Raw genomic sequence first — 518968 nt, 5'->3', positions numbered from 1 at the left:
AAGACTGACAGACAAACTGGTACAGAAGGAAGGCAGTAGAACTACATTATTTAAAGAGAAAGGACAAGTGGAACGGACAATGGGAAGGGAGCAAATATCACATGAATCAATCATGTTCACAGAGAAAAAAAGCGTCCTTAACAGGACGGTTAAATGTTAAAAGCGTCCTTGAAGAGATTCGACTTGAAGTCTAAAACAGTCATGTCTTCTCTTAAATACTTTGGAGCGGCAAGGGATTTGAACCCACAACCTCAGGGTGTGGAGGCTATAGCTCTAACCAATACACCATACACAGTTTTCCGTTTCTTTTTGCTGGTGATTGATCTTATCTTTTCAAGGGTTCTTCTTATTTGTCTATAGGGAACATACTTTGTACGTCTGATCCTAAATATTATCATTCTTTAAAAAAAAAAACACCCAGAAATTAAAAGTTGAAACCTTTCCTTCATTCCATGTGGTCAACACACATTTTATTACTAATTGACGACTCATTAAAATTCCTCCTTGTTTTACTAATATGCAAATTTTCTGATCAGAGCCAGCTATAGAGGCATGCAAGGCTTCTGTTACATGGATGCCACTTTTTCAGAGGTGTGACCAGGAACGTCTTTTTGGGTGTAGCCGCACCCCCCAAGCTTTCTAGGTGCTGATACTGCGTTGGGAAAAATATTGGCGAGGCCTTGGCCACTATGACCCTCCCTATTCCCTGGCCTTTGGGTGTAGTAGCTTCAAAGAGCCCTGCTGACTCTATGGCTCTTCTGCTCTTGACGCTTCAGGCCACTGTCTCCAGATCTGGCCCAGGACCAGCACCGAAAGGTCCCTTTATGTACCAGTTTTGCTGAACTTTCTCCATGGGCTTCAACATAACAAGATTATCTTTCCCATGCTATCCTATACCTGACCACACCCACGACTGCATCAGAAAAAAATTTTGAAATGGTGTCTGTAAACAGTGAGAGATGTCACCCTAGAGGCACATTATCAGAGATACAAAAAAAAAACCAACAACAATAAATCTAAGTGATAAGTGATGTCAAAATATAGTAAAACCATCTACATCGGGTCATTGGTTTTACTCATAATTCACTTTATGTTGATGACTGTTGTCTATCAATTTATTGGTAATATATAACTCTAGGTCAATGTTGACATGCGTTGATACACTAACAGTCTTCTACAGGAGACTGTAACAAACTGACAGAATCTCTGGCTTATCTACCAGGGTTGAATTACACTCAGGCTCTATACCTTATATTACAAAATCCGCTACACTTCCTCCTCCGTATTCTCGGGGGTTAGGGGCAGAGCTGGCCTGCGAATATGGAAAAACTGCAAATAATATTCCTCCGCTTCCCCCGGCTATTTTTAGCCCTGTAAGCCCCCCCCCCCCCCTTAAGCCTTACCTGGTGGTCTAGTGGGTTTTCAGGCAGGAGCTCCCGGAGTCTCTTGAGCCATTTCCTGCGAGCGATCTGCACGGGGCAGGAGCGTGGGAAGATCGCTCCTGCCTGAAAACCCGCTAGACCACCAGGTAAGGCTTAAGGGGGGGGCTTACAGGGCTAAAAATAGCCTGAAAAATGAAAAAAATTTCTGGTCAAAAATCACAAATAACCGAATCCGTAGAAACGGAATTTGCGAATACAGATGGGAAAGTGTATATATGAGTGTATAATCATGAATAAGTTAACCAATCCTTTGCATAACCAAATAATTGTATGTGCTAAAGACGGTGTTCTGATCCGCATACCTCAGTGCTCAAATGAAATCAGAGGTTTCTGACTGGGACCATCATAACCACAGTATAAGCCCATAAAGTGCATCATGTATAGCTTTTAAAACCCAGATCAAAAGGTGGACTTATCTGGGAACGATGCACCATTTCTCTGATGAATATCCTCTGCTGTAGAAGTGAATGAAATAAAATATAATAATAATTATTTTATTTTTCTATTCCGCCTAACCAGCAGTTCATAGCGGTTTACACAATATAATAATAACATCATATATAATAAAATTCTAAGTAACTAATACAAGCATTAAAACTATATAAACTAAAATAAGTATAGATAAAAAGATTCAAAGTACATTATAACTACATGATAATATAAAAATCAATAATGTATATTAGATTGTTTAAATAAGTGGGTTTTAAGATCTTTTCGAAATTGAGCGTAAGTAAGAAATGGAGAAACGAGAAGATTCACACATGAATTCATTAATCCTGCTTGGAATGCCAAGGTCCTATCCAAAAATTTTTTGTAACGATATGCATTTGCTGAAGGAAAATAAAATCAACCAGATTTAGAAATACCATCGTCAATATTCTAATTATTGCATCATTGAAAAAGCCTTTTCCCCAAATATTGAACATTCACAAACTTCATAGTACATATTGTGCATAAAGATATACAGCCAGGATTTTGGCCCTGCGTACAAAGACTGAAAGAACATTGGCTCATTTGAGCTTTGGCGCTGGAGAAGGATTTTAGGCGTGCCGTGGGCCGCCAGAAGAACTAAGAAATCGATTCTGGAAGAGATCAAACTGGCTACGCCACTCGAAACCCAAATGATGACGTTACAACTGTCTTATTTAGGTCACACCGCCAGAAGAGAGAGATCACTGGAGGAGGACCTCATGTTTGGGAAGATCAAAGGAACCAGGCGAAGAGGGAAACCTGACTGGACACGTTGAAATCAACCATGAGGATGACGCTGGAGGACCTTTCCAGACTAGCACAAAATCGATATCTTTTTAGGCCCGCAATTCATCAAGTCGCTAGGATTCGAGCACAACAATGAATGGTTGTAGGCCCTGGTTTTACTGGGGTTTTGTACGCAGGGCCAAAATCCTGGCTGTATATCTTTATGAAATCTTTATGAGCAGGAACTTCAACAAGCAGTGCCTATTGTAATTCTGACGTCTATCTCTGGGACTTTACTTCCTCTGTTACAAATGTATTGTAATAATAAATCTTTCTCTCTCTCTCGGTTAAATGTCATTTTTAATTAACTACCTCAGGACTTCACTTCTATTGGAAATGCTGTCTGCTTTCCTGTTTTCATTAACTGGGAATAAGTGGTTGTAATGGATAATACATTTGACTTTTTACAATTTTTTGGCATGCAGAATTAACTGCCCGGGCACAGAGGCAGGCAGGCTGGAGCACGGGCAAAAGCTCTGGCTTGGTGCTCTCGCCATCAATGTGAGAAAGCAAATAGCTGAGGCAAAGTTTTAGCGCTATGGACCTATTTAGTACATAAACATCTGAGAGGTTCTGCTTGCAGAATTTGAAAGGCACGAGGGTATGGGAGGATGTGGTGTGTAGGTCTGTTAATTGGAGAAGGGTGTAATTAATGAATGCTAAGTCTTGTGGAAGACCTGGGAAAGCTGTCGTGAACGGTGCTGGACCGAATATTGCTTTGAACTGGGGAACTCTCTGCCGTGGTGAGCTTGTGAATCATAGAGCCGCAGCATTATACTTGTCCACAGCCCTGACGCAGCCTGAGGGCGAAACGGACAGCTAGCTTAACGTTGGCGAAGGGACTAGCGCAGAGACAGCAGGAAAGATTGAACAACAACGATTTTCACTGCCTATTTTCAACAACACCCTGCCCGGGATCTAAAAGTTAAGTCCTTTTTTAAAAAACAGAAGTTTAAGAACTAAAAGTGTTTTCAATTAACAAGAGGGCAGGAGGGGAGCATGAGCCAGTGAGGTTAATTCCCTTTCTAGTGTGCTTGTGAAACATATACAACACACCGGGATCTGAGGCTCAGCCCCTTAGATAGTAACTAAAAAGGAATTAAGTTTATGAGCTATTCATAGTAGATTTAACTTGGACTAAGAAAATTGAAATGACATTTTTTGAAATTAATATATGTTCTTTCTCATCCTGTATATGATTTTGGTGATAGAACTCTCTGCTGCCCCCTGTCTCTGCCCCTAAAGCGGTCCATCAAAACCTACCCCCTCTTCTACGAAACTGCGCTAGCAGTTTCTAGCGTGGGGAGCCGCGCTGAATGGCCCGCGCTGATCCCGACGCTGAAACTGCTAGTGCAGTTTCGTAGCAGAGGGGTGTTAGTCAGTGGGACTGGTCTGAGTGGAAGCCACTCCTACCTGGATATTTCCCAGTGAATTATGTCCCGCAGCAAAATTATAATACCAAAACATGATTAACTTGTCACTAGATCACAAATGAAATAGCTAAACTTATCAAACTCTTCCTAAAGCAGGGGTGTCAAAGTCCCTCCTCAAGGACCATAAACCAGTCGGGTTTTCAGGATTTCCCCCAATGAATATGCATGATCTTTCATTGTATGCTAATAGATCTCCTGCATATTCATTGAGGAAATCCTGAAAACCCGACTGGATTGCGGCCCTCGAGGAGGGACTTTGACACCCCTGTCCTAAAGCAATGGCAATTTGTTCTCTCTCTTAAATTTTGTGGCAATGAGTTCTAGAAATGAGAAACAGGATTAACCGCCAATCAGGCTTCAGACTTTTGTCTCCAATCCCTGTTCCAAAGCTCCATCTTCATTTCTTTCATCTCCTTCCCTCTTCTGCTCCCCCTGCATCACCCTCCAAACATGGGTCCACCTTCTCTTCTCCCTTTATGGTCTCCTTCCATCCCCCACTCCCTCCCCAACATCCTTGTCCCCATCGTTGGCTGCATCCCTCCTTACATTATTCCTTTGTTTCGGCCTGACGGCAACAGGGACGGAATTCTTTTGTTCTTGCTGCCAGTCTTCTGTCTTCCACTCGGAGGGGGGCAATGAGAAAGGGATCCACCTGATGCCTGAACCTGCTTTCCGAGTTGCAACAGTGGACGTGAACCTGTGCTGGTGACTTGCAGTAGTCGGGAACACATCGATAAATAAACAGGAATAAAATTGGAGGGGTTGTGGTTTGATCTACAGAGGTGGGATGCAGGTTGTCCAGGAAGCAAAACCCCAAAAAAAGGACTGCAGAGATGATGTACACGATGCAGGAACCTTTATTGAAAGTCAATAAAGCGTTGCTTCCCAAAGGATGGTTCTCATTGGTTAGAAACTTGGACCTGATACGGTCCGTGTTTCGAATAACACTTCTTCCTCAGGGGTCCAAGATGTTCAATGTTTCATGTGCCAAGAACCATGTATAATTCGACAGTGGAGATCGGTGGCGAAGGGCTCCTGTAATCGCAGCTTCCAGTATCATACTGGTCCTTCTATTACGGTGCGCCAACTGATTTAGTGCATGCTAAATTGGTTAAGAACATAAGAATTGTCGCTGCTGGGTCAGACCAGCAGTCCGCTCCAGTGGCGGCCCCCAGGTCAAAGAGCAGCTTACGTTCTGGTTCTAGCCACGTAGCGTGCGGTAATTTCCTGCAGGCGCTAAAAACCCTAGCACACCTTAGTAAAAGGAGCCGTAGGTTACTCATTCACTTACACGGCTCAGCTTTTTTTATTTCTCTATTTTTGAGTTAACCAGTAAGATCTTAAGTTGATTTCTGTGTCCTGTGAACTTCTGCCGCAAGATTTTCCACAGACAAGGTAGCACTAACACGGCAAGAAACGTCTCCTGGACGCCAGCCAAACACATCCTCTTTCTTCCGCTAACGAGCTTTCTGTTGATAAAAGTCACTCTGCAGAAATAAAAAAAACCTCTGAACTCTAAGCTGTTTAAAGAAAACACACGTCTGGATTTCAAATCACTTTCCTCAGCTCCCAGTTCCCGCTGAGCTGGATTAGCGTCAAGCTGTTCACATCCTGCTCAAGACGTCAATGGGAAAATTTGTTGGTGGCAAAGTGAGGTTGACGTCACCATTTCGAAGAGAGCCCAAAAGGGGACAATCGTGGCATGAAGAGAACCAACCTCATTAGCGTGCCTTAGATAAAGGACCCTTTAGTTACTAAGGGCTCTTTTGGCTAGGGTGCGCTAGCGTTTTTAGCGCGCGCATGAAATTACCACGCGCTACGCATCTCAATGCTGGCGTTAAGGTCTAACGCGTGCTACTCCACGCGTTAAAGCCCTAAGGCGGCTAGTAAAAGGAGCCCATAACAACCCTGCTAACAGACTCGTAGATCAACCCACCGCATAACATATCAATTAAGTCTGTTAACTCTCAGATCTCTTCTTTACAAAACTGATTGATTCCCTACACCCCAAAAAGAGTACTGAGGTCAAACGACCAACATCTATTAACAGTTCCCTCACTCAAAATCATTAATACACGGTTTCAATTCATCTTCTCTGTTACCTGGAATTCCCTCCCTATTTATTTAAGGGAAGAACAGACTTAAGAGCAAGTTAAAAAGCTTTCTGTTTAAAGACGCATTTGATAGCTAGAAAGCCTGACTAGGAGCCTCAATTGAATCCTATTTCATAACTTTTTGGAAGCCCATTGGTTTCTCCCTTCCTGTGGTTTTTTTCTCCATACGTGTCTTACTTACTATCGACAACTTGTATTTCTCTTCCCATCCTCTCCTTTTGTTTCAATATGTTTTTGTTAGGTTAGTTCTAAGTGTTCGTTCTATTTCCCCCTAAAATTTTGTAATTTTATTGATTTGTACATCGCTTAGAATTCTGAATATGCGATTAATCAAATTTATAAGAAACTTGAACCCCTGATGCAGCCCGATGGTGAAACATGTTGGGTTATTTGATGTATAAATAAAGGATTTTTATTTCAAATGTTTTTGACGTTTTTAGTGCGTAGTTACTTATATTTTTTTCAGGGGTGCCAGCCTCTTTCAGTTTCTTACAACCTTGATAAAGTGTATATTTGGCCCATGGTTTCAGTTGCGTGTGATTAATGCTAAAGGGAGAAGCCTTCCCAGGAAAAGATAATTTACAAGTTCAACCTTGTGCAAAATGCCACCCGGGCTTCAATCAACCTCCTGGGAAAAGGTCTGACATGAACTTGTTCACCAGGTTTATCACCTGCAAATATTCTTCCCTTCCAGACTTAGCAGGAAATGCAATCTTCTGGAATTGAAGCCAGGTTTTCAGGATAGCTCTAATGAATATGCATGGAGTAGATTTTGCATGCCTGTCACCTCCATTATATGCAAATCTCTCTCATGCATATTCATTAGGGCTATCTTGAAAACCTGGTTTAGAATATGCTCCCTACAGTAGCTGTTCCTTTAATCTGGACTGAAATGTAGAAAGCCCAGAAGCTGTGTAAACTGTCATTAGTATCAGTAGTGATTTTAGGACAGCTACTCCTTATAGATACAGTATTTGAGAAGACATATAGATTTTAAAGGAAGCATGCTTTGGGCGTGGCTTGTGCTGCCTTTCGGAATATATTTGTATTCTGATTTTTAGAAATGCAGTTTGGCCCAGTGGTTAAAGCTGCAGCCTCAGCACCCTGAGGTTGTGGGTTCAAACCCACGCTGCTCCTTGTGACCCTGGGCAAGTCACTTAATCCCCCCCTTGCCCCAGGTACATTAGATAGATTGTGAGCCCACCGCGACAGACAGGAGAAAATGCTTGAGTACCTGAATCAATAAATAGTGTGAAAAGTTTCAGCCTCTGATAACCAGAGCTGAGATTGTGACATCATAATGCCTCATTCCACCAATAAGAGCCAACCTCAGCAGTGATGTCACAATGGCTTGATTGTCCTAGACTTGGCTCACTTTTACTACATTTTGATTTCTAGAGTGGTGCAGTGGTTAAAGCTACAGCCTCAGCACCCGGAGGTTGTGGGTTCAAACCCACGCTGCTCCTTGTGACCTTGGGCAAGTCACTTAATCCCCTAATTGCCCCAGGTACATTAGAGAGATTGTGAGCTCACCAGGACAGAGAGGGAAAAATGCTTGAGTACCTGAATAAATGCATGTAAACCGTTCTGAGCTCCCCTGGGAAAATGGTAAAGAAAATTGAATAAACTATGGGTCTAGGACAATTCATCTGTCATTTCAGTACAGCTGTTTCAGCGCAATTAACTGGCTGCGAAGAATCACCTAATCAGGTTTGGGATTTTTTTTGGGGGGGAGAATGCTGTCCCACTTCCCCCAAATTTCAGTGTTTTGGGGCAACGTCTCTCCCCCCCCATGTCAGTGTTTGGGGGGGTCTCATGCCCCCACCCCCCTCTCCTCCCTGTTCATAATCCAGCACCTCAGCAGTGGCTGGTAGGGAGCGCAGGCCCTGGGGGGAGAAGCTGCCGCCGGAGCTGCTGAATCTGCTACATCGGCCGCCCTCTGCAGGTACCAGGAAGACCAGCCTCCCAGTAATTCATCGCGGCAGTTTCATCGCAGACTGCCATCCGCAGGCCATACTGTAAGATGACTGATGGGTTGGTCTCAGATGCAGTTCTTGGCTCTGACCACAAGAAGGCAGTATTACATTTCATATCTTCTATTCCAAGTCCAACCTCAACTTTAGAACATTCATATATACAGTATATGAAAAATGAAACCGGGAATCTTCTACAGCTGTATGTTTCTTTTCCACAGAAACTTGAAGCATCAAAGTCCAGGCCTGAAATGCCAATGTAAAGGTTAGAGAATAAATTACAAAACAGTGCAGAAAAGGAAAGAGTAAATTTACCCTGTGATGACTTGTTAAAGTAACTCTTTAACTCCAGGAGCAGTGAAAACAACAATAAATGCAACTTTGACATATAAGCAGTAAAACACCCATAAAATGAACCATTGAGCAAATTCTAAACATTTCCCGCACACACAGCTGTGTCTGAAAGCAGAATATGAGAACATGTTTATCATCACTTTGTATAAATACACTTAAATAGGTTTGTAAACTCGCAACCCATTCTGAGCTTTCCTGGGAGGACGGAATATAAAACCAAATAAATAAATAAGAATAGCCTTGCTGGGTCAGACCAATGGCCCAGTAGCCCATCTTCACGGTGGCCACTTCAGGTCACCAGTACCTGGCAAACCCCAAATAATAGCAACATTCCATGCTACGGATCCAGGGCAAGCAGTGGCTTCTCCCATGTCTTTCTCAATAACAGACTATGGACTTTTCCTCCAGGAACTTGTCCAAACCTTTCTTAAAACCAGCTATGCTATCTGCTACCGATCCAGGGCAAGCAGTGGCTTCCCCCATGTCTTTCTCAATAACAGACTATGGACTTTTCCTCCAGGAACTTGTCCAAACCTTTCTTAAAACTAGCTATGCTATCTGCTACCGATCCAGGGCAAGCAGTGGCTTCCCCCATGTCTTTCTCAATAACAGACTATGGACTTTTCCTCCAGGAACTTGTCCAAACCTTTCTTAACACCAGCTACGCTATCCGCTCTTACCACATCCTCTGGCAACGCGTTCCAAAGCTTAACTATTCTCTGAGTGAAAAAATATTTCCTCCAATTGGTTTTAAAAGTATTTCCCTGCAGTTTGATCGAGTGTCCCCTTAGTCCTTGTAATTTTTGACAAAGTAGAAAATCGATCCACTTGTACCCGTTCTACACCACTCAGGATTTTGCAGACTTCAATCCTATCTCTCCCCAGCCGTCTCTTTTCCAAGCTGAAGAGCCTTAACCATTTTAGTCTTTCCTCATACGAGAGGAGTTCCATCCCCTTTACCATCTTGGTTGCTCTTCTTTGAACCTTTTCTAGTGCCGCTATATATTTCTTGAGATAAGGAGACCAGAATTTAACATAATACTCTAGGTGAGGTTACACCATGGAGCAATACAGAGATAGTATAATATTTTAATCATCCCTTTTTTTTTTACAATTCCTAGCAACTTGTTCACTTTTTTGGCTGCCACCACACCTTGGGCAGAAGGTTTCATCATATTGTTTACAATGACACCCAGATCCTTTTCTTGGGCGCTAACCCCCAAGGTGGACCCTAGCATCTGATAACTGTGATTCAGGTTATTCTTCCCAAAGTGCATCACTTTGCATTGTCCACATTATATTTCATCTGCCATTTGGACTGCCAGTCTTCCAATTTCCTAAGGTCCGCCTGCAATTTTTCACAATCTGCGTTTTAACAACTTTGAACAGTTTAGTGTCATCTGCAAATTTAATCACCTCACTCATCATTCCAATTTCCAGATCATTTATAAATAAGTTAAATAGCACTGCTCCCAGTACCGACCCCTGTGGCACTCCACTATTTACCCTCCTCCATTGATAAACATGGCCATTTAACCCTACCCTCTGTTTTCTATCTGATAACCAATTCCTAATCCACAACTGAACATTGCTTCCTATCTCAGAAGGCAAAAGCATTTTCATGTCATCACAGATGATGTGGGAAACTCAGAGGGTCTCTGTACTAATCATGTTAATGTCTGGGTTTTTTTTTTTAACATGCAGAAGAGGGTTGTAATTGTAAACAGAAGGGATGTCTCTGTTGTCAGGTACTCACAAACACTCCCAGTGGTGGTAATATCCTCCACTTACAGCTAGGGGAATGTACTATCCCAGCCTTTAAAAAAGAATGCCCTCCTAATGAGCTCCTTATAATGCATTTGCATAAAGGTTCTTGTTGGCTGCTATGAGGATCGGCAACAGCCCTGAGAACCCTTTCGAGCATCGGGAGGAGAGCTTCCATGCCAGTAAGACTGATTTAATGAGTCTTACCAACATGGAAAGCTTTTGAGAATTGGGGACATAGGGTATTATATGGTGCTGCTAATGACCTCCAGTTGTAGTCTTACAGTACTACCACTAGGGGGCAACCTTCCATATAAGAGTGAGGCTGGACTACAGAGGGCACAGGTACTCCACTTTCTAATCTACTTCCTCAGCTCTTGTGCTCTACCTCTTCTCCTGTCCATAGGAAACAAGAGGACAGAGTGTGATAATGGAGAGAAGAAGCAGAGCAAGGAAAGGTTCAGTTTGCTTTTTCATATACTTCTAATGTGTGGTTCTTTAGTTGATATTTGATGTGAGTTTCTGTTCTGCTCATGATCAGGTGAGGTGTTCTGCTAATGTGGACTATATCTGTGTAGAGATCCCTAGTGTTACATGCTACCTGAGTTTAATTTTGTCAGAATTTTATTTAATTCACTGAGTCTCTGGTAATGAGATAAAATGACCCCTGCCTTGAATTAAACTGCACTCATTAACTCAATCTTAAGACTTAATAACATTTTCCTTATTCTCCCCAACCACTTGTCTGTGTGTCTTGTTTAACCTGTACACTCTGTGCTGCAGGGACTCTCTTTGCTGTGTGTCTGTACCGCATTGCAAGTAGATTGTATATTTAAATACAGTAGTAGAAGAAATAACTAAATTATGCCAGGCCCTAATACACTAATGAGTTGATTTTTATACCCTGCTGTTCCTAAAATTCAAAATGGTTTACAATTCACATACATAGTTGTTGCTGTAGGGCTGTTGCTGTCTGAGAACTGTTTGCATGAGGGAAGTTTACTCCCCTGGTGTGGTGGACAGCCTTTCAAATTTTGCTTCATAGGTCAAAGGTTAACTAATATCCAGTGCTTATGGTGCCACCTAGTGGTAGGTCATAAGAATGTTTGGCAATAGTTGCACATTTTTCCACTGCTGTATACTAACTTTACAACCATACAGAGCTTGGGATAAACACAATTCCGGAAATCTTGGGAGAGGATCCGAGGATTTCTAAAGGAGAGGAATGAATAGTAGATGGCATGGATAGGCCATATGGGCTTTATCTGCCCTCATTTTTCTCTGTTTGCATATTTCTATCAGCTTTTTGCCCTAAGTTGCAAGTTAAAAACCTTGGCATAATTAAAATTGTAATGTTCATATTTTATGACAGAAGTTTGCTTACAAAGCCTTAAAAGTCTTTTCCACTGGAGTAAATTTGGCATATTATTTGTTATGACTCTGAAAATGATGTCTCTTATGCCACAAAAAATATCCTTTACCACAGCCCGCTGCAGTATCTCATCTATTTTATCTGGTATGTAAAATCTTCTTGTTCCTAGTTAAACACCTTGAAGAAGGAACAGTCTCAAACATGTCAAAAAATTCTCCCTTGTGTTCAAGTCACCTTTTATGAGGCCATAAACTCTCTCCAATGGGGTCCTGTTAATGTTTATTTGATTTTCAAGAGAGCACTGTTTTTATGACATTTTCATATCTTTATAATTCTTGCAAAGTTCTTGGGAACAGCATTCTTATCCAGGGCTCTTTGCCACTTCATGCTGGAAAGACCATGGGTCCTTGAAGTAGATTTACTCCAGGTAAACCTAGCATTTTGAGCTTGAAGGAGATATAATAGACATTGTAAAGGATGTCAATCTCCTGGACTCTTTTGCAAACAAAGAAGCAACTAGCAGGGAAAAAAATACTCCACAGAATAGCACTTGATCGCTCTCGACAAAGTATTCAAAGGCAAGGAGGTAACACTCCAAAAGAAGATCAGACTTGTCCAAATACTCATTTTCTCAGTGGTCAGTTATGGATGCAAACGCTGGACACTACGGAAACAAGACAGAAAGAAGATTGACTCATTTGAGCTTTGGTGCTGGAGAAGGATTTTAGGCGTGCGGTGGACTGCCAGAAGAACTAACAAATTGATTCTGGAAGAGATCAAATCGGCTAAGTCACTCGAAGCCCATCAGAAGAGAGAGATCACTGGAGAAGGACCTCATGTTTGGGAAGATCAAAGGAACCAGGCGAAGAGGGCTGGACACGTTGAAAACAACCATGGGGTTGACACTGGAGGACCTTGCCAGACTAGCACAAAACTGATTTCTTTTTAGATCCGCAATTCATCAAGTCGCTAGGACTCGAGCACAAGTTGATGACACCTAATAACGACAAACCTAGCAAAGAAACTGTTTCTTGTTAGAACATTATATAGAGACCTGTAATGTTCTGCTTTGCTCAGATGGCAGAGACCTCTAGTGGTTTTGCTAAAGTATTGTCTAAAACACAGGGAGGGCTCTCCTGACCAGTGAGGAGGTAATAAGAGGAGATCCTTTTTGGAGGGTAACCGGGACTGGCTTAAAACCTCAGCCTCAGCCTCAAATCCTTCTATGTGGTTTGTGGTTCCCAGGGTAATGCACCAGAAGGAGCAAAGAAGTCGCATGAGGCGACGGGGGTTGCGTAGGTTTCTTCATCTCCTTGACAGTGTGATCTGGTTAATTGTACCACCATAACTCTGTTTCTAAGGAGAAAAGAGTGAGAAGAATCTCTTGGGATTGGAGGATTTGTGAGAGAGTGAAGTCACTGTAAGCGTTTGTCATTATTTTTCCCCTCATTGTGAGTCTGTTCTCTTGCTTAGGAACTACATTTTAGGAAATTGTTGGTTCAGAACCCCATTTTTGGCCTGGACAGCTGGTGAAGGGTAGACCTAAATACACTATCCTGTAAGAATAGCCCTGCTCTCAGTCTGCCCCGCAGTGATTAATAGCCCTGTCGGGAGATTACAGATAAATATAGCAGCTGGTTTCTTATTTGCTAAGAGTGAGGTGATCACATTTAATGACTTGTAAATATGCCTGGAGCTTAAATCATGGGAAACCTGCATGGTCACTGAAAGAATATGCACTGTTTTCAAGATAGTGGCTGCAGTCGGACTTAAAGGCACATTGCAGATTTTTCTTTTTCCATCACACAATGCTGATACATTCTCTTCATCTTTCTGAAATAAAGTCAATATTTACTGTGTGTGTGTGTATATAAAATATTTGCTTTTTTAATGGCTGTGAGGAAGGGTCTAGGCAAATCTTGCTTTCCTTAAGGGACATCTTCCCTGGGCCACCTTTAGAGATCAAACTTTGGAAGCCTAGGCAGAAGCGCCTGGCACAGAGCAGGGAAAATAAGCCTTCTGAGCATGAGAGAGTCCGAGAGGCTCTGGAGAAGTATAGGGAAGACTCCCATGCCCTGCCAATAGTGGCTGAAGGTAGATCATTCCCTGCCAGCCATAACCGGGGGATGGCTGAGAAGTAATTTGAGTACTACAATCTGCAAAGTAGGGCAGGACTTTGTATGAAAAATAAGCAAAATATTCAGTGTATAATATATATGTGTGTGCATCCATTGACACATATACAGAGCAAATCAATACAGCATTCTAGCATGTAAAACATGCTTTATATGCTGGGACAAGCTCTTATAAAATTGCACGTATGAGTTCACATAAAAATGAGGTGCACTGGAAGACAGCCTCTACCTTTTATGGATTGATGTAATCTTTTCTGTTTAGTCTTCTTGGGTCCCGGGTTCAGGCCTCAGAGGCAGTGGGAAATAAACTAACGAGACAATAGCCAGGTGGTGCAGAAAAGATATATAATATAGAAATAAGCTTATTACAAATATAAAGCAAAACTTGGTTACAAAGAAGCTCCCATGTATGTGAGTATCTAAGTGAAGGGATCTGAGCAGCTCCTGCCTGACCTCTGTCCCTCTGATCCTCCTACCCTCCTGCTCAGAAAGAAAATGAAGTGTAGGCCCAAGCCCTCCTCCCCATACCTGTACCCCTGTAGGCCCCATTGGCCTATCCTGAAAATCCCTGTTGGTCTTACAGGCAGAAGTGATGCCTACTCTCTCCAGCAAATGCTGGAAGGATGCTAGCTTACATATGGTCAGTAGGAAAAAGGAGGTATTGATGCCTCTGTATAAGACTCTGGGGAGACCTCATTTAGAATATTATGTGGAATTCTGGAGGCCGGACCTTCAAAAAGATATAAAAAGGATGGAGTTGGTCCAGAGGAAGGCTACTCAAATGGCACGTGGTCTTCGTCATAAAGTGTAAAGGGACATACTTAAAGAACTCAATATGTATATTTTGGAGCAAAGACGGGAGAGAAGAGATACGATAGAGACGTTTAAATACCTACTGTACGTGGAGGAAATGCGCACAAGTCGAGTCTCTTTCATTTGAAAGGAAGCGGGTAACCTGCAGGAACGGGGGGAAAAAAAGACTGGTTACCGTGGGTACGGAACATGAGGAGAGAACAAAGGGAAAAGGATAAACGATTAGGTTAGGAATAAAAAAAGGATTTCTTTTTTTTTTAAAATCTGTTCTGTCTGACTCTGAATAGAAAGCCTGCGAGAAATAGAATGTTTTAATTGTGCTTTAAATTTTGAGAATGAACATTCATTACGGATGGAGTGCGGTGAAGAGTTCTTGTGGACGTCAAGAAATAATTGTCCAAACGATGGGACAGTTAGCAATTGTTGTTGTGAGGATTGGAGGGCGTGCAGTGGAGAATAATAAACCAGAAGGACGACCGCATGAGAGTATCTGGTAAGAAAGAACTTTGTACTTAAAAGGAATACGGTATGACCTGGGCAGAATGTGTCAGCTTTTAGGAGAGGAGTGACGTGATCGAACTTTGATTGATGAGAAAGTAGTCTTTTGAACTAGCTGCAGCCGATGTAGCTGGTACTTTGGGAATTGCAAAAGTCCAGCTTAGAAGGTACCAGGGAATGAATGAAGATACGAAGTGAGGTCATTTGAAGGAAAGATCTTACTGGAGCAGTAAAAACCAGGCACCAGCTGCGAACCAGGCCTATCTCTCGGTTATCCTTCTGTTGCACGGTTTATGACTTAGAAACCCGATTTCCCCTCTGTCTTGGCTTGCAAGGTGTCAGTAGAGTACACACTGCAGATTGCACTTTAACAGGGTGGCACTACAGACGTCTTAAAAAGTGAGTTCTTCAATGGTATTCCAAGCTCAAAGCTGGCATTATTTTTCCTGCCTGGAAGTATCGGGCCACTAGCCCCTGACCTGATACCCCTCTCTTAAAGGAACCAGCTCGGTTAAACAATACGGATGGCTACAAGAGTCCCCCACCCCCTGAAGACCCATAGCCTGCATTCAACACAAGTGCCAACCCATCCTAGAACCCCAACAAAAAAGACCTTGAACCCCTTCCTACAGGGTCCTAAGTTTGTACATGAGATGAGAGAGGTTGAGAACTGACTTGCTCAAGGTAGCAAGGAGTGGGATTTGCACCATGATTTTGCTGGTTCATCCTGACCCTGCTGCACGCCTGAAAAATATCTTATATACAGTAAAACCTTGGTTTGCGAACATAGTTAGATTGTGAGCCTTCGGGACAGTAAGGGAATTTTTCAAGTACCTTTCTTATTTCTAATCTTAATGTATATTTTCTGTAAACCGCTTAGAACCTAACGGATGTAGCGGTATATAAGAAATAAATTACATTACATTACATTACATTACATAATTCATTCCAAAAACATGCTAGTAATCCAAAACACTCGTATATCACAGCGAATTTCCCCCATAGGAAATAATGGAAACTCAGACGATGCGTTCCACAACCCCAAAACTTTAATACAAAATACTATACGTACTTATAAGACCTCGCTCGTTTAGAAGTCACTACGCTCCCGCAGCGTTAGAGAGAGAAGAACCATCGGCTCAGTCGTGATGATGTGCATACTGCATGCACTCGTATTGCGAGACCTCGCTTGTATATCAAGTTAAAATTTAATAAAATGTTTTGCTTGTCTTGCAAAACACTTGCAAACCAAGTTACTTGCAATCCAGGTGACAGGATAATCGCGCGCCAGATGCCAGCACGCCGACAATCCAGTGCTGACAATTCGGCGGAAGACAGAAGCGCGCGAGGGAAAAAATAATTTTTAAAGAGCTCCGACTGGGGGTTTGGGGTGGCAACCCCCCCCCCACTTTATTGGTTAGTGTTCGCGCTGCTGTTGCGGGGGGGGGGGGGTGTGAGGGGTGAAACTCTCCACATTATAGAGAAAAAAATCAGAAAAAGTTCCGTTTTCGCTATAATGGAGGTTTCTAACCCCCCAACAGCAGTGCGAACACTAACCAATAAAGTGGGGGGGGGGGGTGCCACCCCAAACCCCCCGTCGGAGCTCTTTAAAAATTACTTTTTCCCCCGCGTGCTTCTGTCTTGCGCTGGATTGTCAGTGCGCTGACGTCTTGCGCTCCACTGTCTATGAACCTGCAATCCAAGGTTTGATTATGTATTTGAACATAAATCTACACATAGACAGAAAGCAAAAAGTACACTGGATGATATCATATTAGTATATACAGTAGGTTTGCACGAGGGGTGTGTAGCTTTTATTATCTCTTGTGTTATAGCTTCTGAAATGATACAGTTTAAGATGGATGGATAATGTTGCATTTTAAGTGGGTTTTCTAATGCTACAGAATTATTGTGTGTCTGCTACTGTGGAGAGCATCATTTTTATTACATTTGGGCTTTACAGGAAGCTCTTAGAGATTTTCTGGAGGCTGGTACCTCCGAGTGAAGCAAGATTATGCCTGCGTTTAAGATGTCAGCAGGACTCATTAATCATGTCTCTGTGCTTGGATTTGCTGGTGGTCCAGCGTAAATTCTGGAGCAGCGCTGAAACGTGCAGGATCAGACGTACGTGCCCGAGGACTGACTAGGAGGATTCTGTGGAGCCCTTTACACAGTATATTGGAACATCTCATGGTTTTAGGGCAGCGGCTCTGATCCCGGTCCTGAGGAGAAACCCAGCCAGCCAGGTTTTCCGAATACCTGCCATGAATACGTGTGAGTAACACTTCACCACTAACGGGACTAAAACTTGACACAAATAATTGCTTTAATAAGTGTAAGAGCTCATATTAATCGACTCCCCGGGACCTCGGCGATACCACTCAGGGCCCTAGAGCTTTATGTATCCAATCATCACTGGTCCATATATTCTTAAACTCACTTTGTCAAGAAAAGGTTAGATAAGTTCCTGCTGGACCAGAACATATACAGCTAAGGCTAGACTCAAATAGGGCACTGGTCTTTGGACCACTGGTCTGACCCAGCAGCGGCAATTCTTATGTTCTTATTGCAGTGCTGTGTACTATAAGGAAGGGCTCAGTGCTACAGGACAGTCCACTGGACATATTCTCTCCACCCAGCACAGTTTAATCAGCCCTAAGCCACGGTTTTATTGCCAAACATGTTTGCTCAGCATACTTGGCTTTCCTGGGTAAAGTGCCTGCACCACATGTCTTTCATTTGAGAAATAAGAGGGGTGTGAAGGTTGTTAACTCCTAATTCAAACATTGGTGCATTTCTCTCCCACAATTAAAGAGAGTGAGCAGGATTTCAGGTGGCGCTCGAAGCACATCCACCTTGAGCATGCAAGATTAAGTCCGGGACACATTGTCAAGAACTGTCCAGAGGTCCCTTTATGTGCCAGACGTCTGTAGGAAGCTGTCATCTAAGACGCTCAGCGGAAGGGGAGAGTGTGGCACAGTGGTTAAAAGTAGACCCTCAGCACCCGGAGGTTGTGGGTTCAGCCCCACGCTGCTCCTTGTGACCCTGGGCAAGTCACTTAATCCCCCCATCACCCCAGGTACATTAGACAAGATTGTGAGTTCGCCAGGACAGACAGACAGGGAAAAATGCTCCAGTAAATTATTGAAAACAGTTCTGAGCTCCCCTGGGAGAATGGTACAGAAAAGTGAATCAATAAATAGTGTGAAAAGTTTCAGCCTCTGATAACCAGAGCTGAGATTGTGACGTCATAATGCCTCATTCCACCAATACCTAAGAGCCAACTCTCATTAGTGATGTCACAATGGCTTGATTGTCCTAGACTTGGCTCACTTTTACTACATTTTGATTTCTAGAGTGGCGCAGTGGTTAAAGCTACAGCCTCAGCACCCACGCTTCTCCTTGTGACCCTGGACAAGTCACTTAATCCCCCATGTGCTTTAGATAGATTGTGAGCCCATTGGGTCAGACTGGGAAAAATGCTTGTGTACCTGAATAAATTCATGTCAACCATTCTGAGCTCTCTTGGGAGAACAGTAGAGAAAATGGAATAAATAACCAGCTAGCTGCTTTCATTAGTGGGGCAAAACAGCTGTATAAAGAGAGCAAAAACACCAAAAACCAGACAGCATTCAATCGGACTTAAATTAAAGTTTATTAGGATTTTATATACCGCCTATCAAGGTTATCTAAGCGGTTTTTACAATCAGGTACTCAAGCATTTTCCCTCTCTGTCCCAGTGGCCTCACAATCTATCTAACGTACCTGGGGCTGTGGAGGATTAAGTGACTTACTCAGGGTCACAGGGAACAGCGTGGGGTTTTGAACCCACAACCCCAGGGTGCTGAGGCTGTAGATCCAACCACTGCGCCACACACTCCTCCAATTCCAGTTCTGATTAAGACAAAGAGACATGAAAGATTGAACCAGACTGCTTAGAAACACAATCCCTTCATCTCCATAACTGGAGGACTACGGAGATTTGATGGACAACCCAGAGGCTAAGGACACAGTGATACAGAGCCTGTCACCTCTAGGACTGGGGGTTCAGGGGATGGACACAGGGATACTGACACTGTCACCTCTAGGACTGGGGGGTTCAAAAGATGTAGAACCTATTTGAAATGAAACAGGACATTTCAACCAAATTTTTTCTGTCATATTTTAAAATGAAAATAAAATAATTAAAATTGTGTTCATTTCTCTTTTGGCAGGCACAGTGAACCCCAAGGTCTCCCCTCTCACAGACACAATCCACTATGGCTCCTGGCTCGGAGCCATCCCACCCTTTACCCTCTGTGGACTGCTGCAGCCCTTCCATTGCTTCTGCCCCACTGGTGGTTTATTATAGGGGTCTGCAAAACTCAGAGATTTACACATTTGGAAAAAAGACATATTCTAGGCTCATCTTCCATGTGTATGAATAGAAACCGAGAAACATGATGGCTGATATAGGCCAAATGGCCCATCCAGTCTGCCCATCCGCAGTAACCATTATCTCTTCTTCTTCCAGGAGACTGTTCCACACATCTACCACCATTTCTGTAAAAAAAGTATTTCCTCCGATTACTCCTGAGCCTATCACCTCTTAACTTCATCCTATGCCTTCAAATGAAAGAGACTCGACTCATGTGCATTTATGCCACATAGGTACTTAAATGTCTCTATCATATCTCCTCTCTCCTGCCTTTCCTCCAAATTATACAGAGTGAGATCTTTAGGTCTGTCCCTATATGCCTTGTGACCTAGACCACCAACCATTTTATTAGCCTTCCTCCGGACCGACTCCATTCTTTTTATATCTTTTTGAAGCTGCGGCCTCCAGAATTGTACACAATATCAGAGGTTCTGGGGTGCCTGTGGGGGGGCCCCTGCAGAGTCCACTTTCCTTTCTCTCTCTCCTGGGGTCCCAGGACGGGAAAGCATGCAGCGTGGTGTAGGAGGAGTCCAGGAACGATTCAGCGCAGCAGCAATGAAACGTCCTACGATGAACTGGTCTCAATGAATCATCCCATTCCACTCTCCAGCACCCTAGGCCAGAGCCTCATTTAGTCTAATGGTTGAACCGGTGCTTTTGTGCTGCTGGGGGCGCGCTGGTCAGCGAGAAATCACTCTGTGTAATTATTCCCACTGCTCAGCTGTCTTGATTTTCATCCCTTTGTTATTAATGCAGAGGGAGAGAGAGAAAACCCTTCCAAACCGAAAATCAGAATGTCCCAGTAGGCTCTGACCATTTACTGAGCACATTTCAACAAGCTGGTGAATGAGGGTCATTAAATCGTTCATTATATCCTCTTGTGACTGGCTTAAATTTACACATTTATGTGCCAAGAAATTGCTGTTTCGGTAGGTATTAAAATATGGCTACAAAAGCTGTCACATGGAGTTGTTCTGTAAAAAGAAACAGAAAAGCTACAGGGTATTTTAATGACAAAATGTAGTTGCAAAAGGCAATTGGTAAAGACTACATGTTTTATAGTGCTGCAGGGAATGAGGGGAAGGAATAGGGTTACCAGACGTACGGATTTCCCCGGACGGCTTTTCAAAACCTGGCACTTTGGGTTTTGAAAAGCTTTCCTTCGGGCAGGAGGGCTTGCGCGAATGTCCTGCCCGATAAGAGCATGCAGCGGAGGGGTGGGGGCTAGGGCGGGCTTGGGAGTGTGAAAGGGTGGAACCGGGGTGTGACAGGGCAGGCCTGGGGGCAGGTCTAGGGGGTCCATATTTTCCAGCCGGAAAATTTGGTAACCCTAGGAAGGGAGGGCTTAGGAAAATGGGGTCTCTGACATATCACTGAAGCTGTAGACAGCCCCTTCTTTCTCTGCCTAATCCAAGACCCTTTCCCCCTCACCATCTCAATCCCAGGATCTCGCTTTCTCATTCATTTACCTCTCTTCCTCCATCCCAGGACTTCCTTGTATCTCTCCTGCAAATACCTACTGTATACCTCACCACTTTGCTCCTTCACCACCCTGAATCCTGAGTCTTCTCCTTCCTCCATCTTCCCCTGAAGAGCTCATCCTCCTCCTCCTCCAGATTAAAGTTCCAGATCTTCTGTCTCCTTCTTTCTCAGGACCTTCTTCTCTCCATCCATACTCCATCCCTTTCCTCTTCCACATATCTTTGACACCTCCAGCCCTTCAGTCTTGGGTCCTCCATTTCAACTACCTTTCCTTCTTAATACTAGGACCTACCCTTAATATTGAGGAAGAAAGGTACGGTAGGTCTTCTCCACCCCAAATCATCTCCTCTTAACCCTTATAGTCTTTTCTTGAGCCTTCACTATTCAGCCTAAGTCCTCTCCATCCTTCTCCTACTGATCCTATAATTGGGAGGAAGGGGATAAAGGAAGGGAGAGAGGACCAGGTCCAGATCAGCAATTCATGAGATGTGAGGGGACCTATATAATAATAATAATAACAGTTTATATACTGCAGGTCCGTGAAGTTCTATGCGGTTTACATTGATTAAAAGGTATTACAGATACTAATTCCCTTAACATTTTGATTCATTCACTAGTAATTTCAAAAATGGATTATTGTAACTCTCTACTAAACGGTATCTATCACAAAGATTTAAAACGCTTGCAGCTTGTTCAAAATACGGCCATTAAAATAATCTCGGGAGCAAAAAAATATGATCATGTTACCCCTTTGCTCCAAAAGGCCCACTGGTTACCAGTTTCACACAGGGTAACTTACAAAATCGCTCTTTTGGCATTTAAAACAATGCAAACCAACTCACCAGCTTTCATAGATAGACTTCTGATCCCATACGACCCCCCAAGAACTCTAAGATCCATCTCTCAATATAACCTTCATATTCCCTCTTTAAAAATCATTGGTACACGTCGCACCACTACGTTTTCTGTTACAGCCCCTACAATCTGGAACACTCTGCCTTTGTATATAAAAATGGAAAAAAACTTAAAAACTTTTAAAAGCAATTTAAAGTGCTTTCTTTTTAACGACGCTTTTAATTGAACCACTTCTCCTCAACTATTAATTTTTTACTGTTCCCCTGGTCCTAAGTGTTTTTCCCTTAAATGTTCCTCACTTTTCTATTACAAGTGTATTTCTTCCCACTTATCCTTATGTTTCTATGGCAAATAGGTCAACATTTACCCAGTTTGTACGGTCTGTATTCCTGTAGTTTACTATAGGAAAGTATGTTTAATCGTCATTTTTGTGAAATGTTAATACTTTTTACTCTGTACAACGCTTTGAAGTATCGAAAAGGCGTTTAATCAAAAATTGAATAAACTATAAACTATTCAGAGTTAGTGAATAACAGTTCTAAAGATCATTTGTTGAGGACTTTTTTGACTCAACAGTTTCCTCCTCTTCCTCTAGGTTTCCAGTTCAGGTGGAACCAGAGCTGGGAACTGGCGGCTTGAGCCTTCCTTTGCAAACGCTGACTCTGAAATTATATTTCTTTAGCTATCTAATCTCCCCTTTGAAATAAAGATAGTTATATTAAATTTATGAGAACACATCTATCATTTTGGCCATAAAGTCTCCTCTCCACCTTTGGAGAGAATAAAAAGAAGATAGTTGAATCTTTCCTGCTGTTAAATCTGTTTCTCTAGTCTATAGAATTTTACTGCTCATTTTTTTTTTTCTGAGTTGGCATCTTTTCTTCACAGCCCAAGAGGTGGACTTTCCTTTGGCTAGCAAATTCAGAGATTGCTACAGGAACAATTGCATTCAAGTCATCTCGGTTGCTTCAAGCTGGTTTAAGAGAGATCCTTAAACCGCAATGCCCAGTAACCAGATGTCATGGCCATTTCCCAGGGGGAAGGGAGGGAACGTTCTCCATTTTGGCCCTGGCATTGGGTGAGATGTGGCTGGCCAGGAGGTAGGCTGCAGGTGAGGAATAAAAGGTGTTCTCTTCCTGCTCTCTCACACATGTCCCTGGATCAGCATAAATTCATCCAAATAAATCACCCCTGGAATAACTGATATTCACACGATCCTCAGCTGACTCTTTAGTCATGCATTATACAGTTTTAATGCATGAGCCATTATCGTCACCGGATCAATATATTTTATATTCACTTATTACATCTACTTAAATATTAATTTCACACTTGTCTTTTCATTATAAATTTTAACTGCCTCTCCCGACATGATCACATTTCATTAAACCTTCTTCGGGGTCGAGGCTCTAAAAGATATAAAAAGACGGCATTACATTTCCCGCTGAGCTTATGTTACATTTTTAAATACAAATCGCTAACCTGGCTGGATCAGCATAGCCAGAGAGAGGCTTAGAAGGCTGTTGGTGTTGTAGCCAGGGAAAGGTAGGCTCCTGAGTCGGTAAGTTGGGACAGCGCAAATGAGAACTGGAAGTCAGCGCCAGGGTTATCACCTTGCGGCCCTTCTCCAGGCATCCGGATTAGCAGCTAACGAAGGGGCTGGTAGCAGATGCATTACATTAGTTTCTTTTATTCCGCTAATACCTTGCGGTTCTAGGCGGATTACAACAGGAAGGGATTCTGGTCATTTCCAGAAGATTGCAGGGAAGCTACGGGTTGTAACATTTGGAGTCTGGTGATAGAGTGAGGATAATTGGTTGCATCAGGAGTTTGGCTCGACATATTTCTTGGACAACCTGGTTATTTACCTCCTGAAAGTTCTGTAGTTTGATGCTGAAATCAGTAGATTGGAGATGCGACACCCACGTAACTAGTTGCAGCCTGAAGCTGATAGAAACATAGAAAAATGAAGGCCACATGGCCTATCTAGTCTGCCTAACCATGCCAACTACTAACCCCTCTTCTCCTTTAGAGATCCAACGTACTCGTCCCAAGCTTTCCTGAATTCAGACATTGTTTTCATTTCCATCACCTCCACCAGGAGGCTATTCCACAAATTTACCACCCTTTCCTTGATGAAGTATTTCCTCGGGTTACTTCTGAGTCTGACCCCTTTCACCTCCATCCTGTGGTTCCTCATCCAGACCTTCCTTTCAATTGGAAGATACTCATCTCATGTGCATTTATGCCATGGAAGGATTTAAACATCTCTATCATATCTCTCATCGCCCACATTTCTATCAAAATATACATATTGAGATCTTTGTCTTCTAGGAATGTAGCCAGAACTTAATTTTGGAGGGGGCCCAGGGGTGGACTGGGGGGGTTGGCAAGCATTTTCTCTCCCTCCCCTTCCCTTAGCTGCCACTGTCACTGCTGCATCATATCTTTCCTGGTGGGGATGCTTAAGTCCTGCCAGCAGTACCAGATGCACGCAGCGCTGTACAGAGTCACAAAGAGTAAGAAAACAGTCCCTGCTCGAAAGAGCTTAAATCTGTTCACGAGTACTGCTTTAATGCTATGTATGACCACTTCAAAACTATTTGTCTGTATGAGATGCAGCACCACAGGCCAGCTTGATTTTCCGCAAGTGGGCGGATTGGGAACTTAGGTTATGTGATTCTACTGTTTCTGGCTTAATGAAGCAGAGGCACGGGGTCACATGAATTGACTCCGCCAGCAAATGAAGACTTGCTCTGATGACTAAGGTCTCATTTTGTTCCTATTACGGTTTAACGACAGATGGAAGAGCAGTTTTTGATGGAGTGATTGCCTGGAAGGCCAAAGAGGTGGACTACGGTGGACCTCAGCAACGAATCAGGTAAGGAGGGGGTTTCGGTGTAATAATAATAATAACAGCTTATATACCGCAATACCGTGAAGTTCTATGCGGTTTACAAAGATTAAGCAAAGGTACAAACTGATTGACTTTAAGAGGGGAGGAAGAAAGAGGGTTAATAGGACAGGAAATCCATTTTTGAGGAGAGAGTGATCAATAGAACAAGTTAATCGCTATAGAGGGGAGAGAGAAGAGAGGATCAGTTGTCTAGATATTTTAGGAACAGGTGTGTTTTCAGACGTTTCCTAAATTCCTCATAAGTAGTGGGTGAAAGCAATTGTTCTAGATCTTTACCCCATGATGCTGCTTGGTGCGAGAGAAGATGTTCATGGTGTTTTTTCAGTTTACAACCTCTCACTGGGGGGGGAAACGAAGTTGGAATGTGAGCTTCTCTTGTGTCTGTTGGCTGAGAAGACGAAAAGGTCAGTTATATATTTAGGGGCAAGTCCGTGTAGTGCTTTGAAGCAGAAGCAGGCAAATTTAAACTTTACGCGCGCCTCCATTGGCAGCCAATGCAGCTGCCGGTAGTAGGGTGTCACGTGGTCAAACTTCCTCAGCCCAAAGATCATTTTGCATCAATTGTAAACGCTGCATGTTCTTTTGGGAAATTGCTAAATAGGCGATGTTACAGTAGTCAAGTAGACTCAGTTCGAGATCTCGTTAAATCATCTCAATTATCTAAGCATCCACTGTAAGTCATTCTGTTCTAACCACAAATTACTCTTAATGAGTTCTCCAGTGAAACAGTCCTTTGGTAGCCATTTACATGGCCTATGAAAGCAGAGGGTGGCGAAGCAAGACTATATTTTCACAATATGCACAAACTGAACAGCATAAAAAGAGGAATTCTGGGTAAGGGGGGGGGGTCTAATAAGAAGATTGGAATAGAAGATTGGATGTACCAGTTTGGGGACTGGCCTCTACCTATCTTTTGTCTAATTTTGTGCTATACAACCCCACGAGGATAACCAGAAATTGTAATCTATTTGCCTATCCAAAGATTACTGGTTGTAGATACAGGTCTTTTTTGGATAGGACTTTTATGGTTGAAGCAAGTAAACAGCAGTCCTGGTTTGGTAATTACATTAGTGGAGCCAGGTTGACCTATGGCACATTTCGGAAAGAAATTAAGACTGTAGTATTTGATAGATTTATTTTTTAAATAGAAGTTACACTAACGAGTGATAGAGCATTGGAACAAGCTTCCAGTACAGGTGATCGAGGCCCGCAGTATCCCAGACTTCAAGAATAAATGGGATACCTATGTGGGATCACTGCGAGGGTCATACCAATGAATAGGGTCACTAGGATATTGACTTAATAGAGCAGGTCAGTAGAGTTAAGGGGGCCAGTAGAATTATAAGGGTGGGTCAATGGTATGGGCAGACTTGACGGGCTGTAGCCCTTATCTGCCGTCATCTTTCTATGTTTCTATGTTTCTAATTGCAATATTTCTACTCTGATTATCCTTAAGACACATATTGTACTTTTGCTGTTTGTATGTTGTACTTTGCTGATTGTCCAGCTGTTTTCAATGTCAACCGCTGAGAAATCGTTTGATTGGTATAGAAGAATAATGTTATGTTATGTTGTTTAATATGCATCGAAATGACTTAAAACCAATAATCTTAAAAGCAATCCACAAAGGGTGAACCACAAGATAAAAACCAAATAATGTATAAAATACAAATGACCCGACACGGACCGAGTTTTGGCAAAATAAAAATGCCTTCCTCAGGGGTCTTACAGGGTCCTTGGTTGCCTTAAATATAAAACCATAATGTCACAAAAAATTCAAGTCGTTGAGAGGCTGCAAACAAACAGCGCAGCACACGAGCCTCCTATATTAGGACCCTGTAAGACCCCTGAGGGAGGCATTTTAATTTTGCCAAAACACGGCCCGTGTCGGGTCATTTGTATTTTATACATTATGTAGGGTTTATCTTGTGACTGTATACATCCTTTGTGGATTGTTTTTAAGTCTTTTGGACGCTTATTAAACAACAAACTGGTACGTCCGATCATCTGTTCACAATTTATTTGAGTATTTACTGTATTTTTTGGTCTATAAGACACATCCCTCCATAAGACGCACACCCCTGTGAGGAGGAAAAACCAAGGAAAAAAATGTCCTCCTCTATAGGGGGGTGCGTCTGGTGGTTTGGTGTGTCTGGTGCTAAGCAGCATGAAGCAGCCCGCCCACAGCCTAAAGCCACCCGCACCTGAAGCTGCCTGCAGCGAAGAAACCTGCCCGAAGCTGCCCGCACCTGAAGCCACCAGCCCGAAGCCACCCCGGTACCTTTTTAAAGCTGCGGCGCTCTCCTGGGCTGTCTTTGTAAGCGGAGCAGAGCGGCGCAATGCAGGAGCGCGACCTTTGCGCTTCCTGCCTGGTCCCGCACCGCTCAGTGATTGGCTGAGATCAGTTCTCTGCCAATCACTGAGCGGCGCGGGACCAGGCAGGAAGCGCAAAGGTTGCGCTCCTGCATCGCGCCGCTCTGCTCTGCTTACAAAGACAGCCATCCAGCAGGAGAGCACCGCAACTTTTAAAAAGGTACCGGGGGGGGGGGGGAAGGTGTATTCGCTCCATAAGACGCACCCACTTTTCCACCCCCTTTTTGGGGGTGGAAAAAGTGCGTCTTATGGAGCAAAAAATACGATATATATCACTTATAACCTAAGTGGTTGACATTCAGGTACTCAAGCATTTTCCCCTCTCTGTCCTGGTGGGTTCACACGATGTCTGTTGTACCTGGGGCAAAGGGGGATTGAGTGACTTGCCCAGGGTCACAAGGAGCAGCGAGGGATTTGAACCCACAACCTCAGGGTGCTGAGGCTGTAGCTCTAGCCACTGTGCCACACACTCCCCACAATTCTTTTCTCGTTTTGCTGCTTCATTTCCATTGTGGAACCTTTTTCGTGCCGTTTGGATTTTGTCGTTTTGTCTCTGATAAGGGCACACATTAGATTTACACACGTATCCAACAGCTTCCAAAGGCACCCGCATTAGACAACGAGCAGCTGACACATCCGACTTCACAGCGTCTGCAGTAAGAATAAGGAACACGAGTATAGAATGTCAGGTGCAACTCTGGGTAAGAGCGAACAAGAAAAGGACCTGGGGGTACTGATAGATAGGACCCTGAAACCGTCAGCACAATGTGTGGCGGCGGCGGCGAAGAAAGCAAATAGAATGTTGGGCATGATAAAGAAAGGAATCGCGAGTAGATTGGAGAGGGTCATAATGCCGCTTTATAGAGCAATGGTCAGACCCCACTTAGAATACTGCTTCCAACATTGGTCTCCCAACCTAAAGAAGGATATAAAACTGCTGGAGAGGGTGCGGAGATGAGCAACGAAGCTAATTAAAGGTATGGAGAACTTGGAATACGAGGAATGACTTAAGAGACTGGGATTGTTCTCCCTTGAGAAAAGGAGACTGTGAGGGGATATGATCGAGACTTTCAACATACTGAAAGGAATCGACAAAATAGAGCAGAAAAAAAATTATTCACAATGTCCAAAGTCAGGGGTGTCCAATGTCGGTCCTCGAGGGCCGCAGTCCAGTCGGGTTTTCAGGATTTCTCCAATGAATATGCATTGAAAGCAGTGCATGCAAATAGATCTCATGCATATTCATTGGGGAAATCCTGAAAACCCGACTGGACTGCGGCCTTCGAGGACCGACATTGGACACCCCTGTCCAAAGTGATACGGACAAGAGGCCATGGACTGAAGCTAAGGGGGGGACAAGTCCAGGACAAATATCAGGAAGTTCTGCTTCACGCAACAAGTGGTGGACACCTGGAATGCTCTCCCGGAGGAGGTTATTGCGGAATCCACTGTTCTAGGATTTAAAAGCAAACTAGATGCACATCTCCTTATGAGAAGCATAGAGGATATGGGTGACTAAAATTACGCCAGGCGTATGTAGATCGCTGGACTTGATGGACCGAAGGTCTGATCCGGAGATGGCGGTTCTTATGTTCTTATAATGCCTCATTCCACAGTGCCTCAGAGCCAACCTCATCAGTGATGTTACAATGGAGTAGCAAGATTCCAGAACCCCAAAGAGTAACAAAAGATTCTAGAACCCCCAAACAGTATCAAAGAATAGCAAGATTCCAGAACCCCAAAGAGTAGCAACATTCCAGAGCTGAGATTGTAACACGGACAAGAGGACATGGATTGAAGCTAAGGGGGGACAAGTCCAGGACAAATATCAGGAAGTTCTGCTTCACGCAATGAGTGGTGGACACCTGGAATGCTCTCCCAGAGGAGGTTATTGCGGAATCCACCGTTCTAGGATTCAAAAGCAAACTAGATGCACATCTCCTTACGAGAGGCAGAGAGGGATATGGGTGACTAAAATTACGCCAGGTGTACACCTGGCTGGGCCTCCGCGTGTGCGGATCGCCGGACTTGATGGACCGAAGGAGATGGTGGTTCTTATGTTCTTATGAACACAGGCCGCCCCTTGAATTTGCAATCATTTGCAGGTTTGAAAAGTCTGCTTCGTTTTACGAACTGCCTATTGAAAATGTTATGTTTTTGTGCCGCCTATCAACATTCCAGTAAAACCTTTGTCTGTCTCCTGCACAGCCAAAGCCCAACTGCGGGCAGAAAAATCAATGAGAAAAAGCTACAGGGCCAGGTCTCCTAGCAGCAGACATCTCTACTGATGGAACACAAATACCCCCCCCCCCTTCCCGCAGACATACAAAGCCATAGATGTCGCTACGCCTTGCTCTGCCACTTTCCAAACCTCCCCCTCAGCCCACCTACCATCCTGGAAAGAGAGACTCCGAAACACGGGTTGTTCTGTAACCTTGAGCCAAGCTAACTCCTGACCTATTGTGTTAGTTGGCAAAGCACAAGTGAGTGAGTGAGATAAGTGTTGCACTCCATCACGACAGGATTAAGCTCCCAGAGCAAAATATATACTAATAGGAAATAAAAAAAAGTCCTAAGAAACAAAAGAATTTCCTCTAAGCAATCCCAGGTCCCTTTTCTAAATCTATAAGTCATGCTGTTTCATACACTGTAATGTATGGTTTTAATATAATTCCATAGAATAACATATGGGTTAATACTCAAAATGATTTAAGCCGTGAAACTGCGCTGAGTGAGTTGGGAACCAATATTTAGTGATGCATAACTGGACTGTGCCACTGAGCGTCTGCTCTAATCATTGCGACAGTCTCTGGTTTGTGCCGGGGCAGGCTGGGGGGGGGCAGAGTCGGGGTGGTTGGGAGTTATGTGGGCATCAACAGTATTCAACAAACAAAGCAATTAGCTAGGAGGGCTCATCACTTATCTCCCCCTATCTCCTCCCCATGATATCCATTCATCAGGCAAGCCCCTCTTATTTGTACCCTTCTATTCCACTGCAGACTCCGTCCCTTCTTTCTTGCGGTACTGTATGCCTGGAACAAGACGCCTGAATCTACACGTCGTGCTCCATCCCTAGCAGTATTCAAATCCAAGCTAAAGACCCACTTTTTTGAAACTGTTTTCAACTCTTAATTCCCACTCATTGCTGTCAGATACCAACCCTGAAATGTCCTGTCTAAATTAGATAATTAGATTGTAAGCTCTTCTGAGCAGGGACTGTCTATTGTATATTAAAATGTACAAGCGCTGTGTATGCCTTTCAGCGCTATAGAAATCATAAATAGTAGTAGTAGTGTTTGCCTCGGAATATTGGCTGCATTTAGATGGCTTCCGGGTACTGCCAACGACGCAAATATTCAGTGGAATCACAAACCCCAAAAAACCACAACATCATGGGTACGTTTGGGCTCATGGAAAGAGCTTCAAAGCCACTGAGATTTGTAGCTTTTCAAAGCTAGTGTGAAAAAAAGTGTATCATCTCAAAATCTCTGTCAGGCAGGAGGGCAACGCAATGACATCACGCACACGGGTGTGCGCGCGACATCATCACATCGCATGTGCGGATGCCCTGGTGCCCGATCACAGCAGGCAGCAGGAGGCGGAGCTAGGGCGAGATTGGGGGCAGGATTGGGGCGTGATGGGGCAGGGATGGCTGGAACTGGGCGGGCCTGGAGGGTGGGTCTAAGGGGTCAAGATTTTCCAAACAGAAAATCTGGTAACCCTAGCCGGGACCCACTTGCAACCAGGGAACTACCATCTAAATAGTGACCCATATACTGAGGGCCAGTGCTCAGACAAAGCCTGGGGCTAATTCAGTCCACAGTGGTCATGGCCAGCCTTTAAAAAATGCCAACTGCCAGCTTACAGTAGGTACATATGTTTGTGTATATAATGTGAGGTTTGAATGTGTTTGGAATTGGTTAAAGAGGGATTTTTTTTTTTAACTCACAGTATGGAGATGACGCTACGGTTAGGATGTCTATCTACATTTTTCTGGATCAGGTTATAAGTGTGGTTCAAAAGGAGTATTGCAATAATAAGCTCCTGGATAATGAAATATAAATTGAAATTAAGGGGGAAATTCATCAAGGGGTGTTAACCAATTAAGCGCATGCTGTGTCCTAAGAAGCCCATTAAGTTGAAAATGCCATTTTAAAAGGAGAAAAAAAAGCATTTAAAAGAAAAATGTAGGCGTCTACCAGCATCTTAAGAGACGACACCAGAATCACATCTACGGAGGTGTTTTATGACACCTAATGCCACTGTGGGCATGGATGATGTCGGAAGTGGCATTAGGCATCGTAAAATGCCTCCGTAGGTCTCGAAAACCCTTGCCTATATTTCCGGCACCTACCTTTCCCAAAAGCACAGTTCTATAAATGGTGCCATCGTATAACTGACACACGATCGGTGGCCATTTTTAAGGTGGCCACCGCTGACGATGCCATATTTAATGCTCCGTGATGAATTTCCCCCCTAAACACTGATAAAACTAAATTTCTTCTTGATAATAAACTGGAGCCATTAGTTGATTACATATTAATAAATCAAAATAGATATCCACTTTCATCAGTAATAAAATTTTTTACAAGTCTATTTCAACTGAACCCTATTCCTTGAATCTCATACTAATGGTCTGATAAGTTCTTTTTTTTATTATAAGAAAACTGAGGTGTATCAGAAAGTTTTTTGACCTGGAACAATTCAGATTAATGGTACAATCCTTACTATTATCAAAATTGGATTATTGTAACCTCATTTACTTAGGGGCATCAAAACAAATCATTCTAAAACTGCAAACAATTCAGAACCTGCGGTATGGCTAATATTCTCTTTAAGTAAATGTGATAGAATTTTAAAATTTTCTGTACAGCTTCACTGGCTACCTATGGAGGCCAGAATTCTATTCAAATTTTCATGCATTATATACTTTAGTCTTGAATGTGAAATATATTTGATCTCATCTGGAGTTTACTGTCTCTGCTAAGAACAGAATACTTTGTAACTGTCCTTTCTCTTTTCCATTGGGCCATGCATGTTCAGCAAAGGTTGCTGTCCTTGGTACTGAAGTAATTTTGCAACCTGGGAATGGTATGAGAAATTGAAAACATTGAACCTACTATCCTGAAATCTGACCAATTTAGTTCATGAAACTGACATGGAAAAAGATGACTGTGTATACTGAGGATATTTCTACATTCTAAAAGTACCTTAAGGTGAAAGAAAGTATTTCTTAATTAAGTAGTTGGTTGCTTTTCATTTGTATGAATGCAATTTGGCCAATATACAGTTTCGTAGAAGAGGGGGTGAGTGCCAACTTTTTTTTTTTTTTAAATTGAATTATACACAATTCTTACTTAAAGTTGGTTTTGCACAGTGTAGAAACTGGTGTTTAGTCTTCCATGGAAATATAGAAACACAATGGCAGATAAAGGCCAAATGGCCCATCCAGTCTGCCCATCTTCAGTAACCATTATCTCTTCCTCTCTCTCTTTAGGAGATCCCACACATTCCTATCCCATGCTTTCTTGAGTTCAGACACAGTCTCTGTCTCCGCCACCTCTTCTGGGAGACTGTTCCATGCATCTACCACCCTTTCTGTAAAAAAGTATTTCCTTAGATTACCCCTGAGCCTCTCACCTCTTAACTTCATCCAGTGCCCTCTCATTGCAGAGCTTCCTTTCAAATGAAAGAGACTCGACTCATGTGCATTTACGCCATGTAGGTATTTAAACATCTCTATCATATCTCCCCTCTCCTGCCTTTCCTCCACTTGGGCTGTGCACATATTTAATGTAACGTGACCATTGTATTACTGAAAGAAAAACTCTATTGACCCTTGGGAGAAGCAGGTTTGCATTTTCTAGATCAAAACACAGAAACAGGGATAGAGGATGTCAACATGAGTTATGAGCAGCCTATAGCCATCCATCTGAAAAACTTGCCTTCTCTAATTATATCCCTAAAAGCATAAACTGAAAATTTGCAATTTCAGCAGCCCCTATGTTTCCATTTAATAAAAGAAATTAATACAATGAGATTCTCTAGGATCTGTTCTATATTTTTTCCTCATAAATAATCTGTTTATTAAAAATAAAACATGAACGTATTTCTGTCAAGGCAGTATCCCCATCCAACAGACACGAGTCCAGTTTTCTTAACATCACCCCACTTACTTTAATTGACTCAGTGACACTCCCCAAAGCTCTCCAAACCCTCAGGCAGTAGGACTGCAATTGGCTCCACTCCAGCACTTTGCGAATGCCATAACATATTCACCGTCTAAAGTGAATTCCTTCATAAATGCGGTAAATAAATCCTAATAAATAATAATGGCAGCTGAGGGCAGGATGCATGCAGCTCCAGCAACCAGGTAGAAAACACTGGGTTGGGAGTGGTTTTCATTTGCTGGATGATACTCAGCATGAGTGGAGGGACTTTGTCGAAAAGAATGTTGAAGTCTGATTTGGACGTTTCCCGCTAAACATCCAAAGTCGGAAGCACAGAAACATCCATTTTTTTAAAGCCGAACCACTAGACGTCACCTCCCCCCCAAATAAAAAATTTGAAAATCATCTAAGTGTATGTCTAGGCTGACAGGATGTCCAACCCTTTGGATGCCTTATACCCCATTTTTGATCAAACAAATGTCCAAGTTGAAAATGTCCAAATCCTGACCATTTGGATGGGGGATGGGGGATGGGGGAAGCCACTGCTTGCCCTGGATCGGTAGCATGGAATGTTGCTACTCTTTGAGATTCTAGAATCTTGACACTCTCTGGGATTCTGGAATCTTGTGGTTCTTTGAGATTCTGTATGGAATGTTGCTACTCCTTGGGTTTTGGCCAGGTACTAGGGACCCAGATTGGCCACCGTGAGAATGGGCTACTGAGCTTGATGGGCCATTGGTTTGACCCAGTAAGGCTATTCTTATGAGTGGCCATCATTGTGATGGACCGGCCACACAGACACGCCAACAGAGCAGTGGGACACTGCTGTGAACTTCACATAAAAGGGTGCCAGAAGCACATCTCACCAAATACCCCTTATAATTTATGCTAAGCGTTCCAAACCTCCCCCCAAAACTACTAGACCCACCTGTCTGCTACCCCATAAGCCCTCATGGCTACAGGTGGCACCTCTACGGCAGTAGAGTAGGGTGTGTGGGGTTTAGTGAACTACTACAGCTCTAAGAGAATGAAACTAAACTAAACTAAACCTTAGGCTTTTATACCGCATCTTCTCTATAACAGTAGAACTCAGCAAGAAAATTAGAAAGGAGAACAGATACAATATGGATTTGGAATAGTATAGAGAGGAGCGGAATTTACAACTTTGAAAACAGCCAAGTTTTCAGATGTTTTCGAAATGGTTGGAAAGAACCCAGATCGCACACATGAATAGGACAATCATTCCAAAGCTCAGTAATTTTGAAAAGTAGAGACTTCCCTAGTTTGCCAATGTAGGTAACGCCTTTCAACTTAGGAAAGGACAATTTAAATTTTTGAGTAGATCTGGTAATGTCAGATCTTGCAGAATTCCAAGACAGGGGAATTAAAGGAGGAAGGATGTCATGCAAGATCTTAAATGTTAAGCAGGCACATTTCAAATAAACCCTGGAAATTATAGGAAGCTGATGAAGTTTTTGCAGGAGCGGAGAGACGTGATCAAATTTACTTTTTGCAAAGATCAGCCTAGCCGAAGTATTCTGGATCAGTTGAAGTCTCTGAAAGCTTTTCTTGGTCAAGCCTAAATAGACTGAATTACAATAATCCAGCCTCGAAAGGATGATTGCTTGAACAAGGACAGCAAAGTGTTGATCATGGAAACAGGATCTCACTTTCCTCAACATATGGAGACTAAAAAAACATTTTTTTTTTTTACCAGAGAATTAAGATGGTCGGTGAATGAAAGTGTTGAATCTATAATGACACCCAGAACTGTACTTGAGTTTTGCATGTCCGATATCGCACAAGGTAAAGAAAGTGAGGACGGTGACAGCGATTCCCAAACAACTTCACTTAGTGAACGTTTTGACCAGAATGAAGCTTAAATCTTTCCAAGGAGTCTTCTGAATTGCTTGCCTCCAGACTAAAGGAAAAGAATGTACTTCAGTCTGGAATGAAAATTACATTTTTTTTTTAAAATTCTTTATTTTCATTTTATAGTATTGACATAATATTAGTCAAAACAAGAAAATAATACAACTCAGTTCAAACATTAAAATGAGACAATAGGTAATAATGAACATATACAATTGAAATACAAGAACAAAACAAAATTTTTTCCTTTCTCATACAGCAAAAACATTAGACCCAAAGTGAATTTTTACTGTTTTTATCATTAGACCTCAATCAAGGGGGGAGAAAGTTTTATAGTGGCTGAAATCATTATGAAAACATTATGAAAATTACATTTTATCGAAGGAGAGAAAAGGACTTGCTGCCATTCTTTTTCAAAGACAACAAATTTATTCTGCAATGATATTAAGAACATAAGAACATAAGAAATGCCTCCACCGGATCAGACCGAGGTCCATCCAGTCCGGTGCTCCGCACACGCGGCGGCCCATTTAGGTACTCCTTTTTGGAGACCCGACTTTACCGTATCCCTCAATATGATATGCAAGAAGGTGTGCATCCAACTTGCGTTTGAATCCCAGTACAGTAGTCTCCGCCACAACCTCCTCCGGGAGAGCGTTCCAGGCACCCACCACTCGCTGTGTGAAACAGAACTTCCTGACATTTGTCCTGAACCTGCTGCCACACAGTTTCAGGCTATGACCTCTTGTCCGCGTCACATCTGAAAATGTTAGCAATGCTGCTTCCTGGTCTATTTTATCAAATCCTTTTAATATTTTAAAAGTCTCTATCAAATCCCCTCTCATTCTTCTCTTCTCGACTCAGTTTCCTGAGTCGTTCTTTGTAGCTCAAATGCTCCATCCCTTTGATGAGTTTCGTGGCTCGCCTCTGCACTTTCTCCAACAGAGTTATATCCCTCTTGGAAACCTGAAGAAGAAAATAGGTCTTTCAGAATATAACCCAAGGAAGACGGGATGCACACATGGATGGCAGACTATCGTTGGAATCTTATGCGGGATGGTCCTGGCAGATCCCACTCTCGGAAGTCTTACCAAAGGAGCTTCTTGTGTGTTGAATGACTGCAAACTTGTGCTTTTGGTATGAAATAAGTAGATTTTCATGTTGTATACTTGTCTTTTAATTTGTAATCTGTTTCCTTCATGTTTAAAAGACACTAATTTAAACACTGCATGAAAATAACCTTATTTTATAATGGTCGAACAGAGTGAGGAATGATATGTGGCACATGTTCTGTATCTCAAAAACTGGAGCTGATAAGAGAAAACTGGTGCCATTTTTGGAATCAGCAGGTCAAATATACCCAGAAACAGGTCTCACCATTTCAGACAGCAAAATGAGTGTTGGCCAGTGTAATGTGTGTGAATAGGGGACAGACTGGATGGACCGTTCAGGTCTTTATCTACTGTCATTTACTATGTTACCATGTAGTGGACTAAAACTCACTGCTCCCCCCCCCCACCCCCGACAGTCCCCTGACTGCCTGGCACTGCTAATTGGGTAATTTCTGGCTCTGCCCAGAATCTGCCCCCAGACTCCCCTGTATTGCTAACTGGGTAACTCCCAGCTCTGTCCATCCTCTGATGCCCCCATACTGCTGTCTAGGTAACTCTCAGTCCCATCCAGATTCCATTTCCGGATTCCCCCATACTGCTATCCGAGTGACTCCCAGTTCCACTCAGACTCCATCCCCAGACTCCCCTTGCACCGTTAACCAGGTAACTCCTGTCTTGACTCAGACTCCGTCCCCAGACTCCCCTTGCACCGTTAACCAGGTAACTCCTATCTTGGTTCAGACTCCATCCCCAGACTCCCGTAGCATCGTTAACCAGGTAACTCTTGTTTTGGTTCAGACTCGTCCCCCAGACTCCCCTTGCACCGTTAACCAGGTAACTCCTGTCTTGGTTCAGACTCGTCCCCCAGACTCCCGTAGCATCGTTAACCAGGTAACTCCTGTCTTGGTTCAGACTCGCTCCCAGACTCCCTTTGCACCGTTAACCAGGTAGCTCATGTCTTTGCTCAGACTCCACCCTCAGACTGCCCTGGCACCGCCTAGCTAATGCCGAGGTTGTCTGCCTGGATATTCAGTCATGGTGGCCACGTAGGTGTTCCTTACTCTCCAGTTTGTCCTAGTCAGAGTGCTTTAACTGGGGGGGAGGAATCTTTCCTGCTCTGTTAAATCCTTTTAAATATCAGGCCTGGTTTTAATTATTCATCTTTCAATATCTAGCCTCGGGGAAAGCCGAGGTAAGCTGACAGGTTTACAACCTAAGGGCTAGAGTTAATAATGTGTCAACATCTGAATGAGTTTTATTGCGTAGTAACATGCCTTAATGTAATTAAGTTAAAGTCCCATTATGATCAATAAGCCTGTTTACTAATAACCGGCATTAATCACATTAAATACATTAATGCATTACTGCAGGTTATTAAATCCAGCCCTGCCAATGGAGGGTGAAAAGACTTGCCCAGATAACCAGGAGAAGTGAGAGGGTAGGATCTGAATCTTAGTTTTCCTGCTTTTCTGTCCATTAGGCCTACTTCTCTACTCTTTTTAGAGTTGGTTCTAAAGAGATGGTTTTTGGTGGGGAGCAATTGGGTATCCACTCTATGAAGAAGAGATTGGATCCTTAGGGGAGCCAACTTTGAGCCCATATTACAGAGCTCCCACTCCACATGCATAAGCGATAGGTTCACCAATGGAACATCACACCTGGACCTTGCGGCCTTCTCAGGAAGCATCGGCGGTTACACTTCTACTGGGTCAACCTCCCCTGGCATTGAGTCTCACCGTGGAACAACCTTTCAGCGTTGGAGAGCAATTACCTTCGACTGAAAGAGATGAGAAATAGGGAAGGACTGTGAGAAAAAATTTTCCCTGTGGCCTTCCAGATTCACTTATGAGTAAACCTGCAAATATGACCTTGGACACTGACACTGAATTTTGAAGCAGATGGATATCTCAGAACGGATAAAGCAATGTCCATTTGCTGAAACATCCAAATTGCAATTTTTGAAAGACAGAATATGGTTGTTTTACGCTGTAATTCATCCAACTAGCAAGGGGGCATATTGGAGGCATGTTTTGGGTGGGACTGGGGCAGGCCTAAAAGTAGGACGCCTTTCAGTGATAATGGAATGGGAAGAAACGCCCAAGTCTAAAAAGACGGATGTTTTTATCGAGACCTCTTTCCATTACTTCCGGCGTACACAAGGCTGCCCTGATGGAGCAGCTGATCATTGGAGGGATGAAAGCTTGGGCTCTCCTTAATCTCCCCTAAGAAGTGTTTTGGATTAGCTGTAGGCGGGAGAGATTGGCTGTGCTTGACCCTAAAAATAACGTGTTACAGTAATCTAGCGTCTAGTAATGAAAGCATGAATTAGTTTTGTTCAATTATCTGCAGTCAGCACTTTTCGATCTCGCTTTTATCTTGCTTGATGTAAAATTTACAATTCCTAATAAATATAAAAATACATAGAATGATGTTTTTAGGGGGCTGCAGGGTATGGAGTTGTTAATTTATCATGTGTTTGTTATGCAAATGGTATGGCATGCCCCTTGCTTTTGTAATTACTTATGATGTTCCATAATTTATGAACTAATTTTAGTATTTCTACCTCACTTTTTCATCCAGTACAGAATGGGTAACAGAGCAAAATCAATCACCAAGCAAACACCCAGAAAATATCAATCAGTCTGATTCTGCCAGATGCAGCGTACACCACTTTAGTCTTTTTTTTTAATAGAGAAAGGGGTCGTACATAATAGAAACCGATGGTGGCAAATTCTCTTTTTAGAAGAAATGATGAACCTTGAAGGGCCAAAATCAGATATACGGACTGCATTTACTTAAAGAAATGCAACAGAGGTCTCCGAGGGCAAGACAGACTGACACAAGTGTGCCGATAGGCTCAGAGACGTGGAAAATGCAGTGGTTAAGCCTCCCTATGAAGGCATTTGACCTTTCCGCTCATTTCGATTTCAAGGAACTCAACACATCATAAAAGACAGCCACAGGGAGTCTCTGTGTAACAAGAGACACCTACTGGATCCAATCGGCCACAAATTTATTACCTGGGTGAATGTATATGGAGATTATCTGCCTCACTGGGATATATTAGGGCTCCATTATTGATGACGAGCTCACTTTTCATAATGATTTAACGCACGAGAATATAGAGACATGCATATCTTATAACACTCCTGGCTATTCAGATCTGCCTCTTCATATCTGGAAATGGGTAATATTGGCTTTTAGAGCTCGAAACCATGCAGCTGTTCTAGCCAGCCCTTGAGAGCCATGCCATTGTTCTATTAGATTAACTAAGGTGAGATGAAGGTCTCGCATCCATCTATCAGAGTGCACAGTGAGACCGGAAGAGACTGGTTCTGAATATATGCCAGTATCTTAGCTAACTGGAGGCTCTCTGGTCTGTTAACATGTTTATTTTCAGATATTATCCTGTTATGGCCTCTAATTTGACAAACGAGTAGTGTAAACAAACCGGATAAATATTTTCCTACATGTGTTCCATGGGGCTCCATGTCTCCTCCTTTTAAAAAAACAAACAAACAAACAAACAAAAAAACCCTCATTATTTAAACATGGCACATAGAAGTACAAAAGAAAGACCAACCCCAGCAATCAACAAAATAATCCACAGACTAGCGTCACCATCAAACAAGTGCAAAAACACAACAAGGTCTACAATTTAAGTAACTGAGCTTGCCCCCAAAGCCCCCCTCCCCAAAAAGAAACAGTTCTGCCTAGAGCATCCCATTCTTCCTACCCACTCAGCAGGTGTGTAGGCTGCCATTCACTGCCAAGTCCAGTAAGACCACACATTTTGTCATGCATAGCTTTCTTCCCCTGTACTTTATTGGTATGCAACTCCAAGGTTTCAATGTCCAGAAGCTGCGGCCATCTTTTCCATAAGTAGGCAATAGACTATCAGGCAGCATGAAGACAATGTGCTATCCACCACTTAAGCAGGTTAGTCACCTTTCTACTTCCCCAGCAAACACTGATGAGGTGTGAAATCAAGGAGCATGGAATGTTGCTACTCTTTGGGGTTCCAGAATCTTGTTACTCTTTGAGATTCTGGAATGTTGCTACTCTATGGGGTTCCAGAATCTTGTTACTCTATGAGATTCTGGAATGTTGCTACTATTTGGGGATTCCACATGGAATGTTGCTACTCTTTGGGGTTCCAGAATTTTGTTACTCTATGAGATTCTGGAATGTTGCTACTATTTGGGGATTCCACATGGAATGTTGCTACTCTTTTGGTGTTCCAGAATCTTGTTACTCTATGAGATTCTGGAATGTTGCTACTATTTGGGTTTCCACCGGGTACTTGTGACCTGGATTTCCCACTGTTGGATACAGGATACTGGACTAGATGGACCATTGGTCCGACACAGTATGGCTGTTCATATGTTCTTATGAGACATTCCAAATAGTTCTTATTTTACCTTCAATGGCTTCCCAAAATATTTGCACCCTATCATAATCGCACCACATATGTATGTAATCACCCCTCTGGCCACAACCTCTCCAACAACAAGAATCAGCAGAGCTACATTTGGAGAAAAATGTTGCTCCATGGAGCAATTTATTCATCACTTGTCAACTCTTCTGCATCAAGTTCTAAGCCTAAATCCTGGTTCCATTTAACTATCAAGCCAAGGGTTGTATCATATTCCTTCCTCCCCCAAATCAAAGCAAAATACAATTTAATAATAAGTCATTTCTGCTCCTATATCATTCAGCAATTTTCCAGATGTTTGTAGAAGACTACTTGACCGGTGTGAGATCTAAAATGACCAGTTTTGGATATCCATTGAGAGGAAGAGAAGCAACATAGGGTCATGTGCTCGGAAACGTAACAGGTAAGGTTTAATATGCAAATAAACAAAGGTAGGGCCAGCGCAGTGACTTGTTTGTAGTGCCCAGTAGGGAAGGGCAGTCAGAAAATGTCAATTTTGTTTCATTTCCTGTGTGTTTATAGGGATATTTGTTTTTTTAGGGGGTTCCTTCCCCCTTTTGTCATCACAAGAAGCCTTTGTATGAAAATGGTCAGGGGGTGCTGAAGAGTTCTCAGCCCAAGTAAGAAGAGAGGACGTGGATCTGGTTCAATCAATGTCCAAAAATATAGAATTTCATTTCTGCCAACTGACACTTAAGGAAATAAGATAACGCTCTTTTCAGCTACAGTAGCAAAATAACACTCAGAATTTAGGAAGTTGGTTGGTTGGGCTGAGAACTTTTCAACACCCCCTTGTATGTGATAAAAGTGAGCCAAGTATAGGATAATCAAGCCATTGTGACATCACTGATGAGGTTGGCTCTTATTGGTGGAATGAGGCATTATGACATCACAATCTCAGCTCTGGATACCAGAGACTGAAACTCTTCACAGTACGAGGGGGTGGTGAAAAGTTCTCAGCCCAACCAAGAAGAGAATGACCTGGATATGGTTCGATCAATGATCTGAAACAATGTCAAAACATAGAATTTCGTTTCTGCAAATTGGCACTTAACAAAATACGATAACCCTCTTTTCAGCTACATTCAGAATTTAGGAATATCCATTACCCTGTCAAAGACTTGGGCTCCCTGGACCAGCCAGGGCTGGGGATTTTCCAGCGGCCACTGATCTACAGCAATATCCAATGGCCCAACTGGATACAGGTTAAGCTGAGTCCAGACAGATGTGTGGCTTGTACCTCCTGCTCTGGGATTGCTCCTGTGATGACTGGGTGGTGAATGAAGGGTCCGTGTACCACCATAGATACTGGTTCTTTCTGAGCTGGAAACTCAAAGGAGCATAAACTTGCCCAGAGAAACAAAACATTCACGTGTTTAACATATTCCAGCCATTATTTGATCTCATCCACGATGTAACATGGACAACGTCAGGGGTACCATTTGCATTTTGTGTGTGTGAGGAAAATGCTTGCCGCCTAGGGTCAAAATTTCCTTTGGAATCAGAAGACTGTAGCTTATTTACATAATAATGTAGCACATAATATATTAATAACATTTTCTAACCGTGCCCCAAAGCAACATTTGAAACATATTTCAGGCTGAGCATTACCCACAGCTCAGTTTGAAAACTCCGACAAGGCTCTGAAATGGAAGCCCTGTGTCGTGTGGAAATCATTTGTTCTGACTGTGAAAGCCACACAGAAACAGCAACATCTGTTGTGTGACTACTGTATTTCTCTAAACAAAAGAGTTAGGAATTAAGGCACATTGATCATTGATTTATTTGAGTCAAACATAAGAACATAAGCAATGCCTCCGCTGGGTCAGACCTGAGGTCCATCGTGCCCAGCAGTCTGATCACGCGGCGGCCCAACAGATCCAGGACCTGTGCAGTAATCCTCTATCTATACCCCTCTATCCCCTTTTCCAGCAGGAAATTGTCCAATCCTTTCTTGAACCCCAGTACCGTACTCTGCCCTATTACGCTCTCTGGAAGCACATTCCAAGTGTCCACCACACGTTGGGTAAAGAAGAACTTCCTGGCATTCGTTTTGAATCTGTCCCCTTTCAACTTTTCCGAATGCCCTCTTGTTCTTTTATTTTCCGAAAGTTTGAAGAATCTGTCCCTCTCCACTCTCTCTATGTCCTTCATGATCTTGTAAGTCTCTATCATATCCCCTCTAAGTCTCCTCTTCTCCAGGGAAAAGAGACCCAGTTTCTCCAATCTTTCTCTATCTCTCTGTCTCCCTTTCTCTCTCTCTTTCTGTCCCTCTCTACTCTCTCTATGCCCTTCATGATCTTGTAAGTCTCTATCATGTCCCCTCTAAGTCTCCTCTTCTCCAGGGAAAAGAGACCCAGTTTCTCCAATCTTTCTCTTTCTCTCTCTCTCTTTCTCTCTCTTTCTGTCCCTCTCTACTCTCTCTATGCCCTTCATGATCTTGTAAGTCTCTATCATATCCCCTCTAAGTCTCCTCTTCTCCAGGGAAAAGAGCCCCAGTTTCTCCAATCTTTCTCTTTCTCTCTCTCTCTTTCCCTTTCTCTCTCTTTCTGTCCCTCTCTACTCTCTCTATGCCCTTCATGATCTTGTAAGTCTCTATCATGTCCCCTCTAAGTCTCCTCTTCTCCAGGGAAAAGAGACCCAGTTTCTCCAGTCTTTCTCTTTCTCTCTCTCTCTTTCCCTTTCTCTCTCTTTCTGTCCCTCTCTACTCTCTCTATGCCCTTCATGATCTTGTAAGTCTCTATCATATCCCCTCTAAGTCTCCTCTTCTCCAGGGAAAAGAGACCCAGTTTCTCCAATCTTTCTCTTTCTCTCTCTCTCTTTCCCTTTCTCTCTCTTTCTGTCCCTCTCTACTCTCTCTATGCCCTTCATGATCTTGTAAGTCTCTATCATATCCCCTCTAAGTCTCCTCTTCTCCAGGGAAAAGAGACCCAGTTTCTCCAATCTTTCTCTTTCTCTCTCTCTCTTTCCCTTTCTCTCTCTTTCTGTCCCTCTCTACTCTCTCTATGCCCTTCATGATCTTGTAAGTCTCTATCATATCCCCTCTAAGTCTCCTCTTCTCCAGGGAAAAGAGACCCAGTTTCTCCAATCTTTCTCTTTCTCTCTCTCTCTTTCCCTTTCTCTCTCTTTCTGTCCCTCTCTACTCTCTCTATGCCCTTCATGATCTTGTAAGTCTCTATCATATCCCCTCTAAGTCTTCTCTTCTCCAGGGAAAAGAGACCCAGTTTCTCCAATCTTTATCTATCTCTCTCTATTTCTGTCTCTCTCCCTTTCTCTCTCTTTCTTTCTATCTCTCTGTCTCCTTTTCTCTCTCTCTTTCTGTCCCTCTCTCCTCTCTCTATGCATCTTGTAAGTCTCTATCATATCCCCTCTAAGTCTCATCTTCTCCAGGGAAAAGAATCCCAGTTTCTCCAATCTCTCAGCGTATGAAAGGTTTTCCATCCCCTTTATCAGACGCGTCACTCTCCTCTTAACCCTCTCGAGTAACGCCATGTCCTTCTTAAGGTACGGCGACCAATATTGGACGCAGTACTCCAGATGCGGACGCACCATCGCAGGATAACTTCTTTCGTTCTGGTTGTATAACCTCGGGATCTGGATAGTCCCTTCTGTTGTCATTATCCCTCCTTTTCTCTGCACCCCACATTAATAAAACAAAACACCTTATTGTGGTAAATAGCCGCAGCTCTTTATTATATCACATTAACCAATAAATTAACTTGCATAAATTAACATCATTAACATATTGAACCTCAATTAACAATCAACCTCAGCAAGCTCCTCCCGAGCTACCCTGTGTAAACAGTACCTTTGCCCCCAACCCCGCCACCAACAGCAAGTGTCTGAGGGGTGGCATGACCTCATGCCCCTTTAACCCGGGTCACCTGACCCCAAGGCACGGCTCCCAGCCGGCCCACCGCTCATCGCCGGATGAGCCCCAGCACCCAGTAGCTCGGGAGACCCGCCACCCATGTCACTAAAACCTCACCAAAGGGAGGGAGGGTGGGACAAAATTCTGCCTTGGAGGACCTGCAACGAACTTAGTCCTCCAAGGCTCGTTCTAACAAAACCCTATATAAAACGCCCCTTTTCCTACGCTATCCAATCCCAGCCTCTCCTTTTGGCGCGAACCCCTCCCCTTCTTCTTTACAATTCCTTCTATTTAACGGTTTTCCTCCACCCCCCCCTTCCCTACTTTGCCTGCATGTAACACCAGGGCCTCCCAGCCCCGTGTTAATCTCCGCCCTTCAAGACAAGCTCTCGGGCTCCTTCATACCCTTCTTGATTATGCCTAGCATTCAGTTTGCCTTCTTAGCGGCTGCTGCGCACTGTGCCGTCGGCTTCATTGTCATGTCCACCATTACCCCCAAGCCCCTTTCTTGGTTGAATGACTCGTTCAGGTGTTGGCTTTACATTCTGACTTTGACATATGTCACAGAAGCAAATAGCGTAGGGGAAGCAGTTGTACTGATTGGATTGGACACTCCTGCATCATGTGACCTGCCTCAGTTAGGCAAATTCCAACCTATATATGTTAGCCCGTAACCCGTTCTGAGCTCTTTGGGAAGACGGGAATAGAAAACGAAAAAGATAAATTAATAGTAGGGTTATTTATTGCGGTCCTATATATTCTCTCTCTTCCTAGTGCCAGTGGCATCGTCATGGCCATTGCAAACTTTTCTATTCTTACAGTTTCCTGGTCTCACTTGAACCCACTTCCCTTTGTATTGCAGGTCAGGGTCTGCTGACTTCGGATAGCATTAATCCGAGTGAACGAGTGAGGCTCTGCCAATCTTGAACATATTCTGCTCTAGGCTGGGTGAGGATGTGATGCGTAATAAATCCTCAGGCTTGCTGCTGTTAGATGGTCTTCATGACTTCAGCGACGACGGAAGATGTCACAGCCGAGCAGGGAGCTCACGTTCTGGGAGAGAGGTGCCTGAGGGGAGGAGAAGTAGCCGCAGGAGGGACGGAGACAGCTGGCGTGAGAGTACAGGGTCATAGTTGTGAATCTGAGACCCAGAGGAAACACAGAGAATACTGAGGAGCAAGAAAGAAAGGCTATTAATCGTCCTGAGAAATATGATAGCTATGAACTGTGTATAATAGCATAAGGGGAGAGGTTTTGACCAAATATGTGGGAGGTTTGCTCCTAAGGTGGACAACTTAGAAAACACAGCAAAGTTTCTAAATTCTAAGGGACTCTTTTAGTAAAGTATGGTAAATTACCATGCAGAAAATGTAAAACCCATGCGATAAGAGCAGGGGCTACAGCACAGCTGAGAGTTACTGCGCAGGTTCCATGTTATATGCAGGGCTCGATAGCAAGGCAGCGCCTGTAACGTGGTGGGGGCACACTGCAAATCAATGAGGCAGAGCAGGTGCAGTCCCTCCAGCCACATCCCTCCCCCGACCCCTTCCCCAAAAGCACAGCACCCCATCCCGAGAACACGCCCCACATCGTGACATCCGTCTCTTCAGACTCCTAACCCTCCCTCTATCTCCCACATAAGGATGGCCTCTAAGGGTTAGTACCATGACACTGCCACTAGGGGTCATCAGCACCATTTTGGAGGATGGAGTTGACCTGGGTAGAAGCAGAGGGTGACTGCTGCTGCCCCCTGAACTACCGATGAACCTCCAGATAAGTCCCAATGAGGGATGGAGGGAGGGGAGGGGTCGGGAGAGGGAGGGTTCAATGTCAGGATCAGAGTTTTTTCTGAAGTTGGGCTTCAAAGGGGTTCATTCATCACAGGGAGGGCTTCAGGTGGTGTTGTGCCGTCAGGTTGAGGACCCAGAGCGCCTGGGGCAGCTCTGCCATATTCCTTTTCAACTAACACTCCATGGATAAGATGTCCTTGAGTATGGTCAGACTCTCAGGTTATCGTGAAACCACGTTGACTGTACAAAGGCCGATTTGTTGGAATGCGTTGCCTTCTCCGATAAAGCAAACATCAAGCATTGTGCAGTTCTAGTCGTGCCTTAGTAAAAGAACCCCTTAATGTGGCATCTTGCACACAAAGGCGCCTGGTTTGGAATAGTAGCCAATAGCGGAGGCCTGCGCTACTGTCTATCACGCTGATAACGCAGCTTAGTAAGAGATCCCCTAAATATCTTAAAAAGAAACAAGTGCTGTGTGTTTACATTCAGGGCTTGAGCCAATGCAAAACGGTGAGTATCGCGCTCCGAGAACTGCTAAAAATGATTATACAGACCAGGAATGAACCGTCACTTGCAAATTGATGATTGTCCAGCACTGATGTCAGAACTCAGCGATAATCTGATTTGGGATCCTATTCCAAGTCGGAGCCCTTTGAAAACGAAGCAGTGATGAAAAGGAGAAGAGACAGAGAAGGGGGAGGGGAGCATGAAGCAGGAGAGAGAATCGAACAGCCATGCAAGGCCAGAGATAAGGACTTCAAAGGCCCTCACACACGCTTGCGTTCCGATTTCTGAGTCATTCTGCTGGTGCATTTCCGTTCTTGACAGCCAAGCATCTTCTGCCATTCTGGAATCTCTACTTGAACAGGTGTTCAGGCTTCAAAAAAGTCACAAGTACCTGGCAAAAACCCAAATAGTAGCAACATTCCAGAATCTCAGATTCCGGAACCCCAAAGAGTATCAGCATTCCATGCGGAATCTCCAACATTCTATGCCACTGATCCAGGGCAAGCAGTGGCTTCTCCCATATTTCTCTCAACAGCAGACTACGGACTTTTCCTCCAGGAACTTGTCCACATCTTTTTGTAAAACCAGCTCCATTAACCACTTTTACCACATCTTCTGGCAACACATTCCAGAGCTTAACTATTCTCGGAGTGAAAAATATAGCATTTCTGTTATACTATCGTCAAATATTATATGTTATTATATTTTATGTGTGTATTTTGTAACCCGCTTAGGTTTTAGGTGGGGTCTGTTAAATAAAATAAATATATTTCTGTGCCCTGCCCATCTAAACCAAATCCAGGACCTGTGACTTTTCACTGATGATGTCAGAGCTGCGCTGTAAGCAAGACGATTGTTCAGACAGAGAGACACACCTATAGAGAGGAGATCAGGGAGCCTCGGGACAGCAGGGAAGCAAGCGTGAGGTCTACTCTCTGGATTTCTTGAGGCAATTTTCTGAATGTACAGGAGTGAAAAGAAAAACATGCTCTCCCATTAGAGAACTCGCTTGAAAAATTTAAAGTCAAACTTAAAACTTTCCTCTTTAAAGATGCCGTTACTCTTTAATATCAGCTTTTGCCTCTCAATCCCTCAATTTTAGTGAAGCTTTGAAACATCTAATGCTTCCTCAGAAGTGATTCCCAGCCTAATGTTTTTACCACTCCCATTTACCCTCCTTTTTTATAATTAATTTTATTTCGATGTATTTTAAACAATCTTTCCCTCCCCTTTCCTTCTGTTTCCTGTACGTTAACCTAAATTTGTCTAGGAATCTTTTTAATATTTGATATAATATTGCTTTTATCTATTTATTTTAATTATTTTTTTGCAATTTTCTATATTGTACACCGTTTAGACACTTATTTTGATAGACGGTATATCAAAAATAAAGAAATTTGAAACTTGAGAAGGAAGGAAAAAGGGTGGGACTTGATATGCTGCCTGTCTGTGCTTACAATCAAAGAGGTTTACAGGCAGGCAAGCCGCGATTCCCAGCGATTTTCAGGGTACAGTAATAGCAATTTTCTCTATGCATGCTGGGAAGCAACGATTTTCAGGGTGAAAAATTTGAACCAGCGATTTTGTAGGAGAAAGCGTGTAAGCAGCGATTTTCAGAGTGAATGTTGGTAAGCGCTAAACTTTTTTATCGGTACAGTAAAAGAAAAGGAACTTTATTCATGATGTAATTTGGAGGGGGCGGAGTCAGCATGTGAAAAATCGCGAATAAGCGAAACCGTGAGTGTCGAAACCCCGAATACGGAGGGAGAAGTGTACTGATATTTGCCAACATTTGCTTATTTCCGATCCGAAGAAGGGTTACCTTCGAAAGCGTATCAGAAAATGCACTGAGTCAGTCCAATAAAAAAGGGATCACCTTATTTCTTTGGTTTATTTCTCTTCCCTTTAATTAATTTGTTTTTAATGATGTAATTATTAACTTTCCCCTCCAGCTCATTTTCATATTTGTAATTTGTCTATTTAACGTTCACATCCCCCCCTACAAAAATTTATTTTAACCTTTCAATTTTAGCATTGTAAACCGGCCAGGTGCACGTCGATGGTCGGTATATTAAAATTAATTAAACTTGAAACTTGATATACTACCTTGCAAAGTGGACTAACCATTTCACTCTCTATGTAAGGAAGAGAGTATGATTTAATAATACGTGGACCATGTCTCTCCCTTTTGAATCCAGCTCCCACAGCCAAGCACATACAAACCATAGTATGGATTTATTTGAATCATTTTCAATTCAACTTCATTATCCATGCAAGCGCTGATGGTTTTATGAGTCATAATCCCCAGAGCCAACACTGGGGGAAGATGCTTTAGTTCCTGCAAAGCAAAATTAATTCTCTGATTGATTTTAAGACTCGCTCTCAGAGTAAATGAAAAGTTTGCGCTCGGCATGGATTCTCTGGCTCTGGGTTTAAGATGACAAGTCTGCCGTGGGTGTGGGTGTAACGCGTGTGTGTTACGGAAGCAACAGCTTTATCACACACTGGTTTGCTTGGTCATTATCCAATGGACTCAGAAACCTGTAGCCTTAAGTGGTATCGCTGAGGTTCTTGGGAAATAGTGCTTCACACTTTGGGAGGGAGAAAGTGGGTACATGTGTGATCATTTTTGAACCCCCAGGAAATGATTTGTGGCAGTAAAGATGACACCTGCAGGCATAAGGGCTATTGGGGTGTACAGGTGGGTATAGTAAGTTTTGGGTGGGTATTGAAGGGCTCACCATATAATATAAACGGGTTATGGTGAGATGTGCTCCTGGGATTTTTTAAGGTGACGTTCACTGCAGTACCCCCTAGAGTCCCCCTCTGCTGTGGCCAGTTTGCTAAGAATACTGGCTGCTTGTACATCCCAACGGCTTGTTTGTGAGTGTTTTTTTGTTCGGATGTTCTTTATTTGAAAATGGCCCAAAAAAGATGGACACACTAAGGGTCAAAACATCTAAATCATTAAAAAAAAAAAAAAAAAAGATAGATTTCTTGCGGCTTCGAAAATGGACATTAGCTCCTGAAGACACCCTGTGAGGCGAAACACGGTCTTGTGTTGAGCAAGTGATTTTATTGGACACAACCAGCTGAGATTGTGGTGAATTATATCTTCATCCGCAATTTGGACAGGTTTTCATACAGGAAGTATTGAAGTGGATACAGAGGAATTCGAATAAGTTGTGACCCAATGTCTTATATTCCTTCGTTGAAAGGTGAACAGTTATTAAGCTTTTATAGATTATTTGTATGAATTGTAGGGAGGTTCTGTGTGTTAGAATGTGTTGAATTTATATGTGAAAATTGATAAATTATTAAAAAGAATATGAATATTCAAAATAATAATATTTATAGTATATGTATTGTAAAGATAGTTTTTAATTTAAATATGGAAAATTTAAAAGGTACAGGGAAGGCAAGGGGGCGTGCGCATGGCAGAGGGGGGTCAGGAAGGAGCTGGGGGGGAGGTGGTGGTGGTGGTGGTGGTGGTGGGGGAGGGGTGCCACTGCTTCCAGAATCAGGCCCCAAACAACCAATCTAATACAGGTAACTTTGTGTGTATGTGTCTCGTGATCAAACATTTGGAAACGTATCTCAAAATACTGTAATAAAGGTAGTAAGATATGAACCAGAGAAGTCAAGTTACTCCGTTCCAGACTGAAGATTTATGGCCAGTCCTGGGTTTGAATTTACATCCCAAAGCAGTGTAAGATTTATCAGTGTTGCAATGCATTCGTTAGGGCTAGCCTGAAAACCCGATTGGCCTGGTGGTCCTCTAGGACAGGGTTGGGGGACCATTGTTTTAATGTAAAAAACATGTTTCATGTCTGGGATGGAGGGAAGTCAACGCTCAGAGGCCGGGTTGCGTCATTAGCTCCATTAAGAAAGAGAAAATGGAGAGGCAGAAGATGCTCTTTTAAAGTTCAAATCTATTTTATTGCTTTTATGAATGAACATTACAGCCAACCATCATTAACATGGACAAAGCTGTTTAGGAATTTACATAAATCTTCTCCAGCTTCTAACATAATCATCTAATTTACTCCAATCTTTGGAAAGAAAATTTAGCTTCAAAATTCCTGTAGCGAGAAAAAAGTTGCCGCCACGCATTAAACTCCAACATTAGAGCATTTCTCCTTTTTTCCCCCCTTCCGGTTCATTTATTGTCCTTTGGGTAAAAACAGCGAGACCTTCAAGTCTATTGTCCTGTTTTTAATCTGCACGCTTCATCAGTGGCGTAGTAAGGGTGGCGGGGGAATCCGCCACGATTGCGGTCTTCCTAAGGGCGCAGCGCCTCTCCTGCTCTCCACCCCCGCATGCGCCCCTTGCCTTCCCCCGTCCCTTTTTTACTTCCCTGGTGTGAGGTTGCTGCGCGCGTTGGCATCGGCGCTCTCTGATGTCACTTCCGGGATCCACGCCTAGGCAGTGATGTCAAAGGGTGAGCCGACACTGACGAGGGCATGCTGCTCACGCCAGAGAAGTTCAAAAGGTAAGGGGAAAGAGAAGGGGACATGTGCTTGGCGGGGGAGGGCAGGGAAGAGGGTGGAGGATTGGCCTCCGCGTGTGCAGGTCGCCAGACAGGATGGACCTAGGGTCTGATCCGGTGAAGGCATTTCTTGTGTTCTTATGTTCCATAGATGGGGAAAAATTTTCCTCCCGTGTCAATCTCTATGTGGACAATATATATACGTATATCTTTTTTTAATTAATTCTTTATTCATTTTAAAATCAAATACATCGTGCAAACAATTAAACAAACAACGGCACTTTGAGTCAATCAAATACTATACAATTATTAAATCCCACCTCCCACCCTCCCTCCCCTCCTGGATATGTATACCAATCTTTCATAAACCAAAGGGAATTAATATTACAATATCATAACTTGCAATATTTTGTTAATGGGTCCCATATTTCCTATGATGACCCCACTGTAAAGAAAAAATGTTTTCAAACTTATAAATTTGACAAACGGACTCCCATCAAAAACTATAATCCAAGTTATTTCAATTTTTCTTTATCATCTGCTTGGCCACTCCTGTCATGTCGTTCCAAATAATATTATATCGTATGATATTGATAGTGGAACTTCCAATATTAAAATAATTTGACCTCAAATGGCTTTCCAGAAGTTGAGTATCAAAGGACAGTAATAAAACAAATCTGTGATAAATAATTCACTGCTCTAATAAATCACAGATTAATTACTCAAATAATGTGGCACCAACTCCCTCCTGCCCTCAGGGAAATCGACAACCTTCTGCACTTCCGGAGGGCAATAAAGATGCTACTGTTCAAAGACCAGCTCGCTCCCGGTCTCAGACTTTAACCGACCGAGACTTAACGCTCCATAATGCGGGGCATCGGATTCTGACAGCCATTGATGTGCTCTTATCTACCACTGCCGAATAGATACCACTGTAGTTAGCTTGTGTACTCTTAGGGCTCCTTTTACGAAGCCGCGTTAGCGGCTTTATGTTATGCACCTTTTTAGCGTGCGCTAACCCCCGCGCTAGTCAAAAAACTACCGTCTGCTCAAGAGGAGACGGTAGCAGCTAGCGCGGCTGGCAAATTAGCACGCGTTAAACCGCTAATACGGCTTCGTAAAAGGAGCCCTTAGAGTCACCATAACATATGCATTATCGTATCCCATCACAATTTTCTGTAGCTTGTGTGTACTGTTCATGTAGCTCGTTATTGTTCCTGTAAGATGTCATGTATGTTATCGGTCCTGAAAACTACCGTGTACGTATCATTGTAACCCGTTCTGGGCTCCTGGGGGCTAGAAACCTAACTAACTAAATAACTAAGGGGTCCTTTTAGTAAGGCGTGCTAACCAATTTAGCACGCGCTAATCGCTAAGGCATCCATTATATTCTATGGGCGTCTTAGCATTTAGCACACACTAATCTGTAGCGCACGCTAAATCGTTTCTCGCGGCTTAAGAAAAGGACGCCCTAAGTACGTTATGTTATATGCAATCTTATATCCCGCCAAATCCTCACAATTCTAGGCGGGTTACAAGAAATATTATTGTACATTCCATCATACAAACCTACATCGTAAAATAAAATCAGATGTCAACCCAAAGAGCAACTTCGAAAACAGCAAGTTACAAACAGCATTATGGGTTCCTCAGAACAGACGTTCAGTACAAAACCTCAATCGCATCCAACCTCTAATAAAGCCTTCTGGAAAAGCCTTGTTTTCAGATACAGTAAAACCTTGCTTTACGAGCATAATTCGTTCCAAAAACAGGCTTGTAATCCATAACACTCGTATGTCAAAGCGAATTTCCCCATAAGAAATAATGGAAACTCAGACGATTTGTTCCACATCCCCAAAACTTTAATACAAAATACTATATGTACTCGTATTGCAAGACCTCGCTCGTTTAGAATATAAGAATAAACAATGGTCCATCAAGCCAAGTAGCCCATTCTCACGGTGGCCAATCCAGGTCACTAGTACCTGGCCAAAACCCAAGGAGCAGCAACATTCCATGGAGAATCTCAACGAATAGCAAGATTCCAGAATCCCAGAGAGTAACAAGATTCTAGAACCCCAAAGAGTGCCACATTCCATGTGGAATCTCCTAAGTGTAGCACCATTCCATGCTACCAATCCAAGGCAAGCAGTGGCTTCCCCCATGTCTTTCTCAATAACAGACTATGGACTTTTCCTCCAGGAACTTGTCCAAAGCTTTCTTAAAATCAGCTACGCTATCCGCTCTTACCACATCTTCTGGCAACACATTCCAGAGCTTAAATTTCCTCCTATTGATTTTAAAAGTATTTCCCTGGAACTTCATCGAGTGTCCCCTAGTCTTTGTCATTTTTGACGGAACAGTCACTACACTCCAGCTGCGTCAGAGAGAGAAGAACCATTGGCTCAGTTGGGATGATGTGACCCATGTTACTGTATGTACTTGTATTGCAAGACCTCTTTTGTTTATCAAGTTAAAATTTAATCAAATGTTTTGCTTGTCTTGCAAACCAAGTTAGGTGCAATCCAAGGTTTTACTGTACTGAAGTCACACAAATCTCTATAGGGAGTGAGTGCAAACCTTGAATTCGTTGTGTTTAAAAAGCACCCACCAGCTGAAAAAATCAACGGCCCCTGCACAAAGGAGGAAACCAGTGATGACTGCCATCCCCCTTACAAGAAACTGATATTTTCTCCATTTAGGAATTTAGGGGGGGATTGAATAATAAACTCAATTTCCCCCACGATTTGGTTCAAGCTGAAATCCAGAGAGACGGGGAATAAAGACGAAGAGGGGAGATTCAGTAGGGGTGTGACAGCTGAGTGAGACGCCGAGAGACAGGGGGGGGGGGGGGAGTGGGAGAAGAGATACCGAGAGGGAGGGAGGGAGCTGCAGCCACAGAGTGGCAAACGATGGTTCAGCCCAGGACGTGCCGAGCGCTGTGAGTCGCCCTTTGGACCACAACTTGGACCTTTCTCCTTCGGGCATCGGAGCCGGGCAGTGAGTAACGCCTTTCTTTTCTTCCCCGTCCCCTGTCTCTTCCATCCCTTCCCCGCTCCCCCGAATTCTCCTCTGCCTCCCCGACATTAAAGTTAATGCATCAAATCGTCTTGACTCACTCCAGAAATCAAATCAGTCCCTTAGTTCGGCTCAAAAAGCCCTATGCGTTGTGCAGGAGAGGACCCAGAGGCGATCTGGGACTTTCTGTCCCTGGCAGGTCCCACATGAGATGAGTAAATGTGTCAAGTATTTAAGCTCGGTTTAGCCTGTTTTGATTTAAATGGAGAACCTGGAGTTTCCCCTGATCCTCCATAATCCGCCACGGAGCCAGTGATTTCCCACTAGACGTGTCGGGGGGATCTTCACACATCCACGGGGTTTTTTTTGGGAGGTGGAGGGGGGGGGAGGTTCCTTTGAAAGAAGTCTCTTAAAATCTATCCAGGGCAATCCAATTACTCCGTAGAGCTCTTGAATAGAAAGTTTGGCACTGCCTGCCCATCCCATCCCATCCCACCAGGTTAGTAAATCTATTCTAGAGTAAGATGTGATGGATACGGTGTGTGTTGTTCCAAAAATCCCTTGTGGCCGGATCCAGAGGTATCCGCGCGATTCTGAAAACGAATAACCACGTCCTAATACAGTATCTGGAGAGAGAGAGACAGAGACAGACAGACAGACAGACCTCCCCCCCCCCCCCCCGTTGTGGAAGGCATCAAGTTCTACTTTTTGAGGTGAATTGAGAGTTTGCTGGAATCATTCCTGCCCTGCTCAGAGACTGATGTCCTCCAATCGTTTCTTTTCTCCCTTGAGGATCTGGATAAATACGATGTTCCTGCCCATGGGAACAGATGAGCTTCAGGCATTGACTATGTAGAGCAGATCGGTTGAGATCCGTCTAAAACCAAGAACTGTAGAGAAGGGAGTCATTGTGATGAGAGACACCCAGCACAGACAGGGAGGGAGACACTTCTTGAGGACTAGCTGGGGGTCACTGGGCAGGCACTAGGATGCATTGTACCCCATCTCCTTAATCCCCAGATCCTGCCCTCTGGATAAAGTTCCTTCAGGCTCTGGTACTGACTAAATACTAATACGAAAACCACCCACCTTGCAAGTGTCAGTGGTGCTCAGAACCAATTCAATGGTATAAAGATCACAAACGGGATAATATACCGGAAAAATGTGCCTTTAATAATAATAATAATTTATTTTTTTATATACCCCCCACCAGCAGTTCTGGGCGGTTCACACAAGAATAAAACTGAGCAGTTCAGCCTATCCTGCTCTCCACGGAGAACCTACGTTACAGGTAAGTAACTACACTGTTCCGCAATGGTAATACATCGTAAACAATCAATACAGCAGTAGCTAATATACAATTTAAAATCCTATAAACTAATAGAATAGATGCCTACAACAAGTTCTACTAAAGACTGGTTCAACTCTAGTTAAAAAACAATTTAGAAAAATCTTAATATTTGAAGGTAAAGCAATAGTAATTAAACACATCACAGTTATGTCCCCTCACCGTATATGTAAGTAACCCCTGCCACTGGGGAGGGAGGTGGTTGTATTCAGGGATTTTTCGTAGCACTATCCAGATAGTGCTACGGAAAATTATTACTGACTGCCCCAATACTCTCTATACTTGAGTGGAGCATGGTTGATCCAAGGAGTGATGGTGATATTAATTCAGTTGTCACAAGGAACAAAGGGGGTCAAAGGAAGGATGAGTCACCAGAGATCATGCAGCAAGGTTTATTGAGGGAAGACTTGACCCGGCCAGTTAAATGGCCTGCATCAGGGGTCATCCCCAAATTTCATTGTGCATAAATGACTGTTTACAGCAGCATTGAGATTAATACAGGGAGTGACGCTGTTGCTGGTTTTGATCGTATGCTTTAGAATAGTTAAGCTGTCTGGAACTCATTGCCAGAGAATGTAGTAACAGTGGTTAGCGTAGACGGGTTTAAAAAACTCAGACGATTTATTCCACAGCCCATAAACTTTAATACAAAATGCTGTACTGTATAAAATAAAACTATTATACAGTAAAACAAATAACCTGTAGGTGAATTGGGCGTGAGATGTGCGTATTATGTTCAGCTGCGCTCAGCGATGCGACGTGTATATTGTGCGTACTTGACGTGATGCACGTACTGCAAGACAGCGCTCGTTTATCGAGTTAAAATTTAATAAAATATTTTGCTCGTCTTGTAAACCACTCGCACATCACGTTACTCGTTCTCCAAGGTTTGACTGTACATAGTAGATGATGGCAGATAAAGACCTGCACGGTCCATCCAGTCTGCCTAACAAGATTTAAGTGCTTATAAATTTTGAGCCTGAAATGTTGAGATGGGATATGATAGAAATATATAATATCACGAGTGGGGTGGAATACTGAAGTAGAGAATTTTTGTTTAACTCTTCAAGCGACACTACAACAGGTGGGATGCTCCATGCAAGTAACAACCAGATGTTATTTTTGCATGCAATGTATAATTAAACCGTGTAATCTGTTCCCTGCGATTGCGGCCAAGGTGACTAATATAATGCCATTCAAAAGAGGTCTGGGAAAGTTCCCAGAGTTAACGCAATTGACTAGATAAACTCGGTAAAGCCGTCGCTTATCCGTTCCAAAGAGGGGTGAGAAATCTAATTCAATAAATGAGGGAAGGACATCATAAGAAATTAGAGGTTATGAAGAGGATCGCTAGCTTTACATTTTAAATAGATCGCTTTACGTTTTGGAGAAAAGCCAGGTTTTCAGATGCTTTCGGAATAATTGGAATGAGCCTAGGTTCCGCAGCGGGGGCAGGGAGGTTGTTCCAAAGCTCAGTGAATTTGAAGAAAAGGGATTTCCCTAATTTACTTGCATACATGATGCATTTTAATGAGAATGAGAAAGAGAGGAAGAGAGAGAGAAAAAAAAGAGAGACAAAGAGAGAGAAAAAGAGAGAGAAAAAAAAGAGAGACAAAGAGAGAGAGAAAAAAAAACAGAAAGAGAGGAAGAGAAACTAAACTAAACCTTAAGTTTGTCTACCGCATCATCTCCATAAAGATAGAGCTCGGAACAGTTTACAGGTAATTCAATAAATGAGGGAAGGACATAATAAGAAATTAGAGGTTAAGAAAAGGATAGCTAGCTTTACATTTTAAATAGATAGCTTTACGTTTTGGAGAAAAGCCAGGTTTTCAGATGCTTTCGGAATAATTGGAATGAGCCTAGGTTCCGCAGCGGGGGCAGGGAGGTTGTTCCAAAGCTCAGGTTCTGTTGTAAGTGTGCTGCAGGTGTGAGGTCAGAAGATTCGTTTTCTTTTTCTTGGTGTGCAGTGGGTGGGATTGATACCGGAGGACTTGCAAATCCACTTGTTTGTGTTGGAGAAGCGGTGGGTACTCCGATGATCCACACTGTTCTTTCTGAGTGCCAGAAATTGAAGAAGCATATTGCGCAATGAATTGACTGGTGCTTTTGAAAAGCGCAAAGTAACTTCACAGAAACGGTCGTCTATCATCCGAGAGGCGGCAAACACGGCACAGACAGAAGCGTAAGAGCCCCACAGACATCCGTACAAATATGCCATTCCATTACCAAACATACAGCACCAATGGCAGCAGTGCAGGTTTCTCCAGCTCCCCTTCCCCCCTACACGGGCAGAGTCTCACCACGGATACCTCTGGGAGAATTCTGGGACTGGGCAATTCGGAATCTGTGTAGAATTCAGCACAGGACCAAGGACAGCACCACAGGCAGTCCCTGAGGAAATGAAAAAGCCATGGGACACGAATGAGGCAGTATCTACCCCTTTGTCCCTCCGAACATCAGTGCAGATAGTTTGAAAACTATCTCAAAAAGGTCTCCTATAGACCGAGGCCAATGCAATTCAATGGTATAAGAGAGGGAAACCATTACCCAGTAGCGTAGCAAGGGTGAGAGGTGCACGGGGTGGAGGTGCCCCTGCCTTGCCCTCATCTCTGCCCCCTGCTGCGCACATGCACGCGCCCCCTTCCCTTCCCCCGTACTCTAGTTGTTAACTGCCGCGAGTTACAACTTCGATGTGCTCCTGGCTCTCTCTATGACATCACTTCCCATGCGTGGCACCCAGAAGTAGCGTTGGCGAGAAAGCTGATGCGGTTGCGAGGAACACATTGAAGTTGTTGCTCACGGCAGTGAGCAACTAGAGGTACGGGGGAAGGGGTCGCGGGCGTGGTGAGGGCAGGGCAGGATTAATTCATCTAGGGCCCCTAGACACACAAGTACACTGGGCCCCCTGTCCCCCCCACCCCACCATGTGCCCAGGCGGAAACAGGAAGCTACGTCAGAGGGAAGCTTTGGGCAAGCAGCACCGCTTCCAAAATTACAGTTCCCGTTGCCTTTCTTACCCGCGTTGCTTGCTTGTCTTACTTTCCATCGATGGGGGGGGGGGGCACGTTGCCAATCGATGCTGGAGGGGCCCATCGCCGTTTGGAAAAAACAATGTTGATGCCCTCCTTCATCGGGCCCCCCTGACTATTTCGGGACCTAGGCACGTGCCTACTTGGCCTATTGGTTAATCCTGCCCTGGGCGAGGGTAGGAGTGGGAAGAGGCGGAGGGGGCAGAGAGGAGGCGGGGTGCCAGCAGCTCCGCCCAGAGTAGACCACCCTCTTTGCCCCCCTTATTATGCCACTGCTTTTACCTTAGGGTTCTACCCTCTGTTCAGCTTTTAAGAAGCGTCATCCCCCCCTCTTTTGTCTTCTCCTTGCCCCCTTTCCACCCATTTCTGTTTATTGTATCTTGACGTATTTTACTCTTACCTAACCCTTGATCCTCCCGTTTCTGTACATTTGTCTTATCTGTTGAACATATATTTTTTCTTTTTAAAACTTTTTTTTGTAGTTTAGTTGATAGACGGTATTTCAAGTACAGAATAAACTTGGAAACTTCTGATTCTAGGCTACTTGATATGCAAAGTCATTTAATTGGCGCTGACTTATTAAATTGCTTCCTTGGGGCTATCTACTGATTTTCAGCTGTACTTAACCATTTATCGCCGCTGAAAATGAGCAGTTAGGTCCAGATTCTGCACCTGGCACCGTTGTCCGCAGCCGCCTTGAAAGCGGATGCCGATCACATCCAGGTACAGAATCACGCCTCTGGCAAAGGTAGGGTTTTCCTGGCCTACATTTCCGGTGCCTACCTATGATGCGAATTGTGCCTCCATATGCGCTTAAGGCCGCCTAACGTTACTTCCAGCGCTAGCCACGCCCACAGTGACGTTAGGCGGCCTATAGCCCTACAGAAGTGCAATTCCGGCACCGGTTTTTTTAGGCGCTGGTAGGCATCTTGAAACTCAGTTCAAGACATTGTTCCAACTGCGTTTCTTGAACTGAGTTTGGGATCCTACAAGGGCCTAAAAAAAAATCAGTGCCTGGTAGAGATTCTGGACCTTAGAACCCAGGTAAAAACTGATTCTTTGGGGGCTTTATGGGGGCAGAGTTAGTACTTAAGTGGTTAAGTGCCAATATTCAGAACTTAACCATCCAGGGTAACAGCGTAAATGAGACTGCATGAAGCAGCAACCCGTGGTTGAGTTCTGAATATTGATTTAACTGGCTTTGGGCTAGCCACTTCTGCATAGACCAGATATTCAGTGCTGAAGCCCAGACATAGGCCAACACTGAATATCTGAAAATAACGCCGGCAGTGGTCAGCAAAAGTCTCGCTGCCGCTGACTGAATATTTTGCCCTTTATTTTTATCTGTGGCCATCTTACATGGATCCCATCCTAAAACTTTTGCTGGCAGAAGGATGAAATTGTTTTTCACTCAGAGAATTAAGCCAGAAGTTATGGTAAGAGCGAATAGCGTAGCTGGTTTTAAGAAAGGCTTGGACAAGTTCCTGGAGGAAAAGTCCATAGTCTGTTATTGAGAAAGACATGGGGGAAGCCACTGCTTGCCCTGGATCGGTAGCATGGAATATTGGTACTCTGGGAATTCTGCATAGAATGCTGCTACTCTTTGGGGTTCTAGAATCTTTTGTTACTCTTTGGGATTCTGAAATGTTGCTACTCTTTGGGGTTCCGGAATCTGGCTATTTCTTTGGGATTCTGTATGGAATGTTGCTATTCCTTGGGTTTTGGCCAGGTACTAGTGACTTGGATTGGCCACTGTGAGAACGGGCTACTGGGCTTGATGGACCATTGTTCTGACCCAGTTAAGGCTATTCTTATGTTCTTATCTTTAGTATGCTGAGGTGTTCTCCGTGTTAAAGTGACCGATCATATGGTTAATACTAGACTTGCTTTTTTTTCTCCCAGGTTTGTTTCCATCACTTATCAGCAAGTTCTCAGGATCTTATAGATAAATCTACAGCAGTGCCTTGAAGAGACTTACAGAGCACTAGCCTAGGAAACAGAAGATCCTTGTTAAAAAGAAAACCAATAAGCCATCTACTGTTAAATGTTGACATACAAGACCTTCAGCTCACGTGAAAGAAAAGTGGAGACCCATTACCCATTGTAATTGCAGACTTTGTAATGCTCTTGAAATGTCCAGTACAGAAACACTGACCCCCAAAAGGAGCCAGGGTCTGGAATGTGTGCTTTCCAGAAGGATCTCTGCAAGTTTAGGCACAGAAGTTTCCAGAAGAAATCTGGGCAAATGATAGAAGGGGTCCACCAAGAAGCCCAAGGAAAGAGATTCTGTAGAATGGAGTTCTAGCTACGGGCAGTAAACCTTTGAGTTGCTTTATAGCCATGACTTCACTACACCTGGAGGATCTTTACCAAATCTGCTCTGAAGATTTTCAGCTGGACGCCTGCAACTGGACCTACACAAATGAAAGCTGGAATAGGAACCAGAACCAAAGTCAGATCCTTGAAAAACTTCTCCTTAGAATTTTGGGGCCCAGAACATCATCGTTTTGTCTGCCCATTTCTCTCACCTATCTACTGATATTTGTAACGGGGGTGACTGGGAATTTGCTTACCTGCATGGTCATTGTTAAACACCGGAAAATGAGGACCCCCACCAATCTGTACCTCTTAAGTCTGGCCATCTCAGACTTACTGGTTCTGATTTTTGGAATGCCTTTGGAAACATACGACATGTGGCAAAACTACCCGTTCCCATTCGGGGAAAGTGGCTGCTACTTCAAAACATTTCTGTTTGAGACCGTGTGTTTTGCCTCGGTCTTGAACGTGACCGCACTCAGCGTGGAGCGATATATTGCTGTGGTACACCCTCTAAAGACCAAGCATGTCATGACCAACACCCACGCCAGGAGGGTTATCAGCACCATCTGGATGACGTCACTGTTATGCGCCATTCCCAACACTTCCTTGCATGGGATATATTATATCTACCTGCCGTCCTTGGAGAGGATTGAAGAGTCAGCCACTTGTAGCTTGTTGAAACCTAAATGGATGTACAACCTAGTCATCCAGATCACCACTGTCGTCTTCTACTTCATTCCAGTAGCTGTTATTACCATACTCTACCTACTCATTGGCTGCCAGTTGACCAAAGAGAAGAAATTTCCCATTGGCAAACTGGGGAAAAACTGCAACAGCAATACCAACTGGAAAATCCATTTGGAGCATGGAAGAAGGAGGCAAATCACCAAGATGCTGTGTGAGTGACAAATAGAATTTTATTTCTGGGAAGGGGGAGGGAGAAAAGTTTCAGTTGGAGCCGGGTGCATGAAAACATTCAAAATCTCAACTTCAAATGAGTCCCTTCAGACGTGGGCCTGATGCTGATGTAATAACTGATCCCAATCTTATTGTATGCTACAATGATTCCTTGTGGAGAATTGTGGGATATAAGAGACTTCAGTATATGGTATATGTGGCAAGCGCTAGAATGTAAATGACCTTGGGTAAGTTCCCACACCAGGATGCTGTGAAGGCAGCAGTCACACACTGCCTGGGAGGAAGAGAGCCCCCCATGACTCACAGTGACACCTAGTGGCGGGGCTTAAGGAGCACAGTTGCAATGTTCTGAAGAGAGCCCTAGTGCATTGTGGCATGTCAATGACTGCCCTAACAGGTGGAAAGGAGGATATAATAATAATAATAAACAACAGTTCAAAGCGGTTTACAGGGGAAGAGACTGTACATATACAGCGAAGATACAGAGAGTAATTGTCAAGTGTATTGGTAACCAGTTTTCAATTACAAGGAGGGACAGGAAAAGGAGGAGAGATGGTTAGAGTTTGGTAGTTTGGCCGGGAGGGAAGGGGTTGGAGAAATTTATCAAAGAGGTATGATTTGAGAGATTTCTTGAAGGATAAACAGGGCCTGGGATAGTTGTGAATAACAGTTCATGGCATCAAAGCTGAATAAAGCTGAGCTGGAAGCCCAAGGGAAGCGATGGCCCCCCCCCCCCCCATAAAATAATTTTAAAAAGCCACGTTGAATAAAGACTGGGTAAGCAAGAAATGATAATAAAGCAACTTCAAATTTCAGTAGTGTTGTGTCAGTTTGCCTCTTTCCAAGTAGGATGATGTGGTCAAGTGGAAAAATGAATCATTCTGGCTGGAACATGTTCAAGGCACAGTGGTGTTGCTCTAGCAACATTTCATAAAGGGGACCTGCCAGCTGCATCTCGTGCTTTCTTTTCTTAAGGACATGCCTCAGTTTAGGGGGGAGCTTATCAAGCAAGTGATTTGTCCCTTAAGGTAACGTAAAGAGCACGAATGCGGTTGTGACAATATTTAAGTCACTGCAGGCCATGCGATAATGAGATTCAAAACAAGCAAATACTGTACATGTAAAGCAGCTCATTATTATGCAAATCCCATAACAGGACTTGTAGTGAACATGGGGTGCATATTTCAAGTTGTGGCATGGCCTTCAAAGATGACCTCTGGCGGTAGTGTAGCAAGGGGTGGGGGTGGGGCGGTCTTCCTCAGAGTGAGGTCATAAACTTGCTGCCCGCATAGGCTTCAGGGCTCTCTCTGACATCACTTGTGGGACTCACACCCAGGAACTGATGTCAGAGAGAGCGCCGAAGCGAACACAGGCAGCATGTTCGTGGCTGCTCGTGCCACAGATAAAAAGGTACGGGAAGGGGTGTGTGGCGGGGGGGGGGGTGGGGGCGGGAGAGGGGTACCACCGCCTCGGGTGTTCACCCTCCCTACGCCACTGACCTCTGGTAATAGTTGGGCAAGACCTACTACTAGAGGTGCCATTTTGAGGGATAGGTTATGATAGGGTATAGATAGAAGGACAAGGGGGATTAAATGATTTAGACAAGGATCACCTTACAGGTCATGGACCGCCGCGGGAGCGGACTGCTGGGCGCGATGGACCTCTGGTCTGACCCAGCGGAGGCAACTTCTTATGTTCTTATGGCCACAATGTGAATAGAAGAAAGCTCTGAGGGCCACCAAAAGATTTCAAGCTTATACATTTAAGTCCAGTGGCGTAGCGAGGGTCCGCCCCCGCCCTCTTCTCCACCCCCACCTCTACATGTTCCTCCCCTCCCCCCACCATGCGTGTTGCTTCCCTTCCCCCATACCTCTGTAACATTCCTGGCATGAGCTGCAACCTCCAATCTGCTGTCCTGCCTGCGTGGGCTCTCCCTCTGATGTCAATTCCTAGGCGCAGGTCCAGGAAGTGGCATCAGAAGCTGACACAGGCGCGAGCGCGGGTTGGGGGGGGGGTTGCTGCTCATGCCCAGAACGTTACAGATGTACGGGGGAAGGGAAGTGGTGCGCATGGGTGTGGCAGTGGGGGCAGGGGGAAAATTGAAACGTATTCATGGTTTCTCTAGCTGTGTCATACCACTGCAGTAGATGTCCATTTAAATATGAAGCCTAACCTTTGACCTGCCCTACAGCTGTATGCCAATAAACTTTTTAAACATACAGTGTTCAGGCACCCAAAGTCGTCATCGGTCTCAACATTTCATACTTTAAATAATTTATTTTTAAATATATAGATACTCATCTTTATCTACGTGGGTGGGGGTAGATCTATGTTTTGCCCAGAGGGCTTTATCAAGGAATTCCCCCTTAAATCAAATGGCTCATGTTCCCTGCATTTGTAGATTTAACAAGCTTTAACTACATTCCACCAATAAGAGCCAACCTCCTCAGTGATGTCACCAATAAGAGCCAACCTCCTCAGTGATGTCACCAATAAGAGCCAACCTCCTCAGTGATACTCAGCTCACTTTTACTACATTTTGATTTCTAGAGTGGCGCAGTGGTTAAAGCTACAGCCTCAGCACCCTGAGGTTGTGGGTTCAAATCCCACGCTGCTCCTTCTGACCCTGGGCAAGTCACTTAATCCCCCCATTGCCCCAGGTACATTAGATAGACTGTGAGCCCACCAGGACAGACAGGGGCAAAATGCTTGAGTACCTGAATGTAAACCGCTTAGGCTATAGGTGGTATGTCAATGCTACATCTGTTGCTACATTACAAGACTGCCACAAAAATATTTGCTGTCATTGTTCATCCTAGAATTAAGAGCAAGACCTCATAGCTGTACAATACTAGTGCAATGTGGTCAGTGGTACCTGTCTAAATTAATCTCAAGATGCCCAGCATAGCTTGTATACCGAGATGCCTTCAGGAAAACATTATATCCAGCTTGCTTGGTCAAAGCCTTGGTAGATGTATATAAGAAAGGCTATCTGCGAACCTGAAATATTATTTATTGCAACAGCCTGAATGGACAGCGGGGAGCGTCTTGACCTTCGCACTGATTGACCTCTGGGTTGTCTTCTGCTTTGCAGGTGTTGTGGTCACCGTGTTCATTATCTGCTGGGCTCCTTTTCATACGGACCGGCTACTGTGGAGCTTCATCTCTCGCTGGACAGACGCCATGCACACCGCCTTTCAGTACGTCCACATCCTCTCGGGGGTTTTCTTCTACTTGAGCGCTGCCGTCAACCCTATCATCTATAATCTCCTGTCCACTAAGTTTCGGGAACGGTTCCGGGAAATTGTCTGTCGCAATCCTGACAGCTCTCTTTCGTACAGCAGCTCCCCAGCCTTCTGCAAGACTCACAGGAGCCCCTCCCACATGGAAAACGCGGTAGGGCTACCAGACAAGGCCGCCTCTAAGAAGTACAGGTTTCGGCCTGTTAACGCCCACCTGAACTGGTCTAACGAAGACGAGACATCTTACATGTAACGACGTGTCTAAATACTGGCGTACTGCATTCTGTACCACACACATGGGAATGAGGCTGATATCATCGATTCCTGTGGTACAGCCCACGAGGCTCTGAGAGGCGGAAGATGTTGTGAAAATTGCACCCACACTTTTCACCATTATGGACAGTTCTAAGATGATTACTTAACGACACGATTTCCAATACTGTTTGTACAAGTAAAGCGGAGTTCTGCCCGTGGGAATGAGCTATTTGAAAACTGCGCCTCCATTGTTCGGATTTAAATGTAGGTGTTCCATCGTGCAAATCCTTTTACCTGCACTGAGTGGAGGCCTTGCTCAGGGCGGGGCTCGGGCCATGGACTGCAGCAATGAAAACATGCAGCTTTGTTTTCCAAAATTACGTGCATTGTTTTTAACCAGGAAAAGTGCGACTGTCTGTCCTCCAAATTCAATAAAGGGAGCTGGAAAAACTGGACATATAGGGGTCATTTACGCAGGTAACTAACACTCCCTTTTATTAAGCAACAGTAGAGGTTTCTACCGCGACCTGGAGTGCGTATTGGTTACAGCTACAGCCTCGGCACGGGTTGTGGGTTCAAACCTACACTGCTCCTTGAGACCCTGGGCAAGTCACTTAAACCCCCCCCCCCAGGAGAACGGTATAGAAAATTGAATAAATAAATAGTGTGAAAAGTTTCAGCCTCTGATAACTAGAGCTGGTATTGTGATGTCATAATGCCTCATTCCACCAATAAGAGCCATCCTCATCAGTGATGTCACAATGGCTTCATTGTCCTAGACTTGACTCACTTTTACTACATTTTGATTTCTAGAGTGGTGCAGTGGTTAAAGCTACAGCCTCAGCACCCTAAGGTTGTGGGTTCAAATCCCCACACTGCTCCTTGTGACCTTGGGCAAGTCACTTAATCTCCCATTGCCCCAGGTACATTAGATAGATTGTGAGCCACTGGGACAGACGGGGAAAAATGATTAAATCAATAAATATTTACGCAGGTAGCTTACAGCACGCAAATGCTGCATTTAAATTTGCCCATTTCCCCCAGCCATACACCTGAAGGTTTACACTAGTATTCTGTAAGAATACTTCAGCTCACACATGTTTTTACAGAAAAAGACATTTAGCACATAACATTAGAGTTGCTTCCAGGGTTTGTATTTTCACTGTGAAATTGGATGCAGAATCTTGCAATAACGCAGGCAGTGTGACAATGAGTCTGAAGCAGTGGCGTAGCGAGGGTAGAAGGCATCCAGGCAATGGCAGCCCCCCCCCTCCCGCTCCTTCGACGCATCCACGCTAAACTCGTGCCCTCCCTACCCCTGTGTACCTCTTTAAATCTTCACCAGCGCAAGCAACTTCTCCAGCCCGCTGTTCACGCTGGCATTGGCTTTCCCTCTGATGTCACTTCCTGGCCCCCCCGACCCAGAAATGATTTCAGGGGAAGCCAAGCCTGCGCAAGCAGATGACTAGAGTAATTGCTTTCGCTGGCAATCATTTTAACAAGGTATGGGGGTGGGAAAGGGAGGGGGCGAGCGTAGCATGGGGGGACCCCACCATGACGGCTCATGGGGTGGTCCGTACCCACAGCCCATGCCCCCCCTTACTATACCACTGGTCAGAAGCTATGTGATAGTGCCACTCCTTGTGACCCTGGGCAAGTCACTTAACCTTCTATTGCCCCCAGGGACAGAGAAGGAAAACCAATTAGAGTGCCTGATATAATTACCTGGTTGTAAACCACATAGTAGATATGATGTGGAATATCAAGAATTGTAATACACTTCTCCCTCCGTATTCGCGGTTTCTGCACTTGCAATTTTGATTATTCACAGTTTTTCCATGAGTGCAGAAATGGATACTAAACTGAAAAAACAGGAAGCAAAGTCCTTGCTCCTGTCCCCACAAACTACACCTCCCAGAGCCGCCCTGCGAGAGGATGTGCCTTCCCACGCAGAGCGCCGTAACGCGCGTGCCACTGCTCTCCGCTTGAGCGACTGGACTTGCAGCGGCTCAGGGAGGCAGGTGCGCAAGGCCGCGTCTGATCCGTCGGGATTCCCGGAAGCGGGAGAGGAAATCCGTGGTGGGCCGCCACCCCCTTCGCCCTCCCATCCGGTTCCAGAGGCCACGTAGGGACCAGCCGAGGCTGGTCCGTCCCCATTGTGGGGAAGCTGCTGACATGCTGAATATATGGAAAGTGCGGGAGCTGGTGGATAACGCGTGAGTTTGGCTTCCTCCGGCCAGGAAAGAGGTACCCTCTGCCCCACCCCCCCTCTCAACTGCTGAGGAGGACCCCTCATGGCGGCACCGGGCTCAATTTGAAGGAGGCCGCAGGCAGGGAAGGCTGAAACACCATATGAAAAGTTATTCGCGGGTCAGTCCAGCCTCAATCACCGCAAATACAGAGGGAGATGTGTAATAATAATAATAACTTGTATGGCACATGGACATCAACATTTCAGAGTGATTGGGGTGGAAAACAACATTCATTGCCTCTCTCTGGGTTGTTTTTTTTTTAATCCAATCCTTCTTTGAAACCCCATAGTGTACTCTGTCCTATCACAGCCATGTACTATAACTAAGGAGGGAATTTATCAAGGTGCGATATAAGGGGAGCTTATACCGCACCTTGATTTAGCGTGTGAATCACCAACCTCTGGTAGAAGAGTCTAGCAAATGATGCTGCAGGCCATGACTTTCAGGACCCCACCTCAATCCTGAAGAAACCCAACTGATCCAACCCCCTTCAACCAGCCCCTCTCTGAAGCAGAGCCCTCAACTAGACCCCCCTCAATTCAGCCCCCCTGAAGTAGAGTCTCTGTGAACCAGACCCCCCCCCCCCCCCACCCCCATAGCCATATTTTAATTCCCTGGTGGTCTAGTGGGTCCTGGGCCCTTCAGGCACCATCCCTCAAAATGGCACCTCTAGTAGTAGGTCTTGCCCAACTATTACCAGAGATCAGTGGCGTAGGGAGGGTGAACACCCGGGGCGGTGGTACCCCTCTCCTGCCCCCACCCCCGCCACACGCCCCTTCCCGTACCTTTTTATCTGTGGCACCCGTTTCACCCAAGGCTTCTTCAGGGAATCAGTGAAAACCTTTTGTATGAGGACAGATATCAAACCCAGTTCCTCTCCCAGCACCAAATAAATCGAGTACAGTGGTGCCTCGCATAACGGACGCCTCGCACAGCGAACGCTGCGCACAACGAACTTCTTGTCTTGATTCGTACAACGGACTTCGTTTCACACAACGAAGTCGCCCGAGCTGCATCGTTCAGTGGCGCTACATATTTTAAACCTCCCCCCGCCGCCACCGCATATTTTTAAACCTCCCCCCCCCCCGCCGCCTGGGGACAGGACAGGACATTCCCCTCCCTCCCACCCTTTACACGCACATGGCGCGGGATTAAGCCGAAACTGTGCGCTCCTGGAAGCCTTTTCCCAGGCGAACAGACAAGCCGGAAAAAAGTCTTGTCTTCAGTTCCCTTCTTCCACCCAACTCGCCCTCAGTCCTTCCCCCTCCCCAACCTGAAGAGCACAAAGGTGCATTTACCCGCCTGAGAAAGAGAGCACAAAACAAGCCCCCCCCTCCCCCGCCCAAGTCTCGAGGCCCACTCCGCAAACCCTCTCCCCCAGAGGTGGCCCGCGAGGACTTGCGCCCGGTTCTGCGCTTACCTATCCGCTGCCAGGCTTGGAAGAGTCCGCACAGCAGCAGCAGTAGCCGCCCCGCACCTCCAGCTCCGCACATCTCTCCCGTCCCCGGCCGCCTTCACCAAACAGAAAACTTTTGGGCCTCCGGTGGGAACTGGCGTCCCAGGCCACGGTAAATGCGTCTTGATGCTGGTCTCTCTCTCTCTACCTGGGCGGCCCCACCTCTCCCCCGTCCCTCCCCGCTCGATAAAGTAAAACCCTCTGTACCGTCTCTGCAGGGAACAGCCGATGTTAGTCAGGCTCAAGAGCTAAAATGAGAATTGTTTAACCCTTCCGCCTCCGGTTTAACCTTTGGTAGCAGGTTCGGGGCTCTTTAACAAGGATCGCTTCTCCTAGAGCAAAGGTTCTCAACCCGACGTAAGAGCCAGACAGGTTTGGAAGCGTGCGGCTGGGTGAGGGAGAGGGCTGGCAGACTCTGCATATAAGGTGAGGTGGAGGGAGGGAAATGTAGGGCTGCAGAACGAATTATTTTCTTTTACATGTATTCTTATGGGAAAACAGGGCTGCAGAACGAATTATTTTGTTTTAAATGTATTCTTATGGGAAAACGCGTTTCACACAACGAACGTTTCACATAACAAACTTGCTCCTGGAACGGATTAAGTTCGTTGTGTGAGGCACCACTGTATTTCTCATGGAGACGTGGTTCAAGCTTTAACTCCAACTCTCAAATGCTAGGAAAGGCAGGAGAGAGGAGATATGATAGAGACGTTTAAATACCTACGTGATGTAAATGCGCATGAGTCGAGTCTCTTTCATTTGAAAGGAAGCTCTGGAATGAGAGGGCATAGGATGAAGTTAAGAGGTGATGGGCTCCGGAGTAATCTGAGGAAATACTTTTTTACAGAAAGGGTGGTAGATGCGTGGAACAGTCTCCCGGAAGACGTGGTGGAGACAGAGGCTGTGTCTGAATTCAAAAGGGCCTGGGATAGGCAGGTGGGATCTCTCAGAGAGAGAAAGAGATAATGGTTACTACGGATGGGCAGACTGGATGGGCCATTTGGCCTTTATCTGCCGTCATGTTTCTATCTTTCTAACACTCCCCCTCCCATTCTCCCTTCTCTTTTACTCAACCCATTCATTTCTACCCTTTCCCTCTGCTCTCACATTCTCTTCTTTTGATTAATTAAATTAAATTAAGTTTAAGTTTATTAGGATTTAAATTAAATTAATTAAGTTAAGTTTATTAGGATTTTATATACCGCCTATCAAGGTTATCTAAGCGGTTTTTACAATCAGGTACTCAAGCATTTTCCCTCCCGGTGGGCTCACAATCTATCTAACGTACCTGGGGCTATGGAGGATTAAGTGACTTGCCCAGGGTCACAAGGAGCAGTGCGGGGTTTGAACCCACAACCCCAGGGTGCTGAGGCTGTAGATCCAACCACTGCGCCACACACTCCTCCTTACTCTCTTTCCCCTCTGACACTCATCCCCCTTCTGTTTTGTGGTATGACAATATGAATGACAGATTTGCACTGAACCACGGTCCAGACCTTCCACTCTGCTGACTCACTAAATGAGATTTTTCAGACACCGAGGTTTAAAAGTTTGCCTCGCTATGCAGAGGAGTTAGAAACGGATTGTCTTTTTTGCAAACAATACTAAGGGTGGTGACCTTCCAGATGAGCATATGGGAGGGGGAGGGAATCTGAGAAGTCCTGGGAGAGCTCCTTAATCACAAAGAGAGAGAGAAAAAGACACGTTTTTCTCTTCCCTTTTTGCATCTCGTAATCATCTTGGGGAAAACAGCTCAGGCTACTTAAGAATTTATTTGCTTTCTCGCTGTTCGCTCTTATCATGAAATATGTTGACCAAACCAATTTCTCCATCACACTGATTGAGACACCTGACAAATTTCTCTATTCTCCGATCATTTATGTCTTTTATCTTGGAGATGATAGAGAGAAAGTAATGAAATCTCACTTTCTCCAAAGCTAATTTTAAGTTATTGACCTGCTTGATCAGATATGAGGTGAACAGTCCAGGGAATCAATCATTTCACTACTGCAGAGTCAGAGAAAAGAGAAAACTGAAAGAAGACAGACGACAGAATCAAGGAAGCCAGCCAAGATGGCCGTACAGTGCTCACTGTGACATCACTTCCTGCCAAGGATTCCAAATAATTAGAGAATGACTCGGGGACAAAATATTCCCCGTCCCCACAAGCAGGTGAGCAAGTATGGGGGGGGGGCGGAGAAGAGGAGAAGTGACACCGCACCTTTAGAAAGACCGCGCCCGGGGGGGGGGGACCGCACCCCTCTTACTACGCCACTGGTTCAAAATGATATACACAGGAAGGAAATTGGTCAGTGGTCTCTATCTTAAAGCTTATAAGGATTGGCTTATAGACCCAGTGGCATAAGGGTGAGCGGCACCCCACCCCGCCCTCTTCCACACTTCCCTTGCCACGAGCACGCACGCCGCCTTCCCTTTCCCCGTACCTTTTTAACTTGTACGGTGAGAGCAGCACAAATACGTTGGTGTCAGCTCACCCTCTGACGTCACTTCCTAGGTGTGGGTCACAGAAGTGATGTCAGAGAGAGCGCCGATGCGGGCAGCAACCTTGCGCTGGGAAGTATAAAAAAAAAAAAGGTACGGTGAAAGGTAAGGGGCTGGCGCGTGTTACAAGGAGAGGAGCAGGAGGGGAGCTGCGCCCTTAGGAAGACAGCGCCTGGGGTGGACTGCCCCCCTCGCTCCCCCCCTTCCTACGCCTCTGGGTGTACGCACCAATGATTTAAGAGGCAGAATGGCTACAAGCTGTTCTGCAGCAGTATCAGGCGCTTGTCCTTATATTTTTGCTCTAAAACTGATTACAAGGCGCCTAAGCGTGTCAAACTCTTGTAGAATGTGTTAACAGAGAGTGCGAGACTGCGTCCACAATGTTTGCACAGAGAAAACGATGACTTCACTTTGCTTTTTTTTGCCCACTAACATCTGAGCTAGTAAGGAAGTTCTTCTTTACCCAGAGAGTGGTGGAAAACTGGAACGCTCTTCCGGAGGCTGTTGTAGGAGAAAACACCCTCCAGGGATTCAAGACAAAGTAGATAAAGACAGGTTGTTCACCCTCTCCAAGGCAGAGAGAACAAGAGGGCACTCTCTAAAATTGAAAGGGGATAGATTCCGTACAAACGTAAGGAAGTTCTTCTTCACCCAGAGAGTGGTGGAAAACTGGAATGCTCTTCCAGAGGCTGTTGTAGGGGGAAACACCCTCTAGGGATTCAAGACAAAGTAGATAAAGACAGGTTGTTCACCCTCTCTAAAGTTAAAAGGGGACAGATTCTGTACAAATGTAAGGAAGTTCTTCTTCACCCAGAGAGTGGTGGAAAACTGGAACGCTCTTCCGGAGTCTGTTATAGGGGAAAACACCCTCCAGGGATTCAAGACAAAGTAGATAAAGACAGGTTGTTCACCCTCTCCAAGGCAGAGAGAACAAGAGGGCACTCTCTAAAATTGAAAGGGGATAGATTCCGTACAAACGTAAGCAAGTTCTTCTTCACCCAGAGAGTGGTGGAAAACTGGAATGCTCTTCCAGAGGCTGTTGTAGGGGGAAACACCCTCTAGGGATTCAAGACAAAGTAGATAAAGACAGGTTGTTCACCCTCTCTAAAGTTAAAAGGGGATAGATTCTGTACAAACGTAAGGAAGTTCTTCTTCACCCAGAGAGTGGTGGAAAACTGGAACGCTCTTCCAGAGGCTGTTGTAGGGGGAAACACCCTCCAGGGATTCAATACAAAGTTAGACAAGTTCCTGCTAAATGGGACAAACGCAGGTGAGGCTGGACTCATTTAGACCACTGGTCTTTGACCTGGGGGCCACCGTGTGAATGGACTGCTGGGCACAATGGACCACTGGTCTGACCCGGCAGCGGCAATTGTTATGCTCTTATGTACTCAGGAGACTGTGAAAAGGTCTGTCTGAATATTTATTAAGGTAAACGTGAGCCATGCGCTTCATGAAGAAATTAATTCGTGCATCCATTTTGCCTTCCACTCACAATTACAGATTCCCACTCGGAATGGGCTCAACCTGTGGACCAGGCGAGGCCCTGGCCCAAGGCACCGGTGATAAAGGATGCCTAAATCCCAGATAGATGCTGGATTGGGATTTTGGCACCATTTATTCAGTGCCCTGAGCCAGGGCCTCCAGCAGGAGGGGAGAGAGTTGAGAGATAGGGTGAAATACCATATTACAGGTGAGGGGGGAGGGGAGAGGGAGAAAAAATATTAGACTGTAGAGTTGGGGGCCAATGCAAAAATTGATCAGAGCGCCAAAGTCCCGAGAGCCAGCCCTTTCCTCACTTGGCACATGCTAGGACCAAATGGTGCCAGTGCTTGTCTCCCGGGTGAATAAATGTGGCAAAAAAAACCCGCTGCTCTGATGCTCATTGCCATGGTGGAGGGAGGGTGGAGTAGGATACAGAAAACCATCACACAGACAGACATGAGCCTTTTACAAGCTCAGTCAAGCGAGTACTTATAGCACTGTTCCATCACAGGCACTCAGAAACCACAGCCCGTGCTTCTTGTGATATACGCAGGGGAGTAATCACCCTTATGAACATATTTGTTAAATCACAGGCATATGTGGCGATTTGTACCAGCATAAAAGTATACAAAACTAACGCTTCCCTTCACATTCCACTTCCTAACACCTCCTTTTGGTACAGCCTCTCTCCCCCCCCCCCCAAGGGGAGAGAGTTGGGCAGTGGTTAAAACTAAAGCATCAGCACCCTGAGGTTGTGGGTTCAAATTCATGCTGTACCTTGTGACCCTGGGCAAACCACTTAATCTCCGTTTGCCCCAGGTACATTAGATAGATTGTGAGCCCACCGGGACAGATAGAGGAAAATGCTTGAGTACCTGAATAAATTCATGTAAACCCCTGGGAGAACAGTATAGAAAATTGAATCAATAAATAATGTCAGAAGTTCCAGTCTTTGAGAAGCAGAGCTGAGATTGTGACATCATAATGCCTCATTCCACCAATAAGAGCCAACCTCATCAGTGATGTCACAATGGCTTCTTTGTCCTATACTTGGCTCACTTTTACTACATTTTGATTTCTAGAGTGGTGCAGTGGTTAAAGCTACAGCCTCAGCACCCTAAGGTTGTGGGTTCAAATCCCCACACTGCTCCTTGTGACCTTGGGCAAGTCACTTAATCCCCCCATTGCCCACCAGGACAGACAGAGGAAAATGCTTGAGTACCTGAATAAATTTATGTAAACCATTCTGAGCTCCCCTGGGAGAACGATATAGAAAATTGAATAAATAAATATGTTTCACAGTGAAAGGCTACTCATCCTCCCTTTTATGTCAGCCAATATCTCTGTTTAAGGATTAGTCGCTGTTTCTTTGAATCTGTGCCTACGCTGAGATCGTAAACCACTTTGAAAAGCTTGCGATGCAGTGATTTAAGAAACTGTGGATAATATAAGAAAAATAAATGATAATCCCAAACGGTGGTATGTTGGGGCATTATGAGGCCTAGTTTTGATGCTTTAGCAGGAGATATTTTGGCAGGGGAGAAAGAAGGTTGGGGAGGGGGGCAACAAGATGGTGGGGGCTGGCTGGTAAGGATGGTTTGTTATTATTAGAAGGGGGATTGCCCCCTTTTCTTTCCTTCTGCAGAATGTTACTGATGTTTATGGTGAATTTTGCACGTGTTATAGTGCAATGGTTCTGTAAATTGTACACGATTGGAAGATTGGAGAAGATGTGACAGTGTTGGAGCTCAAGCTGTCTTTTGTCAGCTAAGTCCTTGAACGTGCCTCCGGGTGACTTTGCACTTGAAAAGGCTGTATTGATTGTTCCCCTGATGAGACAAACATTGGTGAAACAAGGTCAGTTGTTGGGAAGGTTGGAGAAGACGTGACAGCGTTGGAGCTCAAGTCGTCTTTTGTCAGCTAAGTCCTTGAACATGCCTTCGGGTGACTTTGCCCTTTTACTAAACCTGAGCTGTTCTGTGAGGGAGTTTTCTTGCCAGTGAAAGTATCAAAAGCAGTTTGGATTTGTACCTTTTGGTTCTCGACTGCTACATTAGTCTGAGGCTTTTTCTCCCTCTTTTTGGCTGCATGCTGGCTTTGAAGAGGGGGATACCTCGGTGCCAGGATCACACAACTTTTTGAATCATTATATGGCTATGATTTGTTTGTAAATGCAAAAATAAACATCTAATGATATAAATATATATAATCCCAAACTGACTTTTCTTTGATTCCCTTTTTCCCAGCATTTGCATCAGAGACAGTTTAAGGAGTTGTGGAGCCCTGCGTCAACTTCTGGGAGACCAAAGGAATAGGGAAGAGCCGGTGGGGCAGGCTTTAGACCCCCTTGAGGCAGGGCCTCGCCAGCTCTAATTCAAATGGATAACCTGGCAGAATTTGAACTGGTAGCTCCTAGAGAAAGAACAGAAAGGGATTATGGGCTAAGTTCAGGAAGCTTACCGATCGTGTCCCGACCTGATTCACTAACCTTCCTCCCAATCTGATCTGTGCATGCAAATGAGGGGAAATGGCATGCAAACTGAACTGAAGAAGGAGCACCGACTGCTGATTTCCTGCTCTTTGCCGCCCTGAAATCCCAGCCCTGAAATCCACTAGTATCAAAAGTAAAAACAAATTACAGCATCTCCCTTATGCAAAAAGCGCCCTGCTCTCTGCTGCCCTGCCTCTCTGCAAGCCCGTGGTTTTAATCCGCGGGTTTAAAGCAGGGCTCTATGGCGTGTACCGTTCTGTTCCCCTGCAAAGCGTGTTCCAGCGAGTGTAGCCACCCCTCCCCCTTTCGTTTTGACCTCACGTGCGGAGAGCAAGCGCATGCGCAGACCATCTACAGTAGGGGAGTCAAAGTCCCTCCTCGAGGGCCGAAATCCAGTCGGGTTTTCAGGATTTCCCCAATGAATATACATGAGATCTATTTGCATGCACTGCTTTCATTGTATGCTAATAGATCTCATGCATATTCATTGGGGAAATCCTGAAAACCCGACTGGATTGCGGCCCTTGAGGAGGGACTTCGACACCCCTGATCTACAGGCAAACAAGATGCTCTGCAGCGATCCGTGCAGTCACTGTGGGGCGTGCCTCTGATCGCTGCAATTTGCATGAGGATGCGTTGTGAATCGGTTGCCTGGGAAAACTCAGCCATGGATCGCCCACGGATCGGATCGCATAGGTGAGTTTAGTGAATCTATCCCACTTTCCCTGCACACAGTCACATGTACAGTGGTACCTCGGTTTACGAGTGCACCGGTTTGCGAGTGTTTTGCAAGACGAGCAAAACATTTGCAAAATCGGTGCCTCGGAAACCGAGCATGGCTCGATTTACGAGCACCCCCTCCCCCCGCAATCCGGCACCCCCCTGCGATCCGGCACCCCCCTGCCTCGAACTGGCACCCCCCCGCCACGATTGGGCACCCCCCCGACACAATTGGGCACCCCCCTGCCGCTTCTTACCCTCATCTGGGCACTCGAAGCCCTGAATATGTATACCCTTAAGCAGTGGTTCTCAACCCTATCCTAGGGGACCCCCAGCCAGTTGGGTTTTCAGAATATCTCTAATGAATATGCATGAGAGAGATTTGCATATAATGGAGGAGACAGGCAAATATGTCTTATGCATATTCATTAGGGACAGGGGAGATATGATTCAGACGTCCAAATACTTGAAAGGTATTACCGTAGAACAAAATCTTTTCCAGAGAAAGGAAAATGGTAAAACCAGAGGACATAATTTGAGGTTGAGGGGTGGTAGACTCAAGAGCAATATAAGGAAATTCTTCTGTACGGAGAGGGTGGTGGATGCCTGGAATGCGCTCCCGAGAGAGGTGGTGGAGAGGAAAATGGTGATAGAGTTCAAAAAAGAATGGGATGAACACAAAGGATCTAGAATCAGAAAATAATAAATAGTGAAGAACTAAGGCCAGTACTGGGCAGACTTGCACGGTCTGTGTCTGTAGAAGTCGCAAGATTGTGGCGGTATAGAAGAATAAAGTTATTATTATTATTATATAGCTGTTTGGTTGAGGATGGGCTGGGGAGGGCTTCAATGGCTGGGATGGTGTAATGGGCTGGATTGAGCTTTGACGGAGACTTCAGGAGTTGGAACCTAAGAACAGTACCGGACAGAGCTTTGGATTCTTGCCCAGAAATAGCTAAGAAGAAAAAAAAAAATTTAAATTGAATCAGGTTGGGCAGACTGGATGGAGCACTCGGGTCGTTATCTGCCGTCATCTACTATGTTATTATCTTCCCTTCCTGCATTGTGATGTCATAGAACTATATGGTTATAAAAATATGATGGCAGGTAAAGGCCAAATGGCCCATCCAGTCTGCCCATCTGCAGTAACCATTATCTCTTCCTCTCTCTAAGAGATCTCACGTGCTTATTCCAGACTTTCTTAAATTCAGACACAGTCTCTGTCTCCACCACCTCTATCTATGTAGGTCATATCCATGGTTAACTCCTTACCTGTGCTCGGTTTGAGAGACCTCAGTGTTATCCCTGTCCATCTGCAGTTCACATGTCTCGATAGGCAATAAAGAGGCAGAATATAATTTACAGGTCTGCAGGTATAATAGCTCATTTTCAAAGGAAAAGTCCCCACGTGATTTTCTTATATTTGATATTCTCCAGCCATAAAAAAGGTTTGAGTGCAATCATAAATCAGTTCAATAAAAGAATATCTATAATAAAATAGACAGAGAAGCCATCTGACCATAAATTCCCTGCAATTCATATCTCATCCTATGAGAATGTGCATCATAGGTCAGTACTTAGGAATCGTTTTATGGTCACGACCCTCTGACAACAGCCAAATATAACTGTGTGGCTCTTTGGAGGTAAAGAGAAATGATGTATCTATGGCCTAAATGTGGTCCCAAACTCCATGTGGGAACTCTGCCAAGGTATTAAAATCACCTACAGAAACTGTATATACTTCGCAGCAGATGGAGACTCATCTACTCATTGAAGAACCATGACCACATTACAGAAGCATATCTCAAATCGCATTGGCTTCCAATACCAGCAAGAATACAATTTAAATTCTACTGTCTGCTATTTAAGATGTTATACTGAGACAGCCCAAACTACCTGAACAACCGCCTCATCCACAACACCTCAACCAGACATAGGAAAACGCACCCACCAATCAAGGAGGTTAAATGGAAAAAAAACTATATGATGGCCTCCTAGCCACCCAAGCAGCCAAACTGGACAACCAAGTCGCCAATCTACTGACGGCATCCCCAAACTACAAAATATTTAGAAAAAAAATAAAGACCATACTCTTCAAGAAATCCCTGAAAAAGAACACCGCAAGTTTCAAATCCTGCCTCTCACTAAAGCCCCCCCACCCAAAACAACCAGCCATACTCATTCTTACTCTCCTTGAAAATGACCAGATACCTTCTGTAATATCTTTTGTAACATATCCTCGATAATTCTTTTGTAATCCGCCTTGAACCGCAAGGTGGCGGCGGAATAGAAATCCCTAATGTAATGGATAGTCCATGACAGAGAACATTTGTAATGAAATCACCACAGGCCACTTCTCTTCTCCTGTCCTATCTATTGATTTATTAGGATTTATAAACCAGTGGGGGGGTTAAAAAAAAATAGGCACCTGGTGAAACAACTTGCATGCTTTTATTCCCACTCAGTAAGGACAACTTTCCAAAAGCATTTTTATGTAGACAAAATCCAGGTCTCGAGGTCCACAATCCAGCCAGCTTTTCAGGATTTTCACAATGAACAAACTACCGGTTTGTAACACAATTTTTCTTCCTGGGCCATAAGTGTAATTTCTTAACTGCTCATGCCTAAAAAGTTATTTCCATTAAAAAGTTTGCTTTTGTGACCAGGATGGTCATATTTTGCGATTTACCTATTTAAAAAGTGAAAACACTGAATTTGCATCTTTTCAGAACACAGCCCCGAGACTCATCTACTCACTGAGGAAACATGACCACATCACCGAAGCGTACCTCCACTCGCACTGGCTACCAATTCCAAGTTTCAAGTTTCCAAGTTTATTAAATGATTTGATTAATCGCCTACTCTACATTCAAGGCGATGTACAAGATAAAACAAATAGTTACAAACAAAGGTAAAATATTATATAAACATAGGTAAAATATTATATAAATGGACAATATTACAAAAAACAAACACAATTAAAAAAATTAAGTTGGTACTAATTATATCGAAACAATGGGGAAATTCATTAATGGTTACATTCTATATTAAATTCAAGATACAAAGGTAAAAACATAAGGGGGGGAGAAAAACAATAAAAAAAATAGATAAAAATAATAAAAGATCACTATTCACTAAAAGCATCATTAAAAAGGAAACTTTTGAGCTTAATCTTAAATTTTTCGAGGTTCTTTTCTTCTCTTATATATATTGGGAGATCATTCCAGGATTGAGGGGCTGTCACCGAAAAAATAGTGAGACGTCTTGTATTAATGATTTTTAACGAGGGAATGGTTAATAGATGTTGATCCTGTGATCTTAATGTTCTAGAAATGGTATAAGGGATTAAGACTCTATGGATAAAAGCAGGAGTTTGAGAAATAATAGTTTTAAACGTGAGTAAGCATATCTTAAATAAAATGCGGTGTGCCACAGGAAGCCAATGAGATTCTTTAAGTAAGGGTGTGACGTGGTCAAATTTTTTTGCATTGTGAATTATTTTAATGGCGGCATTCTGCACAATTTGAAGACGTCTAATTTCTTTATGAGATAAACCTTTGAATAAAGCATTACAGTAATCGAGTTTAGAGATGACTAAAGAATGAATCAGAATGTTGAGAGATTTTGAACATAAGAATTTAGAAACTGAACGAATTTGACGTAGTCTGAAAAAAGTAGATTTAACAACATTACTTATGTGGTCATGGTATGATAATTTATTGTCAAGCAAGAATACAATTCAAGTTCTACTGTCTTCTATTTAAAACCGTAAACGGCAACAGCCCAACTTACCTAGGCAACCGCCTAATCCGAACCACCTCAACCAGACAAAGTAGAACCCATGCTCCATTCAAAAGAATATGAGACGTCTCCAAATAACGCAAAATGCTGCGGTCAGACTTATCTTCGGGCTGAAGAAATTCGACCACGTGACACCCTACTATCGGCAGCTGCACTGGCTACCAATGGAAGCCCGAGTAAGGTTTAAATTTGCCTGCCTCTGCTTCAAAGTACTATACGGCCTGACCCCCAGGTACATAACGGACCTTTTCGCGTTTTCTAATAACAAACTCAAGAGAAACACACACCCAAAACTCATTTCCCCTCCAGTTAGAGGCTGCAAAATGAAAAAAACATCACGAACACCTTCTCTCTCACCAAGCAGTCCTATGGGGCAAAGACCTAGACCAACTGCTTTCGCCCACTACATACGGGGAATTCAGGAAACGCCTAAAAACATACCTGTTCCAGAAATACCTAAACAATTGACCCGCTTTCCCTCTCCCTCCCCCCTCCCTATTCCACCTGAACTTACAGCACTGTTATAAATATAATCTGTTATCTTCATCTTATCGTAACTTTACGTTGTTATTTATCCCCAACAGGTCCTGTCGGACATTACCTACTAAAATGTACATATTACATTTTCGCTCAGCAAATTGTATTTCTATACTATTGCCTCCTGAGGTCTCTGATCTCTGTATTTCCTCTGAATATCTACTTATTGTATTTCGCTGAATGTCCAGCACTCTTGATTGTAAACCGCCTAGAAGTCGCAAGATTGTGGCGGTATAGAAGAATAAAATTATAATTATTATTATTATTCACATACCCCCCAATCAGAGAAGTCAAATAGAAAAAACTGTACAATGGCCTCCTGGCCACACAAGCAGCGAGATTAGACCACCAACTCTCTACTTTGTTGATAACTACCCCAGACTACAGAACAATCAGAAAAGAAATAAAAACCATACTATTTTAAAAAACCCTGATACCCAACAACCGAAACCAACCTAATGCCATCTCTACTCTCTAAAACAACCTAACGCCACAAGAACTACCTCATCTCTTTGAACCAATCTATCTATTCTATAATTCCTCTGGAAATGGCCAGATAGATCATTTATGTAATTCGCCTTGAACCGCAAGGTAACGGCGGAATAGAAATCACTAATGTAATGTAATAAAGTCATAAAAAGCAACATATGAATCACAACTAATGTATTTATATTGAACTTATTCAAAGATGACCACAGAAGATTTAGAAGTCAGTAGTTTATTGAGATTTGGGATTATATTGTAAGTCACTTTCACAAATCCACCCCCAGATGTAGTCTCCCGTCATACTCTCATTATATAGCCTTTGGTAGTGATGTTTGAAGTCCAGTATATCCTGGTGGAAGTGCTCAACTTGCTCCTCTCAGGATGCTTCCATGTTCTCCTTCAATATCAAAAGGGGAGCATCAAGGACATGGACTTTCAGAGACATCCTGCAGCCCAGTTTACTGTAATTCTTCACCAGATCCTCAACCAACTCCACATACTTTTCAGCCTTATGGATTGGCCAGGAAGTCCTGAACCACTGCGACAAAGCTGGTCCAAGCCACTTTCTCCTTCCTAGTTAGTTTCTTGGGAAATTCCTTGAACTCCAGGATCTTCTTTATCTGTGGTCCAACGAAGACACCGGCTTTGACCTTTACCTCAAACAGATTAAGGAAGATGTCTTGGAGGTACTTGAAGGCTCAAAAATACATAGCCTATCGAATAATAAACTTCTGATAATTTAGTATTAAATAGTGAAAAGTGTTCAGTATCAAAATATTTCCAGCAGGAACGAACCGTTAGGGAAACAAGTTGGGACCATCATCACACTTTTCTTCAAAGTTCCAAAACGTATGTCATATACTAGATATTCAACACATCCAAAATAATGGTAAAATTTCCAAAAAAGTGATCACTTATCTTGTTTGTGTGAGAAGTCAATTGATGTTGTTTCTTTTTTTTTTGGGGGGGGGGTTTGTTTGTTTGTTTTTTTTTAAATTATAATTTGAATAATACATTATCCATTAATATCAGGAAAAAAAGAGAAATCTACAATCCAAGTACATAATTTCATCATACATAAATCCTTTTTAAGCCCACAAAACAGGGGGGGGGGGGCAGGGTACTAATACATCAAGAAAAAGTAAAAGAAAAGATAAAGGAAAGATTCTCTGTGAGCCTTCGCGAGCCTTGTATCAATCCTTACTGTTATAGGGAAGTTCTCCCGGAAGTGTAATTTTTTGGCTTCCGCAACGGCCATTCTAGTGCCGAAGTGCACGGAATGAGAACAGAGTTTTGAGCTGCATTATATTCCCTGACGCAGCCTGGTGTGAGGCGAAACAAGGACTTGTTGGGAATTTAAAAGAGGACGTGGTTTGTGAAAGGTTCATCTAGTGAGCGCCAACAATATTTTCTCTGGCCAGACGTTTTCATCTATGGCGTGTTCTCAACCATGTTTCCAAAGCTAAGTAAACTGTTTTGTTTTTTTTTTCTTTTCCTGTGCACAGTGATGGGTTTTTTTCACCGTTTGATAAATTCATTTCAGTGGTGGTGGAGTTTTTTGCCTATGATAAGAAATGAAGCAGTATCGAATGTTTATCAAGTTTTGATTGTGGACTGCTCTTAATTTGAATTTTGAGGCTTTTTCTCCACCGTTTATGTGAAATGCTTATCGGGAGTGTTTAGCCCACCTCTGGCAAGTAATATATATAACTTCTGAATTTTTTGATTTAAACATCTCTATCATATCTCCCCTCTCCTGCCTTTCTTCTAAAGTATACAGATTGAGAACTTTAAGTCTGTCCACTTACGCCTTATGATGAAGACCACGCACCATTTTAGAAGCCTTCCTCTGGACTGAATGTACGTCCGATCATTTGCTGCGTGGCACTCACTCCCACGGCTTAGTAAAAGGAGACAGACCTAAGTCTGGTGTTGAAGAAAGGTCTGCCTGGAGCCCAAATCTATAAGAGGGGTCGGGAGGTTAAGTAGGTTTGTAGGAGAAAGTATATTTTGCCTGAAACAGCTTGCCCTTGAAACTCAAGCCATCTGCCTTGTCTACTTTCCTGAGGTAACAAGGATAGGGCTGTACTTTGTTCAGTGAGAGAAGGAAGTGTAAGGTATCTACTAACTTCAGTCTTTATAAAACTGACTCAGAATAGATGCCTGACAATTCACATGCACCATGTGCCCCTTCCCTCTAAGAGTACATTTATTGCAGGGTGCCTAACCTGTGTGGCAGATCTGCGCATAAGTTATGCCTGTTGTATATAAAGAGTTTAAACAAACATCTCAAGAAAAGATTCCCCCTGTGCATTGTGGGATCTGTAGTCTGCTTTCCCCACTCGCAGGTGTTGGAATGTAATTGCCATAAAACCAGGACTGAACTAGAAATGAGTCCCAGCACAGCTCAGAAAATGGGACCGCCAGCCCAAACCACATTTGGATCTGCAGCGTTTGCAATTACGGCCTTCTAGTTCTGAATTCCTTATGAAAACAAAACACAGCAAATTGCAGCAAATAGAAACTGATATGGTCCATTCAGTCCGCCCAGTAGAGTTGTCAGGGCTTTTGGGTTGGGGGTGGGGGTGAAAATCTACTGCACAGAACAGGTAACTTTCCCTATGGTCATTTCTCTGCTGTGTTCAGTTGAATTTCTCCCTTCTCAGTTTCCATCCTCTTGCTCTTTAGGGATCCTCCGTGTTTATCCCACTGCTTCCTGAATTTCAGTTCCTTTTCACCTCCACCACCTCACTCAGGAGGGCGTTCCAGGCATCCACCACTCTTTCCTTTAGAGAAATATTTTCCTAGGTTACTTTTGATTCTGCCTCCTCAACTGGACAAGGCTTGCTTGGCCTGTGTAGGATCTTGCAAGTGTTTAAAGTCCCTCTGTCTTCCCTTATATACTCTACAGCAAGGGTCTCAGAGTCCCTCCTTGAGGGCCGCAATCCAGTTGGGTTTTCAGGATTTCCCCAATGAATATGCATGAGATCTATGTGCATGCACTGCTTTCAATGCACATTCATTGGGGAAATCCTGAAAACCCGACTGGATTGCGGCCCTCAAGGAGGGACTTTGAGATCCCTGCTCTATAGGGTTACCATATTTTGGGCTGCAAAGGCCCAGACGAATGGCCTCACCCTGTTCCACCTCCGGCCTGTCAAGGCCCACCTCCAGCCCTGCCCTGTTCTGCCCCCAGTTCCGCTCCCAGAAATCCTCCTCTCTTCTCTGACGAGCTTCGCCCGCGTCTGGAAGACTGGAGCATGAGTGGATGTGTGTGGTGTCATCTGTACGTGCTCAGAGGCCCTCCAGATGCGGCCGGAGCTCATCAGGGCTTTCCAAAATCCAGACAAACTACCGGGTTTTGGAAAGGCCGTCCATGTCCGGGTTTTCATGGACATCTGGTAACCCTACCTTTTATATATATATAAATGGGGCAAAACCAAGAGGAGATGAGCTGATGATCCTACATAAAAACAGAGCACTTGAAATTCACAAGAGCTGCCCATTTCAAGGAAGGAGACCTTGTGACCAGCTCTAGTTTCAAACTCGCATCTCAAAGCAGTATGGGATTTGCAGCTCCCATGATGCATCAGGGTGGTAGGGTTGTCAGAAAGCCTAGATCGGTTTTAAAATCCCCATTCTGGAACTGGATTGCGAGGCAGCCCTGAATTTGCAGCCAGGCTCCTGGCAACTAATATAACACTGAAGAGGAGGGGCTTCCGGATTTTATTCACTTGGCTCCCAGGTCTTTCAAGCGCTGCTGAGAAAGATTAATCCTACACTGCCACCTTCAGGAAGTGATTGTGTCATACAAACAGAACCAGGAATTCTCTGCCTCCTCTACAACTAAAATTCTAGGAGTCGATGCAGGGATCTCAAAGTCCCTTCTTGAGGGCCGCAATCCAGTCGGGTTTTCAGGATTTCCCCAATGAATATGCATGAGATCTATTAGCATACAATGAAAGCAGTGCATGCAAATAGATCTCATGCATATTCATTGGGGAAATCCTGAAAACCTGACTGGATTGCGGCCCTCAAGAAGGGACTTTGAGACCCCTGTAAGATAATACTTTAAACTTTCATTCTCATATTTCAAAGGTGGTTTCTTCCTTTTTTTGCTCTCTGCCATCTTTGATCCATTCGTTCATTTCTTCAATAAAGCTCTCTTCATCTTCTTAGACATTCTATGGTTTTATCGAAACTTGACTATTGCAACTCAACTTTCATTTTCATTTATATCGGTTACGATTAGTCCAAAATACTGCAGCGAGACTATTTTATCGCCATTCAAAATTTGATCTTGTTTCACCTCTTTTAAAAGCTGAGCCAAATCCTTCCTGTTTCGTATCGGATTCCTTTTAAATATAATACTCTTTCTCATCAGATTTTATCGTCTTTCTTCCTTCTTGTTTAGCTTTCTAGTTCAATATTCTCCACAGAGAACGCTCCGATCATCACATCAACATTTGTTGATTGTTCCTTCATTCAGGCAATTATTTCTCAATGTTCACAGGAATTCCTCTTTTTCTGTTATGGCTCCTACACTCTGGAATTCTCTACCGTTTTACCTTCATACAGAAAAGCTTACTTTTCTCAGGCATTTTGAGGGAAATCCTATAACCAGTGCCTAAATTTCGGCATTTTCCCACTGCCGACTTTGGTCATCTAGCACCAAGCACCCAAATCGAACTTAGACGTATGTTTTGATTATGCCCCTCCATATTTTTACCCTGTATGTTTTTTTTTCCTTTTCCCGTACCCTAGATTTGATTGAAATCAATCCATATCTCTTTTCCTTATGTTTCGGAGATGTTTGTAGTTCTTGTATGAGTTCACTGTCTTTTATATTTTTATTATATTGAAAATTGTTTCGATTTTAACCTTGGTTTTATATTGGCAGTATATCAAATACATTTGAACTTGGACATCTAGTAAGCAGGAGACCATTTTTAAAGTCATTTATGAGCCGTATACACTAGTTTTACCCACTTCCAGGGCAGAATTTGACTCTATCCATGAAGTTTCAGCATTATGGGGGATAATTCTAGAAGAAGCTGTATTCTGGACATTTGAGCCTGTACAGAGGAGAGTGTGGTGCAGTGGACAGAGCTACAGCCTTAGCACCCTAAGGTTGTGGGTTCAAATCCCCTGATACTCCCTGTGACCCTAGGCAAGTCACTTAATCTTCCACTGCCCCTGGTACATTAGATAGATTGTGACAGATAGGGAAAATGCGTGAAGTACCTGTATGTAAACTGCTTTGAATGTGGTTGTAAAAATGACATAAAGTAGGTATCCAAGTCCCAACCCCTTTCCCTGATGTCATAATGCCTCATTCCACCAATAAGAGCAAACCTCATCTGTGACGTCACAATGGCTTCACTGTTCTATACTTGGCTCACTTCTGATATTGGATTGGAGGAGAGTGTGGTGCAGTGGTTACAGATACAGCCTTAGTACCCTGAGGCTGTAGATTCAAATACCACATTGCTCCCTGTGACCCTGGACAAGTCACTTAATCCTCCATTGCCCTAGGTACAGACTTAGACCGTGAGCTCTCCAGGGACAGGGAAATGCACTGAGGTGCAACAGGAATTTCACATTGAACTACTAGTGAAAAAAGGGTGACCTAACTCCAAATAAATAGAGAGAAAAGATTTCAATGGCTGCTTTTGGCCTTTTCAATGAATTAACAGTGCTCCTCCAACTCCTAGTGCCCATTCAGATCCCAGGAAATAGACTTGAAGAAAACCTTTGAATCTGCAGGGGGGTGTGTGTGTGTGTGTGTTTAGAGCAGTGATTAAGACTAGGACCTTCATTAGCAGTTCCTGTGCATCCCTGGGGGGGAGCCCTTGCACCACTCTCCTGATTTACAGAGCAGCCAGGAACATTTCACAGCAGTGGTGTAGCCAGACCCGATATTTTGGATGAGCCCTTCCAACGAAACACTCCCCCCCCCCCCATGAAGATATTTTTAAAAATCAAGGGTTTTTTTTTTTTTTTTTTGGGGGGGGGTTACACCCATTCAATATCTTTCCCCTCTCCACCTTATCCTTTCATGCTTCCCTGCATTTTGGTTTTTGCTGCTGGTGTCACTTCCTCTTTCCTGTCTGGTGGGACGTGGCATCTACCCTCCAATTAAGTGCAATTAACATCAATTACAAGTAGTTGATTGCCATCTATTTGTCAGAGTTTCTTTTTTTTATATATATATATAAAATAAGATGTCCTTATTTTTTCTGTAAGGATTAACCCCCTCATTTACAAACCTGCACTAGCGTTTTTAGTGCCAGCCGCGGTGGTAACAGCTCAGACACTGGGCAGACCTGGGGAGCGGGTCTAGGAAGATCTGGCAACCCTAACTTGAGAGGTGTGCAGTTGTACAAAGTTTTGGGGATCTGTTCAGTTGGTATAAATCCTCTCGCCCAAAGTTGGGTGCAGATCCCAGAATTGCCGGGAGGCACCACCCAGGGAAAAGATCCAGGTGTCAGCATTGAGGCAGCTATGAAAGCAATAGAATGTTAGGAATTATCAGGACAGGAATGGAAAACAAAGATGAAAATGTTATAATGCCCTTGTATCACTCTATGGTACAGCCGCACCTCGCATTCTCTGTGCAGTTCTGGTCACTGTATCTCCCAAAAAGATATAGCAGAATTAGAAAAGGGCGACAAAAATGATAAAAGGGATGGGACAACTTTCCTATGAAGAAAGGCTAAAGCAGCTAGGGCTCTTAAGCTTGGAGATGAGGTGGCTCAGGGGTGATATGATAGAGGTCTATAAAATACTGAGTGGAGTGGAAAGGATAGATGTGAATCGCTTGTTCACTCTTTTCATAAATACTAGGACTAGGGGACATGAGATGAAGCAACTAAGTAGTAGATTTAAAACAAACCAGAGAAAATATTTCATCACATAACGTGTAATTAAACTCTGGAATTCGTTGCCAGAGAATGTGGAGAAATCAGTTAGCTTAGCGGGGTTTAAAAAAGGTTTGGCTAATTTCCTACAAGAGAAGTCCATAGGCCATTATTGAGATGGTGGGGGGAAATCCACTGCTTATTCCTAGGATAAGCAGCTTAAAATCTGTTGGCCACTGTTGGAAACAGGATACTGGACTTGATGGACCTTTAGTCTGTCCCAATATGGCAGTTCTTCTGTTCTTATTACAAACTATTCTACATATAGCATCCCACTGTTAATGTACAAATTATTGCCCCATTTTCTGAATGGAAAACACGATATTTTAGTGCTGGAGATCCTAAGGGAGCTTTCTACCTGTCTGGCTTCTTGAGTTCATTAACACGTGGGGATTAATCTTTACGACAGGAGTCCAGCTCCATCAGATACAGTGAAAGGAACGTGGACCTGGAAATTTTCAGCCGCAGAGTTCGCTGTAAGAGGGTCAGAGAACAGAAGAAACGGTACCGTGCTGCTTATTTAGAACAAGAGGCCTCTAGGAATGCGGGACTCTTCTGATCATGGATTCGCTTTGCTGATGATGAAATGTCTACTCGATTCCCCTGGGAGACCCCTGCCTTCATTCTCATCTTCTACCCCCTTTCAAAGTCTGCATATCAAAGCCCTCCACAGGACTTTCTTTGCTCTGGATTCTCTTGTTATATTCAGAAAAGAATCAAAGGAACCTTTGCAAGGGATGTTAGAGCCGCGGTTGCCCCACGAGCTCCCTTAGGAGCCATTTCGGAAACGAGACAGAAGGAGTGGCTTAGTGGATGGATGGACAGATAGGCTGCAAGGAAGGTTAAAACATAAAATAATCAAATTGTTTTATTTCAATTTCCTCGTTGGCTTAGCCTGAATTTCTCATAACGTTCCTGGGCTTGGCCTGCCTCGGTGCTGTGAGGCTTGAATGCGATGCATCATTCAATATTATCCACCCTAAGCCATTTGGTTCCCATAGCAACCATCTCCGAGGCCTGCTTCCCCCAGGCTTCAGGGACCTGCTCGTTATTCACCTTGACTCGCGCACAGGAGGGGCTTTGGAGATGGGGGGCAGGTGCTGCGAATGCGATCGCAACTTAACCTTTTATCAGCTCTGTGAGGGGGACGAGGACAGCGGTGTGTGTGTGACATGGTACACACGTGGGCATACAGATAGACAGACACCTCCACGCACTGCAGCCCTACATAGCCTGCTGGGATATGATGTGCTAATAAGCATCAAGCTGAAGCCAGGCAACGTAATTGGGAGTCTCATTAAATAAGAGCACAAGCATTAATACAGAATTATTACTACCCATCTAGAGAGCAGTGGAGGGAGGGAAGGGAGGGAGAGGCAAGCTGCATTTCTGTTGTGGTGTTTTCTGGTTTTCCGTGCTGCTCCTTTCCTTTATTTATTTTGCAATCTTACACTTTGGGCTCCTTTTACATAGGTGCGTTCAGGGCAGGATTAATTCGGCGAGGGCCCCTAGGCACACAAGTACACTGGGCCCCCTGCCCCCCCCCCACCCCACCATGCGCCCAGGCGGAAACAGGAAGCTGTGTCAGAGGGAAGCTTTGGGCAAGCAGCACCGCTTGCAAAATTACGGTTCCCGTTGCCTTTCTTACCCGCGTTGCTTGCTTGTCGTACTTTCTGTCGATGGGGGGGCCGCATTGCCAATCGGGAGGGGGGGGGGGAAGGGGGTCCGCGTTGCCGATCGATGCTGGAGGAAAAAAACAATGTTGATGCCCTCCTTCATCGGGCTCCCCTGACCATTTCGGGCCCTAGGCACGTGCCTACTTGGCCTATTGGTTAATCCTGCCCTGGGTGCGTTAGGGCCTTAACGCGCGGTAGTTTTGCGGCTAGCGCGCACTATAGCGTGTGTTAATCCAGTGCGTGCGCTAAAAACGCTAGCGCACCTTTGTAAAAGGATCCCTTTGTTTATGTCATGAAACCAGGAAATGAGAAACATGCTTTACAAATGTCCTGAACTGCAACATAAAAGCCACGCTGGCCTCCTATGACATAACATAACATAAAAATGTTTCATCTTCATTTGCCTGCTCAAGAAAATTCTGACTGATCATGACGTGGTTGTTCTTCTAGTTGTTGGTCATCAACTATGGAACACACTTTGCCGCAACCAGAGACCTCCAACTTCTCTGTTAGAATGTTGTGGCATGAATCAATGGAGATGTTGAATTCCTCTGCCAATTCTCTAACAGTTAATCACTAATTAGCGTGCACGAGAACCCTCACTTGATCAACGTGATCAGCATCAGTTGATATTGATGGTCTTCTAGTTAATGAATTGTCTTCCACTGATTCACGACCATCTTTGAAGCGTGAATACTATTCAAAACACCTTCCACGACTCATGACATGTTCCCCATAAGCCACTTTCAACATTTCATAAGTTTCTGTAGCGGTCTTGCCCAATTTAAAACAGAACTTCACGCTGTAGCGCGCTGCTCATTGAGGTTGTACATGATGAAAAATAGCCGATCTCGAAAAATCACTTTCGCAAAAACTGCTGTAGCTCAAAGTTGAAAACAGATATCAACAAATGGAAAAAAGGAGGCTACTCATGACGTTTCAGTGCCACCTAGCATGTCTCAAAAGAATTTCCCATTGGCGTGCAATTCAAACTGTCCTGGAACCTTTTGAACAAACTTCATATTCTCTTGTCTATTGAGAAATGATGCCTTGTCAAGTTTCAAGTTTCAAGTTTATTAAAATATTTTTTAGACCGCTTATTCTGGTTTCTAAGCGGTTAACAATATAAAATTACATAAAAACAAATAACTTACATAGAAACTATAAAATCGGGATAATGGATAAAAGTCAGATACATATAGACTACACAACAATGGGATAGTAGGGATGAACTACAATTAATATAGAAAAGGCGAGACATAAAAGGATAAAACAATCGGTTGGGTAAAAAGTAGCGGAAATATAAATTTAAATTTTAAATTTAGCCCTTAAAAAGGCAATTGTTATCCAAAAGCATCTTGGAATAAAAATGTTTTTAATTTAGTTTTAAATTGTTTTATATCAGATTCGTAGCGCAGATGGATCGGTAATGAATTCCACAGATTAGGGGTAGTAACAGCAAAGTTATTGGAGCGCAACGTATTAATCAATTTTAAGGAAGAACATAAGAACATAAGAAGTTGCCTCCACTGGGTCAGACCGAGGTCCATCTCGCCCAGCGGTCCGCTCCCGCGGCGGCCCATCAGGTCTGCGACCTGTGAAGTGGTTTCTGCCTATTTCTATAACCTACCTCAAGTTATATCTGTACCCCTCCATCTCCTTATCCTCCAGGAACCTATCCAAACCCTCCTTGAACCCCTGTACAGAGTTCTGGCCTATCACATTCTCTGGAAGCGCGTTCCATGTGTCCACCACCCTCTGGGTAAAAAAGAACTTCCTAGCATTTGTTCTAAACCTGTCCCCTTTCAGTTTCTCCGAGTGACCCCTAGTGCTTGTGGCTCCCCACAGTTTGAAAAATCTGTCCTTATTCACTTTCTCTATGCCCTTAAGGATTTTGAAGGTTTCTATCATGTCCCCTCTAAGTCTCCTCTTCTCCAGGGAGAACAGCCCCAGCATTTTTATATAACTAAGGTATAACTAAGAGATTTTGGGAAGCTGAACGGAGAGATTTTGGAGTGCTATACGGGATTAAAAGTCTATTAATAAAATCAGGTTGATTATTCAGTTTAGTTGTGAGTGCTAAAAGTAAAATTTTGTAGCTAATTCTGTGTCCTTCAAGCGTGGGCTGCTGCTCCCATCTACTTTCCCCTTTCTATCCTGAGCCTGGGTAGAGAGGCAGAGTAGCAATGAGGTTCGCCAAACAGGTCTCCAGGGGCCACCATTGTCCCCTGGACCTTGCATTGAAGAGCACTGCCTTGGATTGTAAACCCTGTAGAACAGGGATGCATCACATCTGAATACTAGTAATTCCGTTTTCTTCTTTGCAGCTGCCTTCCCAAACCATCTCCGACTGGAAATAAATGGACTTTGTTTCAAGAAGGATTGAAAACTTATGCTTTCTCCCTTGCCTTTCCAAGGTCTCAGCTTCCCCAGATGCAACGACTGTTAATATGACTCTAGTGCTTATGCTAGTTGGGAGGGTTTATATATTTATACAGTGGTGCCTCGCATAACGAACGCCTCACACAACGAACGCTGCACACAACGAACTTCATGTCTTGATTCACACAACGAACTTTGTTTCACACAACGAACTTCGTTTCACACAACGAAGTCGCCCGAGCTGCCGATGTATTGCATCCTTCCGCGCAGGCACTGCAGGCAGTCGTTAGTCACTGCGCTTAACTGCCCTCTCTCACTGTATACAGTCGTCCTTTTAAGATAAACTCAATATTTTTTATATATCATGGCTTCTAAAAAAAGCAGGAAGGTGATTTCTGTTGAAATGAAACGGGAAATAATTAGAAGGAGTGAATGTGGGGTCAAACAGTGTGACCTCGTCAAAGAGTTTGGCCTCAGCAAGACCACCATTTTCACCATTTTGACAAATTTATCTTTTTTTATGTCATCTTAGCATATTTTATGCTGCAGAACGAATTATTTTTTTTAACATGTATTGTTATGGGAAAACGCGTTTCACATAACGAACTTTTCGCATAACAAACTTGCTCCTGGAACCAATTAAGTTCGTTGTGTGAGGCACCACTGTACTATTATTGGCTATTTTGACAAAGGAAAATGGTCCTATTGTACTTTTTAAATTTTATATATTTTGTGTAGTTGATTGATACTATAAGTTTTAGAACTGAACCATTGTAAACCATTTTAATGAGTCTGCTGAGCTAGAATGACTGTATATCAAACGCCGTAAATAAATAAATATGTCCATTAGTGCTACACAGATGACAAGTGTTATTAATAACCTGATATACGATGCCGTATAGAACTGGGTCTCTTTTCTCCATGTGCTTTGCCTACATACTTTTTTCCCAGTATCCCACTGGCAGTAGGTGGATGGGAGGAGGGGGAGGAAAGGAAAAATGAGCAGGGGTTATTGTTGTTAATTAATCATTAAATTCCAGAGAGACCCTAATGTTTGATACGTTATGATGACATTTCGATGGCTCGTGAACGCTGAAAATGAGTTTCTCTTTTTTCTTTTTTGCAAGCAGGAATGCAAAAATAAAGACTATTTCTAAAGAAAAAGAACAGCTTAGCTTTGCTGGATGGTCCACTTTTCCTGGCTTTTCTCACTTAAAAAGGATTGCAGTATTTCAGAATTCTGTGGTTCCCATCCAGATCCAAGAAACTGTTACTTTTTTTTTGCTATTGTTGGCTCCAAAATCAGAAGAGTGATGATCGACTCTCTGTAACACGGCACAGAAAACGACAAAAAATATTTCACGGTCAGTCGATGCTCATACATTATAGTCAGGGACATCAGACTGAGTTTCATGCCTTTCCACATGAGAAGAAGCGCCTCGGACTCGAAGACGTGATATGAAGCTGGAGGGAAGAAGAGTCAAAAGCAACATCAGCAAATATTTTTTCACAGAAAAGACCGCTGGATGCTTGGAATTTGCTCCTGAAAGTGATGGTGAATGTCGCAACAATGCCAAAATTCAAAGAAGTGGGATATGCACATTTTAATCCCAAAAGAGCAGGAGAAAGGAAACCAAACTTAGAGCAACTTTGGCACAAAACATCTGGACATCCATGAATTCTGGAGAAAGTAACCTGCACTGCACAGCAGGTACAGCCCCATCCAATGGGCAAAAGAGGTAGCTGTCCCAGGCCCTGGCATAAAGGGGGCCTAGATGCCCAGTTTCAAGTCCAATCTTTCTCTCTCTCCCTCTGCTCCTCCTTTGCCCCCTCCACAAGTCCAGCATCACTCCCGTCCTTCCCCTCTTCGCCGTTCCTACAATCATCTAAACTGGCAGTGGCAGCAACGAAGACAGGCTACCTCTATCTGGCCCCGGAACCTTCCCTCTGCCGTCTCCTCTGAAGCAACTTCTGTTTTCCTCTTGGGCAGGATGTAGCAGAAGGAAGGCCCAGGGCCCTCCTGAAGCAACCTGTCTTAATTGCTACTATTGCTGGCAATAGAATGGCAATTTGGAGGATATTGGAAGAGGGGGAGAAAGGAAGAGAAGAGGAAGCTAGAGGGAAGGATTCTGAACTTGTTGGGGAGAGCAAGGAACAGAGGAAGAGGGAGATATACTGGATTTGCAATGGGAGATCAGAATGGGGAAGAGGAAGAGATGCTGAAACCAGGGGGGGGGCAGGAGGAATGAAAGAGAGAGAAAAAGAGACCAGACTGGGGGAAAAAGAGAGTTAGAGAGAAAGAACTTCTTGGAAAGAGGGAGGAAGAGATGCTAGACACTGGAAAGAGAGAAAGGGAAAGGAGAGATACTGGGCCAGGGTGGGGGATACAGGAGGAGTGGAAGAGAGAGAAGACAAGCTAGAGAAGAGACAGGGACACAGAGAAGAGATGCTGTGCAGGGACAGAGCATAGGGAAAAGAACACAGAGGGCTCCAGATTTTACATCCCCTACCCTATCTGCCTCATCATTCCCTTTGTGATTCGCTTTCTGAGCAGGGACTGACACTTGCGTGTTTAATGTACAGCATTGCGTGTGTCTGGTAGTACTAAAGCAATAATAAATAGTAACCTTAGTAATAGTCACCCATGATCCAGAAATCCAGGACATAGGTTTATATTTTTATGTATGAGTACTAGCTAGCCCCTTTCTTATTTTGAAATGCCGTGTTTTATGAATCTTCTCAGAGGTAGAATTTGAAGTGTTCAGCGGTAAGGTGAGTAATTTTCCTTTTCTCTTTAGGAGAAAACCTGCTTTGCTTCCGGGCTGTAGCTGCATCTGTAATTTAAGGAAATCTCCAATTCCCTTTGGTCTAGTTAATGATTTTCTCTCAAGGGCTGCCTTTGCCAAGGGGTCATTGAGCGAATTTTCACTATGTATAATGACTGTGCATCTGTGGGGAGATTTAGCAATCCGGGGGTGCTATGAGGAGGTGTTGCTGTGTAATGATTGTCAGTCCATGGGGATGTGATAAGGCACAGCTAGTCGGAGGAAATCTCACGGTGCACAAATGACACATCAAACCAGGCAAGAATTAGAACTCAGATATGGCCATTCGGACGAGAATCAATCGGATTACTGTGTTGTGGGTCAGGAATAAGAACAGAACCCAGGACTAGAGATATGCACAAAGTTTGCAACAAACAAACAAAAGCATTCACCAGCACAAAAAATAATATAGAAACATAGAAGATGACTGCAGAAAAGGGCTACAGCCCATCAAGTCTGCCCACTCTGCTTACCACCCCCTGTCTATGCCCTAATGACCCAATTTCCTTATCTTGACCCTCGTAGGGATCCCACATGGGTATCCCATTTCTTCTTAAAGTCTGGCACGCTGTCTGCCTCGATCACCTGCACTGGAAGCTTGTTCCAATGATCAACCACTCTCTCCGTGAAGAAATACTTTCTGGTGTCGCCATGAAATTTTCCGCCCCTGAGTTTGAGCGGGTGCCCTCTTGTGGCCGAGGGTCCCTTGAGAAAGAAAATATCATCTTCCACTTCGACACGTCCCGCCATATTTATTGGTGGCAAATGTCACAAACAGAAAAAAACAAAAAAGAACAATAAATGAAAAACAAACCAACCCAGAAAACCAGATTAGAACCATCCATTAGATTTCTTGAAAGGATAAAGGGAAACTTGTGAGAGTGCCTCAACACCCTGAGGTTGTGGGTTCAACCCCACGTTGCTCCTTGTGACCCTGGGCAAGTCACTTAATCCCCCCATTGCCTCAGGTACACTAGACAGATTGTGAGCCCACCAGGACAGACAGGGAAAAATGCTTGAGTACCTGAATAAATTCATTTCATGTAATCCATTCTAAGCACCCCTGGGAGAACAGAATTGAAGAAATAGTGTGAAAAGCTTCAGCCTCTGATAACCAGAGCTGGTATTGTGACATCATAATGCCTCATTCCACCAATAAGGGCCAACCTCATCGGTGATGTCACAATGGCTTGATTGTCCTACACTCAGCTCACTTTTCCTACATTTTGATTTCTAGTGGTTAAAGCAACAGCCTCAGCACCCTGAGGTTCAGGGTTCCAACCCACACTCCTCCTTGTGACCTTCTGTCACCTAATCCCCCCCCCCATTGCCCCAGGTACATTACATAGATTGTGAGCCCACCGGGACAGTCAGGAAAAAATGTTTGAATACCTGAATAAATTCATGTAAACCATTCTGAGCTCCCCTGGGAGAACGGTACTGAAAATTGAATAAATAAATATTCTGCAGTAATTTTCACCTTCCAACCTCTTCCTTTACTAAGTCATGCTAGCATTTTTAGCACTGGCCGCCTTGGTAACAGGTCCGACGCTCATAGAATTTCTATGAGCGTCCGAGCTGTTACCTCCGCTTGCTAATACTTATGGGGAATTCAGGAGACACATAAAAACATATCTGAAGTACTTAGGCAGTTGATTTGTACAATCTTTCCCATAATAACTGATCTCTAGAGCTGTTAATCACTAGCTTTTAACTTTGTTAGTTCTACTCTATTTGTAGCATTTTTAATCACTGTAAACCGCATACAACTTCACGGTCCTGCGGTATATAAACTGTTTATTATTATTTATTATTTTGGAAGAGGCGGGCCAGCCGGCTGGAGGGAGTAGGCATCCCTCCGGTCAGCCATCTAAGTATGGGAAGAGGGGTTGGGGGGGGGGGGTTCACTTGGTAGTGGGAGAGACTGAACATCTCTCCCGCTGTTGTTCTGTTTTTGTGTCTTGGGATGCAGTGGGAGGAGCCATAGAGATTGGCTCCAGGATGTGGGGGATGTCAGGCGGATGTGGGGAATGTCGGTGATGTCAGGGAGAGGGGTGTAGGGCTCCGCGACTCAGCTGATCCTGGTAGGGGGAAGCCCCTTCAGCTGAGCTGCCAGGAATTCCTGAAACCGGCTCAGCTGATGGGGATTCCTTCTGCCGCGATCAGACAAGGTAGTTGGTGGGTACGTCTACAAAACTGACGTAATTTTTTTTATTTTTTGAAAATGGGCAAAAAGGTAGACGTCCTAAGGACCAAAACTTATACCTAGCTCATTTTCAAAAATAAAATGGACATTTTTCCTACTGGGTTTGTGGATGTCTTGCACAAAACGTCCAACCTCAGACATAGGCACGTTTTCGATTAAGCGGAGACTTAGAGGGAATATGATAGAAACTTATAAGATCATGAAGGGTGTAGTGAAGGTGGAGAGGGACAGATTCTTCAGACTGGCGGGGGCATCAAAAACTAGAGGGCACTCAAAAAAATTGATGGGAGATAGGTTCAGAACAAATGCTAGGAAGTTCTTCTTCACACAGAGGGTTGTGGACACCTGGAATGCGCTTCCAGAGGAGGTGGTAGAGCAGAGTACAACTTTGGGATTCAAAAATGGATTGGACGAGTTCCTGAAGAAAAAATGGATCCAGGGGTACAATTAGAGGGTTACTATACAATACAAAAGGCTGTAGAGTAAAAGAGTAGTAGAGTAATGGATCACTGCAGGTCATTGACCTTGGGGGCCACCGCGGGAGTGGACTGCTGGGCATGATGGACGTATGGTCTGACTCGGCAGAGGCAATGCTTATGTGCTTAATTGCAAGCCCCTCCACATTACTATGACAACCTTCAGCATCCACCATAACCTACAAAACAAAATTTAATATATAGTCCTTTATTTGGCATTATTGCTCAGAAGCAACAAGCGTTTCTATGACTCTTATGGGAGATCTGCATCTTCAAATTCCTGTTTACTTGGCACTCTTGCTCTCGTTCAACATCAAGATACATTAAGCAGCCGTTTCGCCCTCTGCCAATTAAAGGGTTAAAAGCATGCAGTCCAATTTCTAGAATTTTTGTAGGGTGGTTATGATTGCAGAGGGCAGCCAATGTGTGCTAGGGATCTGAAAACTGCCTGGAGCATTCGGAACTAGCTGCGATAGATGAGTAATTCTTGGACGTTTCAGCAAATGCTCAACGTTTGGAACTACAATTCTGTAAGCAAGAAGCTTCTGCTGACCCGGAGTCAGCTGCATTCAAGAACAACAAAAGGGAAACTTCCATAGAATGATCATGACCCGAGAATAGATCAGATTCAATTTATTCCTTCAGCAACACCCTCATCAATCCATCCAACTGGTTGTACATGGCAAGCATTGAAGAGCGAAGCTAAAGCATGTTCTTGCCAGCAGCAGACTCGTCCGATGAACTAAAAAGAAATCAGTCTGACATTTGAAGTGCCTCTCCCCATCATGAGAATCCAGAGCACATCCGTGTACAGCATAGTTAATAACATAAGAACATAAGAAGCGCCATCTCTGGAACAGACCCTAGGTCCATCAAGTCCGGCGATCCGCACACGCGGAAGCCCCGCCAGGTGTACCCTGGCAAAGTTTTGGTCCCCATATCGCTCCAAGCTTTAGATGAAATGCTACACAGGAGACCAGACATTGCATGGTCAACTGGTAAAAGCAATGAGTCGTGACTCATACGGGGACTTCTTGGAGCACCCTTGACGTTCCAATTTTGTAGACTTACATCCTTTCAAAAGGCTGGTTTTATATGAGAGCTCCTATGAGGGAAATAAAGTGAGAGCAAGAAGGAGAGGTCATAATATATGATCATCTCTGGGAAAAGGTGACTAGGTAGCAGGATCCAAAATGTTGAGCGTGGCTGACTTTTTCATGTCATGGGCTCATTAGCTGACTGCAAAAGTTGCATGTTTGAACTTCCGTTACATTGTTAAATATTTTTTTTTTCACATAAAAGAATGGGAGAAACCAATTCCATAGGGTGCTTTTGTTTGAAGTTTGGAAGGTTCGCAAATCTCCCACTCTTTTTGCAGATTTGGGACCCCTACCTTCGGTCTCTCTCACCTAGAGCTCGCAGTTTGGTTCTCAATGATCTCCAGGGAATCCCTACAATTCCTCTGGTGCGCCTAGCAGCCTGGACCTTCAGTCTGACCCAGCACGGCCATTACATATTCTCTATTACATCTCATTATTGCTCAGGACTAAAGAAATTTCCTCATTATTCACCCGGGCTTAGCTTAACTCCTTGAATATAGATCTTCCTCTAACATGGCTTGATGACTGTCCTCTTCTTGTGCCACATGAAGGGTGGGATTTAGGAAACCAGGGCTGGACCCAAATCTCACCATGACCTGGAGTTAAGTCAACAGCTCTGATTTCACGCATTTGGCTTCATGGCTCAGTAGAGTTATTTGAGGAAGGGTGTTTTGGGGTTGTTGTTTTTTTTGCTTCATGCTCCATGTCTGATGGAAACCTCAGTAAAACACAAATTGATTTGTTCGACTTTCACGCTGTCTTCTGAGCTGTAATTATTCAGGCAGGAAAAATTAATTAGTCCAGCGAGGGGCCGACTGCTGCTTTTCTAGTCATGGCGGGGGTCTTAATTGGAGAGTTCCAGATAAAGCTCTGAGCTCCACACTGTGGCAACTGAACCACAAGGTACTTTTCTCAGGGCTCTGAAGGTCAAGATGGGGAAGGGGGAGGGGGTGGCAAAAAAATGTGTTCCCTTTAAGAATGAATGCTTTGTTCTTCTCTGCCAGCCTTCAGTGTCACCCTTGCCCTTCCTTGTCGATAGATTCATGACCGGCTGCCCGATGCCTGATGTGCTCCCGATGGAAAACTCTCTTTCAAGCCCACTGCTGGCTAGCAATGGAAAGGCATCTTGGCCACAAGGGTGCGGACCCCCATAAAAATAAAAGTTGGTTCACAAGCAGACCTGCTTAAAAGAAACAGAAATTCCTCCAGCAACGAATTCCAGAGTTTAATTACACACTGTGTGAAGAAATATTTTCTCCAGTTTGTTTTAAATCTACTACATCACATGCCCCCTAGTCCTAGTATTTTTGGAAAGAGTGAACAAGCGATTCACATCTACCCTTTCCACACCACGCAGTATTTTATAGACCTCTCTCATATCACCCCTGAGCCGTCTCTTCTGCAAGCTGGAGAGCCCTTGCCGCTGTAGCCTCTCCTCAAAGGGATGTTACCCCAAACCTTTTATCATTTTTGTTGCCCTTCTCTGTACCTTTTCTAATTCCGCTATATCTTTTTTGAGATACGGCGACCAGAACTCCACACAGTATTCGAGGTGCGGTACGAGGGCATTATAACATTTTCATCTTTCTTTTCCTGATCATTCCTAACATTCTCTTTGCTTTCTTAGCAGCCGCCACACATTGAGCTGAGGGTTTCAACGTATCCTCAACAATGACACCTAGATCCTTTTCCTGGGCAGTGACTCCTAACACAGGACCCAGCCATCACATAGCTGTAGTTCGGGTTCCTCTTTGCACATGATCAAATTAAATGCCATTTTGACGCCCAGTCTTCCAGTCTCACAAGGTCCTCTTGCAATTTTTCACAATGCTTGTAATTTAGGAATCTATGTATCAATAATACGTAGCCGTCTTTTCTTGATCATGACGGGAATAGCCATCCAAATGGTCACACATAACTGGAAGAGCCACGACAGAATAAATTACACATTTTGGTGGGCAAATGTATGTTCCACCTATAAATACGAGAGAATGAATGCGGAATGTATGGGGTTTACTAGTTCATTTAATAAAGTGTGGAGCCCATTGACTACATTTGTTACCTCGCAATAAGGGTCATATATCTCTTCTTTTCTTAGATTTCCTTACACATCCAGGGTGTGGGGGGGGGAGTATATTTTGAGGGATTAAATTTCTTAATTATAATACTGTAATCACATCATATGCCTTATTGTATTAATAATTGAGAGGATGGGAGAAAATGATTTTTATGTATTACTTGTGTAATTAATAGTGCGTTTTATACAGTATTTTATGTTCAATTAATTGTATTGCACTGTCAAAGTTTGAAAATCAATAAAGATAAAGAAAAAAGAATCTATGGATCTATCTATAGACAGACAGATTTCAGGAAACGTCCTATCCTTAGCCAGTCGTGCCTCCTCCCTCTTCCACTCTAAGAAAAGGCAAAATGATACGGAACTTTTGAACTGTTACAGAAATAGACCCCCCTGTTTTGCTAGTCAGGCTGAGGTCAGTGGACGTTTGCACCATCTCCTCCCAAACAACCATAAGGGAAGACATCAGATGTGATTTCCATCACTGGCAGTGAAGCATGAGGCATGCATCAGCCATGCGTGCACAACAGAAGCAGAGCTGATGTACTGATATTTAATTATAAATTAGGAATTGTAACGATGACCCAGGGTTAGCTTCCTAGCGAGGAGTCATCGCTCGGTGAGTGTAGGGGGAAGGGGGTCCTTCTACTCTGTTCAGGCACCAGAGATTGGTGAAGGGTCAGCCAAGCTCACAGCTGTTACGTGGACCGAACCTCCCAGACGAAGCAAGCGGCCTGTTCCCCTTACCATGTATGGGTGTGAAACCCATCCCCCCCCCAGCAGCCGAGGGAGACTAAAAATTGCTCAGAAACTTTGATAAAACCTAGATAGGTGAAAGTGCTGTATTTCAGCATAAGACAGAAAAGCTCTGTTCGTTTAATCAAAACTGACAGGGACATTTGCCATGGAATGCCAAGACAGAATAAAAGTGTGATGAGGGTTAGTGTCTGTTAAACCTAATATTATATATTAACCTGTCCAGAGCCAGAGATAATGAGACACTTAAAAGCCCCCAAAGTCCCACAAATCTCCACGCAACATTGCCCAGCTTCTCTCGTGCCTGTGAGCCAACGTGCCAGTTACACGGATTTTTGATGTCTTTAAGTAAATGTGAGTTACCCTCAAATCATTAGAATACAAAGTTATAAGGGATGGATTTAAGAACATAATAGCTTTACTGGGTCAGACCAATGGTCCATCAAACCCTGTAGCCCGTTCTCACAGTGGCCGATCCACTGCATGCATCAAGGTAAGACCCCCCCACCCCCCACAGACCCCCTTCCACCACACAAAAATAAGAACAAAAAGGTACATATCTGTCCCTAAAACAGCAGCTTCTGGTATGGGGAAGCCTAGTAGAGCTGCACACAGGTAGCCTGGTGGCTGGGCTAGTGAACCATAGAGAGCCCAATCTCTGCTATATACGTGCCACCTGCAGCCATAAGTGCTATTAGGGAGGTATTTAGTTATTTGGATTTACAGCCCGTCCTCCCCTATCGGAAACGGGAAAACTTCGGGGCAGATGCCGGGTCGGGGCCCCTGAGAAAAGGATACTTTGGGCTGGGGGGACAAGTGATCTCTTGCCTCACCTCATCCCCCCCTTCTCGGCTCTATTAGCAGGCAAGAGCAGCCGCCCCAGGCCCCGGTCGTCTGCTTTCCCGACGGGGCGGGCCCACAAGCCTTCCTCCAGCCCCCGACGTCAACAGGAACTTCCGGGGCAACCAGGAAGCGATTGGCTTGCCCGGAACTTCCTCTCCGACGTCAGTATTGACGTCGGGCGGGAAGGCTTGTGGGCCCGTCGCGTGGAGGAAACAAAGAAAAATGGACGGCGGTGGCTTGGCGGAAATCAGCACCAGCAGCGGGGGAGGGGCGGAGAGAAAGAAAGGGGAGGGGGCAGGAAGAAAGAAAGAAAGAAAGAAAGAGGGGGCAGGAAGAAAGAACATAAGAAGTTGCCCCTGCTGAGTCAGACCAGAGGTCCATCTTGCTCAGCGGTCCGCTCCCGCGGCGGACCATCAGGCCTAGTGCCTGAACAGTGATCCCTGATTAATTTTATAACTTACCTCTAATCCCATCCCTATAATCTACCTCTACTCTTATCTGTACCCCTCAATCCCTTTGTCTTCCAAGTACCTATCCAAAGCTTCTTTGAACCCCTGTAGCTTTGGATAGGTACTTGGAAGACAAAAGGATTGAGGGGTACAGATAAGAGTAGAGGTAGATTATAGGGATGGGATTAGAGGTAAGGGGCAGGGAGAGAGAATGAAAGAAAGAGGGGGCAGGGAGAGAAAGAAAGAAAGGGGAGGGGCAGGAAGAAAGAAAGCTTGAAAGAAAGGGGCAGGGAGAGAGAATGAAAGAAAGAGGGGGCAGGGAGAGAAAGAAAGAAAGGGGAGGGGCAGGAGGAAAGAAAGGGGCAGGGAGAGAAAGAAAGGGGAGGGGGCAGGAAGAAAGAAAGCCTGAAAGAAAGGGGCAGGGAGAGAGAATGAAAGAAAGAAAGAGGGGGCAGGGAGAGAAAGAAAGAAAGGGGAGGGGACAGGGAGAGAGGAAGAAAAAGTTGGACTTAAGGAGGGACAGAGAGCGAGAGATATTGGTTGGGATGAGGTCTGGAGGAGAGGAAGCATGCAGGAGGAAGAAAGAAAGGATACACAGTCAGAAGGAAGTGCAACCAGAGACTCCTGAAATCACCAAAGGTAGGAAAAATGATTTTATTTTCAATAGTGATCAAAATGTGTCAGTTTCTTCAAATGTATATCTGCTATATTTATATTTTGCAGAGTATTAGGGGGCTATGTGTCATTGTTTCTGTGGTGTTTCACTGTTTGCAGTTTGGCTTCTTGGTGGTTCAATTTAACCTTTATCTACATATTTCTATTTTTAGTTTGTGATGACTTATTCCATTCCGGGTGAGGGTGTATTTGTGATCTGTGTATATGAAAAACACAGTTTTCTCTTAGCGTTCACTAGCCTTGTTTGGCGAAATGCATCGGGCATGGTTCTTGGGAGCACCTTGAATAAACCTGATTTGAATCTCCTTATTTTCTGCCGATCTTCTTTTGGTTCACGTTGGATTCTTTGGTGGACTGCTTGCCTTGTTGTTTCGTTGCAAGTTAACATACATGGAGTGGAACGTACTAGAGGAGTTACAGATTTGGTTGTTTATATATATGGGTTACAGTTGGTTGATGCAGAGTGAGACAGTTGAGAGGCCTTGTAAACTTGGTTATTAATATAGACATATTTCGGATAGTATTACTGCTTTACAAATATTTGAACACTTTTATATATGCATGGAAAGGATTCAGAGTTAAAGTCCTGGGAAGGGAAGGAAGGGGGATTTGTTCAGAGATGTTTGGGGGTGGCATAGAAGAAAAACTGCATGTTTGTTTATTTTGAAAAAAAGAAATAAATACAAGTGGAAATAAAGAAGTAATTAAAAAAAAAACCCTGATAAATGGGGGCAGGGCAAGGCCAGGAGGGCCCAGTGTACCTAGGGGCCCTTGAAGAATTAATCATGCCCTGTGTGAGCGGCATAATTAGTTCAGATTGATACAGCAACTGTTACTTTATTTTCCCTCCTTGGGGCTTCTCCCAAAGTGAGAAGAGGGTGGATGTGGTCAAATTTCAGCTAACACCCACTAGCAGAAGCGGCCAAGATGGTGACAGGTAATAAAGCAGCTCAAGTCAGGCCACGGTGGAAACCTCTGTACAGCAGGTTCAGCCTGACGTAAAACTTCCAGTATCGTTAACATTATAAACAATTACAAATTGAACAAAGATAAGGATGATTAATATCCTGAACAGAACAGCAGGTACACTGGGAGGCTTTTCAAAACCCAGACATGTCCTCGAACAGGAGTGCCTGATTGGCTCAGGCATCTAAGGCTCCTCCCCCTTAGGCCTCTCCCAGTACATCCCAGGATGCACCAGGAAAGGGAGGGCTCGCCATTTTGAAGAGGTGGGTCTTCCAGCAGGAGGGAGTGGCCATCCCTCCTTCCGATCTTCTTTAGAAGGCATGGAGGGTCAGGGGTGTGGGAGATCCAGGCAGCGGGCAACCCTCCTGCTGATCCTATGGGAATACGCACATCAAATGTGCCCATTAAAAGAAGCTGCTCTTCCTGCCCCGAACAGCTGAGCCACAGGGGAGTCCTACAGTCTTGTCATGTCATATCCTATTAACTGCCATGCTTTATGACTATTATCATGCTCCCCTTTGTATTGCCCTATCATGTCATGATCTAAAATGTACTGTCATGCTCTACATTACTAGACCCTGTTATGTTTTATTATGTATGTAAACTTGTAACCTGTTCTGAGCTCTTCTGGGAGGACGGGATGTAAATTTAAATAAATAAATACCCTGTTTGACTAAATTAGATTGTAAGCTCTACTGAGCAGGGACCTCTTGCTTCTTAAATATACAGCACTGCATGTACCTTTTAGTGCTATAGAAACGATAAACAGTAACAGTAGTAGATGATGTTTGGGGACCATGAAGACTGCAGCCAAGAAGCTTTGCTTCACGTTTTGGCGTTTCAAAATGCAGAAAAAGCATCATTCTTACATTATTTGGGAGTCAGAATAATTACCATTCAGTTCCAAAGAGAATTCTTTCGGAAAATCAATTACATTTCTAATCTTCCCAAATTTCTCAGCTAAGAACAGCCCATTTGAGGAAAAACTGCAGAGCCCCACACAGGGCAGGATTAATTCGTCGAGGGCCCCTAGGCACACAAGTACACTGGGCCCCCTGCCCCGCCCCACCCCACCATGCGCCCAGGCGTAAACAGGAAGCTGCGTCAGACGGAAGCTTTGGGCAAGCAGCACCGCTTCCAAATTTACAGTTCCCGTTGCCTTTTTTACCCGCGTTGCTTGCTTGTCTTACTTTCCGTCGATGGGGGGGGGGGGGGGCTATGCTACTGATCGGGGGGGGAAGGGCGTGTTGCCGATTGATGCTGGAGGGGCCCATCGCTGTTTGGAAAAAACAATGTTGATGCCCTCTTTCATCGGGCCCCCCTGACTATTTCGGGCCCTAGGCACATGCCTACTTGGCCTATTGGTTAATCCCCCACATGCCCCACATTGGTTGGCCCCACATGCACAAAGGCGAGACATATCACGGACTGATATCTCTACTCCAAACAAAACGTTTTTCTGTTCATAAGTTCCATTAATAAGGTCTGTGGCCCTCCCCTTCCACACTCAGCCATTTTTGTTTTTGCTTTGCAAAATGTTTTAATGGTCACAAAAAAAAAAAAAAAAAAAAAAGAAAATAATCCCATTAGTACTTTGTGTTCAACATTTTCATCCTAAAACCATGCCTGTTATTAAATATAAGAGTTCTGCAGTAAATCGGCTGGTAACATTATCCCTCCCTTTTCCAAAACCGCAATAGCGGTTGATAGCACAGGCCGGCGTGCCTTTTGTAAAAGGGGGAGGGGATATATTGGCTACATTTTACTCGTGTTTTTTTTTATTTTTCTTTGGTTGGTTGGACAGAGAAAAGAGGATGCATCTTCATGCCGGTTCTCCTGGGGTTTTTTTTTTTTTTTATGGGGGTGCTGATTCTCCTAGAAATCAGTTTGACACCCAATTTCTAGCTTCTTTTCTACCAGAGAAATTAATTGTGTATATTTCCAGAGCTGTGTACAAATTCACTTTAGAAAACGGCCTCTTTTACAAAGCCGTGCGGCAACCGCCCCGAAGCCCTTTAAAATCTTTATGGGCTTCGGGGCCGTTTGCGCAGCTTTGTAAAAGAGGCCGAAAGTTTCCAGAAATAGTGCACACAAAACAAATCACCTTGATAACTGAATTTCCTGTACAGCTAATCATCGTTCCCCCCCCCCCCCCCCACAACTGACATAGTAGCATAGTAGATGACGGCATATAAAGACCCAAATGGACCATCCAGTCTGCCCAACCTGATTCAATTTACATTTTTTAAATCTTCTTCTTGGCTATTTCTGGGCAAGAACCTAAAGCTCTACCCGGTCCTGTGCTTAGGTTTCAACCACTGAAGTCTCACTCCAGCCCATCCTCCACCAAACGGCCAGTACTGGCCTTAGTTCTTCAATATTTACTATTATTTTCTGATTCTAAATCCTCTGTGACCATCCCACGCTTTTTTGAACTCTGTCACCGTTTTCCTCTCCACCACCTCTCTCGGGAGCACATTCCAGGCATCCACCACCCTCTCCGTACAGAAGAATTTCCTTATATTGCTCTTGAGTCTCCCACCCCTCAACCTCAAATTATGTCCCCCTGGTTTTACCATTTTCCTTTCTCTGGAAAAGATTTTGTTCTACGTTAATATCTTTCAAGTATTTGAATGTCTGAATCATATCTCCCCCACCAGAGATATCGCTTCTTAACTTACCACAACAGAAGATTTCACAAAACAAGTGTTGAGATATTTGGAAAAAAAAAAATGAATATTAGGTTGGTTTAGTTTCTTTTTTCTTTTTTTTTTTTTCTCAAAAAGATTTCAGTTTATTGCCCATGTTTATCAAACTCAATCGGATCTCAGAAACTAACTATACAATGAAGTCCCTAGTTCACTGATATATGTTTAATGCAGACTGAACGCAGTGGCACAAATTCACCAAAGCCATTGGGGTTGCAAACCAAAAAAATCATCTTTTTTTTTTTTTTTTTCCAAGATTAAACAGAAAATGTAACAATGGACACAATGGACAACAGATCCTGGGAAAACACGTCTCACATTTTGAAAAATAAAATGTTCTGTCCCCTCTCAGCCCATATCTCATGTACTTCTGCCCCTCTCTGTTCTGTGTTGATGGAGGCTTTGTGACAGCTCTGGGTAAAGGTTCAATTGTTAACATTACACAGAGAGTCTATGGGGTCCTTTTACAAGGCGTGCTAACTAATTTAGTGCATGCTACATGCTAAGGAGTCCACAGAATGGGCGTCTTAACATTTAGTGCACCTTTGTAAAAGGAAAACTACATCTTGACTGTAGCTCCTTCCACTGGACCCAGGGCCCTCCTCTAGGGATATTTGGTTCAGAAGAGCATTTTAACAAGTCCCACGGATGTTTCGAGAAGAATCTCCTCTATCCCAGTTTTTATTCCACTACCAGCTGTATTTCTTGCAGCTGATTAACTCTGAATTCAGAATACTAACAGCTGGGGGAACCTTTGCAGAGATGGTACCCCTGATAAGAACGTTAAGTACCGTCTCATCTCAACTCCATGTCATGGCGAGGTCAGAGATCCCAAGTTACCTAGCTCCAGGCTGGAGATTATGGGGCAGTCCTGGATTTCTGACCACCCAGTCCTGGTGCATTATGGGACCTGCAGCGTGGCTTTCAAAGGGCAGGATCAGGCACTACAAATCCCACGCTGCTTTGAGATGTAAGTTCAAAAAAAACCAAGGCTGGTCAAAAAGTCTGCAGCCTGGAACTGGGTAACTTGGCATCTCTGTGAGATTAATTAGTAATTCAGGGTTAGTATTCCAATTAGGGCTACCATATGTCTTCAGAAAAAGGAGAACAGATTGAGACATCTGGAAGTAAAACCCGGATGTTTCAATCTGTCCTCCTTTTTCTGGAGCCATATGGGAACCCTATCCCAACCTCCATCCCAAGGTAGCCTGATGTGGTTTTGTCTTATGGGGCACCTTGGAAGTGGTGGGTAAGTAAAGCATCTCATGACCACAGTATCCAGAAGCATTTTCAGGCAGTCAGAAGAAGAGCCTCTCAAAGGGCCAACTCAGGTCCTCAACAACTCCAAACATGAGGTTCGTTTGCGCACACTGGATGAATGCACGTACACTGACCTCAAGCATATTCATGGTGGGTAATAAGACAAGGCAACCTGTCTGGGGCTCTCGAGGACCACCAGAGTCAGACACATCTCAGGTAAAATCTATTCCAAAAACGGGGCTCGCCAAGATGTAATCCAACTATTATCTGCCTTAGCCTATAATGTACCCTGCAATGGTATAAGAAACATAATAGGCACAACAGGGAAATTAGAGGGAGGGATGGGGGTGGGGGAGACTTATGTTCTTATGACTTCTCAGAAGAGTCACATCACAGCCTGTGGTCAGGATGGAAGACAATAGCCCAGAACGGCCATCATGACAGCTACCATTCAGCCTTTGACAACACTGTTATCAATGAAAAACTAGGCATTCTGCAAAACTGTAACAACATGGGATCAGGAATAAAATCTTCAGGTCTTTCCCTCCTTAAGACAGGTTCAAATGGCTGCAACCCCCTCTATTTAACTCTTCTTGGCACCTGAGATTCTGAGCCTTATACCAAGATGATGTTCCAGGAAAGGGTTTTAATGGGGGTCAAAAGAGAACTGCGAGTGTTGTTTTGTTCCAGAGCAGGGTTGTCCAACGTCGGCCCTCAGTCCAGTCAGCCTTTCATGATTTCCCCCAATGAATTTGCATGAGATCTATTTGCATGCACTGCTTCCATTGTATGCAAATAGATCTCATGCATATTCATTGGGGACATCCTGAAAATCGGATCTGACGAGGGCCAAGGTTTGACGACTCTGCTTTAGAGCTTAGGACACTGATTTTCAAACTCGCTCTAAAGGACCCCAAGTCATTGGCTTTTTGCGATATCCACAAGGAATATTCATGAGATATATTTACATGCACTGTCTCCAATGCAGGCAAACATACCTTATGCATAAATTGATAGAGGGGGCACTTTAAAGAGTAATTTAGAAACATAGAAACATGACGGCAGATAAAGACCAAATGGCCCATCTAGTCTGCCCATCCGCAGTAACCATTTTCTCTTTCTCTCTCCAAGAGATCCCACATGCCTATCCCAGAGTCCACTCTAATGAATGCTGCTACCCCTTTTATATGTCAAATCTTCTGTATTTTCATCATGGATATTCGGAAAACCTGACTAGCTCAAGGTCCCCCAGGAGAGTGGATAGCGTAGCTGGTTTTAAGAAAGGTTTAGACAATTTCCTGGAGGAAAAGTCCATAGGCTGTTATTGAGAAAGCCACTGCTTGCCCTCGATCAGTAACATGGAATGTTGCTACTCTGGGGATTCTTCATGGAATGTTACTACTATTTGAAGTTCCAGAATCTTTCTACTCTGAGATTCTGGAATGTTGCTACTCTTTGAGGTTCCGGAATGTTGCTACTCTTTGAGGTTCCGGAATGTTGCTACTCTGAGATTCTAGAAAGTTGGTACTCCTTGGGTTTTGGCCAGGTACTAGGGACCTGGATTGGTCACTGTGAAAACGGGCTACTGGGCTTGATGGACCATTGGTCTGACCCAGTAAGGCTATTCTTATGCTCTTATGAGAGTTTTGAGAATCGCTGTCTTGGCGATATCTGTTCACAGCCTGACCCATGTGCTAGTCCAGCTCATACTCAACATGTACCACATTTTGTTCCTGCCCTTAGCCTTGCGTAGTGGACTGTGGTTCGGAGCTCAGTCTTTGGGACACACCCAGCCAGTTGGGTTTGCAGTAGAGAATGACACGGGGACAAATTTGGATGCGCTTAGGTGCGAGCGCTTACGCCAGCCATAGAACTGGCGGAAATGTTTGCGCCAAAATGCTGAAGATACACTAGTAACTTTTAACATTCTGTAAACTGCATTTGTGTGTGCCCCGCCCATGCTCCACCCAGAGGCTGCCCACCTGCAATGCACACACTACCAAAGATATGCAGACAGGCATGCATCCAACATTACATGCCTATGTGTAGACATATACACGGATGTACTGCTATTCCAATCATTTACGCACATGGACTGCTCTGCTCTGACCCTTTAGTTTTATGTTCACCTACTAGAAAGAATTACTCATTTAGGGACTAATTTAATTGACTTTTTCCCTACAGACACAGAATTGGGATAAAGTCTTTGAAAATCAGGCTCTTAATGTGTACACTGTGTGCAATTATGTCATACCATAATTATGTGTACCATATATTATCATACTTCCTTTGATGTGTGTTGGTCATACATGTGTATACTATATATTATCACACCTCTTACGATGTGTACTGCATGTTATAACTGGTTATATACGTGTGTATCATATACTATCACACCTCCTATGATATGTGTAATGTATGTTATTATAGGTCATACATGTGTGTACTGCATATTATCACACCTCCTGTAATTTCTGTACCATGTGTTATCATTGGTCATACATGTGTGTACCGTATATTATCACACCTCTTACAATATGTGTAGGGCATGTTATTATAGGTCAGGTATCTGTGTACCGCATATTATCACACCTCCTATGTGCTATTACTGGTCATACATCTGTGTACCATATATTATCACACCTCTTACAATATGTGTACTACATGTTATAACTGCTCATTTACGTGTGTATCATATACTATCACACCTATGATATGTGTACTGCATGTTATTACAGGTCATACATGTGTGTACTGCATATTATCACACCTATAATTTCTGTAACATGTGTTATCATTGGTCATACATGTGTGTACCGTATATTATCACACCTCTTATGATATGTGTAGGGCACGTTATTACAGGTCAGGTATCTGTGTACCGCATATTATCATACCTGCTATGATATGTGTACCATGTGTTATTACTGGCCATAGCTCCTGTGTACCACAAATTATCACATCTCCTATGGTATATGTGTGTTATTAGTGTTCTATGTGGTATTCCAGTGCCTCATCTTTTACAGCTTCCAGGACATGAAGGAGGCATGCACACGTGTAGTGGCAGATGTTAAAAAGTGTGTCAGGAGATCATACAGGCAGCTCCAGTGAGAGCAATGGGATCATAGCGACCGACCTAGGACTGCAACTCGCATCTCAATGCATTCTGCTCTATACGAGGGGCATGCTGAAAAGTTCTCAGGGTAACCAAGAAGAGAAAGACGTGGGTATGGCTCAATCAAAGATCGAAAGCAATGTAAAAAAAAAGAATTGGCACTTAACAAAATAAGATAACACTCTTTTCAGCTACAGGGGCAAAATAACACTCAGCATTTAGGAAGTTGGTTGGTTGGTCTGAGAACTTTTCAGCATCCCTCATACATCTCTTTGGGATCAATTTTAGGCAGGATTTATCCCCAAAATGAAGGAGTTAGGTGGCTGGATCCTGCAGGGTAAAAATCCCTCCCCGCCACTGGTTAAATCTAGTCATATAGGACAACTGGATTTACGTACTGACAAAGTAGGCAGCCAATGGAGCAGCCTTGCAATTGGGGGAGGGGGGCACCCAGCCATCGAATGATCGGGCCCAAGACTAGCTGGCTGAATTTCAGGAGGCTGTCGTTAGGTTCCTTTCTGTCACAACCTAGGTGGCTATGTTACGCTTAAAGACATCTGGTTGAAGGCCACCATCGGAAGCTCTTCTGGACCAGCTGAAAAATCAGCCCCTTCAAGATCCAGGAAATCCCAGAAAAAAAACCCAGTATTTGCAATCTGGAAACAAACTTTTCTTCACAGGGTTATTTTGTCCCTGACAACTTATGATCTTTTTTATAAGTGTTAAAAACAACCTTTTGGAGGTAATTCTAGAAGGTGCCAACTAAGGTTAGAAAGCAAGTTCCGTGTCGGTATTCCAGCCTTTTATGCACATATGTGAACTCTACACGCACAAACAATAATCCAGCCAGAAAGGTAAGTCAGTGCATATCTTCGATAGCAGGTATATTGCAGACAGGCACTACATGGGCTTGGCACACCTTTATACATCTAACTTATAGACTAGTTACGCAAGTTATCTCCTGAATCTAGGTGTAAGGTTAGACGGGTTCCTGCTGAACCAGAACGTGCTCAGGTGGGGCTAGTCTCAGTTGGGGGCGCTGGTCTTTGGCCACGTGGGCGGACTGCTGGGCACGATGGACCACTGGTCTGACCCAGCAGCGGCAATTGTTATGTTCTTATATCGAGTCTATGCCTAAACAAGTAGACGAGTACCCGGTTTCACTAGTGAAGACAGTCATACAGAATAGGCTCTACACAGGGGTCACTTTACCGAGCTGTCCTCTCTACTTTCATTTTTTAGATCAATGTTATCCGGCTTTCCCTGCTGTCAAATTTCTTTGCCAGTGTCTTTGGATAATGGACTATTTTCCCCAGGAAAGAGACAGCAGGCAGCATGTATGCACCGTACCCAAGAGCACTGGCATAATTGTCAAAACCCTGATCCTGAAGCACCAACAGCACCCCCCAACCCCCCTTTCAGGACCCTTCTCATCTGCCAAGAAATTGAAAGTCATTTCCACGAACACCACTGATCTTTGTCGAAAGGCAGGGGCGGGACTACAAGTTCCAGAATTTTCTGTATTTGGGACTGACGACTGGAAATTCCACACACTTAGCAAAACTGGGACTCGGATAATTATCTAGCTAACTCACCGGGGAGGTCGATATTCAGAGCGATTTGACTGGCCAGAAACGGCTCCTGCTTGGTTTTCAGCAGTAGTTAACCGGTTACTGCCACTGAAAATAACCAGTTGGCACTTAACTAAAAACTGGCTATTTGGGGTGCATTCCAGGGGAGCAGTCAGAAATTGGTCGGTTAAGTGCCAATGTTGAACACTTAATTGACAAGGTTAACCACATAAAACCCAGGTCTATCTTTATGCGGCATCCCCTAGTTCAGGGGTGTCCAATGTCGGTCCTCGAGGGCCGCAATCCAGTCGGGTTTTCAGGATTTCCCCAATAAATATGCATGAGATCTCTATATATGCTAATAGATCTCATGCATATTCATTGGGGAAATCCTAAAAACCCGACTGGATTGCGGCCCTCAAGGACCGACATTGGACAACCCTGCCCTAGTTGGTTAAGGGCTGAATATCTCACTTATCTGGCTACGTGTTAGAGAGTGTCTCGTGGAAAGGGGCCACATGTTGACATTTCAAGATTCATTCAACTCACAACTCACGGAAGCTGTCCTTTGAGTTTTTACTGTACACCTGGGGCACACTTCATTCTCAGTTCCTCATCTATTACAGATACTTATGTACATTTCTGAAGAGCTTATATAATAAGCTGCAGAGTACAAAAAAAAAAAAGTGGGGAAGGAAGCCCTCTCTTACTGAGCATGCTCAGTAGCTGCCATTTGCAGCCATTTTGTTTTAGCCATTGGCCTGGTGCATTACGAAAGCATCTGGTAGAGCTACTATTACCATCTCACCTGAGTCAACTGGAACAGGTTATTCCAGTTCTGGTTTTATCCCATCGTAGGCACGGAGCTGTCCGCTTTCATAATCCTAAGAACAGTAGGACTGTACCTCCTCAACTGTTGTGGGGCTGCCAAATCACCCCAGGCCAACTCAATGACGCCTCATCTGACTTCCTTATGAACATCAGAGCTACAGTATACATTTTTGTGTGCCATTGGGAAAACCAGGCCTGGATCAGCTGTTTTGGTTGACCCTGGGTGAGGTGGTCAATCCTAGCCCGAAGAGGAAAAAAGTCCAAGAATGTATCAACCTCTTTGAGGTGACCTGACTGAGGTAAGTTGGCAATTGTAGGGGGTCAGTATCCACCAGCCAATGAGGAAAGAGAACACAACGTAGAGAAAATCGCTAGAGGCAAAACTGATAAGGGTGAACGCTAGGCAAACCACAGGTATACAGCACCCTTGTGAATCATGCAGGATTATGTGTTGCATACATGGACTTCGATAAGAGTAGAGAACAGGCCTAAAGCCTTCCCCTTCGGCAGGGTGTCCATTTCTTTTGGAACAACAAATCTGTACACATTTAAAAAAAGGATGGAAAAAAGCCCTCAAAATCAATGTAAACAGGCAAGGCCCCGGTAAGACTTCTATGGCAAATGGCGGCGAGAGACAAAGTGTTTTACAAATCATTATTTTCCCTTTTCTTTTGTCATTTAAAATCTAGTAAATACTGCACCAGAATGTTTCTGACAAAACAACGTCATTGGCAAACAGTGATGATGTCGGTAGAGGTCTCGTGTACATGATATGTATGAGGCGATGATGTCACTTGAGGTGTGGTTTCGGCGGATGCTTTGTAAAAGTTGTCACTCACACAGAAAAAAATCCTGTATTTTAGGCCCGAGAAAAGCAGAGCTAAAAAGGAAATTGTCTTGTCATGGTCTTATCTTCCCCCTCTTCCAAAGAGGATGGAAACGTTCCTCCGTGTTCACAAAAAAGCCCCTGCCAAAACCTTGAACATTATTATGCACTTCTGTTTTCCACATCTTCACGAGGAAAAGAGTTTTTCTTTTTCATTTTTTAGAGATGCAGATGGTCCATTTAATGGAATCAGAGCCGCTGACGCTCTATTGCTCTCCTCTCCAGCAGCTCTTCTGACGGTCAATGTCTGGCACAGGGGATTTCCCACTCTGGTTGAGGTCTCAATGAGAGCTGCACGAAGAATGCCTTAATTTCTTTTTATACGGATTTTTTTTTTCTCTTTTCTTTAATTAAAAAAAAAGTCTCTTTGCTCCACTGTGGCTGAGGCCACCTTGAACAACCCTCCCTCCCTCCCTCGCTCCCTCCCACCCCCCCAAAAAAGTCCTTTTGAATACCTTTTATTTTATTGATATCATTTCTTTTTTCAAGGTTTGTGCAGGAAGGAGAGGGATGTCGTAGCTTCTGGCTCCCCTCTTATTACCCTGAAATGTGACTCCATCTCTCTCAGCCCTTTATGTGAAGGTCATTACTTTAATTGTTGAACCGTTCTGTCTGTTTAACAAATGTTCTCCACTTTTCCATTCCCAGAACACCAATGTCTGTTCCCCCTCTCGGTTTTGTTTTTCTCGGTGTGTTTCCTTGGATGCGCAGTGTCGCTTGGTCTTTACTTGGCGTGGTTCCACTGACCAGCGCTGGCAGGGGAAGGGCTGACCCGTCTCTGTGGTGGAGGCTGTGTCACAGCTCAGAATAGACCAGCAAAGTGGAATGAGATGAGGGAGAGGGATGCGGTCAGGGAAAAGGCAAGGAGTCCCTTCTCCACCCCCTCCCCCACCCCCACCCCCACCCCCCCGGCTAGGAGAGGGAGGGAGGGTCACTCGGCTGGACATCAAACTTCGACCGACTGAATTTGATTCATTTGTGCTCGCATGACCTGAATGCTATTCAAAATCTTCTTCTGATGACCGGCTAAAGTGACGCCAACTCTGAGAATGTCCCTTGAAAAGAAAAAGAAAAAGACAATTAAAAAAAACTGAAACAGGAATAATACCAGCAGTGTATTATTTATTTATTCAATTTTTTATACTTTTCTCCCAAGGGAGCTCAGAATGTTTTACAGTAATGTATTCAGGTACTCAAGAATTTTTCCCTGTCCTGGCGGACTATCTATCTTAATGTACCTGGGGCAATGGGGGGAGGGGGGGGGGCGTGAGTGACTTGCCCAGTACGTCGATTATGTTTATTTAAAATTTTTATAAACTGCTTACCTTTGGCAAGATTAAAGTGGTTTACAATAGAAAACCTATTAAACAAATCAACATTAAAAAGAAACGAACTCTATCCACATATAGGAAAGACCTGAATCATTCATGCAAGAGCATTCCAGCAATCTCATACCTATATATTTAAAGGACCCTTCAAATCAAAAACTGAACCCAGAAAGCTTGGTGAAAAAAGGAAGTTTGCAATCTACTCTTAAAATTTGGAGAAATTCATTTATGCCATCATTTCCCTTCGTAGACCATTCTGGAGCTCTAGGGCCAGCCCCCAAATTCCCTTTCCCTCCAAGCCCAAAAAGAAACCCTTAAGATCTTGGATAACTCCTCTAAATGCACTTCCCTTTCGGTCCTGTTTATTGTTACGTGATTTGTCTATGTTATTTGTACTGACTCCCCGAATTTTTTTAGATTTGTTTATCGCTGTGTATTAAGATTAAGCGATTCATCAAATTTGAAATAAAACTTGAAAAAAACGTGAAAACTTTTAAGCCTGGCAAAGAGAAAATGATGAGGTGTCTAGCCAGACAGGAGGGAAGAGACAGCATACAAGAAGCACCTAGGGATCTGCCTATAAAAATGGTAAAATATGGCCTTTCAGATTGTTCTATTAGATCGCTTGCTGGTGTCCATGACAGCGTCCACGGCACACCTCGCTCCCTTCCCTCCAATACCCAATGCTACCAGATGCCACTTTCCACAACATGACGGCTCCCAGGGAAAGAAGAGATTCTCAGAATAGATCAAAGGACTAAAAGAAAGAAAAACAACAGCGGAATGATGAATTGATAAAGGGGGGGGGGCTGTTACTACTTGGGTGTCTTCTACAGAGATTTCTCCCCCCCCCCCAAAAAAAAAAAACAACCCTCTAAAACAGGGGCTACACATATCAGGTTCCTGCTAGGTTCGAAATTATGACAACACGACAATTGCAGATGGTCACAGTTGAGAGATTTTACTGTACAAGTTCAGGGGGCCGAGCAGTGAAGATTTACGCCCGGGCCTCCTGATATATACTCCCAGGGGGAGTTGAAACATGCGGCAGGCGTGGAATGCTGCTGCCTTGGGGGGAGGGGGGCGGAGGGACTTGTGGGAGTCTGGACGAATAAGCCAGCGACGAAAGAAAGCTGGGTTCTGGGACACGGAGAGCAGATTGATGAATTGCTTTCGAATTTTGCTTCAGAAGACCGAGTGGCAGGTAGATGATTATTCCAACATTAACCGTGCTATAAAAATGAGATTTGAGCTTTGAAATGCTCGCGAAGGGGTTTTTTTGTTTTGTTTTGTGTTGTTTTTTTTTGGGGGGGGGAAATGAACTTTGCTAAAATCCATCTGGAAGAAGAAAACAGGTGGCAGGTGTTGGGTAGAGTTACCAGAAGTCCTCCTTTTGAAGACATGTCCGGGTAGATTTTCACAACCTGGCACTTTGTCCGGGTTTTGAAAAGCTATCAAATCGCTGTCGAGCAGGGGGGGAAGTGTTCTAGGGGTCCGTTAACCCTAGTGTTGGGAGGCCTGGATGGACCTAAGAACTAAATGGCATCATATTCTGTCACTCTATAGGTAAACGGGTGTCTCCGTCGGAAGTAACGTGACTCACAGGAGACGTTTAGGAGGTAATTGTGTAACCTGGTGCCTTAAATTAGTGCCAGTTCAATAATGGCACTTAGAGATGGCCTAAGACATTAGAGTAGGGGGGGGGGTGTCCTCAAAGTCCACAACCCGGCCTGGTTGTGGGGGTGGGGTGCGGCTATTGTATGTGTGTTTTGTGAGAGCACAATAGCTAGTGACAGCTCCATAACTGCTGGAAAAATTTCCCCATAAAAGAGGGGGGGGGGAGATTTGCCTTTAGCACATCACAAGGAGAACTCATTAGAATACTAATGAGCTCCTTGTAATGCATTTGCATAGGGTTCTCGTGGCTGATATGTGGATCGGTAGCTGAGCTTCTGTGTCAGTAAGGCTGCTTTAATGAGTCATACAAGCGCGGAAAGCTTTTGAGCATTGGGGCCTCGGTGACTTCAACCTCTGTCCCACTCATCTGCAACTCTTGCTCTAGAGCAGCAGGTAGCAGACCAGTGGAGCCGGGTTCAAATCCCACTGTGGTACCTCGTAATCTCAGCCACGTCACCTAACCCTCCCGTTGCCTCAGGTACAAACTCAGATTCCTACCAGGACAGAAAAGTACCTGCCATACCAGAAGGTTTACTGCTGGGATCATTTTTGGGTTTGCAAGCAGTACACAAGACGTTATAAATATCTTAAAAATAAAAAGGATTCTCAATCCGGTCCTCGGTTTTCAGAATACAGTGCTCCCTCGCGATTAGCAGGGGTTTCGTTCCAGGAACCCCTGCGAATCTTGAAAAACCGCACATACGGTTTTTCATGGGGGAGCCTGAAGAGGGCAGTAGGAGAGTGCAGTAGGAGAGCAGCCGGAGCGCGAGTGCAGGAAATCACTCGCGGTACGCTCTGACCGCCTCTTCCTGCATGAAGTAGGGCCTTATCCAATCAGGAGCTGCTCTCTCCTGCCTCTCCCACTGCCCTCTTCTTGTCGGCGGTTCACGGTCGGAAAATACCGCGAATGACCGGGACCGCGAATAACCAGGGGAACAATGGAGATGCACACAGAGTAGGCAGTGCGGGCAAATTTATCGTATGCATATTCATTGTGAGTATCCAGTGGCGTAGCGAAGGTGAGAGATGTCTACGGCAATGGCGCCCCTCCCCCTCCCTCTTTTCTGCCCCCCCGCTCCTTCCCGCCCCCCCTCGCCCCCCCTCTTCCTTTCCCCATACCTTTTTAGTTTTCCAAGTGCGAGCGACAGCATGAACTTGCTGTCCACATCGTGTCGGCTATCCATCCGACGTCATTTCCTAGGTGCAAGGCCCGGACGAGACATCAGAGAAAGGCGACACCGACGCAGGCAGCAAGTTCATAATGCTGCTTGTGCAGGGAAAATTAAAGAGGGAAGGGAAGGGGGGGGTCAGACCACGCCCCCCCCCCCCCCCGCATCCCTTTCCTACATCACTGTGAGTATCCTGAAAACCTGACTGGTTAGGTGTGTCATGAGGACTGGGGTTGAAAAGAACCCCCGCTCCAGAAGCGCGCAATCACAGACCACGCTCATCTACCCACGACGCCTTTCTTCTGGCCAAGCATTCTGACCTCTATACTTACTCCATAGTCATCTGGGAGACCACGTCGAAGGAGGAGAAGCCAGCGTTGGAAAAGCTCTCCTTGTACTGACCCATCTTGATGGCCTCCAGCCACTCATCCACAGTGTTGAAGCTGCTGTAGTCGGGGACTGTTCGGTCAAGGAGTGGAAGGTTGACCCTACACAAGGAAGGATGGAGGCTGGTCAGAGACGTAGGACCTACGTGAAAAGAAGGCTCCCTCCTATCCAGGGAAGGCCCAGGGAAAGACCTCAGCCTCAGGATGACCTTCTTCAGATTCTAGGTCTTTCCTTTGTCCTAACTTATAAAGATGCAAGCAATTAAGGCAGTCAAGTCTCCTTTGACATTTAACCCTGTCCTTACCTTCCATGAGCAACACGCTACCTGCTATTGGAACAGCTCACGATCTTGCCTCAGAAGCGGTAAACCCACAAAATTTTGGCATGGGTTCCGAAGGGTGAGTTACATTCGTTCCTATAGATACTTTCCTGTCCCTGGAGGGCTCACAGCCTACGTCTGTACCTGAGGCAACAAAGGGTTAAGCAGAGAAGTCTACAACTGGGGCCCAGATTCCATTATAGAAATGCTATGCACTCCCTTAGGTGCACCACTTACACCATATCGGTCGAAGGCGTAAATGCCTTTCAAAAACTACCTTCCATGAATCTGGATGTTCAGGAGCTGAAAATAGTGCACACTTTGGACCCTGCCCATAAGAGCTCACATTTCGTCAGCCCCTTTCGCTTTCCTCTCGCTCCTCTGTTGTTCCATTGCTAATCTATCCCACACTTACTGCTGAAGAGCACAATTAAGAAGGAAAAGCATAATTTGGCTCATGTAAAGATCTGTTTCTTTCCTGATTAGATGCCATAGGCAGACTCATCCTTAACATGTGATCTAAGGCACATTTTGTTTCTCTATTTAACTCGCTATTTTGCTGTGTTTGTTCAAAACAAAATCAACTTTTAAATTGCAACAGTTTGACATCTAATTAGCTGAGAATTATGGATCTCTGGCTTGCTAAGGAGCTTCAGAGGCCACATCTGAAGAAGGGACCTGCCAAACCTTGGAAGCTCAGGTCCAGCTTCCCCCATTGCATCAATCTTACGCGGGTCTAACGGTGTCAGGTCAAAAGCGCGCCGGGACAAAGGCGAGCGCAGACAATTGAGCGCAGTGTGGGAGGCGTGCGCCGAAGAAAATTACTGTTTTTAGGGGCTCCGACGGGGGGCCGTAGGGGGGAACCCCCCCACTTTACTTAATACAGATCGCGCCGCGTTGTGGGGGGCGTTGTGGGGGGTTTGGGTGGTTGTAACCCCCACATTTTACTGAAAACTTCACTTTTTCCCTGTTTTTAGGGAAAAAGTTAAGTTTCCAGTAAAATGTGGGGGGTTAGAACCCCCCAAACCCCCCCAATGCCACCGCGATCTGTGTTAAGTAAAGTGGGGGGGGCTCCCCAACAAAACCCCCGTCGGAGCCCCTAAAAACAGTAATTTTCTTCGGCGCGTGCCTCCGTCTTGCGCTCAGTTGTCGGCGCGCGCCTTTGTCTTCCGCGATTATGTCTATGAACCGGGTCTAACGCATCTCGCAGCCTGCAAAGAATCATTTAACTCCAGCCCTAACATGTTGATTTTACATTTGATATCCCGCTTAATGCAAGAGGTCAAAGCGACTTACATATAATCTAAGGTACCTGATTAAAATAAAAAGATAATAAAATTTATATAATGAATATAATAAAAGAATAAAAAACATCCCAGCAAAATAATTCAAAATCAAAAATAGAAAAAAAAAAAAGATCGGAGATAAGGGAATTAAAAGAAAAAAATTAAAATAGATAAAATAAATTTAACGAAATAGTCCTGCGTAGACAGTCTCTGAAACATCTAGGTGGGTTCTAGATCCTCCCCTTTTCATTTTTTGGGATTTCTTTGCGCATTAACGCTCGTCTCTTTCGTGATGTTCCTGGAACACTCAGTCCCTCCACAGCCTTTACAGTGGCAAGGCACACTCTGAAGATAATCACAAAATCTAAGGAATGAGGCACCTAGAACTTCCCAAGTAAAAGCATCCCCACCACTAAGTTCTTTCTTTTGGGTGCTCAAATCTGGGTGATGGCTGATCAGAGACAATAAAGATATAGACACTTGGGGGGGGAGGGAATTCTGTAAATGGTGTCTAAAAAGATAGGCGTCTATCACATGCCAATCAGAAGGGGAGGGATAGGGCGCACGACGGGGGGGGGGATCAAGAAGGAGCAGGGTGGGTGGAGAGGATGACAGGTGCCAAGGGTGGACCCCCCCACACACACACCTTCCACTTACTATGCCACTGGATCCTGTGATCCTCTAGAGATTCTTCCCACCACCCTTGGTCTCTGTAACACTTACCCAGAAGAGAGCGGTGCCACGGCTTTCAGACTGTTGGGATTTCGAATCATTTTGTCCAGCGTGTTGACGATCTGCCCAAATTTGGGTCGATGGTTGCGGTCCTTCTGCCAGCAGTCCAGCATGAGCTGGTGGAGTGCACTGGGGCAGTCCATGGGAGGGGGCAATCGATAATCCTGCTCAATGGCATTTATCACCTGCAAAAGGGAAATATCCAACGCCAGGAGATGAAACAATAAAGTCTGAGACTTATTAGAACCCTATATGAAGGGAACTCTTCTCTCTCTCGTTTTCCTTTTTGGTTGTTGCTCCCACCCTTCTATTTTATATTACTTTATATTTTATATATCTGTTCTCCAGCTGGATCAGGAGCTAATCTCTGCAAACAGTTCAGAAGTTGCAAAGTCCATCTCACCATTTGCTGGAGTCTAGAGAAATACTGAGCCTTTACGGAGAAAACCATGCAAAACGGTGTTGTTTCTAGGACTCCATCCATTACTTGACAGATATACTGGAAGTCACAGGTTCTAGACCAATGATCCCCAAATTGGGTTCCTGGAACTTTCTTCAGGATTCCTCATGAAATTAGATTATAGAATTTAACACATATAAGTTTACATAAATTGAGGGTTCCTTGGTGTTTGAAAAAATGTTTTAGGGGTTCTGTGAGAGTAAAAAGTTTGGGAATCACTGGTATAGACACTAAGGAATTTCTGTTTGTGGACAAGTGAGATAGATTTGCATACAACTAAGGTAGTACGTGTAAATTTATCTCATGCATATTCACTGGGGGTACCCTGAAAGCCTGACTGGCTAGATGTTTCCCCGAGGACTGGATTGAGAATGATTGTCCTAATGGAACATATGCATTAATTACTAATATTCAGGAAAAAACAAGCAAACCTATATACAGTTCAGTTACGTCACAAACACAACATGGCTGGGTGTTTCCCAATGACTGGGTAGAGAAAACCTGCATTTGGAGGATGGTTGTCTGTAGCCTGCTGCCTGATCTGGTTATAGGTTTAAGTTTAAGTTTATTTAAAATTTGATTTTAACGCTTATCAACATTTCTAAGCGTTGACCAATGATAAAAAAAATGAGGGATACAACTAAGATACAACATACTTAAATAGACATGAAACAGACTTACTAGGGAAAAAAAAGAGACATAAGGAGAAGGGGGAGAACTACAATGTTTAGAGTAAAGAGACATTTAAGGTTTGAATGAGTTTATTCACTGTGGCCAGACAGGGGTTCGTAATTGGCGTCCCCAATCATTTTGCAATGTTTGTGCCTATCGACCCAATGCTTCTTTATGAGGGTGATTGTTATAGGTGATTTAGTGTTAGCCGGCTGAAAATGTACCGCTGCCATTCTACAAGACCTATGGCACAGAAAGCTCCCACTATCTTCTAGAAACATCAAATTTGTAGGTAGTAATTTTTTTCCCAACTAACTTAATCTATCTGTGTCTAGCAGCGGTTCCTGGCTATCGCAGTGTTTTTTCCTAATCGTTATTATATTTTCAACATTTCACTAAGCGGCAGGCACCTCAGTGTGTCTTTTCGGCTTTTTTGTCATTTGGCGCCATCTACTGGGATACTTTTACACCCCTGAGGAAGGCCCTGTGGCCGAAACACGGACCGTGCTGGGGTCCAGTATATGCTCTCTTATAAAGGACTTTATATGTCTGCCACACTGTATATTTGTGTGAATTTTAATTAAATGTGTTTGTCCATACAGTAGTCTGATCAGTGTCCCTTTCCTACTTCCTTGTTTTGTTTCTATAGCTTTCAAAAGTTACCTTCTCTTCATTGAGTGAAGACAGACTATTGCATTACGGTTTGGTAAGGAAAGACCAACAGAGGTGATGAGATAAAGAGAAGCATTTGAAAGGGTCTCTATAAAGCTTTAGTGTTTCTTCACTTCAGTCAAACGTTCCTCTCCCCTTACTTTCACTATCATACAACTCTCAACCAATAAAAAGGAATCACTTTATAGTTTGTTTCCTGGCCATTAATTCCACATATCTAAGCAGATAAAGAAGGCATTCACAATCCTTTGTTCATAATTTTCTAGAAAATCCATGCCTCACAGGCCAATGGATGACTTAAATTTGTGTCAACTACAGAAGTAGTCTCAAACTTGCGGCCTGCAAGGCACTATTTTGAGGCCCTTGGTGTGTTTATCATAATCACAAAAGTAAAATAAAAGTTTATTGATCATATGTCTCTTTAGCTATAAATGACAATATTATTATTAAGACTTAGCCAAAAGGAAAGATTTATAAACTATAAAGAGTTTTACCTCATGAAAAATTGTAATTTCTTTAATAAGACATTAACTATTTTTTTTGGAGGCCCTCCAAGTACCTACAAATCCAAAATGTGACCCTGCAAAGGGTTTGAGTTTGAGACCACTGGTCTACAGTTATGGGCCCATTTTCAAGCTTGCCAGTGTTGGCCTTACACAGCAGTAACTTACGTCCTGATTGGTCATATCCCAGTAAGGTCGTTCCCCATAGGACATCACCTCCCACATGACAATGCCATAACTCCAGACATCACTTGCTGAGGTGAACTTTCTGTACTGGATGGCCTCAGGCGCTGTCCACCGAATGGGGATCTTCCCACCCTGCAGAAATGAAGTGAAGCAGGAGACCATTTACCCATTGCTCCTCCTTTCCTCCAATCTAATGAAGAATATACTCTCTGTACCCAAGGGGCCAGGAGCAAGCGCACTATAGAAAAAAAAACCCAGACTGGTTAGAGAAGAATTTGCCAGCTGGGATCTGGCTTGTTCAAGAACAATTCTGAAAAGAAAGAGTTTCTTACAATGAGGGAGTCGGGAGCACCGAATAACTTGTCAAGAAAACCAACAAGAGAAATTTGGTTTTTAGCTAAACTAAACTAAACCTTAGGTTTGTATATCGCGCCATCTCCGCAAGCGTAGAGCTCGGCACGGTTTACAGAGTTAGGAGGAGAGGAACTACAATGAAGGGTTATAGGAGAGGAACTAAGAAGATAGAGAGGGACAAGGGTACCAGAGAGCGGGAGGTGATTAGATTTTTGGAAAACAGCCAAGTATAGAAACACATATTTAGCTTCCTTGGGGAATGGTGAAGCACTGCAGAAATGTACCACAACTGCCCAACCAATCCTGACTCACTGCATGAAATTATTCTAACTTTGAGACAGAACTGAAGATTTCAACTTATGGTTGGAGAGAGAGGGAGACTAACAGAAAGACAAAGAGAAAAAGACCCCCCCTCATCCAAAAACCCTTTATCCGGGTTTTGAAAAGCTTCCCGACAAAATCGCATCGGGAAGGGGCATGCGGGCAGACGGACGCGTGACATCATTCCGTTGCATCCACACAGGCACAGATACTGTCTGGGGCGAGACAGGGGGGCAGAACATCGGTGTTTTAATGCAGATTTTTGAGAATCTAGCCCTGAGCCTGTTGGTATCCCTCTTTCGTCCTTACCAGTGCACTGGTGTACGTGGGGTCAGAGGTATCGTCCTCCAGGAAGCGGGACAGGCCGAAGTCAGACACCTTGCACACAAGGTTGCTGTTCACCAGGATGTTGCGTGCAGCCAGGTCCCGGTGAACATAGTTCATATCTGCCAGGTATTTCATGCCTGCGGCGATGCCTCGCAGCATTCCCACCAGCTGGATCACCGTGAACTGCCCGTCATTTTGCTTAAAAATGCAGATAAAAAGGAAAGTGTGAGAGGGCTGCTGTGAGCTGGAGTAGTAGCCTAGTGGTTATGTGGCAGGCTGAGATCCTGGGGAACTGGGTTTAATTCCCGGTGCAGCTCCTTATAGGCAAGCCACTTAACCCTCCATTGTACCAGGGAGTGTACCATTGTACCAGGCGCAGTGGTTAGAGCTACAGCCTCAGTACCCTGAGGTTGTGAGTTCAAATCCCTCGCTGCTCCTTGTGACCCTGGGCAAGTCACTTAATCCCCTCATTGTCCCAGGTACACTAGATAGAGTTTGAGCCCACCGGGACAGATAGGGAAATATGATAAAATACCTCCTATCCTCACTATGCCACCGCCCTGATCCGTCCAAGTCCCTTCCGTGGCCACACCCCCTTTTCAGATCCATACGCACAATTTACAGTGTGGATCCCACCCCACCACCTAAAGATGCTTCATGCAAATTTTAATGAATGCCAGTTAGCGCTGATAATTACAGCTCAATGATCAGCGCTAATTGACTTGCTAATCGATTAAATTGTGTACGTAGATTGGGTACGTGCCCATATTTGTGCATGCAATAATTAGTGCCATCTACAGAATTAGGGCAATAATCACTCTCCTCCCTCCTTCCTTTTCCTGCATCATGCTGCTTCCGTATGTCTCTCCTCCTCCTCTTCCTCTTGCCGTCCTCAACCCCTCTTTGCATCCTACCCGTAAGAAAGAGTCCAGCGATCCGTTCTCCATGAATTCTGTGATTATCATCACTGGCGTGCTCTTGGTGACCACCCCTTCCAGGTGGATGACGTTGGGGTGATCAAACTGTCCCATGATGCTGGCCTCACTCAGGAAGTCCCGCCGCTGCTTCTCCGTGTAGCCCGACTTCAGCGTCTTAATGGCAACAAACATTTCTCGCTTCCCGGGCAGCTTCAGGTGTCCGCTGCAGACTTCTCCGAACTCTCCTAGGGGGTGATAGAGACAGCCCACACTAAACCGAGCACCTATTTTAACAGGCGTGAACTAAATCAAAATTTAAAAAGCGAACACTTTACTTAATAGAGATCGCACCAGCGTTGTGGGGGGCTTGGGGGGTTATAACCCCCCCACTTTACTTAATAGAGATCGCACCAGCGTTGTGGGGGGTTTGGGGGGTTATAACCCCCCCACTTTACTTAATAGAGATCGCGCCAGCATTGTGGGGGGTTTGGGGGGGTTGTAACCCCTTCATTTACTGAAACTTAACTTTTTCCCTCTTTTTTAGGGAAAAAGTGAAGTTTTCAGTATAATGTGGGGGGTTACCAAACCCCCAAACCCACCACGCCAGCGCGATCTCTGTTAAGTAAAGGGGGGGGGTTCCCCCCCACACACCCCCATCGGAGCCCTTTAAAATACTGTTTTTCTTCGGCGCGCTTCCGCCTTGCATTCAGTTGTCGGCGCGCCTTTATCATCGCGCGCTTTTGACCTGTCACCCCCCCCACCCATCAGGACTTGTGGACTTTGCCTCTATAGTAAACTCAGCCTTGGCTAGCCAGAGCGCAGGAACTGGCCCTAGAAAACCGCACCTTGTTCTAATCTCATCTTACCCACCTCACATCAGCTCTCTTGCCATAGTTTTCATTGCTGGTGCTCATGTGCAAACCCAAACTGAACCCGAAGCCAGAACTGCTCTGAAGCTGAAGATTCGACTGGGGCTCATCTCCCCTGCTCCAGAAGCAGCACTTGATTGGCCCTTACCTGCTCCAATCACTTGCTCAATCTTCACACAGGAAATGTCGATTTCTTTTGCAAATTCCCGGACAGCCTCATTGGGGTCCTCGTAGGTAAAGGGATCGATGTAAATCTTCATCCCTGGAGTCACTGTTCAGGAGAAGAGAGCAAAGGACACAGTTAACAAAGACAAAAAGGGGACGAGCGAGAGGGACGGAGGAAAGACGACGGGGAGATGAATGAATGCAGAATGAGAGTGCATATGAGAGACAGTGGCGTGCCGCTTCCCTTCCCCCGTACCTCTGTAACGTTCCTGGCGCGAGCCCCAAGCCCTAGGCACGGGTCCAGGAAGTGATGTCAGAGGAAGAGCCGATGCTGGCTTGACAACAGGTTGGGGGTGGCTGCTCGCACCAGGGACATTACAGAAGGGAAGGGAAGCGGTGTGGCAGTGGGGGTGGGGAGGACGGATGCTTGTGCCCTCACCAAGATGGCGCCCGAGGCGGACCGCCCCCTCCCCCCCTTACTATGCCACTGGTGAGAGAGAAAGTTACGTGGTTCAGCTATAACTCAGGTTTTTTTTTATTTCAGCAGTAGCTAAAGGTGAATTCTATTCTTAAACTGTATATTGTAATTTTCGATGTATTTTTTGTAATTCGCGACCTTTTCCTAACAGGTCACTCTCGGAATTGTCTTAGCGTACTGCACATTTTATATTTTCGCATTCTTAAAGTTGATGTACTCTGTATTTCCTCTGACTATCTGCATATTGTAACTCGCTGAATGTCCAGCTCTCTTGAATGTAAACCGCCTAGAAGTCGCAAGATAGTGGCGGTATAGAAAAATTAAGTTATTATTATTCTTCAGATACACAGGAGGACTCACTAAGGGCCCGATTCACTAACCTGCCCAATCGTGACCGATCTGTGTCCAACCCGGGCAGGGACAATCGATTCAGGAAGCAAGAATATGCTAATGGGGAGGGGGCAATCGGAGGCACGCCCCATCCGCTGACATGGATCGCTAGGTAGCGATCCCGACACATGCACAGACCATCTACTTTGCCCGCAGATGGTCTGCGCATGTGTTTGCTGTCTTTTTTTAAACTGGCCCCGACTCACCTGCTCTCTGCCGTCCTTCCCTGCAGTGCGAGCCTGTGGTTTTAACCCGCGGGTTTGGAAAGATTGGTTAATTTAGAATCAGTGAATTACTTAGATAAATTCAATATCCTTAATGAACACCAATCAAGGTTTTAGTACAGCGACAGTTTTAGCCTCAATTCTTGATCAACTTCATGGTCTTTTTAGTAAGGCTACTAGTGCTTTTGATTTGGTAGACCATGAAATATTGCTGAGATGTTTGGATGCGATAGGACTCTCAGGAAGAGTTTGGAATTGGTTCCAAGGTTTCTTGACCAAAAGATCGTATCGAGTGGTTTGTGATGGCAATTATTCCCATTCTTGGAGTAATCCATCTGGGGTACCTCAGGGTTTCCCGCTGTCACCCACTCTATTCCATATTTATATTTCATCCCTAGGACATCTATAGCAAAGTCTGAATTTAAACTTCTCTATATATGCAGATGATGTTTCTATTTTAATTCCTTTAAATGAATTTACTAATGACATTCTAAAACAAGTATCTCATATCATGACCTTGATAGAGCAGTGGACAATCAACTTTAAACTGAAACTAAATACAGAAAAGACCAAAATTTGTCTGGCCATCACTATAGTTGCATTCCCTTTGCGCAACTCACCTGAAAATATATTGGCTAAATATGATCCCATACAAATCCACTGCCTTTTGAATATTATTGCAATGTGGGCTCCTGGGCAAGGACAGGGCTGGCACTGTTTCGGGAGGGTTAGCCCTCTTGGGTTAGGGTCCAGATTTCCCCAGACACGTCCTCCTTTTCGAGGGCATGTCCGGAGGTCCGGACGGCTTTTCAAAACCTGGCACTGTGTCTGGATTTTGAAAAGCTTTCTCGAAATTGCGTCGGGCAGGAGGGCATCTGTGTATACCCGGATGCCACCCGATAACATCACGTCATCACATCACATCCGTGCAAGCCTTCCTGCCCGATGAGATCAGGCAGCGGGGGAGGGGGGGGATGAGGTGGGGCTAGGGCAGGATTGGGGTGGGACTGGGGCATAAGAGGGCGGGGATGGGTGGGCCTAGAGGGCGGGTCTAGAGGGTCTAGATTTTACTTAAACCCTATCCTGAGTTAAAGGGGATCCCTGATGGCCTCTGCTGCCCCTGTGTGGCCGTGCAAGGAGATGACAGGGTGTGTGCTGTTAGCCCAACAATTGCTGCCCCAGGGGATCTTCTGTCAGCGCAGGATGGTCAGGGCTGGTGTTAAACATGCAGGGGCCCAGGGCAGAAATTTGGGAGGGGGCCCAAAAGCCCACCCAACAGGCTGTATCTCCTTCAGCTTCAGATAGGCTTGTGGGTCCCTTGTAGAATAGTGGCCGAGGGTAAGTGCCCTTTTCACACACCCCTAACGCCAGCCCTGGGGATGAATACCACATGCAATGAAGCCGGCTCTCCAGTGTTGTAAAGTTCCGACGTTATCTAGGTCCAGTCCCCTAATTTCTCTGTCACACCACAAATTAGTTCTAGTCTACAATTGCACCATATCTTTGAAATTCTTGGGTCACTCTTAATAAACCCCCCACTTAATTTCAGGACATTTGTGACTGGTTAAAACGTTAAAAGCATCAGCTGATTCTGATCAAATACATTTCTTTTCTTACTCTTATACAGTGGCCTGCACCACTGTAAGAGGAATTATCCCAGTCCGTTCCACCAGTCTGCACTCCTGATGTGTGCACATTTCAGCTCAACCAGTGTCTCCTTCTGTGTTCCACCCAATGAGCTTTGATTTTGTCCTAGGTACAAAACCCCCAACAATGTGGGGGGTCTGAGAAAATCAAGTCCTTTGACTCAATTAATATCTTTCCTTTGTGATTATTATTTCATGGACCCAACACTGAATTTATTGCTGAGAAACCCAAATCGCTCTCCATGTGAGAAAGTGAAGCTAATTTCACATATCTTACCTCTAATTGTATTAAACAACAAATGAAAATCGGTTCATTAGACAAGCTCTGAATGGGTTCATATATTTTCCAAGTATCTGGGCTACGCATGGAAGACAGAGTTTAGCCGTGCACCCTCGCCTGCCAAAGCTGAAGGACCGGTGCGCGCTGTTTTTGCGACATACCCTTTACAACACTGAGAGGAGCCGGGTGAGACCCCCGGGAGATGCCCGGAGAGATCCAGAGGGGCCAGGCCCCTCCTCTCCAAGGGCATCTCCCTGTGGCTGGAGCTGAATGGAAACTGAAAGAGAGAAAGAACCAAGCCACGAACCGAGTGGGCGAACCCCGAACCCTGGGGACGGCAGTCTGTACGTACTGTGGCCGCTGGTATAGTGCTGCAGCTTGTCCGTGTACTCCGAGTCCGCTCTTTCGAAGCCCCGCCTTCTGAAACGAGAAGACAGCGATGAACAGAGGTCTTGCACCAGGTCTCTCCCCTCCCCCCCCCACAAGGAAGTGAAAAACAGATGGGGGGAGGCACAGAAAAAGACAGACTGCGTGGTCAGTGTTGTTCCCAATGATCAGCATTGTATATTCAGTTTATTTTGGGCCGCTATAAACTTAGCCAGCTAAGTTGGCTTAGTTTATGGCAGAGAAAGATAGATCATTTCTTTAAGCCAGTGGTTCCCAACCCAGCCAGTCAGGTTTTCAGGATAGCTCTAATGAATATGCATGGGGCAGATTTGCATGCCTGTCACCATTCGGAAAAATTAAGAGGGGACAGATTCAGAACCAATGCTAGGAAGTTCTTCTTCACCCAAAGGGTGGTGGACACCTGGACAGAGTACGGTTTTGGGGTTCAAGAAGGGATTCCTGAAGGAAAAGGGGATAGAAGGGTATAGATAGAGGATTACTATACAGGTCCTGGACTTGGTGGGCCCCCCGCGTGAGCAGACCCCTGGTCTGACCCAGCAGAGGCACTTCTTATGGCTTGGGAAATTCTGTCCATGTGGTTTGCTTTTCATATTTAATTTTTATATGTATCTAATATACTAACCTTGGTAGCATGTGTTTGCTCTTTTTGCCAGTGTGTAATGCTATGGACTGAACTGAACTGCGGCAGACAGACAGAACAGCAAAGAGAGACAGACAGAAGGAGGGAGGCAGACAGAGAGAGTCACAAGGAGAGAGATGGTGCAGACGCTCATTCCCCAAGACATAACATAACATATGCTTGTATACCGCAGCTGCCTCTCAGTTCTGTGCGGTTTACAGAGTAAAGATACTGGACATTCACAGTGAATTAAAATCCCCTAGTTAAAATACTCCCTCAGCATTTAATGCACGCTAAAACGGCTAGCATGCCTTAGTAAAAGGACCCCATATTTACTAAACAAGTATTCTTTTTAACAATTTTCTAAATGCCAGATAGGTGCTGGAACTTCATATAAAATGACCACGATGTTTATCCCATATACCGGCCTGATAAGATAGAATTCTGCCAAACACATCCCTTAATCGATGGAAAATCAAATATCTGCGAACCCCGTGTAGGGCGTTTTCTATTGCGCTCACATGCAGCCTACTGACGCTTAACATGCATGGATCTCGTGGATCTCGTGGTGCTAAACAGCGTTCTATGACCTTGCATATGGGCGGGGCATGAGCGTCTCCCGCAGTTATGCACACAAGTGTCATTTACAGACCAAAGTGCCGCCTTTACGCCTGCCAGAGATGTACCGATAGCAGCTGGATATCGCCACTGTCCGTACAGCTGAGCAAAGCGCCTTTGCGCTAACCTCACTGTGCCCCGGCTATATACAGATAGGGGGCAAATCGATAAGCGCAAAAAATGCTGCACATTAAGTGTGAATTCTATCATGGAATCTGGGCACCTGGGTTCCATTATGGAATACTAGTGTAAAACGCATTTGCACGCCAACATTTAGACACAACCTGGGTGCAGAGCCTGGCAGGGCAAGGCACTTGAATATAAACCCTCGGTTTAAAACTGAGTTAACCTTTTTCCCATTTTTTAGGGGAAAAAAGTGACCTCAGTTTATATTTGAATTGATTTATATTCAAGCATATATGGTACGTATTAATTTACACGCTAGCATCAGAAGCTAATTGATGCTGCTGTCGCAGCTGGAAAATACCAACATATTCACGGCGCCCGTCACACCTACTAGGAAGTACAGATGAACAAGATGAACATACCTGTTGCATACAATAATGATGACGACCACGGCGATGAGGAAGACGAGCCCTGCTGTCGAGGACCCTATAATGAGTGGAAGCTTTTCCCGGAAGCTGGTCTGGTATTCGTCTATAGGAAGGAGAATGAAAAGTTTCAGAGGGTGTGAACGGGAACCTGCCCATGCTACCCTACATGAGAGCCCGTTGGAAGAGATACAGCCCCAAGATCATGCAACCTGCAGGGATACGAATCTTGGAGCAGGGGGTGGGGTGAAGGGGACATGGACAGAGAGAGAGAGAAGACAAATGGAGAGATGATGGGTGAATGTGCGTGACTGAAGACATCCCTAATAAGGCATCTAGCAGGGAAAATATTACAGAGTGGATTTCGTTGAAGCATCTTTGGAATATCCTCTTCCCCCACGAAGGTAGGTATAAGGCAGGGATCCTCTCCGGAGCAACCTGTGTGCAGCTTCTGATGGTGAAGCAGGACCAAACCTTTCTAATTCTGTGGCATGTTTGTGGATTCAAATACCTATGATTTATTTGGTTTTATATTTATTTATGTAATTGCTTTTATTTGGTTTCAACTCTAGCAGCATTTATAAGTCACGCAAGCGTGAAAAAGCAACTAAGCTGTACGTCGCCATCATGCTCAGACTGTTGCCGCGTCGGTTCCTCCGTCTTCTTCTTTAGCAAATGTTTCTACAATTACTTTATTACAATTACTTTGACTGCTAGAGTTGAAATACTTTCATAGGATATGGAGTGACTATAACCCTTAAATATACACATTGTAAGACTGAAATTTATTGGAGGAAGGAGAGTTTTTGAAAAGTGTATAATTTTGGACATTAAAGTAAAGAAAATTAGTCTGAACTGCACTCGGCTTTTTGTTTTTACTTTTGGAGATTATTGATAAGTGGAGTTTTTTTTTTTGTTTTTTTTTAGACCCATGAAGACGAACTGAGGCCTTTTTCTCCTTTCTTTCTGGCTCTCCCTCATTGAATTAAGACAGGGGTGTCCAATGTCGGTCCTCGAGGGCCGCAATCCAGTTGGGTTTTCAGGATTTCCCCAATGAATATGCATGAGATCTATTAGCTTACAATGAAAGCAGTGCATGCAAATAGACCTCATGTATATTCATTGGGGAAATCCTGAAAATCCGACTGGACTACGGCCCTCGAGGACCGACATTGGACACCCCTGAATTAAGAGTTTGCATATATATATGGGTATTGGTCCATCCATATCAGGGATCTCAAAGTCCCTCCTTGAGAGCCGTAATCCAGTCGGGTTTTCAGGATTTCCCCAGTGAATATGCATTGAAAGCAGTGCATGCACATAGATCTCATGCATATTCATTGGGGAAATCCTGAAAACCCGGCTGGAATACGGCTCTCGAGGACCGGAGTTCCCTACCCCTGTCCTAGGACAAAGCAGAAGGCTTTAGGGCAGGGGTCCCCAAAGTCCTTCCTTGAGGGCCGCAATCCAGTCGGGTTTTCAGGATTTCCCCAGTGAATATGCATTGAAAGCAGTGCATGCACATAGATCTCATGCATATTCATTGGGGAAACCCGACTGGATTGCGGCCCTCGAGGAGGGGCTTTGAGACCCCTGATCCATATGAATGCCTAAACACATTATTATTTCTAAATTTTGGGTAACAGCCTGCATATAGAGGCTGCTGTGGGCTTTTCATACCAGTATGCAGATATTGGCCAGTACTTGATAAGAAAAAATGGTATACCATCCTGAACTTCTCCAAAATAAGGCGACATATCAAATGCCAACATAACATATCGGTTGGCCAGTGATACTTATCTGGTTACTGGTGATATTCAGACTGGTACCCAGACAAGTAACTGATTCAAATCTCACTGCTGCTCCTTGTGACCTTGGTCAAGTTACTTAATCCTCCATTTCGTCGGGAACAAAATTAGGTTGTGAGCTGTCCAGTGATGGAAATTCCTACTGTGCCCACATGTAATACACTCTATGCGGAATCTTAAGCCTTTTTTCTGTTCTACCTTCGTCGGGGCAGTTACTGGTTAGCAGAATGAATATTGGCGCTGACTGGGTAACGCCCAACTCCAGCTGGACAGTACCAAGGTGGCAGAATTAGATAGCCAGTGGAATTATCCAAATCCTTCCACTAAAAATCCAGGAATGGACTTGGTCAGTTGAATACCAGGGGAAGAGTTGTTCCTATCTAAACAAGTCCAACTGAATCCTGACCCCTTTGTTTTTAATGCAAAACTATAAAAAGGTAGGAGTGAAGAGCAATGATTAGATTCTGTGTCAGACAGCAAAGCAAGTATGTGTCTGTGTTTGCTTATGTATGTGCTTGTGCTTATGGACATGTGTGTGTATGCACACAAGCAGAAGCGGAATTAGACAAGGTACAGAGAAGGGCAACGAAAATGAGAAAAGGGATGGGACGACTTCCCTATGAGGAAAGGCTAAAGTGGCTAGGGCTCTTCAGCTTGGAGATGAGACGGCTCAGGGGGATATAATAAGAGTTCTATAAAATAATGAGTGGAGTGGAAAGGATAGATGTGAATCACTTGTTTACCTCATTCCAAAAATACTAGGACTAGGGGGCATACAATGAAGCAACTAAGTAGTAGATTTAAAATAAACCAGAGAAAATATTTCTTCATTCAACGTGTAGTTAAACTCTGGAATTCGTTGTTGGAGAATGTGGTGAAATCAGTTAGCTTAGCAGGGTTTAAAAAAGGGTTTCGATTATTTCCTAAAAGAGAAGTCCATAAGCCATTATTAAGATAGACTTTGGGAAATCCACTGCTTATTCCTAGGATAAGCAGCATAAAATAAGTTTTACAACTTGGGATCTAGCTAGGTACTTGGGACCTGGGTTGACCACTGTTGGAAATAGGATACTGGACTTGATGGACCTTTGGTCTGTCCCAGTATGGCGATTCTTATGCTCTTATGTATGTATGTGCTTGTGTGTGTGTGTGTATGCGTGTGTACATATATATATATATATATATATTTTTTTTTTCTATACCTAGGGAGCTCAGAATGGTTTACCTGAATTTATTCAGGTACTCAAGCATTTTTCCCTGTCTAATGTACCTGAGGCAATGGGGGGGATTAAGTGACTTGCCCAGGGTCACAAGAAGCAGTGTATGTATGTATGTATGTGTGGATGTATTTGCATGCATGCATGTGTGTGTGTATCAGAAACTCTTTCCTTATAGTCCCAGCTTTCTTGTGGCTTGTACACGGATTATCTGCAATCATCGCAAGGCAGAATTGATTCTCAGGGTCTAGAGAGTGCCAGACCTTTTCCTAATTTCTCTCTCGTGTTTTAGTTATTCCAAATTAAACCACATGCGCATCCAACTTCTCACCTTCAGTCATGGTTTGTAAATACATCTTGCCACTATATTGCCCGTAGCCAGCGACTGTCCGTGCCCGCACCTGGAACACATAGATAGTGCCCGCTTTCAGGCGGCTCACCGTTGCCGTATTGGTCTGACTTTTCATCATAGTGGAATTGTATTCACTCAGATCCTACCAGAAAAGGGAGAAAATACAAAGATTTCAATGGACACCCGTGCAAATCTCCTAACAACAACATTGCATATCCCCAGCTTGGGACACAATCAGGGAACCTGATTTGGGGTAACTGATTTGCAGACGACAAAAAAAAAAAAAAAAAAAAGTTGAAAAGTGCAATGTACAGTGAGGCAAACAGGAGGTTTCCATTTGCAAACTCATGTATGTCTCTTCAGGGACTGGACTGAAAAGAGGTGAGGTGTGTCTCTGCATGTGCCTCTGCTTGAGTCTACGCACTTGTCTGTGTTTCTTTCTGCCTAAATGTACAGACAGACAGAGCCTCCCCAGGGGGCACTTATCGCTTCATGATTGTACCTGATCATAAAAATGGAAAACTGGAGTCTGAAAAATCACATACGATGAGATCAGAGTACGTGAGATAACATTACCCAGAAGCACTTTCAGAGAAGGTAAAGGGGGACACAGGCAGAGAAAGTCACCCCCAGGGTCACACAGAGAGTCAGTGACTGAGGCACAGGGAGAAAAAGTGACTCCTCCACGGTCACACAGGGAGTCAATAACTGAGAAACAGGGAGTCAGTCAGTGAGTGAGGCACAGAGAGAAAGTGACTCTGAGAAGCAATTCTGCTTGCTCCCTTTTGAGAAGGAACGGATGTGCTATATACCAGTGTTTTTCAACCTTTTTACACCTATGGACTGGCAGAAATAAAAGAATTATTCTCTGGACCGGCATCGGTCCGTGGACTGGCGGTTGAAGAACACTGGGCTAAGTCGTGGGCCAGACCCCGCCCATCTCTACCCAATCTCCACCCCAGACCCCACCCCCATAATAGTACTAATTGCACCTTGCACGTCCCATGCCTCATCTGGAAGCCTTTCCTCTGACGTTGCAACGTCAGAGAGAAGGCTCCCGGTTCAGGCGCAGGATGCCCGTAGGAGCCGCTGCCTGTGGCTTTGTGCACTGAATCAGTGAGGAAGAGGGAGCTGGCTCGAAGATAACGCCGCATCGATCGCACCATGGACCGGCGGTTGAAGAACACTGCTATATACTTCACAAATGACCTCTCTCTGCAGACACTGAGGGAGCTTGCGTAATATTAGGGGGTGCTCAGCACTGACTGCACCCATTGCACGGTCAGCCCTGTAAAATCAGATCATCATCTCACTATACAGAACTGTGTTATCTGCTCTCATTTAGGTGATACAGCCGAGGGGGCATATTCTAAAGATACGTCTAAGTCCGTTTTGGGCCTAAATCACTAGTCGCCCAAAGTCGGACTTGGGAAAAGGTCCATTTTCGAAAAATACATCCAACATATTTTTTTCCCGAAAATCGTCTAACTGTATGTCCAGCTGTCCGATCGTCCAGACTGCTAAGTCTTCCATCTTTATACCCCATTTTCGTCCAAAAATTTGTCCAAGTCAAAAATGCCTAGAAAAAGACCTTTTGACCGGGGTCAGCAAAGTGATGGACTGGACACCCAAACATTGCAGCAGAGTAGTGGGGGACCCTACAGGGCACTGCTTTGAACGTCACAAAAAGGGTGCCACATACACATCTCACCACAACAACCTTACAGGTCACGGTGAGCCCCCCAAAACACCCCCCAGAACCGACTAGACCTACCTGTCTACCACCCCAATAGCCCTTATGGCTGCAGGTGCCACTTATATGGCAGTACATAAGGGTTTGGAGGGTGCACATGTTTCACCATGCATGCAGTGGTTACGATTTTTATGCCAGGGAGGGGGAGGGTCAGTGATCACTAGGGGAATGTATAGGGGTCTGTACTTTGCCCCTGCAGTGGTTATCTGGTAACTCTGAATACCTTCTTGAGACTTAGACCTGGTTTTAGATGGCCTAAGTCAAAACGTCCAAATTCCATCTAGGCAGTGTTGTAAAACTTTGGGTTATACACGCAGTATGACTAAGTCTAGGACGGCCTACGTCCCGCCCAAATCCCGCCTTCACCACTCCTCCTAAAACACCCCTTTTAGCTCTGGGCGTACTGAAGCACTGTGAAGGCCTAAGTCGTTTTTAGATACGTCTAAAACCTGGTTCGATTATCGGCACTTGGACAACTTGTTTCACTGATCGTCTAAGCGCCGATTTTTAGATTTAGGCCGGTTTTTTGACGTATTTCCGTATCGATTATGAGCCCCAGAGGATCTAGAATCAGAAAATAATAGTAAATATTGAAGAACTAAGGCCAGTACTGGGCTGTGTCTGGATGGGCTGGGGAGGGCTTCAATGGCTGGGAGGGTGTCGATGGGCTGGAGTGAGCTTTGACAGAGACTTTAGCAGCTTTGGGTTCTTGCCCAGAAATAGCTAAGAAGAAAAAAATAAAAAAAAATTTAAATTGAATCAGGTTGGGCAGACTGGATGGACCATTCGGGTCTTTATCTGCCGTCATCTACTATGTTAGTCCTATGGCCTCAGTCCATTCTGAGAGGGCATGTGGATAAGAGCTGGGCAGTACGAAGCATTTGTGACACCAGAGGCGATGCCCGCCTCCATTACGAGTTACCTTTGCACGGGCGCTGGGACCCTATTAATCTGCTGGAAGATTGCATGAGAAATTGGACCGCTCCAGCTGCTCAATCTCCACCTCCGCCCCGAGCGCAGCCTGCAGAATGTGCCCACCAGCCTGTCTTATGATAATATTTAAACAGGTGCCGGAGATCCTGTTATGGACAGATGCTTCTTTGACTGGAAACAGCGCCCCTGATCTCGCCAAGGTGCAGATGGGACATTTCTAACATTATTATTTTATTTTTTTTTTCTTCCAGGATGTTGACCATTCACAGTGAAAAAGGGCAATGTCATTTTTAAAAACCAAAAACACTCGCTCGCTTTCCAAATGAGAAATCGCCTGGTTTTCAACAGGGTCACTAAACACAGCACTGTGACGAACCTTCACTGAGAAGCACTTGCTTCCCCCCCCCCGGTCCATACCATACTATACTTTTACCCGATGGAGCCCCCTCCCTCCTCCATCACTTGCTTTGCTATAGCCAATGAAAGAAAGTGGGCCAGAAACTATTTTTATGCTACTCCCTTCCCATATTTGCAGCTAGTGTGGTCACACCGCTTGGTAATTATTTATTCAATTTTCTACACCAGGGGTAAGGAACTCCGGTCTTCGAGAGCCGTATTCCAGTTGGGTTTTCAGGATTTCCCCAATGAATATGCATTGAAAGCAGTGCATGCAAATAGATGTCATGCATATTCATTGGGGAAATCCTGAAAACCCAACTGGAATACGGCTCTCGAGGACCGGAGTTCCCTACCCCTGTTCTACACCACTCTCCCAGGGGAGCTCAGAATGGTTTACATTAATTTATTCAGAAACTCAAGCATTTCCCCTGTCTGTCCTGGTGGGCTCACAATCTATCGAATGTACCTGGGGCAATGGGGGGATTAAGTAACTTGCCCAGGGTCACAAGGAGCAGCGTGGGGTTGAACCCTGAACCTCAGGGTGCTGAGGCTATAGCTTTAACCACTGCACCACTCTAGAAATCAAAATGTAGTAAAAGTGAGCTAAGTATAGGACAAAGAAGCCATTATGACATCACTGATGAGGTTGGCTCTTGGGCATTGGTGGAATGAGGCTTTATGATGTCACAATACCAGCTCCGGTTATCAGAGGCTGAAACTTTTCACACTATTTATTTATTCAATTTTCTATACCGTTCCCCCAGGGGAGCTCAGAACGATTACATGAATTTATTCAGGTTCTCAAGTTTGCCTCCTAAAGCAAAGGTGAAAACTTCCAAATAACAGGCTGGGCGATCCTTATCTGATTTAATTAAAATATAAGTTCTCAGGTTGTCCAGCGGCTCTGTGGCAGTGCTGCACCGCCATATGTTGGCTCGGGATATTGCATTCTCAGTTACCACTCAATGGCGACACCCAGTGGCCAAACTTAGAACTTGCATTAGCCAGGCTCCACATGGACTCTAGCACCAAAATGGGACAATTCATCGCAGGACGTTTCATCACAGCTGTGCTGAAATGATCACGCAAAGTCATCCTTTTCCGCTTCTCCTCTACCTTGCTCCTGGTTCCTCTTACCCCCACCCCGTGCTCAACTTCAGGTCAGGGGATAGTTTTCAAGGCCGGTGATGGGAAATTTTTGGTGTTGGAGGTTATGGATTTAAGGGTAATTTTCTTGCAGAGTCTGCGGTTTTTTGGGGTGATATTCAACTATTCTACCAGTGCTCTTCCGGATGTCTCTCTGTAAATTTTAAGCCTCATTGTGGGGCTCCAAGAGCTTCTCTCGTTGTGTGCTTGAGGGAGAGGTGCCAGATCGCAGACATGGAGGAAAGGGGGAAAGTAGGATTTTGGGGTGGGGGTATCGCTCCCTCCCCAAATGCTGAATCAGAAAGCTGCCTTATAGAGTGGAAGACAGAGGGAGAGATGGCAGACCATGGGGAAAGACGATCGGATTCAGTGCTGAACTGGCTGTTATGAATTATTCTAGACGGCTTAGCACAGAACTTTGGGGCTGTGATCCCCATGACTGTGGCTGCAGCGACATTCACAACCCAGCCAAGGCACATCATAATGAAAGGCCTAAGTGCTTCTGGGCCAGGATATAACATAACATAACATAATAACAGATTTCTATACCGCATAACCCTTAGTTCAATGCGGTTTACAAAAGATTATGCTATGAGTGAATACAGAGATAGTGCAATACGCAAGAATTAGCTAGCTACAAATTTAGAAAAAAGAAAATTTTTCTGTAACGTTTATAAGATATTGATCTGGTCAGTAAAGGGCGGAATTCACAGTTTTTGGGAATCGATATCAAGGAGTGTTAATTGTCTTTTGTTTAGTAATTCACATGCTAGTTAAACTGATTCCCTGTTTATTGAAGTCTTATGTAAATGGAGTCGAGCCCCTACTTCAGGAGATGATACGGCATATAAATCTAAGGCTTAGATTAGCTAAAACAAAATCCGCTCCCTCTCTATCCCTGTACTGCAAGTGGATATTAAGTGCAATTCGCAGAAACGCAGGACAGGCCTTAGCTATGCCATGATGGGCTGCAGGTAGTTTGTGGCAGGCTCGGTTAAACCTTGAACAGCCTCAGGAGACTCCAAAGTCCAACGCCACAAAACCATAGAGGACACGGGGTGGGAGAATTAAGAGCGTATTCTGTAGACGTGAAGCACCAATTCTGTCTCCGCATGGGTCTGTCTGTGTCAATATTTCTCTTTCAGATTCACCCCCCTCGGCCCACCTCGCCCCGCTGTACGTGGTAAGCCATTCTGCACTCGGCAGCTGTTTCCAGAAGCCAGTCCAGGCAGTAGAGGTCAGGACCCCGTCTGCTTTGCAGTTTACACACCACTCGGCGCAAAGGCCCTCCTCTAGATTAACGAGGTCAGCTCTTCCACTCTTCCTCAGCATCTGTGGCTACAGAAGAGTCTGACTGTCACATCTCCAGAACGATTCGGGCTTTATCTCTCACTGCAGCACACATCAGACTCCGGAGACGTTTACATAATCCGTTTTCTGGATTTTTATTTTGTCTGGAGACTTAATTCAGTTTCTCATCTTTCTCTGGTATATCACCATTGTTTTCTGAAGCGCCATTTATCCCTTTGCATGTGACACAGTCAAGGCTATATTGCTGAAAATCAGTTTTCTTATCTTTCCTTAGTACTAGGAAACATCTGGCTCTCGTCAGGAAGCCATCAAGGCACAAGTACCCCCCTCCAATCTAATCTGTAGCAAAAAAATCCATCATTTACTCTTTCTCTAATGCAGGGTCATGACTTGGGCTGCAAAAATCCAGGAAAACAGTATAGTATTGGAGGCAAAGTACTTTTGTGTACGAAAGAAGAACGGGATTTGGGGGGATTGTGTCTGATGATCCTAGGGTGGCATAACTGGTATAAAAAGTGACGGTCAAAGCCAAGAAGATGCTTGGGTGCATAAAGAGACAAATGGTCAGTAGGAAAAGGGAGGTGATAATATCGCTGTAAAAGTCTTTGCTGAGGCCCCATTTGGAATACTGTGTGCAATTTGGGGGACTGTACCTTCAAAAAGATATAAATAGAATAGTCGGTCCAGATGGCTGCTACAAAGTTGGTTAGTGGCCTTTATCATAAATCTTAGAGACTTAATATGTATACTCTGAAAGAAAGACAGGAGAGAGGGGATATGATAGAGATGCTTAATAAACCTTAAATAAATAAATTAATTAATATTTCCATGGTGTTAATATACATAAGGCGAGTCTTTTTCAAATGAAGGAAAATTCCGGAATGAGAGTGCATAGGATGAAGTTAAGAGGTGACAGGCCCAGACATAATCTAAGGAAATAGTTCTTTACAGAAAGGGTGGTAGATGTGTGGAATAGTCTCCCGGAAGAGGTGGTGGAGAGACAGAGACTGTGTCTGAATTCAAGAGGGCCTGGGATAGGCATGTGGGATCTCTTGGAGAGAGGAAGAGATAATGGTTACTGCGGATGGGCAGCTCTATGACCTCACAATGCAGGTGCACAGTGCCTTAGCCTATAGGAAAAGGAGATGCAAATGTTAAGAGCCTTAGCCAATAGGAAGAGGAGGAGATAGTGGATGCTGTGGATGGGCCATTTGGCCTTATCTGCCATCATATTTTCCAATTAATATGGGTTTTAAGTGTCATAAAATGCACAAATAATAAAAACAAGATTTAACCTGGAAATGGCGCCTGGCTGGCTAAATCACCTGACAAGACTAACCACTAACTTTCAGCAGCACTTAACCAGTGACGGCCGAACTGAAAACTGGCTATTTTGGGAGCGTTCCAGGGGCACAGTCGGCACTTAACCGGGTAAGGTAACTGCGTAAATAGCACCGCATAAAACACAGTCCAGTCTTTATGCCGTGCTTCGTAGCCGGTCAGGGGCTGAATATTGCACTAAACCAGCTCTGCGTTAGTCGACCCAGCATTTGATTTCCAGGTTTAACACCTGTGGCGGTCAAAAAATTGCTGACTGTTGCCATCTGGAAATCAGCCCCCCAGTTTTCAGGTGGGCAGACAAGGAGGTGTGTTCTGGGCGGAGCAGAACCTGGTATGCACGATCATACATACCTGAGCGCGTTAACTGCGTTATCTACCCAGTTATGCTCATATTCCATAAAGGAAATAGGCTTCTGCAGTAAAGAATAGCCTTACCGGGTCAGACCAAAGGTCCTTTAAGCCCAGTAGCCCGTTCTCACGGTGCCCAATCCAGGTCCCTAGTACATGGCCCAAACCCAAGAAGTAGCAACATTCCATGTTCCTTTAAAGAAAGGTTTGGACAATTTCCTGGAGGAAAAGTCCATAGTCTGTTATTGGGAAAGACATGGGGGAAGCCACTGCTTGCCCTGGATCGCTAGCATTCAATGTTGCTACTCTTTGGGGATTCCGAATGGAATGTTACTACTCTTGGGATTCTGGAATCTTTCTGTCTTTGAGATTGTGCATGGATTGTTGCTACTCTTTGGGGATTCTGCATGGAATCTTGATACTCTTTGGGGTTCCAGAATGTTGCTACTCCTTGGGTTTAACCCAGGGACTAGCGACCTAGATTGGTCATTATGAGAATGGGCTACTGGGCTTGATGGACCATTGGTCTGACCCAGTAAGGCTATTCTTATGTTCTAATGGTGCTAATCAGGTGCCAGTTATGGAAATTCCCCCCTATGGAGCTCTGCAGAAAATCTCTTACCTTCTCATAGAATTGCAGCTCGTAATCCAGAATGACCCCGTTGGGCTGTTCGGGCTGAGACCAGGAGAGACTGATGCTGTTAATGGTCCGGCTGACCTGGTGTAGGATGTTCACCGTGGATGGAGCTGGAAAAGACAGACGAGGGGGAGACAAATAGGACAGCAGAGAGGGAATATAGCGAAATAAAAAGCGAGGGAAGGGGGAAAAAGCAAGGAAGATTGAAAGAGGGTGGAGGACAGAGATCAGCAAAATATACTTAATCGCCAGGATCATTACTATAGAGCAGGGATGTTAAAGTCCCTCCTCGAGGGCCGCAATCCAGTCGGGTTTTCAGAATTTCCCCAATGAATATGCATGAGATCTATTTGCATGCACTGCTTTCATTGTATGCTAATAGATCTCATGCATATTCATCGGGGAAATCCCGACTGGATTGCGGCCCTCAAGGAGGGACTTTGACACCCCTGCTATAGAGCAAGACTGCTCAAACATTAATCGCAAGAATGCAGGACTGCTTTGCACCAGTGCAGGGTTCATCGACTGATCACGATGCCAAGTAGGCACCACAGTCTGGCTACAAACGTGCCCTGGCTCTCCAAGATGACCAAACGCAATAGCCTGAGGCCATCCTAGAAGGCAGGTTCCCCAGAGGCCACTTCTGGTTTGACAGCTGGGGCTTAATCATTCTTAACTGTTTTGCCCTTTAGGATAAATGCTGGGAATTCTGCCAGCACCTCCGATCAATATGACCGAACCTTGCCCCTTAGCACCACCCCTAAGAAAATCCAACCGTGGAGCTCTCATCACGTATTCTTTGCCCAAGCAGAGCATTCGTGATACGCGACAGTGGTTAATCTGGTGAGGGAAGTGAAGCAGCTACGTTTGGGTGAATCAATTACAGGTCGAAACCCCAGCCAAATCAGGCTGGCTAGATCTGAGTGTTTTCAGCCTAGGCCTAGCCTAGCTTGCAGCCAAATATCAGGTATTTTAGGGCTCCTTTTACAAAGCCACGTTAGAGGTTTCTACCGCGGGCCAGTGAAGTAAATGCTCCGACGCTATGAGCGTCGGAGCATTTACCTCGCTGGCCCGCGGTAGAAACATCTTGTGACATCTCCATAGGCTGTGGGTCAGTTTTCTCATCGGGTAACTTGCACTATATTGGGGACAATATCCATGAGTGCCATATGAGGGTATACAGAGAGCAGCGTAGTAAGAGGGGGGCAGGGGGGGTTGGACCGCCCGGGCACTGTCTTGGTGGGAGGCACTGGCACCTCTCCACTCCCCGCCCTCCCTTCCCCCCGTACCCCTTTAAATCTTCGCCTGCGCAAGCAGCTTCTCCGGCCTGCCGCTCACACCGGCGTTGACTTTCCCTCTGATGTCATTTCCTGGCCCCTGGCTGGTGTGAGCAACAGGCCGGAGATTTAAAGAAGTATGGGGGAGGGGGGTGGGAAGGGAAGACTGGCGTGGGGGTGGGAGGCGGAGAGGTGCAGGACTTTTTATAGACTCAGAATAATACAGAATACAGCAGTTTGCCTGATTTGTGGTCTTAAAAACATTATTATTTAAAGCACTATTGGTTTCCATTTGAGGCTAGAGTTTTGTTTAAATTTGGCTGTATCTGTTTTAAAGTTTTATTCGGATTGACTCCATCTCTTCCCACTTTGAATTTTTTAATTCAAATAAGAATACACGAAAAACTTACTGATTTATGTTTCCATCGTTAAAAGCATGTCGTTACAAAAGATTCTTAGGAAAAACTTTTGCATTTCAGGCTAATGCAATGAATCCATGTTGGAATTCGCTTATTCCCCAAGCTCGGTCTATTTGATAAATATGTGACTTAATTGCCATTTTGTGTTTTCTGAGAAATTTTGATATGCTTATTTAAGTAATTCACTCTTTGTGCAGTTCCTTCTTGCTGTAAACCGCCTTGAACTAATGGTTTGGCCGTATATAAGAATAAAATTATTATTACATATGTGATATGATTTTATGCTATTTTTGTTTATAATAAAATTGTATTTGTTCCTCAGGGTTGATGTGCTCAGACCCTTCCCCACTCCTTTGGTTAAACCTTAGCACGATACAAACGTGCACCCTGTTTTGAGGTTAAGCATCTCGGCGAACATTGATATTACCGAGCGCTCTGAGCCTCCCCCCTGCTCTGCCTTTCCTACTGAGCTCCTCTGAATTGCAGAGCTAATTAGAAAAGAGCACTCGCTGGATGGAAGCGCTGGGCAGCAAATGTCACGCAGAACATCGCATCAACATAAAATGAAAGAGCAGAGAAGGGAAAGGACAAGCAATTTAATCATCCACCACACTGCCCTGCACGCATTGTCACATCCCGTGGTTACAGGGTTACTCTGCTTACGATCTTCGCAGCTCGGTGACACACGGAAGGTCACACACAGTGGTGGCAGCAGTGGGATTGGAAAATGGGCTCGAGGGACTCGCTGAACGTTACACGCAGACAGCCTCATTCTATAAATGGCGCTAAAAACCGTGCGCGGAAATTTGGGGGTGCACGCAGCCAATTAGCACCGATAATTGGGTGCTAATAATTAATTTGGCGCTAATTGGCAGCGATTAAAATTTATGTGTGTGTTTTTAGATGCCGGGATTCATGCGAAAATTTTATGCAAAGTTCCAATAAAGGGGCGTGGCCATGGTAGGGTCATGAACAGATTTATTTATTTATTTATTTAATTTGTATCCCGCATAATCCAAAGTTCTTAGTGGTTACTAAAATCATTCACAATTTCAAGCAAAAGCCACATAAATTAACATAATACGAAAACATAAAATCCCATATTCTATAAATGACGCCTTAAGTTAAATGCCTAACTTAAGTGCAAAATAGCGTTTAAAAGAAATAGCGTTTAAAAAAAAAATGTCAGTGTCCACGATGACCTAAAAAACCCCAAAAAAACCCAACTGCATCGTGGCTACGGAGGTGCTTTACGACATCTAACATCACGGCGTTTAAATCAAGAGTAAAATTTTTCAAAAAAGTAGGTTTTTAAAAGTTTATGAAAAATAAAATACAAATCTTACCCCCCCCCTCCCTTTTACAAAACCATAGTGCGTTTTTTAGCGCCGGCCACGGTGCTAACATATCTGACGCTCATGAGCATCGTTGCATTTACTGCTGCGGACATCGCTAAAAATTGCACTACGGTTTTGTAAAAGGGGCGTAAGATTCTTATTTCTAGTGGAAGACTGATCCACGTCTGAACAGTTTGATATGAAAATAAGAACATAAGAACATAAGAACATAAGAAATGCCTCTACTGGGTCAGACCTGAGGTCCATCGTGCCCAGCAGTCCGCTCACGCGGTGGCCCAACAGGTATAGGACCTGTGCAGTAATCCTCTATCTATACCCCTCTATTCCCTTTTCCAGGAGAAAGTTGTCCAATTCCCTCTTGAACCCCAGTACCGTACTCTGCCCTATCACGCCCTCTGGAAGCGCATTCCAGGTGTCCACCACACGCTGGGTAAAGAAGAACTTCCTAGCATTCATTCTGAATCTGTCCCCTTTCAACTTTTCTGAATGCCCTCTTGTTCTTTTATTTTTTGAAAGTGTGAAGAATCTGTCCCTCTCTACTCTCTCTATGCCCTTCATGATCTTGTAAGTCTCTATCATATCCCCTCTAAGTCTTCTCTTCTCCAGGGTAAAAAGTCCCAGTTTTTCCAATCTCTCAGCGTATGAAAGGTTTTCCATCCCTTTTATCAGACGTGTCGCTCTCCTCTGAACCCTTTCGAGTATCGCCATATCCTTCCTAAGGTACGGCGACCAATATTGGACGCAGTACTCCAGATGCGGACGCACCATCGCTCGATACAATGGCAAGATAACTTCTTTCGTTCTGGTTGTAATACCCTTTTTGATGATGCCTAGCATTCTATTTGCCTTCTTAGCAGCCGCTGCGCACTGTGCCGACGGCTTCATTGTCAAGTCCACTATCACCCCCAGGTCCCTTTCTTGAGTACTCTCATTTAAAAACATCCCTCCCATCGTATAGTTGTACCTCGGGTTTCTGTTTCCCACATGTAATACTTTACATTTCTCGACATTGAACTTCATCTGCCATCTCGTTGCCCATTCCTCTAGTTTGTTCAAGTCCCTTTGCAGTTTTTCACAGTCTTCTTTAGTCCGAGCTCTACTAAATAGTTTAGTGTCATCTGCAAATTTTATTATCTCACACTTCGTCCCTGTTTCTAGATCATTTATGAATACATTAAATAGCAGCGGCCCTAGTACTGAGCCCTGTGGGACCCCACTCGTGACCTTTTTCCAGTCCGAGTAGTGGCCCTTCACTCCCACCCTCTGTCTCCTACCCGCCAACCAGCTTCTGATCCATTTATGTACATCTCCTTCCACCCCATGGTTCTTCAGTTTCCGGAGTAGGCGTTCATGGGGCACCTTGTCAAAGGCTTTTTGGAAATCAAGATATATGATGTCTATGGGGTCTCCGTTGTCCATCCGTTTGTTAATTCCTTCGAAGAAGTGCAATAAGTTAGTTAGGCATGATCTTCCCTTGCAGAACCCGTGTTGGCTGGTCATCAGCAATTCGTTTTTTTCAAAATGTTCATCAATTTTTTCTTTTATCAGTGTTTCTGCCATTTTCCCCGGTACCGAGGTCAGACTCACCGGTCTGTAATTTCCTGGGTCACCTTTTGATCCCTTTTTAAAGATGGGCGTAACATTGGCTATCTTCCAGTCCTCCGGGATCACGCCTGTTTTCAGGGATAGATTGCAAATTTGCTGCAGTAGTTCTGCTATCTCCTCTTTTAATTCCTTCAGAACCCTTGGATGGATTCCGTCCGGACCCGGGGATTTGTCTGTTTTTAATTTATCTATCTGCCTGTGTACATCTTCAAGGCTCACTTCCATGGTTGTTAATTTTTCTGCCTGATTTCCATTGAAGAATTGTTCAGGTTCCGGAATGTTGGATGTGTCTTCGTTTGTAAATACAGATGAAAAGAACGCGTTAAGTCTTTCTGCCACTTCTTTCTCCTCCTTCACCACTCCCTTCTTGTCACCATCGTCCAGCGGTCCCACATCCTCCCTAGCCGGTTGCTTCCCTTTAACATATCTAAAGAACGGTTTGAAATTTTTTGCTTCCCTGGCTAGCCTCTCTTCATACTCTCTTTTGGCTTTTCGAACCACTCGGTGACATTCTTTTTGATACTTCCTGTTCTCATTCCAGTTCCCCTCAGTTTTGTCCTTTTTCCATTTCCTGAATGAATTTTTCTTATTGCCTATCGCTTCCTTCACTGTTTTGGTTATCCACGCCGCGTCCTTTATTCGACTTTTTTTGCACCCCTTTCTGAATCTGGGGATATATAGATTTTGCGCCTCGCTCACCGTGTTCTTGAGAAAAGACCATGCAAGTTCTACCTTTTGCCATTTTTTTGAAGTGTTCCTAAGTTTCTTCCTTACCATTTCCCTCATTGCTTCGTAGTTTCCTTTCCTGAAGTTTAAAGTTGTCGCTATGGTTCTCTTTCCTTTCGGTATTCCTACCTCAACCTTGAACTTGATCACATTATGATCGCTGTTTCCCAACGGTCCCACTACCTCTACTTCTTTAGCAGGTCCCCTTAGCCCATTTAGGATTAGATCCAGAGTGGCATTTCCTCTCGTCGGTTCTCTGACAAGCTGCTCCATGAAACAATCTTGTATAACCTCTAAGAATTTTGTCTCCCTAGTGCAATTTGAGCTTCCAAGACTCCAGTCTATTCCGGGGTAGTTGAAGTCTCCCATAATAACCGCGTTACCGCTTTTGGATTCTCGCTTCATCTCGGCTTCCAATTCTTCATCAATATCTCCTGATTGCCCGGGCGGACGATAGTATAAGCCCATCTTTATTTCAAGCCCTTTCCTTCCAGGTATTTTAACCCATAGCGATTCTAGCTTGTTGGTCGTTTCTGCTGTGTCCATTTTTGTCGATTGTATGCTTTCTTTTATGTAAAGGGCTATTCCACCTCCTTTTTGTCCTGACCTGTCCTGGCGATAGAGCTTGTACCCCGGCAGTGCTGTATCCCATTTGTTTTCTTCCTTCCACCATGTTTCAGAGACTCCAATTACATCTATGTCCTCTGCATTGGTCATGGCTTCTAATTCCCCCATTTTGTTTCTTAGGCTCCTTGCATTTGTATATATGCACTTTAGATCCTTGTATATCCTTGTCTTTATTTCCTTTCCCTGTGTTTCGTTTTTTAGTTTCTTCCCTGTTGTTACAATCCTTATAACCTCCTCTTCTGGGTTTGTCAACTCCTGTGATTTGTCCATTGTTTCTTCCCAGCCTTTTTTCCCCTCGGTATCTTCACGGGATACCGTCTTCCGAATCATCGACGCTTGGTCAACTGTCGGCTTTCCCCTTCTTCTTAGTTTAAAGCCTGTTCTATTCCTCTCTTGACGTTGTTCGCTAGAAGTCTTGATCCCGCCGCGCTCAGATGTAGTCCATCTCTCCTGTAGAGCTTGCTCTTGCCCCAGAACGTTGTCCAGTTCCTCACGAAGTGGAATCCTTCTTCTTCACACCATTTCCTCATCCACGCATTGATTGATTGTAGTTCCTCCTGTCTTTTCACATCTGCCCTCAGTACCGGTAGGATCTCTGAGAACGCTATCTTCTGAGTCCTCATCTTCAGCTTCATTCCCAGAGTCTTGAACTGTTCTATCAGCGTGCTTCTCCTGTAGTCTTTCCTGCTGACATCGTTCGTCCCGATGTGGATCATTACTGTGGTCTCCTCCGTCTCTGCTCCTTCCAGGATCCTTCCAATTTTGTCCACGATGTCCTTGGTTCTTGCTCCTGGAAGGCAGGTCACCAGTCGATCCTCTCTCCCTCCTGCTATGTGGCTGTCCACATGTCTCAGGATCGAGTCACCCACTAGGATCACTGACTTTCCCTTCTTTAGGTTTCTTTTCGGTCTCAAATCAATGTCTTCAGGGTGCTTCACTGCTTCCTCACCTGGGCATCGACTAATTACTCTAAAAAACACTTGGAAACTGAACTTTAAAGCTACAGGTTAAAACACCTTAACAAAAGGACCCGCAAATTAGCTGGAACTCATAAGAAAGACATTAATTGTTTTGGAGCATTACCATGTAGATATACAGGTACTTATTTTGTACCTGGGGTAAGTGACTTGCCCAGGGTCACCAGGAGCAGTGGTGGGATTTGATCCCACAACCTCAGAGTGCTCAGGCAGCGGCTCTACCACTAGGCCACTCCTTACCTCCAGGACTTACAGGGACTCGCCGAAGGCTACACACAGAGTGGTGGCCTTGACAAACTTACGTGCCATCAATTACGCCATGTCAGTGACAGGCAAAACTAATGGTGCTTAAATATTAGACACCCTGATGGCTTAATGTAACGGCAACTTGGTGACCATATGCAGTATAGAATCGGTCCTCAAAGTGCGCAATAACTCCTTATTTAAGAAAACAGTCATAACAATATAAGAACATAAGAATAACCTTTAATGGGTCAGACCAAAAGTCCATCAAGCCCAGTAGCCCGTTCTCACGGTGGCCAAAACCCAAGGAGTAGCAATATTCCAGAATCCCAAAGAGTAACAAAAGATTCTAGAACCCCAAGAGTAGTAACAGTCCATTCGGAATCCCCAGAGTAGCAACATTCCATGCTACCGATCCAGGGCAAGCAGTGGCTTCCCCCATGTCTTTCTCAATAACAGATTATGGACTTTTCCTCCAGGAACTTGTCCAAACCTTTCTTAAAACCAGCTACACTATCCGCTCTTACCACAACCTCTGGCAACGCATTCCAGAGCTTAACTATTCTCTGAGTGAACAAATATTTCCTCCTATTGGTTTAAAAAGTATTTCCCTATAACTTCATCAGGTGTCCCCTAGTCTTTGTCATTTTTGACGGAGTGAAAAATCTGTCCACTCGTCCCCGTTCTACTCCACTCAGGATTTTGTAGACTTCAATCCTATTTCCCCTCAGCCGTCTCTTTTCCAAACTGAAGAACCCTAAGCTTTTTAGTTTTTCCTCATGCAAGAGAAGTTCCCTCCCCTTTATCATCTTGGTCGCTCTTCTTTGAACCTTTTCTAGCGTCACAACGGGCTCCTTTTACAAAGGTGCGCTAGTGTTTTTAGTGCATGCATAGGATTAGTGTGCGCTAGCCGAAAAATTCCCGCCTGCTTAAAAGGAGGCGGTAGCACGTGTGGCATTTGAGCACGCACTAAGTGTGCGCTAAAACCGCTAATGTGCCTTTGTAAAAGGAGCCCTATATTTTTCTTGAGATAAGGAGACCAGAATTGACCAATGATGTGATTTCAATTTTTATAGCATAAATTCTTTGACGAACCTCCTCCCCCAAGTGGTGCTTTAACTTACACTTTTGGTTTGGTGGCATTTAGCGGCTGCCTGGAGAAATGCATTTATTTTCATCCATTTAGGCGGCATCGCTAAATACGCAGCCCTGAAGAACGCGCATAAAACAGCTTCTATTTATGCAACAGCCACGGCTTTAATATTTATTTAATTATTTTTAAACCGTATATTCTGCTACACTAACTAAGCCTACTTAGGTGGATTATAATGATAATAATAATAATAACTTTATTTTTGTATACCGCCATACCCAGGGAGTTCTAGGCGGTTCACATTTGTTTATCAAAGTTACAAGCGGTTCATGACAATTGAACAAAGTTGCAAGCAACGAAGTAGTTGAGGTTGGAGGAGTTTGGGGTGAGTAGGTTGGGGTAGAACAGTAGAGGGGGAAGGGGAGGCAAAAGAAAACTAGCACCCAAAAAAAAACTAGCACCCCCACCCCCCTTTTACAAAGCCACATTAGGCTTTTTTATCGCTGGCCATGGCGGTATTAGCGCTGACGCACATAGGAATTCTATGACCACCATGGCTAGCAATAAAAAAGCCTAACGCGGCTTCGTAAAAAAAAAAAATAAAAGGGGAGGGGGGAATTGGGTATCAGTTACTGGTACAGGGAGATCTTAGAAGCCGAATCACAGGAGCATTTCTACAGGGAATCATTTACTGCACAAGACAGGGAAATCCCTTAAGCGGAGGAGCGAGATTTGAGGACTTCACTGTGGTTCTGCATTCAGCCCACTGGGTTCCTTTTGCCCCTAGTGACTCTCTGAACGCTTCTATACGTTCCTCTGCCCACAGAGCTGTCTGTGTCTTTGCCTCTCGTGAGATGCTCCGGGACATCTTCTTCTGGCCCATCCATCCACACCCAGGACCGAGACAAGCTAAGCTCATCCCCTGCTCTGTGCACAGTCCTGAGAATACTTGCTGCCCCCTCTCTCGCAGGACCGTGGCGAATGTCTTTGTTCTTACTCTGCAACCACAACACAGAGCGCATTCCAAGAACTATACCCGGAACATTGGCTAAAGCCCCCTGGCGCCCTCATGGGTGGGCATTTCACAGCACCGAGGCACATGAGCCACTGGAACCAAGAGGCCTGCTGGCAGGTGTGAATATGTGTGCACAAGGGGCGGAAAGCGTGATATTTCATTTCAGAAGTCTATATCTCAGGAAATTTAACTTCTAAGGACTGCAATCTCTTTTCTGAAATGTCTGTCTTATGCTATGAGATAATGCCTAGAGATTCCCTGAACAGATCCTGAAAACCGAAGTTCAGTTACTGTACAATGTTCATCAGATCCCTGGCTGAGTTATGATCAGATCAAATCAATCGCTTCTAGGAGCTAAGTCAATCCACAGCATGTTTTGCAATCACTCTTGGGGAGGGAAGGGAGACATGGGGGAAGCCTCTGCTTGCCCTGGATCAGTAGCATGGAATGTTGCTACTCTTTGGCCTTTGGCCAGGTACTAGTGTCCTGGATTAGCCAGTGTGAGAACGGACTACTGGGCTTGATGGACCATTGGCCTGATCCAGTAAGGCTATTTTTATGTTCTTCGCTGAGGGCGGGACTCTACCTTCCTCTACTTCTCTGTAAATTACGACACCTTTCACCAGATCAACTTGAGCACTGGGCCCAGTTGGAGTTGCCAAGTTCTCCAGTTCCAGGAGGCAGACCTTTTGTCCAGTCCTGGTTTTGAACTTACAATGCAATGCAGTGTGGGATTTGTAGTTCCTGATTCTGCCCATTGACGTAAAAAAAATGTAGATGGGCTTGTTGGAAATCCAGGACCGGCCAAAAACCTCCTTTCTGGAACTAGGCAGCTTGGCACTCTGCAGTCTGATTTTGAAACCACACCGGTTCCTAGCTGACCACACAGACATTCTGATCTGTAATCTCAAAATCTGCTATAAATAAATAAACGTTCCTGCCTGTTCATTAAAAGGGAGCCGTAGCCTGCCAAGATTCCTGCTTCCTTCATTCTCAACAGAGCGAACCCTTTGTCTGCTAACCTGAAAGCCTTATGCAGAGTTCCCATTGCAACATCACCTACCAGCTCCTAACAAGCTCCTTTGATATTTTCAGAAAGAGTGATGTCACCCAGCAATTACTTCCCCAGTCAGGATGAGCGTGGCTTACAGAGGTCATTGCAACTCTGCAAGATTTTAGAGCTATTCTATAGAAGTTTTTGGAATTTGGCTCTGTGGACTTCATAGCGCTGAGGATCTCGCTGAACGTTACACACAGATTGGTGGGAGTAGTGGGATTGGAAAAAGGATCTGAGGGATTTAGAGGGACTCGCTACTGGTTCATTGGCAACCAATACTTTTCTTACACTAAGGGGAGCCATTACAGGGAAATACTTTTAAAACCAATAGGTAGAAATATTTTTTTTTTCCACTCAGAGAATAGTTACGCTCTGAAATGCATTGCCAGAGGTTGTGGTAAGAGCAGATAGCGTAGCTGGTTTTAAGAAAGGTTTGGACAAGTTCCTGGAGGAAAAATGCTGCTCCTTGTGACCCTGGGCAAGTCACTTAATCCCCCCATTGCCCTGGGTACATTAGACAGATTGTGAGCCCAGGGAAAGTACTTGAATTACCTGTATGTAAACTGCTTTGAGTGTGGTTGTAGAATTACAAAGGGGTGGTATATAAGTTCCAATCCCTTTCCCTTATATACAAATAATCCATTCAATCTTAGATGATACTTAGGATTTTAAAGTGTTTGAGGCTTGTGCGGATGAGGACGGAGCTTAGGCATTGGAGGAATGAGGTATTATGACATCACAATCTGAGCTCTAGAATGTCGCTACTTATGGTTTTAAAGTGTTTGAGGCTTGTGCGGATGAGGACGGAGCTTAGGCATTGGTGGAATGAGGCATTATGACATCACAATCTGAGCTCTAGAATGTCGCTACTTATGGTTTTAAAGTGTTTGAGGCTTGTGCGGATGAGGACGGAGTGACTCACAAAAAGCTTTCAGTATATTTATGGATTGCAGGAAGAGGGCAGCGACAGGGACACAGCTCGCAGGGATGGGGGTTAGAGAGATCCCACAGGGACACGGAAAACTTGTCCCCATGTCATTCTCTAATCCAGAGGACCAGACCTGATGAAAATGTGGATAGAAAACAGGTACTGGGATTCAGACAGAGATGCTCCCGCGCACATGCTTAAGTGGGGATTTTGATTTTGTTTCGCTTTATTTAATTATTTCCGCTAAGTGCTGGAGTTGAAGTGAATTAAGAACATAAGAACTGCTGCTGCTGGGTCAGACCAGTGGTCCATCGTGCCCAGCAGTCCACTCACGCAGCGGCCCTCCGGTCAAAGACCAGCGCCCTAACTGAGACTAGCCCCACCTGCGTACGTTCCGGTTCAGCAGGAACTTGTCTAACTTTGTCTTGAATCCCTGGAGGGTGTTTCCCCCTATTTGAATCCCTGGAGGGTGTTTCCCCCTATTTAAATCCCTGGAGGATGTTTCCCCCTATTTGAATCCCTGGAGGGTGTTTCCCCCTATTTGAATCCCTGGAGGGTGTTTCCCCCTATTTGAATCCCTGGAGGGTGTTTTCCCCTATTTGAATCCCTGGAGGGTGTTTCCCCCTATTTGAATCCCTGGAGGGTGTTTTCCCCTATTTGAATCCCTGGAGGGTGTTTCCCCCCTATTTGAATCCCTGGAGGGTGTTTTCCCCTATGACTCCGGAAGAACGTTCCAGTTTTTCTCCACTCTCTGGGTGAAGACGTGTGACTAGGTGACATTCTGAACTAGGGTATTTTTTTTTTTTTTTTTTGCAGTTCTGAACCACATCGACCCTGAAGATTTGAAATGTGGATTCAAGTCAGGAGAGGTTTAACATTGACCTAAAAGATAAGTTACGTGATTTATGAAAACTTTTATATAAAAACAACTATGGGAAATGGGAAATCTGCAAGAAAAAAACAAGAAAAATGGATTGAAGAAGATAAGTGCTGTAAAAACAGGAGGTTTATACCCTGAGGATCCCAAATAAAAAGTGTATTAATATTTATCGGTAAAAAGTCACTGTTGAATTGAATGTTTAGACTGGATTTAAGGTGATTTGTTTGTAAATGGAGAGGGAAACAGCACACCTTCCAGTTTCACATTATTTTCCCATCTGATTCTGTTCCAAATTCATTAAGCAAATATGACTTGACCTGGGTAATTGTTGGATCAGATGCTTTCAGATTCACAGACTCTACCTAAAAGGAACACCCGGCCTGGTCACTGTTCTTATCCCTAGACAAGACCTATGCGGGGAGTTTATGACAGGGGTCAGGAGTGGCACAGAGCAGGGGGCAAAGGTCGAACATAAGAATAGCCTTACTGGGTCAGACCAATGGTCCTCAAGCCCAGTAGCCTGTTCTCACGGTGGCCAATCCAGGTCACTAGTACCTGGCCAAAACCCAAGGAGTAGCAACATTCCATATAGAATAACAAAGAATAGCAAGATTCCAGAATCCCAGAGAGTTACAAGATTCTAGAATTTCAAAAAGTAGCAACATTCCATTCTACCAATCCAGGGCAAGAAGTGGTTTCCCTCATAACAGACTATGGACTTTTCAGGAACTTGTCCAAACCTTTCTTAAAACCAGCTACGCTATCCGCTCTTACTACATCCTCTGGCCATGACAAAATTCAGTGGAAAAAAGGGGCAACCAGTGAGCCTGAGGGACTGGAGCAGTGTCTAGAGAGAGAAGAGTGCAGAGGACGACAGACAGCTGTTGACCAGCCCTGTCCTGTATTTGCCCCCTTTGGATATTAGGAGACGGGAGGGTTCACATTCCCCCCAGGCTTCTCCCAAAATGTCATAAGAATATTCATAAGTCATCCTCAGCTCCATCACGTTATCTCTGCGTGTGAAATACAATAGTTCATTCTCTTATTCTGGACGGCGCATCAGAGAAAGCAGGAGGGACTGAGCACCCCTCCTGCTCCCCAACAAACGGTACGGGGGAGGGAGGTCTTGAAGTGGAAGGGGCCTCCGGTGGCAGGAGGGAGTGGGCATCCCTCCTGCCTTTTTTTTTTTTTTTGGGGGGGGGGGAGAGGTCTTTCCTGGCAGGAGGGAGTGGGCATCCTTCCTGCCGATTTGCCGCGAGGCAGGATGGGGTCAATCTGAATGGCAGGAAGGAATGGGCATCCCTCCTGCCATCTTTTTTGGGGTTCGTGGGGGAACGGTGGCTCGAGGGTGCCAGCACGGTGGGGGGAGGGGGGCTTTTTTTAATTAAATGGGTCATATCTGTGCGTTTTTAACACACGCACATCTGTGCCATTTTTAAAAAAAACCAGAAGCTCTAATAGCAGTGACAAGAGGCTGCTTTCTCTGTCACTGCTTTTAGGGCTCTGCACATGTGTCAATTACTCGCTGAGCGATTGAATCGGTTATGTTTGCATGCGAGCTTGAGAGTGTATCGATCGCTGTCGGAGAATCGGCCAACCATGATCGAGTCGCTATCTTTAGTGCATCTAGCCCTTAATGTCATGGCTCAAATCCTTCAGCATCCTGTTCCCTTGACCCTCACCCCGTGTTACCTGTCTGACAAAACTCATTGTCCCCATAAAGGTCCATTTCCCTTCCACAGGTTAACTTACAGGTAGGATAACCGACTCTCCCCCCACCTCGATCTCAGATTAACTTTAGCTCCCCCCCAACATGTCAGGTCACAGCCTCTAATTTCTTCTTTAAATATGAAAAAAAACCCTTCAAGGCAGACGCGACCCTGCTAATGTCTAAACCTCCCTGCTCTGGTCCTGCCCCCCCCCCCCCCATCCAAAAGTAACAAAAACATTCAGATCATAAGGATGGAAAGCAAACTAGGAACAGCTGTGAGATCTCAGGGTTTGCAGAGGATCCCGGAGGGTGGGGAGGTTGCCCTCCCTTCAAGGCTCAGGTTACTAGGCTGAGAGTCTGGTTTCTGGTGAGTTGGCCAGAGGGGAATTCTGGCATTTTTCCGTTCTTAGTGTGCCGAAGCGGCTGTGGAGCGAGGGTCAGACTTGGCATCGTGACCCCAGAAGCATCTGAGGTGGCTGTGGGTGGTTAAGAGGGGTGAACTAGTTAAGAGGCTGCAGGCACTGGGCAGCAGTCTCCGAGCAGTACTGGGTCTTCAGAAAAATGCTTGACCGTTTTCAACCTTAGCCCTGGGCAGTATAAAAGTTTGAAAATCATAGACAAGGGAGGCATGTTCAGCTGAAATTCCTGTGTCCATCCCCTGAACCCCCCCCCAGTCCTAGAGGTGACAGGCTCTGTATCCCTGTGTCCATCCCCTGAATCCTCCAGTCCTAGAGGTGACAGTGTCAGTATCCCTGTGTCCATCCCCTGAACCCCCAATCCTAGAAGTGACAGGCTCTGTATCCCTGTGATAAGCTTCTGAACTAGGGCAATCCCTGTCCCTTCCTCTTTGCTCACACAGACAAGGGTACGGGGTGATCCTGCATCTTTTAACCTCTAGAAGGGAAAGAATTTATTATACCTGTCATAGCTCCAGGCAGCCAGCTATGTATACAACAAGCAGGGCCTTTCAGCGCCCTGCGGCCAGTGGCAGAGATTAGTCACTGGCCTGGTTCCTTAGCCTTGAAGCTCAGCAGCTTTACAGCGTGAGACTTTGTAAACAGTCTGCCTTCCTTCCCGGCTCTCCGCAAGCTTCAGCTGTTAGTCAGACGCCACCAAGGCCTGGTCTCCTTAAAGATTTGGCCTGGGACAGGGTGAGGTCTTAATCACAGATCCTGAATCCCACTTCTAGAACTGGAAGCTTGCCAATTTCTCTTAACGGTGTCTCTCCCTTTCTTATTTGGCCACCTAGGCTAACCTCAGCATAAGTTGGAACATCTCATCTGTTCCCCACCTGCTCGCTTTCCTTTTTTGATAACAAGCTGGTCAGTAGTGCCTCCAGAGTTTTAAAATTCATTGAAAAATACGAAAAAAAAAAAAAAAATTCTCTAGGGTTAAATTACTGAACCAGGAATCAATGGGCCAGAGAGACGGTTTATCCTTTGAATGCTTTCTCTTTCCTCTAAGCCTGCGGTTGTGAACGTACTTTTTTGTAAGTGCCGAGCTAGATCCTAGGGGAAAGTGTGGCCAAAAAGTTCTACGACCAAAAGACCTTAAACTGCCCCTTCGGTGGCCAGAAGCTCTGATGGCAGTATAGAGCAGCAAGGTTAAAAGCCTCTGTCTTGAAAGCAGACCTTGAATTATATCTACACCACATGGAGAGAAATTCTCAAAGCCATTTCTTTGGACCAATGCCAATCCTGCTGGGCAAATTGAATGAAAAGCTAAAAAGTCCACGCAGGGCTCATAAGACACATACTGCACTATGAAAGTGCACTATGCATTACAAAGAGGATGTGCCTGAGTTTTCGCGGATGTCTGGTAACCTTAGCTATGAATTTGTAAAGGTGTTAGAAGAGTGTAGTCTGTAGAGAAGTCTAAGGCCACTGCCGTGGTTTTCGGGGATGTTCTGTCTACAGAATGACACGGGGACAAATTTTTCCGCGTCCCCAGGGGAACTCATTTTCTCATCTCCGTGAGTTCTTTTCCTGTCCTTGCCCCATTCCTGCAAGCTCCGTCCTTATGTGCACAAACCTCAAACCCTTTAAAATCTTAAGTAGCAACATTCTAGAGCTCAGATTGTGATGTCATAATGCCTCATTCCACCAATGCCTAAGCTCCGTCCTCATCCGCACAAGCCTCAAACGCTTTACAATCCTAAGTGGCAACATTCTAGAGCTCAGATTGTGATGTCATAATGCCTCATTCCACCAATGCCTGAGCTCCATCCTCATCCACACAAGCCTCAAACATTTTAAAATCATAAGTGTTCGAGGCTTGTGTGGTTAAGGCGGAGCTTGCAGGATTGGGACAGGGACAGTGACAAAACTCACGGGGACGGAACGGGGAAATTTAATTCCTGCGGGGACGAGGAAAAATTTGTCCTGTGTCATTCTCTAGTCCTTTCCCTCCCACCAGAGCAACCCCCTACCTAAAGTTCTCTATTCACCCTCCCTTCCCCCTTCTACCCGTGCTTCTGTTATCAGCCCCATCTCAGAGCAGCAAGGCTGCCAAGCCTGCTGAATGTGCCAGGAAGCATCCTCCGCCGCTAATTAGGCAGAAATTAGGGCAGTCAGTGACTGTTTAACACTAATGAATAGACACATTAGACGAGGCATCAAAGAAGTGCGAGAACTGATAATAAGCCAGTGTCAAACATGGAAAAACACAGCGACAAGCTTCCAAGGGCGGGTGAAAACGAGCCCTGACAGGGGAGGCTCCTTTCTGCTTACGGACAGAGATCATCGACTCAGGCCCCACTTCCACAGGTACATGGAAAGGAATTGGGAAAGGGACTTTCAATTTAGCACACGCCGTCTCCTGTAGTAGCTCCAGGTGCGACTGGGTATTTTCCTACCCCCGCAGGATTTGCGGACTAAAGGGGGTAAAATAAAAACACTTCGGTTCAAAAATGCTGCCACTGTGGGTTCTTCCGTACTGGCCCATACTGGAATACTGGCATCAAATACCTGAGTATTTAGCAGCTGCTGGGAAGTTTCCATAGGTACCACTGGGCAAACTAGGAAGCCATTTCTCTAACCTCACCTCCCGTGTACCAGTGCCCAAAAAACATCTGGCAGTACCTTAGCTCCGCCCCCCTGACTGCCCCAACAGCACCCAGGACAGTGCCAAGGAGATCAAACGTGAGGGTCAGTCAGTGGCATTATCCAGAGAGTTCCACTGGACCCAGTCACAGGTGCCACTACCCAAATAACTAGCTTTAAATACCAACCCTAAATTTATTCTTGCAGCAATGAAGGGTTAATTATTACAAGATCAAAAAAATATGACCACGTTACACCACTCTTACAGGCTGCACATTGGCTACCAATTACACAGAATAACTTTTAAAATCATATTGCTTACCTTTAAAATTCAACGATCGACTTTTGATACCGTACTCTCCATTTAGGGCTCTCAGATCAATACAAGAAAATTTACTACGTATTCCTTCTCTAAAAATAATAGGGACCAGGAGATCTACCATTTCCTCAGCTGTGGAACAACCTACCACTGTACCTACGTAATGAACCATCCTTAGAAAAATTCAAGCGCTCCTTAAAAAGCTTTCTATATAAGGATGCATTCAATACATAGACCTCCCAAATATAAACCTTCCAAATATAAAATCTTCAGATCCTAATGGATTTTATGTGATCCCATCCTATATGTTCCTCCCCAAATGTTTCTTTTTATTTTTTTTAATTAAAGACTGTAGTCCATCCTATTTATCCTTTTTGTATTAATTTGTATTAGAACTTATATAATTTGTATGTAATGTCATATTTTGTCCACCCTTTTTTTTTTTTTTTATTTTATTTTATGCATTGGAAAATTGTTGTACGCATTGAAATATATGATACTGCGTAGATAACAAATCTTATTAAACTTGAAACTTGCCAAAGATCGCTTGGAGCCGCAGTGGGATTTGAACCCTGAATTCAAATATGTGCACGGTAATGAGAGGGTAGGGTTAGCAGATGTCCGAGTTTCCCCCCGGACACGTCCAGGGGTCTGGACGGCTTTTCACTTTGTCCAGGTTTTGAAAAGCCTCTAGCAAAGAGCCACATTGGAATGGCATCTGCGCAAGTGCGGATGCAGCGCTGCCCCGGCGAGTAAACCGGTTGAGGGGGAGGGGCTGGGGCATGACTCAGGCGGAATGGGGCATGGCTGGGTAGAACAGGGCGGGCCTGGAGGCCATGGGCCAGGCCCTATGAGAGGGCAGTGGGCAGCTACTGGACAAATATCCAAAAACGCACGCACAGTAAAGCTTCCAGAATTTCCAGTGCACCGCAGTGTGCATAAGTGACGGAATCTCTGTCCGTGAAGCAAGGCAAACTCCAAGCATCGCACAGCACCTAAGTTGTCAAACTGTGTCAGATCACAGGTCCAACTAGCCCGGTATCCTGTTTGCAACAGGGGCCAATCCAGGTCCCAAGTACCTGGCAGAATCCCAAAGAATAGTGAGATTTCAGAATCCCAAAAAGTAGCAACATTCCATGCTACTGATCCAAGGGACAAGCAGTGGCTTCCCCCATGTCTGTCTCAATAGCAGCCTACAAATTTTTCCTCCGGGAACTTGTCCAAACCTTTTTTTTTTTAAACCAGCTACATTAACTGCTCTGACCACATCCTCTGGCAACAGATTCCAAAGTTTATTCTCTGAGTGAAAAAAATATTTCCTCCTATTGGTTTTAAAAGTATTTCCCTGTACCTTCATCGAGTGTCCCCTAGTCTTTGTCATTTTTCATGGAGTAAAAAAATCGATTCACTTGTACCCGTTCGACTCCACTCAGGATTTTGTAGACCTCTATCATATTCCCTCAGCTGTCTCTTTTCCAAGCCTCGTTAGTCTTTCCTCATATGAGAGGAGTCCCCTTTATCATCCTGGTGGCTCTTCTTTGAACTTTTTCTAATTCCGCTGTTCTTTTTTGAGATATGATGACCAGAACTGTGAACAATCCTCAAGGAACGATACAGAGGCCTTATAATATTCTTACATTAGCTTCAGCTCAATATAATTAATACTAATACCCAACATCTGTATATATAAAATCGGAGGTATGTATGTGTGTGTGTATGTGCTGCGATCACGCAAAAACGGCTTGACCGATTTGAACGAAACTTGGTATGCAGATCCCTCACTACCTGGGGTGATATGTTCTGGGGGTCTCTTCACCCAAGAATTTATATGTTCTTGCTCCTGGAGGTGAAACTAAAAATGTTGTTTATAATCAAGTTTTGTGTTTGTTGTATTGTATTCATTTTGTCAAATATTTCACATTATAATTTGAATATTGTACTTTTTATAAAGCTGTAAAAAAATAATTTCATTCACCACTATAAAGTATCTTTATTTGAATCCATTTACAGTGTTATTGCTATAATTAAATACCCGTGCAACGCCGGGGCATCAGCTAGTCATGAATAAAACAGAAATAACCCAAATTCACAAACCATACGAGTTAACCCAAAACACAATAGAGTTAATCCATATACATTTGTTTAGCATTCATGATGACTAATGAGAAAAAATAGTTTTAAAAAGAATCTTAAATCTTATCCAAACTAAGCGTTTTGGGGGGAGTGCGTTAACTGCTAACGCGTCCATAGGATAACATGCACACGTTAGCGTTTAGAGCGTGATTAGTAATAGGGGGTAGGTTCTAATCATATAGTAGATATTGTGAGTTCGACGTGGCTAATGCTTGATAAAAAAATAGGCTGATTTTCTAGTAGAATCCAGCCTTTTAAATGTGCTACCGTATAACTTTCCTCCCCTTTTACAAAACTGCGATAACGGGGTTTTTTTTAGCGCAGGCCGGCACGCTGAATGCTCTGCGCTGTTCCCGAACTCTGTGAGTGTTGGGAGCAGCGCAGAGCATTCAGCGTGCCGGCCTGCGCTAAAAAAAACACGTTATCGCAGTTTTGGAAAAGGGGGGAGGGATGTTGTGAAGTGTCCCCTAGTCTTTGCACTTTTTGAAAACGTAAACTGCCGATTTGTGTTTGCCAGTTTCATTACATATAAAACATTAATTTCACAAGTTCTATATCTGAAAGTGCATTAGAATAAAATATCTGATATACATATATTTTTTTAACTAGAGAAAAGAAAAGCCCTGATACTTTTAAACATCAGCTGCACTGTTTAAACATGTGCTGATAATCTGGATAGTGGCACTGAAAATTTGAGCATAGAGACACGAGGTACCTTTTTGCTGTCTTAAATTATTTGGGATACTGGTGAAGCATATCCAGATAAAATCCAGCTCGGCCCTGAATAACCCTGGCAAACCCAGGTGGCATCAATGGGCACTGTCTGGATTTTCAGTGGCATTAGCTGAAAACGTCCAAACCGCTAGACGTCCATTTTTTCCTCTTAAATGGCCTATTTAGACGTCTCGGCCGTCAGGACCTCCAACCTTACGATGCCTAACGTTTATGGCAATTTTCAAACACAAAAGCGTCCGAGTTCTCAACGTCTAAACCCAAGCCATTTGGACGAAGGCAGAGCCACCATTTATATCACAAAGACATGCCAGCAGAGCAGTGGGGCAGGCTTAGATGACACTGCTGTGAACTTCACAAAAAGGGTGCCAAGTGTATATCTCACCATAACCCCTTGTAGTGAATGGTGAGCCTTCCAAACCTATTACACCCACCTGTCTACCACCCCAATAGCCCTTATGGCTCCAAGTGGCATCTATATGGCAGTAGAGTAGGGCTCACACTTTCCACCATAAATGTAGTGGGTAGAGTGGGATATGGGCCTGGGTCCCCCTTCATTCAAATCTTTTGGGGGCAAGGGAGCAGTGACCCCTGTAAGAGTGCGGGAGGGTCATTGCTTAATCTCGCCAGTGTTCCTCTGGTCAGTTTGGGTACCTTTCTGGCACTTAGATGCTTTTAAAACAGGTCTAATTCTGGACATCTAAGCTGTATCCTGGATGTTTTGGGAAAGGTTTAATTATCACCGCATGGCATCCAAGTGCTAAGCCCGCCCAAAGCCCGCCCATAGCATGCCCCCTTGAACTTTGGATGCTCAGCGGACAAGAAGTCTAGTATGACGTCCAGAAAGTCGGTTTCGAAAATCAGCACTTGGACGTTTTGGCGAGAAAAACATCCAAGTGCCGGTTTATGCCATTTTTTTGGACGTCTTTGTGGTTTGGTTTTGCTTTTTAAATGAGCCCCAAAGGCTTTAATGCAAGAAGGCTACAGGTCTGTTTCGTCACCTAGATTTTCAGAAAAAAAAAATATATGGGGGAATTCACTCAAGTTTGATCAAAGTTGGATGTGCATTTTTGGGCACAGATCCCACCCAGATCTGTGCGCAAGCTAATTGGCCAATTAGAAACACAGAAACAAGGAAAACCATTTGCTCCGTTAGCATGCTGGAAGAAAACAACGGTTTGCAGGACATGTAATGGGGTCAGCTGAAGATGGAGATGGAAAGGGGGGGGGGGTGTCTTACCAGCCTGGTTGGTGGTGATGTTCACAGATACAAAGTGTGGCGAGAAGGGGCTCTGGTCGGTCACGCCGTTCACGGCTTGGATCTCGAAGGTGTACTGCGTGTGGGCCAGCAGGTCGCTGATATAGACGTGGGGCTCCGTCAGGCCTAGCTGGCGGGGCGTGAACTGCACATTATCCCCGCAGCGCGTGCAGGCCCCGCGCCCCGACCCGCAGCTCTTGCAGATGATGTTGTACACGAGGTCCTCCCGGCCGCCAGAGTCCCGGGGTGGGGTCCATTCCAGCATCAGCGAAGTCTCGTTCACACTGGAAATCACAGCCTGGGGGGCCGAGGGGATGGCTGAGGGAAAGAGAAGATATTAACTTAAGTGGATAACCAAGCGCAGCCTTATGCCTCCGTCCAGCAGCTCCACTCGTGTCCACATCTGGATGCGCACACATCACTTTAGTGCAGAAAGGGGTCCTTTTACCCAGGCACCTTAAATGTTAAGGCCCCCATTATATTTAATGCACGCTAAATCAATTAGGGTGCCTTAGTAAAAGGACCCCAAAATGGCTCTCCTGCACTCTTCACATTGGTGTTACGTATTTGTAATTCAATTAGGTCTATAAAATCAGCCCTAAAGGGCTGAAAAACCACAGAGTCAATATTCAGCCAGGCATCGAGCATTTTTATAGCTGGATTATTCCTGGATATTCAATGCCAGGCAAGGTCTGGGCACCGGCATTGATTATCTGGGTTTATGCAGCCGGCTCGACATCGCATAATGACAGGACTTTTTTGTGGTCCGATTTGGCCACTAAATTTAGGTGGCTAAGAGGCTCATATTCAAAGTACTTAGACACATAGGGCCAAATGCTCCACACGGTGTCCCAAAGTTTGGCAGCGATAGGCATCCTACCACCGTCTAATGCAGACACCGTTCTTATGTGCCTATCTCACGCCTATGGGGGGGCGCATGGGGATGCCTAGAGATGCCTATGGCCGGTGTGGGTGTAGTTTGCACCGGAATTGGCCTTAAGCATCCGTAGGCATCCCTGTGCGCCACGAGACCAGCACTTTAATTATAGGCCTTTAAAATGCTGGTCTACATTTAAGATGCCTATTTATTTTACAAAATTGATGCCATTCTGCCGGTGATTGACACATGCCACAAGAAAAAAAATCACTTCCCTCAATAGGACAAAATAATCAAACTTATATGGACCCGTTTGGAGCGTTTCTTAAGCAGTTAAACAATGAAATAAGAGACCTGACTCCCCTATGCAGTCTTCTAAACCATTTAGACTTACTATTTTGGTTCCCAGAAGCAGGATCGAAACGTGGCACGTCAGGACCAAAAAAACCCCATATATTCTTTAAGAAGAGAACTGTATGGAAGTGAACATCAATTAATTTCGTCAATCTATAAGCTGTCAAGTGTGGAAGACCATGCAATGATTGGGCGGTGAGGTTTTTTTGAGGGGGGCTTGACCTCCTTTTTTACCTCCAGGTCTCTGAGCAGAAACCTTCCATATTTAAAAGCTCCGTCTAAGTGTTAAAGTTTGATTATTTTGCTCTATTGAGGGAAGCGATTTTTCTTGTGGCATGTTTTGAGATTTGATCTCCCCCTTTAAACACCTCTTTAAATTTTCACCGTATCTGTGTTTTACTAAGTCGGTGATTGACACATAGTAACATAGTAAATGACGGCAGATAAAGACCAGAATGGTCCATCCAGTCTGCCCAACCATACATGCTCCATAAATTAATTATTTAATTTAAATGATCCTTTTTCTTCGATATTTCTGGGCTAGAAACCCAGAGCCCTGCCCGGTCGTGTGCTTAGGTTCCATCAAGAGCCCACTCCAGCCCATCTTAACCATTCCAACCATCGAAACCCTCCCCAGCCAGTCCTCAACTGATGGCAGGTGCCCGTTTTTCAGACACCTACCGTGGCAGGTACTACTTCCAAAATCAGGCCCAGAAAGTACCATAGGAACCTTTGAAAATGAGCCCCTAAGTGCCAGCTCTGCCCACAGACTACAAACAAAATGGCTGGCTTTACGTTTAGTGGCCAGCGGTTAAGTGCCGCTGAAGACCAGCAGAAAGCCCTGAAAGAAGCCATTTCTGGCCAGTTAAATCACCGACCTGTTTAGTGACGTACAACACCTTCCCCATATATAAGTACTTTGCAGGCTGTGTTACCTTTCCTTGTTTCAACACAAGTATCCCAAGCTTTTTAAGACTATAACGCTCTCTCCTGCAGATGTGCGGCCACATCTGGAGACCATTTCCTGCTGGTCCCAAGCAAAAGTTATTGCAATCTGCAAACAATCTAGGCCCCGATATACAAAGGATTTATGATGGTAACTTTGAGAGCTCTGCTCGTAAATGGGCCTGAGTGCATAACTTTTTTTACTCAAAATTGCACTAAACTTCAAATTTATGAGTAGAAAAAAAAAGGGCACGCTTGGGGCAGGGAAAAGAAGTTAAGAGCTTCGCACAGATTTTCAGCCCTCGGCTCATAAATCCCGGTAAATAAATGGCGGCCTAAACTTTTTGAGCAACGTAAAAGATGAATTTTCAGTTGAAACTGATGCTCCTACCTTTGGCTGAAAATAGGGCACAAATTGAGGCACATAAATTTTGGAGCTCGGCATTTTGACCCCGATTCCAGGCATCTAACGCCTAAGTGCCATTCGGAGCGGTTGTCAATCAACCGCTTCACGCCTGGCATCCAAGCATTCTTTAGGCTCCAGTAGGCGTTGAGTCCTTAGGCGCAGAGACATTTAGGCCAGGGTTTTCTTGGCCTAAATGAGGGGTCCTTTTACGAAGGTGAGCTAACCGATTTAGCACGCATTAAATGCGAAGGCGCCTATTATATTCTATGGGCGCCTTAGCATTTTGCCTGCACGAAATCGGTTAGCGCACCTTCGTAAAAGGACCCCTGAGTGCGCCTAAGGTAGACCGCCTACCGAATTAGATGTCTACCAGCAAATTAATTTTTTTTAAATTGTTAGTTGTTTTTTTTAAAGGCACTTTTCATTATCAGTGCCAATTTAGCCAATTAAAATAATTACGTTAGGAGCCTTGATCAGCTCCGTGCGCCAATCTAGACACCTGGCACTGATTATGAATTTGGGCCTCTGGTGTCCTCCAGGCGCGATACAGCGCCAGGTGACCTGGTGTCCACTCTTCCTTGTGTTCTGCACTCTTGTCATCTGTTCAGAACCAATTTCTAAACAGAACAAAGCAAAGGGCTAGAACCCCGCTGAACTGGAAGGTCCACTGGAAACCAAGAAACAAACCCTTGGGGGAAATTCTAACCCCCTTCCCTACCCTGTCTCCCTAAGAAACTACCGGAGAACTGACAATCTGATGCATTTTCCAATTGGAAGGAACCGTATATGCTGGGAGGAGAGAAGCTGATATGCAAGGACGGGGAAAGGGACCTTGGGGTTATAGTGTCCGAAGATCTAAAGGCGAAAAAACAGTGTGACAAGGCAGTGGCTGCTGCCAGAAGGATGTTGGGCTGTATAAAGAGAGGTATAGTCAGTAGAAGGAAGAAGGTGTTGATGCCCCTGTACAGGTCATTGGTGAGGCCCCACTTGGAGTATTGTGTTCAGTTTTGGAGACCGTATCTGGCGAAAGACGTAAGAAGACTTGAGGCAGTCCAGAGGAGGGCGACGAAAATGATAGGAGGCTTGCGCCAGAAGACGTATGAGGAGAGACTGGAAGCCCTGAATATGTATACCCTAGAGGAAAGGAGAGACAGGGGAGATATGATTCAGACGTTCAAATACTTGAAGGGTATTAACGTTAGAACAAAATCTTTTCCAGAGAAAGGAAAATGGTAAAACCAGAGGACATAATTTGAGGTTGAGGGGTGGTAGATTCAGGGGCAATGTTAGGAAATTCTACTTTACGGAGAGGGGTGGTGGATCCCTGGAATGCGCTCCCAAGAGAGGTGGTGGAGAGGAAAACGGTGATGGAGTTCAAAGAAGCGTGGGATGAACACAGAGGATCTAGAATCAGAAAATAATATTAAATATTGAACTAAGACCAGTACTGGGCAGACTTGCACGGTCTGTGTCTGTATATGGCCATTTGGTGGAGGATGGGCTGGGGAGGATTTCAATGGCTGGGAGGGTGTAGATGGGCTGGAGTAGGTTTTAACGGAGATTTTGGCAGTTGGAACCCAAGCACAGTACTGGGTAGAGCTTTGGATTCTCGCCCAGAAATAGCTAAGAAGAAAAAATTAAAAAAAAATTTACATTGAATCAGGTTGGGCAGACTGGATGGACCATTCGGGTCTTTATCTGCCGTCATCTACTACTATGTTACTATGACTGTGCCTGTCTTCTTTAAGCAACCTTTAGATACCAGTGGAGTGTGAGGCAATGATACTGGGGAGAGCGCAACTTGGTGGCAGTGATTGCGGGATTCCTGAGGCTGTGACACTGGGGAGAACTTTAGCTTGGAAATCTCATGCCAAAAGAACTGCTGGCAATAAATGAGAGAAAGCACCATGTGTAGAGTGTCAGGCTGCAGCTACACCCCCAGTAATTACAGTGCATCTCTCTCTCTCGTTGCTTTTATAGAACACGTATTAGTTCTGCAGTCACAGACCCAGATTTGTAAAGGAACAGAAATGAGTTGCCCCCCCCCCCCATCTATCCATGAGCATTAAATCTGGTCTGATTAAAGGTAAACATGCAATTTCAGGCCATAAAAACAAATTATTGTACAAACAGGAGAAAATTCACAACCTAACCTCGTCAGCAGGACCTTTCACAAACCCCAGAGTTAAAAAAAAGCAAGGCCAAAAAGCATGCCTGGCCTTTGTTCTGGTTGACAGCCTTGTGGAAAAGAAACTTTGCTTTGCTCATGGTCATCAAAGACCACATCAGTAGCAAAAAGTGTGTGTGTGTGTTTGTGGATGAGAAAGAGCCGCTAAAAATGTACGCAGGAGATGAAAAACATGGCTTCACAGTGGGAGATCTGAAAGAGACCATGAATCAAAATAAATAGAGAGATTCAGGCGCACTGACTGAACCACAGCATCTTACTACCTTCAAGAAATTCACAGGCTGGAATTCTGACTCCCTCACACTGTGTGACCTTGGACAAGTCCATTAACTCCCTGTGCCTCAGTCATTGCCTCTGTATGACCCTGGAGGAACTACTTTCTCTCCCTGTACTTCAGTCGCTGAGGACTGGATTCTCAAAACTTGATGATGTAGTGGGCCATAGCGGGAATGATTTTTATTTTATGGGCGATTCTCAGCATAATAGAATGCAAATTATACACACACTATCTGTGCGGAGAATTGCTGGTAAAAAGCGGAAGCAACAGTGCCTGGCACTTACTCAGAAGAGCAATCGCTAAGCACAGCTCCTCCCTTTCTGTCAAAGCTGCTCTCCCTGCCCCGATCAACAGAGCTGCAGGTCTCCCCGAGTCCTGCCGGCTCAGCTGATTGACCGGCAGGGAGAGCAGCAGAAGTAATGTTGCCCCCCCCCTCCCACAACCCTCCCTTTCCTGTCAGTGCCTGAGCCAATCATCACTCAGGCACTGACCGGAAAGGAAGGCTATGACAGCTCAGACCCTGCTGGAAAGATCTGCCCGCAAATCTGGCATAACGAGTTTAGGGAATCATCTGGGAATGATAAGAGAATTGCCCGGAGTGCTCCTTTAAATATTAATGAGCCCATTTTACTACATTTGCATGAAAGAGTCAGAAAAGAGCTGTTCTGATAATTGGCCTGTATAATATTGGTACCGATTTAGTGTTGAGTATTCATCCCTGATTCTCTGTGTGACCCAGGGGGTGTCACTTTCTCTTCCTGTTCCTCAGTCATTGACTCTCTGTGAAACCCTAGAATAGTCTATTCCTTCTACCCAGCCATAATGCCCCCTTCTCCAAAAAATAAACTTACTAGTACAGGGCATCTCCATTGGGTCCGAGTCCGCTCGGTAGAACCCGCTCCGGCATACGCAGTTGGTGGCGCCTTCTGATGTTGTCCTACTGTTAATCGGACAATGAATACAGCTGTCATCCCCAAGCTTGGGCTTGAAGGTACCAGTCGGACACCCTGGAAAGCAATAGGAGAAGCAGAGTGTTAGTAGCCCAGAGAAAGGGGCTCTTACAGCAGTTTTGCATGCAACATCCTGCACCCGCACACCAGATTCTCTCTCCCTTAGGGTTTTCACTAGAATGGGACCCAGATCTTCTGAGCTTCCTCTAGACCAGTCTATTTGCTTTTTTAACACAGAAAGAGGGACATTTCATCCCGGAATTTTTTTTCCCCAAGCATTTGCAAGTTATGAATCCATGGTGACTAGAGAGTTGCAAGGGGACAGAAACTTTATTCACACCCACACCAGTCCCCACCGGAATCTAACTCATACCCGTCCATAATTGCTAAGAACCATTTCATCCCCATCTCTACCACAATGAATCTCCTCCACCCCCACCTGTCTGGATTTTACTAAAATAAAATCTGGTAACCCTATACAGGAGCCAACACTACTGTGTAATCTCTTGCAGCCTTTCATGTCCTCCCACCCCCAGCACCCCGCCACACATTTTAGGATGGTATTCACTATTCAAGCAATGAGTTTTCCAAGCCTCTGATGCTCCAATGACCTCTTAGTGTATTCCAAGACTCATTCTGGTATTGCCAGATATTTTGACTACACTCCCATGGGACTCCAGCAGCAACTTCTTTCATTCTCTCCATCCCCACAGGATTCCCGTAATCCTCATTCCGGTGGCGGCACGACCACAGCCTCTGGCTTCCAGTCGTGGAACACATGTGCAATGCACAACATGCAAATGCCATCTGGTGTCACACTTCCTTTGAAGCCTTAGTTAAAAGGCAGCATCAGTAGGGTTACCATATTTTTCTCCGGGAAACCCTGGACACATGCCCATGCCCCGCCCCCCCCCCCCCAAAAAAAAGCTTCCTCTCTTCTTCCAGATGAGACCCAGCCGACAGCCGCCTGGAGGGCCTGGAGCATGCACGGATGTGTCCAACATCATCAGCGTATGCTCAGAGGCCCTCGAGATGTGGCCGGAGCTCATCGGGGCTTTCCAAAACCCGGACAAATGCCGGGTTTTGGGAAATCTGTAAGGGAGCTCGCTAGACCAATTCTGCTCCCTAAAGTGACCTATTTATCACCAGACAGTCAGCTACTGAAAGGAGAAGACACATCTTTTGGTCAAAATGCATCAGGAAAGAAGGGAATCTTTGGTGCTGGCAAATTCTGAGAATTTATTCGATTCTATTCTTATTTATTTATATATTCCGCGAATAACAACAATTTAAATAATATTGCATCCATCCAAAATGATTCATCTACCAATCATTAAAAATAAAAAAAGTTTTTCATACCGTAAGCAAAAATAATAATAAAAAACTTTACTTAGTGCAGTTGAAAGATCATTCCAAAGCTTTGTTCCTAAAAACTCTGTCTGTGAGCCCAGAAGGAAAGAAGGCTGCTGTAGTCTGACTCTGCGCAGCTTCTGCCGTTGCTTCTCAAGTATGGCTGCAGACTTGGAAGTTAACCAGGCCTTGGCAAGTATTTAGCCCGTGCCTGGTTAACTCACCACAGTTGGTTTGCTGTTTTAATTTTAGGTGGCTACTTAGCAGCTTGGAAATGTGCACTCTATCACTGCATTCCCCAGTCTGTTTCAGTTGAAAGAGAGAAATAGTTGGGTCATTTTATGAAGTAGGTGAGTCCTCTTACAGTAGGAGATCAAGGCTTGTTCATAGTCCTACATGTTGACACCTCCTATTTGTTTGTAAGGTCTAGTTCATGTGGAAGACTGAGATGCTAGATAAAAACTTGTTCTCATAGCCACTCTGAAATCTGAATAGACAATGTGTCTGTGACAGGGTATATATCCCATCACAGGAAGAGCAGCATCCCCAGGGAGATTCCCTTATGAAATAGGAGATAGTGGATGCTGCGGATGGGCAGACTGGATGGGCCATTTGGCCTTTATCTGCCATCATGCTTCTATAATATAACCATAAAGCTCTATGACCTCACAATGTAGGTGTAAAAAGCCTTAGCCTATAGGAAGAGGAGATGCAAATATTAAGAGCCTTAGCCAATAGGGAGAGAAGAAGATAGTGGATGCTGCAGATGGGCCATTTGGCCTTTATCTGCCATCATGTTTCTATAACCATAAAGCTCTATGACCTCACAATGCAGGTGTAAAGAGCCTTAGCCAATAGGAAAAGGAGATGCAAATGTGAAGAGCCTTAGCCAATAGGGAGAGGAGGAGATAGTGGATGCTCTGGATGGGCCATTTGGCCTTTATCTGCCATCATGTTTCTGTGTTTTTATAATCATAAAGCTCTATGACCTCCCAATGCAAGTTTATAGAGTCTTAGCCAATAGGAAGAGGAGATGCAAATGTGAAGAGCCTTAGCCAATAGGGAGAGGAGGAGATAGTGGATGCTGCGGATGGGCCATTTGGCCTTTATCTGCCGTCATGTTTCTATAACCCTAAAGTTCTATGACCTCACAATGCAGGTGTAAAGAGCCTTAGCTAATAGGGAGAGGAGATGCAAATGTTAAGAGCCTTAGCCAATAAGGAGAGGAGGAGATAGTGGATGCTGCGGATGGGCAGACAGGATGGGCCATTTGGCCTTTATCTGTCATCATGTTTCTATGTTTTATTTTTTAGAGGATATTGAGGGTATTGGGGTATGTAGGTTTCGGGGAATGGCGTGGCACAGTCATTAATTGTTACATTGATGGTTAGGATGTATTATTGTTTGGATAGAAATGAAACCATCCTCTTGATTTCTCTGGGATTTATTTGGGGGAATCTGATTAGGTGGACGATGTGCCCAGTTAGATCTGATGGGGAATGTGCTGAAATGCTTTATTCCTTAGGGACAGAACTTTTCAAGTGATAGTGAAACAGGCATTCTGTAGAAAAACACCTTCCTTTTTGTTTTCACATCTAATTTGATATTGAGGCGCTGTATCATTCGTTGATTGTAGATAATACACAACTGTTGATGCCCGTTGGAAGACTAAATGGCCATCTAACCCAAGCTGTCTTTTGGTAACAGAAAAGTGGCTTGGTGTTCGATGTGCAGACAGTTCAGCTATTCCACTTTGTACCAGTGACCTTTGATTGAAGGCAGCATAATCCCCATCAAGGAGCCTGGTTGGATAAAAGGACTTCATGTCAGCTTCAGATCTCTCAGGCATCTCAAAAGTCGTACTTTCAACTACTCAGATTAGTGGAACAGCTGAAAGAAGTCTCAAACGAGGGGGCACTTCACTCACTGGCACAAGCCTTGGTCCGGAGTGCAGTGCACTCTTGTAATAGCTTGTAAGTGGGGCCTTTCATCTGAAGCAATCGGGAAGTCACTAATTCTCCAAACATGGCTGCAAGAGAGCTGACAGGTGGTACAGGGAAGGAGAGTGCTTGTCCCGCACTGGTGAGAGTACACTGGTTAACAGCAGGGCTGGATTAACGGATAGGCAAAGTAGGCACACGCCTTGAGTCCGAAGGGATTGGGGAGGCAGGTGCGCTGATCCAGTGACATCACGTCTGGGTCTCACTCTTTCAGCAATGCTTTGGACGTTGTTGGCGAAGAGGTGATCTTTGTTGTTTGCTTTGAATTTTAAAATAAAAGAGGCAAAAAAGAGATCAAGTGGAAATAATCAAAGAAGTAAATAAGCAAACAGACAGGTAAATAAATAAATAGAGGTGTGGGCGGGGCCAGGGGCAGAGAGGGGAGGAGTCAGGGGCCACCAAAGGATTAATAATGCCCTGATTACGAGCTAAAAAGCTGGCCCAGTTTAAACTGAACATACTGTATTCGGCCTAATTCTATTTATGGCGCTAAAAATTACATGTAGAAATTTGAGTGCATGCCCAATTTCCATAAGCTGAAGAACAAGCCAACTAGTGTCATTATTTATGTGCCAGTAATCAATTATCAGCGCTAATTGGCATGAAATTAAAAATTTGCATGCACCTTTTTATGCACTGGGATCTGCGTGTAAGTTTCTCATGTGGATCCAAAAAGTGGGCGTAGCCATGGGAGGGCATGGGCGAATCGTGGCACTCCTGGAATTTACGTGCAGTTTTAGGCGCGAGAATTTGCATCAGGCTATAATAATAATAACTTTATTTTTGTATACCGCAATACCACAAATCAGTTCAGAGCGGTTTACAGGTTAAGAGACTGTACATTTACAGCGAAGTTACAGCATATCAGAAAAACAGTTCAGTTCAATTTATGCATTGCAGGTGCAGAGAATAGTTAACAATTATTTGGTATAAACCAGTGAACAGTTACAAAATGATCCAATAATTGTTGCATGGGGGGTGCAACCGGGGAGGGTAAGGGTAAAGGAGGGAGGCGAGGTTGGGATTATTGGTTTGGTAGGGGGGCGGGGGTTAGAGGAATTACTTAAAATTGGATGTGAATCCGGATACCGAATGCTATTGTAGAAATGGCATCCAAATCTAAGCACCATTTATAGACTGGAGCTTAGTGCAAAATTTTACCGCACCGATATTTCCATATATAGAGTTTTGGCCTTAGGAGGGAATTTTATTAAGTTATTTATCACATGTGGCAATATATGGGCATAAAATGTCTTTTATACAATTTAGTCCGGTGTAAAGAAACGTGCGTTGGTTGAGTGCACGTGTAGGCGGTGCCAGTGGCGAGGTTTGAGCTAAGCGAAGGTGGATTCAGGAAGTACGCATGTTGATAACAAACTATGCTAATCTACATGCAAACCTTTGTGCTCCATGTGCAGACATTTACATCTGATCTCCAGTAGATGCAACGTCCGCACTGCTAAAGTAGGTGCTATCGAGGCTAGATTTGTGCTAGTATTTTGTACAGACGCAGAAGCGCCAAAAACTCATTCTGTATACGCCTCAGTGTCTTTACAAAACAGGCCCCATAAAGGTGCTTTCTTACCCTAGACACACTCCAACCAATATTTAGTCTGTGCTGGTCAGTGTTGTTTTGAACTGTAGGCATAAAGTCTGTTTTACTATTTGGGATCTAGCTAGGTACTTGAGACCTGGGTTGGCCGCTGTTGGAAGCAGGATACTGGGCTTGATGGACCTTTGGTCTGTCCCAGTAAGCTCTTATGTTCTTATGTGAGCCAAGTATAGGACGGTCAAACCATTGTGACATCACTGATGAATTTTGCTCTGAGGATGAGGCATTATGACATCACAATCTCAGCTCTGCAATGTTGCTACTCTTTGGGTTTCTGCCAGATACTTGGGACCTGGGTTGGCCACTGTTGGAAACAGGATACTGAGCTTGATGGACCTTTGGTCTGTCCCAGTAAGGCAGTTCTTATATGAGCCAAGTCTAGGACAATCCAGCCATTGTGATATCACTGATGTGTTTGGCTCTGAGGCATTGATGGAATGAGGCATTATGACATCACAGTCTCAGCTCTGGAATGTTGCTACTCTTTGGGTTTCTACCAGGGACCTGGGACCTGGGTTGGCCACTGTTGGAAACAGGATTCTGGGCTTGTTGGACCTTCAATGAATATAAATTCATTGAATTTATATATATAAAAAAAGATTAGACAAAAAATACGTGATATATTTTGATCCTATGAGATCCTATGAAGATCGGGTTTGGTGGGCTTTGTCCATTTGAGCCAACGGGAGATTTACCCTCTGAGGATCGAGTATCAAAGTATTTCCTTTATGAGCACCTATTTATGAGTGTGTGAAGATTATTTCAACCGGATGTTTTTTGATATTTAATCTACGAAGTAAATCCGGTTTTCATGTATAGCCATTAGAGGTACATCTATACTTGAGAAAGCATTTGATAGCATCCACTGGGACATTCACGTGCACAGAGTAATAGAAAGTGTCAGTGGGTCCCAATTTCATCAGATGAATTCTAGAGACATACTTGGCCCCAGAGGTATGAATAAAGATAAATGGAACCTACTCTGATGTTTTAAGATGGGAAGGGGAACCAGGCAGGGATGCCTGAACCACCACTGTGGTTTGCTCTAGTAATAGAGGCTTTAGCTCAGTGTCTCTCAAACTTTTTTTAGCCCCGGCATACTAAACAAAGGAAATGTTTTTCATGGCACATTATAATTGAAATGATAAAAGTGCAAAACCAACAAAAAATTAAATTTGAGAGTTATTTAAAGCTCTTTAAGCTATGTATGGGTAATTGTAAGAATGCTTTTTTTGTGCAAATTAACTCAAAACGCAGCTCGATAGTTGACAAGCAAACCCACATTATTTCATCATCCACCATCTGCAGTCGTTCACTCTATTTTTTTCGATTTAATTTCTGTCAGAGCTGAAAATCCAAGTTCGCAAAGATAAGAGGATACAAATGTTGCAAAGCCCTGATTGCTTTGTTGCTCGAGTCAGGATAACTATTGCGTAAAAAAATAAAAATAGAATTACTTGTCATTAGTTTTCAAGGACTAATCACATCAAAGAATGATGCTTGACTGGGCGGTCGTATCCTTATGTACACAGACGCTCATAACACTGACAGACCTGCGTACGCGATGTACATGTCATCTAGTCTAGTGTAGACTTATGAAGGGAATTTGTAAAAATAAAGTCGAATTCTGGAATCTCTTCGGGACACACCGTTTGAGAGACACTGATCTAGCAGAAACAGTAAGACAAAATTCAGACATTAGAGGGATCAATATAGGGGCTGAGATACATGTTAGAGAATGACACGGTGACAAAATTCATCACCGTTCCCGTCCCCGCGGATAACCGCGGGAAACCATCTTCATGTCATTCTTTAAGGAGAGAAGGAAGAATCAGAGTCTGAATGGCTACAACCACTGACCCTCAAGCTTTGCTTTGAAGAATGCTGGTGTAGAAGGACTGAGGTTGAAATAGACACTAGAAAATGACATGGGATTATTTCCCGCGGTTATCCGCAGGGATGGGAACGGTGATGAATTTTGTCACCGTGTCATTCTCTAATACATGTCTTTATTCACAGACGATGTCGTGCTCTCACATACGGAGCCACAAGCTCTCCCGGCGCTGGTCTGAGAATTTGACAACCATGGTGCTGTATCTGGCTTCAATATAATGTGGAGAAACAGATACTTTAAATATCAACTTAAGAGGGAAAGTTGGTGAAAGTTACAGAGAACTTCTCTTTTTGTTGGAAGAACAGGTCAATGAATGGGACTTGATATACTGATTTTTCTGTGTGGTTACAATCAAAGCAGTTTATATATTTTAGACAGGGACTTATTTTGTTCCTGGGGTAATGAAGTGTTAAGTTACTTACTCAGAGTCACAAGGAGACATAACATAACATCGTACTTATAAACCGCGCAACCATAAGTTCAACGCGGTTAACAAAAGATTAATAATAAAATAACATAAGAAACATATAGCTTAATTCGCCAGATCCTTTGAAAAGAGGTAATTTTTCAATTGAGTTCCAAAATGTTTGTAAGAACAAGCACTGCGCAATAATGGTCGAAATTCCCTATCACAGAAAGATTTCTTACTCTTACAACCTTGAGCAGATGGAAAAATAAGAACATAAGAAGCGCCATCTCCGGATCAGACCTTCGGTCCATCAAGTCCGGCGATCCGCGCACGCGGAGGCCCTGCCAGGTGTACACCTGGCGTCATTTTAGTCACCCATATCCCTCTATGCCTCTCGTAAGGAAATGTGCATCTAATTTGCTTTTAAATCCTAGAACGGTGGATTCCGCAATAATCTCCTCTGGGAGAGCATTCCAGGTGTGAAGCAGAACTTCCTGATATTTGTCCTGGACTTGTCCCCCCCTTAGCTTCATTCAGTGTCCTCTTCTCCATGTCAAATTGGACAATGTAAATCATTTTTTTCTGCTCTATTTTGTCGATTCCTTTCAGCATTTTGAAGGTCTCGATCATATCCCCTCGCAGTCTCCTTTTCTCAAGGGAGAACAACCCCAGTCTCTTATGTCGATCCTCTCATTCCAGGTTCTCCATCCCTTTTACTAGCTTCGTTGTTCATCTCTGCACCCTCTCCAGCAGTTTTATATCCTTCTTTAGGATGGGAGACCAGTGTTGGACACAGTATTCCAAGTGGGGTCTGACCATTGCTCTGTAAAGCAGCATTATGATCTTCTCCGATCTACTTGTGATTCCCTTCTTTATCATGCCCAACATAAACAAAGCGTGTGATCCTCTTCTGTGTTTATAAGATGCTATAAGGAATCTATCAGTCATATAGATTGGAGCGATAATACCATACACATCTTTGTAGCAAAGACAACCCAACTTAAGCAAAACCTGAGCCTCCACCGGAAACCAGTGCAACTCGTGGTAGAAGGGTGTCACATGACCATATTTCTTCAAGCCAAAAATCAAGTTTATTAAAAGTTTGTTGTGCACGCAATGTCAAGTACTTCAATGCGTACAACAGTTTTAAAATAAGGGACAAAAATAAAACAATTTTATTACAAATAAACATAAGGTATAAAGGTACAAATTTAATTACCGATACAAAAGGAGAGGGGGGATGAACTACAATTTTTAAAGAAAATAAAGAAACATTTAAGGAGAGCACATCTGAAGGGAAATCAGTTTCACCGCCGCATTCTGAATTAATCTAAGCCTAGCCATCTCTTTCTTAGTGCTTGTTAAATAGACTATGGGCTCCTTTTACAAAGGTGCGTTAGGGCCTTAACACGCGGAATAGTGCGCGCTAAAATGCCACGCGTGCTAGCCGCTACCGCATCCTTTTAAGCAGGCGGTAATTTTTCAGCTAGCGTGCTAATCTTGTGCATGCACTAAAAACGCACGCGGCCCTAACGCACCTTAGTAAAAGGAGCCCTATATTGCAATAGTCAAGAAGACTCATCAACAATGATTGGACTAGAAGTTTGAAAGCAGGAAACTCAAAATATGGTTTTATGGTACGCAGCCGTAGTGGGAGTTGAACTCACCACCTCAGGGTGGTGAGGCCGCTGCTCTAACCACTAGTGAGGAAAATGTTGGGCAACCTAGAGATGTGGGATAAGGGGGAGATATCTTGGCTTGGCAGAAGGGCAATGGCTAAAATAAATAGTCTGCCCCGTCTCCTTTAGATATTACAGTAACTTCCCATAGCCACCCTGGTGCATTTACAGAGGAAGACATTTCAATACACTTCCAAAAATGGCCTCTCAGGGTTTCCAGAGGGTATGAAGAGACGTCTGGAAGTTATTACGAGACAACCCAGTTGAGGGCTATGCTGGAACAGCAAGGAGGTGCCAAGGAGAGCGACGGGTGATACAAATGGAACAAGTCTCTTGTTTCTAAGTGCCCAATTTAGTGTTTGTTTGGCTCCTTTGGAGAGGGAATAACTGATCCCAGACACACAACCCATTTATCCAGCATATTTTGAGATTGTGGCCTAAATTAGAGAGAGGAGCAGAGAGGGTAACAGAGTGTTTTCCTTGCTCACGCCAATTCAGTTTAATGAAGATTTTATACCTGGCCTAGAGGGAATCGTGTCTTTAAGATGGGAAAAGGGAGATCTTTGTACTTTTGGAAAATTCTTGAGGGGGTTTAGTGTGAAAACTTTTCAAGAACTTCACAGAGATTCTGGATTGAGAGGGTCGGATCTGTACCAGTCATTGAAAGTAGTACATTACATCAAGGAGGCAGAATGACAGAAGATAATTAGGCAAGAATTGATTTACCCTCATTGAACAGTTCTGGAGGGAGAAAGGGTGTCAAAGGGTGTAATCTCTGAGCTCCCAGGAACCAGCCACTATCTATCCAATAGGAGAAAATATTTTTTCTCTCAACGTTTCCAAGACTATTAATCCCTTTTTATTCCGTCCTAGGGTTATAACTGTCTGGGCAGTTTATAATCTAAAATGGGCTTCATTACTTACAAATCACATTACATCAGTGTATAAGGTAAATAATCGAAATACAGTTATGATAGAAAAGAAGGGGGTAATACAGAGTTTAAACTTTCCCTGTTTTGCGGAATGCTCCCAGGAACCAGCCACTATCTATCACAAAAGGCATCAGTTCTACTTTGAATTTGTCTACTGTAGTCATCGTTCGAAGGTTCAGTGGAAGAAAGTTACAAAGTTGGTGGCCTTTGACTAAGAAAATCGTTGTCCTAGAGCGCTCGTGGACAATTTCTCGATGCGATGGAATTACTAGACGTTTTTGATTCTCAGATCTGAGAGATCAAAGACTAGTTGAGCTCTGAAACTCGTTGCCAGAGGATAATGGAGCTGGGTTTTAAAAAAGGTTTGGATAAATTTGGGAAGGAAAAGACCACAGTCTGCTATTGAGACATTGGGGAAGCCATGGGTTGCTCTGAGATTGGTAGCATGGGATGTTGCTACTATTTGGGTTTCTGTCAGGTACTTTGTGACTTGGTTTGGCCACTGTGGAAACAGGAAACTTGGCTAGATCAGTGGTTCCCAACCCTGTCCTGGAGGACCCCCAGGCCAGTCGGGTTTTCAGGCTAGCCCTAATGAATATGCATGAGAGAGTGACAGATATACAAATCTGCTCCATGCATATTCATTAGGGTGATCCTGAAAACCCGATTGGCCTGGTGATCCTCCAGGACAGGGTTGGGAACCACTGGGCTAGATGGACCATTGGTTCTTATGCTTTAATCCAGTGGTTCTTAAGCCTGTCCTAGAGAACCACCAGCCAGCCAGGTTTTCAGGATATCCCTAATGAATATGCATGAGGCAGATTTGCATATAACGGAGATGACAGGCATGCAAATCTGCCTCATGCATATTCATTAGAGATATCCCCAAAACCTGACTGGCTGTTGGTCCTCCCCCGGACAGGTTTAATCAATGTGCAACATCGAAAAAGTGGCTCATCCCAGCCAAGGACCTCACCAAATCTCAAATGGTTCAACGATTGGCCACCAAGATGGTCTCAGGGCTCAAGGATGTCCCTTATGAAGAACGACTAGGTAGGTTGCACCTTTACTCTCTCGAGGAACGCAGAGAGAGGGGTGACATGATAGAGACGTTCAAATACGTTACTGGCCGCATTGAGGTGGAAGAAGATATCTTCTTCCTTACAGGCCCTACGGCGATAAGGGGGCATCCGCTGAAAATCAGGGGAGGGAGATTCCATGGTGACACTAGGAAGTACTTCTTCACCGAAAGAGTGGTCGACCGTTGGAATAATCTTCCACTTCAGGTAGTTGAGGCCAGTAACGTGACTGATTTTAAGATCAAATGGGATCAACACGTGGGCTCACTTCAAAGAGGAACTTAGAGGGGAGGGTTATTTGAGTGGGCAGACTTGTTGGGCCGAGGGCCCTTTTCTGCCGTCATATTCTATGTTTCTATGTTTCTATACATCAAAATGTCATTTGCATAAAAGCGATACCCTATGAATGAAGAAGAGTCTGCAAAAAAGAGTATAAATACAAATGAAGTACAGAACCCCGAGGAACTCCCTTCTCCAACATGTGGCAAGAAGTATTTGGGCATGGTCAAACAGATAAGATCTAAAGCATCGCAAAACCACAAAGCATAGCCCAAATGTCTATACAGTATTTATTTATTTAAACTGATTGATATACCGCTTTTCATGAATAAATCAAAGCCCTGTACAATATACATTTTCTTTAAATAAATAAATAAATAATAAAAGCAGAAGGAGACAATATAAAAACAGAAAGATTAAATTTTTATAATCCAACATAACACAAGAAGGGAGGGAACGAACAGCACATCAATTAACCAAAGCACAAATTACCCAAACAAGCGGAACACAAAAGGATTACGAAGGAGAGAATGTGAAGAGACAGACAGGCAAGGACTAACATAAAATCATCAAAAGAGGATTATTAACGTGCATGAGTAAGTAGCCAAGTTTTAAGAGATTTACATTTCTTGAATAAAGGCTCTCTACCTGACGTTCAACAGGAAGTAAATTGCACAAGAAAGGAACTGTACAGCCAAAAGCCACAGAGCGAGTGCTATCAGGCCTTAATTTGGGAATTCATAAATACCAAAACGATTAGTATTGGAAGACTGAAGGGACTGGGTTGGATTGAAGAAAAGTACAGACGTGGACCAGTATAAAACATCTCTCCCACTCCCCAAAATTGAGGGCTACCAGACGCCTGGATTTCCCTGGATATGTCTGGGGATCCAGATGGCTTTTCAAAAGCCGGTACTTTCTCTGGGTTTTGAAAAGATTCTGGCAATGAGCGATGTCGAGACGGCATTCGCGAATGCACGGATGAAACGCGGTGATATCACGCGCATCGCATCACACCAGTGCATGTGCGAATGCCGTCCGACGTGGCTTGTGCAGTTTGAGGGGGCGGGGCGTAGCTGGCTGGAATGGGGGCGTGCCTGGGAGCAGAGCCATGGGTCGGGATTTTCCGTTTGGAAAATCTGGTAACCCTACCAATCTTTAGCTGATGGTAGACAGTGTTTTTTTTCGTCTGCCACCAGCACTAAAACCAGAAATTCAATGCCAGGCCCCATCCGGGCTTCAGCAATGAATTTCCGTTTTCTTCTTCCAGTGTTTCCTTCACTACTTACTCAACATCAAGGTTCACTGCTTCATCTCAACCTGCAGTCTCTCCACCTGACAGCTTGGTTCCTCTCAACGTAACCCCTCACCAGTTTTCCCAGGCGGTGAGGGATGTCTTGGAGGCTTCCAGGAAGCCTGCTACTCGTCAATGCTACTCCCAGAAGTGGACTAGATTTTCTTCTTGGTGTGTTTCCAATTCTAAGGAGCCTCAACGAGCCTCTCTGTCCTCTGTATTGGACTATCTTCTACACCTGTCTCAGTCTGGTCTCAAGTCGACATCTATACGAGTCCACCTGAGTGCTATTGCGGCTTTTCATCAGCCTCTACAAGGGAAACCTCTCTCCTCTCATCCTGTGGTTTCCAGATTTATGAAAGGACTTTTTCATGTCAATCCTCCTCTCAAACTGCCTCCAGTGGTTTGGGATCTCAATGTTGTCCTTTCTCAGCTTATGAAACCTCCTTTTGAGCCTCTGAGAAAGGCTCCACTAAAGTTTCTCACTTGGAAAGTGGTTTTTCTGGTGGCCCTCACATCTGCTCGCAGGGTCAGTGAGCTTCAGGCCTTGGTGGCGGACCCACCTTTCACAGTATTCCATCATGACAAGGTGGTCCTCTGCACTCATCCGAAATTCCTACCTAAAGTGGTCTCTGAATTTCATCTCAACCAATCCATTGTGCTTCCAGTGTTTTTTCCAAAGCCTCATTCTCATCCTGGAGAATCAGCTCTACACACTCTGGACTGTAAACGTGCTTTGGCTTTCTACCTGGATCGCACCAAACCACACAGAACTGCTCCTCAACTATTTGTCTCCTTTGATCCAAACAAGTTGGGACGACCTGTATCGAAGCGCACCAACTCCAACTGGATGGCGGCTTGTATCTCTTTCTGCTATGCCCAGGCTGGATTACCCTTTCCCTGTAGAGTCACAGCCCATAGGGTCAGAGCAATGGCAGCCTCTGTAGCCTTCCTCAGATCGACACCGATTGAGGAGATTTGTAAGGCTGCCACTTGGTCCTCGGTTCATACATTCACCTCTCATTATTGTCTGGATACTTTCTCCAGAAGGGATGGACAGTTTGGCCAAACAGTGTTACAAAATTTATTCTCCTAAGTTGCCAACTCTCCCCCCATCCCATTGAGGTTAGCTTGGAGGTCACCCACTAGTGAGAATACCTGCCTGCTTGTCCTGGGATAAAGCAATGTTACTTACCGTAACAGTTGTTATCCAGGGACAGCAGGCAGCTATTCTCACGTCCCACCCACCTCCCCTGGGTTGGCTTCTCTGCTAGCTACCTGAACTGAGGAGACACGCCCGGACCATCGGGCTGGAAGGCACTGGCGCATGCGCGGTGCGGGCATCTCGAAACTTCTGAGTTTCTTCAAGCAAGACATGCTTGCAAGATGTCCGTATCGGGGCTCTGTCGGATGACATCACCCACTAGTGAGAATAGCTGCCTGCTGTCCCTGGATAACAACTGTTACGGTAAGTAACATTGCTATCCTGTCAAGCCTAACAAAAAACCATGTCTTTCGAACACACAGAACACAGAAAACACCTTCGCCTAGTATGGAATATGTCATCACAGACTAACCCCTCCCCCTTTTACAAAACTGTAGTGTGGATTTTAGCCACGGTGGTAACAGCTCTGACGCTCATAGAATTCTGGGCATCAGAGCTGCTACCACCTCCCCCGCTCCCCCCTTGGTACGCCACTGAAATCTTTCAAGTTTAGTAAGCATAACCAATCTATGAGTGAGAGGATGGTTTGTTGAAGCCATTTCATCTTATACTTTTCTTTCCAGAGAAATGTGTTCACATTGCAGTAATCCAAGATGGGCCATAAACCTCCCAACCAATTGGAGCAGTAACTGAATGGTTAATGCGGTGGCCTGAGAACCTGGGGAATTGGGTTCAATTCCCAGTGAAGCTCCTTGTAAATAAACCTGAGCAAGTCACATAACCCTCAATAGCCCCAGGTAAAAAAAAAACCCAACAGACTTTGAGCCCTCCAGGGACAGAGAAAGGACTTGCGTATTATATATGTAAACCACTTTGGTTGGACCCACAAAAAGGTGGCGCATCAATTACCTGGAGGAGAATGGGGCCTCCTTTCGAGGGACTCTCTCTGCCTGGTGGAAATTTCTAGAAAGACCGAATTTGTACTATATTCTGTGTTTGTGGCAATTTTTTTATTCCGTTAAAACCGCATAGACTTGAAGGGCAATGCGGTATACAAATGTTATGTTATTTACCAAAGCAGAAAAAGGTAATCCCTTGGGAATTGACAGAACCGGAGTCTGGAGCTCTATGTCATAATCTGCAGCACCTACTTGTCTTTGGTGACCATCATCCAGGTGTTTTTTTGAAGGGAAGAACCTGCCACAACCAGGATGTTTCCCGAAGAGGGACGGGTTATGTTGCTTGAACTTAAAATCCTGGTGTGGTTTAGAGTAGGGTTGCCAGATTTTCTAATCGGAAAATCCAGACCCCTAGACTTGCCCCAAGGCCCACTCAGTTCCGCCCATTCCTGCCCTGTAATGCCCTAATCCTGTCCCCAGTCCCACACTAGCCCCGCCTCCCCGCACAGACTTCCTCCCTGCCTGACGCGATTTGAGGAGGCTTTTCAAAACCTGGACAAAGTGCCAGGTTTTGCAAAGCCGCCCAGACATGTCCGGGGAAATCCGGATGTCTGGTAACCCTAATTTAGAGTTAACTCAGAACTGATGTTGGCCAAGTGCTCTGCACCATTGCATGCTGTATTGGTGGTGGGGGGAGGGGGGGTAAGGCCTGAATGATTTCTAGTAGCACGGGAATGGTCTCATGGAGCTGCTTTTATGCAGACCAACTTGGTTCATTCTATAGTGATGAGAACATGCACCAAGGGCTGAGAAGTTATCCTTGAAGCAGTCAAGAGTTTCTTTGAACTTGCTCCCAAGCAGGAAGAGGTGTGCCTTTCCTGACCCTGAGTTGGAAAGCTCCCTGCCCTCGGGAAAGCTTACCTCACTGCTTCTCCCTAGAGGAACACCCAAGGGAGAGAAGCAGCTGTGAGGTCCTGCAGAGGCGATCTGAAAGCATCTATTTCAAACAGTCTAAAATTCCCAACCTACGGTGACATCTTCCATTTGCTGGCCTCAGCTCCCTTCTGACATCATTTCCTGGTTGCGGGACCAGGATGTAATGTCAAAAGGGAGCTGTGGCCGGTGCGAGCAGTAGGTGAACGATGTTGCTCGCGCCAGAGAACATTTCAAGAGGGGGCGGGGGTAAGAAAAGTAGGGGGGACGCATGGCGCGACGATGCAGGGCGCCATCCCCCAGGTGCAAACCACTTTAATTGCTGGAATTATGCGATTAGGCTGTCCTTGTATCCCTTTCTTGTCCGCCCTCTTGACTCTAAAGTGACCCTACCCAAGATTCCTCCAAAACTATGCAATGTCAAGAGAATAACCTATGTCATGTTATGTTGTAACGCTATGAATGTACATATATTGTACAACTATGATTGTAAGCTCTGACCCGTTCTGAGCTCTTTGGGGAGGACGAGATATAAAACCAAATAAATAAATAAGTTTTGTCTTCCATGGGCATTGCTCGAAGCCTGAAGTGGAGTTTGCATTGGGAATAAAGCAGAAGCTTAAACTGAACTCAGTTTCTGAAGAAGAAATGGCAAAAAGTACCTACTTCCAATCAGTGGCTTAGTAAGGGGAGGAGGCGGACCTCCTCGAGCACCATCTTGGTGGAGGCGCCAGCTCCCATCCGCTCCTTCCCGACCCCCCTCGCCATGTGCATACGCCCCTTCCCTCATCTGCTCCTTCCCGACCCCCCTGCCATGTCCATACGCCCCTTCTCTCATCCGCTCCTTCTCGACCCCCCTGCCATATGCATACGCCCCTTCCCTCATCCGCTCCTTCTCGACTCCCCTGCCATATGCATACGCCTCTTCCCAACCCCCCTCGCCATGTGCATACGCCCCTTCCCGACCCCCCTACCATTTGCATACGCCCCTTCCTGACCCCCCTCGCCATGTGCATATGCCCCTTTTCTCATCCGCTCCTTCCCGACCCCCCTGCCATGTCCATGCACCCCTTCCCTCATCTGCTCCTTCTCGACCCCCCTGCCATATGCATACGCCCCTTCCCAACCCCCCTCGCCATGTGCATACGCCCCTTCCCTCATCCGCTCCTTCCCGACCCCCCTGCCATATGCATCTGCCCCTTCCCGACCCCCTTCGCCATATGCATACGCCCCTTCCCTTCCCTCATACATCTTAAATTTTCCTGGCGTGAGTAGCCTGATTCTCGAGGCTCCCACTTACCTTGACTTCAGAAAAACACTCAAAACTTACCTATTCAACAAACAAGCCCCCTAACGCCCCCTCTCCGGAATTACCTGGCCACACGCCCGCCCCTTTCCCCCTTCATTGATCGCTGTCTTCCAGCTCACTTACCCTCCTCCTTCTTCATCAGCCAAGTTCGGCTAAAGTTGTTGTAAATCCAATAAATCATGGTAAATCGGCCCGTTCGGCCCTTCCCCCCCCCTTTATTGACCGCTTTCCTCCTTCTCTACTTCCCACTCCCTCTTCTTCAGCCATGTTCGGCAGAAGGTGTTCTAAATCCAATACATTGTTTGTATACCCAATACATTGCCTGTAAACCCAAAACATTGTTTGTAAATCGGCATGTCAATGCGGATCCTAATGTAATTATTGTGAACCGCCTAGAACTCGATGGGCATGGCGGTATATAAGAATAAAATTATTATTATTATTAGTATTATTAGTATCACGAACTTGCTGCCTGCGTTGGTGTCAGCTCTCTCTGAAGTCACTTCCCCACGCCTAGGAAGTAATGTCAAAGGGAAAGCTGGCACAACTCAGGCGGCAAGTTCATGATGCTGCTCGAACCGGGAAAATTAAAGATGGGGGGGCGCCTCTCACCCTCGCTACGCCACTGCTTCCAATTTATTTAAGTATGTTGAGAACACCGAGAGGCCACGTGGTGTAGGCCCAGTACTAGGAGAGAGTAGGATCTCCATCTACGTGGCATTTGTAGTCTGCACATGACCACCGAGACTTGCTCTGCCACAGTCCTGCAGGAGGCAATCTGTGAGAAATGAGCATTCGTCCTTCCAGAAAAAGACCCAGATTCTCTATAGGGCACCGATATTGGCGACTGCTTAAAAAGTGGCTGCCGATCGCTTGTCAATCACGTGACAGTGCCGTATAGAGAATCACGCCTCCGTGAAAGAGAGGCACCGGAAATGTAGGCCAGGGTTTTCCAGGCACCTGTCTTTGAAGCGCGCCCACGTGAACGCTTTGGGCCGCCTAATGCCACTTCCGGCGTTAGCCCTGCCCATAGTGGTGTTAGGCAGTCGACAGAGCTGCGATTCTGGCGCTGATTTTGAAACACAGTTAAAAAGGTCATTTGAAGGGCGTTTTTTTTACTGAGCTTGGTTAGAGAATCCGGGCCAAAGTGTCAGGGCCCAGAAGTATGTATGGGAGGCACTGTTTACCTATCCCACATTCCATCACTCCTCTCCCCTTCACTCTCCCCACCACCTCTCCCCACCACCCACCTCTCCCCACCATCCACCTCTCCCCACCACCCACCCCACTCCCTACCTCCTCTCCACAACACCCAACACTCCCCCCTCCCCAACACCCACCCCACTCCCCACCTCCTCTCCCCACCACCCACCTCTCCCCCACCACCCATCCCACTCCTTACCTCCTCTCCCCAACACCCAACACCCACCTCTCCCCCCATCCCCAACACCCACCCCACTCCCAACCTCCTCTCCCCCCACCCCTCCCTACCACCCATGCCTCTCTCTTTCAGCCACTATTCCCTCCTCTCTCCCCCTGCTCTGTAACTTCTCTGAACTGCTCCCCTTTCTGTCCACTGCTCGGCTCCGTCACAATAACTTCCATAAACATTTCGTGTCCAATCTTCTTCCCTTGACAGTCATTACAACTTCTCAGAAAACAGACTCCTATCCCCACCCCTCCCCCCCACTTTTCTCCGGACACCCAGCTCTGTTTGATGGAGTAAAGTACAGCTCCTAAATTTTAAGCCTGACGCAAGCCAGCCGGCCCAAGGGCTGTCAATTAGCTGCAGCAGGTGGTCTAGACTCTAGGACAGTGGCCCGAGCTTGGGTTATCGGGGAGGAGGGGTTGGGAGGGGGAGGGTCTGCTTCCTGAGAAGCCAATGCTTGAAGGATGGTTTCTTTCTTATCCAGAATCAGCTTTTGAGAGTTCGTCATTATGAACTATCTGCTGTTTTCCCAAAAATGGGTGGCGCTCCTAAGAAGCAGAAAATGGCAGGGGAGGGATTTCCACAACTCAGTCCCATAGCAGAGATCTTCCGAAATCTTTCCTGGGGACTCCACTGCCAGTCGGGTTTCAGGATAACCATCTGTGGATGTTGAGCACCCACACTTTACACTCAGAGGCAACTGGATCCAATATTCACCCTAAAACACCACTTATCCAATCAAAACAGAGCACACGACACGGTCATACGTTCCATGAAAGCCTCAGGTCAAAAGAGCCAGATGCTGTGGAACCCCCAATGGGGAAGATCAGACTTCCGGATTTACCTGGACACGTCCCCTTTTTGGAGGACACGTCTGGGTGTTGGCATGGCTTTGCAAAACCCAGCACTTTGCCCAGGTTTTCAAAAGCTTCCCGCGTCGGGAGGGCATTTGCGCATGCAACACGGTGACGTCAAACGCATGTGTGTGACCTCATTGCGTCACACCTGTGCATCCACGGATGCCCTCCCGATGCGGTTGATATCCTGCAAATGGGATGGTTGGATAGGCTGGAGTGAGCTTGGGCGGCAACTTCAGCATTTGGAACCCAGGACAATACCAGGTGGACTTTACAGTCTATGACCCAGAAATATCAAAGAAGAGACAAGTTGATTTTTAATGGGCAGACTGGATGGATCGTTCAGGTCTTTATCTGCCGTCATTTACTATCTTACCTGGCAGAAACCCAAAGAGTAGCAACATTCCAGAGCTGAGATTGTGATGTCATAATGCCTCATTCCACCAATGCCTAACAGCCAACCTCAGCAATGATGTCACAATGGCAGAAACCCAAAGAGTAGCAACATTCCAGAGCTGAGACTGTGATGTCATAATGCCTCATTCCACCAATGCCTAACAGCCAACCTCAGCAGTCATGTCACAATGGCAGAAACCCAAAGAGTAGCAACATTCCAGAGCTGAGATTGTGATGTCATAATGCCTCATTCCACCAATGCCTAACAGCCAACCTCAGCAATGATGTCACAATGGCAGAAACCCAAAGAGTAGCAACATTCCAGAGCTGAGACTGTGATGTCATAATGCCTCATTCCACCAATGCCTAACAGCCAACCTCAGCAGTCATGTCACAATGGCAGAAACCCAAAGAGTAGCAACATTCCAGAGCTGAGATTGTGATGTCATAATGCCTCGTTCCACCAATGCCTAACAGCCAACCTCAGCAATGATGTCACAATGGCAGAAACCCAAAGAGTAGCAACATTCCAGAGCTGAGACTGTGATGTCATAATGCCTCATTCCACCAATGCCTAACAGCCAACCTCAGCAGTCATGTCACAATGGCAGAAACCCAAAGAGTAGCAACATTCCAGAGCTGAGATTGTGATGTCATAATGCCTCGTTCCACCAATGCCTAAGAGCCAACCTCAGCAATGATGTCACAATGGCAGAAACCCAAAGAGTAGCAACATTCCAGAGCTGAGACTGTGATGTCATAATGCCTCATTCCACCAATGCCTAACAGCCAACCTCAGCAGTCATGTCACAATGGCAGAAACCCAAAGAGTAGCAACATTCCAGAGCTGAGACTGTGATGTCATAATGCCTCATTCCACCAATGCCTAACAGCCAACCTCAGCAGTCATGTCACAATGGCAGAAACCCAAAGAGTAGCAACATTCCAGAGCTGAGATTGTGATGTCATAATGCCTCATTCCACCAATGCCTAAGAGCCAACCTCAGCAATGATGTCACAATGGCAGAAACCCAAAGAGTAGCAACATTCCAGAGCTGAGATTGTGATGTCATAATGCTTCGTTCCACCAATGCCTAAGAGCCAACCTCAGCAGTGATGTTACAATGGCTTGATTAGATGGCAACTTCAGCATTTGGAACCCAGGACAATACCAGATGGACTTTACAATCTACGACCCAGAAATGCCCATCTAATCTGCCCATCCACAGTAACCATTATCTCTTCCTCTCAATGAGATCTCACGTGCCTATCCCAAGCTGTCTTGAATTCAGACAGTCTCCGTTTCCACCTCCTCTTCCGGGGGACTGTTCCACGCATCTACCACCCTTTCCGTAAAAAAGTATTTCCTTAGATTACACCTGAGCTTATCACCTCTTAACGTCAGCCTATGCCTCTCACTCCAGAGCTTCCTTTCAATTGAAAGAGACAAGTTAATTTAATCATGTATTTTTAATGGGTATAACTAGTGGGCAGACTCGATGGACCACTTTGATTTGACTAACTGTACGGGGTAGAGGAAGAGATGAATCTTCGGGCCCACCCTCCTTGGCTTAAATCAGCCATCAGGCTAGGCCACTGGCACAAAACTAACCCGTTTGGAAAAACTGCGCTAGAAAGAAACCCCCCACCCCTAATTCTAGTAGCCTCAGTGGGCCGCAGCTCCTTGTGATCCCGGGCAAGTCCATTGACACAGGCACAAAAACGTAGATTGCGAGTCCACCAGGGGCAGAGAAAGTCCCTATGTATAATAAATGCAAACCGCTTTGGCTATACCACAGAAAATCAGTAAATAAAATTCATGACCCTTGATTTATTTGCCCAAATTTGCACACGTAATTTACATAAGGTCAGTTGTGCGTAGAGCTTAATTTCAGATTTGGCTGTTAATTTGGATGCATCCACAGACACCTCCACCTTCACACCAAGATTCCTACAGGCGCAGTCAAGTATATCTAGAAAGGCTCTGCACATATTCCTCACCCAAAGGCGTGGGTACGTGCGACATGCTCATGCCAGGATACACGCCTTGTCTTCGTGCATAGACCCAGATGGCATGGAAAAGAGAGGCACACTTTCCCCATTTTACAACCTGGAACAGCAGTTAAAAGTCTGACACTTTATGGGGCAGACTGGATGAGCCATTTGGTCATTTCCCATTTCTACCATCACCTACGATGTAAGTTACAGGTAGCCGAAGGGTTACATCAGGGGTGTCCAACCTGTGGCCCGAGGGCCATGAAGTATTTTGTGTGGCCCCGGTCGAGGGCGATGCAGTGTTTTCCTCTGCTGCCCCCCCCCCGGTGTTTACCGTCTCGCCGGCTCCCTCCTCTGTTTTACTGCAGCGTTTGCGCGGCCCCAGAAACATTTTTTTCGGCCAATGCGGCCCAGGGAAGCCTAAAGGTTGGACACCCCTGGGTTATATGTAAAGCTCCCCGAAATCATTGGCTCTCTCTCTCTCCTTCAGAGAAGCAGCGAGGGGAAAAGCTCACAAGGCAGAGAGCGAACCCTGGGTGCAAACTTTCTTCGTATCTTAATTGTGTGATTAAGACACATTCTTACAGGATTAAGATGCATTTAGGCTCGGGGTGAGCTCTGCGGTTTTGCTGGATTGGTGAAATGTTTACATTCAGTGATGGTATAAACAAGAGTTCCCATGGCATGTCTCGGCATTTCCACCCTTCCAGTAATTTGAGTTTTATTGTGCTAATCTGGGGTTAGTCTCTTCTATAATATCACACTGTAATTTGCATGAACCATGAGATTACTGGGGCCCAGCAGCAGGGTGATTTGATGGAAGGGCAGAATGTTTCTATGCTGAGAGACCAAAGTTGGAATCCTACATTTGTGCTTCTGGGCCCAGACGGGGTGGGTAATGCTTAGAAGGCAGCTTTCATGGTCCCTCGGGGGTAGAAGTCTCACCCATCATTTTGGGTGGGGTAAAGGATAGAAACACAGCTGGCGATAAGGCTGTGTGTCTTTATTCTGGCAGGATGCACAGTAACAGGGTGGAGCTCCCGCTCTCTGACTGCTGCACTAGGATGGATGTACAGGGTAGTAACATACGCAGACAGTGAGGGGGTGGTGACAAGGCGGTGCCCCCAGTCTCTGACTGAAACACTAGGATGGATGCACAGACAGGAACAGAGCAATGACATATGCATAGACAGTGACAGGGCAGTGATGGCTGCATAAAGATAAAGGCGGAGCACCTATGTCCTGACTACACAGGTCATGAAGGTGTGGTGATGGATGCCTAGGCCAGGGGTGTCCAACCTGTGGCCCGAGGGCCGCATGCAGCCCCATGAAGTATTTTGTGGCCCCGGTCGAGGACGATGCAGTGTTTTCCTCTGCTGCCCCCAAGTGTTTACCATCTAGCCGGCTCCTTCCTCTGTCTTGCTGCAGCATTTCCGTGTTTGTGCGGCCCCAGAAAAAGTTTTTTTGGCCAATGCAGCCCAGGGAAGCCAAACGGTTGGACACCCTTGGCCTAGACTGTGATGAAGTAGTGCCCCCACCCTCTGATTGCTGCACTAGGATGAATGTACAGACAGTTATGGGGCAGTGATGGATGCACAGTGACAAGATTAAGCATCTATGTCCTGACTACACAGGTTATGAAGGTATGGTGATGGATGCAAAGACTGTGATGAAACAATGCCCCCACCCTCTGATTGCTGCACTAGAATAAATGTACAGACAGTGACAGGGCAGTGACGGATGCACAGTGACAAGGTGAACATCTATGTCCTGACTCCACAGGTGGGGAAGGTGTGGTGATGGATTCATAGACTTTGAGGAAGCAGAGCCTCCACTCTCTAATTGCAGCACTAGGATCAATGCACAGTGATGGGGCAGTAATGGATGCACAGAGACAAGGTAGAACACCTATGTCCTGACTACACAGGTAGGGAAGAAGTGATGATAGATTCATAGACTGTGATGAAACAGGGCCCTCACCCACTGATTGCTGCACTAGGATGAATGTACAGGGCAGTGACGGATGCACAGTGACAAGATGGAGCATCTATGTCCTGACTATACAGGTGGTGAAGGTGTGGTGATGGAGCAGTGCCCCTATTCTCTGACTGCTGCACTAGGATAGATGCACAGTGAATAAGTGGTGATTCACAGAAAGTGACAGGGCAGGGCCACAGTTCTGCACATATAAGGACAGATGACCATGTCCTCATTTAGCGACTCCACAGCACTAGGGCACGAAGTTTTGGATCCCTCCTCATTCTTTCTTGTTAATCAGAGGCAAAAGTGTTAATTTTTTTTTTTTTTGGCAGTGATATTACTCCTTCAATCCTAGATAAGAAATTAATCCCATTTATCAGAGCTCTGTCACCACAACTAACACGGTGAAAGTTTACATAGAGAAATACCACATAAGCCTCTTCTATGGAGATGGAATTAGTAAATCTGAAGTCGCGTGACTTCTTCTCTGGGGCTCTGTAATAATTTATAATCATTTTTCTGATACAAGAGCCCTCCCTTATAAATGGACTTTAGTCAGGGGCAATTTTAAGTTTTCAAGTTTTATTTAAAATTTGATTAAACGCTTATCCAAAATTCTAGGCGTTTTACAATGATAAAAAGGGGAGGACAAAATCTTAAACAATGGGCAATATACAATCATTACAAAGAAAAACTGCAGACATGTGTTCAAGGACGCAGACTTTATTTATTTTTACCAAATAATTGAATGCGGTTAAAACCACAACCTTTAAACAAACCAAAGGACCCGACAACGGTCCGTGTTTCGGTTAACACGTCTTCATCAAAGGTCCCAGGTTGATAAGGAATCAAATAGAACTGCAAACAAAAAATATAAAAACAAAACATAAGCCTGTATGACAGGGCTGCCCATGTCCAGTCCTCGAGATCTACATGCAGGCCAGGTTTTCTGGATATCCACAATGAACATGCATGAGAGAGATTTGCATACCAAGAAGGCAGTGCAGGCAAATCTCTCTCATGCATATTCATTGTGGATATCCTGAAAACCTGGCCTGCCAGTAGATCTTGAGGACCGGACTTGGGCAGCCCTGCTGTATGAGTCGAAGGTGATCGAAAAACGACGGTCTCTTTATAAACTGCTCTATACAGTTGGCACAGCAGTGCTGTCCTGGGCCGCAGGATGGGTTGGGGGCTGGGCCCCACTTCCCCTAGTGCAGGGGTGGGCAATTCCAGTCCTCGAGGGCCGGAATCCAGTCGGGTTTTCAGGATTTCCCCAATGAATATGCATGAGATCTATTTGCATGCACTGCTTTCAATGCATATTCATTGGGGAATTCCTGAAAACCTGACTGGATTCCGGCCCTCGAGGACCGGATTTGCCCACCCCTGCCCTAGTGCCATCATCCCCATCATGCACCAAGTTCTCTAGCAAAAGGGGTTTCTGAGTGGCAGCAGCAGCTTCACAGGACTCAGAGGAAGATTCTCAAAACTTTGCAGTATAATCTGATGGGCCGCTGTCGCTGGCATACATATAATGTTTGCAAAAGACGAGTCATTCTCATAAACCTGCACATGCAAATGAGGTTCACGGAGGGCCGTTCTATTTGCATGTGACGAGTCGCAGGTGATAGCGATCAGCACATGCGCAGAATATATCCACACATAACCCCCTCCCCCCGAATTAAAGGACATCAGGAGAGACACCCACTCCCACCTGCTACCAGTGATCCCCCCGATGGGTCCCCCAGCAGGAGGGATGCCCACTCCCTCCTGCCGCCAGTGATTTTCACCCCGACACTCCTCAACAATCCCACTGGCAGGAGGGATGCCCATTTCTTCCTGCCACCGGTGATGCCTACCCTCTTACCCCCCTGGCAGTGGGATGCCCACTCCCTCCTGCCACTAGTGATGCCCCCCCCCCCCCCGACACACCTGTACCTCTCAGTCCAAGGCTGGCCAGAAGGATGCCTATTCCTTCCATCTGGCAGGCCTTCCCCTCCCCGGTGCATCCTGGGATGTGCCGGGGAGGGGCCTAAGGCTCTGCTTGGCCCAGGCACTTAAGGCTCCTCCTATGGGAAGGGCTTTAAGCATCTGGGCCAATCAGAGCCTTAGGCCCCTCCCTGGTGCATCCTGGGTTTTGAGAATCTTCCCCTCAGTGGGGCCTGGGATAGACAGCAGCATAAGAGGCAAAGCAGCTGACTAGGGAAGGAGAACAGTGACTCATTTTGCTATACGTGAAGCAGAAAGTATTTGAAATATTTTGCCACTTCTGGTAAAATCTGGCTGAATCACTTGCTGAATGCATACCACCCTTTGAGGCCAGCCTAGTTAGGTCAAGGGCTTCTCGAGTACCATTCCCAGCTTCGGTCCAGGTGGAATATGTGAGGACAGATATTTTCCTGTGTCAGTGAGAGATCAGCGTTCAGGTCAGTTCTGAAATAGCCTGCAAGGTCCAGCATCCTCAGGTGTCATGCATGGACGTGTTAGGCTTTTCAAGGCGAGAAGATTTAGAGAACAAATTCCCTGATGAAAGCCAGAAGTTAATGGATGCCACAGAATAAGGAGGGAGCTTTCTAATGAGAAAGAAAGTGATGCATAAGGGAGGAGGAAGAAGGAAAAGAGACATGAGTAATGGCTCCTGATGAGAGCCAGATGGTAAGGTAGATTACAAAGGCCAAAGCAAGGGTTTGGGCAGAAAGTAGCGAGAATGGAGGCTGTGGCACTGGATGGCTGGCGAGGAAAAGACTTGAGCCCTCTGCACCTGCAGAAAATAAATACCTGCCCCCTCCCCCAAACCATTAGGCATGTCAGGAATTCTGGCTGCCCCCACCCGGCCCCACTGTACAAACATCACTGCCCCGCCTGGCCCTGAGCCCTCCTGTGCTCACCTTTCATATAAAGTGCTCTGGAGAAAATCTCCGAGAGGCAGAACACCTGCCGTCTGTCTCTCATCTGCCTATTGTGAATAATATTATTACCTCTCACTCCTTCATTCTTTCAACAGAAACTTACAAAGACTATGAAAGGGGAATTAAAAAAAAATCTTAAGAACCCTCCTCCCCCATCCTAAAGTCAACAGAGGATCAAGTTTATAACCTGCATCAACTCGTCCAAGGGAAACGCTGCTGCTACGCTCAGTGTCAGGACCTTCAAATGCACTTATTCAAATAGTGCCATGCACCCTATCCACTGGCGTAGACAGTAGGCAAATTTTGGGTGGGTCAATGGGTACCTAGGGTGGGCATACATAGCATTACCATGCGCATGTGTGGATGTCAACATGATGGCATCACATGCATGCGTCCATGTGCGTGACATCATTGTGTCGACATCTGCGGAAGCCCTCGAGACGCAGTCCCAGGCTCAGGGAACGAGGCACGAGGTTCAGGGGGGGAGGGCTGGGGCAGAACAGGGTGGGAACAAACGAACGGAAGAAGAAAGCCCTCACCTTGAAAGAAAAGAAAGAGGCAAGAGAGGCGTCCTATCAGTCAAAAGAGACGTCTTTATTCGTACAAATGGTCCCAACAAGGATCCAAGTTTCGGCGTTTCAGACAACGCCTTCTTCAGGGGACACTGATGCAGAGTTATCTAAGGCGTGCTGTAGAGACGACAGTGAGAACTCCGCAGTGGTTTCCCCTGAAAAAGGCGTTGTTTGAAACACTGAAACTTGGATCCTTGTTGGGACCATTTGTTTGAATAAAGACGTCTCTTTTGGCTGATAGGATGCCTCCCTTGCCTATTTCTTTATACTGCAGAACAGGGAGGGGTAACCCTAGGCATACATTTCCTCTCCCTATTATCTACCCCCCCCCCCTCCCTTGTTCCCCTGTTCCCCTCCCCAATAAAATTAAATATTTAGAGGTTGATATTCACCCAGTGAATCTGGTAACCCTACCTCTGTAAATCATCATTTAACACTGAATAAGCAAGTTAACCAGCCAGGAGCCATTTCTCTGTTCAATAACTTAGCTGGTGGGGATCCTGAAGCCCGCCTACTGACCGTTTAAAAAAAAATAAGCAATCGTCAGTGGTAGCACTCCGACCTGCCATCATTGGCACTCCACGCATGCTCGGTTCTTGCGCAAGAACTGAGCATGCTCGCGGTGCCCGCATCGGCAACTCAGAGCTCTGTTTTGCAAGGGATCGGTGCGTTGCTAAGTCTTCAGTCGGAAGAGCTTGGGAATCCCCATCAGCTCTCTGGCATTGGGTGGGCCAGAGGCGAAAGCTGATGAGTCCAGGCCCAACCACGACCATGCCCCTGGTCCTATCCTGTGGCACAATCGGGATAATTCTAGATCGCGTTACAGAATACAAGCGTAAACCAGCCTCTCTTTAGCTGACATCTAGGCCTTTGCACTTCCGTCAGCCGTGGGAGCCCCGCCTACTTCCAACCCATGCTCTGCCCAATGTCCGTCTCTTTGCAAATGAAGACCTTGCAAGACCAGCAGATGCTTACAGATTAGCACTTAGGTGGAAGACTGTATATACCCATGTGTGGTGTTTTTTTAAAAAATTTTAAACATATATTACTATTCTAACCATTTACGCTGATAATACACGTGTAATGTTAGCATCTAGTTTACAAACAGCCCTTTGGGTAAAATTATTCTGGCAAAGATTTGAAATCAAAATTGAAAAGTACAAAATGAATTTGAAATCAAAACCAAAAATCAGAAAGCTAGTTCTGATTTCCACACAAAATCGGTCCACAAATGATTTCAAGTCAAAAATCAGCAGAGCAAGGTATTACTACAAGATTATAGACCCACTGTGACTAATCCATCAATACTGATAAGCGCAGATGTGCTAATTACTGACTACATAAATAGGGTTTACAGACTTTGGTAGCTTAGGCTCGAGTTTAGACCTCATCAGTGTTATTAACCATCATAGTAATACGTCCATGAACCCTCATCAACATCCATCAGAAAATCTATTTTGATTTTATAGCAGAAAAAGATCTTATAAAATGACGTGAATATGTGATTTCAAATCTAAAATCAAAATCAGGGGAAAAGGGTAATTTCAAATAAAAACAAGAATAGTCTTACTGGGTCAGACCAATGGTCCATCAAAACCAGTAGCCCGTTCTCACGGTGGCTCTTACCAATATGATTTGAAATCATCATTTAAATTTACTTCACTTCAAATTATATCCAACACTCTTACAGATCACCCTGGCACCGTCCGGACACGGCCGGGACAGAGTGAGGACAAAGTACGGGCACTGTGCCAAAGTCTACAGATAATTAACCTTGGAATATTGTGTGAAGTACAAATTGTTACTGATGGTTTATCAGTCTCCCACAGCAGTCTTCAAGACCTTACGCACCCCCAAGGCCCCTCAGGATCGGTTGTCGCTTCTCAAAAACAATTACATTTGGAGACGATAAGGAACACACTTCCCTGTGCAGGCTTGGAATAATGGAACAAACTCCCAGCACCTCTTCGGTATCCAAAGGACTTGTATCAGTTTTAAAAAAAAATTAGCATTGCAATGTTTGTTGTGTCTGTTTTCATTTGAATTTGTATTATATTTTTTTCTGGTGTGATCCGCCTTGGATAAAGTTGGAATATGGATAACTATAACCAGGGTTACCATATGGCTCCAGAAAAAGGAGGATGGATTGAGATATCCAGGTTTTACTGCCATTGCTTTTCAGGGAAGTAAAACCCGGATGTCTCAATCCGTCCTCCTTTTTCTGGAGCCATATGGTAACCCTAACTATAACTATAGTGGTAAGATTCAGCCATTATCTGAATAGCTACAAGGATAAATTTAGGCCACCATCAAAAGGTCATTTTAAGCTTATCTGTTAAACCATATGAATTATAACACCAGTGATTACCATTTCAATTCTGACCCAAGTGCATTCTGGGACTTGGAGTTTCATCTTTTTTTAAATAGAAGCTAGAGAACTACGAGGCCCGAGACACAGGTGACAAATGTTCATGAATGAACAGGGCCCGGCTTCTGATTTCTGAAAAAGGGGACATTTTCCCCTTGTGCATTAGATGTCTGTTACATGCTTAGTGTATGTAGCGTATTGGGTGCTGCAGGGATGCATGTTGTATGTGGCCAGATACACACTGCAAAGAACTGTATTTCGTTCATGCTAAAAAGATAGATTTCTACACAGTGGCTCACAGAGGACAAATTAATCTGTCCAAGATTCTCAGCTTCTTTTTCCAAGCATCTGCAGGAAGTTCCTAATATTTAAAAAAGGAACACATTTCAAAGAAACCCCTCAGAAAGAAGAGTCGGGAAGCCAGAGCTGACTCATCCTAACATGACAATGAGAGGTTAAGGTCTGTCCTTGTCATCTTCCACAAAACACTGTCAACACGGCTTTGCGAAGCTCACCCAAGGGAAGAAATCCAAGCCAGTCTGAAAAGCCCCGTACAGAATGAGGGGTTAGCAGACCGATCACCTGCTCTAAGCCAGGAAAAGCCAGCTGGGCTTCTAGTTCCAAATTGTCTAAGCAGGGCAGAACTAGAAACCCAGAGATGCAATAGAGCGAAACCTGGTCCTGTCTGTTCCTTCCGCCCTTGATGACTTGAAGTTATTTGGCAGCCATGTCTGATTCTGCTGTAACTTCACACAGGGCAAAATCTTTTGGATGTTTTCAGTTTGATTGCCTTTCCCCCCCCCCCCCCTCCAATTTTCAGATATTTATTCATTTCACAAAACAGATTTAAGGGAAAAAGCATTTATCGTGCGTTAGAAATCAACTGAACGCATGCAAATCGACTTAGGGCCCCTTTGATAAAGCCACGGTAGCGTTGCTGCCACGGCCATAGAACTGAATGGGCTTCAGTGCATTTGCTACCACGGCCATGTAATAGGAGCCCTTAATATGTTAACCCATGAACTAAAGCGTGTTAAGCAGTCTTTTTACCAAACCACTGTAAAAAGAGGCCTCAGCACATCCTTATGCAGGTCATTCCCGTGTGCCAAACACATTTTTACTGCAGGGATACAATGGTCGAATTTTGGCATTTTTCTATTAATGGTTATGCGCTAATTTTCGCATTGCGCGTGGCCATTAGCGCATGAGCCCCTACCCCTACCATCATAAGAACATAAGCAATGCCTCCACTGGGTCAGACCCGAGGTCCATTGTGCCCAGCAGTCCACTCACGCGGCGGCCCAACAGGTCCTGGACCTGTGCAGTAATCCTCTATCTATACCCCTCTATCCCTTTTTCCAGCAGGAAATTGTCCAATCCTTTCTTGAACTCCAGTACCGTACTCTGTCCTATTACATCCTCTGGAAGCGCATTCCAGGTGTCCACCACACGCTGGGTAAAGAAAAACTTCCTAGCATTCGTTCTGAATCTGTCTCCTTCCAACTTTTCCGAATGCCCTCTTGTTCTTTTATGTTTTGAAAGTTTGAAGAATCTGTCCCTCTCTACTCTCCCTATGCCCTTCATGATCTTGTAGGTCTCTATCATGTCTCCTCTGAGTCTCCGCTTTTCCAGGGAGAAGAGCCCCAGTCTCTCCAATCTTTCAGTGTATGAAAGGTTTTCCATGCCCTTAATCATTCATGTCGCTCTCCTCTGGACCCTCTCAAGTATTGCCATATCCTTCTTAAGGTACGGTGACCAATACTGAACACAGTACTCCAGGTGCGGGCGCACCATTGCCCGATACAACGGCAGTATGACTTCTCTCGTTCTGGTCGTAATACCTTTCTTAATAATACCCAACATTCTGTTTGCCTTCTTCGCGGCTGCTGCGCATTGTGCTGTTGACTTCGTTGTTGTGCCCACCAGTACACCCAAATCTCTTTCAAGGCTACTTCTCTCTAACACTAATCCCCCCATTTGGTAGCTGAACATCGGGTTCTTTCTCCCTAGATGCATGACCTTGCATTTCCCTACATTGAAGTCCATCTGCCATTTATTTGCCCACTCCTCCAGTTTGTTTAGGTCCCTTTGTAGGTCCTCACACTCATATGTAGGTGGTAAGGGCTCCCACGCTGGCCGATTAGCGCAAAACACGCCTACTCTCTGACCCTTGACCTGCCCCCAGTGCTAAAAAACAAGATCTGTCTTTTAGCACATTGGACATGCACACCAGTATCAAAATTTCTGCACATCTAATGGTTTTATGTCTACCTGAACCGGAAATGGTTTTCAAGGGTGATGATGTGGAGGAACTGAAAGATATCTCATTGAATCTGGAAGATGTACTGAGCCAGATCGACAAGTGAAAAAGTGATAAATTGGAAGGACTGGATGGTATACATCCCAGGGTATTAAAAGAACTCAAAAATGAAATTGCTGACCTGCTGGAGGGTGGCCAATGTTACGCCGATTTTTAAAAAGGGCTCCAGGGCAGATCCGGGAAATTACAGACCGGTAAGTCTCCCTTTGGTGCCAGGCAAAATGGTAGAAACGATTATAAAAAATAAAATTGTGGAACACGTAGACAAGCATGATTTAATGAGACGGAGTCAGCATGGGTTCAGCCGAGGGAGGTCATAGAAACATAGAAGATGACGGCAGATAAGGGCCCTAGCCCATCAGGTCTGCCCACTCTACTGACCCACCCCCAAGTCTACTATCCTAGGGATCCCACTCCTGGTGACAGGTTCCCTTGGCTTAACCCTCTAAGGCAGTGGTTCTTAACCTTGTTGGAGGTACTGAACCCCACCAGTTTCATATGCGTGTTCACCGAACCCTTCTTTATTCCCTTAGTTTTGCCGGAGCTAGACTAGAATTACTCAACTTGGCATTGCAAATCATGCAATTAGGACGCTGACTCCCATCACGTTCCGTTATACATGTGAATCCATATTGTACATATTCCTCCGACCACTTTCGTATTTTGCTCGACCTAGTTAGTAAGGGATTAAAATATTAAGATAGGTATCACACGACGTACCATCACAACAGTTACAATTCGACTACTGTGCGCATCAAATCCCCTGCAGCACAGATAGGCCAAGCGATGTGTGATCACCTGCAGCCAATTATGGACAAGCGGGGCGTATCATCACGAATCATAAGCGCTTCAGTCACGTTCAATCATCTGTCAGTTAAATCACAAATTTTGATCAGGAATTGATTGATGTATATAAGGCGTTAGTTACAGATTGATAGATCAAGAAACCGAGTACACGATCAGTCTTGATCAAAATCACTGAATAACTGATAGATGATTGAACGTGACCGAAGCGCTATATGAGTCGGAGGTGTGTTTTGACCTCCGCCGAACCCGCGAGACTGACTCACCAAACCCCTGGGGTTCGGTCGAACCCAGGTTAAGAACCACTGCTCTAAGGGATCCCACATGGGCATCCCATTTGCTCTTAAATTCTTGCATGCTGTTTGCCTCGATCACCTGCACCGAGAGCTTGTTCCAAGGATCAACCACTCTCTCGGTGAAGAAATATTTCCTGGTGTCGCCACGAAATTTCCCGCCCCTGAGTTTGAGCGGATGCCCTCTTGTGGCTGAGGGTCCTTTGAGAAAGAGAAAATCTTCTTCCATCTCGATACGGCCGGTAATATACTTAAACGTCTCGATCATGTCTCCTCTTTCCCTACGTTCCTCGAGTGAGTACAGCCGCAAATTTTTCAGCCTTTCCTCGTACGATAGATCCTTGAGCCCCGAGACCATCCTGGTGGCCATCCGTTGCACCGACTCTACTCTCAGCACATCTTTTCGGTAGTGTGGCCTCCAGAATTGCACACAGTATTCCAAATGAGGCCTCACCATGGTTCTGTATAATGGCATTATGACTTCAGGCTTCCGGCTGCCGAAACTCCTGCGGATGCAACCTAACAACTGTCTTGCCTTAGATGAAGCCTTCTCCACATGATCAGCAGTTTTCATGTCTGCGCTGATGATCACTCCCATGTCTCGTTCTGTTGAAGTTCTAGCTAAGGTCTCACCATTCAAGGTGCAAGTTCTGCACGGATTTCTGCTGCCGAGGTGCATGATCTTGCATTTCTTAGCGTTGAAGCCCAGCTGCCAGGTCGAGGACCAAAGCTCCAACAAATGTAGGTCCTGTGTCACAGGAATTCTCCGAGTGTTGGAGCAGTTACCTCACCGGACTGTGGTAGAAACCTCTACCGTGGCTTAGTAAAACCCAGCGTTAGTTACTGTACAACACTGTTAATGAACAAATTGTCGGTGAAGGCACAACTCGTAACAACCTTATGCCCAAATCTCCACATGCAACGGAGAATCTGGACAGAATCAAACGGCTCCACCCCGTCCCACAGCAGTGAGCGACACCTGGCACACGGCTAACATCAGAGGAAAGCAGGAAAAACACCCTCGTGGGCCCTTCACAGTCCCGATGATTTTGCAGCAACAATCTCTCCTTTCCACAAGCGGCACAATTCATATGTTTCCTAAATCACCATCGGCTATTGTAGTTTCTGCCTGGGCTCTCCAGAGAGCCGTAAGCGACAGTGCTGGATTTTCTCTACCACATCTAGAAGGAATAATGTGACTGGTGAGGCCCAACTAAGGCAAATGGTCTGTCTCTAACTGGGCTTTGGAGATCTGAGTCTAGTATCGTAACTTGCCATTTCTATAGCCGTATGAGAAATGGACAGAGTGACTGATAAAGAGACAGCCCCTGCTTTGTGGAGCTTACGGTCCGGATGCAAAACCACGGCGAAAAAGAGGTTTTGGGAATTCCTTAGAGGAATATGGTTAAAACTAACAAGGGGGGGGTCCTTTAATTAAGGTACGCTGGTCGACTTAGTGCGTGCTAAATGCTAATGGATGTCTTAGCATTTAGCGTTTAACGCAACTTAATAAAAAGACCCCAAGGTTAGGTATATGTTTAAAAGGAAACTCAAAAAGGAGGGGCAATTAGGCAGAGAAGGAAGCATGACCCACCAACTCAGAAAGGCTGTTCCTGGCATAGGGCACGAAGTGGAATGTGTGGCGGCAGGCATGGGGAGATGGAGGAGAGAGGCACAGAGAAGAATTACATGCATCCCTCCTGCCTTTTTGGGGGGGGTGGGGGAGCCAGTAGCTAAGACACCAGGAAATAAATGACATGAATAGGGTTAGCAGATGTCTGGATTTCCCAGACATGCCCTCTTTTTAGAGGACTGTCCAGAACTCTGGATGGGCTTTGAAAACCATTGAGCTCGGGGCCGCGTTTGGAAGGCATCTGCACATGCGTGAATGCCAAGTGATGATGTCATATACATGAACGTGACATCATTGCGAGATGTAGATGCCTTCTAATAATAATAATAATAATAACTTTATTTTTCTATACCGCCAAAGTCAATCGACTTCTAGGCGGTTCACATCGAAAGAAGGCTGGACATTCAGCGAATTACAAATGCAAGAGGGGAATGTAAGAGGGGTTAAAAAGGGGGAGGGAAAGTGAGAGGGGTAGGAATTGCCTGAAGATTGCTTAGGGTTTGAAGGGGAAAAAGTGTAGAGAGCGCGGAATGCGGCCCCAAAGAAACGTGGTTTGTGTGGAGCCAGGGTTGGGGGGCAGGGCTATGGGTGGAATGGGGGGGGGGGGCTGGGGGAAAGGTAGAATGAGGCGGGGCCACACATCCTCTTTATTTTTTAGGACAAAATTTGGCAACCCTAATTAGGGAGAGAAAGGGACTCCCCAAGGTAACACAAAAAGCAGAGCTGCCAAGTCTCTTGCTTTTCCAGGTCATCTCCTGTACGTTCAGACCACATTAATATGACAGCATTTTCTCCTGCCACCGGACCAGTCTCTCGATTTATCAGCAGCCTTCGATACCATAGATCATTCCCTACTTTTGGCTAGACTTTCGGATTGTAATATCACAGGTCATGCTCTCCAATGGTTTATATCCTACTTTCACGACCGAAACTTTATAGTTTCTTCAAATAATCAAACTTCTTCTTCGGTAACTCAAACGTTTGGAGTACCCCAAGGTTCAATTCTGTCTCCTTTACTTTTTAACATCTTCTTATCCCCTCTTCTCTCTCTAGCCCAATCAATAGGATTTTCAATTTTCGCCTACGCAGACGATATACAGCTGCTCTATCCAATCAATACATCAAACCCTTCAGATATTATAGATCTAAATATCAAATTAGATATTCTAAGTGATTGGCTCCTTTCCAACAAACTCTCACTCAATATTGAAAAATCCTGTGGTCTTCTTCTCCCGACTAAAACTTCAGAATCACTACCAGGAACTATCTACATTAAATCTATCCCATTACTTATGAAAAATCATATAAAATTATTAGGTGTCATTTTTGACAGTACGCTTTCTTATCATGACCACATAAGTTCTGTCGTTAAAACCTGCTTCTTCAAATTACGTATCATCCGCTCTCTCAGTACTATTCTAAATACAGATTCAATTAACATTCTAATCCACTCATTAGTCATCTCACATTTAGACTATTGTAATTCCCTTCTTAATGGTCTGCCTCAAAAAGAAATTCGACGCTTACAACTCATACAACACACAGCAATCAAATTAATAAATAAAAAAGGCAAATTCGAACATGTCACTCCTCTCCTTAAGGAGGCTCATTGGCTCCCGATCACTCACCGTATAACTTATAAAATTATTCTCCTCTCTTTCAAAATTAAAAACTCTCACTTACCTTCATTTCTTGATAAATTATTAATACCCCAAAGTTCACCTCGTTCTTTAAGATCTACTGATCAAAAACTTCTCTATATACCATCCTTAAAAGAATCCTATTACACTAGAAAAACTAATTTCGCAATAACAGCACCCACCTTATGGAACTCTCTCCCTCAATATCTTCGCGATGAACTACAACTACCAAAATTTAAGGTCAATCTCAAAACTTTCCTTTTTCAAGATGCGTACGATAAATCCTAATCATAAAATAATAATATATATATATATTTTTTTTTTATTTTAGAGCAGTCCACCTTCTTTTTTATTATACCCCCACCCCTTATGTGTCATCCCCTTTTCCCTCTATATCCTTTTTTCCTTCTACAATTATGTAACTTTCTCCCACCTCCCCATTTTTCCTCACTTTCTAGTTTGTCTGTAAATGTCATACGTGTTCACTCTAACTACTCTTTTACACTCTTTTTATTTCTCTCTATTCTATATTAAATTCTTTTTTAATTATTATATAATTGTAAACCGGTCAGATATTCATTTTATGATCGGGTTATTAAAAACTAATAAACTTGGAAACTTGGAAACAATAAAGAGTTGCAAAATCTCCCAGGTCTTATTAAGAGACTGCTCCTGTAGCAGCAGCACATAATGTTTTATTAAGGCATCTTTGCCTGCTGGAGCAGAAAGTGGCTTGTTGGTGCTGCCACCATGGAATTGAGGCATCCTGGGGGTGGAGTGGGTGGAGCTGGATGGAGCTGGGTGGAGCTGAGGACAAATCTGTTCATTTTTCTCTTCTTTATTTCTTCTTCCATTCCTCATCTGCTCTTCTATTACAGTATATACTCGAATATAAGTCGAGACCCACTTCCCCCTCAAAAGGAGGAAAAAAAATAATAATAATAATAATGGTTCACTCGAATATAAGTCGGGCGGCTTAATATTCAATTGCCCTGCCCTCTCAGATTCTGCACCCAGCCCCCTCCCTGCCAAGCTCTGCACCCAGTCCCCTTCACTCCCTCCCCTCCCAGGCTCTGCACCCTGCCCCCCTCCCTGCCCTATCCTCATACGTCATCTGCCGACCTCCAGTGGAGATGCAGCGGGCAGGAGCGAACTTTCCGAGTTCTTGCCCTGCTGCTAACCGGCTGCCATGAGATCGAGTTTCTTTGGCCGCTGGGTGACACGAGCACGGTTTTACACTGCTACTCGGTGCTGAATGGCTTCCTTACTGGCTCCTGCGAATTCTCGTCCATTTTTGTGCCAAAATCCCAGTTTATATTCGAGTATATACGGTATTTTTTTACCTGCTCTCCTTTTGTTCTTTCCTTAGGATACTGTAACCTCTCCTGCCCCCTCGTTTGCCCATTTGTATCCAGTTCTATTAATTTTTCTTTGTCCATTTCTATTGTTTGTTTGTATTGATTTTAATGGCTCCCATTGCCTTATCCATGCAGACTGCTTTGATTTGCCTTTTTTTTTGTTAAAAATGACAGTACATCAAATACAATATCTGTAACTGTATCAGGCCCCCTTGAGAGCTCTGAGAGAGTCGATGACTGAGGCACAGGGACAGAAAGGGACTCCTTCGGGATTAGAATTCTTGCTGTAATCCTAACCCCCTCTTCCTACTCCTGTGGCTTTGTGGGTCCTTTATGTAGAGCAGAAATAGAAGTCAAAATGCGTCTACCTGGAGCTCTTTCAAATTCCTACTGAAAAGGATCAAAGGCTGAGAATCTAAGCAGATACTTCGGCGTAGAACAAAATCTTTTCCAGCGAAAGGAAAATGGCAAAACCAGAGGGCATAATTTGAGGTTGAGGGGCGGTAGACTCAAGAGTAACATTAGGAAATTCTTCTTTACGGACAGGGTGGTGGAGGCGGGGAACGCGCTCCCGAGGGAGGTGGTGGAGAGGAAAACGGTGACTGAGTTCAAAGAAGCGTGGGATGAACGCAGAGGATCTAGAATCAGAAAATAATAGTATGTATTGAAGGCACTAAGGCCAGTACTGGGCAGACGTGCACTTGTCCCTTATATGGCCATTCAGTTGAGGATGGGCCGGGATGGTTTAGATCTGCTGGAGTGAGCGTTGACGGAGACTCCATTAGATGGAACCCAAGTACATGACCAGGCAGGGCTCTGGGTTTCTGGCCCAGAAATATCTATAAAAAAAAGGCCAATTTAAATTAATTTATGGAACATGTATGGTTGGGCAGACTGGATGTACCACTCGGGTCTTTATCTGCCATCATTTACTATGTTACCATCGGAATACCTCCGAAACCTCTGTCAGATGTGCTTAGATACACCTTTGGCCCAGACTTTTTCTAGTCAATCATTTTTTAGGGCTCCTTTTACTGCGTTAGGGCATTAACGCTTGGAATAGCAAGCGCTACAATGCCCCGCGCGCTAGACGCTAAAAACGCTAGCGCACCTTAGTAAAAGGAGCCGTTAGTGTTGTTGGTGAATCTTTCATGACCCTTTGGTGTTACTTTGTAGCTATGTTCTCTGAGGATTATTTGTTTGTTTGTCTAATTATGTTTTAAAAATAATTTTATGTATGTAAATTATGTAAACCGTTTAGTTTTAAACGGTATAGAAATGTTTTTTTAAAATTAGGAATTATTTACCTCCTTTTTGAAGAAATTCATCCAAGGCAGGGTACAGCAAGGGTTAAGTCGAACAGCCAATTACAGCGGTAAGAAAATGGTCAAATAAGACGTTGTAACATCGCAGGCTTGCCACGTCTCCTACTTTTAAATCTTCTCCCGCGAGGCAACTGAAACCTCCCACTGAGTGGCCTCCCCAGTGGCGCAGCGAGAGTGAGAGACGACCGGGGCGATGGCGCCCCTCCCCCGCCCTCTTCTTTACCTCCTCCCTCCTTCCCCACCCCCACCTGCCTCGCGCATGCGCCCCCCCTTCCCTTCCCCCCCCCCGGTTCCTCTTTTAACATCTCTGGCGAGCAGCATCTCCAACTTGCTGCCCGCGTCGGCTCTCCTGCAGACGTCAACTCCCAGGTGCGGGATCCGGAAGCGGGGCATCAGCAGGTTGGATTTGCTTCTCGCGCCAGCGAAGAGCTAGAAGTCCGGTGGCCAATCCAGATCTTAAGTATCTGGCAAGATCCCAAAACAGACTCCATGCCTCTCCTGGATTGGCCACCGTGAGAATGGACTACTGGGCTTGATGGACCATTGGTCTGACCCAGTAAGGCTATTCTTATGTTCTTATCCTAGAAATAAGCGTGGATCTCCTCATGTCCATCTTAATACTTTAAGGAAATTGTCCAAACCTTTTTAAACCCTGCTAAGCTAACTGCTATCACCACATTCTCCTGCAACAAAATCCAAAGTTTACACGTTGAGTGAAGAAATATTTTCTCCGGTTTGTTTTAAATCTACTACTTAGTAGCTTCATCACGCGCCCCCTAGTCCTAGTATTTTGGGAAAGAGTGAAAAAGCGAGTCACGTCTACCCTTTCCACGCCACTCAGTATTTTATAGACCTCTTATCATATCTGCCCTGAGCCGTCTCATCTCCAAGCTGAAGAGCCCTAGCCGCTTTAGCCTTTCCTCATAGGGAAGTTCTCCCGTGCCTTTTATCATTTTCGTCGCCCTTCTCTAATTCCACTATATCTGTTTTTTGAAATGCAGCGAGCAGAATTGCACACAGGATTCAAGGTGCGGTTGCACCATGCAAGCTATACAAGGGCATTATAACGTTCTCATTCGATTTGCTTACGAGATATCCCTGATTTTCAGCATTTGTGCCCAGATTTGCATACGAGGCCTGACTGATTTACCAGTATCACAACTGTGTCTGAGTGAAAAAAACACACCCTGCGTTTGCTCCTTCTGTCCGTGGCAACGTGAAGCACCAACGTCTGTCAGTTCCTCAATGTAAATTCATTTTATATTGTCTGCTTGACCCTATATAAGCCTCTGTGCCTTAAAATTCATTTCTTCGCCCCCCCCCCCCCCCTCTCCTGTCCTCGATGACCCCAGGAAGATGCCAATTCACCCACCACAGTGCATGTGACTTTCTTGAGAAGCCTAGTGGGATGGCAAGTACAAGCACCTCCAGGAGCTTGCCTTTGGGACCTTGACCTCAGCCCATCCTGGAGAACGCCCTCTGGCATTCCATCAAGGAAACCTTGTTTCAACATATTTGATTTAAGCCCAGTAAAAGCCTCACTTCTGCAAAGTGCTGAGCAGCCCACAAGCTTTTAACGTATTTTGTTTTCTGGTATTGGAAAGACTGGCGAGGAAAAGATGAAAGGCCAGTTTGGAGGGTTGAGCATTAATCCCCATAAACCCGCTCCTTCTTTAATTGGTGTTAAAAGAACACTAACCCAGAGCAGGCCATCTCAATTATCTCAAGCCTCGTAAAAGAGAGGATACTCAAGGCTCAGAAAGCGCTCGTAAACTTGACAAACAGAGGCCAGACCAGAGAAATGGGTTTGCTGGAAGGGGGACTGGGGTCAGGCTTAATTGTAAGGAAATGTAAAGCCATGAATATAGTGGGGGGAAAAGAAAGAGACAGATCGCCCTCTCACCTCAGCTCCAAGATTAAGGGGCAGGTTTAGGAGACAGGCGTAAACAAAAAAAAATAGTCGAGGTTGAGTATTTTCCTCAATTAACAAACTGTGCATTTTTACCTTAGAATTTTCTTTGCTGACGACTTCTAGAAGGCAAAAAAGTTTGACAGGAAAACCTAACACCCTTAGATCCTAGAAAAGCATAAAACCTATAGAAAAATCTAAAACACTGTCCAATACATAAGGCTTTTTAAATAAGGCTCTTCCTTTGTACATTTCTGTGTCCAACAGTTCTCCCTCTTGTACCCCTTTCCATCTCTCCCACCCTTCTCTCTCCACCACAACATCCAATATTTCGCCCTCCCTCCTCTCCACCACTTTCATGTCTAACAATTCTCCTTCTTTCTTCCTTTCCCCATGTGCACCATCTCTCTTTCCTTCCCACTCCATGCACCTATGTCCACGATTCTCCCTTCCTCTTCCCTCCCCCACTGGCAACATCTCTCTTACCCTCTCTTCCCACCATTCCACTCTTGAAGCAACTCTCTTTCCCTCCCTTCCCAATCCCCCAGTCCATGCATCTGTCCTTCCCTGCCTTCTCAAACTCCTGAGCATGTGCAGCATCTGCCCTACCCTCCCTTCCCAACTCCCCAGTCTGTGCAGCATCTATCCTTCCCTGCCTTCCCAACTCCCAGTTTGTGTAGCATCTGTCCTTCTCTCCCTTCCCAACTCCCCAGTCTGTGAGCCTCTGTCCTTCCCTGCCTTCCCAACTCCCTGCCAGCTTGTGCAGCATCTGTCCTTCCCTCCCTTCCCAACCCCCCAGCCTGTGAGAATCTGTCCTTCCCTGCTTTACCAACTCCCTCACAGTCTGTGCAGCATCTGTCCTTCCCTGCATTCCCCACTCCCTCCCATCCGTTCAGCATCTGTCCTTCCCTGCTGTCCCAACCAACCCCAGCCTGTGCAACATATGTCCTTCCCTCCATTCTCAACCCCAACCCCAGCCCCCGCTCTGCAGGATCCTATGAAATGACCTCTCTCAAGCTCCCGACTTCCATACCTACTGCTTCTCCGGCCGCTGTAATTTTAAATCTTTGGGCAGCAGCAACAAAGTGAGCCTGCTGCCGTCAGCCTGCCCCAGAACCCTTAATTTTGCAGCAACTTCCTGTTCTCGCCTAGGCAGAGTGCTGCAGAATGAAAGCTTCCAGGGCAGGCTGACGGCAGCAGGCTCACCCCGTTGTAACTGTCAGCTGCACAAAGATTTCAAATTACAGTGGCCGGGGAGGAGGTAGGTGGGGAAGTCAGGAGAACCACAACTGACCCTTCTGACTGCCAGCTTTTTGGAGGACCACGGCCCCTGTGGTCCCCTGTTCCGACATCTATGTCAGAAATGTTCAATTATCGGAGACAGAAGTAGCGCAGCAATGCTGGAAGCACGAAGTCAAAGGTCATCCCCATTTCATTCTCTATGGATGACCATGCTTGCAGGCTTCTGACCTTTATCTGGCCAAACGCTGGACTTAGATCTCTTACTGGGAAGGCAGCTGATACATTAACGTCTGATGTCCCAAGCTCTCCTGAACTGGCTTGGCCTACATTTTAAAATCTAAAGTAAGTGCACTGGTATCTTCAGAAAGTTATTTGAAATCCTTTGGCGGTACTTGTGCTCTTAAACCTTCCAATAAAGGCAAATGGTAAAGCACTGAACTGAAAAGCGGAGTCAGAAAGAGTGTAATGTGTAGCTCTGGGCTGTAATCGCTACAACAGACTGGAACGGTTGGATGGACAGCAGAGAGGAAACTTCTGTCTCTCGCAGCCCCAGGGGCAGCTTTATATCCAGGGCAGAGACACAGGTTCCAGCTGTTGCTACAAGAAGCATCTGGTTTCTTTTATATACATTTTATCTCACTGATGATCTTTGCCAGCTACAATCCAGGTCTCTCCTTTTCTTGTGGTTCTAACAAGGGAGGAGAGGAAGGCGTGGGCGTCTCTCTCCCCTTTGCTTGGGCTCAGGATCTCAGGGTTTCTTCCCTTGGTTTAGGGGAGCCCCAAATATGTAGCTCTTCAGTCCAAAATCTGGACTAGAGGGCTAAGACCAACTGTTTTCCATGTCCCTCTCTTTCCAACCCCACCCCACCACCTCAACTTCATAGCAAACAGCTGACTCACACTCCTGCCACTAGGGGGAGCCACAAGTAGGCAACAGCCATAGTTAATTAATGAAGAGAGAAAAAAAAAACCCTCAGTGACTGTCAGGGAAATAAGTGAAATATTAAAGATGATGATGAAACTCAGCCCATATGGCACCCAAATAACTTACGGGGAGAAGTAAATAAATACATATAATATGAACCTGTTCTCTCAGGGTTTCCGTAGCTGGCATTGTGCTTGTTGCAGTTTTCCGGGTTAAGAACATAAGAATAGCTTTACTGGGTGAGACCAATGGTCCATCAAACCCAGTAGCCCCTTCTCACGGTGGCCAAAACCCAAGGAGTAGCAACATTCCAGAATCCCAAAGAGTAACAAAAGATTCTAGAACCCCAAAGACTAGCAAGATTCCATGCCACCGATATCCAGGGCAAGCAATGGCTTCCCCCATGTCTTTTCAGCGTCTTGCTAGCTGCGGACACCCTGAGAGAGCATCTTTAAACTCACCAGAGACTTTTCCGTTCTATAAAAAGGAAAAAGACCGACTGACTTTCCCACCAAAATTCAAATTGGTGACCAACGAACTGCCCTGTTCCCAATCAGGTCAGTGAACCCACTATTTACAAAGACAAACTGCAGATCCTGAAGAAAGCCACAGCTTGATAGCTGAAACGTCGGTTTGTACCTGATAAGACGCAGCGAGACCTGGAAACCTGCAACCGTGAAAATCTAAATTAAATCTATTTCCTTACTCCCCCCCCCCCCGTGTAATATGTATAATATTACCCTGTCTCTTTAGTTCCTTTAAGGGCTGTTAGTAAGTGTTGTACTCAGCAAAACAAAGATATGCTGAGAACTCAATTATTCGCCAATGCCTTCATACGCTAAGGAATATTTCAGTTGATAATCGCCTTTTAGAATTTTTCTGACATCAATGTTTGATTTAAAGCTTGTTTGTAAATCTGAATTGACTGAATTTATGCTCTATCCCTATTATAACAGGGACGATTAACGATGTTGCCTTGATATGTCTCTGTCATATGTGATAATCGGAGGGAAACAAGATTTTATGGATGTGATATGGAAACCGCACAGTTGCATGCGGTATGTACATTTTTTAAAATAAATATGTGAATAAATCAGATTCTTATAATAAATGCATGCAAATACATCTGATGAACGTTCATGGCAACCAGACCAGCGTGTGGCCCCTTAACCTTCTGAGTCTTGCCTTTTGAATTATAACTCTTAAGCAAAACATCTACGAATCAAATGCAAAGGTCTCAGTCCTTATTTCTGCAAGAGGATCTCATCGTACCAGCAGCAGTGCTGAGTTTGGCACAGCCTTTACCGCTTCCCACCTGGCAACCATCTAGAATCTGCTAGCGGGGCGGTGTCAACGAGACCCTTCCATTTGGCACGGCCTCTGCCCTCCTCACAAGGGCTCGGCGCCATTAATTAAAAGAATCCTCTTAAGAGCATTCCCTGGGCCACTTCAGTCTATTTTGAGCGTTGACAGAGTCCTGTCTCGCACATGTCAAGCTTCAACAAAGTGGTTATGTGTATTGAAGTCAGACTAACTGCTTTAAGTGGGCCCAATAAGCATTACATTTCTCAGATCAGTCATTGAGTTCCCGCGAGCCCTACCCAGGTATCTGCACCGCTGGGGGACTGGAGTTTGCGGCTGATGTCACCGGGTCAGCTGATTCCCCGGTGCTCTATGACATCACAAAGGCCCAGATCTGCTAAACAAAGGGCTTCATTCAACACCTTCCTCAAGAGAAAATTGTGTCATCCATTTCTGGCCCACGGAGTCCCTAGAATGGCTGCTTCCCATGTGAAAGGGGGCTGGAGGTGAAGGGAATGGCTTTCATGTTGCTAACGGCATTTCAGAGGAATTTCATCTGAAGAAGGTGGTCCTGCCTTTGAAAGCTAATCCAAAAATTGTATTCCTAGTTATTATCTTTAAAAGTGGACTAACACTTGATCCAGAACGAATCTGAATTAAACACTGTCGGCAGATAGATAATGTAATGACAGACTCAGTCCACTACTTCTGCTTATTATTTTTATAGAGCTACTAGGCAAAGGCAGTGCTGTACAGCAAACGTGGAACGGACGGTTCCTGCTCCAAAGAGCTTACAATCCATCCCGGTTCTATGCAAGAAACCACGCTTTTTCCCTCACTAGGAAGCCTCTGTCTCGCTGTATGTCATGCGGAGTATCCGTACAGACACTGACATATGGTTCTGTAGACACAAAGCTCTTTTATGGAAAGCAAGTCAGGTTTTGAACATATTTTTAGAAAACAGTTTCTCTAACCTGTAGCATGTAGCTGACTCAGTTTTGTTTCCTCTTTTCTCATCTTCCTTTTTTTTTTTTTTAAACTCATCTCTTTCCTGTTACACCTCTCTCTCACTACAGGCTGTTTCCCCAAGATGTTACCTTTCCTTTCAGTTGGGTCTACTCCCCCCAGACGCGCCTTTTTTTCTTCCATCCCTTGTGAGCTTCTTAAGTCCACCTCATTGGATTTCCTTCTCTCAGTCTATTCCTCCCTGTCTCTCCCTTTCTCCCAACCCTCTTCCTTTTTCATTTCCTACCCTCCCATCCCTTCCTTTTTTTCCCCCCACAACTTCTCGCCCCAGCTTTTCTCACCTTTCCTCATCAATCATCCCTTCTTCCACTTGCCCCATCCTTCCTCATCCATTTCCATCCGATGGCGCCACTCCCCTGATTCATCCCTTCTCTCCCTTGACCATGAATCTCATTTCTTCACAAAACTGCCATGTTTTCTCCATCCAAGTACCAAAATTTCCCTCTGCTCCATCCTAACATAAGAACACAAGAATTGCCATACTGGGACAGACCGAAGGTCCATCAAGCCCAGTATCTGGCAAAATCCCAAGGAGTAAAACAGATTTTATGCTGCTTATCCTAGGAATAAGAAGTGGATTTCCCCCAAGCCATCTCAATAATAATGGCCTATGGACTTCTATTATAGGAAATTATCCAAACCTTTTTTAAACCCTGCTAAACTAACTGATTTCACCACATTCTCCAGCAACAAATTCCAGAGTTTAATTACATGCTGTATGAGGAAATATTTTCTCCGTTTTGTTTTAAATCTACTACTTAGTAGCTTTATCGCATGTCCCCTAGTCCTAGTATTTTTGGAAAGAGTGAACAAGCGATTCACATTCACCCTTTCCACTCCACTCTGTATTTTATAGACCTCTGCCATATCACCCCTGAGCCGTCTCTTCTCCAAGCTTGCCACAGCTTTCAGAATCACACTGGTTCAGGGAAGTCTGGTGCATTCAAACGCTGCTTAGCTTCCTGCATTGTCAGACAGAGAGCACGCCCTTCTCCCAGGCCACCCAAGGCTCATCTGGCCCCAGGATGGGATGGTTCTGGTGCAGGGCTTTTCTTGAATTATAATTATTGATGTAAACACTGAGCCCCCCTCTTATTCCTATGGCTTTATGAGCCCAAATCGTTTCTGCCCCCTTCCCCAAGCTAGACCTCCATCTCTCCCCTAGTTTTCATAGAAAAATGACAATGTGAGGCAGGAGGTAGCAGAACCTGCAAAATTCCTGATTTCTCCCAATGCTGTGGGGCTGAACCCAATCCCTGGAACACACCAGGCCAGTCGGGTTTTCAGGATATCCACTTCTAAGGAACTCTATCTGATGCATATTCACTGGCTAGGGTTACCATATGGCTCCAGAAAAAGGAGGACGGATTGAGACATCCGGCTTTTACTTCCATGGGTTTCAATAAAAGTAAAGCCCAGATGTGTCTATCTGTCCTCCTGTTTCTGGAGCCATTTGGTAACCCTATTGCTTGTATCCTGAAAACCGGACTGGCCTGGTGTGTCCTCAGGACTGAGTTGAGAACCACTGCCACGGGGACTGGCGCATTCCACGACAGAAAACAGTTTCTGTGGCGGCATCGCGGGAAACCAGATCCCTTGCTAAGTGAAAACTTGTCTTAGTACAGCCTAGGAATTCTCCAGAGTTGATAAATGAAGGTGAATTTGAGACCACACAGGTCTCTTTAAGACACGTCTGCTCCAAGTACGTCTCTATCTATGTTCGTCTGGCTACTCTCTATCTGCTTCTCTTTATTTCAAGTGCACGCAGGATGTTTCAAGCCTATATTTTCCAGCTAAAACCGTGAAATTTCCAGCGCATATATCATGTATGACACCCCTGTAAATATCAGCTCTTTTCTTGTCTCTCGTCAGCTCCTTCCCTTTCACTCACTGGCATTACTCCCGCCTTTCTGAAGTTTTTGACTTTCTTATCTCCATTCTGTCCTTCCGCCGAACTGAAATATCACTTATTAGTTTTACTGTTTACATAAGATTTAAATTTGCTTGTAAGAAATTGTCAGAATTTCAGAAAAGAAAGTCTGCGACTCACTAAGAAAACCAGAAGCTCTTCAAATTGGCTGACACCACTTGCAGTCTGAGAAACCATCAGACACACCGGTAGGTTTCCTAAACACACTTAAACCATAGCAAAGAACTAAAAATCTTCCAAGAGGTTTGACCAGGAGCCTCTCCTGCCTAGTTTAACCCTGCCAAACTGGTTAGACATTGATATTTAGTGGCATTTACCTGGGTAGGGTGCTGAGCAGTGGCGCAGTTAGGGGGTTGAGGGAGGCGAGACGCCCTGGGCGCCGTCTTCACGGGGGATACCGGTGCCTCTCCGCCCCTGTACCTCTTTAAATGTTCTCACCCGTCCAGCAGCATCTTCCAATTACTGCACACTCCGGCCTCGGCTCCCTTCTGACGTCAATTCCTGGTCGCGGGACCAGGACGTGATGTCAGAAGGGAGCCGAGGCTGGTGCGAGCAGCAGGTGGACGATGTTGCTCACGCTGTCGAATGGTGCGGCAATGCCAGGCGCCATGACCTCGGGCGTCAACCAAACAAAATCTTTTCCAGAGAAAGAAAAATGGTAAAACCAGAGAACATAATTTGAGGTTGAGGGGTGGTAGATTCAAAGGCAATGTTAGGAAATTCTACTTTACGGAGAGGGTGGTGGATGCCTGGAATGCGCTCCCCAGAGAGGTGGTGGAGAGTAAAACAGTGACTGAGTTCAAAGAAGCGTGGGATGAACACAGAGGATCTAGAATCAGAAAATAATATTAAATATTGAACTAAGGCCAGTACTGGGCAGACTTGCATGGTCTGTGTCTGTATATGGCCGTTTGGTGGGGGATGGGCTGGGGAGGGCTTCAGTGGCTGGGAGGATGTAGATGGGCTGGAGTAGGTTTTAACAGAGATTTCGGCAGTTGGAACCCAAGCACAGTACCGGGTAAAGCTTTGGATTCTTGCCCAGAAATAGCTAAAAAGAAAAAATTAAAAAAATTTAAATTGAATCAGGTTGGGCAGACTGGATGGACCATTCGGGTCTTTATCTGCTGTCATCGACTATGTTTCTATGTAATCAGCTATTCCAATCCGGGGCAGAATTTGGGTGAAGGTGCAACTTAGCAGCTAAGTAAGTGAATAAAGTTTGAACAGAAAAAAACAATCCTAATTTTTATCTGCAGAGCTAATTGGGCACCAGTCTGAATATTGGCTGGTGCCCAGTTAATTTCTAGGTTGCCTCACTAACCTGGATATTCAATGACAGACGCCAGACATGCCCTGGCATTGAATAGCTAAGGCTATTTCAGTTTGTGGCTGCGGACAGCTTACAAGCTCTTAAATGACATGGGCTGAAAATTGGGTTCATGACTGGTACAATATAAGGAATAAAAGGGGGCTGGGTGGGATGTCAACAAATCCCATAAATCCATAGGGAGATTGGGCAGGAAACAAAGAAGGCACCAGATACTGAATTTCAAGACAGTAACTCCCCGTCTTCAAAGACAACACTTGATGATGAAACAAAAATGTATCTCAAAATATCAGTTCTGGGGAGACAAAAGGAGAAAGGAAGGATAATGAAAGACTGGTAGGGAAGACCTGGAGTATATGTTACTTCATTTGCTCTAGCATGGCATAAAAAGTCATCTGTGCGGCTCATATTCCACCCCTTTCCTTACTACTTCAATTGAGGGTCCCAATTTCAATTCTACTCTACTACCTTCAAACTTTAGATCTTATCCCTGACCCTCCTCAAACACTTAACCGTCTGGGATACCTGTCCTTGGTGGAAAGTAAGCCCTATAGAGCAAGGACTCTCTTCTATGGCCGTACTAGGGATGGACAGCCAGAAAATGTTTTGTTATGGGAACTTTGGTTTTCATTTGGACATTTTGTCAGTTGGGAAATACACTCCCCCCCCCTCCGTATTTGCAGGTTTAGGATTTGCAAATTCGGTTATTTGCAAGTCTCTTACCCCCCAGCCTCCTGGACCTCTCCACATCTTACTTTTCAAGCCTGGTGGTCTAGCGGTGAAGCGGAGTAGAACGATCTTCCTACGCTCCTGGCCCATGCAGAGACAGAAACAAAAATGGTTGCCATGAGTTCCAATGGTCTCATGAGATTATACCAGTGGTCTCAAACTCGCGGCCCGGGGGCCACATGCGGCCCGCCAGGTACTATTTTGAGGCCCTCAGTATGTTTAGCATAATCACAAAAGTAAAATAAAACAGTGTCTTGATCATATGTCTCTTTAGCTATAAATGACAATATTATTATTAAGACTTAGCCAAAAGGAAAGATTTATAAATTATAAAGAGTTTTACCTCATGCAAAATTGTTATTTCTTTAATAAGACATTAGCTATTTTTTTCTGAGGCCTTCCAAGTACCTACAAATCCAAAATGTGACCCTGCAAAGGGTTTGAGTTTGAGACCACTGGACTATACTATCTATTATGGTATTGATACTTATCATATTTCTGTTATATGATCATTTTGCTGTGCTGTTAAATGTTTATATTTATGTTTATATCTGGTCATTTTACCATTGTTTGTACTGTTAAAATTGCAAGTTTTATGTTGAAATGTACTTGTTGGGTGAATTCCTTCATAGAGACAGTTAATAAATCTCAATTCAATAAATAAACACTCTTTACATATAAAATACTTCCTTCCTTCAAGCCGTGCGCTCAAACCTCAAAAGTTTGTGTATTTCATGTTTCCATGGTTCTTATACTGGCACAATTAAAGGTAGCCCAGCCTACAAAGAATCCAGAAGTCCTGGTATACCAGCAGAATATCCAGTAGCTCAGAAAATCCTTGAAAGGTAGGCAAGAGGTCAGCGAGAGGTCAGAGAGGCCCGGAGCTTGACAGGCTGAAGGAGGTGTTGAGAGATAGTCGAAGGAGTAGAGATTCCTTGGGGTCACGGGCCGAAGACACAACGTTGGACAAGACAAAGGTGAAGCAGCTTGTTTTCGGCTTGCCCTCCAGTCTGCTGGATCACGAAATGCATTCAGCACCCGGCTGTGAGTGGCAGATGCCAATGCCATGGAAGGAAGGAAGAGATAGATGAGGAGGTAGCGATTTGTTGGAGAGGAGAAATTACAAGGTTGTTGGGGGGGGGGGGGGGGGGGAGATTCATCCCATTCAGTTCAGGAGGTCAGAGAATATTTCCACTGTAGAACACTTTGATCTTTGGACACTCAGGGGGCAGTTTTAGGTGCTCCAATGCTGCGCAGGGTGCGCCTACTCTATAATGGCTCATGGGAGCCTAGATTCCGTTATGGAATATTGCTTTGACCCTACACTGGCATGTCTAAAGCTATGCCAGGTCAATGGCAGGCATCAATGAGTGCTGTGGCAACTGCAACATGGGTAACATACAATATTCTGTACATACTTCCTGTGTCACATTGTATTGAAAACTATGGCTAATTTAATCTGTACACCAAGAGGTACATAATCGAAATGAAAATACGTCTAAAAACCCGCCTAAATCGGCACTTGGACGACCTAAAAGACAGGTCGTCCAAGTGTCTATAATTGAAATGGGTTTTAGATGTATCCATTCTAGAGGCATCTAGAGCGAAAAGGGGTGTTTTTCGAGGAGTGGTGAGGACAGGAAGTGGGTGGGACGTGGGCCAACCTAGACTTAGTCGTCCTGTAACGATAGTAATTGAACGTTGGACGAGACTGCCTAGATGGAACTTATATGTTGTGACCTAGGCGATCTAAAAACAGGTCTAAATGCCCAGAAGACATCCATAATGACCAGCTAACCACTGCAGGGACAAAGTACAGACCCCCCCCACTCACCCAGTGATCATTGACCCCCCCCCCCCCGCCATAAAAATCAGAATAAAAACATACATATCGGCCTCCAGAACATCAGCACCTGGCATAGAAAAGCCTACTAGAGCTGCACAGAGATGGCTTAAGTAATCTGGGGAGTGGGCTAGTGAACCATAGAGAGGAAGACCCAGGCCCATGAGTCACTCTAACCACTACATTCATGGTGGAAAATATGAGCCCACCAAACCCCCCCCCCCCAAACAAACCCTACTGTACTGTCATATAGGTGGCACCTATTGAGGTTGAAGACAGGTGGATATAGCGGATTTGGGGGGGCTCACCATGACTTGCAAGGGAGTTCTGGTGAGATGTTTATATGGCACCCTTTTTGTGAAGTTCACAGCGGTGCCCTATAAGGAGCCCTGCTGCTCTCTTGCCATGTCTGGGTGGCCAGTCCATCACATTGCTGGTCCCTCCCATGTCCAAAAGGTCATGTTCTGGACATTTCAGACTTGAACGAATATTTGGTCGCGAATGTAGTATATAGACAGACGTAGTGGCGGTCTGGACGATCAAACCTGGACGTACAGAGAGACGATTTTGGATGTACTTTTCGAGAATGGACCTTTTGCGGCTGCCGACTTTGGGCGACTAGTGCCCTACGTCCATATCGGACTTAGACGTTTCTTTCGATGATGGCCCTCCACGTATATTAGTATTAGACTCCCTACTATGTGTCAAGTTAGAATGAAATCTTGTATCGTAAACTACTGTAATTATGGCAAACCTAGTGCAAATCGTAACCTTTTAACTGTATATTATGCATGTTTAACCTGTAGCGCAGTCGGAGCTCTTTGGCGAAAATGGGATCGAACATGAATGAAATAAATAAATAATTACACGCTGAGGCAGTTCCAGGACTCCCTTTTAATGCAATTTTGGTCTAAAGCTTTGTCTAACCAAACCAAGTGACTGTTCTTTTGCCGGGGCGGCCTGTCATTCTCCCAGCGCAGGGATTTACAATCTGAAGAGCACAGGGGATTTGTGGTGTATAAGAAAGGCTTTGAGGAGCAAGCTCTGGCTGCCAGTCTAACACCTCCCAATCCCTCCCATGCAGACTACTGCAGGCAGTCTCTTACGGGAAGCGTTACCCTGACATGTCCTCTTTTTAGAGACGACTAAGTCTAGGTTTTCAAAAGATTTTGAAAAGCTTCCAGCTCGGGACCACGTCGGGAGAGCGTCTGCGCATGCAACACGGTGACATCAAGCTTGCGTATGACATCATCGCATCGCGCATGCGCAGATGCCCTCCCGATGCAGCTTCGAGCACGAGAACAGGTTGAGAGGGGTGGGGCTGGGGTGAAACAGGGCATTACTTGGGCAGGGCTGGGTAGAATGGGGCGGAGCCATGGGTCTGGATTATACAATAGTAAAATCTAGTAACCCTATTTAAGGGGATGAGAAGGGGATGGTGGATTTCCGGTCCTCCTTATGCAGGTAGCCGTTAGCAGGATGTAGAAGGGTTCATAGACAACCCTGCGAAAGACAAAGGCGCGTGCCGACAACTGAGCGTAAGACGGAGGCGCGCGCCGAAGAAAATTAAAGTTTTTAGGGGCTCCGATGGGGGGTTTTGTTGGGGAGCCCCCCAGTTTACTTAATAGAGATCGCGCCGGCGTTGTGGGGGGTTGTAACCCTCCACATTTTACTGTAAACTTAACTTTTTCCCTAAAAACAGGGAAAAAGTGAAGTTTTCAGTAAAATGTGGGGGTTACAAACCCCCCACAAAGCGGCGCGATCTCTATTAAGTAAAGTGGGGGGGGGGGTTCCCCCCCACGGCCCCCGTCGGAGCCCTAAAAACAGTAATTTTCTGCGGCGCACGCCTCTGCGCTGTGCTCAATTGTCTGCGCGCGCCTTTGTCCCGGCGCGCTTTTGACCTGACACCATGTAGAAGGGCCTCAGAGACCAGCTCTCCTAAATCCCAGGACAAGGCTTCCCCTTCCTCAGCCTTCGTTCTCAAAGCGCGGCGGGGCACATACGATCACAGACTTATTTCTGCACACATCACTGGTGGCAGTAAAGGATTGGAAAACGGGCCTGCAAGTCGAAGGTGGCAGGAAAGAGCCAGCTGTTCCAACTAGGCTGTCCAGTTATTCCTGTCCACGCTGTTCAGGACAGCTTCCAGCTGCCAGCCGTGATGTGTGACCACTTCTAAACTTCTGCTCCTAATCTGGGGAGATTAAGCCTACAAGATTCTCTGTAGGTTCACACCCTGTACACTTCTTCCGTCTCATGTCTAGCCAGCTATCACAAAACTTTGAAATAATCTAAATAGCTACTAATCCGAGCATGGCTATTGCCCAAATGACATGGGGGCAAACTTTTCCCTATCCCCGCGGGAACTCATTTTCCTGCCCCATCCCTGTAAACTCCGTCCTCATCTGCACAAGCCTCAAACACTTTAAAATCATAAGTATCTGAGGCTTGTGCGGTTAAGGCTGAGCTTGGGGGCAGGGACAGTGACAAAACTCATGGGGGCAGGGCGGGGAAATTGAGTTCCTGTGGGGATTTGTTCCCATGCCATTCTCTAGCCTGAATAGCCAACCTCGTAGGTCCCCATAGCCTTTCCAGATAGTATGCTGCCAGCTTCGACCTGGCTCATCTCTGAGGGTGGTAGATGCGGGGAACAGTCTCCCGGTAGAGGTGGTGGAGACAGAGACTGTATCTGAATTCAAGAAAGCCTGGGATAGTCACATGGGATCTCTTAGAGAGAGGAAGAGATCATGGTTACTTTGCATGGGCCGACTGGATGGGCCATTTGTCCTTTATCTGCTGTCATGTTATAATGTTTCTAAACCCATAAAGTTTTATGACATCACAATGCAGGTGTAAAGAGCCTTAGCCTATAGGAAGAGGAGATGCAAATGTTAAGAGCCTTAGCCAATAGGGAGAGGAGGAGATAGTGGATGTTGCGGATGGGCCATTTGGCCTTTATCTGCCATCATGTTTCTCTAACCATAAAGCTCTATGACCTCACAATGCAGGTGTAAAGAGCCTTAGCCTATAGGAAGAGGAGATGCAAATGTTAAGAGCCTTAGCCAATAGGGAGAGGAGGAGATACTGGATGTTGCAGATAGGCCATTTGGCCTTTATCTGCCATCATGTTTCTATGTTGGTGTCAGGTCAAAAGCGCGCCAGGACAAAGGCGCGCGCAGACAACTGAGCGCAACGCGGAGGCACGCGCCAAAGAAAATGACTGTTTTAAAGGGCTCCGACAGGGGGAGTGGGGGGGAACCCCCCCCCCCACTTTACTTTATACAGATCGCGCCGCGTTGTGGGGGCGTTGTCGGGGGTTTAGGGTGTTGCAACCCCCACATTTTACTGAAAACTTCACTTTTCCCCTAAAAAACAGGAAAACAGTTAAGTTTCCAGTATAATGAGGGCGCTTACAATCCCCCAAACTCCCCACAACGCCGCCGCGATCTGTATTAAGTAAAGTGGGGGGGGGGGTTTCCCCAACAAAACCCCCTGTCGGAGCCCCTAAAAACACGCTTTTTCTTTGGCGCGCGCTTCCATCTTGCGCTCAGTTGTCGGCATGCGCCTTTGTCTTCGGCGGTTTTGTCTATGAACCTTTTATGTTACATAACAGTACATTTAGCAGTCATTCATAATAATCACATTGCACCATTTTACATTTAAAAACATGATGGCAGATAAAGTCCAAATGGCCCATCTAGTCTGCCCGTCCACAGTAACCATTATCTCTCTCTGAGAGATCCCACGTGCCTATCCCAGGCCCTCTTGACTATAGCAGTTGGGTAATCTTCCCTTTTGGTTTGACATTGATTGTGCTGGTGGCTAACCTGCTACATGGACCTGGCTGTCCCTCTTGTTGTCATTATGCTCGAGATGTGGCTTGTTCTACCAATCCAATTATCGCCAACCCCATTGCCTACTTTGTCACTGGATTGTGACTTTTACAACTTATGGCTCTCCTCTATGCTCTTCGGCATCTCTTCCTACAATGAGTTATTGTTTCAGCCTCCACCACTTGTCCCAGCCAAGCATCAAGCATTCACCAATCTTTCCTGTGGAAAAGCATTTCTCTTGGCGGCTTGCTCCAAAATCCTGGCTCTAGAGGAGGGGTGTCCAACATCGGCCCTTGCCAGGTTGGGTTTTCAGGATTTCCCCAATGAATTTGGTTCAGTAGGAACTTGTCTAACTTTGTCTTGAATCCCTAGAGGGTGCTTTCCCCTAAAAGGCCTCTGGAAGAGCGTTCCAGTTTTCTACCACTCTGGGTGAAGAAGAACTTCCTTACGTTTGTACGGAATCTATCCCCTCTTAACTTTAGCGAGTGCCCTCTCACTCTCTTCACCTCGGAGAGGATGAACAATCTCTCTTTCTCTACTAAGTCAATTCCCTTCAATATCTTGAATGTTTCGATGCTGTCCCCTCTCAGTCGCCTCTTTTCAAGGGAGAAGAGACCCAGTTTCTCTAGCCTCTCATTGTGCGGCAACTCCTCCAGCCCCATAACCATATTTGTTGCTCTTCTCTGGACCCTTTTTAGTAATACTATGTCCTTTTTCATATACGGCGTCCAGTGTTAGACGCGGTATTCTAGGTGGGGGCGTACCATGGCCCGGTATAACGGCATGATAACGTTTTCAGATCTGTTCTTAATCATTCCTAGCATTCTGTTGGCCCTTTCTGCTGCCGCTGCAACACACTGCTCCCAGGTCTCTTTCCTGGGGGGCTCTCTCCGAGTGTAGCACCTTAGCTGCATTTTTGCTGACACCAGAATGAGAGCTGCGGAGACCCATGTGCACTTTTAGCTGTCCTAAGGGACACAAGCTTTTTAAGCAGGTCAATCTCGCCAGGTTACCTGGCTGAACGCATTTGAAGATCGTTCCCCAGTGACCTGGAACTCTGGTGACCCCTAACCTTTAAACCAAGGCTACTAATTCCTCTTTGAAATGTGCATTTTCTTTCTGGTCTTTAGGTCCCCTTAGTGACCCCGGGTTTCTCTAATCCCCAGCCACACAACTTTGTGTAAACACAGAATCTCCCGGCATTGTTCCGGACTTAGGACCTCACAGAAACCACTCAGCCCATTCACAAGGAATTACACATCCATCATGCCCTGTAGCACCAGAGGTGTATCTCACCCTAGGGTGACCAGACCATTCCGGAAGGGAGACTTCTTGGCCAATCCTGGGTTTCTGCCAACCTCATCCTGGTGCATTATGGGACCTGCAGTACCAAGTTTCAAGTTTCAAGTTTATTTACATTTGATGGATCGCTTATTACAATATCTAAGCGATGTACAGATTAAAAACCAACAGGTTTTGGTAATACATTTAATATAGTGGGACAAGACATTATACAGAGGAATTGGACATACATGAATAAGTGGGTAAGAGGGGAAAAAGTTACAATTGTAATATTTAGTGAAATAACATAAAAGGGAAGCACATTAGGTAAGAATGGGATAGATATGTAAAAAAATTTTTGTTAATTATTATAAAAATGCAGGAAATTGGAATATGTTTATCATAAATCAAATGCATCTTGAAATAAATATGTTTTTAAAATTTTTTTAAAAGAAGTGATGTCTTTTTCAAGTTTAATAAAATTTGGAAGGGCATTCCACAAGGAAGGTGCTACTACTGAGAACATATCATTTCTTCTTGTGCCGATAACCCTCAAAGACGGGATTGAAAGCAGATTCAATGAAGATGATCGTAGAGAACGAGAAGAATTATAAGGGACAATCATTTTTGATATGAATAGAGGTTCATTAAAGATTAATGTTTTATAAACCAGAAATATAACTTTGAAGGTGATTCGATGAGAGATAGGGAGCCAATGTGATTTAATAAAAAGTGGGGTTACATGATCATATTTTTTTGCTTTATGAATTAGTTTGATTGCGCTGTTTTGGATTATTTGAAGCCGTCTCTTTTCTTTTTGGGTTATGTTAATCAAAAGAGAGTTACAATAGTCTAGTTTTGAAATAATTAGTGAGTGAACTAGAATATTGATTGATTTGGAATCTAGAAAGGAGGAAATAGATCGAAGAAGCCGCAATCTATAAAAGCAAGATTTAACTATTTCACTTATATGACTGTGAAATGAAAGATCTGTATCAATTAAAATTCCTAGAATTTTCAATTGAGATACTGATTCAAGTAGAGTATTATCTATTATGAATGGTATTTTTTGAATTATGTCTCCTTTCCAAGTAAAAAGCATTGTTTTTGATTTTTGAGTATTTAGAGCCAGTTTATTATTATTTCAACGGAGAGAATCGTAGACTACGAGTACGACACTGCTTTGGGATGTCATTTAAAAACAGTCTCCCTTCTGGAATGGGTAACCTGGTCACCCTATCTCACCCTGAGCATAGGCCTAGTGGTTAAAGCTACAGCCTCAGCACCCTGAGGTTGTGGGTTCAAATCCCATTCTGCTCCTTGTGACCTTGGGCAAGTCACTTAATCCTCCACTGCCCCAGCCCACCGGGACAGACAGGGAGAATTCTTGAGTACCTGATTGTAAACCGCTTAGATAACCTTAATAGTATTGTGCACAGGACATGGGAAGCTTAACAAGTGACAGGCCAGGGTCACACACAGGGTGGGTGACGAGTCAGGGAGAGAAGGCGACTTCCTAAGGCTCCCATAGACAGTTTTTTGGGGATGGATTTTCCAAGAGCCAGCAGTTTGGCGCAGCCCTTTCACCACGAGACGTTGCTTCTTGCCCGTTTCAGTGCCGGCTTTTTAGCCCCCTCGGTTCCATCGCACCTTACAGTTCAACGACAGTCCGCATCGCGTTTCACCCTGTCAGTTCCATCGCATTTCAGCCCTTACACGTCAAAAATCACGGCCCGTGCGTTGAGAGATTTCGCACTGCTTTTAAAGGGTTCACAGCTACCCAATCGCTTCTTCAAGAGTTTCTTTAAAGCTCACGTCACAACCTTACGCAGTAAAAGCACAGCTCTACCTCTGTTGTGAAACACGGCGCACTGATCAGTGGCATAGTGAGGGTCCTTCCCCCATTCCCTTCCCCCGTACCTCTAGTCATTCATCGCCGCGAGCGACAAGAACGTCAACGTGCTTCTCGTGACCCCGTCGTCTCTCCAGGTGATGCGACTTCCTATGCGTGGCACCTGGAAGTCACATCAGCAGGAGAGATAGCGCGGTCGCGAGGGGCACGTTACAGTTGTTGCTCACGGCAGTGAACTGGAGGTACGGGGGAAGGGAGGGGGTGCGTGCGTGGCGAGGAGCGGGAAGAGGAGGGGGCGGAGAGGTGGACCGCCCCACCCTCCTCAGCCTCCTTACTACGTCACTGGCATTACTATCAGCAAATTAAAAGCATAAAACGTGTTTTATTTTTCTGCTCATTTTCATTAATTAATAACATTGCAAATAACGTCCCAACCTTTTTAAACCTAAGCAAAGATATGTCGGTCTGCTTTTTTTTAATGCTCTATATAACTGCCAGTTTTGTTTTTTTACCATATCACAAGATTGTATTGCTTATAAAAAGTGTTTGTTTAGAATTCAAAAGCAAGCAAATGAAAAATGTGGAAACCACGCTGGACGCCAACCGACCGGTTCCCCCCCCCCTTCTGACATCCAGATGTCAACTTCCTGCACCGTGTCCACAATCAATGCACGGGCCGTGATTTTGCGCGATGGAACTGACGGGCGTGCACGGGCCGATGCGATGGAACCGTCGGGGCCGAAAAGGGCAAGAAGGAACGTCCCGTGCCGAAAGGGCCGCGACGAATCGTCCCGCTCCGTTTCCAAGGGACGGGATCAGCCTTAGCCGGCAGCAATGCCCAGATTAGGGACAAAGAAAACCCGTGGATTTAAAGAATGTGGACCGTGGAGTCAGTAATTGTGCAGTGCCACTCTCTCCTTGGAGACAGCTAAATCCCTCTTTGGCATTCTGAATCCTGCGGAGCAGCCCTGTGCCGTGAGGGAACACAGGCAGGCGTAGCCTTATAGAGATCACCGCTATAGCAAAGGTCCCTGGAGAAAGAGCACACTGAGCCATCTTCAACCCTTCCTCGGTGGTGTTTTTCACCACCTCATGGCAGACAAAAGGAAGATGGGTGAGAAAGCATACGGGGAGAGTCCTGAGCCGACAGCCTATTCCATCCATTCGCTGGGGGACTCATTTCCAAGAGGCTGCGTGCGACACCTGGGATATTCAGGCCATCATATTTCCATCTCATAGGGAGAGATGACATTAATGACGAGCTAATTAACATCACAGAGCTCGATGGCTCCAGTGTCAGTGTCCCTAATTAGTCTCACAGTAATCTGCTGTAATTAACTGTCCCTGTCACGGGGTTTAATTTAATTTTCAGCTTTTCAACTGGAGCTGGTTACCCTGGGAGCCCTGGCACCCCCACAAATCTGGGATGTACCACCCTGCTTTGGTGCTGAGGTGGGCGATGCCGGTGCAAAGATCACACTGATGCTCCGAAGGGACTTCCGCAGTCTAAAAAGTCCAATAAAACCACTTTCCATCTGCAAAAGATCCCCGGGACTGATATATGTAGAACCCACAACTTGGACATCTGGCGTTGCATGAGAGAAAAGAACCAATGGTGTACAATGCTGATGTCCTCATGACATGATATATGCCTCAGAAATATAGTAGAAGGCAAAGGCCCCTGATGCCAAATACGCGTACATTTCACCAGCTGTGCTGAAGGAAAGGAGAAATTTGGGACGTTATTGGCCACATCATTTAGAATATTGTGTACAATTCTGGAGGCTGCGCCTTCAAAAAGATATAAAAAGGATGGAGTCTGTCCAGAGGAAGGCTACTAAAATGGTGTGGCGTGTAGAGACAGACTTAAAGATCTCAATCCGTATACTTTGGAGGAAAGGCGGGAGAGGAGAGATATGATAGAGACATTTAAATACCTACATAATGTAAATGTGCGTGAGTCGAGTCTCTTTCATTTGAAAGGAAACTCTGCAATGAGAGGGCATAGGATGAAGTTAAGAGGTGAGGTGGTAGATGCGTGGAACAGTCTCCCAGAAGAGGTGGTGGAAATGGAGACTGTGTCTGAATTCAAGAAAGTGTGGGACAGGCATGTGGGATCTCTTCGAGAGAGGAAGAGATAATGGTTACTGCGGTTGGGCCAACTAGATGGGCCATTTGGCCTTTATCTGCCGTCATGTTTCGATGAAATCTGTGAGGAGCTGCTGTGCCACATGAGTCAGAAGACTCGACGTGGCAACTGGGCTGTGCCGTATTTGTTTCAAATAACTGCGCTAGTGGCTGCCATGCAGCAAAAGCCCCTATGGGCTTCAGGACAGTTGTAAAAAGGGGGGGGGGGATTAGTTTTTAGCTACTGGATTTGTTATATTGTTTATAGGTTTGATCCTTTAATTTAAAAAAATATATATTTTAGATATTTTTGTTTTATAAGGTTATGAATGATTTTTGTTTTAATTTTGTATTTATATATTAAGTTGTTAGATTTATATTATTTTTTACGTTTAGATAATATGTCTATTTTAGATTATGTCATGTTGTTAGATTTATTTGGAATGTAGTTCTGTAACCCGTTCTGGGCTATTTGGGAGGACGACCTAAGCAACCAAATCAGGGGCCGCAATCCAGTCGGGTTTTCAGGATTTGCCCAATGAATATGCATGAGATCTATTTGCACGCACTGCTTTCATTGTATGCTAATTGGTCTCATGCATATTCATTAGGGAAATCCTGAACACCCGACTGGATTGTAGCCCTCGAGGAGGGACTTTGACACCCCTGAACCAAATGAATAAATAAAATGTTATCAGCCAGAAACAGCAGAGTCCAGCAGTCACCTATTACCAACATGTTTGTGACTGTGGCCAACTCTTTCACTATCGCCTATGTTCAGATTGATTTTCTTGTTCACTACCAGTGGTTCCCAAACCTGTCCTGGAGGACCCCCAGGCCAGTCGGGTTTTCAAGATAGCCCTAATGAATATGCATAACAGAGATTTGCATAAAATGGAGATGCCAGGAATGCAGATTTGCTCCATGCATATTCATTAGGAATATCTTGAAAACCCGACTGGCCTGGGGATCCTCCTGTTTAGGGTTGGGAACCACTGCAACTACATCATTTGGGGCAAATTTCTTCCCAAAGGATAGTAAATCAATCAATCAATCTTCTGAAACATACAATGCTTCAACCTGAAAGGTTGCCTGCATAGTCAGCTTCTGTGGTACAGTTTGCCTGTGTGTCTCTCTTCCTCCGTCTGCATTTCAAATTTTGCATCGCGAAGGCAGGAGAATCCATTTCCTATCACAAAATGAAAATCTGTTTATTTTTCTCCCTGCTTCTCACTAGGCAGGATTCAGTCAAGCCACACTGGAGAAAGAAAACCTGGCAATGTTGCAAGCGCTGATCCAGACCTCCCCCCCCCCCACGAAGGACAGGGGGAAGGAGGGGGCAAGGGACAGGCAGACTGCAAAACCAAGCTGTCAGTAAAGACCCCAGAATTAGGTAGCAGATGGCAGTGCCGAAAGCGTTCACAGGATGTGTGAGCCAATTCAAACATTAATCCACATTCCCTGCATCATGTCATGTGCTTATCGCTATTGCATATTAATCAGCGGCGTACGAAGGTCAAAGGCAGATCTCCGAATGTTATGAGACCCAACTCTGACACCAAAGGGCCAACAGTGTCTTCTCCCAGCTGTAATGATTAACCTTGACACAAAGGCCCCTCCCTTCCTAAACCAGGCAACACAACAAAGGATTCCTACAGCAAAGCCCCGGGTCAACTTACGTGATGAAGCTGGGCAGCGCACAAAACGCTGTGACATGTTAAGGTCACCGCTGTCACATGTGTAGCCCAAAGCAGCATTCCTACACACCAAAGCGTTTTTGCAACCTGAGCTCTGGCGTGCAAGACACGTGACAGGAGAGTTAGAGACTGGAAAGCAAGGCCAGAAATTGAGTACCAAGTGCCCCTTCCCTCAAATTTCGGTGACCCGTCAAATAAGTGTACAACAATTGGGCCCCGACATTTGCACACACGACAAATGCTTGCCCCCTTAAAACAGGGGGGGATTCACTGCACCCCGACAATTCTGCTGCCATGCCTTCCGTTTGCTACAGTATCTGGAAGGCCCTGATTGGCTCAGACTACTCAGGCCCCGTCTCTCGGGAGGGGCCTGAGGGGCCTAAGCAAATCAGGGGCCTTGATGCACCAGGGTACACTTAAAAGATTCACTAGCGCACTGAATGGGAGCCCCGACAATTCCACTCCTTTCATGCGCGCGCTTGTCAGTGCACACATTTGACGGGGTGCAATTGCCCTGCGCGCTATTGTCGGTGTACCCAAATTTCAGGCCTTCAGGGACCCCCAAGCATCATGATTACATCAAACCCACTCCTCCCAAATAATCTGTGTAAATGGGCACTTTGAAAACCGCTCACCCTCCCTTCCAGTACGGGGACCGATTTACCATACTTAGGCTTCAGCTGCTTTCTGGTGCCCCCGGAAGCCGCAGTTCTAGGCGATTGCCTAGTGCCGCCAGCAATTAGGCTGGCCCTGCTGGGAATCATCTGCACTTGTGAAGCTTAAGGGCTGCCCCGACTAACTCATAAATGGGTCTGGGTCATGCATTTGATATCCTGCCTTTAAAACCTCATGAATCAGAGAACAGTCCAATTTTCTGTCAACCATGAAGGGCAAAAAAGGAACTAGACTCGACACGGCCGTGTTTCAGTAGTATTACCTGCGTCAGGAGTCAAGCATTCCACTGGCTAATTATGGTGTACACTAACCGTGTCAAACCCCCCCCCCCCAAAAAAAAAAAAAAAAAAGAAACCCCAAAGTGGAACAGTAGCTCCTGGATATCACAGAGGAAGCAGATAAATGAATGCAGAATTTAGTGTATATGCTTAAAATGTCTAAACATTAAAATGCAGATAAATACAAAAGACAAACTGATCGAAAACCAGCTATACCAAAACGTTGAATCCAACACAGTCCGTGTTTCGGTAAACCTTTCTCAGGTTTTCTTGGCTGTAATAGCCTCTTTCACGTCACCTTTTAATCACGCCGGCTCTCTCGTTTTCTCTTCTTTCCACCTTTTTTAATACACCCCCCCAGCAGCGAGGGATGCCTACTCCCACCCACCGCCGACATCAAGCAACTCCCCCCCCCCCCCGGCAATGGGAGGGATGTCCACTCCCTCCCACTGTTGCCATAAAGCAAACCCCTCCCCAGTAGCAGGAAGGATGCCCACTCCCTTTCGCCGCCGACATCAAATAACCCCCCCCCCCGACAATGGGAGGGATGTCCACTCCCTCCCACTGCTGCCATAAAGCAAACCCCCCCCAGCAGCAGGAAGGATGCCTACTCCCTCCCGCCGCTGCTGTCATAACCCCGACGAACCCCCCTCCTCCCCCTTACCTTCTTTATGAAGGCCGGCCGGAGGGCTGCCTCCTACCTCTGGCCAGCAGACCCGCCTCTTCAAATGGCGGACCTTCCCCTCCCCGGTGTATCCTGGGATGCACCGGGGAAGGGCCTGAGGCTCTGATTAGCCCAGATTGCTTAAGGCCCCTCCTTGCTCTGTGACAACACATTGAGCTGAGCCAGTTTACCAGTCAGAACCCTTATAGAGAGACTTGGCATCCTCCTGAAGCCTAGGCGTGTATGTTAGTTTCTTTCTATTTACTGCTAGTAATTATTTCTATAGTGCTAGTAGGAATTCACAGCACTGTACATATATGCAGGTACTTTCTCTGTCCCAAATCTAAGTTTCTGTATCTGGGGCAATGAGGGGCTGAGTGACTGAGTGATGTGGAAAGGGTAGATAATAAATCGCTTGTTCACTCTTTCCAAAAATGCTAGGACTAGGGGGCATGCAATGAAGCTAAGTAGTAGACTTAAAACAAACCGGAGAAAATTTTTCTTCACAGAATGTGTAATTAAACTCTGGAATGTGGTGACATTAGTCAGCTTAGCAGGGTTTAAAAAAGGTTTGAACAATTTCCTACAAAAGAAGTCCTTAGGCCAGGGGTAGGCAATTCCGGTCCTCGAGAGCCGGAGCCAGGTCAGGTTTTCAGGATATCCCTCCCATTGCCGGAGAGGGGGGGGAGGGTTATTTGATGTCGGCGGCGAAAGGGAGTGGGCATCCCTCCTGCTGCTGGGGAGGGCTGTCGGGGGGAGGGTTTGCTTTATGGCAGCGGTGGGAGGGAGTGGACATCCCTCCCGTTGCCAGGGGGGGTTATTTGATGTCGGCAGCGGAAGGGAGTGGGCATCCCTCTTGCTGCTGGGGGGGTGTCGGGGAGGGTTTGCTTTATGGCAGCGGTGGGAGGGAGTGGACATCCCTCCTGTTGATCTTCGATTCGGGGTGTTTTTTGATTTGTGCATCTGTTCTGCGCATGGGCCAATTGCTATCACCAGCAATCGGCACATGCAAATGTATTTATTTATTTAAAAATTTATATACCATATACAACTATGCGGTTTCCATATCACATCCATAAAATCTTGTTTCCCTACGATTATCACATATAATATAAACATGTCTAAACAACATCATTAATCGTCCCTGTTATAAATAGGGATAGAGCGCAAATTCAATCAATTCAGGAATACGAGGAAGCTTTAAATCATACATTGCTGTCAAAAAAATTCTAAAAGGCGATTATCAACTGAAATATTCCTTAGCGTATAAAGGCACTGGCAAATAATTGAGTTTTCAGCACCCCTCCGTCACTCTCTTCGAACCTCATTTGCAGGCGTGTTTTTTAAACTTGTGCCGCAACAGTGGCCCGTCGCATTTTTCCGCAGACGTTTGAGCATCTTTAGTATTACGCAACACCCTCAGCCCAACTCGCTGAGCCCGGGGCCCAAAGGTCAGGGGTGGGAGGACCCGTCTCATTCTCAAGGCAGACTTTGCACAGCAGCCCAGGAATGTGAACTCGGCAGAAACCCTGGCGTTTTATGTTATGTTATGACACGAACAGCACTTGCATACATTTAAAACACTTGCACAGTTGTGTCTCTATCGCGTTCCTTGTGTGATGGAGAGGTAAAAATAGGTACTTGGCAGTTACGGCCGGGAAGGGGGAGGGGCCCAGGGGCCTGGCAAACCTGCGATCCGTCCCCGATTACTGCAGTGAATGAGAGCAATTCACTTACTGGGCTGGTGCTTCTGTAAACTTGCCACCGCTTTTAGAAGTGGTGTGGTTCCCCTGGGACTTATATTCCGATGTGGTGGCACTGTCCCTTGAGACATGCTTATTGGACCAGCTGTGCCCAGGTGTTTTCTGTACCCGACGACGCTAAACTTCTTCTTTGGCAGTGGCAGGCTCCGGGCATGAATGAAAATTCTTTTAAGGTGTTATGTGTTTGCTAAACGGGAGGTGGCAAAGGGTCTGGTCCTCTGCCAATATTCCTTCCATGGTGTTTGGCATGTCTATTACCTTAGTCAGCTGACAGCTCTTCATAGGAACCAGTTTGCTCTTTTTCAGAAGTGCTGGCATTTTTTTATTTTTATTTTTGGTATCGCCAATATAAATCTGTTCGATTGTGGAAGTGCTGGTAACAGCATTTAGTGCTCTTTTTTTCTTTCTTTTGACTTGTAATGCTTTTGTGTGCTAATATGTCAACCTCCCTTCCTGATAGGTGATGATTTTGTATTACTGTAGTAATTTGGATATTCCTAGACTGGATTTGTTATTATGGGGTTTTTTTGTTTGAATGTTTTTATGTTTTTGGGGTTGTTTTGGATGTTGTTAAAAAAAATTTTTTTCAATAAAGATTACAATTATAAAAAAAAAATTTACCACCGCTGGGGTGACTGGTCCTTGGGGCACAGCTACCATCAGCTCCTCCACTGTCTCTCCTCCATTTTCAGGGGAAACTGGTCAGGTCTGAGCAGAAGGTCACAAAGGCTCCTCCATGCAGGTCTGCTGTTCGCTGGAATGAGGCACAAAAAACATTTCCCTTTCACTGCCGCCCATCTCTCTTGGCAATAGCTCGTCTGGTGGGTCTCAGTGTGGCAGGGAGAGGAGGGGGAGCACCACAACCCTTCAGAGAGTACGAATCAATTTACAGCAATCAGTGCACAGAACCATTAGCAGTAGCTCCCAGGGGCTCAGGGCGACCTCTGCCCCAGCAGACACCGGGTGGATTGATTAGATTCCTGGCACTAATCCGTCTCTCGGAGAAAGGGACTGCTGAGACACTGGTTCTGCTCTCTGGGGACAGCGAGTGCATGTCAGCATCTGTCAGGGTCCAGCCCTACTGCTTTGGGAGGCTGGGGAGGGGGTGAAGTGGGGGAAGGCATCAGGGAAATTACTCAGCGGAGAGATGGTAGAATTTGCTTTCTTTAACAAGCTTGGAGGAGGCAAGCAAGCTTTAGAGGTGACTAATATAAATCATTCCCTTCCCCCAATCCATCTTGACTTGAACTACCAACTATAGGAAGCATCTAGGCCAAGAAGAAAGAGAACTATCTTTCCCTTCATGCTTTGTGCTGGTGAAGTTCCTCCCATGCCCTGGAATCTCTCGCTGCTCCTCTCCTTCCCTTCCATCTCTCCCTCCCCCTCCGTGCTGTGGTATCTCCTCTCGTTCCAGCGTGGGCCAGCATCCGGGCATGGGGTGATCACTGGAAAAAGAACCTTGGAATGAATTGAGACTTGAATGAACTTGGAACACGAGGACGTCCCCAGACTTCACAGAAATATCAAAGAAGAGACAAGTTAATGTGAGCATGTATTTTTAATTAGATTAACTAATGGGCCGTTCGGGTCCTTATCTGTTGTCATTTGCTATGTTGCTTTGAATGAGACACCTTGGAAAGACACTCCCCCTCCCCCCCCCCAATCGAACTGGAGAGCTGAAGGGTGACTGAGACTCCGCAATAACCAGTCTCAGGGGTCAGGGGTCGTCAAAGTTCATTTACAAAGTCAAGCCGGACTGAGACAGAAGTCCAGCTACAGACTCAGGGAAACAGCCCTGCAGCATAAGCAAAGAGGGGTAAATCCCAGAGATTTCCGGACAGAAAACATCATGTCATATATTTAGCATCATAAAGGTTGATATTCAAAGCAATTTAAACAGCCAAAAACGTCTCCTGGCCAGTTAAATCGCCTGGCGTGTGGAGCTTTCTGCTGATATTCAATGCAGAAGCGTAGCCAGAACTCAAATTTGGGGGGTCCACTGGCTGGGCACTTATGGATTTCCCATTCATCCCCCAGAGCCAACTCAAAGTATTAAAAAAAGAAAAAACTGCCACTATTTATCATTCCTATAGCACTGTATATTAGACTCAATGCTAACCAAGTAGAAGAAATCGGAGGACACCTTTCTGTGTACTGCCCGCCCCATCCTTTATCCATCCCTACAAATGCTCATACTGAAACTTATGCGCATTCTTTTCGCCCGGGGGGGGGAGGGCAAAATTTTCAGCCCAGAGAATTTGCCCCTACTTCCCCCACTCTGTTTCCTTTCTTTCAGAGTCTCCAAAAAAAAAAAAAAAGCACAAATCATTCCCAAAGCAATATTACAGGTGCACCTTACTAGACTGGTCCCCTGGATGCACTCGAGGCCCTCTGGGATGGTTCTCCACTGGCGTCTCAGTATCAGTCTACCTGTATTTTGGGCAATGTTTAGGATGGCAATTGCTGCCAGACTATTATGCAAAGTGTCTCGCCATGAAGACACATTACCTGTGCTGACAAATTTGGACAGCGAAGAACTCCAGAGAGATTTGAACCAGCTAGAGAAATGGGCGGAAAAGTGGCAGATGAAGTTTAATATAGAAAAATGCAAAGTGATGCACCTGGGCAGGAAAAACAAGGAACACGAATATAAAATGTTAGGTGTGACACTGGGAAAGAGTGAACAAGAAAGGGACCTGGGGGTACTGATAGACAGGACCCTGAAGCCGTCAGCTCAATGCGCAGCGGTGGCAAAGAAAGCCAACAGGATGTTGGGCATGATAAAGAAGAGAATCACAAGTAGATCGCTGGACGTCATGATGCCGCTTTACAGAGCAATGGTCAGACCACACTTGGAGTACTGTGTCCAACACTGGTCTCCCTCCCTAAAGAAAGATATAACCCTGCTGGAGAGGGTGCAGAGGCGAGCCACGAAGCTAGAAAAGGGTATGGAGAATTTGAGCTACAAAGAACGCCTCGGAAAACTGGGCTTGTTCACCCTGGGGAAGAGAAGACTGCGAGGGGATATGATAGAGACTTTTAAAATACTAAAAGGATTCGACAAAATAGAGCAAGAAACATCGTTATTCACACCGTCAAATGTGACTCGGACAAGAGGTCATGGACTGAAACTGAGGGGCAGCAGGTCCAGGACAAATGTCAGGAAGTTCTGTTTCGCACAGCGAGTGGTGGACGCTTGGAACGCTCTCCCGGAGGAGGTTAGTAACATAGTAACATAGTAGATGACGGCAGATAAAGACCCGAATGGTCCATCCAGTCTGCCCAACCTGATTCAATTTAATTTTTTTTTTTTTCTTAGCTATTTCTGGGCGAGAATCCAAAGCTTTACCCAGTACTGTGCTTGGGTTCCAACTGCCGAAATCTCTGTTAAGACTTACTCCAGCCCATCTACACCCTCCCAGCCATTGAAGCCCTCCCCTGCCCATCCTCCTCCAAACGGCCATACACAGGTTGTGACGGAGACCACCATTCTGGGATTCAAGGGCAACTTGGACGCACACCTTCTTGCAAATCTCATTGAGGGATACGGGTAAACAGGGTCTTCATCAGGGAACACCTGGCTTAGCCTCCGCGTGTGCGGACCTAAGGTCTGATCCGGTGAAGGCATTTCTTATGTTCTTATGAATGGGTTGCCGACTGTATGGTGTGTGCAATATGAGGCAATAACCTTAATCCACAAAAAAAACTTTGAACAATGAGGCTTCGCTATGTGGTCAGCAAATCAGTTACTTCTGAATGTGCCAACTTGTCGCCAGATTAAACTCGATGAATACCGTTGCAGGCCCAGTTTGTTGGATTGCATTACCTTTCTCAATCAGTTCAATTACACAAAGAGTGAATTTTGGTAAACAGCTGAAGGCGTATTTGCTTCAGAAAGCTTTTTCCCATCTCGTCATCTAGTTTTAGGCAATGGAGGGACGATGCAGTTGTTTTGATGCATTTTGAACCAGTTAGCCATAGAATAGCAGATTAAATGTTGCTCTGTATATTTTTGTTTTTCTTTCTTTACATTGTCTTTTATTTATTTTGTTTATGTAGATGTGTGAGTTGTATCTAATTTTATTTAAGTAAATAATTAAATGATGCAGTTGATTCATTGCATTGTCTAATAATAAGAGAGTGAATAGGCAGGGTAGGCCGACATCTACACCTACTATTGTGTAGGATGAGGCTGTGGTGTGGTGTGGCGTGGTCTGTTGGATGTGAAGCTTTCGATAGCAACTCTTCACCCAACGTGTAATTAAACTCTGGAATTCATTGCTGGAGAATGTGCGGTATCAGTTAACTTAGCAGGGTTTAAAAAAGGTTTGGATCATTTCCTAAAAGCGAAGTCCATAGGCCATTATTGAGATGGCTTGGGGAAATTCACTGCTAAGCAGCATAAAATCTGTTTTACTCCTTGGGATCTACCTAGTACTTGGGACCTGTGTTGTTCACTATTAAAAACAGGCTCGATGGACGTTCGGTTTGTCCCAGTATGGCAAAATCCTAGGTTGCATACTGGACTCCACACTTACCATGGAACCACAAATCTCCGGTCTCCGAAAGAAATCCCTCTACACCTTGAGACAACTAAGATTTATCAGACCATACTCTCTCCTTAATTGTACAACTGATGATACTCCCACAACTGGACTACTGCAACTCCATCTACATGGGAATCAACACCGCTCTAATCCACAAAATGCAACTCATCCAAAACACCGCTGTTTAGACTAATCTTCAACCTGAGAAAATACGACTCGATTACAGCCTTCACCAGGCAACTGCACTGGTTTCCCATCCCATCACAAATAACCTTCAAAACTTCATGCATCATTCACTGCATACTTTACAGAAACTCCGCGGCTCCTCTCATCCAGTTCTTCTCCAAGGCATGGTCTACTTCCCACAGAACCCTCAACAGAATACTTTTAAATTTCCCTTCCACAAAAAAATCTTCAATACAAATGAGTTTTTCACTCCATGTTCACCTTTCTAGGAGTAAAAACTTAGAGAGACCTTACAGAAACGACCAGAACAGAACCTAATCACACCATATTCCAGAAGAAACTGAAAACTCATCTATTTGACACTTAATGGTGATACCCTCTCCACACACCCCTCCTTCCTACCTCTTCTCTTCTCTCTTTCCCCACCTCCTCCCTTCTCCATCTCTGCCCATCTCTATAAGTCACTTTGAGCCTGCCTAGGTATGAGCGACACAGAAATAGAAGATTCGATTTGATTATTATGTTCTTATTTTTAGTCTCCTATTTCCAACTTATAAATACAGTACTGAAAATCAGAAGTCCTAAATGTAGCATTATACCCCCTCACAGAACCTGAATTTTGGTTCACATGTCCCCCCCCCCCCTATTTGTTCTCCCTGCATACGCCCTTTCCTGCCAGATCTCCTGGTTTCTCTCTCCCAGAAGAGGCAGGAAAAGAAAAATTGGGGATCTAACTGTGGATACAGGTAACAGTTCTGCAGCTTCCCCTCATACTATGACATGCCATACAGAACCACCCCCCACCCCCCATGAAAGAAAATTGGCAGGAGGGATGCCCACTCTCTCCTGTCAAGCCGACCACCCCCTCCCACAGAAGCGAAATGGCATGAGGGATGCCCTCTCCCTTCTGCCACCGAAAGCCAACTTCTGTGCTAGGTGCCCCCCCCAATATCCCCTCCCATCCCCATTTCCCCTTGATAAAAAAGGCAGAAGGGATGCCCACTCCCTCCTGCTACCAGAGGTCCCCCGAAACCCCACCCCACCCTCTGAACCTCCCCCCCCCTTTAGAGAAGTTGGAGCAGGAAGAAAGCTCAGTTCATCCCACTCATAGGCCTGCCAAAACAAAATGGTGGGCCTTTCCCTTCCTCGTGCATCATGTGATGCATGGGGAAAGGCGTAAGGCCCTGATTGGCTCAGATGCCTAAGGTCCCTCCCTGTGCATCTGAGCCAATCAAGGCCTTAGACATCACATGATGCAACAGTGAGAGAAAGGCCCACCATTTTGAACTGATGGGCCTACGAGCGGGCAGAGTGAGCTTCCCTTCCGCTCCAACTTCTCTATAAAGGTACCATGGTATCGGAGGAGGGGTTGGGGGACCACCAGTGGCAAGAGGGAGTGGGCATCCCTCCTGCCTTTTGTTTCAGGTGGGAAAGGGAGGGGATGTTTGTGGGGGGAAGCGCCTGGTGTGAGAGTGAGCCTTTGGTGGCAGACGGGAGTGGGCATCACTGCTTCACTGCTGCGGGGGGAGGGGGAGGGAGTCGCCATGGCAGGAGGGAGTGGGCATCTCTTCTGCCATTTTTGCTCAGAGGTAGGGTCAGCATGACAGCATCTGTGCCCATTAAAAAAAGAAAAGTTAGACAGGTATGCGACTGGTCTTGACCAGTTGCTTTTTTGGATTGCTAAAAGCGATCATTTTTTTTGTAGTGCATCTGGAAGCCGTGTTAGAGCATCAGTCGCTCTACTAGTTTACATGACATTTTAATATTAATTAGCTTATTTGCATGGTCAGATCAGGGAATGAGCAATTGTGCAGAAAACCAGGCGGTGAGCCATTTTCTGCATCGGGTCGACAAATGCAATCGTTGCTACAACTGTTAAAAGAGGTTTTTGCGACGATCGCTGGCTTTCGTGCATCTGGGTCTGAGTCTATCAGGCTGTGTTTGCAGCCAGGAAAGGAAAGAGAAGTTGATTAGGAGGAGGCAGTTTTGCCAAACATCAATCTCAAGGAGCTGGTGCCTCCCAGATCGAAAGCGCCCTGGCAGATGGCAACCTCGGTCCAACTTTTCTGCAATAGTTGGAGTTTGGACAGGAGATGCATGGCGCTTGCGTGCCTGCAACAAGAACCAAGTTCAAAAACTCCCAGGCAGGGCAAGAATGTGCCCTCGAGGTCAACAGATGGAAAAACTTATTCTTAAAACCCACCTTTTCCCATTAAACACAGGCTCACAAAGCAAACTGCAAAACTCTGACTGCTGGACACTGAGCTGAGAACAGAGTAAATGACGGCAGATAAAGACCCGAGTGGTCCACCCAGTCGGCCCAACAACTGCATTAATGGAGCTAGACTGACCTGCGTCGCTTTTAGAAAAGTCATAAAAACTGCCTTATTCAGCAGATTTATCACCTAAACATTAACTACTCCAAACACTAATTCCAATTCTTTTTTTCCTAATATGTCCCCTCTGAAAATTCTTAACAAATTGTATTCTGTAATTCGCTACTTTTTTTCTAAAAGGGCCCCTCTGAAATTCTAAACGAACTGTATATTGTAACTCGCTAATTGTCCAGCTATCTTCGCCTAAAAGTCGCATAATTGTGGCGGTATAGAAGAATAAAGTTATTATTATTATACATGCTCCATAAATTAATTATTTAGTTTAAGTCAGGGATGTCAAAGTCCCTCCTCGAGGGCCGCAATCCAGTCGGGTTGTCAGGATTTCCCCAATGAATATGCATGAGATCTATTTGCACGCACTGCTTTCATTGTATGCTAATAGATCTCATGCATATTCATTGGGGAAATCCTGAAAACCCGACTGGATTGCGGCCCTCGAGGAGGGACTTTGACATCCCTGTTTTAAATGGTCCTTCTTCTTAGATATTTCTGGGTCAGAAACCCAGAGCCCTTCCCGGTCGTGTCCTTAGGTTCCATCTATTGGAGTCTCCGTCAGAGCTCACTCCAGCCCATCTTAACCATCCCAGCCATCGAAGCCCTCCCTATATACGGGACATAGGCCATACAAGTCTGCCTAGTACTGGCCTTAGTTCTTCAATATATCCCATTATTTTCTGATTAGAGATCCACTGTGTTCATCCCATGCTTGTGTTTGAACTCTGTCACCATTTTCCTCCCCAAAGCCTCACGATGCTGGATCCGAGTGCCTCCAATGAGCCCCTTTATTGTTCTGATTATTGCGATTTCAGGCTCTTATCAATATCTGAATTACCAGTTTCTCTTTGACCAGTACCAGACCTGAGCACTAGGTGAACTAGACATCAGCTTAGGATGGCACAATTTGGGGCAAGGCAGTCTTCAAAAGTCTCCTCCTGGTGCGGAGACTGTCCGGGTTTAGCCGGCTCTTCCGACTCCCCATACCACCTACCTCCTCCCCAAGCCTGGCTGCTGTAATTGAATCCTCAGGCAGACGGCAGCAGCAACGAGGTAAGCCTGCTACTGCCATGCCTGCCCTGGAAGCTGCCTCTCTGCAGTGGCTTTCTGTTCCTGTGTAGGCAGGACTTGCAGAGAGGCAGTTTCCGGGGCAGGCCGGCGGTACCAGACTTACTTCACTGCTGCTGTCGGCTGCCTGAAGATTCAATTACAGAGGCTGTGCCCGGGGAGGAGGTACGTGGGGGGAATCGGGAGCTACAGAGGTTTTCAGATGAAACAGTGTTGGAGGAGGGAGGGCTGCAGAAACAGAATGGAGGAGGGAGAGGAAGGAAGGCTGGAGAAATTTTATAGAGGGAGGGCTGGCTGGAGAAACAGCTTGAAGGGAGGGAGGGAAGGGCCGGAGAAACATCAAGGAAGGAAAGAGGGAGTGGCTGGAGAAACAGCATGGAGGGAAGGAGGGCTGGAGAATCATTATGGAGAGTGCTGGAGAAAAGAGCGTGGAGTAGGGTAGTACTGGATGGGAGAGAACAGACAGAAAGCAGGAAAGGAGATTGGAAGGAGAGACAGGAGCACCCACTTGGGAACGGGGTTGGGGGTGTGTGTAAAAAGAGAGAAAGAAAGAAGCATCCATGGGAAAGGGGGGTTGGAAGACGAGAGAGAGGGAGGGAGAAGCACCCATAGGGGAGGAGGGTTGGAGGAAGGAAGAGAGAGAGAGAAGCATTAAAGTGTACAGAACACGGGAAAGAGGACCGAGGAAGTGGGTGGCATGGGCGGTCCTGTGGGTAGAGAGTGGGCAAGGTCATGTGTCTTCTTTTTTGTTTACACAAATATGGCAACCCTGTCTTTATCTGCCATCAATGGCTATGTTATTAAATTAGATGAAAGGCCAGAGAAAAACAAGTCTTCCATGCCTAAAGGATGCCTTTTGCAGACCTGAACAGGCTGGTCTGGTCCCAGTTTTGTACCATTATGTAAACAAGTAGAAAGAAAAGCGTTTAAATTTACCTGCCAAGATGAAAAGGAGCACCCTGTCCGACCAGAGCCCCCACCCCCTCTCCAAACTGCCTTCTGGCTATGCCACCCTTCACTACTAAGTCCGCAAACTCTCTGGCTTCTGCATTCTGGTGGCGGTTATCCACGTGGCTCAGCCTACACCACCTAGTCCTCTGCCAAGGGCTGTCTCACAAGATAGTAGCACCCTGAGCCAACTTGCACGGGCAGTGCCCCCAACCCCCATAGCATCACTTCCAGCGTGCCCTCCCTCCTTGGAGTTCAACCTTTCGCCTTCTCATGGGCTGGCCTAAGGCAGCCTGTCATGATGCTCTGTTTCTCCTGCCATGACCAACAAACTTGACAAGACAGCAGGGGGCGTGAGAGAGATGAAGAAACAGTGCCAGGCCTGCAGGGAAGAAGAGAGAAAGGAAGAGTCCGGAACAAGGGGGTGGGGGAGAAAAGGCTTAACCTGTAGACCGGGTGAAGTCAGCGGCTGGGTATTTTGATGCCCTGGGCCAGAGTCACAGCTGGTCCAATGGTTAAGCTGGTCCTGCCTCCGTTACTGCCATCCAACTTGAGCTCACGGGTTCTCTGCCATCGACATAGAGAATGACACGGGGACAAATTTGTCCCCGTCCCCGTGGGAACTCATTTTCCCGTCCCGGAGAGTTCTTTTCCTGCCCCATTCCTACAAGCTCTGTTCTCATCTACACAAGCCTCAAACGCTTTAAAATCCTAAGTAGCAACATTCTAGAGCTCAGATTGTGATGTCATAATGCCTCATTCCACCAATGCCTAAGCTCCGTCCTCATCTGCGCAAGCCTCAAACACTTGAAAATCCTAAGTAGCAACATTCTAGAGCTCAGATTGTGATGTCATAATGCCTCATTCCACCAATGCCTAAGCTCTGCCTCGTCCACACAAGCCTCAAACCCTTTAAAATTATAAGTGTTTGAGGCTTGGGCAGTTAAGGCAGAGCTTACAGGAATGGGGCAGGGACAGCGACGGTGAAATAGAGTTCCTGCGGGGATAGGGAACAATTTGTCCCCGTGTCATTCTCTAAGTGACACTGAAGACTATGACATACAGGAGAATTTTAGCACCTCCCAGCTCTCCCCAGTATGACCCTGCAAGCTTCATCCCCAAACGAACCAGCTCAGACATCTCAGCTTTGACTGGCTCTTAGCACAAGCGGATTAAGTTGACGAAAGAGTGCAAATCAGTGTAAATTACCTCTGCTGCCAGGCTTTGGCAGGCAAGGCCTGGGGTCACCACGGAGCTAAGCCGTTATATTTTATTGGGTGCCTTCAGCTGAGAGTCAGGTCACCTCCCCCCACAACCTCTTTCCCAGGCGCTGAACTAAATCTCTGTCGCCATGGCAATGCACCAGACATCACGCTGACCTTTAGTCCCGTCCTTTTATATTCGGTGGCAGAACAGACGCTGCATGTCCGCGTGCAATAATGCAATTTCTGTAAGGTTACCTCAGAAGCACAGAGGCAGGAGTGTGTGCCGAGGAAGGACGCGATAGGGTTCGTGGAGGGCTCCAATAACATGCCCAGAAATAAACAGGCCACTAGAGAATTAAACGGGGACAAATTTGTCCCCAAGGGAACATAAATTTCCTAATCCCCACGAGTTCTGTTGCTGTCCCTGCCTCATTCCTGTAAGCTCTGCCTTAACCGCACAAGCCTCGGACACTTATGACTTTAAAGCATTTGAGGCTTGTGCAGACGAGGACGGAGCTTAGGCATTGTTGGAATGAGGCATTATGACATCACAATCTGAGCTCTGGAATGTTGCTACTTAGGATTTTAAAGCGTTTGAGGCCTGTACAGATGAGGACGGAGCTTGCAGGAATGGGGCAGGGACAGGAAAAGAACATGCCAGGATGGAACAGGAAAATGAGCTCCTGCGGGAACGTGGAAAAATTTGTTCTCGTGTGATTCTCGACAAGGAACGCTGAACTACGAGTTTAATTATTCTGGAGTCCTCTGAAATCATAATCACCGTAGGATGAACAGTTTGCAACATAGATACAAGAAAGGTCTGGAAGAGACCCCATGTAGGAATGTTGTGCCGCTCTCTTCCCAGGGCCCAGCGCTCGTTGAGAACAGGCTGTCCACTCTTTGCAACTCTGTCTGTGGTGGTGATGATGATGGTGGTGGATGGGGGGGGGGGTAGTTTTCACTGCTGCTTTCACTGATGGTGATGGGGGAGGTAGTTTCCACCATCAGGTTGCACCTGTTCTAGGAATGTGACAAGTTTGCATGGCTGTTAGGTAGTTCTAGGGGGGGGGGGGGGCGAAGGAGGGAGGAGGTGGAGATGTTTGCCCTGCTGCTGTTTGTGTGATATCTGTTCTCTGGCGTGTGTACGTGAGAGAGAAGCTTGCATGGCTGCTGCCTCATTTGTTGTAGGATAACAGTGTGTGTGAAAAACGCACTTCTGCGGAACCGACAGCCCCCACAACGCTAACATGCTTGCTGAAAAGGATACAGATGACCCCTTGCCAGAGTGCTGTAGGATGCTGTGCGACCGCGTCTGTATGCAGGACTGCCAGCCAGTGCACCTGGCATTCTCCAGCTGGTGCCCATGTCCCAGAGCAACGCAGGATTCCAATTATTCAAAGCCATTTCCATGGAGACGGGCGAGGTGCCCGTGGTGGTGATGATGGCAGAGGGAGAGTGGAAATGGCTGAGAAAGGATCAAGCAAATGGGAGAGTTTCCCCCTAGAGATGGCGACGGCTACGGGCTGAAACTTCAACTCTAGCTTCAAACCCCGCTGGCATAGACTGAATCTCCCCCTCTCAATCTACGGGGAAGAGTGGGCCTGATGAATTCCTTCCGTGCACCACCGCAGATTTCCTGATCCAGTTAATCCTAAGGCTCCTGTAACATAGTAAATGACGGCAGATAAAGACCCAAATGGTCCATCCAGTCTGCCCAAACATACACTCTCTATAACTTAATGATTTCATTTAAATTGTTCTTTTTCTTAGAGATTTCTGGACCAGAAACCCAGAGCTCTGCCGGAGTCTCCGTCAAAGCTCACTCCAGCCCATCTAAACCATCCCAACCCATCCTCAACTGAATGGCCATATACGAGACACAGACCGTGCATGTCTTCTCAGTACAGGCCTTAATTCTTCACTATAGACCATTATTTTCTGATTCGAGATCCTCTGTGTTCATCCCATGCTTTTTTTTTTTTTTCTTAAACTCTGATGATGTCCTATCTAAGAGTTACTGAAAAAAATCCTCCATTAGGGGCAGACTGATAGCGGTCTGGGCCGCTGCTCAATAAGGGTCATGGCAAAAGTGATTAAGCCCCTCCTTTACAAAGCCACGCTAGCGATTTTAACACCAGCTGCCACGGTAACAGCTCTGACGCTCATAAAGGAGGGGCCCCTGGGCACTGCCCTTTTGTCCCAGTGGTCAGACCACCCAGTGGTATATATTTTAATTATTGTATTAATATTAATTTTATTAAAGACCACTTTTAAACTTTTTTGTATGGGACAGTATATAAAGCCAGTAAGTCAAATCAAATCAAATAAAATAATCCTTACATAAAAAAAACACAACTAAGGGGGGGGGGGGGGGAAACTCCTGGAAAATGCTTAAGGAAAGTGTTAGCACATGACCCAATCAGTTATATATATTTAACTTACAGAAAAATATGTAGAGTGCCTATAAATAATAGAGACCAGCCTGGATCCCTGGGCCGTGTTTTGCTAAGGCTGCTTCGGGACACCCACGAGAAAAGAAGGCTTTTAATAGCGGTCTCTAAAAAGTAAGAACGTTTCATAAGAATCGAAACTAAACTATTTCACGTTAAGCATTTTATTACAATTTAAGCCAGCTTCTGGAGATTTTTGGAAAGAGTAAACAAGTGATTCACATCTACCCTTTCCACTCCATGATTTTATAGACCTGCAGTCAAGACAAGCTGGACAAGTGCTTATGTGTCCATGTGGTCTTCATTTGTTTTGGTATCCGTCATTCCATTTCTTGCTTGGCTTTATCTTTATTTTTCTTTCCGGTCCTATCAGGTTTTGGCATACTTTGCACTTTCATGTAATTAGATTGTCTAGAACGTCCTTCAAATGGGCCTTATAACCGGGCAATGAAATAAATTTGAAGCTTATTTAAAATATTCACACCAAGGTACTAAAGTCATCCTCCAATCACAAGGTTGCAAACTCACTTCAAAAAAAAGTTGCATATAGTCCAAAAGATGCTTTTGCGGGGCGCTAGCTCGTGATCATGCTAGCTCGTGATTTAAATCTGAAGGGGTCACTGGGATCTGTGCTGGACTCTGTCATTAACCAGCAGCCTATACATTTTTCTATAAGTTACATGTACATTGTTGATACAATATGCAAATGCAGAAGTTAGTGTTTTTGTGTCATAGCTCTGATACATCCAAAAAAATGTTGGCAAATATATCTTTTCAGCGGTTTATTCCATCTATAGTCTGTAATCACACCATCATACCACTAAATAGTATTCAGTGATTACAGACTATAGTTCTGATACACTTCCCCCCTCCCAATTCGCGGTTTTAGGACTCATGATTTTGATTATTCGTGATTTCCTAAAACTGGAATCACCACCACCTCCCTCCCCCGCCTCCAGGACCATACCTGGTGGTCTAGCAGTCTTTCGGGACAGGCGCGATCTTCCTACGCTCATGCCCCGTACAGATCACTCATCCAAAACGGTTGCCGTGAGTTCCCGTCGTAGTCTTGAAAGACTACGGGAACTCACGGCAGCCATTTTGGATGAGTCGGCCCAAAAGTTATTTGCAAATTTTCAATATTTGCGGACTGGCTCTGTCCTTAACCCCCGCGAATATTGAGGGAGGGGTCTACAGGCATTCTCAGGTCATCAGGGCCAGTGTGAGGAGTGGCTACAATTACGACTACTATTAATTATTTCTATAGCGTTACACAGAGTCGCAAAGAAGAAGAAACAGCCCCTGCCCGAAAGAGCTTACTATCTAAACAGATAAGACAGACAAACAGGATGTCATGGATACAGTTAAGGGGAATGGGTAATCTGTTGGCAGGGTTGGAGGGCAGAGGGGAGCACAGGACAATCAAGCCATTGTGACATCACTGATGAGGTTGGCTCTTATTGGTCGAATGAGGCATTATGACATCACAGTCTCAGCTCTGCTTCCTAAAGACTGAAACTCTTCACACTACTATGAATTATTTTTATAGCGCTACCAGACGCATGCACGCAGTGCTGTACAGAGTCATAAAGAGTAAGAAAACAGTCCCTGCTTGAAAGAGCTTACAATCTAAAGAGCCAAGACAGACAAACAGGATGTCATGGATACAGTTCAGGGGAACTGGTTAATCAGCTGGCAATCGCCAGGGGAATCCATGCCAAAGTTGAAAAAGGCGGAGACTGCCAGTGAGCTTTTAGGGACCCCTCCAAAATTTCTGCCTTGAGCCCCAAAACAGTTAACAGCAGCCATAAGATCCACACTCGAGACCGAATCTGCAGCAAAAACCGAGGAGAAAGAGTGAGGGGGAAAGAAGAGGAAGATCAAGGGGAATAGGGGCATGGCAGGATTAGTAACTCTTTTGGGGCCCCTCATTGTAATTTAAATATATTTTAAAGCTCCCACAAATGAAGCCTTGAATGATTCGGATTACAGAGGAAAACTGGCAGATAAGAGGCCCTGCTCGCTGGCTCCCCCTGCTGACTAGAAGGCAGTACTGTAGGGAATGAGAAGAACAGACAGACCTCTGTGGTAGCAACTCTGCTTCGATTTACACATTTGAGAGGGCACCAGTGTTCCCTCTAAGCGGGCGGGTGTTGTGAGCAAACTTTTTTCACCGTGAGCCAAAAATATCGGGCGCCAGCAAGTTATGAGCCAACTCGCCCGATTCTCCTCTCGCCGCCCTGCCATCTGCCGTACGCCTCTTCCGATCGTGCGCTGTGACGAGAAACGTGTGCGCTGCGATGTAATATTTTGTGCGCCAGCGCACGCCAGCGCAGCTTAGCGGGAACACTGGTTCAAATGGTTTTATTTATTTCCCCAAATTTATTTTTGTTATACGCATTGAAAATATTTGATATTGCGTTTAAATCAAAATCTCAATAAACTTGAAACGAGTGCCCGTGAGATTGTGGGAGGGTTAAATACTCAAAACTTAGAAGTTTTTGCTACGCCAGCTTTCTGGTATCTTTACATACAGTGGCGTACCTAGCATATGTAACATCCGGGGCCCATCATTTTTTGGCACCCCCCCCCATCTGTAAGAAAAACATGATTTTTAGTAACAAACCACACGTCACACATGAGTACCTAGGAAAAGGCAGCATCTTACATATTGCAGTGAGCAGTACATCAATACACCCATTGTAAAACTAAACAAGCCAGACCAGCACAGATCAATCCTACACCGTCAATCCTAACAGAAAACCATGTCTTTCGAACACACAGAACACAGAAAACACCTTCGCCTAGTAAGGAATATGTAATCACAAACTAACCCCTCCCTCTTTTACAAAACTGTAGTGTGGATTTTAGCTACGGAGGTAACAGCTCTGATGCTCATAAAATTCTGAGCATCAGAGCTGCTACCACCAAGGCTGGTGCTAAAAACGCTTCACAGTTTTGTAAAAGGGGGGATAAAATAAAAATACATAGACAAAGGTTAAATTGAACCAGCAAGAAGCTGGACTCTGCATACAATGCTTCACAGAAACAGTGACACATGTCTCCTAAAGCAATAAATAAATAGAAATTTTTTTCTACCTTTGTCTTCTGTGGTTTCTCCTTTCCTCATCTTCTTGTAACTCTCTTCCTTCCATCCACTGTCTGCCGTCTCTCTTCCCCTATATGGCATCTTCTCTCCTTCTATGCCCCTTCCAGAAACTGTATGCCTCCCCCTTCCATCTCTCCTTTCACCCCATTGGTCTGGCATCTCTCTCCTCGCCTTCCCTCTCCCACACCTCTCCTCATAGTCTGGTATCTCCCCTTCCCTGATTCTCTGGCATCTCTCTCCTTTCCTTTTCTTCCATCTTTCGCTCCCCCTCCATGCTCTCACATCTCCCCCTTCCTTTTCCCTTAGACTGGCATACCTTCCTCCTACGCTCCAAGCCCTGGCATCTCCTTTAATTCCCTCCCTCATCTTCCTTCTCCCTCCAGCTGGGTACCGCAACACTCTTCCCTGCAGCTCTGCACTTCCCCACAATTGCCATGCTTCGGTTCCTCTTCTTCCTTCCTTCCTCCCCCCCCCCCCGCGGGACCCTGCGGCACCATCAACTCTTACTCCCTCTAATGTCGGCCCTGCAGCTCCAGACTTCCTCGCACCTTCTCCCCTCCCCCTTTGGATCGCTATTATTTTAAATGTTATAGCCGCGGAGCTGTATCCATCAGTGGAGATGTCTAACCTCGGCCTGCCCCGGAACTCTTACTGCAACAGTGACTTCCTGTTCCTGCCTAGACGGGCGGCTGCTGCAGTAAGAGTTCCGGGGCAGGCCGAGGTTAGACATCTCCACTGATGGATACAGCTCCGCGGCTATAACATTTAAAATAATAGCGATCCAAAGGGGGAGGGGAGAAGGTGCGAGGAAGTCTGGAGCTGCAGGGCCGACATTAGAGGGAGTAAGAGTTGATGGTGCCGCAGGGTCCCGCGGGGGGGGGGGGGGAGGAAGGAAGGAAGAAGAGGAACCGAAGCATGGCAATTGTGGGGAAGTGCAATCCCCCCAATGCGTCCCCTTACCTTACCGACGCGTGTGTGGGCTGTGAAGAGAAACTTTGCGCTGCGATGTAATATTTTGTGCGCGAGCGCAGGCCAACGCAGCTTAGCGGGAACACTGGAGGGCACCCTCCTAACTGGGCCCCAGGCTCATGTCTAGTTGGTCTATGCTTTAAATCTGCCCTGGGTAGGGGGAGAGGATGAGAGAGAAGAGGAACCAGAGCAGAAAGTGAAGGGGAAGGATGTATGATGAGCTACTCCTGCCCCGTCCAAAGCAAACAAACCGTCTATTTCTACCCCAACTTTCCAGTATGAGCTCCAGGCAGTTTACAAAACAAACAGAGAAACAAAATGAAGCCTCTGATAACACACAGGAGAGAGCAACACGTCAAAAGTCAACACCACCATCTAAAAATAGCAATCACTCAAAAAGAAAAATACAGCAAGAGGACACTCCAGCCAGCAAAGTCAGCTCTCCTTGCACAATGCTACTATCCATGTGCAAAGTTCGGGAATTACAGTCCTAGACATTTCCAAGAAATCAGGGAACTCCCCCCCCCCACCCCAATCATCAACACACTCTAATAAGCCTCTGTTTTATGTTCTGAAACTGGGCCTATAAACAGTTTATGTCTCATAATAAAACACAATATACAAACTACCCAATGAATCAGTCCTCGTGTCACGTGATAAAGACTATTTGAGACCCTAACCAAACACCCAATCATTAAAATCACTCCAAGCTGTTCAGTACTGAGGAGGAGGAAGAAGGGGGGGGGGGAAGGACTAAAGAAAGGTTAAGGTGCACCGGGTAACATGGGAGTGGAAATTCAGAAGGAAGCCAAATGGGGACAGGAGCAGGTGGGAGGGTCATGCACCTCCCCCCCCCAAAAAAAAGCCTAGTTCTTGAGGATAAAGTGAAGGGAGAGGAAATGCAGCAAAGTGAGCAGATATTAAAGAGGTGGGGGGGGGAGAAGAAACAGTGGAATTACCAGACCCTGGGGTGGGGGTGTGAAGTGATAGGGTTAATGCTCTCAACGTGCATTTCTGCCCCCTTCAGAAAAAGAAAGGTGGGGGGAAGGGTTATGCATTTGATATATGCACAGCTCTGCAGTGGAAGCTGGGGGGGGAGAAATGCAACTTGATCATGATGGGGGGGAGAGAAATGTTTCTTGATCATGATGGGGGGAGGGAAGAAATGTAACTTGATCATGATGGGGGGAGAGAAATGTTACTTGATCATGATGGGGGGGGGGAGAAATGTAACTTGATCATGATTGGGGGGGAGAGAAATGCTACTTGATCATGATGGGGAGAGAAATGTTACTTGATCATGATGGGGGAGGGGAGAAATGTAACTTGATCATGATGGGGGGAGAGAAATGTTACTTGATCATGATTGGGTGGGGGGAGAGAAATGCTACTTGATCATGATGGGGGCAGAGAAATGTTACTTGATCATGATGGGGGGGAGAAATGTAACTTGATTATGATTGGGGGGAGAGAAATGCTACTTGATCATGATGGGGGAGAGAAATGTTACTTGATCATGATGGGGGAGGGGAGAAATGTTACTTGATCATGATGGGGGGGCAGAGAAATGCTACTTGATCATGATGGGGGGGAGAAATGCAACTTGATCATGATGGGGGGGGGGAGAGAAATGCTGTTTGATCATGATGGGGGAGATAAATGCAACTTGATCATGATGGGGGGGGAGAGAAATGCTGCTTGATCATGATGGGGGAGACAAATGCAACTTGATCATGATTGGGGGGGAGAGAAATGCTGCTTGATCATGATGGGGGGAGAGAAATGTAACTTGATCATGATTGGGGGGAGAGAAATGCTACTTGATCATGAGGGGGGGGAAATGCTACTTGATCATGATGGGGGAGAGAAATGCTACTTGATCATGAGGGGGGGGGAAATGCTACTTGATCATAAAGCAGGAGTGGAGGGGCGAGAGCAAGCCAAGCACTGCGCCTGCATGAGAGAAGAGTACAGGAGCCCCCGCTCATAAAGGAGCATCTGTGCATCTCGTGGGGGGGGGGGGGGTGGAGGCTCCAGAAAAGCCCCAGCAGCTGCGTGTTTGCAAACAGCCGAGCTAAGCTGCAAAGAGGTGCTGAAAGCAGTAATTGTCTTTAATTAAAGGAGGCTGGAGGCAGCCTGAGCTTTGACAAAAGCCTTTGTGTGTGTCAACAGCAGCTCCGCAGCGCAAGTCCCGCCCCCGCCCTGCTTGCAGCAGCCCCGATCTGCCCGGGGAACGAAGCCCCGGCAGCCGCCACCACCGCCCGTGAGCTCGTTTGCATATGGAACTGCGCCGCAGCCAATGGCCGAGGCTGGCCCGTGACGTCACAATCCAGCCAAGGACGGGCTGCGGCTCTCCGGCTAGTGGAGCTAATTGCAACACCAGCGATTCGCTCCTGGACATTATGGGGAGGGGGGAGCTCAAGCATGCACTTCTAACCCCCCCCCCCCACACACCTTGCACCTATGCTGAGCTACATGCATTTCATTGATATGGCATCACAGAAGCCAACATGCCATAGATTTAGGTTGTTAAGTCATGTGTGATGCAGCTTTGAAAAAAATATAAGAATTTCAGTGCAGATCAACATAGGCAAATTGGCCATAAGGTGGCAACCTCCTTAGCTAAACGGAAGCAGGGGGGCCAGCATCTGTGGGTTTTCAGTGGTATTGGGGGGGGAGGGGGATGCACCCCCCACAACTGCAGTTTCTACCGCTGAATCTTTAAAATTGAGAATCAATGCAGAACATTTCATAGGGCCAGGAGGATTCTTTTCACCTAGTGTCCTTGTCCATTGCAAAGCTGTCCGACCCCAAGACAGCTCTGTATGTCTTTGGAACATCCCCCTACCACAGTGGTCTCAAACTCGAGGCCCTGGGTATGTTTATCATAATCACAAAAGTAAAATAAAACCGTTTCTTGATCATATGGCTCTTTAGGTATAAATGACAATATCATTATTAAGACTTGGCCAAAAGGAAAGATTTATCAACTAGAAAAAGTTTTACCTCCTGCAAAATTGTCATTTCTTTAATAAGACATTAATTATTTTTTCCCGAGGCCCTCCAAGTACCTCAAAATCCAAAATGTGGCCCTGCAAAGGCTTTGAGTTTGAGACCACTGGTCTAACAGATCTGCCTTCCATTCCACAATTTCAATCTTCAGCATCCGTGGGAAGAGTTGACCCAGGAAGCAGATCTGTACATGGGTCCATTCAAGCCTCCATGGATCTCACGACTATGGTTCTCTGCACATCCTGATTCACATCCTGATGCACATCCTGATTCACCCCACTGGATTACATGGTCAGACCACACTGGGGAAAGTAAACAGCATTATTATGCATTCCTGGATGGATCATTAGGTTTCCATACTGAAGAAAGACAGCAACAAGGACCACTGCCAGACCTTTAAGCAAACAATCCACTCCACAAGCCATAAATCTGAACTAGATCAGGATACAGCAGTACAAGCTAGATTAAAAGCACGCCTATATTACATGGAATAAAAATGTAAACATTCCTCAGGCAATTTCCAAAGAAGTTGTCCCAGCACTGTTTTATATAATTCATGCTTTCTCAAGAGAATGTCATATCATATCAAAATATTAATTTTTGGAGATGTTCCGATGGTTCAGCTGCAGAGTGAGAGCCCTTCAGATCTCAAGGCTGAGTCCTGCTTATCCTGCCAACATTCACAGCCCCTGCAGTGGAGGAGGAGTCTTGGTCACCAGGGCAACCAGGTTCGGCACATGTGGTTCTAGAGGGAACCATGAACTGAGAAGCCATTGCATCACGAATGCCACTTCATAGACTGGGTCTAGACAGGGTGGGGTCAGCTTGGAACAGTTTATATGAACTTATTCAGGTACTCAAGCATTTTTCCCTGTCTGTCCCGGTGGACTCACAATCTATCTAATGTACCTGGGGCAATGGGGAGATTAAGTGACTTGCCCAGGGTCACAAGGAGCAGCGTGGGGTTGAACCCACAACCTCAGGGTGCTGAGACTGTAGCTCTAACCACTGCACCACACTCTCCTCCAATAATATCAGAAGTGAGCCCAGTATAGAACAAAGAAGCCATTGTGACATCACTAATGAGGTTGGCCCTTATTGGTGGAATGAGGCATTATGACATCACAGAGAGGGATTGGAACTTGGATACCACCTTTTTGAAGTTTTACAACCACATTCAAAGCAGTTTACAGTACAGTATAAAAAAAAAGTTAAAATGTATTTTTCTAAAAATCAGTTCTATTTCTCAACATAGTCACCATTGCGGTCTGTACACTTACCCCCTTTTCTATGAAACCGCGCTGAATGGCCCGCGCTGCTCCTGATACTCATAGCAACTCAATGAGCGTCGGGAGCAGCACAGCTCTCTGCGCTAAAAACCGCTAGTGCGGTTTCGTAGAAGAAGGGGATAGTCCTAGCGAGTGTCTAGTTTTTCCATCCCATTGGAAAAATAGGTTTATAATAATAATAACTTTATTCTTCTATACCGCCACAATCTTGCGACTTCTAGGCGGTTTACAATCAAGAGTGCTGGACATATTCAGAGGAAATACAGAGATCAGAGACCTCAGGAGGCAATGGTATAGAAATATAATTTGCTGAGCGAAAATTAAATTGGTTTGTTTTTTTGGCCAAACTTTTCAAATCGCCTTCGTAGCTTTCACCTTTTCACGAGCATCTGAAGGTGTTTGAATACCTGAATTAATTCATGTAAACTAGGAACACTCGATGAAACTAGGCGACATGCAATGAAATTGCAGGGAAATACTTTTAAAACCAATAGGAAGAAATAATTTTTCCACACAGAGAATAGTTAAGCTCTGGAACGCGTTGCCAGAGGTTATGGTAAATGCGGATAGCGTAGCAGCTTTTAAGAAAGGTTGGGACAAGTTCCTGGAGGAAGCATGGAATGTTGCTCTCATTGGGGTTCCGGAACCTTGTTATTCTTTGGGATTCTGGAATGTTGCTACTCCTTGGGTTTGGGCCAGGTACTAGAGACCTGAATTGGCCACTGTGAGAATGGGCTACTGGCTTGATGGACCATTGCTCTGACCCACTAAGGCTATTCTTATGTTCTCCCTTGAATGAATGAATGGTGCAGGCATTTCCCTTCTCCAGAGGACTCACGATCCAAGTTTGTCCCTATGGCAAAAGAGAGTGATGTGATTTTCCTAAGGCCACGAGGCGCAGCGGGTCTCAAATCACGCTGAGAACCCTGAAAGGCAACATCTTATGGTTCTCTGTATTTAAGTTATCAGATGTCTGAGCAAACCTGTCCCGAGTACTGAACTTACACCTGATTATCAGAAGAGATGTCGCCTATTGCCTATGTTCTCCTTTCCTCCCCCGCCTGCCAGCTCATGGAACAAAGCCGGAAGCAATTGGGATGAGCTCTCTCTGCCCAGTGCACTCCTAAGCACCAATTTTGCTGGGCTCTTGCTGGTTTTCTAATGGGATGCACAACGGGCCAAGGTCAGCGCCACACGGCGCGGGGAGAAGAATGGGAATGTGAAAAGAAAATCAAGCTGGAACAGTGGGGTCGACATTTCAGGTTCACAGAGAGAGGCAGAGCAGACAAGATGTTTCTGTCCCCCACACACAATTGAACGACTTCCATGTAGAACGGAACAAGCTTACTCTTCTGGATACATGCATATGTCCGTAGATATGTGTAGATCCAGTGGCGTAGCGAGAGTAGGAGGCGCCTGGGGGGGTGTCCTGCCTGCCATTGGCTTTCCCTCCGATGTCACTTCCTGGCCTCGCGACCAGGAAGTGATTTCAGAGGGAGCCAGATTGGCGCAAGCAGCAAACCAGAGTAGTTGCTCATGCTCGGTGACGTAGCGAGGGTGAGAGCCGTCCGAGGCTGTGGCGCCCCCTTCATCTCCGCCCCCTCACCCCGATTCCCCCTGCCGAGCAACACATCCTTCTCTTCCCCCGTATCTCTAGTTGTTCACCGCTGCGAGCAACAAGAACGTCAACGCGCTCCTCGTGACCCCGTTGGCTCTCCCTCTCGATGTCACTTTCTATGTGCGGGAGAGGTGACGCAGTCACGAGGAGCACGTGGAAGCTGTTGCTCGCGGCGGTAAGCACCTAGAAGTATGGGGGAAGGGAAGGGGCGAGCGTGTGGCTACGGAAGGAGTGGGAAGGGGCGCCGGACCACCCCCTCCCCCTTCCTACGCCACTGCTCGTGCTGGTGAAGATTTAAAGGGGGCGGGGAAGGGAGGGCATTAGCATGGCATTGGGGGGGGGCAGAGAGGTGCTGGCGCCCCCACCAAAATGGCCCCCTGGGGTGTTCCATCCCCCCCTTTACTACACTACTGTGAAGATCTAGGGAAAAATCAAACACACATGTTGGGGGAGGGGGAGACAAACCGACACGATGTTGTTTTTTTCCTTTCACAATGGAAGGGCTGAATGGAGCGCAGCGGTTGCCAGTCCTGGTCCCTGGCCATGCCTATGTATTTGGGAGCTGTTTATGTGGTCTCCATGAGGGAGACTGGAATCAAAGCCTGCTCCAAATGCAGAAGGTTATCCCAGTACAAAGGTACCAGCTGCAGCCAGCTTGCTGACCTCAGTGTTTAAAGAGAAGTGAGAGGCCTGGCGAGCACTGCCGAGAGCAGGTGGCTCCGGCGTCAGAGAAGAGGCGACCGCTCAAGACAAAAGGCAGCTGCATCGCCAGTCTTCCTTGAGGTGATCGGGAGATTATGCTCCACTTGGGACTTCTGGACTCACCTCAGCGTACAAGGTGTCCATGTGCTGATCCAATGCTAGTTCCTCCATTGTTACAACCCAATATGGGCACAGCAAGTATCCAATTAAGCAGCACGAACCTATAACACCACTAGGAACCGAGTCAACACCTACCTTATGTACTCTTTCCCGGCTAAGAAAATAGCCAATGGGTCCATCTAGCCCAGGGGTGTCAAAGTCCCTCATCGAGGGCCGCAATCCAGTCAGGTTTTCAGGATTTCCCCAATGAATATGCATGAGATCTATTTGCATGCACTGCTTTCATTGTATGCTGATAGATCTCATGCATGTTCATGGGGGAAATCCTGAAAACCCGACTGGATTGCGGCCCTCGAGAAGGGACTTTGACACCCCTGATCTTTTTCCAACAGTGGCCAATCCAGGTCACAAGTAACTGACAGAAATCCAGATGGTAACAATTCCATACTACTGATCCCAGGGCAAACAGTGGCTTCTCCCATATCTATCAAAAGCAGACTATGGACTTTTCCTCCAGGAACTTGTCCAAAACTTTATACTCAGCTATGTTAACAATTACTACACTACCTGGCAATAAGTTCCACAGCTTAACTATTCTTTGAGTGAAAATAGATTTCCTCTCCCCCCCCCCCCACCCCATCAACTTTTACTTCCTTGTTTTTTTGTAGAGAAAATGCAACCACAGGTCCATAGACGTAATGAGTGAAAATCTGCACTGGCTGTGCATTGGAGCTATTTGAGCCCCTCAGCTTTGAACTATGACCTGTTTCGAAGACCAGACATACCACATAGCTCTCCGCAGCCAAGCTCAGGAACCTGACGCAACCCGTGTTTTGATAAATCCTGTATGTGACCATGTCTGGGAAAAGATGACTAAAGTTGCAGAACCAACATGTTGAGAATAGCTGATTTGTTTGCCTCATGGGCCCTAAGTACTCTAAAACAGTTGGGGGATCTTCAGCTTGGAAAAGAGACAGCTTAGAAGGGATTGAAGTCTACCAAATCTTGAGTGGTGTAGAACGCGTAAGTACGAATCAATTTTTCACCCTTTCAAAAATGAAAAAGACTAGGGGACAGTTATTACTACTATTTATTATTTCTATAGCGCTGAAAGGTGTACGCAGTCAATGAAGTTACAGGGAAATACCTTTAATGCTAATAAGAGGAAATATATTTTCACTCAACAAATAATTAAGCTCTGGAACTCGTTGCCAGAGCATGTGGTAACAGCAATTAGCATATCTAGGTTTAAAAAAGGTTTGGACAAGTTCTTGGAGGAAAAGTCCACAATCTGCTATTCACATAAATGTGGGGGAAGCCACTGCTTGCTGTGGGATCAATAACTTGGAATGTTGCTACTCTTTGGGTTTCTCCCAGGGACCTGGATTGGCCACTTGGTTAGATGAACCATTGCTCTCACCCAGTATGGCTATTCTTATGGGGGAGCCATTGTGACATCATTGATGAGGTTGGCTCGTAGGCATTGGTGGATTGAGGTATTATGACATCACAATCTCAGCTCTGGAATGTTGCTACTCTTTGGGTTTCTCCCAGGGACCTGGATTGGCCACTTGGTTAGATGAACCATTGCTCTCACCCAGTATGGCTATTCTTATGGGGGAGCCATTGTGACATCATTGATGAGGTTGGCTCGTAGGCATTGGTGGATTGAGGTATTATGACATCACAATCTCAGCTCTGGAATGTTGCTACTTTTTGGGTTTCTCCCAGGGACCTGGATTGGCCACTTGGTTAGATGAACCATTGCTCTAACCCAGTATGGCTATTCTTATGGGGGAGCCATTGTGACATCATTGATGAGGTTGGCTCGTAGGCATTGGTAGATTGAGGTATTATGACATCACAATCTCAGCTCTGGAATGTTGCTACTCTTTGGGTTTCTCCCAGGGACCTGGATTGGCCACTTGGTTAGATAAACCATTGCTCTAACCCAGTATGGCTATTCTTATGGGGGAGCCATTGTGACATCATTGATGAGGTTGGCTCGTAGGCATTGGTGGATTGAGGTATTATGACATCACAATCTCAGCTCTGGAATGTTGCTACTCTTTGGGTTTCTCCCAGGGACCTGGATTGGCCACTTGGTTAGATGAACCATTGCTCTAACCCAGTATGGCTATTCTTATGGGGGAGCCATTGTGACATCATTGATGAGGTTGGCTCGTAGGCATTGGTGGATTGAGGTATTATGACATCACAATCTCAGCTCTGGAATGTTGCTACTCTTTGGGTTTCTCCCAGGGACCTGGATTGGCCACTTGGTTAGATGAACCATTGCTCTAACCCAGTATGGCTATTCTTATGGGGGAGCCATTGTGACATCATTGATGAGGTTGGCTCGTAGGCATTGGTGGATTGAGGTATTATGACATCACAATCTCAGCTCTGGAATGTTGCTACTCTTTGGGTTTCTCCCAGGGACCTGGATTGGCCACTTGGTTAGATAAACCATTGCTCTAACCCAGTATGGCTATTCTTATGGGGGAGCCATTGTGACATCATTGATGAGGTTGGCTCGTAGGCATTGGTGGATTGAGGTATTATGACATCACAATCTCAGCTCTGGAATGTTGCTACTCTTTGGGTTTCTCCCAGGGACCTGGATTGGCCACTTGGTTAGATGAACCATTGCTCTAACCCAGTATGGCTATTCTTATGGAGGAGCCATTGTGACATCATTGATGAGGTTGGCTCGTAGGCATTGGTGGATTGAGGTATTATGACATCACAATCTCAGCTCTGGAATGTTGCTACTCTTTGGGTTTCTCCCAGGGACCTGGATTGGCCACTTGGTTAGATGAACCATTGCTCTAACCCAGTATGGCTATTCTTATGGGGGAGCCATTGTGACATCATTGATGAGGTTGGCTCGTAGGCATTGGTGGATTGAGGTATTATGACATCACAATCTCAGCTCTGGAATGTTGCTACTCTTTGGGTTTCTCCCAGGGACCTGGATTGGCCACTTGGTTAGATAAACCATTGCTCTAACCCAGTATGGCTATTCTTATGGGGGAGCCATTGTGACATCATTGATGAGGTTGGCTCGTAGGCATTGGTGGATTGAGGTATTATGACATCACAATCTCAGCTCTGGAATGTTGCTACTTTTTGGGTTTCTCCCAGGGACCTGGATTGGCCACTTGGTTAGATGAACCATTGCTCTAACCCAGTATGGCTATTCTTATGGGGGAGCCATTGTGACATCATTGATGAGGTTGGCTCGTAGGCATTGGTAGATTGAGGTATTATGACATCACAATCTCAGCTCTGGAATGTTGCTACTCTTTGGGTTTCTCCCAGGGACCTGGATTGGCCACTTGGTTAGATAAACCATTGCTCTAACCCAGTATGGCTATTCTTATGGGGGAGCCATTGTGACATCATTGATGAGGTTGGCTCGTAGGCATTGGTGGATTGAGGTATTATGACATCACAATCTCAGCTCTGGAATGTTGCTACTCTTTGGGTTTCTCCCAGGGACCTGGATTGGCCACTTGGTTAGATGAACCATTGCTCTAACCCAGTATGGCTATTCTTATGGGGGAGCCATTGTGACATCATTGATGAGGTTGGCTCGTAGGCATTGGTGGATTGAGGTATTATGACATCACAATCTCAGCTCTGGAATGTTGCTACTCTTTGGGTTTCTCCCAGGGACCTGGATTGGCCACTTGGTTAGATGAACCATTGCTCTAACCCAGTATGGCTATTCTTATGGGGGAGCCATTGTGACATCATTGATGAGGTTGGCTCGTAGGCATTGGTGGATTGAGGTATTATGACATCACAATCTCAGCTCTGGAATGTTGCTACTCTTTGGGTTTCTCCCAGGGACCTGGATTGGCCACTTGGTTAGATGAACCATTGCTCTCACCCAGTATGGCTATTCTTATGGGGGAGCCATTGTGACATCATTGATGAGGTTGGCTCGTAGGCATTGGTGGATTGAGGTATTATGACATCACAATCTCAGCTCTGGAATGTTGCTACTTTTTGGGTTTCTCCCAGGGACCTGGATTGGCCACTTGGTTAGATGAACCATTGCTCTAACCCAGTATGGCTATTCTTATGGGGGAGCCATTGTGACATCATTGATGAGGTTGGCTCGTAGGCATTGGTGGATTGAGGTATTATGACATCACAATCTCAGCTCTGGAATGTTGCTACTCTTTGGGTTTCTCCCAGGGACCTGGATTGGCCACTTGGTTAGATGAACCATTGCTCTAACCCAGTATGGCTATTCTTATGGGGGAGCCATTGTGACATCATTGATGAGGTTGGCTCGTAGGCATTGGTGGATTGAGGTATTATGACATCACAATCTCAGCTCTGGAATGTTGCTACTCTTTGGGTTTCTCCCAGGGACCTGGATTGGCCACTTGGTTAGATAAACCATTGCTCTAACCCAGTATGGCTATTCTTATGGGGGAGCCATTGTGACATCATTGATGAGGTTGGCTCGTAGGCATTGGTGGATTGAGGTATTATGACATCACAATCTCAGCTCTGGAATGTTGCTACTCTTTGGGTTTCTCCCAGGGACCTGGATTGGCCACTTGGTTAGATGAACCATTGCTCTAACCCAGTATGGATATTCTTGTGTTCTTAAGTTACATTTGAACTTCTGTATCTTTTTTATTTTTTCACATATAAGGATGGGGTTGGACTGTTTGCTCTAACAGAATTAATTAAAACCTCTTTTTTTTTCCCTAGAGATTTTCGTCACTTTTCCTCCAGAGATAATCACATATGTGAGCATTTTGTCGGGTGGGGGGCAGTTAGAGAACAAGTCCAGAAATGCAGTGAGACAGGGATGTAGAAATATGGAATGAGAAGAAACACATGACTGGACCATTAGAAATGTTAACGTAGGTACTTGACAGTTTTTGACAGGTGGGAGGAGGGGAAGGAGGGGAAATGGGGGGAAATTATGTAAATATGAACCAGTCAGATGGATTGCTAAAGGGCTGAATAGTTAAGAGGAAGCTTTTCTGCTCCTTGTTTACTGTTTCGTTAGCTGAGATATTTCAGCGGCCAGCAAGAATTTCTGTACTATGATAGTCTGTGGCAGGAGAAATAAAATAAAAACAGAACGGAATCAGGGCTAGCCTGGTTCATTTGGGAACACTTATTCATAACAATATGGGAAATATCAAAGACATATTCCATGAAGCTGCATGCCATTATCTAATAAAAGACATGGGGGAAGCCACTGCTTGCCCTGGATCGGTAACATGGAATGTTTGGGGGGATTCTAGAGTCTTGTTACTCTCTGAGATTCCGGAATCGCGCATGTGCGGACGTCCTGCCCGACGAGAGCAGGCAGCGGGGGTAAGGGCTAGGGTGGGCCTGAGGGGCAGGTCTAGGGGTCCAGATTTTCCAAACAGATAAAACTGGTAACTCTATCCATATATGCAACAGGAATTGCGGACCCAACACGCTCCATGTTTCGACTAACTGCCTTCTTCAGAGGTCCAATGGTCAGCGATTATGCAACAAAAACAAGCAAATGTGGCTATTCTCCAGGTTGGAGAAATCAGCTTCTCTGCTGGAATTGCTGCTGATTTTTGGGTTGAAGAAATCCGATCACATAACCCCTTCCCTACCGACTCCTGCATTGGCTGCCGATGGAAGCACGTGCCAAGGTCAAATTTGGCTGTTTTTGCTTCAAGGTACTATTCGGTCTAGCACCCAAATATATAATTGACCTTTTCTCTTTCTCAACCAATAGACATAAGAGAAGCTCACACCTGAAGTTTGTCTCACCACCAGTTAGAGCAGTGGTCTCAAACCTGCGGCCCGGGGGCCACATGTGGCCCGCCAGGTACTATTTTGCGGCCCGCAGTCTGTACTAGTGCTGCCCACTCTTTGTAGCGTCCTCCGACCTCCAGCTCTTACCTTCAGATAATTACCGCAGCCTGCAGAGAGGATTGCCCGTGCTGTAGTGATCCTTGCAGGCTGCCGTTGTCCTCAGCAGCATGTTCCCTCTGCCGCGATCCTGCTCCTGACATCAGAGGAGGGGCGGGACTGCGGCAGAGGGAACATGCTGCGGAGGCCGATGGCAGCCTACAAGGAACGCTACAGCACCGGTGATCCTCTCTGCAAGCTGCGGTAATTAGCTGAAACTAAGACTGGGAGGCCAGGGGGAAGCTGGAGAACGCTGCAAAGAAGGGGGAACATGCAGACCTTTGGGAGGGGGGGGGGAAGATTTATAAACTATAAAGAGTTTTACCTCATGCAAAAATGTCATTTCTTTAATAAGACATTAACTATTTTTTTCTGCGGCCCTCCAAGTACCTACAAATACAAAATGTGGCCCTGCAAAGGGTTTGAGTTTGAGACCACTGAGTTAGAGGATGTAAATTTAAAAAAACATCATCAGCATCTTTTCTCTTATCAAGTTGCATTATGGGGGAAAGCTCTGGAACAATTACTTCTGCATGCAAATAACTATGGGGAATTTAGGAAACACCTAAAAACATATCTGTTCCGGAAGTACTTTGATAGCTGAACTGCACAATTGATCTCTAGAACTGTTAATCACCAATCTCTAACTTTGTTAGTTCTACTCAATTTGTAGCATTTTTAATCATTGCAAACCGCATAGAATTTCACGGTCCTGCGGTATAGATATAAACTATTATATTATGTTATGTTATACTCAAGCTGCCACTATGGCAACCTAGAGAATATTCACATTTGCTTGTTTTTGTTGTGGAATCGCTGACCATTGGACCCCCCCCCTGAAGAAGGTAGTTAGTCGAAACACGGACCGTGGGGCTCATAACTCCTATTGCATATTTTTCGGAACTGTCGACTGCATCGTTTTTTGACTGAATAAAATCACGAACATCTATTTCCACAGTATTTCTTTGTTTCTGTTTTTTTTTACCATTTCACTGCGGAACTGTTGTGTTACACAGCGGTGTCATCATTCATCCACGGCAACTGGGTTCCGCAAGTCTCACGGCAGAGTTACAGATACCGCGAACTGTGCTATCTTAACGGGCAAAACTATTTTCCTACCCCTCCCTCCTGCGTTTTTATTTAAGTTTCCTTCTGAAACTATACTAGGTGCTTCAGATCCTTTGAAAGATCTCCCTCCCAACGCCGCGATGAGTTGAAGCTAAGTAAATCAGGATGCTGCTGCTCTGTTTATCATCAGAGTTGGTCCCCTTTTAGTAAGGCCTCATATTGATGATGTATGTAAAACGTGAATAAAGCAGAGACTGGTAAACCACATAATCGGAGGAACAGATTCGGTATAACAAGTGATTGTGCCATTTTAAGGGAAAAAAACCCAAATTTAGAAATTAAAGAAAGTAGAGACAGGGGTAAAATAAGACGAAACAGCAAAATAGTCACTACGCTGTCAAGGAGTGGTGTAATGGTTAGAGCAATAGCCTCGGCAGCCTGAGGTTGTGGGTTCAAATCCCATGCTGCTCCTTGTGACCCTGGGCAAGTCACTTAATCCTCCATTATCCCTGGTACGTTAGATAGATTGTGAGCCCACGGGGACAGACAGGGAAAATGCTTCAGTACCTGATGGTAAACCGCTTAGATAATTTTGATAGGCGGTATATAAATACCTAAAATAATAAAATAAAACCTAATATGTTGAAGAATTTTGCAGCTTTTGTTCCACTATCACATCAGCCACAGCCAAATGGATGCCTGCAACAGACTCCCCTGGGGTTTCTCGCTAGGAAAAGCCCCTCTTTTGGGCCAAAATATTCCTATTTTCCGCTTCATCCATCTACAATTGCATTTCAGCAGGAACAGGGGGATAAAACAAACCTTGCCTGTTCCCCCCCCCCCCCAGACACTGGCTTTTCAAGTTTTCTTCCCTAAGGAGAAGCAGCAGCAGGTTTGGGACTATGTGATATCCTTCAGGAAATGTAAACACCTTTCTTACCGTTCCTTTGCAAATTTTCTCTCTTTTTTTAATACCAGTAGGACACGGTACTGCTCGAAAGGGTCCAGAGAAGAGCAATTAAGATGATTAAGGGGCTGGAGGAGTTGCCGTACAGCAAAAGATTAGAGAAACTGGGCCTTTTCTCCCTCGGGCAGAGGAGATTGAGAGGGGACATGATCGAAACATTCAAAATACTGAAGGGAATAGACTTAGTAGATAAGGACAGGTTGTTCACCCTCTCCAAGGTAGAGAGAATGAGAGGACACTCTCTAAAATTGAAAGGAGATAGATTCCGTACAAACGTAAGGAAGTTCTTCTTCACCCAGAGAGTGGTAGAAAACTGGAACGCTCTTCCGGAGTCTATCATAGGGGAAAACACCCTCCAGGGACTCAAGACAAAGTTGGACAAGTTCCTGCTGAACCGGAACATACGCAGGTAGGGCTAGTCTCAGTTAGGGTGCTGGTCTTTGACATGAGGGCCACCGCGTGAGTGGACTGCTGGGCATGATGGACCACTGGTCTGACCCAGCAGCGACAATTCTTATGTTCTTATGTGCAGTAAATGTATTACTTTAGGAAATACATGTAAATCTACTGGGAGGGAAAGGGATGAGATGAGGGAGAGAGAGAGAAAACAGGAGAAGATGGAGAGCTTGAAGTACACAGAAAAGAGGAAAAAAAGGTAAATGGAGCGAAGAGAGAGAAACAAGGACACATATACAGAGAGAGGGTGAAACAGGGACACCGAGCAGAGAGATGGCAAGAGGAGATCCTCAGGAAGAAATCGAGAAAGAAAGAGAGACTCGTGTAAGACCGAAGAAAAAAAAGATGCAAAACCCGAAAGAAGGGGGATGGAGATGCAACCTGCGTGAAAAGAGCGACTCAGCAACAGACAAAAGACAAAGGGGGGGGGGGGGAAGGGACTATATGAGGCTCTGATAGAAAGGGGAGGCTGGGGGGGGGGGGCGGATGAGAGAGGAACAAAGGAAACACTGCTTTAACCAACACATCCCCAAATCAGGGCTCTCAGGGGGGAGCACATGCTGGACAAACTGTGTCTGGGGATCTTAACCCTTTGCAAAATGTGCTGGGTAGGATGTAGGTAGAGAAAGGGGTGAACAAAATAAATAAATAAAAGTTAGGCATGGGGGGGGGGGTGTTTGGCAAAAGAAAGGAGGTGGATTTAACAGCGAAGAGGGAGGGAGGAGGGAGGGAGGGTATCTGGGGGGGAAGAGCTCCCTGTGGAAGAAAGAGCTTACTGATATGAGAGTTTAATGAGATTCTTGCAAGGATAAGAGAGAGCTGAATAGGGCTGAATGATTGGGGGGGGGGGGGTGCGAAGGGGGCATTCCAATGCTATGGGGCCCAGCAGCCGCAGCCACAAAGGGTCCTAACTCCAGTACTCAGAAATTCTTCTGTACCGACCGCCACAAGCTTAGCAGGGCTTAAGCTGTTAGCCACATGGACTTCCTCAATAAATAGCTCTTCTATGCCTCGGGAGGGCCAGCAGGCTCCCCTGTTATTGGACGGGAGAAAGGCCGTCCAACTGGAGACGCCAGCAGCCTTTCCCAGCTACTTCCACCTGGCATCTTGGGACCTTTTCATCATCTCCAATGCATCTTTGACAGCTTGAGAGAGAGAAAAAAAAAGATCTCCCCTCCTCCCTCACCCCCCCCCCAAAAAAAAAAAAAAAAAAATATATATATATATATATATGAAGGGACCTCCTTTAAGACCACAATTACAAATCCATAATCTAGGCCGAGGTTAGGTTGGTTCTTCCTCCCCACCTCATAATCCTTTCAACCGAAGAACTTGGACGCTGGCCCAACTCCAGCAGCCAAGAAAGCAAGCGAGACACCCCCCCCCCCCACCACCCCATTTAGAAGCTGCTAACTGGCTTTACTGGTGCTGCTGGGAACAGTCAGAGGCGGCTAACTGGCTTTACTGGAACAGTTGGCCACAGTCTGGAGAAGTCTAGTCTCTCCCCATCCCTCCACCCCCCACCCTCAGTATTGGAAAATGCTTTTTGAAAGTTACAGTTCTCACATAACCATTATAAACAATGTAGCCTGCTAGAGTTACTTGGTAAATAAAATGATTCGTGTTTTACATTCTTTCTTGCTTTGGAAGAATAGGTGAAGACATTTAACCCTTCTGGCCCCCTCTTTTCCCAGATGGCAATCGTTTCAGTGGTTTAGCTTGTGACGCGTACGTTCTCGACCAATGGACTGGTACCGGTGCTTGCAGTAGTCCCCCGATGGCGTCCAAGGCATGAAGAACTTCCCAAAACCTGTTCCTTGCTCTTTTGAGGCTCATTTTCAGACGAGAAAAACATCCCCAAAATGACAAAACGGCGTTTGGTTTGGTTCACGTCCAAACTGCCATTTTCAAAACATATTCTAGATGGTTTTTCTATGCTAGGTTGTTTGGCAGTTCATCTAAATCTCAAGGGGGGAGGGGTTGTTTTGGGTGAGATTTAGTGAACAACTACTATGAAACAAAAATGGAACGGAACCTCAAAAATGTAGAAAACAAATCAAACATACACACAATCATTATTACAATCGGTGATAAAGTGCACTTATCTGTGCACTTTATCACCGATTGTAATAATGATTGTAGGACTGTTAAATACACCAGTGATTCCCAACCCTGTCCTGGAGGAACACCAGGCCAATCGGGTTTTCAGGCTAGCCCTAATGAATATGCATGAGAGAGATTTGCATATGATGGAAGTGATAGGCATGCAAATTTGCTTCATGCATATTCATTAGGGCTAGCCTGAAAACCCAATTGGCCTGGTGTTCCTCCAGGACAGGGTTGGGAACCACTGAAATACACCAATTTAAATTTTGTCAATCGGTCACAAGAGATTTTTTAGACCAATGATAGAGAACCTGTCCTGCTAAAACCATTAAGTGAATTGTATATTCTATAGGGTGCAGACTTCTGAGGTCTTTTCCTCTTGTTTAAACAGACATAGTTGTATGTGGAACCTGTATGTTTAATTGGATGAGATTAGGGCAGATGTACGATTTGAGGTGACCCGACAATTGCGCCCTGACAGGATACTATTTTGTCTTTTGGGGGGTTACGAAGTAACCCTCTTTTTTGAGGGGTGTAGAGGGGACCCCCCCTACACTTAAAAGATTCACTTCCTACCTAGTATTAGGGTTAGGTCTACATCAGGTATCTCAAAGTCCCTCCTTGAGGGCCGCAATCCAGTCGGGTTTTCAGGATTTCCCCAATGAATATGCATGAGATCTATTTGCATGCACTGCTTTCATTATATGCTCTCATGCATATTCATTGGGGAAATCCTGAAAACCCGACTGGATTGCGGCCCGCAAGGAGGGACTTTGAGATCCCTGGTCTACATCATGATTATGAGAACCCTTTTAGTGGATATCTGGAAGGCCCCAATTTGCTCAGACTCCTTGGAAGGGTCTCGAAGAGGAGTCTGAGCAAATCAGGGCCTTCTACCTATCCTCGAGGGGCCGCAATTGTCGTGCACGGATTTATCAGTGTACCACGATCTGGACGTTTTTCTGCAATAATGGAACACTGCAGAAAACGTCCAGGGCAAAGCTTGGACGTTTGAAGCTAGACCTGTTTCAATAACGAATAAGTGCCAAAAAGGTGGCCAAACGGACCAGATGACCACTGGAGGTATGAAAGTATGCGCCCCCTTTACTCTCCCAGTGGTTACTGACCCCCCCCCCAACCATCCCCCAAAGATATGAATGAATCAGTGCATACCTGTTATGGTCAGTCCTATTAGAGTTATCAGTACAGAAGACTATAGGAAAGGGGCACCAGGTCCATCTAACTAGTACACTTGTGGTGGAAAGCGCGAGCCCTCCAAAACCCACCCCAAACCTACTGTGCCGACATATAAGCGACACCTGCAGGCATAAGGGCCACTGAGGGTGGTATATAGTTGGGTATAGCAGGTTGTGGGCGAGTTTTGGAGAACCCACCACACAATATAAGGGGGTTATGGACTGGTGGGACTTTTTATGTGATGTTCACTGGAGTACTGTGTGGTCAATCTCGAAGGATGCTGACCCCTCCTACGTCCCAATGGTCGGTTTTTGTGCGACATCAGAAAGTATTTCTTCACAGAGAGAGTGGTTGATCATTGGAACAAGCTTCCAGTGCAGGTGATCGAGGCAGACAGCGTGCCAGACTTTAAAAATAAATGGGATACCCATGTGGGATCCCTACGAGGGTCAAGGTAAAGAAATTGGGTCATTAGGGCATAGACAGGGGGTGGGTAAGCAGAGTGGGCAGACTTGATGGGCTGTAGCCCTTTTCTGCCGTCATCTTCTATGTTTCTATGATGGGTCATTTGGCCTTTATCTGCCATCATGTTTCTATGTTTCTATAATCAGAAAGTTCTATGACATCACAATGCAGGTGTAAAGAGCCTTAGCCTATAGGAAGAGGAGATGCAAATGTTAAGAGCCTTAGCCAATAGGGAGAGGAGGAGAGAGTGGCTGCTGCAGACACCAGAAAGTATTTCTTCACAGAGAGAGTGGTTGATCATTGGAACAAGCTTCCAGTGCAGGTGATCGAGGCAGACAGCGTGCCAGACTTTAAGAATAAATGGGATGCCCATGTGGGATCCCTACGAGGGTCAAGATAAGGAAATTGGGTCATTAGGGCATAGACAGGGGGTGGGTAAGCAGAGTGGGCAGACTTGATGGGCTGGAGCCCTTTTCTGCCGTCATCTTCTATGTTTCTATGTTTCTATATTATTCATTTGGACTTTATTTTTGAAAATGGTTCATAAAGATAGACGTACTGAAGACAAACATCTGGGAAATGGCAATTTTCAAAACAAAAAGATAGATATTTTTCTGGTTCGAAAATGGCCATGTTCTCTACTGGATTTCTGGGCATTTCCCCCCCCCCCCCCCCAAAACATCCAAAATTGGATTTAGACTTCATGTTGAAAATGCCACTCTTTGTCTCCTAAATGACCAAAAAAAGAAAAAAAAAAAATTGAAAGGAAAGAGGTCCACTTTTCAACAGTCTCTTACAGTCAATGCAACATTATTAGAGCAGCTGGTTGCCACCTAGCAGCCCACACAATGGGGGGGATCCAGCTAAGAAGGGGTCCCACTGACCCCCTGGACTGCAGAGGCTGTGGCAAAAGGCAAGAGCCTTTGCATTTCCGTGTAAAAGTGTAACTGTGCTGCCTTCTGACCTTCTTCAAATGAATTTCCAGATCCCCTGCAGCCGGGGTAAAGGCTCCGGATAGGAGCTTCTCTTGCTGCCAAGGCTGACTGGGAATTGATTGATTGATTTATAGTCCAGGAGAATCCTTCTCTCAGCGGATTACGCCCTTTCAGGCCTGTAAGCTCCTCTCAGCAAAGTGGCGTAGATGAAACTGAATGGGGCCCCCCTAGAATGACATCTCTCCCAAGGTAGTGGGACCGGGGGGGGTGGGGGGGGGGGTGGGGGGTGGGGAGGAGTGAGAAGGAGGAAGAAGCCTTTAAGAGCTCCAGTAAACAAATCCTGCAAAAAGCAAACACATTCCAGACCTTTTGGAGGGGGAACTTATTTCTCTTGAACCTCCAGTTCAGTCTGGCCCTTTTGTGGAATCAGTGGGGTAAATATTCAAAGTGACTTACTCCCCCCTTTACAAGTGTTTTTAGTGCTGGTCACGGCGGTAACAGCTCTGTCTCTCATAGAATTCCTATGAGCGTCGAAGCTGTTACCGCTGTGGCCGGCGCTGAAAACCACGCTACGGTTATGTATGGGGGGGGGGGTTAACCAGGCAGAAGACGATCCTGCCTAGTTAAATCATCTGGGTGGGGCTTTCCACAGATATTCAGTGGCATCTAACCACCTCAACTGAAACTGGCTATTCAGTAGGTGGTCCAGGGTAGAATCAGGGAAAAGGCCATGAGAGGGGGGGACAGCACTCAAGAAAAGGGACTTGAGGGAAAGAGAGCGTTTGGGACAGGCTATGAGGGAGAACAGGGCCCATGAAAAGGGACAACACTTAGAAATGACCATTGGGAATGAGGGGAGGCCACTCAGGAAGGGACCAGGAGAGGTTAGGCTTAGGGCAGAGCCTGGAAATGGGTCATGAGGGGCGGAAAGGAGAATTTAGTATTTTCCTAGGCTTCACTGTGTCTAACACTGGCCCAAAGTCTAGCCCTAAGCCTCTCCCAAGTTCTTCATAAACAGATTCTTCATGGTAGAGTTCCACAGATTTTTCAAGCGGTCTCCCTGGGACATTTCAAGTCACCGAGAGGAGCAGACGACTTGGAGACAGTTCAATTTGCTGGTTAGGCTGCCATTCCCTATTGCCCTCAACCTCTGCAACTAATGGACCCTGTGAAGAACCCCCCGCCTTTCTGCTGTAAAACTTCCTTCATGGGCTCGAATTCATCTGTGTTTAGGAAAAGTGTGGCGGGCTGGGGAAAAAAAGGGCTCTGCAGGCCACATCTAACCCACGGCCTATACCCCGAGGATCCTGGCTTTACCGCCTGTATTAGCTTTCATCAGGTCCATATGAAGCATAATCAAAGATGCCACAGGACATAATACGCACTTCGGCTGAGCCATGAGGACATCTTTGGAAACTTCCTGTGTTAGGCCTAATCGAAGAGGCTGGCACTTTTTTTTAGAAGAACTGAGGCAGGCAATGCACCAGCTACGTACCAGCATAAAGAACTTAAGGGTTAGTAAGATGTGGAGAAAACTGACTGGCTGGCAGCTTTCTAGAGTTCAGACGGATGCTGCCCATCAGCTCTCCTAAAATAAGTCATAAATCATGACTTGAAAAGCTGGCACACGGCAGCTCAACGGCCCCGGAGGGTTTGGCTGGCCGTCAGTCAGAGCCACTGGGGCCTCAGCTTTTAGCGTCAGGAGGCCACTTCCTGCTTCCTGCAGGGCTAATAGGGCTGCACTGGTGGGATGGAGGGAGTTGACAGGTGATACTGGAAGCAGGGGCTGGAGTGCTTGTGACACAGCGAGCTTTGCCTAGAGAGGTCGCCTACAATTACTTGACTGCACCTGGTTACTCAGTAAGAACTCCCCCCAAAAGGGGGATCTGCCTTTTCCTGTTTAAAAGAAAAACATGGCTGCCTTCGCATGTCCTTCAACTTGTAAAGTTGATTTTATGTTGGTGTGGGAAGAGCAAGGCAGCAAACCACTTTGCAAGAGAACTGTTCTCTGACAATCGAGCTACATTTCTCCCTTACATGGCAAACTGGCTCCAAACAGAGCATCCCAGAATGCACCAGGCAGGGCAGGAGCCATTTTCCCCAAGGTCTGCACCGGAGGCAGGAGTCAGAGGGCATAGCTCTTGCCATAAGAGGTATCGGGTCTTGGGAGAGAAGGGAGGGAGGGCCACTAGACATTAGGATTGTCCATAAAAACCTAAAGTTGGAAAAACTACATGAATTGAAGTTTTTCCCCATGAATTTGATTGTGCTTGATCAGAAAATAATTTTAGAAAAATTTTAAAGACCATCCTGGGGTCATTCAAAGTCACTGATTATATAAAGCAAAGTTTTTCTTAAAATTTGCTATTATGTTTGTCTAATCTAATCTTCCATTTGTGAGTTGCACAAACCTATACGAACTCAAGGCGACATATCAAAGAGGAAGTGGGAAAGTAGAGGGGGGGGGCTAGAAGTAGGGGGTGCAATCCAGAAGCTGAAACAGTTAAATGTGAAAGAGGTGGGTTTTTAGGTTTTTCCTGAATGTGGTGTAGTTTGTCTCTTTCCTGATTGCTTCTGGGAGGTCATTCCAGGTTTTTACACCCAGATAAGTCAGCATAGAGTGGAAAATTTGCTTGTAGTGGAGGTATTTTGTGGATGGCAAGTTTAGTTGAATTCTGTTAAGGATTCTTCTTGATGTCGACCAAACAGTGGAGAACAGTTGGATGAGAGGGGCTGCTGAGTTTCCGTACAGAATCTGGTGTAGGATACATAAGGTTTTGAAAATTATTCGGGATGATATTGGGAGCCATTGTAGTTGCGTGCCAATTTTCGACACCTTGTGCTAATCTTACTTCTCACATTGTGACAGAGAGAGCAACTGGTAGTCATAGGTTGGGATTGAATCATATTTCTGTAATTTGTAGATTAGTCTAACGGCTGAGCTGCAGTTTCTGGATAAGAGTTGGTGTTGACGCCAAGGTAGGCGGAGTTGCAATAGTCCAGTTGAGGTAAGACCATCATCTGAACGATCAGAGCAAAGTGATGTGGGTGGAAGGGTGGTCTTAATGGAGCAAATTTCTTGGTATTATAGCTATAACTTAGGGGTCCTTTTATTAAGGTGGGTTAACTGATTTAGCGCGCTCTAAATGGTAAGGCGCCCATATGGATGCCTTAGCATTTAGCGTACGCAAAATCGGTTAGCGCACCTTAATAAAGGATCCCTTAATTATTTATACACTGCTGAAAGTGTAAGCACTTTACATTGAGGTACTCTTGTATTTCTCCCTACCTGTCCTGGTGGGCTCACAATCTGACGAATGTACCTGGGGCAGTGGAGTGTTAAGTGACTTGCCCAAGGTCACAAGGAGCAGCGCTGGGCTTGAACCTATAACCTCAGGGTGCTCAGGCTGCAGCCTTAACCACTAGGCTACTCCTCCATTCCAGCGTTTATGAAAAAGTGAAGCTTTATGTGATCAGTGGCTTTGAGCGACCCCAGGATGAGCTTTTAAAAATTTTCTCAACAAGCATAAATCAGATTCATGGGTTCATCGAACGGAGGGGCTTTGGAAGGATTGTCGGGCATAAGATGATTATTGATGAATTCTGGCCGATTGCCTAGACGCATGCGCTGATGGCCCTCCAGACACGGCCCCCAGCTCAATAGTTTTGAAAACCCGTTTGGATACTCCTGTCAAAAGAGGACATGTCTGGCTAAATCCGGACGTCTAGTCAACCCTACAAGGACATGTTTTTAAGATTCCTTGGTGGAGAGGGGAGGGTGCCACTAGACACCAGTGTTTTTAAGATTCTGGGTGGGCGAACGGTATCATTTTTTTAATTAATTAATTTTTTTTTTACCATTACCCTTCCCGACAGCGCCTGAGCCAATCAACACTCAGGCGCTGACAGGAAAAGTGACATTATTTATTTATCTTTCTATCCCGTTCTTCCAGGAGCTCAGAACGGGCTGCAATTGACATTCACCGTAAAGTTACAGGACAATAAAATCATAGGCATTCGAAGAAGAGGCAGGTGAGAAGGGGAGGGCAGAGATGGGGGAGCAGAAGGGGAACTAGAAGTTAGGGGAAGGGGAGCTGGGCATTAGTGCCACTATTTTAATCCGGCGGTAATTTCTACGCTCATTGGTTATAGCAAGCTGCACTATTTTTCAGGCGCAATTGCAGCTCTGCCGTGGGATTCCCCCCCATGGTCACAGAGTCAGGACAGAGCAGAATTTGAACTCTCCTCCCCTTTCCCCCTGTACCTCCTGGTTCTCTTCCTCCTTATGCAGCTCCACAACCCCCTCCCCCATCATCCCTTCCAGCTTTTCTCTGGTTTTCTTTCTCCTCACTTAGCATATATGCCAAATTCTCTCCCTCTGATCCCTGGCCTGATCTGATATGCAGATGTGCTCTTTCTGATTGGCTGCACCGCTCTGCGCACCGCCTGAACCTCGGGATTTCATATTCCCTTTTTAATTAAAGAAGAGGAGATGGACAGGGGGAAAGCTGCATCACCTATTCCCTCACCCGTTTACCTCCCTGTCTTGCAGAAGCTAATTTCCTCTCTGCACATCTCAGGCTTAGAAACTCATTAGCACACAGCTGCTTCTCATGGGCGCCTGACAAAGGTTTTGGCATGTTTTCATCTCTGACAGGTTTGTAACATGCTTCACAACTGCAGTCACCCTGTGTCTAGATAATTTGCAAGATCTTCCTCCTTTCTTACTAAATCCAGTCTCTATACGAAACTACCCAGTTCTAGGTTTGGACAAGTTCCTGGAGGAAAAGTCCATAGTCTGTTATTGAGAAAGACATGGGGGAAACCACTGTTTGCCCTGGATCGGTAGCATGGAATGTTGCTACTCCTTGGGTTTTGGCCAGGTACTAGTGACCTGGATTAGCCACCGTGAGAACGGGCTACTGGGCTTCATAGCCCATTGGTCTGACCCAGTAAAGCTGTTCTTATGTTCTTATGTATGCGTAGTACATCTTTGACATGAAGATCTTTGGAAGGGTCTTATCTCCAGCTGGTGAAGATGTCCTCAGGAATCCTGGGGTAACCCGCCTCGAAGCATTGCAGCAGTGACGTAACTTACCTGTCAAGCGGGCTTGGGATGGATCAGTGGGATAGAATATCCTGGGGATAATTCCCACCTGTTTCCATATGTTGGGGGCAGTTGGCTGATGTTCGAAGCTGGGATCAATGTACCGATCTAAGAGTACCTGAAAGATGTCATCCAACTCGATTTCCCCCTTTGAAAGCTCGCTGACCTCCCCCCAAAAAAAACGCAACCACCACTCATGTTAACAGCCTGTTGACGTATGAATCATTCATGAAGTGACACTTTATACACTTCTCCCTCCATATCTGCAAATACAGAAAAACCGCGAATAACTTTTTCATAAGTTTTTCCGCTGTTTTCTATTAAAAACTATCGCGAATATGGTGGAACCGCGAATAACATGGCGGGAGACCTGGCCTGTTCCTGAAGGAGAGGCAAAACACGGTGAAGAAAGTGCCGGGAATCGGCGATTTTCTCTGGAAACGCTTGGAATCAGCGATTTCTCTATGCAAGCTGACGTCATTGGGGGGGGGGGGGGGGAGGAGCCAGCAGGTTAAAAACCATGAATCATCGAAACCGCGAATACGGAGGGAGATATCACATCCTATGACTACCAGTCGCTCTCTCTGTCACAATGTGAGAAGTAAGATTAGCACAAGGTGTCGAAATTTAGGAGAAAATTGGCACTCCACACTATTTGGAGTGGAGGAGGAGCCCAGTGGTTAGTGCAGTGGCCTGAGATTCTAGGGGACTGGGTTCAATTGTGCCTGCAGCTCCTTGTGGCTCTGGGCAAGTCACTTAACCCTCCATTAGGGCTACCAGATTCCCGGATTTACCTGCACATGTCCTCTTTTTAGAGGGCGTTCGGATGACTTTTCAAAACCCAGCACCGGGTTTTGGAAAAGCTTCCACCTCAGGGCCGCGTCAGGAGGGCATCCACGCGCGTGTGACATCATCGCATCACACCTGCGCATGAGCAGATGCCCCGCTGATGCGGCTCCGAGCAGGAGAACAGGTTGAGGGGGGCGAGGCGGAGGCGGAATGGGGCGTGAATTGTGTAGAACGGGGCAGGGCTGGGGGAAAGTGGGCGGGCCTGGGAGTGGAGCAATGCGTCCGGATTTTACAAGAGTAAAATCTGGTAACCCTACCTCCATTGCCCCAGGTAAGTAGCTGTGTATAATATGTAAACTGCCTTGATTGTAACCACAGAAAGGTGGTATATCAAGTCAGTATTCTATAAAAGCACACTCATGTGTGTTTCTCTAGGATAGAGCTCAGCGCACATTAAATCTGGTGCTTAATTTCAGGCGTCCTCAGTGAGGCACTTTCTGCGTACCCCCAGAGTGTCTATCTGTCGTGGGCGCATTTAGCAAGAGACGTGACTATACAGCCCACGTCCAGGCTACGAGACCTGGATCAGAGCAAACCACTTCTCTGGAACTACTAATAACAGGAAAAGCCACAAGAAAAAACCCAGACGTCAAAACTGGAGGACAGCCAAAAATGGTCCATGGGGGAAGTGGGTATAGGAGCAAAGTTATAACGTTAAGACTCTCTGGCAAAGTGCAGAATGGGTGAGGAAAGACAGACAGAGCAGGGAAGGAACCGCCAGTCACCACCGCAATTACTGGGTAGCACCTGCTGAATCAATAACTGCTATAAAGAGGACCTGAGTTTTCTCGGATCCGAAGAGAACCTCATCAGGAAGTGGGGGTACACTAAAGCAGTCCTGGATTACCCCCCTTGCCAGTCAGGTTTTCAGGATAGCCACAAGGAATATGCAGGAAAGAGATCTGCAGACAATGGAGGCCGTGCATACGAATCGGTGTGGATATCCAGGTCTCCAGGCCCAACTTGGGAAACACTGCTTTAAAGCACCAAAGGGTGGCCTGGAAGGAAAGAGCAACAGGAATCGAGTATGGAGTGGTAACAGGGGACGTAGATGGCCACAGATGGAACAACAAAGTGGAACTGGAAGATCAGAGGAAGCCGATTTTATGGATGGACCTGATACGGCCCGTGTTTCAGTGAAGGACGGCGTCACTCAAAAAACACAAATAATTAAAATTGCATTATGTGCCAACATATCAAAATATAAGAATCATAAATAGGAAGACATTAAAATAAAATAAATTCCAAAAAGCATAACTAACAGATAGGTGTGGTAAAGTAACGAAATGCTTCCGGTATTAGTTCCACAATCATAGTAACAAACACACTATTGAAAACAAGTAATAATTAAGTAAACCGATTCTCTGTTCAACAAACATATACGGTAAATACCCAAATGGCCCATCTGCAGCATCCACTATCTCCTCCTCTCCCTATTGGCTAAGACTCTTAACATTTGCATCTCCTCTTCCTATAGGCTATTCTATGAGCATCGCAGCACTTACCGCCACTGCCAGCGCTAAAACCTGCACTATGCGTTCTTAAAGGAGGGGAGTTAGTTTGATGTACTTTTTAGATTCTCAGTGGACATGAGAAGACGGCATTCAGGAGACCAAAGCAAAAAGAGATTTGGGGGCTCTTTTCTTCTCTTTCATTATTTAGATTAGAACGATTTTTCGCTTCGTCAGAAATTACAAAGACTAGGGGGACACTCAATGAAGTTACATGGAAATGCTTTTAAAACCAATAGGAGGACATTTTTTTTTTTCACTCAGAGAATAGTTAAGCTTTGGAACGCGTTCCCAGAAGTTGTTGTGAGAGCGCATAGCGTAGCTGGTTTTAAGAAAGGTTTGGATAGTTTCCTTAGAGGAAAAGTCCATAGTCTGTTATTGAGAAAGACATGGGGGAAGCCACTACTTGCCCTGGATCGGTAGCATGGAATGTCGCTACTCTTTGGGGATTCCGAATGGAATGTTGCTACTCTTTGGGGTTCCAGAATGCTGCTATTCTAAGATTCTGGCATGTTGCTACTCTTTGGGGTTCCAGAATGCTGCTATTCTAAGATTCTAGAATGTTGCTACTCTTTGGGGATTCCGAATGGAATGTTGCTACTCTTTGGGGTTCCAGAATGCTGCTATTCTAAGATTCTAGAATGTTGCTACTCTTTGGGGATTCCGAATGGAATGTTGCTACTCTTTGGGGTTCCAGAATGCTGCTATTCTAAGATTCTAGAATGTTGCTACTCTTTGGGGTTCCAGAATGCTGCTATTCTAAGATTCTGGAATGTTGCTACTCTTTGGGGTTCCAGAATGCTGCTATTCTAAGATTCTGGAATGTTGCTACTCTTTGGGGTTCCAGAATGCTGCTATTCTAAGATTCTAGAATGTTGCTACTCTTTGGGGTTCCAGAATGCTGCTATTCTAAGACTCTAGAATGTTGCTACTCTTTGGGGATTCCGAATGGAATGTTGCTACTCTTTGGGGTTCCAGAATGCTGCTATTCTAAGATTCTGGCATGTTGCTACTCTTTGGGGTTCCAGAATGCTGCTATTCTAAGATTCTAGAATGTTGCTACTCTTTGGGGATTCCGAATGGAATGTTGCTACTCTTTGGGGTTCCAGAATGCTGCTATTCTAAGATTCTAGAATGTTGCTACTCTTTGGGGATTCCGAATGGAATGTTGCTACTCTTTGGGGTTCCAGAATGCTGCTATTCTAAGACTCTAGAATGTTGCTACTCTTTGGGTTTTGGCCAGGTACTATTGACCTGGATTGACCACCGTGAGAACGGGCTTCTGGGCTTGATGGACCATTAGTCTGACCTAGTAAGGCTATTCTTATGTTCTTTCCTATTGATAATGGGGGTCTTTTCTTGTTTAAACTAAATTTTATTGTGTTTTGTAAGCCGCATTGATCTGTTGTAAATTGCGGGATACCAACTTTGAATAAACATAAACATCTCAGCAAAGGACCAGATCAAGTCATCCCATCTCTCCTTGAAATCGCTGTATAGAATCTTTCTTTCTGCCCTCACTGCTAGGGAAGGGGGTCTAGGGTATCTCAATCATATTTCAAATCTAGCTGAGCAGTTTTGGACTTTCTTTTTCGGTGGTTTTTGTGCAACGTCAGCCGAAGACTTTAATAAAAGATGAATAGGCTTAAAAAAACAACCCAACCTTATAAAACGTAAACAGATGTTTTGGAAATGCCAGTGGTAAAACGTCTTTTACGCTGTGCTTCCTGCTCACCTGGCCCTCTGCCACTTCTCTAATGATACAGGATTTCTCCAGCTTAGTGAGGGTGGCCTAAGGATTTCCTTAACCAAGAGCCATTGGCTCTTTCGTCCCAGATTTCACTGAAGAACTGTTTGCCAGGATGTCCTGAGGTTTGAGGATAACACCGTGCAATGTAGGATTTTTTCAGTCGGATAGCGTCACTCTTAACGTTACCCTTCTCCTCCCCTGCCAATTCCAGACTTCGTTCCTTTCATCTAGCTGCCCCCTATGCCTGGAATACATGACCCGAGTTTGTCCATCAAGCCCCTTCCCTTGTTTAAAAGCAGACTGAAAACCCACCTTTTAGATATAGCCTTCAATCCTTAACCCTACTCCTCTGCCCTCCAACCCAGCCAGCTGATTAACTGTATCCAAGACATCCCATTTGCATGTTTAGATTGTAAGCTCTTTGGAGCAGGGACTGTCTTCTTTGTGACTCTGTACAGCGCTGCATGCGTCTGGTAGCGTTATAGAAATAATTCCTGGTAGTAGTGTGAAGAGTTTCAGTCTTTGGGAAGCAGAGCTGAGATTGTGATGTCATAATGCCTCATTCCACCAATAAGAGCCAACCTCAGCAGTGATGTCACAATGGCTCGATTGTCCTGTGCTCCCCTCTGCCACCCAACCCAGCCAGCAGATTAACCCTTCCCCTTAACTGTATCCATGACATCCTGTTTCTGTCTTTGGGAAGCAGAGCTGAGCTTGTGATGTCATAATGCCTCATTCCACCAATAAGAGCCAACCTCGTCAGTGATGTCACAATGGCTCGATTGTCCTGTACTCCCCTCTGCTCTCCAACCCAGCCAACTGTATCCATGACATCCTGTTTGTCTGTCTTGCCTGTTTAGATTGTAAGCTCTTTTGAGCAGGGACTGTTTTCTTAATCTTTGAGACTCTGTACAACGCTCTGTGCGTTTGGCAGCGCTATAGAAATAATTAATAGTAGTAGTAGTAGAACGACTGTGGTATATCAAGTCCATGATGTCAGAGAGAGCGCTGAAGCAGACGCGGGCAGTAAGTTGGTGGCTGCTCACGCCGAAGTTATAAAGGTACGGGGAAGGGGCATGCGCGTGCAGCAGGGGGGCGAAGAAGAGGGCGGGGGAGGGGTGCCACTGCCTTTAGAAGTAGTTATTTCATTTAATTATGCTACTGAAGTACGTTAGAGGTTCTGGCAGAGACCCATTTCCATTAAGACATCCTTTGTAAATGGGTCTCTGCCAGTCTCTAATGTAAATCTAAAACATAAATACTCTAGCTGATGAGGATCTCCAAGTTCCAAAGGTAGCCCAAACTCCTTTTTACCAAGCAACGCCCCTGAGCCACAAATGCTGGCAGCTCAGTGGCTCAAAGATGCTGCCGTACTTGGTAGAAGGGGGATATCCACCAGCTACAGCAATAAATTTCAGGCAATAAATTTATTTTTCCATCAAGTTGGTTCCAGTTTCTCTTTTTTGCTTTCCTGCCTTATGCAAATTCTCCTTCCCGCTGCTGCTGTCCATTTGTCTTTTCTCCATTCCCTCACTACAACTGCATCTGACATATTGACCTTTCTGTTTAGCTCTTTTCTCCCTCAGTCCACTCAGATTTTACCCTCTTTCGCCCTTCTCCTCTTTACTTTTCAGCTACCTATCAAATTTTCTTCTTTTCTCATCCACTCTTCCATCTTCAGTCGACTCCTGATTACCTTATCTTTAGCCACTGTAATCACTATCCTCTGTTCATTCATTTCCTTGCCAGCCTCCCCGTCTCTCCCACAGGATGCCACTATTTCTAGCTTCTCCTTCCCGTCACTCTTTCTCCCCTCCTTGCACTCAAAGCCTGAAATCTCCCTCTCCCTTCCGCTCCAAACCCATCCACCAGCATTTCTCTTTCACCTCCCTTCCACCCACTGTATAGCATCCTCATGCCCTTCTGCCCCCTTTATCTGCCCTTCCCCCTCCTACACAGCACATCTTCCTCTTTCTCCTCCACCCCCGTATCCAATATGTCTTACTCTCTCTCATTGACCACCATCTTTCTCACTCCCTCCCTAGCTGCACAAGGAATGGTAAAAGAGAGAGAGAGGTTGGATCCTCCAGGGTAAATTACTTCCACCCCTCTACTGCCTAATTCCAACATTTTTCCATCTCTCTCCCATCCCCCCACCATCTCTACCAGCCCCATGCTGCACCTTTCCCTCCCTTCCATCCATCACCATGTCCAACATTCTCCCTCTCACATTCCTTTCCATCCCTATGCAGGGTCTATCTCACCCTTCTCTCTCCACCACATCCAACATCTCTCCCCTTGCATTTCTTTCCTCACACATCTCTACCTCCCTCTTTACCACTACCATGTCCAACAAGTCTCCCTTTCCCCCTACTGTACATCTTTCTCTCTCTTTCCTCCTTTCCACCCCCATGACCAACAATTTTCCCTCTTTCTTCCTTTCCCTATGTGCGTCATCACTCTTTCTCTCCCTTCCTCCCCTCTATGTCCCAATAGTTCTCGCTCATCCCTCCCACACCCCGCATGCAACATTTCTCACTCCCTCCTCCGTGGCCACAAATTATTCTCTGTCTCTCTAACTGGCATCTGTCTTGAAAGGTTGCAGGCAGCAGTTCCTACTTCCTACATGCTGACCTAGAAGCGTTCCCTCTGATGCGTCAGAGGTAAGGCTTCTGGGTCAGCCATGGACAGCGTCTAGAATCGCTGTCCACAGCCTCTTGAAAACAGAGGCTGGTTAAGGGAAGAAGAGCAAGTGGGGCTGTGCGTGACTGAAGACAGAAGGTCAACGTCTTGGAAGACCCTGGGCAAGTATATTCCCATGCTGTAGCGTAGTAAGGGGTGGGGGGAGTGAGGGGGCGGTCCCCTTCCTCTTCTCCGTTCCCCCTTCTCACTTCTACCCCCCTTCCCCTATACCTAACTTCGGCACGAGCGGCCACCAACTTGCTGCCTGCCTCGGCTTCGGCGCTCTCTCTGACGTCACTAACGGGACCAGTGACATCAGAGAGCGCCGAAGCCCATGCGGGCAGTAAGTTGGTGGCTGCCTGAGTTAAAGTTAAAAAGGTTTGGGGAAGGGGATGGGGGGGGGGGTGCCACCGCCCCAGACACCGCTCACTCTCGCTATGCCACAGCTCCCATGGGAACCCCGCAGGATCTACTTCCATCCCCATGGGATTCCTGTGACCTCAGAGGGGATACCTTCGGAATTCCCACTGACCCAAATCCCTGCGCAGCGCTCTAGTCTTTACCCTGACGAGGAATCGGAGCCACGGAAACCAAGACTCCAGAATTTCAGCGAGGATCAGACTTACACAGTAAATGGAGCAAAGATTTATACAAAGCTCAGGTCTTGTTCTTCTATGATGACTTATGATACCGCGTGGATGCTCTTATTAACCAGCCTCTACAAGGATATTAACATCTTAATGGAGGAAAGTTCCCCTGGCCCCCATTAACTGGCTGAAGAATGACCATCTCTTCAGATGAATCAGAAGCAGGAACAATTCACACCTATAACTAGGACAGGGCATTTGCTACCTTCTTACTTTTGTTTCTCTGTGTATATGAAGAAATGTCCTGGAATGGAACTTTTCTATAGCCTGTCACCTCTAAGACTGGGGGGTTCAGGGGATGGACACAGGGATTCAGAACCTGTCACTTCTAGGACAGGGGGGGTTCAGGGGAAGGACACAGGGGTACTGGAGGGCTCAGGGGATGGATACTGGAATACAGAGCCTGTCACCTCTAGGACTGGGGGGTTCAGGGGAAGGACACAGGTGTACAGAGCCTCTCACCTCTAGGACTGGGGGTTCAGGGGAAGGACACAGAGGTACAGAGCCTCTCACCTCTAGGACTGGAGGTTCAGGGGATGGACACAGGGATACAGAGCCTGTCACCTCTAGGACTGGGGGGTCCAGGGGATAGACACATGAATACAGAGCCTGTCACCTCTAGGACTGGGGGGTTCAGGGGATGGACACAGGGATACAGAGTATGTCACCTCTAGGACTGGAGGTTTTTTGAGCAGTGTCCCACAAACTTTTCAGCCGGAAGGCACACTAAACCCAGTGCCCCGGCTGTAAGACATCTGGAAGTGCGCAGATGTTGATGCAATGATCACATTGATGTCCGCGCATGTGTGGAGGCCCATCTGGCTGCGACCCTGAACCCGTCACTTCGATGGGGGGATCCTGGAGGAGGGGCGGTGCGGGAAGAGGAGAAGAGTCGTTGGCGTGGACGTACCTCTCACTGCGAGAGACACGTCCTACAAGCAGTCAGCCCACGTTGGCATCTCTCTTCCTCACCGGCGTCTCATCAGGGCACACTTGGAGTCTGCTGCGACAAAAAATTGTGCCATGACACACAGTTTGTGATACACTAGTTTAGAGGATGGATACAGGGATTCATGTGACGTCATCCGCGCACTCTCCAGAGGCAGCCGGAGCTCATGGGCTTTCCAAAACCTGGACAAACTGCCAGAGGTAGAGCTTTGGCAGAGCTGTAATTAACTGGTTAGTGGTGAATGCAAGTTAGGACAGCTCAAGGGCTAACCAGGCACCAGTCTGAATACAGGCGCTCTCTGATGTCACTGGTCCCGGTAGTGACGTCAGAGAGAGCGCCGAACCCGCGCCGGCAGCAAGTTGGTGGCCGCTTGTGCCGAAGTTAGGTATGGGGGAAGAGGGGTAGAAGGGGGAACGGAGAAGAGGAAGGGGACCACCCCCTCACTCCCCCCACCCCTTACTAAGCTACTGCATGGGAATATACTTGCCCAGGGTCTTCCAAGACGTTGACATTCTTCTGTCTTCAGTCACGCACAGCCCCACTTGCTCTTCTTCCCTTAACCGGCCTCTGTTTTCAAGAGGCTATGGGCAGCGATGTCTGATTAACTTCCGGGTAGCCACACTTTAAGGCCCAGACACTGCCTGCCATTGAATATCGGGCCTTCACCGTCAACAGCTTAAAAACTACCGACTGTGGCAGGGTGAATCTCACCCCCTCTAATTCTTAACAACAGACATTAACAAGGGATGAAGATGAGATCACACACCCTTGACTAACAGGGGTGCAGAGGCTGAGAAGCAGGAAAGAATCGGAATCAAAGGGAAGGGAAAAAAAGCAACACCAAAAAACAGAGAGAGAACGAAGAAACATAACAGATATTTGCCAACATTGTCAGCATTGCCACATCCTTGAATGTGGAAGGAAAGCAATTAGATGTTATGAACAATTAGGGAAGGTGCAATGCACTTGGAATCATCAATCACAGGTACAGTCCCAGGGCAGACAATCGGAAAGCAGCAGAGAGACATTCCAGTTGCCTCTTATCTCCTGGAGAGATGTTGCCTCATGCGGGAGGCATTCCCCCCCCCTCCCCATTTTCAGCGATTCAGTGCTCCGGCCCCAAGGCCCTGCTTAGTTCCCAGAGGCCAGGCAAGGACAAAACTTTATTTCTCTGAAAGGCTACATACTTTCTATGAGAATGGGTTTGGGGAAAATGTCACCGGAGATCGTCTTGACTGACTCGGGAACAGCAAGTTGGTTTCCAGGAGGGGCTGCCAAAGTTACCATCCTGCACCTGAAGCCTTACCGAAATCAAGCTCTCTGTAACGACGGGGGCAGGTTTCAACCACCATCTGGGAGACCTCAGACAAAACAAATCCCCCCCATCTCATAATGTCTATTATAAAAAACCCAAAATGGAAAAAGGCGCGTATGATGTCCAATCCAACCAAACAAGTCTTTATTATATGAGTACAATAACATATAATCTCATGTGAATAACATACAATTGTTATTTACATGTTATTGTACTCAAATGATAGACTTATTTGGTTGGATTGGACATCATACGCGCCTTTTTCCATTTTGGGTTTCCCAGTTAGGCAAATTCTACTTCCATTTCTTGTTCTTATTTTTTTTTAAAAACTCCACCCAATATTCAGTGATTTAAACAGCCCAGAGAGCAACCTCACTGTTTAATTTGCTTGTCCGTGGCGAACTACGAATATTCAGCGGCATTTAACTGGTTAGTGTCCAAGCCGAAACCAACTAACTTGTGGGTGTTCCAGGTGCGGAGTTAACGACCTAGGCAGTTAAGTGTCGATATCCGCCTGTTAACCGCATCAGATAAAGAACAAAAGCAAAAACCGTACAGGACACCAAGGTCTTGATTAGACAAACATAAGAATAAAATCATAAAACAGTTTGTAGCCAAAAGGACAGGCAAGGACGGACCCGACACGGTCCGTGTTTCGAAGAAACACTCCTTCCTCAGGGGTCCTAATACAAGAAAACCTGATGGATATCAACTGGATAAGAACTTTTGGGCTTCCACCTTGTCTCCACCTTGGGCGCCAACCTCACTCGCTGCGCCACTGATCGGACTGCTTTATAGGTGACCCAATTGATGTGGTTATCTGATATGGTAAACAGGCGAATATCGGCACTTAATTCCGCACCTGGAATGCCCCAAAGTTCTTATCCAGTTGATATCCACCAGGTTTTCTTATATTGATACATCACAGATTAGGACCCCTGAGGAAGGAGTGTTTCTTCGAAACACGGACCGTGACGGGTCCGTCCTTATCTGTCCTTTTGGATACAAACTGTTTTGTGATTTTATTCTTATGTTTGTCCAATAAAGACCTTGGCGTCCTGTACACCATCATTGCGCTTTTTGTTTTTGTTATTTATCTGATGCGGTTAACAGGCGAATATCGGAAAATTGCAAGCCATGGAATCGAGGGTGAAATACTCACGTGGATTAAAAACTGGCTGGAGCATAGGAAACAGAGAGTGGGGGTAAATGGACAATACTCGGACTGGAAGAGCGTCACCAGTGGGGTGCCGCAGGGCTCGGTGCTTGGACCCGTGCTCTTTAACATCTTTATAAACGATCTGGACAGGTACGACGAGCGAGGTGATTAAATTTGCGGATGATACAAAGTTATTCAGAATAGTAAAGACGCAGGGGGATTGCGAAGATCTGCAACGGGACATAATCAGGCTCGAAGAATGGGCATCGACATGGCATGACTATCCGGGAATACAGCCAGTGGTGGCCATATAGACATTGACCATTGCTGGCTAAAACACAGCCTGACCACTTTTTAAACCAAAAAAAAAAGAGAAGAGGTTTAGGAATGCTGCAGGCAATTTCTCAAAGTCAGAAATTGAAAGACTACACATGGCCGGCAGGGATCACAAGAGGTCATCTATCAGCAGAGCTAGTGCTATTCAGTGTTCAGGCGTCAGCTTCAAAGGTCTAGATGGGGCTTATATTTCACAGCCACAGGGCAAGGCTAAGGGATCTGATATACCACCTTTCTGTGCTACAACCAAAGCGGTTCACATTTATTATATATAAGCTCTTTCTCTGTGAGCAATGGAGGGTTAAGTGACTTGCCCATGAACCCAAGGAATTGCAGTAAGGATTGAGCTCAGTTCTCCTGGTTCTCAGCCCACTGCAACATTGGCATTATAAATGTGCCAGGGATCCAGCCATTAAATCTATCCTTGTTATCAATACTACAAAATCTTCTGAGCCAGTTTTTGCTGACACGTAGTGCGCCGTAGGGCCATAGCCACAATCTCAGCTCTGGAATGTTGCTACTCTTTGGGTTTCTGCCAGGTACTTGGGACCTGGGTTGGCCACTGTTGGAAACAGGATTCTGGGCTTGATGGACCTTCGGTCTGTCCCAGTATGGCAGCTCTTATGTTCTTCTGTGAGCCAAGTCTAGGACAATGAAGCCATTGTGACATCACTGATGAGTTTGGCTCTTAGGCATTGGTGGAATGAGGCATTATGACATCACAGTCTCAGCTCTGGAATGTTGCTACTCTTTGGGTTTCTGCCAGGTACTTGGGACCTGGGTTGGCCACTGTTGGAAACAGGATTCTGGGCTTGATGGACCTTCAGTCTGTTCCAGTATGGCAGCTCTTATGTTCTTATAAGAAAGAATTAAGTAGAGGGATGATGCAACGTAATATACAATAAACCAAGGCACAGAAAGACCAGATTGTCTTTTGGTGTCTTTATTTCCTAAGAGATAAGCAACTGCCCCCTCCCAAACTGACCATTCACAGTGATTGACAGGAAACCATGCTAGGATAAGTTGTCTCCTTGCAGGTACCTCTGATTTTCCAAGAGTGCTACCCAACGCAAGTTTGGGCAAGTGGGCTGCGAGATGAATAGTTCAATCAGTCACAATTTCTCATCCCCCTTCCACTTGCAAGACAATCACTTATTACACAGCTCCCAGGAATTTCTTCTTTGTGGGCGTTGTCTAATACAGTGGTTCCCAACCCTGTCCTGGAGGAACACCAGGCCAATCGGGTTTTCAGGCTAGCCCTAATGAATATGCATGAGAGAGATTTGCATATGATGGAAGTGATAGGCATGCAAATTTGCTTCATGCATATTCATTAGGGCTAGCCTGAAAACCCAATTGGCCTGGTGTTCCTCCAGGACAGGGTTGGGAATCACTGGTCTAATATTTAACATTATTTCTTGTTTAAGTTTATGGGAGGGAAAAGGTCCCCCCCCCACACATACACATACACACACAAGTGGCTGCACTGGAACAGCTCAGCTGCCGTTCCACCATGCACAGCAGTTTTATAATGAGGAAAGCAGATGGGGGGGTGGGTGCCAGCAAATCGAGCCCTTTGATTGGCTGCATCTCCCCTGGCACCGTATAATGCAAGCAACATCTGGAAAATAAAAATTCCCGTGCCTAAGCATGGCAGGGAATCATGTAATCGTCAGTGCCAGCAATGTCAACACCTCTCAACAATCCCTTCATACCCTCGCACTAAGAGCCGAATTACCACCATATGTCCAACGGGTCACTGCAGCTCACACACGGTGGGAAATGCAGAACGGAGGTGCAGGCGATTTCACGGCCCAACCAGCCTTCCCCCGCAAAGAGGATTCTCCGCTGAAGCCGGAAGAAGGTCCGCCTTGACCCCACAACCCACCTCCTCATTTACATTCAGAAACAACGCTGGGCACGGAACGAGATGGACATTCAGTCAACTTTCCCCCTCTTTGTGCGACGCACTAGGTGCTGATTGCGTGCATACATTACAGAATTATAGCACTTACGCAACTATAAGTCTGGGTTCTATAGATGGTGCACAAATCTGGGCGCACTGCCAAGATGTGTGTGCAAAGTAACTGGTTAATGAGCTCTTAATAATCAATAAGTATTTTTCCTATATGTCCCGGCAGGCAATGGAGGTTTATGTGGCTTGCCCAGAGTCACAGGCAGCAGGCTGGGATTGAACTCACAACCTCAGGGTGCTAAGGCAGCAGCCTAGCCTAGCATCCCCTTTACTCCACAGTAATCTCGCAACACTGCAGTGAGTTCATTTTATCTTCAAGTCACCTTTTCTGGGGGAAAAATGGTTACCTGAGTTTATATTTGGAAGGGGTTTATATTTGAGTATATACGGTAACTCTTCTTTTGCTTATGCTACAATCTGGAATATTTTACCTGTTCAAATAAGGACTGAAGTTAGTTACTGGAGGTTTCATAAAAAGTTAAAACTTTCTTATATGATGCTGTTTCATGCTCCTTGTTAATGGATTTAAAGCAGGGGTGTCCAACCTTTTAGCTTCCCTGGGCCGCACTGGACGAAAAAAATGTTTCTGGGGCCACACAAATGCGCAAACGCTGCAGCAAGACAGAGGAGGGAGCCAGCAAGACAGTAAATACCCAGGGGCAGCAGAGGAAAACACTGATCGGGGCCACACAAAATACTTCACGGGGCCGCATGTGGCCCTCAGGCCACAGGTTGGACACCCCTGAAAAGTGTATCAGATCGGTTTCTGTATTTTCCCCTGGAACAAACAGTGTGGGGCCCCTCAGGAAGCTGAAGTGCAGGAGTGAAACAGCGACCCCTGTTGGGCATAAGCTAAGTGCTGTTTTCTTGTTCGTTTTGGCGTGATTTTGGATGAAGTCCGAATACAGTTCAAACTCCTCTTACTGACTTACAAAATGACAACATGATAAATGAAGATTTTTTTTGATAAACATAAAAACGACTTTAAGAAAATATGGGAGGTTTTTTGGGCCAATGATAGAGATTTCACTCAAGAAATAAGAAGGTCTACTGATGATTGTCAGCCTTCCTGTCAGGTCTCTAAGGTTCTTTTTTTTCCATATTAATGAATTAAAAATTTAAAACAACAAAAATTATAAATTAAGTTAACATAGTTCCAGGCATTATTTATACACCTAGGGCTGGATTCTGTAACCGATGTCCACGTCGGTGGCCGCCTTAAAAGCGGCCGCCGATTGCCTGTTAATCGTTTGAGGACGCTGGTCATAGAATCGCGCCTTTTCAGTCAAGATAGGCGGCCGAAATGTAGGCCCGGGAAACCCTAGCTTACATTTCCGCTGCTTATCTTTGCCGCTAGACCGCAGCAGCTGATCGCGGCAGGGGACTTCCCAAAGCCGCGATTCTGTAACTGGCGCCCAAGTCGGATTGCCTGCCAATCATTCTAGGGCGCGCACGTGCCCCTTCCTTTCTCTTTAATCTTGCCGACACGACATGGGCAGCAAGTTTGTGATGCTGCTCGCGCTGAGAAATTTTAAAGAGGTATGGGGGATGGGGGGGACGCGCGGTAGAGAGGGGGTGGAGATAGGATCCTACCACCCCGGGCAACATGCACGTTTGTTACGCCACTGCCAGGTGCCCTTTATATTGTTTCAGTGCCTAGCCTCCAGCACTATATACAGAATCCCTCCCATAGTGCGCACTTTTTAACGAGTGTGCCCTTTAAAAAAAACGACACTCTCATAATGACATTTGTTCCGGAATGAAAAAAAAAAAAAAGGAAAATGACATGAAAATTGGATGTCTGGCCTCTCCCTAACCTGTCCTAAGTTGTTTCATATTGTTTATAAAATGGAATAATCAAACCCCCTCCCCCGAAGCACGCACTATTTTTCACAGCATGCGTTATGTAAGATTAGAGTGAAAATAAATATAACAGCACATGATAATAACAGAGAATACCTCAAACCAAGCATGTACAATACAAGACGATATGAAAACATGGGAGTCGACGTTCAGAGCGATTTAAACAGCCCGTCAAGGCCCTTGGCTATTTAAATCACTTGTCTGGAGCTAACCGTGGCAGTTAACGAGACAGTGCCACTGAAAATGATTGGTGAGCACATAAGCCAAAATCTGCTACTCCGTGGACAGTCTGAGTGCGGAGTCGGCACTTAGCTGGTTAAGTGCCTTAGAGAATGATCCCTGCGGGATCTCTCTATCCCCGTCCCATCTCCGTGAGCTCTGCCCCATTCCTGCGAGCTCCTCTGCACAAGCCTCGAACTCTTTGAAATCACAAGTGTTCGAGGCCTGTGAGGTTAAGGCAGAGTTTACAGGAACGGAACAGGGACAGGGACAGAACTCGTGGGGAACGGGACGGAGGTCTGAGATCCTGCGGGGAGAAATGTATTTCCGTTTCATTCTCTAGTACTGCCGATGTTCAGTCCTTAACTGGTTAAGATAACTGCATGAAAACGACCACATAAAACGTATTTGCCGGCTGTGTTTCGGCCAGCCGCATAGGCCAGGATATTCAATGTTGGTGCCTGGAAAATAGCTCAGCATTGAATATTCAGGAATAAAGTGGGCGTGGTCACCAAAATTCTGACCATCACATGGCAACAAAGCAAACTGAAACATTTCCCAATGCAGATCCCGCCACAGGGCAGGAAGCGCTAGAGCCACAGCTATTGAGAGGAAGAAGCAGCGTCTTACCTCTACAGGTAGTGCCGTTTTGCACCGATTCGTAACCAGCTTTGCACATGCAACGGCCAATGGGCACCAGCCACTCTCCATCTCCGTTGCAATACAACTTGATGGGAACGTCCACCTCCTCAGCATTGGGAATGCAGGTGCCTCGGGCCGACACCAGTGAGGTGCTTTCGGCCCCAGACAGCGTCTCCTGGAAGATGGCGCCGTTCTGGATCACCTGTGCACACTTGCGGTAGAAGACCCGCACCGCGATGAGCGACATGCAGCCGCCATAGTCCTGGAAGGCCAAGTAGAAGCCGTTCTTGGAGACCGGCCCAAAGCTACGCACCTCCGTGTTGATCTTCATCACCCTGCCTCCAAGGTCCACCTGGGAAAAGCTCTCGTCGGCCGCTATGGTGTCCACCTTGACCCAGGGGTTCTCCATCCAGCTGGGGGCGGTCTTGGTGGCGGAGTCAAAGTCCGACTCGTAGTAGTAGAGGTTGAAGGTCTCTTTACAAGATCCGGGGACGTTGGGAATGCTGCTGCAGTCCCGGACTGAAAACTTCATCTCCACATGGATGCGCTGGGCTCCCCTCCTTCGGATGTATTTGGTCCGGAGCCAGTTGTTCTGGCTGCTCCCAAAGACATTGCAGACTTGGTACGTCCGAATGGTGTTCATGTTTTCATCGTAGCCACTCACCTCTTCCCACTGCGGAGAGAAGAGAAAGAGGCATCGCGGTTAAGGGTACAACAGAATCTTTTCTACAGCCTCTCCTGGTTTCCTAGAGTTGTCTATGCCAGGGCTGCCCAAGTCCGGTCCTCGAGATCTACTGGCAGGCCAGGTTTTCAGGATATTTGCATGAGAGAGATTTGCCTGCACTGCCTTCTTGGTATGCAAATCTCTCTCATGCATATTCACTGTGGATATCCTGAAAACCTGGCCTGCCAGTAGATCTCGAGGACCGGACTTGGGCAGCCCTGGCCTATGCTTTTACCAGTTTTCGTTTTACTTGTTCCAAGATCTGGCCATTTTTACAAATTGTTCTTCAGTATCTAAATCTTTCATGCTATTGGTCCCCCCCCCCCTTCCAAAAAACAAATAAATTCCCGAGTTCAAGACAAAATCAGACCTGCCCAATCTCTCGCACCGAGCTGGAGACTGACTCTTAGGGCGGCCCCCTCCTGTCCCAAATCAGGAATCTCTTGCAGAAGTGGAAGACTTTGAAGTCAGTATTTTCGGCCTGTTTTTCAAAGCCGTGTTAGTGGCTGCAGCGCGGTAACGGCCCCGAAGCCCATCGAGATTTAAAGGGCTTCGGGGCTGTTGCCGCATGGCTTTGTAAAACTGGCCCTTAGTATGTCTACAGTATTTATTTAAGGCACTTGTAGCTCCCATATCAACCATCTATGCGGATAACGACGACACATACATAATCGAAACAAAACATTCTATACATCATACAATAAACTTACACATGTGCCTTAAAATAAAGAGCCAAGCAATTACAAGATTACAAAGTAACCAAATTTGAAAAGGCAAGTCGAAAAAAATGGGCTTTCTAACTTTTCCGAAATGCCAAAAAAATCAGAGGTCAGACGCATAGAATATGGAACTGAGTTCCCTAGTAAAGGTCTGGCTACTTGGGACATGTGTGATCGATTTGCAACTTTGGGTGACGGATCGAAGAGTGGGAACGGCCCAAAAAGCTCTGTCTTGTGATCTCAAAGAACGAGAAGGCACAGAAGTCTGCAGCAGAGAAGCGAATGGATCCCGGACAGATTTGAATACCAAGGCTAGAAGCTTAAATTGTATTCTCCAGTGAAGTTCGGCCAGCACAGGTGTAACGGGGCAATCTAGCGATTACCCTGACCACACACAGCGTCAAATCTCAGTAAACTAAGCAGCCGACACTTCCTGCTAGGAAATTGGCAGGTCGGAAGTGCCAGATGCGGCATATGAAGCTCTTCAGAGTCACATGTCGAGGGACGAGAGGGAAGTGGGACAGGCAGTGACTTAGTAGGGGGAGGGGCGGGCAGTTCGCCCCAGAGCCATGTTGGTGGGGGTGCCGATACCCCTCCTCTCCTCCCCGTCCCACCTCTTCCCTCCTCCCATATCTCTAGTTGTTCACTGCCGCCTGCAACAATTTTTACGAGTTCTTTGCCACCGCGTCGTCACTAACGGGATACCACGCACAGGAAGTGACGTCAGCAGGGGAGACGAAGGGGTCACAAGGAGGATGTTGAAGTTCATGTTGGTCGCGGCGGTGAACAACCGGAGGTTCGGGGGAAGGGAGGAGGGGGGCGGGTGTGTGGCAGGGGGGATTGGGGGAAGGAGTGGTAGGGGCGGGGCCTCTCACCCTTGCTATGCCACTGGGGATAGGGTAGACTGAGATTGAGCATGAGCTAGATTGGGAGGCGAAGTCAAAATCTCACTTAAAAAAATGCTCCCCTTTGGCAACTCTGTAAGACCTATTTTAACCCTTTATTTGGCATTGTTGCTCAGAAGCTCTTATGGGAGACCTGCATTAGACAATTTGTCACCGTCCCTGTGAGGTTTGTCACTGTCCCTGTCCCATTCCTGTAAGCTCTGCCTTAACCGCACAAGCCTCGAACACTTATAAGAACATAAGCAGTGCCTCTGCTGGGTCAGACCAGAGGTCCATCATGTCCTGCAGTCCGCTCACGCAGCAGCCCATCAGATCCAGGACCTGCATATTAATCCTCTATCTATACCCTTCAATCCCCTTTTCCTCCAGGAAAACATCTAATCCTTTCTTGAAACCCAATACCGTACTCTGTCCTACCACGCCCTCTGGAAGCGCATTCCAGGTGTCCACCACCCTCTGGGTGAAGAAGAACTTCCTAGCATTGGTTCTGAATCTGTCCCCTTTTAATTTATCCGAATGCCCTCTCGTTCTGGTAGTCTTCGAAGGTTTGAAGAATCTGTCCCTCTCCACTTTCTCTATGCCCTTCAAGATCATGTAAGTTCTCAGCCCAAACAACCAACTCCCTAAATTCTGAGCGTTATTTTTCCGCCATAGCTGAAAAGAGTGTCATCTTACTTATTGTATCTTTTTAAATCATTGCAATAGACTAATTGTTAAATAAATTGTCCATTCTGCACAATATAGCATCTTGTGATTACGATTACTTGTAACATGATGATTTGTTATTTGCATTGCTTTGTTTTATTTTGTTAAACTTCAATAAAAGTTATTGAACATAAAAAAAAAAGAAACAAAATTCCATGTTTTGACAGTGTTTCGGATCATTGATTGAACCATATCCAGGTCGTTTTCTTCTTAGTTCAGCACCCCCCCCCCTCGTATATGTCTCATTTCTGACCAGGACATCGGGAAATGTTCGATTATAGCTCATGGAGAAACCCAAGAAACACTGTGGAGTGACGATGTTCCTTAAACGGACTTTATTAAGAATGTCAAAGTTCCAAAGGTACAATAAAATCATCCACATAAAGATAAGGTAATCCACATAAAGGACACAGGACCGAATTATAGCTCATAACATGGTTCTAACATGCCCCTTTAAGATTTGGACGTCCTGGAGGACAAATGCCCTGTAAGACATGCAAAATAGTCGTTTCAAAAACCGTCACTTGGATGTTTTGGCAAGAAAAATGTCGGGATATTTTTGTGTTTTGAAAATGCCCCTAATTGTGAGCTTTCTTCTTCCTTCACTCCCTCCGAAAAGATGGTGGTGAGAAGTTTGGTCTGTGCTCTCTGGAAACAAATTCTCAGGCACTTCAATCTGCAGACTTCATTGTTCCTATATTCAAAATCAAAGTATGCATCTAAGCGAGTCGAAAACGTATTGCTAGTCCACTGAATAGTATCACATTGTTTGTTTTCTCTTAACTTTTATTTCTGTTCTTTCAAGTGAACCAACAGAGCTACCGCACCACTTATCACCTACTTTATGGTAGACAATAGCTCAGAAAGATGAACTGGTCCATCCAGTTTGCCCAGTTATTTCAGTCTTTGTTGCTAATGATGTCAACCAACCACACAAAGTTGACTACAAAGATATTCCTACCTAAGTCTCTCTCCGGTGGCATAGAGAGGGTAAGAGCGCCCCAAACCCTGAAACAGTCTCAACAGATACCACGTCCACCAAGATCACTGCTCAAACATTCAGCTGCCTAAATCCCCACAGCCTTGCCATTCGGCATGCTGCCACCTCCAATGTGCCCACACCGAGGCAGTTGGTTCCATTGTTATTAACAGCTTTATTCAACCTCTCAACCTTCTTGGTACCATCACCTTCCTTAGTCCACTGAAGCATAGAAGATTCCATTGGCCTCCCCATCGTCTGCTGCTAGGCTAGTCCAAGTTTGGAGATGTGAAACTTGCTATAGAAGCCACTGCTTGCCCTGGATCGGTAGCATGGAATGTTGCTGTCTGGGGATTCCGCATGGAATGTTGCTACTATTTGGAGTTCCGGAATCTTGCTACTCTAAGATTCTGGAATGTTGCTATTTTTTTAGGTTTTGGCCAGGTACTACGGACCAGGATTGGCCACCGTGAGAATGGGCTACTGGACTTGACATTGATCTGACACAGTTCTTATCCTCGGATATATGCACTTGCTTTCCACCCCCCCCCCCCCCCCAAAGATTCCATCTATTTGGGTAATCTTCTGGTCTTGCCTAAAACAAGCCCTTTGGGGACATCTCCTAAAATCAGCTACAAGTATTCAACGTCTGGAACCCTGTACTCACTAGTGATAGCAGTTTTTGGGTGACTTAAGTACCTATATGGCTTTAAAAATTACCCTTTAAACTGACATTCCTCTAAAGCAGGATCTCTCAAACTGTGTGCCACAGCCCAGTGGTATGCCCTGAAGAGATTCTGGCCATATTGCTTTTGGTTTTTGCAGCGCTTTCTCTGCAGAGTTTCACGCATTTGCACTTTTGGACTGTTTATTCCACGTATCTACTACGTTGGGACTCTCAGGGACCCCTGAAGAAGACTATCTTGTCGAAACATGGACCGTGTTGGGTCCCACGCTCTTGGCGGATTAGGTCCTCAAGGTTTTTATGTGGATTGTTTTATTTCTATGTTGGATTGGTTACATTGACTTGTGGAACTTTTAAATTTTCAATAAAGTCCATTTCAGGAACATCGTCACTCCACAGTGTTTTTGGGTTTCTTCTGAGATTCTGGGTCTGCCACAAGAGGTTCCAGAATTTTACTTTCTTTAAAAAAAATCCCCTTCATACACTAGAATAGATGAAATGTACATATCGCGTACGCTAGAGTCTGTCAATGTTATGAGCATGTGTGTGCGTAAAGATCCAACCATCCAGATAAGCATCATTCTTTAATGTGGATCGGTCCTTGAAAACTAACGGCAAGTAATTTTTTAAAAAATTTTTATGCAAAAAGCCGGCTTTTCTTAATAATGACGGGAATAGCAATGCAGATGATTACACGCAATTGGAACAGTTACGATAGGCTTAATTATACTTTTTGGTGGGCGAACGTACGTTGCAGTTACAAATCTGAAAGAATGAACGTTGAATTTTTGGGATATAGTAATGCGTTTAGAAGGGTGTGGAGTTGAATCACATTAGTTGTCATGTACCTTTTCTTTTTACTTAATTTCCTTACACATCCAGGGTGGGAGGGAGGGAGGTGGGAAGGCATCATTATTTCTTGGATTTAGTTTATTGAAATTCTATATGTGGTTATACTTTGATGGATGAATGGGAGGAAGGCGGGAGAAAATGATTGTTTTCAAAATGTTGGTATATTTAAAGTGCTTTTCCTGATTCGTTTAGGTTTAAAATTTTTGCAATCCACTGTTAATATTTGAAAATTAATAAAGATTAAAAAAAATAATAAAATTTTTATGCAGTACATAGTTATCGTAACTTGAGCAACAAAGCAATCAAGGTTTTGTTATTGTTTGGATCTTATCTTTTCAAACATGGATTTTCAGCTCTGACAAAAATTAAATAGAAAAAAAAAAATTGAATGACTGCAGATGGTGGATGATGAAACGTCTGTTTGCTTGTTGAGTATCAAACTACGTCTTTGAGTTAATTTGCACTCATAAACAAGCGCATCCATCGCATTGATTAGCAATTCTATTCTATCTACTTTAGTTTCACCATTGTTACAATCACCCATACATAGCTCAAAGAACTTTAACCCCCTCCTTTACAAAGGGCACGTTTTTAGCGTAGGCGCCGCGGTGACAGCTTCAACGCTCATAGAATTCCTATGAGCGTCCGAGCTGTTACCGCCCAGGCCGGCACTAAAAACGTTGATGCGGCTTTGTAAAGGAGGGGAGGTAAATAAAGAACTCTCAAATTTAATTTTTTTGTTGGTTTTGCAATTTTATAATTTCAATTATAATGTGCCGCGAAAAACATTTGCTTCGTTTAATGTGCCGGAGCTAAAAAGGTTTGAGAGACACCTCTCTAAAGAGTCACTACAAACCATCAGGGCTTCCTTCCCAAAAGATAAAAACCCTTCCAAATACCCACAGACTCTAGCTGCGTTATCAGTAAAGCTTGAGCTTAAAAGAGAATTTCTGCTCATCGGAGAATCAATTCCACAAGCAGTTGGCTAAAGAAGCTATAACAGCTCCTCGATCCAGCCATTCTCTATGTTGCAAAATTTGCAGACAAAACTTTTTTTCTGTTCGCCCGTGAACATAGAGAATGTGTATTTATATGGTGCAGGTACACTGATGCTTTACTTGGAGGGAAAGGTATGCGAACATAACTTTCTGACGAGGTTCCAAACCAGGGCCCAAAACCTCAAGTTCCAGCTGAGTGTTGCTCGACATTGAAATTCCGTGTCTAGATAATCTTATCAGAAAAAAACAAACAAGGGTTTTCCTACTGCTATTTATAGGAAACCAACCCACAGAAACACAATGCTGAATTCTCAGTCGCCATCCTAGAGTCCGCAAAGGAATTTTGCTCACCAGTCGGACTTTGAGATGAAGGAAACTTTATTTCAATGGAAGACAGTTCGGAAAGGGTATTATGGTACAAAGTGCGCGCATGGTATAACACCGAACCTCTACAATTGCTCTCGTAATGCCAGGCACAAGCCATGAACTGCAGGTTTCTTTATCTTGGGCATTCAGCGGCAAGGACTAATGCAGGCGACACCCAGAGACAAAAGCGAGCTATTAAAAAATTCAGAGATGATGAAAACCTTTTCCATAAGCGCGACTATTTTTATCAATATTGTACTTTCGCCTAGGCAATATTGTACTATGACTAGGCTTTGTGATCTAGCAACCGATAGCAAGAAAACGGAAAGAAAACACTGGCTCGTCATACTTTTTTTTTTATTTACGAATAATCTACATTTCTACATTATCTACAAATCTAGGTGGATCACAATCAAAAAACATACTTAATAGAAAAATGGTAAAAACAAACATTGACAGTAAGTTGCAAAATATAATAAATTGACAGAACAAAAAAATTCGAAATATAGAAACACAGAAATGCCAGCGGGCACCACATGTTATCCAAGTCCCAAAAGCAAAAAGGCATCACCTGCATCCTTTCAGTCGCTGTCTGGCTGTACCTTCAGCTGCTTTTAAAAAAATGCACCGACCGTGTTATTGGCCGCAAATCAGCCGGTAGAGCATTCCAAAGTTGAGGCCAAAGTCAACGCAGTGTTACATATGGCCGCTGGAACAGGCAACGCAGGCAAGATTCCCCCGAAGAAGATCATTATGCTTGAAACGCTCATTGGAGGGAGAGCGTCGGGAGTCATTTGAGTCTTGCCTGCGCTGGGATCACAGGTCAGTGTTGCCAATGCTAGGTTTAGTGCTGTTGTTTTAACAAACAAACACAAACGGCAGTAAGTATTTGACCTAGCAGCTGTTGTGTCAGGGCTGCCCAAGTCCGGTCCTCAAGATCTACTGGCAGGCCAGGTTTTCAGGATATCCACAATGAATAAGCATGAGAGAGAGATCTGCATCCCAAGAAGGCAGTGCAGGCAAATCTCTCTCATGCACAGGGCAGGATTAACCAATAGGCCAAGGAGGCACGTGCCTAGGGTCCAAAATGGTCAGGGGGGCCCCCGACGAAGGAAGGCATCAACATTGTTTTTTCCAAACGGCGATGGGCCCCTCAAGCATCGATCTGCAATGCGGGCCTCCTCCCCCCCGATCGGCAACGCGGGCCCCACCCCATTGCAGAAAGTAAGACGAGCAAGCAACGCGGGTAAGAAAGGCAACGGGAACTGTAATTGTGCAAGCGGTGCTGCTTGCCCAAAGCTTCCCTCTGACGCAGCTTCCTGTTTCCGCCTGGGCGCATGATGGGGTGGGGGGGGGCAGGGGGCCCAGTGTACTTGTGTGCCTAGGGACCCTCGACGAATTAATCCTGCCCTGCTCATGCATATTCATTGTGGATATCCTGAAAACCTGGCCTGCCGGTAGATCTCGAGGATCGGACTTGGGCAGCCCTCCTGCCACTGGATGCTTCCCCAAATCCCCCCCCCCCGTACCTTTTGTGCTGGAAGGAGGAGGGAAGGACGGTCCCTCCTCCTTCAAGGTCCAACGATCCTAACTGCAGGGCTTTCCCTCCTCGATGCATCATGTGATGCATGGGGAGAGGCCTAAAGCCCTGATTGACTCAGACGCCTAAGGTCCCTCCCAGGTGGAGGGGCCTTAGGCGTCTGAGCCAATCAGGGCCTTAGGCTCCTCCTTGTGCATCACATGTGATGCACAGGAATGAGCCCAGCATCTTTGCCCATTTAAAAAAAAAAAAGGTTAGACAGGTAAGCGACTGGTCTTGACCAGTCGCTTTTTTGGATCACTTTTTTTAGTGCATTGAGAAGCCATGTTAGAGCATCAATCGCTCTAACTAGTTTACATAGCATTTCAATGTTAATGAGCTTATTTGCCTGGTCAGATCAGGGAATGAATGATCATGCAGAAAATCACATGGTGAGCCGTTTTCTGCATCGGGTCAGTAAAAACGATCATCACCAAAGCTGTTAAAAGAGGTTTAGCGACGATCACTGGCTTTAGTGCATCTGAGCCTATGTTCCTTTACTTCCTTCAAGAGGGATTCAAGCTGAAGACAGCTTGCACATGGAACCACTCCCTCTGCTTGGGTAACATTTTCTTTCTGCACAGAGACAGAAGCTGTAACCTAAGCAGCGGCTTTGGTGACACAATGTTTCCCAGCCATACTATGGTTGCAGAAGTACTTACACATGGAAGAAAAATGAAAAAAAAAGAAAGAGAAAACAGAGAGGGAGAGAAAGATGTTGGACATCGGGGTGTCTGAGAGGGAGAGAGAGATACACAGCAGGTAGAGGGGAGATGGACCCAGGAGCAGAAAATGGTTAGGGAGAGGAAGAGAAAACTTTGTGCCCGAATACTTTGGGCTCGTGCCCGCCAAAAATTGGCTGGCTGGCTATGTCACTGGCGCTAACCAGACATTTTGGCAGCATTAACCAGTTAAATGCAGCTGAAAATGACCAGTTATCTCAACCAGGCGATGTAACAGGCCCAGGAGCCATTTCTGGACAATTAAATCACTTTGAATATCGACTCAGGTATCTCCATGGACACTTATGGTGCCTTTAGAAAACACGTAAATATGAAAACACTACAGGAAAGCAATCAATGACTTCAGAAAGTTGGTTCGAGTCAGGCACAGAACACAGTATTGCAGTGTCGTAAACATTTCTCAGTGTTAATGCTGCGCTGTGTCGTTTTTGGACGGCCTCATACACATTACAAACATTTTTAAATGGCGAAATGTTTTCCTGGATGGGCTTTGTGAATTGCTGATATTTCCACGTGTTTATTGTTTGATTACTGGGAAGCTCCTTCCTTCCACTTTTCGCTATCTGGAACAGTCGATCGAGGCGCAGGGCAGCCACTAGGGTTTCCGTCATTTGCTGCAGGTTCTGTTTATTATGAAAGCAAGGCGATGCTTTTTTGCATTTTATTTGCTTTTATAAACTCGGCCGGTTTTGGGGGCATTCCTTGCAAGATCCCTGCTATAAAATGGAGCTCCTCCTCTATTTTCCACGGTATGGTGCATTTCTTAGATAACAGTTTCATTGCTCGTCATTTATAGATTTAGTACTTTTATAATTTCACGCTTAAATCATTTCTATGAAATTCTTATCACTCCCCTCCATTGCTTATCTGTATTGAGAGGGTGGGAGATGCCCAGGAGATAACCTCTTGGCAAAGGTGCTTTGGAAGATTTAAAGCTTAAGAGAGGGCAGGGCTGTGCGATTGAGTACCCCGGTGGGGGCGCATTGGTTCAGTAAGTGTTGTGTTAAGTACAGAGCTTCCAATTTTCAACTCCCCAGAGAGGTTCAGGCCAAAGCGTGACGACCACATAAACCGATTTGGACCAGGAGCAATGTCCTGTAGGCGGTCAAACTTGTCCAGTTGACAGCTGGGAGATACCGTTAGCTTCAATAATGCATCCAAGAAAGTTTATTTATTTGTTGGGACTGGACAGATCGGGTGGACCATAATAAATGTTTAATTCTACAGATTTCAATGGCAAAATGTGTGCAATGCTGGCAGTCAATTATGTTTCAAGTTTTATTTAAAATTTGATTAATTGCTTCTAAGCGGATGAACATAACAAAAAAATGTGCAATATTCAGGGAGTACAATATGTAAAACATAGGGCTCCTTTTATCAAGCCGCACTAGTGGGGTTAGCGCGCACGTGACTTTTAATCGTGCGCTGGCCAAAAAACTACCGCCTGCTCAAGGGGGGGGTAGAAGGCAGAGAGGGAGCAATATTGGACTGGGGGAGGGAGTGGGAGAAGGGAGAGATATTTGATGAAATGAGGGAAGGAGGGAGAGATGTGAGACTCAGAGATGGGGGTAAGGGAAGGAGGGAGAGTTGTCAGATCTGTGAGGGAGAGGGTCATATTTAACCAGACAGTGCCGCTGAATATGTCAAAATCAGCTATTTTGGGGAGAAAGGAGCCAGGCCAAGGCAGCCACTTAAATAGGACCCCATAAAAGTCAGTCTAGCTGGTTAACTGCTGAATATTGCACTTAACTGGTTATGTTTTTTCTGGCTCTGTATTCCTGGAAATTCAGTGCTGGCGTTCTAGGGGTTTTTGTATACCTGGGATAATAGAGGGTTAAGTGACTTGCCCAAGGTCACAAGGAGCTGCAGTGGGAATCAAACCTGGTTTCCCTGGCTCTCAGGCCACGGCACTAACCTCCACTTAGGGTGACCAGGTTACCCATTCCAGAAGGAAGACCTTTTGGCCAGTCCTGGATTTCTGCCATCATGGAACCTGCAGTACTGATTTCAATGGACTACGCGTACTACACTGCTTTGGGATGTCATTTTAAAACCAGGACTGGCCAAAAAGTCTCCCTTCTGGAATGGGTAACCTCCACTCCAAGTATGCACTTAAAGGAGCCATTTCTGGCTATGAACTAGTCTAAGTACGCGGCAGTCTTCGATGGCGTTCACACGGGCGGCGTTTGGGTGAAGCATAGGCAGGGCAGACGTCACAAAATGCTATAATCCGGGTGGGTTCTTTCACAACCTACAGCAGGCGCTGGCATTTCCAGCTGCTCTGTCGCTGCGAAGTGCTTGTGCCTGAAATATATCTGCACATTGGACCCATTAATCTATTATTTTATAAGATAAACCCGTGGGCAAATATATAGGCACACACACTGGTCGAAATGCTCACCGTGAGATTTGCAATATACACTCTGCATTCCTCGACAAATCATCACTAAATACCATAATACATTCTTTAATAAGCTCTAAAATTGACTATTGTAACGCACTATACAAAGGGATTACCTTAAAAGAAACACATAGACTACAGATTCTTCAAAACACCTCAATAAAAATGATCATGAATAGAAAAAAATTTGATCATGTAACTCCATTGTTATAGGAAAATCACTGGTTACCGGTAAACCACAGAATCACTTATAAAATTGCCTGACTGACACATAAGATCTTGGTAAACAAAGCCCCAGCATTTTAAGAAAGATTTTTAATTCCATACATTCCTGTAAAAAATCTCTTAGAGCTGAAGCAAAATCCCTGCTGGTAACTCCCTCACGAAAAATGATTTATTCGATCTTTTCTGTTACAGCTCCCCAAATTTGGAACTCTCTTCCTCTCAATATAAGAGAAGAAAAATTACTTACTAAGTTCAAAGGCCTACTGAAAAGTTGGCTGTTTAAGGACGCCTTTAACTGACCCTTTTCATAATCACATTATCTCATTCCCTGAAACTTATCTGGACAAGGAATACTGTTAAGTAGAAATTAAGTGGGTACCGTCCCCCAACCTTTTATTTCATTACCCTGAGGTTGTGAATTCAATCCCAGCCTGTTCCCTTTGACCCTGGGCAAGTCACATAAACCTCCACTGCCTGCCGGGACAGATAGGGAAAATACGTAACAGTATCTGATTACTATTTAATGTATTGCGAACCACTTTGGGTTAATCCCTTCATTAAACAGCAGTTAATAAATAAATAAATGAAGTTGCATCAGCCATTTTGAGCAGTGAGACTGAGCATAGGAGGCTCGCTCTTCCCCTGGCTCATTACTGGACTATTAGCGCATAAGGTAGGCCTAGGGGGGAGGACTTGCCCCAAAATCTAGGTCTATATTCGAGTATATACAGTATGTACACTATAGCTCACTATAATAACACACAGAAGTGTGCGTCCCCATCCAGAATCTCTCTTTGTGACCGCCCATCTGCAATGCGCACGCTCTCAAAGCCACACGAGTGCTCGCAGAACCGTGCGTAGTCAGTTTATTGTTATTTAGATGCATTTAAATGTTGCGTAATTTTGGACAGCTGCTTACAGAGTTACCTCCTCAGCATCTATAAACCTAGAAGGGTTAAAACTGTAACCAATATGAGAAAAATTCAAAATGACTTATTGCAACATTAGGGACAATGCCCCTGACTGCACAATAGACTTGGACCAGCCAGTCCAGTGCAAAGAGGATTCTGCTGCTGGTGGCCTCTAATTTGTGCCAGGCTCAGATTTCAGCACGCCTCCTTTCTCTCCAGTAAAGAAGGATTGCTGACTTGGTTGCAAGGCTCCCCGCTTCTACAAAATAATTGCTCCCACAGCAGAAAGATCTGTCTTCAAAGCTAGCTAGCTCAGGACTTGCTCAGATACATGTTCATTATCTAGCCTGTGAGGGAAAGGGGGGGGGGGGAGGAGGGGAACATCTCCAAGACATACAGTGACAGATGGTGCCAGCGGTGGGATTGGTTTCTAGCTCTATGCATTTTGGAGCACTGAGCTCTCACAACCGTGCAGGATTGCCAATCCAGCAACCAACTGGTTAATGGGTTTTCTCCTCTTTTTAAAAGGGAACTTCATTGTTTAACACACAGTAATACCTTTTGGCTGGACAACAATAACTGCCAGAAAAGCTGGTCTGCTGCCCAGAAAGTGCAATCATTAAGGAAATAAAGGTTTCTGTCACTCACTATTGTACCTGCAGACACTGGTATGGAACACTGGGTACAGATGGAGACACAGACAGACTCAAGCTGACACCTGACATTTAGACCCCCCCCTCCACCCCACGCACACAGACCCATCCCCCCAAAAAAAAAGATACAGATTCAAGGATACTTGACATACAGACACATGTAGAGACACCCTTCTCCCCCCCCCCCCCCGAGACAGGACAACCAACATACAGACACAAGCATTGCCAGAGTATAAAAGTGCTAAGAACGGATAGCATAGCTAGTTTTAAGAAATGTTTGGACAAGTTCCTGGAGGAAAAGTCCATAGTCTGTTATTGAGAAAGACATGGGGGAAGCCACTGCTTGTCCTGGATTGGTAGCATGAAATGTTGCTACTCTCTGGGATTCCGCTGTTATTTGGGGTTTCGAAATCTTGCTACTCTTTGGGGATTCCGTATGGAATGTTGCTCCTATTTGGGGTTCCAGAATCTTGCTACTCTTTGGGGATTCCGCATGGAATGTTGCTCCTATTTGGGGGTTCCAGAATCTTGCTAATCATTGAGATTCCGGAATGCTGCTACTCCTTGGGTTTTGGCCAGGTACTAGTGACCTGGATTGGCCACCGTGAGAACGGGCTCCTGGCCTTGACGGACCTTTGGTCTGACCCAGTAAGGCTATTCTTATGTACCTTCACCACACACAGATACAAACACAGGAACACCTGGCATACAATCACATGCAAACAGACACCCATGTCTGCAGAAAGATGCACAATACCCTTGATAGGAGGTAGAATCACATAACCTGAGCCTCTGTGCCACAAGGAGGCTCAACCTAGTGGCAGATTTCAGAGACCCTAATTCCGTTGCATCCCTGGCCATTCATGCAGATGTGAAATTACCTACATCAGCTCACTGGCATGCCATCCTGAAGTCTATTTATATATTAGGATTTAGTAACTGCCTTCATGAAGATACAACAGGTACAGCTAGCGAGTTTCAAAATGGTGCGGCTGACGGAATATCAGATGAGACATAAAAATGGCGCCAGCTTCAGACCGACTAACACCATTTTTCAAATACAGCACCAGCAGGATAGAATCTTTTCCGTGACGGATCCCGGCATCCTGGGTAAGTAAAGGGGAAGGCCGAAGGGTCTGCAAAGGATGGGAGAAGGCCCCGTGGTGGTAAAGATGGTTGGGGGGAGGGGGAAGGAGGGGGGTTAAAAATGGTGTCACAAAATAAAAATGGCATTTTGATTATTCTTTTGGTTTGAAAATTAGATGAAATATGATGCGACCATTAATAAAATGCACGATGGCTCAAAATGCTGAGCTGTTCTGTACCTTCCTGACTGTTTAGTATCTCGCGGTCGCTGCAGAAAATAGCAGGCAAGCTCCAAAATAAATACACTCTCCCTCTTTCCTCCTTCTTGAAAATTGTAGGAATAGAAAGCCAAACCATGGGGCTCGTCTTTTGCCAAGGGGGAGCAGCTGGACCCCAGGCAAAGGATTCAAGGCAGAATGACTGGGATGCTAAACCCGTTACAGCCGCAGACCCCTGCTGGTACCAAGTGAAGGCATTTACTCAAGAGTGTGGGGGGGGGGGGTGCTCAAGCACCCACAGATCTGGCACTTATGATTCAAAGGGTATCATAAGAACATAAGAATTGTCGCTGCTGGGTCAGACCAGTGGTCCGTCATACCCAGCAATCCGCTCATGCGGCGGCCCCTAGAACAAAGACCAGCGCCCTAACTGAGACTAGTCCTACCTGCGTACGTTCTGGTTCAGCAGGAACTTGTCTAACTTTGTCTTGAATCCCTGGAGGGTGTTTCCCCCTATGACAGACTCCGGAAGAGCATTCCAGCTTTCTACCACTTTCTACCACTCAGGTAGCAGTTAGTAGAAACCAGGCGTCTGTTCGATCAGGGCTGGCACGGGCTTTGATGCCAGCTCCAGTAGCTGAGAAATAGGACCGGGACTGGGCAGACCTGTACAATTTGTGCCCCAAAATTGGCAGAAAGAGAGACGGAGATAAATTCTACCAGTGTTTAATTACGAAGGCGTGGATCCCGTGTGAGGTGCCAAATTAAACTCTGGCCGCCTCGATAGGGCAGGCTGGATGGACCTGCGGATCTTTATCTGCCAGCACATATTACGTACGTCGTTACTATGTTACTTTATCTGATGGAACGCCTCACCAAAAGAGTTTGAGGCGAGAGAGAAAATAAAACAATAAATCGCAAAGCGCAAATGTTACAGAATAAAACCACAGGGAAAACAAACTAATCGTCCAATAGAAATATTTAGCACTAATAATATTTCTGAAAGCAAAAGATACAAGACTCCTGAAATTCACAGTCTCAGCCCCATATATTCTAATACACGAGATACATATTTATTCAATTTTCTATACCTTTCTCCCAGAGGAGTTCAGAACGGTTTACATGAATTTATTCTTCTTCCTGCAACCCTCACCCCCCCATGGTCTGCCATATCTTTCTCTCCCTCCCTCCATATCTTTCTCTCCCTATGCCCCTCCCTCTTTCTCTCCTTGTTTTAGGGTCTCTCTCTCCAATTCTCCACACAGACTACCAAAAAAGGGGAAAATGTGCTTAACAGTCTAACCCAGCTTGGTGGGCACCACCATTTTTCAAGATGGCAGCAGAGAGGCAGGAGTGATTAGGCATCACTCCTTCCTCTTTGAAGGTACAATGGTGTCGGTGGGGTCTAGGGAGCAGTGTGTGGAAGGAGTATCCTTGACAACAGGGATACTTTTTTTAAATGGGGGTGGGAGGGCCAAGGAAAAGTTCTGCTAGATGCTCCGAGTAAAGAGAATAAGCCGGTGTGAAATCCTCAGTAAGAGTGACCACAGAAGCCTCCGCAGAACTTGCATGAAAGCTCTGGCACTGAGCTCAGCCTTCTGGTCTTCCACGCACTCTCTGCGTCTGCACTGAATTAATAGCTTCATTAGCATAAATTTGCATGCGTTGTATGCTATCGTTTATGCAGACTGAGCTCTGGTACAAAACTTAGCTTTGCCGTGTGCATTAACCAGTGTGCAAAGCTTTAGTGCACTTTAGTGCACTTTGTATCAGTCCCTAAGTTTGTACCTGAGCCTATAGAACCGCAGTAGGATTTGAACAGGGATCCCCTGGTTCTTAGTCTCATCTCTATATCAGTCTTCATGAGGAATAATCTAGCACCTTTTCTCTCAAAATCCAACTCCAGAATCCACACAGACAGCAGGAGGCACTCACTACTGTAATTCAAAAACAGGAAGAAGCCATTACAGTAGTCTCCAGTGGGGGTGCAGTGGGAAAATGGTACATTCCTCTACTGCCTTCCTATAGGGGCACAATCTCTAGTCCCATGCGGATCACAGAACACGGGGCATCTAACTGGAACTTTTGGGGTGGGCTCTTATACAAGCTTAAGCCCCCCCCCCCAATATTGAACAAACTCCTTCATTGTGTCTAAGGCAAGTCAATTTCTGTTGGGTTTAGCACCCCCAATAATTTTCAGAAGTTGGCTTCTGCGCTCTTATATACAGCAGTTACACCATTGTGCCTTATAAGTTATGCAGTGTAAAACAATGTGTGAAAAACAGTTGCTAGCTGTGAATCTTTTGTCTGAAAATATATTTTCTGATTAACATAATGCATAATTTCTTTGGACATGCTCGTGTGGGGCTGCATTTCCTCTCCAGCTTTCTTCTCCCTCTCTCTCCTGCCCTCGCCACCACCACACTTCCCAGAACATCTACCTGCCCCCTTCTCCCGCCACCGTAACCTTCAAAAGCCCTCTTTGCTGAGTCCTGGGATTATTGTAGAGCTCAGATGTTAACGACTGGTGCAAGGTGGCTGCTAAATCTGAGGCTTTTGTGAGAAAGGAGGGTTACCATATGGAAGCAAAACCCGGATGTCTTAATCCGTCCTCTTTTTATCTGGAACCATATGGTAACCCTACTCTAAGGGGCAGAAGAAACTTTTCATTTCTAGTCCTTGAAGTGTGTGCAGTTGAGGCATAGTGACCCCTAGGGCTCAGGCTCGTAATAGCATCATGAAAAAGAGCGTGTGAAAGGTTTGGGAACAACTGCTGGGGATTTGCACAGGGTAAAACTTTTGAGTTCATTTCAGCTTCACTTAACCTTATCCCAACAATTTTGTAAGGTTTTTGGTTGGTTTTTTTTTGTTCATTTGTTTTAATACAAACATTTTTTTAACACGCGCTAATCAACTCAGTGCACATGAATTTGTTAATTAACCTGCGTCATATTGATTTAGCGCATTCTAAATTTTAAGGTACATCAACGAAGCAAATGGACATCCCTTGGAGGAGGTCTGCCAGCCAGGAATAGCTCTTACCTGGCAGCAGGGGGTCCTTGGTCAAAAAGGGTTAAAATCATCAAGATAACTCATGCAGAGAAATGCACGACAGGCCAACTCTGCGATTACATCCCCCTCAGGAATAATTTCAACAGAAGCATTGAACTCAGAGTCTTTAGCACAGGCCATCAGTTGATTGGGTGGACGAGTTGATTGCTGAGGAGGAGGAGGAGGAGGGCTAATGACAGAGGTTACGGAGGACACGGCAGGAAATTCAGGCCTCGTGCGTGCCCACCATGCAGAGTTCTGGCAGAAGCTGCAAGCAACGACTGTGTGATCCAACCAAAGCCAGAGAAGGGACGGCGAAGACAACATCAGCATTTGAGAGAAGGAATGGAACAGGCGCTGTATGAATGCCACAGAGCTAGCCAAAGTCCATAATGAAAAACGGATGGTTCTCAAGTGTGAAGGTAACTCCATTGCTATATGCCCCTCTTAAGATAGAGCAATGAAAACAATTCCGATGTGCATGGAGAGCAAAGAAGTGGCAGTGGCAGACTGTGCCATGGCATGCAACTATGGATCCAACCAAGATCTTTATGAGAAAAGGGGAAAGGTCAAGGGAAATCTGAAATACCAATGAGACCTCCAATCTAGACGTTCACCTAAAGATTTCACAGGCAGCTCAGTTTGCAAGATATCAGCACAATTTTTAAGAACCCTCAGTTTTGGCAAAAGAGCTGGCAAAGCATTTAAGTCAGGGTTACCCAACGTCAGTCCTCGAGGGCTGCAATCCAGTCAGGTTTTCGGGATTTCCCCAATGAATTTGCTTGCGATCTGTTCATATGCACTGCAACTAGATCTCATGCATATTCATTAGGGAAATCCTGAAAACTGACCTGGCAAGAGCTGAGAACATAAGAATAGCCTTAGTGGGTCAGATTAATGGTCCATGAAGCCCAGTAGCCCGTTCTCACGGTGGCCAATCCAGGTCACTAGTACCTGGCCAAAACCCAAGGAGGAGCAACATTCCAGAATCCCAAAGAGTAACAAAAGATTCTAGAACCCCAAAGAAGATCAAGATTCCGGAACCCCAAACAGTAGCAAAATTTCATGCTACTGATCCAGGGCAAGCAGTGACTTCCCCCATGTCTTTCCTAATAACAGACTATGGACTTTTCCTCCATGAAATTGTCCAAACCTTTCTTAAAACCAGCTACGCTATCTGCTCTTACCACAACCGCTGGCAACGCGTTCCAGAGCTTAACTATTCTTTGAGTGAAAATAAATTTCCTCCTATTGATTTTAAAAGTATTTCCCTGTAACTTCATCGAGTGTCCCCCTAGTCTTTGGTTGGACACCATTAATTTAAGTGATATCGTCTTAGAATTATTTATTTATTTGCACACCCATGTAACAAAAGAGCAGAAGCTTGACTTTCCAGTCTGGAATGAAATTGGAGGCAGCCATTGGTAGACAAGAGATAGTTAAGATGCTTGTAGACCAGATGAGTCAACGGACTTGAACTGAGGCGCCCAAGGGCTTGACAAACCAGGTTCATCAGTTTGCCTGGATTTTGTCTGTGCATTTGACACTGTACAAAATGCAGACTGGATGTTCCGATTGCCTCTGGATCAAAGGCTTTCTTGGACGGCAGTTTCCTGCAAATAGTGATAAATGGAAACGATTTGAAAGGGCATGGAATGAGCAATGATGTGTCTCAAGGGTCAAAGCTAGGTTGACTCCAATTTAACCTATTTAGAAAGGATCTCAAAAGATAACGGCAAGAGACATTTCTTTTCCCGCTCATGGCCTCAAGCGATGTTGGCTTCGGAGCATTCTACAGGATACAACTTTCCTATAAAGGAACCTGGACTTCCCAGGGAATGCAGAAGAGGCTCACAATAATACGGTAACAGTCAGTGAATAAAATGCAATTGTCCCACCCAGTCTACTTCTTGTCTCTGCCTATATCGCTCTGTCTGAAGTGTATCTCCCAAGCTGTTCGCCAACAAGCCAGATTGGCTGTGAGATCTCCCCTTGACTTTTTTGTCCTTTCCCGAGCGTAGACAATATACAAGTTTTTCAAGTTTTTTTTATTAATATTTGATAAATCGCTTATTCAATTTGCTAAGCGATGTACATCCTTCTAAAAAGAAAACAAACTAAGTTACAAAGAAACTAACAAAGTAACATGATTCTTGCAAATAAAACAAACATGAATCGGGGAGGGAAAGGAGGGAAAAGCTACAATTCTTTCTTAGAGGGAATAAACAAAGAAGGAAAAAAACGAAAGGAAGGTGAGAGAGTTAAAAAGCCCATGGAAAGCAACCTGCCACTTCTCTCCACAGCTATATTCTGAACGCACTCCAAAGCTCTCCGAACATTTCTTGCTGCTTGACTTTGTTGTTTCCTCTTGAAGGTCAACGTTTGCCTCTCTACCGTTCCAGGTGCATACAAAAGTGTTCATACCTAAACCAACATCCAGGCACCCCCCTCCCCCCATTTCCTTTCATCTAGCCCTGTTTTTACCATTACCCATGCGATCTATCCTAAGCATACTTTAATTTGGTTTAGAGAATGGCACGGGGACAAATTTTTGGTACAACCTTACAAAATAGTGCCCTAGTGCAATTACACGCAACACCTCGGATACATGTATGTGGTGCTTAAGTTATAGAATTTCAAACTCTTTATGCAGTGACGTAGCGATGGTGAAGGCGCCCCTCCCCTCTTCTCTGCCCTCATCCCACACCTTCCCAACCCCCCCCCAGCCTGCGCCCCCTTCCCTTCCCCGTGCCTCTTTAATTTTCCTGGCGCGAGTAGCATCGCAAACTTGCTGCCCGCGTCGTGTCGGCAATCCTTCTGACGCCATGTCCCAGGTGCGGGAGCCGGAAGTGGCGTCAGAGAGAGGCGACACCGATGCGGGCAACAAGTTCACGATACTGCTCGCACGGGGAAATTTAAAGAGGTGCGAGGGAAGGGAAGGGGCGCACGTGCGCAGCAGGAGGGGCCGGAAAGGAGCTAAATTCCAAAACGGTGATACCGTATTTCCCCGCAAATAAGCCCTAGTTGAAGCGCTGGATTCGCCGGCAGCAGCGCTCCCCCCCGACTCAGCTCTCCCAGCCGAACCCCGCCGTGACACCAACACATATTACCACTTCCAAACGGCAGCGTTAGCAGCAATCTTCATGGTTTTCTCCCGCTGGGGCATTCCTCTGCCGCATCACTGATGATGTCATCAGCAACGCGGCACATGGAACACCCCAGCGGGAGAAATCCGCGAAGATCGCTGCTGATGCTGCCGTTTGGAAGAAGGTAATATATGTTGGTCTCGCCGGGAGGGAGAGCTGGCAGTGATTATAACTTGATTGCTGTGATAATCGAGACCCCAGTCATAGGTTTTTAATATGAAACTTTAGTTGTGGTACATGTAATGTAATGTAATGTAATTTATTTCTTATATACCGCTAAACTCCGTTAAGATTCTAAGCGGTTTACAAAAAATAGACAATAGTGTGCATTAAAATTATAAGTAATATAGGTTTACAGAGAAATATACATTAAAGGATACAATAAAAATAAGATAAATAAAGAATAGGTACTTAGAAATTCCCTTACTGTCCCGAAGGCTCACAATCTAACTGAAGTACCTGGAAAAATAACAATTAGTTGAGTAATAAAAGTAAGAAATAGAAGAAAAAATAAGAAAATAAACATTCTAACAAGGCTACATTGATCTAAGGACTTTGAAAGGTAGAAGAGAGATAGGAATAGCTGCAGAAAGGAGGAACCGTTGAGCAATAGAATTTTGGAGAAATTTAAATGTTAAAAATAAAACAAAACAAGGGGCAAATCAATGAATGAAATTAACAATAAAACAAACTGGAAAAAAAAGTGAAAATATAAATCAGAACAGTCGGATTAAAGTCCAGATTGAGATGACTTCACTATGTAATGCTTGAGTACCTGAATAAATTAATGTAAACCACTCCCTTGGGAGAACGGTATAGAAAATTGAATAAAAAAAATAAAAAAAAATAGTTGTAGCTAAGACCTTGTGTCCCCAGTTGAATTCTTCATTAGTTGGGTGGGTGTATTTTGTTTTTTTTCTACATTTTGGTGTGTAAAGCTCAGAAGCTACATTTTAAAATAACTTACATCTTTACAGGGCGGGGATAGAAAGAGGCTGGGGGGGAGAATAGAAATGTGTGTTTGGGTTTGTGATTGGGCATTGCTTCCCCGAAAATAAGACCTAGTGCATTTTTGGGTGTCAGGTCAAAAGCGCGCCGGGACAAAGGCGCGCGCAGAGCGGAGGCGCGCGCCACAGAAAATTACTGTTTTTAGGGCTCCGACGGGGGGGGGCGTGGGGGGGAACCCCCCCACTTTACTTAATAGAGATCGCGCCGCGTTGTGGGGGCATTGTGGGGGGTTTGGGGGTTGTAACCCCCCACATTTTACTGAAAACTTCACTTTTTCCCCTGTTTTTAGTAAATGTGGAGGGTTACAACCCCACAAACCCCTCACAATGCCGGCGCGATCTCTATTAAGTAAACTGTGGGGGCTCCCCAACAAAACCCCCCGTCGGAGCCCCTAAATACTGTAATTTTCTTCGCCGCGCGCCTCCATCTTGTGCTCAGTTGTCGGCGCGCGCCTTTGTCTTTCGCGGGGTTGTCTATGAAACCATTTTTGGGGTCCAAAATTAATATAAGACAGTGTCTTATACAAAAGTGTAAAGCATTTCCATGGGTAAGAGAGAGAAGCCAAAGAAGAGGAACCGAAAGTTCAGACCATGGGTGTTATCTGAATCATCTCGTGAAACTTCAGGGAGGCAACCCGAGAAAAACTGGATGAGAACAAAAGCTCCGTTTAGCCCAGCCGCCCATCTCTTTCTGATGCCCTGGGGAGGGGGGTCTCCAGCCACTGTCAGACCAGCCATGGTTTGGGGAACGATTCCAACATGGCTCCAGAAAAAAGAGGACGGATTGAGGTATCTGGGTTTTACTTCCATTTGAAAGCCATGGAAGTAAAACCCGGGTGTCTCAATCCGTCCTCCTTTTTCTGGAGCCATATGGTAACCCTAGTTTTGGGGACGTTGCTATTATCTTTAAAAATACGTCAGCTGATGCACCATCCTTAAATCTGTCCGATACCTTTGTAGCACAAGAAGAGAGCTGGCGTTTAGAGCAGGAAACCAGCAACCAAAGGCAGGCGAGAAGGAGCTCAAGGTAACCCAACTCCTTCTGTCTGACTTCAGATTTCACAAGGGCTTCCTGGCTCCAAACTGTTTTGCTAACTTGTGACATGTTTGGGCAGGGTGGGAAGGTTTAAAACTTCAAGGCCTCCCACTGCCCTAAGTTTCCAGGTTGAACCTCGGAACGGTTCACTTTCAGGAGAAGCCACACAGACCTGACAGGCATTTCTGGAGAGGAAGGAGGCAGAAAGCGAGGCCTGCTGCCCCAGAAACGTCAGACATATGTCCGTCCCCTGGAGAACCAGCTAGTCCCAGAGTTCTGATCAAATTCTAGCAATGAGGTGAGGTCAGCGGTGACCTCAGAGGGATTGGGGGGGGTGACTCACTGCCAAACTTACCTAAGCCCGACTTGCTATCAGACACAGAATAACCCCTGAGCTACGATCTCGTACATGTGATTTCCTCAGTGCTACAAAGGATTCCTGCCTGAGGAAACGGCTCAGCCTCCACCTCTCTGGGAATGTGAGGCCCTAATGCAATATGGTAACAATATATGATCCAGCAAAGTGTTATTGCAAAATGTGTACGCTTTCTCTCTCCCAGGCCTGGTAACTAATTGTTCCCACATGTTCTGCAGTGTTTCTAACACAACCGTGCCATGCAGCTCTGCCAAAACAAACCTTTAGTGCATGGTAATAAATCCGAAATGTATACAACGGTTAAAGTAAGAAAAAATTTATAACAAAAGACAGTTTTTATTACTTTTTGTTTAGGTAAATTTGGACTCATGAAAACACAAGAACTACAATACGCATGAGGGAGACCAAGTAAGTTTTCCTCTCTTCACACAGTGCTGTCAATGCAGCCCGGTCCTGCCCTCCAGCAAACCTCCTGGCTAAAATCCGTTCCTGAGCCCCACAAGCACTGTGATCAGTGCACCTCGTTCCAGCCCTGCAGCCTCCCTCGCTGCCCTGGTGGCACAAGGAGGCTGGGCATGAAAGCTTAGCGAACAGAGACCATGGGCGGGGCTGGCTTTAAGTGCATGGGGGCGGAAAGATAGTTTTAACAACCACAAAGGAAACAGTCGGCATCCAAAGAATCCAAATCCAGTAGAAGGAGCAGAGGGGGGCCTGGTCTTCAAAACCCTCTTTATTAATAGCAAATAAAACATGCAAGTGGGCTAGAACAGGCGCATCAATGTACGGACCGCGTTTTGGCCATGGTGCCTGCATCAGGAGTCCCAAATGATAACCACAAACCAATAACTTCGGCTCGACACTGAATGAGTTAGCAGTTGATATCTGGCTTCGCCAGGGTCTGGATTTCATTAACGATTTGTGTTTATCATTTTGCTTTACCCGCCATCGGATTTCATCATTCATTATTGGTTTGTGGTTATTATTTGGGACTCCTGATGCAGGCACCATAGGCGAAACACAGTCCGGGTCAGGTCCACGTTTTAGCTGCACTTAAAGACATAAAAACGTACTGGTACAAAAGGGGGAGGGAGAGAGAAATACATATCGATATATGACAGAGAAACGTTGAAGGGTGGTACAGTAGGAAGGAACCTGTCTAAATTTTGAGGCATGGAAAAGATAGGTTGAGAACAGGGTAATAATAATAAGAATAACAACTTTATTCTTTTATACCGCCATAATGAAAAGTTCTAGACGGTTTACACTAAAACGGTTTAATAGTCATAAGCGTGCGAGACAAACGCGCGCCGACATTTCAGAGCGCAAGACGTGAGCACGCCGCTCTAAAAGCTTCTTTTAAAGGGCTCTGACGGGGTGTGTGGGGGGAACCCCCCCAGTTTACTTAATAGTGTTGGCGCTGCCGTTGAGGTTGGTTTTGGGGGGTTGTAAACCCCACATTATACAGAAAACTTAACTTTTCCAAAAAAAATTAGGTAAAAAGTTAAGTTTTCTGTGTAATGTGAAGGGTTACACCCCCCATCCACCCCAACACGGCAGTGCGAACACTAATAAGTAAAGTGGGGGGTTCCCCCCCACACCCCCGTCGGAGCCCTTTAAAAGAAGCTTTTAGAATACGCGCTCACGTCTTGTGCTCACTTGTTCGCTCTGAAATGTCGGCATGCGTTTGTCTCGGGCGCTTTTGTCCCGTCACCCTAAAAAGAGCTGGACAATCAGCGAAATACAATAATACAGTAAAAAATACAAATATCTGTAAAATAGAATTTCAGCAATAAAACTCACTAAGTAATAAACTTATCGAACAAAGTGGTCTTAATTAATTTCCGATAACATAGCTTGCTGAATACATTTACCTAACCAAGATTGTTGCCAGGGTCCTATCGAAGAAGGTCTTATATCTACACCCATTAATTTTGGGATAAGCAAATAAGTAGAAGTTTCTAGTTTCTCTTGATGGTCTACGCAACACAAAATGAGGAAAAAGATAAGCTGGAGACAACCCCGATATCAGCTTAAAGCAGATACCGGAAAATTTGAATAATCCATTTCTATTTCACTCACTTGGTTGATGGGAGGAGCAGTTGATGCATCTTGCTGGTTCTGGATGACATAAAGAATGAATTGGAGAACAAGTGGATTATTTGTCCAGGAGCGTTGATGTCAAGGGTAGAGTAGACAATGCAGGACAGTTTAAACAAAATTCAAGCATCTATGGGTAGCCAGTGAAGTTGTCTGAAGTAGGCAAAGAGGGGGTCAAATTTCTTGAAGCCAAAAATCAATCTGATTGCAGTGTTTTGAATCATGTGGAGCTTACGCATATTAGAAGAGGTTATGCCAGCAAAACTTCTTTTTAGAGGATTATCCAGGCTCCCGGACGGACTTTCCAAAACCCGGCATTTGTTCGGGTTTTGGAAAGCCCCAACGAGCTCCGGTCGCATCTGGCCTCTAAGCATGCGCGGAAGACATCACACACATCCCGCACATGCTCCAGGCCCTCCAGACGGGGCTGGAACGTGTCAGGGAAGAGAGGAGGCTGTGAGGGGGCGGGGCTAAGGGTGGGTCTGGAGGCGGAACGGGATGAGGTCCAGGGTTTTGCGGAAGAAAACATGGTAACCTATTCCAGCATATGGGGAGTTGCAATAGTCAAGTTGTGCCAGCGTGAGCATTTGGACTAGTTGTAGAAGTAAGGTTTGACCAGTCTACGTTGCTTTAAGCTATAGAAGGGTTTTTTTTTTTCCCCCAAAGGTTGGAGATTTTTAGTTCATAGGAGAGAGAGGAGTTGAGCAGGATGCCTAGCACTTTGGACGTCTTTTCCACGGTTAGCGTTGTGCCTGAGGTCCACGAGCTCTATGAATAGGCATATGAACAAAATTACACCCAGCTATGCTCCCTATATTACCCTAAACTATGTATGCCCTTTGTCCCTCCTGGGTCCCCTCTGTACTTGATAACATTAGTCTCACCTTGTATTTAGATCCACTTCCTACAGAATCTGTACATTTCTCCTTGATGATAATCTGTTAGCCTTTAATATTGTACCGAGGTTCTCTCTGTAACCCCCCCTTCTCTGAATCCATGTTTGTTCTACTATTACCCACCCTGAGCTTTCTGGGAGAGTGGGAAATAAATAAAGTATACAGTGTTTCCCCGCGAATTCACGGTCTGCTCCGACCACCTCTTCCTGGAGTAAAGTCAGGCTACACCAATCAGGAGCTGTGTGTCAATGCAGCTCCTGATTGGTGTAGCCCGACTTTACTACAGGAAGAGGCGGTCGGAGCAGACCGCAAGTGATTTTTTTCACCCGCCGGCGCTCCAGCTGCCCTCTCCTGTCTCCCCTGCCTTTTGAATGTGGTTTTTCAAAATTCAGGAACCCCCGCGAATTTCGGGGGAGTACTATGCTATAAAATTCACCATTTACATACATTCGTACACACGTACAATTTGAAAAGAATTCCATAATTCATACTTCATATACTTTCCCTACTTGTATACGTGTCAAGAAAGGACAAATTAACACCAGAAAGAAAAGCCTGAAATAACCCAAAAGAAGGAGATACCAAGGAGGCCCCTCTGACTCTTGAAAATCTCCCCCTCTCCTCCCCCCACCACCTTGAACCGTTTGAAGGGGTTATAGATCACTGCACTGAACAGGGGGCAGCACGACCTCCTGAGGGCAGTATTGAGGGGCCCCCCCCCCAAGTCCAGCGGTGGCTCATAGGCCTGAACTGTAGCCAGGGCTCACTAAAGCCTTCTGTGGCCCTGCAAAAGCCCAAAGGGCAGTACAACGATTTTTTAATAAACATTAAAACCTAGGATGAGGCTGTAGGTACCAAGATGAAATACTTATGCTGCAGCAAGAGAAGTTACTTATCCTGCTTCACCACCAGTACCACCTGGAATTTTAAAGTACAGTATTAAAACAAGTTAATCGTGAGACACGCTGAGGCGCAAGAGATGGGACATCTGCTTCTTGCAAGAGACCAGACTGTGTAATCTAGGGGAAGCATTTGTTGCTAAGCAGGAACGGAGAGACAGCCTTTCAATGTGATCTGCTAGACAGGACTTCTAATGCAAATAAACTAGATTCACCCTACAGTTCCAGCTGTCGGTTGTCAGAAAGCATGCATGGTCTTCAGTGTGTTCAAATTAAAAGCTTCTGGAGGACGAGAGGCGCTTGCTTCTCCGCGGCGCCAGAGCCCAGGTCGTTCGGTTGTAAAAGACGTAAGGGGCGCAGTGTGTGCCACGCCGTGCATGCTTCACCCCTCTACGCCTTTGTGTGGGAAGGTAGGGCGAAGTGGGAGGAAGGGGGCAAGCTAACCAAATCGGATTTCCTTCCTGGTTGAGGCTTCCTCCCCAACCCCATTATTTTGTAATGGGGTAACAGCTTGATCAACACCGTCTTCTTCATTCCTCCCTTCCAGAACTTTGGAAAACCAATGCCACAATCCTCCAGAGTAAATGAGGGATGGAGAGAGAATCTCCCACCGGATCAAGGGAACAATACTGAGCCTGAGACCTACCAACACTGTTCCAAAAGACTGGCAGTCTTGCCCTGCGTGTCTTACTGTCTCCCCCCCTCCCAGTCAAACCCAGTGGTTGGGGGAGAGTCATGCCAAGTTATGCACAGTGAATACGCAGTCAAAGATGGAGAGAGAGAGAAGGTAGGCTTCTCCACCGGATCCGCTGATGCTTTCTGAACATTTTCCTGGAGGCTTCAACCCATGACGGGGCAGCTCGAAGGGCTGCCTTTATCGAGCCCATTTATTACGGAGACAGCAGCTTTTCCCAATGGAATAGATACATGTGTGCGTGCGTGTGTGAAATTTCTCATGTGTACACAACGTTAACAATGCGTTACATAAACAATATTGCAAATGATCAGCAATGCTATGAAGTGCATTTCTGTAAAGGGTGACGGGGTTTCTTTTCCTTCTGAACGCCTGATTACCTGGTTTATGTATGTGCGTGCATGACCTAAAATGCACTCAGCACTTTTAAAAAGCAAAGTTAGGTATTATCACCAACTCTAAAATACTTCCACGGCACAAAATCAATTTGTGGTTCTGTATTTATTTCACATGGCACGACTCTGCAAAGCCTGGGGCTCTCTGATACCAAGGAGAGAAATCTGATAATTCCTCAACATTCTTCCTTATAAATGGAGATTGGAAGAATCTGGAAAAATAAAATCAATTGGTAGTGCCAATAATCATTGGGCTTTGGGAGCCAAACTAATGATTCTTACAGAGAACTTAGAATTGTTGAACTCCGACTCTTGGGCACTCTGTAGGTCAATCCTCGCTATGCTGCCCTGTTTTCCACGGCTTCTTTCAATTGCTTCATGTTTATTCCCATGTCATTCTTGCTGGTATCCAGCCAATGGGCCTTTGGTCTCTCCTGCTTCCTTTTACCACTAACAATTCCGATAAGCACCTCCTTTTCTAGTGAATTCGCTCTTATCACATGTCCAAAATAGGTCAGTTTCTGTCTGGTCATCTTGTCTTCCAGGGACAACTCTGCGTTTATATGATCAAGAACATCTTTTTGGTTATCCTAGTTGTTCATGGGATTCGTAGAAGTCTTCTCCAACACCAAAGCTCCAAGGCATCAATTTTTCTTCTATCTGCTTTCATGAGTGTCCATGTTCCGCAGCCACGTGTCATGATTGGGAACACAATGGCAGTGATCAGTCTTTGTTTGATGGTAACAGACATCCTTGCACTTCCAGTAGAAGCAAAACTTTGAGGCCTCTAATTAGGAACTCAGCCTTTTTTGAATATAGATAGGGTCATCAGATGTCCAGGGAAACCCGGACATGTCCTCTTTTTAGAGGACTGTCCGGGGCCCGGAGGGATTTTCAAAACCCAGCAGTTGGTCCGGGTTTGGGAAGGCTCCGAACTCGGGGCCGCATCTGGAGAGCCTCTGCAAACGCATGGAGGTTCTCCAGCTGTGGCCCCCGAGCTCGGGGAAGAAGACACGAGGTTCGTGTGGGGGCAAGACTGGAAGCAGAGCAGGGCAGGTCTGGGGTGGAAGGGGAATGGGGCCATGTGTCCTCTTCTTTTAAAGAGGAAATCTGGTAACCCTAATATAGAGTCCTTATCTTCTAAATTAGGCTGGAATTAGGGGCCTAAATGTCAAAACTTAAGCTCCTAAAATTCCTATAAATAGGACCCTGTTACATTAAGTCCAGTTTTTGGGTTGTTTTTTTTTTACTCAAAATTGCTTCCCAGACCTGACTCCTCCCTGCATTCTCTCAAATTTTTTTTTTTTTTTTGGTAACTTAGTACAAATACATTCCTAAAATGAAGAGGGACAAATTTTCAATTTTCCAGATCAAGGACCCCAACTTTTTGTCTCAGGTCCCTAAATCTTGTTTGAGCATGCTTTTGGTGCAAGTCCTGCGATAGTATCAGGATATAAAGGGCTCCTTTTACCTCTCCTCTCTCCCAGGCCGGGTTTTTCAGCGTACTTGGGAACCATTTTGGACGACTATGACACCACTGGCCAGAAGCCACTTACTGAATTGCTAATCTCTGTATTCTGTTTTCTTTCTTATGCCTGGTTTGCCTAATCTCTGTATACTTTTTTCTTGAAGTGATGTATTTGGAAGGAGGACCCCGGGGGGGGGGGGGGGTTATTTATTTTGGGAAAGGTTGTGTTGGGATACGGGGTTTTTTTTTCGGGGAGTTGTGCTCTGTGGGGTTGTGGTTTGTTATCAAAATTACTTAGCTTGCTTGTACTTGGTTGTTTCTTGTTTAATGGTTTTGTTGAGCTCAATAAAATATATTTGAAATAATAAAGGGCTCCTTTTATTACGTTGCGATAGCGTTTTTAGCACACGCATTTTAGCGTGTGCTATTAAGGAGCCCAAAGTGTTTTCCTCTTCAGGCTGAGGGTTGTATTGTTACTGTACTGAATTGTTTGGGGGGTGTATGTTATGTGAAAGCTTATGGATGCGTAGGTTCTTTTATATTTTGGTTATATTGCAATTTTGTTTGGCATTTGGACTGATTTTGCATGTGTGCATCGTTCCCCGCCTAGATTTGTAGAAAGGCGGGTTGTAAGTAATTTTAAATAAAAATAAATATCTGCCTGAATGTGACAAAGTGTATTGCCATTTTGAATCCTTTCCCCTTGGGGGAATGGGCGCCTCCTACTGAATAACTATTGTAATGTTTCTCCTACCTCATGTGGAGAGGAACGTGTCAGAGGGGGAGAAAACGATCCTAAAAAAAAAAGAGCAAAAAGAAAAGCAGGGGAGAGAGGAGGATAAGGAAAGATAAGGATTTCCTTCTTGTCTTGAGCTGTAGACTCTACAGGTCTCAGTGCTAAACTAATCCCCTAAATTTGTCACTCAACAGTTCCTTCCCCCCCACCTCAAAACTTCCATCCCACAGTAGGAAAGTCACCGCCTTACCACAGCCTCCACGCTTCATCGGAGCTTAATTAGAGCACTGTCCCTTTCTCCTTTCTTTCTAATTAACATGCCAGGAACTCAAAGGAAAACAAAATAATACATTCAGACATCCTACATCAGGCCATGGGCCTCATTAGTAGACCAGAGAGGGAAAGAGTGAGGGGGGGAAAGGAGTCTGGGAAGGGGAGGTGGGAGAATTTGGTTTGCATATGGAAAATTTTTAACTGAAAGGCCTTTGAATGAGTAAAAAAAAAAGGCTTGACCCCTTGTCCCCATCCATTGAGAGTCAATCATTTTTTTTCCCTTCCGCCTCTCCTCTTCGATCAAAGTATGAAGGGGCCGAGGCCTAGCAAAGCTGTTGAAGCCTTTGGGAGTTGAGGCAATCTTTACAGCGAAAGGGAAAACTTCTGAAAGCTGGTTGGCTGCTTCAGTGTATGGATTTTGTTGGAGATTCTGGAGGGGGCGAAGTGGGGGGGGGGAGGAGGGAAGGGGGAAAGCAGGGCAGTAGGTGTTTTGTCTGACAGTTTTTAATCTCTCCGATGGAGGCTTTTCTTGACAGATTCTTTTCTCATGCCAACTCCGTTTTCAGTGCTTCTGTCAAAAAGGAGTGTTGGCCTCAGTCCAGTTGCACAGTGGGGGTGGCGGGGGCTGGGGGTGGGGGGAAAACTGGATTTCTCAGCCCTCTGTGTCAAACTGAAAGAAACATCTTCATTTTTCACTTTTCTTAAGATTCTTTTCAAAGCAAGAGGTGAGAGAATAAAAGTTGGGGAGGGGGGGGGGAGAGATGGAAAGAAAAACAGTACAAAGAGTAGTACATTGAAGATTTTTCCTCTGTGGGAGGGACAGAGCTGTCCCCTCATATTCCCCCCTCCCCCCATAAGCTTATGAGCCAAGCTAGAGGCTAAGTCCTATAGTCATCTTCATGATAAATATGGTAATATAGGAGGGGGGACGTTAGACATTTTGTCTCTTTTTAATTTTTTTATAGGTGCTGTAACTGTACACAGCACTGTACAGATTTAAATAGTGCATTGATAAGGTACTTTCCTCAAAGGAGTCAGAAGCACAGGGAGAGAGCAGGGCTCGACTATAACGCTCGCCTTTCCCTTCCTAGGATTCAAGGGTCTTGCTAACACCACAGTTCTCTATGAATTCGGTGCAGCCTTTCGCCTCCATTCCCCTCCCCCACAATGTGTGGCCCAGCCTTAGGCTGGCGAAAGGTCAGAACTGGAGCCTGGGTTTCCAGGACTTAAAAGCCTGGTTCTCTTAACCAGGCAGCTCTGTCAACTCGAGCACCTCGGTTGACCCCCGGGCTGCAGGGTCAGCCCTGGTTTTTTTTTTTTGTGGGGCGGAGGGGTTCTTACTCTAGGATGACCTCTTACTTTAGCAAAGAGGATGTTTTTTCGTTTTATTTTTTTTTTCTTCCTTGTAGCTTCGTTTTTAATAGTTTTGATAGACCTTGACACAAACCAAAAAGCAGATCAGAAATGTATCAAATGTTGATGACGCCCTTTCTCCACCAGGACCTTCCCTCATTACGAGCCTCGCGTTCTTTATTCACCTTCCAGACACCCTCCCCCCACTTTGATATACAGGAGTGGTCTCTCAAACCCTTTTCAGGGCCATATTTTGGATTTGTAGGTACTTGGAGGGCCTCAGAAAAAAAATGACAATTTTGCATGAGGTAAAACTCTATAGTTGATAAATCTTTCCTTTTGGCTAAGTCTTAATAATATTGTCATTTATAGCTAAAGAGACATATGATCAAGAAACGGCTTTATTTTACTTTGGCCATTATGATAAACATACCAAGGGCCTCAAAATAGGACCTGGTGGGCCGCGAGTTTGAGACCACTGATATACAGTATACTTTAAGCCTGAGGTGCAGTTCAAGGCCAAGCAGAAATAGTCACACTTCTTCAGAAAGGCTGACCTCCCTCCCTATTCCCCCAGTACTACACTGGCAGGAAGTAAACACTGGTGCTGCCTGATTCAGGGGAAAAAATGTCAATTCGATTCAGCCTATTGCAGTGTATCGCAAACCGTGTGCCCCCTGTGATTTCAGGTGTGCCGCGACACACTGGCGAGGAGGAAAGTCATCCGCGCTGGCTAACTCCCTACAGGACGTGCTTCTCGCGGCGAGAGGCCCGCCCTGTAGGCAGTCAGCCGGCGTGGATGTCTCTCCTCCTCTCCCTGCACCTCCCCTCCTCCTGGATCCCTCCACCAAAGCGGGTCATGGCCAGATAGGCCTCCGCACATGCGCAGAGGTCAACACGATGATGTCACACATGTGTGTGACATCATTGCGTCGACAACCGCGCACTTCCGGGTGCCTTCCGGCCAGGGCACTGGGTTTAGTGTGCCGTTGGCCGGAAAGTTTGTGGCTTTTGGGAGGGGCCTTAGGCATCTGGGCCAATCAGAACCTTAGGCCCCTCCCTGGCACATCCCAGGATGCACCGGGAAGGGGAAGAGGCAGGCCTGCTGGCTGGAGGGAGTAGGCATCTCTCCAGCCAGCCATCACAAATAAGGTAAGAGGGAGGGGGAAGGGGGTCATCAGAGGCATGGAGGTGTTGCCGGGGGGGGAGGGGAGGTGTTGTTTGGCGGCGGGTGGGAGTGGGCAACTCTACCGCTGCTTTAGGGGGGAGGCTCACAAGACCTTTCCATGAGCACTAAAGGTTGCTGCCACACCAAGATGGCCGATGATACTACGTAAGTTAGCTGAGAGGAAGAGTCTCTTTGGATCAGACGCCAAGCTGGCAGTAACACCATCCCATCGCCAATGCAAGTACCAGGAGGGCAGACCTCTTGCGAAGTCTGTAGGAAGTGGTGATAACTCTGTTGGCCTACGATTACCAAAGAGCCTGAATCAATGAAGAGTGTAATGCTGACCTTTCCAGTTGGAAAACATGTTTGACCCTCCCGATACATATAGACCACTACAAATAGATCACAAGAGGTTAACCTGCGGTAGAGATGAGATAATATACACCTAGGGTTACCAGATTTTTGCTTCCAAAAAAGAGGAAGCGTGGCCCCGCCTCATTCCTCCCCCCAACCCCAGCCCCGCACAAACCTCGTCTATTAGGGGGTCACGGACGACCTCCAGATGCGGTCCCGAGCTCAACGATTTTCCAAAACCCAGACAAACTGCCAGGTTTTGAAAAAACATCCAAATGCCTGGACAGTCCTCTAAAAATAATAAAAATAATAATAATAATAACTTTATTCTTCTATACTGCCACAATCTTGCGACTTCTAGGCGGTTTACAATCAAGACATATTCAGATATTCAGAGGAAATACAGAGATCAGAGACCTCAGGAGGCAATAGTATAGAAATATAATTTGCTGAGCGAAAATGTAATATGTACATTTTAGTAGGTAATGTCCGACAGGACCTGTTGGGGATAAATAGCAACGTAAAGTTACGATAAGATGAAGATAGCAGATTATATTTATAACAGTGCTGTAAGTTCAGGTGGAATAGGGAGGGGGGAGGGAGAGGGAGAGCGGGTCAATTGTTTAGGTATTTCTGAAACAGGAGGACATGTCTGGGTAAATCCAGATATCTGGTAACCCTATATACACCCCCTGCTATCCAAACAAACCCCTAAGGAATGCAAAGAAGGATTCAAAGGCTTCCAGATCTGAGTCAAAGTCTGGTCTGGTTCAGAAACAACCCCACCCCAAGAACATGAACTGGATGTGTGTTATCAAAATGGCTGACTTTCCCATCCCTGTGCCCATCTGTCAGCTGACCAAGAGGCAGAGCAAAGAAAGCTGTACTTTAGGGCTGAGAGAGCACTTAAAGGGCATTTCTATAGCAAACAAGCCACTTGCATTTTACATGTCAACTGCAAATCTGAATTTACAGAATTCGGACAAGTGTCCACTTGCCTGTGAAAATACCAGTAAGGCACATAAGTGGTAGTCAGAGGAGTGGGAGCCGAACAGCCTGCAGAAGAAAAGTCTCTAGCCTCTGATAAGGCTGTTAAAAGTTTTTAAAGGAGCCTCAGGTTGGTTTGGGGAAGGGGTCACAAGAGACTACGTTGTTGGATTTGGTAGGGAGGAGTCCATTGTGTGGAATGGGGGGGGGGGGGCAGGGCCTCCTCAATATGTTTCTCCTAGGGCGCCTGAGGTTCTAGCTACGCCGCTGGATCCAGGTCCCCAGCACAGCGTTAAGCAACAGCACGATACCGAACCGTGGTAGGGGTCGCCATGCTGTAGAAAATCATCTTTTGGATGGGAAATCTAAAAACAGCCATTAAAAATATCACAGGGCGTTTGCACGAGAGCAAGGATGTTTAAGGGTTAAAGTCTAGCGCGTTACACAGCCTGGCTCTGGTAAGATTCTCCTTTTTTATTACATCTGGGTAACTAGAGGTTACTTGCTCCTGAAACGTCCCTTATTCTGTTGTTTCGAGGCTTACGAGGCAGTAACTCACCCCTGTTGTCGGCTGCACGGTCCAGCCCAGTTCTGCTGTGGCGGTTGTTGAATCCATCAAGGTTTCTGCGGGAAAATCAAAAAGGTAGAGAATATTAGTGGATGCACTTGTGCGCACTGTCCTGCTTATAGGATCAGACTTGCGGTCAAAGGGCCTGATTCTATAACCCCCACATGACTCCTAGGCATCGTTTGGCATGGTTGTCAACCAGCCGCTAGGCGTTGTTAACAGACTTTCACTTAGCAGCACTTATCTCGATTTAGATACCAGCAGTGGCATAGTGAGGGTAGGAGATGCCCGGAGCCGTGGCACCCCTGCTCATTCCACATCAAATCCCCCCCCCCCCCCGCCACACTCGTGCCCTCCCTTCCCCGCCCTTTGTACCTCTTTAAATCTTTGCCAGCGCAAGCCGCTTTTCTAGCCTGGCGTTCCCTCTGACATCACTTCTTGGCTCCGCGGCCCGGAAGTGATTTCAGAGGGAGCCAGGCCAGCTAGAGTAGTTGCTCGCACTGGTGAAGATTTTAAAGAGGAAAGGGGGGCGGGGAAAGGAGGGCGCGAGCGTGGCATGGGGAAGCGGAGCGGTGCCGGAGCCCCCCACCAAGACCGCACCCGGGGCTGTCCGCTCCCCCTTTACTATGCCACCGGGTACCAGTAGGCGTCAAAGTTAGGCACCAGTATATTCAGGGTTTTCTGGCCTAACTTACCAGCGTCCAAGACAGAGGCCTACCTGACGCCTAAGCAATACCGCCTCTATTCTCCAGGTAGGTGCGGGTAGGCGCTTCGACTCAGGCGTCGGTAGGCGCTGCACTGAATTCCGCAGGCAACTTTTATTAACGTTTTATTTAAAAATTAGCTTTTAATGGCATTTTCGATTAAAACACCGATTAAAGTTTATAAAATTAATAAAAATATTTTGAACAGTAAAAATTTCGACTTGCGCCTGGAATTCAGCTAGGCGCCACTAGGCGTTGCTGATCTAGAATCAGGCTCAAAATGCGCTTCTTCATGCCGTGGGCGGAGGTCCAGGATGCTTTTCTCCCACCTCCTCTTATTATGTATTTAAGGTTTTTTTTTCTAACCTGTTGTCCCCAAAGAGCTCAATACGACCAACAGGTTAAACATACATATTATATAGTTGACAGGCTATAATTCCAGAACAAGTTTACTGTACAAGAATGTGTAAGTGGGGACTCTCAAATATGAATCGACAGGCTACCGAGTTCCCTCTGTTTTCATTTTTTTTCGTCCAATATTCAAAGCCATTTAAGCCGTCTGTACAGAGCTGTCTAGGAATATTCTATAAATGAAACTCCAAGGCACTCCACTTGTATAAGTATTAAAGGAAGAGGTAATAATATCACATAAGCTTCCAATATATACGGTTGTAAACCATATATATATATACACCTCTTTCATTTCCAAAATTACCAGCTCACTCGATCCTCAGCGAGGCCACCTCCCCACTCAGCATACATTCATGGTGGGCGGCTTTATGCCTCAACTCATCACTGGATCCTTCTTATAATTTTACTTTTTTTTGACCTTTTTATCTAAAAAAAACATTTTCTTTTATTTATTACTTTTTAAATATCTATTAAGGATAATTCACTTAGCTTTATAGCTCAGCTTCTGGTCGCTATTCACAGAAGGGGGGATAACCGACATGTTTCACCCATGTGATTTACCAAGGTTTTTATTGCCCCAATATATAAAAAATGAAAAAGACATTCCCTCTTTTAAGAAATCTTTAAAAACATTTCTTTTTAAAAAGATTTTTAATACATAAAAATTTTGCTTTTTAATAAAATTTTTTCCGTTTCAAGAATTTTACTACCTCCTCAATGTTTTACCCTTAAATGTGTTTCTGATTATAAGATATGTAACTTTAACCTCCCTTTCCTCCCAATTGTTGTCTGTCTTGTCCAATATCTAATGTTTATATATTTATTGTATGTTTTTATCTTAATTAATTGTATTTTAATGTACATCGCTTTGTATAAAGATATAGCGATTTATCAAATATTTAATAAACCTTGAAACTCCCCATAGTTCTCACTCCATCCCGAACAGACCAGTTCGCTCTCCACTGATCCAGTGATGAGTTGAGGCCTAAAGCCGCCCACCATGAGTGTATGCTGAGTGGGGAGGTGGCCTCGCTGAGGATCGAGTGAGCTGGTAATTTTGGAAATGAAAGAGGTGTATATATATATGGTTTACAACCGTATATATTGGAAGCTTATAGGAATATTCTATGGCACCGAAGCTAACCAGCCAGGTTGGGAGCGAGCCGGGGATGGGGCGCAGGCAGAGGGCAAACTTATTTATTTAAAAAACTTCTATACCTTTTAAAGCCTAAACAGTTTATATGATATCACATACAGTACTCCCCCGATATTCGCGAATCTTGAAACACCGCGAATATGGTTTTTCGTGGGGGAGACTGGAGAGGGCAGCGGGAGAGGCAGGAGAGAGCAACCAGAGCGCCGGCGAGTGAAGGAAACCACTCGCTGTACGCCCCGACCGCCTCTTCCTGCACTAATGATGGGCCTTACCAATCAGGAGCTGCGTGTCAAACAGGGCCCTCTCCCCGAATTATGAATTGGGACCTCACGGTTTGGCGATCCAGGACTCGGGTATACGTGAGCTGCAATAGGGATGACACTGCAGCTGGCGGCGGAATGGCCTTGATCAGCATCGGGGTCAGAGGAAAACTTACAGAAGCTGCACCATGAGAAAGCCAAGGTAAAAATTTAAATCTCAACCAGGTTTAACTAAATTGCCCAAATGCCGTCAGGATCTGGCTGCCATCTTGGCTCCTGCCCCCTTCGTTCTCTTTTTCTCAATAAAGATTTTCCTTGAGATATCTAGATAATTATTTTTATTTGCGATATATTAAATAAAATTTGAACTGTGAGCCAAGGAATCCTCTCAAAGGTCTTCACTTCTACCCATGGTACATGAAACACAGGGACCCTGGCAAGACGCTCTTCCCAAGAGCCTCTTCTTACAAAGGGAGCTGTTGCGCAGGGACAGAAATCCCACCCATCCCCGCCAGGATCTTCTCCGTCCCCACCCGCCCTGTCAGGATCCTCTCCGTCCCCACCTGTCCCCGCCAGGATCCTCTCCGTCCCTACCCGTCCCCATCAGGATCCTCTCCGTCCCCACCCGTCCCCGCCAGGATTCTCTCCATCCCCACCCGTCCCCATCAGGATCCTCTCCGTCCCTACCCGTCCCCATCAGGATCCTCTCCGTCCCCACCTGTCCCCGCCAGGATCCTCTCCTTCCCTACCCGTCCCCATCAGGATCCTCTCCGTCCCTACCCGTCCCCGCCAGGATCCTCTCAGTCCCCACCCGTCCCTGCAAGGAATTACCTCCATCCCCGCCCGTCCCCATAAAAAGCAGCAATTACTTCTGACAGGATCATCGATTCCACAGTTTCTTTTGCTGTTTTCCTTGTGGAATCTCTTTGGTGGAACCCTTTTTTTGTTTTCTGTTCAGGTAATTCACTTATAAACCCCCTCTTTTACTAAGGCTGACGTGTCCATTATATTATATGGACGAACCCTGCTTCCAAAGCCTTCCATCTCCATGGGAGTCCTGTTGGCTAGAGCGGGGTCCCCGTGGGAGTCCCGTGGGTAAGGGGGGGATTCCCGCAGGACCCGGGGAATTCCCGCGATCCCCGTTCCCGTGCAGACCTCTACTGTAAATCATGGTAAATGAAGGCTCAAACTGATCTTCTAGTCTGCCCATTAAGGAGTCGGGGTTCTGCCTGCTCCTCTGTGCAGATTACCCGCATATTTCTTTAAAGTTGGCCCTGTTTTTACAGCATTTCCAGCCTTCACCAACCAGATGCCCAGACCTAGGAATAAAACCCCAACTCTTCAAGGACACGCACAGAACTTACAATATGAGCCACTGGCCAGAAAGCAGGGTGATTTAATAAACTTTTTACTGTGTGTAAAGACTGTCTTAACGCACATAAAAAGTAAACATACGGAACAAGCGTGCATACTTTTGCAAGATCTGTGTATAGTTTGGGCAGAGCTGAAATGTACACAGGCGCTTTATGGAAAATGTAAGTTCACATGCAATGCCCCCCTCAGGACCATACCTGGATTGGGGGAGGGAGCCCCCAGCGCCAGTTCTATCGGTCTCATATATATACAGTATATACACTTCTCCCTCCGTATTCGCAGTTTCCATTATTCGCGGTTTTTAGCTTGCTGGCTCCTCCCCCCAAATTACGTCAGCTTGCATAGAGAAATCGCTGATTCCCAACACTTTTTTCACCGCATTTTGCCTCTCCTTCAGGAACAGGCCAGGTCTCCCACCATGTTATTCGTGGTTTCACCATATTCACGATGGTTTTTAATAGAAAACAGCGAATAACATGTGAAAAAGTTATTCACGTTTTTTTGCTTGCTGGTTCCCCCCTCCCCCAACCAAATTACGTCAGCTTGCACAGAGAAATCGCCGATTCCAAGCGTTTACAGAGAAAATCGCCGATTCCCAGCACTTTGTTCATCGTGTTTTGCTTCTCCTTCAGGAACAGGCCAGGTCTCCCACCACGTTATTCGCGGTTTCACCATATTCACGATGGTTTTTAATAGAAAACAGCGAACAACATGTGAAAAAGTTATTCGTGGTTTTTCTGTATTCGTGGGTCTATCACAGCAAATACGGAGGGAGAAGCGTATATGGTGCCTGTCCCTTTACCTCAGATAAAGAGGTATTATTTATTTATTCAATTCGTCTTCTATCTCTTGCCGAAATTCCAAAGAGGAGAAATGGAAACACCGGGGCTTACCGCCTGGTAAACCCCAGCCGATGCCTTCCCTCCTCTTGACGACGTAGTTCTCAACAAACAAGGCACAATGATTTGTCAGGCCAAACAAAAACCAACAACAAAAGGCCCACAGGTCTCGGGTTACTTCCCGGTCACTGCAATATCCTTGTTGTGTAGTTTCGTAGCATAACATAATGGCAGATCTCTCGAAGGCACAAAAAGAAAAATGTAATAATGCACAGAAACTAATTAGTCAAACATTTGCAGTGTGGGTGTTTGTGTGTGTGTGTGCGCGCACGCGTGTGTGTGAGTGAGTGAGTGGGGGGAGGGGACGTTTTCTGTAATGTGTAGATCTAATAATCAATAACGCACAGTTCAGCCTGGCCTTATTAGGCACCCGGGACTTTAACAGCCTCGGTCCCCTCTTTTCTTTTCTTTTAAATGCCAAAGAGGCCAAAATAAAATACCAAAACAAAGAAACACCACAACAAAATGAAACAAGCTGAAATTCCAAAAGCAGAAACATAAACACTCGGGCTTACCGGCCTGGTAATTCCACAGTCAATGCCTCCCTCTTGTCTTACAGTTCTCCACAAACAAAGGGACATTTTATTTGTCAGGCTAAAACAACAACAGTCGAGTCGTTTTGTACTTTTCCAACAACAAACAAAGCAGGCCCCGCCTGCCAGGCCTTATTAGGTACCCGCGCCTTTAAGAGCCACCTCGGGTTCTCTCTCTCTCTCTCTTTTAAATTGCCAAAAAGGCAAAAAAGCCGACATTCTAAAAGGAGAAACGGAAGCACTCGGGCTTACCGGCCTGTTATTTCCAAAGCCGATGCCTCACTCTTATCTACAGTTCCCAATAAGCAAAAGAGACGTTTATTTGTCAGGCTAAAACAACAACACCACATACGGTCTCAGGACACTTCCCGGTCACGGTGATATCTCAACAACAACAGCAAAAAACTCAGAATGGGTAATAAGTTAACATACATAATATAAAGTCAACATGGGTTACAGATTAACATACGTACGATACAGTCATCATGGGTTTCAATTTGGCATTGGCTTATGCCCTTCCTCGTACAATAGTAGAGCGGTTAACATAATAATTTTTAACATACAGCAAAAGATTAACAAAGCAATACGCAAAAACAATACAACATACAATAAAACTAACTACATTACAAAAATAATTAAACAAATTAAAATAAAAACAAAAAAATAAAAATAATTAAAAAATAAAAATGATTGGCTGCATTGCTAGTAAATCCGAACGATACAAGAGCCGTCCAATTGAATAGAAAAAGCCTGTTCAAAAAAGATAAGTCTTTAATAAAGTTCTAAATCTTAAATACGTATATTCAGGACTCAGTAAGATGGAAGGGAGTTCCAGAGAGAAGGTGAACGACAAAATGATGCTCTCACTCTGAATATGCTTATGATACAGTGTGTTCATCCTAGCTTGACTTTTACAGGGGATTCAGTTCAATAGACATTTACACTTCTCCCTCCATATTCGCTGTGATAGGGGATTAACAGACCCACGAATACAGAAAAACCGCGAATAACTTTTTCATCTGTTATTGGTGGTTTTCTATTAAAAACCATCGTGAATATGGTGGAACCGCGAATAACATGGTGGGAGACCTGGCCTGTTCCTGAAGGAGAGGCAAAACACGGTGAAGAAAGTGCCGGGAACCAGCGATTTTCTCTGTAAACGCTTGGAATCGGCGATTGCTCTATGCAAGCTGATGTAATTTGGGGGGAGAAGCCAGCAAGCTACAAACCACGAATAATCGAAACCGCAATTGCTGAAACCGCGAATATGGAGGGAGAAGTGTAGTATACATTTCTTTTAATGCCCGTATGGCATTGAGCAGGAGATTATGTGAAGAGGTAGGTTTTTATTGCTTTTCTAAAGTTCAGGAGTCCTTCAAGGGATCTGATTAGTTTATTCCAGTAGCTTGGTACGAAACGGGATAGGATCAACATCTGGCGGTCTGTAGTTGAAGGAAGCGACCGGGTGGTATTTGGAGACATGTTTCTTCCTGGGAGCAGAGTGGTCTACTCGGTACGTATGTAGTCGGGCCTCGTGTCCTTGTGAAAGGACTTGTTTGCTAGCGTCAGGCCCTTAAAGATGCAGCATTTGGCTATAGGTAGCCTGTGGGCTGATGATAAAGCCTTGGAGACCGGATCATGGGCACAAAGGTTTAGTGGGTAAGACTGTCCCCTCTTGTTCAGAGCAGGTCTACATCTGTGTACTGGGGAGGGGGGATCCCTTACCGTCACCGATTTTGTAGCTCCTAAAGGCTCACGTGCTAATCACAGGAACGCAGGCCCGCTAACTAATTAGTACAGATATGCTCACTCTGCCCCCCAGATATACCTCCCGTGTGAAAAAAATTTTTTAAAAAAATCTTTTTAGCATGCAGATTGGGTGAACACACTCCTTATCATAGGACACCTCACGAAATGCTGCGCTAAGCTTAACGCAACTTAGTAAAAGGAGTGAATGAGGACGGGGAGGAAGGTGCAGGATGGGAGAGTTACATAGTCCTAGGAGTGGAGGAGGGAAAGGAGGGAGGGGCTGGATGGGAGAAAGAATGAAGAGGAGAAGGGAAGGGAGGAAGGTGGCCCAGTGGTTAAAGCTCCAGCCTCAGCACCCTGGGGTTGTGGGTTCAAACCCATGCTGCTCCTTGTGACCCTGGGCAAGTCACTCAATCCCCCCATTGCCCCAGGTACGTTAGATAGATTGTGAGCCACCAGGACAGACAGAGGAAAATGTTTGAGTACCTGAATAAATTCATGTAAACCGTTCTGAGCTCTCCTGGGAGAACGGTAGAGAAAAGTGAATAAATAAAAAAGAGTTACACAGCCATAGAGTGAATGTGGAGGAGGAGGAGGGAGGGAGGGAGGGAGGAAGATGCTGGGAAGAGTTATGCAGAGTCACGGCTTGGGTCTTGCACTGTGACTGGACTACCTGACAGACACGTTCTGTGGCTGGATATTAACCAGCCTTTGGCAAAGGATTTCTGATGATTAACCCGTCCCATCCCTTCAAAAACAATGAAAGGTAGCAAAGAATTCAGATCGAGAAGGTTTGAATATACATTAAAGGCGGCAGCTGGCGCAGCTTCAAAATGTGAAGTGGTTTCGGCTTTTTGTCTTCTGAAGCTCACCAAGCACTCGATCCAATAGGGTAGGGAAGAGAAGGAGAGGATGGGTCGAAGGGGGAAAGAGGGTTGCTGGACGCCTGGGGTGAGCAGGAGTATGGGAAGATGCTGGCCAACTTGACGGGGGGGGGAGGGGCGATGAAGGGCGATGCTGGCTATTGGGGAGAGAGAATATACTGGACATGAGGGGTGGTAAAGGCCTTGAACTGCCCTGCAGGTTCATCTAGGACAGAGGTCTCAAACTCGTGGCCCGCCAGGTCCTATTTGGAGGCCCTCGGTATGTTTATCATAATCACAAAACTAAAATAAAACCGTTTCTTGATCATCTGTCTCTTTAGCTATAAATGACAATATTATTATTGGAGACTTGGCCAAAAGGAAAGATTTATAAAACTATAAAGAGTTTTACCTCATGCAAAATTGTCATTTCTGTAATAAGGCATTAACTATTTTTTTTTTCTGAGGCCCTCCAAGTACCGACAAATCCCAAAATGTGGCCCTGCAAAGGGTTTGAGTTGGAGACCACTGCCTTAACTGTATCCATGACATTCTCTTTGTCTTTGGGAAGCAGAGCCGAGATTGTGATGTCATAATGCCTCATTCCACCAATAAGAGCCAACCTCATCTGTGATGTCACAATGGCTTGATTGTCCTGTTCTCCCCTCTGCCCTCCAACCCAGTCAACAGATTAACTGTTCCCTTTAACTCAGTGGTTTCAAACTCGCGGCTCAGGGGCCACATGTGGCCCGCCAGGTCCTATTCTGAGGCCCTCGGTATGTTTATCATAATCATAAAAGTAAAATAAAACAGTTTCTTGATCATCTGTCTCTTTAGCTTTAAATGACAATTTTATTATTAAGATTTAGCCAAAAGGAAAGATTTATAAACTATAAAGAGTTTTACCTCATGCAAAATGGTCATTTCTTTAATAAGACATTAACTATTTTTTCTGAGGCCCTCCAAGTACTGACAAATCCCAAATGTGGCCCTGCAAAGGGTTGGAGTCGGAGACCACTGACCTAGGATGTTACATACCCTTAGGTCAGTTCTGCTTCGAACCCCAATTTTACCGGGCAGTCTCTGACTTAACATACCTCAAAATGTATATTCCCCTGTCAGATTTGCCCGAAGGAGTGCGCACTGGCTGTACATTTCATTCAGATATGAAGGTTCTCTATTTTATACACACAGTGGGTGGGAGAGATCGTATTTATTATGGCTTATGTTACATTATGTTGTATGTTTTATTATTACAGAGTCACCTGTTAGGGACAAAAACAGAAAAATGAATGAATGAAAAGATGGTATGTAAATTAAGAGTTGACAGGCTCCGGAGTAATCTAAGGAAATACTTTTTTACAGAAAGGGTGTTAGATGCGGAGGAGGTGGTGGAGACAGAGACTGTGTCTGAATTCAAGAAAGCCTGGGATAGGCACGTGGGATCTCAAACTGTGTGCCGAGGCTAGTGGGCCTCCTGAGATTCCAAGTGTCCCTGTGCGGTACAGCGCCAGCGCTGCCCAATTCGCCGAAGGCCTGCATGCTTCCCCCTTCTCTCTAGCGTCCTCCGGCTTCCCCCCCTGGCCTCTCGGTCTCACCTTTAAAGCCCATCACAGCAGCCTGCAGAGGATTGCCGGTAGGTGAAATGATTTTATTTTCAATATAGTGACTGAAATGTGTCAGTTTTGAGCATTTATATCTGCTGTGGATATGAAAAATGAATGGAAAAAATTGCATTACAATTAGTAAAGGGGATGGGATCTGGGGCAGAGCCTAGTGTGCCCCTGCGCAAGAAAGTTTGAGAGACACTGTCTTAGAGAGAGGAAGAGATAATGGTTACTGCGGCAGGACAGACTGGATGGGCCATTTGGCCTTTATCTGCCATCATGTTTCTATGTAAAAATTAAACAGGGAACAGAATTTTCAGTGGGGTCTAGTTGCCTACCATTTCCCTTCCCATGGTGTTTAAATCTGACTGGCCACGTCACCAGGTGGCGACAGAGAGCTGCTGGAAAAAATGGGTGAGCCCAAAATAATTCCTGGATTTGGGGGGGGGGGGGATGAGAACAGGGGAGGGAAAAAGAAAGAGGGGATAATTTCTATAGTTTATGGTTCGGTGTTTTGAACATCACTGTAGGCCTTTCCTGACACCTGTAACAGACTAAAAATTAGGTAGAGAGGAACGCTAACCCACTGAGAGAAAGGGGCAAGACAAGAACTGATGATTACAAAAAGGCAAGCAAAACCACACGCTTCAAGGCATGGGAAGAATTGCCTCCAGGTGAGAAAAAGTCTCGCTCACAGTGCTCAATCTAGGCAGCCGTTTCTTTGGCTTAGTAAACTTAGGAGAAATGTTTCTCTGCTACTTTGCACAGCTGAAGATGAGCCGAGATCACCTCAGTTCTAGAGATGATGATCTTAGAACTCCAGGGTTTTGCAATGTGTGCTGCTAACTAGAGAATGACACAGGGACAAATTTGTCCCCGTCCCCCCCCCCAAGAACTCAATTTCCCAGTTCTGTGTCCGCAAGTTTTGCCCCTGTCCCTGCCCCATTCCTGTAAGCTCTGCCTTAATCGCACAAGCCTCGAACACGTATGATTTTAAAGTGTTTGAGGCTTGTGCAGATGAGGGCGGAGCTTGCAGGGATGGGGCAGGGACAGGAAAAACTCACCAGGATGGGATGGGAAAATTAGTTCCTGCGGAGACGGGGAAAAAATGTGTCCCCATGTCATTCTCTAGTCTTTGGCAACCAGAGCTGAGATTGTGATGTCATAATGCCTCAATCCACCAATAAGAGCCATCCTCATCAGTGATTTCACAATGGCTTAATTGTTCTATACTTATGATTTTAAAGGGTTTGAGGCTTGTGCAGATGAGGGCGGAGCTTGCAGGGATGGGGCAGGGACAGGAAAAGAACTCGCCGGGATGGGACGGGAAAATGAGTTCCTGCAGGGACAGGGAAAAATTTGTCCCCGTGTCATTCTCTACGTCTAACTTGTATATTCAGGACTCTTAATTTTCTGGCCTTGCTGTCTCTCAAGTACTGTGGTAAGCAGATGTATATGTCTGTTCTGTCTGTTTCTCCATGACTGTAGTAAACAGGCGTTTATGTCTCGGTTCCGTATGTGCACGCAGCACAGTCTCAGAGCGACTGTGGTAAGCAGGCGTGTGCTCCTCTTGTGGTTTCTGGTAGGAATCTTTGGCCCACAGACCTGCCTCCCTACATATGTAGATTTCATGATCTCCCTTTGAAGTTTCGTGGAGTCCGTGGCAGCGGCTGAGCTCTCTCCATGACTTCCGAGGATATGAAACATGAATCCGTACCACTAAGAAAGCATGTGGGAAAAAATGTTTTTATGGCACCAGAAACCAGGCAGCAAATTAACTTTCTCTCAACTCACAGCTCTGCTTTAATTAAAACCAACTTTATTTCTTCTAAATGTATTTCCGACAAGAAAAACATGATGAGCAAAGCCTGTTTCCCTGTGTCAGTTTTCGGAGCTTAGACGCTGCATCCCTGCATCCATCCCCTAAACCATGGGATGTACAGATACAGATGGAGTTCACAGCATAATGTCTCTCGAAATGTCACTCCATATGATGAACATGTCAGAAAATGTCCCAGGGACATGTGACACCTTTGGCCGAAGCTAAGAGGAAGGGCAAAGGAGTCCGAGCCAGAAAGTCCGTCCTGATGGAGGTAGAAACTCAACCAAAGAGGGAGAAACTGCCACACCCTTTATGGCTGAGTTCCCGCCTCAAACAGAACTGCTCCATGTACAACAGTCAGGAGTTTCCCTATTCCCCACCCCTATTTTTAACCTTCTGTCCAGGGCTGGTTCCTATCATTGAACAACTGTTTTGCCCCTATACCCACTATAACCTCTCCAACCCTGAAATGTCCTGTCTAAATTAGATTGTAAGCTCTTCTGAGCAGGCACTATCTACACTGTGTCTATCACTCTGATTTTATCCCCCTCAACTTGTATCCACCCTCTCCACATGTATTTGACGACTTCATTGTAATTATTTTCGCTGATTGTCCAGCTCTTCTTGTTATAAACCGCCTTGAACTACCATGGCTTTAGCGGTATGTAAGAATAAAATTATTATTATTATATGTTAAAAATGTACAGCGCTGCGTACGCCTTTCAGCGCTATAGAAATAATAAATAGTAGTAGACCCTCTTTTCAGCTTCACTTTTCACCCCGATGTATGCAAATGAGGCCCCACCCACTGGCATAGCGAGGATGGGAAGCGCTCAGGGTGGTGGTATCTCACCTCGCATGAACCCGCCCCTTCTCTTCCCGTGTACCTGTTTAGCTTTCCAACTTGCTGCTCGTGCTGGCGTCGGCTTTCCCTCTGACATCACTTCCTAGTTGCGGAACCCAGAAATAACGTCAGAGGGGAGCGCAGAGACTGGAGCAAGCAGCAATTGGAGCTGCTGCTCGCGGCAGCGAAGAGCTACGGTGAGAAGTGAAGGCAAGTGCGCGCAGCGGGGGGGATGGGAAAGAGCAGGGGGAGGGCGGGGCAGAGAGGAGAAGAGGTGCCAACGCCCCTACCATGACGATGCCAGGTCTGTCTCCGGAACATCAGCACTTGGCATAGGAAAGCCTAGTAGAGCTGCACAGAGGTGGTTTCAGTAGTCTGGGGGGTTGGCTAGTGAACCATAGCGAGGAGGACCCAGGCCCATATGAGCCACTCTAATCACTGCATTCTTGGTGGAAAATATTAGCCCACCAACCCCCCCCCCAAAAAAAACCCCTACTGTACTGCCATATAGGTGGTACCTATAGCCATAAGGGCTATTGGGGTGGTGGACAGATGGGTACAGTAGGGTAGGGTTTTGGGGGTCCCACCATGACCTGCAAGGGAGTTGTGGTGAGATGTTTATGTGGCACCCTTTTTGTGAAGTTCACAGCAGTGCCCTGTAAGGTGCCCCACTACTCTGTTGCCATGTCTGGGTGAACAGTCCATCACAATACTGGCCCCTCCCACATCTAAAAGGTTTTTTTCTAGGCGTTTTGGGCTTGGACGATTTTTTGGATGAGAATAGCTTATAATGATAGACGACTTAACGATCTGGACGATCAAACGTCCAGATCTACTTTTACAGTAGATGATTCTCGAAAAAAAAAAAATATAGTTTGGCCATAGTTTTCGAGAATGGACTTTGGACGCTGCCATCTTTGGACGACTAGCGCTCTTAATTGTTTTGGACATGATATCTTACACTTAAATCCTATATCTAATTGGATGCCAATGCAATTTGCGCAAGAGGAAAAACCCTTTCAAATTTTCTAACCAAAAAGATTAGTCAAGCAGCTGTATTTTGAAACAACTGTATTCTAGTAAGATCCTTTCCAGATGCTTCACAGTAAATAGAATTGCAGTAATCCAAATACGGCAATAACATTGATGGAAAAGTACTCGAAAACTGGATTGTGTTCAAGACAGATCTTATAACTCTCAGTTGTTGAAGATGGAAAAATCATTTTTTGATGATTTAATTATAAATCAAAATCCAGGATTACACTTAGGCATTATCTATTCTCAAAACTTCACCAGATATATTAACTTTACTTCATTCATACAGATACTCCTATAATTTCCAAACCCAATAAGTTTTGTCTTAATTGTATTCAGTTTTAAAAAGTTTTTCCTAGCTCAATTGCTAACTTTGCCTATAACTTAACTGGTATTTCAGGAACATTTATAGTCGCTTCCATAAGTGGACAAAGTATATACTGTATAGCCTAAAGCTGAAAAGATTTTTCCTAATTCACTCCTATATATGTTAAATAAGGAAGGTGATAAGGGTGAACCTTGACCTCCACATCTGGCCCACAGGAACCCGGTTATGCACTAAGATCCTAAGGCTCCAATGGCACTGATTCAAATGGTTCATGCATAGGGTAAGGAATAGCCAGTAGGAAAAAGGAGGTATTGTATAAGACTCTGGTAAGACCTCATTTAGAATATTGTGTACAATTCTGGAGGCCGCACCTTCAAAAAGATATCAAAAGGATGGAGTCGGTTCAGAGGAAGGCTACTAAAATGGTGCGTGGTCTTTGTCATAAAGCATATGGGGACAGACATAAAGAGGAGGGAGAGGGGAGGTATGATATAGAGAGTTGCACAAGGACAGAAATCCCACCCATCCCCATCAGGATCCTCTCTGTCCCCACCCGTTCCCGCCAGGATCCTCTCCGTCCCCGTCAGGATCTTCTCGGTCCCCACCCATCCCCGCAAGGAATTACCTCCATCCCCGCCCATCCCCATAAAAAGCAGCAATTACTTCTGACAGGATCATCAATTCCACAGTTTCTTTTGTGTTTGCGCTGCTGTTTTCCTTGTGGAATCTCTTTGGTGGAACCCTCTTTTTGTTTTCTGTCTAGGTAATTAACTTATAAACCCCCTCTTTTACTAAGGCTGACATGAACCTTGCTTCGAAAGCCTTCCAACCCCGTGGGAGTCCTGTTGGCTAGAGGGGGGTCCCCTTGGGAGTCCCGTGGGCCAGAGAAGGGTCCCCGTGGGAGTCCCGTGGGTTAGTGGGGGGATTCCTGCAGGACCCCCGCGGGACCCGCGGGATTCCCGCGATCCCCGTTCCTGTGCAGACTTCTGGTATGATAGAGGCGTGTAAATACCTACGTGGCGTAAATGCGCATGAGTCAATTCTCTTTCATTTGAAAGGAAGCTCTGGAATAGGATGAAGTTAAGAGGCGACAGGCTCAGGAGTAATCTAAGGAAATACATTTTTACAGAAAGGGTGGTAGATGCATAGAACAGTCTCCCGGAAGAAGTGGTGGAGACAGAGACTGTGTTTGAATTCAAGAAAGCCTTGGATGGGCACGTGAGATTTATTAGGGAGATGAGATAGTGGATGCTGCAGATGGGAAGCTAAATGGGCCATTTGGCCTTTATCTGCCATCATGTTTCCATGGAGGATGGATGTTTGCATTTCACTCAACTAGGAAGCTCTCATAGGCCACGTCCACATAGGCCCACCAGGAGGCAGTGACGGGAGCTGTACATTAGGGCTTCAACTTATAACATCTGGAAGAGAAAGCCAGAAAGCTGCCAAAGCGGGGCTTTCATTTTCCAGCCCATGAAACAAAATCCACATGTAGTCAGAAACATCCTCAGATCCCTAACCACAGAGCAATGTTATGCTTTTAATTTGTTGACTGGCAAAGCCAAATTAAGACAAATGCAATAGAGTGACTCCCTCAAGGTCAGATAGAGAGTCAGTGAGTGAGCGCCTTCAGAGTCACACAGAGAGTCAGGGACCGAGGCACAGGGAGAGAAAGTGACTCCCCCAGGGTCACACGGAGAGTCTGTGAGTGAGGCACAGGGAGGTAAAGTGAAGCATAACTAACTTAAGCACCTGGGGTGGGGATACTATAGAGGAAGCACTCACTGGGGCAGGGGGAACATTATCAACACGCAATGGTTAACACCTAGAGGCCAGATTTAGCATCCAGAATCAAAGGGTTTATTGCTTTTCAGAACACTTTATATAGCACTTCTCCAACAGTAAAAATGCACAGATTAGACAGAAAGAAGCAGAATTAAAAAGAGACGGCTGGGGATGGGGGTGGAGGGAGATATGAAAGAGGTCTACAAAAATCACGAGTGGTGTGAAATGGGTACACGTGAATCGATTATTTATTCTTCCAAAAAAGTATACTCCATGAAGTTAGGTACCTAGATTTAAAAAGGGTTTGGACAAGTTTCTGGAGGAAAAGTCCATAGTTTGCCATTGGGGGAACCCACGGCTGTCCCCAGGGTTGCTAGCATGGAATCTTGCCAGGTAATAATAATAATAATAACTTTATTATTCTATACCGCCATAGTCGTGAGACTTCTAGACGGCTCACACTGAAGAGAGCTGGACAGTCAGCAAGTTACAATATGTTGAAGTCCGGGATACAGTATATAGAAACTTACAAAAAGGTAGAGAGATGCAGCAAAATATAATGTTAGACATTTCAAACTTAAAAGCAGGAGTGGACTTATGTAGTGTTAGGTGTAGATACTTTTTTTAGGTGATAATTTTGTTAAATAAGGCAGTTTTTATGGTATTTATCCCCATCCCCTCCCTGCAAACTCTGTCCTCATCGGCACAAATCTCGAACACTTATGATTTTAATGAGGCTTGTGCATAAGAGGACAGAGCTTGCAGAGATGGGACGGGGACAGGAACAGAGCGGGGATGGAGACAGATCCTACTAGGACAGGAACAAATTTGTCCCCCCTGTCATCCCACTGTTGGACGTGGGATACTGGGCTTCATGAACCATAAGTCTGACCCGTGTGGTTATTCTTACATTCTTATGCAGTGCTGAGTCCTCTCCAGGGACCCTCCGAGGAAGCTAGACAATATAAATATGTTTTCAGACCTTTTCAAATTCATCTCAACTAGAAGGGCGAGAGGACGCTTGTTCCAAAGGGCTGGTGCGCAATAGAAACAGGCCGAAAAATGAGTGGCATCAAGCCAGGCCTTGAACAGCTGTGGTGTAGCAAGTTGGTTCTGAGTTTGGAACTGCAAAGAATGGGAAGGGGGAATTCTGAATCAAATATTGAGGAAATCCCATCACAGAAGGTATCAGCCCCAAAATTTTGTATTTAATCCAAAACAAAATTGGAAGCCAGCGAGCTGTTTCAAGAGAAGGCGTCACAAGATCAGATTCACTTACCGTACATTATATTTCTAGTATTAAGAGGGAGGAGTCGTCCTTCTCCTATACCAGGGGTAGGCAAGTCCGGTCCTCCAGAGCTGGAGCCAAGTCAGGTTTTCATGATATCCACAATAAATATGCATGAGATAGATTTGCATCTCAAGGAGGCAGTGCATGCAAATCCATCTCATACATATTCATGGTGGATATCCTGAAAACCTGGCCTGGCTCTCGAGGACCGGAGTTGCCTACCCCTGCTCTATACCAGTACTAAGCCAGTATCCCTGCCTTGTAGGGAAAGTTTTTTTCCTCTGAAATCCTGGCCTGGTAAACACAAGGTTGGGGGGGGGGGGGCAGAGGGTGTTCTTCCTCTGTTAGAGATTGGTACATAAGATTAATGCCCTGTTTTCTATATGCCCACTTATACTGATGCAGCAATTTTTCAACAATTTATTTCGGAACAGTTTTCAATAAGGTTCAATATTTGAGTCCCAAATATAAAGCTCCGCATTATATCCTTACTTGGGTTATTAAGAAAGTCTCAGCCCCACCACTCCACCGCTAAAATCAGTTTTGACAGCGGGAAGAATTACGTGGTTCTCATCACCGGCTTCCAATCCTATATGTTCGATTTATATTTAAATACTCTCTATTTTATTCATAAGTTCTATTAAAACTCTGATGTAACCATTATATATAGTTTAAGCCACTTATCTTTACGCTAACATGACTCGGGAGAGACCACCCAACATGTTTCGCACTCCCGTGCTTTATCTAGGGGCTCCCGAGGGCGTCACTGTCATCCGACTCTATATAATATTTAGAAGATGTCATAATGCCTCATTCCACCAATGCCTAAGCTCCGTCCCTCAAACACTTTAAAATCCTAAGTAGCAACATTCTAGAGCTCAGTTTGTGATGTCATAATGCCTCATTCCACCAATGCCTAAGCTCTGTCCTCATAAGTAGCAACATTCTAGAGCTCAGATTGTGATGTCATAATGCCTCATTCCACCAATGCCTAAGCTCCGACCTCATCTGCACAAGCCTCAAACCCTTTAAAATCCTAAGTAGCAACATTCTAGAGCTCAGATTGTGATGTCATAATGCCTCATTCCACCAATGCCTAAGCTCCGTCCTCGTCTGCACAAGCCTCAAACACTTTCAAATCCTAAGTAGCAACATTCTAGAGCTCAGATTGTGATGTCATTACGCCTCATTCCACCAATGACTAAGCTCCGTCCTCATCTGCACAAGCCTCAAACACTTTAAAATCATAAGTGTTCGAGGCTTGTGCGGTTAAGGCAGAACTTCCAGTAATGGGGCAGGGACAGCGACAGAACTCACGGGGACAGGGAAATTGAGTTACTGCGGGGACGGGGAAAAAAATCGTCCTCATGTCATTCTCTAATCCCAGGTTCTATCAAGATATAAAAACCATTATAGCCCAACAGACTAGGAAAATGCAGGTACATCGAAGTAGCCAAATAATTCAAGCAGAGTCGTCAGGAAAGATCTCACGTAATACAAGTTAAATCTGAATTTCATGCAACCCCAGAGAAAATCCGCTCAGTATATTGGGGGAGGGTGAAGTGTAGGGGGGGATGCGGCTGCTCTGCTTCTCATCAGACTGTTTAAACATAATGTGTCAAAACCGCAGAAATGGCTGAAAGAGGTTTAAAAAAAATCAGTGGAAAAAAGGTGAACGCCTCTAATTGGAAAACAATTAAGGGAAAATTCAGGAGGCTAAAACAGAAATAAGACAAGAATAGAAAGGCAACAGAGCCAGCAGACAGATAATCCGGTTATAGGAGAGGCTTTCACTGGCTTCCAAAAGGATTTGTTCAGGATCCCGGGAACTGGCTGAACCAGAAGTCGCAGGTAAATAGAAAGGAAAAATCCAGGGAGTGTTTAATGACAGACTCAACCTGGCATATTCCCTGCTGACGCTGAACCGGTGGATGGAATCAGCCAGAGTCAGACAAAAGGCAAAAGTCCGCCGTCAGCCTAAAACTGCAATCCAGAGGGACGAAACTTCCAGTTTGGGCTTGTCGAATGAGTCAGTCACAGCCTAGTGGGGGCCGGGGGCTCTCGCAACACAGGAGAACCGGCAAAAGAACGGTCAAGTCCAGCACACTGAAAACTAATACGGTATGAACATGAATATTAACAACAATTAAATTAGTTTAGCATTTAATCAGTTAATCACCAATTCATCTTAAACCATATTTCCATGCCCTATAGATTAACCTAAATACAAGGTTAGACAGTTCTGGCACTGTCATCTTGATGTAGGGATCATTTGCTCTATCATTGTCCCTCGATACTCAAATTCTGGAAATCCATTTGGGGCCAAATTATCACAATATTAATAATAATAATTTTATTCTTGTATACCGCCATACCCAGGGAGTCCTAGGCGGTTCACATCAATTAATTAAGATCCGCGATGACATGCAGATTTACAACATTTTATCAGAGTTTCAAGAAGCGAACAGGGAGAGGTTAGAAGGGAAGGGAGAGAGAGATCAAATAGAAAGGGGAAGAGCAGAAGGAGGGGGGGAGTCATTTTATTGCGGGAGGAAGGGGGGGGTTTAAGGGTCCTGTTCGCGGAATAGGTGAGTTTTGAATAATTTTCTGAAGCCGAGGTAGGTAGGGGCCTCGAGCACCATTTGGGCTAGCCATGGGTTCAGCTTAGCTGTCTGGAAGGCGAAGGTTTTGTCTAGGAATCTTTTGAGATGACATAGTTTTAGAGAGGGGAAGGCGAACAGCTGAATTCTGCGGGATTTCTTATTGGTGCAATTCAGATTGAAGTGAGGATTGATGTATCTTGGCGATAAACCAAATACTGTTTTGTAGCAGAAGCAGGCGAACTTGAATAGGACTCTGGATTCGAATGGCAGCCAATGAAGTTGGTGGAAAAAAGGGGTGATGTGTTCCCATTTGTTCAGGCCGAAAATGAGGCGGATGGCGGAGTTCTGGATCATTCTGGATATTGGACGTTCCACCAGCATTATCATATGATATAATATTATTTGGAACGATTTTACTACCCAAAAAAACCAATTAATGCAAATCAAAACAAATTGCAGTTGGGTAACTAAAATGATAGTTTCTGGTGGGAATCCCAAGGCCAGATTTATAAGTTTGAAAATATTAATTCTTTACAGTTGGGACATCATAGTAAATTTAAGGAAATTTGGGGGCCCGTTAACAAAATATTGTAAGATATGACTATGAACTATTATCCTTATTTCATGAATGAACATTATACATATCCAGGTGGGGGGGGGGGGGGGGGGGGATAAAACAGTTTTATATTTTATTGTTGGAATAGACTGCAGTATGGTACGTTACTTGAATGTACATGTGTTTGCACTTTGTATTTGATATAAAAAATGAATAAAGAATTTAAAAAAAAGAAAATTAATACGGTAGTCACCAGTCAGCGCAGTGTCTTTCAAACCGCGTGCCACGAGAGATTGCAGAATTTTACTTTCTTTTTAAAAATGCCCTTCCTAAGTGTACACTAGAATAGATGACGTGTATGACGTCCCGTACGCAAGAGTCTGTCGATGTTATAAGCAATCGATGCTTTGTTACCGGTTGGATCGTCTTATCTTTGCGAACTTGGATTTTCAGCTCTGACAGAAATTAAATCGAAAAAAGAGAACGACTGAAGATGGTGGATGATGAAATGCGTGCTTGCTTGTCAACTATCGAGCCGCATTTTGAGTTAATTTTTACTCAAAAACAAGCTCATTCATCACATTTATTTATTTTAAAAATTTATATACGGACGTTTTGGCGACAGCGTGGGCCGAGGACAGCAGCTACAGCGGGTTCTGAAGAACATTCAAAGGGTTTCTCCGAACATCACCCATTGGGAAATGCAATTAAAACTTGTTCTGAGACTTTATATTCCACCGGAACGAGCAGCCAGGATGGGGATTACTGCATCTCATTCTTGCCCGAAATGTAATCAAGCTCATGCTTCCCTGGGCCATATGTTTTGGGCTTGTCCAAACATCCAACAGTTTTGGAATCGCCTTGGACGTGATACTACGTTGTTGTGGGGGAGACGCTGGCTCCCGCAACCGAGGGCGTTATTTGGATTTCATAACATAGCTACGCCCAAACCCAGGGGAATGTCAGCTTTCTTAACCAGAGTGCTTTTGATGGGGAGGAAGGCTATCCCGTGACTCCCCGTCCTACGCTCAATGGAGATCCCTAATGATAATTCATGCAACGCTGGAGCGGCGACAAGTGGGAGACTTGGATCATGGCCCGGGTCGTAGATTTCGTCAGACCTGGGAATGCTTTGGGCAGGATCTTACACCACGTGCTCGCAGTAGACTTTTGAACCTTTAGGTTTCACCCATACTCTCGGCTATTGTTATGGCACTGGACTCTTGGGGTGGGGAGGGTTGGGGGGGGGGCTGTATTTGTACTGGTACTTCTTGATTGATACCACTTTTTGTATTTGCTGGTTTTGTTGAAACAATAAAAATCATTTGAACATAAAAATTTATATACTGCTTAAACCTAAACGGTTTACATATCGTTACATACATAATTCAGTAAGACAAATAAAATCAAACAAAGATTAACATATAATCATCGGAAAATCACGTAAAGTGCCCATCAAAAGAACAATTCTATTCTATCTCCTTTAGTTTCACCGTTGTTACAATTAGCCAGACAGAGCTTAAAGAACTTGAAATAAATAACTCTCCAATTTAATTTTTTGTTGGCTTTGCAATTTTATAATTTCAGTTATAATGTGCCGCGAAAAACATTTGCTCCGTTCAGTGTGCCGGAGCTAAAAAGGCTTGAGATTCTGGATTAGAGGCACCAGCAGTCCGGAAACTGCTGCTGACTGGGATAGGAGCGGTTACAGCAGTGGGCTGGGAGCCAGGGTTCAAACCCCACTGCGGTTCCTTGAAATCTTAGGCAAGTCACTTGACCTTCCTTTGTCCCATGTATAAATTTAGACTGTGAGACCTCCAGGGTAGGGTTACCATATTTTTCTCACCCAAAAGAGAATGTGTGGCCCCGCCCTGTTCTGTTCCGACCCCGCCCCTGCTTCATTCTGCCCACAGCCCTGCCTCGTTCCGCCCCCACACAAAACTCATCTCTTCAGGGCTGCGTCTGCCCGTTCTCACAGTGTCCAATCCAGGTCCCTAGTACCAGGCCAAAACCCAAAGAGTAGCAACATTCCAGAATCTCAGAATAGCAAGATTCTGGAACCCTAAAGAATAGAAACATTCTACACGGAAGCTCCAAAGAGTATCAAGATTCCATGCAGAATCTCAAGATAGAAAGATTCCGGAACCCTAGAGTAGCAACATTCCATGTGGAATCCCCAAAGAGTAGCAACATCCCCCAAAGAGTAGCTACCAATCCAGGGCAAACAGTGGCTTCCCCCATGTCTTTCTCAATAACAGACTATAGACTTTTCCTCCAGGAACTTGTCCAAACCTTTCTTAAATCCAGCTACGCTATCCGCTCTTATCACATCCTCTGGCAACATGTTCGAGAGCTTAACTATTCTCTGAGTGAAAAAATATTTCCTCCTTCGGAGTCACTGAGCAGCCAGTCTTCCTTTAACCGAACCCAACTACGTAGGATGAAAAGCTGAAGAGAGGAGAGGAGAAGAAGGAAAGAGAACGTGGCGGGGGAGACAGATGAGTAATACGCTTGATACTGGAAAGACTAAAGAGACCAGGGATGAGAATTCCTCCTCCTCATCTCCCCAGAACAGTTCAGTTCCATATGATGAGTTCCTCATTTCAGCCACAGCCAAAAATTGACATCGATCACATTCCCGGCAAAATACACACTGAGTTAGAGCCTAGGCCTTGAAAAGCCCCTACTGCCTCCATGCAGAGAAAACATTTCCAATTAAGCTGAAATTTCACGGTCAGGTCCCCTGTAGCGTCCTTAGCGCCGCTAAGTCAGAGGAAAGAGGACAAGAGAAAAATGTGGGAGAGGAGATGGCAGACGCTCAGCACTGTACAGAAAGGCCCTGGGAGATAGTGAAGAGCGAGGCCTACAATCGGCAGCAGCTTCGATTTCGCCCTGTCAAGAACCTTCGGGATGGTTCTGAGTCATGAAGAAAGTACTGCACTCCCCGGGAAGCAAGAGGAAGATCCTTTATCAACTGTCAAGGAAGAGCTGGGAGCCGGCACAGGTACGGACATCCCTGGCAAGGCTCCATTTTGGTGATGTCAGCTAATCCTATCCTGATGCTCAACAATTGGGCCGACTCTTCCCTCACATTCCAACTGATTTATCTCACCGAATCCGACAGTCCCAGCTGTAAATACAAAGCATGCAGATGGGATACAGGGCTGTTCTGAACACGCCAGGAATGTGGTTGAGCCCTCGTCAGGTTAGCAGATGGCCCCCAGGTCACTAGGTACAAGCGGAGTCAGTCCTGGTTTTAAACCGCCATCACCTTGTACTAGGCCAGGGGTAGGCAATTCCGGTCCTCGAGAGCCGGAGCCAGGTCAGGTTTTCAGGATATCCACAATGAGTAGGTGTGAGATGGATTTTGCATGCACTGTCTCCTTGAGATTGAAGTGAAACACTGCTTAACAAGCCCGTGACTTCAGCAAAATACAGGACTAGGTCTCACAACCTGTAAAAGTCTCCCATAGGCTCCTGTCATCTATCTCAAGATGCAAATCTATCTCATGCATATTTAGTGTGGATATCATGAAAACCTGACCTGGCTCCGGCTCTCGAGGACCGAAATCGCCTACTCGTGTACTAGGGGATTTGTGGTCGTGCTAGAAAGATGGCAACAGGAGCTCTATTGCTCATCCCTGCTAGAAAGTGACTGTACCTGAGTTTCCAAAATAATCGTGTCAAGACAGCCCACCTAACTCTTCCTATTGATCCCTGCTGAAGACCTCTTCAAACTATTCCCTGCTAGAGGTCATATTCCTCTCTCTCTCTCTCTCTGCCCAGCCCACACCTGAACCTCTGTGCACACATTTCTGATGGAGTCTACTGTCCCCATATACTCTTCTAGGGGGTAAGAGAAGGACATAGGCTCTGCTGTACCCCTTTGCCTCAGAATGCCATTAGATCAGGGGTGTCAAAGTCTCTCCTCAAGGGCTGCAATCCAGTCGGGTTTTCATGTCCCCAATGAATATGCATGAGATCTATTAGCATACAATGAAAGCAGGTCTGGGTGAGGTGGTGGTGGTGTGGTCTACACTGCCATACTGGGAGCAAAACTTCCAATACTTCAACGGAAGCACATTTCACAGCAGAAACTTCTCTATAAGAAAGAAAAGTGAACAGTCCAGCCAACAATTAAAGCCAGTGGGGAAAAAGTGAGCCAGCCCCTATCTACAAAGCTCAGCTTAGGCCGTTTGCTGGGAAGGAATGGGACGGAGCCAGTGGAAATGAATCACCGGAGACAGGCAAAGCTAGAAAGAGCAAAGTTTGCTTCACTATCAGAAAATCCATCCGCCTCACGGAGCCGTATGCGCTCCCAGAGACCCTCCAACCCACTCCAATTACTCAGAGCGCGGAGGCTGTCAGACATGGAAACGGGAATCGGGCTTTGAGTATTATCACTGCTAAGCCTTTTTGACATTTTTGATAGAAACAGTGAACACAGTTATCTGTTGTCAGCCGTATGTCACCTGCGGTATTTACAACTCGTGTCACGCTGTAAGCGCTGAGCTTGGATTTCCTGGAAGTTAGCTGTTCTCATGACCCACCTCCAGTCACCTCATCCAAGAGAAACACAAATTTTGGACTAACCCTCAGAGCTTCTATCACAAGACAGTTCCCCCTCCTCCCCACCCCAAACACGCTGTTCTGGAACTTCCAGTTCTGAGAAGGTCCCCCCAAACCTACCCCGGACTAGAAAATGACACGGGGACAAAATTTTCCCCATCCCCGCTGGTCCCGGCCGTGCGCCATTATAAGAAATTCCTGCAAACGACTTAATACTTGTTCCTTCCCACTTCCCAATATCCTCCCAACTCCCCAAAGCAACCACATCTACTCTTTATCTCCTCTAGAAATTACCAGATATCTTCTTCTTGTAATACATTTTTTTGTAATTCTTTTGTAATCCGCCTTGAAGCGAAAGGCAATGGTGGAATAGAAATCTGTAATGTAATGTAACATTAGTGAGACTTTTATTCTGCCTTTACTTTGTGGTTCTAGGTGGATTACAAATGAGGTATTCTCGATATTGCGAATTTACAGGATTAGGAACAAATAATGGGGACAAATTACAGGTCTATTAATTGGAAAGATATAGGATTAGGGATTATTTTGGATTGGTCTGTTAAGGCATTTAGTTCGTCTCGATAAAGTTCCTGAATAACACGGTTTTTATTTCTCTTCAGAAGGTTTTGTAGTCTGGAGTTGTGATCAGTAGGTTGAAGAGGTGGTGATCTAGTTTTGTTGCCTGGGTAAATGGTGTCTGGGTTCTTCTTGGTCTGGTTGAATTGTTCCAGGTAAGGTGATCGCTCAAGTAGGTCAGGGCATCTCCATTCAGGGCTTTGTATAATAGACAGTAAAATCTGAATAGTATTTGTGCATGTATTGGGAGCCAGTGCGTGTCTAGGGATACGGTGGTGATGTGGTTATCCTTCTTCAGTGAGTAGATCAGTGGGAGAGCTGTATTTTGGGCTATTTGTAATCATTTTATCATGACTGCGGGGCATGGTAGGTATAGGATGTTGCAGTAATCTAGAAGTCTCAGGAGTAGGGACTGGACCAGGAGTCAGAATTGTTCTCTTTCAAAGAATTTTTGAATTTGTAAATTTTGCATGACTGCGAAGGATTTCTGGACTGTTTTGTTGATTTGTAGTTGCATCTGTCAACCATCACTCCTAGGAGTTTTAGGGCAGATTGAATGGGGCATGTGATAGAGTTATTTATTTATTCTAATCGCAAATGGTGAACTAAACACAAATTATAACATAAGAACATAAGAATTACCGCTGCTGGGTCCATCGTGCCCAGCAGTCCACTCACGCGGTGGCCCCCAGGTCAAAGACCAGTGCTCTAAATGAGTCCAGCCTCACCTGCGTACATTCCAGTTTAGCAGGAACTTGCCCAACTTTGTCTAGAATCCCTGGAGGGTGTCTTCCCCTATAACAGACTCCAGAAGAGCGTTCCAGTTTTCAACCACTCTCTGGGTGAAGAAGAACTTCCTTACGTTCGTACAGAATCTATCCCCTTTCGATTTTAGAGAGTGCCCTCTCGTTCTCTCTACCTTGGAGAATGTGAACAGTCTGTCTTTATCTACTTTGTCTTGAGTCCCTGGAGGGTGTTTTCCCCTATGACAGACTCCGGAAGAACGTTCCAGTTTTCTACCACTCTCTGGGTGAAGAAGAACTTCCTTACGTTTGTACGGAATCTATCCCCTTTTGTTTGGGGAACAAGTGAATTTATATCAAGGGTTTTGGAGTGTTGAACCCCACTATTTACCCTTCTCCATTGAGAATATTGACCATTTATACCCACTCTGTCATTCAACCAGTTCTCAATCCATAAAAGGACATTACCTTCTGTCCCATGACTTTCTAATTTTCTCAGAAGTCTTTCATGAGGTACTTTGTCAAATGACTGAAATCTCTAGGGTGCTGGAAAATGATGGCTCCTTAGTTAAATACTCTACTCTGTTCAAGCCATCACATACCCCAGTGCTTGGCTATAGCATTCCTGGCTTCTAAAGTCTTTGAGGATATACACAAAGTCAATAAAGATATAAAGTGACATCCCTGCTGTATATAAAGGGTGCTTGAAATATTTTGCCACAATTTGCATTAAGTCCCTAGGTTCCCAGAGATTTATTTTTAATAAGTAACCTTTAATGAGTTTCAGTCCCATTAAGGGGTCTCGCACTCTGATCTATCATCAGGTGAGAGGGTGACAAGTAGCAAGGCAAACTCTGCAACAAAGACTCCTCAAATCTTGGTCTAGACAAATCTGGGAAATATGGAAGAGGCAACTCCCTCTAAGGACGTCTGGTAGCGCTGTAGAAAAAACTAATAGTCATGGTAGTATGAGAGCTAATTGCAAAATAATGAGACTTTCTCTGTTTGTTGTGCCGGTTCTTGTGAAGCTCACACTTCGACTTTTCTGAACCTGCAGTTGGACTGCCGTAGTCTTCATTGTTGGGCCACAGCGAGAGGAATAACGTCATACGTTTCGTCATGGCAGATGAGGAAGATGTGTCTGTGAGAGTACGCCTAAGTAGCAACATTCTAGAGCTCAGATTGTGATGTCATAATGCCTCATTCCACCAATGCCTAAGCTCCGTCCTCATCTGCACAAGCCTCAAACACTTTCAAATCCTAAGTAGCAACATTTTAGAGCTGAGATTGTGATGTCATAATGCCTCATTCCACCAATGCCTAAGCTCCGTCCTCATCCGCACAAGCCTCAAACACTTTAAAATCCTAAGTAGTAACATTCTAGAGCTCAGATTGTGATGTCATAATGCCTCATTCCACCAATGACTAAGCTCCGTCCTCATCCGCACAAGCCTCAAACACTTTCAAATCCTAAGTAGCAACATTTTAGAGCTGAGATTGTGATGTCATAATGCCTCATTCCACCAATGCCTAAGCTCCGTCCTCATCCGCACAAGCCTCAAACACTTTAAAATCCTAAGTAGTAACATTCTAGAGCTCAGATTGTGATGTCATAATGCCTCATTCCACCAATGACTAAGCTCCGTCCTCATCCGCACAAGCCTCAAACACTAAAATCATAAGTGATTGAGGCTTGTGCAGTTAAGGCAGAGCTATCAGGAATGGGGCAGGGACATCAACAAAACTCACGGGGATGGGACTGGGAAATTGAGTTTCTGCGAGGATGGAGAAAAATCTGTCCCCATGTCTTTCTCTACAGCAGGTACAATGCCAAACAAAGGCAGAGCAGGTCCAGTTGTAGCCCGTTTACCAGGTAAATTAGATGAGCCATACTGGTCTTTGTCTGCCCTCAGTTACTGTGTTATTGTGGAAATTCAGGAGAGCCTGGAATAAGCAGAGTGGATCAGGCGCTTGGTTCCCAGACTTGGCCTGCATATTCAGCCGGTGGAGTTTCAGTATATCCATAACAAATATGCATGCAAATTTATCTCATGAAAACTCAGAGCCATCGCTCTGTATTTAAAGTAGCAAGAACTGAATTGTGGAACAGCATTCAGAAAGGTTGAGACTCTTGGTGCATTCAAAAATAATTTGAAGACTGTGCAGTTGGTACAAGCCTACACGGAATGAAGCATGACATTATCGAATATATTATATACAGAATTTGCAGGACATCATTAAAGTGCTGGCTGTAATTCATTGCCTGGGGCCTAGTGGAAAGCTGTCGCCTCAGGACCCTGAGGTTGTGGGATCAAATCCCAGCACTGCTCCTTGTGACTTAATCCTCCCTTGACCCAGGTACAAAATAAATAACCGTATATATGTAAACCACTTTAAATGTGAAACTACAAAAAAGCTGTATGCAAGTCCCTTTCCCTCATAACTTCTTTTTTTAAAATTTGTACTGTAAGGGAGCAGCGTCGTGTGGTCCACTTGTTCTGAACATCGGGAAGGAAAAGACTGATTTATTTTAAGTCTATTTACTGTATATTGTTTTCTGCTTTGATGAAATGTGTACGTTTTTAATGTGACCCGCTGAGAATTACAAGCAGGCTATAAATATGAGAAATAAATTGTAGATATCCTGAAAACCTGGCTGGCTGGAACCCCCCCCAGGACAGGCTTGAAAACCAGTGCTGTAGGGCAGTGTTTCTCAACTCGGTCCTGGAGTACGCCCTTGCCAATCAGGTTTTCAGGATATCCACAATGAATATGCATGAAAGAAATTTGCATATAACGGAGGCAGTGTATGCAAATCAAGTTTATGCATTGTGGATATCCTGAAAACATAGGAACTTAAGAATAGCCATACTAGGTCAGACCAATGGCCCATCAAAACCAGTAGCTCATTCTCACGGTGGCCAATCCAGGTCCCTAGTACCAGGCCAAAACCTAGAGTAGCGACATTCCAGAATCTCAAAGATTAGCAAGATTCCAGAATCCCAGAGAGTAACAAAAGATTTTGGAACCCCAAATAGTAGCAACATTCCATGCTACCGATCCAGGGCAAGCAGTGGCTTCCCCCATGTCTTTCTCAATAACAGACTATGGACTTTTCCTCCAGGAAATTGTCCAAACCTGAGTGGCTAGGGGGTACTCCAGGACCAAGTTGAGAAACACTGCTGTAGAGGATGGAAGTGATAGGACAGTGGTTCTTAAACCTGTCCTGGGGGATCGCCAGCCAGTCAGATTTTCAAGATTCTCTAATGAATATGCATGAGGCAAATTTGAATATAACAGAGGTAACAGGCATGCAAATCTGCCTCATGCATATTCATTAAGGGCATCCTGAAAACCTGACTGGCTGGGGGTTCCAGTGCTAGGAAATTCAGAGTCAGGGCCTGTGACTGCAGATTCAAGAAGAAGCTCTCATGCGCCACCTCTTGTCAAGGACACTCATTGCAGGTGGAAGGGGTTATAACAGAAGGGAACGCTCTCAAGGGAATTCTGAATGAAAGCTCGGGGCTGGTTCCGATTGAAACAAGAGAAATTGCAGTGCCCAGAATAAACCAGTGAAGTCTAAAGACCAAAAACTCGGGCAGCCCCATCAGGGATATGAGAAACAGGGGCAATTTCTCCCTGGCACCGAGTTCTTGCAGGTTGTGATGCCCCATAAAGGCCAAACCTAAGAATTATCTGAAAATGTTGCGCAGGAGTGCGAGATCACCCAGTTCTCTTCTTCAGCTGACCCTGACGTGGTGCAGAGAGAGCTCTCTGCCGCAGCTTATCTGCTCGAACCACCATGATATAAATAATCTCACAGCTGTAAGGAAGTCACAGATCCCATCTGCAGAGTCTTTCTCAAAAGAGCCATTAGCTCCTCACGGTCCATAAGAGATAAAGGGATGCCCCCCCCCCCCTCCCCAAGAAGCCACAGTCCAACAGCTGAGTGTTCTAAGGCCATGGCCTCAAATTAATGAATGTACACTGTCAACAGCTGGACATCTCACTTTCTTTATTCCCCAGTGACTAAACCATCGAGACCGGACACTTAAATCACCCTTAGTCAGAAACTCTGTACACATGTGTTACAAAGGTCCTTCTCCTCCTAGATCTCATTAAACCCACACAGCTCTTAGGAACGAAGGCGGAAATACTCAGCCGAGGGCAATCACTGGTCACTGCAGACTTCTTACTCCCAGATATTCCACGCTGGACATTGATGATGGATATCCGAGTATTCAATGGCTGTCAGTATCGATCTGGGTTTCGGCAATGTTCGGCCCGGTACCCAGATACAGTTAGGAAGTTCTGCCCACACATTGCCCTCAAAACCACCTACCTCAGCAGTGGACAGATAGTGTTGGGGTGGCGTGACTGGATTTTCAGTTCTACTGAAAATCTGGATATGAAATTCCTGAATAAACAAAGGCATGACCCGGTCAGCGGGAGCCCAATGGACAAAGGCTACTCCTGCCCGGATACATCCCATTGAATATCGGCCCATCCACCTTTCCACCAATTTCCTCCACAGCGAGATCTGGCTGTACTCAAAGCGGAAGTAAGGTATGCATGGGGTTGTTGGCAGGTATGTGCGGGCAGGGTGCAAGGGAGGTGGAGGTTCCAAAACTGCGTCCTGTCCATTGCCTTTACTGCTTGGCTGAGACACAGTGGGAAGGATAGGAGCTGTAGGGGGCGATACACCGACAATGAGTGCCCTCTCAATCGCACCCCGTCAAATACGCGTACCGACAAGTGCGCCTAGGACAATGGCGGCCTGTCAATTACACTAGATACCAAGTGAATATTTGAAGTGTAGTGGTGGTGGTGGGGGGGGGGGGTTAACCCCTCAAAAAAGAGGGTTACTTTGTAACCCTCAAAAAGACAAAATAGTATCCGGGGCACCATTATCCTGTGCCCACTTGCTGGTGTGCGCATTTGACTGGGTGCAATTGTCCTGCGCGCCTTTGTTGGGCCACGGCAGGGACGGCCCTGGGTATGCTGGCAGCTGAGAGCGTGTTACATGAGGCAAATCAAGTGGTTTCTTTGACTTATCCTTCCAGCCCCCACCCTTCCCCTCTGCTTTGTAGCTTGTTTCCCAGAGCCCTGAGAATATTCAGACAGACTATGAACGGAAAATCCCAGAACTATGAACCTATGCTAATGTCGGAGTGATGCATTAACCACAGAGTCCTCACCCCCTCCCCAAAGAAGGTTATAGGACTGTAGGCCCCACAGCTCCATTATGTGTTGCCACTTTGATGCCAGTCCCAGGCCCTTTAATTCCTTCCTCTGCAGCTCCACCATCCACTTACGCTCTTGGGCTTTGGCAACATGGATTCGCTTGTTCTCAAGCTGCCTGCAGGAGAGAGCTCACGCTGGGCTGGTGAAGGGCACTAATTAATCACCAATATAATTAAGTGCTTTGCACATTTCAGATCACTGCCAGCCCAATCAATGGCTGCAGAGTCCCGAGTTCATTATGCAGGGCTACCCATGCAATCACGAAGCCGCATCTCCCGAGGTTTCCCTGGCGAGCAAATTCACCAGTCATTTATGTGTCTAGTCTGATGCATCTTGGAATTATGAAGAAAACCGTAATGGAAATAGCATCAGCTAATGTGTTTCGGGGCTCATCAAGAGCAGCGCCTCGGCGTTGCTTACTGAGCGAGAACCGGGAAGCTGAGACGAGTGCTTCGGACTCTCCAGGGACGTACCAGGGCACCTCCCGTGCCAGCTAAGGGACAACTGAGTTATGCCAGTTGCACTTTATATAGCACGGCTGACAGGCGCCGTGTCCGACATCCGCCTCGGGGGAGGAGAGAGGACTTCGGGCAAGGAGCAAAAAACAGCACAGGTCGACAGCCGCACGGAAAACGGACCCACGCGATGGAACTGCGCATGCGCGGCCTAGCGTTTTATTATATTAAATTCCTCACCCTCATGCTCACAAATTCTCTTTCTATATAGACAAAGTTTACAATGAATTTTATTTGAGCTTTCTAAATTAGAATGCGCACTTATGAGACCAAGGACGACTGTCTGCTTCAGACTCCAATTGGCTTTCTCATTAGAATAAGGGATAAAGTTTGGTTTAATTATTGGTGGAAGAGTTTCATGTGCTAAAGTCTAAAAGTTCAACTGAGCTGCCTCTGGATATTGCTATGTTAATACAAGGTCAATGAATGACTTGGGCTGCCACCCTACTAACTGTGCTGAAAGAGAGCTACATTTTACAGCTTATAGTTCATCAAAGGGAACGAATAAGCCAAAGTGCCCACAGAGGCAGTCTAAGGAGGGGAAGCCCAGTCGAAATGGCTGGAACTCTAGAGGTACTAACTAGAGAATGACACGTGACAAAATTCATCACCGTTCCTGTCCCCGCACATAACTGCAGGAAATCATCTCCATGTCATTCTTTAAGGAGAGAGTGAAGAATCAGAGTATGAATGGGCCCAGCCACTGACCCTCAAACCTTGTGTTGAAGAATGCTGGTGTAGAAGGACCGAGGTTGAGGCAGACACTAAAGAATGACAGACAGTCTCTGGTATCCAGAGCAGATATTGTGATGTCATAATGCCTCATTCCATCAATGCCTAAGAGCCAACCTCATCAGTGATGTCACAATGGCTTCATTATCCTATGCTTGGCTCACATAAGAATCAGCCGTTGACCCTCAAGCCTTGCGTTGAAGAATGCTGGTGTAGAAGGACTGAGGTTGAGATAGACACTAAAGAATGACAGCTCTGGTATCCAGAGCAGATATTGTGATGTCATAATGCCTCATTCCACCAATGCCTAAGAGCCAACCTCATCAGTGATGTCACAATGGCTTCATTATCCTATGCTTGGCTCACATAAGAATCAGCCGTTGACCCTCAAGCCTTGCGTTGAAGAATGCTGGTGTAGAAGGACTGAGGTTGAGATAGACACTAAAGAATGACAGCTCTGGTATCCAGAGCAGATATTGTGATGTCATAATGCCTCATTCCACCAATGCCTAAGAGCCAACCTCATCAGTGATGTCACAATGGCTTCATTATCCTATGCTTGGCTCACATAAGAATCAGCCGTTGACCCTCAAGCCTTGCGTTGAAGAATGCTGGTGTAGAAGGACTGAGGTTGAGATAGACACTAAAGAATGGCACAGGATTGTTTCCCACGGTTATCCGTGGGGACGGGAACGGTGATGAATTTTGTCACCTTGTCATTCTCTAGTACTAACTTTAATTTCATAGCGGCCAAATGACCTAATTTCAAGAGGGAGATATCTGGCCATCATGCCAGGCTTTTGAGTCCACACTGGTATTTGCAGTTTACTTCTTCTAAACTAAGCAAAGGTAGTTCAGTCTACACTCAAACTGAGTAACTCATCAGCTCTTCCACCATCCTGGCAATCTCATTGAATAGACATTTCATAGTACTGATGCTCATAAAGAAGAAATGTAATCCAGAAAAACAAGGAAGTGAGCCCCATGAGAGAACAATCAAGTGGGGTTAGGAAATGTTCACATCAACCAGGGATAAGTTAAATAGGACAATATTTATTAAAATAACAATAAAACAGTCTTTGTCGTATATTCACTATATGAAGTCAGTGATCGTCACTAAACCTGTTTTCACAGCTTTAGTGACGATCGCTTTTACCGACCCGATTCACAAAATGGCCCACCATGAGTTTTTCCCCTCGATCGCCCATTTCCCGATCCGGCCATGCAAATTAGCTAAAACCCCATGCAAAGTAGCCAAGCGATTGATGCACTAACATCACTTGGCTATTTCAAAAATAAAAAAGGGATTTTAGCGATCGGCAAAACCGACAGGTATGCCTGTTTTTGTTTTTTATTCAATGGCACAGATATTTTGCTTGTGTTACACACACAAAATATCTGTTCCATTTTTTTTTTTTTTTTAATGAAAAAAAAAAAGTCCCCCCATCACCGATGATGGCCCTCTCCCATGGCCCCCAATAAACGCGGTGTGAGAGAAAATTAGCAGGAGGGATGCCCACACCCTCCTGCTAAGCAGAACACCCCAATGCCATGGCCTCTTCCCCTGTACCAGGCACCCCCGAGCGACTGTCCTCCCCTAGAACCCCCCCTCAAATGGAAGGAGGGATGCCTACTCCCTCCCGCCACCGGACACCCCACTCCAGAACCTCCCCCTTTTTAAAAAGTTGGAAGCAGGAAGCCCACTTTGAGGCTCCCCAATGCATCCAACACAAGAGCTGTGCCTATAACATTCCCCCCCCAACAGCAAGCTTCCCCCCTCCCGGACAGCCCCCCACTACACAAGCCTGGTGGTCTAGTAAGTCATCCCCTCCAAACCCCTCTTGTACGTTTTTTAGAAGACCTCCCTCCCAATGCATCCCAGGGTGCACCGGGAAGGGTCCTAAGACTCCGACTGGCCCAGGCACCTAAGGCTCCTCCATAGGGTGAGCCATTTTAATAATTGGACGGTAAAATCCATGCATTTAACAATGGTTTAGCGCCAACGTTAAATGCAGAGTGACTTTAGAGAATTGGCTTCTCAGTGTCTTAGATGATGCTTGCATTTCTCAAAACAAAAAGGTATCAAAACTTGCAAAGAATCCACCTTTTTCCAAGCCGAATATGGCCCTGAGAATGTTGCATGCTAGTACGTGTGAGTAATAAGATGGCTTATTTAAGCATACCCTTGATATCTACTGTCTTTCCTTTATCCTTTGGACATAGGCCCACAATTTAAAACTTGCCAGATCAAGGACTTGTTGATGTTGAGAGTGTCTGGAGATTTTACATCTCGAAGAATAATGTTCCTTGGCAATATTTTGGTCTCCCAGAGCAAATAATTTTTGTGGTTGAATAAGATTAAGAGAAGACGGAAAGAAACTCGATAATAGTGAATCTGGCAGCACACCCTCAGTTCTATCATTAAACCGGAGGGGAAAAAAAACTTACCATCTCTGGATACTTGACAGACTTTGCTCTTTGAAACGACACCATTTCAAGAAGCTGAAAGGTAATTGCTCTAAATACAACTCATTCTTAGAGGGAGGGTCTGGGAAGTTTACTTTTCATCATGAAATGTACCATAGGTATCATTCTGCTTATCTTCCTTTCTCCCAGACATTATCAGATGCTGTATAAATGATAATGTTGCTCTTATCGATTTGTTGGAATGACGGGTTATTATCTGTCTTGCAAGAAACAACGAAGTCAACTTTAACAGTGTGGAGCCCATATAAAGTTCAACATTTCAGTGACCCGAGCCATCGAAGCCTTTTTTCTCAGGATGTAATCATTAATCCTGTTTTCTAAAATTCTTTTATCTAGGCTATGCTAAAATGATCTTATATTCCGCATTATCTCCAGAGGATTCAGCGCGGATTAGAGCACGGCCGAACTGCAGGGATTCAAGACGAAGTTCGACAAGTTCCTGCTGAACCGGAACGTGCGCAGGTAGTCTCAGTTAGGGCGCTGGTCTTTGACCTAGGGGCCGCCGCGTGAGCCCCTAGTCTGGATGGACCACTGGTCTGACCCAGCAGCGGCAATTCTTATGTTCTTAAGCCAAAAATTATTTTAAAATTTGAGAGACCAAATAGAAGTTTTCAGCAATTTTTTTTTTTTTTTTAAATAAGTTGTCGATGACCTACTATAGGGGGTCTTTTTACTAAGGCACGCTAACCGATTTAGCGCGTGCTAAATGTTAAGGCACCCATAGACCATGGGCTCCTTTTATCAAGGCGCGCTACGGGGGTTAGCGCGTCGGACATTTCATTACGCGTTAACCCCCGCGGCAGCCTAAAATCCTCAATGGAGGCGTTAGGTACTAGTGCGGCAGGTGGTTTAACGCGCGGTATTCCGCGCCTTTGTAAAAGGACCCCTATAATGCACCTTAACATTTAGTGTGCGCTAATCTTTAGCTTGCACTAAATCGGTTAGTGCGCGCTAAATCTGTTAACGCGTCTTAGTAAAAGGACTCCATAAATAGGCAAATTAAGTCAAATTCAATCCTGTCTTCATGTACGAGGCGGGAAATGGTTGGGGCGGGAGAAGTGGAAGAGGGCGTGTCGTAGAATCTCAAGCGACTAGTCCGTCAATCAAACCAGCTCACCTGTGGAAAAGTGATGTACTTTGCTTTCGGAAGATCCCTCAGATCTGCAATTTCTCTTTAATAGAGACCACCTGAAACTGGGGGGGGGGGGGGGGGGGAGGGAAGGGGTCAGTTTTGACCAAAACCAAAACTTTTGGCCAAAACTGAAACTGCAGCCCCCAAATCACCAGGTTTCAGAAAACCTCAAGTTTGGTTGTGTGAGGGCTGCTGGGAATTGTCCGAGCTTGCAGTCAGCTTCCCTCTACTAAACTCACAGTACCCATGCCAGAATATAACAATTTAAATCAGGGGTGTCCAACCTGTGGCCCCTGTGAAGTATTTTGTGCGGTCCGGTCGAGGGCGATGCAGTGTTTTCCTCTGCTGCCCCCTGGTGTTCACCGTCTTGCCGGCTCCCTCCTCTGTCTTGCTGCAGCGTTTGCACGTATGTGCGGCCCCAGAAACATTTTTTTCGGCCAACGCGGCCCAGGGAAGCCAAAAGGTTGGACACCCCTGATTTAAATAATGATGGACCATATCTTACCTTCAAGCAAAATAGCCTTCACACACATGGACTGAAGCTAATGAAAACTGAAAGTAAAAGTCAAATTGCATTTACAGTGGCTGACTTTGCGCCATACTCAGAGTGACAGCTAACGTCATAACTCCAAAGAGAGGCTGGTTCCTAAGGAGCCTAAAATTCCTGCTAAAATTTTGTAGCAAAAGCATTTATGCGGATCATAACTGCATTACTTGCAATTTCAATGCGAAAAAAGAATGCAGAGTAGCCCCCCCCCCCATAGGGTTACCAGATTTTGCTTCGAAAAAAAGAGGACGTATGGCCCGGCCCCATTCCAGCCCCGCCCTTTTCCAGCCCCGGCCCTGCCTTGTTCCAACCCCCCAGCCCCACATAGGGCCGCGTCACATGCGCAGATGCGGCCCCGATCTCAACGCTTTTCAAAACCTGGACTAAGTGCCGGGGTTTGAAAAGTTGCCTGGACATGTCCGAGCAAATAATTGCAATGCCCTGTACGTAGGCTTGTGATTCGGGGCGTTGCAACGGGTACAAAAGCGCTGCGGCACGATCAATTGTAGGGGCTGCTAGGTCGGATCGTATAACTCCAACCTTACTTCCATCTTTGTTGGCTACCCATCTCCGCTCGGATTAAGCTCAAAGTGCTTTGCCTGATCTACAAATTTATGATGTGCTCAACAGCCGGCGGTGATGAGCAATATTTTAAAGCCGTATCAGCCAATTCGGACGTTACGTTCTGATGAACAATTTTGTGTAGAGATCCCATCCTTGAAACAAGTCAGACTAGGGGGTCGTCGCCATTCAATGCTTGCAGTTCAGGGCGTGTTATCGTGGAACGCCTTGCCACTTGAAGCAAAGAAAGCTCCATGCTACTCCGTTTCATGTCATTTACATTACATTACATTAGTGATTTCTATTCCGCTTGTGCCTTGCGGTTCTAAGCGGATTACAAATTAGAAGAGATCTGGACATTACCGAGAGAATTACATAAACAATGATTCAAGTAAGTTACATGTTATGGTAGAATATTACAAATTTAAAGATATCAAGAATTTATCCGAGAGAGTTACATAGCAAGATTCAGGTAATTACAGGATACAGTGGGGAATAACAATATATTCGGGTAACCAAAGAGAGTTACCTAACATTGAAGGTAATTACAGGATACAGAGGGCAATAACAGTATATTCGGGTAAAACAGGAGAGTTATCTAACATTGAAGGAGTATTGGATACAGGTGGTAGATGCTTATGTAGGGATCTGAATCATTTTGGTAGGTGTGGTTCGAGGAGTTGATTAAAGTGTTATTCATGGGGGGGAGATCATGTGTGATAGGGGGGAGATTAGTAAGTAAGGACATGTTTTTTGAATAGGAATGTTTTGATTTCTTTTCGAAACACTTTGATGTCTGTTGTTTTGATCATCAGATTGGTGATGGTGGGGTCAATTTAGCATCGTTGATTTCAGATTGTAGGATGTTGCGAGTAAGAATTTTTTAAAATAAATAAATCCGGATGTTTGGTAACCCTATGGACCCACCTTACAATCTCTGGTGGTCTATTGGGTGTAGTCGGGGCCAGAATGATGCGCCTGTCATGAAAGCCATTTTGAGAACACCCTTAGACCGCCTGGGATTGCAAGATAGACCCAGGGGTCCTACAGGTGGAGAAACTCAGGTTAGGGGGAAGGAGGGAGGGAGACAAATGGGACAAAGCAAACGAGACAAATGTTCAGCTTAGAGCTGCCAGATTTCACAAATGGAAAATCCAGACCCGTGGCCCCGCCCCTAGGCCCTCCCCATTCTGGTCGGCCACACCCAGCTCTGCCCTCAGGTCCGCCCCACCGCCCTTCGACCTGCACGAGCAACGAGCGACGTCGGACGGCATTCGCACATGCGCTGGTGTGACGCGATGCCGTCCCGACGTCACTCGTTGCCAGAAGCTTTTCAAAACCCGGACAAAGTGCAAGGTTTTATAAAGCCGTCCTCAAAAGGAGAACATGTTCGGGAAAATCCAGACGTCTGGTATCTAGTTCAGCTGCCACCCGTCATTTTAGGCTGAAAGCAAAAACATGGCTGATAATTAAAACAACCTTTCAGCCAAAACCGAAACTAGGCAGAAAAATAATTTTGGACTGGTTTCGGTGCCATAACTGAATCCAAAACCAAATTTCAGTCAGCATATTCTGATCATGTCCTTGGTACTTTGATCCCTCTTGCATCGTTTGAAAAAACCAAATTCGTTTGCTCAGAGGGGCAGTAAATCTGGGGGAGAAGGCAGCTCAGTGAAGGCTGGGAGTTGCCCCTGCCTCAAGAGTACAGAAATGGCCCACTGGGGTTACTGTTCACTAGCTGTAAATCCATCGCTGTCCCTTAGGCTACAGAAGGCTTTCTTAACGTGGTCTCCCTGAAGCAGCCCTGGCAAAACATGGGCCGTGTCAGAGGCCGTGTAGAAAAATTTTAAATCTCAACATCTGTATTCCTCATAAATGCCGTAATTATATCCATGAAACCCTATATAAGTTATTTTTGGACTAAAAAAGATTAAGATGTTTTGGATCACTAAGAAAAGTGGAAGATTCCTTCAACATTGGACACGTCCATATGTGCAACGAGACGGATGTGTTTAGACACCAGCTGGTGCAGACATCCTCTCCTTTGTTTATACGTACAGACAAATATTTTTCATGAGTGTAAAAATCTATCATTCTGGGGTTTAGTGTTCTATTGATTAAATTATCGCTCAATAGTGGGGGAAGAAACTGGATCATTTGCGAGTGTTTGTCCTTCTCACTATGTCTGCGAACAAGTTCTTGGGGACGAGAAAAGGGTCGTGTACAATGAGCATGTTACGAGTTGCACTTCTGAGCGTTTCGGCGTGGAGTAGCTCCGACTGAACACGGCTGCAGCCCTGGCCTTTGTCTAACCTATGCAGGTGAGCAACTCAGGTATGCCTCATTAGCCTGGTAATGAAAGCAGAGAGGATTGAAAACGTCCCGTAGAGGGGGCATCGCCTCCCCTGCCGAGGGGGTCTGTTTCACCCTTTCCAGTGACTACCTCGACCTGGTATGCTCAGAGAGCACCATGCTTAAGTCAACTCTCATCACTCACTTCATCAAGCTCTACAATCTCTGCAAAGGAATGCCTAGGATTAAGCCTTGCTATGCAGAGAAAGCCAGTTTCCCACCTCTTCCCAGACACTGCTGCTTGTCTCTGGCAGACATGGGGCAAGCGAAAGAGCCCCCTCCACCAAAAAGTGCACATAACAAAATAGCACACCCTGAGCACAGAGCTGCCTCATCAGTCCTGCCTGCGAGCAATAATAGCCCTTATGATTTTGTCAGCTCTATTAAATCAGAGAATGCTTGGAAAACATAATTTAAAACATCAGGTCTGGATAAACATGTTCTTCACTTGAAGTCATAAAGCAGCCCTGAAATGGTTTGGAACATCCTTCCTGCCAAATGAGGTTATATGTTCCCTGCCTTCAGGATTCTTGAGTCCTTTTAGGAATGCAGGGAGTCAGGAGAAGAGCCATCCTAACAAGTCTCTCGCAACCAAAAGGTAAAAACAGCTATATGCAATGGCTGTGTCTCCTTCCATCAATACCCGCAGACTTTGTACCTAAGCACCTACTTGAAAAATGTTTCCCGGGAGGTTCTGAATTATACAGCAAGGCATTCTTAAGAGCCTAAGACTGAAGGTCCAACAGTGGCCAATCCAGGTCCCAAGTACCTGGCAGAAACCCAAACCTCATCAGTGATGTCACAATGGCTTGACTGTCCTAGACTTGGGTCACATAAGAACACAAGAAAAGCCATACAGGGACAGATAGATGGTCCAACATGGCCAACCCAGGTCCCGAGTACTTGGCAGAAACCCAGAGAAGCAACATTCCAGAGCTGAGATTGTGATGTCATAATGCCTCATTCCACCAGTGTCTAAGAGCCAAACTCATCAGTGATGTCACAATGGCTCGATTGTCCTAGACTTGACTCGCAGAAGAACATAAGAGCTGCCATAGGAATTGCCATACTGAGACAGACTGAAGGTCCGTCAAGCCCAATACTCAATGGAAGCTCCGCCGCACCATTAATTCACCTTTTCTCCTTGGCATGGTCCACTTCACCCAGAAATCTTGACAGGATACAATTAAACTTCCCGACAACCAAAAAACCTCAATTATAAATGCGTATTCCACTCAATGTTCACATTCTTTGGAGTGAAATCATGGAACGACCTCCCAACAACCATCAGATCTGAATCTAACTACTCCACATTTTGCAAGAAACTAAATACATTTCTTTTCGACTCCATAAACTCTACTACCAACTAATCCCAACTTCATCAACACCGAACAAGACTAAACACAATTGACTCCCAGAAAAATAGACCCATGGAATCGCAGTTCACCCTATAGCCACAATAGAACCAAGTATACAGATTACCACTAATTAATGACTGTTACAGACTATCTACCTCATGGCATCTTTCATCGAACCATATTAGCTCTCTTGCTGTATGTAATCCTCTCCTAAATGTTAATTTAATGTACTTTCAGCAACTCATATGAGTTGTACCAAATTACCTTTTTAAATAGACAGTATGACAATCTCTACCTCAAAGAATCCAAAAGTCTTGTAATGTGTCTCTATAACATCCTTGTATTGCAATTTGTATCTCTAGGCCTCCTTGCTCTGTACTAATCTGTTCTCCACCAACTGTACTGTAAGTCACCTTAAACCTTTGTAGGCATAGCGCGACTCATAAATCCCAGATTAGATTAGATTAGATTTAGGCACTGCTAGGCACGATTGGATTTAGAGAATGAGAAGGGGAGAGAATTTGCCTCTGTCCACACGGTTAACTGTGGGAAAATATCCCCATGTCATTCTTTAAGGAGAGAGGAAAGAATCAGAGTATGAAATGGGCCCAGTCATTGACCCTCAAGCCTTGCATTAAAGCAGTGTTCTTCAACCACCGGTCCATGGACCGGTGCCGATCCACAGAAATTTCATACCGGTCCACAGGTCTGGCATGTGTATCAGGCCCAAAACTGTGTTCTTTAACTGCCGGTCCGCGGTGCGATCGATGCGTTGTTAATAAGATTATATTGTGTATATATATGAAAAATGAATGGAAAAAATAGTATTACAATTAGGACTATGGGGGCAGGGTCTGGGGTGGAGCTTGGGTAGAGATGGGCAGGGTCTGACCCACTTAGCCCAGTGTTCTTCAGTCGCTGGTCTGCGGATCGATGCCGGTCCACAAAATAATTCTTTTATTTCTGTCGGTCCGTAGGTGTAAAAAGGTTGAAAACACTGCGTTAAAGAATGCTAGTGTAGAATGACTGAGGTTGAGATAGACACTAAAGAATGACATTGGATGGTTTCCCACAGTTATCCGCAGGGATGGGGGCAAATTCTGTCCCTGTGTCATTTGCCTTTAAACCCTGGGCTACTTTACAGGTGCCTAAGTTTTAAGTTAGGGGCTGCTAAGCGTGGTTCGGTAATGGGTGCCTAAGGGTGACTGACATGCGATAGGCGCTTAACTTTAGTTGCCTATCTTTTTAGGCTCCCATTACAGAATCTGGCCCTTGGTGGCAATATTCAGCACTATGGCCCATCTGCAGCATGCACTATCTCCTCCTCTCCCTATTGGCTAAGGCTCTTCACAGCCGCATTGTGATGTCATAGAACTTTATGGCATAGAAACATAATGGCAGATAAGGGTCAAATGGCCCATCCAGTTTGCCCATCTGCAGTAACCATTATCTCTTCCTCTCTCTAAGAGATCCCACGTGACTATCCCAGGCTTTCTTGAATTCAGACACAGTCTCTGTCTCCACCACCTCTTCCAGGAGACTGTTCCATGCATCTACCACCCTTTCTGTAAAAAAAAGTATTTCCTTAGATTACTCCTGAGCCTATCACCTCTTAGCTTCATCCTATGCCCTCAGAATTAACATGGGTAGAACTAGGCATAGTAGTACTTGGTAAAATCCTTAAAAGTTCACTTGATGATGGATTTCTTAGTAAACAGTCTGCTCAACAGATGTCCTGCGTCCAACATTGTGTTCAATTTTGGGAGGCCGTAATCTTGCTAAGGACACGAAAAGACTCGAAGTGGTTTAGAGAAAAGTGACGAAAACAGTATGGGGTTTGCGCCAGAAGACGTACGAGGAGAGACTTGATGACCTGAACATGTACATCCTGGAGGAAAGGAAAAATAGAGGTGATATGATAGAGACATTCAAATATTTGCGAGGTCTTAACATACAAGCAAACCTTTTCCAGAGGAGGGAAGGTGGTAGAACTAGATTGTCCTGTATTTAGATTTCAGGGGGGCCAACTCAAGAATAACGTCAGAGAGGGTGGCAGATGCCTGAAAGCCCTCCCAGTGGAGGTGGTGGAGCCAAAATACAGTGATGGAATTCAAACACGCCCTAATATTTTCATATGCGAGAGGCCCTCGACGATTTAAGCTTTCCCTCCCTTCTAGGAAAGGAATTAAAGGAGTCAAGAATTTCAGCCTTTCTCTGGCTTTTAAATTCCCCTAATTATGGAATGAACTTCCTTTAATTCTGAGGTGTCCCAACTCTTTCCGTAAATCTTTCAAAACTTTTCTATTTGCTAAACATTTTGAAAATTAATCCCCCTGTATTTTAGCATATTTTTAAACTTATTGTTAACCGCATTGAGTTTCCTCTGGTTGAAGACCCGGTATATAAAGTTAAGTTTTAGTTTAGTTTAGCACGTGCTAAAATGGCTAGAGTGCCTTTGTGAAAGGACCCCCATAGTAAATGACGGCAGATGAAGACCCGCATGGTCCATCCAGTCTGCCCAACTGTCGCATTATATATATAGGTTAGACTCTCTGTTAACCGGACCTCAATTAACCAGAACTCTCAAGCAACCAGCCAAAAAAAAAAAAAGCTCCGTCTAAGAAATACTGTAAAACTTTAAATAAAAATGAAAATAAAATCAGTTTCTGCCAGAAATTTAAGTGCAAACTTGGCACGCCACACCTGAGTACGCCCACGCTTTGCCTACTACACGTCCGGTAATTGGTCTAGAACAGTTTATGGTATGCCATAGTATGGGGTATAGGATTAGTTAGGCCTGTTTTTAATAGTAACTCTCAAGCAACCAGAAACTGCATTTATCCGGCATCTAACAATCCCCATGGGTGCCGGTTAACTGAGAGTCTACTGTATATGGTTCTTATTGCAAAGGTGTTTAAAAAGTTGGATGTTCATTACCGGCTTTATGCCGATGATGTGCAATTTTTTTTTTCCTGTTTTGAATTGGGGGCAACAATTTTTTGAGCGGTTGAAGAAATGTATGAGTGCAATTGAGCAACGGATGAATTCAAATTACTGATGGCTATAGGACTAGGAAAAAAAATGATGACGCGAACTGGCCAACTAATGTGCGGTAGGGGGATTATGTAATTCCCGTTGAAACTGAATTACCCTTGCTAGGAGTGGCATAAGATTCTCATCTTTCAACGCGGGCACAAGTGTCAAAAGTAGCTCAGTCTGCTTTAGTTTTTTTTAAATTATTATTATTTCAAATTAAGAATCAAGATTAAACATCTTTATGAAATTGCAAAACAATCATTACATCTGATTTACAATGTAAAAACAGAGAAATAAAGACAACTAAGGAAAATATAATACTTTGCTACAGTCCTCAAGCTAGAAGGGCACAAATAAAGAAAAGGGAACTTCTTCAAAAAAAAAAAAAAACTCAGCAGGTATATTCCATTGATACATCTTATAGGACTCCCTTTAAACTGGTTCTACTGGTTCCTCGTGGGTTGGCTAGAGGGGGGTCCCTGTGGGAGTCTCGTGGGTTAGGGGGGATTCCCGCAATCCCTGTTCACGTGCAAACCTCTACTCCGGTCCTCGAGAGCCATATTCCAGTCGGGTTTTCATGATTTCCGCAATGAATATGCATGAGCTCTATTTGCATGCACTTCTTTCAATGCATAGTCATTGGGGAAATCCTGAAAACCCGACTGGAATACGGCTCTCGAGGACCGGAGTTCCCCACCCCTGGTCACTGCATTTTCAGCGGCGGCAGAAGGCTTATGGAACAAGTTGCCAGGTGACATTCGGCTGTGTAAGATCTTGGTTCAATTTCGCAGACATCTTAAGACTCATTTATTTGTACAAGCTTTTTTTATGTTAGACTAATTGATTGAAGAAGACAGAAGATTATAGAGCACATTTTTAAATGGTGCAGTATATGGGGATGTTTGTATTTTTTAGATTATTGTGTTTTATATGAAAAAGAGGAATGTGGATATGATTGTTGTTATTTGTGAGAGTTGGATCATGTCCATGTGTTAAACCCATGTGGAACCTGCCTAGGGATAGGCGGGATATACATTTTTAAATAAATAATAACATAACATAAACTATATCCACACTTATGGAAACTTTGGGATCACTGACACTTTTAAATAAAGTTCCGTTATCCCTTAACGTAAAGGCTGCAATTCTAGTAGACTTGTGTCTGATCAACATCTTAACACGCACCATCTAGTCTGCAAAATAATTACTACGACGGTAGCTATCCTTCAAAGGGATGGAAAATTTGAGCTACAAGGAACGCCTCAGGAAAACTGGGACTGTTCACCCTCGAGAAGAGAAGATTGCGAGGGGATTTGATAGAGACTTTTAAAATATTAAAAGGATTTGATAAAATAGACCAGGAAGCAGCATTACTAACATTTTTGGAGGTGACACGGACAAGAGGTCATAGCCTGAAACTGTGTGGCAATTGAACTTGTAACATCACTTAAGATCTTAGGAGTAACAATTGATGCAAAATTGTCTTATCATGAGCACATCAATAATATTGTTAAAAGTTGTTTCTATCGTTTATGCTTAATACGCTCCATGGCTAAATACCTAGAGCCAAAATCCTTGAATATTTTAGTTCATTCTCTCATTATTTCTAGATTAGATTACTGTAACTCACTTTTATTAAACATTACATGCAAGGAACAAAGACGACTACAAATAATACAAAACATTGCTATTAAATTAATTCACCACGGAAAGAAATACGATCACGTAACGCCTTATCTTATAGACTCACACTGGCTACCTATCAATCAAAGAATAACTTACAAAATAGCCTTACTTGTATTTAAAACAATTACTTCTAATGAACCACAATTTATTAATTGTCTTCTAATTCCACTTACTTCAAATCGTTCTCTCCGGTCTAACGCTCAAGAATTATTAATGGTCCCATCTTTAAAAATAATAGGGACCAGACGCCATGATATCTTCTCAGTTAAGGCTCCACTTATATGGAATACCCTTCCTTTATACATCAGAAACATTAAAGATCTTAACCTATTCAAAACCAACTTAAAAACATTCCTCTTTAAAGCTTCATTTAGCCTCTAAAATTTTTCCTTTTTCAAGATCACTTACAACTTCAGTATTTTAACCCAACCCTAGTGTTTTACCCCTCCCCTACCTACGTTCTCTTTTCTTCTTTTAAGATATAAAATATTGTAACTTTTTCCCTTACGTTTTTACCAAAGTATTCCAGTTTTGTCCTTAATGTCTGTATTGTCAGTTTAATATTCCCCTGTTTACTTATTTAATGTATTAATGTTAATCTAAATTTAATGTTTTATCCCAATCATATATTTATGTAATTCGCTTAGAAATATTAAGCGAACCATCAAATTTAAATAAAACTTGAAAAACTTGAGTGGTTGGCGCTTGGAACGCTCTCCCGGAGGAGGTGGTGGCGGAGACTACTGTACTGGGATTCAAACGCAAGTTGGATGCACACCTTCTTGAAAATCATATTGAGGGATACGGGAAAACCGGGTCTCCAAAAAGGTGGACTTAAATGGGCCACCGCGTGTGCGGATTGCCGGACAAGATGGACCTCGGTCTGATCCGGTGAAGGCATTTCTTATGTTCAACTTGCTTTCGAAGAAATAAAACCATCTTAATAAGCTGTATTAATAAAACCGGAAAATACCTCTGAAGTAGTTTCTCTTCCCCCCCCCCTTTGACACAGCCTTAGCTGCGGCAGCGACGGCTCTGATGCTCATAGAATTTTTCTGAGTGTCAGAGCCATTACCGCCATGGCTGGCGCTGAAAACCGTGCTACGGTTTTGTAAAAGGGGCGGGGGTTAATTATGTAGCTTGGAAATCTAATGCAAAAAATACTGCCCCCCCCTCCCCGATATTGTACACTGGACTATCATGCTTTAATTTAAACATATATTTTGCATCCCTCCTCTAAGAATGGGTGCAAAGTTTGCAAGACACTGGGTTAGAGCTACAGCCTCAAGATCCTGAGGTTGTGGGTTCAGAACTCGCGCTGCTCCTTGTGACACTGGGTAAGTCACTTAATCCGCCATTAGACAGATTGTGAGGCCCCCCCCAGGACAGATAGGAAAAATGCTTGAAGTACCTGTATGTAAACCGGTCTAGGCAATATAGAAGTCCCAATCCCTTTCCCTGATGTCATAATGCCTGGCAGAAATCCAAAGCCTAGCAACATTCCAGAGTTCATATTGTGATGTCATAATGCCTCGTTTCTCCAGTGCCTAAGAGCCAACCTCATCAGTGATGTCACAATGGCTTCATTGTTCTATACTTGGCTCACTTCTGCTATTGTATTGGAGGAGAGTGTGGTGCAGTGGTTAGAGCTACAGCCTCAGCACCCTGAGGTTGTGGGTTCAAATCCTGTGCTGCTCCCTGTGACCCTGGGAAAGTCACTTAATCCTCCACTGCCCCAGGTACATTAGACAGATAGAGAAAATGCTTGAGTACCTGTACGTAAATCGCTTTGAGTGTGGTTGGAAAAACTATAAAAAGGTGGTATATAAGTCCCAATTCCTTTCTCTGATGTCATAATGCCTGATTCCACCAATAAGGACCAACCTCATCAGTGATGTCACAATGGCTTCATTGTTCTCTACTTGGCTCACTTCTGATATTGTATTGGAGGAGAGTGTGGTGCAGTGGTTAAGGCTGCACCCTGAGGTTGTGGGTTCAAACCCTGTACTGCTCCCTGTGACCCTGGGAAAGTCACTTAATCCTCCACTGCCCCAGGTACATTAGACAGATAGAGAAAATGTACCTGTATGTAAATCGCTTTGAGTGTGTCTGTAAAGCTACAAAAAGGTGGTATCCAAATTCCTTTCCCTTCAGAGAATCACTTCTTTTTTTTTTTTTTCTAACGGATGCCTTAAATGTAGGACAGCACTTTAAAAGCCGACATACAAGGCGTCTGTCTTGCACCTACAGAGATGCTTATGGACACCCAAGGCCACTTCTGGTGGAAACCACACCTATGCTGGCCTTGGGCGTCTGTTAGCATCCCTATGCATCTCCAGAGCCGTGAGACAGGCGCCTATAATATAGGCATTGTTCGCCACATACACTTTTTTTTTTTAAACGTGCGGCCCAATTGGCTGGTAAGGCGCTTACTGCCGTCTACAATCGAGACGCCATTTGTAGAATCAGCCCCTAAATGAGGCGCATCCTATTTTAGATATAACCCACACACGCTAATGTCCGTTAGCATGTGCTAAACTTTAGTTAAAGGGACTCAAAGCTCATCCTGGTGAATTTCAACTTATGCCTCCATTTTTGCCAGTCTCGGCATCTCTACCCACCCCGTGTTATGCATTGCTCAGCCTGAGTCCTGACGCCGGTTCTCCAATGCCATCCCTAAGCTCTTTAAGAGAACAAAATCTTCGTGTATCACACAGCTCTATGCAGCAGGCTTCAATCCAATGTGCACTTAAGAGACACATCAAACGCAATCTCAGCTCTACAGAGCCTCTCAAGCATTTGATCTAAGAAACCTCTTCACCGTATTATTTAAAGATCAGCTCCTAGATACTGGAGCAGAGGATTCCAGAGGAAGGAGAAACAGATGTCTTTTAGAATATTATTCTGAATTTCTCTCCCAAGGGGTAGCAGACATTTATTTACCTGGAAACAGAACGCCGAAAGGCAGATAAGGACTCCGAGACTCATCCACTCTACCTAGTGTTCGCCTCATTTCACCACAGCTGAGAATCCTCTCTGCCTATCCCAGGGACCAGCAACCGGCAGCTCTTCTGCCATGTGGCTGCAGCTCTCCATGCCCCGACCGCTTAATCTCCTTCCCAACCCAATGATTCCTCCCCCCCTCGGGTCTACCGAGGTACCTGGTGGTCTAACGGAGGGGCCCTGTCACTCCTGCCTCCTAAAATAACTGCCGTGACCTCTCGCCGCCATTTTCGAAGACAGCCACGTGGAGGCAGGAGTGAAAGGGCCATGCTACTGTAACGAAGACCTGCTGGACCATCCTAATCCACCCCCCCCCAAAAAAAAAACCCCAAAACAAAACATGTCTCTAGCATACCCCTTAAGATTTAGATGCACTGGAGACATAATGACCAGAAAGAAAATCAGTTTCAAAAATGTCAACTTGGATGTTTTGACTAGTGAGATATCCGAGTGCGGGAAGGGAATAAATAGACTTAGTAGATAAAGACAGGTTGTTCACCCTCTCCAAAGTAGGGAGAACGAGAGGGCACTCTCTAAAGTTAAAAGGGGACAGATTTCGTACAAATGTAAGAAAGTTCTTCTTCACTCAGAGAGTGGTAGAAAATTGAAACACTCTTCCGGAGGCTGTTATAGGGGGAAACACCCTCCAGGGACTCAAGACAAAGTTGGACAAGATCCTGCTGAACCAGAACGTACGCAGGTAGGGCTGGTCTTAGTTAGGGCGCTGGTCTTTGACCTAAGGGCCGCCACGTGAGCTGTCTGCTGGGCACGATGGACCACTGGACTGACCCAGCAGCGGCAGTTCTTATGTTCTTATGCCATCTTTTGGATGTCTAACTTTTTTGAAAACGAGCTCCTTTGTCAATTAACTGGGGTAGGAGGATTCTGGATGCAAATCAGTTTATAAAGATTTTCACCTCTGAAAAATCTCTGTGAATATATCAGTGGGTAGCACTCTATTCCAATTGGTTCTTTCTGCTTCTTTCATCCATTAATATATTAATAAAAGAATAAGCTTATATTACTGAGCAAAGGCAATTAAAAGAAAACCAGGGCCGAAATGATCAAAGTTGTCCAGAGAAATGCTGTCTCTTAGGGCCCTTAAGAGTAACAAAAACACTATCTGAATATTGTATGTAGTTCTGATCACTGTATCTCAAAAACATTTATTTATTTATTTAATTTTTTATACCGTTTTCCCCAGGGAGCTCAGAACGGTTTACATGAGTTTATTCAGGCACTCAAGCATTTTTCCCTGTCTGTCCTTGTGGGCTCACAATCTCTCTAACGTACCTGGGGCAATGGGGGGATTAAGTGACTTGCCCAGGATCACAAGGCACAGTGTGGCTTTGAACCCACAACCTCAAGGTGCTGAGGCTGTAATTCTAATCACTGCGACACACACTCCCCATAGCAGAATTCTAAAAGGTCCAGGGGATGAAGATTAGAAAGGTTAGGGCCCTTCAGCTTGGAGATGGTTGGGGGGGGGTGGGTGGATATGATAGATGTCTACAAAATCCTGAATAGAGTAGAATGGGTGAACATGAAATCAATTGTATACTCTTTCAAAAGGAACAAATATTAGAAGATACTCCATAAAGATACATGGTAATACTTTAAAACAAATAGGAGAAATGTGTTTAAAAAAAAAAAGGTTTGGACAAATTCCTGGAGGAAAAGTTTATAAACCATTAAAGTAGACCTAGGGAAAACCACTGCTTATCCCTGGGATTGGTAGCATGGAATCTTGCTACTTTCTGGGATCTTGCCAGGTACTGGATTGGCCAACGTTAAAAGCAGGATACTGGGCTAGATGAACTTTTGGCCAGACCCTAGTGTGGCAATTTTTGTCTTCTTATGTTTAACTTGGTTGCAAGATAACAGAGTCTTAGACATGGAGAAGAAATAATTAATAAACGCCAGAGTAGGCGGTTTAGTGATTTTAAATAAACATACGCGGTAGGCAGTAGAGTCTGTTACAGAAAGGAACCATACAGGTGAAGGAGGAGGAATAGAATATTTCTCATCTCCAAACCACAAGAAACATTTGTGGGCAGAAGTGTGCCAAAGGTGATTACTGATGGTTTAGGAAAGTTATTTTTGCCGTCAGACGATATGGTGTAATCTGAACACAATCTCTCCTTTGAGCTCAATCCCTTGTTTTTCAGCTAACGCTGATGTACTACTCCAACTATGAATTATTTCTATAGCGCTACCAGACGTACGCAGAGTCACAAAGGAGACGGTCCCTGCTCCAAAGAGCTTACAATCTAAACAGCCAAGACAGACAAACGGGATGTCATGGATACAGTTAAGAGGAATGGTTAATCAGCTGGCTGGATTGGAGGGCAGAGGGGAGAACAGGACAATGGAGCCATTGTGACATCACTGATGAGGCTGGCTCTTATTGGTGGAATGAGGCATTATGACATCACAAGCTCGGCTCTGCTTCCCAAAGACTGAAACAGGATGTTATGGATGCAGTTAAGGGGAATGGTTAATCTGCTGGCTGGGTTGGAGGAAAGAGGGGAGTACAGGACAATCATGCCATTGTGACATCACTGATGAGGTTGGCTCTTATTGGTGGAATGAGGCATTATGACATCACAGTCTCAGCTCTGCTTCCCAAAGACTGAAACTCTTCACATTACTACTATGAATTATTTCTATAGCGCTACCAGACGTACGAAGCGCTGTACAGAGTCACGAAGGAGGCAGTCCCTGCTCAAAGGAGCTTACAGTCTAGATAAGACAAACAGGATGCCATGGATACAGTTAAGGGTAGGGTTATAGACATCTGGATTTCCCCGGACATGTCCGGGGGTCCGGATGGCTTTTCTAAACCCGGCAGCGACATCAGGACAGCATCTGCATATGCGTAACGCAATGACTTCACGCGCATGCACAGATGCCCTCCCGAGAGCGACCAGGTTGAGGGGGCAGGGCCATGGGTCTGGATTTTCCTTCCCGAAAATCTGGTAACCCTATCTTTGAGCAGATCTGCTGCTTGCGTCAAAGGTCTGTAAAATCACACTAGTCTATACCCAAGAGCCATCTTCTTTTTCCAAAAGAGCCTCCAGGATCTCTTCCCCTCCCCCACCCTCCATTTTGCAAATGTTCCGATGCTCCCTTCCCATCCAGAACAGGTTATATTCAAAGTCACGGGACTGTGTGAACCAGGTCTCAGAGAGAACAACACTGGGCAGCGAACTGCTCAGATCCAGAGGCCGAGAGATACCCTAAGGCCGGTGTGCAAACAAATTAGTGGTGTCTGTGGCTAGAATTCACTCCAGTCTCTCAAAATACTTTCTCTCTCAATGCACACAGGCCATTAACAGGTCCTATAATGGCAGGCTTCAAAATGAGTCATTAGTTTTAGACAGGCACCGCAAAATCAACAATAAATAGGTAACCAGGAGACTGTTCTTAATTATAATAAAATCCCCATTTATTGGGCTCTCCAACAATGAACAAGCACATCTGAAAACAAGGATAAGAAAACAATGAGGCAAGAAGTTCATAAAAACAAAGAGCGATACTAGAGAGGGTGCAGAGGAGAGCGACAAAGCTAGTTAAAAATATGGAGAACTTGAGCTACAATGAACGCCTCGTAAAACTGGGATTGTTCACCCTCGAGAAGAGAAGAATGCGCGGGGATCTGATAGAGACTTTTAAAATACTAAAAGGAATCGACAAAATAGAGCAAGAAACAACGTCGTTCACGTTGTCAAATGTGACTCGGACAAGAGGTCATGGACTGAAACTGAAGGGAGACAGGACCAGGACGAATGTCAGAAAATACTGTTTCACACAGCGAGTGGTGGACGCCTGGAACGCACTCCCGGAAGAGGTTGTGGCGGAAACTACCATTCTAGGATTTAAGGGCAAGTTGGACACACATCTTCTTGCAAGACACATTGAGGGATACGAGTGACCAAGGTCCTCGTTGGGGAACACCTAGCTGAGCCTCCGCGGGTACGGACCATCGGACTAGATGGACCCACGGTCTGATCTGGTGCGGGCATTTCTTATGTTCTCCTTTTACTAAGGTGCGCTAGGTATTTAACGCGTGGAATAACGCACGCTAGACCTTAACGCCAGCAGTGTAGCGCGCGGTAATTTCCTGCGTGCGCCAAAAACGCTAGCACACCTTAGTAAAAGGAGCCCAAAGTGAAAAAGTCACCGCAAGAATCTAACTTGGGCCTAGATTCACGAAACTTACCGATCAGGATCGTTGTTGGGCGATTCTTGGCCGAGTTTTGCTGAGCGACCGATTCACTACAGATTCTACATGCAAATGATCTGATCGGATGCGCGCCCCATCGCGATCCCACCGGTCGCCACATGAGCGATCGAAACACACACGCAGAGTATCCTTGTTGTTTATTGGTGCAACTGACGCATGCGCTAGCTCTTCGCCCTTACTAAGTAGTTAGTGGGCGGGGTTTATTCCCGCACGTCATGGGCGGCAAAGCACAAGCGAGCTCATAAGAAAGGGGGAGGGGTGGATGCAGTTTACTTTTGCTGGCCCTACGAGTTGGACATTTTTAAAAAGGAATGATTTGTGACCAACGCAGTGAATTATTTTGTGTAGCCGCGGGTGAAACCACAGGCTCACAATGCGCTTTTTACAGAATATCTTAAAAAAAGGAATTCTTACGCATATGTGAAGATATTTTACAGTTTTATTTTTAATTTTGATGGTTGTTTTACATGGGGTTGTAACCTTGATACTGATATTTCAGGGCGGAAGAGTCGGCAAGGATAGTAAGCGACTGGCCCTCAGCATTGCTTCCTTTCGGATCGGCAAACCCAATCGGTGTTTCTTCTTCTGCTTAGTGAATCGATGGCTTCCTACTTTTGCATGCCATTTCCCCTCATTTGCATGGGTGGATCGGATCGGAGATTGATCGGGAAGCTGTTTAGTGAATCGAGTTGGGGTCAGGGAACGATCACGATCGTTGGGACATGATGGGAAGGTTTATTAATAATAATAATAACTTTATTTTTGTATACCGCAGTACCAGAATAGTTCAAAGCGGTTTACATGGCAAGATCACAGGATCAACATCTATTGACCATTCCCTCGTTAAAAATCATTAATACTAGACGGCTCACTATTTTTTCAGTGACAGCTCCTCAGTCCTGGAATGATCTCCCAATACATTTAAGAGAAGAAAAGAACCTTGAAAAATTTAAGATTAAGCTCAAAAGTTTCCTTTTTAACGATGCTTTTAGTGAATAATGATCTTTTATTATTTTTATCCACTTTTTTTACTGTCTTTCTTCCCCCCCCCCATGTTTTTACCTTTGTATTTTGAATTTAATATAGAATGTAACCATTAATGAACTTTCCCGTTGTTTCAATATAATACGTAACAACTTAATTTTTATTTTAAATTGTGTTTGTTTTTGTAACATTGTTTATTTATACAATATTTTACCTATGTTTATAATTATTTGTATTATTTTGTACATCGCCTTGAATGTAGAGAAGGCGATTAATCAAATTATTTAATAAACTTGGAAACTTGGAAGAGACTGTACATCGACAGCGAAGTTACAAATAAGTCAATCAATATAGCTTAGCAAGTCGGGAGCAAGCAAGAAGGAGATAGCGAAGTTACAAACAAGTCAATCAGTGTAGCTTAGGAAATCGGGTGCAGGTAGGTAGGAGGTGCAGGTAGGTAGGAGGTGCAGGTAGTGAATCTAGCCCTCGGTCTCCTCTGAACAATGCCCTCTGTTTCAGACTTGGGTGTCTTTCACACCTCCATGCGGAAGCGGATAGTTGTAGCAATCTTACCCTCCTTGTTGTTGGCCAGTTACAATGATTTTTAAGGCAATGGTTAACCCCTGTATTTTACTCCTCTCTGTCTCAGGGCAAACAGTTCCTAAACTAAACTAAACTAAACTTCTCCCAAGCTGACAACTTAAAGGTATTCAGTGTGGTCATATAGAGATTAAATAGAATTGGAGAAACCGGAGAGCCCTGGGAAACCCCACAAGGAGGCCGCCAGGAATTGGAGATATCACCATCAATATTAAGAGTAAGAGTAAGAACGAGACAGTAGAAATTTGGAGAACCAATCCAGAACAACCTGATGGAAGACCTATATCTGAAAGTAAATGGAGTAAAATGTCGTGATGTACTACATTGAATGCCGCAGATAAAACAAACTGGAGCAAAACAGAACATTTTATTTTGAAGTCGTAATTGTTGAATTTTTGAAAGAAGAGAAATCAGGAAGGTTTCCGTACTAAAATTAGAACGAAACCCATGTTGAGAATTTCTCCAAATAATCAGTAAGTTGACCTCTCTCACCCCCTTGCAGGTGGAGCTTCCCCAGAGTTTGTTTTCCCTTCAGGCCATAACATAACTTTATTTTTCTATACCGCCATAATCAAACGACTTCTAGGCGGTTCACACTGAAGAGAGCTGGACAATCAGCGAATTACGAAATGCATATAGTGAAAGTACAACATATTACTCAAGAAACAGACAGAATAAAATTATTAAATTTAGTGTGTCTTCTGTTTAAGAGATAAATCTATCAAACAATTTCTTTCCGAAAGGCGCCTTAGGTCAGCCTGGCTCCATTGATGTAGTTACCCAAGTTTTAAGTTTATTAAAAATTTGTTGTACACGCAATGTCAAATACTTCAATGCGCGTGACAATTTAAAATTGGGAAACAAGCAATAAACATACGGTGTATACGTACAAATAATTACCAGTACAAAAGGAAAGGAGGGTGAACTTTTTTAATATTGTGAAGTCTTTAATATTGTTGGGGGGAGGGGCCTAAAGGCTCCACCCTAGCCCCAGCAGGATCCCGTGGCACGACCTTTCTCTTTAGCTCCTGACTCCCCATAACCTTCCCCGGTTGCTGCAAATTTTAAATCTTCCAGCAGTCACTGTGAAACATCAATGAGCAGGCCGGGAGGAGATGGATGGGGGGGGAATTGAGCCACAGTTGACCCCGACCGCCAGTTTTGGTGGAGGCCACGGCCCCTGTGGCCTCCCCCGTTCCGAAGCCTATGGCCTAATGCCTTTCTTTGGAGAATAAGGCCCCTCATGTGGCACGTTACTCCTTTGTTAAAAAGTGCTCACTGGTTACCAATCCATCATCGTATTACTTATAAAATTGCTTTAATCTCTTTACATAAGAATTGCTGGTGCTGGGTCAGACCAGTGGTCCGTCATGCCCAGCAGTCCGCTCACGCGGTGGCCCTCTGGTCAAAGACCAGTGCCCTAACTGATTCTAGCCTTACCAGCGCACGTTCTTGTTCAGCAGGAACTTGTCTAACTTTCTCTTGAATCCCTGGAGGGTGTTTTCAGCCTCCGTAAGAGCGTTCCAGCTTTCTACCACTCTCTGGGTGAAGAAGAACTTTCTTACGTTTGTAAGGAATCTATCCCCTCACCAAAGAACCTGCTTTTATTCATAAGTTTCTTATTCCTCATGATCCTCCGAGAACTTTAAGATCTGCCTCTTAGCACCTTCTTCATGTCCCATCCTTAAAAATCATTAGTACTCATAGGGCTTCTTCATTAACAACTAAAGCCCCTACAATATGGCATTCGTTACCATCACATTTAAGGTCTTAGAAAAGTTTAAGGGGAACCTTAAAAGCTTCTTATTTAAAGATACTTATGATTGCTAAATGATTACTGAGTCCTCCCTTGCCATATTCTGTTTTACTTATATTCAACACTGATATGATTCCTCCCATTTCCCTCTTGTTTTTAACCTTAATTGTACTCTTTTCTTTAAAAATTGTACTTCTCCCTACTATCTTGTTTTCATGTAAGTAATGTCGTGTCACTAATAAGTTTGTTAATTGTTCCCCATTTTAATTGTCAAACGCTTAGAATTTATGATTAGCGTTTTATCAAATTTTCATAAAACTTGAAACTTGAGGAACGAGGATCGAAGAAGCAGATTTTCCTTTTTACTGGTGGGCTGTTCACCGATCCCAACTGTCTGGTATTAATCTTAAATTCCATCTCATCTGTTTCTAATTTCCTTGAACTTTTTATCACATCCTTGACAGAAACTGGTTGTCTCCGCATTTTCTGCAACCTCTCTGGTGTATAATAAATTCAGTGTGTGAATTTACAATACAATAATTGTGTCTCGAGTTTGCCAAAATACCTCGTGTTTGACCAATACACAACATGAGCATTACGCATCAAAAGATCTCTGTAACTGTTTTTCACTTTGCATCCAACTCTGGTGTTTTCTGACAATAAAGATATCTAACAGAGACCAACTTTTCCCTGAAGGTATTGGCTTTTGACCTTGTTTTCAAGTGCAAGTGGAGACAGTTTCGCCTCTCAACCCTTGTAAATAATCTGTATAAGCCACACATCTGATCTATAGATATTGAAAGAAAATGTTCTTGGCAACTGGTTTCCACAAATCTTACTGGTTCATAAGACAAATGGGAGTAGATTTTCAACAGGACATCTAGCAGTGTAGACACCTACTTCTCATCCCATATAAACCCATAAGAATAGCCCCACTGGGTCGGACCAAAGGTCCATCAAGCCCAGTAGCCTGTTCTCACGGTGGCCAATTCAGGTCCCTAGTACCTGGCCAAAACCCAAAGAGTAGCAATATTCCAGCATCTCAAAGAATAACAAGATTCCGGAACCCCAATGAGAGCAACATTCCAGAGCTGAGATTGTGATGTCTTAATGCCTCATTCCACAGTGCCTCAGAGCCAACCTCATCAGTGATGTCACAATGGCTTAATTGTCCTATACTTGAATCATGTAAGAACATAAGAATAGCCCCACTGGATCAGACCAATGGTCCCATCAAGCCCATTAGACAATCCAGGTCACTAGCAGCTGTCTAAAAACCCAAAGAGTAGCAACATTCCATGCTACCGATCCAGGGCAAGCAGTGGCTTCCCCCATGTCTTTCTCAAAAACAAGACTATGGACTTTTCCTCCAGGAAATTGTCCAAACCTTTCTTAAAACCAGCTACACTATCCGCTCATACCACATCCTCTGGCAATGAGTTCTAGAGCTCAACTATTCTCTGAGTGAAAAAAAAAAAATTCCTCCTACTGGTTTTAAAAGTATTTCCCTGTAACTTCATCACGTGACGGAGTGAAAAATCGATCCACTTGTCCCCGTTCTACTCCACTCAGGATTTTGTAGACTTCAATCCTATCTCCCCTTATCCAGTCCATTTTCAAACAAAACGTACCCTCCCACAGCGTCTTCGAAGAAAGAGATTTTGCAGGCACCACCCAGGCCCCCTTCTATGTCTCCTTAGCAAACATTAGAGCCAGCAAGAGCTTACTGAGGATTACTTTTAAAAACTCCAGTTTCCCCATTGCCTACTAAAGCAATTTTAACGGTAGAGTGGTTTGCAGCATTTCTATAGAGGAAGCAATGAAGGCATTTATGAGTTGACGTGGGGGCTTCAGCATGGCTCAGTTCTATCACTGTTTATACAGGAAGCAATTTTATAACTGGGCCCCATAAAGCTGATGCCTAGGTGAAGCGTTCTGTGCTAATTCTAGAATGGCATCTGAGTAACATGATGGAAGATAAAGGCCAAATGGCCCAATTAGATGCCAACACTAAAAGGGTTCCCTAGTGCTAATTTTGTTATCACGCACTAAGATTTAGTAAAAGGGCCTTGGCCTATAATAGTGTGAATGAGAGTTGAGGGCTGGTCTTCAGATTATACAACCAGACAAGGTTTCAAAGGTAAAACAAAACTATTAGCTCAGAGTCTGAGGCCAGTTACCTTCACAGGTAGAGAAAGTGAGGTATAAAGTCTCTTGAGATTCAGAGAGAAATCTTTGCATAGGCCTGTGGAGGACAGGCCCACAACTAGTTTATACCGTTTTTCTCTTGGGTTGCACAAACACTGGTCTGGCCCCCGTGCCACACTCATGCCCTTCCTTCCCCGTCGCTGTATTTCTTTAAATCTTCGCCAGCGTGAGCAACTACTCTGGCCTGGCTCCCTCTGAAATCACTTCTGGGTCATGGGGGCCAGGAAGTGACACCTGAGGGAAGGTCAACGCTGGTGTGACCAGCAGGCCAGAGAAGCTGCTTGCGCTGGTGAAGATCTAAAGGGGGTACAGGGAGAGTGGTGTGGAGGGTACGGAAGGGGGCGGAGAGAAGGGCATGTTCGCTGTTTGCAGGAACAGATACAAGTTTAGGTTCCCATCTGGGCTTTATGATCAGGGAATGACAATAGACGGTTCTTCAGAGGACCCGAGGGTGTGTGTTTTTGCAGTAGCTCCTTTTGTGCGGAATGGTACTCTCTCAAACTGGAGGTTATTAAACAGTTTCGGAAAGAGATAAAGGCCAGGTTTTTAAATCAAGTCTGTGGGGTTGAAGAAGGGGGAGAGAAACAGAAGGCTGATTAGGCAGAGGTTTAATGGGACGCATTGTTCTTATCTATTTTATTGCTGATTTTAATCGGTACAGCTTTTTCTGTGCTAAATATAATACACAGAAATGGAAATGAAAAATGGTTTTACCCACATTCCCTCCAGTTTGATGCTATTGTAACACTGCTGTTAGATTGAAGGGCTGCTCTGCTCAACTTAATACAATGGGGTCTTGAAACCTGTTGCAGCTTTTTACCGTGATAACTTTTGAGTTATAACTGCCGCCTGCGCAGGCTACCTCAGTGGTTCACGGCAAAAATTTTTCTAAAAGGGATAACATTACAGTCCTTAAAAATTATTGTTTAAAAAAAACAACGTTGAAACAACATAGTTTTAAAGATTTCTCAGAAGACCTGAAGCAAAATACAATATCTTATTTGGAGGAGCTAATAAAAACGAAAAAGAATGGGCCATTTTACTGACTGATCTGATACCTATCTATCACATAGATGGACAAGAGTTCATACTGTTCTAGGGTTACCAGATGTTACGTCAGTAAAATCCGGACACCCCCCAGACTCCGCCCCCTGCTGCCTATTTGTCAGGTAGGAAGGCATGCGCATCTGCGTATGTGTGGATGGCCCCCCCCCCCGACGCGATATCTTTACAAAACCCGGACAAAGGACCGGGTTCTGAAAAACCGTCCAGATGTCTGGTAACCCTATACTGTTCGGTGTCAGGTCAAAAGTGCGCCGGGACAAAGGCACGCCCAGACAATTGAGCGCAGCGCGGAGGTGCGCGCCGACAATTGAGCGCAGCGCAGAGGTGCGCGCCGCACAAAATTACAGTTTTTAGGGGCTCCGACGGAGGTTTTTGTTGGGGAACCCCCCCAGTTTACTTAATAGACATCGCGCCGCATTGTGGGGGGTGTGGGGGTTGTAACCCCCCACATTTTACTGAAAACTTAACTTTTTCTCTGTTTTTAGGGAAAAAGTTCAGTTTACAGTAAAATGTGGAGGGTTACAACCCCCCAAACCCCCCATAACGCCGGCGCGATGTCTATTAAGTAAACTGGGGGGGTTTCCCAACAAAAACCTCCGTCGGAGCCGTTGTCTATGAACCGTACTGTTCAGCAGCACCTCATCGCCACCTACAGCGTACCACACGTTTCCAAACTGTTGCTTAAATTGTTTACTATCTACTTCAAGCCACAAGTTGAGCAGATTCTATTAATGGAGACTCGGTTCTGCCTTTACATGGATGGTTTCAGACACCGATACAATTATGAAAGAAATGCTTCCCCTATCTAGAAACTGGGAAAAAGGGGGTGGGATAGCAATAATCTTAAAAGAATCCTATGATTATAGCAAAATAGACTGCAAAACCACAAAAGATCGGGAAATATTGACTTGCAAAATCACCAACACCCAACTGGAAGAGGCATTAACCGTGACACTATTTTACATTCCCCCGAAAAAGTGGACTAGTACTAGAGAAGAGTTCTTCGAATACCTCACTATTAACACCCTAAAAGGAACATATATCCTGCTACTGGGCGACATAAACGTTCACCTAGAACAAGTGGAAAAACCAGACGTGATAGAAATTGACACTTTCTTAAAAACTCTAGGTTTCATAATACTAAAACCAGAGAAAACACACGAAAAAGGCCACCCACTTGACATAGTTACCTTTTCGCAAAAAGAAATCCCTGACCCGAAGATCCATCATAGCACAGGGACCTGGGAAAAAGAACCCAGAGTAGACATGCTCTAGAACCATTTTGAACCTCCACAATGGCACCAATTTCTAACCCTGTACAATAAATATACTGAATCGAACTGCCTACTGGATGGATGTCCTTCAAAGACCTTGAAAACAGCTTCACTAGATTTCAAAAAGGATCTATTCAATTGGATAACAACCACCCTCACAGAAGGACCATTTCATGAGGAAATGGGCCACATACTGATCACACCCATCCCTAAAGATCAAAAAAACTCACTAGCCCTGAAAACCAACTACAGACCCATAGCAAGCATCCCCTTATTCACCAAGCTGCTCGAAGGATTGGTCAACTTAGAGCTAGTGAACTATCTAGACAAATTTAACATACTCAGGATTCAGAAAAGGTTTCAGCACTGAGACAGTCCTAGCCTCAATCCTAAATCACCTATACGACTTATTCAGCAAAGGAACAAGTGCTCTGATTTTACAACTAGACTTCAGCAGTGCTTTTGATCTTGTTGACCACGAAATAATGCTACACTGCCTAGATGCAATTGGACTTACGGGAAGAGTAAGAAACTGGATATAGGGCTTCCTAACAAAGAGATTATACCATGTGGTTAGTGGTGGGACATGCTCAAACTCCTGGAGAAACCCCTCGGGAGTACCATAGGGTTCACCACTATCACCTACACTATTCAACATTTTCATCTCATCCCTAGGACACTTACTGCAAAAGCTAAACCTAAATTATTACATATATGCAGATGACATTTCCATTTTAATCCCAGTGAACAGCATAAAAAACGAAACCTCAGAATACATTTCTCATATTATGACCGAAATAGAACACCAGACAATCAACTTCAAACTGAAACTAAACACAGAAAAAACAAAAGTCTTCCTTGCAAGCCCAACGGACAAAATTACTAAAACAACGCTACATCTAAAAGATCATGATTGTCCGATGACTAAAACAATAAAATATCGGGAGTCACATTAGACACGCATTTGACAATGGTTGAACACACGAATTTAGTGGTAAAAAAGTGTTTCCTGACATTATGGAAATTAAAGACCATCAAAAAATACTTCGACCCATTATCATTTAGACTACTAGTGCAATCTACACTGGACTATTGCAATATCGTTTATATGGGTATATACCCCAAAAAACAGTGAGGAAACTCAGAATTGTCCAGAACACAGCGGCCCGCTTGATATTTGGATTGAAAAAAAGCGACCACGTCAGCCCCTACTACAGACTGCGGCACTGGCTGCCAGTCGAGGCACGAATACGGTACTTTTCAAGTTCTCTTGCATATGCTTCAAGCTAGTCTGGGGACTGGCTCCTACATACTTGCTATCTCACTTCATATTATACAGTCCCATAAAGCAAACCAGAAACAGCAATCTATTTGCATATCCAAGCATTACCGGCATTAAATACAAAACCTTTCTGGAAAGAACCTTTATGTACCAAGCAAACAAACAGCACTGGCTTGACAACTACATTAATGGAGCAAGACTGACCTATGACGCCTTTAGAAAAGCCATAAAAACTGCCTTATTCAACTGATATATCACCTAAACAGTAACTCTGCTAATCCTTTTCTATTCTATTTCTATCCAATGCCCCCTCCGAAATTCTTAACAACTGTATTTTGTAATTTGCTCCTATTTCTAACATGTCCCCTCTGAAAATACTTAAACTGTATATTATATTTCGCTGTATTTCAAGATTCTACATACTGTAATTTCACTGACTATCTGCATATTGTAACTCGCTGATTGTCCAGCTCTCTTCAAATGTAAACCACCTAGAAGTCACACGATTATTGGCGGTATAAAAGAATAAAGTTATTATTATTAATTATTATTATTACTCAGACCCACTGAACCAGCCCTATGTACAAACTGCCTGCCTGTCTAGTAGCAAGTTAAGAATGGACTGAAAACAAGAAACTGTCTGAAGCCAAGCAAAACAGATTCTGTGGGTCACTGACACAAGTGATCAAAATCCCTGTTGGGAGCAACAAACTCCCCTTAAATCACAGATCAGGAATCTAGGGCTATAGCTGAACGCAATCCTCAAATCCAAGCAACCTATAGGAGCTGCCTCTTATCATCTATAACTACGTCGTCTCTCACTGTACATCAAGAAGACAAGTCTTCACAACAGAACATCAAGTCTGGACTACTGCAATGCACTTTACAATGGCATACCTGCAAAGGGTTTGCACGAGCGTCAACTGACTCAGAACGCCACAGCACGACGGATAGAAGACTGAAAGCAATGTCATCACATTACACAAATTCTGCAATAACTCCACTGGCTACTTCTACAATGTGTGATCTTCAAGGCCCTTAAAGGAACAAGATCTCCCTCTATGAAACATAGAAACATGATGGCAGATAAGGCCAAATGGCCCATCCACTGTCTCCTCCTCTCCCTATTGGCTAAGGCTCTTACATTTGCATCTCCTCTTCCTATTGGCTAAGGCTCTTTACACCTGAATTGTGAGGTCATAGAACTTTATGGTTATAGAAACATCATGGCAGATAAAGGCCAAATGGCCCATCTAGTCTGCCCATTCACAGTAACCATTATCTCTTTCTCTCTCCGAGAGATACCACACGTGCTTATCCCAGGTCCTTTTGAATTCAGACACAGTCTCTGTCTCCACCACCTCTACCGGGACACTGTTCCACGCATCTACCACTCTTTCTGTAAAAAAGTATTTTCTTAGACTACTCTGGAGCCTATCAACTCATAACTTGCACCTCCAAGGTTTCTAAGGTGAACTCAAGAAGCATCCCTAATTACACCCGTTCAAAGAAAACCACGTGACATGAAACCTGCCGGCGAGCCCCTACTCTCTGGAAGACTCTCTACGTGAGGAAGCAGGTGAAAGCTTGACTCTTCACTCAGGCCTTTAATGGAAGAAGTAACTTAACTTGCTAGTCACATACCCACCCACCCAATGACACCTACCAGCTGCACATTCTGTAGGACTTGCTTAGCCCATGCTACTGTAGGTGAGGTCGGCTGTATGCACCTTTTCTGACCGAATGTATAATAATTCATCATGTTCGCCATCTTTACCATCCATCTAAAATTCCCATTACTCTAATTTATCTCTCTATATGTTACACTGCCACTTATACAGTGCTGTCTATTAAGATGTTTTAATGTGCCAGTTAAGCGTGAAGACAAAAGACGAGAACAATTCCTCCGCTCCCTCCCAGCTGTCTGTTAGATCAGCTAGAGAGAGAGAGAGCAGAGGATTCTACATTTCAGGGAGAGTAAGGACTCAAGACTGGGGCAATACAGCATGAAATTGGACAACACAAGTAAAAAAAAAGAAAAATCACAGACGCAACCAAAGGGCTCAGTTTTCCAAAGCCCTCGGAGTCCCCAGAATTTCTTCATGAATTTCTCTGTTATTTGCTGTATCACCTTTTGTAATTCTCTATAAAGTGATTTATAATTAAAAAAAAAAAAAAACCACCCCAAAACCAATATTAAGATATCAAGAACACACTAATACAAACACAGAGTGCAGTGGAGAGGGAAACAGGGAAACCCCCAGACCTTAGAGGTCTACAAAAAAAAAAAAACCCAACAACTTCCCCACCCCATTACAACGCGAGCCACCCCAGATCACTCCCGATCAAGTTTATTTAAAATTTGATGAATCGCTTAATCATAATACAAAGCGATGAACAAGTCTAAAAATAGTGCATCAATAAATACAATGCTTCGGTGCAGGCAACATGGACGCAACACTTAACATACGCAGGGCCAAAAGGTAAGAGGGGGAAGAAATACAATATATGAAAGAAAATGAGATAGGTAAAGGCTTTAACAATAGGATGGGGTAAATAAATACATTTAAAAAAAAGGCGTTAAAAGGCGTGACCTAATTATAAGAATCTAGCAGATCTGAATCGAATTTATTATTTGCCAACTAAAAAAGTTTCTGGATCCATGCCTGAATCACAGACTCAACAAGATGCTTCTTTAAATATCACCCAGCTGTTGGAAACTACTTTATCAGAAAATACTGAGAGGGCCACCCTATTGACGTCATTCGTTTTTGAGCAGGACCTGAACGCTATCATGAAACTATATTTTCGGAATTCGCAAACTATGTTTCATGGGAAAAAAATTTTGGGATTTTCCCAGATGTCACCAGATCTACGCAGGAGCGCAGGAAATTGTTTCTTGCAACGAGAAAGGAGACGTTAGCTCTTGGTGGAACATTTCTATTAGCATACCCTTGCAAGGGTTTAATAAAATACCTTGGAGTCAAATATACCAGAACAATTGCGATCCTTTTTGGATCTGAAGACCCTGGCAAAAGGGGGAATATCAGAAATTGTAGAACAGTAGTTACAATATGGTATTATGCTGTTAAGCCTATTCCTAGAATATTGATTTGTTTTTTTCCTTTTTGAGTCTCTCTACTCTATGGAATTCTCCCCTTCCGAGTTGTGGTCTGAGAAAGATTAAAAGCTTATTTTGTTTGTTAATTAATATGTTAATTAACATTAGTGATGTAATTTCTTATACATGTTTTCTTTCTGTTTTTCTTGAACAAGAGGATTCTTGTGAAGTAATTGAAATTTCAATAAGAAATAAAATAAAATTTTTTTAAAAAAAGAATCTAGCAGATCTGAATTTTTATAAGAAGTGTTAAGTCACAAGAATCGGCACAACATGAATGGAAAAAAAAAAAAAAAGCACCACTTGTCTAGTGACCAGAAATCTGCTGAGCAGCCTGCCGAGGAGCTGCCCGTGAATGGTGGAAGAAAGCTTTATTTAAACAAGGCATTTTGTGCATCCAATACTATTTTCATTCCAAATTACAGTGATCAGTGAAGTCTAAACCCTACCCTGAGCTCAGCACCTACACTGGAAGGTATTTGAAGAACTCTTTCTCTGCTTTGGAGGATAGGATCAGGAAACAGCTAATCACCGGTGCCCAGTGGTAAGCCTGAAAAATGGCTGGTAAGGAGGCAGCGGCCATTAAAAGCAAGAGGCTTTGTAGGCCATCAATCCTGCCTACTAAACCACTAACTGCTCCTTTTTGCTTATGGAATAATGGTGTCAAGTCTAGTTCGTTACTGAGTTACTCACATTTTATACATTACTCTGGTGTCCGAAGGAATGGAAGAGAGGGACTTGACATTCTTTAGGTTCGACAGAGGTGAGGGAAGTGTACTTGCCATCAGCGTGATCAAAGTGTGTGTATACCGGGTCATCCCTAAGAAAGGGATTCATCACATAAAAAATAGATCATTACAATTAAAGTACATAGAGGGGAAAGCATCATTATTTGTGATCTTCTAGTGTAGATTAGGAGAATCTATTAATGATTTCTGAACCTGTAGCATTTTTAAAGATTTACGAAAAATTTGAAGTGAAGAACGGATTCTGATTTTTGCAAAAATGGATACAAAAGAACGAGTTGTATAGCCTAATGTTTTATCTTTGAGAAGCTCTTGAATGTCAACGACAGTAAAGAATTAAAAGAGACCGAGACCAACGGAGGAAAAAAATTCCATGAAGGGTTTTAAATATTATGTTAGTACATTTAAACTGAATTGTCAAATAAACCGGAAGCCAGAGTATGAAATGCTTCATGAAAATGTACCTGAAAAGTGCACATGAAGTAAGGATCAAGTGTAATCGTATGACCTTTAGTGGAGCAGAAACCCAGCTAATGAGAAATCCTTCTGGAGTCGGGATGGAAAGTGTCTCGCCTACACCCATGCGCGCCTCTCTCGGATAGAAAGGGGCCCCATCTGCCTTCTGCATCAGAGTCGGTTCTACTCAAGTGGAACGACAAGCTGGATGTCCACTACAACAGTCTGGCCATTTTCGTTTTGCACAAGGGAGCATATTTCGATACGTCAGCATTCAGAATCCTAGTGCAATCCCTCGTACTAAGTCAGCTTGACTTCTGCAACATCGCCTACTTAGCAATCTCCCAAAAGAACATGCGACGGTCTTCAAATAATGCAAAATGCAGCGGTCAGACTTATCTTCGGGCTAAAGAAACTCGATCATGTAACACCCTACTACCGGCAGTTGCACTGGCTGCCGATGGAAGCACGGGTAAAGTTTAAATTCGCCTGCCTCTGTTTCAAAGTATTATATGGACTAGCCCCCAAATACATATCGGACCTTTTCTGCTTCTCTACCAACAAACGCAAGAGAAGCACACATTCAAACTTCATTTCCCCACCAGTTAGAGGTTGCAAACTGAAAAAACACCACGTACACCTTCTCTCACACCGGGCGGCCCTATAGGGTAAAGACCTAGAGCAATTGCTCTCGCCCACTACTTACGAAGAATTTAGGAAGCGTCTAAAAACATACCTGTTCCTGAAATACCTAGACAACTGACCTGTTCTCCCCCTTACTCACTCACTCTTTCCGCTCTCAAGTCCAATTATTCTGTACCTTCTCTAATCTTTTGTAAACCACATAGAACTTCACGGTATTGCGGTATATAAACTGTTATTATTATTATTATTATGTTCCAGACCCAACGCTCATAGCCAACCCCAAAGAATGAAAAAAACAACAACTTCTAGTCACAGCCAAAGGTATCCTGGCATGACATGTCATTCCTCCCAACCAGGCAAGTAATAGTTAAAAAACTAAACAAAACCCTGCAACTTGCCATGGAGCCTCCAAGAACCAGCACCACGACCACAAATATAGGGCTCCTTTGACGAAGGTGCCTTAGGGCTTTAACGCGTGCTAAAATGCCATCATTACTTTCTAAAAACGCTAGCGCACCATTCTAAAAGGAGCCCATGGTTTCATTTTCACCTGGACCTGGAGGAGGTCTTGGAAAGGGACTTGGGAGTTCTGATCGACAAGTCGATGAAGCCGTCCACACAATGTGCGGCGGCAGCAAAAAGGGCAAAAAGAATGCTAGGAATGATAAAGAAGGGGATCACGAACAGATCAGAGAAGGTTATCATGCCGCTGTACCGGGCCATGGTACGCCCCTCACCAGTGCGTCCAGCACTGGTCGCCATACATGAAGAAGAACACGGTACTACTCGAAAGGGTCCAGAGAAGAGCGACTAACATGGTTAAGGGGCTGGAGGAGCTGCCGTACAGCGAAAGATTAGAGAAACTGGGCCTCTTCTCCCTCGAACAGAGGAGATTGAGAGGGGACATGATCAAAACATTCAAGGTACTGAAGGGAATAGACTTAGTAGATAAGGACAGGTTGTTCACCCTCTCCAAGGTAGGGAGAACAAGAGGGCACTCTCTAAAGTTGAAAGGGGATAGATTCCGTACAAACGTAAGGAAGTTCTTCTTCACCCAGAGAGTGGTGGAAAACTGGAACGCTCTTCCAGAGGCTGTTATAGGGGAAAACACCCTCCAAGGATTCAAGACAAAGTTAGACAAGTTTTTGCTGAACAAGAACGTGCGCTGGTAGGGCTAGTCTCAGTTAGGGTGCTGTTTTTTGACCAAAGGGCCGCCGTGTGAGTGGACTGCTGGGCACGATGGAACACTGGTCTGACCCAGCAGCGACAATTCTTATGTTCTTATGTTATGAGTCTCAATTTCAAGAAACTCTCGGTCCTCGGCACTTTTTCCAGAGAATAGCTGAGGTAATAATAACGGGGATAATCCGATAAGCCGTCTGTATGTGTGAAACAGCATTTTCGTGTACAAATAGGTGTTCCTAAAACTGCCCTGGGTCCACCCAGAAAGAGCTGCTGTTGCAGTAGAAACCATTCACAGTGTAGGGTTATTCTGCAACGTGGCACTTCTGATTAATGGGCTTTAGTATCCATTCACCCGCGATGGGGTTTCACTCCGCTTTCTGATGTGCCATAGCTGTACCTGTCCATGAAAGGGAAACCCACTATTAAAGTCATCAACCAGACACAGCAAATCCCTGGTTTGCATTACATTCCAATTACCCATTCCATAATTACCTTCTCATTGCCGCTAATCACCTGATGACATCATCTCAGGAAGTAAGGCAACCCTCCCTATTTGTTCTGCACAGTGACTGACAGTGCCAAGAAGGTGAATCAGAACGAGGTATCCAGCAAGCAGGAGTTGAAAGACCCAGACACACCCTGGGGTGCTCCAGTAACATCAGGACTAATTGCCAGACTCACACTGCGGTCAGCGTAGCAGATATATAGGTAAATCGTTTATTGGTAGATGTTGGCTAATCCTGCTTTTCGGAATGGACTCGGTGTTCCTAGCAGTGAGCAGAACCTACGACTGCAGTCCCACACCTTTAAATCGTTGCTATATAAAACTCCATCATTTATTTATAAAGACTTAATTCCATACTCTTCTCAAAAACTTTACGATCTAATGAACAGCTGTTATTGGTTATTCCGACTCTTAAATTCATAAGTACCCGAAGACAATATATCTTCACCGTTACTGCACCACAAACATGGAATTCTCTCCCACTATATTTAAGGGTAGAGAAAAATCTTGAAAAATTCAAAAGTCAACTTAAGAGCTTTCTTTTTAAAGATGCTTTCAATACTTAATTGAAATGCTAATTGCTCTTCATTACTACCATTCATACCAGTCATTCGAAGATTTTATTTTCAAATTTATTTTGTTTTTCCCCTTCCTTTTCTAATTTACCCTCAATGTTCTCTCCTTTCCTATTATAAATTGTATTTCTTTCCCCTCTATCCCAGTGTTTCCTGTAGTAATTTGTCTAGTATTTTAATGATTTTTATATTTTTATTTATATTATTGTTATTGTTTTATCCGGTATTTTTTAGTATATGTAAATCGCTTAGTAATTATGATAGGCGATCAATCAAATAATGAATAAACTTGAAACTTGAAAACTTGAAACTTGCATTCATCAGGCAGACTGGGTGATGCATAAGAGCACACTTTCTAAAACAAAATATGGAGCCTTGTCTGAGCAGGAGGAAGGCCAAGAGAAAAGGCAGAAGGGAATATATTTTCATGCAAAGAATAGTTAAACTCCGGAACACATCGCCAGAGGATGTGGTGACACCAGTTAACGTAGCTGGTTTTTTAAAAAAAGGTTTGGACAAGTTCCTGGAGGAAAAGTCCATAGTCTGCTATTGAGACAGACATGGTGGAAGCCACTGCTTGCCCTGGGATTGGTAGCATGGAATGTTGCTACTATTTGGGTTTCTGCCAGGTACATGTGACCTGGACTGGGCTAGATGGACCATTGGGCTGACCCAGTAGGGCTCCTCTTATGTTCTTATGACTTGTGCACAAATAATCTAAGCAGAGAGCAGGAGATGGGGAAAGTCTGGATCTCCAGAACTCCGTCCTCCAGGGTTAGTGGTCATATGACCACAAATTATGGCAAAAAAAAAGTCACCAACCTTTTTTTTCAGGGTGACCAGATCTCTGACCCACTAGGAAACAAAGGACTTTAGATAAACAGTCAAAGAGCCAGTGCTGCACAGGGGTTACACGTGGCAGTGTGATGAATGAGTGGTAGGGTGTGCTTTACCTCCAAGAATTAAAGGGCCAGCAGCGGAAATGCAGGGCTACAGCACAGAGCTTCTAGCCTGGAGACTCTACCACAGCGTTTCCCAATGTTTTTGTGACTGTGACCCCATGGATGAGACCCAATAAAATTGAATGCCCCTCCCCCCGGAGGTGCACAATAATGATGCACCTGTAGAAAGCCCACCTAGGTCGTGACCCCAAATGTGGGTTTTGTGACCTCATTTGGGGGTCACAAACCCCTGCTTTGGGAAGCTCTGTTCCACCATGTCCCATTAAGCCTCATGTATGTCACCTTGGTCAAGTCACTTAAACTCCCAAGTTTCAGCATGTTGAGGTTAAGGTCTTTGGACGGTTAATCTTCAGATCTGGTTCGTTGCCTTACTCATTGCTGTATACACCAATTATAATATTTGTGCAGATGTGATCAGGGGTTGGTCCACGTTTCTTTTGTGGATCCAGCTTCTGGGGCTCAGGCTGGTGTAAGAACAGCATTCCCAGTTCCTGGTGATGGGGGAGACCGTGATAAACTCCAGTGGCCAGATTCAGAGCACACATGTGCCGGGTTCTGGAGAATGTGAAGGATATGGCCACTGGCCAAGGCCTGTCACTTCAGAGACAGGGTGTAAGGGCCAAAATCTCTGTTAACCTGCAAAATGAAGGCTCACAACACTCGAACCAAACTGGAAACCCAAAGGAGCGCATGAAAACTGCTGGGTCAAAGAAAATTGAACAAAAAAAAAGTCGGTAAGCCCACCAATTCCGTTCTTCTGATGTCAGAGTGCTGGCTCCTTTCTTTGTTCAGCTCTGCTCAAGTTCCTGGAAAGTTTCTGCAACCACTTTTTTTTAAAGCTGAGGTCGTCTGGTGCTTGATTACTCAGGGCAAAGTGAGGTTTTCTTATTCTTGGATTGTAGCTGAGCATTTCCTGAGGAGGTAAAAAAACCAGCTTCTACTGCAAAATGACCATGGAACAAATTTGTCATTTTGAAGGTGTGTTTACCTCAAGGAGGTCTGTGACCCGTAAGTTACATGTTACACCGCGAAGAAAACATTTCCTGGAGCAGGTCGTGGAGCTGGGACAGGAAGAGCCTTTACGCTGGCACGAGAGAAAGAGAGAAGATCCTTTAAGGAGGCAAGCATGCATGTCGATCTGTCTGGCAAGCACAGGAATGATGTAGAGGCAAGGCCATTAATAGAAAATTGGACATTTTACTGCTGTGATACAAACAGCCTGGTGCAGGGGTCGGCAAACTTTTTGTGTGTTGTGGTTGTTCTGGATGCCTCAATAAAGATATTATTTAAAAAAAAAAAAAAAAAAAAGAGCCAATTTATCCAAAAAATTTGACCCAAGATTTACAAAGAACCACAATGGGTAGAAAAGGGAGTTTGAGATATTCCAGGTCTCTCACTCTCTCTCCCCCCCCCCACCCCTCCCAAGGTCAAGCACCTGTCCTCTCTTTCTTCCCTCCAACCCCTCACAGGTCTCTGTATCTCTCTTCCTTCCCTTCTGTTCCTGCCCGTTCTCCTCCCTCCAACCCTTAGCCAAGCCCCAACCCTTTAATCTCCCTCCCAATCCCATGATCCCCCCTCCCCCGGGGCCTACCGAGGATCCAGCTGTGGTCCAGCTGAGTCTTCGTGGCGGGAGCACAGCCCTCTCGCTCCTATCTCCACGCAACCATCTTCTAAAATGGCTACCGTGAGCTACTAAGAGAGGTCGTGGCAGCCATTTTAGAAGGCAGCTGCAAGGTGTAAAGAACAAGTGGGCCACGTTTCTGCCACAAAGACTGCCCCCCCCTCACTGACCACTAGGTACCTCAGTAGGCCTGAGGTGGGGGGGGGGGGGAGAAATCCACATAAGGGCACACTAAGGCAGCTATGTAAAACGGCCCCTAAATCACTACCAAGCTCTGTGGTTAAACTGTGAAAGCGAGGAGTTCTGGGTGTGAATGAACTAGAAGATCCCGTATGCTCAGCTACTCAAGAGGGTGGTGTACAAGAGAGGAAGGCAAAGGGTGTCCTGGATAAGGAGCGATATCCGAAAAGCCAACAGACTTCTACAGCTGGAAACTGGGATCGATTCTGGACAGGTTAGATAGGTCAGTTAAGTTTTTTTCTGCTGTTCTCTCTCATGTTACTGTGTACGTAATTATTTCAGCCTGTTTGACCCTTGGGTTGGTAATTTGTGGTAGATTCTTTTGTGCTATTTATATATTGAAATCTTGTTTTTATTGTTTTGGGTTTACTTATATTACATCTGGGAGTGACTCTGGACCGCTACCTTAGCCTTGAAGCTCACACCGACTCACTGGTCAGAAAAGGCTTCTCAACATTGTGGAAACTAAGAACCATCAGAAAGTACTTCGATGCTATCTCATTCCGCTTACTGGTCCAATCCTCCATTCTGAGCTTACTCGACTACTGCAACATCATTTATTTGGGGTCTTTCAAAAAAACCATTCAGAGACTCCGAATCATCCAAAACTCGGCAATCCATAACTCCCTACATTACATTACATTACAGATTTCTATTCCGCCATTACCTTTCGGTTCAAAGCGGATTACAAAAAGAGTTATGGAAGAAGGGTTACAACGTTAGATCAGAGAAGGTTTCCAAGAGAGGGAAAAGTAGGATCTGGGGTTAGGGAGGGGATGGTAAGAGGGGGGTTAAGTTTTATCATGGTATTAAGCTTTATTAAGGGATTTCTTGAAGAGTATAGTTTTTATTTCCTTTCTGAACATCTTGTAGTCTGGGGTTGTTGTCAATAGGTTGGAGACTTGGTTGTCTACTACCAAAAACTTCACTGGCTGCCCCTTGAAGCTAGAGTGCTGTTCAAATTTGCCTATCTCTGTTTGAAATCCATTCTTGGTTCGACCCCCCATGTACTTGGATCCCCATTTTAACGATTGTTCATCCAGACCCACACGCAGAGTCCATCCAACACTAAAGACCTGATGTTACAAAAGATTCCCAAGCAAGTCAACTGAACGATTGGCTGAGTAATATTATCACGCACTCCTCATCCTACCTAAATTTCAGAAAATTAGTAAAAACAAACTTGTTTAACCGATTTGTAACCTAAGACCTCTTAAGCCTTATCTCCCCAACACAAACCGAATTGTTCCCCAATTTCTCTTTACCTCCTGCATCCTGCCCACCCCTATTTTCATGGCTTTACATTGTACCTATTTTCGCTGATTGTAAACCGCCTCGGACTACTACGGCTTTGGCGGTATATAAGAATAAAATTATTATTATAACCCACTTAGAATTTTAGACAAACAGGATATGTTATTTTAAATAAATAATACAACCACCCTATCCTGGAGAAGTTCAGGGTGGTATACAATTTTTTTTTCTATCAGGTACTCAAATATTTCCCCCCATCTGTAGCTGGAGCAATGGAAGTTTAGATGACTTGGCCAGGGCCACAGCACTGGGATTGAACCTGCAACCTCAGAGGCAGAAGCTCTAAGCCACACCTCCACTGTAAAAGTAACTCCCATAATACAAATCACCGTATCTGTAAAACTCTATGATTGACTTTTAAAACAAGAAACACAGGACGGCCAGAATTCATTAATACCGTACGCTACTTCGCGTTTTCTTCGTTCCTCGGAGCACAAATCTTGAGGAATTTAAATCTTTTCTTAAACATTCCTTTTCAAAGATGCCTTTCAAGTGTAAATGTCCTTTTAGGGATTTTATTTTATTTTTTTAATTTTATCTTATATAAGTCCACTCGTATTGGGCTTACTTGTTTTTAATCCCTCCCTTTTGTTTATACCTTTATATCTTACTTTTCTTTAATCATTATAGTTCTCCCCTTCTTTTCCACTCGTACCCGTTTGTCTAATCGAGTATGTCATTGTTATGTCTAATCTCGTATGTTTACTTTGTTAAAGTTATGTTTAATTGTATTATCTGTTTTTACCCTATTTTAAAATGTATAACCACCTTGAAATAAATGATAAGGTGGAATATCACATTTTTAATAAACTTGTCTGTACCAGAGACATGCGGTTGCAGCGTGATTTCTATTTCACGTTTTCTGACTTATTGCTTAAACAGGTTTTGTGCACACAGCTTTTGAAAAGAAGCAAAGCCAACAGTTGGTTCTTTCTGCACCTTGAGCTTTCAATCAGTGTTTATAATATGTTGGCCAACAACTTTACAACAATAATTATTTCTGTACCAGGTCCCAGAAAACAAATACAGTGGTGGTACCTCAGAATCCAAATGCCCCAGAACGCGAACGATTTGGAATCTGAACAGTTTTTTTTTCTTAATTTTTGCCCCGGAATCTGAACGCTGCTTTGGAATCCGAACTGGAAAAGGGTAGAAATACATTTGTGTAATGAAAAAGAGAGGGAAAAGGATCAAAACAAAAGGGAGGAGAACATAAAATAAATAATCTAACATTTTGTAGAAAAGATTAAGATGAATAAGAAATGCAAGGAGCGAAGTTCCATTACAGTCCTTAAAAGGACTATTATACTCCAAATGCGTCTTTAAAAAGAAAGGCCTTCAAGCTACTTTTAAAATTTATCAAGTGTTGAAATTTCTCTTATATAATTTGGTGCTGAGTTCCAGATGGTAGAGGCCGTAACAGAAAAGATATTAGTACGCAGGTGCCAATGTGTCTTAAAGAGGGAATGGATAACAGGTTTTGATTAGAAGAACGTAATGTGCGATGGGGGGGTGGGGGGATTAATAACCTGTTGATGAAATCAGGTAGACCGGAAGCTATAGTTTTATGTATCGGTAACATTATTTTATAAGTAACTAGCTGATGCCCCAGCGTTGCACGGGTATTTAATTATAGCAATAACACTGTAAATGGATTCAAATAAAGATACTTTATAGTGGTGAATGAAATTATTTTTTTTACAGCTTAATAAAAAGTACAATATTCAAATTATAATGTGAAATATTTGACAAAATGAATACAATACAACTAACGCAAAACGTGATTATAAACAACAATTTTAGTTTCACCTCCTGGAGCAAGAACATATAAATTCTTGGGTGAACCCACCCTTGAGCAAGCAACATAGAGTTGTGGGCCGCGAGACCCCCAGAACATATCACCTCAGGTAGTGAGGGATCAGCATACCAAGTTTCGTTCAAATCGGTCGAGCCGTTTTTGAATTACAGTGAGAATGGCAGCTTTTTACATTTTTTCCATTGACATGAATGGGTGAAATCTGATTTTCTGTTTGTAGCTCCGCCCACGTGTGCAGGTGGGCCGCGAGACCCCCAGAACATATCACCCCAGGTAATGAGGGATCTGCATACCAAGTTTCGGTCAAATCGGTCAAGCCGTTTTTGCGTGATCGCGGCACATACACACATACATACCTCCGATTTTATATATATAGATTCGATGATCTATGGGAAGCCAATGGGCGTTAATCAAAAGTGGTGTGACATGATCAAATTTTTGAGCTTTTGAAATAATTTTAATGGCAGTATTTTGAATAATTTGGAGGCGTTTTATTTCTTTCTTAGTGACGCCTTTATATAATGCATTGCTATAGTCTAGACATGAAATGACTAGCGAATGAATAAGAGTATTTAAAGAAGTTTGGTCTAATAACGTAGAAACAGATCTAATCATTCGGAGGCGGTAAAAACATTTCTTGACTACTGAACTTATATGATCATGGAACGAAAATTTTCCGTCAAGAATAACTCCAAGAAGTTTAACAGAAGTAACTATTTGAACAGGAACAGAGTTTATTGTAATAGAGACGGAAGAGGAGAAACCAAAGCCCAAAGCTTCCCCTCTGATGCAGCTTCCTGTTTCCGCCTGAGAGGGAAGCTTTGGGCTGAGCACCACTTGCAGCTGCCTTTGCTGATCTTGCTGTCTCTACCGGTGGGGATCCCGATCTTGCTGTCTCTGCTGTTGGGGGGTCCCGATCTTGCTGTCTTTGTGGGACCAAGGAACGGATTAATCAAGTTTCTATTATTTTCAATGGGAAAAATTGTCTTGGAACTCAAACGGAGTTCTGGAACGGATTAGTGCATAAGGATACAACCGCCTGGACAGGCATCATTCTTTGACGTGATTGGTCCTTGAAAACTAACGGCAAGACATTTTTTTTAATGCAGAAGTTATCCTAAATGGCGCAACAAAGCAATCAAGGCTTTGTTACCGTTTGGATCTTCTTATCATTGCAAACTTGAATTTTCAGCTCTGACAGACATTAAAATCGAAAAAAAAGAGTGAACAACTGCAGATGGTGGCTGATGAAATGCAAGTTTGCTTGTTGCGTTTTGAGTTAATTTACACTCAAAAACACGCCTTGATTAGCAATTCTATTAATCTACTTTAGGTTCACTGTTGTTACAATTACCCAGACATAGCTTAAAGAACTTTAAATAAATAACTCTGAAATTTAATTTTTTGTTGGTTTTGCAGTTTTATAATTTCAATTATAATGTGGCACAAAAATCATTTGCTCCGTTTAGTGTGCCGGAGCTAAAAAAAAATAAAAGTTTGAGACACTGCTCTACAGTAATAGAGAGGTGGGGGTTCACCCTCTCTGCCCTGCCATGAGGATCTCCCAGCTGTTGGAAGTACCAGTCTCTCTCCATCCTCATTTATTTAGTCGAATTTCTAGCCCAATCTCCCAGAAGAGCCCAGAACGGGTTACAAGATTACAACTTCATATACAGCAGATACACAGAACAACTAATCCAAAGGATGACGAGCAATAGCAGAAATTCCTATGTACACTTCTCCCACCGTATTCGCGGGGGATGCAGGCGGACCATAGGCGCGAATAACTTTTTATATGTTCTTCGTGGTTTTTGAAACAAGGCATTATTACTACTATTGAAATTCGCAAATTTTTATTATACAACAATCCCTGTACAGTCATAATCTCAGGGCAAAAAATAAAGTTCAATATTGAGAGTTCAGTACTGGAATACCCAACGATTCCCAGAGAATTAAGGGCTTGGAGCAGGCAAGCAGCCATTTCCAGCGATTTTCTCCATGCATGCTGGGAAGAAGCCTTTCTCTCAATGGATGCTAGGAAGCAGTGATTTTAAGAGTGATTGGTAAGCAATAAACTTTTTTATCGGTACAGTAAAAGGAAAAAGTCAGCAGCTGAAAAATCACGAATAAGTAAATCCACAGATATGGAAACCGTGGATATGGCGGGAAAAGTGTACGTGTTTTGGGTACTGAGCATAGTAACATGACAAACGATAGGTATTTAAATGACACTATCATATCTCCCCTCTCCCACCTTTCCTCCATAGTATACAGATTGAGATCTTTTAGTCTGTCCCCATACGTCTTATGACGAAGACCACGCGCCATTTTAGTAGCCTTCCTCTGGACTGACTCCATCCTTTTTATGTCTTTTTGAAGGTGCGGCCTCCAGAACTGTACACAATAAAAGGAGCCCAAAGACAGTTAAGACCTCAGGTTGTACAGTTAGGGGCATCTTATGTTCTCAGATCTCCTTGTAATGTGTGGTTACTCATGAGGGGGTCCGATATGTTGGGGTTATTTTTTTTGACTCAAAGCAATTGTCTGATTTCCTAGTTGGGAAACAGATTGCAGCCTCAAGCACTCCTCAAAGTCGGCTCAATGAACAGTCATTGGACCAACTCCAAGCATTGTCTTGGGGTTTTTTCTTTTGCATCTCTTTGCTTTTCCTTGCTCTCTCTCTTATTGTGGGTTAACAACAATATAATTCTAGACAGATTTCCTTATCACAGTATAATGTGTTATATATTATGCTATTTTTTTTCTTATCATGTAAAAATTTAAATATATGCCTTAAATTTTTTAAAAAAATTTTTATAAGACAAACAAAGTCAGAAGGGGTGAACTGTAGACTAAGAGCAGGCGAGAACTGCAGAGAAGGAAAGAGAAAATGTGGGAAGAGGTGAAGGAGAGATGCCAAGAGGCAGAGCGTGAGAGCCAGAGAGATCAGGAGACAAGCAGGAAGCACAGAATTAAAAGAGAAAGAAATAGGGAAACCAGAGACGGGGGGAAAAAAAGAGAGAGACAGAGAAAAAGCAAAAGGTTTTAAAGCTGCACATAAGCAGAGTTGTGAAAGAAAAGTCTTCCCACAGAAAAAAATAACGAGCAGGAAGAACTCCCTAGAATCCTGGGGGAAACAGGAAAAACAGCATCAAAATATGTTAAATCCTGTCACCAGGCCAGAAATGTAAATTGGAGCAGAGACGATAGCAATCATCACCAGAATTCTGCGACCACCCTCATTACTGTCTTCTCCATGCTTAGGAGTAATTAGAACAATAACATTTAAGTCCTTTTTTTTTTTTTTTTTTTACTTCATTTATTCATAACGGCTCTGGCCACACATGTATGCATTGTTTCCTGAATGTGAGAGAGAACACGAGAGGAAAGGAGAGGCTAGGCTGGGTCAAATGATGGAAGAGATGGAACAAGAAAGAGGAGAAGAGAGACACTCAGAGGAAGAGAAAAAGAACATGAGAGATAAAGGAGTCACTCAGAAGAAGAGAGGGAGATGGAACAAGAAAGAGGAGAGAGAGAGAGAACAAGAGAGGGAGATGGAACAAGAACGAGGAGAGACACAGAGAGAGAGAGAGAGAACAAGAGAGGAAGAAGAGAGGGAGATGGAACAAGAACAAGGAAAGACACTCAGAGGAAGAAAAAAAGAACAAGGGAGAATAAAGGAGTCGCTCAGAAGAAGAGAACGAAAAAGAGGAGAGACAGAGAGAGAACAAGAGAGGAAGAAGAGAGGGAGATGGAACAAGAAAGAGGAGAGACACTCAGAGAGAGAGACAGAGAGAGAGAGAGAACAAGAGTGGAAGAATAGAGGGAGATGGAACAAGAAAGAGGAGAGATACTCAGAGGAAGAGAAAAAGAACGAGAGAATAAAGGAGTCACTCAGAAGAAGAGAGGAAGATAGAATGAAAAAGAGGAGACAGAGAGAACAAGAGAGGAAGAACAGAGGGAGATGAAACAAGAATGAGGAGTGACAGAGAGAGAGAGAGAGAACAAGAGAGGAAGATAGAACGAGAAAGAGGAGAGACAGAGAGAGAACAAGAGAGGAGAAAGAAGAAAAAAGGCCAGGGGTGAGGCAGGCGATAAAAAAACTGCCAGATATCATATGAATATTACAGAGATGCTCCAATCATGTTGGGATTTATTCTACAGACAGTTAAAAGACAACTGGACTCAATGGACCATTGGTCTGATCCAGTAAGGCTATTCTTATGTTCTTATGACGTCCAACTTTATTCGTCATTTTTGACCATACAAACATCCAAGTTAGAAACATCCAAATCAGTACCACCATTGTAATGGACTGGCCTCATAGACATGCCAACAGAGCAGTGGGGCACCTTAGAGGGCACTGCTGTGATCTTCACAAAAAGAGTGCCAGATATACATCTCACCATATACCCTTTAAAATTTATGTTCAGCCCTCCAAAACTTCCCTAATACCTACTATACCCACTTGTCTAACACCCTTTAATTCTGACTTCTGTGGTAAGCAAATGGTGACGTTTCTGGAATCTGGTGGATTCACTAGAGGTAGGTCTTGTCAGACAAATCTGATCAATTTCTTTGACTGGGTGACCAGAGAATTAGATAGAGGGAGTGCACTAGATGTGGTGTACAGTATTTAGATTTTAGCAAAGCCTTTGACAGTGTTCCACACAGACATCTAATAAATAATCTGAGTGCCCTCGGGATGGGTCCCAAAATGACAGACTGGGTCACGAACTGGTTCAGTGGAAGGCGACAGAGGGTAGTAATCATTGGAGGAAAGGGATGTTACCAGTGGTGTGCCTCAAGGTTCTGTTCTTGGCCCTGTTCTTTTTAACATTTTTATAAGTGATATTGCTGAAGGGCTATCAGGTAAGATTTGCCTCTTTGCAGATGATACCAAAATCTGCAATAGAGTAGACACCCCAGATGGTGTGAATAACATGAAGAAAGACCTGGTGAAGCTTGAAGAATGGTCTGTCCCCTTGAGCTTGTATAAGTTTGTGCGACTCACAAATGGAAGATTAGATTAGATTAGGTCATGCATTTTGGCTGCAAAAACCTGAAGGAACGGTGAAGAACTTATGTGCACGACAGAAGAGCGGGACTTGGGTGTGATTGTATAAGTATCTACCATGTCCTACAAAAATGATCAAAAAACTGCAGACCATTCAGAACACAGCTCTCAGACTAATCTATTCCCTCGGAAAATATGACCACATAACTAACGCCTACCTAGACTCACATTGGCTACCTATTAGAGCCAGAATCCAATTCAAACTATACTGTCTAATCTTCAAAGTACTCAACGGTACAGCACCTGCCTATCTAATCGATCGCCTACACCGCAACCTTCCACCCAGAATAAGAAGAACACTGACACCATTCTCATACCCACCACTCAACGGCACTCATCGTAAAAAGCTTTACGATAACCTCATAGCAACGCATGCAGCAAAACTCGAACCCTCCATAACCAGATTGTTAACCTCAACATCTGACTTCAAAGCATTCCGCAAAGAACTCAAAACGCTACTTTTCAAAAAGCATATTCAAAACACCTAATCTCCTCTTCCACATACACCGACCAGGTTACCCACTCCCTGACACCATATCCTCAACCGACCAAAAAAAAAAAAAAAAAACTAATTCATCCTACCGATTCATATTACCTACCAACGCCTGGAAAAAGATTTGATATGTAATGTAATATAACTGCTTTCATCCAATGTTACCAAGTCTATACTCATTCTGTAACTATGTCTTACCCTAAATGTCATGTACCCTCCTGGAAATGTCCAGCTTCTTCTTATGTAATCCGCTTTGAACCGCAAGGTACAAGCGGAATAGAAATCACAAATGTAATGTAATGTAATGTAATTGTATGTGATGATCTTAAAGTGGCCAAACAGGTTGAAAAGGTGATGGCGAAAGCTAGAAGGATGCTAGGTTGCATAGGGAGAGGTATGGCCAGTCTGGTGAGTTCTCATTTACAATATTGTGTACAATTCTGGAGGCCGCACTTCCAAAAAGATATAAAAAGGATGGAGTCAGTCCAGAGGAAGGCTACTAAAATGGTATGTGGTCTTCATCATAAGGCATATGGGGATTTAAAGATCTTAATATGTATACTTTGGAGAAAAGGCTGGAGAGGGAAGATATGATAGAGACGTTTAAATACCTACGTGGCATAAATGCGCATGAGTTGAGTCTCTTTCATTTGAAAGGAAGCTCTGGAATGAGAGGGCATAGGATGAAGTCAAGATGCGATAGGTTCAGGAGTAATCTAAGGAAATACTTTTTTACAAAAGGTTGGTAGATGCGTGGAACAGTCTCTTGGAAGAAATGGTGGAGACGGAGACCTTGTCTGAATTCAAGAAAGCCTGGGATAGGCATGTGGGATCATCAAGTTTCAAATCCAAATAAACTTGAAACTTGATGCTAATGCATTTTTTATGTAATTCGCTTAGATTTATAAGCGAAACATCAAATCCAAATAAACTTGAAACTTGAGAGAGAGGAAGAGATAATGGTTACTGTGAATGAGCAAACTGGATGGGTCATTTGGCCTTCATCTGCCATCATATTTCTATGTTTCCACCCCAATAGCCCATATGGCTGCAGGTGTCACCACCTGTATATGGCAGTATAGTAGGGTTTTGATGGGCTGATAACACCATAAATCAGGGGTAGGCAATTCCGGTCTTCGAGAGCCGGAGCCAGGTCAGGTTTTCAGGATATCCACAATGAATATGCACTGCCTCCTTGAGATGTAAACCTATCTCATGCATATTTATTGTGGATATTCTGAAAACCTGATCTGGCTTCGGCTCTCGAGGACCGGAATTGCCTACCTCTGCCATAAATGTAGTGGTTAGAGTGTCTTATGGGCCTGGGTCCTCCTCTCTATGGTTCATTACCCCTTCCACCAAGTTACTTAAGACATCTGTGTGATGCTGTACTAGGCTTTCCCATACCAAATGCTGATATTCTAGAGACAGGTATGTACTCTTTCATTCAGAATTTTTGGTGTGTGTGTGGGGGGGAGGGGGGTCATACTTTCATGTATCCAGTGGTTATCTGATCAGTTTGGGTATCTTTATGGCACTTAGACACTTCTAAAATAGGTCTAGCTCCGAACATCTAAGTTCTATCCAGGACATTTTGCAAAAGGTTTGATTATTCTCGCAAGATACATAAGTCTAGCACACCCACTCTTAACACGCCCCCTTGAACTCTGGATGCACAGTGGGTGAAATATCTCACTAGACATCCAGGAAAACTGTTTTGATTATCGTCACTCGGACGTCCCAGCAACCAACATAGGCAATTTTTTGGATGTTTAAATTTTTTAATTATGCCCCTGATTTGTGACATTACAGAATTCACAGCCTATAATTAGCACATATGTCAAAGGAAAGGGTTGACAGTACAAGAATCCTTTGAAGAAGGTGGTTACAAGGCTGCAATAGACCATGTTATTTATGGGCTGTTTTACTCCTTTGCAGAACTACTGCCCAAAGCATTGAACAAAAAAATTCTCAAGACATCACAACGCAAAGAAGTTTCAGAGCAACATAACACAAGTGGATCAGCAACGTATTGATATAAATCAAATGCAACCTGTAAGGAGAGCCTGTCCCAGGCAGTGTGCGGTGTTTTAATCACAGACTCAGTAAAAACACAGATACGGGGGAAAAACTGAAGGGGTATTTACAGAGGGAGATCAAATCTCAAAACATGCCACAAGGAAAATCCCTTCCCTCAATCAGAAAGAATAATCAAACTTTTATGGAACTCTTAAATATGGAAGGTTTATGCTCAGAGACCCAGAAGTAAAAAAAAGACCAAAACCTCACCATCCAATCATTTCATGGTCTTCCACACTTGACAGCTTATATATTAATGAAGTTAATTGATGTTCATTTCCATATACAGTATGGAATATGGAATATTCTTAAAGAATATTTAAGATAAGTAATACACTTATCTGTTTTTAAGAAGAGAATACTTTGGAAAAGAACATTAACGTCATCATTGTGCAAGCTGTCAAGTGTGGAAGACCATGCAAAGAATGGGTGGGGAGGTTTTTTTGGGGGGAGGGGCTTGACCTCCTTTTTTTTACCTCCAGGTCTCTGAGCATAAACCTTCCATATTTAAGAGTTCCATAAAAGTTTGATTATTCTTTCTGATTGAGGGAAGTGATTTTTCTTGAGGCATGTTTTAATCGCAGGCATTTAATGGGAGTGGTCCAAGCCCCCTTTCTATTATCTCAAGTAATCTCTTTGGAGAGAGACTCCATCTACTCAGTTTTACACCCATGGCGTGGTGGTTTACGCTACAGCCTCAGCACCCTGAGGTTGCGGGTTCAAACCCTGCGCTACTCCTTGTGACCCTGGACAGGTCACTTAATCCTCCACTGCCCAGGGACAGACAGGAAAAATGCTTGAGTACCTGATTTGTAACCCGTTCTGAGCTCATTTGAGAGAATGGGCTAAAAAAAAAAATCAGATGAACATCATATCCCGGTCCCTTGTCCCTTGTTATTTTCAGAGCTTCATCTGCTACTGTAACATCCATTTCTAATATTTTCAAGAGGTAGATATTTGGTGGAGCAGAGTAATACCTGTAATACCTAGTGGTTAGAGAGGCAGGCAGGCAACAGTAAGGCTCGAGTTCGAATCCCAAGGTAATTCCTTGGGGTCTTGAGCAAGTCATTTGACCTTCCCTGCCTTGTATCATGCCAAGAAAACATGAAGAGGGGGGGGGTCCCTAATTGTGAGGTCACTAGGAGCTGGTTCGACTCAAGGACACATCTGGATCAGATCTTTGAAAGGGGTATGATGACAGGGGTGTGTGGGGGGGGGGGGACAGAATCACAGCTGTCTTTGGAAAGGGGGTCATGGAAGGTAATACAGAAGGTCATTCTCAAGTAATTTATTCCACATCCTGACCACCCGCTACAACTCTGCCAGTACCCACGGTCCTGGGCAGACCTGCAGGTCCCAGTTGAAGATGAGAAGAAGTCGTAGGGGAAAACACCCTCCAGGGATTCAAGACAAAGTTGGACAAGTTCCTGCTCAACTGGAAAGTACGCAGGTGAGGCTGGGTTCATTAGAGCACTGGTCTTTGACCTGGGGGCCGCCGCGGGAGCGGACTGATGGGCACGATGGACCACTGGTCTGACCCAGCAGCGGCAATTCTTATGTTCTTATTTGCAACACAATGATATAAAGGACTCCATGGCCTACCACCAGTTGCTCTGTCATAGTATCATTTAAATGATCTTTAATCATAGTCCAATTGTAATGGATGACCCTCTCCCCCCCAGTCTACTGGACTCCATGGGTAAGGGAGTCCTGTTGGTGCTAGACTTTGCATTTCAGATAATCTGTACAAGGAGATCAGATCCTCCTGTGCTCACAGGTAAAGTCCTCAATGACAGGAGAAGGAGGTTAGAACTTCCTCTGGATCCTTCAATCACAGGATGGGAAGGAGAGGGGGTAAGAACTTCCTTTTCAGCCTCAATCATAGGACAGGGAGAAAAGGGATATTAGAGCTTCCTCTGCATCCCTCAGTCACAGGACGGAGAGAAGAGCTTCCTTTGTAGCCCTCAACGACAGGATGGGGAAGAGAAGGGGGTAAGCGCTTCCTCTGGGCCTTTCAATCATAGGATGGGGGAGGGGGGCGGGTTAAGAATTTCTATTGCATGCTTTAGCATCCGACAGCCAACAATTCCATCAATCAATAAATGAGACTCCTTCATGAGGAAAGTCTTGTGTGCCTTACGAGAGGACACATTTCAGCATTAATTCACGCTAGTTGGGGCAGGGGTGGATAAGCCACATTGTTGCAAGTAGTCTGGCTCTTTTAAGAGAGTGATTTGCTTCCAGAGACATCAGACACATTTTGATTAATCAGACTTTTGGGACTTTCCGAACACATGCAAAAGTGCTTAGCACTTCCCCCATCTCAAGGCTCCTATCACCCCCCCCCTCCCAATACGAAACAAAGCTGTAACTCCTCTAGGGATTCTGACATGAATTTAGGGGCGACTGGTAGGGATGGTGGGGGAGGAAGCATCTCTGGTTCCCCCACCTCCCAAACCGTGCATTAAGTCATCCTGACCAAAATTTTAACTATTCTTCAATTCTGCATAAATAAAACACCTCTTACTATTCCAGCCCCACACGGGTGACAACAGACTTCTTTTTATTCCACTACTGAAATTACACATTTCGGACTACGTTGTTCCTTTAGAATTATCCATTTCAAATTATGATTTTTTTATTATTATACGGTTGCTTTTTTTTAAGAAAGTCATTTCTCCACCCACTCCTTTCTCCCCCAATCAGAGTCCCAATGGAGTGATTTTATTTTAATATGCTCCATTTTTTTTCATTTTCTTTTATTAGAAAAACACAGATGGTGGATTTGCTTCTCTACACCCCCCCCCCCCCCTCAGGGTTCTGATCGGAAAGAACACGAGGGTAGCTGGAAGGAGTCACCAAAAAGAGACCTTAGAAAGTAAAGGCAGGGGGAGAAGGAAACACCATGAAATAACACCCCATCCTCAATGCAGTGGTTGGAAACCCTGCTTCTGATTTCAGCTCTGTTAGCCTCTTGGATCCATACATGCATTGGCGTTTCATTGTAGGCAACACGGACAAGTTCCTGGAGGAAAAGTCCATAGTCTGCTATTGAGAAAGACATGGGGCAGCCACTGCTTGCCCTGGATCGGTAGCATGGAATGTTGCTACTCTTTGGGGATTCCGCATGGAATGTTGCTACTCTTTGGGGATTCCGCATGGAATGTTGCTACTCTTTGGGGATTCCGCATGGAATGTTGCTACTCTTTGGGTTTCTGCCAGATACTTGTGACTTGGATTGGCTACTGTTGGAAGCAGGATTTTGAGTTAGATGGACCACTGGTCCAATTGGACTCATTTCCAAACTCAATATCATGGCAATTCTGTAAACTGGCATCTTCTTTTTTGGCGCTCTGATTTATTGCAGAATACCAGCACAAACCTGAATTGATGCACCAAAAAGAAAGTACACCCGCTTATGCCACGTCAATGGCAGGTGAAGGAGGCCACATCTAGATCTGCCAATCAATGCACACATCTAATAGTTTTCTTTAATGTGCCCGTGGCGACACTCCTGTGTCTCATCCACGTAGGCCTTTTTTCAATTGCTACGTGCGAGCGTACAGAATAGCACTTTGGGCAAGCACGCATAAGTGACTCCTATTTTGCAACTGTACACATCAGACGTACCTAAATACTGTTACGCCTTACGCAGAAATGTCCTCCCCAGGCCATCCTTTTGTGCTACATTTTCAGTTATTTTATCTCCAGAAAGACAAACATTCTGGACCCCTTCTGAATATTTTTTTTTCAACTTCTGTTGGGCTGTAAAGGACATGCTAAAACATCTCACTCTCTGGAAAACATTGGGTGCCTCAATTCTTGTTTTAAAAATGGCTTTGTATCTTCACCAACCCCCCCCCCCCTTTTTTTTTCCCTTCGATTGAAGTAATTTCTGATAAAAATGCACACTGCAAAGATGAACTTTTGTTTCACCTTTCCCAAGTTAGGTCAAGGTGGAGAACATTAACGGGAACAGAATATAATTTTTAAAAAGGAGCAAATATACAGACACGATCAAAATATGCACAGAGTATCAAAGCAAAACCATTGACAATAGCTACAAAGAACATGGACAACATAGAGGCCCAACTCGCAAACTTCACTATAAATTAACGATTCCTCTAGCAAGTACAAGAGAGATTACGACGTGCCATGGTGGCTCTGAACAAAGATCGAACGAGCTCACTATCCTATCTCCAACAGCTCCCAACAGTAAAGTCCATTCCACAATGTGGTGATGACTGAGGCTGGCCCAACAGCTAGCAAAGAACGTTAGGAGCCCAAGGCGAATCTTCATCTTTATACCTCCCTTCAATTAAATTTCCAGCCTTCAGTCCAGTTCCCCTTCCCCCATGAACTTAAAAAAACCTCAACATCTCACAACATCCTATAAAATCGCACAATTTGACATCATATTTTCATTAAATATTCAACTTGTGGCCTTAGTCAACCACCTGGTCTTGTCTAATGGTTGGTCTGGCCCCGATAATGATCCCTACATCTACTTGGCTGATAAATGTTAATGGATCTCTTCAGCGGATGAGGAGACCAGTGGGGGCGAGATTCCAATCCTGCTTCTACCCAGTCTTTTCACCTTGCACAAGCCACATCAGCGTCCAATAACTCAAGACCTTATTCATTAATGTTCATTAATATGTTAACACATATTATTGTGATTTAATTCATGTTAAAACACAAGCCTTGTTAGTCTCAGTGGGTTCTACTTACTACCTGTGTGCTTAATTTGAATTAACACTTGTCAACATGTATTAGCACACCTTAGTCAATGAAGTTCTTGGGTGGTATAGCTTTAGGGGTCGGAAATGCCTACTTTGTATGTAACACACCTTGAAAACAAGTAACTAGATTTGAAAAATCCAGTCCAGACCCTTCTGCAAACCTTTATCAAATACAGTGACAACTCCACAGCCTTATTCTGTGCTGAGGAAAATAATCTCTTCCCTCTAAAACTAATCCCGTCTGAAGGGGCGTCTGGTGTTTGCGCAAAACTCAGATGCAATGCTGCAGAACCACTCAGGCTTCAAATGTCAACTGATTCCAAATTTTCAAATCTAGTGGAGGTGACAATCAACAGTTTTGTCACCTCATGATAAGGTGCAGACTCAGTTATGTTTCTACAGACTGATGAGCCCTAGTGAATGATAAAAATGTCAGCCACTTAGAAATGTGGGAAAATGCCATAAGCTTAAATCTACAGGCCAGACAGCATTTGATATGGGGCACTTCTTAGCATGCTGGTTGAAAAACTGAGGGAGACCGGTCATAGACCATAACTCCATCCTTCATCCAACAGGATAAGGAAGGTCTTCATTCTTCATCCAGCAGGGTAAGGAGTAGGGGGCCACCATCCTTGTCCCTTACTCCACCAGACCTTGCTGCTCAAGATCCCACCAGAGACTAGCTCCACCCCTTCCCAGATCAGTCTTTTCTTCTGCCCTTAAAGGGCCACCAGACAGGCAGACTACTCTACTGGTGGGCCCTGCCAAAGGCTCCTTTGTGTGGTTCAAGGAGGTCAAAGCACCTGAGTTCCACCAGAAAGAGTACCACCAAGTCCTTCCTCTATCACCTCATTTCACAACCAGCACGGTAATTATGTGATTGCTTAATAGGGTGAATAGGAGGAAATGGTCTGAATTATTAGGTGCTAACAGAGAGAGAGAGATTTCCTTAATGCTCTACTTGAAATCAGTCCACATTTTTAATTGCATGCCATCTCTAATGGTTTTGTCGCTAGTAGGGGGGACCAGATTGACTCCTTGGTCAAAAAATTATTTTTCAGATTAGACAACTAGGAGCAATAAGATCTGTCTTAGCCGAGACCAGTTTTAGAATTATTGTGTAAGCTGTTTTACTTCCATATTTAGATTACTGTAATTCTGTACTATGGTATCACTGAAGAGGAACATAGGAGATTACAGCTGCTCCAGACTACAGCAGCCAGATTAATTTTTTGAGTAAGCCGATTTGAGAAAGCCAGCCCGTTACTAGAGGAATTACGGTACACTGATTACCTATGAAAAAAAAAGAGCTCAATTTAAGATTAAACTAAACTAAATCTTGGACATGTATATCGAGCCATCCCTGAGAAACCCGGTTAACAAAAGTTGTAGTTAATAGAAGGAACTGACCTCATGGAAACTTATCTGATAGAAAACGCTGAAACAGAGACCTCTAACAGACTAGTATCTGATATTAAGGTCATAGACTCTATTCATAACCAAAGAACCAACAAAACACCTCAAGTTGGCCTTCCCTTCTCCCCAGCAAGTTCAACAGAAAAAGCTTTTCAAGTCTACCTTCGACTTTCAGGGGCCCAAAGTTTGGAATAGCCGATCTTTAACTTAGTGTCAGCTCCCCACGTACTACAAATTCAGGAAAACGTTAAAGACATATCTCTACTCTTCATAATTCTCATGAGGTCCACCCATGTAAGACCTCAGAAATCTCACTGAAACGTCAACTAATTGTCTCTATATTTCTTTTGTAAACTGCAATGTATCCATGCTGAAATTTGCGGGATATAAGATAGTATATGGTTCAGTATCCTGATTCTTCTGCTTGTTATCCCATCATCATCCACATCATATTATTTCAGCCTGGAGATCAGAAGAGTCGTAACAGTCCTTTGGAGGCAAACACTAGCACTATAGCGTTTCACCCATAAATACTTTATTCACAAATTCCTGTGTGCACCCCACTGAGATTGACAAGGCGTACAGAAGGAGAGGAGGAGAATGGGCGCACTGTCTCACTGAAAGCCACAGAGAAAAGGAAGGAAGGAGGGAAAAAGGATAAGGGGGAAAGAGAATAAGAAGGTAGCATAGAAAAAGTAAAACAAAACTTTGCAAAAAAAAAAAAAATACACTGTCTAACAAACCTACCACTTCAAAATAGAATTACCACCACATAACTCAAACAGCAACCATCCCACCTCTGAAAAGGCAACACTGCAAATATTTCAACAATAAATCTTTTATAGAGAGACAATCAGCTGACCTGCTCTACAAGTTTACCTCAATTAGAGAGTTGCGCGGGGGACAGAAATCCCACCCATCCCCGCCCATCCCCCCAGGATCCTCTCCATCCCCACCCATCCCCGCAAGGAATTACCTCCATCCCCGCCCGTCCCCATAAAAAGCAGCAATTACTTCTGACAAGATCATCAATTCCACAGTTTCTTTTGTGTTTGCGCTGCTGTTTTCCTTGTGGAATCTCTTTGGTGGAACCCTTTTTTTGTTTTCTGTTCAGGTAATTAACTTATAAACCCCCTCTTTTACTAAGGCTGATGTGTCCATTATATTATATGGATGGACCCTGCTTCCAAAGCCTTCCATCCCCGTGGGAGTCCCATTGGCTAGAGGGGGGTCCCCGTGGGACTCCCGTGGGCTAGAGGGGGGGTCTCCATGGGAGTCCCATGGGTTGGGGGGATTCCCACGGTACCCCCGCGGGATTCCCGCAATCCCCGTTCCCGTGCAGACCTCTAACCTCAATCACATACACACCACAGATAGTCCCTAAGCAAACACAGAATAAGAGATCATAGATTGGAAATAGAAAGGAGAGAAAATCTCATTTGTAAACGCTGAGAATCCAGACTCTGCTTGCAATTCAGCACGAGAAATTAACGAAAGAAACACATTTCATTCTGCACTGTGCACACCAAATACATGTGGAGTATGGGGCTCATCGAAATGTAAACACGTCTAAAAATCCACCTAAGTCGGCACTTGAATGACTAAAAGACAGGTCGTCCAAGTGCCGATAATCAAACCTATTTCTTGGATGTATCCAGGGACTTTTTAGGTTTATGAATGCCGCTGTGCACCCAGAGCTACAAAGGACATATCTGGAGGCGTGGTTAGGGTGGGATGTGGGCCGACCTAGACTTACCCCCTGTTTTACTAAGGTGTGCTAAGTGATTTAATGCGCATTAGCGCGCGCTAACCGCTAACGCATCCATAGACTAAAATGCACGTGTTAACATTTAGCGTGTGGTTAGCGTGCGCTAAAAAGCTTAGCGCACCTTAGTAAAAGGAGCTCTTAGTCATCCTGCAGGGATAATCGAAGGTTTTACGAGACTTCCTGGACAGAACTTTATGTTGCGACTTAGACATAAGAACATAAGAGCCACCATCTCCTTCGGTCCATCAAGTCCGGCGATCCGCACACGCGGAGGCCCAGCCAGGTGTACACCTGGCGTAATTTTAGTCACCCATATCCCTCTCTGCCTCTCGTAAGGAGATGTGCATCTAGTTTGCTTTTGAATCCTAGAACGGTGGATTCCGCAATAATCTCCTCTGGGAGAGCATTCCAGGTGTCCACCACTTGTTGCGTGAAGCAGAACTTCCTGATATTTGTCCTGGACTTGTCCCCCCTTAGCTTCAGTCCATGTCCTCTTGTCCGTGTTACAATCTCAGCTCTGGAATGTTGCTACTCTTTGGGGTTCTGGAATCTTGCTATTCTTTGATACTGTTTGGGGGTTCTAGAATCTTTTGTTACTCTTTGGGGTTCTGGAATCTTGCTACTCCATTGTAACATCACTGATGAGGTTGGCTCTGAGGCACTGTGGAATGAGGCATTATAAGAACATAAGAACCGCCATCTCCGGATCAGACCTTCGGTCCATCAAGTCCAGCGATCTGCACACGCCTGGCGTAATTTTAGTCACCCATATCCCTCTATGGCTTTCATAAGGAGATGTGCATCTAGTTTGCTTTTGAATCCTAGGACGGTGGATTCCGCAATAACCTCCTCTGGGAGAGCATTCCAGGTGTCCACCACTCATTGCGTGAAGCAGAACTTCCTGATATTTGTCCTGGACTTGTCCCCCCTTAGCTTCAGTCCATGTCCTCTTGTCCGTGTTACAATCTCAGCTCTGGAATGTTGCTACTCTTTGGGGTTCTGGAATCTTGCTATTCTTTGATACTGTTTGGGGGTTCTAGAATCTTTTGTTACTCTTTGGGGTTCTGGAATCTTGCTACTCCATTGTAACATCACTGATGAGGTTGGCTCTGAGGCACCGTGGAATGAGGCATTATAAGAACATAAGAACCGCCATCTCCGGATCAGACCTTCGGTCCATCAAGTCCAGCGATCTGCACACGCCTGGCGTAATTTTAGTCACCCATATCCCTCTCTGCCTCTCGTAAGGAGATGTGCATCTAGTTTGCTTTTGAATCCTAGAACGGTGGATTCCGCAATAACCTCCTCTGGGAGAGCATTCCAGGTGTCCACCACTTGTTGCGTGAAGCAGAACTTCCTGATATTTGTCCTGGACTTGTCCCCCCTTAGCTTCAGTCCATGTCCTCTTGTCCGTGTCACGTTGGACATTGTAAATAATTTTTTTTCCTGCTCTATTTTGCCGATTCCTTTCAGACAATATAAAAACAGGTATATATGCCCAAAAGGTATCCAAAGTGACCAAATAACCACTGCAGAGACACACTCCCCCCACTACCCCAATGTTCACTGACCCCTTTGCCCCCCCCCCCCCGGCAAAGATCATTATAAAAACATACATACCTGTCTCTAGAACATCAGCACCTGGTATAGGAAAGCCTAGTAGAGCTACACACAGGTCTCTTAAATAGCCGGGGGGAGGGGAGCTAGTGAACGATAGAAAGTAGGACCCAGGCCCATAAGCCACTCTAACCATTATATTTATGGTGGAACATGTGTGCCCACCAAAACCCATACTCTACTGCCATATAGGTGGCACCTGCAGCCATAAGGGCTATTGGGGTAGTAGACAGGTGGGTCTAGAGGGTTTGGGGGATCTCACCATGACCTGCAAGGGAGTTGTGGTGAGATGTTTATGTGGCACTCTTTCTGTGAAGTTCACAGCAGTGCCCTGTAAGGTACCCACTGCTCTGTTGCCATGTCTGGGCGGCCAGTCCATCACAATGCTGGCCCCTCCCATGCCGAAAAGGTTTTGTTCTGGGCGTTTGGGACTTGGACAAATTTTGGGTCGAGAATGTGGTATTGGCGGTCTGGACGATCAAACGCCTGAATGTGCAGGTAGACGATTTTCGGGAAAAAAATATTTTCGACATACTTTTTGAGAATGGACATTTTCCCGCTGGCGACTTTGGGCAACTAGCGCCCTACATCCAAATTGAACTTAGACGTATGTTTCCTTTATGCCCCTCCACATATCTGAATTGCACATGTCTCCAAGCAGAGAAAGGAAATCAGGAAAAACCCTCTGTATAAACCTGAAGAAAGAGGAGAAACAGCAGCTGCAAGGGCTTAATACGTTTTGTTCTGCCGCCAGGCCCGAAACATAATATGACAACACTGACCAGTGCTCTTGTCTTTTCTGGACTCTAATTTCACTTTGCTGCAACTGTTATATACTTCTCCAGTTGGAGACGACGCATTTTCAGGCTGCTTAAATGTGTCTTTGAAAACTGTCTCCTCCCTACAGCAGCCAGTATCAAAGCTGTGTTTCTTTGACAATAGCAAATATTCAATGATGCTAAAAATATCCTGATCAGAGGGAAAGAGAGACTCCGGTCAATAAACAATAGTTAAAGACCACCATTGAGCTCCAGATTGCGCCACTTCTTCAAGAGAAAATGTCCACATGAAGCCGCTTCTCGCTCTACTCAGCCCCCTGTGTGCTAATTACTCAGGCCTAGCTCTGCACAAATCCATCTGAGCTCAGCCTTGCCCTGCTGCCACTCTCTCATAAGCCTGTGACTATCTCTTGCTGTGATTCTGTCCTGTGCCTCTGGCACCTTTATAAAGCAGCCAAGCTGTTTTCCTAGTAAAGAAAATATTGAGGTTGTAGATTTTTTTAAGTACCATATTTTCACGCATATACCGTGCATCAGTGTAAAACGCGCACACGGGTATAGCGTGCGGGAAATCTAAATTTATGTAAATAAATTATTATATACCGTGCACACTTGTATACCGCGCATGCTGCTCCATGAATTTAAATCTCCTTCTGCCGTCCCGACTCTCCTCTCGCCGCCCTGCCCTCTGCCCCGAGTCTCCTCTCATCCCGACACTCCTTTCGCCCCCCGACATCCGATTCATCCCCCAGCGCCCTCCCCCCCACACACGGAGAAGCTGCCTACCGTTGGTTCCCGATGCCAGTGAGCCCTGCTGCTTCCTCTGCCGGCGGTCCCGCCCTTTCTCTGATGTCAGAGAAGGGGCGGGACCGCGGCAGAGGAAGCAGCGCAGGGCTCAGAAAAGGGGCAGGACCGCCGGCAGAGAAAGCAGCAGGGCTCACTGGCATCGGGAACCAACGGTAGGCAGCTTCTTCGTGCGGGGGGGGGGCGCTGGGGGATGAATCGGACGTCGGAGGGGTGGTGCGAGTGGTCCTTCGGGGTGGGGGTGCGAGCGGTCCTTCGGGGTGGGGCATGAGGATGAATCGGACGTCGGGGGGGGGAAACTATGTAAAAAAAAAATTTGTACAACGCGCTCACGCATATAACGCGCATGGTTATGCACGGTTTGTAAAATCGTGTATAACGTGTGTGTTATATGCGTGAAAATACAATACCTTTTTTTTTTTTTTTTTAAAGGGCTGGTCAGATTGAATGATCTGATCTGATCGACTGCTGGTCCACATACGTGGAAAGACAGCTCTTAGTTACAAGAGTATGACATGAACCTTCTGCTCCCTTAACATCAAGTAGCATGAACATTGGTCCATAAAGGGGTGATGTTCTTTTTTTTTTTTTCTGGACCAGCAGTTTCTCATTTCTCCTTCCAGGTCACCGGAAGCCATTGGCAGGACCCCGGCAATATGAACCTTTATTTGCAACGATCCAAGGATTTTCTCCCCTCTTAACAGACTCTGCCTCCCGCTGCTCCTAGTCTGGGCACTGTTTGTTACGGATCCTTCTGGAGCCCTGCACCGTAGGCTCTAAATGTGGCCACTGGGTGTCGCTGGTAACAATGACACCCACCGCCCTGTTAACATAACTCTGCACCATACAACAATCACTTTTCTAAACAATCCAGCCAGCTAGACAAGGAGTGAGTCAGTTATGTCTCCTCAACCCTGCTCAACATATACACTACATTAGTGACTTTTATTCCGCTATTACCTTGCGGTTCAAGGTGGATTACATAAGAGGTTATCTGGACATTTCCAGAAGAGTTATAGAGTTGAACGGGTTACTTCGGGGGACTGAAGTGCTTCCTGCAGCTCCTCAAAAATATGGGTAGGTTGAGGTGGGAGGGAAGGGAGGCTTTGCTAAGTAGTAGAGTATGACATGGGGATTAATTTTTCCCTGTCCCCGCAGGAACTCAATTTCCCCTTCCCTTCCCTGCAAGTTTTGTCCCTGTCCCTGTCGCATTCCTGTAAGCTCTGCCTTAACCGCACAAGCCTCAAGACACTTATGATTTTAAAATGTTTGAGGCTTGTGCAGACGAGGACGGAGCTTAGGCATTGGTGGAATGAGGTGTTATGACATCACAATCTGAGCTCTAGAATGTTGCTACTTGTGATTTTAAAGTGTTTGAGGCTTGTGCGGATGAGGACGGAGCTTAGGCATTGGTGGAATGAGGCATTATGACATCACAATCTCAGCTCTAGAATGTTGCTACTTGTGATTTTAAAGTGTTTGAGGCTTGTGCGGATGAGGACGGAGCTTAGGCATTGGTGGAATGAGGCATTATGACATCACAATCTGAGCTCTAGAATGTTGCTACTTAGGATTTTAAAGTGTTTGAGGCTTGTGCGGATGAGGACGGAGCTTAGGCATTGGTGGAATGAGGCATTTTGACATCACAATCTGAGCTCTAGAATGTTGCTACTTGTGATTTTAAAGTGTTTGAGGCTTGTGCGGATGAGGACGGAGCTTAGGCATTGGTGGAATGAGGCATTATGACATCACAATCTCAGCTCTAAAATGTTGCTACTTAGGATTTTTAAGTGTTTGAGGCTTGTGCAGATGAGGACGGAGCTTGCAGGGATGGGACAGGAAAAAATTTGTCCCCGTGTCATTCTCTACTAACTAGCATTGAAGTTTCACCAGTAGCTGGTCACATTACACAGCCCTCCCTGTGTACTAGCAGAATTAAATATATCAGGGCCTATATAATGTATACCTTCCATTATACCAGCTAGATATAAGTTAAAAGGATAGCCAGCAAAAACTGCCACACGGAGATTTTTGAAAATGAAAAGTCCTTCTTAAACCATTATTAGAGATCGTAAGGGAATACCCATTTTAGTGGTTTGATTGGATCGGTAATATGTCAAGCGGTCTCTGGGAGCACTTCCTTTGATGTTGGCAACACTCAGTAAGAGAGCAGCTACTTAACAGGATAAGAGGACCTCTGAGAATTCCTTAAAAAAAATAAGAGTGATACAGCACATTAGATTAGATGGACAGATAAATAGATGCTGTCAATAGAGGCCAGATAAATAACGTTTGGGACTTATTAATCCTAAAATGATCTGGCAATAAAGGTAGATTTACAAGGTGGCTCGGTAGCATATGGAGGACCCTGGGTTCAAGTCCCAAGTCAAATAATCTGCTCCGCAGGTCAACCAGGGGTGGGAATGGTACAGAGGCAGTGCTCATAACCCTGGCAGAACTAGGAGTCGTGGTCATCACGCATGGACAACACCTAGTGGCTGGATATCCAGGTTCTTAAAGAAGTTCCAGTTTGTTGGAAGCAGCCAGAGCTCAGCTGGGAACAGTGAGAAATTAAATGTAAAAGAACAAGGCCCAAATATCTCTGATGAAGGCCAGATGCCAGCCTTGGAGGAGGAGCATTCACCCAGTCTCTCTAGGGCTAGCTGGCATCAGTGATTTCTCAAGCCCTGAGCCAGAGCATTTTGCCATCGTCATCGGCCAGAAATTTTCTAAAACAATTCTTCCTCTTAATTTTGCTCTCCGAGGGCTCCTTTGACAAAACCACGGTAGAGATTTCTACCACGGGCCGGCGAGGTAAATGCTCCGACACGCCGAATTCCTAGAAACCTCTACCGCGGCTCTGTAAAAAAACAGCGTAAATTTCTATCCCATTCATTATTCTTAAGACTGAAGTACTGTGGAGCACTTATCTTAACCATCCAGGGGCCAGTTGCTGACCTGGAGCATGTTTCGCCTCAACTGCGTCAGGGCATTTAGTCCGCTGTTTCATGTGCTCCTATTTTCATCTACTGCATGTAATGGTACATAGACGAAAGCGCACGAGACAAAGACCGCGCCAACAGTGCCGCCCAGGATGTCTGCGCGCTGCATTTAAACACTATTTTAAAGCACTCCGAGGGGTTGGGGGAAGAACCCCCACACACACTTTACTTAGAACTGTTGGCGCTCCCGTTGTGGGGGGAACACCCCATTATAGGAGAAACAGCCTTTCCCCTCTTTTTAGGGAAAAATTAGTTTCCTCTGTGATTGGGGGGGATCCCCCCACCCCCAACCGGAGTGCCAACAGTTGTAAGTAAAGTGGGGGATTCCCCCCTCAGAGTGCTTTAAAGTAGTGTTTAAATTCAGCGCGTCTTTGTCTCACCCGCTTTTGTCCCGTCACCGTATATAATTGTTGATCTTGATTAATATGCTGGGTTCATGTACGACTGAAAATTCACTCATTGCAGTCTACTATGTGCCACTGGAGGAAGGTAAACCAAAAATGTTCTCATATATGCTACAAGCGAAGATCAAGGACCGGGTTCAAATCACTCCCTTCCAGTCGCTCCATGCGCAATGATGTAATCATGTTAAGAGTGCCAAACTTGTAAGTTTTTAAATGCTGACTGCCGTGGGCTTAATATTACCCCCGCAGTTTTTCAATCATTTAAGAAAGTTAAAATCGCACTCTGTCCTAATATTTCATGGATTCCAAAGTTGAGGGGCAGCCACTGAAAATGCAAAACAAGTAGGAATTTAAGACATTTCTCTTCCTTTGAGACCTAACTGTTCTTTTAAGGGCAATTGAGCAAAAATACTATTGAGTTTTTCCCCCTAATTGTTCTCTTTTACTTTGCCTAATGTAGTTCTTGCCTTTTACCTTTTGTTCTTGTTTGTCTTTGTTTTTAACAGTTTTTATAGTTATAGTTTGGTGACATATTGTCACCTCAAACTTGTATTTTAGTTAAAGTTTGTTCTCTGTTTTTACAAATTTGTACACCTGCCTAGAAGGCTGATTGGGCAGGATAAGAAATTTTAAATAAACTTGAAACTTGAATCAGTCTTGCACTTTCTGGACAGGGGACTTTCCAGCACCCATGCACTGGCAGAACACGATCACCGCACTGGATTTTCCGCTGTAGAGAAAGGGCCAGGGGACTTTCCAGCACCCATGCACTGGCAGAACACGATCACCGCACTGGAGTTTCCGCTGTAGAGAAAGGGCCAGGGGACTTTCCAGCACCCATGCACTGGCAGAACACGATCACCGCACTGGATTTTCAGCTGTAGAGAAATGGTCAAGGGACTTTCCAGCACGCATGCACTGGCAGAACACGATCTCCGCACTGGAGTTTCCGCTGTAGAGAAAGGGCCAGGGGACTTTCCAGCACGTCATGCACTGGCAGAACACGATCTCCGCACTGGAGTTTCCGCTGTAGAGAAAGGGCCTGGGGACTTTCCAACATGCATGCACTGGCAGAACACGATCACTGCACTGGATTTTCTGCTGTAGAAAAATGGCCAGGGGACTTTCCAGCACCCATGAACTGGCAGAACACGATCTCCGCACTGGAGTTTCTGCTGTAGAGAAATTTCTCAAATAAAGAGCAGAAGCTAAGTTGCCCCATCACTACAAAAGCTGCAGATTTTTAATTTAATATACTGATGTGCCATTAACTAATGTATTCCTATTTCATACACTTTCCGGTGTATACTTAATAGTCACAAGTAAATCCAGATTTACCGCAGAACCGCAGCAACACCATTCCAGGCGCAGACACTTCGTAGCCTTAAGCGTGACGTGTCAGTTCGTCGTCGGTTCCGTTTACTCTTTTCCATTTATTTTCCAAACTTTTAAATAGTGTTTAAATATTCAAAGGGTTTTTTTATTTCCATCCCAAATATAAATATAACTTAGAAAAGTTGAATTAACTTATCCTTGTGGTCATTCAGGTAGGGATCAATAAGCCAACTTGTTTCGCTTAAAAGCTTTAGCAAGGCTGCATCCCGAAAGATAAACCAAACGTAGAAGGAGGCTGCGATATTCTGACGCATGTCACTGCCAGTCAACGTCCTGGCGGCAGCATTCCGAACCAAAGAAAAGCCACTGCAATCACCTAGGCAGGTTTTTAGTGAATAACGAAGAGACAAATCTACATGCAACGGGATGCAATGCATGCAAATTTATCTCATGCATATTCATTGTGGATATCTTGAAAACCAGACAGGCTCGGGGTGCCCAGAAGACTGGGTCAAGAACCCCCGATCTAGGTTGCTTAAAACTAAAGCTTGAAGAACAGTTTAAAAAGCAGAAATGTGTTGTGGACAGCTTAAAGAAGGCTTTTCTCACAACCATCCTATGCTGGTCTTTTGAAGACGTGATTCTCTAGCAAGACCCCATGATTTGTTACTACCTATCATGGCAGCAGTTCCACATTATTAACTAAAATCAATGATGGAACAAAATTACACAAAGGCAGATTAAACCATAAGAATTCCCTTTTCCTTGGGTTTAGAGCTGGGCCATTACTTCTCATCCACTCAGCGATCACAGATCACGTACAACTAACCGTTTCGCCACTGTTCTTTGTTGGTTTACAGGTAATAAAAATATAAGACTATAATATCCATATTGGGACAAACCAAAGGTCCATCAAGCCTGGCATCCTTTTTCCAACAGTGGCCAACCCAGGTCACAAGTACCTTCCAAGATCCCAAGGAGTAAAACAGATTTGATGCTGCTTATCTTAGGAATAAGCAGTGGATTTTCCCCCAAGTCCATCTTAATAATGGCTTATGGACTTTTGTTTTAGGAATTATCTACAAGTAGGCCGGATTGAAATAATGCAGCCTAAGGCTCATGGAAGAGCGTAGTGAAAGCAAAGTTGATCTCTGGGGAATGCTGTGTATGATCAAGGCATGATAAAGTAGTTTGGGATGGTGAAGAATCTTCACCATCCAAAACGACTTTAAACTCCTGTGAATGAGTTAAACCAGTGAAATCCACAGCCTCCCAAGCCTAGTTCTCAACAGATAATCCCTAGTCTAGCCCAGTCTTATAATATCTAGAGCGGACAGCAGTAGGGTTTCGGTGATACTTTTCTAAAACCAAACTGATTAATCGCCGTAGAAGGAATTGGTTTGGACATTGTCATCACATTTTCAGTAATCTTGGCAAATGGTTCACAGACAACCCCGCGAAAGACAAAGGTGCGCGCCGACAACTGAGCGCAAGATGGAGGCGCGCGCCGAAGAAAATTACAGTTTTTAGGGGCTCCGACGGGGTTTTTTTTGTTGGGGAGCCCCCCCCAGTTTACTTAATAGAGATCGCACCGGCGTTGTGGGGGGTTGTAACCCTCCACATTTGACTGTAAACTTAACTTTTTCCCTAAAAACAGGGAAAAAGTGAAGTTTTCAGTAAAATGTGGGGGGTTACAACCCCACACACCCCCCACAACGCCCCCACAACGCGGCGCAATCTCTATTAAGTAAAGTGGGGGGGTTCCCCCCACGCCCCCCCGTTGGAGCCGTAAAAACTGTAATTTTCTGCGGCACGCGCCTCCGCGTTCAATTGTCTGCACGCGCCTTTGTCCCGGCGCGCTTTTGATCTGACACCTGGCAAATGAGGTTAAGCTTGAAACAGACCTGTAATTAGATGCTAAAGTCATGTCAGATTGTTTTCCAAATCTGAAATGCCCAATGGCATTTTTCTAAGCATCTGGAACTAATACCCAACTGCAAAGAGCAATTCACTATCGACAAGAGATAGCGGTCCAGTTAACTCGTCAATAGGCCGATGCTCAAAACGCCTGGGCTGAATGGGAGAGTCGCACAATTCTGCATGAACAGCGCAGCAAAATAGCTTCCCAATGCTCAATGCTAATGGTATGCAAATTATAAGCCAGATTGTCACAAACATTTTAAGCTGCAGCACACGAATCTCGGGGCTGCGGCTGGAGGGCACCCGGAAATGCATGGACGTAGACGCAATGATGTCCTCCAGCCGTGGCCCTGAGCCTCCTACTACCGCCGGTGGGGGGTGCTGCAGAGGGAGAGGTGAGAAGAGGAAGCTATCTCCCCTCTGCCCCATCCTACACATCATTCCTCCCACATCCCACCCTCCTGCTTCCCTTGCCCACCTCCTTCCCTCACACGCATTGCGCACAGCGGTGCCACCTAGTGTCTTTTACAAGCGGGCAGGAGATGAAAGGCTCCTGCAGCAAGCAGTGGACATGCAGATGTGTGTGAATTTCATATCTGCTCTGTCACCTCAGGAAAACTGCCTAATTGAGTTTCATGCATCAGTAGCAGAGGGCAGCCATGGAACACAAAAAACACACACAAACGGGTTCCTTGCCAGCCTGCCCGAGGGCTTCAGCAAACACCAACGTAACTTAAACATGGTGTAGGAACACTGTGCCCTTTAGCAAGTCCCTGGAAATGCACAGCAGGTGTGTCAGAGACACACACAGTGTTTAAAAAAACAGGAACACTCTAGCCTTTCACAAAGTCCCTCTGATTCCATTAAATGCCTTCCCCAGAGATATAAGAAAACAAACAGCGGATATGGCTACCAAGCCATTTTAAACAATTTGTTAAAGCTTGTCAACTTCTTGTTCACTTGACACGGGCCTGTGTTTCGGCTGAATAGCTTGCATCAGGAGGCTTAAGTTCTGAGTTTTGGGGGAAATCTACTGTTTATTGCTAGGATAAGCAACATCAAATCTGTTTTACTACTTGGGATCTAGCTAGGCACTTGATTGGCCACTGTTGGAAACAGGATACTGGGCTTGATGGACCTTCAGTCTGGCCCCGTATGGCTATTCTTATGTTCTTATGTGAGCCAAGTCTAGGACAGTCAAGCCATTGTGACATCACTGATGAGGTTGGCTCTCAGGCATTGGTGGAATGAGGCATTATGACTTCACAATCTCAGCTCTGGAATGTTGCTACTCTTTGGGTTTCTGCCAGATACTTGGGACTTGGGTTGGCCACTGTTGGAAACGGGATTCTGGGCTTGATGGACCTTCGGTCTGTCCCAGTGTGGCTATTCTTATGTTCTTATGTGAGCCAAGTATAGGACAGTCGAGCTATTGTGACATCACTGATGAGGTTGGCTCTTAGGCATTGGTGGAATGAGGCATTATGAATTCTGGGAAGAATAAAGTCTTATGGGATTTTTTCTTAGTGAAAATAGTATTGCTCTACTGGGCCAGGGGGCACTTCACACAAAGATGTAAAAGAATTCCACACCCATTGGTCTATAACCGGTATTTCTCACGTTGGTCCTGGAGTACCCCTTAGCCACATATTAATATTTAATATAACAAATTAATAAACATTAAAAAACATACAAATCAAAATATTCATATCAAGGAATTATAAAAATTAAAAAACAATAAAAATAATGGTAATAAATGGGAAAAATACAAATACTGGACTATAACAAGAAATCTACAACAACCTTAAATAGACTAGTAAAACATTTATAAAGAAATAAGATAGTATACAGTATATGCAGATTTGGACAAATGAAAATGAAACTAAAATCGATCATAAATGACTGGTGTGATCTATTAAAAACCGGACAAATTAGTATGTGTACATAAATATGTAAATTACCAACTTAAAGGCCTTCATTGCCAAGAAGCTCAAGGCGAGCTACAAAGACAAAGGTACAAAAATACATCATAAACCATATAATAAAAAACTTATAAAATTAAAATAAGAATCATAACATATAAGATTTAAAATAATTATTAAGAACAATATTATTTCTGAGTGCGCATCCCGTCAAAGGCAGTCTATTTATCATATGAGCTCATTTCTGATATAAAAAAAAATAAATATATATATATATATATATATACTTAACGGGTATTTTCACCCTGTGCCTCCCCCATCCCACCTACTTCACCAGCCAATGAGAAGAGACAAAGTTTCGGCCACCAATAAAACTTTTACAGCCTTCCTTTGGAAAGGGGAAAAGAGACGTTCGCTCTTCAAAATCTTTAATAAAAATTATACTTAAATGAGAAATGTTAGTATTCTCAATCAGCCTTGCAGGCAATTAAACTCATTAGAAAGCACTTTACTACGCTGAACACAAATATTTTGAATCTTAATAAAAATAAATGCTACGTGTTAAGAAAAACATCCAAACAATAACTTTGCAGCGCTTGGTTTTCGGGATCATTAAAACATGCAAATAGATCTGCCTTAGAGTGAGGGAGTTAATTCTCTAGAGCATTTTCCAGGTCTAAAGAAAATGATTCTTATAATCCCGGGGGTGGGGTCTGTGAGCTGGGAGTGCGCACAGGGGAAATCCGTGGGAATCAGAGCACGATTCTGTGCCGGTTCCAAGCTCAGTCCCTTCGGTGGCCCGACACAGCTGCGAGGCAAAACGCTGGCCTTCATCGGCCTGGGCCCAAAGCTTGTTTGCTACGCACACCATGCTGTTGAAAGCTAAGAAAGCTGTTGTTTCAATGATCTTGCCATGGAGTCAACAGCCCTCCCTAGTGGCCGGAGGGGGATCCTCCGTCGTTCAGTATCATTAATGCAGAGCGCTCTGTTTCTATTGGAATCCACAGGAATCTGCAGTGTTGGGAATTGGAGGGGATGGATCAGAAGTGAATAGGAATGGGAGGAGAAGGAGACCAGATTTTCTCCTCTCACATCAGTGGTGTGGTAAGGGGGGACCGGGGAGTGGTCCACCTTGTGCACCGTCTTGGTGGGGGCACCAGCTCTCGTCCTCCTCTCTACCCCCCTCTCCCTCCACTACCGCTCACCCCTTCCCTTCCTCCGTACCTCTTTAACGTTCCCGGCATGGACAGCAACCCCAACCTGCTGCTCATGCCAGCGTCGGCTCTTCCTCTGATGTCACTTCCTGGACCCGAGCCTAAGAAGTGACGTCAGGGGAAGAGCTGACGCTGGTGCAAACATCAGGTTGGGGTTGCTGCTCGCACCGGGAACATTAAAGGGGTACTTGGGAAGGGAAGGGGCATGCACATGGATAGCAGGAGGGGATGGGGAAGGAGCGGGTGGGGGAGGGAGGGAGGGGGGATGGGGAAAGAGCAGGTGGGGATGGAGAAGAGGGTGGGGGAGGGAGGGGATGGGGAGAAAGTGGGGGTGAGGATGGATTACAGGGTGGGGAAGGAAGGAATGAGAAAGGAGCGTGTGGGGTGGGGAGGGAGGGAAGGGATGGGGAAGGAATGGGTGGGGACGGAGAAGAGGGTGGGGGAGGGAGGGGATGGGGGAGCAAGTGGGGGTGGGGATGGATTACAGGGTGGGGAAGGAGGGGATGGGGAAGGAGCGCGTGGGGGTGGGGAGGGAGGGAAGGGATGGGGATGGAGAAGAGGGTGAGGGAGGGAGGGGATGGGGAAGGAGCGGATGGGGACAGAGAAGAGGGTGGGGGAGGGAGGAGATGGGGAGCGAGTTGGGTGGGGATGGATTACAGGGTGGGGAAGGAGGGGATGGGGAATGAGCAGGTGGGGTGGGGACAGAGAAGAGGGTGGGGGAGGGAGGGGATGGGAAGGAGCAGATAGAAAAGAAAAGAAAAAGAAAACAAACAAGAGAATAAACTAATTACAAGAAATTGTTATAAGGAGAGGAAATGGGATTAATTAAATTACCTGATTAGAGGAAACAAGAAGGAGGGGAGAGGGTGAAAAGAAGACAACATAAGTGAAATGAAGAGAAATAAAAGAAGATAGCTGCTACAAGCCATTAAACATGGCAGCATTGGGAAATTTACATTGCAGATGATGGAAAAGCACATCGAAAAAAGTGGGCTTGAAACCCAAGAAAGACAGTTCAGATTGAAGATATAAAGGAAGTGAATCCCATAATGTTAGGCAGTAGCACAAAAGCAAGTTGAACGACATGGCACAGAACATCTGATGAAAAGCACAAACAAGGAGTAGCTCGAGATGGTTGATATGGTACAAGATATGTATACAGGAATGATGGGGAACCTGATTGAACATGAAAAGATAATTAAAAGTTTATAGGATGAATGAAAACAAATTGTTAGCTAGAGCTCAGTGAGCAAATACGGGGTCACAGTCATATTTCTTGGCTCCATAGAGTAAGCTGTGTTCTGAAAGAACTGAAGGCGATGTAACTGGTATTGCGGAATACCCAAAATAACAGAATTGCAATAATCTAGACGAGATGGGGAGGGGGTAGTGATGGAATACAATTGACTGGGGATGATGAGAGGATGGTACCAACATAATGGAGAGGGATGGGAACAGAAAAAAATTGAGCGGGGATGGTGAGGGAAAGATAGCAATATGGTGGCGAGGAGGTGGAGATGGAATAAGAATTGAGTGGGGATGGGGAGGGGAACAAGCGGGGTGGGGACCAAATTATGTCCCCATGTAACACCTCTACGCTACAAAGAGACAGAGTTTACAGGGTAGATACTCAGTGGGAAGGCTCCCAGCTAGTTAAATTTGCTGTCTGGCTCTGCCACCGATATTGGATCGTACACAACTGGCCGGGGCCACTGAGCATCAGCTGCCACAGCCACAGCACTATCCAGTTAGTGCCAGGGTAGTCTGGAGGTAGAACCAGGATGAAGCTAGGATTTAGTCCCTCCACTATCTGGTTAAGTGCCTGGAATAAGTTAGGATACTAAAACGGCTGCCCTAATTCTATCCAGGTGCCAGTCTGGGTATCGGAATGCAGCTAGGCAATACCCAGATAATCAACGCCAGAGCTCGGATTAAGTGCCTTTGTGGCCTTCAGGAAACATGCACTGTTGGAAATTTTTATAAACACCTTATTATAAAGTGACCCCCAAATCTGTTTTATATGCAGAAAAGGGCTTTTACAAATCATGCTACCTCACACACATATAAGTAGTATGTGAATGGAAAGTATGCACCTTTCTACCAAACCAGGCTGCAGGCGTCTTTTAGAAAATCAGGGCCTTACTATTTGCACTTGTCTAGTCAGTATTTCACACACACATACACCCCATCTTTTACAAAACCGTAGCACGTTTTTTGCGCCGGCCAGTGCGGTAACCGCTCCCATGCTCATAGGAATTCTATGGATATCACAGAAACCAGGACCACTTATTTAATATTAAATGTACAGAGCTGACTTTTTGAACTACAGTGCTCCCCCGTGAATTTGCAGTTCGCGAATCGCAGACTCGCTCATTCGCGGTCTGCTCCGGCCGCCTCTTCCTGTAGTAAAATCAGGCTACGCCAATCAGGAGCTGCTTGTCAAAGCAGCTCCTGATTGGTGCAGCCCGACTTTACTACAGGAAGAGGCGGTCGGAGCAGACCGCGAGTGATTTTCTTCACCCTCCGGCGCCCTAGCTGCCCTCTCCTGCCTTTTGACAGGCGAAAAAAAAACGCATTCACAGTTTTTTGGAATTTGTGGGGGCTCGGAGCCCCCACAAATTTGGGGGGAGTACTTTATACGCCCTTGGCTGAATTTCTGACATCTTGTCCTCACGACTCCTTGTTGTGTGTTCTCGTCTCGTCGTCGAGGCCATTCCTTGGCTTCTGATTCAGGACCAATGCTGTAACCCACAAAGCTTTATGCCATGTCCGAAAGCCATCAGCCAGGAACAAATGATGCAGAAACGCTATTTCTACTTTACTATGCGAGAGATTGTGGCCGTCGCTGTGTTAGTCTGCTTGAATATGTAGACAGAAAGGTCAAACAAGATGTAAATGAGACTAACTGAATGCATCTGTGTCCGGCTTCTGAGACTGAAGCGCCCTTTATCTGGCTCTCAAGAGCACAAAGTCAGCCAGGCCCTGGAGGCTGGAGACCCAGGCCACAACCTAAGGGCTATTTAAACCCGACCTCACAGACGTGATGAAGAATCTGCCACAAATGTATTATGTTCACCAAATAAACTGGTCTCTCCAGGAACGGATGCATTAATCCTTATTTTTCTTACATTGAGAAATAATGACACACTGGGATCATGTCTGGGAATATGGCTGCCGTAATCTCATCCACAGACTCGACAGCGTGTGGAAGGACAGCCTATCGCGATCAGCAGACACCACTTAGACCATTGCCATTACGTAAATCTTAGCATTTTAAGAGTGTGGCGCAGTGGTTAAAGCTACAGTGTCAAGCACTCTGGGGTTGTGGGTTCAAACCCACGCTGCTCCTTGTGACCCTGGGCAAGTCACTTAATCTCCCCAATGCCCCAGGTACATTAGATAGATTGTGAGCCCACCAGGACAGACAGGGAAAAATGCTTGAGTACCTGAATAAATTCATGTAAACCATTCTGAGCTCCCCTAGCAAAAAGGTACAGAAAATTAAATCAAATAGTGTGAAAAGTTTCTGTCTCTGGTAACCAGAGCTGAGATTGTGACGTCATAATGCCTCATTCCACCAATAAGAGCCAACCTCATCGGTGATGTCACAATGGCTGGATTGTCCTACACTTGGATCACTTTTGCTACATTTTGATTCCTAGTGGTTAAAGCTACAGTGTCAAGCACCCTGGGGTTGTGGGTTCAAACCCACGCTGCTCCTTGTGACCCTGGGCAAGTCACTTAATCCCCCCAATTGTGAGCCCACCAGGACAGACAGTTCTTATGTTCTTATGTAAATATATGGGGAAGCCATTCTGAAAAACCTGAGCAAGTCCATGGGAACTTTTGTCAGACATTTTAGCCAAATTTTACCAGGAAACCGCATGACCATCCAGAACCTTGCACCTGCTGCAGTATCTGTGCACCGGCTGCGCCACTTAAAAAGATAGGCGTAGATTTGAAAATAAAATTTACATAAGAATTTCTCTCTTATGACCCCCCCCCCCATCTCTTCTAGAGCTGGTTGGGGGGGAGGGGGATCAAAACCAGAGCAATTGCCATGAGCCCACTGCCAAAAGCACAAATTTTTATTTCAAACAAATTCCTGTGATCAATCAAAGCTGGCCGTGGTGGCTTTGTGCCTTCTCCTAGACCTCTGGTCTTCGTTCAGCCTAAAACCAACCACACAATTATAACTTAGCAACCCAAACTCATTTATGGAGTTCCACATCTTTCACAGCTGGAAGGAAAATACCATTTTAAAGCCAATTTCTTTCCTTTTCACAATTAATTCATTTTACAAACACAGAACACTGCCCGGCATGTCAAGTTGAATAGTTGCTAAACCAGTTGAGTCTTTCCCGTAATATCCTGGTCCAGACCAAGGCGGAGATAGGCTCTTTCACTAACAGAACTAGAGTGTGTGATAATCGGCAACAGAATCCAGATGTGAAACAGCTGTTATTCGTGAAGACGTGTTTCACCTTTATGTGCACAGTCCGGACATGGAGAGGAGGAGGAGGGGATCAGAAAGAGGTTATCTTGTCCAAAGCGAAGCAAAACTCTGATGGTTTGCTTCGGTTTGCTTTAACTGCCAGCTGAATCCCCTAAACTTCAAACACCGCATCTGTAAGTCCCTCTCAGGGGGAGATCAGCGTTTAAAGATCACAAAGCACCTCCTGCTTAGCCACCCCCTACCATTAGGAATCAAAGGCTAGGGGTGCTGCTGGTCTGTTTATCACCAGAGAGGTGACGAACAGCACAGCATTACACAAAGCAAAGACATACACAGCAGACACACTCAAAAGACGGCTCAGAGAAGGAGAGTTTTTAAAAGAAAGGGACCGGAAGAACAGCAATATGCTTTCTATTATTTGCAAAGAAAAAATACTTAGACCTGGCATAAAAGAATAAGATGATAACAGGAGGCAGTAAAGTCAAGGAAAAATGCCAATTTTACACTGCGTAAATCTATGCTAAGATGACCTGATCCAGGCCTAGAAGCAAAGATCACACCCAAGACACACTTTTTTTTTTAAATTTCCACCAATTATATATAGTTTCAAGTTTCATTATAATTTGATGAATCGCTTAACTTAATTTTTACTAAGCGAGTTACAGCATAAAAAGAAAACATTTATTTATACATGTTTTTTAAAGGAAATTATTTTTAAAACAATAATTGGGACCGACAGACATACAGACCAAGCGAAACACTAGGCAAAAAAGGGCAAAACTACAGTTCAGTATTTTCCAGGGTAAAAAGAAGAATCATAAACGAAGGGAAAAACATTAGGAAAGGGAAGATAAAGATATAAAAGGTGAAGTAAAATTTTTAAGACATAATTTATAAATTAAAAGCGTCTTTAAAAAGAAAGCTTTTTAAATTGACTCAGGTTGTATTCCTCTCTCAATTGCAGAGGGAAGGAGTTCCAAGGTTGTGGTGCTATTACCGAAAACATATCTTGTCGCCGAGTTCCAATAATTTTCAGGGAAGGAACAACTAAGAGTTTTAGATTGGTGGATCAAAGGGAACGCGACGTGCTATAAGGAATAAGTGCATTATTAATACATTGGGGTTCGTTAGTATCAAGGGTTTTGAATACTAATAATAAAATTTTGAAAGTAATGCGGAGGTTGACAGGAAGCCAGTGAGATTTGATTAGAAACGGAGTAACGTGATCGGATTTTTTACCATTATGAATAAGTTTAACGGCAGTGTTTTGGATGATTTGTAATCGTTTCTTTTCCTTTTGTGTAATATTTATTAATAACGAATTACAGTAATCAAGTTTGGTAATACACTTCTCCCTCGTCATTCGCGGGGGATACGGGCAGAGCCGGACCGCGAATGCCGAAAAACTGCGATTATCCGGCTCTGACCCACCCCCACCTCCCTGCCACCTTCCCGGCCTTACCTGGTGGTCAAATGTTTTCGGGGCAGGAGCGATCTTCCTCCGCTCCTGCCCCGTGCAGATCGCCATCAGGAAATGGCTGTAGGGAGTTCCCAACATAGTCTCGAGAGACTATGGGAACTCCCAGCAGCCATTTCCTCGTGGCGATCTGCACGGGGCAGGAGCGTAGGAAGATTGCTCCTGCCCCGAAAACCCTCTAGACCACCAGGTAAGGCCGGGAAGGCGGCAGGGAGGAAATAAAGACTGTTTTTTTAAATTTTCCCCCTCCCCAGAAAAAAATCGCGATTATATGAAACCGCGAGTGCAGGAACCACGAATGGGGAGCGGGAAGTGTAATCAAAGAGTGAATTAGAATATTTAGAGATTTTGGCTCTAGGAACTTAGAGATCGACCGAATCATACGTAATCTAAAAAAGGAAGATTTTACGATATTACTTATATGCTCGTGGTATGAGAATTTGTTATCGATGGTGACACCAAGAATTTTTAAAGATGATATTAAGGGTAAAGGGGGGGCACTCAAATTTATTCCCCGTTTCCATGTGAATAGTTGAGCTTTTATTTTTTGTATGTTTAGATAGATATAGATATTTATCTGAAAACAATTCATCAGCATGGCATGGATAGAAGCCGAGGAATTCCACTTGCCTAACCCAGAATGAAATCCTTTCCTGCTGGAGGCCCCTCTACTGCCCTCTAGTGACCCCTGTGACCTCTAAAGCAGTGTTTTTCAACCGCTGTTCCGCGGCACACTAGTGTGCCGCGAGATGTTGCCTGGTGTGCCGCAGGGCCGCCGGGCCCGGAGCTGACAGGGGGCCCGAGGCAGGGGCGTCAGTAGCTCGCCAAGGCAAAGTGAGTCGATCACCCAGGACTCACTTTGTCTTGGCGATCTAATCTATCGAGCCGATAAGTCTTCTTCTCCCCGACGTCAATTCTACAGTCGAAGAGGAAGTTCGGGCCAGCCAATCGCTGCCTGGCTGGGCGGAACTTCCTTTCCGATTGTAGAATTGACGTCAGGGAGAGCATGCGTCGGCGTCGGCTTTGGGGCCTGTTATCCATTGGTGGGTCCTGTTCCCCGATGGCAGCGGCAATGGCAGTGGCTTGGGGAACAGCAGGGAGAAAGAAAGAAAGGGGGCAGGCAGGGAAACAGAAGGAAAGAAGAGAAACAGAAAAAAAGAAAGAAAGGTCAGGGAGAGAGGAAGAAAAAGTTGGGGGAGGGAATGAGGTGTGGAGGAGAGAAAGCATACAGGCTGATAGAAGGGAAGAAAGATTGGATGCACAGTCAGAAGAAGAAAGTGCAACCAGAAATCACCAGACAAGGTAGGAAAAATGATTTTATTTTAAATTTAGCAAAGTGGAGGCAGTATTACCACAGTTTTCAAAGGAATTTGCCCAAATAACTTAATAGTTAACTGGGTAAATTCCCAGAGATGAAAACTTCCCTTCACTTACTATGCACAGTTCTGAATTTATATCTGCTGTCTATATTTTACAATATGGTCCCTTTTTACTAAACCGCAATAGTGGTTTTTAGCGCAGGGAGCCTATGAGCGTCAAGAGCAGCGCTGGGCATTCAGCGCAGCTCCCTGCGCTAAAAACTGCTATTGTGGTTTAATAAAAAGGATGGAGGGTATATTTGTCTATTTTTGTATGCTATAAAATCCAAATACAGAGAGAGACTGAGAGCTGTTGACGAAGAGCTACGTGTGTGTCTTTCTTCGATTCCAGCCAGAATATCAGCTTTGTGTTCAGCCAAACAGGCCCAGGTTTCGCACTGAATAAAGTATTTTATAATTTTTATTTCGTAATAAAGTAATTATAAAATACTTTCTTTGTGTTTATTTGATTCCTATTCAAAAGAATTACTTTATATATAGTCAATATAGGCAGAGAGTTAAATTTTTTAACATTTTCTAATGGTGGTGTGCCTCGTGATTTTTTTCATGAAACAAGTGTGCCTTTGCCCAAAAAAGGTTGAAAAACACTGCTCTAAAGGATGTGTGGGGAGGGACAGTCGGACCCCCAGGGATAAGGATTATCAAGAGGTTCCCCTGGATAAAAGCTTCAGCCCTCAGGATTGGGTGGGGGGGGGGGTTGTCACAAGAGCTCAGGCATTGCTCTTGTGAAATGATCAGGGACAGCACAGAATTGACACGTCCCTTCACGAATGCATTTTCTTTTCTATCACCTGCAATGCATCCCTCAAGAATGCGACCAGATTCCTACTCGCAATTGCTCAGACTTTACACACACGATATTCCAGGGCTACTGCGCAGAATGCCCCACCCCAAACCACGTTGGCCCTCCTGTCTCCTTTCTCCTACTCCTGGAGATGTGCAGAAAGCCCACACTGTGACAGGGCACGATTCAGAGAGGTGGGAATTGCATCCAGAGGGGCTGTGCCAATCCCCCCCCCTCCCAAATTCTTGTACCTTCAGTCATTACCACTCAGAAGTATCTACTATGAATTTAAAATTTAAAAAAAAACACACCTCCTGGCACCTAACATTGATGATTTTCCTTTATAATTAAATTTAAGGAAAAAGTTCATTCATTTTTTTTTTTTGCTCCTTTCCCACCAGTTTCTCTTGACTTTCAGCCTGACATCTCCTGTCTACTGGCCTCCCCTTCCCCCACAACCCTGCTCTCTCTTTCTACCTAACCTGGCATAGCAATGCCCACCAGTAGCAAGAGAGTTCACTGGGCTGCTGGAAAGGGCCAGGCATTGGTTCCAACCTTTGCCCCCTTCCCCCCCCCCCCCCCGGCTCCTGAAGTCATAAAGGTCACTTGAATTTAGCAAGTGGCATTTCTTAACAGCTGCGGTCACAGATAAAACAGCGCCAGATATGGCACTCAGTGTAACTGGAGCCGCTTTTCAGATCAAATGGAAAACCTTCCCCCACTGAGAAAGAAAACAAACAGAACCACCTGAAGAACTCTCCTAGGAGAAGAACCCAGCGTTCATGAGCTCCTAGCCTTAACCCCTACTTGGCCAGAGCTAGGGAGGCTGGGAAGAGTAGCAGTGGGTCAGCGTAGTAAGGGAGGCAGGATGGAGGGGCCCCCAATCTATAATAGTCACCACAGTAAGTATGGCCGAGGTGAGGGGGGGAGAGTGGTGAGAATTAGAGAATGACACGAGGACAAATTTTTCCCCGTCCCCACAGAGAATTCTTTTCCTATCCCTGCCCTGTTCCTGTAAACTCCGTCATCGTCTGCTCAAGCCTCAAACACTTTAAAATCATAAGTAGCAACATTCTAGAGCTCAGATTTTTGATGTCATAATGCCTCATTCCACCAATGCCTAAGCTCCGTCCCTCAAACACTTTAAAATCCTAAGTAGCAACATTCTAGAGCTCAGATCCTCATTCCACCAATGCCTAAGCTCCGTTCCTCAAACACTTTAAAATCCTAAGTAGCAACATTCTAGAGCTCCGATTGTGATGTCATAATGCCTCATTCCACCTCATCTGCACAAGCCTCAAACACTTTAAAATCCTAAGTAGCAACATTCTAGAGCTCAGATTGTGATGTCATAATGCCTCATGCCACCAATGGCTAAGCTCCGTCCTCGTCTGCACAAGCCTGAAACAGTTTAAAAATCATAAGTGTTTGATGCTTGTGTAGTTAAGGCAGAGCTTACAGAAATGGGGGGAGGGACAGCGACAAAACTTACGAGGATGGGACGGAGAAATTGAGTTCCTGTGGGGATGGGGAAAAATTTGTCCCTATATCATTCTCTAGAGTGAATAAAGATTTATGATGCCAGATCCCAGCTCAGAAGTACCAAGTCAAAAAAAAAAAGTTTAAAATCAAAGGCATGATGGACCATGTTCAAAGGTGTGCTGTTACCTGTTTCACATGCCTGTCTGAGTACACACATGGAACCCCACAAATTTTGTCTGAATGCAAAAAAATGCTGCATTTCTGCTGTCAAGAAGACTCCAATATGTGAACTGATTCCTCCAACTTACACCCCAAAGTGTAAAAGAAACACAGTACCGGACAGAGCTTTGGGTTCCGGTCCAGAAAAAGGAAAATTTTATTAAATCAGTAAAATTAAAGAGAGAGTAAAGATGAGCAGGCTGGATGGACCATGCGGGTCTTTATCTGCCGTCATTTACTATGTTACTAAGTGTATCGATGCTGCTGGTTCATATCCTCAGCACCCCAAAACCAAGTAATGACAGCCTGTCGCTTCCCACATTTCAACACTCACAGCTGCACATCAAGAAGCAGCTAAGCCCTTCAGACGCGGAAGCGACTGGAACCACATTTCTTATCTGTTCTGAGCCTGAGGTCCTCTTACCACTGGAAGAGCGTCTTCTTGAGCGCGTTTGCCGAAGCCCGACCCACAGCATGTGAGCACTTTCTTTCGGAGATAAGAGAACCTCTCATGGAGTAGCAGAACCACCCTAGGAACAGATGTAAACGTGCCGCAGAGCGCTTACGGCAATAAGACGGTCTCTGAAAAAATCACGGAGGCATCCGATGGACTGACATCCACACGATCTAATCCAGGGTCCCGCAAACTTTACGAGCCGCGGCACACTAGACGGGCGGTCGTGGCTTGAAGGCACCCGGAAGTGCGCGGAGCGCACTGAGCCGCCAGTTGAGGGTGCTGAAAAAAAAGTGACGCGGAGGGGAGGAGAGATGCCAGGGAGGAGGAAAGGCCCCGGCGCTCGCCGCGAGAGGCACGTCCTGTAGGCAGTCAGCCGGCATCTCGCGGCACACAGCTTGCCAAGACACTGATATAATCGGGGTCTTACGAATCGCGCTACGCCTCGAAAGGTTTGAGCCGACTTACGGGACAATTTATGGAGATGGTTTAGGGCAGCGCAAGAATGCAGTTGAGATGCATTATAGAACCTTTGAGATTCTTCTACGAGGCAGAGATTGTCATGTTGCGCAATTAGCGAGATAATTTGGTCCATAAAGGAAACCGCCAACACCACATTTCTTCAGATTTTAAGATTGATTCTAAGGGGAAAAACCTGTACTGGTACACTCAAAAGTAACTTTAGACTTCCTACACAGTGGCGTAGCCCCTCCCCCGCTCCCTCCCCTCCCCCATCTACTCCTTCCCCACTCCCTCCTGCCACTCGTGACCCTTCCCTGTTTGTGCCAGCGGCGGCTCTTCCTCTGATGTCACTTCGTAGGCGCGGTTCCGGGACGCGATGTCAGAGGACGGGCCGACACTGGTGCAAGCAGCAGTTTGGGGTTGCTGCTTGTGCCGCGAATATTAAAGAGGTACGAGGGAGGGGCATGCGTGCATGGTAATGGAGGGGGGGGTGGGAAAGGAGCAGGGGCAGAGAGGACGGAGCAGGTGCCCCCACCAAGACAGCACCTAGAGCGTCCTGCCCCACTGATCCTTCATATGGGTGGGAAAAAGGGAGGAAGAAAATAAATATCTGCCTTGCTACCCATGGGCAATAGGGCATGAGAAGAAGGGGGTACACAGAGTGCCAACACTGACCAGAGGAAAAAGGATACATGTCACCACCCTGGGAGAGGGTGTAAGGAGAAGTGGCGGAGAGGGCAACTCTGGGAGAGAGGGGTAAAGGCAGGGGTCACCCAGACCCTTGATCATTGTTGGGTGGATGGGGACACCTGCAGTGCCCGCCATGTAACGGAAACAGATTCTGTGCATAAATCAGTCAACTCATTCCCAAAATTACTCCTCAGTCAGCTCCCTAAATATTACTTTTTTTTTTTTCTAAAAATTAGCTTGTGCTGATGCATATTTTGCGTTAAACAGGGCAAGCATTGAGGATGCCGAGGAAGTGGGAAAGAATAGCTAGTGAGATAATTAAATTTGTTGATGACACAAAGCTGTTCAAAGTCGTTAAATCGCAAGAGGATCGTGAAAAATTGCAAGAGGACCTTTTGAGACTTGAAGTGGAAAGGGTAGATGCGAATTGCTTGTTCACTCTTTCCAAAAATACTAGGACTAGAGGGCATGTGACGAAGCTACTCTGTAGTAGATTTAAAAGAAACCGGAGAAAATATTTATTCACACAACGTGTAATTAAACTCTGGAATTCATTGCCGGAATATGTGGTGAAATCAGTTAGCTTTGCGGGGTTTAAAAAAGGTTTGGCTAATTTCCTAAACGAGAAGTCCATAGGTCATTATTGTAGATGGCTTGGGGAAATCCACTGCTTATTCCTAAAATAAGCAGCATAAAATCTGTTTTGTTACTTGGGATCTAGCTGGGTACTTGGGACCTGGGTTGGCCACTGTTGGAAACAGGATACTGGGCTTGATGGAACTTCGGGATGTTCTTCTGTGAGCCAAGTCTAGGACAATCAAGCCATTGTGACATCACTGATGAGGTTGGCTCTTTGAGGCATTATGACATCACAATCTCAGCTCTGGAATGTTGCTACTCTTTGGGTTTCTGCCAGGTACTTGGGACCCGGGTTGGCCACTGTTGGAAACAGGATACTGGGCTTCTGTCCCAGTATGGCAATTCTTATGTTCTTATGTCTGCAACACTGGGAGCAGGAGGGGGAGTGGGCACAGAGATGGGCATGCTACTTATGGTATAGTCTAGTCTTCCGTATTGCTTCCTTTGGCAGTCTGTTGATTTTCAAATAGCCCATATGAGCTCTCAGATTTTAGTGGCCTGCACAAATCGACACTCCCTTTGTTCTCCTGGCCTCCTTCATGGGCTACTCCAGGGGTCCAAATGGCTCTGTCTGGAGGGAGGGGGTCTTGATTTCCTGTCCACATTTGCTTATTTTTGAACTGAAGAAGGGGCTACCTTCAAAAGTTAATCATAAAATGCATCGAGTTAGTCCAATAAAAAAGGTTATTACCTTATTTCCTTTATTTTTGTTTTATTTCTAAATATTACCTTGAAGAATGGACTAAAACGGCCACCACACCATTTCACTGTACAGATGTGAAAATCCCACTCACTCTCCCTTACCCACTTCCATCTCACTAAGAAATCCTCCTTTCCCTCCCTTCCACACCAGCATCCCAGCAGGTGATCTTAATTATCTACAGCAAACTTTTCTGCAGAGAATGTCCTGCTCCCAGTGTCTGTTGCTGCTGCTGCTGTGAAAACATGATTTAAGCGCTTGCTTAAGATGGAAGAAAAAAATAATAATTCTCCTATCTCTACATTCTCCCCCTTCCCTCTCTTGGTGGAGTCCAGGCTTCTGATGCTGAGCTTTGTACTGAACTAAGGCTGGGAAAATGGATCATACAGTACACTTCCCCCTCCGTATTCGCGGGGGTTAGGGGCAGAGCCGGGCGGTGAATATTAATAAACTGCGAATAATATTTGGGCCGGTTCTGCCCCTAATCCCCGCTTCCCCCTGGCTATTTTAAGCCCTGAATGCCCCCCCCCCCCCCTTAAGCCTTACCTGGTGGTCTAGCGGGTTTTCAGGCAGGAGCAATCTTCCCATGCTCCTGCCCTGTGCAGATCGTTCACAGGAAATGGCTGCCTTGAGCTCCCGTAGTCTCTCGAGCCATTTCCTCGAGCGTGGGAAGATTGCTCCTGCACCGAAAACCCGCTAGACCACCAGGTAAGGCTTAAGGGGGGGGCTTTCAGGGCTTAAAATAGCCCGAAAAAGTATTTTTAGGTCTAAAACCGCGAATAAGCGAATCTGTAGATACGGAATTCACGAACACGGAGGGGGGAAGTGTATGTTGTGAGGGAGGTTTCTTTTTAGCTTTCATGAGACAGGGTGCCCACAAAAACACTCCTTGATTTTAAATGGTTACAAAACCAAAATTTACTGGAATATTCTTTCACCTTTGAGGCTACAGTTTCGTCAACTCAAAGTTTCATATGGCATCCGTTGATTACATACACTCGATGTGCGCCCCCACCTGTTACTCGGCAAACATCGATGCGATAATCGAGCTCGGACCAGACTCTCCGAAGCTTATAAGAACATAAGAAATGCCTCTACTGGGTCAGACCTGAGGTCCATCGTGCCCAGCAGTCCGCTCACGCGGCGGCCCAACAGGTCCAGGACCTGTGCAGTAATCCTCTATCTATACCCCTCTATTCTCTTTTCCAGCAGAAAGTTGTCCAATCCTTTCTTGAACCCCAGTACCGTTCTCTGCCCTATCACGCCCTCTGGAAGCGCATTCCAGGTGTCCACCACACGCTGGGTAAAGAAGAACTTCCTAGCATTCGTTTTGAATCTGTCCCCTTTCAACTTTTCCGAATGTCCTCTTGTTCTTTTATTTTTCGAAAGTTTGAAGAATCTGTCCTTCTCTACTCTCTCTATGCCCTTCATGATCTTATAAGTCTCTATCATATCCCCTCTAAGTCTCCTCTTCTCCAGGGAAAAGAGACCCAGTTTCTCCAATCTTTCTCTTTCTCTCTCTCTCTCTCTCACTCTCTATTTCTGTCTCTCTCCTTTTCTCTCTCTCTCTTTCTCTCTCTGTCTCCCTTTCTCTCTCTCTTTCTGTCCCTCTCTACTCTCTCTATGCCCTTCATGATCTTGTAAGTCTCTATCATGTCCCCTCTAAGTCTCCGCTTCTCCAGGGAAAAGAGACCCAGTTTCTCCAATCTTTCTCTTTCTCTCTCTCTCTTTCCCTTTCTCTCTCTTTCTGTCCCTCTCTACTCTCTCTATGCCCTTCATGATCTTGTAAGTCTCTATCATATCCCCTCCAAGTCTCCTCTTCTCCAGGGAAAAGAGACCCAGTTTCTCCAATCTTTCTCTCTCTCTCCTTTTCTCTCTCTCTGTCTTTCTATCTCTCTCTCTCTGTCCCTCTCCACTCTCTCTATGCCCTTCATGATCTTGTAAGTCTCTATCATATCCCCTCTAAGTCTCCTCTTCTCCAGGGAAAAAAGTCCCAGTTTTTCCAATCTCTCAGCGTATGAAAGGTTTTCCATCCCTTTTATCAGACGTGTCGCTCTCCTCTGAACCCTCTCGAGTATCGCCATATCCTTCTTAAGGTATGGCGACCAATATTGGACGCAGTACTCCAGATGCGGACGCACCATTGCTCGATCGCGTTTATAGCTTCAGTGATGCGTTCCTGCAGATCATCCATAGTTGCGGGTGGTGGAGGTCCGAACCCCCAAAGGAAAAAGTCACAAACTGTAATGTCCGGTGATCTCGGGGGCCACTTGAGGAACACCTGGTCATTTTGTCACGTTGCATTGTCTGAAGGTTGCAACTTCTCCACCAATTTGTAGAAGATCTTGCAAACCGTGCTTTTTGGGGACTTGCATTTGCTGTCCTCTTATTTCTAATCATATTCCAATACGTTTAAAATCAAGGAGTGATGTTGTGGGCACCCTGTATACGATTGGTAGCTGTATATAGGCACAGTATAACTACCTAGGTTGATACACGGTAGCACCAGTACAACGGTGAAGGAACAAAAGCGCACGAGGCTTCGTCAGGCCGACATTGCAGCGCAGACAATTCGGCGCAAGATCCCAGTGCGCCGCCTAAAAAGTTACTTTTAAAGAGATCCGATAGGGGTGTGTGGGGGGAATCCCCCCACTTTACTTCACACTCTTCGCGCTGCCGTGGGGGGTTGCAACCCCCCACATTATAGAGAAATCTTAACTTTTTCCTTACAAAATCGGGAAAAAGTTAAGTTTACTCTATAATGGGGGGTTCCAACCCCCCCTGCCCCCCAACGGCAGTGCGAAGAGTATGAAGTCAACTGGGGGGTTTCCCCCCACACACCCCGCGTCGGAGCTCTTTAAAAGTTACTTTTTAGGCGGCGATCTGGGGTCTTGCGCCGAATTGTCTGAGCTGCAATGTCGGCGCGCCGAAGTCCCGCGCACGAATGACTATGAACCACAGCTCATGTAAATTGTCCTGTGTTGTTACACCACTACAGAAGTCAGGCTTTGCGACACCATTGTATAAGCTCATGTAAAACGCTCAAAGTTGACAGTTTTCAGTCTTAGCAGCGGTATATAAGCTTTGAATAAACGTCCAGCCTGTTTGGGGAAACCTAGCTGAGTTTTTCCAAGTCTTCCTCAGCTTCAACAGAGAGAGTGAGGCTGGATTTCTCTAGGGAGCGGAGAATATGAGGAGGAAGACGGGGGCCAAGACGTTTGGAGAGGGGGAGAGAGAAACGAGCTCTGGTGGGAGCTGCTTGTGAGGGGTCAGAGTTGACTCATTACTTGTCTGTAATGTGTTTTATACCACATGCACAGCTTCTAAGCTAAATATGCTCAGTGCAAGGACAGACAGACACAAAGGAAACTTATCGGAGCCCTGGTAATGATGGGGAAGGACTCCAAGCGCAGTCCCCAACCACAGATAAACTTCCAGCCCCAGGAAAGAGACTCCCACTTGGTTAAGAAGCACTGACCGGGTCAGACCTGGATATCTGTGGCACAGTCGGCTTAGTTTTGGCTATTTGATTTAGGCTTTTTAGTTTAGCTGGTCTGTGCTAAGTTTTAGGTGTTATAAGATGTTTGTATGTTTATTTAATATACTGTATATGTTTTTGTTAACTCCCTAGAATTGTAAGATAAGCAGGATATAAATCGTTTCAATAAATAAACATACAACCAGATAGTCCTGCTGAAAATCTGGACACACTGCTGTGGTACAACACAGTCAATGACACGGAGTTCAGTGGAGGAGTCGGGAGTTATCCAACACTACGCATCTCTGCTAGTATATTATTTAATGGTGACTATTTCCACTATAATCCGGACTGGATTAAGAACCTAAGAATAGCTTTCCTGGGTCAGACCAATGGTCCATCAAGCCCAGTAGCCTGTTCTCACGGTGGCCAATCCAGGTCCCTAGTACCTGGCCAAAACCCAAAGAGTAGCAACGTTCCAGAATCCTAAAGAGTAACAAAAGATTCTAGAACCCCAAAGAGGATCAAGATTCCATGGAGAATCTCAAAGAATAGCAAGATTCCGGAACCCTAAAGAGTAGCAACATTCCAGAATCCCAAAGAGTAACAAAAGATTCCGGAACCCCAAAGAGTAGCAACATTCTGGTACCCCAAAGAGTAGCAACATTCCAGAATCCCAAAGAGTAACAAAAGATTATAGAACTTCCAAAAAGTATCAAGATTCCATGGAGAATCTCAAAGAATAGCAAGATTCTAGAACCCCAAAGAGTAACAAAAGATTCCGGAACCCCAAAGAGTAGCAACATTTCATGCTTTCACCGGCATATCGTTTTCTTTAAGGGGAAAAAGCCTCAGATCCCCGCATGTCCCCAGAACTAATCCTGTAGGCTGTGCTGGAAAGGGAGATTACTTCAAAGGCTCAAAACTCCCCAGTTACTAATGCCCATCCCATGACGTTCAAAAGGCTAATATTATGCGCAGCCTTAAATTTGTTAAATTGTTGTGGACCTTCAGTAGCTTTGTAAGAAATTCAAGGGGACTTATCTTTATAATTAGTATGATGCCGGTTTCGTGTTGCAGTACTTCAGGTCCCGTTCGCTCCAATTAATTCTCCCTGACAACGAGGCACGCCACCGTTTCATTATGGTGCTGCGTCAGGGCAGGAGGTTATTCGTTTGAACTTCGTTCGGCGCATACACTCCATGCTCAAATTGCCCAGGCATTAACAAGGTAATTATCTGGTTAATTCCTAAATTAGGCAGAAAAATCGGTGAACATAAGAATTGCCGCTGCTGAGTCAGACCAGTGGTTCATTGTGTCCAGCAGTCCGCTCCGGCCGCAGCCCTTAGGTCAAAGACCAGTGCCCTAACTGGGACCAGCCCTACCTGCATACGTTCCGGTTCAGCAGGAACTTGTCTAACTTTGTCTTGAAACCCTGGAGGGTGTTTTCCCCTATAGCAGCCTCCGGAAGAGCGTTCCAGTTTTCTACCACTCTCTGGGTGAAGAAGAACTTCCTTACGTTTGTACGGAATCTATCCCCTTTTAACTTTGGAGAGTGTCCTCTCGTTCTCCCTACCTTGGAGAGGGTGAACAACCTGTCCTTATCTACTAAGTCCATTCCCTTCATTTTCTTGAATGTTTCGATCATGTCCCCTCTTTCAAGGGATAAGAGGCCCAGTTTCTCCAATCTCTCACTGTACGGCAACTCCTCCAGCCTCTTAACCATCTTAGTCGCCCTTCTCTGGACCCTTTCGAGTAGCAAGCATCATGTCCTTCTTCATGTACAGCGACCAGTGCTGGACGCAGTACTCCAGGTGAAGGCGCACCATGGCCCGATCTGTTCGTGATCCCCTTCTTGATCACTCCTGGCAGCTGCCTTGTGTCCAACTATTCAATGTCAGTATCCACGGTAAAGGAACCCTGGCTAAATGAATCAGAGGTCTAGAAAGCTTGAATCAGAGACGGGGAGAGAAAATTCCGGCATTTTATCTGTCATTCTAAGTGGACAAGGTGAGGGACAGGGGAAAAGACGGCCATTACAGCTGCATGTCGCTTATTTTCTGGTTTTGTCCCACAGAACAAAATCACCTCATCAGTAGCACCTCAACAACATTGCCATCATTAGAGCAATTTCATTACAAGGAGAGTAGTTTGAAGAAGCAAAAATGCACCTATTTTATGCCTCTTTTATAAAGAAAAGCAGACTCCTACCGATGTAAGTGGTTATTCCCGCCCTGTCTAGAATAAGGATTTGCAGATTGCGTCAGAGGCAGCCGCGTGCAGTTTGGAAGAACGGCAGCCGCATCACAGCCCCGCAAGTATTTTGAAAAGCACCACGGAGGTGAGGGGAAGGGAGAGCGACGGCCCGGAGCGCAGGGCCCCCTGGAGCTGTGGGGCCCAGTTTGTCCTCCCCCAACGCCAGCCCCGAGGGTACCTGAAATCCAAATTAACAAACAAATAAGAAATAAAACTGCAGACCAAGTAAAGTACAGGGCACGTCACTTAACTTTCTATTGCCCCGGGTACAAAAATAATGCCTGCAGATATTAAATAAGCTTTGATTGTACTACAGCACTGGCATAGTGAGGGTGAGAGGTGCCCTTATCTTTGCCCCCCACTCCTTCCTCAATCACCTCCTGCCACGTGCGCTCCCCCCTCCCCTTCCCCCATACCTCTGGTTGCTCACCGCCGCGAGCAACAACTTCAATGTGCTCCTGGCGACCCCGTCGGCTCTTGCGCGGCACCTGGAAGCGATGCCAGCGGAAGAGCAGACGGGGTCGCGAGAACACGTTGACGTCTTTGCTCACGATGGCGAACTAGAGGTTTGGGGGAAGGGAAGGCGGGGGCGTGCGAGGTGAGGAATGGGAAGAGACGGGGGGGGGTGACAAATTTAAGACTAAACTGAAAGCGTTCTTATTCCAAGGCGCATACCATAGCGTCTAAAGAGCTTCTTTAACGGTACAGCAGTATATTAAAGAACCGCTTTCCTGGTGTTTTAGTCTGCCCCCATCTTCCCCTAATTAATTTGTTTTAATGATGCAATTATTAACTTTCCTCTCTTTTAACCCTCAACTCATGTTCGTATTTGTAAATTGTCTAATGTTCACGTTTTCTCATTCTACCCCTCTTCTAAAATTTATTTTAACATTATTTTTAGCTTTGTAAACCGGTCAGGTGTACGTCGATGGTCGGTATATCAAAATTTAATTAAACTTGAAGCGGGGAGCTGGCGCCCCCACCAACATGACGTCCAGGGCAGTCCACCCCCCGTCCCCTTCCCACGCTACTACCACAGAAAGGCAGTATATCAGATCTTCACCCCCTTTAACATGAAGTTACAATGCACAGATGAGAAGGGTTTGCTGATATATTTCTCTCTCTCTCACATCCTATAATTTCACGAAAAGCCCAGAGCCTGCTAATTTACAGCTAGACATCAAATCTATATTACATAGATCTCTAGCTTAAAGGAAGACGAAAAGCTTCATCGAAGAAGCCCTACCAAGGGAAGGAGGCTAATGAAAGCAGACAAGAGGCAGCTGGGTTCGTCCTTGTGCCAGCATAAACACAAAACTGCACCACTCAGATACTCTCATTTAGGGTTAAATGCCAAAGGATGAACAGGTTCTACAATAAACCTTTGCTTGGTTCAGTTTAGCATGCAAAATTTGCTTCTAGGCCAAGGCAATGCTGCCAGTTGCCCTAAGGGTTGCCAGTAAGGCTAGGAAACCTTCTGCTGAAAATGTTATTTCTTCCTGTGCTCTGGTTCATGATGGCCTATGAATGGAAGATCACTTCGGCCTCAGCGACCTTCTGCCTGGTTAAGTGGAAGGGATGTGATAGGTGGTTTGTAAAGGGGGATGGAAAGGAAGAAAGGCGGAGAAAGGAAAAAAAAAAAACCAAGAATATCAAAACATAGGAACCAAGGAGGGCACTCAAGGCCTGAGGAAGCTGAAAACGGCATTCGGAAAATCCAAAGGCAATTGAAAACAGCTGTGAATGTTTCTATATTATGACATTTTTCACTCTCTCTCACCCCCTTAAAGATCTGATGACTTTCAACAATACCATAAAATAAATGTTCCCCAACTTAATATTTTTAAGGACTCAACTCTTTCGGGATTCTTTTCAAGTGGAGTTCCCCTCCTCTCTCCTACGAAGAGAGTCAAAACAAAGCTTGGTGCGCATTAAGGGCCAGCGAACTTCACACCCAAGAGAGGAATTCTCCAGCCTGATGGACTGTTTATGGAGGGGGAGGGAAGAAGGTATAGTAGGGGGTGGGTAATTTAATCCTCGGGACAACATTTTTTATGCTATTCAATGAGAATTCCATTGTAATTAAGTTGTTAACACAAACCCCATGGCTCAGGCAATATCTCCTCTTCAAAAGTCATGACCTCCGTCAAGTCAAGTTGTTGTCTTCTCCAAGAATGAAACGTCAACTGATGCTGGGCTGGAGGAGTTCAGTTTATAGCAGAAACATATCTACTGGTTTTCACATCCAGGCTGGTGATAGCTGTGCCCATGGCGGTGGGCCTCAATTGGGTCCTGCAGGCATGAGCCTGAGATATGGTGAAAAAAGGTAACCTAAGTCAGTGGTTCCCAACCACCAGCCAGTCGGGTTTTCAGGATAGCTCTAATGAATATGCATGGGGCAGATTTGCATGCCTGTCACCTCCCTTATATGCAAATCTCTCCTAGGTCCTAAGTCATGGCCCCACCCCTCCTAATCTTCTTTGTTTTCTTTTTTTGAACGCAGATTCAGCAACAGAGGTTGGCAGAAAACGACTCCAGCAGCATCACAGGAGCTGGACAATGCACATTGCCGTGCCAAATCGTGTTGTTTGACGACTTTTCTATTAACTCGTTCTGTACCCACTGTATCATTTCCTTTACCATAATCTCCTGTCTGTCTAATTAGATTGTTAGCTCTTCTGAGCAGGGACTGTCTTGTATGTTAATTGTACAGCAGTGCGTACGCCTTTCAGCGCTATAGAAATTTGTGGACTGGCAGAATTGTGTTCAGCTACAAAATGGGGGGATCGCTGCTAGGGGTAAGTAACCTTGAAAGAGACCTGGGGGTGATGGTAGACACATCATTGAAGGCGTCGGCACAATGTGCGACGGCCTCAAGGAAAGCAAACCAAATGTTGGGTATCATTAAAAAGGGTATCACTGCCAGGACGAAGGAAGTCATCATGCCACTGTATCGTGCAACTGTGTCCAGTACTGGTCGCCGTACCTCAAGAAGGACATGGCAGTACTTGCGGGAGTCCAGAGAAGAAGGACTAAACTGATAAAGGGTATGGAAAACTTCTCATATGCTGATAGATTGAAAAAGCAGGGCTATTCTCCCTGGAAAAGCGGAGACTTAGAGGAGACATGATAGAAACCTTCAAAATCCTGAAGGGCATAGAGAAGGAAGACAGGGACAGATTCTTCACAATGTGGGGAACCACAAGTACAAGGGGGCACTCGGAGAAATTAAAAGGGGACAGGTTTAGAACAAACGCTATGAAGTTCTTTTTTACCCAGAGGATGGTGGACACATGGAACGTGCTTCCGGAGGCCGTGATAGGCCAGAGCATGTTACAAGGCTTCAAAGAAGGTTTAGATAGGTTCCTAGAGGATAAGGGGATTGAGGGGTACAAATAGGAGTTGAGCTAGGTTATAGGAATAGTCAGGGACCACTGCACAGGTGATAGGCCTGAGGGGCCGCCGTGGGAGCGGACTGCTGGGCAGGATGGACCTCTGGTCTGACCCAGCGGAGGCAAATTCTTATGTTCTTATGTTCTTAATGCCTCATTGGTGACACTTTTTCCATTCCCTAAGCATATCACTTCACCTCCCTATGCTCAGGCTTGGGAATTATGAGCCCTGCTGATCAAGGATTTTCTAATCTTGTGGTTTATTTTCTAATTCTAATAATACAGCAGGCTACTTGTATATCAAACCATTATGTGTGATAATAAAAATACTGTGTATACCCTTGTGTGTATTATTATATATACTGAATTATGGTGTGCTCGGTACTTATCGGGAGTATTGCGTTCATTTCTGGTCTCTTTATCTCAAGAAAGATATAGCTTCACTAGAAAAGGTTCAAAGAAGAGCGACCAAGATGATAAAGGGATGGAACTCCTCTCGTATGAGGAAAGACTAAAAAGGTTAGGGCTCTTCAGCTTGGAAAAGAGATGGCTGAGGGGAGAGACGATTGAAGTCTACAAAATCCTGAGTGGAGTAGAACGGGTGCAAGTGGATCGATTTTTCACTCCGTCAAAAATGACAAAGACTAGGGGACACCTGATGAAGTTACAGGGAAACACTTTTAAAACCAATAGGAGGAAATATTTTTTCACTCAGAGAATAGTTAAGCTCTGGAACGCGTTGCCAGAGGATGTGGTAAGAGCGGATAGCGTAGCTGGTTTTAAGAAAGGTTTGGACAAGTTCCTGGAGGAAAAGTTCATAGTCTGTTATTGAGAAAGACATGGGGGAAGCCACTGCTTGCCCTGGATCTGTAAACCGCTCTGAACGATTTGTGGTATTGCGGTACATAAAAATAAAGTTATTATTACTATTACTATATTGCTACTCCTTGGCTTTTGGCCAGGTACTAGTGACCTGGATTGGCCACCGTGAGAATGGGCTACTGGGCTTGATGGACCGACATTGGTCTGACTCAGTAAAGCTATTCTTATGTTCTTATGTTATAAACCACTGCAGAGACCAGTGGGAAGAGGAACCATCACAGCACCACCAAGGTTCCTGCCACATTTACCCAACGTGTGGTGGACACCTGGAATGCGCTTCCAGAGGACGTAATAGGGCAGAGTTCGGTACTGGGGTTCAAGAAAGGATTGGACAATTTCCTGTTGGAAAAGGGGATAGAGGGGTATAGATAGAGGATTATTACGCAGGTTCTGGACCTGTTGGGCCGCCGCGTGAGCGGACTGCTGGGCACGATGGACCTCAGGTCTGACCCGGCAGAGGCATTGCTTATGTTCTTATGTTCTTACACACCTCCACTTTGTTTCAATTATCACCGATGTAAAGATTTGCACACACGATACCAGAATTTAAGCTATGCTAAGGCTTGTCAGGGTATTTTTGAGTTTGCTTGTCTAATGGCTTGGGCTTGAAGAGCTAAGATGCACTCAAAACATGGGCATTCCCGCATCTGCGCTAGTGACACCACAGCCAATCGGTTTTCCTGGGTATGTGGAATGAATATGCATGATATAAATCTGCATATATTAAAGCACTGGTGTAGCTCTAGGTGAGCTAAGAGCCCTCCACTATTAGGTGAAGGCCCAAGCAAAGGAGACAGTATCTTGGCCATGTGGAACTTGTTGGTGTGCAACTTTATTTTTCAACCATGAAAACCTGTGCGGTAGCTCCTCAGGAGCTTAATTATTTATTTAATATAATTTGGGTGGTGTAGTTGAAAGTGGCGGTGGCGAAAAGGGCGAACAGAATGCTAGGAATGATTAAGAAGGGGGATCACGAACAGATCGGAGAAGAGTGTGTGGCGCAGTGGTTAAAGCTACAGCCTCAGCACCCTGGGGTTGTGGGTTCAAACCCATGCTGCTCCTTGTGACCCTGGGCAAGTCACTCAATCCCCCCATTGCCCCAGGTATGTTAGATAGAGTGTGAGCCACCAGGACAGACAGAGGAAAATGTTTGAGTACCTGAATAAATTCATGTAAACTGTTCTGAGCTCCCCCTGGGAGAATGGTATAGAATAAAATAAATATATAAATAAATTATCATGCCGCTGTACCGCGCCAAGGTATGCCCCCCACCTGGAATACTGCGTCCAGCACTGGTCGCCGTACATGAACATAAGAACATAAGAAATGGCTTCGCCGGATCAGACTCTAGGTCCATCCAGTCCGGCGACCCGCACCCGCGGAGGCCAAGCCAGGTGTTCCCTGATGAGAAACCTTGTTTACTCGTATCCCCCAATGTGATTTGCAAGAAGGTGTGCATCCAACTTGCTCTTGAAACCCAGAATGCTGGTCTCCATCACGACCTCCTCAGGGAGAGCGTTCCAAGCGTCCACCACTCGTTGTGCGAAACAGAACTTCCTAATATTTGTCCTGGGCCTGGTGCCCCTCAGTTTCAGTCCATGACCTCTTGTCCGAGTCACATTTGACAATGTGAATAACGATGTTTCTTGCTCTATTTTGTCAAATCCTTTTAGTATTTTAAAAGTCTCTATCATGTCCCCTCGCAGTCTTCTCTTCTCGAGGATGAACAATCCCAGTTTTCCGAGGCGTTCTTTGTAGCTCAAATTCTCGATACCTTTTACTAGCTTCGTGGCTCGCCTTTGCACCCTCTCCAGTAGGGTTATATCCTTCTTTAGGTAGGGAGACCAGTGTTGAACACAGTACTCCAAGTGTGGTCTGACCATTGCTCTGTAAAGCGGCATTATGATGTCCGCCGATCTACTTGTGATCCCCTTCTTTATCATGCCCAACATCCTATTTGCTTTCTTTGCTGCCACTGCGCATTGAGCCGACGGCTTCAGGGTCCTGTCTATCAGTACCCCCAGGTCCCTTTCTTGTTCGGTCTTGCCCAGTGTCATACCTAACATTTTATATTCATGTTCCTTGTTTTTCTTACCCAGGTGCATCACTTTGCATTTTTCTATGTTAAACTTCATCTGCCACTTTTCTGCCCAGTACAGTAGCACTCAAAAGGGTCAAATGGTTAAGGGGTTGGAGGAGAGATTAGAGAAACTAGGCCTCTTCTCCCTCGAACAGAGGAGATTGAGCGGGGACATGATCGAAATATTCAAGATAATGAAGGGAATAGACTTAGTAGATAGGGACAGGTTCTTCACCCTCTCCAAGGTAGGGAGAACGAGAAGGCACTCTCTAAAGTTGAAAGGGGATTTATTCCGTACAAACGTAAGGAAGTTCTTCTTCACCCAGAGAGTGGTGGAAAACTGGAACGCTCTCCCGGAGGCTGTTATAGGGAAAAACACCCTCCAGGGATTCAAGACAAAGTCGGACAAGTTCCTGCTGAACAAGGATGTACGCAGGTAAGGTTAGTCTCATTTAGGGCACTGGTCTTTGACCTAAGGGCTGCGGCGGGAGCGGACTGCTGGGCATGATGGACAATACTTATTATTTATGTTCTTATGAAGGTTCCTTTTGGAACTCTCTACAGTGCACCCTTCACGTGAAGACAGGATGATATAGAATTCTTTCTCTTGAGGGTGTAGAGTGTTCCAAAAGGAATCTTCATGAGAACCTTTAAGAGGTTTCCAACCTGCTTTCAGCTACGCCGCCCGAACAATATTAAATAAATAATAAGGCTCCTGAGGCCACTGCACAGATTTTCATGATTAAAGTTCCACACCAACATTTTCAAATATCTCCACTGCGATTTGTTTGTTTCTGTCTGGATTTTGGAGTTTTTCCCTGGTTTTCCCATCCTTGCCATGTGGACCACGGCTAACCAAATGCAAGCAGATTACGGTGCAGCAAGGATAGGCACTGAACAAGAGGAGGAGGAGCTGGAGGTGCTGACCTTGTCGGCACTGTGCAAGTCAGCATAAGAGACGGGCGTCAGGATGCACGGGATCAGTGACTTAGCAGCGGCTGCAGCCACACAGGCCAAAGGCCATGTGATCGCAGGCACTGACCTGTGAGGCAGCCAGCTGAAACAAGGAGGAAGCAGACTAGTGGGGCTACACAGCCTCAGAGATGGAGAGGAGGGGGTGAGGATGAGTAGATTGTCGGGTGGATGCAGGGCGCTTCATGTATGTCCATGGCATCAGTGACGTGGAAGGGGTGTAGCCAGCTAGAATCCTAAAAACACAAAGCCTGCAGATTATGTTGCACTTGGTAGCATCAGGAGTGTATGCAAGGTCGGCCGTGACCTGGGGAGAGAATCCCAGGCCAACGAGGAGCAGGTCCTTCCATAGGATTAGGCCTACTTTGAAGATGGAGCCTGAGAGTGCTACATGCTTCTTCCAAGGATATGTGTGATTTTGTCAAGAAGCGCAGAGGCGATAATGAGATGCTGAACGCCAGAATGGTTCCTTGAGAAGTCGGAGGGAGGGGGGGGTCCTAACACCTATTCTAAATTTATGGAATTGCATCTATGGAATTGTTACAATGAAGAAAATGTATTAAGTTAAAAACTTATTTTGGAGAAACATAACTTTGAAAGGTCTCCTTGAACTGGTGGATCTGAAAATGGATCCTCCTGTTAAATTAGGTTTTGTGACTAATCTGCGAGACTTGGACCTAAAACCTAATGAGCCCCAGGTACAATACAAGTCCCCCAAATGTAGTGGGGGGGGGGAAGCGGTATCATAAGCTTAAATCAGCTTCTTTGTAGCTGGATGTGTGAACGAGCCAGAAGGCAACAGAGGCCTAGTGGCTTTGCCGACTGGGTAAAACAAGTTTGTCTGACTGCCCAGCCAGCTGCTCCGTCTCCAAGCTGAGCTTGTCGGAGCGATTATTCTGCTGCGGTGAATATTTTCTGCTTGATTTAAACCTGACTGGATCTTAGCGGGGTTAGCCAGCTGCAGGTCCTTAAAGGTGCCGTAAAATGGGAAAGTTAAGAGCGAGCGGGGATTTGTCAGAGGAGGCGAGGGTGAGGCCTGTCTGAGGCCCAAATGACTGGGTGTCAGTCAGAGCTTGTGGATGTGTTGTAGGCCTGTGTACTGTGATTGTACAGGCTATGTGCTGCGTGGGCGAGTGTGCATGCACTTGCACGGTGTAAATCTGTGCATGCGTGTTGCATACGTGTCTGAATGTGCAGATGCAAGCTGTCCACAGTTACAGAAAGATGGAGGAAATCTGGCGAAAGCTCCCAGAGTGATTAGACCATGAAACAAAGCTGCTGACAGTCAGGAATCCAGGAACTCCTAGGCTCTAATCCCAGCTATGTCATTACCTCTCTGCGGGACACAAAGCAAAAATCCCTGACCAAAATTTCTGTTCACTTTTGCAGCCTCTTAGTCACGCATGTCACGCTGGACAAATAACTGTTAACCCTCTGAGAAATATAGAGGAAAAAAGTAAAGCTTAGCAAAAGTCAACGCTCTGTTCTTTACGTAAGCACCAGAAAATAGCATATTGTAGTTGTTTTATCTGTACAAGCCATCTGCTCGGAAGACGCTTGCATCCAAACGCCACTTGGAAATTACTCGCCTTAACAAGGAATGTTTTCTCTGGGTTGGTTTTAATAAACAAACAGAGGCAGACGTGGAAAGGGGAAACCTCCAGCACCCGGCGGGTAAAAAATGTAAACCGTTAGGTCATCAGCTGGAGAAATAAATACCTCCCCATCTCAAACGAGCGTCCACCTCGACAGAACAAAGAAACGTACTGTATACTTTGTAGGCAAGAGTGGTTTATTCACTGGAACAGACATTGGGAAAGGCAAGATTACATATATATATTAGCAGCAGTAAAAGGCGGCCTTTGTGTAGAGATATCAGGCTTAAGAACCGGAGTATCACAGGTACCGTGTGCTCCGCTTCCTCCCCGCCTCACCCACCTTCTTCTCAGTATTTTAGGCACAGCGAAGGCAAGGTTAGGAAACCTTAGTCCGGGCTCAACTCTCTTGGTAAAGAGCACTAGAAGAGAGAATGGGACCCAAGCATACAGAAAGGATCTAATCTAATCTTTGGTTTATATACCGGGTCATCTCCCAGTGGAGCTCGACTCGACCGTTCTCCCAAGAAAGCTTAGAACGGTTTACATTAATGTATTCAGGTACTCAAGCATTTTTCCCTGTCTGTCCCGGCGGGCTCGCTAGGAGAAGGAAGAACTAATTAAAAACTAAAGTACATAAGAAATATAACTATAATATTATCATTTCGTTGAGGCTGCAGTTAAACCGTTAAAAAAACTGCGAGAACAACAAAGTTTTCAGGAATTTACAAAATAATTGCCGCTGGCCTAAAAGCCTAGTGGAGTCGGGAAGTTCATTCCAGATCTCTACAAACTTGATCGTCGACTGAGCTTCCCAGCAGATTTAATTCCCTTAAGGCTAACTTATATCTTTGTGTGTTTCTCAAATGGCAAAGTCTAAGGGTATTCCAACATAAGATGGCAAGACACGAATGAGAAGAGGAGACCACCAGAAAAAGTGCAGGATCTGCTTTTTTAGGCCAGACAAGGGAAAACATAAGGAGCTGAAGATGGACCATCTGGGGAAAAAAGGAGGAAACAGGAGAGAGGACAGAAAAAAAAAAAAGGACCAGAAAGCAACAATTTTCATACAATGAGAAGTGCAGGACCAAATAAAGCTGGAGGGAATGATGGCTCAAAAGGAACAAGAGCAAATATGATGGTAGATGCCGGGGCACAGCCAGTAAGAGCAAAACCAGCAATTCCAAACATGAAATGGACGGACACCAAAGGACCTTAAGGGAAGAGGGGGAGGAAGGAGAGCAGAGATAACCCAACCTGAGAATTAGCCCTGAGCAAAGTGAACAATGAGGTCTGCCTAACCCAGGTGTAGCTAAGGAGGGACCTGGACCGTGCAAGGATGAATAAGATGCCAGGGCCAGATGAAATTCTTCCAAGAGTATGACGGGAAATGAGTGACATGGTTGCACGGCCACCTTAATTAATATTTCAGGAATCCACCAGGGCAGAGCAAAATCAGCAGGACTTATGAAGGGGTTAGCCAGATGTCAGCGGCAGGAAAAGCACGGGAGACCCTTATCAAAAGTGCCAATGACTACACATATGGAGGGGCGGGGGAATGTCCTGCCACAGATCACTTTTTGGATATTATGAAAATATTACTAGCAGGTAGGATCTGAATAGCTATGATAGAGTTTTTATTAGGTTGGTGAGATGATACCCCATTAGAAGGCTGGTCTCAGGTGATCAATAGTCGAGGTTCAAGAACTGCTGGTACCAGCAGACTGGGAGTACCAGAATCTCCTGGGCTCTGAGTGGGACTTAGCTCTGCTGTAAGCTAAACATGTGTCTGTGGGATAGAATTGGAGCTGTTTTATGAAACGGACTCCTGTGTGAGAACCAATCATGCCACCGCTGATCCAATTATATTTTCTTCCCGAAGAATAGTTAAACCAGTGGGTGGCAAGGATCTCACAGCCCTGAATTCCTCCTCTTCCCCCCACCCCCCGCCCCCTTCCTTCTAGCATTTTCACTTATTCCTGAACTGGGCTGCATTTGAAGTAGTCCCAACTCGGGTAAACTGGACAACGGACAGAGACGCGGGAGACCACTGGATCTGCTACAAAGAAGGAGGGACAGCCAGACGAACCTTGTTTTCATCACACTTTCATTCTACAGGGTTTTCTGCTCACTGGCATTGGGACCCTTCTTGGACTTCTTGAAGGTAGAATGAAAAAAGAGAAAGATTTACTTGCTGCTTTTTTAAAATACTGGGTACCCGAGTTGTTCAGGAACGGAGGCTTCGCATAGGCAGGCTAGTTAGGCCATATGGTCTTTATGTGTCTAAATTCTTCTCCGTTTCTGTATGTACTGAACACTTTGAGTTTGGCTCCTACATCTGGCTTCTGCTCCCTGGTTAAGACCGGGGAAGGAGTAGGAGGGGTCCCAGCCATTACTTAATGGGAAAACTGGTGGCTAGGCTAGGGGCGCACATGGCCTGTGTTCTGGAGACAGGCATGATCCATGTGGTCTGTAATCAAGAACTGTCATCGCAATAGTGTATGTGTGTGTGAGGGGGGGGGGAGTTATATAATTAGGGGCAAAACCTCACAGTTAAGTACAAATGAAAGTTCATGGCCCTGAAAAGTGTTCATGCAACAGCGACACCTACTGGCAGAACTAGAAGATTCTTGCCACGTGGCCCTTAACAGGATTACGACTACAATCTTTGAGCTACAAAAATGGAGCAGGGTTTAAAAAGCAAGGGAAAAATCTCTTGCGCAAGAACGCAAAAGCCTCGCGGCAGTTTCGATTCAGTTTAAATTCCAAAAGGTGCAGCGGGAAACTGCTGGGCTAAAATATTGGGAAACAAAAAGCCAGAGTCGCACTAGTTACGACATGATTTATTTTGCACAAGCTGGAAGGGAGGAAAGCCGATTTCTCACACTGAGCAAAGTGCCTCCCCCCCCCCCCAACCTCCTCAGGGACTCTGAAGGAAGCTCTGGTATAAGCACATGTCACACAGACATCGGCCACACGGCACAAGCTGAAGTTTGCTTACACCAAAGAGCGGCAAACAGACTCAGCGCTTTCTAGTTAAACTCGACACATGTTAAACAAAATTAGACACGGTGTAACCTGGATCACCAGCATTATACTGTTCCCTGAACCCGAGGGCTGGACGAATTCATTGGGGCACAAAGAGCCCAGGCCAACATGCTTTAGACTCCCAAAAATCTCCATTGACAAATATGGGGAGGGGTGATCCAGAGTCACTGAACCGAAGTCTGGAAACATTTCCCTATCTTTCTATAAATGGTGTTCAGATAATCATAAAAGGCAACGTGGTAATAAATAAATACAAAGTCACGGTAGTAATTCCCATTCAGTTCCTAAAAGGGACCCTTCGAGATCTATCATGGGGGACGGGACAGACTGGGATATGATTATAATAATAATAATAACAGTTTATATACCGCAATACCGTTAAGTTCTATGCGGTTTATAATAGATTAAGCGGGGTACAAATTGATTGAATTTAAGAGGGGAGAAGAGGAGAGTTAATAATAATAATAACTTTATTTTTCTATACCGCCATAGTCACACTGACTTCTAGGCGGTTCACATAGAAAGAAGGCTGGAAATGTGTTGTTGAGGAGAAAGAGATTAATAGGAGGAGAAAGAAGATGAGTGGGTCAGTTGTCTAGATACTTTAGGACCAGTTGAGTTTTTAGACATTTTCTGAATTCCTCATAAGTAGTGGGCGAAAGCAGTTGATCTAGGTCTTTACCCCACAATGCTTCTTGATGTGAAAGAAGGTGTTCGTGGTGTTTTTTCAGTTTACAACCTCTAACTGGGGGGGAAACGAAGTAGGAATGAGAGCTTCTCTTGTGTCTGTTGGCAGAGAAGGAGAAAAGGTCAGTTATGTATTTAGGGGCAAGTCCGTTTAGCGCTTTAAAGCAGAAGCAGGCGAATTTAAACTTTATGCGTGCTTCCATCGGTAGCCAATGTAACTGCCAGTAGTAGGGTGATACATGATCGAATTTCTTTAGTCCGAAGATTAATGATTAAGATTAAGATTATGAGAAGTGCCCGTGGATTTCAAAGACATTAACACAGCCCTGCCTGATACTATAAAAACCCCAGAGTCCAAAACACAGTGTAACCCGAATCCCCAACACCATATAATCCCCCCGATCCCAAGACACAGCGTAATCGGTATCCCCAACACCGTATAAATCCCTCAATGCGAGACGCAGTGTAACCATATCATCCCCTGGACCCGAGACAGTATAACCTCTACCCCCATCATCATATAATCCCTTGAACCTGAGAAAGCGTAACCTGTATCCCCCCCAAACAACATAATCCCCAGACCTGAGCCCCAGCGTTACCTATATCATTGGCAACATATAGGTCCAGTGCCCAGGTGACGCATTATTTGATTTTTAGACAATTCTAATTGAAATAAAAATGCAATGGCGAGGTGGTCACTGAATGCCAGAGACAGCTGGAGGCTTACTAAGTCCCAGGCAGGGAAAAGAACCCAGCCACCCTTCTGTTGCACTTGCCCTAAAAGATTAAACTCCCAGCAACAGACGACGGACATTACCTGCTGCAGAAAATGGTGACTTATTATATCCTCCAAGGAACAGGTGTGTCACCTGTAAGGGGGACAGGAAGGACCAAAGAGATGCTATGAGTGCACAGGGTCAGCGTTTCTCAGGAGCAGAGATCCACTTTAGAGTCTGTTGAAAGCAGTAACATATAGAAATAAACCGCCCCCCCCCCCCCCATCCAACCAGCTCAAACTATTCAGAAAATAAATCTCGCTCCTTCTCTGTGGTAGGACTCAGAGTTCCCAGCCTATTATAACTGGTCTGGACTGTGCAGGGCCCCCAGTCCGAGTCCAATTACAGCTGCGGACGTGTGAAAAGTAAATTATTCTAATGGCCCTTCCTAATTTCCTGTTACTTTAAGACTCGGGGCAGGCTAAAGGTGAAGAGCCCTTTTCAGCGTCTTTACCACGCCATTTATCGCAAAGGGGGGGGGGGAAATCTCAGCCATTTATTTTTTTTAATTCTGTAAAAACAAACTGGTGGGCCCATTAAGTAGCCTAATGGTTTGAGCAGTAGGTTGAGAGCCAGGGGAACTGGGCTCAAATCCCAGTGCAGCTCCTTGGGCGAATCACTGAACTCTCCACTGCCTCAGTTACAAAACTCAAATTATAAACCCCGTGCAGCGGTAACAGCTCCGATGCTCATAGCAAGTGTATTAGCGTTAGAGCTGTTACCATTGTGGCCAGAAGGGAAAATGCAGCTTTATCATTTTAGCTCCGAAGGATATTGCGCCCAACCTCTTGCTCTCCAGAACTCACGCTCAGAGAGAATACATGATGGCCACAGAGGAGAACGGTAGAGTCGGTAGCAAAATAATGATGTCAGCAAACCTTATACACTGCCCCACCACCAGAGGGCAGGAAGAGCGCAGGAACAGCCGTGGAAACGTCCCACCCTCACACACACAAACTGCCCCACTATAGACTGGCTAAGGCTATCAGATGTCCAGATTTATTAGAGTAACAGTTGCCCTATTGCAGTCTCTCTCAATCTGTGTGCCACGGATTGTGGAGTGCCCCAAAGAGATTCCAGGTGTACCACGAGAGATTCCAGAATTTTACTTTAATTTTTAAATATTCCCTTCATAAATATACACTAAAATAGATGGCATATAGGTTGCGGTCGCAAAAGTCTGTCAATGTCAAGATACAACCGTCCAGTCAAGCATCATTCTTTGACGTGATTAGTCCTTGAAAACCAATGACAAGTAATTACCGTTTGGATCTTCTTATCTTTGTGAACTTGGATTTTCAGCTCTGACAGAAATTAAATCGAAAAAAGAGAACAACTGCAGATGGTGGATGATGAAATGTGTGTTTGCTTGTCAACTATCGAGCCGCATTTTGAGTTAATTTTTACTCAAAAACAAGCTCGTTCATCACATTTATTTATTTTAAAAATTTATATACTGTTTAAACCTAAACGGTTTACATATCGTTACATACATAATTCAGTAAGACAAATAAAATCAAACAAAGATTAACATATAATCATTGGAAAATCACGTAAAGTGCCCATCAAAAGAACAATTCTATTCTATCTACTTTAGTTTCACCGTTGTTACAATTAGCCAGACAGAGCTTAAAGAACTTGAAATAAATAACTCTCGAATTTAATTTTTTGTTGGTTTTGCAATTTTATAATTTCAATTATAATGTGCCACGAAAAACATTTGCTCCGTTTAGTGTGCCAAAGCTATAAAAAAAATTGGAGAGACACTGCCCTTCTGGGTCAGATTGAGGTCCTTTTAGCCCAGGTCACAAGTACCTGGCAAGATTTCATGCTACCAGTCCCAGGGATAAGCAGTGGCTTAAAACCCTGCTATACTAACTGCTTTTACCATAGACTTCCAGCGTTTGATCATATGCTGAATAACAAATTGTTTTTCTTTTAAATGTGTTTTCAGTTCTCTTCAGGAAGGAACCTATCTAGAGGCAGAGGAGAGTCTCTGACCAGTGATCAATCCATGTTTCTGTCTGAGCACTAACCCAAACCCACAATCCCATGCTACACAGACCACTGAATGGTTTTCAGATGCTAGAAGCATTCAGACCCTGATGAATGGACCCTCATGTGACACAGGAAGCCCCAGGGCTCAGTAACAATGAACTAGGTCTTCCAGGACTTCTTCACCCAGGTTTTCCCGTCCACACTTGCCCGCTTTGCTGGGTTCTCTCTCGGTGCAGAAGCCCAGGGAGCTCTCTCTGCCGTGCTGTACACTGCCACCACGTCAAAGGAGACCTACATTATTCAACGGCTGCTATGAAAGTTTCATTTCTTTGTGGCTGGGTTTCAAGAAAAGACAAGAATCAGTTTGCGACAGGCAAGGCACGAAGCCCCTGAAAGTCTTTGCCACAGATTTGCCGTAGCAGTTCTGCAGAGGGTCCCTCAAGGCTATTTCTCAGACCGTTAACAACTCTTAGATGTGCCAGTCTCACAGCACCAAATCAAATTCCTTCCCATTTCCAAATATTGTGAGTTGAAGTTTAGACCAATGGTTTCCAAACGTATCCTGGGGGGATCCCCAGCCAGTTGAGGTCTCTGGGAGATCCACAATGAATATACATGAGATGGCAGTGGATGTAACTATCTTGCATATTCATTGTGGATATCTCGAAAACCTGACTGGCTGAAGATCCCCCAGGACAGATTTGGGCACCTCTCCTTAGACTCTTGTGGAAGTTATCAAAACTCCTTGGGTTTTCCCTCTCCCAGAAATGGGTGTTTTGATTGGCCACTGGGCAAGATGGACCTTCAATCTGTCCCAGTATGGAAGCTCTTATGTTCTTATGAGCCAAGTATAGGACAATCAAGCCATTGTGAGAGTTACGATTCACTACTGTTTTCACTTTTTAATCCACGTGTTTTTATATCAGGACTTTTAGGGACCCCTGAGGAAGACAATATTATCAAAACACAGACCGTGTTGGGTCCACATCTCCCAACGGTTTGGGGCCTAGATATATTTTATGTGGATTATAAATTTGTATATCTTTAAATAAAGCCTGCCTCTTGAACATCACCATCGCCAAAGAGGTTTTGTTTTCGCTGGATTTGCATTTTCTGTGGGATTCAATCTCTTGCTTGTTTCTCTGAGGCATTATGACATCACTGATGAGGCTGACTCTGAGGCATTATGACATCACAATCTGAGCTCTAGAATGTTGCTACTTATGATTTTAAAGCGTTTGAGGTTTGCGCAGATGAGGGCGGAGCTTAGGCATTGGTGGAATGAGGCATTATGACATCACAATCTGAGCTCTAGAATGTTGCTACTTAGGATTTTAAAGTGTTTGAGGGACGGAGCTTAGGCATTGGTGGAATGAGGCATTATGACATCACAATCTGAGCTCTAGAATGTTGCTACTTAGGATTTTAAAGGGTTTGAGGCTTGTGCAGACGAGGACGGAGCTTAGGCATTGGTGGAATGAGGCATTATGACATCACAATCTCAGCTCTAGAATGTTGCTACTTATGATGTTAAAGTGTTTGAGGCTTGTGCAGATGAGGACGGAGCTTGCAGGAAGGCAGGACAGGAAAATGAGTTCCCGCGGGGAGAAGAGATGGTCCGGGCCCAGCTTTGGCCCACTGCATGATTGGGAAAGTAGTCCCATATCCTAAAAAAAATCACTGGTGGTGAGGTAAAGCCAGGCATGGGGCATAGACTGGTAAAATGGTGCTATCACCAGGAGAAAGCATTCCAAAATGGAGAAAGCGCACCGAAACACCTAATAAATGAGTTATTTCATGAGTGGCATGATTTATTATGGCTTTACTGGAAAACCTCTCAGTGGTGAAATGGGTGCGTGGGGCCAGGCATTTCCTGCTGGCTTGGGGGCTCAGGGCCTCAGGATTTAATGCTGTGTTCAGAAAGGCCCAGACTGGACAGTGGTGGTCCAAGGCAATCCCAGGACCACCCGCAACTACTTGACTCCTCTAAGTCCTCCCTGTAAATGTCTAGATTTCTCTTCTCACGGCTGCTTTCACCACCCCACCACCCCCACAGCATTAGCTTGTCTGCCCCATAACAGTGTGTCAGCTGTATGTCCACCTGCCAGAGAGCAGAGATGTGAACACACTAAGCTGCCACTGTGGGCTATGAGGAGGGGGCATCTAGACCTCAGAGGGAAAGTTTATGCCACAGTTAGTTGTAGACTCTCTGTAACCCTGAGGGAATCACTTAGCCTCCCTGTGCTATAGTTGTTAATTCTGTGTGACCAAAGGAGTCACTTTCTCTCCTTCTCCTCAGTTCCAGACTCTCTGTGACCTTGAGAAAGTCACTTTCTCTCCCTGCATCTCAGGCCCTGACTCTGTGTGGCCCAAGGGAGTCACTTTCTCTCCTTCTCCTCAGTCCCTGACTCTCTGTGACCTTGAGAAAGTCACTTTCTCTCCCTGCATCTCAGGCCCTGACTCTGTGTGGCCCAGGGGAGTTACTTTCTCTCCCTTCTCCTCAGTCCCTGACTCTCTGTATGGCCCAGGTGAGTTACTTTCTCTCCCCAAGCCTCAGTCACTGACTCTCTGTGACCTTGAGAAAGTCACTTTCTCTCCCTGCATCTCAGTCCCTGACTCTCTTTGTGGCCCAGGGGAGTTACTTTCTCTCCCTGAGCCTGTCACCGACTTTCTGTTTGACCCTCGGAGTCTTTCTCTTCCCGTACGTCCCTTGGGGGGAGTCACTTTATTTCCCAGGACAGGGACTCAGACCAACATTGCTTTGCCTTCTCCGATGTCAAATCTATAACATTTACCAGCAAAGGGTTCCAAGCGACTTTTAACTGAAATTCAATAAAACCTGCAGTACTGGTCAGCCGTTTACTCAGAGAGGTTTCAGCATCAGCTGAGCTTTGAGAGATTGTAAACCAAAGGGAACAGCGGAGAAAGGAAGGCGGCCTGCCAGACGTGAGAGATCTCTGTCTGTGGAGACATTGAGCAGAGCTGTGGCTGGTTCATATCTGGCTGTGAGCAAATCCCAGAGCAATCCCACATTCCTCGGAGCAGAACGCACAAAGCTGTCCAGGAAAGCCAAGAGAGGTTCTGTAGGACTTGGCAGGGAGACCCATTACCAGAGCTGGTGTCAGTTCTACAAGCCGAGATTAACCCTCAAGTGCCTCTGGTATAAAGTTAGATCACAAACGCTCTAAGGGCAGGGAGATAGATGTCTGCTGTACCCGATAAAAGCAAAGAAGCATTGGCTGACCAGACCTGTTTCTGTTTTAACCCACATCCTGGAGGTTTTCCAGTTCTCCTCTGCTGATCAAAAAAAAAAAAATATATATATATATGTTCGTGTTTATCCAAGATGATTCAGTCTGGTGATGTGGAGGGAGAAAGGGGGTGTTGATAGTCACACAGAGTCCACTCCAGACCAGACACCATTTCCATCTGGTGAAACGTCACTCATGGATGTTATAAATTCTTTTGGAAATATCCAACTGGTGGGGTGGGGTGGGGATGAAAAGAAAACCACGGGGATGCGAGGTTTGGACAATTTCCTGGAGGAAATGTCCATAGTCTGCTATTGAGAAAGACATGGGGGAAGCCACTGCTTGCCCTGGATCGGTAGCATGGAATGTTGCTACTGTTTGAGGTTCCGGAATCTTGCTATTCTTTCAGATTCTGCATGGAATCTTGATCCTCTTTGGGGTTCTAGAATCTTTTGTTACTCTTTGAGATTATGGAATGTTGCCACTCTTTGGGGATTCCTCATGGAATCTTGATACTCTTTGGGGTTCCAGAATCTTGCTACTCTGAGATTCTGGAATATTGCTGCCATTTGAGATTTTGCTAGGTACTTGTGACCTGGTATGGCCACCATGAAGACTACTGAAGGTTAGATTGGCCACCATGAAGGCTACTGGGCTAGATTGACCACTGGTCTGACCTGGTAAAGCTATTCTTAGGTTCTTATGTCACAACTGCAAGAAAGTATGAGCTCAGTTTTGTACAGAATACAGGTAGGCAAGAACCTAAGAATAGCCTTACTGGGTCAGAGCCCAGTAGCCCGTTCTCACGGTGGCCAATCCAGGTCTCTAGTACCTGGACAAAACCCAAGGAGTAGCAACATTCCAGAATCTCAAGAGTTGGGAACCCCATGGATTCCATGAAGTGTAGCACCATTCCATGCTACCGATCCAGGGCAAGCAGTGGCTTCCCCCATGTCTTTCTCAATAACAGACTGTGGACTTTTCCTCCAGGAACTTGTCCAAACCTTTCTTAAAACCAGCTACGCTATCCGCTCTTACCACAACCTCTGGCAATGCGTTCCAGAGCTTTAACTATTCTCTGAGTGAAAAAATATTTCCTCCCATTGGTTTTAAAAGTGTTTCCCTGTAACTTCATGGAATTTTCCCTAGTCTTTGTAATTTTGGACGGAGTGAAAAATCGATCCACCCGCTCTACTCCACTTAGGATTTTGTAGACTTCAATCCTATCTCTCCTCAGCCGTCTCTTTTCCAGGCTGAAGAGCCCTAACCTTTTTAGTCTTTCCTCATACGAGAGGAATTGTAACGGTTGACCAGCTTCAACACTGTGGTGGTCCCCAATAGCCAATGAAGCTTGCTGAGGGCACACCTTGAAAGAATGCACCCCTCCAGGCTTCAAGCCAGAAGGACCCACTATCCAAGGAGGGTTGAGTGCTGAAGACAGGCAGTGATAGAAAGTGATCTAGAATTATCTAGAATTCTAGATCTAGAATTATTCTGAAATTCATAGTGGACAGTCTACTCCATTAATGCAGCTTGTGAATATTATGGCTGCACAAGAGTTTTTGTAAAACAAATCTGTTTAAGATGAAAAGCCCATTGCTGGAGGATGCAGTGGGATGGAAAGGTAACCTCAGCTATTTAACTGATCCACACAGAGGCTTTCAAAATCCACTGAGGGCGGGGGAAGGCTTTCTGGGAGAAGAGCCCAATTTAAATTTAAAGAAAGAGGAAAAAAAAGAGACCTTTTGCCGCTTCACGAGTATGGTATACTGAAACTATGAAGCAAAAGTCCACGCCAGCCCTCTAAGCCGCTTCCTTCCCAGCAGGGAATTCACATAAATTTAGCTGATGTCACTATAGGTCAGGATTTAATGCAGTTCTATAATCGGGGCCTACCCATGAAGGGTGCAGAGCCGGCCTGGGACAGTAAAACAAAACCCCTCTCACTATACATCTGAGGGGCAGCCCCCAATTCTTCTCTGCCTCTCCACCCCAATTTGCATTATTTTGCCTAAATCCATCCAGGCAAACATGGGGATAAATGCTGGGTGGCCTCCGCAGGCTTTGTCCTTGGGTGCCGGCCTTCCTAAGCTTTTTACACAGAGCATGAAAGAGCATCAGATTCTCTCCAAATTCCCATCTAGCTTCTAAAGGCCAGGCCTTTTTCTATCTTACCCTGTTCCCCTACAATAACCTTCTTTCCCTCCAGCATCTCTCAGTCTCCCACCAACATCCATCTCTCAAGCTTCCCCCCCCTTCCCTCCCCTCCTGTTTCTTTCCACGTCTCCATTTTACCTTGGAAACCTAGAATGGTGATATCCAATGATGGGGCGACCGTGCACCATCACTCCTGCCTCTGTACAGCTCCCCCAAAATGTCCTCCAGCCATATCATGTCATCTTACATCCCCCCCCCCCTTCTTTGGATAGCGAGAACAGGGGGAGAGCAGGTACCCGTCATGGGCTTAGAAGAGACAAATTCCACTTTGTTCACAACAGCTCAGGTGCCTTTCTGCCCCAACAAACATAAATCTTCTCTCATACCCTCCAGGACACATACGTCCTCCCACCTCCCCCTTCCGCACAGCACTCTTCCAGCTCCACCATTAAGCAATCCCCTACAATGTTCATGGCTTTTATTCTTTAAGACATATAGAAAAGTATGGACTGAATCACAACTAATGAAAATACTGGCACCGAGCCCTCCCACCCCCCTACGTTCACCCCCCCCCTCCTTCTCTTTATCTGCTGGGCTGTCAGTCACGCCGGGGGAGGGGGGCAGTGAGTGAAAGAGAAGCCCTGAACTAGCAGGAAAATTATACTAATAACATTAAATATAATATAACACCGCCACAAATCAGATTATCCGAGGAGGAAATGAGGCCAATGAATTGGGGGGAGAGGGACAGCGGGGGCTATTGCTAGAATTCATTTTCAGTGAAAGATCAGACTGCAATAGCCCAGCTCTAAGGGCGTTACGTTCACACACCTTCTCCTTCCCCCACCAGAAATCCCAGTATACCCAGTCCCCAGTAAAGAGGAAGCTGAGCAAGAAGCTGCTATACTCTGCAGTTACACTATCCTGCTTACGCATGTCCTTTAACTTGGAATGAGGCCTGGGGAGGGCACATTCAAGTGGAAATTCAAGGGATCCCATACAGCTTGGAAAAGAGATGGCTGAGGGGGAGATAGGACTGAAGTCTACAAAATCCTGAGTGGAGTAGAACGGGTACAAGTGGATCGATTTTTCACAAAGACTAGGGGACACTCGATGAAGGTACAGAAAAATACTTTCAAAACCAATAGGAGGAAATATTTTTTCACTAAGAGAATAATTAAGCTGTGGAATGCTTTGCCAGAAGTTGTAGTAAGAGCGGATAGCTTAGCTGGTTTTAAGAAAGATTTGGACAAGTTCCTGGAGGAAAAGTCCATCGTCTGTTATTGAGAAAGACATGGGGGAAGCCACTGCTTGCTCTGGATTGGTAGCATGGAATGTTGCTACTTTTGGGGGTTTGGCCGGGTGCTAGGGACCTGGTTTGGCCACCGTGAGAACCGGCTACTGACCCAGGAAGGCCATTCTTATGTTCTTAAGTCCCTCGTGGATGTGTTGGCCACATGGCGCTCTGAGTTCCAGCATTCACACTCAGCCACCTGTGTCTTTACAGACAGACCTAAGATTACTTCCCCCCCCCCCCCCAACCGGGTGTCTGAAATGCATTACATTTGGACTTCAAAAACCCATAGAAGGATCCTGTGCACTCCTGAATACACATGTCTAACCTTACCTTTGGTTAAGTCTTATAGAAGCCTGAGACAGGTCATCGCACAGACTGGAATGCGTTTCATGCTCAGATTGGTGACAGCAAGATAGGATTATGTACGGACCGGGGTTATGGCAGCCTTGTTTTGAGAAGCTACAGCTGGCCACATGGTGTCCCAGCTCTTCCCAAGCAGCCGTCAGACTGTCTAGTGGACAGGTGTCCACGTCATTAAATCAGCAGCCCAGACTGGCACTGTCACTGAGGTTTTCAGTGTCCCAAGGGGTCACAGATTGGACAACTGCAGAGACAGAGCGACCCTTTGAACTGTAGAGGTGGCACAGCTGAAGTATCTGAGGATAAGAAAGCTTGCGTTACTGCTGTCTGCAGTGGTGCATTCATCAGGAACATCAGGAAATTCCGCACTGCTGCCCAACCCCAGCCTCTTACAAAAGCATAGCGCGGTTTTTAGTGCCAGCCGGGGCAGTAACAGCTCCGTCGCTCATAGCGTAGGAGCTGTTGTTGCCATGGCCGTCGCTAAAAACCATGCTACGCTTTTGCATAGGGAGGGTTGTTTAACTCATTTGCTATTCTGGTATCCCCAAGGAGCTCAGAACGGGTTACAAAATTTCTGTATGTATTTCAGTTTCCGCTGGGCACAGGCTGGCACTTTACCAGAAGCGGTGCTGGATTTATCAGTTATACTCTGCTGAACTAATTGGTTTAAATTCTAAAATAGATTGAACATAAGAATAGTCTTATTGGGTCAGACCAATGGTCCATCAAGCCCAGTAGCCTGTTCTCACGGTGGCTAATCCAGGTCCCTAGTACCTGACCAAAACCCAAGGAATAGAAACATTCCAGAACCCCAAAAAGTAACAAAAGATTCCGGAACCCCAAAGAGTATCAAGATTCCATGCGGAATCTCAAAGAATAGCAAGATTCCGGAACCCCAAAGAGTATCAAGATTCCATGCGGAATCTCAAAGAATAGCAAGATTCCGGAACCCCAAAGAGTATCAAGATTCCATGCGGAATCTCAAAGAATAGCAAGATTCCGGAACCCCAAAGAGTATCAAGATTCCATGCGGAATCTCAAAGAATAGCAAGATTCCGGAACCCCAAAGAGTAGCAACATTCCATACAGAATCTCAAAGAATAGCAAAGATTCCGGAATCCCAGAGAGTAACAAGATTCTAGAATCCCAAAGAGTGGCAACATTCCATGCGACCGATCCAGGGCAAGCTGTGGCTTCCCCTGTGTCTCTCTCAATAACAGACTATGGACTTTTCCTCCAGGAACTTGTCCCAACCTTTCTTAAAACCTGCTACGCTATCCGCATTTACCACAACCTCTGACAATGCGTTCCAGAGCTTAACTATTCTCCGAGTGAAAAAAATATTTCCTCCTATTGGTATTTCTCTGTAACTTCATCGAGTGTCCCCTAGTCTTTGTGGCACAATTTCTATCACGAAAGTATTTCAGAACTATTAGGCACATCATGACATAGTCCAGATTATTTTGCCCGGGTTTATGTAGTTTCCAATCAGGAGTCCCTACGTGTAATTGTCTGATTGGCTGTAGCCAGACCGTGTTGGCGTCTTTCGCTAATGCAATCGCCATTCTTGCTAAAGTAGAACCAGCAAAGTCTTTGGATGGTTTGGTCCTCAGGCAAAACTTTTGCTCTAATATAGTGACCAGTTAAGAGTAAAGAAAGAAGATTTGGCAGCACTTTCGAGAGATCTCGCCATCGCAGCGATTAAATGATTGCGAAACACTGACAGCGTTATCGCTGACAACAGAGACAGAATTGTAACCGGTTGAAAAATTGGACTCTCAAATTCTGGACCCATAAGAGCCAAGTACATTACTTTCACTTTTTGGATGCATGTTAGCTGCCTTTGAAACTATTTAAATTTAAATTCCTATTTAAACTACTAACATCTGTATAGAAAAAAGAAGTTGAAATTTTGAAACAGAAGATGAAAGTTTTTCACCAGAGGATAGGTTTTTATGCCGATGACTGATGTAAGAGAGCTTTTTTGAGAGTCAATATAAAAACATAACGGCAGATAAAGGCCAAATGGCCCATCCGCAGCATCCACTATCTCCTCCTCTCCCTATTGGCTAAGGCTCTTAACATTTGCATCTCCTCTTCCTATAGGCTTAGGCTCTTTACATCTGCATTGTGAGGTCATAGAGCTTTATGGTTATAGGAACATGATGGCAGATAAAGGCCAAATGGCCCATCCACAGCATCCACTATCTCCTCCTCTCCCTATTGGCTAAGGCTCTTAACATTTGCATCTCCTCTTCCTATAGGCTAAGGCTCTTTACACCTGCATTGTGAGGTCATAGAGCTTTATGGTTAGAGAAACATGATGGCAGATAAAGGCCAAATGGCCCATCCAGAGCATCCACTATCTCCTCCTCTTCCTATTGGTTAAGGCTTTTAACATTTGCATCTCCTCTCCCTATTGGCTAAGGCTCTTTACACCTGCATTGTGAGGTCATAGAGCTTTATGGTTTTAGAAACATGATGGCAGATAAAGGCCAAGTGGCCCATCCAGACTGCCCATCCGCAGCATCCACTATCTCCTCCTCTCCCTATTGGCTAAGGCTCTTAACATTTGCATCTCCTCTTCCTATAGGCTAACCTGCATTGTGAGGTCATAGAGCTTTATGGCTATAGAAACATAGAAACATGATGGTAGATAAAGGCCAAATGGCCCATCCAGTCTGCCCATCCGCAGTAACCATTATCTCTTTCTCTCTCTGAGAGATCCCACCTGCCTATCCCAGACATAGTCTCTGTCTCCACCGCCTCTTCCGGGAGACTGTTCCACGCATCTACCACCCGTTCCCGTGAGTTTCCGTGGAGACAGGGAAAAATTTGTCCCCAGATCATTCCTTACTTTTGATTACTTTACCAGAAGCAGCGAGCTCTTATTTTTAACTCTAAAGAAAACAAAATGGCAAATGCAACTCCAAAGTCACATGTACAGGACATGCCAGCACAAAGGGCTCGGCACCAGTATTCCAAGAACAGCAGCCAGACAATAACCACATTAGTCTGTTACCACACTCCGGTTCTGGTATCATTTAGACTCGTAGGGGTCTGTTTTCAAAAGCTCCAGAATGCCCCGTCAGAGGGCTGATGTCCCCAGTACCATCATTCTGCAAGTAGCGCCTTTTAAAAAAAAAAAAAAAAAAGAGAGACCACACCTCTTCCTCCCCAAAGCCCCAGTCCATTAAAGAAGCTCCCACCCGCACAAACAATGGGGTATTTTCAATCTGTACCATCTCGGTAATTCTAGAAGTGCACTTATGTGGGTGCCTGTTTTAATAAGGGAGAACAGGCAGCTGCTTACACTTCACAAGATACGAGTGTAACCAGGTATAGCCAAGACTGGCTTAACCATTGAACCAGGTGAGGCTCTGGCCTAGGGCACCAGCAATTAAAGGCACCAAACAAACTCAGACTCTGACCTCATCTGGTTACAGGCTAAGCCTTTCCTTCCCCTCTCCCCCAGAGTCTGGCCTTTCCCCTCCCTGCAGGTCCAGCACTGATCCCTCATCTCCCGCACTCCTCTGCAGTCCTATAACGCTTACATTGGCTCCATCCTTTTTATATCTTTTTGAAAGTGCGGCCTCCAGAATTGTACACAATATTCTAAATGAGGTCTCACCAGAGTCTTATACAGGGGCATCAATACCTCCTTTTTCCTACTGGCCATGTTGGAAGTGGTGGGGTGGGTGGCGTGGGTGCCAGCCAGACTTGGGACTGGTATTTGGTAGGGATGTGAATTTCTTAGCGCCTTACAATTTGTACTGCATGCAAAATCTACTGCACTTTGAATTAACGTGCATAGAATTAATTTGCATGTGCAAATCAGTTCTAACATGTGCTAATAAGTAGTTATTAAAATCAATGTATGAAATTAAAAAACCCAAAACAAAACAAACTAATTGAGATCCAAAACTTATTTCCCCTGGGCACATCTCCAGTATCGGGGTGCCTAAGGTTAGCCAGTTAGCTGGGAAAAACGCTGCTGGCAGTATTAATGACATTATATTACCCGAGTATTTATGCATCGCAAGGAGTTCAATGCGATTTACAATTTAGAAGAGCTTGGCCATGGCCAGGATTTACAAAACGCAGTGGCCAGACTGATAACGGGAACGTCAAAATATATTCACATTACACCTTATGTCCAACAATTCCACTGACTGCCCGTTGTTTTCAGAGTTCAGTACAAAGCCGTGATGGTTTGTCACCAATTCCTGTACGGTACTATACCTGAAATATTTACGAGCAAGATGGCTGATATCTACCAAATAGGTCACCACGCTCTGAGAATTGTTACCCCACCATATGTTGAGACCAGCGCAATGACTTTTTGTTGTGCAAGGGGTTAAACTGTGGAACTCACCAGTGAGTCAAATACGGGGAAATGTGGTGAAAAAGGCACATTTAGGAAATGACTTAAAACACAATTATTGGTCAATGACTGTTGAGTTTCGAGAACCTCTTCTTAATTGTTTGTATAGGCCTTTTTTGGCTTTGATCCTTTTATCGCCGATTCGCTGAGGATTTGCTTATTTATGATAACGTGTTTTTATTTTGTTACAGATTTATGGATGTACGCAATGCTAAGTAAACCATTTAGGTCTTAGACAGTGTAGAAAATTTTAAAATAAAAATAAATTAAATAACTTGTTTCATTAGGGTTCATGACACAGGAACTGTATCTTGGTTTGTTTTTTCGTGTAGGCATATGATGATGGTATATGGTTTGAAGAGAAAAGATTGGCCATATCTGGGGGGGGGGGGGTCCACCAGGATATTACTGAAGCAATGCCAAAGCATCCATTTACTCCAAAATTGGAATTTTCCAGAGAGGGCCTTAACAGCAAAACGAAAGCAGAGCAGAGCTCGTCGGAGCATTGTGGATTAATCTATAACGGGAGGCGCGATGTGTAAAGACCAGCAGGATGGATGTATCTAGGTCATTCGGAGCTGGCAAAAAAATAAAAATAAAAATTCAATACCTCCACGTTTTGTTCCAAGAAAAATCCAGCTGTGAAACGTGTGTAAAGCGAGAAACGCAGAGCTCGGCCCCCACTGACTCTCAGCCTCAGGGTTGACCCCACCGGTTCCCAAAAAAAACAGAAGATAGTTTGCCTTAGGGCGCAATGAAAAAAAAAAAAAAAAAAAAAGGGTTAGGTGGCATCAGGATTTCAAAACAGGCATCTTGCACGAGAGAGTCCAAATGCCCCATCCTGAAATCTCCAATAGTCACAAGGTTACATGGAGAGAGCGAAATAACCCCCTCCCCCCCCCCCACACACACACACCCCAGGACTGTATCTGAAAACCAAACCAAGTCTGAGGAGGGATGAAGGTGGAGAAAGAAAAACCAGGGAAAAAAAAATCCATGAAACTCAGGGCTCCTTTTACGAAGGTTCACTAAGGGCTCCTTTTATGGGGATTATTAGCGCGTCAGACATTTCATCACGCGCTAACCCCTGCGGCAAGCCAAAAAACTAACGCCTCGTCGATGGAGGTGTTAGCGGCTAGCGCGCGCGGCAAGGCCCTAGCCCAGCTTTGTAAAAGGAGCCCTCGATGTTTCACATTCAACAACAAAAGTCATCACTCGTGACAGAATTGGTGAAACACAGGTTCACAATAAATTCCACGCACACAAGTTGTACAATACAATACTCATTAGTATATAAAATCTCTACAGAAGCTCATGTAAACCGCTCTGAATTGACTCCCCAGTCATTATAGTGATTTAGAAGCTCTGAGTAAATATAAACCTAAACATACATTATGGTAAATTAAAAAAACAAACAAACAGGTAAGAAGTTGCCATTGCAAGTCCAGAATGGATGCGTTTTAATCCTGAAAAATGCTAAATTTGCATGCTCTGAGAGCCACAGCTCTAATCCAGCTAGCTCGTTCTGTGCAAAAGAGACTAAAAAGTGTGAACCATGGAATACTGTTGTTTCATGTTACCGGCTGCTGGCGGTACAACATATTAACGTTCCCATAACATTATCTGTCCGTGTAACCAGAAAACGCATCTCATGCGTCGAGCATGTCAAGGAGCAAGGTGAGTGGAACAGTCGCCCTGCAAAAAGTCCTGCTTTCAGACAGGTGATACAAATGCACCTCTGTTCCCCTCCCCTCACCAACTTCCCCATTCAGCTGCTCAGGCAGGAAAACTGGTGGAACCAGTTGGAGGCACCGACTCACCGGAGAGATACACAGAGAGCATTCTTCTCGGACCAAAAGGTTTACGGGAAGCCGCAGGGAGCAGCCAGGATCCCTCCTCTGTCCCTACCGGGGCCTGGAGCCGAGGAGCTTCAAAATCAGAACACCTGACGTTTAGAAAAGAGCTGAAAGCGCACTGGGGCAGATATCTGGGAGAAGCTGCTGGGGTTCGAATTCTCTGGGGTAAATTAAGATGAACTGCACAATGCTTCAAATGTGTGTGTTTTACAGCCACAAGGAAAATGAGAAGTACCTGGATGAGAGGATTTAATAAATAAATAAGATAATACCATATATATATATGTGAATATAAACTAAAATTTGGGGGCCGGAAAAGTGGCTCAAAAATGGGGTTCTCGGTTTATATTCGAACCTCCTTTGGATGATGGTGCTTTTTTTTCCCCTCCCCTCCCCACCCGATGACCAACAATGCTATTTTCCACCCCTCCAGATACCCGGCTCTATTATCCTCCACCCCCTTCCAAAGACCGGCACGGCTATCTCTCCCCAGCTCCCGATGACCAGCCCTTCTATCCTCCACTATCCGCTCCCCCGTCCCCCAGACTGACATTGCACTTACAGTCCCAATGCTCCGGAAGCTGACACCTACGCTCCGTGTTGGGCTGAAGGCCCTTGAGCGTCTGCGCATGTTCAAGGCCAAGGATTCTTAAAAAGGAGTCCAGGAAGACTTGAGCATGTGAAGATACTCAAGGCCCTTCAGTCCGGCACAGCGTCAGCTTTTGGAGCTTCGGGACTGTGAATACGATGTCGGTCTGGGGCAGGCAGGTGCGGATAGCGGAGGACAGGTGTACCTAAGACGGTGGCCTCCTCTGAAGCAACTTCCTGTTTCCGTTTGGATGGACCGCAGAAAAGGAACGGTGCAGGGGAGACCGCGGGCGACAAAAAGAAGGAGACGGTGGCACATGGATAGCGGGAAGGTGGAGAGAAGGAAGAGATGGGACACATGGACGGAGGGAATTGGGGAAGGAGGGAAGAGATGGCTCACATGGACGGAGGGAAGTGGGGAAGGAGGGAAGAGATGGATCACATGGACGGAGGGAAGTGGGGAAGGAGGGAAGAGATGGCTCACATGGACGGAGGGAAGTGGGGAAGGAGGGAAGAGATGGCTCACATGGACGGAGGGAAGTGGGGAAGGAGGGAAGAGATGGCTCACATGGACGGAGGGAAGTGGGGAAGGAGGGAAGAGATGGCTCACATGGACGGAGGGAAGGGGAAGAGTTGGAAAGATAGATTTGAGATGGAGGCAGAAAACTGAATATGAAAATCAGGGCCAAAGATGGATGTGGTGCAAAAAGAGGAGAGGAAAGAAATGGCAAATGCATAAGGAGGCCTTGGAAACAGAGTTAAGAGCACAGAGGGAACAAGATGAGCAGAAAAATAGCAAAGGTAGGAAAATGGTTTTTATTTTCAATTTAGTGATTGAAATATGTGAACTCTGAAAATTTACATCTGTTAGTTTTATAATTTGGACTGTTCAGGAAGAGATGCACTGAGTGCAGAGTCTGGCATATTAGGGTTTCGCTTGTGTCCAATAGTACTTTTAGTTTGTGGGTTTGTATTTAAAAAGGGTTGGGTTTTTTTTTTCCTGTTTTCTGCATGTGTGACTACGGCCAGGCGTTCTGGTGGGGATGACAAATGACACCCACATATCCAAATTTCTAACCTCGGTTTATATTTGAGCCAACCTTTTCCCCTCGGTTTACCATCAGATCAGTTTATATTCGAGTATATTGGTTTTAATAAATAAGATCTATTGCCGATTCTTCGTAGAGCAGCAGTAGTGCAAAATTTTCCTCACGTAGGCTACAGAACAGATGGAGGGGAGGAGAAACCTGGTGGTTAGAGCAGCAGAAGCCAGAGTTCAGATTCCACCACGGCTCCTTGCGATCTTGGACAAGCCACTTAACTCTTTAGTGCTTCAGGTACAAACTAAGGGGGGGCCTTTTACCAAAAAGAGGTAAAAAGTGGCTTTACCGCACCCTTACCCACCACAGCGCAGCAGAACTTAGGGCTCCTTTTACGAAGGTGCGCCAGCGTCTTTGGCGCACGCAGGAAATTACCGCGTGCTACGCTTCTAGAACTAACGCCAGCTCAATGCTGGCGTTAAGGTCTAGCGCGCGCTATTTCTCACGTTAGAGCCCTAGCCCTCACTTTTAACACTAGGGTTAAAAGTGTTTATGTTTATTGAAAGCTTTTAACCGCACTTCGATATATCAACAGCATGGTGTGCAAAAATATATAAAAACAAGAAATGAAAAGACCGTCATATTAAATAGGAAAGCAGAGAAAAAAATAAGGAGAAAGAAAAGTAATCTAAAAAAAAAAAAAAAAATCTCATGGCTAGTTGGAACCTAAGAACAGTATCGGGCAGAGCTTTGGATTCTTGCCCAGAAATAGCTAAGAAGACAAAAAAATATATGTTTTTAGATTGAATCAGGTTGGGCAGACTGGATGGACCATTCGGGTCTTTATCTGCCGTCATCTACTATATTAATGAAAAAAATAAAAAACAGTTACATGAGGTAAAAACAGGCTTCTTGAGCCCGCGTATGATACCCGCGTGGTAAAATTTTACATTAAAAACAAATGATAAGATTTACCTATATTAGAGTAGTTTTGGGGAGAGAAAGGCGTGATTTTTATGCGCGCTTGTTAAAAGCCGATGTCGCTTCTCTCCTCCTCTCTTGCTTTATTTTCACGCCGGGCTTTGCAACACCAACTGCTCGCGCTGGGCTCATTGCGTTACGTTCCTGGCCCATGCGTGCATTGAGGCCTCTTTACTGCGCACGTGCCGAGCACTATCGATGGCGACGACGCGTGTAAATTTAGCGAACCTTTGCTACTGTCCGCCGACCTCATTTGCGTGTGCGATTTCTTGAGAACGACTCGCGCTTTTGAATTCGCTACAAGAACGCCGGCCACAGCACCCCCGTCGGTTTTTAATGCGGTTTTTTTTTGAGAATTCTGGCCTCAGTCCCTCAAGACCAACTCCCATAATGCGACACAAGCAAGCGGCTTTTACCTGCGCAGGTGCAAGAAGAACAAATGCACCCCTCAAAGTCTAATGTGCATTTCCTAACCACCCTTACTCAGGCTTTTTCCCCCACAATCTTAAAGTCCAATAAAATATTGCAGACTGAAAAAACAAGAAAGAAAGACTCAGAATCGACAAATAAAATAGAAGTGATACAGCGAGGAGGCAAAGAAACCACAAACACCCTCCCTAGATCCAGCAGATAACTCAGCACTAATAAATCGCTTCCGGCTGTTACTGCTCTGCTATTAAGCACAATAGATCAATACCCTTGGAGAAGGCTGCCAGCTTCCATCGCTAGCGAGAGCTGGCTGGCAGGCTGCACTTTTTAGAGCAGCAGCAGGTCTGCCTGTCTCCTTAATACGCAGATCCTTCATGCGTGCTAGGTGAGAGACTGCAGGGTCCCTGCTACCACCAGGAAGCAGAATTCAGGCAGCAAGAATAGCAAAGGGGGTTGAGATTATGACACCCCACTTTCCAGGTCTGTATTCTACTCCTGGAAAGAGCACATGTTCGGAATGCTGGCGCTGCTGTCCTGTTCATAATCAAAAACCTAGTCTAAACCTAAGTGAGACTAGAGCAGGAACAGCTGAAAACAACCAAATACAGCTAAGGAGAGATCTGGAGATGGAAACCACGGCTGTCTGAGTCTCTGAACCTACAGCGACATCACCTACTCAGAGGCACAGCCTGATGGTGGTTGCTATCATTCCTGTATAGCCGGTACAAACGGGGCTTCTATTCTTAGGGGTCTGTAAATTGTAAATGCACGCGTTTCTTTACGAGTTTATTTTCCAGCTAATCAAGGCTTCTCGGAGGGTGCAAAAAATAAAAAATAAAAAAAAAATCTATCATGTTACCTTTTTTAGGAACCTTTACAAATGGAATGAAATATGTATGTTTAAGGGATGGGCAGCCAGAAATTTCTCATTTCCTCTTCCTCCCTTTTTTAAATGGACGAGCAAGTGCTTTATGCATATACTGTCTACTTTCTGATCGTGAGGGCATGTGTGACCCATTACACCTGTGCAAATATCATGCACGGATACACTAACGGTGCAAATCGTATTGGTGAATGACATTTGTTTTCAAACGGCAGCCCTAGTATATTTTGTATCACTTAGGGCTCCTTTTACAAAGCCGCGTTAGCGGTTCAACTCGCGTAATAGCGCGCGCTAAATTGCCGGCCGTGCTAGCCGCTACCGCCTCCTCTCTAGCAGGCGGTAGTTTATCGGCTAGCGCGGGGCTTAGCGAGCGTTAAAAAAGTTGCACGCGATAAAGCCGCTAAAGCGGCTTCGTAAAAGGAGCCCTTAGTTGTTGTCAGCGCAGAAAAGGCACCGAGTGGACAAGGCGACCCCAGAGAGGACGAGCTCTCCTGTTCCAGGCTGCAGACTTTTTGACCTCTCATGGTTTTGACTTCCTGTCACAGAGCAGTGTGGGATTTGTAGTTCCGTTCCTGCCCATTGAGATCAGTGCTGCGAGTCCCTAATGCACTCGGATGGGATGGTCAGAAATCCAGGACAAGTCCCCAAATTTCCAGCACGGAACCAGATAACGTGTCACCTCTGCAAGCCAGGGAAGCAGTGACGTAGGACTAGTAGAAGTGGAGTTTCTCCAATAAACAAACATCTGTATTTTACCTTTTTGGCATATGGGGTGTCCTATCAGTTAAAAGCTCAAATCTGATGTCCTGCTGTAAATATAACCTTGACAAAAAAAACAAAACCAACAACTCTACAATCAATAATCAAAAGATAAACATCAAAAGTAGGATAATCAGATCCATGATGCTATCAATGCCAATTGACTGAATGTGATTCTGGGCTTCAAATAGCTTCACAAAAAAGAGGGGGAAAGACGTCAGACACCTTTTATGTCATTTCAAAACAACCCAAAGCACAACAACTGGGTGTAGAATGAACAAAGTATTGTTCCAAAGTTTGATAATCACAAAAAACAAAAAGGGAACAATGCACAGAAATTTTTAACACCTTTTGAACCCGAATGGTGCTCAGAATCCACGGATGGATTGGAAAAAGCTCAGCATGGGGAACAAACCCCTAAAGCATTTTTCACAGAATCTATCGTTGCGCCACCGATTTAGGTAGAAAGGTGATTAAAAGTGTTTCTTAAAAACCGGTGTAATATTATTATGGACATTTAAGCTAAGTCTGATTAAGTTCACTATTTTTGAAGCTTTTATGCATTGGATATTTATGGACATATAATAATATTACACCGGTTTTTAAGAAACACTTTTAATCACCTTTCTACCTAAATCGGGGGTGCAATGATAGATTCTGTGAAAAATGCTTTAGGGGTTTGTTCCCCATGCTGAGCTTTTTCCAATCCATCCGAGGATTCTGAGCACCATTCGGGTTCAAAAGGTGTTAAAAATTTCTGGGCATTGTTCCCTTTTTGTTTTTTGTGATTATCAAACTTTGGAACAATACTTTGTTCATTCTACACCCAGTTGTTGTGCTTTGGGTTGTTTTGAAATGACATAAAAGGTGTCTGACGTCTTTTCCCCTCTTTTTTGTGAAGCTATTTGAAGCCCAGAATCACATTCAGTCAATTGGCATTGATAGCATCATGGATCTGATTATCCTATGGTTGGAAAAATTTTTGGGTAATTCTACTTTTGAGGTTTATCGACTGTAAATATAAGCCATCTTACCACTCAATGTACTAACGTTAATTGTACTGGAATATCTTACGATTAGTCAAGGTACACTGAAAAGTGCTCAGGCAGCTGGGAAAGCTCTCCTAGGCTATGAAAGGGAGCACAGGCAGACTGAGCGAACTGTTCCTCTGGAACAAACTACCTGAGATCGTTAGGTCTACTGAACTTCAGGAAGGCAATAAAAACCTACCTCTTCCCTGACCCTCTATGGAGTGCACCAACCCAAATTTCCTGAACCTTATGAAAAAGGACACTGACCCTCCATACCATGCACTGTCGCACATTATATTGGCCATCGTACGAGGCCTGTTCACAAAGTTCCAGGAAAGTCTGAATTGCACACCAACAGGAAGTTCTTTTGAGACACGCTAGGTGCCGTTGAGTAGCTCATGAGTAACCTCCTGTTTTCTGTTTGTTGATATCTGTTTTCGTCTCTGAGCTACAGCAGTTTTCATGATCAGCTATTTTTCATCATCTACGACCTCAATGAGCAGCGCTACATCGTGACGTCCTGTTTTAAATTGGGCAAGACCACTACAGAAACTTATGAAATGTTGAAAGTGGCGTATGGGGAACATGTCATGAGTCGTGGAAGGTGTTTTGAATGGTAGTCATGCTTCAAACATGGTTGTGAATCAGTGAAAGATGATTCACGAACTGGAAGACCATCAATGTCAACTGATGATGGTCATGTTGATCAAGTGAGGGTTCTTGTGCAAGCTAATCAGCGATTAACTGTTAGAGACTTGGCAGAGGAATACAACACCTCCATTGGTTCAAGACACAACATTCTAACAGAGAAGTTGGGGATGTCTCACATTTGTTCTACAGTTGATGATCGACAATCAAAAGAACCGCCGCACAAAACGTGATGACAGTTCTTCCTCAGCCACTTTACTCTCCTAAATTTAAATCCATGCTGAAAGGAAAGTGATTCAACACCGTTGAAGACAAAGCAAAATTCGATGCAGCAACTTTTGGCGATTCCCGAAGGCGCATTTAAGGACCGTTTCCAGAAGTGGAAATGATGTTGGGAAAAGTGCATATGTAGGGAAGGGGAGTATTTTGAAGGTGACCCAATGGAATAAGAAGTAAGATTTTGAATGGACCTCGTATAATGCCTCCACTGTGGAAAATCCCACCATAGGGATCTCAAAGTCCCTCCTTGAGGGCCGCAATCCAGTCGGGTTTTCAGGATTTCCCCAATGAATATGCACTGAAAGCAGTGCGTGCACATAGATCTCATGCATATTCATTGGGGAAATCCTGAAAACCCGACTGGATTGCGGCCCTCGAGGAGGGACTTTGACACCCCTGCACCATACCATGTACTGTCACACATTACATTGCCCAAGTCACCTCCGATAATATAATCTATAGCCTCCACTGTTCATACTAGGTCAGCCACACTTGTAATACTATCCCCCCCCCCACCTCCCCTTTTACAAAACTGCTTCCGTGGTTTTGTAAAAGGGGGGGGTCTGTTTGCCATGCTATGCCCATCATGCTACATCTCACCATGTCATGTTATGTTTTTTACCATGATTTGGGGTCCTTTTACTAAGGCACGCGCCCATTATATTCTACGCAGGCGCTAAAACGAAGAGGGGGTTCGTTAGCTACGTTTATGCCATCTTCACCCAAAAAATGTCCTGCCATGTCATGTTTGCCATCACTCTGTATAAATACACTTTAATATGTAAGTAAACTTGTAACCCGTTCTGAGCTTTCCTGAGAGGCCGGGATATAAACCCAAATCAAGATATTGTAGAAAGAAGCGCATGCAGTTTTTCTATTGATTAAAGATATCTCTGCTTTCTTTCGCCAGGGGTTACTGAAGGCCAGAACAAAGCCCAGCTAATTCAAATGTTTTGCGATTTTCCCAAAGCTCAAACTTGCAACGTTCTAGTGGGTTCCAAATTTGACACAACTAGTTTTCCCATCCCGAGCAGAAATGCAACTGTTTTTCTTAGTTCTTTAAAGCAACCCCCCCCCCCCCAGCCAAACTGCTAAGGAGCCACAGATCTTGTTAGGAAAAGATCCTCAAATTAAAGCATCTCCATCCGAGACCGAAACCACAGCCCCTGGCTGCCACCCAGCACCCTGAAACTCCTCTTCCCAGCCCATTTGCAGTGGTTTAACGTGCACCAGCGATGAGGTCTTGTATGCACTGGCCATGGAGCGATTTTCCATAGGAAATGACAGCGCATCAGCCTGTCTCTCCTTGCACTTCCCTAGGGCACAACCTTCTCTTGTATGTGTTGCCTAAAAACTGGTTTTTCACATGTAATGTGATTTTCCCCTACATCATGGGCCTTCATACCACCATTCCATCACTTACAGACCCCCCTTCTCGGCTCTCAGGAACACACTCCAGTGCCCCCGTCACCTCTAACTCAGCTCACTTGACTGTACAGGGATTAAAGGTCTTTGCCCAAAGCATCGAGTACAAACATGGGAGAAGGGCCCCCCCCCCCTCAAAAATCTTTTTTTCAGCCTAAATCCCTTGCAAACCCACATTTTAAGAACAGGCCCAGAAGAAGCTGGAACCTCTCAATTCCAAATCAGAAAATACATGAATATTCATTGTTTTGAGGTTCTGTATTTATTTACGCTTGATTACACACTAATCCGTGACGCTCCGAGCGAGTTACATTCAAATTCATCCCTCGACCTCCCTACCTCAACCCCAACATAAGTTCCAGGCAAATCCCACCCTTTTAATCCACCTTTCCACCCCATTCTCAAAGGATTTCAAATAGGAATAGGTGAATTACAATAGACTAATCTCATCCAAAATCCCACCCCCACCACAAACCCAACAACACATAATAACAAAATCACCACAGATCTTTTACTCTATCCCAATTTCCTGCATATCAAACCCCATATTCCCTGCAAGACTGCGATGCGTCCCCCTGAAACTATGTTATACTCAAGGGTAAATGTCACACAGAGGAGCAAAAAACACCATCTCCCCTCCTCAAACGTGCACAGCTCTCCTTTGAGCAGACGCACCGGCGGAGACGTTTCAGTAACCACATGGAAATAAAAATGACAGCAGATATACATGAGAAATTCGCCAAGAACAAAGGTTAAAGCAGCTGGACCACAGCCATCAAATTAGACAGAAAGAGACATCCAGAAATGTGGTATATATGTACACACACACACACACAAGGCACATACACACTCCGTGCGCCTGGGAAAGAGACGTTGGACATATGTTTTTCTACAGCATAAAGGCAGTAACTTATTCTTAGGATGATTCAGGCAGAGCCATAGCCAGATGGGACCTCAAAGCTGCCTCCCTAAAAGATCTTTTCTGGTTCCCTCAGACCACTTCTCTTCCCCTCAGTCCATTTGTGGCTAGGAACACCTTATGTCTGTATCACCCTGGGAGTCGTCGGACAGACAGACCGAAGGCTGGGAGGGCAAACTAGATAACCCCTTACACCACACTCTGAACTCTCCTAGGCCCCCCCCCCCCCGACTCTCTGTGTAACCCTCAGGGAGTCAGTTTAGCTGTTGTTCCTCAGGCACTGTCTCTATGTTCTCCTTGGGGACACTATTCCCTCCAACTGTATTGCCAGTGGGGGAGGGGGTGCTGCTTCAATACTGTGGTTCCGTTCACTAGAAACAGGCAGGTTTCCCGGAGTACTGCAGATCTGTCCTTTACTATAGAAAATGTGATAGCGAAACAGCACCCCCCACTGGCAGGGCTGTAGGTGGAGGCCTTCTGCTCAGCTTAGAGGGAACAGTGCTCGGGGAGTCACTTACTGTCCCTGTGTGACCCTGGGAGGGGGGGGGGAGTCGTTTTCTCCAATCAAGATCCCACCTAAAGCATATACTCGTAATTCTAATAAAAAATTGGAGGGAAAAAAGCCTCAGAACCCCATTGGAGAAAATAAAAAGCTATAAATCTCCGAAATATTGGGGTAGGTATAGGTTAAAAAAATCTCCTCTAGGTTAAATATCAAAGCAAGATGCTTAAACGGCACTATAAATTATTATACAAAAAATTGTATAACTCAACGTCTGAACTGTAGAACGTCTCCTTGTATTGAGAAAGGTCCAGCCGATGCGTTTCGCTTGAAAGCTGCTTCAGGGCCAAAAAGGACCAAATCACTCCAAATGGGTTTTCAATCATTCACTCACTGAATATTTTGGATATTTACAGCTTTGTTCTCCGATGCGGTTCCGAGGCTTTTTCCAATTTATGGCTAGAATCAATCTAAGGATGCTTTTGGCTGGGCTCTTGAGCAGATTTCATTCCACCATTCCTTTCCTGGTGGCGTCACTTTCTCCATCACCGACTCTGTTGAACCCTGGAGAAGTCGCTTTTCTCCCTTTGCTTCAGCCCTCAAATCTTTTTTTTTTTTGGACCCTGAGGGGAGGTGGTGGGGGGGGGGACCCTGTCTCTCCCTTTGTTAAAGGTGCCCTAATCTGGCTGTTCTTCTAAGCACATCTCCCGAGTGTCTTTGGAGCTCCAAAATCCCTTTGGATTTAATAACTTATATCCACCAGGGCAAACACAGTCATTTGTGTAAACAGCTGTTCAAACACGCCACCGAGAAAAGTGTTTCTACCAATTACATCAATTCCACAAAAGTCTTGGAAATGCCTTGGCTTATTGGCGGTTTATTATCGGAGTTCAGTAAATCATGATTTTCTCGACCAGGAAAACACTCGAGATGGTGGCCAGCGTGCAGAGAGACGGCAGAAATGTGCACACACGTAGCAACCACACACACACTGTCCCCCCCCCCCTCCTCCATCATTTGCTCCTCTGTAGAACAGATTCCCTAGTATTGGGGGGGGGGGGTTAAAGCAGACCTGGCACTTCTCTGCTCCCTTAGCACTGAAGGGAAGTTCCAGTCTTCTTTTCCCACCCATGATAGCATTTGGATGAGGAGAGAGGGTGTCTCATCATTTTCTCCCCTCCCCTGCAGCTCCAGACAGCATCCTGCTCCAGTAGCCAGCCCCTTCTCAAGCCAGCCCAGGCCCTCACCCATCCAAAAGCTCCAGGAGCTAGCAGGGGGCAACCTCCCCCCCCCCCACTTCCTCTCCCCTGCAGCCAGCCCTAGGATTCCCTCCCTGCCCCCCTTGCTTCAAAAGGAATGCAGTTGTCAAATGTCCATGCTCCAGGTCTAATGGGCTGTTCAGTGCACCCTGCTATTAACTCCATCTACCTACTGGTAATTAGAAACACTCCCAGTCCTTCTGGAGGGTTTAAGATCCATCTCCCTGCCAAAGAAACATTCACCCTTTTGCCAAACTCCAGTACTGCAAATATCCCCTCAGACCACACAACCCTCGACTGAGTCACTAGCCAGAGCTGTCCCACTGGGCAGCAGTCTCTGGCCAACCCCCCTGCACCCAGGGCCAGCTGGCAACCCAGCTCAGTCCTGCCCATACACGACCACCCTAAGTGGCAGGCGTGCTGCCCACAATCTATGGTGGACCGCCAATACAATCCCAACAGGATCTGCTGGACAGAGATTTAAAAACACACACTGGGGGGTGGGGGGGTGATTTAGCAGAAGAAAAAGCAAATTCTCGAATCCCCCCCCCCAGTCCATACACATCCAGAAGGGACCAGCAAACAAGTGTTCTCAACTGCTCTTGCACACCAAGAGAAAATAAGCCCCACAACAAGCTGGGCCCCTCTGGCACACGAACCATCAGCTCATCGGTTCAGGGATACCCCACAGAGTCAGAACCTCATTCATGCGCCCACTAGGTAGCGTTTCCAGTTCCTGGGGGCAGAAGGGAAGAAGCACCACCAGAGTGCCAGAGCTATGGGGCAACCTAGCCCAGGCCCCAGGACCACAACTGAAGCATGCACAGACCCGCCCATCCCTTGCACCCTGATCAGCCCTCGGGGGCAAGGGCCACCGGGAACAAACTTTGCAACCGAGCACGTCCCATGCCGGGGCCGGTCCTGCGGGACCCCCAGCCCCATCACTCACCTTCCACAGCCAGAACCAGAGGCAGCAGCATGCAGGAGAGCCAGAGCAGCTCCATGGCGCGGGCATCAGAGGCAGGAGGCGCTGCCAGCCATGGGGGCAGGGGAGAGAGGGGCACGGAGCTGCCTCCCCGCATTCGCAGCCATGCAGACTGGGCAGAGACAAGCAGAAGCTTAAAGGCAGGCGAAGGAGCGGCCAAGTGAAACCAGGGAAGGGGGGGACAGCGAGGCTCAGCCGGGAACTGCCCCCACACCCAGGCCACCTCCCTGCAGCCAGACCCAGCCCTGCCCTCCACCTCCAACATTAGGGGCGAGGGGGCGGGGCGAGGGGCTTCCAGCCGGGCTTCCAGGTGGACAAAGGGAAGCCGGGCTCTGACTCCCCCCTCCAGGAGAATGGGCTGGCCCAGAGCAGCCTGTCAGCCGGAGAAAGCTGTGATTGCAGTCCGTGTGGCTCAGGGTTTCTGTAGCGCTGCAAAGAGAGGAGGGGGGGGGAGAGAGAGGGACTCAGAAAGCACCGATCCCTGGAGATGGGCAGAGAGAAAGGAGAGAAGGAGGGAGGGGAGAGGGCCTTAGAAAGCACAGATCCTGAAGATGGGGAGAGAGGGGCTTAGAATGCACAGATCCTGAAAATGGGGAGAAAGGGGCTTAGAAAGCACAGATCCTAAAGATGGGGAGAGAGGGGCTTAGAAAGCACCGATCCCTGGAAATGGGCAGAGAGAAAGGAGAGAGGGAGGGAGGGGAGAGGGCCTTAGAAAGCACAGATCCTGAAGATGGGGAGAGAGGAGGGGGAGAGAGGGGCTTAGAAAGCACCGATCCTGAAGATGGGGAAAGAGGAGGGGGAGAGAGGGGCTTAGAAAGCACAGATCCTGAAGATGGTGAGAGAGGAGGGGGAGAGGGGCTTAGAAAGCACCGATCCCTGGAGATGGGCAGAGAGAAAGGAAACGGGGAGGGAGGGGAGAGGACCTGAGAAAGCACAAATCCTGAAGATGGGGAGAGAGGGGGGGGGAGATAGGGTCTTAGAAAGCACTGATCCCTGGAGATGGGCAGAGATAAAGGAGAGGGAGGATGGCCTTAGAAAGCACAGACCCCAAAGATGGACAGAGGAGGAAAGGGAGGAATAGAGAGGAGGGGGCTAAGAAAGCACAGTTCCCAAGAGATGAGCAAACTGAGGAGGGGAAGGGAAGGGGAGGGGGCCTTAGAAAGAACAGTTCCTGAAGATGGACAGAGGAGGAAAGGGGGAATAGAGAGGAGGGGGCTAAGAAAGCACAGATCCTGAAGATGGGGGAGAGAGGAGGGGAAAAGAGGACTTAGAAAGCATTGATCCCCTAGAGATGAGCAAACTGAGGAGAGGGGGAAGGAGAGAGGGCCTTAGAAAGCACAGTTCCTGAAGATGGGGAAAGAGGAGGGGGAGAGAGGGACTTAGAAAGCACAGATCCTGAAGATGGGGAGAGAGGAGGGGGGAGAAAGGGGCTTAGAAAGCACCAATCCCTGGAGATAGGCAGAGAGAAAGGAGAAGGGGAGGGAGGAGAGAGGGCCTTAGAAAGCACAGATCCTGAAGATGGACAGAGGAGGAAAGGAGGAAATAGAGAGGAGGGGGCTAAGAAAGCACAGATCCTGAAGATGGGGGAGAGAGGAGGGGGGGAAAGAGGACTTAGAAAGCATTGACCCCCTAGAGATGAGCAAACTGAGGAGAGGGGGAAGGAGAAAGGGCCTTAGAAAGCACAGATCCTGAAGATAGGGGGAGAGGAGGTGGGAGAGAGGGGCTTAGAAAACACCGATTCCTGGAGATGGACAGAGAGAAGGGAGAGGTCCTTAGAAAGCACAGATCCTGAAGATGGACAGATGAGGAAAGGGAGGAATAGAGAGGAGGGGGCTAAGAAATCACAGATCCTGGAGATGGGGAAGAGGGCTTAGAAAGCATAGACCCCCCCCCCTAGAGATGAGCAAACTGAGGAGAGAGGGAAAGAGAGGAGGGGGAAGGAGAGAGGGCCTTAGAAAGCGCAGATCCCCGAAGATGGGTAGAGAGACAGGCAGAAGGAGGTGAGAGGGGCTTAGAAAGCACAGAGATCCCTGGAGAAAGGAGAGCTTGAAGAAGATGGGTGGGAGGGAAAGAGAGACAAGGAGAACAGGATCTTGGGTTTTGGCATTTCAGTTTACTTTTCCCATTATCCATTTTTCTCTTTATTCATCATTTTATATATTGTTATTTTAGACAACATTTAGAAATTGTCTGGCCAATAAAGTTCCTGAGATGCAGGGGGTGAGCTGGAGATAGGGAGTTATAGGGAGAGACTGGCAGAGAGCGGTGGGGGGGGGGGGGAGGGAGAGAGGAAAGGAGTGTCTGATGAGGAGGTGGGGCGAGAGAAGAGCGCTGGATATTAAGCACTTCAGCAAAGCACGTCTGTCTCTTTGCAGACTTCCCACCCATCACGTCTACCTGAGACTACCGAAGGAAAAGGCAGAATCTGACACCCCTCCCCCCCCAGAAAAAAATATGACTCATTTAATATGACTCATTTTTTCCAAATCAGAGTTCAAAACAAGTTGCCCCTGAGGCACTAAGGATGAAGTGACCCGTTCAAGGTCACAAGAAGTGGGATTTGAACCCTGGCTCTCACTCCCTCCTACAAAAGCACTAGACACGTTCAATGCACCAACACACACAAGCACTAAAGCAGGGGTAGGGAACTCCGGTCCTCGAGAGCCATATTCCAGTCGGGTTTTCAGGATTTCCCCAATGAATATGCATTGAATGTAGTGCATGCAAATAGATCTCATGCATAATCATTGGGGAAATCCTGAACACCCGACTGGAATACGGCTCTCGAGGACCGGAGTGCCCTACCTCTGCACTAGAGGTTGACCGACACATTGAGCCAAGGATGGTAGGACACGGTGTCTGGGGGGGGTTCCTCTGTGCAGCTTCCTGATAAATTGGTCCCAGTAGAAAGAGCCTTTGTTCATGAGGACTGCCCCAGCCCTCTGAGCCCTACTGGCTGTCCCAGGCTCCATCAGCTGGAGGAGTCCAGGCCTACTTACAGCCCTGCTCTGCTTTTCACCTTTTGCACAAGTGTATGCATGGGAGAGATTTATAAAGAGCGGAGACTGTGCGTGCAAATCTCTCATACTGTGTGCTTTGTGGATATCCTGAAAACCACACAGGCTCGAGAAACAGGACTTAGGGCAGGAGTGTCAAAGTCCCTCCTCGAGGGCCGCAATCCAGTCGGGTTTTCAGGATTTCCCCAGTGAATATGCACGAGATCTATTTGCATGCACTGCTTTCATTGTATGCTAATAGATCTCATGCATATTCATTGGGGAAATCCTGAAAACCCGACTGGATTGCGGCCCTGGAGGAGGGACTTTGACACCCCTGACTTAGGGGAATGGGAACTACACATCCAGACATGCAACTGGGGGGGGGGGGGGGTAAAAGCAGGAATGGCTCAGCCTGTGCCCGAAAAAGTAGCTCTGGGAAAAATGAAGTTCATATCATTAAACTGGTAATTAAACAAAGCCGTTAAGACTTTTGCTTTGAGATTTGTTGTTAATTCCTTAAAGGTTTAGGCGCTTCTTTTAGTCAGCACACCACATGAATGTTTATTAAATCCAGGATAGGGTTGCCATGAGGCTGATGCAGTTTGGTTTCACCTAAGTGCATGCTGGGGCTTGTAGTTCTGATTTCCCTATGACACAGCAAAATGCTGAATCGATTAATGTACTAGCAGTGCATATATTCAAAATCCGATACACCTTGCTTGTGAGAGATCTGTGAAATCAGTCTATAATTACCAAATCAAGATAAAAAAAATAAATTAAGAAAAGGAATTACAATGAATAATAGACAGAAAGTAACAAAAAAAGCAACACAATATAGAAAGTTTGTTTAAAAACCCCAACAAAACATACACAAAACACTTCTCCTAGATGCAGTATAAACAAGAGTTATATAGTGAAATAAAACCAGAAATGAAACTTTCCATCCTGAAACAAATTAAGCCTAAGTGTCATCAGATCCTCATACTGACAGGTGTAAAGCATGAATACAGCACAGATGCCTGAAGAAGGGATCTTCATCAAAGCCTGTGGAGGACGGTGTCACGGTGATACACATAGCGCATGAATACAGCACAGACAGCTGTAGAGCAGGTCATCAGAACCTCTCGCAGGCATCACGTTGATTCACACAAAGTATGAATACAGGACAGATGCCTGGAACGTTTCTTCCTTAGAACCCCTTTCAAGTACTGCAGGAGTCCACATAGGAGATCGTTCCAGAAAGCATTTTTCACATGTAGAAACTGACTCCTAGAAAACTATTCATTTGAATGTGCACATATATAGTAGCTATGCACACTGAGAAAGTGGCATTTACTTCCCCATGGCACAATTTGAGCAAAGGGGGAACCGAGTTGTGTCCTACGTGGCTGGTTCTGGAAGCCAGTTTTATAAAGGTACATCAGAGCTACCCTTTTTGGACCATTCGGTGTAATGCCCTTTGTAAATCCGCACCTCTAAATCTCAGAAACAACACACACAGCTGAAGCGCCATGCAAGCATCAGACTGATAAATGAATACAGCACGGACAGCTGTAGAGCAGATCTTTACCGGAACCCAACCGTGCAGGCATCACGCTGGATCATGAAGACAGCACAAATAAGTGAAATACTATTTAGAGAAGGAGGATTTTAAGACCTGTGGTTGTGTGTGGCAAGGCCAGTGGAGCATGTCAAGGCTCTGGATCAGAAAGTATCTGTGAGAGTATGTGCCTTTAGTCCACAAAAGCTTCTGATTAGATATTATAGACATTACTTTAAGTTACATTATTTCAGAGCCTCTGGAATGATTTCTTTATGCATTATATCATTTTTACACCACATTAGATCGTTGGCAAAACAATGCACATAAGACGTGAATACAGCACGGACAGCTGTATTCATGACTTATGTTGACAGACTTCAGTTAAGATAAAATTGTATAGATAAAGTATGTGTATCAGACAGACATATACACGTGTGCACATACATGCAGTTGCATTACTGCACATGTGATCATGCATTTGCAACCGGTTTAAGATGCACTGCTCTGTCCCCTGGTCAAGTATTTCCCACTTCCGGGTGCTGCTCTGTACTGAGTTCTCTTGCCCAGGTCTTGTTTATGCCTTGGGCAACTTGCCGGTAAGTATTTGAGGTCTACTTGGTGGCAGGGAAACTATACCAGGCCTCAGGTCTCCCTATACTTATCACTTGCCCTGCTGGGACCCTAACTAAGTCTCTCACCTGGGCCAAAGTAGAGAATGTCAGGCCAAGGGCGAATGTGTGGCTGACAAAAGATCCAAAACCACCTCTGACTCTCCTGTTTACCTCCCAGCCCATTCATCTTTCTCTAGAAGATGGAGCTAGAGAATGACAGGGGGACAAGTTTTTTCCCCCATTCCGGCGGGGACTCATTTTCTCATCCTGTCCCCGTGAGTTCTTTTCCTGTCCCTGCCCCTTTCCTGCGAGCTCCGTTCTCATCTGCATAAGCCTCAAACTCTTTAAAACCATAAGTGTCCGAGGCTTGTGCGGTTAAGGCAGAGCTTACAGGAACAGCGACAAAACTCACGGGGATGGGACGAGGAAATTGAGTTCCTGCAGGGACAGGGAAAAATTTGTCCCTGTATCATTTCGCCACATTGCACCACTCTAGAAATTAAAATGTAGTAAAAGTGAGCCAAGTATAGGCCAATCAAGCCATTGTGACATCACTGCTGAGGTTGGCTCTTAGGCATTGGTGGAATGAGGCATTATGACATCACAATCTCAGCTCTGGAATGTTGCTACTCTTTGGGTTTCTGCCAGGTTCTTGGGACCTGGATTGGCCACTGTTGGAAACTGGATTCTGGGCTTGATGGACCTTTGGTCTGTCCCAATGTGGCAGCTCTTCTGTTCTTATGTGAGCCAAGTAAAGAACAATGAAGCCATTGTGACATCACTGATGAGGTTGGCTCTTAGGCATTGGTGGAATGAGGCATTATAATAATAATAATTTTATTTCTTATATACCACCAAAGCCATAGTAGTTCGAGGTGGTTTACAATGAAGAAGGGCTGGACAATCAGTGAAATTGGTACAATGGTACAAACAGAGAAAAATAGAACAATCAGCGAACAGTGGTACAACCAGCGAGGATAGGTACAATCAAGGTAATAAATGGTACAGGGAAGAAGGTCAAGACGATCTGCGTAAAGGACATGGTGAGATAGAAGGGGCCAGGGAATGGCATAGGGGGTTAGGGTGTGATTCGGGTGAAAAGATTAGTTTTTGATGTCAGAGCCTTCGGGACCGTAAGGGAATTTTTCAAGTACCTTTCTTATTTCTAATCTTAATGTATATTTTCTGTAAACCGCTTAGAACCTAACGGATGTAGCGGTATATAAGACATAAATTACATTACATTACATTACAATACCAGCTCTGGTTATCAGAGGCTGAAACTTCTCACTTCCGGTTCACCACACAATTGTTTCCCACATACTCACCTTTATAGGACCACCAGGGACCCCTGAAGAAGACTTTGTCGAAACGCGGACCGTGTTGGGTCCTGTATCCTTAGCGGACTAGGTCCTTTAAGACTCTTATGTGGATGATTTCAGTGTACCTTTGGAACTTTGATACTTTCAAATAAAGTCCATTTGGGAATATCGTCACTCCACAGAGTTTTTTTGGGTTTTCTCTGGATTTTCTTCTTTGTGGATATTTTGGGGTCAATTCCTTTTGTTTTTTGCTTCCAGCTGCACATCTTCCACCTCAGTTCCTATGACTATTGCTAATCCTTTTCGTAGTGCCACAAATGTACACAGCACTGTACAGATACACAGACGAGACTGCAATTCCTCTATGCAGTGTACAATCTAATCTTTAGACAGACACAAAGAAAAGGAGACTTCTTCCAGAGAGTGAGACACGGTGGGATCCTGCAGGATTTGTGATGTCATGGTGAGTATGAACCGATCAGCTCTGGTGAGCATGAGGTAATATGATGTACTCATCACCTGTGCACAGGATTTACAAAGGAGCCGCCACAGAATTAGCTGCTCTTTGAAACGTGACACCTTCCTTTACCCTGTTCTAACATGCAAAGAAACAGAACAGCTAAAGACCAGTTGACTCATTCCTTCTATACACTAGTTGTTTTCCAGTTGCCACTTACATAAGTTTGACAGCCTTAGGATGTCGCATTTACCCTGTAACATACAGCCTGATTCTTTCCTGTACCTCATTCCTAGCCTCACCCATGCGAGCGGCGTGGAATTGGTAGACGTGAATCGCTTGTTTTCTCTGTCCAGAAATGCTAGGGCTAGGGGGCATGCAATGAAAATACTAAGTAGTAGATTTAAAAAAGAGAGAGAGAGAGAACTTATTTCTTCATTCAACTTGTATTTAAACTCTGGAATTTGTTGCTGCAGAAAGTGGTGAAAGCAGTCAGCTTAGCGGAGTTTTAAAAATCCATTTTTTATAAGATGGATTTGGGAAAATTCACTGCTGATTCCTAGGATAAGCAGCACAAAGTCAGTTAGGTTCTTAGGACCTGGGTTGGCCACTGGGTTTGATGGACCTTTGCTCTGTCCCAGTCTGGCAGCTCTTCTGTTCTTATGTGAGCCAAGTCTAGGACAATTGTGCCATTGTGACATCACTGATGAGTTTACTAAACTGCGTTAGGGCTTTCACGTGTGGAATAGTGCACGCACACTAGATGCTAACGCCAGCATTGAGCTGGCATTAGTTCTAGCCGTGTAGTGCGGTCTTAGCGCGTGCGTTAAAAACGCTAGCGCACCTTAGTAAAAGGAGCCGTAAACGCATGACATAATTTACAAACACAGTTTTTGAAATGAAGACGTAATAAAAACAGATACATAGTCGAATAAACATATAGTATAATAAACGTAAAAAGAATCATCAAGGAAATACCATAATGGGGGGAAAAAAGATCATCAAAATAAGTACAAAAAAGGCATCTGCCAATAGCTGCGTCTTTAATCATTCTCCAAACCTGCCCTTTTCGCAGCAATTTCGCGTCTGACCCCCCCAAGGAGTTCCATAACGTAACTCCTGCACAACAGAAAGTCAACGAGTCCTGGGTTCACAAAAGCTAAATTCTCAGAACGCAAAGATTTTCTTGGTCTATAGCTGAGTGCATTAGTTTGAAGCAATTCTGGGGTGTTGATGGCAAAGCATCACAGCGTTATGCTGGACTCTGAAGGCGACTGGAAGCCCTGGGGAAATATCTCAGTCTTGCTTGTTTTATTCTTTGTAATGCCACATCAATATACACCGCAAAAACAAATTGTCCCCTCCTTTTAACAAATACTTACTCCCATGCCACAGTCATAAAAACATAAGAATTGCCGCTGATGGGTCAGACCAGTGGTCCATCGTGCCCACCAGTCCGCTCCCGCGGCGGCCCCTAGGTCAAAGACCAGTGCCCTGAGACCAGCCCTACCTGCGTACGTTCCGGTTCAGCAGGAACTTGTATAACTTTGCCTTGAATCCCTGGAGGGTGTTTCCTCCTACAACAGCCTCCGGAAGAGCACTCCAGTTTTCCACCGCTCTCTGGTTAAAGAAGAACTTCCTTACGCTCGTACAAAATCTGTCCCCTTTTAACTTTAGAGAGTGCCCTCTTGTTCTCTCTACCTTGGAGAGGTTGAACAACCTGTCTTTATCTACTTTGTCTTGAATCCCTGGAGGGTGTTTCCCCCTACAACAGCCTCTGGAAGAGCGTTCCAGTTTTCCACCACTCTCTGGTTAAAGAAGAACTTCCTTACGTTTGTATGAAATCTGTCCCCTTTTAACTTTAGAGAGTGCCCTCTTGTTCTCTCTACCTTGGAGAGGTTGAACAACCTGTATTTATCTACTTTGTCTTGAATCCCTGGAGGGTTTTTTCCCCTATAACAGCCTCTGGAAGAGCGTTCCAGTTTTCCACCACTCTCTGGGTGAAGAAGAACTTCCTTACGTTCGTATGGAATCGATCCCCTTTTAACTTTAGAGAGTGTATATTGTACATTCAAGTTCAGAAAATAGTTTCCTTTCTCTTAACATTCATATTTCATTTGACAAAACAAATCATGTTTTAACAGACTTTTGAACGCACTCAAACTCCCTTGATGCCGTATGTAGCCTGGGAGTTTATTCCACTCTGCTGGACCTGCACACAAAAAAGTCGCAGCCCCATGGTTTGCAACCGCAACTCCCTTTTAGATGGTATAACTAGTAGAGAATGACACGGTGACAAAATTCATCACCGTTCCCGTCCCCGCGGATAACCGCAGGAAATAATCCCATGTCATTTTCTAGTGTCTATTTCAACCTCAGTCCTTCTACACCAGCACTCTTCAAAGCAAAGCTTGTGGGTCAGTGGTTGTGGCCATTCATACTCTGATTCTTCCCTCTCTCCTTAAAGAATGACATGAAGATGGTTTCCCGCGGTTATCCGCGGGGACGGGAACGGTGATGAATTTTGTCACCGTGTCATTCTCTAGATCACCATTGCCAACAGAACGTAAATTTGGGAGCGAAACCTGGACCCTACTTTGAGCCGATACAACTTGATGTAAAATTCAGTGTCGCTTACACAGACTTTAGAATTTTCCCACTGGGCTCCCCAAGTAAATCAGAATCACAGCCTTAAGCATGCAAAGCCAGGACCCTAGAACTTCTGCCCTACACAGCCATCTCTTGATAGTATAAGAACATAAGAATAGCCTTACTGGGTCCATCAAGCCCAGTAGCCCATTCTCACGGTGGCCAATCCAGGTCCCTAATACCTGGCCAAAACCCAATGAGTAGCAATATTCCAGCATGTCAAAGAATAGCAAGATTCTGGAACCCCAATGAGAGCAACATTCCAAAGCTGAGATTGTGATGTCATAATGCCTCATTCCACAGTGCCTCAGAGCCAACCTCATCAGTGATGTCACAATGGCTTGATTGTCCTCTACTTGGCTCACGTGAGAACATGAGAATAGCCATACTGGGTCAGACCAAGGGTCCATCAAGCCCAGTAGCCCGTTCTCACGGTGGCCAATCCAGGTCACTAGTACCTGGCCAAAACCCAAGGAGTAGCAACATTCCATGCTACCGATACAGGTGCATGCAGTGCCAATCAAGTGGCACTACTGGGGTGGGGGTCATTAAAACTACAGTGCCACCAATCTTCACCAGGTTCAGCTCATCCTGGTTGCACCTCACTCATTGCTTTGTGGGACTGTAGTTCCAGTTTCACTAGGAAAGGCAGGAATTGGAGTCCATAGATGTCTGTATTGTGTTAATTGCACATGTAAAATTGCCTTGCCAGTAAAAGTTATCTGGATCTGAATAGGGTCAAACCAGTAGTGAACTGGAACCATCTGATCTAAGACAGCAGGAGTGACCCGCTGAAGAGGGTAAACTGGGGATTCACCTGAAGGAGTTTAAAGCGTCTCAGTATTGGATTTGAAGATTGTGTGCCTTATGCTGCCACCTAGTGGTACTGGATGGCCTTGTTAGACCCCCCACCTTTCACACAGCTCAGACTTTTTAGGTTACGACCCCCCCCCCCCAACTCTTTCCATCCTCCCTAAATAATTAAACTACTTTTTCAAATTGCAGTACAATGCTTTCCAATGGAAGGGTTTAAAAATAATTTTATTTAACAAAAATTAAAAGGTATAAAACACAGTTAATTAATCACAATATTTCCTGAATAAAAGAGTCTTCATAGATTTTCTAAATGCCAGGTAAGAAGTAGGGAAAGAAAATACCTACTAAATTGTTTATCCCGTAAAGCTGCCTGATACGCTAAGATCATACTAAAGAAATGTTTATACACATATCCTTTTACAGAAGGAAAATCAGAGTTTTCTATTGGCAAATTTAAAATGATCCATAACTGGGTAATAACCTCTGAGAGCCTTGAAACATATACAGCCAAACTTAAAGATCAGTCTGGCCTCTATCGGCAACCGGTGCAGTTTAAGATTGAATGTCATTTTCAAGTAAAATAGAAATTATCTTGCTAAGAATACAAACGATGAAACGCAAAATCCCACAATAACGATCGATCCAAATATCACGAATTAATCCAAGGAAACAGAAAATGTAGTATGCTCCCCCAAATAAAACCCCACCAACAGGAATCCTCTTTATATCCCATGGAAAGTCAAAGAGCATTGAATATATCATTTAGAAGTTGAAAATGAATCAATCATCTGAAACACTTTCTTGAACAATTTCAATCTGCTAAAAGAAGGCACGCGCTCCAGAGTTTGTGAACTCTACATTTTCGTAAAATCCATTAGACACCGAAAAATCACACCTATACAATATCTAGATGGCATGGACTGAGTTCATCCCTTCATTTCCACCATCCCTTTCTGGATAATCCTGTTGGAAATGCTGCAGGGGTGGCATGAGGAACCAAAGTTCAGTCTGCTAACCAGACAGCTATCCAGTTAAAGTTAAAACAGCAAAAAGGCTTGTAATCACCACTATCCTGATAGCTTTGCATTGGCCATTAAAGGGCCTACCAGTGCCTACATAAAAGATGTCAGAATCGCGCCTACTCATGTTCGAGTCCTAATGACTTGTTGAATTGCGAATCTGAAAAGGACCCAGAAAGGTCCTCCAGCGTCATCCTCATGATTGTTTTCAACGTGTCCAGCCCTCTTCGCCTGGTTCCTTCGATCTTCCCAAACATGAGGTCCTTCTCCAGTGATCTCTCTCTTCTAATGGTGTGACCAAAATAAGACAGTCGTAACTTCATCATTTGAGCTTCGAGTGACATAGCCGGTTTGATCTTTTCCAGAATCAATCTGTTAGTTCTTCTGGCGGTCCACGGCATTCCTAAAATCTTTCTCCAGCACCAAAGCTCAAATGAGTCAGTCTTCTTTCCGTAACGTCCAGCTATGCACTTTCCCTTCCTGAGATCCCTGTCACAAAATCACCCTGTGTTCTTTAAGACGAAATATTTGCTCTCTTGAAAAATTTCCATTAAGTCAAGTCTTTCAGCTATCGTTTCATTGCATTTGGAACGACTAATAAACTGCTCTGAGGACATCTGTGAGATTAACATGTAGCCAGCTGGTGAACATATGCGACTTTAAACGTGTATAGTATGTGTTTAAAATTATACAGACGTTCAACCGTGCTATCTATTTAATATGCAGAGATTCAGAAATTCACTCCCATCCCTATCCCGACCCCCCACAGTAACAGGAGCAGCCGCCCTAGAGTCATACTGGGTAAACTGGAGCGTTCAGGTCTTCATCTGCTCTCATTTACTATGGTCACCAAATGCATCGGTCAGTATCAATCATTCGCTCAGGTACCATGTGTCAAACTCTTAAGAGCAGCTGTATCACTCAATGCTCTTATCTCAGCCATTCATAAGGGGCTGCGATTGAAAAAGTCGTACAAGTTATTGAGTAAAGATTTGCACCTCGTGGTAAAAGTGTTTTAAATTCAAACAATAAAGGGGAATATACAAATTAACTCAGCATTCAAAAACTTAAATCTATCAACCCAAAAATGTGGTATCAAAAAATCTATATAAATGAAAAAAATCTATATAAAAAGTCATAAGTTAAATATATGCTATATTAATATTAGTGAATGTTCTCAGCAGCCCACACACCGGTCACATTAGATAAAGACCAATGAGTAAAGGACCATCACTGCGGCATTCCGGCCTTGTCTAGGCCCTCCAAATTGGCTAGTAGAGGCTGGACTCATTTAGAGCACTGGTCTTTGACCTGGGGGGCACGATGGACCACTGGTCTGACCCAGCAGCGGAAGTTCTTATGTACTCGAGTGTAGCATTCAATATGTGATTATACAAAGCTGAAACCTATTCTAATTGTTCAAACTTAATTTCATGCCACCATAATAGAAAGCCATCAAGGGATAAGAAGGCGATCACTTATCTGAATGCCAGAGATTGTCTTCTGATGGGATATTCATTTTGCAATATATTTTGGATATTACTTTGAACTTTTCTTGCTTTTTTTGTGTTGTTTTTTTTTTTTTTTTTTTTTCCCACTGGGACTGTGCACCATTGCTACTTTTTATAAAATATTTTGGACTGTGAGTATTTAAACATTCATCTCCTTGATTTTTGGAGACGTTGGACCTTTGACACCATCAGAAGGCAATCTCTGGTGTAGGGAGGGGGGGATTTTATTATTATATGGGTGGGAGGGATGGAAAAGGGGAAGGGATAAGAATTTATGAAATGTATCAATGATTGTTTGGAAGTGATGTATTTATTGTTAATGTGAATGAATATATTTAACACTTAATGTAATTTTGAAAATTAATAAAGAATAAAAAAAAAATCTAGTATATATATATTTTTTCATTTATATATATTTTTTGATACAGCATTTTTGGATTGAAGTGTTTTAAATACCAGCTGCATCATTTAAACGGTGACAGCAGTGCAGATAGCTGGTGAGATTCAGGCCAAGTGGTTGAATGGAAGATAACCCGCTTCTGGTGTCAAATTAAGCTGCTCGGCAATAGGGAGAGCGGAAGAAAATATCAATTGATGCACCACTGCAAGTGTTCTTATGGACAATTAACGGCAACGTCTAGTAACGAACTTCCAGATTCAAAGATTAGTCGCAGCGCCAGAGCTACCCACAACGCCGCGAACTGACACTGTCGATCGAGGCCGAACAAGCACGAAGAAATGCCGCGAAGTTTACAATTACGATTCGGTATTAAATAAAGTTGTGAACAATATTAATATTAACATAATACGGAATATCAATATATTTTGAACACAATTTTAATTACAGCATTTGAAATCTATCAACACCCCGTGGTTTTTTTTTTTTTAAATGGATTCTCTTTGGAAAATGAGTCCAATTGGCGCTTTTCTGCACAATTCTTCTGCGGGCCGGATAAAATCATATCGCGGGCCGTACTTTGGAGAATGTCGTTACAGGGCCTGCCAGAGATTTTTGCTCTCCTTAACCAGCCATCAGGAGACCCTGAACCAGTCTATGTGCTTGGGCGTGTTTTAACCAGAGACGCTGCCAATCTTGCTTGCGTATCTGCGTCTGGGGTCACCCTCAGCCCCTCTTATCGGAAAGGTCCACTACACCTGCTTTTGATTTTCTCCTCCGGAGCTGCCCTCACCCCAAGAGCGAGAGGCGGGCTGCGGCTCCGACATCCAATCTAATACACGTCGTACCTGGAGAAGGACCCGAGTTTGCCTAAAAGCTGACACAATGAGATTGCTGGATTCACTTAAGTCCCTTTGAAGAGCCGCATTTTCCCAGGCACATCGTTCACTGTGAACTTTTGTGCCTCTCTGGGTCATGTAGAGAACACTTACTATCCTCTGTGTGGCTGTGGTGAGAAGGGAGTGAGATTTTTTCCAGATATAAATCTGGAAAGATTTAAGGATCTTATTTCTTTGCAAATGCAAATGATATTTAGATTTTCAATGGAGCCTCTGAAAGAGCAAAGACAGAGTGGAGACAATAATTTGCTCAGGCAATAACGAGTTAGCCAGATAAACCATTTTCGCTCTTCTGAGCTACGTTTACAAAGCATAGCACACCTTAGTAAAAGAGTGAGATTAGATTAAAATAGGGGTGGGGCAACTATTAGGCAAGACTGGCCAGCTGCCTATAGCGGCAGCTTCTTAGAAGGTAGCAGCTTCGGTAACACAGTAAATGACAGCAGAGCCTTGCGTGCCACTACTTTCAGGCCCAGGGAACCCGATGTACAACTACACGATGGGGGGGATGACATTGGGAAAGGGCAACCTAGAAAAGGATTTGGGGGTTTTGGGGGATAAAACAATGAAACCGGCAGCGCAATGCGCAGCGGCCTCAAAAAAGGCGAACAGAATGTTGGGCATTATCAAAAAAGCTATCACTACCAGAACCAAGGAAGTTATCCTCCCGCTGTACAGGGCAATGGTGCGACCGCATCTGGAGTACTGCGTCCAGTACTGGTCGCCGTACCTAAAGAAAGATATGGCGATACTCAAGAGGGTCCAGAGAAGAGCGACAAAAATGATAAAGGGCATGGAAAACCTCTCGTATGCTGAGAGGCTGGAGAAGTTGGGGCTCTTTTCCCTGGAAAAGTGGAGACTTAGAGGGGACATGATAGAAACTTACAAGATTATGACGGGTATAGACTAGAGAAGGTAGAGAGGGACAGATTCTTCAGACTAGCAGGGACAACAAAAACTAGAGGGCACTCAAAAAAATTGAAGGGAGACAGGTTCAGAACAAATGCTAGGAAGTTCTTCTTCACCCAGAGGGTGGTGGACACCTGGAATGCGCTTCCAGAAGAGGTGGTAGAGCAGAGTACGATTTTGGGTTTCAAAATGGGATTGGATGAGTTCCTGAAGGATAAGGGGATTGAGGGGTACAAGTAGAGGCTTACTATATAGTACAAAATGCTCTTGAGTAATAGATCACTACAGGTCATTTACCTGGGGGGCTGCCGCGGGAGCGGACTGCTGGGCATGATGGACCTATGGTCTAACTCGGCAGAACCAATGCTTATGTGCTTATAGGAAGAAACCCATTACCCTTCCCATTCTTTCCATTTGACTATAAGAGTCAGTTAAAAACCCCCATGGAGACACAGCTACTGAGATCCTGTGCCAAGCGATAAAATCACTGGCCAGGCACCTGCCCATCTCCTGGTGCCATCAGGGGTAGACAGAACACATCCTGGATTTCTTTTTCTATTGTCGCCCCATAGTAAGTCAGTGGGGCAGACAAGATTTTCGCCGCTGAAGTGCGCAGACGTGCGTGGAGATCCCTGATGCGGTCGGACACAGGCAGCACACACAAGTCTCTCTTTCTCCCCGGTGACTTTAATTGCCAACTTAGCCCAAGATTTGCATACTTTATTTGGGGGCAGTGTGTTTAGGGGGATTATCACAGCCTGGGGTGCCGTGGGAGGAGGCGAGAGGCCAACGTGTGAGTAAGTTCAGATGGCGGAGCGATGCAGTAATCCTTTGGAGACGCGCTCTCTCAGAGACACCGTGAAATGGAAATGTATGGAAATGGGATCCGAAAAGAAAGGAAGGCTCATATCTGCCCATTTAATGGGGATTATTGACACAAGCGTGACATCACCGAGAGCCAATCGGAAACCGTATCACAGCCCAGCCCTCCAAAGCCTTTTCATGGGCTGACATAAAATGTCAAAGAAAGGACATGAACAAGGGGAGAGTGTGGAAAGAGACAGCGAGCAAACAGAGAGCGCTCAGAGAGAGAGAGAGAGAGAGTACAGACCGGGGGCTGGAGCTGGAGCCCAGACCCAAGCATAAAGCAAAAGAGGGCACTGGGGATTTAGTGTTATAGATGTGAGAAGGGAATGGAGCCCAGGAAGGGAGGGGGCTTTGATTGTGCACACGAAAAGGCAGTGGGTCAAGTCTATGACCCTTCACCCTTTACAGAGGTGAGAAGGAACAGCACCCAGGGCAGAAAAATGACATGATTTTATTTTAGGCAAGATAAAGGCAGAGGCAATTTTTTGCCTGGTCGTAGACCCTCGACACTTTCTTAACGGTTTCTACTGCAGAGGAAGGGAACCCCCCCCCCCCTCCAATGCTAGCTCCAAACTCGTTTTGGGTTTTTTTTAAAAAAAGAAAATGACCACGGTATAGGGATAGTTTTCACTGATTCGGTCTCATCTTACTTTCCTGTGCCTGGGGGGAGTCACTTTCTCTCCCGGTCCCTCCGTCCCTGACTCTCTGGCGTGACCCTGGGGGAGTCACCTGCCACTCACTACCTGTAGAACAGATCTGCTATGCCGAAACTCAGCAGCAGCAACCCTGGCTTGGAAAACCAGCCCTGGAAATAGTGGAATGGGCATTGCCCACCCTCATCCCTTCTTCCTTACCACAGTCTTGCACTTTTCTCTCTCTTTCGCTGTCATTCACTTTCCATCTTTGGTCTTCTTCTTCTTCCATATTATCTCTCTGTTTCTTATTTCTATCTTAATTGTCCCAATTCCTGAGTTTCGAGTTTCTGCTGTTCCAGCCCTGTCAGTTTCTCAATTCCTGTTCCAAAGTCCCGTTTGCCTCCTTCCTAGAGTTTCTGCTGTCTGTTGTCCACTAAAATCCCAAGTCTCTTTGGGTCCCCTCAATCCCTACTTCCCAAGTACCACCAGCACACAAACCCTGAGAATTTGCCCTTCCCTACCTTAGTTCATGCATTTCCACTCTCCTCCCTGCTTACCATCCCTAAACTTTTGTCTCCAAATATCCTGTAGCTTGCCCAAAATTTAAAATTAAACCTACGTAGGGACTCTAGGGTCGTACTTATAGGGGCTCACAGTAACACCTATATACATTACTTAACGATGACATCACTGGTTGCTACAGAGAAGGAGCTTCCTAATGACTAGCATTATAATGGGGGGAGGAACTGGCTAGACGGGTCTAAAAGCCTGGGCTTAATCCAAATCTTTGTCTTTGAATTCTTGCTTCCCGGCCAAATGGTCTACATGGGAGGGGAGGGCCAAGAATTCTAGCCAGCCAAGCTCAAGCAAACATAGTAACATAGTAGATGACGGCAGATAAAAACCCGAATCGTCCATCCAAAGCTCTGCCCATAGGAGACAGCGATCCCTAGAAGTTCAAAGACCAACCCTGTAAACTCTGTTTTGTGACTGGGACGGTGGGATCAGGGAACCTGCCAAGCCCACGCCTCCTAAGCAGTGGCGGTGGCACCCCTCCCCCACCATCGTCTCTGCCCCCCTTCCTGTCCCCTTTACCTCTGATTGTTCACTGCCACGAGCAAATAAGAACGTCAACGTGCTCCTTGCGACCCCGTTGGCTCTCCCTTTGATGCCACTTCCTATGTGCACCACCCGGAACTGACATCAGCAGGAAAGAAGACGCGGTCGCAAGGAGCATGCTGACGTTGTTGCTCGTGGTGGTGAACAACTAGAGGTACAGGGAAGGGGGTGCACGCGTGGCGAGGGCAGGAGTGGGAAGAGGTGGAGGGGTGGGGAGGAGGAGGGGTGCTGACATCTCCACCAACATGGCACCCGGGGCAGACTGCCTCCCCCCTCCACACCCCCACCAACACGGCACCTGGGGTTGACTGCCCCCCCACGCCCCCACCAACATGGCACCCGGGGCAGACTGCCTCCCCCCTCCACACCCCCACCAACATAGCACTTGGGGTTGACTGCCCCCCCCAACACCCCCAACAACATGGCAATCTGGGTGGACTGCCCCCCCCCCCTTGCTACGCCACAGGGTATGTCCAGATCACTTCTTTTGTAATCTGCCTAGAACCGCATGTTAGTCTATGGATGCATTAGCGTTTGGCGTTTGGCGTTTAACGCATCTTAGTAAAAGAAGAGTTTAGTCTTGTGTACCAAGTCATCCCGACTATGGGGCTCGATCCGGTTCACACAAAGTTCTTGAAAGGACAAGGAAAGCGAATGATTGGTCAAGGAAGTCATCAATTGCAATCTCTTATTTATCATTTAAAGATTTCTGAAATAGATAAGTCATTAAAGTTTTCCGAAAGATTATCAGCGAAGGAAGGAGTCTAATTTCTGAAGGAAGATCATTCCAAATTTTTACAAGGGAAAATGACAGCTTTGATTCCCCTTATGGAAGGGAAGGCTAATTTAAATTTGTGAATTTGGCTGTTGGGAGTTGAATGAAAAAGTAATCAATGGGGGAAAAAATCCCATATAGAATTTTGAATATAACACTGGCACATTTGAATTGGACTCTCCAATACACTGGAAGCCAGTGCAAGGCTTTCAACAAAGGAGTAACATGATCATATTTACTCTTACCAAATATTAATTTGGCCGCCTTGTTTTGAATAAGTTGCAGCCTCTTCATGTTACACTTACTTAAACTGATATAAAGAGAATTTACATAATCCAAATGAGCCAGTATAATAGCCTGAACCAAAGCAGCAAAGTGTTGTTGATGGAAAAATGGCAAACCCTTCTCAACATCCGAGCCATTCCAAGTATAAAACATTACAGTAGTCTAAAAGATATTCAATAAAAGCCTGAACTCCAGTTTATAAATGTTCCTCAAAAAACCTGGCCTAATTTGTTGCAAATGGCATAAATTAATGAACACACTGTGAACTACACTAGAAACTTGGAGTTTTGTAGTTAATGTTGAATCTAAGGTGGCACCGAAAAACCAAGGAAGACATGACTGATGAAATAACTTGGCAAGCTAGCCAAGAAATCCCTTACTTTGATTTTATCTGGATTCAACTTTAGATTAACGATCATCATCCAATGTATTATCTTCTGAAAACACCTACGTATTTACTAATTCAAATTTGTCATCCAAAGATTCCTGAAAAGGAATCCATAATATAATTTCATCTGAATAAGAAAACTAAAGCCCATCTAAAGATTACAAATCCAAAAGAGCTCAAATCCAGATGAAAAACAATGGGAGATCATGGAGAGCCTGGGGGAGCACCACAACCCATAACTTGGGATTCCAAAGATTTCCCTTTGCGTTTCACTTTCCAAAATCTATTGCCTATAAATATTTGTGAACCAATGCAGAACAGCCCCTAACAACCCCCACATTTCGAACATGAAAGCTGCCTACGAAGAGGAGCAAAATGAGGACTGGGAGGCATTGTGATATGGGTGACCACGGTAGGATGTGTCAGGGTGTGATAGAGAAAAACAGGTGTTGTGGAATGTTTGGGTTTGGCATGGTAGGGATTTGGCATGACGAAGAACAGTTATGGTATGTAGCTTAATATGAGAGGCTCTATAATTAAGTGTTGTGGTATCTGAGGGTGTGGTATAGATTAATGAGGTAAAGCGGTTAGGTGGTGCGGTGTGGCATGGCACAATTAGTTACTGTAGCATGGTTATGGTGTGGGAGGCGACAATTGGTGTGATATGTGGAAACGTGGTATGGTTGGTGTGGCAGGGAATAATTAGAGGTAGGATGATTGTGATAGGGGTTGATGAGAGTTGGTGTGAGGGATAGCTAGCTGATATGTGTGAGTGTGGTGGGGTTAGTAAGAGTTGGTATGTCTCCTTCAGATCCTCCAATGTTATGCCGATTTTTAAAAAGGGTTCAAGTTTCAAGTTTCAAGTTTATTATTTATTTGTTTAATCACCTTTTCAATATTCAAGGCGATTTACACATTAATAAAGTTACAAAATAAAATAATTTTAAAATAATTAAAAACTCACAAGACTAGACGATAACTGAACAAACTGGAAACAAAAGGAAGGTAGGGGAAGAAGTTACAATGTAATTGAGCAAAGTGGGGAACCAAATAAGGAAAACACAAAAAGGATGGGATAAAAATAGTTGAATATGTGAAGAAAAGAGAAATAGAAACAAATGTAGTTGGATGATGTTAAAAAGAAAACAATAAATTGGTTCCATTGGTTCCGCTAAGCCTGACTTCAGTGCCGGTTAAAATCGTGGAAACGATGATAAAAATAAAATTACGGAACATGTACACAAACATGGCTTAATGAGACGGAGTCAGCATGGGTTCAGCCGACCAATTTGCCTCACCAATTTGCTTGACTTCTTTGAAGGTGTGAATAAACCTGTGGATAGTGTATCTAGATTTTCAGAAAGCTTTTGACAAAGTTCCTCATAAGAGACTCCTGAAAAAATGAAAGAGTCACGGGATAGGAGGCAAAGTTCAGTTGTGGATTAGGAATTGGTCATTGAACAAAAAAACAGAGGGTAGGGTTAAATGACCATTTTTCTCAATGCAGGAGAGTACACAGTGGAGTGCCACAGGGATCTGTCCTGGGATCGGTGCTATTTAACATATTTATAAATGATCTGGAAATTGGGAGGTCAAGTGAGTTGACTAAATTTGCAGATGACATAAAACTATTCAAAGTGGTCAAAACATATGAGGACTGTGAAAAATTGCAAGAAGACCTAAGGAAATCGGAAGACCGGGCATGCAATTGGCAGACGAAATGTAAGGCGGACAAATCTAAACTAAACTAAGCTAAGCCTTAAGTTCATATACCGCATCATCGCCACGGAAGTGGAGCTCGACACGGTTTACAAAGCTTAAAAATACAAGAAGAGAGGGGAGAGAGAATTTACAAGAGCTTCGTCCAAGGCAAGACAAATCATGGGCTGCATACGAAGGGGTTTCGTCAGTCGTAAGGCGGAAGTCATTATGCCATTGTATAGATCCATGGTGAGGCCCCACCTGGAGTACTGTGTGCAATTCTGGAGGCCGCATGATCGCAAGGATGTGCTGAGACTGGAGTCGGTGCAAAGAATGGCCACCCGGATGGTCTCGGGACTCAAGGATCTACCATACGAAAAACGGCTTGACAAATTACAGCTATACTCGCTAGAGGAGCGCAGAGAGAGGGGGGACATGATCGAGACGTTCAAGTATCTTACGGGCCGCATCGAGGCGGAGGAAGATATCTTCTTTTTCAAGGGTCCCACGACAACAAGAGGGCATCCGTTGAAAATCAGGGGCGGGAAACTACGAGGTGACACCAGGAAATTCTTTTTCACTGAAAGAGTGGTTGATCGCTGGAATAGTCTTCCACTACAGGTGATTGAGGCCAGCAGCGTGCCTGATTTTAAGGCCAAATGGGATCGGCACATGGGATCTATTCACAGGGCAAAGGTAGGGGAGGGACATTAAGGTGGGCAGACTGGATGGGCCGTGGGCCCTTATCTGCCGTCTATTTCTAAGTTTCTATGCACATTGGGAAGACTAATGCAAATCATAGAGTCCACCTTAGAAGTCAGCACCCATGAAAAAGATCTGGGTGTCATAGACACTATGCTGAAATCTTCTGCCAGCATGTGGCTGTGGCTAAAAAGGCAAACAGGATGCTAGGAATTAGGAAAGCGATGGCAAATAAGACCAAGAATATTATAATGCCTTTATATCGCTCCATGGTGCATCCTCCATGAGTATTGCGCATAGTTCTGTATCTCAAAAAACATATAGTGGAATTAGAAAAGGTTCAAAGAAGAGCGATCGAGATGACAAAGGGGATGTAACTTCTTTTATTTGAGAAGTGACATAGTAAGGGAAGGGGGTTATCTTGGTGGGGGCGCCAGCACCTCTCCGCTCCCCCATGCCACACTCACTTTCTTCCTTTCCTGCCCCCCCTGTATATCTTTAAAATCTTCGCCAGCACGAGCAACTACTGTAGCCTGTTGCTCGTGCAGGCCTGGTTCCCTCTGATATCACTTCCGGGTTGCGGGGCCAGGAAGTGATGTCAGAGGAAAAGCCAGCACGTGCAGCAGGCACAGAAGCTGCTCGCACTGGTGGAGATGTAGGGGTACGGGGTGAGAAGGGATAGCATGAGTGCAGAAGGAACGGGGTGCAGAAGGAATGGGGGGTGAGGAGGGCGCGGGGGTTTGGCATGGAAGGAGCAGGGGGTGGAGAGGAGGGTGCAGATGGGCGCCTCCCACCCTGTATATGAGGAAAGACTAAAGAGGTTGGGGCTGCTCAGTTTGTAAACGAGATGGTTGAGGGAGGATACGATTGAGGTTTGCAAAATCCTGAGTGGTGTAGAACAGATAAGAGTGAATTGAGTTTTCACCCTTTCAAAAAGTACAAAATCCAACGGACACTCAATAAAATTACATAGCAATCTTGTACTTTTTAAAACAAATAGGAGGACATAATTTTTTAACTCAAAGTATAGTTAAGCTTTGGAACTCGTTGCCAGAGGATGTAGTTAAAGCTGAGTTTAAGAAAGTTTTGGACAAGTTCCTGGAGGAAAAGTCCATAGTCTGTTATTGAGAAAGACATAGGGGAAGCCACTGCTTGCCCTGGATCGGTAGCATGGAATGTTGCTACTCTTTGGGGATTCCGTATAGAATGTTGCTACTCTAGGATTCCGGAATCTTGCTAATCTTTGAGATTCTGCATGGAATCTTGATACTCTTTGGGGTTCCAGAATCTTTCGTTACTCTTTGGGATTCTGGAATGTTGCTACTCTTTGGGGTTCCGGAATCTTGCTATTCTTTGAGATTCCAGAATCTTTCGTTACTCTTTGGGATTCTGGACTCCTTGGGTTTCTGCCAGCTACTTGTGACCTGGATTGGCCATTGTTTGAGACAGGAAACTGGGCTAGATGGACCATTGGTCTGACCCAGTATGGCTGTTCTTATGGGATGCAGTTAGCTGATATGATATGTGTGAACACGGTAGGGTTGGTGTGGCAGAGAATAATTAGATATAATTTGATATGGATGGGTGGATAGGAGAAGGTGGAGGGAAATATGATGGTATAAATGGGTGTACCAGGGTGTGTCAGAGAGTCTAGTTAAGTACTGTGATATTGGTGAGCATGGTGGGGTGTGTGACAGGAGAGAATTAGGTGTTGTGATGTTGGTGAATTTAATTTTCTCCGGTGTAGGCAGATCTAACCTGATTAGACATGGAATGACAGTAAGGTGATGCCAAAATGACATCTTACATCCTTGGAATTTGACGTTCTCCTCCCAATTCAGGAGGAATGTCACCGTCCTGATCTAGATATATGTGCCGGGCCAGGCTGTGCTAGAAATCGAGACAGCGAGCTGCACCCAGGGGACTGGAGCAATCATTGGAGGTGGGGAATGCTTCCTCTGCCCCCCAGCCATCGCCCCTCCGTGGGATCCTCTGCCTTTGAGGAAGGCTTGCTCTCTTTTCCCTTGCCCTGTCAACCGCCGGCCTGCTCTCTTCTGGGCTTTTGGGGTCTCTCTTCTTTCTTGTCCATGCCCTCCTAAATCCCTGAATACACTTTGCTTGTGCGTGAATGTATACAGGGAGAGGAGGGTGGAATTGGTTATAGATGGCCCCCTTTCCTTTTTGGCAGATGGGCAGGGAGGGATAATACAGGAGAGGTGCGCTGGGCTGGGCCATAAGAGGATTTACTCCCAGCCTTTGTGCTGTTCTCCATGTCCTACCACTGTATCCCTTCACCCCTCCCCCCCCTCCTTGAATAATAGGAACCCAGTAGAATGGGCCTGTTTGTTCAGTGTGTTTAGGACAAACCGTGTGACTCTTGGTGCCGACTGATTGGGAGTACTGGAATTGGAGCTTTCAGGCAAAGGAGGGATGATGTTTTTCTCCCCCTCCTTCCTCCAGTCAGCCATGGGAATGAGAAAAGGGTGAAGTCCAATTCTAGACACTGAAACTGCTCCTAAAGAAGCCTGACGTTAGGGTTCCTAGGTTCCAATCCCAGCTAAGCCATTTTCTATTATGATGGGCTGGTACATGCAAGCATAGCACCCACTAAGGCTGCCAACTAGCTTCAGGGTTGCCTGGCATGTTGATCCAGTCCTGAGTCCCTCCACCCACCCATTCGAAGCAGGGGCTTCAAGTTCTGCTTTCCCTGTTGTAGTCCCCAAGAAAGGAAAGACTACACATCCCAGCATGCAGTGAGGTAAACTCAAGAATGGATTCACCTGTCATGCAAATCTGTAGCCAGTTGGTAACATGGCGTCAATATTCAGTTATGGAGATTAGCGGGGTTTTTAAAAAAGCCAATTATGGGTTTAAATGAATATGAATATAGGCGAACATTGCTTATGTAAACCAATAGTAAGCAACTTGTTAATTACATTCACTTGAATTCAATATTTTTTTTTTTTAGGACTTCAGAGGTGGCATTCGTTAGACCAGATTGGCTAGAGCGGTGGTTCCCAACCCTGTCCTGGAAGACCACTAGGCCAGTCAGGTCTTCAGGATAGCCCTAATGAATATGCAAGGAGCAGATTTGCATGCCTGACACCTCCATTATATGCAGGTCTCTCTGCATACCCGACTGGCCTGGTGGTCCTCCAGGACAGGGGTGGGAACCACTGGGTTAGAGTGTCGTTCCACTGTGTCTCTTCACTAGTTTCGTTATTTTTAACTATATGTAGAAACTTTTCAAAATGCAATAAAGTGCTTAAGTGCTCAAAATTCAAAACAGTTAACTTCTTTATAACTGTGTAGTAACCAAATAGGCTTATTTAACATAGTTACAAAAGTATCTGAAAAACTTAGCTTGTGGTCGCATTGGGGAGGGAATGATACTGCCGACATGATCATGTTTCGCCGAGAAGGCTGTTTCAAGGCGTGTTAAAGGATCAGAAAGGTTTTTTAAAAAAATGGCCACCATGTCTGAAACAGCTGATTAGTGCCCTGGTCATGTGACCTAAAGATAATTTCCCGAATGACCTAAGGTATCAGACCAAGGTCATCCACTCAGTTTCCTTGTTTAAACCATAAGCTTGGGATGAACACAAAGGATCTAGAATCAGAAAATAATATTAAATATTGAACTAAGGCCAGTACTGGGCAGACTTGCACGGTCTGTGTCTGTATATGGCCGTTTGGTGGAGGATGGGCTGAGGAGGGCTTCAATGGCTGGGAGGGTGTAGATGGGCTGGAGTAAGTCTTAACTGAGATTTCGGCAGTTGGAACCCAAGCACAGTACCGGGTAAAGCTTTGGATTCTTGCCCAGAAATAGCTAAGAAGAAAAAAATTTTAAAAAAATAAATATTTAAATTGAATCAGGTTGGGCAGACTGGATGGACCATTCAGGTCTTTATCTGCCATCATCTACTATGTTACTATGTTACTATATAAGGTTCAACAGAGTTCAATTTAAAAATCCACGTCTGTTCTTCGTAGTTAAGTCTAGTTTGGATATCACCACCCAACCACCCACTATCCACACCAGGGGTGTCAAAGTCCCTCCTCGAGGGCCGCAATCCAGTCGGATTTTCAGGATTTCCCCAATGAATATGCATGAGATCTATTTGCATGTACTGCTTTTATTGTATGCTAATAGATCTCATGCATATTCATTGGGGAAATCCTGGATACCCCTGTTCCACACTGTCAATAATGCACCATTTAATGACCTTTTTCCGTCCAATGAGCAACTAAAGGTGCCTCCTCAGATTTGGTGTTGATCTTAGATTTATGTTCCATTAGTCTGGTCTTAATGGTTTGACTACTTCTCCCAATATATACTAACGCACAGGGAGAAACGGTGTCAGGTCAAAAGCGCGCCGGGACAAAGGCGCGTGCAGACAACTGAGCGCACCGAAGAAAATGACTGTTTTAAAGGGCTCCGACGGGGGGTGTGGGGGGGGAACCCCCCTTTACTTTATACAGATCGCGCCGTGTTGTAGGGGCATTGTGGGGGTTTGGGGGGTTTTACTGAAAACTTTACTTTTTCCCTAAAAAACAGGGAAACAGTTAAGTTTCCAGTATAATGAGGGCGGTTACAGCCCCCCAAACTCCCCCCAACGCCGCCGCGATCTGTATTAAGTAAAATGGGGGGATTCCCCAACAAAAACCCTCGTCGGAGCCCCTAAAAACAATCTTTTTTTTCGGCGCACGCTTCCGTCTTGCGCGCCTTTGTCTTCGGCGGTTTTGTCTATGAACCGGGAGAAACAATAGCATATACAGCAGGGTTGTCACAGTCCCTTCGCGAGGGCCGCAACCCAGTCGGGTTTTCAGGATTTCCCCAATGAATATGCATGAGATCTATTAGCATACCATGAAAGCAGTCATGCAAATAGATTTTTTTTTTTTTTTCAATAACACATCTTAACTGCAGCCCACATTGATGAGGTCTCTCCCCAAATGTCACTTGTATCACAGACAAGGTGTTGATGTTTCTAGAGCAGACATTACACCAGGAGATCCCCAAATCTACCCCTGAGGGCCCCAATCTAAGCAGTCTTCAGGATGTTCACAGCCCATTTGCAGAGAGTGGAGGCAGTGCACGCAAACAGATCTCAACGCACATCCGTGGTGGAAATCCTGAAAAACAAACCTGGTTTGCTGCTCTCGAGAACCGGATTTGTGGAAGCTCGGCTGTGCAGTTTAACTGTTCTATGGAGCAGAAGTTCTCCTAGGACAAGCAGGATGAATCAGCCACATATGGGTGTTGTCCCAACACCTCCCAATTTGTGGCTGACTATCCTGCTGTCCACGGAGAACCTACGTTACAGGTAAGTAACTACACTTTTTCCACCCAGTCCTCGGAACCCAGCCAGCCAGTCAGATTTTCAGAATGTATTTGCGTTGAGATCTGTTTGGGGGAGAGGAAAACGGTGATGGAATTCAAAAAAGCGTGGGATAAAAATAGATCTCTAATTAGAAAGCGAAGGATGTAAATTAAAGAACTAAGGCCGGTACTGGAGAGACTTGCACGGTCTGTGTCCCATATGTGG

General features: G+C 45.1%; 2 protein-coding genes across 9 annotated transcripts; one reads left to right on the top strand and one right to left on the bottom strand.

The window, feature by feature from the left end:
- Positions 1-61183: 61183 nt before the first annotated feature.
- Positions 61184-65575, top strand: LOC117349217 (neuromedin-U receptor 2-like). Its single transcript, XM_033922410.1, has 2 exons — positions 61184-62060; positions 65175-65575. Exons 1-2 carry the CDS (start codon positions 61184-61186, stop codon positions 65573-65575), a joined length of 1278 nt encoding a protein of 425 aa, XP_033778301.1.
- Positions 65576-115475: 49900 nt separating this feature from the next.
- Positions 115476-492029, bottom strand: EPHB2 (EPH receptor B2). Of its 8 annotated transcripts, none has more exons than XM_033922324.1 (16): positions 491780-492026; positions 329334-329398; positions 294078-294762; positions 171130-171285; positions 165214-165549; positions 143818-143942; positions 135944-136106; positions 132585-132693; positions 130744-130811; positions 127357-127479; positions 126337-126581; positions 125405-125620; positions 124403-124552; positions 121919-122112; positions 119536-119691; positions 115476-116084 (listed from the first exon to the last, which is right to left on the bottom strand). In XM_033922324.1, exons 1-16 carry the CDS (start codon positions 491910-491912, stop codon positions 115976-115978), a joined length of 3033 nt encoding a protein of 1010 aa, XP_033778215.1. In that variant the 5' UTR covers positions 491913-492026; the 3' UTR covers positions 115476-115975. The 8 variants fall into 8 exon arrangements, with proteins under 8 accessions (XP_033778215.1, XP_033778214.1, XP_033778213.1 ...); XM_033922323.1 differs by having other exon boundaries at positions 126337-126584; positions 130744-130808; positions 491780-492025; XM_033922322.1 differs by having other exon boundaries at positions 126337-126584; positions 491780-492024.
- Between the last annotated feature and the right edge of the window lie 26939 nt (positions 492030-518968).

This window comes from Geotrypetes seraphini, chromosome 15 (genome assembly GCF_902459505.1).
Source record: "Geotrypetes seraphini chromosome 15, aGeoSer1.1, whole genome shotgun sequence".
In the NCBI taxonomy this organism is placed as follows: Eukaryota; Metazoa; Chordata; class Amphibia; order Gymnophiona; family Dermophiidae; genus Geotrypetes; species Geotrypetes seraphini.
This window is presented reverse-complemented; position numbering and strand designations above follow the sequence as displayed.

Coding starts and splice junctions, on each gene's coding strand:
- LOC117349217 (XM_033922410.1), top strand. CDS start 61,184: ATGACTTCACTACACCTGGAGGATCTTTACCAAATCTGCTCTGAAGAT. Junction 62,061..65,174: donor GCAAATCACCAAGATGCTGT/GTGAGTGACAAA, acceptor TCTGCTTTGCAG/GTGTTGTGGTCACCGTGTTC.
- EPHB2 (XM_033922322.1), bottom strand. CDS start 491,912: ATGCGGGGAGGCAGCTCCGTGCCCCTCTCTCCCCTGCCCCCATGGCTG. Junction 136,107..143,817: donor AGCTGCAATTCTATGAGAAG/GTAAGAGATTTT, acceptor CTTTTCTGGTAG/GATCTGAGTGAATACAATTC. Junction 122,113..124,402: donor GGGATATGACCAATCAGGAC/GTAAGTTACTGC, acceptor TCCCTTTTGCAG/GTGATAAATGCCATTGAGCA.